The 576,716-nt window shown below is 42.5% G+C and overlaps 5 protein-coding genes across 13 annotated transcripts; 1 reads left to right on the forward strand and 4 right to left on the reverse strand.

Moving 5' to 3' along the window:
• Nucleotides 1-50,119: 50,119 nt before the first annotated feature.
• Nucleotides 50,120-290,750, forward strand: SHANK2 (SH3 and multiple ankyrin repeat domains 2; the record flags this gene model as incomplete). Of its 2 annotated transcripts, XM_082282737.1 has the most annotated exons (21): nucleotides 50,120-50,323; nucleotides 56,356-56,559; nucleotides 58,147-58,218; nucleotides 58,338-58,446; nucleotides 58,698-58,849; nucleotides 59,647-59,814; nucleotides 61,913-62,029; nucleotides 65,394-65,471; nucleotides 81,315-81,381; nucleotides 119,375-119,684; nucleotides 124,119-124,288; nucleotides 135,336-135,449; nucleotides 164,363-164,438; nucleotides 180,890-180,972; nucleotides 182,625-182,749; nucleotides 255,204-255,339; nucleotides 257,086-257,196; nucleotides 277,366-277,496; nucleotides 277,976-278,108; nucleotides 279,134-281,531; nucleotides 290,177-290,750. In XM_082282737.1, 21 exons carry the CDS (start codon nucleotides 50,120-50,122, stop codon nucleotides 290,748-290,750), a joined length of 5,532 nt encoding a protein of 1,843 aa, XP_082138863.1. The 2 variants fall into 2 exon arrangements, with proteins under 2 accessions (XP_082138863.1, XP_082138864.1); XM_082282738.1 differs by lacking the exons at nucleotides 50,120-50,323; nucleotides 56,356-56,559; nucleotides 58,147-58,218; ... (4 more) ...; nucleotides 65,394-65,471; nucleotides 81,315-81,381 and adding an exon at nucleotides 115,995-116,031.
• Nucleotides 290,751-302,541: 11,791 nt separating this feature from the next.
• On the reverse strand, nucleotides 302,542-323,267 carry CTTN (cortactin). 5 transcript variants are annotated; one of them, XM_082283540.1, is made up of 17 exons: nucleotides 323,159-323,267; nucleotides 320,345-320,428; nucleotides 320,014-320,087; nucleotides 318,598-318,727; nucleotides 315,936-316,046; nucleotides 315,219-315,273; nucleotides 314,598-314,708; nucleotides 313,681-313,791; nucleotides 313,292-313,402; nucleotides 311,893-312,003; nucleotides 310,164-310,219; nucleotides 309,564-309,633; nucleotides 308,940-309,088; nucleotides 305,871-305,960; nucleotides 305,589-305,778; nucleotides 304,632-304,703; nucleotides 302,542-304,355 (listed from the first exon to the last, which is right to left on the reverse strand). In XM_082283540.1, the coding sequence occupies exons 2-17, from the start codon at nucleotides 320,426-320,428 to the stop codon at nucleotides 304,219-304,221; spliced, it is 1,662 nt and encodes a 553-aa protein (XP_082139666.1). In that variant the 5' UTR covers nucleotides 323,159-323,267; the 3' UTR covers nucleotides 302,542-304,218. The 5 variants fall into 5 exon arrangements, with proteins under 5 accessions (XP_082139666.1, XP_082139662.1, XP_082139664.1 ...); XM_082283536.1 differs by lacking the exon at nucleotides 314,598-314,708; XM_082283538.1 differs by lacking the exons at nucleotides 313,681-313,791; nucleotides 314,598-314,708.
• A 1,575-nt stretch (nucleotides 323,268-324,842) lies between these two features.
• On the reverse strand, nucleotides 324,843-378,879 carry PPFIA1 (PTPRF interacting protein alpha 1). 4 transcript variants are annotated; one of them, XM_082282901.1, is made up of 28 exons: nucleotides 378,662-378,879; nucleotides 376,290-376,553; nucleotides 357,290-357,391; nucleotides 356,617-356,781; nucleotides 355,737-355,811; nucleotides 355,190-355,291; nucleotides 354,717-354,938; nucleotides 353,867-354,013; nucleotides 353,197-353,331; nucleotides 352,023-352,106; nucleotides 351,366-351,497; nucleotides 349,925-349,987; nucleotides 348,829-348,908; nucleotides 348,437-348,569; nucleotides 347,534-347,757; nucleotides 347,142-347,376; nucleotides 343,767-343,918; nucleotides 343,000-343,172; nucleotides 342,779-342,872; nucleotides 336,728-336,809; nucleotides 336,405-336,605; nucleotides 333,449-333,624; nucleotides 333,258-333,355; nucleotides 332,148-332,323; nucleotides 331,534-331,602; nucleotides 329,928-330,093; nucleotides 328,602-328,672; nucleotides 324,843-327,245 (listed from the first exon to the last, which is right to left on the reverse strand). In XM_082282901.1, exons 2-27 carry the CDS (start codon nucleotides 376,551-376,553, stop codon nucleotides 328,614-328,616), a joined length of 3,609 nt encoding a protein of 1,202 aa, XP_082139027.1. In that variant the 5' UTR covers nucleotides 378,662-378,879; the 3' UTR covers nucleotides 324,843-327,245; nucleotides 328,602-328,613. The 4 variants fall into 4 exon arrangements, with proteins under 4 accessions (XP_082139027.1, XP_082139028.1, XP_082139026.1 ...); XM_082282902.1 differs by having other exon boundaries at nucleotides 348,437-348,566; nucleotides 377,664-378,879; XM_082282900.1 differs by having other exon boundaries at nucleotides 377,664-378,879.
• Nucleotides 378,880-396,260: 17,381 nt separating this feature from the next.
• Nucleotides 396,261-397,702, reverse strand: FADD (Fas associated via death domain). Its single transcript, XM_082283353.1, has 2 exons — nucleotides 397,225-397,702; nucleotides 396,261-396,910 (listed from the first exon to the last, which is right to left on the reverse strand). Exons 1-2 carry the CDS (start codon nucleotides 397,601-397,603, stop codon nucleotides 396,624-396,626), a joined length of 666 nt encoding a protein of 221 aa, XP_082139479.1. The 5' UTR covers nucleotides 397,604-397,702; the 3' UTR covers nucleotides 396,261-396,623.
• Nucleotides 397,703-407,550: 9,848 nt separating this feature from the next.
• ANO1 (anoctamin 1) lies at nucleotides 407,551-480,383 on the reverse strand. The gene is made up of 25 exons (XM_082283576.1): nucleotides 480,279-480,383; nucleotides 448,368-448,546; nucleotides 445,465-445,791; nucleotides 442,996-443,094; nucleotides 441,861-442,012; nucleotides 440,554-440,608; nucleotides 438,070-438,121; nucleotides 434,956-435,011; nucleotides 433,418-433,459; nucleotides 430,317-430,381; nucleotides 429,616-429,750; nucleotides 428,167-428,327; nucleotides 425,402-425,484; nucleotides 422,908-422,979; nucleotides 419,719-419,793; nucleotides 418,113-418,314; nucleotides 417,540-417,651; nucleotides 417,332-417,389; nucleotides 417,118-417,218; nucleotides 416,845-416,990; nucleotides 415,542-415,694; nucleotides 414,304-414,356; nucleotides 412,516-412,700; nucleotides 410,780-410,885; nucleotides 407,551-409,868 (listed from the first exon to the last, which is right to left on the reverse strand). The coding sequence occupies exons 1-25, from the start codon at nucleotides 480,334-480,336 to the stop codon at nucleotides 409,608-409,610; spliced, it is 2,988 nt and encodes a 995-aa protein (XP_082139702.1). The 5' UTR covers nucleotides 480,337-480,383; the 3' UTR covers nucleotides 407,551-409,607.
• Between the last annotated feature and the right edge of the window lie 96,333 nt (nucleotides 480,384-576,716).

A 576,716-nucleotide genomic window follows, 5' to 3' on the forward strand; every position in this document is an offset into this window, starting at 1 on the left:
GCCTCAAGCACAAAAGAATTCGTGGCTAAATGACTTCTATTGACTTTGCTGTCCAAGACACTCACTTGGAAACTGATTCTCAGAAGCTAAAATTAGACTGGCATCATATCTAAAGCCCTGGGATATGTCTTGGTCAGTAGAATTGGAATAAAAACGATTGGCAGCAACCTTTCTTTCCTGCTGAGGTATCCTGCTAAAGTCTACTCAATTATGTATCATTTATCAATCATAATGGTGTCATGGTTATATTAATTAATTGCTAGGTTTAGTCAGATTAAACTTTATCTCTCCTGCTTTTATTATATCAAAAATCAATCTCCCTTGTTAAACCTCTGCATTAAAACATAGAAAGTTCTCTGCTGTTTTTGTTTTCCCTCCTCCTACAGCTCAGCATGAACACAGAGCTTTTGGTCGTCATTAACTAATACAGATGTTAATTAATTAATCATGCTTGCATAGTTCTCTATTAAATTGCCAGTCTACTAAAATTCATCCTTTCTGTTCCCTAAGGGTATTTGATATTTCAGTGAGGTCTTCTGTTAATTTTCTCTTTCCCACAGCATGTTTAACCTTCTTTTGCTGTCATTTAGGGGCATTATCATCTCTGTTATCCTCTCCTGAACCTCCTGTGTTGTTTTTTGCCTTGCTCTAACTAGAACTGTGTAGTTGCCCCAGATTCTCTTCTGATTAAGTGTCAAAAATCAGGAAAAAAACCCTGAATCAGGGTTAACTCTACTAGAAGTCAGATTGTAGAATCCAGACCTGACTTCTGGTCCATATTAAGATGCAATTACTTTGATTTGTATTTATTTTAAATAAGATTTATCACCGTGTGTGATTAGGTATTTGCTAGTAAATTAGACCTAGTTTATGTGGAGAGAAAAGAAATATTAGAAACTTGGAAAGATTAAAAAAAAAAGATTCCAGGAATGATTTGGAATCTCAAAATCATGGTCAGTAATGAGAAACTAAAGAAGTTCAACCTACTCCAAGACAAGAGAGCTTGGAGAAAAGCTGCAGAACCTTCAGGGAGAGGATTGCAGAGAGCTCTGAAATCAAGCAAAATGCAACAAACCCCAGAGTTTGGGAAGTGGAGACAGAGCAGTTCAAGGTACATTTAAGACTGGCTGAGAGTAATTAACCATCAGAACAATTAACCTATGGACATAGTGAATTTGTTGGAGTATTTAAATTGAGACCAAGTATTTTTCCTAGATATGTGGTTGCTCAGCCAGGAATTACTGGGTGAGACTCCTTGGCACTGCCTCCTGTCTGAAGTCAGGATAATTCATCACAGACTCTTTCAGCCTTGACATTTAAAGCTCCAAATGTCATCTGCTCAAAACCTCGTTTTATTTTATTTTTTTTTCCTTCTAAGTGTTTGGAGGGAAACACAAAACATCTCCTCTCTTGGGATTCTTGCCCACACACATTCCCAGCTGTTTTCCTGGGAATAGTGCAGAGTATGCCTTGTCATTCAAGACTCTTTACTCCTGTCCTGTAATGTAAAAATCTCTTTTAATTTGTTCCTGTTCTTTGCTATTGTACTGGCTGGAGTTTGTTTGTGGTGGTTGCTCCCCTATTCACGTTTCATTTCCAGCTGGTTTTATACACATATAGATATAAATATGTACAGAAATGAAAATGTTTCCTGCATGCCATGTAATTATACCTGCAGATTTTCTCTCTGCCAAACCTTTCCTGTTATTGCTGCTTCCTCAGTGAGGCAGTGGGAGATTTGTTAGGCCAGCTCTCTGTGGGTAAATCCATGCTGCAATTTAGGTATCATTTGCTAAGTGTTCCATGCCAACTATTTCCTGCTATTTATATTATTCAAATCGTGCTTGTAGAGCTGTCTGGTTTCTCTCTCTTCCCCCCCCCCCCCCCCCCTTCTTCTTGATCTCTGTAATAAATGTAACACAGGCTGCATCCTACTGTTCTGTCAATCCCAAGGAATCTGTTCCTGCTATTCCAGCTGCACAGCTTTGGCTGATTTCTGCCAACTCAGAAACTTGAGTTGTCATTTCTTTGCCTCTCCTCCCCCTTGGTTTTGTGTGCAGCCACTCCTCACTCTCCTCATGTCAACCAAGTGAAGGATAATGAAGTTTTATGCCTCTTATGACAACTTTCTTCCACTTCTACCTCTTTTTTTATGATTTATTTATCCACAAACCTGCTTTTGTCATCTACCTGTTGCTCCCAGCCTGGAAGCACATGCTGTGTCACGTTTGGCCTTCACCTTTGATTGCCCAAATCCCCTTTTCTCCATTGTCCTGGTGTTTTGGTGCTGCCTGTGCAGACAAGCAATGCCCACCCACAGATGAAGTGCTCTGGCACTGAGCAGCTGGTTGCTTTTCCCTGCGCCTCACGTCTGTGCTCAAAGTGTAACATCTCTTCAAGGGAAGGATGTTGTAGCCTCTTGCTAAGGCACTGATGACCCATTTTTATTTTCCCTCGTGCTGCTCAAAGACAAAAGAAGGTGAGACCATCCGAGGGAGTTCTCACGATTAATTGGTCTCTGCTACCTGTCCCAGAAGCAGATTGGAACTGGAACGCGCCGGCTCCCCAGGCTGAATTCACAGAAAGCAGCTGGGGGCTTTTCTAATAAGCAGCAGCAACACACACCTGCCACTTGATGTGTGAATGAGCTTTAAAATACTGGCTTGTTTCAACCACATGAAAGCAACTCTGGCTTTAGATGCAGCTATTTAAGCCCATTTGCATCCCCTTCCTTGTTGTCTGTGCCAGCCACAGAGAGGCACTTTAAGACTGATGCTTTCCTGTGTGTTAGCTCGTGTTTCAGTTTAAAGCCGCAGGAGGTGCCTGATTTCCCTTCTTCTGCCTGCATCATCCCTGATGAACTGATCCTTTGGCACGCTAATAACGGGGAGTCAAGCGAGCTGCAGCACTTGTGCCATCACTGTGGTGCTTCAGCAAGCCAGTGCCACGTGGGCATTTGTCTTCTGATGCTTAGGAAGTGAGAAGAGTGGTACCCCCTTCACATCAGTGGGGAAGAGCAGCACAGAGGTGGGGACATGCATCTGTGTCCCTGGAATAAGGAAGGTTGGAATCAGCAGGCCTCCTCACAGTAGGCAAGTTTAGCATTCCGATGAGTGGTGCAAGAAATCAGAGTAGAACAAGCTACACTTCCAGCCCAGGAACACGGAAAAGATTTGGACAGATGGGAAAGGGATCCCCAGAGGCCCTGTGGCCAAATGGAAGGGTGTCTCACTTAAAAGGTTACTTGATTGGTGAAGGGACACTAGGAGATAGGGAATAATTAACTGGGCCCTTTGAAGTCTTTAAAAACATGGTTGGTAATTTGGTTGAAAAATACTTCGTAGTGACTTAATCTGCTCTAAAATGAGCCTGTTTATTGATCCTTGTTTATGGCTTTGCTTCTGGGAGGAGTGGGCAGTGTAGGGGTCCTGATGGCACTTTTAAGGCACTTCTACTTCAATTTTTGCTCCCTTTGGAAGCCTCCAAGCACATAACGTGTGGTCATGCTCCACAAGTGTCACCAGCTCAGCAGATGTTGGCATTTGCAGCACATTGACTCGGGGCATTGCAGGAAATAACTGTGTCATGCTTTCCCTCAAAGTCTGCGGCCTTATCCTGCCTCTGTTGCTTTTATGCCTTGGGGGAAACTCAACTCTAAGTCAGAAGTGCTGGGTCACCAGGCTTCAACTTCTTAATTTGCACGGAGGAGTTGCGCCTACAGGAGAGGCTTTTATTTGGGGGCAGACTGCCCAAATTGCTCAATTCTTACCCCAGGATGGGTGGCTGAGTCTGAACTCCCCCTTTTCCACTGCTCACGTTTCACAGCACAATGAAGCAACTGATACCCACATCCCAACCCTCTCTCCGAGGATGTGAAAGTGGAGACCCTGAATTATTTAAGGGTGTGAGACGTTCCAGGGATCCAGCCTGGCAGTAAAAAGCCTTTCCTTGTTTGTTTTCAAATAGGTGCAATGCATAGGAAAGCATAATACAACATAATACGTATTACAGATATATTCACAGAATCATTTAGGTTGGAAAAACCCTCTAAAATCAACAAGTCCAGGCATTCCCACAGCACTGCCAAGCCCACCACTAATCCACGTACCCAAGTGCCACATCCCCGTGGGTTTGAAATCCCACCAGGCATGGGGACTCCACCACTCCTTTGGGCAGCCTGCTTCAATGCCTGGCTATCCAGATATTTAAATATATATGTAAAATATAGAATATACCTATGGCATTTCAGTACCTGCAGGTGGCTGGACAGTGTGCTGTCATGCAGAGGACACTTGAAACAATCAAAACCTGGTTTAAAATCCCAGCATTAGGACAGAAGGGGTGACTCCACTGCAGGCTGGGGTGAGCACAGATAACACACAATGATGTTCTTGTACATGGCCAGGGCTGTGTCAGACCCTGAGGAAACCCAGTCTGGTACAGCCCTTCCAGAGACTTCTGTGCCATTGCTCATGAATTCACTTTATCCTTAATGCTGATGGGTGATACTCAGCACTCTTGGGGCACTGTGAGTATCAAAGGTACAGCAAATGTTTCCCATATTTCCTCCAAAGCTCATCCAGCCCAGGCCCTGTCACGGTAGTACAACCCAGCTGCTCTCAGGAGCGTGGGGATCACAGCAAGGGGAGGGTTTAGCTCCTCATTTCTGGGTTATCAGAAAATGAGCTGTTCTGCCCTGCAATCTGCAGACAGACAATCTGGGACAACAAGGCATGTAACATCATTTTGATATTTTGAGAAATGGGGACAAAAGAATTAGAACAGTCTTGTTGGCTGCCTTCAAAACTTCTTTGTGACAGGCAGTAAGAATTTTACAGTAGGGAGAAAGCTCTAATCTTTTTAACTGTGATTTTTTCTTTAAGCAAAAAGACAATTTATTGACATTTTTAGCAGTAAATGCAGCTATTAAAAAAGCAACAAATTGAAAAAAGGTACTCTGAGCCTTCTAGCAATCAAACCATATGATTGCATTTCTCTCATCAGTATAATTTACTGCAAGGACAATGTTGATGAGATTTAGACAAGATTTTAAATTTTCTGTTGGGCTGACAGGAATTTAGTGTCAGTTTTAATGGTGTCACACATCCTGGCTTTATAACCAAATTTAATTATAGAACTTGAAACCACAGTTGGATCTAACGTGTAAAATTAATGAACAGATACAATTCAGTTTGACTTCATGAGTTGATGTGCTGTACAACAAATTGTGAATTACAGAAACAAACAGCACTCTTTGGGAATTATTTTCTCTGCTGCTTTTGCTTTTAATCCACTTTGCTGTTACTAACTTTTACCAAATGTAAAACTTCATGAGCAGCATGCAAGCAAAGCCTCCCATGCAGGCCTAAGTTGTCTTTACAGCACCATTTCAAACAAGAAATGATTGCTTTAAAACAGCCAGAAAACTGGACTCTGCTGTGCTGGTGATGAAGGAAAACTCTGACATGAGATCATAACTAAGATGAGGCTTTCAATCTGAAGCTTGAGTAACTTTGGTGATGGAGGAGGACGGATATGTCCTGTTCTCATTGGAGTTCTGACCCTAAAAGCCCCAGCTGGTATGAGCCAGACTCTCCGAGACCCTTCAAGGACCTGCCACCTGCACAGAATGAACACCACAGTAAATTAAAGTGCATTTACTTTCTTCCTTGGGACAACTGTACAAGTTTTATCCTGGGGTTTTGTGTGAAGACCTCCAAGAAAAAACTTGGGCTTAAGACAAAAATGCCCTGCTTTGCTGCTTCCTGATTATCTGAGACCCAGCATTGACCATCCCATAAATATTCTCAATTAAATGCTGTGTCTGCCAGTTGGGATGAAATAGTTGTTCAAGATGATACCAACATGATTTATAAAGGAATATGTGTAACTAGGGAAAATGTGCAAGACAGCTGGATTAAATTGACTAATGGAATATTTTTACATGCCTGAACATTGCCATATTTTACTTGGGCAAGTACTTGGGCAGATGAACATCTGATGAGACACACAAATACTCAGAGCTGGGTTTTCAGGACGTTTCTCAGTTTGTTACCTACTGGGCAGTTTGAATGTGAACTGCAAGTTGTCTTTAAAAATCTGGTTTTGGACCCTCAAAGAGTGCAAGGAAGATGCTTCATTAGCTTTAACAGAGTTAATTTCTGGTTGATTTAGCTGCCTGTTGATGCTGAGATATTTGCTTGGTCACCGGATTTCCCTTCTTCACTGCCTCCCTTACAGATTCCAGCTGGAGATTTCAAGGGTCAGTCAGTCAGTTAAAATCTTTACGATCAAAAGCAACATTGAATTGTTATAATTGTTTTTTCAATGGCTGAATTAGTTTTATCTTCTATATCCCTGCAATAAGTCAAAGCACATTTTCAAGCTGTTCACAACAAACTGCAGTGGGCAATGACACAAAAACCCCCTGATTAGGAGTGAAAAACAGAACTAAATTTAAAATAAAGGATGTTGCTAAAACTCAGTTTGTTCTGAAGGAAGCTGAGTGGAAATTTTGAATTATATTATTTATTATTATATTATTTATGAAAACAGAAACCCTGGTATTTTTAAATTATTTTTTATAATTTTGTAATGGAAATGGAATCCTTGTGAATCTGTACTCAGTTTTAGGCATCCCCTAAAGAGGGGAAAGCTGTAAAAGCTGTGTATGTTCTTATATATAACTCTATACTTTTATTTACTGACCTATTACTGTCCTTTGTTGAGAAGATACTGCAAGTTACTTTTAATTAAGGTAGTGATCCCTGGGGACAGGACAGGGAAAGAGGGAAATTTCACTACTTGGGAACCTGAAGTGAGGGAAAGGGCAGTTAGTTGTTAAATTGGATTGCAAATAGCAAATCAGAGAAATGCTGCAGTGTAGAAAACTCTAACTCTGGAAGTTACATATCATTTCTCCCTGCTGAATTTTCTTGCTCTTACTTTACAGAACTGCTCTGAAATGGATTCTATCCTTTTTTTCCCAACATGCTGATTATTCATTAGCCATGAATATTCAAGACTTGAGCTATTATTTGAATGCACTTGGCCAGATACATTGCATGTAGTGCCTGCTTCTTGATTGGAGAAAAACAGAGCGATTCTGTGTTCAAATATTTGCATCCACACATTTTCCATTTGTTTTTAAACAATCTTCATACATTTGAATTTCAAGTGGTAATGACATAGCCTGATACCCAGTCAGGAGTAAAATTCCCTGGAGGGCTAACAGAGTGTTGAACTTGCAGAGCAGATTTATGAGTGGCACAAATATGGCTGATGAGTTGCAGTGTCTGGTTTGTCTTTAAGCTCAGAATTCATGGAATCATTGAGGTTGGAAAAGACCTCTAAGATTATCAAATCCAACCACCAACCCAGCACTGCCAAGGCCACCTTTAAGCCACGTCCCCAAGGGCCACATCCACAGGGATTTTAGTTCCCTCCAGGAATGGTGACTCTACCGTCGCCCTGGGCAGCTGTGCCAGGGCTGGACTAGCCTCTTGATCAAGAAATTCCTGGAAGCATGAAAGGGGAAAGCAGGAACAAGATCAGTGCCTATGGAGAACATGGCAGAGAAGTTCTGCCCACGCCAAGAATCCCAAAGCAAAATAAGAAATCCCCTAAAAAATGCCCTATGTCTACATATGTGTGCAGTGCTGGCCTTGCAGAGGTGGGGCCTGCTCTTCCTTTATTTCTTCCTTCCCTAATATTGAAGATTCAGGGCAACTTTTTGGTTCAGGAGCTGTTTTGGGGCTTCATTTTGTTCTTGCCTGGATATTTTGGCCTTGCTGCCAGCCCGTGGGGTTTTGTGCGGAGGGAAGGAGCACCCACTGAGGCTGTTTGTGGCTCCTCAGTTAGGGACAAGGCTGCAGTTTCAGCTTGGATGAGCTGAGAAGGGGAAATTCACGGGCCCAGGAGGTGAAATGGCACTGGAAATCACCTGCCACTTCATTAGTCACACTTGGATTAATTCCTGCCAGTGCCACCAGAATTTCCCATCCTCTCTCCAGGAGAGATCGTGTTCCTGCCCTTAACGATCCTTGCCTCCAGCAGTGCGGGGGACGCTTGTGGGCTTTCTGCTGTCCTCCAGAATCTCTGTGGAGCTGTCCCAGCCATCTCTTGGTCCCTGGAGGGCAGAGTAGGGGTGGGGCACAGGCTGTGTTTGGCCGTGCCTGTGCCCCCCACACACCGGGGCAGATCCAGGTGGGGATCTCTGCGCTTCAGGGAAGCTGTCTCTGCAGCAATCCCTTGGCTGTCCTGCTCCAATGAGCCTAGCAGGGGGCTGAGGCTCCCCAAAAAACCTGATGAATGCTCAGCATCACAGAATATTCGTGGCTTATGCAGTTTGTTACAAGCCAGGTTGCTCTCAGTGTGATGTAAAATGATCCTGTGCTCAAGTTCAAGTTTTCTTCCTTAGTTTTCCTTCTTTTCCTAGCGACCAAGTGCATTCCTAAAGGGAAAGGGAAATCAGCCTGCTCCATGCACTGTCAGTTCTAGTACAGCCAATATGTGTAACAGGTTGATTTTTTTTTCTGGGGGCAATAAAAACTGTATGAGATTGCAAAAGGCTTATGTTTGTTTTATAGCAGGAGCAACCATTAGAGCAAAGCTACATTGTTTTCCTCTTTCATGCTCCCTTTCTGCTTTCAGACCACATCACTGTGAAGTCAGGCCAGGAGGAGGTTCTTCAGCTTCAGAACATGACTCAGGGAAAAAAATGAGCAGTAATGTTATGTATTTATGCAGTGGCATTAAGCAGGTTGTAAATGTTTTAAATCAAACAAATAGGAGGTTAGGAATGTTAATGCAGAAGGTCTCCCATTCAGATCCCCTAATCAAGCAGGAAACTCAAGATGTAAAATACCTGGTGGAATTCACTGAAGTCAAAGGCTGCTCATTCCCAGGTTTCCCTGGGTGTGTTCCACCACTCACTCACTCCATCTTATTTCCAGGACAGTGGGATTTTCAGCAATCATAGAACAGTTCAGGTTGGAAAAGACCTCTAAGGTCACCAAGTCCAGCTGCTAACCCAGCACTGCCATGAAATGTAAAATGACACTCTGAAGATGCTCAGTGACAAGCCCAGAGATGACATGCAGTGATTCAGATGGAGTTCTGCAAGTTGCATGTCACTGCCATTGTGGATGAGTGGTGGAAAAGCAAAAAGTTGAATCCCTCTGAATGTGCTGGTCGTGTGTTTTGTGTTTTGTTTGGCTTCTTGCTGGAAACATTGCTAGGGAGAGCTGACATACATTTTTTTTAAGGAATAGTGAAAGGATTTGCAAGATGCTGGGGCTGCCCATGCTTTGTGCATGTTTTTTTTCTGTAAGAAGATGTTGTGCATCTCAGATTAGAAAATTCAAGGTGTTGCTGATAAGTGTAGACATGTTTTGATAGCAGGCAGCTTTCCAGTTCCCAATTCTTCTGGAAGACTGGTAGGCTTTTGGTGCTGAGAAATCTTCTGTCAACTGCTCCTTCCCTGTTTCCTGAAGCCTGGATTGACTCCTGTCCTCCCTGAAGGTAGGGTCAATTTTATTGCCTTTGAAAAAAAACCATTTTAAATCAGGGAAGAGCCAGGAATGGAATGTGTGATCATGCAAAACATAGAAAAGTTAAGAGCCTATCAACTTCTACCTCCCTCCCCGCCCCCCCAAAAAAAAAAAATTAAATAACGGGATTTGTGGTAAAAACAAAACCCCACAAAGAATTCGCTGCACCACTGGCTCCAAGGATTGATGTCAGGTAAAGAAATCCCCATGGGAAGCTGTAAATATTATTCTGCTCTGCATCAGTTGAGGAGGATGGTGTTCTCTAAATGAGGGGAGGATCAGTTTGTCCTCAGACAGCCTCTGACTGAAGGAGTGTTTTTCCTAGCGCTGAAGTCACCTCCTATGGAAAATTAAAAGCCAAACTAAACTTGAGGCCTTTCCCTATCCCTGAAACAAACACTGTAATAATCCACCTTGCCTTTAGTATCCTAATACTTGCAGTTTAGTTTAAATGCTAATTAGTATCAAAGTACTAATTAATATTGGCATTTTCCACCAAAGAGGCTAAAATGTAACAGGTTCCTGCGAGTCAGTGTTGAATTCTATGAAAAATGGAGACTCTGCAGTGGCTCATCAACTTCTGTGACAAAACTAGGTAAAAAATAAATCCATGAAACACTAGCATGCCCCTTTTTCTTGTACTAATTCCAAGGAGTTCAGTGACACCCAAACCATTCTCTGATTCTGTTCTGTTGAATATGTGCAGTATTGAATTGGTGTTCTCATGCTTTGGTAGTTTCGGGTTCATCCTGTGCTGGCTCTGCTCTTATGTGGTTTTTTAAACAGTAGTAAATCACTCTTTAGGACTGTAAAATAAACATTAAGAGGTCAGTTCATTTACAGTTTGCCCTTTTGGAAAAATTCTTACACAGGTCCATTACTTCGCTGTATTATGGAATAACATCCTTAGCAGTCCCATCATAACCTTGGTTTTAGCATTGTTTGTCCTTCCAGCCTCCTCTGGGAGTTTCTTTTCCTGAAAAGGAGAAATATTCTCTATAAACAACTAAACAAAACCTTTGGGTCCGTGGAGGGGTCGCTGAACTGGATACAAATCCACTCTACAGCCAGTTGTGGCATCAAACTTTTGCCTGCTATGGCAAATGCCTTCAGCTTCTGTTAGATGTGGAGAATTGTCCCATTCCCAGAGCAGGGCTGGAGCCTGTGACATCTGGGTTTCTGTTTCATAGCTCTGAAACTCAGCTGACAATACCAGGAGCAGAATGCTGTGTAGGGACCTAAAAACTTCTACTCCTACTCTGCTTGTTCCAGGGGAAACTCGTTTGTAAATAAAATACTTCATTTCATGTCAGTGTTTCTACTGTTGAACCTACAGAAATCATTGACTGAGTTGGCCTTGCCTGTATTTCAGATTTCACAATTTCATCTGTTTAGGATAGTCCCTGGAGCCTGAGTGTCACGGAAAAGGAAGTTTTTAGCAGTTTCTTGTTCTGACGTCTTCAATTCCTAAATATTTTAGTTTCTCACTGCCTACAGTTGGGGTTTTGTTTTGTCACTGCACTGTTTTGGGTGTTTTCCTGGAAATTGAGCCAAGCTGAAATTGTGGAGCTGTTGCTCCTGGAATTTTTCAGTGCAGACCTCTGACTCTCTTTTGACACCTCCGTATTTTCTGCCAGTATAGGACTGTTCATGTTATGTACAAACACTTGGAATTGCAGGAAATGCATGGAATGCAGAGAAATCACCTTCCTTTTTTTTTTGCAGTCATTTCACGCCCAGAGATTTATCTTCACAGCAAGTGATTTTGCTCTTTCTTTACGTTACCTTGGGAAAATAAGTTACTAAATGATCATTTGGCTTAACCTGCTGCTGGAGCCAGGAGCTGGCAGAGGTTGTCAAGGTGTCTCCAGGAGATGGTTGGTGATGTTTTGAAGCTGGCACGTGTGGGAGCTGAGTTTCAGAGGGCAGAGAGCCTTGTGAGCAGCTGCAACTTTGCTCCTTTAAGCTGCCTTTTACTTGCTTGAATAACTGTGGTTTTGATGGAACCAAAGAAAGCAGTGGTGAAGGGAATTAGATGTAATGACTGTAAAAAGAAGTGAAGGAGAAAGGGGACATCCACGGCCTCAGTGTAACTTATCTTTGACAAGCTGATCTGTTATTTTTCACTGATGGAAAGGTTAAATCCATTAACTGGTGGTCTTCCACTGAGGACAGGGAGCTGACAAGGCATGAAGGACTCGGGCCAGCAAGACCACAAGGTACTTGATCTTTGAATGCATGGCTTTTATTGTCAGCAGCAGACACGACTTGACTTTCATCTGTTCCCCCTACGTGTGAGGAAGTGAACATAAATTAATAGCTACAGTAATTTCCTCTGGGTAAATCTATCTAAATGATCCAAAATACCAGGATGCTGAAAGGCTGATGGCTTGCCTCTCTGACATGATGAACATCTACAGCTGTTTGTGGAGCCAAAGGCAGCTCTGGATGCTCGCTGTCTTTCAAAATCAGGTCACAGCACCAATCACGTCTTTCTACACAAAATCCTCTAGATTTCAGTAAAATTTGCATGAACTGGATGACAGCCTGATGTACTGATGCTATATCTGAGTTTCTAAAAATGACAAGGCTTGGAAATGACTGCTCTGTTTGCCTTCTGAGAGATGTGAGACTACAGGTGGAGTGTTTTTATCCCCAGCTGTTGAATGTATCACTGTTTTGCACTTTTATCTATGCAACAGTCTGTAGTCAGATAGTCAAAGTGACAAATCAGCAAATTCGGGGGACTTGCTGCCCAGTTATGGTTACACACACCCAGTCTTGCCCAGCAACGAATGAAACAGACGAGCCATAAAGTTCTAATTATATATTTAATACATGGCTATTTAAATTAATGAGTTTTCCTGCCCCTCAATTGAGGTGTGTAAGCATGTGTGAATTCCTCCACCACTGCAACGAGAAGGAAAACAGGTTCCTGTGATCTCCTAACTCTTGTAATCCACAGGCAGAACTCTTGCTCAGTGACTTGCTACCAGCTACTGTGGCCTGTGTTGTCAATTCAAATGAAGGACAAAAGAAAAATCAAGAGAGAAAAAAAATGTCTGTTTCATGTCCTTTCTTTTTGCCCTGAGTCCCTGTGACATGGCAGCCATCAGATAGTAGTCACATATATTTCACTTTTCGAAATTGATTTGCAGTTTTCAAGAGGCTGAGAAGCAATAAAGTCTAAGCTTACCTAACACCTGGTAGCATTAACTACAGTTCAGAAACTTCCAACTAATAAGAGGGAACATAATTTGGATTTAGCAAGAAGCAGGATTTATGAATTCTTCATTCACTGTGACTAACTCATGCCCTTGGGAAAGTTTCTCCTTCTCTATTTTACCAGACCTGTGTGGAAAATGAACTTGGCACTGAAGGTATTTATGAACTTTGGAAATTCTAGGTAAATAAACCCAAGTAATCAATGATTGGTAAATACATTTAACCTTAAAGAAAGTAATTTACCTGCTCCTGTTTACCAAAGGTTGCTGAGATGTCCCTGAGGTGCTGGTTGGTGACTGCTGAGTAGAAGAGGGCAGTGCTTTGCTTTGTTTACAAACTGGAGATGATACTCCTGCATAATAAAAGCTGGTTTTAGCAGCGAGCATCTCTTCCCCTTGTTGAGCAGCCTCCTCTTTTGGCAGAGACAAGCTCCATAAAGATCAAGTGCATGTTCAGCTTGACAGCAGAGCCCTCATGGGTTTGATGAACTCCATCTTTTAACAACAAACTTCAATAAACTCTAATTTTTAAAGACGTGGGGTCTATGTAATCCCCGCTTTGTATAACTCAGCTCTGTCAAAATCTCGTTGTGTAACTTTGAAGCAAACACCAGCCTTAGCAAATGGGGATTTATGGCTGTGAGTGGTTAAATGTGGCACATTCCTGATCCTGAGGAGTAAGTTTTGAGACAGAAAACCTTAACACACACACAAAAAAGTTAGTAAATATTCCTATTGGCAGGAAAAGGAGAACATCTGCTCAAGTCACGAGTGGTTTGTCGCCTGAGTTAGCAGCAGGGCAGCCTACAGCTAATTAGCTATGGCTTGATAGGAGAACAGGAGTGCAGTGGATAGAAATGTTTGTCATCTGAAGTTGCTTGAAATTCCTCTAAAAGCATCAAAAACATGACACTTGACTTTCCTTTTTGATTCTTTCCGTGGTATCTTTGGAAATTGCTGCCGTGAGACTGCTTAGCTATGAGTACAGACCCCCACTGAAACCTCTGTGCATGAAATGTCCTGCTTTGATCTGGTTTTCATTAAAGCATTTCAGTGAGCACTTGTCCATTCCTACCCAGAAATTTGCACAGAAGCCCATGCAGAGCACTGAGCACATCTCCCAAACTCAAATTTAAACACAGATTTTCCCAGGTATGCTGAGGCAACGCCGAGATCAGCCAGAACACAGAATTTGCATTATTTTAAGCTTTTGTTGTAGGTCTGGTCTTGAGAGCTGCAGAGCCAGTCTAAATTTGGGACCATAGCCTCCAAACACCTCTCCTGCTTATTTCCTGAATTCACCTTGTGCAGGGATGTCTCAGATTCAAAAGGGATCTGTCCTTTCCAGCACCTTTGAATCTCAGATATCTGCAGTTGGCTTTGGTGTAAGGGTGAGGTAATTGTGGGTGCCAACATAATTAACCTTGCATGTCTGTCATGTTAATTCCTAAGACAGGCCTGCTAATGTGTGGAAACAGGAAGAACCTCCAGTATGTTTCACGCTTTTCTTCAGTTCCCTGCAGTCCAAGTCTGTAATTTATACTTTGTGTAAGATGCTTCATTTTGGCATAGCTCCTGTGAGAGTTAAATGCTAAATTCTCTTGAGAGGAATGTATTTTTAAAAAATATTTTTATAGGGAGGGAAACTCTATGCGTTTGAACAAGGTGAGCAACACTTGTTTTCCACTGTATTTGTGACTGACACACACCTCTGATGAATCTTCTTTCACTGCACTCACTCAGCTTTGTCCCCGGCAAAAAATGTGGTAAATGAGCTGCTTTGATTATTTCTGAGTGCGTGGATGACTGCTGGCTTCCAGTTTTATTAGTACCCAGATACTGTAAAGAAGAGAGGTAAGTTGGGGAACATTCAGCAAAAGCCAGAGGTACCATATTTAAATTCCAGTTTTCCGTTGCTGTGTTCTGTTTTATTGTTCTCATTGATTTCAATTAGTTCAGACAGTAAATCCCGTTGATTAGAGGCATTCAGGGAACGTGGGCTCCGAGCGAAGCAGAGGCACAGAAGCACAACATCTGCTGCACACAACAATAAAAGTGAGGAGATTATTTTACAGCTGCATTTAGAGCTGGAGGAAGCTGTGCTCATGTGGAGGGATGGTTGGGATGGTTGGGGTGCAGCTGCTCTGGCCCATGCTCAGGAGGGAGCTCCAGGGAAGAGGAGGAGGCGAAGGAGGGAGACCCAGCTCTGGATTCAACCACACTCCTCCTCCAGGGCTTCACACTAAGCAAGATGCCTTTGATATGGATGTGTAAAACCCATTTTTTCCCGGTTTACACACATTGCAAAGCCAATCCAATTCCTGTTGCTTGTTGTCCCTGGAAAAGGAGTGGCAGTGGAGCAATCAAAGCCCTGTGGGCACTGGAGAGCCATCAGTGGTTTGGGGGGTCGTGGTGATGTCCAACACAGCAGGCCAAGTAGAGACAAGCTCTTAAACCATTGTGTCACTGTGTCATTGTGTTTGTAACCTGAGGAGGAAATGAATTAACCAAGGAAATCAGCAAAGCCAAATCACAAAACCATCAGAAGAAAAAAGAAAGGCACCCAAACTTTTGGTACAGGAAATTTAGATGGCTTATTGCTTAATTTTTGCTGCATAATAACAGTTTTTGCTTTTATACTAATTTGTAGAAGAATTGTTTTCTTCAACATGAATGAAGTAAGGAGGAGAAGTTAGGGAAGCCTTTTATTCTCTCTTTTAAACAGCAAGAAACTTGCACCAAATGACTCCATGGTATTTTATCTGTAATGGAAGGGGAACAGATTTCTTTCCTTGTCAGTCATTAATTTAAAAAAGCATTTTATCTTGGAGCGCAAGGAACCTAGTAAAAATTGACACAAAGTTTTTTATATTTAAATGCCTTATTATCTTAAAGGGCACAATAATCTTACATCAGCAGACAGTCGTGTATTTTACACCTCTTCCAGCTCTGTGTCTAACTGGTGCTTTTAATGACTCCTATTATTCTTGAAGAACATAAAGAACTGCTGGAGGAATCTATTCACAGATCCAGGAAAAAAAAAATTCTGCATTAATTTAACTTTATATTGGTTTAAGCTTAACAAGCTGGCTTATTAAGGCCAACTGATAAACCATGTCTGAATAGAAGGGGGAAAATAGTTACTGAAGAAGTATGGAAGCAAAGTACAATAATGGGATAAAGATGTCAAAACATCCCACCTAAAAAGAGTTTAGGAGGTCACAGAGTACTGAACAGAGCATAGAAAAGGATTGGGAATTCGGGGGTCAAGGTCATATGGGCCCTACGAGTGAGAGGGTTGAGACCTTGTCTTGTAAGCAAAAGCATTCTTCATAATGATTTGAAAGATTTAATTTGGCCATGAGAGTACTTCTTACAGGGTTTAGAGAAGGTGCAAAAAATGCTAAATAAAATTCCCAGCTAATTTATACAACTAGAGCATTTTGGAAACTTACGAAATGCCAAGGAATATGTCGGGGGTATTTCTTTTTTAACAAAATATTTCACTTTTTACCTCCTGTACAAGAAATCTGGATTTGGAGTCAGGCACATTATTGCTTTAGTCCTACCTCAACTTCTTGTCATTCAGCTGATGCAGGCTCTGTTTGACAGAGTTTTAAAAATCTTATAATAAGCCAAATGCTGGGCTTGCCTTCAGAATTACCAGAATGCACTGAAACCAGGTCTTTATCTGAAACAACAAGAGGTTAAAAAGACCTTGAAACTTCCTTTGCTATGAATAAGAACCATGGATTTCATCTCACCTGCCCCTCTCAGCCTACAAAGTGTTCATTCTCTGGTATAATTAATAATCAACTGTACCCATGGAAGGAAGTTCCCTGGAGCTGCACAGTTGTGTAATTTCTGTGAAATATGGAGATTTGCTCTTGCTCCACCTCCTATTTTTGAAGGATGAAATGTCACAGACAAAATTTCCTAATACCATGTCTCAGCTTTCCAAGTTTTTCAGGCAACTGGTCGTAGTTGGGAGTAGCTGCTTTGCCCTGGTTTTCTTGGCTCAAGAAGCTCCTGAGGGTCACCCTAATGTTTTTTTAAAGGACTAAACCTAAACATCTGGAAACTGAAAATTTATTTAATTATGGATAAAGCTTTGGCAGGACTTAACGAGGAAAAGTTTTAGACATCACAGTCCAAATTTAGGGGATGTAAATTTGTGCTTCCAACAGTATTTAGAACATACTTGAAGGATGCTGAGTTTCTCTTCCATCTCAGGCATGGCAAAAATATGTGCTGTTTAATTTGGTCATACTTTGAGGCTTTTCATGTGGAATTTGATGAATTAGATGTCAATAAAAATATTTTTTGTTTCCCCTTTTTGTACACTGGTCATTGACTACAATATTGAGTTTTGAAATAAAGCATAAAAATGAATGAAAAACTCTTGGGTTTTATGGTTTTTTTTTCTCTTTTGTTGCTGTTCACTGTTTGCAAGTTTTTAATTGTAAAAGATGCTGTAGATGAAGTTTTTCTCCTAAGCACTGCTGTCCTATTTTCCCCGTGATATCCCCGGGGGATCTAACATGAGTTTAAGTAAGTCCATTTTTTCTCGACTGACAGAGCAAATGTTCAGATGCTTTAAAATTTAAAGAGCAAAATGTAGGGATGGGTAAATTAGCTCAGAAGAGGTAAGAAATTCCCATTGAAGCCAAATAGTCTTCTTTTGCTTTGTTTGCTTGCTTAATTCTCCTCGGTTTTGTTTGCTTTTAATTTCCCATCAGGATGTTGCATTTTGAGAGCTTGGCATTCCCAATATCCTTCACTATATCTAAAACGTCCATGTTTCACCAGGGAGCTGCAACCAGAAGGGAGAACGATGTGTGAACTTTGCCAGTGAACGCACCTATGTGTACAGGTCCTCCTGCATGAAAATTATTTTCATGGCACGCCGTTGAGTGTTCATTAGTATTCATGAGGTAACAGAGTTGCTCTGGATATATTAAACAATACTCTCCTTTTCAAGGACATTTCTTATTTGAAAAACAGCTACCGTGGTAAAAAGTTTGGTAGCTGTACAAAGCAGTTCAAGAAGTCCAAAAGTGAGTTACTGAAAATATTTATGTGCATTTTCTGTTCTGTGCAGTTCGAAATGGCTTATATAGAAAAAAATGTCGTGAGGGTCATTGTGCCTACAGGTTGGCACCTTCAAGTAGTCTAAAATCCATATTCTTGTGTGGAGTAACTTGAGATTTGCTCTAAATGGCATTATTGATTCAAAGCTGGTGTCATATGGAGATAAAAAGAGTCCAAGATGTTTTGAGGATGACATTTTACCGTGGTCCCAACTTTGTTGCATCCACCAAGGACTCGGACCGTGGTTCTCACGTCTCCCAGTCCTTCCAGTGCCTGGGATCGTAGCTCGGAATGAGTGTGTGAGATCCAGCGTGTGCCGTGACAGCGTGCGGTGCTTCTGGGATGCCCTGCCGAGCCCTGGCTGCCCCCAGAAGCAGGTGCGGGATGGCTGGGAAGGTGTGAGGAGACGGCAGCAGCGGCAGCAGCGGCGCAGTCGGAGCGCGTGGGACCAGCACATCCCTGCCCACATCTGCAGCCGGGATTGCCCCCAGCTCCACACCTGTGCTCCCCGCGCCCTCCGCACGCTTGCGTTGAGCCTGGCGCCTTCCACTCCGTAGGAAACCGGCGTGTTGGGAGAAGTTTCTGCCGGAGCCGTTCACCCCCAGCAGCCGCAGCAGCAGCAGCGGAGTGCGGGGCTGCCAGCGGAGCCTCTGGACAGCCGCCCCGTGCCGGGATGCGCGGGACGCTCCCGCCCACCTGAGGGTGCTCAGGCCGGTCCCGGGGCAGCAGGATTAGAGAAAAGCCAGAAAATGGAGCACGCGGGGAGCAGCGCTGGCTGAGGGGCCGAGCTGGGGACAGCCCTCGGCGCCCCGCGCACGCCCAGGTACCCCCGGCCCCGCGGCGCTGAGGGGGCACAGCCGGGGCGGGGACGCGGCCCTGGGCGGGAGCGGCCGCTGAGGGCGGCGGGCGCAGGGGGCGGCCCGGGCGGCGAGGCGGGCGCTGCCAGGCGAGCCGGGGGGCGGCTCCCCGGACCGGCCCCCCGGGAAACGCGGCCCCGGCGAGCCCCGGCGAGCCGGAGGAGGCGGCGGCGGCGGCGGCAGCTGGTGCCGGGGGCATCGCGGCGCTGCCCCGTCCGAGGGACCGGCGCTGTGCCCCTCTTGCAGGTGACCCGGGGCGTGAGGGGAGGGGCGGCGGCCGCGGGACCCCCTGAAGGGCTCCGCTGAGCTCGGTGGCGGAGTTTCGGAGGCGCATCCCCAGCCCACGGCTGAGGCGGGAGGTCCGGCTACTCCTTCCAGGCGAGCGGCACCTCCTGCTCCGGCTGCCGGGTGGGGATGTGGCGGTGAGGAGATGGGGATGGAGCGGTGAGGGGATGGGGAGGGGGCGGTGAGGAGATGGGGATGGAGCGGTGAGGGGATGGGGAGGGGGCGGTGAGGGGATGGGGAGGGGGCGGTGAGGGGATGGGCAGGTGGCGGTGAGGGGACGAGGATGAGGCAGTGAGGGGACGAGGACGGGGCGGTGAGGGGACGGGCAGGGGGCGCTGAGGGAAGGAGGGCGCGGTGAGGGGATGAGGATGGGGCAGTGAGGGGATGAGCAGGGGATACTGAGGGAAGGAGGATGGGGCAGTGAGGGGATGAGGATGGGGCGGTGAGGGGATGGGCAGGGGGCGCTGAGGGAAGGAGGATGGGGCAGTGAGGGGATGAGGATGGGGCGGTGAGGGGATGGGCAGGGGGCGCTGAGGGAAGGAGGATGGGGCAGTGAGGGGATGAGGATGGGGCGGTGAGGGGATGGGCAGGGGGCGCTGAGGGAAGGAGGGCGCGGTGAGGGCCGGACGGGCCGGTGCCGGGGGAGCCGGTGCTCACGGGGGGGGGGGGGGGGGAGGGCAGGAAGGCTGAGGGGGGCACAAGGGCATCGTGGCTTCTTCACAAGGAGGGAAGAGTGCAGGAAGTAAGCGAGGATGTGAGGAAGGCTAAATCCTCGCTCAAACGCAGAGCGAGCTGCCCTCACGCTGTTCGTAGGGCCGCGAGCGGCAGGATGATGTAGGAGAAGGAAATATAAATGGGGATAGTGGCAAAGTGCTTTCTAAGAGCTTCCCGCAGTAGTAAAAGCAGTGGGAAATAGAATCAGGCCTTGCTTTTTAACACAGAAGAAGTCACACAGCCTCCCTGCACGTGACTGAATGCACCGGTGAACGGATTCTTCTCCTGAAAGTTTTTACATCCTTGCCTTTTTTACATCTTCCCTTCTTCCTGTGGCCTTGGCTCTGTCTAAGTCCTCTCAGAATAACCTGCCTTGTTGAAGGGACTCTCTGTCAGGGGAGGAAAAAAAAGAGTCTTCAAAAACAAATGCTACCTTTGTTTAAAGCTATTTGTGGATCAAGGTTGTGACTTAGCTGTGAAAGAGAATGGCTCTCCTTTGCTTACATTAAAAGCACAATAACACATTAAAACAATCCGAGTCTGGGGAGGTAACTGGGCTGAAATGCAATTCAGCAGAGTGAGACCTTAATGTAGATTTTACAGTACCTCATCTCTCTGGCAAACAAATAGGGAATTAGTGGTGGGGCTTTTCTTTTTGTGTGTTACTTGAAGAAATTCTTCAGGGTAGAGGTGGTAACTGATAATGTTTTCAATCTCTCCCACTTTCTTCCTGAGGCATGTAGCTATGATCTTTAAAGTCCTTTTCAAGCCAGACCATTCTATAATTCTATGATGCACAGGTTTAGATGACAAGACAGCAAGAAAAGGGTGAAATATGGATCCACCCTTTCTATCCAAGTTCCTGTGCTGTTTAAAAGTTGCAGCTACGCTCAGTGAGCTGGAGTACCTGCTGGTAAAGGTTTAGGATTTGTTGCTGGATGCCACCACTTGTTCCCAGTCCCAAATTTGATGGCCCATATGCTCTTACATCTGTCAGGTAGAAGCACTTACATATATCAGGTATTTGCAGTAATTTCCTGCAGCCCCTCTGACCTACAGCAGAGCTTTGGTGTTTCTTCTCTAGCCGCAGTGGGTTGGCCCAGAAGAAGAATTTAAGCTGCAAAAAGTAGCAGCTGAATTCAGGTAGGGAGGCTCGAAGACTGGCCCAATGCAGCGTTACTCCTGCACACCTTTTCTAGGTGTCCTGCAGTAAACTAGAATTAAGAGCCCATGAAAATACATCTGAGGGTCTGCTGCTTGCACTGTGCTCCTGGAGGGAGAGGTCCTGCAGCTTTAGGAAGTGTCTGTTGGGGGAAGGCTGGGAACTGTGGTGCTCCTTCCCAGCCCAGCCTGGAGCGCTCCAGAGAAAGTGAATTATGCAAGAGACTCCATTGGCTCGATCAGGTTTCTGACTCCGGTTTCAGTGGCAGACTTGAGTTTCACGGCTCCTGAGGTCAGCCTGTTCTGCTGGGGGCTGGAGGAGTGTTCTCAGTGTAAGAGAACTCTGAGTTTCCAAAGAAGCCCCTCAGAGCCCCAGCGTGACGTAGGTCTTCCCGTCAAACTAGTTTTCCATTAATTAAAAAAGTAGGCATCCTAGATAGCCTGAACTCCTTGGTGAGGATAGTGGAGACAAGTTATTTATCTTCAGCCTTCTAATCCTTTTCTTTTTGTGACCTTTGCTTATTTTTTCTGTGTTAGTTATTCATGTCCCTGGCAGACCTGAAACAGCTTTGCTGAGACCTGCAGGAGGATCACTGCTCTATTTTCTAACTTCTCAATCTTGTCCTAATCAAAAATGTAAATCTATGCATAATGATTTGCATGTCATTAACTTCCAAAAAACACCCTCATGCTAAAATCAATGATTTTTGAAACCCAATTTTCCTGCCTGCCTGAGAAGTTACACCTGGAATTAGCAAACCACGAATTCTGAGAACATAAACTGCTTTCAGCACTGCTCTTTGCTTTTTGCTTTATTTTTTCCCCCCCAGTTCATCCAGGGAAGAACAATAAATGAAAAATATGATGACAGTGATTTTTCTAACCATTTTTCTCTCTTCAGTCTTCATACTTCAACAGAAAGTTTCAAAATTAAACATGAACAAAGTTGGCGTGGTATGTTCTCACTACACAGTCGTTTTGCCAGCACTGAACTCATCGTGATCATTTGTGAACAGAGCGTCTAACACATTCCAGAAATTCCAGGGAAATGTGGACGGGAGCCTGCAGATTTCGAGGAATACAGGGAAACGGGGAGAAAATAATGTCCTTTTGAGCTCAGCTGGCAGTGTAGCTGCCCCGGGATTTCGGTTTCCCTGGCACGGAGCTTTGTGTGTTAGCTGAAGGATCCGGCTGGGAGTGTCTGTGTGGAGCAGTCAGCAGCCCGGGATACGGCGCGGGCGCTTTGCCAGCAGTTTACAGGAGTGCTGGGAATGAGAATTCCCGGGCTCTGGCGCGGCTGTGGAGGGGCTGTCACTGCCGTCTCAGAGAGGCTGAGTGTGCGTGTTTGACGGAGGAGCCGCTGCACGTTTAAGGATAAGCAGATGAGGTTGAACTCACGTTAAAAAGCCAGGGCCTCGAATGTGCCTTTGCTATGCATGGCTTGCCCGGAACTCGGGGCTTGTTTTAATAGGCTGCCTTCAAGTCAGTGAGTCTGGGAGCCAGCACAGGGTTACCCTGCATCAGATGCCAGAGCGTGTAAGAGCTCTCCCTCTCTGGAAAAGCTTTGGAAACAGGATTAGCAGCAGTGCTGCAAGGCCCGTGTGCTGCTGGATGTGCTACACCGTGGTTATGAACACAAAGTCGGGACCCCTTGGGAGGGAACCGAAGGTGCCGCTGCTACTCAGTGTAGCAGCTTTAACGTGTCCCTTCTTCAGGAAGGAGGGCAAACCAGTGTGCAGCAGTTCTGGTGATACAAATAGAAGATCTACTGCTAAATAGCAAGATGAAACGGAAGACAAACTGTGGATTGGACTGAAGTTCCAGGGATATCTGGAAAAGCATTTTGGTTTCTGTGCTAGGACACAAACAGCCGTCTGATGCCTGAGATGAAGTTCACACTCAACACTGCTTCTAAGGAATTTCTGCATTAAAAGTCAAAGGTGTATGTTGAAAACAACCCCAAACAATGCTTTTTAAAGACACCACTTAGGACACTGTGATGAGAAGAAGCAGGAGAGGGCGGTGTGCCCGTGTTCGCTCCGGAGCATGGATTCTCCTGCTGTAGCGCGTGAGGAATGTGCATTGTGCTCAGGACACTGGGAGCACCGGGGAGGATCTTGGTAGCTGTGCATGGTTGAGCAATGGGATGCCTAATGAGGGGGTGCTGAGCTGTGCAGTCAGCGCTGTGCCAGCACCACCTCACAGGCACCAGAGACTGTGACTGCCTCCACAATTCAGTAAAATAGGCCAGTGGCTCTGCTCCATCCCCAGGGCCAAAAGGCACAGCTCCCTCCCACGTGCTGAGCTCGCTCCTCTCCAAAACAGAGTGGGACTGACCAGGCTGGCTCCAAAAAAAAGAGTGGGAGTGACCAGACTCACTGTCAGAAATTGAGCCTTTAAATTCCTATATTTGGATTCTAAATATCACTGATATGGGTTTTGGTAGCACCATTGCACTTCACCAGCTCATCACTGCCATTTCAGACTCACAGTGCACGAGTGCTTTTGTTTAATTAAACTTTGCTGACAAAATATCATCAGTGACAACATGTGAGAATTGTAATGAGGAGGCAGTTGGAAGTACACTTCTGGGACTAACATCCTTTCAATTACAAACAGGGGATGTTTGCTCTGTCTGAGTAAATTTTGAAAGTGAACTCAGAAAACCAGTTAGTTAAACTCTGAAGCTGTGAAACCAGCAGCTTCAAATTTAGAGTTCAATCACCAGAGTGTAACAGAGAATATATTCATTAGTCCTTAATCAGATTATCAAGATATTCCTGCTTTAATTTCTGTTATTTCTTCAATATAAATATTTCAAATCATCCAACCATTCCACTCTAATGAATTTTACCTGGGGATGTGAGAAGAGACTGTGCATCTTGAGTAGTTTGAATTCTGCAGTTGATACTTTCACATCGCTGTGTCTGGGTGGGGAGGGTCTGTTCCTGGGTCATTTCTCATAGCTGGTGGTCTGATGGGTTGTAGCAGCTGGAAAGAAGCCCAACTGGAGTACTGACAGAAAAAAGTAGGGGAGGAAAAGGAAGAAAGAGGGCAGATGTTATAGAAAAAGAGAAGTAGAGATGGAGAGAAATGACCAAGAGTTAGTCATAACCAGGGAGAAAGTGTTTGCAGTGGAAAAGGCAACAAGTGTTAGAAGAAGTCCTTAAAATGCCACTTATTTAATCCTGCTGGTAAAAGAATCTCTGTTTCTAGTGAAAACTGATGTCTCAGTTTCCCAACCGTGTAGCAAATATAAAATGCTTTCCCAAATTTAGCTTTACTCCCAATACACCCTTTGGCTTCCTGCATTTCTGATTGAACTGGTGCTCTGTTTCTTCATTAAGCTGTAAAAGTCACAGTTAGTCAATTTTACCCCTGAAAATCTATGATGTTGACTTAGGTGTAAAGGATTCTCCCCTTCTTGGGGAGCATTTAAATGTCTTGTCTCAGGATTTTTTAGTAAGAAAGCTGGACCTAAGTCTTAGTAGCTTGAGGTGTCACTGATGGTGTGTTTATACGCCAGCTCCAACTGAATGTTTTAACCAAAATCTTCAATTAAGCAAAGCATGCAGTGAAAGAATTTGAAATAAGACTTTTCTGGGTACATGGAGAAGCTTTAGTAATGAGGAAAGCCTATGCACAGATCCCACGAAACCAATATTAAATGAGGGCTGGTGGCAGAAACTGTGATGTGCAGTGGCCTGGTAGTGAATTATGTTGATGTACCTCATATATTTTGAAAGCAACTTTTCCAGGGAAGGAGAGTGATGTGAATAGAGTGTGTCACTGAGAACCATGCTGAGTTTTGGTTAAGTCACATTTTGATCAAAATTGATGTGTATCAACACTTTCTCGTCTCCCTGCTATTTTCAGATGTTTTACTGTCACACAGGGAGATGTTTCTCAGTTGATCAAAACCCAGTGTACTGAGTTCCTCCACCACAGAACATTCCCACCTGAGTCTTTCCCACTGCTACGCTGCAGATGGGGAAGAATGGGACACCTGCTCCTACTGGTCACCTCCTCTCCAGAGAGGGACTTGCAAAAGATCTGATCTGATCAAAAAGGATGTGTAATAAAACCTGTGCCACTTGCCAGCCTCTGGATTACTCCCAGGGCATGTCCTTACAGCTTAGATATTTCCAGAGAGAGTAATTTTTAACCAGGCAGGTAAGTGGCCTGGCCTGTGGAAATCTTCAGTAGGTCCTTCAGAGCAGCTGCTTTCCTCTAGGATGCCCCTCAGAGCATGGCATTGCTGGAGCAAGCTCAGCAGTTTGGCCCCTTAATTTAGCCTGGCATGTGTTCGTGTCTATGGCCATTGCTTCTGACAGCAGGTTTGGAAGCCCAATCTGAATGATTCTGGCTGTACAAAAACATCCTGACTTCTGAGATGATCTCTATCCAAGTAGACAACATTCTCCTAGGACCTGACTGGGTGTAGTACATTGCTATTAGTTTTGTTTCTGTGCATTACTTTAATGATGCTGCCATCAGTGCGGTGGAGTGGACAATTTCTGTCTTCTCCAGGAAATACTGGGATATGGTTTTCTGAAGCTTGTTACAGCCTGAAAAACATAAGCCAGATGATACCCATTCCTACTGTGCTGCTCACCTACCCTTGTTACCCTCTTCAGGTTAGACCTGGCAGAGATGAAAAGTTTCAAGTGGAGTGGCAATGCTTTTTGGTAGACAGGCTTGTCTGCCTCTCTGCTGCAGGTTATAAGGATGTAATTCCTATTGGGACAAGCAGGATGTGCCAGCTGTGGGTTCCTGAGGGAAGAAATGGAACTGTTCCACTTGCCATCATCATATCTCTGAAATGGGCCTGAAAGCTGCTTGGGAAGACACCACTTCACAGAAATGTAATGCTTTTCCTGCTTTTTGCTTCCAGCTCTGTTCCATCTCCTTGGATCCATTCTCTCACTGTTGGAAGGCACCGTCCCACCAGGACAGAGGAGCAGGCTCGTGCTCGTGGGTGCCTTTGGAACCGCTCCGCTTGTGGACACAAGGTGAGGTCACAGGGGGCACAGAGGCTTCTCATGGGGAAAAAGCCATCTCAGGGTCAGCACTGCATATTGCTCCTGGCCTTTCACCCCACAGGAGCTGTCTCACACCTGTGGATGCTGGTTTTTCCCTGTTTTCTGCAAAACTGAACTGAGCTCACCATTTTTCGTGGTGTTAGGGAAGGCAAACATGCACCACTTTGCCATCAGGGTCACGTTTACCTGGTAGTAAGGATCACCCTAAATGAATATTTGAAAATGTTATCACGGAGCAGCTTAACTTTTGGCAAACTTTGCTTTTCTCCTCTGGCCTTTGCACTTGTACAGTCAGGTCTGAAAATTGTGTCACTGTGAAAGCTGCTTCCCCTGTCAGTCAAGGAAACTGAATGTTCAGGATAAAGCCAAGTGAAATTTCTACACTTCAAAATCCAGGGAAAACACTTGAGGAATGAAAGTGTTTGTTTTCCCTACTTGGAGGTCCTCAGCTGGTGTCAGCAGTTCTGCTGAAGTTGGTTATTTATGCCAATATTCAGACTTCAAAACTGCAAGTGTTAATGCAGAGAGCAGCCCTTAAAGGCCACATGGAAGAAAATATGTCAAGGTCCCCGAAAGATTCAAACCAAAAAAAAGTAGTCCAAGGTAGTATTTTGCTTTTTTATTCTCCTTTTTTCTGTTCCCTCCCTATGATATCCCAATTACACTGTATTCCCCGTTTTTCTCCTGAGGAGAGTGATATTTCCCACACAACTGTATGATGTCAGTGCAGTGCCTGATATCCCATGGAGCTGGGTCATGGGGCTCTTTGTTTTCCAGGGGATGATATTTTTAATCCCAAATGTGTGTATGTCACACTGCTGGTGACTGGTGGCTTTTGCACTTCCCCGTCTGTAGAGGACGTGATCTTCATTTTTAATGAGTTCCCGAAATAAACACCTTCTTCTGTCTCAAAGCAGAAAAGAGAAAAAGGAGCCTTTTCAAAGTTCAGCTGAAAACTTGAACATCTCCTTGAAATTTTCTCTCCTGTGGTAACCCACCTGTTTGATGTGGCTTTCTCTTTTGTTAACAAAGCTGGGCTAAAACTTTGAGGATTACTCTGAAACTTTCCTCCCATGAGACTTCAGATTGACAAAGAAGATATAAAACTTCATTAAATTAAACTCATCAAACTATTTATTGCTTCCCTTTTTTTTGCAAAGCTCCCTTACTTGCCAAACCAGATGGGACAAAAATACAGTGCAAATTATCCTGAATGCAGCGGCTTGGCTCTCACTAATACCCTTTTAGGAGAAAATACATGTTGAATTTTTTGGTACAGTTTGCTCATGCTTATGTTTTTTATTCAGAGTGGCAGAATATTGTGTAGTACAAAATGACATGTGCAGTAGTATATTCATTTAATTGCTATTTGTTGGTATTAAAAGTCTATCATTTTTAACCTAAACTGAAAAGAATATCCTGCTGACATCTTCAGATGTCAACATTCCCTTACTGGTCATCTGGAAGTGTGAAATGGTCCTGTGAAGTGTAATCTAAATAAAAACTTTTCATAATTTATGCTCCATATCAGTGTAATCATTAACCCAAGCCTTGCTCCACAATGTTGTTGCAATTTCTGTTTTCATTTGTTTTCTTCTTAGCCCTCTCAACATTTGGCTGCAGCTGAATTGTTTATGAAATTGCTGTTTAGTGGTTCAGCTTGTCTCCAGTCTGCCAGCTTCTGCTTTGAAAATTACTTAGTCTCTTTTTAAGATTAAAAACCTGTTTGAACTACATGGTAGTTTTAGCTTTTCAGTTTGAAATTTGGATTTTTTTTTATTTGTTTGTAAACAGTTTATTCTACTGTACTCTCTCAGTAAGTAACTATAAATGATAAATTTTATTATGGCAAAAAAATATATGTTTAAGTTAGGCTTTAGTTTGTGTTACCCACAGGACTGACATGCAATTTATCCCAAGTGAAAAAACCCCAACCCACTTTAAGTGGTCTTTATAAAGCAGTTTATAAAGTGCAGTCAATATGAATGAAAATTGGTCTGATTTTATTTTTTAAAGTCTATACTGGATGAGTATCTGATGCTTAAGGAAGGACTTTCCCAACAGGGCAAATATGCTGCAATATCATGGAGATGGTGGATTAAGTTGGGAACCGTTGTTCATTGAGCTCTGCACCATGAGAGCTGAAAGCTGGAATTTGTAGTTGGAATTTGGGTTTAAGGTTTGGTTTAGAATGGATAAAGTACATTTTTGCACAGTGGATGTTGTACTGTGCGGGCTTTGCAGAATGTGACTACAAAGACAAAGCTTTTGATAAGGGTAAGAGTCTTCTGGGAGCAGTGCAAGGAGATTTCCACTGCTGCTCTCTGAGCAGGACCAGGGTAAGCTCAGACTGCTGCACCTGAAAGCTGCTGAACTGAGGAGTGTGTCCACCTCAGCCTTGCTGTCCTCTGCTCAGTGTGGGAGGAAAACCTCAGCAAAGCTGGCAACAAAGCACTGCCAGCACAATGGCTGTTGGAAGGCTCTTAGGAATTGTGCTTTATTTGGGAGAAAGAGAAATTGATTTTTTTTTGTATTTTCTCTCTATGAAATGATGCCTTGATGGATGCCAGGTTTTCAGAGCTTCTAGGAAGTCCAAAAATAAACCTCAGTGCATTGTGGGGAAACTTGGTAAACTCTTAATAGAAAATATTACATCTCGGGTGGGACTTCCACTGATAAGGTTGTGTTCTAATCTGTTCACAACATTGTTTACAAATTGAACGATGGATAATGAACATGAATAACCAATTTGCTAATTGTGCTGCTAACAGGTTATTAACAGCTGATCCTGTTTGCACTAAGTGATGATACTTGTTTCAGGTTGCTTCCTATTGTGTTTAGCAGTATTAATGAGGCACAGGAGATGCTCATGTGATTTGTCCTCTGAAGGATCTCCCAGTTTGTCTGGGGTTGGTAATGTTATCATGTTCATGATGCCAATAGGAAAATTATAAAGATAGGGCTGGTTGGAGCTGAGGTGCTGTGGAGATGCAGCCACTCACACCACGCTGCTGTCCAGGCAGGAAAAGAAAAGGGCTGGGCCTGAGTTTCACAAATTTATAGCATGATTTAATATATTTGACTTTGGTTTTTATTTCTTTCCCGACATCCCAGTAATTCTTGTGAATGCAGCATGGAAAACTGTCATTTGCACAACACTGTCTTTCTGGATTGGGAATAATTAGCTCCATTTCCAATGCTGTGTGTTTGGAATTGGTTTTGCCCATGTCACTTCATGTTAATCAACCTCCTATTCAAAATGCCTTTTCCTTTCCCAGTCATCTCTCTCCTGCTGCTGCATGTGACCAGCTTCTCTCCTCCCTTCAGCTTTCTCCCAAACCTTGTCAAAAGTTAAGCTGGAAACACTTGGAGAGTGACCCAGGTTTTGCTATTTGCTGCAGCTCCCCAGACAACCCCTGGTTCCTTCCCCGTAGGAAATGGGACCCAGAGCTGTTCTTTGGAGGAAGAGCGCTTGTGGGAATCCCCTGGGATAGCTCAAGATGGTTGGGCTGCTCAGATCTTACTCTGGATTATTGCCAGTAGTGGCTTTTGCAACTGTTCTGTGCTCCCTGCTGTTCTTTCTTTCTTTCACATGACCAGGAAAGCATTCTCTGTCACCTGGAGATTAAAGAATTGCTTAATGGAAGCCTTATACATCTTCCAGCAAATGAGTGTCTTTGTATTTCACAAACACAAATGTGCTCTTTGAAGTTCCAGGGACTTTCTCTCTCTTTTATTTTTTTTCTGTGGTGCACCTTAGAATTGTGTCTCAGGTCAGGGTGACATGGTGCACATTACTTTTGCTTTGTTCCTCACAGTCACACACCTTGTCTTTTCAGGGCGAGGCAAGGAAGGGCTGTTTCTCTCTGAGGCTGCATTTGAATAAAAATACTCTGTTTCTCAAGGTAGTGATCACTCAGAGGCTGCGGCTACCCTTCGTATACTGAATTTTTGAGTTCACTTGCCAGGCTGCATGGCCATATACTGCTTAGGGGCATATTAACATACATTTTTGCAGCATGGAAGGTCAGTTCTGCAGACAGCAATCTCCACGTTTGTAGAGCTGCTCTAGTGATCTTTAATAGCTGAGTGTCTTTTTATAGGTGTGTATGACTTCTTCAATACCTTACTTTTGGGGCATATATTTTCTTAGTATTACATTATTTCACAGTTTTTATGGGGTTAAGCAAACAGCTCTGTGGATAACAAAACTAAGTCACGTGGGCAAGACTGACTAACCTGTGCCAGGGAAGGGAACAAACTGAATAGAAGAAACACATGACAAAAGACAGAGTGGCCCATATTTGAAAGTGAGAGAAAAATCTATGTGCTTTCTTTAATTGTACTTTGTGTACTCTAGGCAGTGCCAACTTTGTACAAATGGAAGACCTTAAATTGCATTGATCAAATGAGAAGGGATGCAGTGCTAAATAAACCCCCTGTGGAAAGAATAGGTGGTGCTCTGTGCAGTAGATACTTATTGGAAAATCCAAACAAATAAATTGATGCCTGGCATAACTCTGCTGCAATATGTTATGTGAGCAAGGAATTTATATCTGTGGCTCAGATGCTCTGTTGATATTAGTAAATGAAATCTCGCTCGGTGGTGATTCAGAGAAGGGACAGCGTTTTTCACTTCTCCCCAGACCTTAAATTCAGCACTTTGATTCAGCACCCAGAGCCAGTACAGCAAAGAGCCTCAGTGCAGAGCGAAGCCAGGGCAGGGCTGGCACACCAGAGCCAAGCTCATCTCGCAGCACTGGGGGTGTCACAGCAGCGCAGGTGACACTCTCGGGGGATGATGTGCTCAGCGAGGGGCAGTGTGCGTGACACGGCCCTGTCTCACGGCTGCTCCACTGGAGACGGCTGGACTCAAGTGTCCTTTACATGAAATGTCAGGAGCTGCCTTCTTGGGGGTTTCTTTTCCAGCTGTAATTCTCCTGTAATGAGCATTTCAGCAAAGGTAAATAAGTAGTGCATAGTTTGCTTGATTGGCATGGGTTTTATTGGTCCAGCTTGAGCTCTCCCTTGAGATTTGGGTACATCTGTCAGTTTTATTCTCTTTTCTGCCACCCCTTTACCAGGGATGTATTTGCCTGGGAGCAGTGGCTTCCCTGGGGATGCTGGGTTGTTAAGGAGACTCAAAATTTGTACCTGCTTGTTTTGAACCAAGATTGTTATCTTAATGCATTGCTTGCACGTGGCTGTCCAAAAATGCACATACGCTTATTAATTTCTAAGTTGTGAAAGCTTCTATGTTCTTCCATTTGTTGTGCTTCCAGCTTTCTTGAATCTTGGTTGTTGCTATCTGTGCTCCTGAGGGAAAGAACAGAATCCTATCTCATCTAGGATTGGGTTAGGAGTCCAGGTCCCAGATCCTTTTGATCTGGGAGAAGCTGAACAACCCGTATTTTGACAAGCAACCTACAATTTTTAAGGTGTGTGTGCTTTTCCCTTTGTGTTACTCATTTTGCTTATAATTTTCTCCATGGAAAACCTGTGTGTCATGACCTTAATTAGGCCTGATGATTTTCTTGAGATCACATGGCTGCAGCTCTTAACCTTTGTGGCTTGTTATGTGTGTGGTGTTCTCCTTGCTAGACCTTCACCAAATTTTAGATTAGCAGAGATGTTTTCTTTATTATTGAGATGACTGTCATAGTTTTAGTAAGAATGGTTCAATCTTCCAGGAGAGACTGATACACTTATTTGAAAATTATTTGAAATATTGCACTTTAAAGTACCTTGCATTTCTCTTTCACTTAAACACTGCTAGTGATATAAACCCTTTTTTAACCCAATGCCCCCAAATACTAACAATCCTGTCCACTTTCACCAACCTGAATGGGCTGCCAAGGAGCTGAACAGGATGGGGTTGGGTTGACCTGTGTGTTCACTCCAGTGGAGCTGCAGGCAAGACGTGGCAGCTGAATAATTCATTTGTGAGCAGGTCACCAGGGCTGTCCTTGCACAGGTCAGTCACGATGCTGGGCTCTCTCCCCCTTTCATTACTTCATCTTTCATCTCTCTCCACTTAGCATAGCTCAGCCAGCAAAGTTAATAGATTCCCATCTTTCACTAAAATTCCTGTCTTGAAGGGGATGATAAAGAAGCAGAGGCTGCAGCTGCCCTCAGTGATTTGTGATTTATAACTGAGGGGAGAGATCTCCCTCCTGTTGTCACAACAGTGACAAGTGTTGCCACAACGCAGCAGTGATTGTTTAGATGGGACATGTAAATAAAACAGAGCCATCTGGACTGCTAAAAACACAGCAAACACAGAATTCTGCTACTGGGAGTGGATTCAGGCTGTTTCTCCCTTTTAGGTAATTGGAATCTGTGGATTTCTTTCACTTCTTGGAAGTATTTTTTTCTTTTGGTTAACAGCTGGTAACATTTACAACCCTTGGAAAGTGCTGAAGTCAAAAAAACTACCAGCCCGCCTTTTTTGGGTACACATAGTCAACAGGTTTTCCTTTGAGCTAAGGCTCAACATCCAGTTTCAGGATAGGTAGGAAATGGGTACAAGTTTTCCTGTGAATCTGAGTTTCAAAGTTCTCCACCTTCTCATAGAACAAGAGACCAGAAAATGTTCAGTGCAAGAATTAGGATTGAATTCATTGAGTTGGACAGAACTGAGGAGTTACATGAAAAATTACATCCAAGGCGAGCACCTGCAGGCTCCTTGGAGAGCTTTTATTATTTAGCAGTTATCAGGGATTTTTGCAGTATTTGGGAAATGAAATAATTATGAGCCATGAATTGAGGCCACATTTTTCTTTCATCACTGATTGCTGATAATTTGCAGTAGTCCTTACTACTTTAAATATATTGCCATTTTATGTTTAGATAAGCATAGGAAGGAGGGGTTTTTCATTCCATAGCTGAATATTTTTTTAACCTACTATGATCAGGCAGCCAAAATGCAAGATCTGATGTTAAACCTATCTGGAATTATATTATTAGTTATATGTTGTGTCTTTAAGTGCCTTCAAAGAGGCAATGTGGGGGACTGTGGAGATTCTCTGTCTTTAATGTATATAAAATTAGCAGTGCATATTTATATTGTTGGGATTTGGACTGGAATTACATTCTGGGATTTAGTTTTTTGCTGCTAGCCTGAACTTGCTGCCATAAGCAGTGAATAATCTGAAGGCACAAAGCATCTGGCGCTTCTGAAGATCATTCTTTGCTACCACACAATATACAAGCATTTAGGCCATTATGTTTAGGCTGCTGAGGAAAAAAGATGAGAGTAGTGGAGCATAGCAAAAACATCAAGAGAGACACAAATATGTGAGCTCATTCCAGCAAGTGTTTGAGCAGCTGTAGACTTCATATTTAGTTCTGAAAAGGTCCGTGTGGAATTCTATTCGGAATTTTAAATATGTGGCCAAATATGGTGTCTCCTGATGAATAAAATAACTATTTTTCCACTTCCTTGAACAGTTTTCCTGTTTCTGTTCGCATTTCCACCTTGTGACCAGTCTTTGTTTGCTCTGGCTTTACATAATGGCCAGATTAGCTGATGGTAGCCTCCCAAAATCTGAGGTAGCTCTTCCCTTGCTATGCTCATTTTTCAGCTCATTGCCTTGTTCTTTGCTGAGCTGGAATCAAATCAGGTTTGGTTATTACAGCTCTCCCAGGCAGGATTTGTGCTGGAGACACAAGACTTGGTCTAGTGCTTCCCTCAGTATTTGAGCTCTCAATTTAACTTGGGGGAAAGGGCAGAATTCAGTGTGTGTGTGTGTGTGGGGTCTATTAGTGCTAAAGACATCTGGGAGTCTCTGAGAATTGCTAAGCTAATGGACTGCCTGCAGCCTGACAGTGCAAAGTGCCTTCAGCTCCCTATAAATTACATGAGTTTTCTGTTAGAGCAGCAGTCAGGACTTCCATGCAGCATAACTGGCCTGGCTTTAGCAGGTTTTTAGCTAAAATGGGTCATGTTAAGGGTTCTGTAGTCAAATGAGCTCTGCTGGTATTCATGTTCTGCAGACATCAGGTATAAATTACCTTTGATTTCAGAGGCTGCTCGGAAAAATATGAGCCAATGTACTACTAAGAGGGTCCTCAAGGTGGATGGCATTTTTATGTACCTGACAACAGAGAAAACAGGATGCTCTTATAGTGTTTGTGTTCAGAAAGGTTAGGGTTAAATGAATGAAATGTGCCATTTGAAGTTGTATTAATTTAGGCGTGCTCATCCTGTCACTGAATGCTCCCAAGAGCTTCATTTTTGAGTGTTACAGTGTATCCCTTTTCTATGCTGTCGTCATAAATTAGCAGGGATGGATGTTTCTCTGTGGCTGTGCAGGCATCTGTGTTGATAAGCTGGCTGGTCAGCTGGGAGCCAGCTCAGAAACAGAAACTGGGAATTCTCTGGCATTGGAAGGGAATTAAGAAGTTAGGCAGAAATATCCACTCGAGATTGCTGATAGGTGATTTTTCTTTGATGATGATTTTTCTTGGCTTGTTCGTGTGAGTCAGAATAAATGCATGATGTAGTTGAATTTATTTTTGATCAGTAACTTTTACTTTCCTAGGTGTGCACCTGGGCCTAGAGAAACACCCCCAAACAGGGCTACCTTCCAGCACGGGAAATTCCTTAAACTGTGAAAAAAGGAACGGGAAAATCTTGGCATTTTCATTCCGCTTGCTAAAATTCATCCAATTCTTGGAACGTTTTGTCGTTTTGCCAGATCTGGGGGAAGGTTTGCCCTGTGTCAGATCTTTTGGGAATGTTCCCTCTGCACCGCAGTGGTACAGCACGGGCTTTCCTCCAGCAGTGGCAGCAGCTGGGCTTGGGAGGCAGCGTCCCGGCTGATTCGCCGGGGGGAAGAGAGCAGGGACAAGGAGCTGAGGAGGGAGGCGTATAAATACGGCACGACTGCAGCTCTGCTGCTCCCTGAACCAAGCTACCACTGCTACAGTGCACTCTGCAAAAATGCCACATCCCTTCACTGCTCAGCACTGAACCGTGTGGAAATCACCAACTGCACTTTTTTGGGGTTGGCTTGGAGTTACCCTGGCTTTTTATCGATTGATTTGATCAGGAAAACGGCTTGTGGGACTGTGCTGTCAGCCTTTCCTCCCTTCCTTATCCATCTCCTTCCACTTTCCAATGGCTCTGGAATTTACTACTGAACTTCAGCCAAAGTCTTTAAAGGATCAAAAATCCCTGAAGGTGTTCTGTTCCTACAAACATGTTAGAAATGAGTGATTAGGCGTAGGAGAGAACCCCACTGGAGCTCCCATGGAGGGAAAAGCACGTTGCCTTTTGTGGTTGGTGTTTTTCCTGAGGGATGAGCCTGTGCATGGGCCCTGCTCTCTTGCCCAGCCACACATGGAAGCCATGTCTGGAAGGGAAACGTCCTGCAGTAGGAAGTGCTGGGGATGTGCAGTGACTGAGGATTTCACAGCACAGAGATTTATTTAGGGATGCATCAGAGGCTCTGAGACAAAGAGGAGCTTCTGCTCAGCTGATCCTTTGCTTGATGAGAGGGAAAGCAGGATCTGGGAGGGGACTTGGTTTTTGTCTGCCAGTGGATGTTAAGAGAATCCTTTTGCAGAAACAGAGAGGGCAGTTGCTCACTCTTCCAGTGGCAGTGTCTTTCTCCACTGTGTAACATACCCAGTCTCATTAAGAAGCCAGGATTGGCATAATTTATTTTTTTCCTATGAATTTGCAGTATGTAAATACTCTCATTTAAAGAGCTTTTCCCAGCTCTTGGCAAGACATGGGTTTACAAGTTGATTTGCTTATCCTTAGGGTTAGCTCTGGACAGCACAGTGAAAAGCAAGTCAACATCCAAAATGCAAAGTGGAATCATACAGCTGGGTAATTTTTTGTAAATAGAAAAGTTTGGCCTCCACTCAGAATAAACAGCTGGCATTTCCCTCTCTTCCACAATCAAGTGCAAGGATTCCCTGCAAGGAATTTATTTGTGTAGGGTATTTAGTAGCTGAATGCTTAACATTTATGTTCCCTCCATTATTTTTGTTGTTTACCAACAATGTCCAAAATATTTGCCTAAGGTGCAAGCTGTTGCTGTGGCCTTACCTTTATTCAGTCTTAGCAATATCTGTCCCAATTGACCAAGCTGTAAATCTTCCCTAAATGTAGCAAAGCCTGGTCTTGGAATATGTTGAGCTGATGTGTCAGCATTTGAGAGCAAATCTGGAAAGTTTTATCTCTGATATATCCACTCCCAGGTTATTCTTCCTCTCTCTGGATCCATTTAGAAACTGAAAGCTGGTGTGTGTAAGAGAGTTCAAAAGTAGAAGCAGTTTAACCCATCTCAGAGATTAAGAAACCTGTTAGGTCAGTTTATTTTGCTTTACTTTCAATCTGCTGACTTCTTTTCTTGCACAGATTCTGGTTTTTGCCTTGTGAGAAACAGCTGTTGAATTTTTTACCTACCTTTCCTGCAGCTCCAGTGGTCATGGAGATCACATTTTAATCTCCCACCCTAAAAATGCCAAACCTACCAGGTTTAATCTCAAATGCAGCTGGCACTGGTACAAAATACAGTAATTCAGTGTGGGAAATGTCCTTCAATAGTTCTTTTGTTGCTGCTGAAGGAGCAGAATCACACAGGTGCTGGAGACAAATTTGCAAGTATTTTCTTCCTACTTGGAACATTTTGGATAGGAACGTTTATTTTTAGCGAAGTATGTTGAAGTCTATCTTTAAAATAAAGAATGGGCTTAAATACACTGAAAGTATAACAACCCAGCAGTATTTTCTGATGGAGAACCATACAGCAGAGCACAAGAAGAAGAAGAGTTTGTCAAACTTGCTGTTGCAGTGGAAATACCTGGATTTTCCCTTCCATTTATATCTCCATAAAGAGGAAAATACAGAACAGGAAAGAATTTTGTTCAGCATGAGCTTCTAGCCATCAAAGAAGGCAATGAGATTCGAATCCAGTCATGCACGCTTGAGAGCACAGCTGGGTATGGATGCCTGGATCCACGCTATGCCCTGAGATGGACTGTGGTGCTCAGCACGTTTGCTGGTTTGGGAATCCCTTTGGGGGCCTGCAGACAGCAGACCCTAATATCAGGATCTCAGCTGGACTTGTGGGGAGCAAAACCAAGCATCTTGCTGCTTGTACTTGGGCTGTTCAGCAGACGCACATTCCTGGGATGCTCAGAGCTTTGGCAAGACTTAAATCAAGGAGATGTTTGTGGGAAACAGCGAGCAGCACCTTTCACCTTCTGTCAGATCTGGCCTGAAATGATGTCTTTCTTGATAACCAGAAGAGCCTATTTTTGTCTCAGTACTGACTTCATGCTGCCAGAAGCACTCTGGAGAGAGTGAAGCCATGGCAGGCTCTGCCCTTGCAAATATATGCATAATATTTAGGTTACAGTATGAGGAATACTTTGGAATCCAATTTGCAACGTAGTAAACTTCCTCTCTTCTTCTCCTAGGAAAATCTCCTTTGTGGGGAAAAAAAAAAAAATCTCCTTGAGTGTTTCTGCTTTATAGAATTTAAATAGGCTGGGCATTGGGTCACTTAATTTCTTTCTTCCTCTCTAAATCTTTACATCTTTCTGTGTTTTTTTCAGGAATCTGAGATGAAAGAGAACTAGATTCTGATGATCATCTTGACATTGTTACTGTCACCTGTGTTGACAGGTAAGTGTGCCAAGCTGGTTTTGGAGAGAAAATGTTTAAATTATTTGTGTCAGGTGGGCAAACCTACAGTTACAACCCAGGACCTCAGTGCTGGGTTGTGCTGGATTCTGCAAGGTGAGTGTTTCAACAAACAGATGGTCAAAAATACTTCAAAAATCTGCTTGATCTCCAGCAAGGAAAATGTTCCTCCTTCTGCTTTATGGTGTTGGGTGGGTTACAAAAATGATCTCCGAGCAGAGGAATTTGCAGCTGAACTGCAGCCTGGAGTGAAGGTGGCTGGAAGCTCTTGTTGACTTTTATCATCCTCCTCCTCCTCCCCAAAGTAGCTGAAATATGAACTAGCAGGTAGACTGAAGTTATGTTGTGTTAGACATGACAACGCCCCTGTTTTTATCTAGGAGCAATTTATTAATGAGGTCCCTGCAAATTTGCAGCTGATGTTAGAACTGGATGAAGAATTTCTTGGCTTTTGTACTGTCACACAGTTAGGTGAGAACTGATGGACTCGAGCCTCTTGTGATACAGAACAATCATACTTCTTTTATCTCTTTTACCGTACCTAAATGCTGCATTTTCAGTGTTTCCTGTTAATAAAGACTTCTAGTCTCTACATTTATTATAAATGTCTTTATCTTTGCTTTTCTCTGATTGTTTCAAAACACAGTTCAAAAAGTTTTGGCAGCACCCTGGAGATGACTTAGAACTTCTTATACAAAACAATTTCTTGAAGTAAGGTTTTTTTCTTGGCTTCCAGTTCAATCATTACAAAATAATTAATTGAAACATGAAACTCAGAAATCAGAAAACTAGAACAAAAAGGACACTGGTTGAAAATTAGGTTTCCTTTGGTAAAGCCTGATGCTTCTGTATGATCTGAAAACTAAAAACCTCATTTTCTCTGTGATAAGAGGAACTGAAGGTGCCTTTTCTTGCACTGGCTGCTGCAAGTGCCTGTGTCAATGTGCATTTATGAACACAGGTCAAGGATTAGATAGTGAACCCTAGCAGTGCCTTTGGATGAGCACTGGAAGGAGAGTGAAAATACAAAAATTTTGTAAAATGCGTAAGATGGACTGCTGTAAAGTGTGTGGTGACATGAAGCAGTATAATTTGGAGCAGTAGTCTGTAAAAATGGAAAAAGGAGAAAGAGATTTAAAAAATGTGTGTCCCTCAACGCTCAGTCCAACAAATTTCTATCTTATCAGGGCATTTAATAATTGACTGTTTGCCTCTGTGGTAGGGCCACTATCAAAGATAAACACACCAATCTGAAGAGAGAGGTGCAGAAACAGGTGTGCAAATTTGAGTTTTAAGTGTTGTGTTTGACAATGTGTTGAGTTTATGGGAATAACTGTGTTCTATTGGCTGAAAGGTTTAAGTTTGCAGAGACACTTTCCACTATCCCAGGGTGCTCCAAGCCCTGTCCAACCTGGCCTGGAACACTTCCAGGGATCCAGGGTCAGCCACAGCTTCTCTGGGCACCCTGTGCCAGGGCCTCAGCACCTCCTGAGTAAAGAATTTCTTCTTGATCTAAATCTCTCCTCTTTCAGTTTAAAGCTGTCCCCCCTCGTCCTGTCAGTAGCTGCCTGTGGAAAAAGTCACTCTCCTTCTTTTATATAAGCCCCCTTTAAGAAGCATGTAAGAAAATTCAGCTGATATGCAGAAATGGTCACTCTCCATGTGACTGAAAAACCGAGGGGAGAAGAGAAGTTTGGGTTTATTAAGAACTGCAGAAAACTTTTGAGGTGAGGCAGCTAATGATGGCAAGCGTGAAAAAAAAACCCAAAACCAACTGTGAGGGAGACTAAATAAAAGGTGTGGGAGAACATTAAGTAGACATAAAGCCTAACAGCAAATATCTTTTCAAAAAGTATTTCTAGTTTTATGTTAATGCTGAAAACGGCTTTTCTCATGGCAGCTCTGCCTCCTTCGTTCCTGCAAACACCAAAGCAGAGAGAGGGTTTTGTAAATCTCATTGATGGGTATGTCCTGAATGATTTGGTTCATACGATGGGCTTAATTATTGCCTTCCCTGCTCAGCTGCATTACAGGGAAAGCAAAGCTGCCTGGATGCTGTTCCTCCCCTCTGACGAGGCACAGGCACAGGTAGCTCTGGCAGCATCAGCAGCAGCGTCGGGAAATGAGCTTTGCATCACAATTGTTCACAGCAGCAATGCACCTGGAGGCGCTGGAGCAGCAACGTGAGGGTGCCTCTTACAGGGTCACCCCAGCCCCCAGTTTTATAGAAACCCAGGAGGCCTTCCAGGCACAGTGTTCCGGGGGATCACTGCTTGTCATTCCTAGGAAGTCACGGTCACACCTGGGTGTCCTTCACAAAGGTTCTGTCAAATCCTGTACCCGCAGCTGCTCTCTTGGAACATTTAATAAGATCTTTTCCTGAATACTTTCTCTGTGGCACAAACTGATAGTAGTATGCCTGGAGTGCAAGTGATGCTGGTTTTCTTATTAGGATTATTTTCTATCCTGATTCAATCAAGATATATGTATTTTTAAGTGCTTTTATATTCAGTTTGCATATCTTGATTAGACTGTGATAATTTCCATGGCTGGAATCTCTGAAGTGTGCTGTCAAGAAATTATAAATGGTAATGAATTCACTTAATCAGGACTTCTAGGAGTACAATCAACATGAAATCTAGTCAATTAGAAATAAATCTGTTTAAAGTATTTCTGGTTCTCCAACAGCCTCATTTGAGGCCTTATGTTACCTGGGACTGAGTTAGAGACCTATGCAGACAGGTAGAAAATACACTTTGTAAGGAAATCACTGTAAGGGGTATAAATGAATCCAGAAATTCTGGTGATGCTGAGGTTTGGCTTAATCTCCCTTATAAACTAAGTCACCAGATGGAGAAAAGGTATGGTACCAGCTGTAACTTGGCAGGCTGCAGACCACATCTTGCATGTCGTGTCCAGTTTTGGACCTATCGCAGTACTGGAAAGATATGGACAAACTGGAGCAGGTTCTGTGGAGGGCCACCAGGAAAAAGGGGACTGGAGTACTTGTGATGCTGCAAGGAGGGGGTGAGGTAAGCCTGGAAAAGAGCTGGCTTCATGGAGATTTTCCAGGCAGGCCTGGATGAAAGCATGGGAAACCCAAGCAGATCTCGTGCAGATTGCTGGACCTGCTCTGAGCAAGAGGTTGAAATAAAGGCTGCTGGAGCCCCCTGGTACCAACATGACTTGGTGATTCTCTGAGTCTAAGGCACAGCAAAGATTCCAGGTCACTGTGTTCAGGGAGGCTGATTTTATCTCGATTCTGCATTGAGAGAGGGATACTTCGGAAAAACAGCCTTGTGGGTATCCTAAACTCTCTCTAAATCAAAAATACAGTGAGCAGATAACCCAGGGTGATTTAGAATGCTATTTATTTTTACTATTAAATTCCGAACTAAACCTGGCATTTAAATAGCAAAAGCTGGAAGAGTTTATGAATCTGTATTTTCAGGCAACAACATACTTTCTATTTTTTGTTTCCCTTCTTTTTCCTAATGGTCACAAAGATGGATCTCATTCTGTTTTCTTCTTGCCTAAGAAGTGATATTTTATTTCTCGAGCTGTTTACTGAAGGTAATAATTAAACCTTGGTACTCAGTGAGGAAACTGGCTCTTTAAATCAGTTTAATTGGGTTGATTGCCTAATTTTTGGTTGGCTATAATTTGATAAAAATAAGTTTCTTATCTGTGTGATGAATTCAATCAAAAATCTCAGAGGTCAAGAAGATAATGTATTTCTCAGTTATTCTGCAGAGTTACTGTGCTGCCTGGGTCAGTTTCGCAGATCACTTTTTGGCACAGTTTGGCAGATAACCTTTTTAAGCCTGTAGATATTTTCTCCAGTCTGCCATCACCATCCTTCACCTAAAAAACCCTAAAGAATGTCCTTGGTTGTGCCATGAGCACAGGTTGGAGTATAAATTAAAGCCCAAGATATGCTTACCTTGGGTTGGAAAATAGCTGGGGAAGATGCAGGTAAGGTCAGCAGAGTGCCTTTTTCAAAATTACCTCTGAAAAAAAAAAAAGTCGGGGAAGTTTTCCTGCAGTTCAGAGAAGCCTGGAGACCATCTGTCCCTGGGAAGCAGGAATATTTGCTGCAGTCAGACACAGATGGGCAGAGGGATGGTGAGGACAAGGCACGTGGCTGTGCTTGCACTGGAGTTTGGCTAAACCAAGGGCTGCTCACCTGCCCCGCTTCTCCTCCAGCCTTTCTGGGTCACCGTTTGTTTGTTGCTTCCCCCCGGACTAAGGAAAGAAATGAAGCTGGTGTGAAGGCCAGGGAAGATCTCCCCCTACGGGGCACTTTGGCAGGGGACTGGCCCAGAGCTGCAGACCTGGAGAGTCTGAGCTCTGTGCCCACAAATCCCACCTGCAGGCGCCTGCAGGTGTCCTCTGCAAACCTCAAGGGGTGTTTCCTGCTGGGTTGCAATAGAAGTGAATTCGTTGAAACTAAACAAGAAAATAAACCCCAGCATACACAAGGAGAAAGGGTAATTGATTTGATTTGTTCTGCCAGCTCTCAACCAAAGATAACTCATCATTTTATTAGAAAATTTATTAGAGCATCTATTTGAAGCTTTTTTTTTTTTTTTTAACTGGCATGTTATTCTATTGATTAAACTGAAGCAAACAATGAGACTATTTCTGTCAACACAGCAAATAAAGTGACATAGTAGCCCCCACCAGGATCACATCTGAGGAAAATTCAGGTTAAACTTCATAGAAAACTCTAAATGCTAACCTATGTGTAAGGAGAAGAGGGAATCTGCTTTATCTACTCTCAGGGCTTGATCTAATCTACATAACAAGACACCAGCAGTGGTTCTTTGTTAACATTTGGTTCTGTTTGTATTTGAATTATCAGAAAAAAATGTTTTATGGGTAAAGAGGATAGAGGTTGATAAGCATCAGATGCAAATTAACAAGCAACAAAGCTGCTTTGTCCATCAGGGACATGAAACTGAGGTAAATATGTTCCACAAGCTTTGATTTTTTTCAGACTCCTGTTGTAAATCTTTTTAAATTCTCTTATGTCCTTCCCCCTCTAACATATCATAATCTTTTTGATATTTACGTAGCTAAGTGCAAGTAGAGGCTGGAAACAGAAAGGCTGGAAGGTAAAATGGCTTACCCTACCTGCTTCTGTTTGGTAAGGAAATTTGGTGGCACCCCAAAATGACAATTTTATCCATCTTTTTTAGAAACAGACGGTGGCTACCAAAAATTGAAATGGTGTAACTGCAGTATTACTTCAAGAACATGTCGTAACTACTCACATTGTAGCATTCTTGGTTTGGATAATTGAAGGGAGATTTTTTCTTTCAGTCAGTGCATCTGCAGCCTACTTTGTCATAGAAAACTTCCAGGGTGGGGCACCCACAGCTGCTCTGGGCAACCAGTGCCTTACCACCTTCATAGTAAAGAATTTTTTCATAATATTTTATATAAAATCTGTCATGTTATGAAGAAATGTCTTTCTGGCTCCAGATCTGGATTAAACTGGGTAAACCTGTCAATGTTTCATGTTGGCTTTTCATACCATGGCTGTTGTTTTGCTCATGAATACAATATTGAGTCTGAGAAGACACATCTCAGATTTGGGGTGCGAGTCAACTTGGGTATCTGGGACAATGTGCTTGGTGCATTTCTTAAAAAGTTTTGTTGTTTTTCACCCTATTTGAATTAGTTATTTAGCTGCTGCTTATTTAGCTTTTAGTTTATCATCTGTTTAAAGTGGTTCAGAATTCTGGATCAATACACCCTAAACAGATGGATTTTCAAACTGAATGTTGTTTTTACAACTAAGTGCATGCAATTCCTGTGAGGATCTTATTTAATACATCAAAGTGCTTATTATTTTACCATGTGTAAGCTATAGTTTCCATTGCAAGGAGTATGTAAAGAATGCCTTAGGAGTACTGTTGTCTATCTGTTGGAAAGCAGAAGTCCTAATAAATGTGAAAACTAGAGGCCATGCTAAAAGCAACTGTAGAAACGAACAGAGCTGGGAGGTACCTCTGTGGGGCTCACAGGACTGGACGTAATTCCTTGTCTGGAGGAAGGACCTTTAAATAAAGGTCAGCCAGAATTGCACTGGAAACCTTGCAGGGGCTTAAAAGAAGCCACTTAAGAACTTATATTGCCACTGGGAGTTGGCCTTTACTGTAAACTTCCCTGTGCTGGTTAACATTTATAAATACTTGCTATGTTTCCCCCATTAATATGTTTGAATAATTTCTTTTTAAACATTTTTAACCATTCTAACCAATTTTACTGCTGCACCCTGTGCTGAATCTTTACACCTTGTTCCCCTTCCTGCCAGCAGGTTCTGTTTTCTCATGTTGAAATCTCACTTCAAATGTTTTTCGCATTGAAATTCTACTTCAGACATTCAAAAGCTTTTTCTACAACTGCTTCTCTGCCTGTCTTCCAGCCTTCCTCATTCGGCACAATAAGTTGCTTGTCTCCTGTGTTCTTTGTACCTATCCTTCCCCAAAACGTCTCTTTACATCTGCCTGGCTGAACTTCAGCCTTTCCATGGAGATACCATGACCAGCTGAATAGTTTACAGGGTAAATAAATGCTAAGTAGAAGAGACAGAGAACAAAGGAGAAATTTAGCATCCAAAGCTGCTTGGTAACAAAAGAAACTTAAAAAACTACCCTGTGTTTGCAGAAATTTGCTTGTGTTGATTTTGTGTGTGTGCAGCAGTGATAAGGGTGAAGTACCTATGTTCAAAAATACTAAAATAAAAAAAAATTACCTTCTTACAGACCCACTTAAATCATATGATCTTGGCATTTAAGAGTCTAAATATCAAAAGTTAATGGGGTTTAGCCTCTGCTTGGCAAGTCTGTGCAAATATACATGAACAAGAGAACTCGGAAATAAATGGCAGGTTCAACAATTTCTTCACACAATTTTCTTCTTTTTTCCTTAGGAAAAAAGGTGGGGTGAAGCCTCCCTCTTGAGCCCTTTTGCAAAACAATTTGACACCTGTGTGATTACCCCACAAAGAAATCAAGGACTGCATAAATCTGCTCTTTAACAGGGCGGTAAAAACAATCTCCTGGTGGTGCTGGTGAGAACAAATGGAAATGATCATTGACTTTGAATATTGATTTCCAATCAATAATTCAGTTTGGAAGCACGAGATGCCACACTGAGAAACAAGAGCTTCAGAGAAAAAGTACAGGAGGAATTTTTACTTGTCATTCTCATACTGTAGTACTTGTGTCAGCACTCATCTGCTAAAATATTTATCTGTGTTTCAGTTATTTAACAGAAAGATCAAAAATACATCACCAGAAAGTGACTTTAAGTGAGGGGCCACTGAATGGGGAATAAAGCTGTAATCAGGGGGGTTGTTGTTCCTGTCTGGTGGAGCTGGGAGAACATGGGGAGCTCCGAGTGCCTCGTCTCCCCTGAGGTTTTGCTGTGGATTGTTTAGCACTCCTTGTGCATGTTCTGGCTTTCTTCTTGAAGATATTTTCTTTTAGGTTTTGCATTTGCCTGGCTGAGTTTTGTGTCCGTGGGTTTCATCCCTGCCCTGGTTGGAGTTGTGGAATTTGGGTGCCGATAACATTTCCATCGGGGTCAATCAGATGGCCCTGTTTATGGAGATTTCTTTCCTGTCACTCAGGCAGTGGTGTCTCAGATCCACTTCGTGCTGGCAAACAGTAATGCTGCCTTTGGATGAAGTGGTTCTGCCCTTTTCAAGCCCTGGCAGTTCACTTCTGGCCCTCTGCCATCTTTCTCCTGCTGCTTCTGCAAACATTTGCATAGTGATCCAGTTCAGAGACATGATGGATGTTGAAACTAACCTCCCAAAAAAAAAAAGCTGGAGTTTGACCTGGATCAGTGCTTTGTTCTGCTTCACTGTTCCTGTAAAAGCAGTCTGGGGGCAAGAGTGGAGTGCTCTAGGGGGAGAGGGAGGGTGGGCTTGCTTTTTGAGAGGCAATGCTGGTTATTCGCAGCTTTAAAGTTGGAGTGCAGAGGGAGCTTGAACCCATCAAATTGTAAATTGCCCTCTGGAGTTAGTCTTCAATTCAAATTTTCCTCTGCATGACCTTTTCTGCCCAACTGTGGGGAGGTGTGAAATGCATGGTGTGCTGGGACTGAACCCCCCACCTTCAGCTCTGTCTGAAGAGCACTTTTGTTCCAATAGTAGTATAATTAGAAAAGAAAATGCTTGATCTTCTCCAGCATTTTAACTCAGTAACTCGTCAAGCTGGTTCTTGAGCTGATATGTATAATCCCGAATAAAGCCATGGAATCCACGTGTTGGGAGCTCTGGCAGGTTTTACACAGAAATCCCTTTCCTGAATAGTTTTCCTTCAGAGTTAATTACTAAATACCTCTTTCTAGCAGTGACTGTTCCTCTCCCAGCAAACTTTTCTCACAGTCTGTTTCATGGCATTACTCAGCCCGTGACAATGCCCACTCTGTATCCCAGATATTCCTACAGGTAGATTTTTAACTGGCCTGGCAACAGCAGTCTGGAGGGCTTCTCCCTGCAGGCAACAGGGCTGCTATTGTGCAAATGAGTGTTTATATAAAAACAGATTGTTCTTATCTTGACTAGGAGCCAGTGACCCCCGAATTTGAAACCTTGCTCTGAGACCTGGCCTTGGTGGCCTTGGACAAGGCATTTGGTGCTTGTGCCTCAGCTGTGTTTTAGGGACAAACAAGACCAAGAGGGTTTGGTACTTTGCAGGGTCAACAAAAATCACACAGAGCCATAATTAATCTGAAGATTTTTAAAACATGATTTTTACAGTGGGTTTATCTGATAATACATGTATGTTCAATGAAGATCCCCTGTCCAGTGTGTGTCCCTATTGATGATATTTTAAACCCTTTCACATCAAGTTTGTAATATCTAAGATACAAATACATGTAAACATATGTATTTAATAAATTCATTTTGTAAAATGTTTAACAGCCTTAAAGCTCAAAAAAAATGGATTAATCTGTTGCTGCTCTTGGTTTTTTCCCCTGCTGTGTCTGTTTGCACTCACTGGAGCACACCTTTCACTCTGAGAGAGAGCTCTGGGAGTTGAATTTTCTCCCTATTGAAAATCTGTGTATTGTTTAATTCCAGCCTTTTCCAATGTTCTTTTAGTATTTTTTTACTATTTTTTGGAGAAAAAGGCTGTTTGATGGTCATGGTTTGGACTGTTTCAAACTGTCCTTAATGATACAGTGGCAGCAAATGGCAGAATGAGAAATTCCAGCAGATTTTGTGAAAGCTGCGGGCTGGACGGAGAGAAAACAAATCTAAAAATAGCATCTGTAAAGGCAAGGCAGCAGTCTGAGCTCAGCTTCTTTCATGTGGCCTGTTGGTCTGAGAAACAGCACCTGGCAATAGCTCCAGAGGCTGGGTACACATCCCACTGCTCCCGCCGAGATAAAGGGCAAGGTGCTGAGGCAGAAGTCCTGTAATAAGGGGAGCATGCAGCCATCCTTCCACTCTCTCATCTTCCTCTCATCAAGGCTTTTTTGTGGCCTTCCTGTGTCAAAAGGAGTGTTTAACCAGCTGCTGCTCACGCTTGCTTTGCTTAGGGGATGTGCAGAGGCCAGGGCAGGGCAGTGCCTGGAGCTGGGACACACTCAGTGTCCAGCAGTTGAGAAATGTGGACAGAGGACATGAGGTGGAGCAAACCCTGTTGGGGTGACAGTTTTCATTGTGTGTTTATTGCCAAGATGATTTGACATCTGTTTTTATTCATTTACAGAGAATCTTGTCAGCAGCCAGCACTTCCCTACACCAAAAGCAGCCACAAACAAGACACAATCAATTTAACTGTAGGAATCCTATGGTCTGTTGGTTTTTTTGTTTTTTTTTTTAAGAAAAGGAAAAAAGGCATCCCAGACAACCATGTCAGATAAACCTACTTTATATTTCAGCTGTATTGAACCAAAGAATTTCCAGCTAGGAATTAGGAACCTGGAGTGCAATATCTTCATGGGTTATACAAGTGTTAATTAGTAAGCCAGGCAACCTGCCTTATGTTCCTGAAGTAATAGGTTTGGTTGTGAAAAAATCTTTGAAATATCCTTGGGACAAAAGTGAAACAGTTCCTAAAAGATAACACCTTCCCTGTGGGAGCGGTGATAGCCAGTGTCTCTGGTTAACAAATGGAGGGATCTTCCATCTCCACACAACTTGAGCCAAACAAATTGCCTGTTTCTCCAGTATTAGAATAGTCCTGTTTAAAAAATGGTGTTTAAATGACCTGCTTCTCCCCAGTGCTGCTGGGGCCCATATCCTGTTCTTCTTGCCACTGTGGATACAGACTTTCATTATCCTTTCCATGCTTACTTGTGCATTGTTTTATTTTAATATGTATTGCAGAAGATTAGCTGCCTTGTGCTTTGTTGATGAGTCTCCAAGGAGTTCTTTGTCCCACTATTTATTAAACTTAAAGGCTTGATTCCTGGGAGCTGGTTCTTCAGCTAGAGATTTCCGTTTCTTATTCTAGAATGAAATATTCCTGGGTAGTTTTTGCAGGAAAATCTGCTTGCCAAAACCTGGTGAAATTTTTTCCTCCTATCTCAACTCTTGATTTTGCTGCTGTATAACTGCAGTTTACTGCTCTCTGTTGAATCTACTGCCCTGGAATGTGTTGCACTCTCAGATGGCTTTAGGGTCAGACAAACCATGTGATGGTGTTTATGTCTTTCTGCTCACTCTCACTGGCCTGTACCTCTTATGCCCTTAAATTCTGTGTATTGCCCTGCTGTATTTTGAGTTCACGTGTTTTAGCAGTGGCAGATAAATAGAGAAGCCATAGAAATGTTTATGCTTTTTATTGACTTAAGGTGCTTTGGAGAGCAGCATTAATCTACAGTTCAGTGAAGCAGCAAAAAAATGAAATACTCCCTGCAGAGTTTTCCTTTGTAAATACAGCCTTGCATTAAGCTGCTGTGAACTGGCTTGCTTTCAGATTTCTGAATGCACTGGTTTTGTCTTCATTAGTGATTTTAGCTGAGGGTAATAACGCTGGAATTATCCTTCATCAGAAACAACAATAAGGCTTGATGATGTGGGGATGTGATTCACTGTGGGAGTGCTTGTCCTTGACCTCCAGCCTCAGGCCTGACTCACCCCTGCCCAGCCAACTTATGGGCACCTTAAAATGGGAAATGACAGTGGCAGCCTTTGGGCCCTGCTCTGGAGTCACTGCTGGGACAATGACTGGGCAGTGAAGAGGGAATGACTTCAACTAAATTGGCTTAAAGTGTTAGACACAGTGGTAAAAAATGTTCTTTTACTCCTTGCTGTTGTTTGAATTTATTTACTTGGGCTGATCTGGCTGAGAGACCAGTATAGAAAATGTGTATTTGGATTTATGAGTGACCTTGGTCAAGTCACTTCACCCTTCCGTGCTTCACTATTGCTGTAATGTCTCTTTTTAAATGTGAGCTACCAGTGGAATTGCTTGTTTTGTTGGATTTTATTTTATTTTATTTTATTTTTTAAATTTTATTTTTCTTTTAACTGATTATTTTTCATTAAAAAGCAGAGAAGTTGTCTTGGAAGATTATTCACCAAAAAAAAAAAAAGAAAAATAATAATACATTTTTCTGGCCTCCTAAATCTGAAAAACTGTAGGATGTCCAAGCACTTCAGAGTTTATTGTTGGTCTTTTCAGTTTTTTCCACTATAAATTTTTTTCTCAGTTTTCCCACAGAATAATAATTTTCATATCCTGGAGCAGTTTTGAGTTGGTGGGACAAAAAAAATTCTTTAACTCTTGTAGGTGGAAAAGCCCAGAAAGAAAATATTCTGTTGCTCTTAATGTGAGAGCCCTGATTACAAATGTCTTTCGTTTGTAATAAACATGACTTTTATTTTAGCCCAGTCTATGTCACAGATGAAAACTGCTTCTAAACTCTGAGTATGTGTAATGGACAGATTTGGGTGGTGTTGGTTTAGAGGGATGCTGTGGGAGCCACAAACCACAGAGCAGCATCTGTGTCTGTCTGGCTCCCTGTAGGATTTCATTTTCTGGTTGGTTCCACTATTTGGGAATACTGACTTTTATGAAAGACTCACCTGTGCAGATTCTTGATGTACAGGATGATGTTAGTTTAGCACTCTTATTAATTCCCTGAAATGTCTTTTCACTGGGAGGAGGAGGCTTCAAAGCCAGACCTAGCTCTAAGTACAGTTTACAACAGTGCTGATTAGCACAGGACTGGGTGATTATGCTGCTTTTTCTGGATCCTTTGGGAGGTTGGGTGTACCTGGGAAGGAAGGTTCATCTTCTTTTTTATTACTCTTTTTTCCTTGTCCTGCCCTTCCTCTTCTGTATTTAATTGGAAGCCAGAGTTATTTCCTTTACACTCTGCCCATCCACACTATTGACAGAAAGAAATAAAAGGAGGATAAACCATAAAACTTCCTTGTTAAATGCACGTTATTTCCAAGAGGAAAAAAACTTATAGCTGATTCATTTTGAAGACTTGAACTGTAACTTATTTTCTTCTTTTTCTCCTTTGTATTGGCAGGATAAAAAACTTGAACATGCCTCGTAGCCCTACATCAAGTGAAGATGAAATGGCACAAAGCTTCTCTGACTATTCTGTTGAGTCTGAATCAGACAGCTCCAAAGAAGAAACTATTTATGACACAATTAGAGCAACTGCAGAAAAGCCAAGCAGCAGAATGGAAGACAGTCAGAGCAACACTTTAGTGATTCGAATTATCATACCTGATCTGCAGCAAACGGTAAGGCAGAGTGCACCGCAATTAAAAAAAGTGAAAGTAATGATTAGCTTTGCTGGCTTCAATGTGCAGTAGATCTGTTCCTTTTTCTTACTTTCTTTTCTGACATATTACAGACAAAATGCATGTTTTCTTTTAATGTCTGTGCTATGTACTACCCCAGTAGTTTATCTGACTGGTTGCCTGAACTGAAGGTACCATCCCTTCCAAGAGAGTGGATTTAGTGTGTTAACTTGATAAAAGCCATGATCATAAAGCAAAATATCTGTCTGATCTGCATTCAGAGATTTTGGGTAGAAGAGAGAGAATTAGGAACCTATAACCTCATCAGAAGATGCAGATTGAATTAAAGAATCACATGTTAACTCTATGAAAGCCTCATATCTCATATATATATATATATGGATTCTCTAGTTCCTCTTCTCATGAGATAGTTTGTGATTGACACTAGACGGGTGTCCTGCAAGAGGTCATCAAATTCTCCCTCTTTACCATATTTGTTGTCACCCTGCCACACAAAAGACACCCCTTTTAGAGACCCTGTGGCTTTTAGAGTGTAAAGATGAGGACAGAGAAGCACAAATAAACCTTTCCTTCCTCCTTTGCTGCCTTGCCTTTACTACAGGGTGTTATTTCTCAAACTTCCAGTGAGGGAAACCAACACAGCTGCTGTGATAGGAATAACAGTGTCATCCTGGAAAAGGTCTTCGGAGATACTGATTCTATCTAGAACCACAACTTGTCCAAGTTTGTTATTAATTATCTAAATTACCCTGGGTTTCCTTGAATGCTGCTGTTGGGATTTTCAGTAGTGGCACCAGCCTTTTTAAATTTCAAGGATGATTATAAAAACACATCCATTTTATGGATGTGTGCAGCATACATCACTCTGTGCTGACACGTAAGATCTATATCATCCCCTGCTGCCATCGAAGATCTATCTCAGATGAAACTCTTCCTTTCTTCTTAATTAAGTTCATTTTTAGAATGATAGAGATGGGCTGGCTGCAGCCTGACAGGGAGGAGCTGTTTTGACAGTGTGCCCTCAGGTGTGGTTCTGGAGCTTTTTTTGATGGTCTTACCAGCTTGCTCTATCTGTGACCCTGTCAATGAACAGATCCATGGAAATGGAATGGAAATACCAGCTTTTCTTGCTATGTTTACTCTGCTGTTAAAACCACAGCTTCTTCAAGCCCTCTTATTTCATTACTCTGGTTTTTTAGACCTATAATAACTTATTTATTGACACTACTGAGACAATTTTAAAAATTAATTTTATCATTTGTTCATTTTTATTGCTTTACTTTTTGTATTTCTTTCCCCTTTTCAATCCGCTCTTCATGAGAAGTAACTGAATTGTTTTAAGCAGTTCTATAGCAGCTGATGTATTTCTTATTTAATTTATCAGCCCCTGAGCTCTTTGTGCGGGAAAGTGAGACCTGGATTCAGGTTAGCAAACAGGAATATTGGTGATTAAAAGGAGTGGAGCAAACTGTGGAGAAGACCAGACTTTGAGCTGTTGTACAGCTACAAGCCAGAGCAAACACAGGCCCCATTTCCTGAATAATTATAATTAATTTAATGTACGAGGTGTTTAAAATTAGTCTGTTTAATCAAAGAAGGGTGAAATAACATAATTTAGTTTTCTGCTTTTTTTGGTTTTTAGGAAGTATGATCGACGCTATATTTGTTCTAAGGAAGACAAGTCTAGGGCTTTAGACGAAATTCTAAAACCCTAGACCTGGCAAGCTTTAAAAGCTTAGCCAAACTCCTGAAGAATAAAGTTTGCTCCTGTGCAGTGGCTGTGGTACAAATTGCCTTTGTTTCACTGCAGGTATGAGATAAGCACCCAGCACCACGAGTAGGATGTGCTGCCATGGACAACTTTATAAATTACCACCCATTGCAGGATGTCTGTCTTGTTGTCCTTTTATTTTCATTTCAAACTTAGAAGACAACGTGAACCTTGACAAGTTCATACAGAGCCCTTAAGAACTACTGCTCTTCAATTCTTATATCAATTCTTTTTTTGTCTCCTTCTCAGTTCAGGTGATAACCCAATTTATTGAAACACTACTCGGTAGAAATGGTAATTTCTTATTGCCTCTGTGCATGACCTGTGAGTGTCATCCTTCTCACAGGAGGGTGGGGAATATTTAAATGAGCGACTGAAAGGTTTCCTGAGCTCAGTAAAATTCCTGAGGGAATGGAGAGTGTAGAAAGCCCTCTACAGTCACAAGGAGAGTGGGTAAAAAAGCTGCATTATCTGGCATATGTTATTTGGTCTGAATCCAGGCCATCTTGTGTCTGTTTCCTTTTCCAGCCCATGAAGGAACAAATCCCAAGTGATGCTGCCTATAAGTGAAATTAGTCTGGTTCTTCAGGAGCTGTTGTCAAGAAAATCTCTTTTTGCTTAATATTCTGACAGCAATGGTGTTTTGTGCTTAAAATTGCTCTTTTCCACAGACACTGAGAACAGTTCTGTCAGCCAGTTGTTTTAAGGAATGCTTTCATCATTTTGTTATCAACACATGGTGGTTGTTCCACTCTTTTGTTTTACCCTGTACTTACGTGCTCCCTCTGGGTTATGTTTAAAGTCAAAATGCTCAGATTCATACATTTTATTAAATTCTGAGGCTGAGATGGGTTTGGGTCTGCTGAAGACTTCTCTGAGATGCTTTCTGCCCAGCTATTTTGCTTCTCCACTGCAATAAATAGCATTTACTGATTTGTCCCTCCCCTGTTTTTTGGGGTTTTAAAAATTATATTGGACTTTCCATGCAAAATGTTTTTTGGTAAGTGGCAGTTTGGTATAGCAACAGCTGAAGCTGTAGCTACTTTTTGGTGTTCTTTTCCCGCATTGCTTTTTGTACTTTTGTATGCTTTCCTTACTTTTTAAATTATTTGTTGGTTTTTAGGATAAAGAATCTTTTCCTTTAATGCTTTTCCTTCTCAGATAAAACACTTCGTTTACTTTGTGCAGTTTTTCCCTTTCGAAAGTAGGAACCCAGTTGTCACAACTGCAGCTTCAGTCCCATTTTTGCTTGGGATGCCTCCATTTTCACTTGTTTCCAGTCTCTGCTGCCTCATAGATACTCCAGGTTTTCTTTTGCAACTTTTCCCAAATATTCTTCTGTATCCCACTTTGTGCCTGATTGTTCCTTGCTGCTTTTTGTTTATAGTTTCTCTTCCTTGTTTTATGTTCAGTTTGATAAGAGAAGCATTGTGCTGCTGGTATCTGTTCACATGCCCTTGATCTGGGCAGGTGGTCTGATGACAGCCTGGCCAGACTGGTTTTTCTGACCTGTCCCCTCATGAATTCTGTGTTTCCTGAGTGCATTCTGATGAAGGAGAGCAGTGTTTCAGCAGAGAATCAAGCTGAACACTGAGCACAAACCAAAATGAGTGACTTGCTCCCTTTTCTTTCCTTATGCCAAACTCTTATTTGTGTTTCCCCCCTTTTGGCTGCCACATCTTTAATATCAACATCTCCTATTGAAAGGAATAACTCATATTTTGATATCCTGGCAATCACATTTTGGAGGCAGCTGTACAAACAATGTTTTGTCGTGTCCTTCAGTCACAGCACATTTCTGTGTGATTGACAGCTGAGCAGAAAGATGTGTTGGCTGATAGATTTTAAGCAGATAAATGTTATCCCTCAGAAATTCTGTATCCTGAGCATTATTGCCACTGAATGAATATCTTCCCTTCAGCTGGGGAAGTTGTATTTTTCCCTGGCTTCCCATCCTTCCCTTCACTCAGTGACTTGCTCTCACCAGTGTGCAGGAATGCAAGATAATAATTGACCATGCCTCCTGTGATCCGAGGAGATTTCACATCCCAAACACAGGCCTTGCATCTCAGCAGCCAGTGCTGACGTGCTGTCTTACTGCTACACTTGCATTTTGAGGGGCTTGGTGTGGTTTTGACAGTGACTTTGAGCCACTCAGGGCTGGTTTTTTGGCTGTTCTTTGAAAGAACTGTTGTGGTTTTTTACAGTGAATTTATCTGTCAGTGCAAAACATCTTTGTTTCATGTGTTTCTGTAGTTCTTTGTCACTAAACTATCCCTGTTTTTTAAATTTTTTTTTCTTGTCGTTGAAGATTCAAAAAAGTTGTCCATTTTTTTTGACTCTGCTGCTGCCTCCTTTCCTTGTGGTCACCACGCCATGTGTGCCTAATGAATTGTTCCTTATTTCATAACTGGAGCAGCCTGTGTGTAGGTCCTGCTGTGATTCAGCTGATGTTTCCTCAGGGTACGGAGTGTGGCAGTAAGTAATGATTTGTCTGCAGGATAGAGGGGGTGGCTGTGGTGCTCCCTGCCTGGAGGGCTGCCAGGAGGACACAGAAGCAGCACAGTGGAGTTCTTCCAGGGACAGGCTGATGGAAAATGCACCTTATGCAGCATCTGAGTGCTCCTTTTTATCCTCTTGGTCAGCACCTGCCTCTGAGAGAGTGGTAACAGCTCCACTTCTATCCTGCCTGGCTTCATGGAAAGCATAAATAATCACTTTTCTCACTAGTTTCACTTTGCTCAGTCTGAAACATTTTGGTAGCAAAAAATTACCCAGTTATTGATTTACTTTTTATGTGACTGATCATTCTAAATTGCTAATGGGATCAGCATTTTTTACAATAAGGCCATTTTTGTTTCTTACGAATCGGTAGAAGAGCTGGAGCTCTCACTAAATTAGTTTGTGAAATATTTGCATGCCATCAAGAACAGAGAGAACACAGGAACAGACTGAACAAAATTGAACATGTTGGATTCTCCAGGTGCATTAAAAGCCAGCAGATTTAATTAAACTGGGATCAGAAGTAACTGCTTTGTATTTTTAAAATCAAAACAGTGTCATGCAAGTCCAAAATTAGTTTGTTTCAGGTAAGAAAGACTTTCCTTGGAGATAAAAAATACATGTAATTTCAAAATTATCTTCCCATTTGAATAACACTTCTTGTAATCTTTCAGGATGTGTGGATAATGTGTGGAAAATGTTAGAAGTTAAGCTCATTACACATCTCGTAGCTGACAGTTTTGCTGAAAAGTGTTGATGTTTGAGTCTGAATCTTGTATTGAAGTTGGAATCCATGTAGGAGTCACAGGGCAAGCGAGGTTCAGAAGGAACACAGGGATTTCAAGCAGGTTGCCCTTGCTGCTGCTTGTACTGTAACTACTGGGATGTTTGGGGAGGAAAATACTTGTTATAGTCTACTTTGTGTCCCTTCAACATATAAACCCCCCAAAAACTTTTCACAAAACATCTTGAAATATAAAATAAGTAAGGGAAATGAAAGCTGCTTCCTAGCCAGCCTTTCTTGTGACAAAGTCTGACAGCTTATTTTATACTGAAGACTCTAAACGATTAAAGCAGAAGCAGCGTGGTGTGTTCAGGATGCACATCAGAGCCACCAAATTGCTTTCTAGGTATTGCCATCTGCTGGTGCCTTGCAACCAGTGGCTGCAGTGTAGGCAAAATCCCTAAATTCCTCAAATCCCTGAATTCCAGCTTGGTAAGAAGCGGAGAACTGGGAAGGTTTGTCAAAGTTTTCAGGTCATTTGCTTCCCGTTGTATCATTCCTCCCATAAACTTACCCTGAGATAAATGTGTCTAAAAGAGAAGCAGAATTCTTGCCTGAATACCATTTTTTTGGGTGAAATTCTTGTGGATCTAACAAGTATTAGAACAGCCAAGAATGAAGTGGATAGTTAAACATCTTGTAACATCCCTTTTACCTGGCTTTTGGAACAGGTTTTCCATGAAGGTGCTCTCTCTCTCTGAAGAAGGATGTGTGTGTTCCCTGATGTTTGTGGAAGGAGTTGAAATGTCCTGTGTTTCCACAGTGCTTGTGCATTAGATATTATCACTACACATCTGTAACAGAATTCTTGTTGAGCGATGTTTTGTCATGGAATTTGTAGATTTGCTGTGTATATTCCTAATTATTAGTGGCATTTGTAAGTTTTAGAATGTAAGATGCTCTTTAAATGTTTCGTTTGCTAATCAGGTTTCTTAAAATAATTTCTCTTGGCAGAAATGCATTAGATTTAACCCAGAAGCTTCAGTGTGGGTTGCAAAACAGCGGATTTTGTGCACTTTGAACCAGAGTTTGAAAGATGTGCTGAATTATGGACTGTTCCAGCCTGCAAGCAATGGGAGAGATGGGAAGTTTTTGGATGAGGAGCGACTTCTGAGGGAATACCCACAGCCAGTGAATAAAGGAGTTCCTTCACTTGAGGTATTTTTAGATCTAACATCTGAAGCATTTCTGTTCTGATACAAACTGTACAGAAAGCTGTATTTGAGGTGTCTGTATGCACCTGCATTGCATTTGGGATATGGTTATCAGCAAGCCTGAGCTTGAACCCTTGCTCACAGAAGTGCTGTCATTCCCTGCTTGTGGAGATGGTCCATCCCCAAAAGGTTGCAAAGAGTCAGCCCTTCTGAGACAGTGGATTTTGGAGTTTTCCTCTGCTGAGGACACAGGACATGTATCTAATTCTGTGATTTAATAAAGAAATGTGAGGTTCTAGGTGAAGCTGTTGGACCCATGATTAAGTTTGCAACAGTGGTGTAGCAGTTGCTGGATAACCAGCCTGTGCTTTCTCCCAAAGAGATCTTTCTGTCTCAGTGAAGCCTTTTTTAACCCCCATCCTTCAGAGTGCACAGATTGCCTCTGTCTGTCTCCTGGGAAAGCAGTAAGGGAGGAGAGGTTGTGTACTGGGATTTCCTCCCTCTCTGTTGCTTCTGCAGAGGCTCCACAGCTGGGGATAAGCTGGGCAGGACTTTTATGGCACTGGACAAACTTGGAGCAGAGCCAAATTACACAATATAGCAGCAAACTGGGGCATGAAACTGGCATTTAATTAATTTTGGTATTGCCTGTATGGTGGCACATCATCCATTAATAATGTGCACTTGGTAGACTTCACGGTAACACAAATCCAAGAGAAAAGAACCAGGGTCCTGACAAAGCTTCAGGTTTTCCCTTTTCCAGGAGATTATTTCAGAGTTTCAGTCACTGATGTCCATATTACAGCTGTAAGGAAATTAAACAGCCACTGTATTTTGTTTCTGTCATTTTTTGTGAGTGTTGACTGCAGCAATTGAGGTGTTAAAAGTGATCTTGTGAAAAGCTGGTGTTAAAGCCTCATTCAGCGCAGTCCCTCATCCAACAGACAGGCTGCATTCCTGGAATTCTGCATGGGACTGTGAGATAATGGTAAACTGTAGTTGTGGAAACCCCCATGATTTTTGCTACAGGTCTTCCTACTGCACCCAAGCTGCTCAGGATAAAATGTGAGTGAGTTTCAGCCAAAAAAGAGGCAGTCCTCAGAACCTCATTCACAAAACCAATATCAGGAGAACTTTCCCATGTGGAAGTTCCTCCTACTTTGACTAAGGGATTTTCAGGTATCCTTTTTATTGTTTTCATGTTTCAGAAGTGCTAAGCTGCAATTTTGAAATATGTATTTTTTTATTTAACGTACCTTCCCAGCTCTTTCTGCCTGAGACTATAAATGAAAGTGCACAGAAATCCTTGGGGAAAAGCTCTTTTCAGTGTAATTCTTGCTTATTTCTCCAATTTCTAGAGGCTGATCTCATTTCCCACACACCTCCACTGATTTCAGTGTATTCGCACAAGATAAGAATTTTGCTTAAATGATGTAAAAGTATATGAAATACTGAGCCAATTTCTAAAATTTTAAAAAATTTTGCCTAAATCCAGATCACCATGGATGATACTTCCTGGTAAGGTCAGAAAATTGTATTATGAGGTTTAAGTTTTCAAGTTTTAAAATTTCTTCTTCTTCTTCTCTCTCAGTTTCGCTACAAGAAAAGAGTGTACAAACAGTTCAACCTCGATGAAAAGCAGCTGGCCAAGCTTCACACCAAGGTATCGAGTTAGCAATTACCTCCAGTGGGTGTTGACATCAGTTGACAGAAAGCTTCATTTTTAGTCAAAATGTTATTTTGGGAATCAGAGGATGATTCATTTGTCGCTCTTTGTTTCAGGCCAATTTGAGAAAATTTATGGATCATGTCCACCATCTCTCTGTGGAAAAAATGACCAAGATGTTGGACCGAGGACTGGACCCAAACTATCATGACTTAGAAAGTGGAGGTCAGAACAATAAAACAAAGCAGCATAAAGGTGTACCTTGAGTTAGTTAAACTTAAATTCATTAACAGGGTGAATCTCACACATTCCTTCACAACCCTGGGCTAATGGAATCTGTAGGGTTTTGCTGTCCAAAGGAGATAACTGATCATTCACGATTTTCACTGAATAGTATTTTTAATATTGTTTTCTAAATTAACTTTATTTTATAATTTTTCTCACCTTTTTCAAGTACATCCTATTCTCTTCCTTAGAAACACCCCTAACTCTGGCAGCTCAGCTTGACAATACAGTAGAAGTGATAAAAGCTCTGAAAAATGGAGGAGCACATTTAGATTTCAGAGCCAAAGACGGAATGACAGCTCTGCACAAAGCAGCCAGAGCCAAGAACCAAGTAGCCCTCAAGGTAAGTGCCTTCAGGAGCAAATTATATATTATCCTATTAAAAAAATGCAGAAAGGACACGGTTTCCAGTTAATTAATGTATTGTTCTCCATGGATCCTTTAAGATGTTCTAGTACTTTCTTGTGGTTTTCGAATCTTAGCATTTGCTTTCAATAAAGGGCCTTTTAATTACTGATTTATCTTTTTCTGCTAGGAAGAAAAGTGGTGAAATTTAAGCTTATTCAGTGATACACTGAGATCTGTCCGAGGAAATAGGAATAGCATTATTGTCACTTACCTCTTTGAAAGCAGCTTCCAGTGGCATGGATTGCACATTTCACCTTAACACAGTCTCTTCTGTTTTCTTTTGTATTTTAACAGCTGTTCTTAAATCACACTGATGGTCTAGATTAAGTCTTAGGTTTATGGCTTTGCTTATTCCCTTTTGACAGATACTCAAATTGCATGACATTTTTGATAAAGCACCTTGGAACTGAAGAGGTGAATGCATTGCAAAGGCGATGCAGCATTTTCAGAGCTGACATTTCTGAACCTAGTGAGAGGATGGAAACTGGACATTGCCACTGCTTCTTTCTGTGCTATCCCCATAGATTCCTTTAGATCCTAGCTCTTCCAAGGTTATTTCTTTCTTAGTCTGTGCCATGGCCCACTCTTATCAGCTGATAAATAAGTGAGCAAAAAATGTTATGTCAAGTATCAACCTTGCAAATACTTTTTCAGGTATTTTTTCATGTAAAGACCGTTTCTAGGTGGAAGTCCCTCCCAAATCTATTTTTCACAGTCTGTGATTGCTTTCAGACCCTTTTAGAGCTGGGAGCATCTCCCAACTACAAGGACAGCTGTGGCCTGACCCCGCTGTACCACACGGCCGTGGTGGGAGGGGACCCTTTCTGCTGTGAGCTCTTACTCCATGAACATGCTACAGTCAGCTGCAAGGATGAAAATGGATGGCAAGAAATCCATCAGGTAGGAAAGATTTGCTTTTATGAGGAAATGTGCCATGGTTGTTCTAGGGTTAAATGCTGTTTTGAAGACCCTGCACATTCAAGTATGAAATTTCTTCCTTTTCCTATTTGCTTTTCCTAATTCCTTTTATTTATTCACTTTGTTTCCATCTGTGGTGACTTAGAAGTAGAAAACTGTTCCAGTGGTGTTCTGTAACTTTGAAATCCTCTGGTTACTGTGGATTTTGCTGGAGAAATTGCACTGCTTGTATTTATGTTGTGGACTGTTGGAAGTTTAGCATCCTGTTTGGGGCACTTCAGTAGGAAAATGTTGCTCATTCTTTTTGTTAGATGCCAGTGTCAGTGTCCTTGGTAATGCTTCTTGTGTGTTTGTCAGGGTGCTTTCCCCTTTGTCTCTGCTGAACTTTACAGGAAGATTTGGGCTCAGGATCCTGCTGCTGGGATCCATCAGCCTCTCATTGTCCTCTCCAGAAACGCCTGAATATTATCCAGCAGTTGTGTAAAAATGCTTTATTAATTTCCCTTTGCATAGTTATAAACTCAGTAATACACAAAGTTTAGCAATTCTAACAGTCCCAATATCATGGCAGCTACTTTGTCATTTCTCTGGACGGATGAGTTTGGATAGTTACAAAAATTGGAACTGCTCTGTTCATTTATGAGATAATTAAAGATACAAGTAATCAACCTTACAGGCCTGCCTAGGTCATCTTGGCTCACTTTATTTTCTGTGCACGAAATTCTTTAGTACACAGATTTTTTCTTCTTTTCTTTGAAAGAAATGGAGGTTGCTTTGGCACCCAGGTTTGGGCAGGAATCTGAGCTTTTTCCTCAAGTGTGGCTAGGTCAAGGTTGTTTGGATCCATCTCTAGAGTAGGGGAAAAGAAAGGAATTATTTGTTACCATATTTTCTGAAGATGTGGAGGAAATGGATTGTCTGGATCAAAGTATTACCCCATCTGGACTCCCTGAAAATACAGAGAAAATGTCCCTCTTTTTAAATCCCAGCCTCATACACATAAGGTTATTATTTCTCATAATGAAATAGAGCTTTCCAACCCCCCTGTGTTGGTTGTAATCCTAAATAAATCAATGTTTACATCGGGATTAGGAGCAATCTGTTTTGACTAATCAATAATTCAAGCATTCCTCAATGAATTAAGAAGGGTGGGGATTTAATTTGGGCACTGAGCACCCACTTAATTTTTCTCTTCCGAATTGTAGATCCAAGCCAGGTGTGTCAGTCTGTACCTCCCACTGAATTCAGGAGTAATGAGGTACCTCAGACAGACTGAATGGATTTTTATACCTGTATCTCTTACCTTAAATTCTGATTGTTACAGGAATGATGCTGATCTGAGATAGCACAAATTTAAAAACATTAGAAATTGGGAGATGCTTGGTCAGTGAGCCACAGAGAAGGAGGAAGTCAAGTAAAAGAGGCTGAGGACTAGAATTGCTGTGCTTTTTCTCAAGCTTATTTGCTAATCAGGAAAGTCTCTAATTTCTATGAATGTTATTCATAGAGGCTTATTTCCAAAAATCCAGGGTCTAACCTTTTATTTGTGTGACAGATAAAGTAACTCTTGAAGATTTCTCCCTCTTTTGGAGCAGTGCCCTGTGTATGCTGTGTGTCTGCTTGACATCACAGAACCAAGAAGATTTACTTGGATTTTGGCCAGATTTCCCTTCTAAGACATGTAACCAGTTTGGGAAAAAGCTCTGGCAATCTGATCATCTTCAGTGCCATCTGGTGGGCAGTGTTCCGGAGAGTAGCAGGACAAAAAACTTGTCACATTTGAGACATGAACATCAGTGGATAAAAAGCTCCAAAGGCAGTATTTTCTTGATCCCTTAAGCTGCCCTTCCCAAAACAAGCAGATAGTTAAACTCAAGCACAGGATTGCTGTATCTGCAGTGCCCACATGGGAGCTGGTGAAGGAATGCATATCTGGGTGTTTGTGCTCCCATCAGAGAACCAGGTGTGGTTCTAAAAATTAGACCCTCGGTAGAAACAGCACCTCCTCTGCTAAAAATCTTTCCCTGGAGCTCTTGCCTAGGTTGTGTAATAACCAAAATATTGATGCATCCCTGCCCAGGCTTGCAGGTACGGACACGTCCAACACCTGGAGCACCTCCTGTTCTACGGCGCCGACATGTGTGCGCAGAACGCCTCGGGGAACACGGCCCTGCACATCTGTGCCCTCTACAACCAGGTGAGAGCCCCTGCCAGCGAGCCCTGCTGGCCCCCTGCAGGGACAGAAATGTCCCCAGCAGGAGCTGAGAGCTCACAGAACCACGGGATGCAAGGGAACTTGAAGATCTTCCAGTTCCAGTCCCCTTCCACTACACCACACTGCTCCAATCCCCGTCCAGCCTAGCCTTGAACATTCCAGGGATGGGCCATCCACAACTTCCCCAGGGCCTCACCACCCTCTCAGGGAGGAATTTTTCCCCACTATCTGCTCTAAATCTGCTCTCTTTCAATTTGAAGCCTTTCCCCTTCATCCTGTCCCTACATTATTTTATATGCAATGAAGTGCTTCGGGTTTTAAAAAGTGCTCTTATAACTGGAAAGAAGATAATAAGAACTATTTTACTGGTGGTTCATTCACTGATTACAAATAAGGCTGCTCATTGTAGGTAGCAAGGGTATGGGTATTAATTAGAAAATAAAACATTATGCTCTACCAGCTTTTTTTGGGTTTGATTCATATCTAAATATGTTTCCTGTACAGCATTTATTGCTGTTATTCTATAATTTAATTTATAATTAAATAAGAAAGAGTTGTATAATACTGTGGAAATATCTCTATACAGAAGATACTGGATTCTTTGCTGTTTACAACTTGTGTAGTCGTTTACAAGTAATAGAACCTTTTGATTTGATAGCATTTTATACTCTCTTTGCAGGGATGGGATGGGGAGGGAATGAGTTTTACAACTATATTAAAATTCAGTACATAAAATATTACAGTGAATTTGGAAAGCATGAGATGTGACTGTAAACAGTGAAACATCTGTTAAAGCATCTGCTTCTTAATTAACTACCATCTTAATTTCTTTCTAAAGTCTCGTCATGATTCCTCAATTAATTGTAAAATACCCTCAGCTTTTTAAAAAAGAAAAAAAAAAAAAGCATTTTGGGGATAATCTGGCATTTTTCAAGACCATACACTTTTAGCAAAGGTTATGCAGCATGAGGTGGGAATTAGAATAATCCTGTAGAATGACAGTGCTTTTCATGTAGAGCTGGGTTTTCCTGACTTCAGTGGACGAAGTTATTCTGTAGGAGACTTAGAGACTCTAATTGAAACTGCAGCTACAAATTTGCAAATATTTACACAGCCTCTAAGCTTGGCTTTGTGATGGAACTTTACCATCCTCTGCCTGCACTGTCGTCCTTCTTTTTTCCTTCATCCGGTGCACGTGGAAATACAAGGCTTTCCTCGGGGTGCTGTGAACTTTAACCTGTGCTGATTTTTGCCAGTGGTTTTTTAATGGGAAGTTGTGCTTGGTTCCTGTGGGAGGAACGGTGCTGCCTTTTCCAGCTGGAGAGGATGGGAAGGAAGGCAGCATCCTTGTTACCTCCAGGTTCCTGTAGATGGAGTCGTTATCCATTTGATCTTCCCTTCCAGTCTTCCCTGGGGAATTTTCTTGGGTTACTTTCTGAAGTTGGCAGGTTTGTTCTCCTGGCTGTCAGCAAAGTCCTGATCTGAACAAGCTCTTGATTTTGGAAGTTATTCCATGGCCATGCAGTAACTCTGCCTTTTGCTGGGATGAAATGTGCCGTCTTTCACTGGGAGGAGTGGATCTGAGATGAAAGCTGTTGTAGTATTAAAATTGAATATAATCTGACAGATGGGGAGGAAACAAAAAGGAGTGAGGGTGAAGTTAAGAGTGCTTCTGTTTGTTTTGAAAAAAGAAAATCAATAAACAAACAAATGCAGTACTTAATCCAAATAAATTCCCTTGGATTTCTTTTTTATGTTGAACAACTCTTTGACAGCTTTTGGCAAAACTTTTCTAATCCAAACCATTTAGTTAATAAATCCCTTTGTTACACTGCAGACAGCTCAGTTAAATTTGTAGAGAGTTTTTAAATGTATAGTTCTTTTGGTGTTGTAACGTTGGATGATTTATTCTGATAACCCAGTGAATGATCACCAATAAATACAGTACATTTTTCAATATAATTGTTTATATCCTCAAGTTCTTGATTAAAATTGGACACTGATCAGTTGTTTAGGGATAGAGAGAACACACCTAAGGTGCAGATTGCAGTGCAAGCAAATGAGACTATTTTAGTTAACTCTAGATAATTAAAAATTATAATCCAAGACATAATTGTCTTGATCCATTCTGTTTTTTTCAGTTGAGGAAAAGGTAGGATAACCTCCTTTCCAGATACACTTAGGGCGGCCCTGTGATGGGGAGACTTCATGGGACCAAGAATCCACTGTGGTAAATTAGAAAACACAATGATAGAAATGATTTTCAATCGTAATTTCTGCAAATTAACCTGTGACTCAGAGTCTAGTAAATAAGGTTTGTTTCTGGCACTGAAATACCTAAATTATGCCATTTGTCTTCTCTGACTGTAAATTTACTGTTCAAAGTGAAAGGTAGCACATCCAAATACCTCATTAGGTACAACTCTGTAGCACAACATGTCAAGACAACCCAGAAAGCACAACAAAATTAATATTTCTGTTGAGGAAATACAAAACCCTTTTAAAATATGAATTGGTTTGCACGAGACCCTAAGATGAATATTAAAAGATGGGAGGTAGGAAACAGAGTTCGTACAGAAATCATCAAAAATTCTGGGAATCTACTCAGAACCTCTGAGAATTTGTACCAGACTGTGGTCATTCGTATTTAACAACCATGGAGAGCAGTGATTCAAGCAATGCACTGTATTGGCCAAAGTAAATTGTTTTTAAGGGATTTCCTTTGCAGATTTTCTCAGTTTGGAGGGTCTGAAGCCCAATTTTCCTCCTTGTGCTGTAACCATTAGCATTTTCTAGGGGAAAAGAGAGACAATAAGTCTGGTCAGTGCAATGTGTACAGACAGATCAAAAATCTTGTGTGTATTAAAACAAAAATCATACATTTAATATTGAGGATAGGCTGGAAAAAAAAACCAACCCAACAAAGTAAGTGGTAAAACTGCCTTGTTTAATTTTTAGCAGGAGGAAAGGATGTAATTCATCCCAGTACTGTGAACAGTACTGCTTTTCCTGCAAAATAGGGAGAACTCCTATAGGGGAGTTAAATTTCTGCAAAATCTGATTTGTCAAGTATGGAACTTTGTCAGTTTAAAAATTTAATAAGGTATTTACTTCTTGCATTCCTGCATGGTTTTTCTTACACTTGCCTATAGTTTCTCATACACTGCAAAGCACCTGAAGCCCTGTCATTTTTAAAATGCTACTTTAACAATTTAAATTCTCAGATCATTTATTTTTTATTTTTTAGTCGTGAAAATATAGACCAAACACCTCATAACTCTTGGCAGTCACAGTCTCTAGTGGCTGAGGATCCTTATGAACAAGTTTCCTTTTCCATCATTTTCAGGAGAGCTGTGCAAGGGTGCTGCTGTTCCGGGGAGCCAACAAGGAGATAAAGAATTACAACAGCCAGTCTCCATTTCAGGTAAAAAGGAAATACCTCTTCCCCCTGAAATATTGGGAAGAAAATCTCACATGAACTTGGTTTTGGGAAGAAGTCACACTGTACATGGCTGAGCACAGGTGTGGAGTGAGTGAAAACTTTGTCTTTTAGCTAATTCATTAAGTGAGGACATCCTGGAATAATTAGGAATGAGAGGAAAACACCCTCTTAGCTGGCCTGGTTACACTGTCAATGAATTTGAGAATTCTGTGAGCTGTTGGTGGCAAAAGATGAAATCCTTGGTGTTCTGCAGTCAGATGTACCTTGCTCTGTGCTGATCTCCAGTCCCATGTAAAACAGATCCAAGATCCATGTAAGAGTGATCCGAGGATTGTCTGGGCACTTCGGTTTGCTTGGCCTCTCTTGATTTAGCCAAAAGAAGCTCTTCCTTCCTTGGATGTGAGGCCAAAGAGCTGGGCTAAGTTTTAGGGATGACTTAATGCACTGCCAGACTTTGAGGTTGAAGCTGTCATCTGTTATCTCCAAAAGAAAATGGAAATCTTTCTTTGGAGTAGTCAAAGGTTTGTCCCCATTTTCTGATATGGAAGCACTTTCAGTAAGCTTAATTAAAAATCCAAATGGAAGAGAACTTTTTGTCCGAAGGGTTGTCGGGTATGGCTGACAACCTCAAGCCCTTATTTCTGAAGCAGGCTTAATTAGCCTGGATGTCAGAGAAACATTCCTGATGCAAAGTGACATGTGAGAAATAGGGATGGAAACTGTAATATTTAAAAAACAAACCAAACCAAACCAGAAGAATTTTTTCAAGTTACAAAAATCAGTGCTTCTGGAAGAATGATGAGACAGTGCCATTAAAAGGACCTGCCCTGTGGTGAAACAGAAGGGGGCTGTTCTCCCAAACCAAGGAGTTTTTCAACTAAAAGAAATCCTGATTTATCTTTCCTTGGTATGTCTTCCCCATTACCGCCTTGACCCACTTTGGATAATGCTGGCAGAGGATTCAAGGAAGAATGCTTTGACAAGTAAAACAGTTGGAACTTTAGCTGTGTCCCTGTGGGTCTCTGAGTTAACTCCTCCAAGTTTACGTGTAGTTACAGGGCTTTCAAAAAAACCTCAGCCAAATATTTCAGTATCAGTTTAATTCTCTCCATATTTTGAAGGTTTTCTGGGCCTGAGGTTGTGCATCTGAAGAGCTTAAGAGTTCTGCTTGCAAATCCCAGCCAGATCATTGTTTACTTTTGGGACCATTTTCCCCAAATTGGGGAAACGGTGCATTAATAATTTAATTTTAGGCACCATTTTCCGACTGCTAATAATTTGCCATGTAAATACATGCTAAGCACCAGTTCACTAAGGTCTGGCTAATACGTCTGCACCTCAGAATTATGAAGTGATCAAAAAATGGAGCTAGAGAAAACCCTAATTATGGGAGGGATGTGTTCCAGGGTAATCTCTTGGATTAGATTATTTTGTTACTTGATGCCTTTGAGGTTAACTTTCCTTTTTGGTTTAGGATTCTAGGGAGAGAGGGTAAATGTCCCACAGAAGAGTTTTGCATTTGTCTTCTTCTTTGTGCTGACTGCTCCAACATTCTTGTTCTTGCTCTTAGAACAGAAAAAGGTGTAGGGAATGTCGGAAAAGTTCCATTTTATACGAGTGGAGTGAGTAGAGGAAACCCCAGCGCCAGCACTGCAATAAAGCAGCCTTAGAATTAGTTCTTTGCCATCTGTCTGTTGCTGACCCAGTCACTCAAACACCACAAGTGGAGCTGTTATAAAATTACGCAGAATCCCCTTGAGTTAATAGGATTTTGCATACTAAAAATGTTTGCTCATGTAATCAGCAGGCGGGAACATCGAGGCATCTCATATGTACATAACGAGAGTGGTTGTAGCTGCAGCATCTATTCCTTTGAGTCACCTCCATTATGTCCCTTTCGCAGCAACCTAAAAGGATGATTCTTTGGAGTTGCTGCTCACAAAATTGATGATATGAAAGCTGTGCTATTCTGTAAAAACAACAGGATCCAGACGTGGAGAAATTTGTGTGCTGCTTTCAAGGCCTGCCAAGGCTTTGTTTTCCTTCGATGAAAGCGAGCGGCAGAGTTTGTATCAGGCATCGGTGTCCAATGAATGTGGTGCAGTTTTGCCATCAGAAGAATAAATGTGCACTTGCTCACTCCTTACCAAATCACAGTGCTTCTTAAAGCAAGCATAGACATACCAGATTCCAGGAAGGAAAACTAATCTGGGCTGAGTTCTGTGCCACTTAATTCAGGGATCCCACGTCGTGGACACCTGGGGTCGGGGTGTCCTTTTTGCCTTTTCAGTGTCCAGCAGGGGTAGTGTTGGAATGGCATTGCCAGGTGTTGAGGACGCTGAGGACATAAAAAAGCTTGGCTGTATTTCCCAGTTAAGCACCTAACCCTGTATTAGCTGCCTTTGCAGGGAGATGTGTTTCATCCTGACCCATTCCTGGGGTGCATCGAGTCAGCAATCAGTGTTGGGTACAGCTGATGTCACCCACTGCTCAAAGTCTGCAGAATGTGGGGTCAGCAGAAATTTTCCTGTATTTTATTTTTAACAGTCTGAGGTGAGATGAAACCTGTGCCACATCATTATATTATATTATATTGCCACTTCTGCTTATTGATCTCTTACCCGGCCCCTCTTGGCTGGGCCATCGAAGTACCTTATGTGCTATTTTATTAGTTTTTATTTCAGAAGTAAAACCTCCAGAAATATCCTTTCAGAAGAGCCATGGTATCCCATCACCGTCCGCAGCAACTTGGTTTTCCACACATTTCTTCTGCTTCTAGGTTAACATAAAATAATTCATTGCCTATCTAGCAAATATTAATCCAATAGTTTAGAAATCTGAGTTTTGCAGTGTTTACAAGCTGTTGAAATGAAGTGTAAGTTAAAATGAACATACACCTTGTTTATCTTGTCTCTCCTTTCTCTTTTAATGATCAGCAGCTCCATATGAATAATTCAAATGAGCAATAAAGCACTATAGTGCTAATAATTAGTGTTTTTAGAACAAATATGTTTGAATGCACAGAACAACTATTCTGAGGGGCACTTAGTGCCACCTTTTAACGGCAGAGTTGTACCTGAGAGTGGTTTGTGTCTCAGGCATCCCTTATGATTGGCCTTTGCTGTCCCAAAGCAGCCTGGATAATCAACATGCCTGCATCCTATGGAGTGCAGGAGGAGCAGCAATCTTCCAGGTCCACTGCAGGTGGAATTGCTCCTTTCAGTGTGTTTGCCCTGCCTCTATTTCCAATTGCTCACATTCCTTTTTGCCAGATTTGAATCATTTGAACTGAAATTTTCCATGCCCGGCGTCCCTGTTGTTCAGAAAAACAAAATGATTCAGCTCTTTTGGAGTCTGGCTGAGGGAAAACATGTGTTGTTTTGCTCACACTGAAAAACTCTGCTGACCCACCCCTCCTTGTCCCCTCTCCCCTGTTGTGTTATGTTGTGGTGTTTAGTTTTATTTTCTTTTATTGCCCTGTGTGCTGATCTCCACATTAATAATCTGGCAGTGGGAACTGGTTTCCAGACTGACTCAAATACAGGGGCTCCAAAACCAGGAATAGGAACTAAACCCATGGATTTGGAAGCTGAGCTGGCTGTGGGGGGACACAGACAGATACAACTGGGCATATCCAGCACCTCACTAGAAAGGCTTCCCAAAGCCCCAGTTTAGATTTAGGTTATTGGAATTTTTAATTTCCTTCTTTTGGATGAAATTTACAGGCAAAGGACAAGAAGTTCTTCTCAGGTATTTTTTTTTTTTTTGTCTCTGACTTTTTTTTTGTTTGAAAGGATGTGAAAGCTAATTTTAAACCCAAAATCTCTATCGGGTGCCTCAAAAAGGCATCTTCACAAATATAAAATAATGCCTTCTGTCATGATGTTAAAATATGGAACCATTGTGTTAATGGAGCATATGAATTACAGAAGACTTTGCTTTATCCATGTATTTATTTCCATCCTAATTCCTTTCCTGTAGCACCTGTGTGAAGAATGAATCACTGAATATTGGGTATTGTTGGCAAAAAATACAGCTATGAGCTCATGATGCATTCTGCCTTTAGTCAGACTTTAAGCTTTTTCCAGCTTTTCTACTGATTTCAGTCAAATAATGGAACTTACTCATACTTTTTTAAAGAAAAAATCTCTACAAGTGACCATTCCAGAACAAACTACGGATTTTTCCTTTAAAAATCAAAAATGTACATGGGTCTGTATATATGTAGGCACACTCAACACAATTTCTTAAAAAGACATGATTAAAATAATAATTAAAAGGAAGGGGAATAACTAAAAGAGGGGAAATTGATATTGGGGGAAGTGGTGGCAAATGAAATATTCCTGAGAATATTAAGAGATACAGGAGCAAAAAAATACATATGGATACAGAATGGAGTTAAATCAATTCCTCCTGACTCAGGGATGGTTTTCTTACTGCTGGCTGGTCCGTCCTGACCTTCATTTTAACCCTGTCATTTTTCAGAAAAGCAGCCAAATGGAGGTAATGCAGTAAAGCATAAAAGAATTAAATTATATGATTACCTTTTATTGAGAAAGGCAAAATGTTGCCACGCTTGGAGAGGCTAAAAATACTTAACTGCAGGATGTGTCTTCTTTTTTTTTTTTTCCAAAAGCAAACTTATGGAGGAGTCTCCATGTGACCATCTGTTGTGTTGTGTTCCATGTAAATGATCCAAGACCCCTTTTTCCCCCTATTCCCCATTCTCTCCCTGCTCAGACAGGGGTGTCCAGCTGACATGCCTCAGGTATTCCCACAGGCAGTCCAATTTCTCTGGGAAAAGTGGACTCTCTGAGGTAGTTAGGAGCTAACCTGTTTCGTTTTCCACCAGAAAAAAAGCTCAGAAGTTATAAAAGGGAACAAATTAGGCAAAGTAAATTGTAAGGGTCACCAACAGCTCTTGCCTCAAAGTAAGAAAGGTTTATGTGTGATTCAGACACAATCAGTTGTCGTGGGTGAAGTTACAAGAGGCAGCGGGGATCTGTGTAATCCTAATTTAAGCCATGTTGTTTTGAGATGTTAACAGCATTCAGTTTGTCTGTGAGATAAATAACCTGTGAGTGGGACCGGCGGGCACTTCAAGCCTGCAGGAATGGATTAATGATTGGAGTTACGATGGTTGGCTGCTGTGGTGGCAGCATCTCTTGCTTTTGCATTTCTAAACAGGCTACTCAGCATTATCTTCTGTCAATATCCAAGTTCTTGCTCCTTATAAAAATGTAGGATCTGTGCCTGTAGGACAGACTTAGCATCATCTTCCACTGCCATTTGGAGGGAGCATTCCTGGCATGCAGTTGGCAATCCCATCTCCATCAGAGTATGTTATTGGCATTGACTATTGCTAGACTGCTGTTTCCAAAGGTTTTATTGTAGTTAACCCACAGAGTCTGGAATGGAGCCACCAAATGTATTAGGTAAAATAATCACGGTGTCTTATTCACCCGATGCATTTTATCCTAAGGGCTTTCCAAAAGATTTCCAGCCATTTGGTTTAGCAGTTGAAGCAACACTATATTATTAAGTGTTCGCAAAATTGAATCCCCGAAAGTTTCTGCTGTGAAATAGTGGGAAGTGTCTGTCTGCTGTGAGTAGGAAGACACTTTTTCTCAAAGTGTTTTGGGAAGAAGCTGCTAATGTGGTGGGTTTTGGCTTTTCCATGAGGTAAGGCTGCCTGGAGAGGTGAAAGCTTTCACCCTACGGCAGCACAGACCCATAAACCCTTGAGCTGAATTCTCTGCACAGCCCAGCATTTCCTGTGGTGCCAAGGAAAACAAAACCTAGCAAATAGCACACGTTCTCAGCCTTTTTCTAGGAGAGTTCAGCTGGAGAAGATCGCATTTCATGGCTTTTTGATTTAGCATATTATTGGAGGGGACGAAGAAAATTAAGTCAACTTTGTTGCTGGCTGTGTCTTATCTGATTCATCTGATGCTGCAACCTGGCTTTATCTGCTTTTAGTAAATACTCCTTTGGAACCGCTGCTTGCCCATGTAGCAGTAATAAGGATTATGTAATAACTGGCTTTTGATGGCTCTTTCCAGCTTGAGCTAGATTTTCCTGAGGAATGAGCCTGTAATTGTAACTCTGTGTGTATCACACTTGGCTTTTTCTGCTTCGTTTTAATTATTAAAACACGAGTGTGTAGAAAAACGCATCTTGCTTGAGCATAACTCGCTGGGTGGCATTTCAGCAGAGAAGCAAGAAGAAGATGGAAGGTTTTTTCCTCTACTTTTAAAATAGATAGAAACATAAAATTTCCCAGTAGATGCAGTGACCATGGAGGAGGCTCAATACAGCCTGTACACAGTAGGGTAACTTCAAATCTGAGTTACGTCTCCTCGCAAGAAACAGTAGGAAATAAAAGAAAGTCGTGAAGCAGCGAAGTTGTGCCTGGGATGGATTTGTCTGCATGTTCCTTTTTAGGCTTCCTGACATGTTTCCTTGTAACTCTGCTCCACTTGCTGGTGTATTCAGTTCAACACTTCCTGTCAAGCTGGTTCTTGCATAACGACGACTCCTTTTGTCCTAGGAGTTAAGTTTGCATTTCAAAGCCGAGGGATTGAGATGATTTAGAAGTGATTTGCTCCCATGTTGTGAGGAAAGGACTTACATTTTTTATCTTGGCGTCCACGAAGGCTTAGGTTAATCTGGAGGTATTCAGTCATGGCTAATTCATGAATAGGAGTGGTTAAATTTTAAGAACGCAGTTGTGTGTGTTCGTGAAAGGACAGTGGAGAATAAAACACAGGTTCTGCCTTTTAAATCTTAGTAAGGAAGACTGGAAAATGAACAGAGGTGTCTGCAGGCATTTTAGGTTTTGTCCAGTCCTGCTAAGACAGCGCTGCAGGACCTAAAAGAGACGGAAAAGAGGTTATTCAGAATGATTGCCTTCCCCTAATTCTGACTGGAATTCGCGCAGCCCTGGCAGAGCTTCATGGCTACTGAGTGTATTCCAGAAGACCCATGGGGGCTGTAAAATCTCTTGCAAGCAAACCCAGCATTTTAGCAAGGAAAATGTGCCAGCACTGTTATGCTTGCAGTGTACTTTTTTTGATAAAGTCCAGCTGTATTTGGCTGCACGTTGTTGTGTGTTTGCTTGTTTTTAAAATATTAATTGCTGAAAAGTATTTAGGGTAAAATCCCAGTTCCTTTGAAGTGGATGAAATCTTGTGGATTTCACTGGGGTGGAAGTGTGTTCCTCACACTTGAGACAGTTCCAAAGCCATACGATCAGCTCTTCCTATATAATGTATTCTGCTGAATATGATTACTTTTAATTAACATTTCCTGTTCCTGTTTAATTAATATTTTTAGTACAGCACTATTCTTTCAAGCTGTACAGAATTGCACGCTGCATTGCCACGAACAACCTGGGTTATGCAGAGTCTTTGCTGCTAAGCGTTAATTTGCTGCAGCTGAAAAGAAGATGCTGTATTTTCTGAGGGCAGCTTGGTAAGAGTTTTGGGAGGCAACAGCAGTGCTTGGGAGGCTGTGGTTGTAAATTCTCTTCCAGAGTGTGGGATATTGTCGCATTTCCTACAGCAGAAGTCCCTTTGTCTTCGCCCAGCTGGCACATTGACCTTGTCCCACCTGTCTGTGGGACGCTTCCCATGAGCCTGAGGCTTCCAAGGGTGTGAAAAACCCTTGGATCTCGGAGCTTGAAACCCTAGTCTTTGATTACTATTAAAAATAGCCTGAGTAGCAGTGTGAGGTGGTCCTCACCAGGGAAGCCTGGGATTGCTTGGAGGGTTACGTAAGCGGAGCTGCCGATTGGAAAAGCGGGAATACTTTGCCCTCAATACTGAGGCGAAGCGCTCGTGGCGAGCCTTTGTTTAAACAGTGCTGAAACGATCCAGGGAATGCTGAGGAGCCTCAAAGAAATATTGGCCCTCTCCCCATAATTTATATTTTCAGATGCTAAAACTAGTTGTTGAGCAAATGTAAGGTGCCTATTTTAGGATGCTGCATGTCAATATCTGACTACAGATGGCTCCGTGAATCATAGTTGGAAGAAGGGAAATGTTAGACACTAAGATATTGTTGCTAAGAGATTTTAGTACACAGTATGCTAACATGTGCTGGCAAATTTGGGAACAGTAGCAGCAGCATGCTCTTGGAAAAAAAAAATCAGTGGTGAAGAAACTGTCTTCAAAGGACTATTTAAAGGATAGTAGCATTATTGTGCTTTGTTGTATCGAGACCTGACGAAGATGAAATTGGCTTTCAAGCAGATAATAGACAGAAAACATCCAAAAGGTAAAGCTAATCCTGCTCTCCAATGAAATAGAAAGTGGATATTGGAAACAAAAAGAAAAAATTTACTCTGGGGTTTAAATGAATCAAGTGCCAAGATGAAAGGTGGTGGTTGCTGATATTTTGCCATCTACTGGACATCAGATATATTAATATACACAGTTAGTTCCTTTCAAAATGCATAATATTGAGCTTGTATTACATTATATAATTAAAAATGTTAAGAGTTCTCTCTGGGAAAGAAGCATGCAGGAAAATGCTGAGTATGATTTTTTTACTTGTATGTCTTCATAACATTCCTATAAAGTAATTTAGGAAAATTGTCAGCATTTTATTGTCCTGGTAGAGAACGTGGGTTATTTCTGCAATGAATATAAACCTTTGCTGGCTATTATTTAAAGACAATAAATTCAATTTTACTGCTTTTCTTTATTCTATCTTACCTTATTTCAGTGACTTTTGCCAAAACTTGAAAATGATATACCTGAAAGAAAACTCCAAATGGATAAAATTAGTTTTATTTTATAAAATAAAACCTGTCAGTTCTGATATATTTTCAACAAAAACATGATTGCTTTTTTAAATGTACAAAATATTGCACAACTATAAACTTCTTAAAGTAGTGATTTGCTTCTGACATATTTCTAATTAGATGTATTACGTCTCAACTTCAGCACTGATTATTTTTTAACGAACTTTTGGAGTGTAAATGTGTGTCTCCACAATGCCAGCATATGTATCACCTTGAGGTCATGTTTTATGTCATCCATATTCTATGTATTCAGCTGCGCTGGTAGATAAAGACAGGGAATTAGTGATATTAATAGAATATTAATCAAGCATTTGGTTTTATTTTTTAATGAGGTGAACTAAGAAGCTTCCGCTACATTTATTTTGCAGTGTCGTAGCCTCAAAGTCAAAAATCAACTGCAATCCGTGCAACTACAAAACCTGGGGTGAAACTTTGCCCTTTGATTTTTGCAAAGTGAAACAGGGAATTCATGATTGTCCAGCAGTTCTGTGCTAGATTATATGGCTGTGGTAATTGTGCAGGATTTTCCAGCTGGTTCAGAGAAAGACCCATTTGGAATTCTGTTGGAAAACACCTGAGGTCTGTGTTGTGCTTTGAGCTCAGAGCAATGTTTGCCACATCGTCTCGTTTTGCTCAGGCATTACAAGAGAATGCATTTCCTAAGGAAGCCAAGTTCCAGGTATGTTCTGGTGCTCTTTGCATCAACAAAAGTCCCTGCAAGTGCGAGCTCACTGGAATTGCGTAAGGAACCAACAGCGGGTGATCGATACATTTCCATCCCACACCTATGGAAAAGAAATTTGGAACACAGACTGCTTCCTGCTTTTCCAAACTGAACTCCATCTGTCCCACCGAGGAGAGTTATAAAATCCACACGCTACATGAGAGCAGCTAATGCAGATCCATTTAGGATGGGATTTGTTTGAGTCTGCTGAGCGTGCTGGGTGATTTTGTGTCACCATTTATCAGGGATGGAGCCTCCTGCTGCCATGTCCTACACGGGCACACATGGGAACAGGGTCTTGGCACTTAACAGCCTAAATTTAACTTCCTGATGTCCTTGTGGATGACTGCTGTGGGCTTGATGGTGTGCTGGGACTAAATCTGAAGTGGCTTTAGACGCCAAGTACCTCTTTGTTTTATAGGGAGAGCCGTTCTTTCCAGAGGACACAGTAGAAAATAAATACGTCTAAGTTTAGCTGTGTTACATTTTCATTGCCCCACAGTAAACACCATTAGATTTTTGTATCAAATTAAAGAGGTGTCAATCTCCAAAAGCTGTGGTTATTGGAATGTGGTTGCATATTTTTAATACTAAACAAACACATTCTAATTATGATACGTGGAAGAGCGTTCCTGGAAATCTTTTAATTAAGGAAGTGATCCCAACCCTTCCTTCTTAATTCCCTTGTGTTAATTTCTCATGTGCCTCAGCTGATAGTGAATCCTGTTGTGTGATGGCTGTGACTGCTTGAGTGGGGTTTTTTCATTGTTAAAATAATATAGTCCTCGATGGAATGAGAAATAATTGATGATTTTGTGAGTCAGTGGTTTAAGTGGAAGGCAGTTTCTGGAGTCCGATGGTTACAGTCTCATTCACAGGGTTGTGTGACCTCTTTCTTGTAGTTCCCACTGAAGATGGGAACCTCTAGGGAAGATTTACCTCGGAGTGTCCTGTCTGTCCACCTGCATTTGCACTGACGTAATTCACACTTTGTGCTGGGCTGGCGTTACCTCCTTTAATGTAGAGCACCACACCTGAATTTACTGCCAGTCCAAGCTTTCTGGAAAAGCCATCGTTCAGCGAGCACTGCTGGCTGGCAGAGACAAGGGAAAGGTGAAATGTCAGCCCTGAAGGAAAGAATAATGAAATGCACTTTCCTCAGGAAAGGGAAATTGTCTGGAAGAGAAGAGCAGGGGGAGAAAAAGCGGGTGGGGAGTGGTGACGTTTTATGTGCTCACTATGAATGGCAGCTACAGCCCTGCAGCTCCTCTGCATCTCAAAGCTTTGGGTCTCTCAAATGTAAGCATGTGCAGCAGAAATGCAGAAGCCTGGACTGAGTGGAACATAAATGGACTGAGGGGCTCTCTTCGGTCCCACACAGAAAGTTTGTCAAAGTTCATTGCCTTGATTTAAGAGGGGACAGCTTCAGTTTCTGTCTTTTTTCTGTCATTTCTCCTTGGGTGGAGCAGTTTGTTTCCAAGAGTGGTAATGTAATTTAGTCTGGGTGTTTGCCTTTCAGGGACTAGCCCATAAAGCTCTAAAATTGTATTTGTTAACAGGCGACAAAATCCTTCTCTAATTTAATAGAGTCTCTACCTGTGATACATTTCAAAAGCAGGGAAAAATCAATTGTGAAAGGTTAGTGCCAGGTAAAGTGTATATACAAATTCCAGTTTCCCGAAAGGAAAAAAACCACTGCATTAATCTCCATCAAAAAAAAAAAATGTAAATACTTGAAGGTAAGTAAACTGATACCTTTAGAACTGCATTTATGGGGCTAAACAGAGAGGTAGGGGTGAGTCAGTGCTACTTCTGTTCGATGCAGAGTCTGAAAACATTGTGAAAGTCTGTCACACCAAAACCTGTAACAGGACATCTGGCCAGTTTCACTATTTACACAAAGTACTTTTATGCCATTATTTAAACTAAGTATCTTAGGGGAACAAGATTCAGGAAAAGCAGAACTAACCTGATGCCTCAAATATTTAATTTCTGAATTGACTCCTGAAAGGCAACTTAACCAGTGCCTTTATCCAGAGGGATTGTTTCTGACTGCGAATATCAGAAAGCCAGGGGTGAGAATGATCTGTCAGGAGAAAGAGACCCACTTGTGAAGGTGCCAGTGTTGAGTAGGAGTGCTGGGATGCTCTCACCTCCTGCCTGCTCCCTCCCAGTCCCTGCCTGCAGCTGCTTCATTCATTCAGGTTTCCACTCGGCTGAGCTGTCCCTTGGTTACCACCCGTAGCAACTCACCAAGTGTCGACTAAACTCCTTCCTTTCTTCCCTTGGCTTGGCAGCAGAGCATCTGGCATTGCCTGCCATGGCAAACAGAGAGGCCCTGGAACCAGTGGCATCGTTTGAAAGAAACATCTGCCTGTGAGACAGCGAGTGAGACACTGGGGTGACTGTGACAGCTCTGCTTCTCCCGAGGCAGAGGAAATATCTGTGTAAACACAAACTTGCTGGTCACGCTCCCTGTTGCACGCCCTGAGTGACAGCCAGCTTCTGGCTCTGCTCCAGTGAGTTGTTCACCCCGTGGCTTTGTGCTTCGGGGTGTCCTGGCTGTGACCTGTTTCGGGCACTCCATTAAGTTTTGTCACGCTGGAGACAGCTCGTCGTGGGAATAGGAGGTGGTACCGCTGTCCAGCTGCATGGTGTTATCCTCTCATTTTATATGAGTTGCCTCCTACCAAGATCCATCTTCCTGCTTAGCTTTACTCTCTGCTCACTTCTCTGTGGCAGACTTACCCAGGCCAGACATGTGTGTTGTCAAAGGTAATTTGGTAATAATTAGGTGCCCACGTTAACAGCCTTTGTGGGGTCAATTAAGCTTGGGAGGGAGCTGATAAGTGATTCACTTTGGTTACTGTCATTCATATAAAATTGCCTCTAGTGCTGATTAAAAAAACCCCAACAAGATAATTTCTACTCTCTGTACAGTAGAATGTGGCAGGGCTCCCAACCAAATGTCTGCAGCAGACAAAGATCCTGGTTTGGGTTTAAAAGCACTGAATTACTGAGTCAGGCTTTTCTGCTGGGCTTTGATTGACACTGTGCTGGGACCCTGCAGGTGAACTCTTTCTGATTCAAAGCAAAGACACCCTGTAAAAACGGGGCAAAACACAAAGCAGGTTTCAGTGGAAATTGTGTGTGAGCGATGTTTTTATTTCATACAAGATGCAGAACCAGGTTTTATCAGGTTTGCAGAAGAATGTGGCTGAGGACACGCAGACTTTTGATGTAAGATAAATGTCAAAAGGACGACATGAAAGGACGTTTGCTGCAGGAATGAAAGAACTTGAATTATGGCAAGACTGCTGCATATGCAGCTTTAGAAAAGCTGCAATTTTTGAAGCTTCAGCATAACAGAGGCAGTAGATAGCCTCTAGTTGTAAAGTGCTACCTCCAGCCTTTCATGGCAATATTTCATGTCTGTAAACACGCACGTGATGCGGTTTGATGACTGGAATCCAGTTCCTACTGGAATTGGAAGCAAACTTTCACTGTAGTTTTGCTGGCTGTGCTACTTTTTCACTGCCAAGAGGAGATGTCTTGTGATCAAAAGAAACCTCAAACAAAGCCTTCTTTCCTGCCATAACCTCTTAATTTTAAATCTAGCACTTGTCTATGGAACATCCTGAAAAGCAAACTATGGCTATTTAAAACCATGTAAATTATGAAGCACTGAGAGAATCAAACTCTAGTATTTTCTGCCAAGGCACTACATTACTATTTTTTTCTAAAGTACAAAGAAATTTAGTACAAATATAGAATTTCAGTTAGTCTCTGATTTAGGTACTTGATCAAGGAGAGACTTTACATCACCTCCATTTGGTTCAAGCTCTGGATCTCGTGAAGACCATTCACTTGTCCTAATGCATTCACATTTATATTTTCATGTAAACTTGCTATAACTTTTGTTTAAGATACATTTGGATGGAAAAGGGGCTGAGGTTGCCGTGCTTTGTGGTTTGCAACTGTACAAATTGAATGAGTATAATTTTGTGTCTTTCCCATTTTGCTCTGACTTCACTTTCTCCCACACATTTTACCCATCAAATTCAAGTGAAGTGCATTGATGTTATGCCAAGAAATATTTGTACTTTTTAACTTTTCCTTGCTTTCTTTAGATCTTAGCATATACTTCATTTTGCTGTAAGGATTTTACATGCTGTTTTTAGCACATTGAAGTGAATTAAATGGAGAAAAATGGTTCCTTGAGCTTGCAGAATCTACTGCTTGCTTCAGAAGCAAGTACAGGAACAATTCCCTGTCAAGCTGCCTCTTAGTTATCTGGAAATATCTTTTTTTTTTTTTTCCCCCAAGTAATAAAGTGTGTTTATCACTCGAAGAGCATGTTTATAGTTGAGGCTTAAAATCTGCTCGGTATCAAAAATTCTTTCATTTGAGTACCATGGCTGCTGTCTAGCAAGCTGCCTGTCACTGCTGAATCCCTGCCCCACCCCTCCCCCCTTGGAATTTTACTGCTGATTAGGGGTAACATCAGAGAGAAGTATTATCACTTGCTTACAATGTAGAGAAAACCTCAGAGCTGCACACAAATGTTGCTGTTATGAACCTGGAGCCAGCCAGGCTGCAGAATTGGAAGTTAAGGAGAGAGGATTTGTGCAGCTCTGCTGTTACTTTCCTAGTGCTGTTTGCCAGGGAGAGCCATAAGTTGTGCTTCAGGGCTGCACAGAGGAGGCTGGGGGCCAGACTCTAGATGTTATCCATGCCGAGAAGCTGTTTCTCTCTGGAGGGCTTCCTGGAATAAATGTTGGCTTACTAGTGGTTAGAAGAGTAATTTCCTGGTGGGTGGTCTCAGATGGTGATGAGGTGTCAGTGCCCCACCCTGCCTGTGTCCAACCTCCCTGATCACAGAATCTCAGAATGGTGTGGGTTGGGAGGGACCTTCAAATCACCCAGTGCCAGCCCCTGCCATGGGCAGGGGCACCTTCCACTATCCCAGGTACTCCAAGCCCTGTCCAACCTGGCCTTGGACCCTGCCGGGGGGCAGCCACAAACTTGTGTGTAAAGTCTTCAGTGTCAGGGATTTCTGTATTAGTTTGCTTTGGTTATTGATAAATGAAATTGTCCATTCAATTTCTTGTGCTGAGTGCAGAAATAACATCTTATGCTTGTTACATTCAAAGATACTACTGACATTAACTGTACTTCATACATTCCCCAAGACCATTTCAGCATTTAAGTCTTCCTTTACATCATTCTTCGTATGTGAAGAGGCACAAACCAGCAAATAATTTTTCTTGGTCATCAGCTCAGAAACTTCCTTGACTTTTCACTTATTTCTCATGTCTGGCAGTAGTCCCATATCCAAGAGAGTCCTAAAGGAAGATTTTAAAATTTTCGTTTTTTGTAACCTGCACCCTGTAGATGCAGAAGTTTCTATGAGAAAGGTGAGCCCAGCTTATGCCTCGTACATACATCAGGAAACCACAGAGCCGTTAGAGAACAGGATCTGTCAGAGGTGCAAAATGGGGCCAGAAAGGACAATTCCTTGATATTCAGGGCAAAAAGAGGAGAAGAAGAAAAAGGGAGGCATCAGAAATATTATCATAACTGAATTGCTTCCCTCACAGCCGGCAGAGATGTTTTTCTTTTTAAGTCCATTTAGGTGAGAATGCAGATGTGTTGAACACATTTGTGTTCAACAACCAAGAAACACATGAAAAAGAAAATTTGTATTTTAGAACTCAATTTATCTAGACATTTTAAACTCTCTATATGTGCATAATCTTTACCAGTCTCTCTCTTTCCATCTGTTTTTTGGTGCCTTAGTGGTACCTGAATGCTGGTAGTTCTTGGTCCTGGTTCTCTCATGTACTTTGCATTTCAGCTCCTGTTTTTATTGCTCAGGTAAGCAGTGAGGCAGGAGCAATTAAAGGGAGATAATATCTTCAGTGTGTCTCTCCTGCAGCTTTCCCCACACACCCGTAGAGCTCCCAGAGCTTTGGGGATGCTGTGCTTAATGTTCACTGCTGCCTTGGACTGCCGCTACATGAAAAGCTGCAGCCCTTCCAGCAGCCTCCTGAGATTCCCACCATCACAGCATTCCTGGGAAATGGGCAGCTGGGGGACTGGCAGAGCTCTTAAAACAGATTGAGAGATCATTTCGTGCTGGTGTTTCAGATATGTACTGCAGAACGAAAGTAACAGTGTTACTCCACTTTGTGAAATGAAAATATGTTGGCCTGATGTTTGTCAGTAATGTAACGTCTTCCTCCTTGGCAAGTGATGACAACATATTAATTGTACCTATTTTACAATCCTTTAGGTGGCTATAATAGCGGGAAATTTTGAGCTTGCTGAATATATCAAGAATCACAGGGACGCTGATATTGGTAAGCAAAATATTTACAGACTCTGAAAATAAGTTTTGCTTGTTTGTGCCAAGATGTTGCAAAGATGTTAAAACTGATTCTGTGTGAGATACAGCTACAGGGCTGGTGACATTTCAGGGAGGTTTGAAAAGTAACTCCTCTAAAAAAATGAAGATGGGGAAAAAGCTGAACTGTTTTCAAAAACACACTCTGAAAAGGAAAGTGTGATAAGTGGTAGGTGCTTTCTAAGTATAAATCAGTCAGTTTGTAATAGACTAAATAGACATCCACTGACCTGGAATAGCCACTTTGGATCTTGCAGGTTGTTTTGGCCTCGCCTAAAGCATCTCTCAAAGAAATAATTGATCAGAAGATGAAAACGGAGAAAGATGATTCTCTATAATTCAGTGGATATATGGCAGAAGCCAACTCCCCATACTCATGAAAGCATTCCCTCTCACTGAGTTTGGTGGGATTAAGGGTAGTGACAGGCCTTAGGGGTCCCTGGAAAAAAAAACCTGAAGGCATTTTCAAGATCTTTTTACGTAGAGAGATTCGCTATTAAAATAAAAGCCAGTTTGATACAAGTGATGCCTAATACAGTTTAATAAAAATGAGTTAAAATGCTTTAATTCAGGTTAATTAAAGTCCTGCTGAAACATCCTGAAGCTGAAGAGAAAGAGGCATTCCTTTTGCAGCAGGAGGCTTTGTGTAGTCGATTTAACTCAGTGAGGCAACTCTCTGACTTGATAGCATTTCATTTCTATGGGAAATTAGGCCAGCTCACATGAAATATAAAACTAAGGATGTGGATTAAGGACTGCTTTCCCTTTCCCTTCCTGGTTGCATATGATCTGCAGGGATACGGTTGAAAGCTCTGTGGTAATGTGAGTTCTTGTAGCACTTTCAGTTCTTGAAGTGTGCACTGAGAAAACTGAGGACAAAATGCACCAGAGTCATAACTTCTGCATAAAAGTTCGGAGGGAGTTTGGAAGGGGCTTTTCCTGGGATAATGGGATAGTTCCTTTCCATGTAAGAATTCTTCACCCTTCTCTATTTATTAATAATCTGTAAAACATGAACTAAAAATGAACCCATTATTCTTATTAGGTTGGGCATCCTATTGTTGTTTATATTTATTTATAGGTAATGCTTTTTTTTTGCTGACTTGTAGGATTTGGTGATTTCTAGAAAAATGCTTAGAAAATACTTTCTATGGGAAGATTCTCCAAATTTTTCTGACGCCTTTACTTTTGCCACTGAAAAATAGAAATATTGGTACTCCCATGATTCACTTGCAATTTTTGCAAGATGGTGGTGGATTGAGTATGACTGTTTAAATTAGTAGATTTGTCTTAAAGAGTAAACATTACATTATGTTACTTCCTCCCACCTAATTTAATTTAGCTGGACATTTGTCCTTTAGGTTTTATTACTTATGAAAAATGAAGTTGTTGAAATGTCCATTTTTGGAGCATCTCCTGGTGGGACAAAAAAAAAAAAAAAAAAAAAAAAGATAAATCAAAGAACCAAATCCTGAGCAGAGAACCTGAGAGCTGCTGTGATGATGAATGTGCAGAGTGATGTCAGCATTTCAGCTTCAGCAAGCTGGCTTTTGCTTATCGTGCTTGTCTGGTTATCCACTGTGTTCCTATAGTTTTGGATGTATTCCAACATCTATCATTTGAGTAATGTACCTCCTTAGAGGCAGCAGAGGGGGAAGGAATAGTGAAGAGTTTGGGAAGCATCTTCAGGAAGATGAGGACAAATCATACTATCAAGTCTCTTGAGAAACATTTCATCACTCATCTCTCAGTGTATTTTTGGTTAGATTCTGAATTTTGGTACTGAACGAGTTCATTAAACCTTGGTATTATTTTAAGTTCAGTTGATAATCCCAATCTCTTTGCACTTTGTAATTATTTTAGACTCTCCTTTAGCAGTAGAAAATTCTGATTTACAGCAGAGCCTAAATCTTTGTCCTACAGACCAAGTCCCACTGAGACTTTTCTTCCTTCTTGTTTTAATTTAATTGTAAAGTGCTCACATCAGACAGATGTTAAAATTAGGCATATACGAAATAAGCTTCTTTGCAATAATCATAAGACTTCCAGCTGTTCTGGAAAAAGGAGAAAATATATAACAATATTTATTTTAGAGCCAAAAAAGGTGAGAAAAATGGCCCATGGAGTAGTGTGATCAAACCTATAAAGAAAAAGCCTTGCAAGGGATTCCTGTGGTTTTAGTCCAGTAAAACCCACCTGGCTGTTACTAGCAGGAAAGTTCTTACTCCAGACTGGGATGATGCAGTTCTGTAAGACTGAATCAAACAGAAAAGATAGGATTCCAAGCACAGGTAAAAAGGGTACCCATAAAGGATTAAAAGCAAGATCCAGATTTCATTGTATTTATCTCTTTTATGAGGGAATCCCTTTTGTCTTCTTGGCAGATGGTTGAAAGGTGAATGAAAATTGCCATATCATTTAAAAAGTAATCCTATTTGAAACAAATTGCAGGAGTATTTTTCATAAAGCAATAAACCCTATTACCATAAGGTACTTAGAAACTTGTTTTACAAGCAGTATGAAATGCTTAGTGTGGCTTCCCAGATTATTTCAATTCATCATGCCCCCAAATTAGGTTTTTTGAGGAATAATAGCAGCACCAGAGTAGCTTATTTTAATTATTGCTTATTTTGGAACTCTCTGGGACCCAGAGGTGTATCCCAGCTCAGTGACTATTATTGCATCTTCTTTTCTGCTTTGAGGAAGACCTTGCAGATACCCCTGATGTACAGCAGTCGCACACCATTAAAAATAATTAATAATAATAATAATAATAATGATGTCCCTTGAAAACTTATTTTAACTAGCCATAGCACATTTATAATTTGTTTAACTTTATGTCTTTATTTATTGCAAACTAAGAGAAAGTAATGGATTAAAAGATGTGATGAATAGAAAAGTTAATCCCTGATTGTTTTCATCCAGCCTGCAGCTGTCTGTGAGTAAATGAGCACAGCAGATTTAGGAAGCATTTGCTGTACAGAATTTACTATGGCTCCTATAGGATGGAGGTACAAAACCCAATCATATATGTAAGAATTTTGAAGCTTTCATTAGATACAGATATGCAGATATTAAGTATGTTGCAAGCTGATAATCCTTTGGCTTGGATAACCTATTTTTAAATCTCTCTTTTGCCTTGGTTCTTTGTGATGGGATGAATTTTCAGATGGACTAAATGACATGGGTTGTTCCTCTTCAAGTGAACAAGGTTTGTTTTCTATCGTTGCATCTTGTCCTTCAGCAGCTCTGGAGCTAGGAGGGATAGGATTCCTTTGTCTGGCTTTTTGTTTGCTTTAGGAAAATGAAGCACGTTGAGCTGGTGTGCGAGTTTTTGGTAGTTGATTAGCAGACTAACTAATACTTGGATACTGTTGCTAGGCTTCAAGTCAGAGTTCCTGTATTCCTCTATAATTATGCAGAGAGATGTGTGTGTGTGTGTGATGGTTTGTCTGTGCTTTCACATGGGTGTTTTTATTTTGATAGTTTTGAAAATCTGCTAATACAGTCTGTAGACGTATTCCACACAGAGAAATTGCTTTGAAATTAAACATTTTTTCAGGTATGAGTAAAAATGTGGGGTTTTCGAACTGGCATTGTGACTGTAAACATAAGGAACGTGTATTTTATTGTAGAATGAGCAGAACAGGTATTTCAGAACATGAGGATATTAGCTGGTTTGTGGTAGAATTGCTTTTCTAACTCATTTTCTGTAATTAGATGAGAGTGATTGAGGTCAGCAATCTTGGTTTTTCAGCTGCAAGTGTTGCTATGAAATGCTGGCCAGCCCAAGGAATATTCTGTTTGTTTACTTATTTATTTGGGTTTGGGGAACGGTTCAGTAATTTTGATTTTCATCAATCAAATGCCTGCAGAATACTCCTCAAGCTGGGGGAGATCAGATTGAGACAGATAACAGCAGAAAGAGGAAAAGGCAGCAAAGCAAGAGGAAAATCTACAAAACTGTCAGTGGCGTGCAGTGACTTGTTCTATTTTTATCACTTGTTATTTAATAGAAGTAAAAGGGACAGAAACATCTATTGTAGCCCTGTGGAGTTGTCATTTGGGAGAAACATTAACCTGTTTCAAATGTGAGTGAGCATTTAATGTGGGAAAAGGATGATATCAGTGTAGTCCGGATGGCAAAACCACCAAGATCCGAATTTCCCACGTTTTAAATGCATATTGTGTGGTAGGATATCATAATCCTGTGTTCCTTCTGCAGTTTCTTTCAAATACCTCTGCTAAATTAAAAAATGTTTCCCGTGTCCATAGAAAAAGACCCCTTTGCATTAATGGTGTTTAGACTGGGTTACAAGCAAACAAATACTGGTTGGTATGAAATAAATCTGTTGCTCTTATTTCTCTGTTTTCCTCTGAAGGGTTGCAAGAAATAGAATTTTCTGTGCTCAGTCTTGCTACGTGGCAGCAAACAAATTGGAAAACTGGGAATTGTGTGTTAATGTAATTACACACTGAAATGTAGGGCAGAGCTTGAAAAACTTACAGTGGTTTTCCTTCTCCCTTTGATCACAAGTTAGTTATTTCTGTGTGTGTGTTGGTACAAAATCGTGCAGTAACTCGCTTTATTTCAAAGTTTAAACTTTATTTCCAGCAGCTGGTTGCTCTTGGCCTTTGAACTTGGGTGTATTCTCTGCACATAACAGGGACTGCAGGCTAAGGCATGCAAATTCTGTGGAGCGTGGCCATTTCTGGGGCTCACTTGAAATTCTGAGCAGGAAGGCGAGGAGAGAGCTGGTGCCATGTGTAACTGCTGATGTAAGTACAGCTGATTGCAGAATGCTCTGGCCTGGTTTTGTAAACCAGCCTGCAGCGTGTCCTTGCCACCTGCCAGGTAGGCAATGACTGCCACAGCTACTCCTCCTAGAGTTTATTTTACAGGCTGAACCAGAAGAGCCTGGCACTTGAGCCAAAAATAATGCACTGGAGGGATCCCAGGCTGCTTCCAGTGCCCTTGAGCTAGTTTTGGTCTCAGGCAGAGCTCTGGGCTGAGCAGTGGCTGCAGGTCACGCTGGCACATCCCCTGGAGATGCCTAGGAGGGTGGCAGAGGAAAGGAAAGGGAAATTGCTCCGGGTTCGAGCCTTGCCCCACTCTTTACTCCCAGATCCAAATGGCTGGAAGCCTTTGCAGGGCCTGCAGCTCCCGCCTCCCCCAGATCAGCCTTCCAGCCAGCTGCCAGTCCACTGGCTCCTCATCAGCAGAAATGGCTCTCACCTTCTCTGCACCTTCAGGGAAGGGACCATTGTATCCAGCAGCTGGAACTGTGCTGTTTTTGGCAACATTCCTATCATCAGAGCTGTTTCATCAGAGTCGGGTCAGAAACCTTTCCCAAGCCCTTCAAGGGTTTGGCTGCTCTAAGACATGATCCTTTCAGCAGTAGTGGCTTTTTTGCCTTTGGTGGTGTTTTTTAATAGCTTTCGCTGTCTTAACCCCACTGAGGGACTATACTGGGGAGTAAAATCAGAGGCCATGTACAGAACTAGTGCAAGTCATGGAATTAAAAAGAGAAATAAAGCCATAAAACAGAAGTAGAAAAAGTGATTCGAGGATGCCAGGGACAGTGGCTCTGACAGGGACAAAAATGGAATGTACTTTTGTATATCAAATGTCAAATGAATAAGGTTCATTTCTTGCTTTGCAAAAAATAATTTAGTGGGTTGTAGTGTCCTCAGAATTCTGGCGGAATCCATAAAAGGGTAATGCCATTGAGCTCAATCTGCAGGCCAAGGGTCAAGTGGGGAGCAGACGGCAGTGCAAGTACCCCAAACACCTCAAATGCTGCAATTCTGAACTAATATGTCAGCCTGGAACTTCCAATCATGATTTTCAGTTACTCCCTGTGTGTGAAAAGTGCCAGTGTTGTTCAGCCTGGTAGCTGGATCCATGTCACCCCTGTAGCTCCCCTTGGAGGCATTAGAAATGGTCAGCACATGACCCATCCCTCAGGAGTCTGCTTTCAGCTTCAGCGTGGTGCCTGGTCCTACACCGGGATGTCTTTGGGAGACAAGGGCAGTTACTAGAATTAGTTAAAGAGTTGAATTAGGCTGAGGGGATGTAAAAAGAAAATAGTACTTTTGAGTCTATCCGTGACCTGAAATTTGTTCAGTCACCTCTGATTTGGTTTTATAGGTCATAGATCACAAAACTGGAAGGGGTTTATGTGATCATGCTGTCTGACCTTCTCATGGTGCAGATTACGGCTTTTATATTAACTCACTCCTGTTTGAACTGGATTATAACCAGGAAAAACATTTTGTCTTGTTAAAGACCTGCAAGACTGTAAATGGGATTTGGAAAGCTCTGTCCTGGTCCTGTGATCTAATGGGGCTGGATCCTCTTTTATTGGTTGTTCTGGTGCTGATCACCCCTTCTTTAAACAGACATATTTTGCTTCTAAAATCACTTTGGCATCTGGAAGTGGACCCTGAGTGTGGCTGAGGCTCCTCAGCTGTGCTGTGTCTGTGCCCCATTTTCCTTCCTGAGCTACTCAGAGCTGAAATGTCAGAAAGGAAAAACTCTGCGTTTTAAATCAAATATAAGAAAACACCACATTTATGGTGAGGTTTATTTCTACTGCAGTTTGATCAGCATTATCTGAGGCTAACTTTCCTCAGGCTCCACTAAAATCCGTATCCCTAACGTTGCTGTAATTGTGCCTTTTTTGAGAGGCTGTGCCCATTGGAAGTATGTGATCTGTGCATTTCAATCATGATTATATCTATATCTACATCTAGGTCTCAGTGTAACAAAACAGGAGGGTTTCGATGGCCACATCAATATTAGGATATTAGGAGACCAATGGTTGCTGGGATAAGGGATGTGTCAATGCAGCCCTGAGATATCAGGCTGCCCACTAAAGGATGCTACAGAAGGAAAACTGTTTGAAGAGTCTCCCGGAGAGCTCTGGTATTCCTCAAAAGTTAATGTGTTTTCTTTAAATCATTTTTCCACACGAGCCTCAAGAGCTCTCTAAGATTGTGTCAAATGCCATGCGGGATTTCAAACGGCAGAACAGCGGAGCCAGGGCAAAAATAGAGGTAGGACAAGTGGGGAAAGAGATGTGTGCAGGCTCCCAGGGCTCTCTATTCCTTCCATTCACAATGGTGAGAACACAGGAGAAAGAGATGAAAGCACATGAAATAAATGCTAGATTAAAAAGAAAAAACAGAATAGGAAGGTAAAATAGAGATTGTTAAGAATAGTCATGAATTATTCCTGAAGAAAATTAAATGTAAAAGTAAATGCAGAAATGAATTAAAAAACCTAGCAGAGAAACCCCTCACCAAAAACCCCCCAAAATCCCTCCCCAAAACTCCCTCCAAGAAACCCAACCCCCCCCAAAAAAAAGAAAAGGGAAGAGAAGGAAAAATAAAACCCCCATGAAACCCTGAGTGTAATGTAGGTCCTTACGCTGAGCACTTCATCACAAACCTCTTTATGCACCCAATAATTTCCTTTCTGTGATTAGGCTAAAAGCAGACCACAAAGTTAAGACTGATGGCACAATATTGGGTTTGTAACTTGTGAGTACGTGGATTTTTATGTGCCAGTGTGTATCTTCATCATTGCTTTATGGAAAAGAATTAGGTTCAATATAACTCCCATTTGGGAAAGGGAAAAACATCCATGGAACAATTGGATCTGGATGAGGAAAGCCTTCCAAATACAGCTGTAATTTTGTTACTTTTCCAATCACATGAAACAAATATTTGTATTTAGAAAAAACTTCCTATGAATATAAAACTCAGTATTTGCCTGAGCTTACTGATTTCAAGGCTAATATCTCACTTTTAGATTGGCTCAAATAAATGTGAAAAGGGTTAAGTAGGACTATTCAGTAACTGCTGATATTCTCTGTTTTGAACAGATTTATTACACTGCATTGACTCCATTACTTGCAACTCCTCTTTCTGCTGTGCTGAATTTGTATTGACATAATTTTTAACAGCTCAACATACCAGTTTTCAGTCAAACTTCATTATTTATAGGAATTAAGTTGATGTTATGTTTTCCTTTCAATATACAATGGTTTGACAATTTAAGAACTGAAGCTTCACTGAAGAAATTTGTTTTAATGCCTTATGAATACTCTGATTTTAATAACAAGGTACTACTGTCAGAACTTTGTGAAAATTGATCTGGTAATATTCAGCCTCTTTAAAAGGAAATAGTATCATCCCAGAGGCCTGTTTGTTGTCAAATTATAGATGAGGCTTGATAAAGGGACAGGCTCTGAAGCGCAGAGCTTTGTAATGAGTGTAATATTTCACACTGTATTTCACACTGCTCACGATGTTTCATGCTGGTGCTGTCACTCCATTTATATCTCAATCTCCTGGGCTGGCTCTGAGTCTTTCCTGTGGAGTTCAGGGTAAGATGCAGCTTTTGCAGTCAAGGTCTTGTCACACTGTGGAAGACATTTTCAGAGTAAACACTTTGAGTATTTAAATCAGGTCTCCTTGGGATCTTGGACAGAGATTCCAGGGAATCCAAAGCTAATGATACTACTTGAACCTTCTCTGTCACTCCCTCTCTATTTAAATAAGCTGGAGATTTTTATTTCTGCAGTTCTATTTCACTGCTGGATGTCCTGCATGGCCTGGGACACCTCGTGGTGTCCAACAAGGCTGTTTCCTTAGCAAATCTCCATTCTGCTTTGGGTTTTTTTTCACTTACCCATTCTATGCATCTTGATAATTTCATCTGCGGCTTTTGAAGCCAAAAGCCTGTTTTCTCTTCCATTTTCTAGGCAGTGTTGCTGAAATAGTTGTTCAGAATCATTTGTAAAAGGCAGAATTATGATATCACCTTGATTCAGAAAAAGTTGCAGGGTAAATGTTATCCAGCCAAGTGGCTCTAATTGGGTGAAATCCATGCTGAATGAAAACAATGAAAGATTTATTGAATTGAAGATTTACAGCATTAAGATTGTTTTATCTGTGTATGTGTAGAGGTAACGCTGGTTTCTCTTAATGATATATTTCTGCTGACTCCAGAAGTTCAGATTCTGTCCCTCCTCCCATGTTATTCTCTTACCAAAAACCCCATTACTTGATAAACTTCCATTCTCTCTGCATAATCTTTTGCGTTATAGCATTTGCAGCTTGGGAAACAGACTCTTACATCTCTTTGGAACATCCAAGGTAGCAAAATTTAGCATAAATTCTGTGATGCGTTTTCAGTTTTAAATGTGCCTTATCAAATCTGTAATTCAACACAAATCAGTTATTTATCCTGAAGAATTTATTTGTTGCTCCTGAAAAAAGCCTCCCAAATAACAGGCTTGGTCGTTTGTCCTTTGAGTCCCTTTCCTTTCTTTTGGCTTCCCCCTCAGCCAGGAGCACTCCTGGGATTTCAGGCAGCAGGGTGTCTTTGTAATTTGCCCTCAGGGATTATAACAGGCTAAAATTAATGTTTTCATGTGCATTGCTTGTCCTCTTCCTGCATTTCCCACCTATGGGAAGCCCAATCCCTCTGCTTGTCCATGTAGCACTTGTCCAGACGTCTGGGGTCACACCTTGCAAGAAACCAAAAGACAGAATTTTTATGTTAGTTGAGATTTATCCTTCTTTTGAGGGCTAAGCTTTTTATTTTGGGTCAAAGCCTGGCTTATCTTGCCAGCTTCATTAACACTCTTGAGAATGCCAGGTGCTAAAGAGCTCTATTTTTGCTGTGCAGATCAAGTGTGTCTGGTTTCTTGTGGCCTATTTTTACATAATTCTTCATTCCATGGCTTGGAAAAGCTGTGAAGGGAATGAAGAGATTGCAAATAGCTAGAGAAAACTGCTATGTTATTATTACAGGAAAATAAAGGGGAGGATCTGTCTATGAGATTGCATTTCTTAGAGGGCATGGAGTTAAAATTAAAGGCAGGAAATGATGCATATAAAACCAAATAAAATAACAAGTGGAATGGTACATTTTGTTAGCTATATTTCAGCAGTCAATTGACTATTTCCAGGTAATTCCATAAAAAATGCCTTTGAATAAAGGATTCTCAAGTACTGGTGGCTCAGAAATTTCCCCCCTTACCCACAGGTATTCCAGGGCAATTTCATTTAGCATTCAGTATTAAGCAGTTACTTGAAGAATGTGAGATGCTGAGAAGCCTGGTGCCTCTTTCTCCCTGATCTGCTCTGGGGGGTTGTGCTTAAACCCTGTGGTCCCCTTGTCTTAAAAATGAATAGGAGTTAGGGATCTTGGAGGGAGGAAAGGAGATGCTCTGGTCCTTTGTGAGCAGCCCCCAGCCCACACAGGGACTCTGGCACTGACCTGGCTGCGGGGGCAAGCAAGCGCCGGGATCCTGCTCTGTGGCACAGTTGATATTCCTGGGCTGGAAACCCAAAAAACCAGCAGAGAACCACTTGCAATGACCTGCAGTGTAGCAGACAGGCTAGAAAAAGTTCCTTGAACTGGAACCAAGAAAAAATTTGAAGGCAATCCCAGAAGTTTTTGACATGTGCTCAGAGGCAGCCCCTGGGAAGCCACAGACTGGAAGCCATAGCCCCGAGCTTAGTTTTGGACTGTGTGTAACTCCAAAAGCCTCCAAGCAGGGAGGTTGTTGGTGTAGCCTGACAGCATCAGTGTGGCTTGAGGAATTCTTGGAATGAGGTCATTTGTCTGCCCCAGCCATGCACGATCAGTGCAGTGTTAGTACATCTGTGATCAGCTGTAGCACCCAGAGCCTGCTATTCAGCCCCTCGCACTCAAATCCTGGATTGGATTTGGCTAACTACTAATTTCACCCCAAATAAAGATATTATCATTTTTTCAGCTGATTGCATCTTGGCTGTTCTGGATCACTTTCCCATTTAATTGTGTTTTCTTTCCTGTTTCTTTCTTCTGTTGTCACCTTTCCTCATTTTCCTTTCACTTCTATCAGTGCCAGCTCTCTGTTCTGTGTTGCACCTCTGGGCTCTCCCAGTTCTTTGCCTGGGTTATTCAGCTTCTGTTCCCCTGTAAGATACAACAATTTCTTGTGTCTGAGGAAGTTGCAATGATTTCTGCATATGTTGGTTTTTGCTTCCCTCAAGCAATTCTGTACAAAATGGTAAGATTATTGGGAAAGGACAATTATTCCCTCATCCTAAAAGAGAGCAAGGCTGAATTCCAGCCCTGTGCAGGGTAATCTTTGCCACCTCTTCAGAGCTTGACTGATCCAAAGCTAAAACTCTTTTTCTTTTGCAAACACTTCTTTGACTGGATCCAGGAACTTGCACATTTTGTAAGTTCTGTGACTTTAGATTGGAGTTTAGGAATTAAAAGTAGTTAAAAGTGATCCCAAGAGTCTGGTGACTTTATTCCTTTCCACTCTGTACTTAGGACAGAATATATTTGATCTTTTGATCCATTAGCATAACAATGTTTCTTCAGACATCTTCATAAGCAACAGAGGAACATTCTTATGTGTGAAGTTAGCCAAGAGAGACAAAATAATATAGGAACTAATCTGATACTGTTTATTTCAACTAAATGAAAGCAAATTTCATTAGCTAGATTGCTAATATAGGACATGCTTTAGGTTTTTAACGCAGGACTGTGTTTTCCTTTTTGTCACCTTTTTGCGTGGGGGTTTTTCATTGCTGCTTTGGCTGTGCGTGGTGGGAGGACATACATTTTCTCATGATGGTGGGATGGAGAAGGTTTTCCCTTTCATCGTCTTTCCTGATGAAAACTGAAGCTTGAAGCCACTCTACCTCCAAAGCTGGTGGAGCTTTCTCTCCTTTCTTTAAAGTGAGGGATATCTAGATGAGTCAAAATCCCTGTGGGCTAACACTGCATCTCATCCTTCTGTGGAGTCCAAGCTCTTATCTTACAAAGTACATTTCAAAGTTACGTACTGGCAGAAATTCTATGCAGTTAAACGTAATTTTTGATGTGTCCAGAGATTTGGAGGGAACAGTGCTTGGGAAGAACTTTTTGATCAGATGGTAGACTTATCAGAATTTGGGATTTGTTTGTTGTTTTACTTTTATTTTCTTGTTGCTGAAACCCCCCCCCACTGTGGAATTATCCAAGTGCAGTTTGTGTTTTTGTCCACCCATGGCTGTGTCCGAATCACCAGCTGAAGTTTGTACTGTGCCAGCTGAGGAGGGAGAAAGTTCAAATGACAGAGGGAGTTTTTCTGGTGTCTAAACTCTGTTATGCAAGTGACAAATCGTGTTCTGCATTAAAGAAGTGTAAATCTGGATAAAAGCTACTGAAATTATTGCGGATTTAGGTTAGGGCCTTATCTTAGGGTGTGTTTGGGTTTCCTAAGTTGGAGGAGAAAAAAGACAAAGTCTTTTTTTTCCTGGCAGCTGCTGGGCTGTGTCCTATGTCATCTGAAAGATAACTGTGCAGATTTTAAAAATCTGCTTCTCTTCTGCTTTGTGAAAAAAAAAAGTGAAAAAAATGGAGTAAGCTGGGAGTAAGGAGTTGCTTAAAAGCCATTTATTTATATTTATTATTTGGAAACAACATGTTTTAGACACAGGAAGATGAACTCTAATGGACTTCTGATATCCAAATGTTGGTACTGATCTGGAGCTGCATGCAAATCGAAATGTAAAATTTGGGGAATCTTTCTGCCATAGCTCTTTCTGAAGGAGCAAGCTGCAATGACATAAGCTTTGTATCCAGTTTGCCTGTGTTACACCAGCATATGGCTCCGACACTTTGCTCCCATCCCTAACAAAACGGGCTCCAATTTTAGAACGTCCTTTACTGCATCTCCACTTTTTGTTTTTGCTAGATACTTCGAGGGTTTTTTTGTTTTTTTTTTTTTTCATTTGCAGCATTTTAATAATCATGCTCAAGTCCATTAAGCTTTGCAGGAACTAGAAAGAAATAGGAAAACAATGAGTCATTAAAATACATATTATGGAGGATTAAATTCCCCATTCTGGTTGAATTGCTCCCAGCAATAAGGGAAGGTCAGGCAAGTATCATACCGTGGTAAAGAAGTCTCAGAATTCTAGCAAGTTTTTTCTATGTTTTTTTTTCTTCCTTTTTTTTTTTTAGCACTCCTAACATTTGGCTTTGAGAATACCAAGCCACCTCTGCTGGATGTCCTTTTCCAATGGCTTTGGTTTGGTGTTAAATAACATTTTCGAGTTGCTTACTCCTGATGTGGCAAGGTGGGAATGGGTGGCTTAAACGGATCAAATCCAGATCAGTCTTTTCTCATTAGATAAAGAATATTTTCTGCAGAGCTGGATATCTTTCAGTAACATCAAACTGAACATGCAGAGTCAAGATTTACATGTGTGTAAAACAAAGCCATTAGGGCTACCTTTTTGTGTTGTTTTGTTTTCCCTGCAGCCACGTAAAATATCAGTGGAATTTGCACCGACCCAAATGAAGCTCGAAATCGAAGTCAGATCTCTGTCTACTGATAGTCAAGACTTTCTCTTTTACTGCAGAAAATTTGGAATAAGGTCATTTTAGTTTAAATGTGAAGAGAGTTCTGAAGTATTTGCAAAATACTTGGGTACATATTTCATCTCCTTTATTTCTAGGATGCCACTGCTTTGTATCCTGGGTCAGCAGCTGAAACAGCAGATTTTTAATTATTCAACCTAAATGAACAATCAGTTTAATTTTAAGGATGTGTTTACAATGTGCCAGTGACATAAATAGCTTATTGCAAAGGATTTTTTAAGCTTTCAGTTGATCTGAAATTTAGGGGTAATTTTTGGCAAGGAAATACCTCCAGTCTGTGGAATATTTATTATAACTGTAGTGAAAGCATCACCACTGAAGGACCAAATTAGAGATAGCATTCTTTGGGGGTGTGCTTGGGCTTGGGCTTCCTGAGGAGGAGTAGAGATCTCTGTGGAAATCTTCCAGAAGGCCCCATGGCAGTAGAGTTTTGGTCTGGATTAGATGGACATTAAAAATGTCTTGGTTACTTTCCATAAAGGAAGGGCCCAACCCTGTTCTCTCTGTCCTGGGCTCCTGTTTCCCTTGGCTGAGTGGTATCTGTTGCTACAGAATCACTACAACACAGGGAATTTCACCCAAAATCCATGAAGGGAAATACAATTAAGTCACCAAATTCTTACTGGAGCAATTTTTCGTCACGAATTCTGGGTGTAGGAACATTTTTTTTCCTCATTTTAGCTGGAATATCTGACACTTAGAATTTTTGTTCCTTAGGCTTTCTGATAGTCAAATATATTTCTGAAAGGACTGCAAATATATACGACTCTAATGGATTTCTTTGCTACCTAGAGTGAGGCCTATCTGATTTTTTATTCATTACTTTACACTTTATAGTTTTATGGTTATGACAGGAATGTTTTCTGCTTTCTGTCATTTTGTAATTTCCTGAAATCAGGTCTAGAGTAGCCAATTCCAACCAGTTCCACTGAATTGAAAGTTATTTTACTGTGGAAAACCTGTGGGGAAAAACTAAACACAAACAAAACTGTAATGGTTTTCCTTAAAACAGAGGGGTTAAAGCTATTAAATTCTGATAAAGAACATTAATGCATGGAGCTTACAACCACCTGAGTGTTTATAACCACTGTGATGATAAATTCAGGCACACGGAAACACTTCATAACATAAGATTGATGTAGATTTCATGGAGAATTTATCCAGGGTAATTTGTATAAACTTGCAAGAATTATGCATCCCTCTCCTGTTCACATTAGCCTGGAAGTAATGGTGGATAACTTCAAAACAACTGACTGGGATGGAGGCAAAAAATGAATTTATTCTTTCTGAACTTAATGTATATTCCTAAAGATAAAAAAAATAAAATTGCTGTGAATCATGGCCTAAGATATTTCCTGTGAAATCTCAATATTGGAAATGAAGGCGGTGACAGCAATAACTTCTTCCCTCTTAAAAAACTGGAGGCTTTGTTCTGTATAACTTTATTTTGCCTGCCCAAAGTTTCACAAGTCAGATAAAGAATGAAGATGATTGTAGCCAGTGCTAGAATGATCACAGGCTAACAACAACAACAACAATAATAATAATAATAGTAATAAAGAACCAGACTTTCTCAGGTGTGTGCCCAAGGACCCGCCTTCATTGACAAGGAGTGAGAATCTACTTGAATAAAAACTGAGCATGTTCCTTCTCCAAGCATGGCCACAGGTCAGTGCTTGTGCCACCAGGACAGAAAGAGGCCAATTCCCAGGGCCAGCCGCCGGGATTGGGGTTGTAATGATTTGGCTGCTCCCACGGGAGGCTCCAGTCATGTGGAGGAGTGTCAGGAGTTGTGAATGATCCTCGTTCTCAACTGCTTTCCCTTGATTTGCATTTGCTTCCGAGCTGCTTAACCACGGGCAGATTATTTCAATTTTCCTGGTGAATAATGCATGAGGGTGTATAAGTGGATGTTCCTTGGCTGAGTGGGCTGCAGATTAAAAGTGTCAGCTCCTTTGCAGCATTAATGTGCATTTCTTTCTCAGGTTAAAGCTGGAGAGAACCTAGATATGCTTTTTTTGGAGAACTCCTACAAATGCCAAAATATTGGCAACATTTGCTTTTTCTCTTCTTTTCCCCTTGACTACCTGTTATTTGAATGAAAAAGCCAGTTGCCAATTTTCCAGCACAAGCTTACTTTCCTTGGGACTCCCCCTCAGGATTTCAATGCCATGTTGTTGTACCTGCTGCTTGAGCTTCCTGGAAATGATCAGGAGCAGGGTTTTTTTTATTTATTTCTTTGTCGCTCCTGTCAGCTCAGAACACTGATTCCTTCTCACTCCTCCTTCTTGCTCTTTAGTATGTCCCAGAGGGGTAATCTGGAGTATCCTATCCTGCTCTAGCAGCCTTGGGGCACAGAGAGAGGCAATTCTTGTGTGTAACATGTGGAATGTTTCATGGAGGTAGAGCCAGACACATTAAATGCTGTAATAATTGAAATAACACTTCAACCCACCATGATCCACTTATTAGAAAAACCTCTTCAATTTTTTCCTTTATTAATTTATTAAGGGGCATTTAAGTATCTTATTGTACACTTGTTTCAGTCCCTGGATTATGCAGATATTTCCTTCTTTTTCAGCTTATTGGAGAAATACCCTTTGATGCTGCAGATTTCTAGAAAATTAAAGCACAACTGTTGCCCTTGTTTGCTTGTGGTTAGGCTCGTATTTATAGCACATTTGTTCAAGATCATAACTGGATCCCTAAAACATCAAAACTCTGAAACTCGTGGGCCATTCTAAACAAAATATTTAAGGGCTGTTTTAAGCACAATAAATACTTTAGATAATGGTGTTCGATATGAGAGTCCTGTGGGAGCGTGGTTAAAAAGAGCTTCCTGAAATACGGAATCATGCCTCTGAACAAAGCAGTCTTCTAAAGCAGAACTCTTCCAACCTCCCCAGCTGTAACAATATTCCTTGGAGTTACAGATGTCCAGACATGGACTGCAGCAGAGTATGTTGTAAAATAATACTTTCAAACTCAGCTTAGCCTGACATTTTAGGAGATAGAAGATTGAAAGCGTGTGAAATTGTAAGGGCTGTGTAGTAAACAAGGCACTGATTTGTGCAGCTGCTTAAAAAGCAGAGAGAGATTAATAGCTACAATAACAGAATGCCCTAAATATTTAAAACCAGTCCAATGAGTATTTTGTGAACTTCTTGCAGTATTTGATGCTGAAAATTGCAGAGAAAATACTCGGGCTGGTTTCAGGTTGTAAAATACAAATTCTCAAAACCCAACCAAGGAATAACAGAGAGGAAACAGGGGGAAATAATTTTGAGGTTGTGATTTCAGTTTGAACTAATTCCAGCACGTGCTTTGTGAGCTGTTTTTGTGCTGGTGCTGCTGCGCTTCCAGGGAAGGGGGTGGTGCTGGTGTCTTGTCCCCCACTGTGGATGTTGGTCCCTGACTTGCACATTTGTCGCTCAAAGCAGCGTTTCTTTGTTCCAGGTATATCACTAAGATATTCCAGGCTTCCAAGTCCTGTGCCAGCCTTAATCCCATTTAATGCTTTTCCCAGCCTTCCAGTTCCTCACTCTCATTTCCTCATTTCATGCTCAGACAGGGACAGCAAAGTAGGAGGAAGTAAGAGGAAGTGGAGTTTGCTTCCTCATCTCCTCCAAATGCTTGTTCTGTCCACTTTTCCATCATCAAACCATGCCATCAGAAGAGCTTTGCTTTCATGGGTTTCTGCTTTCAAATTCTCCCCTTAAAATGGAATTCTGACACCTAACTTCTTTTTGATGTTGCCTTCGTTCCTTTGCCCTTCTTGAAGGATCCAGCTTTCCATATCCAAGTAGAAGTCCCTGGAATCCGTTGCTGTCAGGTAAGGGTTAAGCCACAGTAATTTCTCTGTTTGGGGGCAGTAGGAGAATGGTCTGATTTTGGTGCTCTTCTTCCTGGTAAAGGAAAATCAGTGAAATGTGGAACACTTTGGGAGCACAGCTTTCCCACAAGGAAAGGTTTCACAGACCCATAATCAGTTGACTTGAGCTAAACTTGGTGGTAAATAAAGAGGATTTCTGGGAAGAAATTCTTCCCTGTGAGGTGCTGAGGCCCTGGCACAGGTTGCCCAGAGAAGCTGTGGCTGCCTCATCCCTGGAAGTGTCCAAGGCCAGGTTGGAGCAAATTGGGATAGTGGAAGGTTGTCCCTGCCCATGGCAGGAAGATGGAACAAGATGATCTTTAAGATTCCTTCCAACCCAAGACATTCTATGATGCTATTAAAAATTTTGGGCTCAGAATGACTCCAAACTCCACATTTGGCCTTCAGAACATTGACATGATGGATGGAATAAAGTGTGTTTAGTGTATTCATCGTGACTAACAGAATAATCTTCCTAAAATGTTTTATATTACACCAGTACATATGAAATCATTTATCTAAAGCAGTGATTAAATTCTGCATGACCCCAGTCCCTGTGCCAAAGGAGCCATGACTTGGGATGTTTGAGAGCAAACCCTCACTTATTTTAAAAGTGGTGTTCTGCAAGGAGTACTGAATATTTAGATTGTCAGGAAACAATAATGCAGTTCAGCACCTCATCTCCCAGTTTTCTTGCAGATGACACTTCAGCAAGGATTCTGTGTGCAGGTAGGCTGCTCCATGTGGGCCTGCCTTCCTTTTACTTGGGAAAACTGGTAAATGTGCAGCAGAAAAAGGACAGGCATGGTTAGAAAACTTCTGCAAATGTTTTATTTCCATGAGTACAGATAGGATTCTTTTTTTCCAGGCTCTTTTAATGGAAATGGTTATTGCTTAATATGCAGATTTATTTTACTTTGTTTTAGTGTATTGATGCTTTAATGTGATTTGCAATGACTCGAAATTTCACTGAACACTGTAAGCTGGAATTTTTCCTAATTATCAAAAAAAAAGAACTCCTTATTTTTTCCTCAAAGTCAACAGAATTTGGGCATTGAAATCCTTTAGATCATCCCAGCTTTGGAATTTAATTGATCAATGGTCTTAATGCTGCCCTGGCTTTTGCAAGGTGTCTGCATAAGCCATGCAGAATTCCAGGGAAGATGGCTGTAGAACATACAGGCTCAAATTTATTCCTGTGAAATGTTTATCAAGAACAGTTTAGATGAGGAAAGCTTACATAAAGAGTTCCCGTGGTATGCCTACAGCAAGCCCACTTTTCCATGGACATGTGTCCAGACATCTGGGAATGTGCATATCCATTTTTCATGGTGCAGTGAGTGACAGAAGCCATTTTAGAGTAATTAAGTTCTCAAAACTTTAAAGAAAATCCTTCTAATTCTTTAGAAAAGAACAGGAGATCTGAGATTTTTCAGGGTGCTGAGTATTATCAGAAGAATAAAGGGAATGTTAAACATACTTTGTGTCATTTTAGAGGTTATTTACTCTTCTGACACTTTAAATCTACTTTATCACCTTGTGGATCTGAGTTCCAGAAGTGAGTGGGACTAAGTGTTTGATTCTGGATCAGAGGAATTATTTCCAGAACTTAAATGCATGTTGGAGCATCAAAAGCCCCACTCAGAGTTCTCTTAAAACCCAAAGAAACTTTTAAAATCAGCAGGGATGGATTAGCCAGGACATTTTCCATGATGAGTGTAAGACATGCTTGAGATTCCTTGTTTTCCTTGATGCTCGTGCAGTACATTTTGGAGGAATAAATCATATGGGTTAAGTGTTGTGTATTACGGTTTAATTTCCTTCTCTATTTGGAGATAAGTCACTTAAATAGGGGAGAGACATTCAGTTAGAAAAAATGAGTTATTATCACGTGTGTCTGAAAGAAAGAAATAATTTCTCCGTGTGTAGTTGCATGTTGCTGCAGGAAATTGTCAGGATGAAGATTCCCTTGGACTGGTGTTCATGAAGAGTGACAGTGCCTGGAAACTCCAGTACTGTAAGGGCTGACAGCTTTTAATTTGCCTCTGCAGCCTTGACCCACTCAGAGCTGTTCAGATATTTCAAATAGCACCTTTCTCAATTTTGGGGAAGACGAGGAGAGTCTGGAGAAGAGTTCGGTGAAGTCAGCCCAACATTTAATGAAAATGTTTCAGTTTGTCGACCCTCTCAATCCTGTGCAGTGTCCTCTGCTCTTTGCCCAAGGTGGGAAGCTGTTCTCCATCCTGGAGACCTGGCAGTCAATCCCCAACCTCTTGCCATTGTTTGCTCACAGCTCCCCTTAGAACTTCCTTCTCTGGTCTTCCCCTATGTGTTTTCAATGCATTTTATGTTATTTCAGCCAAAGTGGTGCTGTGCTGTAACACGAATGTTTGAAGCCTTGCCTCCGAGCCCCAGCGAAGATGAAGGAAGTTTTCAATGCTGTTTGATTAGGTTTTGTGTTTCTTGGTTTAGAGTTACCATGCAGTGACCTTGGAGATTTTTAAAACTCTTTTTTCAAACTGTGGCATAACGAGGATTACAGGCTGTCAGAATCAAATTGTGCTGCGTTTCCTACCATGGTTACAGGCTTTGTAAAGGAATGTATAGATGTACCCGCTCTGGTTTTATTAGAAACTGGAAATTATCTTGAGGACTGCTTAGCTCTGCTTAGTTTTATGACATTTTTCTGTTCTTGTCAGAAGCTGCTGTGACAATTACTTAACAAGGAATTAAAATCTCAGGGGTTCCTAATTCCACTCCATCTTTAACTGATAAATTGTTCATAAACACACAGTATGTGGCATCACCTTTCATCTATAAAAAAGGCATTGAGAGCTGATCTACTTCCTAAAAGGATGAATGTGCAGAGGAATTTATACAAAATATTGAAAATGAAAAACACAAACCAGGTACCAATCTGCAAAACTGCTAGTCCTGTTTCCACTAATTCATATCTCTTTAGCAGCTTTCATCTGATCTAGGCTTGACTTAACTGGTGGTTTAGTAGTTCCCTGAGCCCAGCAAGCTCTTAGATCAGCCCTCCCTGTCTCAGGACACAGTGACTGAACTGTTCCCATCTCCCAGGCATCCCTGATTGATGGAATGTGAGACCCTCCTGGGGGGCTCTGGTTTAATTAGCACAGCTTTGAGTCAGCCCCTAAAGGAAGGAGCACAGCACTTGCCCAAAGTGGATTATGTCTCCTTCTTTTCCGTGCCCATGTGCCAGAATCGTGACAAATGGGAGGAGAAGGATGAGCCTTGCAGAAGCTAATGAAGGCACAGTTTGGACCACTGAGGCTGGGTAGTCACAGATCCTGCTCAGTTATTGAAAACAAGTGACAACTTTCCAGTAATGGCTTCCAAGCTGTGAAGAGCCTCCTGCATTTTCAGGAGCTTCTCGCTGGGAGTGAGGCAGGTTACACCAGGACACATCTTTTGATATCCTATGACATTATGCAATGCACCCATCAGGTTGCATCATCATTGAAACGCTGTTCAGTTCATGTCTTTGCCTTGCATTAAAGCTTAATCACAAAAAAAAAAAATTGTACCGTGAGAACAAACCGATTCCTACCGGTCTTCCTCCTGTACTGGTTTGAAAAGCTTGGCTAAACAGAGGTGGAAACCTTTCAGCTTGGCTTTTACCTTTTTAACCTTCTCAGTATTTTGTTTTTCAGAATTTAGGTGGAGAAATAAGATTTCCTAAAGAGCTGGAGTAGTACAACAGCCAGTTGAATCTTATTTTTCTTTCTTACTCTCTTCTGACAGAGTTTTGAGTGGGTGTTTGCATCCTGTTTAGCCTTCCATCTCCCAAGCATTTCAGTTTTCCCCTGGGAGACTTTTTGCACGTTCCAGTGCCCCTCATTGTTCAAACTTTAAATCAGTAACATTTGGATGCCACGTAAAGACATAATAGGATTACCAAATTTAAAAAAGAGTAAAAATTAGAAGTCTTTTTTCATGGTAGTCCTTTTATGTTTGAATGGAGACAATGTTCAGGACAGCACCCAATCTCCCAGGTGATCACAGCAAATCACAGGGTAGTACCAATTCTGCTTCTGTGGGGTTTTTTGCCACTGCTTTGGTGGCTTTTTACTCCACTCTGTGATTCTCTCTCTCCACGTTTGCTTCTGTGTAATGCCTGTGGGGAATTTCAGCAGTGACTTGCACAGTGAAACAGCATCAGTGAATTATTTAAGATAAGTATAGTCACTTTAGCGTGATTTAATAATTAAAAAACCCTTTTAAAGACAAAGTCAGCTCCACAGAGAGCTGGAGTAAAGAACTGAGGACCTTTGTTAGGGAACTGGTGGCTGTGGCCAGGAGCCCTGAAGTTTATGGATCACTGTGAAATTGTCACCTCTGACAGCTACAGGGAGTGGCTCTCAAGTGGCTTGAAAGTCTCTGGTGTCTTATTTATTTTCATATCCCTCAGTAAATTCAGACATAAATTATCATTGCACCTTCAGACTGTTAAAACAATACCTCTTTCTTCTTTCCATTGCTGTCTTGCAAATAATTGTTTAATGATGTAAATTAATAGCTTCAATCTGCAATTTTAAATAAGGAAATGTTATTAAAAACCCAGGCTTTTTATATAAAATGTGGAATTTTCACTCTCACTGTGTACATGCACACATATATCGAGTTAGAAAAGCCTCTGGCTAGCATTTTATTTTCCACATCCATGGGTATAAATCCCTGAGAAGCCCAGTGTAAATTGGGATGTTGGCTTTGGATTACAAACAGCTTCATTTATGGAACCACACAGAGAAAGGTATTGCCTGAGGAGCTGAAAATATTTTATTTCCCTGAGAAAACAAAGTGGTTGCTATGGGACAGAAAATGATCTAATGATGGCTTTCACAGAGACATGCAACTGGACAGAATTAGAATATTCAAATCACAGTGGGCAAAAATGTTGGTTTTTCCAGGATGTATTTGTGGAAGATTTTTCTTAGTGTAGGTCTGGATACTTTCAAGAAAAATGAAGAACTAGGTATTTTTCCATAGGGTATGATTTAATTGTTGTTTTTTTTTTTTCTTTCCAGTCCTCCTAGAATACTCTGCAAATGAAACATATTTGTTCAGTCAAACTGCTTTTAAATACCTGTGGAGAAAATGCCAGTCCTTTTGAGTGCTGAATGGTGATGTTTTCAGGGGTCACCAAGCACAAATAATGTGGGGGGTTTTGTGTGTGTAGCAATATAATGAAAAACCTAAGCAATGAGTAAAACTAATGAATTTAACTACAATTAAGCACCACGTGGTAAGGGGCTTAGAAACCCCAGATCTCTACAGGTGGTTGGTGCCTAATGGTGTAAAAAGGTGTATTTTGGAATATTTGGGGTTTTTTTAACTGGTTGTAGGTCTGTGCCCCAGTGAAGTTTATCTTTCAGAATTCAATTAAATGGACTTAGAAAACTCCTTCAGTGGTGAATCCAGAAATCACACGAGCCATGTTACCTTTTGCTCCTTGGTCTGGGAATACACACAACACTGCTTTCTGGATTTTGCTCTAGCACTGGAGTGCTTTTGTTACTTACATGAATTACTTAGCACTTGTACTCTTCTAAAAAATGAATTTAGTGTCCTTGCCAGCTTATTAAGGACACTAATTTTTAATGCCTGTAGATTAGTAAGGAGTAAGTGCCTTCCTAAAAAAAAAATTACTCTATTCTTGAAGGAAACAAAACCTAAAGTTGTTTTATAATACTTGTCCTCATCACGTTTTTCCCCATACTAGCTTGAGGACCTTAGAGGTCTTTATTACCCAAAGAAATTTCTGCTGTGGTCATGCTTGAAAGTCCCCCTGGCTGTGTGTGCCTGGCATGACTGCATGCAATAATTGCCGCTTTGGATCATCCTGCTTTTGGCATGAACAGCTGAGGATGTGATCTTGCAGTGTGACCAGCTTTCTGGGATCCTCCCAAATTCCCTGAGAGTTCCTAGTGTGTAGTGTCAAGCTAGGTAAGTCTTCCTAGTGCTAGTTAAGAGCTTTTTCTCAGTGTGCTGTGTTTTGAAAAGTTCCTGAAGCCCACGGGCCTGGGGGAGGGACCATTTGCTGTTGGGCATGAGGGTGATTTCTGTCCCTGGCATGTGCATGTGCCTGTCTGCTCAGAACTATCCATCTGTGATTATCACCATCAGGATTAAAGTGCTGCCTTGTTTTGACTTCCTATCTCCTTTTCCATTATTTTCATGTTGTTTAAACTGTCCCCTAAATTTTGTCTCATGGTAAACCTTAGATTCCTATTTAACTACTTCAGCCCTCCTTCTCAATCTCCTTCCTCAGTTCCTTCATTTCTGAAGCCGTGGTGGTGTTTTCTACCAGCAAGTTTCCTGAACTTTCTGCCTTTTGTGTGCAGTTAAATGCTTACGGGGTCTATTCGTCACTGCTAACACAGTCCCTAGGTCTTGGGGTTTCTTTTCTCCTCTCCTTTCTCCTGTCTGTGTTTGCAGGTCTTTTCTTTGCAGTGCTCCCTGTTAGAGAAGACGTGTTTCTCACCTGGCATTAACAGTGCTGTGTTGGGAGGTTTGTTCTGTCCCTGACTTTAGGCATCACCTGCACCGGGTAGGTCCTGAAAATGCAGAATACTGAGAGATGTCAAGGTGTACAAACCAACAAAATGATTGTAGTTAGGAGACAGCTGCTTCCCCCTCTCCTTTTTGCTGTCATGGAGAGTGGCAGAAGAGATAAGAAAGATCAGTTGGAATTACAAAGGTTTTCCCAACCGTAATAGTGCATAGCAAAAGAATCCCTGACAGTTCACCCTTTGAGGAACACACATGAAGGTTAAAATTGGTTAGTGAGGCTCAGGTAGTGAGATTCGAAACCAAAATCCACACTGAGGCCGAGTAAGGTGTTGGTAAAGGGAGAGAATCTGTGTTTTGTTTCTGATGTTATTTAGCACCCAGCAATACCTGTTTTCAGATGAGGCAGTCCACTCCTGGCAGTTAAGGACAAGAAAATCTCCTGTAGTCTCTTCTTATTATCCTACAAAGGTCCATTTCTCTGGTTCTGGAGCAGTCCTGGCTTGCATCATTCATATGGTTCTGTATTTCCTGACTGAAATCCTGGTCCCTTTAGAGTCCAGAGCAAAACAATAAATCACCTGTACTGGGGCTAGGATGTAAACAGCTGTGTCTTTCCCTTCATTCATTAACCCACAGAATAAGAGGTGCCTCTGTCCCAGTGTCAGAACTCTGTGACTCTCACTGGATTCCCAGAGCCTTTACTTTTCACAGTCTTTCCTACATAAATGCAAATCACTGCTTACTCCTGCATCTTCACTATTTCCTGTATTGCTTTTGGCTGCTGAAAGGCTTGATTAATCCTGAAACTGGTGCCTGGTGTTCAGACCCTGAGTCAGATTTCGGGGATTGCACTTCCCTCCCTCGTGCAGCACCGTGGTGTACGCTGCCTCCTGCTTTGTGTACTACATGCCGTGCACTTCCCTGAGTCGTGGAGCCCTGGCACTCCTGAGCATCTGGCAGCAGTAATGCATCTTCATTTGCTCCATTGGAAACTCCTCCAGATTATACCTCCCAGCTTTGCTGGGAGCCACTGGAGTTTCGCTTGTATTTTCTTCCTGTCTTCCAGTCCTTCCACCTCCACTTGTACTTTATTTCTCAGATGTGTCTGAGTCCTGTGAGCCCCATTTCTTTCTTCTCCTTGTCCGCATATAATTCCTTTGATGTTCTTTCCCAACATAAAGAGAATCATGGTCTTAGCTAGGCGGACTTAGGGTGAGTCATCTCTAAATTTCTTGCAAAATTCTTGACCAGGAAAGATAAGTTAAAACTCCATGGAAAATTTACTTGAGGGGATTCTATAGAAGTTTTCCTCAGCTTTTAAATTTCCATATATTCTTCTGTTTTACCACCCTCCACCAGCCATCACCCAGCTGAGGGAATGATTTTAGGCTTTTCCTGACCCCCCAGTGGGAAATTAACACAGGGAATGAGAATAGTCTGTGGCTGTGTTTCTGTCCCCTGTTGTAACAGAGGTGTCCTGGGGACTGTGGTCACCTCTCTTTTGTTTAAAGCAGTGGCTCCTCAGAAGCCAGAGCTGCTGGGCATGCTTGTAGGATTGTTCCCAGTGAAACTCCCTGGTGTCCACTGCTGGAGCTGAGGGCTGGATATTCCCTTTGGATTGGGTCTCTAGCAAACAAAAAATATTGCAAGTGATTTGAATTCACTTCTCAGCTGAAGTTTCCTAATGTAATACCTGAAATGCATATCTGCTGTCACCCTGTTTTATGTTTTCTGTCTTACCTGGTTTTTTCTCTGGATACACAGTGTATTCTTCAGGCACTTCATTCTGTTTATAAAGATGTGCCATTTATTCCTGAAACATCTCATGCCTGAATTGTGCCCTTGAATTTGTGAGTGCAGTCATCATCTTAATTTAGATGTGCTTCTGTAGATGGCCACAGACTGGATCCCAGGTGGCTGATGCCAAATGATCTTTCCTCCAGTGAAAGGGCTGCTGGACACATGGAATAGTCACACACGTGTCACCAGTGTACAGGTGACACCAAGGTGAGAATGATTCCTCTCCTAAACACACATTGTGCAGTTACTCAGAGACATCTAGAACCTGCATCGGAGATGCCATGACCTAACAGAGCAACACGATGCAGTTCCCATATCCATACAGCTCCTCTCCTTTCTCTGATCCCATTCTTTTTTAGGGATGTGCATTAGCACTATTTGCATCACTTCTTGTCCGGAAGAAAACAGAGTTATTTTGAAACTTGAACACGGAAGTCAAATTTCATTGTAGTAGTCATGATGTCCGGGGGTGTGACTGCCAAATAATATCCAGAACTCCTCTCTTTTCATAGTAATGTCTTGGATGTCAGCCATGCATTTTCCACTGAATTAATGAACATCAGATCTATGCCAGGAACGTAAGAATAGATGGCACTGCTTCTGAAATAGTTTGTACATAAAATTACTTCTCCATGATGGGTTTAAAGCCTGCACCTTCTTTATTCTTTCAATTGATCTTATTTACCTGCTCTGACTTACTAACCTATTTAACAACAGTCCCTTCTTTTGTATTCTTGTTACATAAAATCTAAACCTGGCTGTCAGTGCAAAACTTAATCTGCTGGAAGCATCAAGAGGCAGGTTAGGAGAAAAAGCCTTTCCTCAACATTTTCAAACGCCGTAACAAGCACGTGATGATGTCTTGAAGCAGAAGTAGGGATAGTATTGTGCCATCACTTTAATCATGAATCCACCTCAAAACCCGTTCAGTGAACAAGCCTGCCTTTCTCAATGGGATTCAGCACCGAGAACATTAGAAATGCTGCAAACACCTACATATTTGTACAGAGATAACCCCCGTTTCAGCGGATACAGGCTTTTTTTATCCTTTCTTAGTTGTACCAGCATGATTCATTAGCAGTTATTTTTGAGATGAAGAAATGTAGGCTACTAACATAATTTAAAATGCTGTTATTTTAATGAATAAGTCAGCAATGTTTTAGTTTCTATTTAACACCAAATGTCTAAATGGAGCTAAGGATAGCGAGACAATTATCAGCTTAAATTATTGGGTTTTATCTTCTAAAGATCCTGCTTAATAACATGACTTTGGATAGAGCTTACAATCCTCTATTTAGGAGAGAAGATATTTTGGGGGGTGAATGGTTGTGTGTCTCCCATCTTTAGCAGAGAAGACAACTGGAAGTTTGCAGTGGGAGACTCTCTGCTCAGGTAACCCAAATGTGTCTTTTCTCAAAGTGTCAGTGTGAATTATTTGGTTCTTAGGTCCATTTTGGAATTGAGATGATGAGAATAAGAGCAGAGGAGGAATTCTTGAAAGTCACTTAGGTAAGAGGGGAATACCTGTGCTGAGGGTAACATGGAGTCCCATAATGATGGGTCTCACTAACTCCACGTTTGAGAAGCAAAATCTACAATCACAGAATTGCTTTTTGCTTTCTACACTCACAAACCCCCACCAGGATTCTCTCCTCAAATTCTCTTCTCACTCTGTGCAGATTTCTGGGCTTCAGGAAGGCTGCAGAGTCAACAATTCAGTTCTCTTGGTGCTTAGTTTCTGGTTTACCAGTGTTTCTGCCAGGATAAAAATGGGCTCTGCTGTAAAATAAGAATGAAAGTGGCAATGCAGGTTTTTGTCATTAACTACATCATAAAGTGGCAGTACCTGTGGGAAGCCAGCCAGCAGAGGGAAAAGCTCCCAGAGTTCCAGTTCCTTTGCTGACAGCTCAAGCCCAGCTCTGTCTCCTCAGTAAAATGCCGGATTCTTTACTCCATGGAAGGATTCCCCTCAAAGTGCAATAAGGTGGCAAAAATTTACAGTAATGTTGTACTAACTCCTTGATTGCTCCTCCTTCTCTTCACAATTAAACTTTGGGTGATTTCCACTATTGTTAAGCATTTAAATATTTTAACCTCCCATGAATCTTCCTCTTCTAGATGCTGTTTTCTTGTGTCCAGCTCCTCTTCTATCCCCATCCATTTGTCTTGGTTGCTAATTTTATGTAAATTTGCCATGATGTGGTAACTTCTGGAAATTCTCTCTCCAGGCATTCTCTTATGTGTCATTTATTTCCTCTTGGGTCTGGGTGGCAGGAAGATTATCCTTAGGGAATTGGTGAGGGAAGCAGCGAAAGGCAACTGTAGCAATGAGAAGAAGGGAAAATGAGATTGAAAAATGGCAGTGAAGAATGCCAAGATTTAAGAGTTGGAGAAGAGGGAGGGGCTGGAGCTCAACCAAAATATTATGAATTTGTTTCTCTGCTGTTTTCTTACCATTCCTGCCTTGGCTACCTCACACTCATGCATGAACTTTAACATCAGACCAGTTATATATTTTGAAACTTCTACAAGAGTCCAATCTTTATTTTTTTTCCCCCCCATTGAGAGCGATATACACTTTCCAGTTATGAAAATGGTGTTATTCTAAATAAAACTGACATGATCCACCAACACTTTCGGAAGCACAGATGCTTTTTCCCACTATTTACTAAAGAGGTTCACACTTAGATTAAAGCAGTGAAATCAAATCACTGAATAAAGCCTGGAACAACATAATGATTTAAGGAATTCGTGGAGAGCTTCTGGTAGGAAGAAAGTTACACCGAGGCAAAATTAGATTGTTTTCTGTACAACACCAGGACATGGAAGCACTGTGCAATCCAATATTGGTGCAGTTGTTTTGCTGAGCATCTTGTGTGGTTTCATTTGTCCTTGTTCTCCTCTGCAACATCAGGCTGCAACCACAAATTCAAGTGCTGCATCCGAGACCCATCAGTGTCAGACTTAGCAGAAGAGTCTTTGTTACAGGAGCCACCAGCCATGAAATTCTCGCTCTGAATGACACTACTTTGTTATTATTTTTTTGTCCAGCATAAATGATGTGGGTTGGGATATGCACAGCCCCCTTATATTAAGTGATATTTTTTCCCAACTCAGTGTATACATAATGCCAGGAATGAAATTAATTTGTTGTGTACTTCAGTCCTCCTGAGTGGTCCTGCATCAGGACAAGATTTCCCAGTGTGTTATTAGTGGGGAAAATTGTGCTTTCCTTTCACCAGCTTGTTTAAAGAGCAGAAGAATTTGTAGTGGGATATAATTATATTTGATTCCTATTTTCTCTCTTGTTGGAAGTAAAAGAATGCAGCTTCAGGGGTTCACACTTGCATGCTTTCAGTTCATGTTGATAGTCTGAGCTAAATGGAGCTTTCTGTCCAGATACTGTACAAGTTGTTAATCTCTTGCTTCAATGACACTTGTAAGGAGCTGGTTACTCAGAGTTTGCTGCTGTGTAAAGATGAACCACTCTGGAGGAGTTCTGCTTACTGATGAAAACACACTTTGAAATAAGCCCAGTTCGTATTTAAAGAAACCAATTACAACAAGTAGTTTTGTGTTTTATTGACTGCAAATCACCCATTGCCTTTTTTGAAAGAGTTCACAGGGACTATTTACTTTTTAAAAGATTCTATTTTCCCCTGTCTTCACGGCCAGCAGAGAAAGCTCTTTGTTATTTGGGTGCACAAATGGATGGAGGATAGGCACAAATATTTTTTGGAGTTAATTGTATCATTCAGAGTAAGAGTGGATGTTACTTTCAACCCAAACATGAGTAATAGAAATGAGGGGCTGTGAGTGTTCTGGGAGTATAAAACCTTGAGAAAGACTTGTCAGAGCTGGCCTTGCCATTCCAGGGAGAATGTTCTCCAGAACCAGAACTATAGAAAATACATGGCTTTATTTGGATAAGTTGCTTCTTTCATAGCAATGTACCTGTTAGAACAGAAACCAGCCAGCTGTATTTTATTCAGATTAGCTGCTTGCTTCCATCTTGCTGATAGATTTCAATCATGTTCTTAAATTCCCCGTCAGCTATTGTAGCTTTCTCTCGTTGCTTTTGCTTCTCTCTCTCTCTTCAAGCTGCTACTTGCAAGATCTCCCTCATTACCAGCCATTGTTTCCTCCCCGATTCCAGCCTTTCACAGAGAATTGGAGGGTTTCATTCCCCCACCTTTTAACCTTCTATTGTTCACTTCTCTCTCCACCCCTGACCCAGATTCCTCATACAAAACCACCTCTCATCCTTGGGGACAGAGGTTTTATTTCTGTTCTCAGGTGAATCTGTATTGCTGCAGGCAGAGCTTCCGATATTTGCAGGTATTGCCACATTGAGCCTGGTAATTTTTCTTTTAAGATATTATTCAAGCTCTTCTGGATCATAATTTCTCTACTTATGACCTTCCAACCTCTCAGAGAGATGTCAGACATTTGCTCTGACATGTAGCAAGTTTTGAAGCAATACTTAGCAATTTTTTAATGCAATCTAAACAGAAGATTCTCTGTCTCTCCTTGATGTGTGAGCATCTGAAAGTAAAGCCCTAAGGTGAGCTTATCTCCCTTCTCAGGCACATGCAGCTCTTGCAATGCTTTCCTTGCACTGCTGCTGTCATCTTAGTGAGGGCTAATTTATAATCAGGTGAATATGGCAAAAAAAAAAAAAAAAAAAAAAAAAAGATTGATTTTCACTTCCCGTGATTTTAATTTAATGTGTGGCAACTGGGTATTCATCATCTTTTAAATTCCTTTGGGACATGCCATCAAACACATACACTTCCTATGCTTTGTTATTAAAATGAGTGAAGCGTTTCCTGCAGAACTCTGTGGCCAGATCCAATGAGAAATTGCCTCTGATTAAGCCATCCCCACAGCTGTGCCTGAGCCCAGAGCCTTTCCAAGTCCTTGTCGTTGGTTTTCCAGGAAGTTCTGGGAAGGTTCTGGGTTCCTTGGGCCTTGTCACAGCGAGCACAGTCTGGGAGCGGTGGTGCCGGGTGACGGAAGGGGTGTCTGGCGCATGGCTGCGCAACTCCCACTGCTATTTCTTGCTTTCCTTTCTAATTGATGACTCCTTCCATCTGTTCCCGAGCCATCCCTCTGCTGTCCTTTCCCACACACAGTCTCCTGCCCCTGTTCCACCCTTGAGCTCAGGCTGAGTGCCCCAAGGCTCCTGCCAGGAGCTGGTTGATACCAGGAGTAGCTGGGTGCTAAGATGCTGCTGACAGAGATGTAACATCAGGTCAGCCCAGGCTGGGCTCCCCCGGCAGCATTTCAGTGGGCTCAGATGCTTCTCTCTCCGTGCTGCTTTAACTGCAATTCCCTGAGCAAGCTCCACGGATTCTTTAATTCAGAAAAAGAATAAAAAAAACCAAACCCAAACTCTTCACGTTATAAAATCGGTTTAATTGTTGCTCTGAGGTGGATTCCTTCTGAATCTGTCATCACCTCCTGGGTTCATGACCACCTTCTGGCTTTCTGGAATAAGTCAGTAATGTAGAAGCACTGTAGCAGCCTAGGTTGCTTTTTTTTCCCCCCAAGAGCCTTTATGTTCTTTCCAGTCTATATTTGAATCTCTCTTTTCTTGTCTAACTCTCCATTTGGTGGCTTAGCATACGGGAAGCCTGTTTTATAGTGCAGAGAAATGCATTTCTACGTGCTAAGGACTGAATTTTTAACAAGAACCTAGATGTATGTAGCAGCCAGAGGGATTTTTCTGGCAGAAGCTCCAAAATGGACAAAATCAAGAAAGAAGAAACCATGGCAATCATAGCTGTGGTCGACCATTATCTAAGAAGCCTTGGACCTTCAAGGTGTGTTGGAGGGACGATTAAATAAGAGCATTGGGCATCTCAGTGCCTAAAAATAGATCCTCAAGAGCATGTAAGTCACTGAATTTCCACAGATTCCTCATGGGGGTTATGGACTCAAACACCCACAAAAATTGGTGTTACAAATGCATGAGAAATGCTCATCAAATTTAACCTGAGAGCCCATGTTTTGGTGTCTGTTTATGGTGGCCTTTTCCTCTCAGAGACATCCCCATGCAGAGCTCCCACACATTTTTCTGAGCACCTACCAAAGAAGCAGGGGAATGAGGGTTTACCTAACCTCTATTTGGAGGGTTCCTCATGATTTTTAGATTAAGGATGTTAATGGCTTATGGGTTATATTATGCTTGGGTATAGACACAGTCAAATTATTAAGTTTTTGTCCTGAGGTGATAACACCGAGGCTACAGTCGTGAGGCAGAAAATCTTCAGGAGGGAGTGGAAGCTGCTGGAATATTTCCTTTTTTAATTTCCCAGCACCGCAGAATTTGGGACTTCTGTTAAAATAAACAAATTCTAATAAGCTATTAGTGAAAATGAGAGAAGCTCAAAAACTGCAGCTGCGAGTATTCGCTGACTTCCTTGATTGTCACATTTTCCCATTGTACAAGAGTGGTTATTGCAGTGGGCTCTGCCATGTAGGAAGGAATGATATTTCCTGCTTTGGGGGAAAGACAGGCAGTTAAATGGAATAAAATAATCACTCGTCAGGTGATCTCTCTCATGGTGTAGGTCGGAAAGAGTTCCCACCATTTTCCACAAAACTTAATAATTTCAAGTGACTTTCATATTTTGGATGTTTTTATAACACTGATTAGAAACCTCCAGATGATGAAATGTTACAGCTCTGGCAAGAATCTAATAAAAATCCCCCCTGGGATTGATTTTGATTGACTACAGTTGCCTGTCTGCTTTTATTTCACTGTATATGAACAGACAGGAATGAGCAGGATTGTGTTAACCCTTCCCTGGCCTAATTCCTGTCCTTGGGGGCCTGGGCCATCACTGCTTTCCACCACTGACACCCAGAGAAAGGAAAAAGCAGTTTAAGGGTTCCATTAACACTCATAGTTCCTTTGTGCTTTGTAGCTCCAAATATAATCAGGGGCATTGGAGGAAGATATTGGAAAATGGAACCCGCACAGGGTTATAATTCAAATTAGTGGCACAGCCCTGGTGAAGCAGTTCTGGTTCTGGAAATTATATTGACACTTCTGTGGAGCTAACTATGCACACATTTAAAAGTTAATGAATAAAGTTCAAAGTTGTTCTTTAGGAAGCCTTGCATCTGTTAGAAGTCAAGAAGAAGGTTTTTTCCTATCAAATAAAGGTGTTCAATGATGCACACGTGCTGTGTCCATTTCTGCTGGTAAGAGTTCCACCTGCTAAGGGTAGTTGCTTTCCAAGAGAAATGGAACCAAAACGTAAAATTATGTTAGAGAAATATTCTTTTCTTTATAAATTAAGCACTGGGATGTTAAATTAAGTTTAAACTGTTCAATTTATTTATGCTTACTGATTCTTTTCAGTGCTATGTAACTGTGAGATCACTATGCACACAGACATTAAATCCATTTAAGTAATTTATTTTCTGTCTTTCTTGAAGCAGTTTCCTCAGTAAGAAACCCCTTGATTTTCCAAATAGATGCATTAGAGATCAGTGGAGAAGCCTGAAATAGAATAAATATTTATTACCTGTTGTATAGTTTATGTTATTAGAAGTCAATTTTTTAATGTAGGTTACTCTTTTTTTAAAAAAAGTGAATTTCCTATCCTTTGGAATCTTTGTATCTTAGATTTAAGTAGATATGCTTAAAATTTTTGTGGTTTTTAGCACCTCCCCCTCCTTCCTATGTTCCTGTTTCAGTTATTTGCTCTTCATCTGGAAGCATGTTTGCACTGTCAGCCATAGCTATCCCTGGGTTTATTTTTTTTCAGAATTAGGACTTTCCAAACTTCTCTGGTTACATCTTGTATTTCCTGGCATCTGCATAAAATTTAGCAAACGAGCTTGGTCAATTATTTTTGGTAATTTTTACTCTGTCCAAAAAGAAATTCTCTTTTATTCCAGCGCGATGGAAGGGGAGGGGAGAAGAATCGTGTTTGTATCCCTTCTGTTTCCAGCTGGAATATGGGAATGTAGGGAAGAGATTCTGTGTAGGGGCAGGCTTGGCTCTACCCTTAACGTGGTCATTGTGTGAAGCTTGGGGTGATCTGCACTTCTTCTCAGGTCCTTTGGAAGAAATAAATAAATAAATAGGGAAAGGGGAATAGATAGCAAAAAATGAAGAGAAGAAAGAGAAATCAATGGGGAAAAAAGAAATAGATAGCAAAAAGGAAATAGGGGAAAGGAAATAGATAGGGGAAAGGAAATAAATAGCAAAAAGTGAGTAAACAGCAACAAGCAAATGAATAGCAACAAGCGAATAAGCAGCGGGATGCTCTGTGCACCGAGAGGCAGCTGTGCAAATTGAAAGCGAAAGGCAGGTCCCCGGCAGCTCCCAGCCCTGGCTGGGCTTTCCCGTGCCCAGCCGCGGCTGCTCCAGTGCCCCTTGCCGCCTGGCAAATGGGAATTTTTGGCCCCCGGGGCCCCGCAGCTCGCTGGTCCCGCGGCGCTCCCGCAGCGCCGGGCTGGGAGCGGGAGCAGCGTGTGCTCTGCGGGGCTGTGGCGGCGGCAGGTTCACATGACTAATGCTGGGAGAGAGAGCAGGAGCGCTTTTCTTTTTTTTCTTCTTCTACTTCTTCCTTTTTTTTTTTTTTTTTTTTTTTTTTTGAGCAGCTCCAGTCTGTGCACAGTTGGCTCCCAGCTGACAGACAGAATGTGGGGTGGGCTTTGTCACCAGAACGCTGGGTACTGCATGCCCAGCTATGCTCGCAATTCCACAGTGCCCAGAAACCTGCTGCTTATGTCAGGGTGCAGCCAGCCTGAACACATAGAAATTGGGTAGCTTGATTGGTTTTTGGTCTTTTTTTTTTTTAAATATATTATTATTATTTTTTATATTTTTTTTTGCCTCTTTCTTCCCTGCAAAGGTTATATAATGAGGGGATTGCTGCTAAAGTAAAAAGGGAAAATGAAGTCTTTGTTAAATGCCTTCACAAAGAAAGAAGGTAAGCGATGAAAGCAGAACACTTTGATGTTTCAGACTGGTGTTGTCTTGTGTACATTTAATATGATGGGCTTAGTGACTCTATAATTAATCAATTCCTGCGATTTCTTTTTCAAAATTATTTGATGTTAGACAGTCCATTTAGGCAAGTGGTTATTAAAGCTGGATGTGACTTTATTCCTTTCAGGATTTTCTCTGAAGAATCAAGTAGTTATAAAAATGTTTTTGTTCCCTAAGAAATGCATTTGGAATTTCCTACAGAAGGATTTTCCTAGGTGAATTTTGTCAGTGAATGGTGCCGAATTGCCCCTTCAGATGTATGAATTGCCAGGAATAGAATTCAGAGAGCTGGAGGAAGGATTATGTGGTACTTTCAAGTATGCTTTTAGGGATGATAAATTTAAACTTTTGGGGCATGGAATTAGTTCAGGCATTTTCATGTCATTTTATATCGAATGGTTTTTTCCCAAACAAGTTTTGCCACAGTTATTCTTGCAGTTCTGAAACGTGGTGAAATATTGGGGAAAAGCAGAGTCCAACAGGGACTAAAGCATGGACATTTGGATTTCATTATTTTGTGTTGTAGTTCTGGTTTTTAATTGTGAAAATAATATAAATAATGCTGATAAGAAGCAGCTAAAAAAATATCCACCCACTTACAGTTTGCAGATTTCTGGGGAAAAGAAACAGTTGGGTGGAATATTAATCACTTCAGGCACAGAAATGCTTATTTTTAACTCTTTCTATAAAAGATTTGTGTTAGACACACATCAATTGGTGTCATTAGTTGTCCCCTTCCCTGTTTATTTCCTGTAGTAAAGACTAATTTTGCTCGTAGTTTTCTCCTCAAGAATAGAACATTAACAGCAAAGCAAAAGCTAAACTCTTAAATGGGCTTGTGAAATGCTCCTGAGGTGTGTAAGGAAAAAAGAATTCCTTTCCTCTGGTGCCTGGAGGGTGGTTGCTCCAATCTGTCAGTACAGATGTGCTCTGCGGCTCACTGTCCGCGCTGTCACCGTGCCCCAGCACCCTGTTCTTGTCCTCCCTCCCCCTCCCACCTGCGGAGATCCCACCAGCCCCTCCAGAGTCCCAGAAAACACCCCCAAAACGTGGGCAATATTTCGTTTTCTCAGCCTGTGGCTGGAAGGGCTGGGCAGGCTGCTTTCAGCTTCAGGAGAAATCAAGATCTGAGGGTCAGATCCAAGTTTTACTGAATCCAAGGCAAACTTTGGTGACCTGGGGGGACAGCATTAGAACTTCAGGTAGCACACCTGAGTGTGCCAAACATCCCCTGTATTCAGTTTGTGGGTTTTCTCCTTGACTGAATTCTCCCTTGTTGTACCTGGGAAAGATCCCCATCTTTGATGAAGTAATTTCTGGAGCCGTATTCCAAATGCCAAAAATAAAGGAATGCAGAAATGTCGCATCTCTGCCCCACACACCAGCCTAAGGGTCTGTAGATGCCAGTTTTGGAGATAAATGCTGTGAGTTTGCTGTAAGTTAGCACTAACTGGGGCTTCCACTGTGACATCTGAAGCACCAAGGTGCTCTCATGACACCCTCGGCTGCTTTGAAACCTTAAAGAAATATGGAATGGGGAAAAACTTGAAATGTCAGGAGAATTACACAGAGTTTCTGCCAGTTTCTAGCATAAGCATTGGACTTCTGTGCTTTGTCCCCTTTAACAGCTTTTAAAGGCTTCTTCCCTTATTTCAAAGGAAACATGGAAATGGATTGAAGCCCTTTCTGTGCACGCTGCTCCCATGCTTGGTTGTTCTGATGTTCTCGAGTTGTTTACTAGATAAAGTTTCAGCTCACTGGAAATCCAGTGGATGTTATTGTAAAATATTCAGAATTGTATTTAATCATAAACTGATTCTGGTGAAAATGATACAAACCACTCCTTTACTTGCAGTTTCATCTCTATTTTATGCTATAAATATGCTCTCAGTTTTGCTCTGAAACCTTAAATTTTGCTTTGTTCTCTCAATTAAAGGCTCTATTTCAAGGCAGGACAGATTGATTCCTATGTATATTCATATTTATGTGAATTTATTTACTTGCACAGTATGACAGACATTCTGGTTTTTGTGTGGTTTTGAAGGGTATTGAATGAGTAAACATTTTGGCTCTTTATAAATGGCACTTACTGGCACTATAGACATGAGGGATGATACTTTGTGGGGCTTCTTTCCTAATTTAAATATGTTTTTTTTCTTTGGGAGTTACAAGAGCTCAGTGAAGCCCTCAGGATATTGCCTGGCTGCCTTTTGTTAGTTATGCCACTGTGACTTTTCAGATGTAAATCTCTGCACTTTGGCTCAGGTCCTGTGACCCTGTGAGCTCCACCGAGAGAAATTAATGAGGGCAGGTGCAATAATGGGGATCAAGGCCAGCATGAAGTTTTGGGGTCGAATCCTTTATGATAGGGCAGGACATTCCATCGCATCTGGTGATAACTGGGTGCATTTTTATTAGGGACTTTGCCTTCTAAGTCACACTTGGAACAAACTGACCCGCTGGAGCGGGGAAAGGAGATGTGGAAAATTGTGTGAGTGCTCGTGTGTAGCAGGAACACGCAGGGAGGGCTGGACCCTCTGCTCTGAGTCAGATTTGTACTGCCCTTGCTTGGTTTGGTGCTGTGGCTCTTTCATTAAGGAGTTCATTGGAGCCTTTGGATACAGTGGTGTTCCCTCTGGGATGTGGCACGTGACGGAGCCGGGGTATTACCCTGGGGTAATATGCTCTATATACAATAGTAATGGATGTGGTAGGAATGCCAGGATTAGAAAGAGGGGAATGCCTAGGGATTGCAGCAGTGTAATAGAGTTCTGCCAGGAGAGGAAGCCGTGTCCTCGATTCTTAACCTGGAAGATGGGGATAAGGTGACTGTTCACAGATTTCAGGTTAGGCCTGAACTTGAGATGGACCAGTTTGGGTGCCAGCTGGGGGATGGAAGCTGCAAGTCCATGCCTCAGGAATTCTGCTGGGCAGCCCTATTCTATGCCTTTCTGTCTGAACGTGACAACACAGCAGGAAAATGAACTTTCTGAGCCTCAAACTTGGCAATAATGAGGTATTTCCCATTTCCTAGAGCACAGTTCAGACTCTTCAGCAGGCTCATGGCACTGGTGTTGCCTCACCGTGTATTCAAGCCAGCAAACAGGTTAATGTTGCCCGTTGTTTTTGATTTAATGATGTTCTGAAGATAATTTGATCAGCTCTGCTGGCAAGGTGGAGTTTCTGTCTCTGCAGAAGAAACAATGCCATATGTTGCATGTGGTGGTAAACAAACACGAATGTGCAATCATCTGAGCTCACCCTCGGTGTCTCTCTTTGCACAGTGCCCTTTAGGGAGGCTCCCACCTACTCCAACAGGAGGAGGAGGCCTCCCAGCACCTTGGCAGCCCCCCGGATCCTGCTCCGCTCCAACAGCGACAACAACCTGAACATCAACAACCTCCCTGAGTGGTCAGCCTCCTCCTCTGCCTCTTCACACCGCAGCCTTTCCCCTCACCTGCTCCAACAGATGCAGAGTAATCCCAATGGAACTGTAAAAACCGTGGCGAGTTACACTCCGTCCTCCCGGAGCCGCTCGCCATCCCTCAACAGGCTGGGAGAGGATGCCAAGAGGCAGCAGCACAGGCACATCAGGTGAGTTGCCACCATGCTGGCCTGCCACGTTCCTTTATGTTGTTTGCACTCTCTGGAATGTATAGTTATTCATTCTCAGCACGGTGGGCCATGCCCAAGTGTGAATATTTTAACTGGAAGCACCAAAGCCAGCTGTTTCCTCACAGAGCTCCAGCAGCCAGGCAGACTTGCAAGTTCAGCAGTGACATAACACAGAGTTGCACCTCCAGATCAAGGTGCTGGCTCTGCACATCTTCCCATAGTTGAAATAAGGATTGCATTTAAAAGCAAAGCAAACTGTTTCTGGGATATCTGGTCCCTTCATGGAACTATTGGTCATGCCTGGAAGCTGTGTTGGAGATGCTCATGGGTGATGGAGCAGAGGCTCTTTAAGTTCTCTCTTCTGTACGTGTGTGCTGAACCAAAGAGTGAATAGAGGGAGTAATGCGACCTAGCAGGCATTCTGGGCAAATATCCTGCAGCTCTGTCCCACTGGAGAGCAAATCCTGACTAATTAGAGTCATGTAGGTATTGTAAGCCATGGAACAAAGCAGAGGGCTGGGGCTAAGGTTTCATCGCAGCTGGGGCTGCAGGTTGGAGAAGCCGCTGCCCTGGACTCAGAGCTCCTGTCAAATGTGGAAGAGAGGGAGCTGCACCAGGACAAGTGGTTGAAATGCTGCAAAAAATCAGGGAGACATCAGAGCTGAGCACTGCTGGAGAGAACCAGAGCTCACGTGTTTTGGCCAAACACTTTTAACTCACTACTCATCTAAAAATCAGGCTTTGTCTCTCCTGTTTCCTAATATATATATATATATATATCTAAAAATCTGCTGTTCAGAGTAGAAAAGGACTTGGACATTGTCAAGAGATGCAGTTGTTGGTTTCTCTTTGCTGTTTGTAGTTGTAAATGGATCTTCAGTGGCGTTTTCAAGTCAGTAAAACAAAATGTCATGTAGCTGACACTGCCTCTTACCTTGCCTGTTCCTCTGCTCTCCCTGACCCTAGGCACCCAAACTGACAGGCACTGTGTGGGGTGGAAACAATGCTGCTGGACAGGGGAGATCTGCTGTGTTGTGCAACGAAGTTGTCTGGAATGTGAGAAGGAGTGAAATCAAAGGGAAGGAAGGGGATACGGATTTCTTATGCCAGTGGTTTCATGCTCGTCTTGCTTTGTTGTATGTTACAATAATGGCAAAAGTTCATTTAGGTATAATTTGGGTGGCCTTTCCTCACAGAGCCCAGTATCAGCTTAAAAACAGTCTTCAACGAGGCTTCACCTGAGTGAGGAGTGGCTGTGAGGTGCCTTTCAGAGAATGAGGGTTCTTGTGTTCCACTGGATCCTTCTGATGCTACCAGAGAGGGAGGTTCTACCTTAGAGTCAGTGATTATTTTAGCTGAAAGGGACAAAAAGTGCCTTTTCATCAATACTTCTGGGATAACACATTTCAAATTCCAGAAATAGAAACAATCCTTTGAGCTGGGGGTAACAATTAGTTTTTGTTTTTGTTTTTTTTTTTGACTAAGCAAACATTTACTTGCTTTGACTTTATTCAGCCTCTTTTCCTCTTCCCTTTCTGAAAAGTAACTCAAATGTTAGTGGAAACCAATTTAATGCCTGAGAGTTTGTGGATATGAAATTTTGGTCTTTCTCTTAGTGCATCAGCCTCACAGCTACTGCAAGTGCTACCCAGCTGCAGACTTGCCTCTGTGCCACCAAGACTGGTTACAGAGAAGTCCAGAGTACATGCAAGTACTGAGAACAGAGCTGGAGGCTCTTTCGATTCAAAGACAACTAAAAGGATTTTATATATAATTTTTCCTGCAAATAACACCTTTTCTTGCCACAGGCCCATTTTGCAGTCAGGCATGGCACCTTATATGAGACTTTCCTCACATATTTTATTTAACTGTGTGACCATCTACTTACTGTCAGCTGAATGTGGGAATTGTTGCTGTCTCTGCTTATTATTTGCAAATAATAACAAATAATAACAGTCACCACGAAGCTGCTGCTCCCCTGAGATGGAAAAGCCCTTTTTGACAGAGCAGGAGGATGGGTTGTGGAGCAGAAGCAGCCAGAAGGGGCAAGGGTGATGGAGGAGGTCAGACTGTGACAAAGGATTAATGAGGTTTGTGGGATTTGTGCTGTGGAGAGGTGCTGGAAGGCGATGCTGCAAGGGATTCTGTGACCTTTGCAGCCCGTGTGGCTCAGGTGTTTTATCTCCTCAGGCTGAAAGAGGAGGGATTTAGATTGGATGTATTAGGAAGAAATTCTTTCCTGAGAGAGTGGCAAAGCACTAGAACAGATTTCCCAGAGAAGCTGTGGCTGCCCCATCCCTGGAAGTGTCCAAGGCCAGGCTGGAGCAACCTGGTCCAGAGGAAGGTGTCCCTGCCCACGGCAGGGGGTGGCACTGGGTGGTCTTAAAGGTCCCTTCCGAGCCAAACTGTTCTGTGATTCTCATGAGGCTGTTGCTTTCCACAGCGAAGTGCTCAGGGGGGAAAGCTGGGAATGCAAGGCAAGGGACAGCCTTCCTGTGGAACTTACCCCACAGAAATTAGTGAATGAGGTGCCAACACAGCCTCAGTCAGGGCTGAGCTGCCAAGGATGGCCACCTTCTTCTGGCTGAGAGGGAAACATGTCCACACATCTCCTGAAATCTCCGCATCCTCCTCCTGCTCCTTCCTGGCATGGTGCTTGCTGGGCTGGGAGCCCACGCTGGGGACAAGCAAGGGAGAGGAAAGATCTCTTTTTAAAAAGTCCTGCACCCCACGTTGCAGCCCTGATTTCCATTAGTGAGCCTGTTGCCTGAGAAGTTCTGCATTCCTTGTGTGGGTTTAATGTGCCATTTCCCTTTTCTCTTTCTGCAACAGAGAAAATGAATGTATCTTCTGTGCTCGCAGTTAAAGTGGATGCTGGGAGATAACACTGGGAATAGCTGCCACCAGACTAGGCAGAAACACAGCTTGATACAAGTGGAAATCAGATGTGTAGCTATAGTTTATAGATCTGGGTTTTTTTTTTTTTATGGTGATGACTGTTCCTTCACTTACAAGGAAAAAGGAATGGAGCAAAAGAACTGAAATCTGAGCGTCGTCTTTTCCAGGCTTTCTTTAAACAACTGTGAGAGTTGGCTGAGGTTTCTGGTGCAAACTCCATCACAGACATGCAACCAGAGCTCACTTTTAAACTGCTGAGTGTGGCTTACCATGATCAGCACCTCCTCACAGTAACAGAACAGAGCAAGGTGAAAGGGGAATGCAATTCCAAACGGTGAAGAAGTTACTGCAGGAAAATGGGAGTGTTCCTGATAGGAAGGATCCACTAGGTTTGGGTTTTTACCAGAATTCTTCTGTACCTACTGACTTACTGGCTCCCATTTTGGTAGGATACTGGTTAAAAATAATAAAAAAAAGGAGGTTAAAACCCAGCAGACCACAGCCCTTGTATTTCATTTTGCTTAAAGCAGTTTCAGATACTTTCTCACAAGAAGGCAAGCAGAGTGTTGTGGTGCTCAACCACCACTAAACCACCCTTCTTCCTTTGGTAGCCTAACTTTTCCCTAGCAACCTCTATTAATATTATTCCTTCTCATGAATATTTTCCTTTTCTAGACTTTGTTTAAGACTGCAAGTTTTTATGCTTTGGGGTTTAAGTTAACTGATAGTGTCCTGCAAGTTTATTATGATATATCCTGTAGGTTTCCCACCCTCTTAAATATTTGCCTCTGTCTTTTCATATATCTTTGACGGTTCACTCATTTTCCCACAGGTTTAATACTGATCTTATGCATGTTCACCACCTTTCAACAATTCCTTTTTTATACACCAGGAGTAGACTGTGAGTTGGTGGTGACCTGTGGCTTTCCTGGGCACGTGCTGAAGTCACTGAGTGAGCTGGCAATTGCCATCCAGAAGAAACTATCATTTGGAAAATGTTAACCACAAGCACCGGGCTTTGTGCAGATCTAAATTTAGCCCCGGGCCTGGGAGTGATGAAGTAACTTGATTATTCAGTCCATTTAGTTAATAATTCAGTGGTCTCACTTGTTCACTCTGTGCTACAAAGATACCCATTCCCAAGAATTGTAAATACAGACGTTTTCAAATCCCTCTGACAAATTGGCATGCTGGGAATGTATGATGGGCATATAAATTTTGAATTTAATTAGGGCCTGGGAATGTGCAAGTTTAATTTGTGGAAAAACTAAAAGCTTTAATGTTGTGTGTTTTCTGTTCTAGGCCATTATGGTCAGGTGAATATTGACCATGTTTCACACTGAAAGATTTCAACCCTTAAAAGCTCCTGTTTGGTATTTTTTCTGCAGGGTTAGATGTCTTGCTGGAAGACAGTTTTGTTATTCACTGCTTAGTTTAATCCTGCTAGTGTGATGGTAAATGATTAACTTTCCCCTTTTGAATAAGCTGTTAATGATTTTTAATTTCAATTTCCAGTGCCATTTACAGTCCCAGTGCCAACAAGGATACTCTGTCTGCCTTGGATTATCAGGGTCCCAAAAGGAAGCTCTACAGTGCTGTCCCTGGGAGACTTTTTATTGTAGTAAAGCCATATCAACCTCAAGGGGAAGGGGAAATTCACCTGCACAAAGGAGACAGAGTCAAAGGTAAGCACCTGATTCATTTGGGACAAACCTTTTCTCCTGCTAGGTGGGAATTTTGTGTTAAAATTCTCTTTTGCAGGGGTGGAAATAATCTGTACGGTGAAAGTGCTTTTATGCATTTGTTTCTTTGTAGGGCATTTTGCTCCCAGCTCTGTTTTGTAACCAATGCATATTTAGCTGCCACTTTAACTGACTTCAAAATGCTGCTACAACTCACAGCTATGTGCAGTAATAGCACCATTGTCTCTTACCCAGACCACAGAACTTGCTTCTGGAGCCATTCCAGAGGCACCACTCCAGGGCTTTAAAGGGTTGTAAACATGTCAGCTATCTAAAGAGCTCAGGAAGGGAACGGGGGTAAGGTCAGCTCTGCTTCAGGCCCTTTCCTCAAGGAACATTTAATTGGTTAAGTAGAAAATGTCCCCTCACAGGTCTTTGGATAAGTGAGTAGGGAGAACTTCCTGCAAATGTAATTGTGGAGGAAGCATGGTGGTGCATGTGAAATTTCTGGTCACTGCTGCACTTGTCTGTTAAGGCCAGGTTTAAATCAAGGCCAAGCTTTGTTATTGTTTTGAAGGCAGTAAATCCATCCAGAAAAAATGGGAAATGGGGTTTACAGGGCTCACCTTCCCAAGAGTGAGGTGTGACACTGTGGCTTTGCACATCCAGGTAAAACAGAATAAAAGAGACTTTGTGTGGGATCCATACAAATCAAACAACAGTTAGGGAAATCAAACAAAAGGGAATAAATTCAGTGTCCTAAATAAAAGTGTTAAGCAGCTGCAAATTTTCTTGCAAAAGGAACTACATATCTCACAAAGGAAAACTTCAAATACCTCCTCCCTTGAGCCTCCAAGCAGTAGTTGGAAAAAAAAAAGGGAGCCATTAGAAGGTATTTTTGCATTTTTATTTTTGGATGTACTGATTCTGAAGCGTTTGTGGGTTTAGTAATTTTTGTTAACTCCAGCCCTCAGTAGGACAGAAATCTGAAGGATGCTGCACTTAAAGGTAAAATGTGCAAGGTTAATTTTAAATGCAAGGACGAAGGAAGAAGTTTAAACTTAGAGTCTGTGGGGCTGAAAAGATAATTGTGCAGTTCCCTGATCAGGCAGGAAGCAGTGATTATGATCTCATGGTGCACAAGGACCAGGATGAAATTTTGGTGGTCCTAAATAACTTTCTCCACTCAGAGTGTTCAGAGATCTGGGAGGTGTCAAGGGATGAGGAATGAGGTCTTGGACACACACACGTTCCATGGTCCTGTTGGATTGAAGGATGTGGGAATATTCTCTTTATGTAGAGGATGTAAGATCAACAACACAGGTTCTTCTCACCAGAGTAAGACAACTCAGGGCAGTTCTGGGAAAAGGCAAGACAGAAACTGTGTTTCCTGGCAAAAGAGGAAGCACTGCAACAGGTTGCCTGGAATGCTGAATATTTAGAGGCATTCACTATCTAGCAGCTGGTTTACATTAGGTTTTGAGACTATTATATGCAAAAAATAAGCCCAGAATAAAGGATTTAAATTTCGATGAAGTGTTTAATGTTTTTGAAAAATTAATTCACAGCCCTTGGTTCTAAGTTATTATGACAGTCACTGGAAAACATTGCAGGAAGGAATTAGTCCACCTTTCATATTTTCTTATAATGGTGTAGTCTAAATGTGAGACCAATGATTTTTGGGAGGGGCCCTCAAAATGCTGAAATAAAAAATGGAATTATGGCTGGATTTTCTTCTCTGTGGGGAAAGTGTAAGTTTATTGGAAATAACACATTAATTATTGCTGTCAGCAAAAGGGGGATGTGTCCATCCCACATCAAATCATTCCTGCAGGGATTATTTTTTCCAGTTTCAAGAATCTGATTTGCACATTGAATTGAAATCTGGCAGAGTTTTTCCAGGTCCATTTGTTTTAAAGCATTTTAGAGAAGTTTGCTGCAGCAAAGTCTGGCGAGGTTTCTATATGTGTCAGCCTGCTTTTGGAGAGAGTTTGGGAAAAGAACAAGAGTACATAGGGATTGTCAGTGTTACTCCTTAGGATGAAACCTTGTGAGATGTAATTTAAGGCCGTTTGCATGGCAGGGCTGGAACAGTGTGTGACAGGCTCCCAGAGCTAATCAAAGGGAAAACTTCCAGAACAAGATCAAATCCTATTTCGTGTTACCATGTCAGTGGTTCCTCAGCTGCAGCAAAAAATATGTCAGAATGAACACGGCAAGGTCATGGAGAGAACAAAGAGTGCAGGGGAAAAGACACTGGTGCTTTAAAGAGGTCTCCGTTGTGTAACAATATTGAGGGAGCCGCTCAAACTTTTTGTGCCAAAAATCCAGGTCCAATTAAATCTGGATTCCCGTCCCTGTTTCAGTCAAAATGTAATTACTGCTAAAGAATCAGTGTAGTGACAGGACAAGGACTAGATCTGAGGAAGAAATTCCTCCCTGGGAGGGTGGTGAGGCCCTGGCACAGGCTGCCCAGAGAAGCTGTGGCTGCCCCATCCCTGGAAGTGTTCCAGGCCAGGCTGGAGGGGACTTGGAGCAACCTGGGCTAGTGGACGGTGTCCCTTCCACTAGGAGAAGGTTGGAACAGGATGATCTTGAAGGCCCCTTCCAACCTAAACTATTCCAGGATTCTGTGGTGTTTAAAAAAAATTACTCCATGTGAGCAGGATGGGCTCCCTCTCTGCCCTTCAAAAGCACAGGCAGTAGAACTCAGAGTCCTTAGTGCTGTGGGAGTGCCAAAACTGCTGACTGTAAGGAGATCCTGCTTGCTTTCTTCTTTCTGAGCAGGACTTCTTGGTACTGGATGTATTTTCTGTCTTTTAAAGACTTACTTAACAAGACCATGGCTCAGTGAGCACATGCCTGTTTGGGGTTTAGCACCTTGCTCTGTGCAGTGCTTGGAGGAAATGGGAGAATTATAAATCCCATGGAATTCAGTTTTTCCTTCACTCTGGAAATACCGTAGCCTCACTGAGAAATGGAAAAGCTTTGTCTTGGCCCTCTCCTGTTGGTGACTGCACTGTTCTGTGTAAGACACTGATGCCCAAGTCCTGGCTCTTGGATTGCTTTGGGGAATTCAAATGTGGCTTGGCACCAGCTGCGGGATTGTGCCCTGTGTTCAGCCTGACCCCGGGGACATGTCATCACGAGTACATCCCATGAGACTAATCACAGCAAAGATGTAGCAAGGCATTTATTGCAGGGATAAAAACCCAGAACAACATATTAGAGAAAGGGATTACTTGGGAAATGTTTTTATGGATTTTCCTTTTTAACTTGGCAGAATTAGAAGGGTCACGGAGAGGGATGAATTCCTAAACTCTTGATGAAGTGTTTTCATCAGATGGAGATGAAGCAGGGTTTTTTATTCTTTCTAAAACTGCTAGAAGTGCATGAGTGACAATAGTTCACAGTGTGTGATACAAGGAAAACTGCTCAGAGAAATCTGTGAATGGGCAAGGTTCAAAGAAAATGTAAACTAAACAAAATGGTCTTGTATTAATAGGATATTACATAGCCTGTACAGAAATACCTGCTGTATTTTTAGTTGTTAGTCATACACACTGACATCATTTGTGTGTCTGCCACTCATGAGAGAAGAGCCATGGCTGCTGTAAAAATAAATCTGATATCTTACTTGTACCATAACTGCCCTAATCTTCTGTTTTCACATAAATGAAGGAGAGCTAGTTTGATTCCTCACTGAAACACTTCTAATATATTTTGTTTCTTTCTTCCTTCTGTATCTAAAAGTTCATAGCAATAAATCTGCCACAATCCAAATGCACACAAACATGTATAAAATATCTGTAAAATGAATTTCAGTCTGTTTTTGTGTCCCTAAATGGAATTCTAGTGCTGGAAATTAAGCGGTCTCTTTGACAGCAAAACTCAGAGAATGCAATGCTCCAAAGTTCTTTGTGGGCAAAGAATCAACAGTTTTCCTGGCCATGAAGATAAAGACATAGATGAGGTTTTTGGGAAGGTAACAGGTCTGAATTCCAGGTGCAGACTCTGGTCACTTGGAAACTAAACAATCAGAATTGTTTTCAGAATCTGGGTTATATTAAAACATACCTAAAATGCACATGAGCTATCCTTCACTGACCTAGAAAGAAAAAAAACCAACCTGATTCAAACGCTTTGAGAGCTTTTGAAGTCTCACCCTGCTCACAGCTTTGTTTTTCATGGTCTCCCCAGATCCTTTTTTATTCCAGGCTGGCCCCGCCATCTCTCTCAGCCTTTTCTAGTGCCCAGTGTCTGGAAAAATGGGGAGTTATTTCAGTATCTCAAATATGCTCCAACAGACTTTTCCATGAGCCTTCCAAGATGCCTCCGGTGCAGGCACAGTGTGCACATCAGAGAAAGGTTGTGGTAAACCCAAATGTAGCTCTCAGCTCCATTCCTCAGGGTCAGAGGAACAGGACTAACTCAGTAGCAGCAACTCAAGCATCTGTTCTGGGCAGGAAGTCAGTAGTTCTGTGCATCAGAAATACTGACCCTTGTGACTCTGCTTTTATTTCAGCGTGGTCTCAGCCAGCAGGGCAATCCAAATATATCACTAACATTTTCATTTCTTGTGAAATCCACTTGTAAGTCACTTTGAAAAAGAAAGATTATTAAACCCCTGCTGTGTTCGAAGATACTGCCAACAGACAGTGCTTGTGGGCAGGAGGAAAGTTGGTCTCCTGGGCTTTTGCACTTGTTAGATTAGTAAACAAAATACTGGGAAGGGAAGAGCCTCAGGAAGGCTGTTTTGTTTCTTCAAGAGCATTTTGTACCTTGTGTGGGTAAGTGGGGCAGCAGAATTTAACCTAAGAGGTTTGCAAGGCTCTGTTGAGCTGCTCTCTCACATGAAGGATGAAATGAATGCGAAATGGAATAATAATCTTACCCAGGTTCACTGGTCTGTTTTCCTCCTTTCTGTCTCCTGACTTGATGGGTTTGATTTCAATTCTTAACATGATAAATTATGGCTCATCAGAGGTCCTGTCCCAATTAATTCCTTCAAGCTCCTTGTGCCTGAAGAGCAGGACAGAGTGGTGCTATCAAAATGTCCTAACAAAGGCCCAGCCTTGCACCTGCTCCAGCAGGAGAGTTCCCTTTGCTGTCAGAGGCTGTGGGAAGGGATCAGGATGTAAAAGCATCCATAAATCCCCACTGCCATCGTGCTTGGCTACTTTAACACAGCCTTTCTTGAGTAGTCAGCAACTGGCCTGGAATATTCAGGGCACAGGGAGCACCAGGAGTTGGAGAGGAGCTGTGAGTGCACCAGTGTGGTGCAACACAGCACTACAGGTTGGCTTGGGGCCTCTTCTCCATTAATTCTCCCCGAATTCCCCCAATTTCAAATTTGGGCATCACTGTGGAGAAGAGCAAACTTGACTCTGTCTGCACCTTCCTCAACTGAGCTGGGGATCAGTGGGTGGATTTTTACAATGTTTGATTTCTGATGAAGACTCAAATCAGTGCAGATTTATTTCTCACGCTGTTTGCCTGTCTCCCTCACTTTCTCAAAGCTATTTCATGGACACCTAAACAACAGGGAAAAGGTGATCTTCATAGAAACTTTATGGCAAAGATGAAAAAGGGGAAAAAGCTCCCACAGAGGGCCAAATGTTGAACAGCACAACTCACTCAGTTCTATTTCAACAGAGCCGTATTTCCTCAGATTTAGAGGATTACGTGCAGCTTATTGTATTTGTAGGCTTGACGTAGAGAGTGGTTGCTCTGTTAGTAGCCCCAGTCATGTTCTCACCCCAAGGTTCTTTTCCTGAAGTGCTTGTTTGCACTGTCTCTTTCCTGAGAAAGCAGAGGTGAGGAAAGGTGAGGAGCTGTTTTAAGTCAGGATCTCTGCGTTATCTCCCTAATTTGGTGAGCTCCCATAGCCCAAGCTGGGAAAGAACTGCTGGATTTCCTTCTCCACCACAAGACATGTCTGCAGGGCCCCAGTCCAGTGTGACTGCTCGGGTCAATCAGCCAGAGCCATTAACTGTGGATACTCGAGGCTTCCCTTCCAGGCTGTTGGTGGAGTGCACAGGAACATTTCCTGGGTGGCAGCTGGGGCGCGGTCACTGGTGTGCGTGCTGGAATCCTCCCTGCGCCTGGCAGCAGGATGAGGGGCACTGGTTTCCTCCCCACTCCTGCTGCAGTGACCTCAGGTTCTGTCAGGCTCTCTTGATGACGTCTTTGGGAGCCAGAAGCAGCCTGCCCATAAGGCAGAACAGCCAGATCCTGCTCAGCATTCTTCACAGGGAGGGAGGGATTGCTGTCAGGAGCCAGGAGGGGCCGAGAAAGAAGCAGTCAGAAAAATCTCTCTCTCCAGCAGAGAGCAAGATTAAGTTGTAACTCACACTGACCTTCATTTATGTTGTGTGTAAAGTTTGTTTTCATCAAAGAATCATGGAATCATAGGATGTTTTTAGGGTTGGGATGGACCTTAAGGATCAGCCAGTCCCAGTCCCTGGCTTTGAACACATCCAGAGATGAGACACCACAGCCCCCAATAAGTGTTCCTGCATAGATTGTCTGTCATTTGGAAGCTCTCCTGCCAAAGACCAATAATTCTGAAAATTTCCATCAGACAACAAACATTTCAGCAATGGAAAAGCCTTGATTATAATGTTAATTATTTCTGAGAGAAAGAAGTTAGGTTTCTACCAATTAGACATTAAAAATCTATTGTATTTCAAAGAAGAAAATCTAGAAGATTTTTACCTTGGGACACAAACCCAGAGGTCTTACATCAGCACAGGCTGGTTCAGCTGTTAGATTGTTTTTTTCCATGGATTTCCAACTTTTTACTTTACTGTCCAACCAACATTCTGTTGGTTTTTCTTCTTTTCTGCTGGTTGCAGAAATGTTCTTTTTTTTCCCCAGAACATGGTCTCTGGTTCCCAAGCCATATGATTATTTATTTTCCCAATAAAGAAGAATGCAGTTTATCCAAGCATTAAGAATTGATTTAGATATTACAAAGGCATTTTAGGTACATCCTGTAACAGATGTAAAGACATTGGCCTGAATTTGGCTTTAAATTTCCTTGACTTTTTTGCAAATATGGCTGCCTGGAATAATTCACTCCTGGGCATTTCAATATCACAAGGAATTTAGAAATAGCAGTCACCATAATTTGTTGGGAAAAAATACTTTCATTTCTTGTTGAGGCATGGAGGGAGCTGTAATGCGGAACGATGCAAATTCTATGTTCTTTTGATTTAAATGATTTTCGTGGTATATTGAGTAATTAGTCTGTTTGAGATTACTATGCTTTATTTATATCAGTGACAATATACACACTGCCAATAGACCTACATTTGCGGGAGACAAAGCATTCTATGCTCTAGTCTATAATTTTAGGTATAATACTTTAAAGGCATTAAAATGCGAGCTCCTGATTGGCACCAGCCTGTCCATGTTTTCCTGTTATCCTGTTGCTTGGTGCTCGTCCAATTTTGCTTTGCAGTTTTGTTCATATAATTGGACACAACTCTTCTTTCAAACCACACTTCTGTTGTGAAAAGATGTCCCAGGATTCCTGATGTTGCAAGGACCTTTATTTCACTCTTACAACATCAGCTTCTTTTTTGTAATTCAGGCTGCGTGTGAAGAGCCTCTGACCTGCTCTTGCCATAGCAACCACACCTTTTGTTTTTACCAAAAGGAAAGGGAAAACCACTGGAAATTAGAAAGCCTTATTATTAACTTGGGGAAAGTTATCCTTTGATTTCCCATTGTTTTATCTTCCAGCAGGGAAAAGGTTGATTAGAAAATCTCTTGCTGGTAACAAATTACCTGTTACAATGAGTCTCTTAAACACTTTTGGGAGAGGACAGATAGAAACTAAGGCCTCATTCTAAAAAAAGCATTAATGGGTACAATAGATAAATGACATTTTTCTATTTATCCTTTGAGATCCCCACATTGGGGTGAGTGAAGTGTTGCCAGTTTTGTAGATCTGTGGATTATTATGGCCTTGGCTCTTGCTGCAGGATTTCCTGTTAATGACACCATTAATGGAGGTGGATGGAGATCATGTCAAGGTTTTAGGGGATGCAGAACCATCTGGATCTCAACTTCTACGTTGGAATATGAGCTTGTCCCCCATCTCCCCAACAATTTGTCTGTCTCTGCACATCAGCTGAACCCAGGGCTGTCCCTCACTTGCCTCTTGTGCCACCTTTGTGCCTCTTGCAGCTCCAGCAGGCTTTTCCTTCTTTTCCTGGCCCCCAGCACGATGCTTTTCTGGGAATGCTGAAGGCTGCCTGCATTCTAGCAGACTCATTTCACCCTTCCGCCTCTTTTCCATGGATGTTATGTCTTCAGGCAGGACTACATGTGTTTTTCCTTTGCTCTGGCTATTAGAGATGGCTGATACTCAATAATTCATGTAATAATGGGCTACAGTGGGTCTGGTTCTGCTCTGCAGGACTCCCTTTTCGCCCTGCGCTCACAGACAGACTTCCAAGGCAAATTTCTTTTCCCAAAAGTGTTGATTCGCATCAGCTGCGACTGCCACAAACACAAGAAATCACTCCATGAGTTTGAAATACCCAACTTCCTCCTTGCAGTGCCTCTCTCTTCCTTGAGCTGGAAATATCCGTGCAATTTGGAGCATCAAAACAGCGGATCTGACAGATTAATAAAACACCAAATTAGGGAAGTCTGTCTCAATCTCTAAGTAGTTTTTCTTCTGAGCATCTTGCCAGTTTGTGGAGTGAAATCAGGACTGAGATTCAGTGCTGAAAACTCCCCTCAAATAAAAAAAAAGCAGCTAAGTACTGGCAATAGGAATCTTTCACTGTCTCACATTGGGAAATTTCTTTTGGCTGGAGTACTATACTCTCTTTTATGACTGAAGTTAAACTAGTGTACAGCAGGATTCTACAATAATCCTAATACATATATATATAGGTTATTAAGTTTTCCCTGTTTCTTATATCTAAGAAATGCATTCTTGTGTGAGCAGAGGTTACATTGTTAAAAATGTGTTGGAAGCTGCTGAATTCCCTGTTTATATTGGATGGATGATCAGGGAATGTTTTATGTAACACTGAATTATCAGATGGACAGTGTGTGTTAGTTAATGTACACAGGCTTTAAACATTTTCAACAACACCTGGAATATAGCAACACATTTTTCCATTAATTATGCCCCATGTTTATATTTTTTAAAAAAGACATGCTAACATTATTTTATTCAGCTCAATTTTCACTCTAGAGCTGTTGGTGTCATCCAAGGTCAGTGTCCTCCCCCAGTCTCCCATAACTCCCTGAGTTTATAGGAGTTACAGGTTATAGGTTTCCTCATACATGTCAGAAAGGTGCTTGATAAATTGTGCATTTGGGGCCCATCCAGGTGTAGGATTTTTCCTTAATGGATGTTTCCTGGGACTTAATATGTGCTTCTTACTGGCAGGGATGTGTAAATGTGCAGTTCATGGAATCTGTCTCTTGGAATATACTGCACTAAAAGGCTTAAAACGGACATATTTATAAACACTTGGCTGTCAAATGTCTCTGTTAATAGATGGCCACACTCTGTAAGTGATACCACAAATAGCTTAGGGTTGCATTAATTAAAAACCTGGTAAACATTTACTTTCAGATGCAGTTTTGCAGATCCTGGTGTCTCAAACCAGACTTTATTCATATTACCAACATTTAAAATTTTTTTTTACTTTTTTTTTGGGCTGCAATTGATTTGATTTTCATCCTGCTCTGTGATAGTGCAAATCAAGTTCAGCTTCAGTGCCCCTGAGTCACAGCAGCTCCACTGATCCCGAGTTCAATTGCAGCCAGGCAGGGACCAGGGTTTTAAAGCCTGGCAAGGTTTTAACAGCACCAAAATTGCTGGTGTTGGAGACCATCAAAGCAGCTCTGAGCAGCTCTGAGCATGTTAATGTCCCTCCTGCTCTGAAATACCCTGCAGAGACAGTATCCCGGGCCTTGGAATCCCTCAGCAGAGAGATGGATTTGGACTAATCAGCCTCGATTTTCAGCAGGGGCAGATGGGGCTGAGCTGGCGCTCAGCGGATGGAGCTGGGCTGATTTGGGAAGCTCAGCCCCCCCCCCTGCAGTGTGTTTGGTACAGGTGTGCTCTGAGCACCTGCGCTGTGTATCTGAGCCACATTCCCAATCAGCCTGGTTTTGTTGATAACATCACCTTTGTATCATTATTAATGCACAGTATCTTTCTAATGGTAGATTTGTAGTCTTCTAATATACAGTAAACATACAGTGCTTTGTAGGGACTTCTATAATACTAATTTAAACACCAGAGCAAGTGTTTAGGATCCTTCCATCACCATAATTCACCTCCAGTTGCTTACTAATGAAGTTGTTGCTCTGCCGGCTTTTGTCACAATCGTTGCTGAGTCCTAGAATTAATATCAAGATAATTAGAACTGCCAGATAAAAGCCTTTTCTCTTATTGGCAAATCACTCTCCTCCATATTGTCATTTTCTTCTATAGAGAAAAAAAATCATTGAAATGTTTCAAAAGGCGTCTCCATTGTGTATCTCACCTATGGGAGGTTCAAGTGTTTGCTGTGTATTCAAACCCTTAAATCATATTACTCAACCTGCATTGCAAATCCCTGGAGCTACCCACTAAGTCAAATAACATGTTTCCCTAGGAGGCAGGAAAAGCAGGAGATATCAAAATATGTGTTATTAAAATCCATTTCAGTGTGGGTGCAGTTTTACAATGGGTTCAGCTCTTCGTTTGAGCAGACAAGACAGTGGGTTTTGGGTTGTGGTATTACCATGTATTTATCCTTGATTACACCAGCAGTGAGAACACTAAAAATGGAAACAAATGTGTGAGGGCCAAGGAAACTTGTGGTAAAAAAAATCTGGGGAGAGGTTACAAAGACTGAGCAGGGAGGGTCTTGTTTAAAGCTTACTCTGTGCCCATTTTGGGGGTACCAGCATTTGAGTTACTGCACAATGTTTGCTTTTTTTTCAGTTATTACTGAATGTGTAATGCAATAGTTTTGTATGTCTGTGAGAAGGCAAAGGGTAACGCTGCCTGTGTCCCCCTGTTTAGTTCTGAGCATCGGAGAAGGCGGATTCTGGGAAGGCAGCACCCGGGGACACATTGGCTGGTTTCCTGCAGAGTGCGTGGAAGAAGTTCAGTGCAAACCAAATGAAAGCAAACCAGGTAATCACATTGAGCTCCTGTTGAACCCTAACGTGACAAATGCCACGTGTCTGTCCCAACAGAGACATCAGGGCTTTTGTGCACTGCTAGAAATGGCAGAATTGGATAAAACTGAGCTGCTGAATAAAAAATACAGGTGGGTTTATTGGTTGGATTTTACTGTCCAAGCAAACAGACTTTCTCATGAGTAGCTGTGCTGGGAGGTACCAAAGCTTTTACACAGAGCTGCATGCAGACATTTTGTATAGGATTATGTTGTGATTTATTTTCTTAAAGTGTGGGAGAATGTCTAATGAGACAATTAAATAAGGGAAGAAAAACTGGCCAGTCACCTCCCAAGGTGAGGGAGTCATACAATGCATTTAGCTCTTGTTCACAGCCCTGTTGACATTTTCCTGAGCGTTAGAGGAGGCATCCTTTAGTGGGATGTCCCATATCCACCCTTACTGATGACAAAGGAAGTGGAATCCTCCTTTATCAGACGTGTATTGCCACAAGTGACTTTAGGCAAGGAGCCTTTACAGTCCTGATATAACAAAAGAAAAAGAAATCTACATTAAAGCAGGCTATTTTAAGAATTACCTACCTTCTCATCATTTCTCTGCTTTTAAGAATTAAGATGTGAGGACATCCTCTCTAATTAAAAGCTCATTATAAATGAACTCTGAGAATATAATTAATGTTCTCCATGAGTGTATCCAGTTTTAAATCAGCTATTGATGTGGTTTTAGATCTCTGTTGTATTGATTAAGAACTTCTGGCATTGCACAGATGATACACTAAAATTTATGCATTGTATCATTCATTTACAGATGTTTTTCTTTTATGCATGTCATTATAAAGTGCAAGGTGTACTTATCTTCTTTTTCCTGTGTGGAGAGGTTGTGTTTCCTTTTCTATTTCCCTTTTGAGAGGGGAAAAGAGGAGGAGGCAAAACCAGATCTAATGTTTGGAGAGAATGGATCCAGGCTCTGAGAATAGAGGGAGAAGTTATATAGCTCTTCAGAGGGCTCAAGAACAAGTCAGAGTTTAGAGATGGAGGTGTATCAAACAAGAGGCAGATTGAGGCTGGAATTGCCCAGTGTGGGAACAGCAGCTCTGCATTAAATCTGAGCTGCCTCCAAATCTGAAGAAAATTCTGAGGAGGGCATTGCATAAAAGTTCTAAGATAAGAAAGAAGTTTTGCACCTTTGTAGTGATTTTGAAGAGAAAGTAACCAAACTTGTTTGTCACAAATCCTTGAAGACTTCCTTGAGAATTACTTCAGGAGGTAAATTCAGTATGTCACAGGATTGCCTTAATAGATGATGATTGTTTTTTGAGCAAGGATTTCTTTGATAGTTCAAAGGAACACAAAAATTCCAAAAAGAATTGCCACAAGAGTAACAAAAGGATTACCAAGGCTGGAAGCAATAAAAGAATATAAACAGAAGCATGTTACAAATTTGCTGACATGAAATTATGAAAACTTCTGCCATGTGTCTGGCAAAGCACCAGACCATTTACTGTAATTTATAGCTATTGCTGCTTTCCCATTGTTTTCCTGTTTGCTTATGGTACAGTGGGAATAATAATGTTAACATAGCTTAAGGCTTTAAATATGCCATTCTTCTACTCTAAAAAGGATGAAAATGTAATTAAATAGGAACAAAAGGGACACATTTTCTCTGGCAGTGAACTTGTGCACTCCCATATTTTGCTGGGCTGTCTCAAAAAATGTCCCGCGCCCAGAATGCGGTTCAGTGCTTCTGTGTGTAATGTGATAGAGGTTGGAGCTGGGAGGGAAATGAAATATGTGGAATGCACAGTATGTGCCATATTATTATTGAAATATGGCATGGAGTGAAAGCAGCTGATCACGGAATTGCTCTGTGCATTCCCTCTGCATAGGAAACAATGGGAATGAAAGGGGAAAGCTTTATAAGCAAAAATCAGCCAGTATTCCCTCTGAGTACAAATGCAGAAGTAATTTAGAAAAATGTGTTAGGCATGGTGAAATGATTAGAAATTAAATTAGGTCTGCTGGGATTGCTGAAAGAACATCAGCTGAGAAACATCACAAACTTGTGCCACTTGCAAGAATTTGCATCGTGGTCTTTGCAAAGCAGCAGAACTTCTTATGATAATGATTTAGAAAGTAGATCATTTCAATGTGGAGGAAATGAAGCTCAGACTCAGCCTTTTCCACACCAGCATCACAGCAACAGTTCTTTCCCCTCAATGAGATTTAGGAACATTTCTTCCAGCAGCTTGCCTTTGCTATTAAGTTTGAACAATTGTGTTTAATAGAGGCTTGTCATTTGCACGCCGTGAGTGAAGGATAGAGGAATAGTTCTTGGAAAAAACAAACCCCAATTAAACACTCCAGGCCCAGTAAAACTGCTGGGCAGGTGTTTCATGGCATGCTGATGTATAATCTCCCTTCCAAGGAAAGTTCAATTTTTAGGGAACTTTATTGCCATCCCAGCTGTTCTCTGGAAGTGGGCAGGACGGAACAGCACCTGGTTCCTGTGCTCTCTTCAAAGATGCCATGCCAACTTGGCAGGTTCTGTTTTCCAAAAAAAAATCATATTGACTGGCATTAATTCTACCTCCCTTCTTTAATCCTTCATTAATTGAGACTTGTAGGAATTGCTCCATTATTTTGCTAGGGTTGATGCCAGGCCTATGGGCTCTTAATTATCCAGGTTGTCTCATTTGTCCTTTAGTAGCACCGGCACAGGACCTGCTGCTCTCCAGTCTAAAGAAGTTCCCTTGACATTTTGAGATCCAATGGAAAAAGAACAACAACAAAGAAAATCATTATTGTGTCTTGCTAAAGCCTTTTTCCTGCTTCTAAAAAAAAATTCTTGCAAACAAAGCCTTTGTGCTACCTCGTTTTAAAAAGTGTAGCCTTTGTAGCGAGTTTTTAACATTCTCCAGAATTACTCTGAGAGTGGAAGTATTCCCTCAGATGAGGCTGGCACATCATCTTGCCTTTTCCCTGCTCAAACACAGAATACAAATGTCACATATTTACTCTTTCCACACTGACAGTTTTCTTGTGTTATTCAGTAATTCCATTCTGAAATGTCTTTGTATTCCAAATTATGTTAAAATAGAATTTTTTTTTTTTTCTAAAATATTCTGGGTAAGTTGAAAAAAAAGTTTCTCCTCTTTAAATTGAGATGTTTCTGTTTGCTTTTCTTCCATCATAAGATATTACTTGAACTTGAGGGACTTAGTACAAAAATGCTTTCTATTACACTTGTGATTTTATGCTCCACATCCTTCCAAATTCAGAGCTATCTGGTTGCCCAAAACTGAGGTGAAGTGTTCATTTTCAGGCTGGAAGTTCTCTTTAACTACACTCCAACTTTATCATTTATTATTCCTCCCTCCCTAATGTGCCTGGAGAACGCCTAGATTTTACAAATGATACTGAAATGAAGGCAGACTCAGCGTGTCTGAGAGATTCTTGCTGTCTTTCAACTCTTGGCTTCCGCAGTGCACCTCTCCTTGAGTTCCAGCCTCATTTTTAATATTGTCATGGGATGAGTTTTCATTCCACAGCCTCCTTCCTTCGTGTCTTTTTCTATCCTGTGGCCTTGGGATCTACCTTATTAGTAGCTGTAGGAGTGCTGGGAGTTTTTTCAGACCAGATCTGGTGCTGCCTTGTGGCTGCAGTGACCATTAGCAGTTGTCAAGAGCTCTCTTTTCCCGGGCAGAATCCGATTTGTGCAGCCTGGGCTGTCGCGGCCCCGGGGGCTGTGGCACGCCCGGGAGGCAGCGCTCGCCGGGCACATTCCTGGCCCCACGCTGCCGATGGAGCTGTGCCCGTGCTGACCTCTAGTGTCACTGGTGCTGCCAGCAGCCTCTGCCAGGCCTCCGAGCTGGCATTTCCCGTCCCAAATGTCACAGAGGCACGGAGTATTTGGGTCGGGAAAGACCTCAGGGACCACCGAGTCCAGCCTTTGATTGATCACCACCCTGTCAGCCAGACCGAGTGCCGTGTCCAGTCCTTTCCTGAGCACAGTGGCTGTGCTTTTGTTTGCTGTCCCTTATTCCTGAGTTTCCAGCAGCTTGGAAATGTAGTGACAGATTATCCAGGAATAGCAGAGTTCCCTTGCAATTTCTTTTTTACCTGTGTAGGCATACACAGGTGTTACAAGCAGAAACTGCAGCAATTCTTATCCAACGTTCCCTCCCGATCCCAGAAGTTACCAAACAAGTCCAAGCTGTGTTAATAAAACACATCCTTTTGCTGTTTCTGAAGCACAGAATTCTCTGTTTTCCGCATTTCTAGTGTTCACCGCCCTGTGCATTCAGTAAAACCAGATTTGTTCCTCATTTCCACCACCCCTTTTTATAATCAGCACAACACCTTCCCAGGCAATCGAGCCAGCCAGGCTGCTAGAAAATGGATTTGCCTTCCTGCAAGAAGGAAAGGTGCTTTACTGTGGATTGAGGAGCTGACATCTGTACTGGCCTTCCAGAAGGACAGGAGTCTCGGTTTCCTGAACTTTCTGTCTGGACATAGTAGATATCCATATGTAAAACTGGTGCCTAATCCCATATAATTGATTCTGTGATTCCGTGTTAAACACAGCAGTGGAGGGGGAAACAACCAGAAAACAAAAAACCTTTTCATCCAGCCTTAATAACCCACCTTTTGTGAATGATGACCCAGATTAGCAAAATCCTTTTTAACACGTTATTCCTGATTTTTTATGACCAGTTCTGGCTGATTTTTAACTAGAAAGGCAACTGAAGAATAGGTAGAACTATTGTGGTGATTATTAGAACTCTGAAAAATTCTATGTGCAAATAACTTTGGAAACCACTAGAAGGAGGAGGGTTTCAATGAGAGAGAAGAGAGTCTGTCTCACCAAATGAGCACCTCAAGGGTTTTGATAATAAATTTTGATAAGTTCTCCTTCCACACGATTTCACCTTGAGTAGAAGGTACCTGTGTATCTGGGACAGAATTATTGTGCAACTTAAACTGTTTGGCGTGGGCAGCAGCAGTTAAGGACAAAACATTGCTGCAGCTGGAAGGACTAAATGGAGAAAGTATAAAAGAAATTTATGTATGTGAGGGAAAGATATTTTTGTAGGGAAAGTTAATCACAAACATTGTCATGGCAATAGTGTAAGGAGCTAAGAAGTTCCTTACTTGGAAACTTTTCTGACCCAACAGTGCAGGCTGGACTCAATATGGCCAAGAGAATATAAACCCAAATTAAAATCAAATTAAAAGGGCAAGGTTGCCTCACACGTAGCTGGAAAAGTGTGCCATGATGCAGATACGAAGTCAGCCTTTTCAAATGGGTTGAGAGCTCAAGAGATGACTATTCTACCTTCATAATATCACATCTTTGTAATCCCAGTCAGGGTCCTGAAGGTGGGATCCCATCGAAACCCTGGTACCCAGAGCCCACACTGACAGGTCGGACACTGTTCAGTCAGTTCCCCTCCCTTGAAGGATGTTGTCCAAAGCTCTGACCTCTGAAATACTCTTTCCTGCCTTGCTTCTGTGTTTTGCACAGCCTGGCTCATGGGATTGTGAACAGTTTCTTCTTCTGAGGAGTGATTTTCTGCCACATAATGCTTCCTATGGACAAGTCTGTCATTAAAAAAAATGGGAATGGATGACAAAACTCAACACAGTGATCATCCACAAAGATATTCTGTGTCGGATTTATGCTTTAGAAAGATCAGGAATGTGCCATATACCATATTCTTGCTTAAAGTGCATTCTCTTCCATCAATCAGTGGGAAAACTCTACTGGAACAAAAAAAAAAAAAAAAAAAAAAAAAAAAAAAAAAAAAAAAAAAAAAAATCAATGCAAAGAACTAGATGTGAGGTGCTCTCAAGCCAGCCCACAAAGCCCAGCTGACACAGGAGCTCGGTGCAGTAATAGTCAACCAATTCTGACAACTCTCTGTAGCTGAGGATGTAAATCAACCCCACTTTTTTGTCTCAAGTGATGGAAATTCAAAGAACGAACCTCAGCAAGTTTCTGCACTTTAGCTTTGCTGAGCGAGGCGTTTGTGTTCCCAGTAATGATAAACAGCAGTTTGGGAAAAGGCTCTGAAATGAATCATCACTCAATAATAATGGGAATTGGGAGGCAGAGGTAACTGGAGAGCTGTTCTTATCTGCAGGCTGGCTGTGGGAGGGAGTCATCTGCTTCCCACACAACCTGCAGAGTGTCCTCTCTGGCCAAAGGTGCCTTGAAAGGCCTTTCCTTCTTTCAGTCTTGATCTTCTGAGCAAGATAAGATAGAGATTTCTTGCTCTAGTGGGAGTATTTGTTAGGAATCTTTGGGAAGACTGAGTCTACCAACCCTTTTCTCAAATAATGGTATGGGTCTGGTTTGAAGGAAGAGTAAAATGAAGGACTCCATGAGAATAATTTCATAATTTGTCCAGGTTCTGAGGACAGCATAAAGCCAAAACATCAAAAACTTATTCAAATTAACGACAAAAAAAAGGCAAGCCTGTGTCTAGAGCTTGTAGGGAACGTAAGCCTGTCTGCATGCTTATCTCTGAATAAGTAATTTTTAATTCATAATATTTTACTGTCTGGGCTGCTCAGCTGACATGTTCTTCATCCCTCTCACTGCCATTTCCATGCTTGCTAAGAGCCACTTAGGAATAACTCTAATCAGCTGGAAAGGAGCAGCACAACTCTCCTAAGCATTGAAACAGGCTAAAAATAAATTGCACAGCAATATAAAATGAGAGTTACGTGGTAGGAAACTCAACGTTTCCAGTGCATCTGGGATTGCTGCTGTGTGAAATCGGACATGCAGGTGTGGAGTTTTTCCTCTTCTGATTCTTTCTGCATATTTTTTTCCCTCAAAAAAATCATCTGTCACACCACAGAGGATCAAAGAAGTGCAAACTCTGAGGGGTGTCTCAAGAAAGGAGCTACCATGATGGTTTATTCCTTTTACTTCCAGTGATGCGTTCCCATTTTCTGTTCCAAATCACAGCCCATGGAATATTTTCAAGTCTGAGAGCAGATAGAGACATCAGAGATGTCTACTGTTACAAATTGCTGCAGAAGCACTGAAAAGTTAAAGTTATGAAGTGAATGATTTATGAAGTGATAGAGCCTCCTGAGGAATTTAAGCCCAATTATTGGTTTAGGAGAGAATGCTTCAGCTTGTGGCAGAATTTGAGCAGCCCTGTTCTGCAATGTGCTAAAAACCTAGGAGTAATACCTAATTTTTTGATTCCCAGTTGTCCTTGTGGAAACTACACATAGAACATGGTTTTTTCAACCCATAAAAATCTGTCTCAAGCTACTAGAATTTTAACAAATCTGGCAGATCTTAACAACTGTTAGTAGACAAAAATCTGTAGCTTTCACCTCCTGGAACTCTGGAGCATTTCAAATTTCATAAAGAATATATCTTTTAATGCTAACATCTCTATACTAATCATTTTGGTTTGGTTTGTTTTAATTAGAGATACTTCTTAATACCTTATGAACCTATGATCAGCTATAGTTGACTTTTTGCTTTCTCTACATATCTTAAATGACAGTAGCAATAGATTTACTTTAACATCCATTTTTTTCCCTGAAATTCTGTTTGGTCAGGATTCTCTGATGCACCTGTGTAAATATTACTTATGTCAGAGCATGACTTCTGTTGAAATCATTCTGGGTATCTAGCAGGATTGAATAAAATGCCATAATTCATCTAACCCATTTCATTTAGCATGACCTAACGCTTTGAAAAGCACCTTTGGAAAAAAAAAAGCAAGGCAAGCCTTAGCTTAGATCTGTGCATATTCCAAAAGTATTGATAAGTCATCTTTTCCTCCTGTACTATATGAAACATTGGGGCTTTTTTTCCCCTTCTGATTTTTAATGGCTCAGATAAAAGGCTTGACAACAGAGGCTGAAAACTCTTTGAAACACTCCCCAGTTAGCTGAGATCAAATTCTTCTTAATTTAAGCAAGATGATGGAGCAGCTGCTTAAAAGTAATGGCAGTGCTGGAGGTGAGCAGGAAAATGGTGCCTGAATAGAGCAGCTGTCAGATAATCCATATTCTGTTCTGAAATCATGGCACTGCTTTTTGCTTCCCTCCCTTGCTGGAGAGCTCAGCTCATTTTGTTACTGATCGGTACTAAAGGGACCCTCTGGGGTCAGAAATAGATTATTGGTGTTCAGGTAAAACAGACAGACCTGAGTGAATGTTCCCAATAGTGAACTCACAAAAGGAATTGAGTTTTAGATGGTAATGGAGCTTGGCTGAGTTGTTTGCACACAGAAGTGTGTGTTTGTTGCTGAGTTTGAAACTTTACCTTTGCTTCCTGAGCTGACATGGAAGATGTCCATCGACTTCCTCAACCCTCCAATCAGTCCACAATTCACAAATAGACAACATGGCTGTGAAAGCCAAGCTGATTTTGTGGATGATTTACAAGTAAAAAGCACTCCAATGTATTGTTTTGGGTCCTTTTTCTGTAGCCAAGGGTTCAACTCTAATTATACAACGACCACCAAGTCTTTGCTTCGTGCTTGCAGTTGTGTTTTGCACACATCAAGAATTAGTTTAGTGCTGTCTAGAGAGACATGGAAAACACTTCTGTATTTTGGCTGCCCTCCTGGAAATAATAAAAGCAATTATGTTGGATACCTTGTACAACATATTAGTGATTTAAAGAAATAAAATATAACATATCTTTATCTCATAATTCGTCTGTCAGGTAAGTTATAAAGCTATTTTTTTAATGTTATATTAACATTTATTAGTCAAGACTTTAAAAAGAAGGAAAATAGTTACATTCCTGACTGTAAATCCCTATAGATTATACCTTTTCTTTCATTTTTCCAGGATCAAACCTATCCTTTGAGTTGATCTCATAGAACACTTTGAAGCCCTAGGCCACTGTTTGAGAGAAAATGCAAATACAGATAGGAAAATCCAAGGCACCTCCCCAAAATCCCCCAGTGTTCATGCTAAGATTTCATCATCCAAAGACAAGACACAGTTACACGCAGCAAACAAGACTGTCAGAAGAAATGATGCCAGAATTGGTTTATTTTAAGACCCATAGGATGTTTCTAATGTTATAGATTTTTGCTAAGTGCTTGCCCCAGAGAAAGGCAAATTAAAGGTTCTCGTTCCATTTTTAGAAAACAAGTCTTAAGGGTGTAGTTTGTTTTCAAATGGACACTTGAAATCCTTCTATTACTCTTCCTCATTTGTCTTAATGCTTTGATTATGAATGAATTACCATTTTCAGGGTGACCTGGTGAGGTACTACCTGTGTTCTGGGCAGCAGGTGGACAGATGAAAATGGAAAATTATTATTTTCCTCTGAAATGTCTTGTTCACTGGGGGCAAGGGCAGAGTCTGGAGGAAAGCAGGGAGGTGGAAGTGATTGTCAGAGGGGTGATGCATCAGTGCCCCGCTGGGTAAGCCCCGCTTGCTGTGTTTCCTGGGCAGCCCAGCAGTGGGATGGTGCCATTCCTGCCGGGCAGCCTGCTGCCTGTTTCCTCCCTGCCGCAGCAGGGGGATGCTATTCTTAGGAATGGGTGTCCTCAGGTGCCCACTCCCCCAAAACAGATTGCAGGAGTGCTGAGAGGGACAGACACTTCTCAGCACACACAGACACAGGCCCAGACCTTGCCACGAGGACTCGGTGCTCCTGAGTAGCTCGGGGGGGACGTGTTTGTGAGAGTGATAGGCAGGGAAGAACACACACCTGGGAAGCAGAATGGCTGCAGGGGCTGGTAGAGCCGTGAGTTGTGGTGTGCCACTGCCTCCAGCTTCTCTTTGTGTGTGTTTTTAACTGCGCTTTCAATGCTGCCACTAACCTGGCAAAGACACATATCTGTTTTTTAGGGTAGTTTGTGTGTAAAACTCTCTTGTTCCTAAAATAGTGGCTGCTGTGCCTAAAGTCTAAGTAACCTTGACCCCAAACTTCTGTTTCATCATGCTGTGTCTGGGAGGAGAACTGCTAAGTATTACTGAACTTTTCCTCATTAAACAGGTGCTGAGTTTATTAGCATATGTCTTATTAGCTGTCTAATAAATGCAGGTGAGACTGATTATTTAATTAGAAGCTTCACCTCTACCAAGATGTTTTTAAGTATTCATTTTGGTAGATGTTTTAGCATTCAGTTCTGAAAATATGAAATACTAAAGTTGAACTCTAATGAGCTACACCATAGTTCCTGGATTTGAAGATTCAGTGAGGTTTCACCCTGTCGATAGAGCTGGAAGACTGAAATTGATTATAAATATTCTCCTCCAAAAGTAAATCTTTAGAATTTCTTGAAGTCCTGACCTTACTTTGGAGGATGCTGCTACTCATCACATTTAAAAGTTAAGTGGAAATACTTAAGTTAATCAGCCAAACACTTCAGGAAGTTCTTGCAAGGCTGCTCTGATCCAATTTAAGATGTATTACTGCACCTTTTAAAAGTAAAGGATCAGTAAATAGTTGATGATCATGAGTAACAAATAAGGCAGCATGTAAAATCTACCATCAGATCTGCTCAGAATCAAAGGATATTAAGAATTTTCCTTTAAAAACACTATCCACTTTCTTAGGGTGTGCTATATGGAAACAATACTGATGAAGTGTTTCATGTGTCATTAAACACATATAATTTTGGGATCCTGCCCATGTTTTCCAGTACAACCATAAACAGGAATAAATTTCAAGTTGTCGTGTTATTTATGAGGGACAAGCTTGAAAAAACATCCAATATTCCAAGATGTTGGTAGAACAGAAGGGAAATGGTTGCCAGCGGGATCACAGGTACTGTCACGCACACAGGGAACAGGATCTGGGCTTTCTAACAAGATTCACCCCTGACAAGGATTTTCCCTTGATAATCCTCCTGTTTCAGATAGCTCAGACTGATTACTCGGGCACTGAAATGGGAAGCTTAAAACACCACTTATCCCTGATTGCTGGAATCTTGTTCTGGGAAGCTTTTGGGAGAACAGCGGTTGGTTTGGGTTTTGAACCAGAACTCGCAGCTTAAGTCTGAAAAAATCTTTTGTGGTGCAGCCTCTGGAGGATGCAGCCTGTCACTAAGTGGCAGATTTATGGTTTGACTTTCAGCTGCCATGGCAAAGCCCAGAGAAACCATACTGACCACTACAACAGAGAGTTTTGAATGGAAATCAATGAGCTTGAAGTGATTATTGCCTGAATATTACTTAATTCCCTGTCTGGCATGGCCACACCCAGCCCTATCATCAGCTCAGGTTTGGGAGACTGGGACAACCGAGAGTATTGGGTCACTAAAAGTTTGTGAGTGGCTTGAAAAGCAGTTTGAACTGCAGGTGTGAATTTAAATTGCCACAATCCCTGTCATTCTGACTGAATTTTTTTTTAATCCATTCTAACTTCATACCTTTAAGATTAAATTAAATTTGCCCAAGTTGTCTCTTATAGTCAAGCTTTAAGGTAAAGGTTGCAAAAAGGTCACTTGAAGGAGCATGAAAATAAGAAACCCATTTCACCCACCCCCTAAAACATGTTAAGAGTGTCTTTAATGCTTTCCCAAACACATATGAAGAGTTTGATTTAACATTATTGCTGTTCATAAACGTAAGAGACCAATGAGTTCCTGGAAACTGATTGTTTTTCTGGAGTTAAACTACATTTTTCTTGAGATGTGGCTGATACAAAGCATCAGGATGCTTAAAAATTGCACCACTGCTGATAAAAGATACCTTTAAAGCTTTAATTTTAAGTGTATACTGTTTTTAAAGTAGTTTGGGTTTTGGTTGGTTTTTTTTTTTTGGAGGAAATTCTTTATCTTGCCAAGATACATTTTAAAGGTTTTTTACTGAAACCTGCACTATATAACATTGTGCTTTTCCCTCCTGTGAAATGTGTACATGCCGTATATATTTCAAGCATTCATTTTTGATGCCCTAAATCAGGTTTTACCTGATTTTGCAACACTCATTTTGCTTCTATGATCAGACTTTCATGTGAATATGAAGACACTGAGGATTTGTATTGGTTTTTCTCTTCCTTATTGGTTTTCCCCTGATTTTCTTGCTGAGCTATTCCAAAGTGAAAAAGTAAGAGATACCCTATAGGCCATCTTCCACATGTACATGATACATGACCTCAATGTTTTTCAACATCTCAGAAGCAAGAACATGTTCTGAATTGTTATTACATGCATTTGATGAGCTATTTAATGGTTTAATGATAATATTTAAGTCAGGGCTTCTTGACGTTAATATATTGTATTACTCAAATCAATTCATTCCATTAGTATCCTAAAATCTGAAGCATCTGTTTAGGAGCTCAATAAATCTGACTGTTCTGGTGTCTTTATCTGGGATATCAATATTCAGAAGCCTTTCTACATTCTGAACGTGCTGATTGCACCTTTTCCTTACAGAAAATCAATTACCCTGCCTTGCAGCAGGCAGAATTTTAAACAGATACAATCCAAACTTGAATTTCACTCCCTGATTTGATTTCTGGATGCTCTGTGTGTGTGTACAGCTCTTCTGTGCCCCTTGTTTAAATTCAGGATAAGGTCACCAGTGTGCACCTGATACTGTGCAAAAGGTTTTCCTTGCATTTCCTGACAGACAATATCACCAAGGGTGGGAGGGCTTTGGAGGAGTTTCTCTTGGTTTTCAAACTGGTCTCAAGTTTTCCAAAGAGCCATCCCTAGTGAGGTTTTGTCTTTGACTTGGTTCCACATTCCTAGCTCACCAAAGTTTGGGATTAGCACCCTTCTCTCCCAGCCCTTGTTCTGAGCCCTGCCAGAGCCAGTGTTCATCTCTTCTGTTGGCTGCCATCCCAAAATCACTTTTTTTCCAAGTTAAGTCAAAATGAAAACGTGTGGCTAGCAAGAGCAGACAGGACCTTTCGTGGCTAGGAAGTGGTGAGGAGCAGCCTCAGCGTTCTGCTGTCTGTGGGTGCACCCGGACACGAGTCTGCCAGAAATGTTCCCTCAGACAGAAGCCCCGTTCCGGATGGAGCGGCTGGAGCACGGAAGGAGTGACGGATGTGCCAAGGGATGTCCTTGAATAAAAACACTCTGGCTAAGGATTAACCCTTGTGCTTCTCACACACAGAGTGGTGAAGCGGAGATGCCCCTCACAGTGGATGCGTGACGTGTGCTCTGAGCTGCATCTTCGGGAGCAGTCCCTGCTTTCAGTAGCTGGTCACTAGATGGCATCTTTGGGTTCCGAATTTAGGGGAAAATCACTCTAACGGTTCATTTGTGCTCAGCCTCGTTTCACTTCACTCTTAATTCTGTCCGGATATAAAAACTTGAGAAAAGGCATGCCAAGACAGAAGGAGACGGGGGGAAGGAAGCATTTTTCTGTATTTTTTGGTGCTTTTTGAGCAGTCGGGTTTATCTTGAATTCTAATAATTATGTCTAAACATTTTGGAATACTTCTCTAGGTAATATCTGTGGAAATTTTTAGATGATATATTAATGCAGATCTAGGAATCTGTCATTTATTGTTTGGTTTTTTCCCCCACACTCCTTAGAGATGATAGTCAATCACTAGGAAATGTTCCAGGTAAAATCACATCTTCAAAGCACTTGAAACTGAAAGCAGCCAAACAGCAGTTACCAGCAAGGAATTCCAAGTTAATACCAAAACAACTTCTGCAGCAAAGAAGTATATGTCCAGCACTATAATCCTTAAAAACTGAGACATCTTCATTGTTTTTATCTAGAAATAAGTAAAAACTTCTGTCCAGATTCTCTTGATTTGAAGGTACTGTAAATCTTTCCTAACACCAGCTGAAGGTGAGAATAACTCAGTAGGTGGCAGTCCACTTAAGCCAAAGAAACAGTGTGAGTATCAGGGAGTGGGATTTGAATGCAATAAGGTGTTTATTAAATATTTCCATGTCATCCAAAGTCAGCATGGCTTGCATCTTTTATTTAGAATCCTCCAGGCTATTGACACTTTCTTTTTCCTATCTGGAGCTGCTCTGTAAAATCATGATAATAACCCTCTAAATGTATTTGGGAAAAGTTCTTCTTGCAGGCTTCTTCTCGCAAATGCTTGTCTGTGTGTCTAGAGCTTGTTTTGGGCTTTTTTTTTTCTTTTTTCCCCCTTGCTTCTCACAAAACAAGAAGGATCTGTCACTCACATATTAGCCAGTGTTTTCATTTGATTTTTTTATAGGTTGATCCTCAGAAGAGGAATCAGTGTTCTCCCTCAATAAATGGCCTGGATGTTAAAAATCTCCTCTCGCACTCTTCCCAAAGATGTTGAGCCCTTTGGGAATGGTGTCAGCTGCCTGTTTCCCTTTCAGCCCGTGGCAAAGGTGGTCTGCCATGGATTTGTATCCGTGTTGCTGTAGGATCCATCACACAAATGGTTTCCTCATCGTCAGCAGCATGAGGGACCTCTCTTTGATTCAGTCCTCTTGGTTGCCATGGCAGGGAACAGATGCTGGTTTTTTATCTTACCTACATGATGGATTTGTTACCCCAGCAGTATGCAAACTGCTCGAAAAGTAATAGCACAAAAATACATTCATTTAAAATAAAAGAAGCCAGAGCTTTACTGGTGTAGAACAGTGTGAGTTCTAAACCTGTTAAATATAACTCAACTCCTATTGCCTTCATCCCCCTGTGTGTTTGCTTCACTCCCAGCCCCTTTCAAGGAGCCTACAATCACTCCCCCTCTGTGTGAAAGGAGTGCACTCAGAGATACTTTAAAATACAGCCAAGGGAGTTGCTTATTTTCCTGAAACACAGAAGGTGTGGGTGTCAGAGGCAAAAAGCTCTGATAACCTGCTTAAGCTGCTCTGACAGTGTTGGTGGACACATGGGGCTCAGGTATGAAAAAAGTTGAAGGGAGATTTTGATAACATTCAGGAATTTCTGACAGCGGCTGTGGCTTGTCCTTCTGTGCTTTCCCCTGTGCTCAGCACTGGTGAGGCCACACCTCGAGTGCTGTGTCCAGTTCTGGGCCCCTCAGTTCAGGAAGGACTTGGAGGGGCTTGAATTCCTCCAAAGGAGGGCGACAAGGCTGGTGAAGGGCCTGGAACACAAGCCCTGTGAGGAACGACTGAGGGAACTGGGGTTGTTTAGCCTGGAGAAAAGGAGACTCAGAGGTGACCTTATCACTCTACAACTCCCTGAAAGGAGGTTGTAGCCAGGTGGGGCTTGGGCTCTTTTTCCAGGCAACAACTGACAGAGCAAGAGGACACAGTCTCAAGCTGCACCAGGGGAAATTTATGTTGGATGTCAGGAAAAAGTTTTTTACTGAAAGAGTGATAAAGTTCTGGAATCATCTGCCTGGGGAGGTGGTGGAGTCACCATCCTTGGATGTATTTAAAAAAAGATTGGATGTGGCACTCAGTGCCATGGTTTAGTTGAGCTGGTGTTAGGGCATGGGTTGGACTTGGTGATCCTGAAGGTCTCTTCCAACCTGGTGATTCTGTGATTCTGCCACGTGTTTGGCCACATGTAGACTGTGGAGAGAGAATGTGGCAAAAATACAAATATTGCCGAGGAGGTCACTGAAGATGAGACCAAAGGGTGTCTGAGAAAAAATGTTGAATCAATGCCTTATAGCGTGGGGATGGTATAAAAGAAAATTCACATGAACTTTGCTGCTGCAGTTGTTCCCAACAGCTTCTGGTGTGAAGGTGCCAGTGGATTACTTCTGTGGGTTTTACCCCAGGTACAGATTGTGCACGTGTGATAAATCATGGCAGAGATAATCAGAGAAAACTGTTGTGTCCTGGGAAACACTCGGAGCAAATCTGTGCTGTAGTGGTCTAAAATAAACAGTTGTATGTTATTGTTCATAGCCTTGTCCACTAGGAATAAAGATGTTTTTAAATGTAGCAGGATTCCATCACTTTGCATAAGTACTGGAAGTAGAGTCAGTGGAGGAGAAATAATTAAATGAAAAGAGAGTGCTTGATGGACCTTTAATCTTTTTATGTGCAGCATAAATGCCAAAGTAAAGTACACAACCCTAATAGCTACTTAATGGCCATGCAGGATGTTGTGCAGCGGGCAGATAACTCTGCAAATGAAGAACTGCTGCAGAAATCCTTAAAAAAAGCATGGAAAAAAGCGATGCAAGCTTCTACTGGGTGAAGCTATGAAACAGATTGGAATGGGATATCACCTTGTTACGGCTGTGCTTGACTGGGCAGAAATAACACCAAATTAATAGCCTTCTATTTTCTTGGGAATTTTTGAAATATTTTGTGATCAAAGGCATCGTTTGGGGCTTCCCAGTGTCTGGAACCTTGCTTGTGGTAAGGGGAGGAATCACACTCTGAGGTTGTGTCCGCGGCTGCAGCTACAAACTGCAGAGCTGAATAAATCTTGAGCTAAATTCTCTTTCCAGACTGATGTGTGGATATGACAGGAGATCTCATCTTCTGTAATTGCTGTTGCTTATTCCAAGTGGTTCTTGCTGCTTCTGGATGTTGAAAATGCCAAAAGTTAGGTCTGCTTGGTAGTTTTCTAAAATGTCTTTAGTAAGTGCCTCTTACAGAGGAGGGCAGCTTGAAATATTGATTTGTGCAGTGGAGCAAAAATTCCAGTGAGCAAAATCTCAATCAAAGTTTGGTTTGGAAATGTATTTATTAGCTCTGATAACCGAGGGAAAGAAAATAGATCCATAAGTACAGTTTTTAAAATGGAACCAAAGTAAAACAGGTGATACTTTGGCCTGAGAAGTGTCCTCTGGGATTTTTCATCAATCATAAATACACATTTAAATTACACTCAATTTATAGCATTTAGAGGATGATTTTCTCCTCTCTATATTTTGTACTTTCCCCAAAGCTGATGATGCCTTTTCTTTTCTTCCTCTAACTTCTAATCTCCTGATTTTTGGGTAAAGAATTCCATTTTGTTAGATCTCTAATTATGTATTCAGGAGGCTTCTCACTTCTCCAGGTTTTTTTTGGCTAATGACCACTCTGCTTCACCTTATCTCAAAGCAAAATGCATGATGGCTTTTATTCCTTCAGGAATAAAGCAGATGGCATTCAGCACAACATCTGGGGGGGAAAAAAACCCCTCAGATCTTTGAAGTGTTTTTAGTAAAGTAAACACTGCTAAAATGAAATGATGGATTGCTGGCTTTACCTAGAATATCCCTGGATGGAAGGAAGGTTCTTTTAGTTCCTACCTATTTTGAGTGTTTTGTATCTGGAGACAGGATTTAGAAATTGATACGTGCCAGCAGCATTTAAGTTTATGACATTTTGTGGAGAAAAAGCTTCAAAAAAATCAGTATTATTCCTGCTTTGGTTCTGGGAGGAGCACCCTGATTCCCAGTCCTGAAAACACCTCAGTGGATCTGGGCTGCTGCTGTCAACACACAACACTGCAATTGATTTTTGTGATTACAGGCCAACAAAACAAATCAAAATGCATCTAAAGCTGGCAGAACTGCAGTTAACTCTAAATCCTGCACTGTGAATAGCAAACCTACCTTTATCTGCCTTATTCCTGTTACCCGTTTCTAGATGAGGCTTCTTCTTTTAACCAGTATTACCTTAAAATTTTAACATCATAATGTTCTTGAGGTGACAAGTTGTCAGCTTCAGGTTATGTGATGGGGAAGGAGATTATCTAAAAGCAGTTATTTGTGCATTTTCTCCTGAAATGCTGGTGATGTATGGCAGTAAATTGAGGTTCCATAGCAGTCCTGTGAAGAGTAATTAGACAGTGATGCATGAAGAGTGATTGTTAAACCAGTTGGATCTTTCTGAGGGTCAAAAGAACTCTTCAAGCTGTGCAACTTGTTATCACTGTGAGGTGATTCTGTCTTGTGCTGTCTGTGTGCTGGATTAGGGTAAATAATGAAATGGGATTTTTAAATTATATATTTGGAGGATTAGATTTGCATGGCCTCTTTGTGGATTAAGTTTGGATATGCTGAGATGCAATTTATGTGTGAGAAAGAGATAAAGGACAGGGAGCAGGGGGAGAAGGTGGGAGTGGGATTATCAAGCACAGAGAGATGGCTAATCCAGGTGGGCTTAATACACTCAGTTACATTTTTAGAAAAGAATAAACTGACTAAGTAGAGATCTCAATTAAGTGCATCCCATGCTTGAGACACCACTGCAAAACAAAAATTCACAAATTCAAAATCTCTCTCCCACTGCTCTTTATTTGCCTTTTTCCACTCAAATTTGAGAGGTCCCAAAGTCCACCCTATAAAAGCTTCTAACAGGCTGTATCTTCACATTTTCACGTTGCAGGTTTGAGAGAGCAGTTTTGGGAGGTTTTGTACATCAGTTGGGAGGTTTGAGCTTTTTACATCATTTGACTATTTGATTTCTTCAATTATAACACTTCACAAATCTCATAACTAAAAATCTCGTAGGTACCAAGATGCAGCATAATTCCTTTTTACTTATTAGTTTATAGGCATTAAGCAGGACACATAATGGAGTTTCAGGAATAATCAGTCTTAGGAGAATTCATTTCTATATCACTGCTTGCTTCCAAGAATTAGTAATTGCAGAAAACATCTGGAAATTATGGCAAGTTTATTTTGCCATTCCTGCTATTGTAACCTTTGGGCACCTTGGAAATAGGTTTTGCCATCAGCAAACGTACAATTTTATCATTAAATTTACAAGCTTAAAGCTCAGGTCCTTTTTCAGCTGCACAACTTTAAACCAGGTGTATTGCCTTCCTTTGGTGCTTGCTGTGGTCTCTGGGATGCTGTTTGCACTCCCTGTGCCTCAGGTACCTCGTTCTCTAAATTGCAAAGCTTTTCTGAGGAGAAACTTCATGAATGTTGATCCACAGCAGTAAGCTGGTCTTTTGCTGTGATCACTTCAGGGATGGTTTTCACTTCTGTTTAGGCAATTCCATCCTAATTGCATTATTTGAATGGTGATACGTTTAATTTTTGTAATACTTGTATATTCCTACAATTGCATGGTCAGATATTATTCCAAATTTGGGTAAAATCATACACTTTCCTTTCACCTTCACTGGATTTTGGGGAAAACTGGACAAGCCACTCTTCAATTTACCCAGTGCACAATTAAAAGGCATCTCATTTTCTAGTGGTCCATTCATGAGGGTTTCAAAGTGTGTTATAAATAAAACTTCTCCAGTCTCTGTCACAGGAGAAGTCAAAAATCTTAACTTCGGAAACAATTTTACTGTCACGTTTAAAATAAATTCTTAATCTAGATTCAACTAAGTGGTGGAAAATAAAACTTGAAAGGGTCTGGCTTCAGGTGTAGATAAAAGATTGTCAGATTTGAGAAGGAAGACCTACTTTCTGCTCCTTTTTTGAAGACTTCAGCAGATGAAGAAAAGGCATTAAGTGAAATTGTCAGAACTAACAAACCAAAAGCTAACAGAAAGGATAAGATATATATTTCAACCTGATTTTTAGTGTGATCTTTTATTGTTCTTCATGCATACTTATGGCCCTCCCTCTTTTTTTCCCCTCTTTCTGGTTTTTACATCCTATGATTTTGAATCTAATTAATCAGACTTCATTCCCAGTGGTGGCTTGGTGTCAACAAGGAGAACCCCGAGCAGGTAAAAACCCCAGTTCTTTGTCTCCTGAGTGCTTCCTTCAGTAGGTGTTCCCAGTATAGATGGAGAGTGCTCGGCTGTGGTCTGGAAATACATTAATCACTTGAGAGGCCTTTTCCTGCACAAGTGTGTTTCCTCTTCCTCAGCTCCTCCTGGTTGGGGTCTAATTGCAATGTGTATTGGCAGAAATTGCATTCATTTCGAGTAGGTTTGGCACAGGGACCTCACATTCCTGGTGCACACACAGGTAGCACAGAGAGCCAATCTCCACTGTGGGCTCCAGACTTTGGAGCAGCACTGTTTAGTCAGTCACCTCCCTTCTTGTATACAATGACAACCACTCAGGAGACCTTTTCTGCAAAACGTGACACAGACAAGCAGAACTTGAAAAAAATTGTCAGAAGGGTTTGAAAGCTGTGCTTTTGTCAGGGTTTTATCAGCTCATGCTCCAAGAGTGAGGGGAAGGGGAAGAATAACGGGGTAGTAACACTTAGTTCAGATAGTCTGAGACAACTCCCGAAACACTTGGTCAGAATCACCAGCACAGTCCCTGTTCCACAGCATTTGATATTTTCCTGTGTGACACGAGGTAGGAACAGGTTGAGTCCAAAGCAGTGGGAATGGGGCTCGCGAAGGGTCTGGAGCACCAGGAGCAGCTGAGAGAATAGGGGGGTTCAAGCTGGGGAAAAGGAGGCCCAGGGGGGACCTTGTGGCTCTGCACAAGTCCCTGACAGGAGGGGTAGCCAGGTGGGATCGGGCTCTGCTCCCGGGTAGCAGGGACAGGAGGAGAAGGAACAGCCTCAGGTTGTGCCAGGGGAGGTTCAGATTGGTTATTAAGGAGACATTCTTCATGGAAAGGGTTCCAGGCATTGAAACACTGGTATGAGAACCCAGGATATTTAAAAGCCACTTGGATGTGGCACCTGGGGACATGGGGTAGTGGTGGCCTTGGCAGTGCTGGGAGAACATTTGGACTCAATGATCTCAGAGGGCTTTTCCAACCTTAATGATTCCATGATCCTGTAGCTCTGTGATCAGTAGACACCCAGCTATGCCTGAGCTGTGTGCTGTGGTTGCACATGGATGTTTAGTACTGTATTGATCAGAAATTATATTTACATCAATTTTTTTAAGGCTCATTAGCCCTTTCATGCAGATCAAAGCATTCACTCTCTTATTACTCATCGAAATGACTCAAGTGAAGTCTCTGACCAGTAATGAAGAGAGAAGTTTTCAGGTCCCATGGATTTTCATGGCCAAACATTAACTCCATTAGTGTTTTGCAACAGATACAGTCTGACTTCATTGTGTGCTTGTTACGTGAGAAGTATCTTTATTGCATTTTCTTTTTTTTTTTTTCCCTCTCATAAGCAGCAAAAGAGTGGGTTTAAAAAAAAATAAAGCAATATTGTTTTTAGAACACTGCAACAAAATATAGAAGTGATAGCTGTGGCACATTTCTAATAGCTGGGCTGAATCATATTCTGTTCCTCTAATGGCATGCGTAATTGCTCCAGGTTTTCAGGCGTCCTTCAGCCGCACTTATTTAGATTAGTGACTGATGCATTTCCATGGAAACCTGCAGCAGGGAAAAAAAACCCTCTTGGTACAGCGTGGAACTGAAGGGACGTGGGCTTTGAGCCTCGTGTAAAGTAAGGCTGCTCGGTTGTGGTCAGCTTGGTTTGGGGTTTCTGTTGTAGCTGCTCTCTTCAAAGGAAGAGGAGCTGCCAGCAGCATTTTGTGTAACAATTTAGAACGCTTGTCAAATCCTACATTCCTTGAAAAGCTTCAACTTTCTGAGTGTAGTCGAAGGAGTACATTTTGAAATGAAATGTCTGGGGTGTTCTTCTCAGTGAGGATGCAGAAGCACCCAAACCCCAGGTAAGCTGGTGAGAAACTGGCTAGAAAGTCAAGGTCCAAGGAGGGAGTTCGTTTTGGGGGTGTTGTGTAGAGCTTTAATGAAGGATCACTGAGTTTTGAAGTGCTAGTGGCAGGAATGGAAAGGTTTTATACAACGTCCGTCACTAAAATACCTGGAAAATATAACTACTTTAAAAAACTTTGCACAGTACTGTTGCCTTTCTCAATATCTGGTACAATGTTAATATGCATTGCCTAACATATAATAAATAGCTGATTTTTAGTGCTTTCTTAGAAAACTCGATTCTCAGCATTCTGAGCAATTTGTTCTAATTTCCAGGAGTGTTTAAGGTTGCAACACGGATTTTCAAATGTGTTTTTTAAAGTAATTGCCCTTATGTGTTTACACAGTGCTGTAAGGGCAAGTACCTTCCATACTTTTTTAAAAGTAGAAATATTTTTGGATTTGGCTTCTTTCCTGCTGCAATCATCCTGATTATTTGGAATACCAGTGTAGGTTCTCTAGGAGTAAGCTCTCAAACCAATGGTGATAGTTACTCCTATTTGAAAACTAGTTATCCTGTGGCCTGGCTCTGAACCCTGTGTTACTTAGCAGCCATCAATGCAAAGTATCTCCAACCATATCTAGAAATGATTTCGGTATTTTATACAAGTTATTTTTTTTATTATGACATCTATACATAGCCATTTCTATATATTCTGATACAGCACCATGAATTCAGTTGATAAAGTCTGGTACTCCTGTTAAAAGTGATGAGGTGTTTCTAAGTAACTTTTCTTTTGTATTTTGGAATTTATAGTTGAACATTTTATTTTAGACACATGCAACAGCGTGGCCAGGCAGGAGTTCTTCCTGGTGAGCAGGGAACTGTCCACATCCACATCCACGTCCACAGATCCTTGTTCCACTTTCATCTTCCCCTCTCTGGTCCTGTGTAAACCTGGGTGCCACATTGCTTAGCAACATCCTGCTCTGAGCTGTTTGTTCCCTCTGACTGGAGTTATAACATTAAATTAGAAGTTATTCTGAGGCCCTTACAGTGGAAGTTGCAAAGTATTCCTCTCTATGTTGGGTTTCGGTCGTGTTTTATCCACGGTGAAAATCAGACTGGGAAGTCCACGTGCACAATCAAGGCAGAGGAAAAGAAAAGAGGGAGTGCTGTGGTGAAAAAGATCATGAGGTTCTAGGAACTTCCCATGTTAACTCCCATGCTCAGCAGCTCCTTATATATTCAAAATTTTATCTATTATTGAAGGCAGAGAATTTGACAGATCATTGATCCTGAGTACAGCTGGTGAAGATTTAGACTTGAATGGAGCTTCTTGTAAGGGAGGAAATTGAGGGGAAACATTCGTATCACCATTGATGATAAAAGTCCATAATAACTCTTGTTGAAACTTGCTGTACATGAAAATTAATGATTTTTGAAATTGAACAGAAGAATGGCTTTCCAGGGCCTGTTTTTCCTTACTCAGCCCAAAATAATTCCCCATCTGTTCTTTCCAACTCGGAGTGCACAATGACCTTCTCCAAAGCAGTTGGCTGTCTTTGTGGGGCTGTAAACATGTCTCAGGTGGGAATAATCCCTGTCGTGCCAAGAACACCACAGCTCCTGCCACACAAGCAAACGCAGAGTTCCTTCACAAACCTCTAATGGGATTTCCCTAGATTTAAGGCAAAGTCACTGAGTCAAGGCAAAGTCATTAAGCCAGGTTTCACCTGGTGCCTGCCCTTTTATTTTGGGTTATCAGTGAGAACGCAGGTATTTGCAGGACATATTTGAAATATTTGCTGGGAGGATGAAAACTGTGAAATAAGGTGTTATGATTAAAAACACTCGTACCCTGAGTCACTTCCAAAGACCTGGAACATGACAGCACCTGAGCTTTGTAAGTGAACAAACCATCCTGACCTTCAGGATAAATGACATATGCAACAGATGATAGCGCAAGCAGGCAGCTCATCAAGACTTCTTTGTTCTCCCTGAGTTTCAAAAACAAGATGCCTTTATTTATGTGTGCAGGAGCACTTTGGGATCGACAGGGAGAGCTGGTTTTTATGAGGCAGATGTACATATTGTCAGGCCACAATTAAAGGTTAAGCAAAGTGCACTGAAGTTGCTCTGTTTTGGCCTGTCTTTGTAAAAACTGGGTATTTCAGCAAGGATCAAACTAGGTGCAAATGGACCAAAGCCATGTGCAGTTGCTGGAAACTCTGAGGTCAACATCCAGCTTTTTACAAGTTCTTCACTCTTTTGCTTTAAGATACATTTTACTCTGTAAAGCAAAGAGGGAAAAATTCTTTCCTCTCCCACTTAATTTCCTGCGATGACATTGCCCAGAGCTGTGTCTGTGCCTGTCCCAGACCCTGAGTGGTTTAATCCTCTGCATCCTCTGCAGCTGAGACCATGGACACAAAGCTGCCACAGACGGGTTGGAAATGAAGGGCAGAGGAAATGGAGACCCTCAGAAACCCAACGGGAGAACTTAGGGAGAGATCAAGCGACCATTACCACGTTTTGAAAATATGAGGGAAGAGCTGCAGAGCTCCCGAATTGTACAAAGGGCTGGTAAAGTTGTTACGATACAAAGAAGCAAGTGTTTCCACAACTACTTGCAGGTTTGTTTTTTGTTTTTTTTTTGAGGTGTAAGTGAGCTTTTTGTTAAATTAAAGAGGAAACTGATGACGTGGGAAACGCTGTTCTTCCATAACTGCCTCTCCAGCAGGTCCAGGTTGCATATTTCAATTATTAAGGTTTCTCTTGCAAACAAACTTGCTGATTCATTCCATTGATCAGCCGTTTCAGCATCCTTTGTGGGTAAACTAATTCACTGTATTCCAGCTAATCTTCCTCTAAGGATGCAGGAGGGAATCAACACTCAGTCTTCCTTTCTTTTTTTGAAAATAAGATTTAGTAGGGGGGGGAAAAAAGAAAGGAAAAGCAGGACGACATCCAAGGCTTTGCAATTCCAGTCAAGCTGTCCTTGAGACATTTTTATGCTTATTCTCAAATCTGAAAAACTTCAAAAACCACATAAGATTTGCTGTTTCTCAGCTTTAACTGAAGGAAAAATTGGTTGAGAGCATCACATCAACAGAACACTGGGACTTAAAGAAACCCCAAAACATCCACAAACTGAAACAGAAGAAAGTGAACCATGAATTAAAGGTTTTCGTTAATTTCACATTTATAATGCCTTCATCATATGTTTCTTTTCTCTTGATCCTCACAGTTTATCCCTTCAAATGAAGCATCGATGTTTTCACCTCAGATTTGCAAAGATGTGAAAAAGATAATTGTAGTTTCTTCTGAATTCTTGTGTGGTACATACCTGCAGATTTCACTTTCATGAGTTTTAAGAACCCTTTATCAGAATCAACAATCAAACAGTTAATAGGGAAAAATTCAATTTCTATTTCTTCATCCCATTTTTTGTCCACTTTTTAGAATCCATAATCTTACTCTGTGTGATTTGGAGGAGGATCCCTGACCTTCATCTTTCCTGTGGCTCAAATGAAATGCTCAAAGAAAGCAGTAAGAAATATAATGATAAGCAATTGTATAATAGGCTGGAAAAAAACTTACTTATCACCATTTCAATGTACCATATTTAATAGAAACTCCAGTTTTGAAGAGTCCCCATTTTCTAAGGGGGAAGGGGAATAAGTAAAATAACTTACTGAGACTTCACAGTTTGTGGTATGAAGAATATTTTTATCTCTTGATGTGATTATTTTCTGGAGCAGCATTTGGTATGGCAAATATTTTGGATATACTTGGGATAGAAAAATGCACGCTCTTCTTAGTGATGTTTTCACTCCCATGAACTTTTTCTTCACTTCTTCTTATCGCCAAATTTGGATCAATTTAAGAAAAAAACTCCCAGGATAACAACTCCCTGTCTTGTTGCAAACCAGCACAAGTGTCCTTGAATTGTGAACTGCTGATTTTATTATTACTCTGCTTTCCTCAGCTTTGAATAACTTCTGGTCTAACCCTCAGCATAAATAGTTGGGAAAGTGTTTTTCCCTCAGGAAGGGGAAGGTGTAGAGGGAAGGCCTTAACCTCAGCCACTGTTTTGGGTGTTGCACATGCAGAGAGCTGTACCTGAGCTGCTCTGGCAAAGAACACCTATAAATGTCTGTTGCATGAGTGAAACATCTCCCAGGGCTGTCACTGGGGAAGAGGGAAGGAAGAAGGAAAAGCTGCATGTTTTGATGTGGGGATGAAACCCACCTCTACCCACCAGTGGTACGTGGAGCGAGCCTGCTGCTCTCTGTTGCCTTCCCAGTATCACACCACAAATTCCACTCCTATTTCCTTTGTTTCCATCCTGCGGACAGGTTGGTGACTCTGAACCTTTCCTAGAGTGCTGGCAGGCCTCTGACAACATCCCCGCTGGTGGAGCGTTCCCGCGCAGTTTCCTTGGAAACACGGCGCCGAAATGCCCTCCGAGGAGCAGCAGGGAGGAGAGAAGGAATGGAGACAGTTGCTTTGGGATTTTTTCCCCCCTTAGTTCTTTACTCTTCCAAAGGAGTATTGAATATGCAAGCAGCCTACTCCAAGCAGGAGTGTCAGGCTGGGAACTGGGCTGGCTGCTGGAACAGGCCCACAATTGTTACGTGGGCCAAAACAGGGCAAGAGTAGCCTCATCTATGCGGATTAGAGTCCAAAATTTATTTCCTGCTTTTCATGGCAGTGATTTTTCAGCTTTTGATGGTGTCTGCAAGCTCTGTTGGAGTCCTGTGGTCACTTACGAGACTGAGACAGAGAAGCTACAGGAAGTCCTACATTTATTTGGAGGAAAGCCCTCACCACTCCTGGGGTAGAGAAAGGAGGAGATGTTTTCCACCTACACTTTCTCACCCTCTTTGAACCCTATAAATTAGATTCTGGAAGGGCAGGGTTTGAGCCTGTTGCTCACTGAGATGTCTGCAACAATAAATGATTCTAATAAAGAAACAGCTGGGGCTTTATTATTTGGATTGCCACTATTGCCCAGGGCACACAGCTTATTTCTGCTGCAGCTCCACTGGCTTCAGTAGAAAATGGATCAGGAAAAAAACTGTTGTGTCCTTATGGTATTTATTCTGGTAAAATATGGGCTTCTCAAGAGATCTAGAAATTTCAAGTGATATCTCAATGTTCCTCTCTTCTGTCAATGTAAAGGAAACGGGACCATTTTTGCAAACCCTGGTGCTTTGTACTGCCTCTTAGAAAAACATTTTGAACTGATCCAACTTAATGCAATGACTTTTCGTCTGTGGTGACATGTTCCTCTCAGTAAGAATGCAGTATTAATGAAATAATTCTCTTTATTAAAATATAGAAATTGCTAAATAATGTTTTTCTAGACCTTCTTGTCCATATCTTCTTTCTGGTCTTTCTAATCTGTCTGCAACCAGGTTTAAGAAGAAATCCTCAAAAGACTCTGTGGGTAAAAGCTTCTTAGATGATGATAGGGTTGTTAGTCTTAGCTGGCCCTAGCTTGCTGCAAAGCATTTTGATAAAGTGCTGCTGTTAAGAAAACCTGGGACATGAGAATGGGTACAAATGCAGGGAAGCCTGGAGCTAACCCCTTGGTGCTAATATACCTATAATAGTGATACTGTGCTATATTTGGCTTGAATTCAGAACAGCATTTGCCTATGGGTTCTTTGTGTTCTTTTGTCAAGTCAGAGAATGGAATCCTGCTCTTTTTTCAGTCCCCAGTCCATTCTGATGGCAGATTCCTGGTCCTCCCCCCTGCTCTTGAGTGTGTGTACTTATGCTGTGTAATAGGGCAGCCTGGAATCTGAGTCAGAGGTGAGGGAGAGAGGGTAATTAGAGAACTTAACACAGCAGCCTGGGCCTCTGAGTTCAGCGTCTTGCGAGGCTCCTGTTTTCCCAAATAATCCCTGACTGCACGCAGAGGAGTGGGGGAAAGCAGAGGGGTGGCAGAGCTGGGGAGCAGATCCAAGCTGCAACTGAGGAGTGCTGGCTCTGCAGTCCTGAGGAGCTGAACAAAGCTCTCTGTCTTGCTGTGCCTTCATGTCCCTCCTACCCACTTTGTATTCCTTACAGCACTGAAATACCATGCTATAGAAAACAGATTCTGCAGGGGAAACATCTGGCTCCTGATGGCTCAAGCAGTTGTTCTAAGATTTCAAAATATTCTTCTTCATCATAATTTATTTCTTTTAATCATTTCTGAGGGACTTCTGAAAACAGGCTGGGGGAAACTCTGAGTAGACTCCAGGTTTATGATTTTCTGTGTTTTTTCTGTTTATATCTCTTGGTATTAACCTGATTTTTAGAATGGCATGAAAGAAGAATGTTGCTCGTTGGGGAACAGACTGCAATTTGTGCAGCAGGAGCAGGAATTTTGGGTAAAGGAAAGGCCTCTTAGGCAGAAAGTACAGTTTGTAGGTGAGTGACAAAGGGACAAAATAAACTAAACTATCAAGTAGAGATCATATTATAATAGGGATTTTCTCCCTCTCTGGCCGTCCTGTAGGATGGAGGCTGGCTGGTCTCCAGAACATGTATATAAATGTAAATATTTCTGGTTTTCCTTGCTACTACTTTTCTTGGACCTTGTGAATCGGTGCACAGATCTAAAGAAACAACTTTCTTACTCCCTTAGCTGGCTGGAACCTGCACATACATTTTCAGCTGGAATCTCTCTGCATTATGGATATATTTGTATTTATGCCTCCAGCTGGGGGCACGATCCAGTTATGTGTCGGGTACACTGGTTAAAGCAAGGAAAGATGCATCTTGCCCACCCTTCTTCCCAAAGTCTGCCTCCCAGGACTTTCTCCTGCTCCTTGGCCCTGTTCAAAACCCTTCCATCCTGCTCTGATGTTCTTTTTCTCTCTGCAGGCTTGCCCTTGGTCATTTGACAGCACCAATTTCTCAGCCATCTGTACCATCCTTAAAAGCTGTGCCACAGAGGTACTGTGCCTTCAAGGCTGTGTCTGCCTTGGAGAATTAATAAAATCTGTTGGGATGGTGTCAGGCTGCCCCTCAATGGAGAGTCCCTCAGCTGTGCAGATGAGACTTCTGCGGTCATAATCTAAACCAGAAACTTTTCCATCTGATTTTTGATGCCTTTTAGCCAAACTTCAGGAGGTTGCATTGGAGGACCAACCTGTAGCTAGGCAAAAAAAAAAAAAAAAAAAAATTGATTTGCATATTCCAGCTATTTTCCCAACCTTTATGAAATGCGTTGCAGGTTTTTCTTCTTTTTTTCTTCTCATATTTTGCCTCTCAGCTCTAAAAGAACCAAATATTGGACGCAATTTTTTTGCCACTGAGAATGTGAGTGGAGCTTTAAAACTTGTGAATGATGTGATTCATGATCTCTGAGAAGTTCCTCTTATTCACTTGATGTGTCTGATGTGATAAAAGAAGCCAACATTATTTTCCAAAATGCCTTGAAACGACGTTAATTCACTGTGAGGGAATATAAACAAATACTTCAGCACTCGATTAAGAAATACAGGAGTATTGAAAGTTCTCTTTTCTCTGTGCAGAAACACGAACAGATAGAACAAAGAAGCTGTTTAGACACTACACAGTTGGATCCTATGACAGCTTTGATGCTTCAAGGTAAGAATTTTCCCTTTTGATTGCAATCTCTTTACAAAACCTTCCCAGGTTTTATTTAATTGTTACTTTTGGTTTAGGCTTTGGAGGGGAAGAGGGAAGCAGATCACTAAACAGAGCTTCTCAGGGCACCATTTAACTTCTGAATTGGTTTTTATTGCAGTTTACTTTGTTCAGATGGGATGGGTCTAGAAAATTTGGGAGCAGTGAAGTCATGAGTATCAGTGAGTTTTTTTGTGAGTGGGGAAAGAGATTTGTTGTTCTGAACAGTAACTTTGGAACCTGAGTAGAACTGAAGCTGCTGGAAATGAGAAATTAGATTATTTATTTGGGGAGAATTCACAATTTTTAAGCAGGTTCTTCTCCCCCATGGATATACCTTGAACATAGAGCTGACTGCTGGTAGAAAGGATGACCTTTAAAACACAGAGCCACAGTTGGCTTTTGGTGTCTTCTTGAGGAAGTTTTGCTGGCATACTGGAATTATTTTGCTTTTCTCCTGACTGTCTGATTACAGCTTGGGTTTGGTTTTTTTTGTTTTCAAGGAATTTATTGCAGGAGAAAAATTCTGAAATGTGTAAAGCGATGGCAGAATTTCACATAGCACAATATTAAAACAAAATAAAAAAAGAAAGAGAAATGTGGTAGCTGTTGGTTTTATTCTGTGGTCTTAGGCTTTGTTCCGAGGTTCAGGCAAAGTTTCTGTGTCAGTTGAACAAGTTGGGAAGGGAGTTCACAGTTGGACAGGATGTGATTGACTGGGGCAGTCTGATGATGGTAAAGTTGTCAAGAGAAGCTGTGAGCCCATACTCTGAGACAAGGAGCAGCTCTGCAGAGCAGACTCCCTGGTTACTGGGGCCATTTGCAGCGAGAAGAGGCGGCTTTTTGCAAGGTTCTTTGAGTGACCATTAGCCTACAAATCCATAGCCTTGTCTCTGTATTTCAGTGTGAATGGAGAGGGCTGCTCCTGCAGAAGAGAGAAGCTGCAGCTGCTGTGTGTTGCCTCAGAGATACCAAATCATTCCACTTGGAAACCCCTTGCTACTTTCTAACAACAGATTTTTCATTAGCAAATGTCAGTTCCATCAAAACCTTCCTTTATTTCTCTTCTCCCTCCCCGCCCCCCTTTGGTTTTTTAGGTTGTTGGTTCATTTATGTATTGTTTTGAGGTTTTTTCCTAAAGGTATTGGGTTTGTGCAGTGCAACAGTAAAGCTCTCAAAAAATGTACCTTACCTGATTCAGGACGCAGCAGGAGAGGTAGTCAGGAAAAAATGATCTTTTGTATAGCCTCATATAAATTAGTTATGGAGCATGTCTGCAGTTGGTATCTATTAATTGTCTGAGCAGAGAGAGGGAAAGCAGCAGAGGCAAGGATTGGAAGAAAACTCTCCTTGAGTTTCCACAGAGAATCCAAGGCCCAGTGGATCCATTTTGAAGGGTAATAGTGGAAAGTGAGAGAGAAAAGTAGGAGAAGGCAGAATTAATGGGAAATTCCAAGAACTACAGTGAAAAGGTAGACTTGCTTAACACATTTTTTTCAGCAAAGTCTGGTAAAATTTGGAATTTTTATAAGGTAACAGCAGGAAAACTAAAAACCAATAACACATCAAGTTGTGTTTCAGGTACCTGACTGAGGCTGCAAATCAGCTTTTTGTACCTCTGAATGGTGATTTCACTGGTGCTTACGTATTGCTGCTAAGCAAAAAGAATTTGCATTTCAGAACCTGTCTGGAGATTAATGTCTCCTGGTGGTACATCCAGATTTAATTCCTCACAAGGGCTTCTTCAGGGTGGGGAATTATTCAAAGAGGCAAATAAGGTGTGAAAGTGAGAGCAATTTTTGATATTGCCAGATTTGTATTGCTTTGATTACTTTCTGTGTTATCATTTCCTATCAAAGTCAGGGAAGAATGCATTACAACAGATTTAACGCTGGCAGCAAAGGCTTCATAAACATTTGTCATAGGGCAATTGTGCCTCTGTGCTAAGAACAGCTCTGAATCCAAAGTATTAACAAAGCTGATCCAGTTCCTTTCTGGAGATGATGTGGGGGAGTGAGGGGAAGTGTCTGCTCCCTTCTCTCTTCCCTTCTCTCTCCCAAAGGGCAAAAATTGCTGAGTAGAAACACTCTGTTCAGAAATCTATATTAATGGGCTTATTCACATGCAGGAAAATGCATTGTACATGGCATTTTTCATCTTGAGGAAAATGTGCAGCTTGAGTAATGGAGCTTCATTAAATCCTATTTCAGCTTTGCATAAGAGATCAGTTATCCATACATTGACTTTGGGAAAATGGAGAGGATGCTTACTAATGTGGAGAAGGACACTGAGACTTGGAAGCAGTCACTAAATATCATACAAATGTAATATAATATATGAAACTACCAGGTCTGATGTATTATCTGCTTTAAATGTTCATGACATGCCCTCACAGGGAAGAATCTCTTCTTCATGTCTATCCTCTTTCAGTTTAAATCCTCACTCCTTGTCTTAAAGAGAAGATACACCACTAAAACTGCAAGGACATAATGCAAGACTGCCACATCTCTGGAGTTTTCTGTCTTCCCTGGATTTGTGGTCAGCAGTTAATTCAAATGAACTTATTTGTAGGGTGTAAATGAGTTATTTCATCAAGGTTGAATTCCAGTTTAATAACAGAAAGCATTGCTGAGGCGTAGAATGGATGTTCGAATTTTAAAAAATTCTTTATTTTTAAAAACTTAAAGCTAAGGTAAACCTTTAGAAACGATCATTTTTTATCTGCTTTTAAACTGAAGTGAGGGAATTGATTAATTCTCTCAAGATGGGACAGTGGATTGTTCAGCCAGGAAAATATGTGGAATTAATTAGTTGCTTAATTTCAAATGTAAAATGTTATCACCCTTTTAAATGTAATGTGGCTGATAATGCAGTGACAATTTAGTTTCATACTCTGGAGACATAAATCATGTGAGACAGTTTGGTGCTATGTAAAAATGACAAGCTTGGTGTGATGGAAAACACCATCCATCGCCTCCATGGATTTGGGAACTTTAGAACACAACGGTGGCAACTTTTCCTACTGCATTCATTGCATCATCTCCCATCCCCAGCAGAACAGGGCAACAGCAAAAGTCAGCAGCACAATTGAATGCCAACCTCAGTGCAATCAAATATGCAGATAGATGTGAGGTTTCCTGCCTATTGTGTGTCTTTCTTCACAGAATTATTGACTTCCACATGGGGGTTTTCCTCCAGCCACTTTAACTGGTCCCAATCCCTGCATGGGAGAAGTTTTTCTGGTGCCTTTCCTTGACATCCCATGGCTCCAGCAGTATTGAGGAGCTCACAGGAGAGGAGGTGATGACAAATAACCTTTTTCAAAGGCTTTTTGCCACCAAATTAATGACAGGACCAAATTGATTTGCCTTACGGTTTTTGTTCTGTTTTTCTGGAGGAAGAAAAAGAGGAAAATTGGATGGTGTAGTCTGTAAGAAAACTTAATTAAAAGCTTAATTCATTAACCCTACTGTCCCTACTTGGAGTCAGGTGGCAGCATCCGTGTCCCACGAGTGTAGAAGCTGACAGGAGCAACTCTTCAAGAGCCAATTTACACACAAACACCTTACAAAAACCTGAGAGATTCTTCTCAGATGTTCCTTCCCGGCCATTCTCCGTTGCTGTTGTCATCCGCGCTGTCGGGTAGAGCAGCCGAAGCTTTAATCCTGAGCAGCTCAGAGAGACTCCTTGGCACAGCTGAAGCTGTCTAACCCCCTGTACCTCAGCATGCTGTGCAGAGCTTTGTTATTTTTAAAATTTTTTTTAGCCCACAGGATGTGCCTGTTGGATACCTTTGTTCCGAAACTGTGATGTTAAGTGGTGCTGTCTTGGTAGTTTAAGCATTGGGTGTGCTACACACCTTTTTTTGGTGGAATTTCCCAGTCTGATGCAGAAATATACTTCCCTCTGGTTCGAGATCCGGTTTCATGTGGATATTTTGCATAAATAATCTTCCCTCTGGAGAAATGCAGTCGCTTATCTCCTTCAATAGAGATTTGAAAATAATAAAATACAGATTTAAAACAGATGGAAATTTTTGGGTGGCATTCTGGCCATTGCAAGTGGTGAGGAATGTAAAACTGACAGGGAGAAAGGGATTTTCTCCTGGTTATGGTGGCCCCGTGTCCCTGGGTTGGGGAATTTGGCATATGTGCTTGCTGAGTGCTGCTTGCCTGGCAGCAATCCACTAAATCCTGGCAAATGGATCCTTGCAAAAATTGAGGGAAGGTATAAGAGCTGCTGTTATATTTTGTATCCTGCTTCCCACATTTTCACGTTGGTTCTCCCCAGGCAGAACAGTGAGAGAAGTGTTGTTACACGGAGAAGAAATTGGATTTTCTGAATTGGGGTTAGAACTAGATGATGTGGGATGGGAACTGGATGATCTTTAAGGTCCCTTTCAACCCAAACCATTCAAGGATTCTGTGAACTGCTCTTTTGTTTGTTTTCTGCTGGATGGCACCAGTTCCACTGTATTAATGTTTCCTGGGAAGCCTGAACTGTTCAGGTGATCTCTTGAAGGAAATGGGAGTAAGGAGATTAAAATGGTGCTGTTCACTCTTAACAATAAATCCACAATTTCTCTTGTTTATTCTGGGATTGACACATTGCTAATAAGTGGAAAGTGATTTTACAGCTGTTCTTACCTGCAGGCATATATTTTAAACATAATCATTGGTTTCCTCTGGTGGAAACAAGTAAAACCAGCAGCATTTTGCCTTTTTTACCTATACACATAGCTCAGGTTTGCCTAGAAGATGGTAGCAAAAATATCTGAGTATGCTCATCATTTTAATTAAATATAACTGTGTGAGGCAGTGATGTGGTTACATCTAAAAGCTCTCTGAGACTGTAATGATTTAAGATCTCTGCAGATGTGATATCATGGTTCTTTTGGGCACAGAGAACAGCCAGCACCAGCCAAACTGTAGAAAAAAAAAGCATGGAAAGTGTTTTGTGTGCATGTAACCTCACCTGATGTCTAAAGTCATTTTGTTGGACTTGCCCCTTGTCTGTTCTGAATTAATTAATTAACAGTGAGTGTAACAGTGGACTGCTCTTAATGTGAGGCAGAAAGGCAAGGGTAGCTCAATTTTAATACCTTGTGCCTCATTAACTTGAAGAGCATGATTTGATGCAATTTGAAGAATTGCATATGTATTTAGGCAATAATTAAGGCAATAATTGTAGTCTCTGTGGAGCAGGTGGAGATGTAAAATGTGAAGTTTTTCATTTCCACTTATTCAATTTCTAATGGAAATTCCTTTGGTTGCTGATAAACAGCTTTGCACTTTGCCTCCCCTGCTGCTGTGTGATGCCACGATGGAGCTTTTTGTGCTGGTGACTACAGCAAATATTGAAAGGAATTGCTGAGATAGGAGGTAAAAAGGGCATGTGTATGTGTGTGTGCATCTGAATTGTGGTTCCTCTCCATCTAAACCTCTACTAGAATTGCACTGTTAAGGTCTAATCCAATTACAGTAAGATGCAAAACTCTACAGTGAGTGATAAAAGTTTCCATTAGCTTGTAGGTGCGTTTTTAAGTAGTGTGCTGTCTTGACAGTGAAGTTTGCTTAACCTACTTCAGTGAGATTTCATCTTTTAGCAGCTAATGGTTTGGTAACTAATGATTCAAATGTGTCAGGCATTTTCTGGGCTAAATGTTTGCCTAAATTTTTAGTGGCAAGTGTTAGCAAAGAGAGATCAGCAGCTGACAAAAAATATACAGCCTTTCCCAAATTCAAAATCACAGTGCTCCTTCTGAAAAACTTTTGGGCTCTGCCTCTAGTGCTGGTCCAGACTTAACTTTGTGACTGTGGTAGAGAAGCTGGTGCCTGCAAGGGCTGGGATCTGGGGGCTGTGCCATTTCCTGCACAGCAATTGGTACTCCCGGGCTCAGCAGGATTTCCTCTGCAACTCCTCTGGCCGGATGCTGGAGAACAGTGTGGATTTAAATGTCACCACTGAAAGCAGCAGCCTGTGTCCTGTGCACAGGGGGAATAAAGTGGGTTTTTTCTTTAAATTAGACTAGAGGAAATCAAAAAACAAAAGGAAAGAAAAAGGAGTGGAGATGCAGAAATCGAAGTCTGTGAGGGTGTGACACCAGGCTGGTTACAAGCAAGAGCCACATAATTAGAGCAGAGGAAAACAGGACAATTAGTGTTTTCCATTCCTGTGTCCCAGCCTGTACCATGATTTAATTCCCTGCCCCAGGGCACCTTTGGCTGCTGTGCTCTCACCTCATCACCAGCTGAGCAAAGCCTCCGTATGGTGCCTCTGCTTGGGAGTGATGCCATTGGAAATTTTGGCAGCCCCAAATGGAACAGATAACTGGTGAGCTCGCACTGTGGGCTTGCCTCCAGTGGGAGCAATGATTTAAACCACTCTTTTTTTCCCCACCCACCTCTTTCCAGCCAGATTTTCACAAGTATTTGATGCATTTGGTGAATTTGATCTATGAGGCAAAATTCTCAGTGTGGCCGGCAGGCAATGTATGTGTTTTGCTCCTCTTAGAAGCTGAAATGATCCAAAATTGGAAAGGGGTGGATTTTCATGCTCGGTCTCTTCCGTGGTGCAAAAGGCAGAGGGTGGGAGGAGGCTGCCTTGTTTGTCCTGGGACAAACCACATGTGCTGGAGTTGTGTTTCTTTAGAAGCCAACAAAGAGGAATCAGCTAAAGAGCAAACAATAGCTGGTGTTGGAGCGTTCACCTGGGCTAAAGAAGGTCTGGGCTTCAGTCCCATGTGTGTCAGACTTAAATCCACAGCCTGAGCTGCTGCTGAATGCCAGGAACCTGCTGGACAGAGCAGTGCTTTATCCAAGTCCTTTGAAAGTGTTATTCCTTCCTGAGCCAAGGGGCAGATGCTCTCCCCGTCCTTGTGGATGTGTGCAGGGCTCCATGGCAGTGATTGGCAGATGCACCGACTGAGTAGCTGGTGATGCTGCTGGGGCTTCCTGCTCTCTCTGACACAAAATGTCAGCCTGTCGTGGGAGAAACGATGTCTGACAAGGACTAAAATGTATCAACAAAAGATTTGCTTTAAGGGATAAGTGTTACACTAGAACTGAGTTCACGGCAAGGTTCTGAGCGGAGGAATAGCGAGTGTTAAATGTGTGCACTAAGAAAAAGCGGCACCTGCAATTTTAGGGGGAAAAAAAAGACTGTTACCCATATGTCTTCTAATTTCTCTGATTTTTTATTTGGCCCAGATAACAGAATTAAGAGTTTGGTGAAAACCAGGGCTGATACCGAGTAGGTTGTGGGATCCTTTAGACCAGCGTGTCCAAACCTGGAGCGGCTGCACCTGTGGCAGAGGTGGTTTCTACCTCTCCTGCAAACACTTCCAACACCGTAAATTCTGAAATACATTAAACTCTGTGCATCTGAACTGGCTTGAAATGATAAACCAACATTTTTACCCTGTCCCCAGTACACAGAAAACGAAAGCTTCATATTCCCAGAAATTCCACACCAAGTGCAACCAACGAGCTGAATGTGAAAGGCAAGGGGGCACCAGGGAGAGGTTCCAGTTCAACATTCACATAATTAAGAGAAGTCATGGCCAATTTAAATAAATTGCAAAGTCAGTGATTTTTTTCCCTGCTACCAACATTTTGGGCTAAACTGGCCATGCTTTGACAAAATTGCTGGAACTGATGATGCTGGAAGGCAGGAGAGCTGTTAAGGTGGACATTTCTCAAGCTGTCCTGCAGGAAAGCAAAATTTGGAGAGACACTTAAAATAACCCAAGGGCTTAGTGCAATTAGAGAAATGCAGAGGGAGAATATATTTCAGAAAAAAAGGTAGAGTTGCCACCTCCTTTTTGCTGTTAATGAGACTGTGAAATAATGTGGTGATTAGTCAGGATTTTTAAAGGGATATGTGAAAACTAAACCGTAATTCACATCACCTTTACCGGTCTTTTGTGTAAAATCCTAGAAATTCAAAGTTTCTCACTGTCCACTGTATTTTTAAAGCTCTTGGAGAAGATTCAAGATGTTTTCAAAAGAACTTTATGCCTTTGGTGAGGCCTCATTTGTTTTGAGAGAGAACTTCAAACTAACTTGTAAGCTATGTACTAAAGGCATAACATTTTTTGTCATAAAATTTTGCAGTGTGTTTAACACTGATTTAAGCACTGTACTCTTCTGTACAATGCAGACTTGTAAGTGAAATACTTACATCTGTAAAGCTGAAATGAACAGTCAGGGCTACTCAGACTCCTTGTGGGTAGGGCTGTATTTATTTTCCGAGGACTGCAGGACAGGAGGATGCTAATTCCTCCTGCTCATCACAGCAAGCAGGGTGTGATGGAAAACCTGAGGGATCTCTTAAAACTAATTTGAAACTCATGTTTCTCACCAGTCCTGAAATGACCTATTTCTTTCCCCTATTTCATAGTTTATTTTTGTTGAGACTCTCTTGGAACAAGTGGAGTTATGATACCAAAACATACAGTGAGTTTAATCATTGTTGTAAAGACTTGCAAGGTCAAACTGCTGCCTTCAAGGGCTTGTGACACATTTTAAAAGTGTTAATAAAACACTTTCTGTTTGTTTTCTTTTAAACTCAAGGTGTGACTGAAGTTACTTCCCTTGTTCTATCTTTGTTACTTGTCCTGTTTGATAACCCTGAACATGTTCCTCTCATTGGTGCTGAGGTTGTCTGTGATAGTAATGACCAATTTTTAGCAAAAACAGCTGGAAAACGATTAATCAAAAAAAACCCCCTCTATAAAAAAGCAGAGGTTTTAATATCTATAATTGCTATTCCTTTTATCTAAACACTTTTTATGTTAAGATGATTAGGGAGAAAATTCCTATTTCTCTTTGGTTTAGTGGCAATATCAGGGGCTGGAACTGCAGCTGGTTTGGGGTAGGAAAATACAAACCTAACCAGTAAAGTGTTTATTAGATAAATATTCTGGTTACCTAAACATATGTGAGTGTTTGGACAGCCTGTGTGCTCAAGGCTCATCGTATCAGCAATGAATATTAATATTTTCACAGTCCAGGCTCACACTGCTCAAACGCTTGATATTTAAAACTGAAAATTGCTGATAAGTGTCAGCTGCAAGTGGAGCCTGCTGGAGCCCCAAATATTCCTGTGCTAGGTGGAACAATATGTGTGAAGGGGTTTGAAGGACTCTGGGCTATAAAACTCTGCTGTTCCATACCACAAGGACTTCTGCCTGCATGCTCCATGTCTGGTTTTCACTTTGTCGTGTGTGGTGTTTGAAATGACTGTTCATTTTTAAAATAGAAATGAAATTCATTAATACAGGGAAATGAAGCTTTTATTTTTTAAGCTCATTTTGCCACTCTCCTCATCCCCAATGATTTTTTTGTTTTCTCCCTACCAACACAGATGTGAAAGAATAATAACATTTCTCTTTAAAAAGGCTAAAATACTTGTTCTGTTATGTGTGTGTGTATAAATATACCCATATATGGATATCAATATATCCATACATATGGTGCACATATACCCTATACATGTATTTGCTTAAGATTATGAACTTAATACCAACTTTTTTATTCCCTTCATATCCTATCCTGAGGTTCCTCCATAATGTAGAATCAGAGTTTACTGTATGATTTCCCTTTCCAGAAAATTGTCTGGCTTCCTGGTTTGCTGTATCAATATTTTGCTTTAGTTGCAGTTTCAGCAACATAAGGTGGAAACAGAGAAAAAACCTGCAAGTACCATTAGCCAGATCAATAGATTTGAAATGTATTACTTTAGATTGGCTACTCCCTTCTCCTACACACCCCAAAATATAACATTAAATGTAATTAAAAGCTGAATAAAGGAATGTGGACTGAGGGGGAGAGAGAGAGGAAGTTTCTCCTCGGTTCTACATAAAGAAATTGTGCAACTACTTTGTACTTCTGTTGTGAAATTTAATATTTCTCTTTTAAACCTGTATTTTTTGGTAAAGGTTTATAGCATAAACCCAACGAAGTGTACAGCACTGTAACTCTCTTTAAGATAGGTTGCTTCTTTGTAATGATGGTTAATTTTTTGGGTGCCTCTGCTGATCACAGGCTGGAAGAAGCAGCACCATCTTTCTGACTTCCTGATTCTTCCTGAATCACTTCGTGGCTGGTATTAGTGTGGGTTTGGGGACTTAGTGAAGAACTGTTCTTTTTTCACCCAGGGTATCAAGTATTCAAAACCCAACACAGATGGCTTGATTCCTTGTTTAGAAGTGTGAATGAAACACCTTTTTTGGGTGGAAGATGTGATGTGCCCTGTCAGGCTTTACTGGAGTCTGTGATTCCCTCACTGTGGAGTACAGGTCCGGAACTGGAGAGTATCTGAATGTCTTTTAAAACAGCCACGGTTTGACATATCCCTCTTTCATCAGCAGATTTCAAAGCAAAATCTGCAGCCTTGCTGTTCCCATGATCAAAGAGCTCCACGAGATGTTTACTAACTCTGGAGAAGCAGCACTGGTACCAGAGATTGGAAAGACAAATATATGAATATGGGGAGCTTAGAGGAGGATTGCTGGAGCATCCTTTCTTCTTTTCCTATTCCTTTACCTGGCCTGAACATGGCCAGCTGAGGAAGACACAGCTATGCCAAGTTTACCAAGAAGAAGTGAGACTATGTCCTTTCTGTTGCAATTTGAAACTGTTTGCCACAATTTATAAAGCCAGAGAGGAAAACAGTGCAAGCAGGGCTAATGGTGATCTTGTCTGTCTTCTCTGGGTTGTTTTGTTTGAGTGCCAGCTGTGCCAGTCAGGCACTGGCACACAACCAGCAATTGTCCGTGCCAGTAAAGATTCTCTTCTTGGATTCCTTTGAGAGTACCTGTGAGGCTGAGATCCATGGGTAGTACGAAGCATTTGATTCCATGCTGCACTCCCATATGCAGCCCTGATTCTCCAATTTGTTTTTTTATAATGGGATAGCACAATGACTTGGAGATGTTTTAGTTCAATGTGGTTCCATTCATCCCTTCTCTGTCATATTTTAATTGGACTTGTATCTTCAGCTCCCTAGTAAGGAATTTATCAATTTAAAATTTACTGTTCTCCAGTATTCCTATTCCCATGATGGGTTTTGTCTGCCCTGAGTAGAGTGCTGAGGTACTTACCCATCTATTCGGGAATATTTTCTTCCTCCCAAACACATCTTGCTATAAACTTCCCGATAAACACATGTTCTAAAGGAAAACCATTTCAACTTGCCATATATGACATTAGGATTGCTCAGCTGTACAGAGTAAGCCAACCTCAACCACTGTGGGATTCCAGGATTCCGTGAAGGGAGAGGTCACTGTGGGTTTGAATTTATGGCTGGCTACATCCCACTGTTTCTGTTTGGGTTGCCAGTGGGTTTTTTAGGGGCAATCTGTGTATTTTCCTCTCTGCTGTGTACAGAACCCACTCGCTGCTGTAGCTGCTGCCTCTGGAGCAAGTGACTGCTGCTGTGCCTGATACAGGAGAGCTGTGAGAGCTCTTCTGTGAGACCTAAAAGTGGATGATCAATGCCTGGGAAACTTGAGCAGTCACAGAGAGAGTCTTCATTAATCTTGAAGGCCTTAATTATTAGGATTAGCCAATTTTCCTGAAGTCATTAGAGTAGCTGACTATAAATTGTAAGGTTGACCCCTTCCAGCAGTAACAGGAAATGTTTTCGCACTGAAAGTTTGCTACATCCTACAATAAGGTTTGCTGTAGACATAATTTCCGTTTTTTTGTGGTATCAGGACATGTTACTTCCCGAAAAGAGGGAGAGAATATTTTTGATATGTCTTTAACAGGGACTGACTGTTGGATAATGCACAAGGGGCTCCTCCTCTTGAACAGATTTCCCAAATGCCCTTCTCTGGCTTGAACATAACCACTATAAATTGGCCATCTTATCCGGAAAGGAATTAGTGTGACTGCTTCCAGACGTTGGATATAAATTTATGGAATGATTTAGATATCGTTTTATTGCACCTGGCAGAGCACTTGATTCTTCTAGGATGTATCTAGCTGTGAACTCAGTAGATCTTTCCAAAAGATTGCAATTGCAAGAGTGCTGAGGAGAGGAAAAAGGGCTAATGAAGAGATGGAGATTTACTTGGCCAACTGAAAGGAGTGAACCCGGAGAGAGCCACTTCTCACTCAAGGGGAGAGCAAGTCCTGACTGGAGGGCTCGTGGGCTCAGGGGCTACTGGAGCTGAGAAGGTTGGGTTACATTTCTAGGGGATGCATGACTGCAGAGAATCAGGAAAATAATTCCTTTTAAATTCATTTTTTTCCTCTGCCTTGGGGAGACACTGACAAAATACCAAACAGCCACTTTTCTTTCCAGATAATGGTGATAATTTTCAGTGGAGTGTCCTCTAAGTGCTGTTTTTCAGATCGAAATCAGCAATGAAACACTTGATACAAACTTGCCCAAACACATCCTGTAGTCCTGATAGTCTCCACCTCTGTAATTTAGTATTTTAACTTGTGGGCCAAGTCCTGCCTTAAGATAGGGTGTAGTTATCCCCAGTGAGAACAGGAAGCCATGTTTCATGGACCTGCCTCCAGCATGAACCCGCACTCCAACCTTTATTTTCTTCATACAAGTCTTTATGACGGACTTGACGTTTCTCCTTCCTTCCTCAAATGTTATCCTAATGGGCTGTTAGCAAAGCAGAAATTCCTGCTGTTTTGAAAAGCCCACACAAATGATGATTGTTATGTGGAATGGTGCTGAGTTCAAAACTCACATGTCTGTCTGACCATGGGCAAACCCTTGCATTTCCCTTTCTCCATTGGTAAGTGTAAAATTATGGAAGTTGTAACAGCTCTGCACAATTCCTGAGCCTTAAGTTGTTAAGGAAGCTACATGAGCTGATGAACAAGTATGTTTGCTAATATTTACTGCTTGAGTAAAGCAGAGCTTTAGACTGACTGTTATTTTGGCCTGAAGTTTTTACGATCATGCTCCACACAGATCTATCCTGCACTTGATAGGATGCCTTTTGCATTTCACTTTGCCTGCAATGAATCTTGGCCTTCCACAGCCCAAAGTCAAAGCAGTGTGTGCCCTATTTAAGTAATGAGCTATTGATTTTAGAATTACTCCTTTTATTACCATCATATGGAACCGGTCATATTCTGAGGACTCCTCTCTGAACTGGAAGCTGTTTAATTTTGGTTTGGGATGGGAAGTGGACAGAAATGGACTTCAGGGATTTTACCTATTGAAATTTAGCATATCACAGATAACAGGGACTGTCTGGCCTCACACAGAGCTCTGCATTGTGCTGAAAGAGCCTGGAAAGAAATTCCTCTTCTTGCTTGAGCTCAGGCCTCTGAGCAGGCTCCTCACGTAATGTCACCTTCATTTGTCACTGGTTGCTGCACCCTGTGTTCTGCTGCTGAATATTTACAACACCTCCAGGATCAAAGAGACACTGCCAAAAAAGCTCATGGGGAGAAATTTTGACCTACTTTTACATTTGGCACCACTTTGCCTGCTAGGAGCAGGTGGACTGTGAACAGACCTTCGGTGGAGGGTCCACCCTGACTGGCACAGAGAACCCTGGCGTGGCAAAGCAAGCAAAAAGCGGCATTGCAAACAGTCAGAGGTTAAACTCTCCCCCTCTTCTGCCCCCTTGTCTTGGGAATGCAAACTCTTCTGGGAGAAAGGCTGTGGAGGTTGCAAGTTCAGTTCATTTTTGTGTGTGCCTGTTGGTCTTCCACCTTTTCCTGCTGCTGGTTCTTCTCTCTGCAGCACTGGGGGGTGCATGGAGAATCAATTTGCTTGCTGTGGTTGCTTGAACAAGTTTAAGCTACTCAAGCCATAGGATTATTGCTGGTTCCCTACTCCTAGGGAACATAAATGAGAAGAAATGCTACACATCTGATTTTTTCGAGCCTACGTTTTTACTTTCCAGGCTGTGATGCTGTTTTCTTTATGGCTGCAACTATATATTAGAAAGCTGTATTGTCAAATACTAGAGATCAGTTTGTGTGTTTTCTCACAAAAAAATCATGTTGTGCTTCCCCTTGCCTTCCCTCTCACCTCTCCCCTGCGTGTAAAACTCAAAACTTTGTAAAATGTCGTAAAATGTGAAATTGTAAAATGTTGGCAACTTGGTATCCCCACTTTCAGTACATGAACTGAAGTATAAACCTGGGTAGTTTATGGAATAGGTGTGCTGGACACGAGAAGAAAATCACAGGTGGTTTTTAGACCTTTAACCTGTACATTAGGATGAAGTGAGCATGACTTAACAATGCCCATCCATTTCATAAGCTGGCTCTGGAAGGACCCTGGATGCCTGGTTTTTTTGGAGAGTGTAGACCAGGTGAATTGATCCTGAGTTTGCTGAGCTGATAAACTTCTGAATTCTGTATGGAAATGAACTGACACTGGAGTGAGATTTGGGGAGGGGACATGAGGGGGTTCTTTGAAGCAAACTCTTGCTATGATTAGGATCTCAGGAGTTGCCTTCTAACCTCTATTAAGCTATTGAGTGCTTACAAGGAAACTTGACAGGAATGGGTTTTATTAATTTGACCAAGTATTAAGAAAAAAAACTCACTGTTGATTCTTCAGTGGATAAGTACAGGGACCCACCTTGAGAACATGGTAGTGAAATGAGGGAAATCAGCCAAGGCACTGGCAGCTTCTAGAACATCAGAATGTTGATGGAGAGCTTCAGTGGGCTCTGAGAGTTGCATATTACATCCCACCCCGATATCCCTGAGCAGGGGGTGTTGGGCTTTCTCAAGCAGCAGAAGTTTTTCAGTTGTAAGAACAGGAAATGTCTGAATGACACAGTGAATAACCATAAGCTGAGAGACACCAAAGCTGTTGGTGCTGATGGAGACCATCTCTGGCCCACAAAGTCACCGCTGTGGCAGTTTGAATTCGTGTGTGGTGTTAAACACTCTGCAATTTGGAAGATAACCTCACATCATCGCTTCAGCAGCCATGGGGAGTTTCATCCCGCAGAGTTGGAAAGGCACCAAAAGGATGGTCTGTGATGCACGAGAAATCGGGAGTTTGGAGGCTGTCCATCGGTGTCCCGAGATCATCATCCCTCGCTTTGTTCAGGGCTTTAAATAAAAAGGTCACAGCAGTGTCCCTTTCTTTAGTTTCCTCCTCCCCTGGGGATTATTAACAGCCCTGAGGCAGATCCAGTCTCTCCTTGCCCTCACTGCTTTGGGGACTGGATTCTGCACGAGACCAGTGGGAACCGAAGCTGGCTAGTAAAAAATTAAGGAAAGCAAACTTGCCCACACTCCTTTCTATCTGAACTAATTCTGTAGGTATTTTAGAGCAGCTTAGTTTGCAGTGCTGACAATTCATGAACTTAACCCCTGCAACTCGTGCTGTGCAATGCTTTGGTACCTAAAGGAGCATCCCAATTTTTTTTTCTTTTTCTTTTCTTTTCTTTTCTTTTTTTTTTTTTTGAGCTTATTTTTAGTAACTTCATGTTTAATGAAAGGTATTAAACAACTTAAGGCTTTTACAGATCGTTCCCTGTGCCTGAAAGGTTCCATTTTAATGTGTATTTTGTGCGTTTTCTTCATCTACCTTCTACTTTTATCTCAGCCAATGACAGTGAGATTCCTAAGGCTACTTTCTCTTTAAGGGAATACTGCTTACATAAATAGTCCTTTACACCATCTCCTTGTTTTATAATATTAATTGTTTATCAGGAGACAGGAAATATTCCTTAGAAAATGTGTTTTCCTGCTTGTGCATGCCTTGTTACTATTTCAATTATGCAGATTCTTGATGCTGTGGAAATTTGTGCTTGATGACGCCAAGGCAGCTGCACGTTGTTAGCATTGTAGGCTGTCAGATGATCATGTGGGATTCTTGCAGCATGCAACATTCAATAGGATTGAAAAAGGGCTTTTGATGCAAGGCATAGCTTTCAGAATATATTTGTGCCTTTTAGTTAGCTAATAGAAAATCATAATTTATTATCTTTAAATTTAAAATGCTGCCTCATTTTTCTTCTGGTTGGTTTCATTTTGGCTTCACTAGAAGATGCATCTGGTACATCCACGATTGAGGAGTTTATTAATGATACTGTCGTTCAGTTCACTTACTTTTTTTCCTTTTAGAGTCCTAGCTAGCCCACAGATTACATGATCACATGTTCATCCAGTCATTCATATAGAACACAAACCACCATGCATGATTTCTTCTTCTTTCTTTTTCCTCTCTGCCTTTTTTACTCCTTTTAAGTTGCTTTGTCATGTTCTCTTTTACCATCCAGCTTAGTCTTTGTCTTCCCCTCGCTGCTATTTGTTCTATATTTTCCCATGCTTGGTTACTGCAATATTATTTGATTAACGGGCTGTGATGATGATGAACCTGCACACTGGAGGAGCAGCTACTACAGTGGTGATGAAGGGATGTAATAATGGTCGCTATCCTCGGAATTCTCTCTACAGTGACTGCATAATAGAAGAAAAGGCAGTGGTCCTGCAGAAAAAAGACAATGAAGGATTTGGATTTGTGCTCAGAGGGGCAAAAGGTATGTGCTTCTGTGTGTGTGTGTGTGTGTGTGAGTGTGTGTGTGTGTGTGATGTGCAGTGGCATGAAGAAATTTATACATCTCGGAATATAAGCAGGAATTATTCTTGGTGCACTTGGTTGCTAGACAACAGGATTCTCTGTGTGCTATACTACTCCGATGGATTTCGGTGGCTTCTCTCCGAAGCAGTTTGCATTTTTACATAGGAGAAGCACTGCATAATCGTTTGGGGGGAGAAAGTTTTGCCTGTATTTTTCTCGTGCCGGTGGATGTAGTATTTTGCCGTTAATCTGTTCTGTTGTGCAGTTTACTTAACTGTGGGAAACCTGCTTTCCTCATAAAAACTGCTGCTTTATTTCAAATGCCAGCCTGATTAAATAGGGCTGCGAATAGGAGTAGGCAAGAGAGGGATGTTTTGTTTAAAATAGGGTGGATCTTTCTGCAAGGTGACATTGGTGCAGTTTTAGTATGAAAATACGACCTTTTTTTATATCTTCAGAAGCTGCACGTATGTTGCATGGCCTGTAGTGTGCTCATTTTTAAAGCTGTTCATGTGTTAAGCTGCATGGTCCTTCTCTGTAGGCTAAAATCTATCACGGTGGCATTCCTAAGAGTTAAAAAAGGCATTCTATTTAATGATTTGCTTTTTAACTTTCAGTGCAGTTTGCTCCTTTAGTATTTAAAAAAAGAATATATATCTATGATGGTATGCCCCATCTCTTGCTCCCCCTCATTTCACATGGGTTCTCCCTTGCCTTGCTTGAGCATGAAAATTATTCCATGTCTTCATTCTTGGGACATGGCTTTTGCTCTCGCCGCTCCCCACCCCTAAACCTAAACCGGTGCCACCGCGGATCTGCAGGGCTGGAAAAGCTTTGCCAGTTTTAGCCAAATGAAATGTTTGGAGTCGAAGCAGGAAAGCCAAAGGCACTGCCTGATCTCTGAGCACTGGTGTGGGTTATCAGTGCTTCGAGCAGGGCTCACTCCCTCTGTGGGAGCCCGACAGTTTCCCCGAGCTTTTCTCCGTAGCAGCGGGGGCACCTCAGGTGAAAGACCCAAGGACTTTCCTGCCCATGTGTGTACGTGACACAGAGGGACAGGCAGGGCTGTCACAGGGCCAGCTGTGCCTCCTGTCCTTAAAAGTGATTTCTTCTGGTCTCTTCTTTGTTATGCACATCTAAATTTAGGAGGGAAAAAAAAAAAATTCTGGTTGATCTTCTTCATCCTTTGCCACCGACCCTACCCCCCTAGTTAGCCAGATGCTCTCTCCTGGCTACAGCACATAAATCATTTTTAGGTGGATGTTGCCAGAGTTACAGCATTCTTCCAGGCACACAAAAGGGTTACTTGAGCCAATACCAAATATCCTGGAATATCAGAACCCAACTCTTGCCTGGTGCAGCTTGATTTGGTTTGTGTCAGGAAAGGAGTAGGTATTTTCCCCTCTGGAAGGAAGACCTGTGGATTGCTATTGCAGAGGGATTGCACTCTGTCCCCAGCATCCTGATCTCCCGTGAGGCACATCCCTCTCACTTCCAGCACCCACCATTTTTTAACCCTAAATTGGAATGGCCAATGATAGGCCTGTAGTCAAGTGGTAATTGCAAGCACTCCATAACTTTCTTTTTTTAATGTGGTATTTATTTTTAAAGCTGACACACCAATTGAAGAATTCACCCCAACTCCAGCCTTTCCTGCTTTGCAGTACTTGGAATCTGTGGATGAAGGGGGAGTAGCATGGCAAGCTGGCCTGAGAACTGGAGACTTTTTGATCGAGGTAGGAGATCCTGAAATTTGATTCTCAGTGCTCTGTTGGGGAAAGAGTGGTGTTCCCGTTGGAGGATTGACTCTGGAAAAAAGTGTGGGATGCCTCTGAGCAGCAAGTTCAGTGGGCTAACACCAGTAATGTGCTTCACTTGATCAGTTTAAAACTTCCTGCAGCATTCAGGAAAGCAGTGACAGAGAACAGTGGTCAGGCTGGCTGGGAATTTTCTGGTTGTTCTTTTTGTCCTTTGGGAATACACTGTCAGAGATATTTGAGGTCGTAGTTGAGTTATTGAAATTTAGATGAATTTCAATATTTATTGTAGGCTATCAGTTCTGGTTTCTTCTGTAAGTTTTCGGGGAGTAACCGAAATTAATGACTTTTTATGCAACTGTTTCTGCACTCAGAAATATCCGTGTCTAGTGGTGTTTAGTAACCATGGAGAATAAAGCAAATTACTTTGGCTTGAAATTGAATTTTTCCAACACTACACTGTAAATACAAAAAAAAAAAAAAAAAAAAAAAAAAGCAATGGATGTTATTGCAGTATAAATTACTTTATAAAAAGGGTATATTTAAATACTCTGTTTGTTCATGCCAAAAATATCTTTGTGTTTGATATTTTGGAGGATTTTTTGTTGGTATTTTAGGTTTTGTTTGAATGGTTGGTTCTCCTTTTGAGTGTTGCTGGGCAGTTTGCAGCAAAATCATGATTTGAGATTTTTCTTCCTCTTTCCTCCACAACCTTCTCACAACCAAGAAAGGGATGCTGTGGTTCTGTGAAACTGGGTGTTGAAAATAGGTCTTTTGGGATGGACTGACCAAGCCTTGTCCTTAAGATCTATTGATTTTAAATTATTTGATGTGTTCTTCTTCAGGCTCATGTATGATTTGGTAAAATACTTCCCGGTGTTACAACGTTTATTTCTGCAGAGCTGGCTTTTGCATGCGGGAGAGGGTACAACACGCAGCTTTTTTTGGAGTGTGCCTTGAACTCCCATGGTGATTGAATTTAAATAGTTGCACCACTTCCTCACAGTGTAGCCGTGAAAGAACAGGCTTTGCAGGCTTCTAAAGTAAATAGATGTGCATTTTTATCTCTGTCTTCAAGCACATTTCCCTCGCTGTTTGTTTACTTAAGAAGAAGCGTTTAGCAGAGCGTTAAAGACCAGCTTACAAATGGAACTGCCTCGTTCCCTGGGCAGGGATCCTTCCAAAGCTCTCCTTATTCCTCTTAGGTGGGGTTTTGAAACAAGGATATATTTTTAGAGGTTGGTTTCTTGTTCAGCTTTTAATCCATGGCAAGTATGAGGAGTCTGTACTGGCAGGTTGCACAGATAGAATTGATGATGAACAATGTGCAATTTAATTCATTATGGAATGAAAAATATGCCCATGGATTTTTTTAAGATCTCTGAAGGGATGGAAGAAGTCTGGGTAACTGATTCCACACAAAGCTTTACTGGTTTTTTGGCAAATGAGAGAAGAATTATAATTAATTGTCTAGACAATTTACTCCTAGCCCTAGCTTAGAAGAGCAGCTAAACATGCACATACATTGCTGAATCAGGAGGACGTTAATCCACACTCCAGCATATTTGTAATTAATTCTGAAAGAAGCCATTATTACATGCAAATCAAATCCATTTTTGTGTAATTTATGTTCATCGGGGTTACTCTGCTCTGAATTTTGCAACTTAATTAACAGGATATGATAATCCTGAGAAATGACAACTTGGCTGTTGCAGGAGACTTTTCTGTTGGAGAAAGGCAGGGCTTTTTTCTGTTTTATGGCCAACATGCAGTGCACAGCCCTGGCTGGCTGGAGAAAGCCATCTTTAGAGATATTTACAGTGAGGCAAAAGATTGTTGAAATAGGAGTCCACCTGCACTTCTAGGAATGCCACACTACTTTAGCTTTTATGCTGAACGAGAAGATTTAAATTTCCATGGCGGCAAGTGGTTGTCAGCCCTGGAGTAGTCAGCCTGCCTTGCTGCTAAATGATTTCTCCCGTGACTCTGAAGTTTATGCCTCTGTGTGTAAGCACCACCTCAACCATTTGTAAGTCATATAAGGCATTTATCATAAATGTCACATGAATAATAAAAGAGTTAATGGGCAACCAAGATCCTAATTAGTGCCATTTATAACACTCGAGGAAGGCGCCGGGTGTCAGGGAAGGGAGAGTCCGGTTCAGCAGGGGGCAAAATGAGAGGCAGAGCAGATGTTTCGCTCTTGCTTGAGGAGGTTTGGTGGCTTGGGGTCATGGAGATGAGGGGAACCTCACTCTGGAAAGACAGGTTTGACAGGGAGATAGGTCCTGTCTTTGGAGAGCACGAGGGCAGGAGAAGAGAGGGCATCATTTCTTCATGTACAGTTATGGTCTGGAATCTTCTGAAGGAGGTAAAACTTCGAAATCAGCTATGAAACATTATTATAATTCATGATTGGAGCTGATATATGTGGAGCAGAACAAATAAAAGATATGAACGAAAAAGGAAGAAAAGGTGCTGTCTTACTCCAGCAGATAAATGGAGTAGGGATTACCTGGAGCAGCTGGCATTGTATCATATGACTGAGTTTTTATCAAGTGTGCAGTTCCCGATTTGTCCAACCTGTACGACTAATTTTAACGTGAGACTTCAGAGATGAACATTACACTTGCCCTTGGAAACAGTGCTCACAGAGTCTCCATGGAAATTTCTGACAGCATGTGGTTTGTCTCCTCCTTGCTTCAAGCCCAGCCGTGGTTTTTGTCATAAAAATTGTAAAGTGTGTAGTGGCTTTCCGGGATGGAGCACAGGGCGAGTGTACTGGAAAAGCGCAGGAGTAGTTTTAGAGCTGAAGGAGTGAGGCTGTCAATAGACGTGGATTTCCATAAACAATTCAACAGATGCCAGTTCAAAGTGATTTTTTTTCTTAGCTTTGATGAACAATCAGAAAACAAGGATTTGGTTGTTATAACTGAGATCTTCCAGCATGCCCTATGTGTTATTTTTAACTATTTTAGTTGATGTTTTCCTGAATCTTGATATCAGCCTGATTAAAAAGATAGATAGAAGTAAAGCAACATATTAGGCCAAGTGCTAGAAATTGCAGTCTCCATTAGAAAGGGGTTAAAAAATTCCAACCATCTTCTTTTTGTAGGTCATTGATAACTCATCAGTGACTGGATTTCTATACTATAAGTGCTCAGCTTTGTAAAAATTCAGAGAGTTCTGCCTTGAAACATGACTTCAAGAATTCTGGAAGGCGGGGTTGTGTTGGAGATTTGCCTTGATGACATAAACAAATCTAACCATCTTTGAGTAAAGAAATCCATTAAACTGGAAGGCCTATTTTACCTCAGAATATGTTTTTTTGGAGGGTTTAGTGGGTGAGATATAGATTGTCTTTTAAAATGAACCTCCAGTGGATTATTAACTATTTGTTCTTGTTGTCCCCATGAGTGTGCAGCTGTTCTGCAGGTGTTGCCTGATGGGGCCCATGGGGATTTTTCCTGTCACACAAACAATAATGTTACAATATCAATACTCAGAAAGACGAGTTAATTCTGCAATATTTTACCAGAACAATGCATTTGTTCTCTAAATGAGGCATTGCAGTTTGCATTATTGTGCCATAAAATCTCTTATTTTTCCAGATAAATTGAAATGTTATTGTCTTCAGAATAGCATGGCTGCTTATTTACATTCCAGTTAAAATGTAAACTAGATAGACCTGGTGAATTATTCATTTATAAAATAAAACCAAAAGGGAAAAATTCAAGGTTTAATTTGAGGATCAAAACCAGAGACGGTAATAGAGGAAATTTCATCATTTTGCTGCAGAACTCTTCAGTTGGTGCTTGTACTAAAACGTGCAAAATATCTGTAATATAACTGCCTGTATTTCTTCATCCTCAAAAGCTTTTACAATTTACTAGTACAAACTTTTCTTTAACTGGTTTTGAGTGGAAAATAAACATTTTATTACAGACAGCATTATTTTGTCATTATATTAAAGATATTTGTTCTCTACTGCATGTGAGAAGTAGCAATAAGCATTTAGGGAGACATCTATAAAATATCTGAAATATTAAAAAAAAACCCCAAAGACCCCACCTTCATACACAAATATCTTTAGATTGATATTTAGCAATAGGTTACTGGTTTTATTCCAGTAAGCACTTTGTACAAACTTGAAAACTGCTGTGGGAAGCAAACTTTGAACTTTATTGTTGTAGCTTAGACTCTGATAATTATGAATATTTTTAGCAATGTGATGCCTTACATTGGTATTCAAAGGCTGGGTGAATGAGTGGTTTTACAAAGCCAGCTATTACTGATTCCAATCCTTTTAGCAAAAGAGAAACCTTCCCATCCTTTGATAATCTTTGTTAATTACCCTGTGGCTGCATTTTATTCCTAGTGTGAACTTTGCTCGCTTCCACCACCAGATGCAAATCTAAATTTATTTTTTTCTCGGGCAGGCTCATGGGGACCATGACATTTTTTTTTGCTCTTGGAGATAAGTGGAGGCTTTGTTAATGGCTTTGTATGAACAGGGATTCTCACGTTGCAGATGAAAGTTTGCTCATCTCCTCCCAGCAGTGTGGACACCAGCTCCATGCAGTGCTTCATAAGAGTGCTGTGTGTAGGAGGAAGAAAGCAAACCAACATTCTCACTACATTTCTGAGGGCTGGATTTAGCTCTCACACTTAGGCCTTTTTGGGGCACCAGCAGGGTCAGGTCCACGTTAGTTCAGTGTCTTGCAGGAGGGTGTTTGTTGCCAGCTTGCCTGCTGCTCCTGCCCTGCCAGGGAGCCTCCCCTTTGGCAGCAGAACAGCCAGGCTGGGAGCTGCTCTGTTCCTAGACAGCACCGACTTTGGGTTTGGATCAACTCTACAAACCTCTTTTTAATGATGAGGGGCTTGCCAAAGCTGCAGCAGCACTGCAGTGTTTGAGCTTCGAGAGAGCGCGTTCCAGGCTTGGAACTGGATGGTCTTTGGTTCCTTCCAACACAAACCACTCAGGGATTTCTTACATATCTATACACAGCACCAGTCTGGGCACCACTGTTTTTAAATCTGTATATTTAATTGACACATAGTTTGGTCTAACCAACCATTAGAGGAGAAGGCTTATTTCTGTCAACCAGTTACTCGTCATCCTGTTGGTGACACCGGTAAATTATGTCTGCTAAGCACCAGCAAGCCCCTGACACTGCTTAAAATGCAGGCTCTCAGAGTGCAAAGAAAACTTTCTTCCTGTTTTGCTTTTGGAATTCTCCTGCTGAAGTGTAGCTACAGATGTACTGGAGGGTTGGGACAATGGGCTCTTGGAAAAAGAGCAGCTGTGGTACAAGTGTTGAAGAGCCTGGTGTATCTGTGCAGCATCTGACCGAGGGAATTGATTTTTCACTTGATGGAGAAGTGTTTTACTTTTTTTCCACTTAAACTCAGTGACTGAGGGTTTGGATTTGTTTATTAATTTTTTTCTTAATTTATGTTTTTAGTGGATGGTGCAGCAGAATGAAATTACCAAGCCCTCAGAGTGCTTTGGATGTGCACAAACCCACTGTACATAACTGTTTCTGATTGTTCTTTTCATCTGTTTCTCACGTGTATCCTCTAACCCGTAGGAAGTGATGGTGTTCCAAATGCGCCAGTGTGAGCATAAAAAGGAGGAACAAATCTTGGTTGATTTTTAAAATACATTATTAAGACTGTTACCTTTTTGACATAGATGGAAATGGGCAGACAAAAGAGAATTTGGTTCTTAGAAGAGCTCAGTTATTCCCACATAAGCAAATTATATGCTTTAAAATAAGACTGAGGAGCAGAGAAGAATGAAAGCCCTTTGCTTTCCAGGCTGTGAGCAGAACTGGGAATCATTTTTCTTTAGCCTTGACTCTCCATGAGGTGTATATTAGGCTTCTGATTCCCCAGAATTTAACAAGTAGCTCTTTGAAACTCTGAGCTGATTTTTCTGCTTCTCTGAGAGGAGGATTTGCAAGGAATTGTGATGATAATGGCAGCACCAGCCAGAATTAGCTCTGTGTCCATTCAGTTCTCCATTTTCAGTTTTAAGGCATTTTGGCCTCGATGCCACAGTATTTTAGGAGAATTTCCTGACGTTCCTATCCTGAGGGATTCTGCCAAAGCCCGTGGGACTGCATGTGGAGTGTGGAGATATCCACAGGGAGCCTTCTGGCTCCTAGTGAGTATGAAAACCACTATTTCCCCGAATTCCTACTACAAAATCCTCTAAAAATAGCAAGTTTGTATAATGTTAAGCTACTTAGTATCAGTAGTCAGTTCTTGGCCACCTAGAAGCCATGCAGTGGCATCCAGCCACCTTGGCCATCCTGGGATTCACATAAAGCCCAGCTATGGACAACCATCACTCGTGCAAAATCTGTTCATCCTCTCTTCAAATACCACAGCAATAGTGCATCTCTTCCATTTCCCACTCTCAGGTGCTGGGGTTAAGTATTAAAACTAACACCAAATAAATAAATGCTTTTTTTGTGGCGTGGTTGGGCAATTACCACAAGACATTCTATTAAAATTAATTTCCCCAAAGCCTGTTGGCTTTTTTTAGTCTCTGGATACTATGGAAACCTGGTTGCTGGAATGGAGCTATATGAAAAACACTACTTGTGCCTGGTATTTTAGGGGAGAAAGTACCATGTCTTTTGATTGCAGGATGTTGCTACAAACCTGCAAAACTGCAGGTTGAGGGAAAGCAGATGAGTTGTTTCAAATGGTGGAGAATGAACTGGCAAACTCCTATTGCTGAGGGCAGAACTAATCTAAAAACCTGGAATCCTTCCTTCTTTCTTTTTTCCCTTTTTTTCTTTTTCTGGGGGAGGTGCAAGCATCTTACAAGCAGGAGAAATACTATCACAGGGAGTTACATGTGTGTGTACATGGTTTCTTCATTTATTTATGGGCAGTTTTCTTTTTCCTCTTCTGAGACTGGCAATCAATTTGTGTGACACTGAAATGCTCAGTTCATCTGCTGGTTGTGTTTCATGAACCACAAGTCTGTGCAGAGGTTAAAAGGAAGGTTATGAACATCTGATCATCGTATGCTTCATGAGCAGTAACATTTCCCTCTCTCCCTATCCCAAAAATTCAAATTTTCCTAAAAAATACCTTCACTCATAGACCTCTACGAGGCAAATAGATCTATGCTATTATCTCCAAATCTGAAAAAGCAAATGAGAACTCTGTAGGTGGACATGTACTGTATTTATTTAGGGTTTTTTGGTAGGATTTCCTCAGTGTTGTTCTCTTTTAACCTTCACTCTGGAATGAGGTTCCTAAACTGTTCTCGAGGTTTCAGAGGGGTTAAATAAATCCCTCCATGTTGGTACACACAGCAGGCTCCCCAGTGCTCGTGTGTGGGTGCTAAGAACTACAGAAACACTTGACTTAAGGAAATTCTGAACTTTTGGGTCTGATCTAGCAGAAGCTCTGCATTCCTTTGGTTATTATTCCTTTAATATTCAATCTCTAACATGTGTCTTCTACAGAAGAGTGGGTTCAGATTTAATCCATTAATTGCTTAAGAAAAGCAGGAGGAGGCTTTCTTCCCCATTGCTGTTCTCCTCAGAAGCTGGCTGATGGTAAATACATGGGAATATTCAGTGTTTGAGTTATGCTAAACTTGATCCCAGTAAATGGTGACTATCCCACTCAGAGCTGCTGTGCTCCTCTGAAATGACCGTGCAACTCTGCAGGACACCAGTGAGGGAGAGGGTGGCTTTCCAAGGAATCCCTGCCTCGTTTAGTTCCTCTGCCTTCAAAGCATTTCCCGTGGCTTGTGACTGGGTGGCTCAGCAAATTCATCTAATAAGCAAATTGAAGTGTACTTTAAATCAATCAGATTAGAAGTAACATTTTACATCCTGTTGTGCCACTGATAGGAATCTTCAGAGACTCTTGTATACAACAATGAAGGAAAATAATAATCCTTCATCTCTACCTCATTTTTGCCTCATATATTCTGGCAGCTGTTTGGGGAGCTGGATTTGTTGTTCTCATCTTGTGGCACAAAGTTTTCACTTGTTAGGAAAACATCATTTCTCTGTAGTCAAAACAGGATCTCCTGTGTTGTCTTCATGGCCAAGTGGTGGCTCCTCTGTTTTTGGGTTCTGGATGTGGCTGGACTTGAAGGTCTCTGAGTGCTTTGCTGATCAGAGCACTGGGAATTGTCCTAGCAAAATACATGGAAGTTTCTCAAGAATGGGTATATAGGATGCTAGGATAAGAGTAGGTAGCTAAGTGTTCCTTTTTTAGCTGATGAAGAGAAAATCTGAAAGCAAAGAAATACGTAAAAAGAAATCATGGAAGAGTTTATTTGCAGCCTGGTACAAAAAGGGTTGGTTCTGGACAAAAGCCATACAAAAATCTAGAAGGCAGATACCAAAGTCTTGTGTTGATTATGTTGTATTTTATTAAAAAAAAAATACAAGCAGCAAAATCAAAGAATCCTTTTTTATCTCACCCCGTCAATCTCCCCAGTATTTTTTATTGCAATTTCTTCTTCCAGAGCTGTTCTCCAAACAGCTGCTATTGTTTTTAATGGACCCAACCTGTGGCTTTTCAGCACCAGATAGATTTGTGAGAGGCTGTGCTCATTGCTGACAGGCTTGGGATTTGTTAACTGCATCTGGTGTATTTATTTACAGTGGGGGTGATTATGGCTCACTTCAACTACTAAATTAAAGAGAGAATTGTTTTTAAATGACCAGCAAAACATCCACTGTAATAATTCTGTAAAAGTTTCTTGGGTTTTTATATCTAAATATGCCCTATTGACTGTGCCTGGTTTTGGAGCTGGCTTGTGCAAAACCAGATAGATTGGGAATGGAATTGAAGATGGGTTTTGCCTGGGAGTAGTTCTTTGGTTCCCATAATTCCCTGTGCATTTTTAGAATAGTTTGGAGATATTTAATAGAAATCAAGTGCACACCTAAAAAAGTGGTGAGACCTGATGCTTGTCTCTGGCAGCTCCAAAAGTAAAGAAACTTGCCCATGCCCTGACTGGTAGCAAATAATGCAAAATTGGGCAACTGCTGCCATTTTAAGGCCGTGATGGCCTCTGTCATCTTCTCCCAAGGAACAGGACAAGAGGAAATGGCCTCAAGGTGGACAAAGGGAGGTTTAGATTGGATATTAGGCAAAACATCTCCCCAGAAAGAAGGGCCTGGAACAGACAGACTGCCCAGGGCAGTGGTGAAGCCACCATTGCTGGAGGGATTTAAAAGCCTTGTGGATGTGGCATTTGGGGACATGGGTCAGTGGTGGCCTTGGCAGTGCTGGGTTAGTGGTTGGACTCAGTCATTTTTGAGGGTTTTTCCAACCAAAACCGTTGTCTGTTTCTATCCTGGCAAAGAAGTTGGGATAACTTGCAGGGTTTTAGGGCTCTGTGAGGCAGTTCCATCTTCCTGTAGTTGCCTTATCCAAGTGCTCACATTTCAGCTGCTTCACTGGAACTGGAAACTTGGGATTCAGACCATTCCCATGGTGGATAAATCCTCTGATGGCTGCAGGTGGTGGCTGGATGCTCTCTGAACTATTCAAATGCACCTAAAGCAGCTACATTAAATCTTGTCGTTCAGGCATTGACTTTTTTCTTGTCCTTTTCCAGGGCATATTGAAATGAAAGTTAGATTCATTTTGGGTAGATTAGCATCTGTGAATGTTAATATCAACTGTCACTGGAATAGAAAGATTGTCTGGATAGATTTTTCTGTCTCTGAAGGGATTATGTAGTTAGTAAATTCTTGTCTTTAACCTCAGAAAACAGGGAAGGGTTTGGAATATAAAAATGGGAACTGGTACAATATTTGACACTGTTGTAAGACTCACCAAGAATAAGTTTTCCAGACAGGAATACTGTCACCTTCCTAACATTACAGAGGAATTTTTAATGGGTGAAATTCCTCCTTCATTTGCATACTAACCCAGATCTACTTGCTAGATTACTCTTGAAGCTTCAGCTTGACTCTCTGAATATTAAAAAAAAATTTGATATTTTAAGTAGTCTGTTTTGCTGCTTTTAATGTACAAATGAATGTCATTAATCCAATTTACATATTTCTAAAGACCTTTTGATGTAGTAAGATGCAAAAGTTGTTTATTTTTAATGTTTTTTTTTTTTAGTCATGATCTTATATGCAAAAATGCTGCTGCCAGGCAATTTTCCACCCAGAGAGTTTTAACACAGTTATTCATAATCAGCATCAGATCAGTGACATGACAGCAGTTTTTGGGAGATCTATGACCCATTCTACACATTAACTTTCAAATTGCCAAGATTGTGCAAATCCACATTTTAGAAAATTCTAATTCTTATTTATTTGTCTCCATGGGAAAATATCAGGGGTTTGTTGTTTTTTCCTGTTGGTCTTTGTTCTATTGTTTTGGTTTTGGGTTTTTTTCCCTTCTAATATCTCAATTGCATCATATTCTATAGACAAGAAACATTATTTTCCCTACTTTGGATTTTGGTTTCCAGTCCATAGGGATCTGGATAAAGAAATGCTGCCTTCAATAAAATATGCCATGTTTGCACAGCAACTTCTTTATTGTTCTGCAGTAATGTCTTTGGGAGAAGTGTCTCTTTTGAATTATTATTTTAATTAGTTTTGATTCACATTGGTTCCTGTTCTCTCCCATGCACACAGAGAACTCTCTCACCACAAAGTTTACTCTGAAAACTGCCCCATTACAATGACAGGCATTAAAAAATCACTTTGTCCGTAGTTGTGGGAAGGTTCCTGCCTGCCTGGTCCTTCATATCCTGAATATCAAATGAGATCTTTAGTCTGCAGACTTGAGAATTTGCTTAATGTGGAATTTGGAGTGATGTGTGCAAGCTCAGGCTCAGTAGCCCATTCCCAAAGGATGCTCCTGCTCTCTGCAAGCCCCATCTGCTTCTAGCACCAGAAGGGGTTGATTTTATTTGATGCTTTCAGTATAGATAATCTGTATTTACAAGGTTCTGTAAGATCCAGTCTCACTGCCCCCTGCTCATCTTTGACAAGTTAAACCTTGAGTGTTTCACTCTGATTTGGAGCAAGACCCCCCAAGTAGTGGATGAGCTGCTATCAGACAGGCAGAGAGACCAAAACCAGATAAAATGTAAACCCAGCATACTTCTCTTCTTTTGTCAGTCTTCTTGCTAATGAGAAAAAAAAAAAAAAAAAAAGAAAAAGGAAAACCCTTACAAATGTAATCCCAAAAGTTGAAAGAGATGGGGAGAAAACAAGAAAATGGGAAAAAAAAAGATTACATATGGGGTTTTTTTCTGTCAGCCTACTGAGACATTTTGATCCAATGGTTTAACAGACTGTGAGGTGTTTGTGATGCAGAATAAAGCTTCAAGATATCAATCTGAGGATCAACTTTGTATTTGCAAGTTAACAGCTTTGCTGAATGGCTCTGTTGGGATTTTAGGATATATTAGGAGTGGTTGAAGAAAGAAGGTTATACTTAGACTTGGAATTACAGAGCCTCATTTAAAATGTAATGTTTACTAAACTTACTGTGCAATGTAGAAAATGCACAGCAACTTATTTGCAGAAGGAATAAAGACTAAGGGCTGTCCAAACCCAAATAAAATAGTAATTTTTTTCTTCAAAAAATCTGTAGATATGATTTCTTTCTTAAGGATTCCAGACCACAGCTGGGCACTAAACAAGCTCCTGGTTAGCCCAAGTCAGGGGCACAAGTGCTCAGAAGACACTCTGGGCAGGAATGTAAGTCGAGCTGGATAAATCCAGTCCATGTGTTTCCACATAAATACCAGTAGGAAGGCAATGGCAGTACATGTTTTGGAAAACTAAACATTTGGAAATTGTCAGATTTATGGCTTTGTATCAAGGCACTGAATCACCCAGAGATTATCAGCAGTAAAATATGTGAATAAGGCTGGTAACATATTGTTTGCATGTGGAAAAAAAGCGTAAATCCAGCACTTTCTAACATCTGGGAAGCCTGGCCAATTGTTAAAAAATTATTTTGGTTCCCTAAATTCCTCACTTTTGGAAGAATTCTTAAAAAGGTGAAACCATTGATTGTATCTGGGGAACTCTCATTGTTCCATGTCTTGTCATCTTGATGTTAGTGCCAGCTGTCCCCTCGGAGTCCTCTGTCAGGGACTGGAGATAGCCCCGTGATTCAAGCAGAGATGTCCAAATTTCAATCCCCAAATAAGCTTCAGAACCCAGTAACACTGAGAGAGCTGGTACAGCAAGAGTCCAGCTCCCTGAAGTGCTGTCACGTTTTCCAGGCATTCCCAGGGCTGTGTGGTCCGGAGAGATCCCTTTTCTCTGAGCATTCCTAATAGCAGTGGTAGCCTGAGCTGGATGTAGCTGCCTCAGCCACCATATGTATCCATCTCTTCAGGCTGTTCATGTTTTGTGGCAGCTTTGGCAGCCTGCCGGGATTTTTCTGAGTAATGCAAGTGGTGGGGAATAATAATAATAATCCTGTTAACCCTTTGGTTTCTCAGCCAGCCAGGAGCGGGATTTGGGGAAGCAGAGCCTCCCCTGCCCCCCTTTCCCTGTGCCCCTCCAAAAATGCACCAATGAGTACGTGTTAGGAAGCCAAATAGAGACAGGGATATGAATAATCTTCCTAAGGAGGTGAGAGTATAAAAAAGGAAGATGATATGATTCTCCCTCTGACAATTTTTTCTGGCAGTTCGAAAAATATAAAGAGTGATTCGTTGTTTGCCCCTGTTCCCCTTCACTCCCAAGGTCAGATAAGAATGGCAACCATGGTGGTTAATGCTGACAACCTTTCTCCATCCCTGTCTGGCTTCTACAAAGCAGAGATTTGCAGTGGCAGTATAATGCAGCACTGTGAGCTTTTTTCCTTGGCTGAGGCAAAAGCTTCCCAAATTCTGCATTTGGAGGGATTTCCAGAGCACCAGAGGACACTAACCCTGCACCGAGAGCTGAGGACAGCTGAGCTATGGTAACATTATTAAAATATTGGCAGCACATCACTGCCTTAGGGATAGGATGACTGCATTTTGATAAAGGCAGGGCAGAGCAAGGATGAATAACTGTTCTAATGCAGGGAAATGCACAAGAAAGGGGCAGCATGTGGGACTGAACTTCCAGGGAGATAAACAGAAGACCACAGATTTTACTGACACTGCTGGTATGCAAATCAGCTCTACCACATTATGAGAATCTTCATCAGATTCCTGGTCTCCTGGAAGGTGTCCCTGCTCCAGTGGAAGTGTCTCCCTCATGGCAGGGGAGCTGGAACTAAATGACCTTTCAGATCCCTTCCGTTCCATGATTCCATGATTCTTTGAGATCTCTGCACAGGCCCAGACAACCTTGCCCGATATGCTTTGGCTGAAAGTGCAGATTTTTTGCCAGGAAATGCAGACTTTAGGCTGAACTGCTGCTAACTGTGCTCAGTGTGGGAAAGGAAGGTCCCTGCCGCTGCTGTGCTGCCACCTGCCATGGCCTGTTGTGGATCAGTCCCTCGGTCCTTCACGTCCTTGGGCTGGTTAATGAGCTTCTCTGGGCTTCCTGCCTGGCAGCAAACAATGCCACTTCCCCAGCTCTGGAGTCACCAGTGACTGAAGCAGTGCAATTATCAAATACTTGGCCTCGTTCCACAGCTGAAATAAAACAGCTGTGTTAAAATGTTGTGATCAAGTTCTTTCTCTGTTATATGACCTAATAAATTAACGGTTGGGAATTGGGCATTGGTGGCTCAGTTTGTCACTAAAATACCCTAATTCCATCAATGGTCTTTTGGATAAATTTCACTGAGTTTGCTTGGTCTGAAAAGAAACTTGGCTGCTCCATGGCATCTGTTCTAGGAGGACTGAGGTGGTGGTCTCTGGGATACAGAAAAGTAGCGAAAAAAATAGAAAATAATGAAATATTTCTGCGAAGAATTGGCTTCACAGAGAAGTGCTGCCTCATCAGTTTAGTGAGAGACACAGGTCAGCTCCTGAGAGCTCTCAAAATTCTCCTGGGTTGGTGTCCAAGGAGCTGTCTGGGTACACTTTATGTGGATCGATGGCTCTGCAGAAAGCCTAACCCAGCATGTGGCAGGACAACCCTTGCTACAACAAACTCAAGGGTGAAAAATTAAACAATTCCAGAGCAATACCTGGTTTGCAAAATTAAAACATTCTTCTGAATTAAGCTAAACAGCATTTCTCTTTGGCTCCTCAAGTATTTTTACTTGCTCTAAGACTGGAAATTTAGCATCCTTCTACAAAGATTGGCCTGCCTTAGACACCTTTTAAAACAAAAGATATCTGAATGTTTTTCTGCTTTTCTTCCTAATTTTTTTGTCTATTAGGAGTGCAGCCTCCAAAAAAAGGCAGTGTTTTTAAATGGCTTCCAAAGAACATCAGTTAGAATTAGGAAGTCTTAGTTTAAAACTGGAAATGAGAACAAAGGAGAAAAGACTTTTAAACCCTGCAGAGCTAAAACTCTGTTGTATGGCTCACCAAAATAGATCTCAAGGAAGAAGTAGCCAAAGGCATAAAAATCTGATGATAGATGTTTTTTTTTCAAATGTGCCTGAAATAGGGAGGTCTGCCAGAGGTCAGCAGACCTGGAGGATGATGGACCTTTAAAAGGCAGCACTGTTGAAAGAGAATGTTATAGATGGAAACCTCAGAGGGTTCTTAGTCATAGTCCAGCTATGGAGGAGCTTTGGATACAGCTGCATCCTCAGGCCACTGAGAGTAATGACCTGAGAACTGAATTAGGAATGTTCCCACAGCTGGAGAGCTGGTGCTGGTGTCAGAAAGAAGAGAATTGCTAGAAAAGGGATTAAAAAACCCACCAGCCTCCAGGAGCTAAAATTTAGCACTTCATGATATGGTTCAGGGGCACGGTGGTGCTCAGTCAAAGGCTGGACTTGATGATCTTGGAGGTCTTTTCCAACCTTAGTGATTCCAAAATGGGAAGTCGTGTTTTTGGAAGAAATTGGTGGTTGTATGAAGAACTGCCCTGGCAGTCTCAGCTTTCATTTGGACAATGGGAAAGATGTGCTTGAAAGCCAGGTTACTGTGTAGTAGGAGAAAATTACCTCCTCGGATAAGAAATAAAGGGTAGAGATAAATGGACTGATTTCAGAATACAGGGAAAATGAGTGCAGTTTTTGAGGGCTGTGCTCTGTGAGCTGTCCTGTTAAATTTGTACAAAAATAATCAGGTATAGGAACTTAGGCATAATTCAGAACAGTAAAGCATTTGGAGCTTAACTAAAAGAGCAGTAGATGCCAATGTTGAGTATGTCAAAGGAAGTGTACCTGGGGAGGAATCACCCCAGGCACCAGGACGTGCTGGGGGCTGCCCAGCTGAGAAGCAGCTTTGCCAAGGACTCAGGGATCCTGGTGTTTCTGCTTTCTGTTCATTAAATGTATTTGTGCCTCTGTTTCATGGTTGGCTTAAAAAACATGCATGCAAAGTGCAAAAGATGCCAGAAATATGAGCAAGGATAAGGTGCTAAGGGACAGAAAGAGTGGCAGTGAATTAAAGTATTCGTGTTTCACGTCAGGTAGCTCTGACACATGGTCTAGATTCATATTCATAAGAGAGAGAAATGTATTTCATACGTCCTAATACTGAGCAAGAACAAAATGCAGCTACTAATTTGTAAACTTTTATGTCTTTTATTTATTGAACCGGTGTGTGAAGTATTTAGCTTGTCCTGTTTAATGACAATCTCCACATTTTTTCGTGCAACTCCAAAATTGCTGTGAACAAAATGCAACACGGGGAAATGATCAGTGCTGTTTCAGAAGGTTTAACTTTGGTATTAAACATGGATCACAAATGTATCAGTGAGGACAGAAACCTTCCTAAGTCATTCCTCCTAAATACCTAAACCTCTGAATCTTCAGGAGCGAGGAGAGAGAGCCCTGAGCAGCCAGCAAGTACAAGACCCCCCTTGCCAGAGCATCACCAATCTGTGCCCGTGGTGCTATTTTACAGCTCCAGTTGACTTGTAACATGGCAACTGTCTCCAAGCAACTGTGAGAAATACCGGGATGTACAACCGGGATACAAAACCGGGATGTGCCACCGGGATACAGAGCCCGCCGGGGACAGGGATGGTCAGGCAGCCCTGCACCCCTTCCCACCCAGCCTCAGCTCCTGCCTCCTGCTGGAAAAGGCTCCAGCTGCCTTGAAGGTGGCCCTTTCCAGCAGGAAGCAGTTATCCCTGCAGGTGGGAGATGGGATTGGGCCATCAGCTGCCCACGTCAGTCATTTTGCCAAAATAACTCTTCGTGTATTAATCGATTCAGCTCCGTCGTCTGTGCCAGTGGCACTTGGCAGAATGGTATTTTTGTGGCCAACTGACTCCAAACAAGCTCTCAAAACCAAAACAGAATAGCTGTAGATTTAATCTAATTCACTACAATCAATATGCAGCAAAGAAAGAAAATTTATGTGTTTAATATCATTTCTCCCCAGCTGCTTTATCAAATTGCAAAACTAGCAATATATGTAGGAAACATCTTCTTTTAAAGGTAATAATGTGCATTTGCAGTCTTGGTCCTTCTGAGGAAGCTCATCATTTTGTTATTTGCTGTATTATGTTTCATTTAGGACCCATTCCAACCGTTGTAAAAGCTGCAGGAATGTAGCAATCCACTGCCACCAGTTTAATTCCAGCAGAATATTTGGAATCCTTTGTGGAAGGGAATTGTAATCTATGAAATACTTCTAACAAAAATCTAGTAACGAAAGAGGGTTTTTTCCTTTTATGGTGTAACTTTTGTAATATTCATGTGACTGTTGATTTGGGGTATTCCAATTTTGAAGAAGTGTTTTGAGATTAAAAGCTTGAGCCTTTTCTTAGGGGGAATGGAGAGCTGGAAAGAGGGAAAAGGAAAGGAAAGCAGCAAACACGAGGTTGCTTTTTGGCTGTTAGTTTGCCGTTGTTTCTTTTCCACAGAAAGATTGTCAGGCTTGTGGGTGATGCTGGGACATGCACTGTAAGGTTTGCCTTGCTTTTCCTCATTTATTCCCTTTTTTTCTCTTCCTAAATTCTAAGCAGTCCGCAGCGAATGTGCTCTGTTAGTGACCACACATTAACAGCAGATGACTCTACTCCCGTTTTACAGATGCTTTACAGTACTGACACTCGTCAGTGCTATTCAAACCAGAGGGACTGCTTTACTGATCTGAATAACTCAACCCAAAAAACTCGCTGAAACACGTTTAAATCACAGATTTAAGTGCCTTCTCCAGCTGTAATTATTTAAAAGGAAGTAAAAGCTTCTGGGTAGGAGAATGTGGCAGATCATGCTGCAGAAACATCAATGTGCTGACAGCTCTTCATGAGTACTAGCTCCTATGATTAGCCTCTTTCAGACCATAATTAAAATCATTCATTTAAAAAAAAAAAGTTGTTGTTGTTATGATGATGATGATGATGATGATTATGTTCGTTTTTATTGGTAACATAAATGGCACACAGTTAGCATTTGGTGCACACCCACTACCTTGGAACTATCCATGTTTTCAAATTGGCCCCATCACATTTGAGAGGAAATGGCCTCGACTTGTGCCAGGGGAAGTTTAGGTTGGATATTCGGAAAATTTTCTTCACTAAAAGGATGGTCCAGCCCTGGCACAGCTGCCCAGGGCAGTGGTGCAGTCCCCATCCCTGGAGGGATTTAAAATCTGTGTGGATGTGGCACTTGGGGGCATGGGTTAGTGGTGGCCTGGGCAGTGTTGGAGGGATGTCGGACTCGGTGATCTTTTTCCAACCTGAATGGTTCTATAATTCTATGAAAACATATACATATATATATATGTATGTTACTTTCTGCTTGACAAAGAGATTTGAACTGCATCCCACCCATTCCACGATTAGATCTCCATCCTGAGAATATGAGATAGATTTTTTTTTTCCTCTTTCTGTGAATACAGATTAAGCTGCTGGGTTTCTCCTTTTCTTCCTCTGGAATATTTTCTGTGTCCTGAGGGAAAAAAGGCAGTTCATTCCCCCTAGCTCTGGGTAGCAGCAGGAGGGGGAAAGCTGCTGGCTCCTCGGGCAGTCGGTGGCCTGGGGTGCTCCAAGGGAGGGATCAGGAGAGCTTTTTGGGGCCCTCCAGGGCTGGCACTGCTGGGAGCAGCGAGCAAGCCCAAACGTGCTCCTCTCCTGCCCTGGTGCTGCCCGCAGGGAGAGATGGAGAATGTGCTGCCAGGCTGGAGCTCTGTGGCCCACTCCTTCCCTTCTCCTCCTCCTGCTCCAGCCCCATGCTGGCACTTGGAATAAAGCTGTCACCAAACAGATGAGTGTCCCTCGAGTGACAGGCTCAGAGGGAGCTGGGGCTGTTCGGCTGGAGAGGAGGCAGCTCCATGGAGAGCCTGCTGCTGTGGCCTTGCAATACTTAAGGGGGGCTCATGGGAAAGATGGGGACAGCTTTTAGTGGGGGAACAAGGGGGGATGGTTTCAAACTAAAAAAGGGTTGATTCAGAGTAGACAGGAGAGAGAACGTTTTTGCCAAGAGGGTGCTCAGGCCCTGGAATGGATTTCCCAGAGAAGCTGTGGCTGCCCCATCCTTGGAAGTGTCCAAGGCCAGGCTGGACAGGGCTTGGAGTAACCTGGGATAGTGGAAGGATAGTGGAACCTGGCAGGGGGGGGCACTGGATGAGCTTTAAAGGTCTCTCCCAACCCGAATCATCCTGTGATTCTATGGTTTCATTTTGGACTCTCAGCTTTCACTACCAATTTCATAGTAAACACTAATTTTTTTCCACACAGCCCCCTTATTTTAGTAGGTACTTGATGTAGTCAGATTCTGATTATTTTACTGTTCTGTTGACTGAGTTTCTATTTATTCACATAAATTTCTCAGCTTTTCACAGACACAGTTTTGATTTCAAGGTGCTTCTTGAATGTCTCCTCCTTTAATCAATCATCTATGAAATTAAATTTCACTATCCAAAAACCCCCTCAAAGACTAATATCTTAAAATGTAGGCTTATCTGTATAGCATCTGTAATTATTTTCATGTATTTTTTCCCAAAGCAGATCTAGGTTAATGTCAAGTTCAGCTTCCTGCTATAATTTAAATTTTCCTGGTGTGTTTTTTAAAGACTGCAATAGATAGACATCTTTTATTGAAAGAGCACCAATTTTGCAATTGGGTAAAAATGTGAAATGCAGCGTGTACTGTAATTATGGAGGTCCTGTTAGCTGTGAAGATGTTATTTCTCATTGAAGGCATTTAAAAGTAATATTTTTTAGAAAGTACTACTATGGATAAAAAAAGGTGTGTATAAAAATGAGTAAACTTAATTAACAAGCAATATCCTGCCTGATAATGTAAATGATGACATCACTTGAGTTCTGTGGATGGCAAGGATACTTTATCAGAAGTTTAACTACCTGCTAAAATCAGGACTTTTAATGTTAAATAGCATTTGTTTTGCAGTTTTTGTGCAATTCACTGGTGGCACAGTGTGCACAGTGTTTGCCTCAGTTTTTTTCTCCCTCTTAGATATTAGTGACTAGAAATAATCTAGAAATATCTGTACTGTGGCATTTGGTTTGACTACTCCAATTACCATCATTTTTCCCACTTTTCTACACTCAGCTTTTTCTGTTTCAACATCAGAGATCCAAAAGGCAAAGTTGTCCCATTAATTCAGTTAAGCTCCTCAGCATACAAACTTTAATGGCTTTAAGTAACTCATTTTGGAGTTCATGTGCATGTGTGTGCTTTGTCTGCTTAGATCTTTTAAAAAAATTAAAATTAGATATATCTTGAACTTATAAGGCTTTTCTTTCATGGTTTTCCATGTAAAAGGAATTGAAGAAGACAAAAAATGATTTCTTTAACTTCATAATTAGCTGGGTTACGGGACCAATATTACTATTTCAGAGCTCTGAGGTTTGTTTGTTGGTTGCTTTTGGGCAGTGACAATAATAGGACAGATATGTCATTTGTAGATGATGTCATCAGCACAACTTTGGAGTAGAAGAACCATTTTTAGATGAGCCATACAATGACAGGCAGTGTAGTAACAACTTTTATTTACCCCGTTTTACCTTGTACAGCTTCTTGTGGGATGAAATAGAAGTTTCTCACCAGAACCTACATTTTCGTGTCTACACGTTGGAGGAGGCAAAGATCACAGAAGTTCACTGTATTCTGAAAGTTTTGCATTATCAAAGTACATTTTGGATGTTTTGAATCCCTCAGTGAACAGCAGTTGAAGTGGGAACTGCTGACAGCGAGGTGACAGGAGGCCCACAGCCATCGAAGAATTGAGAGGAGGATTTTGGGGTAGCAAGTGTGGGATCTTAGACCAAAATGTGGTTGTAGCCTGAAGTGAAAGACAAACATCTCTAAGGCATATAGGAAGTGTTGATAGCCAAGCCCAGCTGAAGAAATCAATCTGAAGTCCTTTAAAAACTCTTCCATACATGACCTATCCACAAGTCACTTACAAGATCTGAAATCAGTCTGTGCTTAATGAACAAGTGGGGTTTATTGCTGCCTTTCTGCGTGCAGTGTGTTATTTGGTATCTAGTGCCTTAATTTTTACTAAGTTTGCCTCCCACACTTGTAACACCTCTGGGCAGGCTGCACCTTTTGCTTTGTGTTTCAGCTTGGTGCTGGGGGAATGTGACAGAATAAGGCAGTTTGTCCTCTTCTCCCTTCCACCTCCCCAGAGCACTGCTGGCTGCCGTGGGGAGCGTGCCCAGGACCTTGCCATGGATCTTTTCCATCATTCCCTCACAAACACAGTGCGTGGTCCTGTTGGCTGCTAAGAGGCTGAATAGGCCGTATTTTCAACATGCTTATTCCATAATTTGAATGTCTCCTAGTGCAAAGATTTGTAAGGGATTATTGTGCTGTGTAAAGCTTGTGTTTATATTGGCCATGCTTGCGATTATGTGGGATTTGCTTCTTCCATGCTGCTAAGCATTTTTATTTTTGTTTTCTTCCTTAAAACTGAATGCAGTCCAGGAGCTGATGGATAGAGTCTTTATTCAGCATCCATCATATCATATCATAGTAGTAAGAAATAAACTCAGATAAATATTATTTGGATGAGCTTTGACTGTCTTTTGGTTTGCTAATCGGATCAAATACCCATTGCATTCTCCCAATCAGTAATGGTGATAATTATTTTCGTTTTATCATATTATTGGCCTTTATGAAAAGAAGTCCATACGATTATTGCATTATATATAGTTATTAGTGAGCTGAAGAAAGTAGTTGTGATCATCAGAAGCCTGATTTGACAGTATTTTTTCCTCATAAATATCAAATAATATTTTCATTAGATTGGACATGCACAAGGGAAAAAAAGCCCCAACTTTAAAAAGAGGTAGATTTTGGGAAGATCAGATGAAGCAGCCAGAAGCCTCAAACAATGAACTTCTGCTTCTCATATAAAAGGATGATTGTTGGGAATAGTGTAAGGTATTATTTTTAATCTGTGATCTATACACACAGCTGACAAAGACTGCAGTTGTTTCAAGTTCTATATGACTTCTTGTTGGGTTTTTTCCCCAAATAGATATATTGGTGAGATTTACACACTGTAACTTTTATCTTCTACTTGTGCTCTGCTAAATGCACAATGCAAGTTCCATCCTCCTGGTTACTCTGAACAAGTTTTTTAAATAATGAAAAAATATTTTGCACAGGTAATCTCGGTTTTATTTACCCTGTAACTCCTGTATTAAGCTTCTTTTGTAGACCAGATGTGCCCTCTTAAAAGGCAGATTTCCCAGTGTTCTGCTTGGGTTGCCTGAGGAATTAGATTTTCCATGAGAACCTGGAGTGCAGGAGCATCCCATATTTTCTTTCCAAAACAGAGCAGTGTCCTACCCAGCAGGGTTTTATTTGGTTGCCTGTGGTCCAATGCCTGCTTTGTTTCAATGCATTTCATGTTGAGGTCCACTGAGGGGGAGGCAGGCAGCAGAAGGGGCTCTCTTAGAATGTGTCTCAAGCCGTATTTTAAATTGGATTAAGGTGAGCACTGTGCTTCCCTTGGAGAATGCTCCCTTGGTCGTGTCCATGCCAGGAGCTGATGCTCGCCCAGTGCTCAAGCCTAACCCCCCACGAGGGGAACAAAGCCCTTGAGCTTGGCAGAGCGAGGGGGGTTTGACACACTCTCCTCCTGAGCCTTCCCTCTTCCCCAGGGTAACTCCTCCTGAGCGGGCCATGGAGCATTCGAGGCGTGTGTGCTTAAAATACTCCTGTGGTGGCTTTCCCTGGGAGAACCTGAGAACGTTCCGTGAGGTTTAACACGGCAGCGATTGGGGCTGGGGGCTGGGCTGTGTGACAGGCTCTGGGTCACCCGTGGAGCTGCTACTCCGAGCTGCTACAGCAGGCAGGGAGAGAAGGGGGAGCAGAGCAGGGAGGTGTCTCTCAGGTGCATCTCACACGAGAGGTCCGAGGTCAGGAGAGATCTGGGATCCCTGTTCTTGTCCTTGGAGGTTGGGTTGGAGCGTGTCCCCCGTGCTGTTCCCCAGCCCCAGCCCTCCCCTGCCCCTCTGCCTGAGCTCTTTTTGCTGTGCTCAGTGGTGTTTGCCACTAGGTTACCCAGTGTTTGCTGTCCTTCACAGCTGTAATTACTTTTTAGTGATCCTCGTGCTTTTTTCTATTTTTTTTTTTTTTAATTTTTGCCTAACTGTAGTGACAACCCAGATGCACCAGCTATTTTCCAGGTTAACTTACTGATAATACTTGGAACTGCAATAATGCAAAATCCTCCCTGTCATCTTTCAACAGGAGAGTTCTTTTTAGTCATTAAATTGCTAAATGGATGGTTATCTATTTAAATCTGTTGCCAAAGTAATTAACCCTGAAAAGTAATTCCCCTGCCAAATCAAATCAGGGTTGTTTTTTTCTGAAATTCTTTTTGAAAGACAGTAATTCCTGCCAGTATAGACCAGGGTCCTTGAGAGAATTCTGAAAGCAATTTTAGAGTTGTGCCTTCTTTCAGGCTCGGTGAAAGAAGCAATCGAGTCTCTTTTCTCAGGAAAGATATCCCCCAGGCGACCACAGCAAGAGTAACAATAAAGGTGTAAAGGGGGAAAACAGCTCTTGTTGCATAGAGAGCTTGTCCCACCCCCAGCTCAGCAAGGCACTGATACAATATTTCTTAAAAGAAAATATTAAGCATGGAGTTATCAATACAGATGAGTACGGGATTGGATTTTTTTCTTTTTTTGCCCCCTCCCCCCCCCCCCCCCCCAAATATTCATAGCTCAGCTCTGAAGCAAAAATAGCAGAGGAGTGGCACATTGCAGCAGAAAATGAAAGGGGCACGATGGCAAGGCAGGAGGTCAGCGGGGCTGGAATATCTGGAGACAGCTGTTGTTGGGCCCTGTTTAGGTTTTTCTCTGGTTATGCAGATTAACATATCATTTTTCAGAGTTGTGGCACAGTCAGGGATTTTTGAGTATGGAAACTTCCTGCTGTTTGTTTCTGCTGCGTTCCCAGGAAATACAGCTTAACTCATTGCTTTTGTAAATAGGCAGAGTGATAGCAAATGATTATTCCAAACAGAATAGCTGATGAATTGCTGATACCTGAGCACAAATATCCTTTTGAAGCCCTCAGGACTAACTGCTCACCTGAAGGACAGTACTCAGGTACTAATGGAAAGATGTCCTGGGCCTTCAGAACAGTGCTGATGGCCTCAGTAGGCACAAGTTTTTCTTTAGGCCTCAAGTGAGCCCTGGGCTCAGGAATGTAATAAAAGTTTTAACACAAGAGCTATGTTTCTTCGTATTTAAAAAAAATCCCAAACCACAAACCCTTCTGTTTCCCTAGAACACAAATGTGGAGTCGTGCTGGCTAATTGGAGGAATTCTCTCTAAACTTTTGCCTTTAATTAATATTTTTTTTAAATTATAGCAGCTGAAGTCTAAAACAATGATTGTTTTCAGATCACATTCAGACTTGGAGGGGAAAAAAAAGTCTTCTCTGGTTGTTTTTTTTTTTCCTTTTAATTTGCAAGTGGGCAGGATGACATTCCCAAGGGAATTTTGTGCTTATACTGCAACATGCAGCACAGCTACTGAAAGTGTCACAGCTTTAATCATGTGTGCCTTTGGAAGGACACCAGCACCGGATCACTGCCCTCCAAAAGAGACAAAAAAGGAGGAATAGCACGGGATTGCTCCCTTACCTCTGGCTGCTTTCTTTGCTCTGGCTTGGCTGGAGAATTTTCCCTCTCCCTGCATGTGCATGGCTGGAGACCACTTAAAGAACGGGCAGCTGCAGTGTCAGCTCCCGCTGACATTTGCACTCACGAGAGGCCTCGTGCATTGATCTGGCGTTGATCTCACTCACAGTGACTAAGGCTAAGTAAAGTCCTCATGTTCAGTTCAGCTTCTCAAACCAGACCTGAATTCTCTTCCCTGTTTTAATATTGCAAAAGCTTTGAGGCTTATTGGACTTCAACCCTGTACGTCCTCAAAGGGTTGGGACTTGATGGTCTTGAGGGTCCCTTCCAACCCCATCCATTCCGTGATTCCAAGCGCTTTAACTAAAAGATTTGGAATTAAGGGAGTTGGTTTGTTTGTTGGTTTTTTCTGGAATGCAGAGCATCAGAGTCACTGGGTTCGTCATGGTGCAGATAACGCGGGCTGGGGCCTTGTTGGAAGCAGCACAGGCGGCAGCGAGCAGGTGGCAGGACAGCTCTGGGATGTGTGGGCTCTGTAAGCGGGGAACAATGTGCTCAGCAGGGCAGATACTCTGCAGGCTCCAGTTTTGTTGTTGTGCTTGCTTAAATCCACTTATCCACGTCCTACGAGGCCTCGGGTCACTCCAGAGGCCGGAATCACAAGCTTGGAAGACATAAAAGGGGACAGGTGCATGGGTGAGTCTCAAGACCTGTTTAAATGCAACTTGTGGGACAATCAGCGGCTCCAGACTGAGAGTGCACCGGGGAAGACCACTGAAAATGAAGTTCAGGGAAGATGGGATGGAGCTCTGGCTCCCTATGGTGATTTCTATAAATCTTGCTAACTCATTTTTAGCTCAAGCAGGTAGACCACAGTCTCCTGAGAGACACTGACTTATCTACAGGTTTCTGAACTCTTATCCTTTTCTTCCCCCAAACTGGAATGCTGTGCCATTTGTGCAGATGTTTTTCCTTATTCTATTAAGTAACGCAACAGAACAACTGGTTACATCTGTTACTGCTCAATTAAGCTTTTTAGGTCACTTTTCAGAGGACAGCAGTGGCTTTCCAGAGTACTGAATCCATTGGTATGGCATTGACTCAAACCTAAGCAGGGGATTTCACCATTTTGTGTGGCTGTTATTACTGTTCCATGCCAAAGTGTACAAAACTGACACATTTTTCTTTGCTCTGCTGCCTGTTCTCCTAATCTTTATAACTATAAATTTACAGTGCATAAGCACACAAAAATAAAGTTAAAGGCTGCCTTTTGCTGCATTCAGATATGAAGAACCTAATTAAGTAGGTGGTTAAGGAAATACAAATTGTAACTTGTTTCTATAGATACTACTGTGAGCTGCCATCTATGCCTGGAAGGAGATTTATTCGTAAAGATCTTGACTTCTACCAAATGTCTTGCACTGGCCTAAAACCACATTATTTAACTTTGGGATTTGATGTGATTTCCTTTATCCGCATCCAACACATAACACAAGGAATAACTTCCCACCTTTGGTGTGAACACAGTTCTTTCCCTGGGTATTGACTTTGACCTTATCCCGACCTAATGAGAACACCAAAGAGGTAAAAATGGAAGGTAAAACCTTTAGAAAACTACACATGTACAAGCAGTTTTAAGTTGTGATTTCCATAGTTGTTAGCCCCTGGTTTTGACATTATTTTAGGCTGTCTTTATTTAAGGTATAACAGCCCTTCAAAATATGTCACATTTAAAACACGGCTGACAAAAGAGTTTCTATTTCCAGAAAAAGAAATGTTAGGTTTTTTAGGTTTCTCTGCACCAAAAAAATAATCATATAATGTTAAATCTTGCATGTCCCAAGCTGTGATTTGGGGGTAGCTCATTTGTTTTCACTGGCTTCGTTGGCAGGAGAAGGGAAAATCTTCTGGATTCTATTTTTAACATTAGAATGCTATTGTGATTCTTGCATTTAATTCACTACCTGGTGGGAAGAACATTGAATTTTTTCCCCATCACTGTAGTATATCAAGCTTTTAAATGTATTTCTTCTGTGTTTTCCTGCCTAGAGATGTTTGATAAAATGTGGATGGGTTGATAGACAGACAGACCAAGGGATTGATTTATTTGGGTGTAAACATAATTTATATAGGTCTGTAGGTACACTCCTACCTACATATGTGCATACATATGTATCAGAGAAAGCAACACATTTTTTAGACAATAGAAATTGCGAGGTTTATGTTCTTCTGGAATTGTAGGAAGGCATTTTTGCTTTTTGATTGTGGTCTGACGGCATCCCAGTCTCCAGGATGTCAAGTTTCCAGGAGAGAACATACATGTTCCTTGAGACAGCTGGTAGGATCTAGTAATGTTTGAGGGCTAAAAATCTGAGTCTACTTAACAGCCTTCCCGGTTTGCTTCCATTCCCATTTCCAGGGTGTAAATAGCATTTTAGCGTTCTGATACTGACGATAATCTGTGCTCACGTTACTATTTTACAGCTAAAAAGGTGGTGATTGTGTTCTTCTGCTCTCTAGTTCTACCTGTGCCTAAGCAAAAATGTCATTGAACGCTTCATTTTTGTCAGGGCTTTCTAGAGATGATGATGTATCAAAGCACAGCCTCAGCTGCATTTCTAAACTAACCATATGTCCATTGAGGACCTGCATATGTTTAGCAGGCTTGGTTGACTTGATCCTTAAGCAAGTCTCAGCAGCAGTTTATAGTAGAGTTTTAAACGTATTAAATGTGGGGAGATGCAGATAGTGGCTAAAATTGTTGGTAGTAACTAGCTGGGATGGAAGGAGCTGACCCTGTGGACCTGCCTTGCAAGTCTTGCCAGGGATTGGGATGTGCAGCTTGACAGAGTGAGAAGACACTTTGAATATTCCCAGTTTGGAGGAGTAGGATGGTACCTAGTGGAGGTGGTTCTAGACTGCACATATTTTAGCTATAGCAACGGAGATTTTTGTCTCTTTACTCCTACTTCTAGTGTTTTCTGAATACTCTCTAAATGCCCGTGCAGCAGCAGTGAATCTTGATTAAATGATGGAACATGATGGAATGAACTTAACAGCAAATAAATTATTACTGTTTCCAGAGTGTGTTTTCATTGTAGGTGTGGTACATGGTGGAGATCCTGGATGTGAATATTGACAGGGGAGACCTTTGATCTGCCACATCTTTATCAAACAAGCTGAAAAGGAAAGCTGTCTTCAAAGCTGGTAGGCTTTACAGCTGCCACAGTTAACCTGAAGCTTGCTAGAGTTAGATAGGAGCTGCTCCACTTTAACACTAATTTTATAAGTATTGTGTTTCCTACTCATTGCTAAGGGAGCAAAAGCGCTTTTCTAAAAGGCTAGACCTTTCCATGGTTATCTGTAACCGACTAAGAGAATTTTGAAAAAGAGGTTGCACTGTAATTTTATTGCTCATGCGCTGCTGTCGGGGAAGGTTTTACATTCTGCTCATGCACAAAGTGTTTTGTGTGTGGAGGTTTTAGAATGTTTATGTTGCCATTCCTTATAAAAAACCCCTTGTTTTCCAACTGGAACGTGCAAAGACCTTAATTTAGACAACTAAATACGAACGATTGAATACATCTTGAACACGAGAAAATAACCCCAGCAGCATTTATTCTTCCATCACGTGCACTGCTGGTGATCATCTTGGTACCTGGTTTCTGTTATCTAGACAATCTAGAGTGCTATTTCTTGTTCTAGATCCTGTGCAGGTCAGGGCTGTGCTGTAGAGGCTGCAGAGTTATTTATTTCGTTTTGGGGAAGATTTATTTTACTCGTGACTTGGAAACGTCTCTTTCGATGGGTAGGAAGACCATCTCTGCTTTGTAAGGACACAAAACATTTCAGCAAGAGCAGAATTTTTGGGATTGACATCTTCAGGTCCCATGCATCACCTTACACAGCAGCAACAGGGAATGGCAGGATGTTGGTCTGGAGCTGGGCTCTGGGGAACTGTTCATTTCTTTGCTGTATTGAAGCTGTGGGGATTTGTTTCATTGCAGCTTTTGAGCCTCGTATTTTTCTGTAGGGAGAGGAGCTGTATTGGAACCTTAAACTGGCAGCTTTTACTTTCAGCAGTCAGAGGCAGGTTTCAATTTCACTGCTGGATTTTTTGGGTTGGTTTAACTGTTCCCTGAGGCAGGTGTGGTCTCTGTTCAGGAGTCTTGTCTTTTCTAACACTTTGCCAAATGTTTAGAGAAAACAACTTGTCTCTGCATCCTGGAGTGAGATATTTGCTGCAAAAAGGGAAGGATGGAGGAAACAGAGGCGTGTGGGACAAATTTCTTCACTGCTGTATGAAATAAATCAGGCTTTTTCTTTCTTTGGGGATGACTATTAAGCTGAAGGTGGGTTTTTTAATGATTTTATTGATAAAAACCGGGTAGGCATGGAGCCACAGAGGAACATACAGACCATCCCTGAAGCAGGTTTCTAATCTAGGGAAAAGAAGCAAATGTTTCCTCATGTGTCAAGTACTTCAGATTTCCCAGAGCTGAAGCTGACAATGAATTGCTTACTTCTAATATCCGTTTCTTGGAGCCTGACTGCTACTGTGGCAGTAGTTCCACTCAGCTGCCTAATTTCATGTGACTTCTCTGGAATATTATAACTTTGATTTTGAAGTTAAGAGCTCTATTCCTCCTATTAGTAAGCCTGACTTAAATCATTTCATAGGAACAGAAAGCTTTTTCTCTAGAACTGAATCTACAAGTCCATTAGTATCCTGATAGAAAAGTGGGAAAAAAATTTGAACAGGTGTTTCCACAATGACTTTTTTTCTAGGAAAAGACCTTACGGACATTTCCTTGAGTCCTGGAGATGCCATTTAATATCAGTCTACATTTTAGTAGTCTAATAGTCTCCATTTTAATGTATTTTCTTGATCTTTTCATGAGGAATTTAATATTATTTTTGTTTCTCACAATTTTTTGCCATTTTATGGGAGATGGAGAGGTAGAGGACATTAACAGAATGCACTTCTGCTAATGGATGATGCCATTTCTGCATGTCAGTGGAAAAGCCTGGATGGCTTTTTGCTTTAGTCCAGGGGCTACTGTGGCAGTTTAAAAGAAAGAAGTTAAGAATTTGTTTTTGGAATAAACAGCATTCCCAAGTGGCTGAGGTTTGGATTGTTCATGGGGTCTTGTTAGAACCCCAGGTTCTTCTTCCACACATCAGAGACATTTGTAAAATCATCATTGTGTCATTAGATTGAGCTCCCAGCCGTGTTTGTTGTGGAAACACCAGCACTAATACTTGGGTGAGCCTCAAATTTGTCTGGAAAACTCCTGCTGCTGGCTTGATGCTCCTGCTCCCGTGCCTGTTGTGATGCTAAAGGTGTTCCACAGAATAAATTCAGTATTCTCCTCCTCTGTCCTGCAGCATCCTCGTGCTGTGGTCACAGCAGCCGGACAGGGACAGTTCTGCCACTCGCTTGACATTGCTACCGTGGCCACATTTTCGGTGCTGTTGCCACTTTGCTGACATGAAGGAGCTTTTGTTTGCTCAGTGAGTTTGAGCTGTTTGCTCAGAGATGATGCTCTGGAGCCAGCAGAAAAGCTCCTCGTACCAGCATTTCCTATCCTGCTGCTGAAGGGGCTCTGCTGACGTGGCGCTGGTGCTGTGAACCCTGTAATGGAACACACGCAAAATTTAACTGTAAATTAGGGGATAATGGAAGAATTTTTAGGGAAAGTGCAGCTCAGTGGTAAATAAGTGGTAGATTTGAGTCTGCTCCATGCTGCTGTTCTGGTAGGTTTAACAGAGGTTCGTGTTCCTATCTCTGTGCGGGAAGTAATGGAGCGTGAACTGGAGAGTACAAGAAAGCAGGAAAGCCTTCCCTGAACTCAAAATGCTTTTTGTGTGGAAAGGATGAGGGCAGGCAAAGCTTAAAAGTGCAAGAACCAAGTGGTAAATTTGAAGGTCTCATATGAAGCAGTCTGTATTTTCATACCATCGAGTTTATAAATAAATGATGACAATAATTGTCTGAAGCTCTGCTCGTATCTGGACAATGATCATACCCTGTTGGCTTGTATCTGCATTACCAAGAGTGTGTAAACTTCTTAGATGATTTATTGGCCATCTTGTACTTTTTGGTATTTTTTCAGAAGGCAAACAGGCGGGAGAGATTAAAAATCTGAGATGCAAGCAGGGATTTCACTACGAAAGCTCAATTTCCAGCCCCGATGGATGACAAAAATCCTGATTTATGGTGAATTGAACTCAAGAGTGTGTGACCTGGTTCTTCTCTGCTTGTGTGACATAATCAGGGGTATTTTGAATACACTTGGGATGAGATTTGTGTGTGTTTCAGATCATGCTACTTTCCACAAAGCCTATTTGCTCGGTATGAAATATTTACACATCATTCTACACAAAGATTTGTTAGTCATACATAATGCAGAGTGTTGAGTCTTTGGCTGTGTTAGCATCTGCCATCTTAGCTAGCAGTAGGCTTGCTAATTTAAATATTTTAATGAATGAGTCATAACCTTTGTGTGAGAGTACCAAAATCATGATTGTCATTTTATTGCATCCACCAATGTATTTTTAGCAAAAACCCCTTGATTTCAGAGATCAGTGTGAGGTGTTCAGCACAGTTTTATGTAGGAGCCAATTTGTAAACTGGTGGAATTCACTTTAATAAATGTGTAGGACAGATATATTAGATAATAAATACCCTACTACTGTATTTTTGTCAGATATATTAAATGTTCTGCTTTATCATTTGACCTTTGGATGGAGTTGCAAATTGCTGATGGGTGAGATTTAAAATCCTTCAGATCCAGATCTCAGGTGGAGAGTGGCTTTTTAATCAGAGGGTGTTTTTCCCTCTGTCACACGCAGGAGTCAAGGAAAATGTTACTTCTAAAAGCAGCAATCATCCTTTTAAGCCTCCTGAGCCTTAGAGGTGCCACCAGGAAATTCGCTGTGCTTGTAAATAGGTACAGCAAAGCCTTCACTGTGATTAGCATGGATTCAACTGAAAGGGATTTGTACAATTCTCTGTTATTTAGGACTAGTGATATAAGAAAAACACTTGTCACAGTCATTATCTTACAGCTGAACAGCAGAAGAACCAACAAGTAGCACCTAGAGGTTAGCAAATACTTTAGGAAGTGCCTTTTATGTTGAACAGTCAGGTTTTACTGGCTTGAGCTGCATTATAGGCCATGGCATCCCAAGGATTTTGCCAAAGGATTGTTTGTCTCATTTGTGTTGCACAAATAAGGAAGAAGCCTGTTTGTCTGGAAGCATCAGGGGTTGATTCTGAAGGATGCTTGCTGCTTAATTGGTTTCCTTATATTCTGATGCATAATTATTCCCTCATACCCCAATAGGTTTTGATGCCCCACTTACTTTAATTGTGAAGTACCAGAGGCACTGCATAAATAAAAATAAATATCCAAAGGCAGTTCATAAATACATCCCTACCCTTAGATGCCTGCACAAGATTTAGGTGTCTTGGAATTCTCGGGCAAAATGTATTTAGAAATCCTGCTCTCAGCTGAACAGTTGGGCTGTTTTATGATGAAATGATTCTGTGAATCAAAAAATACTATGTAGTTGCAACACAAACCTGTGCAATACTGAGAAATGCAACTAAGGTTTGGTTTTGTCTTTTTTTTTTTTTTTTTAATGGACAGGCAAAGTCTAAGCAATGGCTCTGCTTAGAGCCATAAACATAATTCCTCCTTTGCAAACACGTGTCTAACAGGGACATCAGACTTCAAGAACAATGTGGATCGTGTAAAGAAAATTTACATTTTGTTTATTTATTTCCTTTTCAAATTGCTTCTTTTACCATGTGGCAGCAGGTTTGATGATAACAAGGCGTGTGTGTTCTGGAGAGCAAGCTTAATTAGCTGCTGAAATTATGTCCCCTTTGTAGCTGCTTTCTTTATTTCTTTTTTTGATGCTGGGAGAAGAAAGATTCTGCCCCTGTTGCCCACCAGAGAATGCCAGCAAGAAAAGCTAAAGTTTTTATTTGCAAGTGTTTTTTGTGGAAGATAACTCGCTCAGACTCCAGACATCTGCTACGGAGTAAAAGTGAAGAGAGGTTCCTGCACTGTGACCGAGCTCCCCCATTTTTGGAAGGAAAGTTTGCAACCCCCCATAGGTTTTATATTTGAGTAGGTTACTGTGTTAGAACAAAAATGTGTTCAAGGAGTAGGAAAGAAAAGTGTTTAAGGAGTAGGAAAGGACCCTGCTGAGGAGGATGAGTGGATGGTGGCCTTCACTTCTTCACCGGCTCCTCCTCTGTTTCCCTGCCTGACTGCTTTGCTTCAGGGGATGGGGGGTTTGTTGTTTGCTTTTGTGATGTGGAGCTCATTTCTTCAAGTGCCTGAAAAGGTTCAGTGCTGAAGAAGTGCCCAAAGTAGGCTCAGAATGTGTGCACTGGATCTTGCTGGCAATTAAGTAAATCCAGGAGTGGGATTGAGACACTCTGCCTGTCTCTATAGCTTTGTCTTTTACTTTATGTGCAAATTTGGTTCAGGTGCCATTTGTCTCTATCATTCCTTTAAAGAACTGCTTTGCCACACCTGAGGCCTTTAACCATTTCTGATGAGCAAACTCACTACATTTTTATGTTGGTGAAGTGATTTTTTTGTTACAGGACTTACTACTATAGGAAATGCACTGCACTTGGGTCTCATCAGAGATAGTCATAAATTGAACCTTGGGTTGAAGATTTGGTGAGACTGATGGTTAATAAATGAGAGGATTATTATTAACCTAGCAGGTGAACTTGGCTGTGTGTAGTATCTCACCTGAGGAGTCACAGTTTCCTCTTATGCAGGCTTAGTGTTGTACATCTCATTTTAAGGATGATTTTTCCACCTTCTATATTTACACCCCTTCATCAGTATGAATTTCTCTGGACAGAAACAGTTTGTGGCACAGTACCAAACACGTGTGAGGTGTGCGAGAGTGTGGCAATCCTCCTCCTGTTCCAAGTACACGCTTCCTGCAGGCCGGAATCTGTAATTTAGCAGAGGAAATTTCTGGCCAGTGGGATTATTGCTTCAGATGCTTCCAGGAGTAAAATGAAAGGGTGAGAAAGAAGGGGCTGAAAATTTAAACTACCTCCCATTTGCTTGGAGATGAGAGGGAGGAAAAAGGGAGAAGTAAGCCCTTAAGTTCATATTTTAAGTGATGCCTCCTTGCCACTCCTACATGGGTTTCTATGGAAACAGAAGCAGAAACTGGGCCATCGGCAGCCAAGAATCCATTTACACTTTAAATTTACTGCTTGAGCAGCCATGCAGTTTTCTTGTCCAAATTAAACCATAATGGAGTAACACATGCTAAGTAAATTGGGGGGAAGTCGAAAACACCAAATATTGAATATCTTCCATGGATATGGCAAAAGCCCCTCCACCTTTTTTTCTGAAAGGCCATCAAGTGACAGGTCAGATTATATTTTATAAAGAAGCTGCTTTCTTGTGGCTTTACAAATATGCATTGGAAGTATATTAAGCAGGTAATTATGTTCTCTCCTTTAATTAGGGATATGGTTAACACTCTCAGGCAATGTGGCTGTTTCAGTGCTTGGGATGCAGAAAAAACCAAGTTGCACTTTGTGGTGACATTCTCAGGCACTAACATGGCTTGTGGATGTTGGACAATCACATCTGATATTTATTTAGGCCTGATTACAAGATAAGGCCAGCTTAGATAGGGTCCTGAGCAACCTGGTCTGGTGGGTGACATCCCTACCTGGGTTGGGGGTTTGGGACTTGGTGATCTTGATGGTCCCTTCCAACTTAAATCATTCTGGGACTCTATTACAGAAATGCTTCTACTGCTTGGGATAAAACTGTTGTCAGATACTTGCCACTCTTAGAAACTTTGCTCAAGTTATTAAGCACTTGCTGAAGCTGTTTGAGTTGATGTTTTCTGTCTTAGTTGGTTTTCCTCTTTTTGTTGATTTTTTTTTTTTTTTTTTTTAATTCTGGTGAGCTTTGAGTGGAAAAATGATAGTGCTCCTATGCTTTTGAAGAGGTTTTCTTTTGAAAACATGCCCAAATTATGTGTTTGGTTTTGTTTGTCAGTTCTCTAACTGCGCTTGTTCCCTCAGTTGACTTTCTGAAATCTGGTGGAAATCCCAGACATTTTTCTCCAGTTCCCCTGAAGCTGGAGTGGTGGGCACACCTGGAGTGAGGGAGCAGGCCTGGCTGAACCACGGCCTTACAAACAGCCGTGGAAGAGGGACAGGAACTGGAGAGAAACAGGGATAACCCAGGAACTGCATCTGTATGGGAGGAAGGGTTAGGGAAGGAGAGAGGCTGAACTAGGGGAAGGAATAGGAAGAATGGATAGAGATAAATGGGATGCATCATGAGGGGCAGAGCAGGTGAAATTCCCAAACAACAAAGAAAAAGGAATGGGGGATGAGTAGAAGGGAAGTGGGACTGAGGATAAACTGGGAAGACTGGGACTGGCAGAAGGTGGAGGCTAAGCCTGTGCTAAAAAGTCTGAGGAATGGAGAATTGGCAAGGAATATGATTCTAGAGTGAGAAAGCGCCTGGGAGAAAGTTTGGTATGAAGTATCTTCAGAGGCTGAAGTGGCAGCTAAGAGAAATGCCAGAGAGCCAGAGTTTGGTCTGTGTTTGGGAACCCTCCCAGCCTATTGCCACGTTCTCCCTGGGGGCTGGACCAAGTGAGAGCTCCAGTCCCTGCAGGGCTCTTCCCTCAGCCCTCTGGCAGGGCTTCTAAAAGGGTACCAGTGCCGTGGATTTCCTGTGTGGGCCCCAACACTATGGCAAAGTACAAGAATTTGTTTTGCCTTTGTGGACCTCGTTTCCATTCATACTTATTTTTTTTTATTTTTTTCCCCGAGCAGTTGGTGGCTTTTGGGTCTCGCTGACACCAGCGGAATATGCCAGTCATGAAGGTAGCGAGTGCTGGCAGGCAGAGCAACTGTTTTGACAGGCCAGGAGATGTGCAAAGAAAGTGTTCCTCCATTTTCTCCTGTTCCTGGTCAGGGATAAACACTTGTATGGCACAGGGAGATTCCGCTGTGTGGGGATTCCAGAGCTGCTGCTGCTGCTGTGTTTGCTTGTGGAGCACATGGAAAAAAATGAGAGGGAAAAGCCAGAAGCACCCAGTGTGTGTGGAAGGAAAGAAAGAACAATCCGCAGACACGAGAAGAGAGAACTCATTAAAGATGTCCAGCATCAGAGCCACAGTGAGTTAGAAATGTTTTGAGGGATCACTTCACAGGCTCAGAGCCACCTGAGAGATCTGAGTCAGTGGGGGCTGATGGCAAGGGTAGATAGATTTGTTAGGAGAAAATCTATATAACAGTGTTGACAGCTAAAGGAGGCAATACAAGCCTGTGTTTGAGGAACAGAAAAGAGGCAATTTATTGTTATTACTGCTGGAACAAGTGGTACAGCCAGAGTCTGGCTGAAACAGATATGACACAAAGTGAAAAATGCTGCAAGCCATTGCAGCTTAGGTGAACTTTAGTGGGATTCCTCTAGAGAAATAACTCAGAGTCATGAAATGGTTTTGAACGTAGTTTTAGAAGAGTGATGGCACTAGGAGAGGCTTGGGATGTTTTATTTTCATGAGGAGGAGATGGCAGGTTTCTGTGGGGACTGCATATTGCCCAGATACCTGCAGGATTATCAGCCATCAAAATTAAATGTGCAAAGCACAGTTAAAATTAGAAAGTCAGCAAAGGAGGCTGTGGAAATCTGTAGGATTTGGGGGGAAATTAAAAAATGTTCATTCCTGTTGATATTCGGGGTACGTACAACACATTCATAGCTCTCCCAACATGTAGCATCACTTCTTCTTTGGGTCTGGAGAGAGAAAGGAGTGCTTTGTGCCAGCTTAACGTAGGGTTCATGCTGTGCATGTGGGTGACCAGGTGCCTGCTGAAAATGAGCCTGACAGTCAAGCACACAGATGGTAAACAGCATTTATGGTGCTTAGATTTCTCAGGAGTCAGAGTATAGGCCAGCAGGAAAGATGAGTGGTGAACGTGACATCTGTACTCAGAAAATGTGAGGCAGCTGCTGGTTTTCTGATTTGGTCAAATCTGTGGGAAATTTTAACCCAGAATTTAAAAAATGATAGGTGGGAACCTGAAAGTGAATGGGAAGCAAATGGGAACTGGTATAAATGGATTTTTTTTTCTTTTTTTTTGGTGCTGGTTTGGGAAGACTAAAGGCAGAGATCAGTGCAGGAGAGTCAATCTTTACGTTACTTTAGCATTCCATGAGAAATTGTTGTTGAAGGTGGAAAAAAAAATGGATAGGAAGATGGCTAAGGGGTCAACTACAAGCAGCTGTGAACAAAATACAATTTTCAGGATGGATAGAGATTAATGATTTTGTGCCATGATTAGAAGATATTATTCTTCTGAGGTGTTTGCTCATTAAATTTTGGCTAATGTGAAATTGAGAGGGTTTTGCTCAGATGGGGAAAAACTCATCATGCAGGGCAAATACAAAGGAATTGCCAGCTGGATAGGTGGATATGGAAAAGTTACAGGGCAATGGTCAAAGCTGTGCCCCAGTGATGAGAATTATAAACTGGGGCTGCTGGGGAGATAATTGGAGCTGGAGATCCTGGGCTGTGAGGGAGGGCTGCACCTGCAGAACCTGGGAAGCAGCAATTCCACATATTAACAGCTCAGCTTGTGCCCTGCCTCGTGCCCTCTTTTTCCCAGTCTGGATTCTGAGAAAAGGCCTCCGAGTTGCTTGGTCTGTGCTATAAAAGAATTTTCTTTCTTTCTTTCTTTCTGTCTTTCTTTCTTTCTTTCTTTCTTTCTTAAATATGCTTTTCAATTTAAGCAACACTAAACCCTACTGCTGTGCCCCTGAAAGGGCTTTTAGGTCCATCCTGCTGCCAGCGGGGGCCTCCCCGCAGTCTAGAACTCACTAACAGACATATTTCACTTCTGTGATCATCTGTTTACCTATCAGCAATAAAACCAGAGATTTTCAAGTATGTTTCCTTTGCATTTAGAAGCTCAGCTGCCATGAAATGCAAAATGTGAGCAGAAGGACCTGCACAGTGAAGCCCAGGTCTCCTTTTGTCCTTTTGTGCTGAACGTCCTCTGTTCCCACAGTTAAAAATTTCCCTGCTATCAGACTGAGAATTGAGTTTCCCTGCTTTTAGGCTCCTTTTGGAATTTCAGCAAGCTCAAGCTCTGGCTAAGAGTGATTGTCTGCTCCAGTGGTTTGCCCCTCTGCTACTCAGCCTGTCTGATTTCCATCAGGGAAGTGTGGGACATTACACTTTCTTTCAAGGCACTAAAAGGGTTGACTCATTCCTCCTCTTTTTCTGCTCCTTAACCAGGTTCTGCAGCACGGCTTCACCTCGTGCTTTAATAGTCTTTTGCACAGAGCTTGTCAAAAGGGTTTTAAAGTCTGAGTAAATTGTCAGGGAGGTTCAGCCATCTGCATTTCACCCTCCTCACGTGCTCCAGGATTGGAGCAGATGCACGCTGGGGTTTTTCTTCTCCGAGGATGCGGCCTCGCATCTAAGGATGGATTTATCCTTAATTATTTTAATCAGTTTTCTGGTCCCAGGTGAACCAGAGAGGGCTGAATGCTGAGGGTGGAGACAAATACTTGAAGCTGGAAACAACCCTGGAGTGGGGCAGGATTTTAATCCACATGTATCTTTACTGTCTTTATTGTCTTTATTATCTTTATTATCTTTGTTATCTTTGTCATTATCCTTATTCCTGCACATTTCAAAATACTTTGACTTGTTGCTCCCCTGGCTAGAAATGCTCTACGCTGTATGCATTGGAACTGAGAAAATACAGACCATACAAATGTATTCGTTGTGTTCAAAACAGCTTCTGATCCTCATCTTTGCATCTCAACAGAAAAAAATAAAATATATCTCTTTTTATGTTTATAGCTTGTTCTGGTTTTTTGGGTTTTGGGGTTTTTTTAAGCAAAAAAATAAAATGAACACAATTCTATGAACATAAGACACAGGACCACATTAATTTGATTCCATCTGCTGAATAATTTTTGTGAATTTAATTGCACCCTGGATCTTCCCAACACATGAAGACATATGTTCCTAAACTAATTGAATATAGCTTCTGGTCTTGGCAGTGGTCCAGTACACTGTTGAATCAACAACAATATTAAGAATTACTTCAGTTGTAGTATGTCAAATGATCTCTTCACCATTTTCAATTTGGAAAATCCTGTGACAAAATGAAATATAGGCTCATAAAAAGCTGGCTAAATACCCCAAATGAGATTCTAGTTGCCAAGAAGCTTTCTGATTGAAATGGTACTTTTTTTGCCATTCGTGTGTTTTGGCTGTAAATTTTACAAAAGCTCCTTTCAGGTGCTTTTGTTAGGTTGCTAAATGTGGCTGCGGTGGCCTTAAATTCCTTCCTTGCATTTCTAAATGAAAAATATTTATGTGTCGTAAGATTTCTTATCTGTGAGATTATCGAGCTGGTTATCAAAACATGCTGAAAATCTGCTTCCAGACACAGAACCTGATAAAATCTACCAGCTCAGGGATATCCCATACATATAGAAGACTTCCTTTTCCTTTTTTTCCCCCCAGTGTTCACCTCCTCACTGCTTCAGGTGATCAGCTGAGTTTTGTGGCTGTTGCCGCTCCCAGGATCTGTGCAGTCGGGTAAGATTGACAGCAGCCTGACTTGCCTGTAGTAAACCAGGAAGATGCAGAGTGGGAACTGGAAAGATCCCTGATCTCTCCCAGCAGGTTAATTACGGTCCCTGTGCAATTACAAGCGCGTGGGATCAGCGGGAGAGGCTGAGCCCAAACTAGCCTGGGTGCTTGCTGCTGCTGTGGCGAGGAATTTCAATCCTCTGTCACAGAACCGCATTATGCAGACGCAAGTGTGTCATTGAAAAGGAAGAAATAGAAGTAATTGCTTCCTGCCTCTGAGAGGGGATGCATATTTGAAAGTCGAGGCACATGTTCTGGCTTGTGTGGTGAAGTTGCAGGAATTTTATTCAGTCAGTGCCACCGCCTTCTCCAAGCTCAAAGTTGGAGAAGAGCAACCCAGTGCTTTGCGTCTCATGAAACTGAAAAATCACATAAATGCAGCTGAGGTTTTTTACTGTGTACTGGGTCTCAGCCCAGTTAAGTTAGCTTGAATAGACATATAAAAACTGCTATTAAATGTTGGTATTTAAAGGCTGGGAGGTGCTTTTAGTGCTTGGTCACTTGACAGGGTTGGTGAAGCTACAGGAATGTCCTGTATTGTATTTATCTGCCCAAATGCATATAGACTGGGTTGTTTTCAGATTCAGTTTTAAATAATTCATCAGGTCTGACTTTTGCTTATGAGTTAATAATCCTTCCTTGCACCGAATCACAATGCATGTTAAAAAATTTCCTTCTGGAAGAAGGAAAAGTGCCTTAAAACTGCAACAGCCCTGACAGGACCCTCTGAAACTCATCTGTGCCCTTTTACTTGGAGTTAATAGGCACAGAATTGTGGTTCAGTGCTGGGTTAATGGTTGGATTCCATGACCTTAGAGGTCTTTTCCCACCTAAATGATTCTGGGATTCTGGTGAAACTTCTGGGAAACCCCCTTCTGCTTCTCACTGATTTAATCACCTTGGTTGAGGAGGATCACTAATTCCTGATATTACTAATTCCACAGTGAGAGTTTCCAACCCAAAAGGTAAGAAAGGATTGAAGACTAATTCCAAGCTTTGTTGTGGATGTCAGGGAGGTATCCAGTTGTGCTCTCTTGCCCCAAGGAAGGATGAAACTGTACCTAATGAAACAACTTGGCATGAAAATGAACAGAAAGCCTTGGAGAAGGGCTTGAAGCTCAGGCTCTGAGGTGAGTGGATGGGTTCACATACCTGAAATAATATGTAGAATATAACTTCAGAGTAGCATCTCTGAGGAAAGAAGGAGGAAGGAACAGTAATATACTAATAATTCTCTTTATTTGAAGGTTAAAGGATGCTGAAGCAGAAATTGCAGTGTTCACTGCATGCTGTTAAATGACAAATAACCTCTCCCGTGTCCCAATTCTTCCTTCTTAACCAGCTTTTCCTGTCTCCTCCTATTAGAAGGGTGGATGTAATTCACATGTTGTGTGAGTAGAAGGAAAAGTATGTGACAGGCAAAATACTGAGTGCAGGGTCCCCTTTTTAACAGAGCTCCAGCTTTATGGGAGTTTGCACCGATTTTTCCTTTTCCTTAAGTCCGAGCAAGAGGAAGATACAACAGGAGGGGACATGAGCACATTTATTCCCAGCTCTTTTAGATGAGATCTTAAAGGAATCCTCTCTTTGGTATCTATTATACGGTGGTCATCAAATCTCCCAAAAAATCAGCCTTGAAGGCGTCTCACTGCCCTGTCTGGGATAAACTTGCAGAGGGAGGCCTGAGAAAGGAGCCTTTTCCTTCTCAGTGCTGCGTGTTTAAGCCCAGCAGTTGTAGTAAAACTCAGTGCCACAGGTTTGGATGCTCTGCCTCAAAACAGAGAGTTTTAAAAGCAGATCTTTGTAATTTGCAAGGTCCATTTTGCAGCACCAGCAGAGCCAAGTGGTTGAGTTCACGGGAGGCAATTGGCACGAGTGTTGTCTGTGTACAAATGCTGTCCCTGAGTGCTTTCAGCCAAGATCATTTCCAAATTAAAAGGGAATTTTAGAATTTTAGCTAAAAAGCACCTGCATGCAGCTTCTTGAATCAGCAGCAGCTGCAAGCTCTTTGTGTTATGTTTCCCTGCATCTGGCTTGGCCTGGTACTGCTCTACATGTTGATTCATTTAACCACTCATAATAACAATAAATAATGTACATTTGAAGTGCTATGTGAATGTTTTTCCTTTCTATCTGAAGAAATGTGACCTTTCTCTGCCACACTGATACCACCACTTATTTCTCTTGTCACGTTCTGTGATAGCTCTCCAGTGTTATGACTTAGAAATGCTTTATCTTGGTTTTCCAGCAGCATAAAAAACTGTCCTAGTTGTGCAAGAGGACTGTTAAACCCAGAGCTGGTTGTATCCTTTCTATTAAATATGGGATAAAACTGATCTAGCTCCAGAAGGTAGAATTTGTAGAGATCACTTTGATATTTTTCCTCTCTCTGGTGAATTTTAAAACTCCAGTGCCTTATCAATGCAACCAGATTACTCTGAGCAGAAGAGCACTGAGAACACAGCATCTCTCCTCTAAAAGTCGTGCTGCTGCTAAGCCAGAATGGAAGTCCCAGGCTCGGATTCTGCGTGGCTGCTTCCCAAGCAGTGTCTGTTACCTGGCACTCCAAGGGGCAAAGTTCACTGCCAATGTTTATTTGGTCTCACCCTCTGCCTTGGGCTTGTTGATTTTAAATCACAGTGCTTTAAATGGATTCATAGATTAATTATGTATCTCTAATACACAAAAGAAATAGTCATGTGATTATTTTTTCCCTAGGTTGACTAGATAGATGAGAATCAGCTAAACACAAAAAGAGGCCATTGTTACTATGCCACAGCTCCTATACAACCTGGAAACTGTTTGGTTTTGCTTTGCATTTAAAGAAAAGCAGTATTGAAAATCTTTTCCAGCTGCAGAATGTTTATGAAGCATCTAAAGCTTTCTGCACTGAATATAGATTAATAAATCACAGGAATTGATAATTTACAATGGAATACAGATAAAATTATTTGGCTTCTACTTGGCTGCATGCAAATTTAACTTAATTCATCCACACAAGCAAAATGAAAAGGAAAGAGACTGCAAGACAAATCTAAGAACTACACAGGGATTGGCTCCATCCATCTTTACTCTTTGTAGTGCTGGAGCAAAGAGATAAATGGGAAAAGCCACCAGGAAAAAATAAGAAACTTTCTTGATTTGGGGGAAAGAAAGACAGGACTGTTTTAGAAAACACTTTTAAATAAATATTGCTGTTAGTTACAAGTGTACAGAGCATCTCATTGTCTGGGTACATTTTCCATGCCAGGAAGTTAATGGAATTAAATGCATAACTAGATTTTGAACTGAACTGAGATTTAATTTATGGCCATTAATATTAGAAAATTTAACTGTGCTAAAATGGCAACCTGAAAATCTAATCCTTTGAAGTATAAATTCAATTCTGGAGAAACCAGTTAATGGAAGGTCTACATAGATAGGGCCAAGTGCTTAATATCATCTACAAATGTGCTATCTTTGGCCACTCTTCTGTAGTTACCTTTTGAATTTCTGGCCTCGAGACACTACTTAAATCCCTTTTCCATGTCCAGAACAGACCATCTTACAGTTTTCTTTCTCAGTCACAGGTAATCAGCAGGAGAAAAATTCAGTAGCAATGCCCCCCGCTTCCGTCCTTCATCCAACCAATCTGAACTAATGTGGGTTTTATCACCTACTTTTGGAGAGAAGTTTCTTTAGTTTGGTGACTCCTCTTTTAAATTTGGGGTCAAATAGCTGACTAAGGATTTTTTGATGCTCAGAATTCCAAGTATATAATAATAATAATAATAAATTAACACTTCAGCTGCGTAACACAAACTCAATTTCCAACTTGATTTCAAATATGTAACGATAGGTCTCAGTTGCTTGTTTTACCAGCCCCTTCACAGGGAGAGATTCAGATAAAAGGTTGTGCTTCTTGGTGGTGAAAAAATCTGGCAGATTACAGAACACTGAGTATTTATATCATGGCATTTTGCTAAAAAATTCCATTGACACACACTGTGTCTCAGAGATTCAGAGGAGTCTCCCCAAATCTTCATGTAGTTCCTACTTGCAGCAAGTAGCATTTTTACTGCCTGGTCTCCTGTGGGGTAAACGCTCATTAAAACTCCATTTAATTTGGTGTTAACGATGCCATTAGCTCCTCCACATGTTTCGTGTGAGTCCTCCCCCACATGCGAATTCTTTCTCCCAGTTTTCCACCATTCACTTTGTCTGTCCCCACAGTCTCTCCTGGTGTGTTAATGAATGCCAGGCAGTACCCTGGAGTGTGGTTCGTAGGTTCAGAGGAAACGGTAAAATGTGGGCACTGAAAAGTGGGGGTTTTGTGGCATTTGTCACACGGAGGCCTGGGAAAAGAGCCTTCCATCTCAGGAGTGCTCTGCTGAGCAAACCAGCTTGGAGAAAGAGACTCCAACTCTCAGGTCTCTGCACAGAAAGTCTCTTGCTCTGCTTCCCATCTAAATTTTTAATGCCTGAGATTCCTCATGCAAAAAGAGAATCTGCTTTTTATTCAGGCTCACTAAAGATACCTATAGAGTATTTTTTTAAATCTACACACTTCCACTTCTTTGTTTTGTTTTTGTTTAAGCATCATTGTTGGGATTTACTTCATTTAGATCAAATTTTAGTTGAGTTTTACATTAGAATTACAATTTTGCAGGTAAAGACTCAGACATTCCGAATGACCAGTTTTGACTTGCTCTTCAAGCTCTTTTCCAGCTTTCATGATTCTGTGATTGTATGAACAAATGAAATGCAGTGTATGAGAGGTAAATGCATAGCCAGGGTTTGCTGGTAAGTGGAAAGCATCTTTTCTTCCCCACAAGTCCTGTGCCCTGCATCCCAAACGTGTTTTTCCACCTCCAGCAATCTCCACCCGCTCTCCGAAGTGCAATTCAACTGCAGCATTTTCTTCAGCGGGATACAGATTTCCCCTTTCCATCTGTGTCCTACTTCGGCAGAGAAAGGATTTAGGATGCACCGTGGAAGACACTCTGTACAACGAGGAAGGGTGGAAAGCTCATAAATAGCAGGTTGGCTTAATTCCTGCTGATATGGAGCTGCTGTAAATTGAACTTAGTTTGCTCACACACTTCAACTGGGGAGTTGTTGCCTGCTCTGGAGGGAAATGGTTGCCAGAGAAATTTAAAATAAATTGATTGTTCACCTAGTTGGTGGACTTTTTTTTATTTTTAGCCTGGCTTCCTGGGGGACAAATTTTGCAGTCTCCATGTCTGCCTGCTCAGCCATTTATCACTACCCAACCTCCTCCTCGGCTTTCAACACATTGGTTAAGTTAATGCAAATGTGACAGAGCCAGAAGTCATTAGATCTAATCGTTAGTCATAAGATCTAGTCATTATATTTAAGTCATTAGTCATAAGATCATCATTCCTACAAATTTAATAAAAACTGCTGGTTGATTTGATGATAGAGACCCAAAGCAGTCCTTTCTCTTGGGGGGACAAGATGGGCAGCAGCCGCTCGGCCTCTCTGTGTGCGTCATTTCTGGGGCCGACACGTGGTAATATTTTACTGAACATTGTTTCCTGCAACAGCCAAGATCCTTATTTTTGTTCGACATCTTATTGGTAAGAGTGGCAGGTTTTCCAATTCCCTTTTGAAACTCATCCTCGCTATTCCTAATCACTGTTCCTAACAGGTTCCTCAGGGAATAAATTAAACCCAGACTAACCAAGAAGTCCTTGCAGAATTTCAATAGCAGCAACTGGCCTTTGAGTAAGATTTTCTTCCCCAGTGCATCTGATTTTGGTTATTTGGTTGGGTTTTATTTCTTCCCCTGGCAAACAAACAAACAAACAAACAAACAAAAATCAAGTGGTTATAGCTCTGAAAAGAAAGCAAATTTTGGTTTTCTCACTATAATACAATCACGTATTTCTAGGCAGACATGACAGTGAGGTTCATCACTGCCCTAATTATCTTTTCACCTGTCAGCTTCTGCGGGCTCCAACTATCAATGCTGTGAGGTAATCAATGCAGTTTATGTTTGTCCTTCTGTGCCATAACAGTCTGTGATAAACCACAATGAGTGTATAAATTTAAATAGCTGGAGTACTAACCCAGCACAAGAAGGAAAAGTCATTTCTGATGGGTTTGGCTTTTTTTATTGTGTGCTGGCACGCATTCACAAAGTATCTGGGATCATAAAATATTATATTCCCTATTTAGCTTCACTTCAGGTATTCTTACAGATTATTTAGAAGCTCTTAGAAGAGAGTTCAGAAAAAGAAATAGTATTTTTTCAGGCCAAATCCTTAAGTCTGTATAGCTCCTTTAGGATATATGGAGTTTTCTATCAAGAAATGGCAGGTGGGTTATTCAGGTGTGGCTTCTTGGTAGACTGCTTTCTGTCCAAGTGACTTTTTCCTGGCTTTCTTTGTCTCTCTCCCAATTGTTGCAGCAAAGTGAGTAAATCTGTGGGCTGGCTGTCACTGCTTCACAAGCACCCTGTGCTTATAAATGTAAATACCAGCCCTTTTCTGTTGTGTACCTTGCTTTAAAGCCACTGGTTTTGTCCTAGGACAAATAACAAAACCAGTGATGCCTTTTAATAAGTTGTTATCCAAACTCCTTTTTGCTTCCTCCTTCCATCTTCTAGTGAATGTATCCTAATTGTGCCAAGTTGATTACATGCACAGAGGAAAATTTTGCTAGAAATCAAATTCATCTTTAAAATTCTGCGTTCCTGATGGTGACTATAGGGTGATTAGTGCCAAGGCAAAGTGGCTTTCTCCTCAGTTCATCCCTTCTAATGGCTCTTTACCCAGCTAAATCCATGGATCCTGGGTTAATACCTGTCACTGAAAATGCAGGGATGGGATCCTGGCTCCACAGAAGTCAGGGTGTGACAGACAAAGTGGATGTGCATGTTCATTAATTTTTCCACTTAATGCATTAGATTTTTTGCTTGTTCTTAGGTATTTATGTGTTCATACTCAGACAATCAAACAAAGTCAATTCACAGCTTGTTTATAACACAGTGACCTCTTTATGCTCTTAGTCTGTCACAAATCCACGGTGTTATTAGCAGAAAATCAAAGCCAGAATTGACACTGAAGGAGCTGAGATTGCTCCATGCACAGACTGGCCATGTCTTTCAGAGGCCTCAGGCAGCCTGATTTATTTATTTATTCTTTTAGTTCTTTTAGATTTTCTGTCACATCATCCTGTACATGAAAGATGGGAACTTCTTAGTGCCCTCAAAATGGACTGACTCTTGCAATGGAGCTCTGAGGGGGAAGAGGGAGCTGCATATGGAGAAATTAAGATCCCGTTTCTGTTCCAAGCCGCTGGAATATGAGCTGGAAATTATTTGTTCAGACCACCTGCAGTGTTAAACAATGAAATATATGTGGCCGGTTTAATTAGCTATTGGTGTGTTTCATATAACAACAACATCACACATATGTCCTGCTTTTTAGTGCAAAAATAAGTGCAAAATAAGGGGTTTTTAAAATGTGCCTTCTGGAAGGCAATGATTTGTTATAAACATGAACAAAGCTTATATATCATATAAAACACATGCTTTTGGAATCAGATTTATGCCGTTTTCAGTGTTGATCTGGCACAGCTCTTAAAGAAAGCTGTATCCACTTCACCTGGGCTTCAGCTTTGGCAGTAAGATGCGAGAAAGCATAATATTTGTAGCTTCTGTGAGCCTGGGAGACATAATGAACAGAAAACTGTAATCCTCCTATTTGGAATCTTTGATAGTCCTTTCAGGATGCATCATGGTTTGTATCAGTTAAAGCCCATAAATGATCTAATAGAATGCTTTGGCTTTTCTGTAAAAAAAACAAGAAAAGACAGCTCATACCTTGATTCTTTCTTCCTGAGACAAAGTAGCCCTTTTGGATCTGTTGTGAATTTCCACGGATTGCAGGGAATTTTCAGGTTAAATATTAACTTCATGAGAGGAGTTTGAATTACTCACGCTGTGCTATTCCTGGCACATGTTTCCCGTGTTGCATGGTCAAATAATGAGATAATCAAAGGTGTTTTGCTTGTAGTGAAATTCAGCTTTAGGCTCACATCATTCCTTCACTGAGCTGTGACAATTCGAATCCTGGGTTTCATTTGTGCCCCTCTTTGGGGATCCTGACTAAGCCAACCACAGGGTATTTCCTCTTTTTGTGAAGGTGAGCCCTTTGAGACATCATGTGGCCCCGAGCTTAAAAGAAATCCCAGTGTCAGCCTGAAAGCCAGGCAGGGTGTTCAGTGAGAGATGACAGGTTGGTGTTTGAGAGGAGTCTGAGGAACAGCTTCAATCTTTCCACTGAAAGGGAAAATGGGGGGCAAAAAAGCTGAATTCAATACAAACTGGATTCATTTTTCTGGGGGTTGAACTGTCCATGTTGTGCGTGGGATATTTCTGCTGCGGCAGGAGAGGTTTCCCTCCTGTAAGGGCATTGCAGACCTAACAGGAAGAGCAGCAGAGGTTTTAATAGGGCTGAACCTGCAGGTGATCATCAGGTGTGCATTCAACAGGTGCTGGGGAAGCAGCTGACACAGAGCTGGAATTTCGTGTGTGCTGTGGAGGACTGTGGCATGATTCACTGCTAACTTACATTTTATGGACAATACTCAAGACTGTTTTTTCGACCCCAGTAAGAGATTTGTGGCGTAAAAGGCATGGAAAAGAAGATCCCAACCTGTTTGTCCAAGTAATTAAAGGGACAGTGGAAACTGGTGTTGGTACTCAAGGGATGAAATTAATTATTCATATTAGCAGAGCCTCAAAGCAGGAATGATTGCTGCTCTCCTAAGTGGATGTGATGGAGACAACAGGGATAAATTGTTAGCTGCCTGTGTGGGCTGCAGAGTGATGTGGTTTGTGTAGTGATTGTCATAGAGATGCAGGGCTGAGCTGGAGAATCAGAGAGCAGCAGAAGAGATGAAACAGAACATAAAATATTTTCTTGCTATTGAGCAACATTCAATTGTTCGTTGTTGCTGGAGATGGAAATAAACAAGTTTATTGTTGTACTCTGCTTTTGCGTCAGGTGTTAGAGAACAGAATTGTGAGAAGGTCTTAACAGTGCTACACAAAGTTGTTAGGAGCACAAAATTGTCACAGAGGTGGGGTTTCTTCTGTCTCCTTGGAGTGTAAGATATTAGGCCTTAACTGCACTTCTGAAAACATTAACAGCAGCACACAAAAACAGAAACCTCTTTGGTTTTCCTTGGGGTCTTGATATATTTATAAAAATTAAATCCCATTGTTTTACTCTGGGTGCTCAAATTTAACTCGAATGGGCCTAAAACATATTTTGAGCCTCTAAGCATGAGGTGCTGTCTAATGAGTTTAATCCCAATCATTAACTGCCTCTCCCAACTCATTTCTAATTGAGCCACTGATGATGGTACATCCTTGATGGGGTCCTCTGGCTTGGTCCAGGCAAAACTCCTGCAGCAGAGGAGTAACCCCTGGATAAGCCAGTCAGGGCAGTAGCTGGAGTATGGGGTGGCAAAACTGGTGCTGGAAAAAAGTAGACTGCAACAGGAATTTTAATCAATAAATGGTGGAGGTGAAGGAATATTTTTATTGAATACTTCTAGAAAAGAAATTTTATTTCCTGGTATTGGTAGGAATTGGAAAGCTGAGTGTTCTCTCTTCTTAAGAAAAACTCTGGCTGGCATGGATAGTGGGGCTTTTCCTCTTTTCCATACCTGACTGGTTCATTTTTACAGGGCTTTTCTAATGGCTTGTATCTCTATGATTTTACTGAAGCAAAATAAAAATAATTTTACCACAAATCCCAAAATCACAGAATGTACTAAGTTGGAAGGGACCCATCAGGATCATGGAGTGCAGCTGAAATGTATGTTGTGCTGAAGAATTCACCTTTTCTGAGGTGAAAAACCAACTCTAGAAAAGACCACATGTTTGCCATGAGAGAGTGATTGCTGTCGCTCCCTTTCTTAAATTATATTCTAAATGCTCTTCAGACACTTTGGTGATTTCAGGAATAATAAAGACAGTGAAATTTATGTCAACTGTTCCGTGGTTACAGCAGAGGAGTTGAAGTGCTCGCTGATGTTCTGTGGCATTTTTAGCTCTGATTTTAAGGAAGTCCCCACGATTCCCTCCTAACAACCCAACACTCCTGGATGAGAGCGAGCTCGGCAGATCAGGAGCTCTGGGGCCCGGGGGAAATGTTTAACCTGTCGCTGCTGTTGCCAGAGAGCTGGAGTTCATTGCTTGGCAGGAAATGAGACCAGGATATCTTTCATTTGTTCCAGACATCAGATGGTTTTTCAAGCATTTGACATATTCTGGGGGATTAAAGAACCTTCAGTTATCAGACACAGTCATGTCAACATGAAATGAAATACTCTGAGTTCTGTTTTACAGATAACCATGGTACCAGCAACAGGAATATCAATTGCTTTTAGTGAAGAGGGAATTTGGGAAGGCAAATAGGACCCCAAGTATTTTATCATATTACCAGTGGGCAAGAGAACTCCATAAAAAATGTACTTATCTTATATTTTCTTCCAACTAAAATAAGTGTAGGTAATAATAGGAATGATGAAAACTCCATCTATCTAAAGTAAATATATCCGTATTTGCTGCTGGAAACTGGTTTTGTGCATCAGGCCTTTTGTAATTAGGCTGATCTCTGTTTAAGTGAATCCACCAGGCTCTAGGGATCAGATAAAATAATGTTATATGCAGCAGCTGTGGGAAAGGAAAAATGCAGTGATCTGTAGCACTTTGCATGGAATATTAAATTAGACAGTTGGGAGAGCTGACCTGAAAGGAGAAACTCCCCTTTAGATCCTGTGATTTACAGATAAGCAAATTTTAAGTATAGACTCTCCTAGAACTATCCCACTAAGATGATGAATAGAGGAATCATTAAATTTAGGAGATAAAGTCACAGTCCTTAAAATAGATTGCCCAGCTCAAAAACTAAAAGGGCTTTGGTCATTCGGTCTGGATTTGCCTTTTTAGAGAGCAGGCAATGTTTAAATCAGCTAAGGGAAAAGATGTCCAGGGTGATGGAGGGAGTGGCAGTATAGGCTGTTATAACCCTTTTCCCAAATTCACCTGTAGTGATGCCAACAGAAATTTATGGCACACTATTCTAGGTCCCAGATGTTTTCCTATGGCAGTGGATTTCATAAGTTAGTGCTGAGTTCCTGCCAAAATATGACTAAATCACTGCTTTGCAGCTCACTACTATTTTACCTTGACCTTAATCTTGGCAAAAATCGAATTTATTCCATTTAATAAATGAATGCAGTTTGAAATGTGCTCATTACACCAGGGTTCAAGAAACCAATGCTGGGTGTCCCTCTGCTTCACATGGACTTCAAGCTGTTTTTGCTTTGGTTCTAAAGATCAGTATCATGTGACCTACAGAATTAATTTAATAATATTCAGGGGAAAAAATCAATGTCAATAATGAAAGATGTCACTGCTGCTTGAATCCCCTTCATTTCAGTGCCTCTTTTTTACACCTGTGTTCTCTGCTGGTGTTTACTCTTTGCTTTGTTGCCATCTCTGAAACAATTCACATTCTGCAGTTACAGAATAATACTCAGTTTTGGCTTTGTCATTTGGATTGAATCCTCAGTTGGGAAGATGCAATCAGCTTCCCGCTGCAAATTGAATGTGTCTTGTGTCTTTTTCTTCAAGTCATTCTGTGTGCCATCAATATTTTTGTCCTGATAACTCTGTTCTTTCTTTCACATCTGACCAACACCTTTGTTTTTTACCTCCAAATATTCAGAAATCTTTTCTCCTTTATTTTGACTTTCATATTTTCTAGCCCTTGACTCGTATCCAGAATGAACAGTTCTTGCTTTCCATTATTTTCAGAGGTTATCTGTCTCTTTGTCTTCCATCTCTGTGATGAATCCCTGTGGCCAAATCCCTGCTGGCCCTTGGGCAGCAGCACAGCACAGCTCTGCTGTTCAGGACCTGCTGAAAACAGCTGAATTCCTTTGGTCACTGTAGAGGTTTCCTGCCTCTGTCTCTGCATTTCTGCTTTGATCTCTAAGCAACCTTCAGCTTTTATCAGATCTCTGAGAATTTTTCACTCGTGACCATCTGTATTTTTGCATTGTGTCTCTTCTGCTGCCCTTTCCCTTGTGCTCAGTGACCTCTGTTTTCTCTCTCAGACCTGCTGCTTTCAGCATTTGTGTGTTGACTCTGTCAGGTGGGGCTCCTTCCTCGGACTTTCCTTAGTTCAGAAGTAGTTTTTGGGTGGAAAATGGATTTTTTTTTCCTCGCCAGTGCATTGAGAAATGGCCTGGGGAGGTTCTTCTGGATAAGCCAACAACCTAAATGGCTGAACTCCACATTCTGAGGAAAACAGAGAGAATATTTGTGCTAGGCCAACGTTTGGACTCAATGATCTTGAGCTCTTTTCCAACCCAAATGATTCCATGATTCTCCGAGTCTTTTTGTAACACCTCTTGGATAATGGCAGGTTTTTAAAGTCTGTGCTATCAAAGAAACATTCTGGCTTATGTGAGGGGTAATTTCGAGCCCACGCACAGGGTGACAGAGGTTTATGCCATTAACTATTGATGCCTTTGAAAGGAAGCTTGGACGTGTTTATCCTTGTGCTCACGGGTCGTGGTTTCCCAGGAGATAATGGGGAGTCATTGTGGTTTGGGGAATCAGCTGCTGGATTTTCCAGCTCTCCCTGGAACATGCTAAATTGCAGGTGAGGAGTTTCAGTGTCTGACCCAGATTCTGACCATTACTGAAGGAAGCTGCAGCGTGTGGAACAAAGATGAGCATTTCCATTTTTCTGTGGTTTTGCTGCTTGGTCTGTTTGCTCTAATTAACAGGATTCTGCAGGGGATTATTTTGCTGATAGCAGTAGCTAATAACTGGTTGCTTAAGGCTTCAGCCATGCAGTTAGCATTTGTTTTCAGTACTAGTTTTAACTTCTTCCTGGCTGCTAACAGAGAAAGGAATAATTAATGAATATTGCCTCCATCCTCTTGGAATGCTAATATATATTATAAATATAGGTGGGAACTAGTTGAGCTTTAAGGTCCCTTCCAACCCAAGCCATTCCATGATTCTGTGATGCAGACATATGGATTCCATAGATTCATAAAAATTAGATAGATCATATAAAAATTAGTGAAGTTTGGGGTTTTTCAGGTACACAGGTATCAACGAAGTGTTGAGCACACCAAGCTTGTTCTCTGTCTCAGAGTTAAGATGCTTAATCAAAATGCACCAGCTGGATTCTTTGCTCTGCTGAAGCACAATCACTCTGCAAAATTCCATGCTGAGAGTGACCCCAGGGCTATTTGAGTGGCCACAAAGTGGCCATACTGGTTTGGCCACTGACCCACCAAAGTGCAGCTTTTTTCAATGTTTTTCCACACACCTGCATCAGCATGAAGATAAATAAGTCATTGCCTGATGAAGGTTTTGCTGTTTGATTATTTTTAGCTCTTATTGACTCCTAACGTCATTCATTAATTTTAGATTAGTTAAAGAAAGAGGACTAACAAACTTCAGCTCACAAGAGAATGATCAGCTCCTAATGACCACCTAACATACCAATAACTATGTGAGTTTTCATACTTAAAAAATAATTGTAATTCGGGTCTGCTTGCTGAAATTATTGTGTATTCAGTAAGCTTAAAATTCCCATTTTGGTGCTTGCACAGGAGGGCTCCCTTCATGCAAATCCTGCTGTTATTTGCATTTCTGTCAATTTATTCAGCAGAATATCTCTGACTTTATTTATCAGCATGGGATAGTTCCAATTTTTTATTCCTTCCCTAGCAGAGTTTAGTAAATGCAGCATTACTGTGTCACTTCAGGCTGAGTAAATCTGGCTAGACTAGATTATGTTGTTGCTTTTATTTTTAAGAATTCATTATCTGAAAAAAACCCAACAAAACCCTTTTGATTATCATTTCATTATCATTTTTATTTTCAAGGTGTTAATAATTTCAAATAAGCTAATAAATTATTTACTTAGTATACTGCAAGAAACTGTGGAATAAATTCATTCTCTGACTTGATTCTCTGCATGAATTTGTCTCTAAAAATATTCTCCTGATGTTTTTTCTGACCTTGCTCCTTTCATGATGTACATAAAACCAGTAATCAACTGCCTGGTTTGAACACTGAACTGAATTTGGTGTCAGATATTTGAAAACAGTTACAGGCAAATGCACATGCCTATAATTGGCCATTTAGACAGGTCAGGGTTCTTCCCATCAAAAAAGTCCTCAGCTGGACATTTTCTGGATTTCCATGAAAGTCTGGACTCGCTCTTTTGGAAAACCAAAGTTGTTGTGGGCTGAGTCACATTTTGCATAATCCTGGTCTCAAAAGTTTCCTGCTTGGTATATGGAGAATTATCTGCAAAGAGGATTAAGTCATATTCTGGAAGAAGATGAAATAAAGCTGGAAATTATTTCAGTTATTTCCTAAGTCAGTACCACAGGGACTTCAGTCTTCTTTTAATCTGTTGTAAGTGACACCTTCACTTTCCTGCGGTGGAAGTGGCTGTAGCCAAGTGCATGTGACGTGCTTTGCTGCAGCTGTTGTTATTAATTTCTTATTAAAGTGTGCTTTAGCAGAGCAAACTTGCTGTGGTGGGAAACAACGACTGGTCTGTACTGATATCCAAGAAATGGGGTACAAATAACTACATGTGATTTTATGACCTGCAGACTTGCTTCGACACACTTGGACAGTGTTTTCTTATTCATAGTTCCTCCTAATGTGATAGCAGTCAAAATCAGATCTCTGACACTTCTAGAAAATCTGCATTTCTATCCAGTTTTTTGTATTCCTGCACAGGCACTAACTGGATTAACAAACTTCAATTTTTTTAATGTACTTTGTCCCTCAAAAGTTTTCATTGCAATACGTAGAGATTGCTGTACTTTCCCCCTCCTGATCCCTTCTGTGTACTGCGAAATAACTTGGGCTTCATGCTCACAATTTACAGATGAAGTATACCTGTATATATATCTTACCTCTTGTCTGTGTATCTTAAGGCCTGGATTTTCAAAAAGTACACAGATTCTTGAAATTCAACATCAATAATAATTTTGATATCCCCTCTAGCCTCTTCCACTTCAAAGCCTGGGGAACTGAAAAAGAAATAACTTTAAAGAATTTTCAACATTTTGCAGAAAATTCCTAGGGTTTCATTTTTCAGAAGAGGGGGCCAGATTTGGAAGAAAAGTTAGATCACAAGGGTTTAAAAATGACCTAGGCAGAGGGAATATAGGGCTGACGTTATGGCCAAGTTATTCATGAAGTTATCTCGCTGCTTCAGATGAAAGGAGCACCATCATTCACATTATTAGGGCAGACAGGATCACCAATTAAAATCAGGTCAGAAATAGCTGAAGGTTTTGATCAGATGTGATGCAGGATAAGCAGGACAAGCAGGAAAAGGCTGATAAATCCTTCTGCATCCACAGCGTGCTCACATTGGGGAGGTCCAGCCTGGTCTTGGACACTGCCAGGGATCCAGGGGCAGCCACAGCTTCTCTGGGCACCCTGTGCCAGGGCCTGCCCACCCTCCCAGGGAGCAATTCCTCCCCGATATCCCATCTAAACCCACCCAATGTCAGCTTGAAACCATTCCCCCTTGTCCTGGCATCTTGAGATGCTCTTCTGGAATGGATGATCTCTCACGTGTTTTTCATCTTTCAGAGCCACAGACTTTACAAAATTCCAAATAAATACTGCAGAGGATAGGTATTTTTATTAATTTTTCATGAATTATTGATTCTGTTAGCTCTTTGGCTCCACAGGCTTCTAATATGGATAATAATTGTCCAGCTGCTGCAGAGTTAGATGTTAAAAATGGATTATAGATCATCTGTGCCTTCCTCAAAGGCCAATGTAAAATGTCAGAGCCTTTTATCACTGGGTCAGTGATAAGGCAAAAAAATATTAAGGAAATTGAGGAAATGTTTTAATGGAAGCTGTCTTCTTTGGTTTATCAGTTGCTGGGACTGTGGAGAAAAGGGTGTGTCAGGAAAGATCTACTAAAAAATCATCGCTAAGGGAAGAAAATATTTCAGTTTCTACCACTTGTTTGTTGTTCTCAGAGGGATATAAGACTTTGCTGCTCCTTTGCATGTTTTTCACTTGACTTCCATCTGTTCTTCCAGAGAAGAGCTGGAAAAGAGGTCAAATAGCACCAGTGAAATTTTAGATGACAATAGAAGGAGGCAGAAATCTGCATTACAAATTTTGCTCTCCTTTTCTGCCATCTACCAATGAAATTTTTACTTATATTCCAACAAATCTGTGGTTTTTTTCCTGAAGTGCAGCTTTCAATTCGTTTGCATGAGGAAGACTAGAGGTCCTTCTGTGCTCCGTGTGGGGCTGCATGTCAGGGGAAGCTCTTGGCCTGATGGCTTATTCCTCCTGGACTTTTCAGCTCTTGCTTGTCTCCTCTGGTGGACAGCTTGCCTTGTGATCTTCTCAAGCTCCACCTTCAAATGCAGTAGGATTTGAGCACACTTCCTGGAGGAAGTGTTTCCAGGATCCCATTCATCTCTCCTTAGATGTTCTGTGCAGCATTAATCTGACCCCACACGCAAGGGAGAGAGTGAATGAATATTCACACCTGTGAATATTCACAACCTTGTGTCGTGGCCGCAGAAAAGTGCCCAGGATGGCAAAGCAGATAGTGCTACCCCAAAAGAATAAAGCAAAGAAAGTAAGCTGGAGAGGCCCTGATGGATTGTTGTGGCTCTTGGAGTGTTATGAGATTTTTCCCTCCAAAAATGTTAGTGAGCCATGTGTTTGCTCCTTTAAAGGTTAAGGACCACTGGAGCTCATGTTATGACTAAGGCAGTCTGCAGCTCTGAGCAAAACCAAGCCTCCAAAGTTGGGCCTGGTGTCACGAAAGCGAAGCTGTGTTTGAAATGTGTTTTGTGTGCAGATAATTGTTTCAATGGAATGAGACAGTCCTGGAGCACTGGATCCCAAGGAAGGAATTCAGAGCTGCTGCTGACTCCAAACGCTCACCACCATCCCTGCACACGCCTTAAATTAACTCCCTTTCCCCCAGTTTTGGTTTTGCCTCGTACTTCTCCCTCTCTATTTTACAAAGGTCTGAGCTGTCCAGGCCCTCAGAAATCTAGGTTTGAGGAATTAATGAACCCTTTAAGCATCCATCTGGAATATTGTGTGTGAAACATATGGTGTGCTGGGAGAGACATTTGGGAAGGCAGGGCCGGGAAGACAATCCCCACTCCTTTCTGCCATGCAGGTGCCTTCCTGCCAGCAGACCTGCAGCCCTCCCTGACAGCAGACCTGGTAGTCATCTACTGGAACATTGCCATTTGATCCAGGATTGTATTGTGGAAAAGTTTCTAGTAAGCTATTAATTTACTGCACTGACTTAGTTCATTAACTCAGGAGAATAAACTTTTACATAAGTATATGAAAACTCGGAATAGTTTCTGTATATGGGGGGAGGGTGAGCATGGTTTAAAGGCTACAAAGAAACTGCTCCTGCTGCCAGGACTACTCACTTTGTAAACTCAATGCCTCTCTTTGCCAGAAATAATTCAGAAGTGCCCAAGAAACAAGATTAAGTTTCTTTGGTGTCTGATAAAACATGAATGACATATGTTCCTAATGCGAGAGGACTGTCAGAGCCACGGAAGAATCTGTTGTTGTTCGGCCTTTCCAAGTCTGGCTACATAATTAAAAGAACTTCACAGAGGAAATGAGAAGCTGACTGGGGCTTTTAAGTCTTGGAGAAGCCACTGACAGTGTTTTTCTAATAGGAGCCAGTCTTGGTTGTCAGTGTTGAAGGACAATATTCAGTGACCTGACAGTTTGAGGTTTGTCAATGAAAGATCCGTTGTGTTGAACCTGCAGGGCATCCTCTTGTTTTTCTAAAAATTTCTCTCCCCTCTTGAACAATTATAAAATGTGTTTAAAAAATTATTGCTCTGACCATCTTGAAATAAAACAGCTCTGCTGTAGAGGTGGGTTCTAACTTGGATACATCTTCCCTGTACAGAGAGCTGATCCAACCCAGAAAAAGTGATTGATTCTTGTCCATTGTGTCTTGAAGGATAACCACCAATATGTCAGGCTCATTGTTTAGCTGCTGTTTTAACTGCTCAGATGAAGGAACAAGAGGTGATTGTTGTTATGGAGAGGTTGGAGGGCTTGACAGCACCTGAAAACTCTTTAATTCCAGGGAAACATAAATCCAGGACAGTTGTCTGAGGCACATTCAAGCAGGAAGAGCCTGTCTGTTGGGGTAAGTGGGAAGAGTTCCTCATGGTCCAGTTGTAACCCAGGGAAGTTTTCCTTCCCTTGGCTTTACTGAGCTTTGCTGTGCTGTGGAAGGGTTTTTTCCTTGGCTGGTGCTCCCTGGGTGGCGTTCTGCACCTGACAAATACCTAATATTTGAATTTTCTGTGTAAAAATACTGTAGGTGGTTACACTCCTTCCTACCCAATGACACCTGGAGGACATGTCACGGTTTAATAGTTTCCTCAAAGTGTCAAAATATAATTCATGTGTTTATTATGGGATGCATATGTTGAAAATATTTTCTCTTTGTACAGAATAGTTCTCAGACATGATTTATGTTTTAGGAACAGGAAGTATTCCTGTTTTCTAGTCAGAAGTCGAGCTTCCCTTTGGTATCACTGCCATGCAGGGTTCATGGATGCACCAGTGTTTCAGGGACAGAAAATATCCCAAAAGGCTCCTGGACTGAGATAAAGACAGGGAGAGATCACTCACCAGCTACTGTCACTGGCAAAACAGCCGTGATTTGGAGAAAAATCAAATTAATTCAGAACAGCTCAAGCCAGGGTAATGAGAAATATAAAACAGATCTTAAAACACCTTCCCCTCCCTTCTTGCCAGGCTCAGCTTCCCTCCTGATTTCCCGCCACAGTGGCACACTATGATGGGGACTCAGTCCCTTGTATGTGGTCATTGGTGCTCCTTCCTCTTCGGTGGCTGGACTCCTCACACACTTCCCCTGCTCCAGAGAGGGGGAAAGAGTCCTCCATGAACTTCTCCAGCCTCAGTCCTTCCCATGGGCTGCAGTTCTTCCCAAACTGCCCCACTGTGGGTCCCTTCCACAGGGTCAGTCCTTCAGGAACAGGCTGCTCCAGCGTGGGTCTCCTGCGGGATCACAGGACCCTGCTCCAGCACAGGCTCCCTGTGGGGTCACAGCCTCCCTTGGGCATCCCCCTGCTCCAGCGTGGGCTCCTCCATGGGCTGCAGGAGGATCTCTGCTTCCCTGTGGACCTCCATGGGCTGCAGGGGCACAGGTGCCTCTGGTGTCTGGAGCACCTCCTTCCCTGACCTGGAGGCCTGCAGAGCTGTTTCTCTCTCATTTTCTCACTCGAGATGCTCCCACTGTTGCTGATGGGCTTGGCCATGGCCAGCATTGAGTCCCTCCTGGCACTGGCTCCATCAGACACGGCAGAACCTTCCAGCAGCTTCCCACAGCAGCCACCCCCAGAGCCCTCCCTGCTGCCAAACCGTGCCACGCAAACCGCGAGCAAGCGTCTGCTGGGAATTATCTCTTTTGATACCATCAAATCAGGAAGGTGCAAGCAGCAGAGGGAGAATCCATCCCTGAGCGTGCTCTGGCCCATACTACTGCTTCAGTAATAGAGTAGTTTCAAGTGGGGAAGACTAAAGATGTAGCAGCTATTATTAGCAAGGCTGCCTCTAAGAAGGTGCTTATTTTAGTCTTGCATGACTCATCCTTATTCTTACATAAAAGACAAGACAAAGTGCAGTTCACTGACTTTGGTCACTAATCAAAATACTGGCAAACCCTCAAAGTGCCTGACTTCCCTGTGTCTGTCTGTCTTTTGAATCTGTGTCTTGCTGCATGACAAAGGGAAGGAAACAAGGAACCAGAGTTTATTCTTTCTATCACCTAGGAAGCTTTTAACTAATCCAGCTTTTGCCGTGGAAATTCTGTACCCATGGAATTCACAGTGAGGGGTTTTTTGTTGTTTGCTGCTTCTTGCTGGCTGTCACGGTGCGGGATGAAGTCATCGCTTTCGGCCACATTACATCTCCTGCAACCTTCCAGATGGGCTGCAGCTCTGTCAAACAAGATTCTTCATCTCTTCTTGATAAATTATGTGATAACCCCGGGGTGAGGCCAAAAAAAAAAAAAAAAAAAGAAAGGGAGATATAAATCCAGCTATGCATAGTTAAGTGAGGGCATCTTCATTAACCCAAGGTGGGGATGCTGCAGCAGCAGGGAGTGAGAGGCTGCCCATGAGCTTTGTAAAGAGGTGCTCCTCATTTTCAAAGGCATGGAGAGGAAAACATAAAAGCAGCACATGCTCTGAGCCAAAATGAATGTCACTTTTCCAGGGAAAGCAAAAACAGGAGCAAAGAAGGTCACTGATAAGCCCTCAAGTCCCCGTGGTAATTAGGATCTCCCAATGGAAGTATTTAACTGGACTTTTCCAGTGTTTTGGTTGGAGCTGTAATGAGTTCAGTACTCCGTGCTTTAAAAAGAATTAAAGTTGTACTGCATTTCCTGCTTAGAAGGCAGAGCAAGAAGTAAAAACATAGAATATATGACTTGGACCACACTGGTTTGAAAAGTGAAAGATCACTTCATCTTTTCCAGGTGGAGGAATCTAACCTTGATTTCTTATCACAACCTGCAACCCATCCTTCCTTTCCATTCTTGGCTTTTAAAAATTACCCATTTCACTCTCTTGTTCGGGAATGTGCCTCCCTGGCTGAACAAAACAGGCTCTGTCCTGCTTCTGAGTTATGCTTTCTTAGTGGCTTAACTCCTCAGTGCTATGAGAAACTTTTTCCATGGTTAAAGGATGAATTTGATCCTAATTCTTGCTCCATCCCCGTTTCCCTGATTATTTAGTTGATCTTACTGAAGTTGGTGGGAAAGATTTTGCATTTGTAATATTCCTGCCTGCTAAGGGTGATCTAGAATTGGTGAAGTGTCTCAGTGCAGAAAAGCTGAGCCACCCTTAGTGGGAATAGACTTCAATGGCACCAAATTAAGGCTCCGATGAAATACTCTTAGAGCTCAGAATTCAGGCAGACAGGAAGATATTTCCCATGCATAGCAGGAGTCATGTTACCAAAATAAAGTAAAGGTTTGGGTGATTGATTTGTAGCTAAGAACATCACAACTGTTCTGTCCTGAAGGAAAACTTCAGGCTATAATCACAAAAGGTACTGTTAGGCCTCCTTTGGGTTCTGAAAGAGAAGTTTCAATTGCTAAGCAACTAACCCCAAGATTCTGCCTCTTTTGGAGCTATTAGCAGTTGAATCTTGGTGCAGATAGGTAATGATACAGTTCTAAGATGCAATCTTGGCTTGGTTTCTAAAGTTCCGATAAATTAGCTTTATTTTATGTGCAGCAGGGGCATTTATTTGCCTCTGTCCTAAGATTTGGCTTCATGGGAAGGAGCCCAACATACTGAAGGATGTCCATGCCCATGGCAGGGGGACTTAGACTCTAAAGGTCCATTGCAACCCAAACCATTGTATGATGCTGGGATTTTATGATGAAATCACTTATTTTTGAGCAATGATGGAAATATATTAGAAGGCAACTTGAGAATCTGATGCTTTGAGGAGGCTGCATCCTGTTTTCTAGGTCTTTGATCTCTAACCAAAGTGACAAAATGTCTGTTTTTAGAGTTTGTGCATCCACACAACTTCCTACACATGGAAGTTCTGCCTATGCCGTACATGCAGGAAAACTTTCCAGAGAGTTGCTGCTACTTTCCTGCATATCCTCAGTTTCTGAGTACTACTCTGTGAGACACTCCCTTCTTTTCTCTTTGAAAATAAAGCTGGACAGGAATGTCCACATTAACCACAGAGATCAGGAATTCCCAAACAAACAGCCACCAGGCCCACAGGAATAGCACAGAAAATCAGGAAACCCGAATTATTTGCCCTGACTTTGACATACAAACCCCAGTGAATTTTACAAATTCATTTTTTCCAGTTTTGGATGCAGCCGATTCCTGAATTAAACAATGAGATTCAGTCTCTCCTGGAGCACAAAACTTCCAGCTCTTTCCTTCTGAGCAAGAACGCCAAGAAAGAACTGCCATGTAAACATAAGCAAAATGGCTTTGAAGCTTTCTGCTGAGGAAACACTTGAATTTGAGTCGATTTGTGCTTAACAGGATGGTTTTCCCAGTCATTTGTCCTTTTGTGTTATTTTTAAGTAGCCCTTGCCTGTTCTACCAACACTGGCCATTTGATGGAGTCAGTAAAGGCTCTATCAGATTAGAGCTGCTCTTCCCCCCTTAGAAATTAGAAGGACTAATTAATGGCATCTTTTTGTCTGCCTGATTGATTTATTTCTTTGCTTTCAAAGTTCTGCCTCTGAAGCCCCCAGCTTTGTGCTGTTCCCATGCCTTTTAGCAGAGTTATTTCTAGTGCCTCTAGCCGCTGTCAAATGCACACACCTACATCTTCCTCAATTCCTCTGGACAAAACGGTGCTCCCTCAGTAAGGAATGTGCTCAGGCTGATAAGCATGTATTAAATATGTGTGTGAAAGGAACCATATATTAGCAACAATGGCTCACTTAACTATTTCAGACAGCATATATTTAGGGTGGCTAAATATAGTTTTAATTTCAGAGACTCCCGGGAGCTTTGGTCGTGGATCAGGCATTCCCTGCATTCTGCAGGAAGATGCTCTGAAGGCTGACAGTCGTGCACTAATCAAACCCCATGGCAGAAGATATTCTGCCTTGGATTTGTGCAATTCCAGCAGTGCTGCCTGTGCAGGATTTGGGGGACACAGTAGTAGGAGCGAGTAGCATACGCTAAGGTTGCTTTTTTACAACATTTCCTGGAGCTGAAGCTTTTATGTCACCTTAGTCAGACTTCAGAATCTAAATCATGTCTTTCATGGCTGTCTTCCTTGTAGTCTAAAAAAGCCCCACCTGGAAATCAATCAAAAGCATATTAGGATGCACTGAAATTGTCCCTCTACCATTGCCAGACTCGTCAATGCCAGTAACTAGGGCAAAGCTGATTTAGGTCAAGGTATTTGGAGAGAAATCAGATGTGATGCTACTGCAATTTGGGCAATTAGGCAAGGAGCTCAGAGGCTGGAATAAAAAAGAGGATGGCACTCGAGGAGAATCAATTACTACCTTAAAGTCATCTACAATTTATACATTAGGGCTGTGAGTGTGCCTCCTTCTCACAGTTCTGTCTCCATGTGAGATGGGAAAGCTGTGTGAGCAACGTGGCACTAAAGAAATTGCTCCTGCTAGCTATGAAATGAAGCTGGTAACTTCCAGCAGGGTTACCTGGTGTATGTTTGGCAAAATGCAAAGTTCTTTTTCCCAGGTTTATCTGCAGCATGTGCAATTCACACAGGCTGGGAAATTCAAGTGTTCCACGTTCTCTGGGATGCGTGGCCGCTGGCAGGGAGCATTGTGCTATCACACAGATGGAGTCAGGCTCCAAAGCAAGGCAGCTGCGTCCATCCAGTCCCTGGAAACGGTCCCCAGCCCATGCTGGTTCCCAAATCCTGTGGTGGGAGTGCCCTTGGAGGTGCTGGTGGGTGATTTCCATCTGCATTGCTGTCCCTGGCCCTTCCTGGGATGGGGATTTAGGGTGAAGCTTTGGCACATCAGGTGCTCACAGGAGTCATTCCAACACCTTGGGTGGTTTTATGTCCTGTGCAGGGGGAGAGTACCTCAGGAATCTGAGCTCCTGACTCTCCCTGAATCCATCCATCAAGGGCAGTATCTGAGTCACCCTGACACAGCTTTTGGCAATTCCAACTTTATGGGAAGTATCAGCTCTTTCCGCAGTGCCTCCGAGTTTTGAACCTTTGCCTAAGAGCTTGGTTGACATTTAAACTCCATTCTACAACACCCCGTTACAAATTTAATTTGAATTATAAGGGATTTGCATAATATTCGGTTTTTAAATCTAAGTTTCCCTTCCTTAATTTTGGAAGCACACAGCCTTTCTGCCCTTCAGTGTAGGGCAGCACCATCTCTTTCTGTTCTTCTTAACATACTGAGTAAGTTCCTTTTCTGATCTTTCCTTGTGCTCTTAAGACTTAATTCACATTTCAAAATATTTAGCATAGAATCCAACTCAGTGGGGCTTTGCTGTTTGTTAATTCTGGGAGTCGGGTTGCAGAGAAAATTTAGGTGGCAGGAGAACAAGCTTGCAAAATTGTGACCTTGGAAGTCTTTTCTACTGATTCTAAAATTACTGTTGGTGCAGATGAGGCTGCTGCTTTCCGACTGAAAATCCCGTTATGTCCTCGTTGCTTGGGCTTTGTTTGTCACTCGTGCTTCGTTTGTCTCCCTCTCCTCGGTGCCTGTGCTCAGGTTTGGGGCATGTTTCCCTCCACAAGGCTCTTCAGAGTGTTCCTAAAATGTCAGTGTGTAGCAGCACTGATTCACCCCAGCTTCGCGCAGCTGACTGCTGCCCGCCGGGCGGGCGATTGTGCTGCCGGTTCTGGGTGCTGAAAGGAAGAAGGTGGCAGGTTTGCTCCCTTCTGGCCACTAGAAGGCGGGAAGTGCCTCCAAAAGTGTTTCCAAAGCTTTGTTTGGACGAATCCCGACATTTGTGGAGCAAATGTCTCCGAAGGAGAGGCTGCAGCATCGCTGGCTGCTGCGGGCAGCCTCGGCCTGGGAGCGGTGCAGAAGGCAAAGCCTTGCTCCGCTGGTTCTGCTCCCTCGGGACCGGCGCTCTCCACAGCCAAGGTGGAACCTCTTCAAAGACCAGGAAATTGCCTCGTGCTCTGTGAGTCACCAGATCATCCCAAAATAGCTTTTTATTTCCAACTATTTACAAATAAAATCAAACTTAATGAAAGGTTTGTTGGTGATTCTTATTCGCTGTGACAAAATGCTCTGAGGGATCTGCTGTTACCCTCCTCTGATGCTTGTTCACTCACCAAAATAAATTATTCCTTCTTAAGAGAGGAGCTTTTTGCACTCATGCTCTTGCTTGAGATGATAGAAAGTGGTTATCCTGTGTGGAGAGTAAGTAAATTAGAACGTCGCTTCTTTGAAGTGGTAACAAAAAGCCTCATTATGAATTAATGAAATTGCTCTTATAAACAAGTTTGTTTTCTTTAAGAGAGCTGCAAGAGTTGTCTTTGGATGCTTTTTTGAGTTAGTGTTGTGCAACATGGTATTTGTGGCTCGTGTCTGTTTTACATTACGATTAGGGATATACATTTGGATGTTCTTTTGAGGTTGGTTTAAACTAAACATTCCCATGTTTATAACTATGCTGTCCAATGACTCCATCACTGACACCTCTTTTTGGGGTTTACCTTCAATTTGGGAAGTCTGGCATAAAGCATGCACAAAAGCTGCAGGATGGGTAGTGCAATCAGTAATTTTCTAAATTAAAATAGGGCACTCACACATCACCAGCTGACTGATGGGAATTTCTTCATTCTGATCTAACACAGAACACATTTTTTATGTGAGTTTGATTATTCTGTCTGTGCTTAGACACTGCTTAGGCCCAGACTTCAGTCCTTATTGCCATGGCCTCCAAATTGAACTTCTAAGGGATTCCAAGTTTAAGGCAGCCTCGTTAAAATGATCATGGCTTTGAGAAAGAATTCTCTCCATCTGCTCTAAGATTAGGCTTTCCTGCATAAAGAGGGATGCATGAGCAATACATTTTTTTTTTAATATTGTTCTTAGAGCAGATGCATTTTCTGGAAAGTGACTGTATGTGGGAGGAGGAAATATAGATTATCAACACATGATGACAACACTTTCTGTCAATATATCTGTGTAATCTCTGGGAAGGTTTTAACAGAAAATCATTGAAATGTACAGAACCAGCCAGTTTATATCCCATGTACAGGGTTTAATTTTAAATTGTGTTGCCTGAATAACGGGTGCTTACCTAATGTAAATTAATATTGGGCTGTATTATTAATGCTCATTAAGAGATCTATATTTTGATGCATATTTTAGAATTCTCTGCCTAATGCCCTTTAGTGTAGGTATGCAGAGCTTTAAAAATAGAAGGACTCAGCCTGCGAGCTTCTACCTCCTGTAAATACTTATCAAGTGGTTCATTCAGAATTCAAATAAAGATCCATTGTCCTCCCAGTGCTTGCATAACAGCACTGCAACTCCCCATTTGAAAAAATATGATATTTTTAGGGTGGAACAGAGCCTCCTGTTTTCCTCCAGCGCTGGGCTGAGAATTGTTTAGTTGGGGTCTGAAGCCCTTCATCACTTTGGGGGGCAGCATGTGCAGGTGGGTGCTGTTCCCAGGGCACAGCGGGAATGGGAATGCTGCCTCAGCTCCCTCTGCTCCCCACTCCTGTCCCCATACAGCAGCACAGGAGGAAGCTGGAGCTGGCTCCAGGGACTGGCTTGGAAATGCACTCTGCCCAAAGGGGATCCTGCTCTTCTTGCTGCCCTGCAGGGAGCTGTCCCCAAGGAGCCGATGGTGGCACAGGGCTGCCGAAAGGAGGCTCGTCCAAAACTTGTCAGCAGAACAGACCAGCTCCATCCACTGTGCTGCCCAGAGCTGGCCCAGCACTCAGATCACAGCGACAATCCGTGATCCAGAGCAAAATTATCCTTTCCATTTTTGATTCTTTCTTCCCTCTGGAGTCAGTTTATCAGAAGGGCCTCACGGAGCATCAGCGACTGCGCTGAGGGAGCGCCAAGCTGGGGCGTGGGTGACTGACCAGCAGAGGAGCGTGGAGGCATGAGAGTTTGTTCTCCACTGCTCAAATGTGCAGCTTGGGTCGCATTTCTTTTCTTTCCTCAGTTTGCTTCCACCTCAGAGCAGCCCCCAGCAGAGGAGGATGACTGTGGATGTGCCGGGGGAGTGAGGTGGAAGCAGCTCTGGTTGCAGTGGTTAAGCAGTTTCAGATTTTCATGCACGCTCTCGTCTGTGAAGGGCAGACGTGCTGGAGAGGTTTCTTTACTATATGGGTGACCTCTAGTTTGCTATTTTTGGTATCCTGTTTTTGGTGCTGTCTCTGTACCATAATTTATGGGCTATGAGAACAAATTCAATATAAGAGGCATGTTCACAAGATGAATAATGTTAAGATACTCTCTGTTGCACTTCAAACTTCATTTTAATTTCACTGAATTTTAAGCTAGTACATATTTTTTTGAGCATTGGAACGTGGAAAAAAAAATTAGTTACCGGCTTATCTTCAGTGAGTTTATTTTAAGGAAAAAGAAGCAAAACAGATGTGCACAGTTCATTGGATTTTTTTTCCCTGAGAGAAGTCAGAACATGAGAAGCTGCCACCTCTTGCACCTGGCAGACGTCGGACAAATTCATCCTAAGTGCCACTTAATTGACTGCTGAACACTGCAGCTCAATCAACTGCAATAAAGTTAATTGAACCCCTCCAATGAAACGTGACTTAAACCGAAGGATTCAAAATAGGAACAGGTACTGATTAATGGAGGCCATTATTTTTAATAGGATGGGGTCCAAGTAATTGAGGGATATTTGAATGTTCTGTGTAGTCTCATGAGGACCGGAGTCACTTACTTGCAGCAGCTTTCAGGTGAGATATAAGTAAGCAAAATGCAAAATTTTAGATGAGAGTGCTGATTTAACATAGTTCTGCCTTTTAAAGAATGTAATGGGTAAGAGATGAACAGCAACCTTTAACCCTGCTGCTGCTTTTTTGGGGCATCAGCTTTGATCCCAAACTCATCCAGTCAGTTTGTAGTTATTAGAAGAAAACAAGTTGTGCATTTCCGTTGAGGGAGGTCAGACAGTGCCCTGGGACCAGTGTAAGCTGGGTGAAACACAGATGAATGCATGACCATCTTTATAAGCTGGTTTGGCTGAAGTTAGGCACATAAAAAAAAAATAAAAAGGTCTTTGAAGGACTGACAGCTGTAATGCTCCATTCAGGTTTTCGACTTTGTCATAATATATTATTAAAATGTGTTTTTAACCAAGGCAGGGCATTACTCCCACCTGATATGTTTGTAGCATGCTGGGAAAGTAAGGGGAAAATAAAGGCTATTTAGGCTTTTGGTAGTTTGACACAGGAGAAAAAAGGATTAGTACAAACTGGTTACACCTAGGACAGAAATTAGAGAAAATACCAGTTCTTCTCAGAGGTTCTGGGCCTAGCGGGAATAACAGGGACAAGAAATCTGAGAAGTTCCAAGATGGAGCTTGGCTAAATGTTAAGAAACAAATTTTGTGATGCAGTTGCCATGACAACCAAGGAGTCTGGAGTTTATGATCTGAGATGCCTCTGCCTTCCAGTGCCTCTCTCAGAAATAGATGTTCCTGAGTGCAGCTGAAGGTTTGGCGCGACTCGGGGGGATGAAGCTGAGCCCTTCCTCGACAGCTCTGCTGTCTCCAGGCAGAGGCCATGCTGCACTCCACTTTTCAGCAGTTTGGCCACTGCTGAATCAGCTGAGGGAAAAGTCTTTGCCTGGCTGGATCCCAGGTTTCACCAGGCTCCAGCCTGTCCTGCTGCCCTTGCCCGGAGCAAGCGCCAGGCAGTAACATCTCCCTTTGCCACGGGAGCTGCAGCAGAAAAGGCACAACATTCCCTGTGTGCAAGCAGGGGGAAATGTGGTGGCAGGGTGGAATCCAAAACCTCAGGACACTGTCTCTCCACAGGGTGTTTTCCTTTAGGCCTCTTATATCTTGTTTGTGCACCCCAATATTTGAGTTTATGCAAAGAAATTTCTACTGTAGCAAGGCTACGAATGATTTTGATGCTTTTCCCTTAATTCTTATATACTTAGTTTGCTGTCAAGTACTTCCTTATACTATTTCTTCTTCTGGAGAAATGCCAGAAATGACAGAATTCAGGTAGGAAGTTGCCTCTGTTGATCACCTAGTCCAATCCCATGCTCACTGGTTTCAACTTTACATCATCCGATGCAGTAAGACCACCAGGGCAGGCAAATCTATGAGCAAGTGGACTGCTGCAAAATCATTATTAATGCAAGATGTCAGCTGGAATTTCCACATCCTTATATCCCTGTTTCTGTGAAGCTCTTTTTTTTTTGTTTCTTTTTGTTTTTAGTAGCACCTTTTAGATCAACAGTACACGAAGTCTCTGGAGCATCTTTTACACCAAAGTAGATTAAATGGGATATGGGCAAACACCAATGGCATTCAGTGATGTTTGTGTGGGAGATCAGAACGTAAAAAAACTTCCCATTGGTGTTGGAAAGTCTTCAGGAATCTTCCAGAGACTGTTCAAGGCCTGTTTGAGAAACTGTAGCAATAAATGAAGAGTTGGAGCCCAGTGGACTGAAGCCATTTGCTTCTGTCTGTTTAACCTTCTGTGGTGTGATGGGAATAATTGGGTTTGCAGAGACAAATTCATAAATTAATTTCCATTATGGGACTCATTTATATATTATATTATATTATTACTTTCTATTTTAATCTAAGACACAGGTTAAAATTGTGTGCCAGCTTTTTGAGACAATGAATCTTGATATCATTTGTGGTGAAATGCATTTTGTAAGCACATAAAATGTCATTACACCAAAGCATCTTCTGGCTTTGGACCTTTTTAACTTGCCTCCTCCTTTGGGTCTGTGGTCATTTTTTGCTTTCAAGCCTTTCCTGGGGTGCTCAGGGCAAAGTAAGCTGCCAGCAGGATTTGGTCAAATTTGCTGTCACCGAAGCCTTTCTGGATTCACTGTCTATGTACCCTTGTGCTGTCCGTGAGCCCACTAAATTCAGCTTTTAGAATGAATTTAGAGGATAAAAGAATGGGATTCTTGACACTCAATATGCTTGTCAGGAGCAAATCTGGGACATTTGTGCTAGTTTGTGCTAAATGCTGCTCCAGCCCATCCCAGTATGGCCGCAGACACCACAACCCGTTGCTGGTTTTCAGTGGGTGACCCCTGGACTGGCCCTGTGGGTTTACTGGGAGCACAGATAACTTCCCCAAAACTGTCTGGGTCACTGTGTCTTTCTTCCTCTCACATTTTAGACTCCAGATGGGAAACCCTTCCTGGCTGGCGACAGGCAGTGCCACGTGCACAGCTCCGTGGTGACTTGAAACACAGAGCCTGCTAAATCACTTGTGGGCTATTTATTTTCACTGGTACAAGTTGTGATGGAGTCTGTGTGTGTGAAATATTTATCAAAAAGGGTGAATTTCAAAAAATGTGTAGGCAGGGGGTTGTAAGTGTGTGTAACGGGTTTGGGGGTTTGTTGGGGTTTTTTTCAAGTAGTTCAGCAGATAAGGAAGAGCTTCTGAGAAGCTTCTTCTGGCAGCATGTGCATTCCCAACGTCAACCATTCTACCAGCGGGCATTCCAAGCATAATGATGGAGTTCTGCCTACTTAATTACTGTTCAAAATGATTGACTGCCTTTTCCACTGAGGGAATGTTTAGGTAATGGAAGGATTAGGATGATGCATTGAAAAAATTGAGGGTTTTTTTTGTTTGTTTTAATCTATTTTTTTAATTAATAGAACAAAGTCTGCAAAGGTCTCTTTCTCTGGTAGTGTTTTTTTTTTTTCCTTTTGCACCTTCCTACAGGAAGGCTGCTCTGGTGAATGTGTTGCAGCTCGTGCATCTGCCAGCTTACAATGTGCTAGTTATTTTACTATTGTATTATATTATATTATATTATATTATATTATATTATAATATTATTATTTTTTCGACCCATTGCACAACTGTGCCTTTCAGAAAAAACCCCCCACTTTTATTCATCCTGTTTAGAGTATTTTTAAAGACATTCAGTCTATGAGATCGCATTATTTCATAAATTAATTCTCTCAAAGTGATTTCCATCCCACTGGCCAGTAACCAGATGATAATAAAGGATGGTTTTCAAAAACACAGAATTCTGAGGCTTTTCCTGAGAGTCCAGAGCAGATAGAGGGGAGTTGTTGAAATTGTGGGCTGTCCCAAGGGACAGTTTTCCTTGCATTTGGTTTGTTGGATGATTTCATTGATGTAGCATAGACCCAGCCTCCTCACATGTCTGTTTCTTTCAGCTATTTTCACTTATTTTTGAAGGACATGGCAGAAAAAGTTCAGTGCAGAAATATTTTGTGGAATAGTAGAAGGAAAAGAAGAACTTCAGGTTTTGCAGTGAAAGCTTGCACAAAATATGCTGAAAGATTGGGTTGAGGAAGAGGGAAAGACACAAATTTGTGCCTGCAAAACAACTTTACTCTTTGTTTCTAGCGCTTCCTTCCAAACACTTAGCCACTAAAAGAAAAAGCAGTTTTTGAGTGTTTTGAAAAGTGGGATTACATTTAATATCAAGAACACTGTGGTGATTATGAAATGAATTGGCACAGTTGGAATAGATATCTGCTTTCCTGCTTTACAAAGTCCCCCCTGCCAAAGCTTGAAGTGGAAGTCGAGAGAGATTCACCTCAATTTATTCACACCTGGAAAAGTTTTGCTGCATAATATCAAACTAAAGCTGTCAGACAAACCTGCTTGAACTCTGCTGTCTCACTGCCTGACAACCCTTTCCGCAGTCATTTGCCTTCTGGATGAAATATTGAAGGAGGGTAAAAGAAATAATGTCATTGCAATCTTTATAAGGTATTGACAGCTCCCGAGTTACTGCTTTGTAATCATGCTCCAGTTTTACCCCCTGAGGTGTTAAAGACTGTGAAGATGAGATTCTGCTCTGCTGGTCTCATGATTCTTTTGTTCTCCACTATTTCTGTAAGACTCTGAGTTAAACAACCTTCAGCTCTCCTATCAATATTTTTATTTTCTTTATTTTCGGGTAAATCTTTCTGGTCCCAGCTTTTGTAACTGGGCCTTTTCAACAAAGCTGCTATAAACAGTCATTTACAGGTTCTGTTTCTGAGGCAGCTTTAAAAAAATGTGTTGTATATATTTGCTAAATGTTAAATATCATTGCACAGAACGAAGGGAACAGATGGGACGCTGCATAAGCTGTTTATCATATTACACATTTATCACTTTACACTAGTGAAAGTATGCATGTGTTTGATTAATATTGACTTTTGATTTATTTGGAGGGCTCTATTTTTTGACAGCATTAGGGATTACATTGTAATCCTTACTGGCTTCCAAGCTTGAAATTTAATTCCAGTAAAAATAGAGTAGATGCATTCCATAATTCTTAATTACAGGATTTTTTTTTTCCTGTGGAAAAGAATTACCTGGTTGAGGCTTTAATACTGGAAGGAATTCAGAAGTAAATGGATAACGCTGTTTGCTTCAGTGTTTTAGACAGATTAAATTTAGATGCCATTGGTCCAGCTAAATAAATATCTCTTGAAATTAAATACCAGATGCTAAGAAGGTGTAAAATAAAGCAAACCAGCAAGAGCCCTATTTAAATCGATATTCTTTTATACCCTCCACCTACAGAATGAGAAAACTTCATCTTTGCCTGCTCAACAGGTCTGGATGTTCAGCATGTGTTCCACCTACGTCACAGTACATGAAACCAAAAAAGCATCTCCAAAAGCACCTCGAGCTCAGACACAGAGCACACAGCTCTCCCCTCGGGCTCCTGACTGCAGCACTGTGTCGAAAAGATGCTTTACCAATGCACTGGTTCATTAAAATGCATTTTGGCTCAGCTAAAGCTTGGAAAAAGGGAAGGTTTCCCTTCCAGACAATGGATGGAAAAATGATTTGAAGTTGGAGTGGGGCGGCTTGTGCTGTTTGTTCTGCTAAATGGCAATAATATTTAATGAGAGATTCTGCTCTCAACTGTAAATCCTTGAGAGTGTGAGATGCCCAGCCTGTCAGAATAAATAGAGGAGGCTAAAAACACTTACTTTGAAAATGAATGTTCATTTTGGAAGGCATTGAGTGATCTCAGTGAAATATTACTGAGTCAGTGGAATTTTGGAGAGAGATCAACTTCCCAGCATGTATTCTGGCAGCAGCTCTTCCTCCATTCCTCAATATCTTTTATGTTCAAATAGCACAGGCAGCACTTCAGTCTTACATGTTGTCATCATTCAGATTTCAGATAACTTTCAGTGACTCCTTATAGATTGAATGAATAAATAAATTGCTTTTAGCCGTGCTTACTTGCAGTTGTTATGCCTCTGCTTTCTTCTGTGTCAATTTATTATTTTATGTGTCCATTAATTTTTTAATTTATGGAAAGACATATCCAGCAAAAAGGATGATGCAGCACTAGGAATTACTGAAAGAGTACATATATATATATATTTTTTTTTTCTTAAATTTTTTTTTTTTAGCTGAATGTTGCAGTGCAGTTTGGAGTTTAATTGCCATGACCACAGTAGCTGCTTGGGTTTCATGTATTTAACTCTTCTTTTTCCATGGAGACTCTTTGGGCCTGCTATGGCCCTGTTGCCTTTGCTCCCAGGACAGGAGATCCTTCCAGAAACTTGGAGAAGGAAAACTCTAGTTGTTGTAAATAAAATACGTAAGGGGCAGGATTTGGTTGGATTTCTTTAGACGTGTATTTCCCAAAGGAGTAGCTTTGTTTTCTGGTCATCCTGTCAGCTGTGCACTGTTCCTTAAATACGTATTTTCATTAAAAGGCAGTAACTGTAGAAATTCTGTTTCTTCCCATTCTTTCCACCTTCTGTTTATAAAAATGATAGAGCAAACATTTTCTGCATTTTGGTCTAAAAGACTCCTTCCTTTCTGTGCAGGTTAATAATGAGAATGTAGTGAAAGTTGGCCACAGGCAGGTGGTGAACATGATTCGACAGGGGGGCAATCACCTCGTGCTGAAGGTTGTCACAGTAACCAGGAATCTTGATCCAGATGACACAGCAAGGAAGAAAGGTACCTTTTTCTCTCTTCCTAATGGACTCTCCTGCTCTTGCTTCACAGAAAACCAAGTATGGGCATGAAACTGCTGCTTTCTAAATTCTGATTTATTAGACTTGCCTTCCAAAGTTTGAAATGCCCAGTTCTTGTTTAACTTAGAGCGATGTAATTCTGTTGGGTTAGACATTAACACAATTAACACAAGCAATATTGTCTTGTCATGCTTGGTGAGAAAGTTCATCTTTTGGGAGTTTTCACGTGTGTGTGTTTGAGGATCTTGTAGTAAAACTTCCTGCAGCAGTGAGAGAGGAAAAGCACTAAGAACAGATGATCTTTCATTAATTGCAAACCTACTTGAGATGGGAGTAGTTCAGCAGTGTGTTTCTCACCCACCCATCCAAAAAGCCACCACAAAACCTTCACCCAAAATAAAAAGAGGAAACAAAAAAAGGAATTTACACTGTCTCCTTCACCTTAGATGCCCCTGAGTTTGCTTTCCCAGCTATGCAGGGAAGTCATTAAGCCCTCATAATTATCATTAAGCAGGAAAGATTGCTGCTGCTCACTGGTGTTCCATACAGCAGCGGCACGTTGCTGAAAGCTCCTGTTCCTCCCACCAGTCCCAGTTATCCCTCACACACACCTGGCTCTTCAACACAGGAGCAGGGGAGGAGCTGGCACTCCAGGGCTCCCTCCTGCTCCAGGAAACTAAAACTTTGTGCTGGAAGTGTTTTTCACCTCTGTTGCTTATTAAAAATAATAATAATTTGAAAAATTGAAAGTGAGACCAGCTTGTGGGGTGGAGGGGAAAGGCTGTGTTAAACTAAATCATGTCCCAGCATGGTCCTGCATTACTTTTAGCTTCATGGAATTACTGTTCACACTTTTTAAACAAACCTCTTTGCCCCTGCCTTTTGGGATGTGTCATATTGGCCTTAAATGTAGTGACAGGACAAGGGGCAATGCTTTTAACTGAAAGGCAGCAGGTTTAGACTAAATATTGCGGGGAAATTCTTTACTGTGTGGGTGCTGAGGCCCTGGCCCAGGTGTCCCAGAGAAGCTGGGCCTTCCCCTGGATCCCTGGAAGTGTCCAAGGCCAGGCTGGATGGGGCTTGGAACAACATGGGATAGTGGAAGGTGTCCCTACCCGTGGCAGAGGGGTTGGAGTGAGATGGTCTTTATAATAACAGAAGTATTTGTTATCAGGATACGAAAGCACAGGTCTCAGTTTTTGTGTTAGATGTGCCTTGATATTGTAAGGTCTTATTTATTCTGAGAAGGGAAACACCTGTTTCCCTTAGACTCCCCTTAACAATTCAGATAAATTCGAATGTCCTTTCCTGGATTTCTCAGACTGAACAGTTTCTCCAAAGTTTAAATTAATCTGCCAGAGATTGGCTGGGTTTTTAGCCCCACATATTTCTCAGAAGGGGCAGCACTGCTGTGAGGACCTTTCTCTAGAAAGCCCTTTTCCTGCTGGGAAACAGAAGTGCACAGTTATTTAGCTTTAAGTGTTTCTATGTTTCCTGTTACATAAAAGCTTGCGGATGTGTCAAGCAACCTACGCTAGAACCAGAAACAGTGGAGAAATTCAGTCCATGAAAAGCATCTCAGGGCTTTTCCTCCGCATGTAGGTATTTATTTCCGCCTTGTCTCATGGAGCTTATCCTTTCCAGCTGATACGGAATTGTGGCTGTGAGCACAGGGCTTCCAGGGTGTGTGTTGGCTGACACCTGTGTGTTCTCTCTGTTCCATGCACAGCCCCACCACCTCCTAAGCGAGCTCCAACCACTGCACTGACCCTGCGGTCTAAGTCCATGACCTCAGAGCTGGAAGAGCTTGGTAAGAAAGTGTTTTTTGGCAAGCATGCTGGCTTAGTGGAGATGTAAATATCTATATGTCTATATGTGAAACTGATGAAGGGTGCTGCACTGTGTACAGTGTCTAGAGCACAGGAGGTTTTAAGAATGCTGCATCTTTGGAGAGTTCAAAATGTGCATGACTCGCATGACTGATTTTTGTGGAGACTTGTGCCTTTACTGCTACGCAAGGGAATGTTGATACATTTTATGCATCATCAAAGTTTGGCACATCTACCAAAAAAAAAAAAAAAAAAAAAAAAGAAAGAAAAAAGAAAGAAAGAAAGAAAGAAATGCTGTATCGTGTTTTGTTAGCTTTGCTTTCTAAATTTTCAGTTCATCTAATATTGTTTTATTTTAAATTTCTGTGGCCTCTCATTAGTGGATAAAGGTAAGCTGCCAGAAGCTGTTGTTAAAAGCTGACAGTGTTGAAGCAGCTTCAACTTCAACTTGTTTCATTTGATCTGAAAAAGTGCATATTATGATATCCCTTTGACTTCTGTGCATGATATAAACTTAATTCCTCTCACTACTGGTAATAAAAAACTATTGAGCATTCAGTCTTTCATTTGCTAATTTTGAGAAATGTGGTTGTAGATTCCTTTGCTTGATCATCCACATTCTAGATATGCATAGTTCTTCAGGAATTTGTATTCATCTTCTAGAAATGAGGAGGGTAGATGTTCTTTTCTTCCTGGTTTTAATCTGTTAGGTCATTAAAAGGTAGAATTTCTGCAGCTAGACTAAGACATGGAAATAGGAATAAATCACACATAAAAAGAGAAAAGCCCAGTGCACATTTCTATGTGGCTGTAACAGTAAAACAGCGTGTTTAGCAAGTGAGAAATGGGTATAAAACCAAACCACATCCCTCACTGCAGAGCAGTAGATGATAATAATTCACACAATAAAACCATTTTTCCATGTAATTCTACAGCGATTTAAATACTTAATTTTATGAGCCTGGGGTTTTCCTGACATGGACTCATCTGAAGGCCAACTGGAAGGAATCATAGCCTTGTGGCCCCTTTTTTTTCCCCCTGCAAGTCAGTGTTTTCTGGGGCAGATGGACCCCATCCATCCTTTAGTGAGTTGAGTCACGTAACTCCAGTGGGAAGTCTTCCCAGCAAAGTGGTGCTGAAGTGGGTGCTGTCTTCTCTATGGTCTAACAACCAAATGAAGACCAAAATAACCACCCCAGTCTGATTATTTAGCTCTAGCAGGTCTCAGAAAATTTGATTTTTATGTGCAAGGAAGTTTAGGAGCTTAGGTATCAACAGCTTGTGAATGCTCCATCATTTTACTTCCAGGATTAAAATGTAAAATATTATTTCTGGAGCACACTTTGTGGGTCTGGGTGTTTTTCATTTGCTTTTCTTTCATGGAGTGCTGAGAGCTTGTAAAGGTGGTTTATTAACCACCTTTCCCAAGGGGACAGCAATACTTAGGCACCATTTTTGCCCCTTCATTATCCTCTTCTGCCAATTGCTTTCAAGCTGAGGATATTCTTCTATTTCTCTGACTTTTCGATCTTCCACAGGAAGATCGAAGCTGTTCTTACAGCAAAAGCAGCATTTCCCTAGGGGAGAACAGCTTGTTAATAGTCCCCAGTGGAGACCATCATATTTTAGCTTTCCCAACCCCCTGCTCAGGCTGTAGTCCTTGATCTGCTGTTTGTCCTCACCAAGTAGCAGAAACCACTGCAGCTCCTTTAACAAGCAGCCATGGGACATATTTCCATTTTTGAGCACATTTCCCACTCATATTTATCCAGATGGGGAAGATATTGCAGTGGCAAGAGTTTTCTGTTCTGAGGAAGAGTCCTGCACCATGTTCCAGAGGTGCTTGTCCCCTAGGAAAGCTGTAGTAGTGAGAGAAATTTGCTCTCTTCCTAAACAAGGCTGTAAAATGCCACTTGTGTGACACTCTGAACATCTGCCACCCTAGCAAACAATGTGACTGCTGTTCCAAATAACATCTGTGGTCTACCTATTTTCATATTTGCTCTGGGAAAGGGCTGTTATCAGAAGGGACAAGAATCCTTCAATTGCATGGCAGCTGAACAAGCTTCCACAGGGAAAATGTTCTCCCTGTCATCAGTTAGAAGTTGTCTCCTGACATAAAACACAGCTTGTATGTGTGTATTTATACATAATTTATCTCTCTCTATGTATATGTGTATATATTGGACATCTGTGAGAGCTATGAGAACACCCACATTTTTACAGCCATTGAACTCCCTAGTGAATAAGCATTTCTTCACGACATACATGTGCAAACCAAATAGGAAGTGCCTATAAGTGAGCACTGTGGATGTTCTCATCAATACCTCTGTGTAACCCTTTTTCCTGAGCTGGAGAAGCTCATGGTCTCAGCAATGTCTCGTGACAAAGAATCCCACGGGCTAATTATGTGCTGTGTAGAGATGTATTTCCTTTTTATTGGTTTTGAATGTGATGCCTTTAATTTTATTGAATGTCCCTTGTTATGTAATAGAAGAAAAATATAAATAGAAACTCCCCATTTGTTTTCCCTTAGAGTGCCTAGTTTTGTAATGTCTTCTAGCTAAGTTAAACATAATTTTTTTTAAAAAAATTATCCATCTTGCTTCCTTTGCCTGGCTCTGAACCCTACTTACAGTTTTATTGACATGTTTTGAGCTATTCTGTTCTTCATAATACAGAGCAGACCATCTGAGCTGTCCTCTTTCAAATTAATTAATCCAAAAGATGCAGTGTGCAAATAATTCCTTTCCACTTAAATCTGCAAAGATTTGGAAATGCCCAATGTTGACATAGTTTGACATCAATGAGTTGCCCCAATTACTGGTTTTAAAAAAGAACTCAGGAAGAAAAAAAAACCTGCGGATGTATCCCTAATAGCTGAGGGGAGAAATTCCTCACGGTTATCATAAACCCTGATAAACAGCTTGGCAAAATCAGATTTTATCTACTGTGGTTTGAGAGATGCCTGTTTAGTAGAGGTGAGCAGGGAGAGACTGACGTCTTAGGGGGAAGGATAATGTTTGTGCTCAAAATGACAGACAAGGATTTAGCATATAAAAAATTACCTTCAGAATTGATTCACAGTTCATTCCCTTTCTATTTCCAAGCTTCAGTACGGAAGAAGAAGGGTAAGGGGAAGCATTTTGTCTCTTGTTTAACCTGTTTCTCACCTTTCCATAGTGGAGGATAATAACATAATGTAAATGTTGGCATATGGTCCAGTTTATTTTATGGTGTCAAATGTACATTAATTATTGTATATGTTTTTTTAGTTATTTAGTTAATAAATTGCAAACACACTAAGAAACTCAAACAGAAGACCACATTCGAAAATATCCCCCGCATTTCTTCCTTTTGTCTCCTTTCCTTCACCTTGCCTTTTTTTTCCTTCTCTGTACCCAACTCTTTTCCAACCCCTTCCATCTCATGTCCTCACAGTTCCTGTGCTGACTGGCAGCCACAGAGAGTTAGTGGCCAGTGACCCCCTCCCCCCAGTGCGGTCCCCCGTTAGTGCCCCGCTTGTCTCCCGAACGGCCGCGCGCTCCTCCGCGCCCACACTGTGTCTGTCTCAGGAGTCAGGGATCTCGCACACCACACCTGGGCTTCCCACCCGGACAAATGCTGCTCTGCACAATTTGGTAGTGTCCGATAGAACGTCTTCCACGCTGTCCTGTATGCATGGAGTGCCCTCCCTGGACTGATTCATGAGGCCACCCACCACCTTCTCCTTCAAGTCTCTCCCAAAGACCCACCTTCCCTAGATCCCCACTGCGCAATCATCCCAGCACTGATGGCGAGGCAGGGGGGCAAGTAGAAATAGCAGTGCTATTTTAATAGTTTCCATAAATGTATTTTTGTGTACAGAGAGTTTGTTTGTGTTGAGCTGCACTTTCTCCATGCTCCTGTATGTCATTTTGCTTCCCTAGATTGTGAGCTCTCCCGAGCAGGGGCTGTGTCATTTCCACCTTCTCATGGAGTCTGGCCCAAGGAAGAGTCTCCCACTTCCCTGAGCCCCTGGGTGGTAGCTGGTGAAAAACAGGCTGTGTCCTGCTCTTGGAAGAGGCTCAGTGTCATGGAAAGGAAATCTAGGCTGTAGGCAGTGTCTTCTCTCAGCAGGGAAGCTTTTCCTTTTTAACATTTAATAGGACAAGATTGGGTTATTTTTCACTCTTTATTTTCCTGCTCTTTCCTGACCTCCTTTCAGGTGGTTACCACAGGCTCCAGCTAGGGATATTTGCTATTCTCCATTCAGAGAATATGACAGGATAAACCACATTGCTGCTGAAAAATATGTTTCGGCGGCATATTAAAAAAAAAAAAAATCTTTGTGTTATTGTGTAAAGTCTTCTGTCAACCAAAACTTCAGTTTTCTGGGTCAGAGATGGAGGAGGCATTAAGATAAAAAGAGTGACTTTTGTGGTTCTGTCTGACTGGTCTTGTTTGTTATCACTGGAGATGGGTTCTGGTTCATTGCGAGAGCAGGGGAAAGGAAGGCAGGGCAGGACACAGGCTGTATTTTTTGATATTCAGGATAGAAGATAGGCTGTGTCTAAAGAGATAGGTGATAAATTCCTTAGGTTTGGAGCAGTATGGCAAAGGCAGTTCTGTCATTTTACTGCAGTTACAAAGCATGAATCACTAAAACTTACCTTCATCTATGCCACTGACTTTCTGCTTGCAGTAGTTGCCTGACTCAGAGGTAGCTTCCAACCTTGAAATGCGTGTGTGGAGGGGTCGTGTTTCCAAACTACTTTCTGGATTTTGTGGGATATGTGGGATGGGGGAGAGGTGTTCTTCTCTCTTGTGCCTTGTAGTTTTCCAAGAACTGTTGTGTGAGTAAGTTATGTCAACGTGTAAACCAAGAGTTGTAGCAGCAACTTGTTGGAGGCAGCACTTAAAATGTGATTCCATTAATACTGAAGAATAACCAGGATATTCGTGCAGCAAATTGAAATGAAGGTTTGAAAATACTCTGGAAATGAAAGATGAAGAGAAAAATTTGAGGTCGCAGTTTTCATCATCACCATGGGAAAATAGGTATCACTGGAGCCTCAAAATTAATATTTTAAAACTTTAAATTTAACTCTGTTCATAAGAAGTTTATGCAGCTGGTGGAGAGCTTGGTTTTAAATGGCTTTTCCTTGAGTTTTTGTTTTGATTTTCCAATAACTCCATGTGGAGGGAGAATTTTAAAATTATATGATCCTTAAGGAACACATCCATACACTAAGATCTGTAAACGTCTAGATCCATGATTTAAAAGTTTCCTGCTCCTCAGCTTGCTTTGCTGCCAGGAAATGGGTTTGATTTAGTGATTAATTTGGGATTTTCAGTGAAAGCTGAAGTGGACAGTGTTGAATTTTAAAACACCTAATACAAAAATCCTCTAAGAGAAGGGGCAAAATGAAGAATAGAGCAAGTTAAACTTCCACAGTGAAATGGGAATGACAGGATAAATAATTCTTCTGCATTAATAAATATTCTGCTGGCAGTGTCACATGGGTGTCAGTTGTGAGCTAGGGGTGGTGCTTTGTTTGTTCTTAGATTCAATATGGTAATCAATATAAAATATTGATATATACCATATACTGATAAAGTATGTGTGTTGGTCCTGGTCTTTGGGGTTTGGTGTGGGCTGCAGTACCAACTATAAATAAAGGATTTCCTCCTTTGAAGGGTTTAGATTCTGTCACCACCTCACAAATACAGAATTACTGTGATATCATCAACACAGAATATTGTTACCCGGCATCAAGTCTTACTGGCATTTGAATAGAAAAATATCAGTTGATGGCATTCGAAAGAAATATTATTAGCTCTGTCTGCAATAAGCATTCCCACTTCATCCCATTCCTGTTGTCCATTGTTTCAAAGGTGGCGCCTTCCAATGGCATCTGAAACAATGAAATTGCAGAGCAAATACATATAAATGAATGCCAAGCAGTGGATTAGCTCTCAGTGTTCTGTTCTGTTTGAAGAGACCACTCCCAAAGCCGTCTGGGTTCAAAACTCACTTTTTTATTTCACTGTGGTGGAGTTGATGATGGAGATTTGTCTGCAGGGAACAGTGGAAATACCCCCAAAGCAACTTTTACAGCACTCACCACGTCAGCTCCAGTGATAGCTCCCAGCATCTGCAGTGCTTCTCTGTAGGAAGAAGGTTTTCAGATCTTCACCAGACACTGCATTTGAGAAGATGAGAGCAGAAGGCATCAGGCTTCATGAAGAATTCTTGAAGGTTATCCCTTGTAAGTAATTGATTCGCATTATGAATTTGAAATTCTAATGAGGTGGCAGTGTAGTAATGAGGAAAAGGTTGTCATCGGGCTGTCATTTATCTCAAGCAGAAAGCAGTGACTCTGGGTGGAATTTGTCAGGTCTGTGTGAAGAAATGCCAGCCCCATTTGTGGTTGGCGCAGCGAGGTTACTGATTTTATGGCTTGTAGTGTAACTTGGGGGGCCCACAGCAGTGTAAGTGTAGGATTAGGACCGTGGCTACCATATAAGTACTTGTAAAACTCTTTATGAGAGAAAAGTATTGAAAATCGGCCTGTTTCAAAAAGGGAACAGTGCTAAACCTGTGTTTTCCACAAAAAAGAACTTGGCACCTAACTGGCAACATGCTGATTAGCAACTTGTGGCACAGAGTCTAAACTTAACAGGTACCTCCTGGTACTAAAGACTTCTTCAGACCAGGATTTACCTTTCATAAGGTGCTTTAAGTAACATTTTGGAAACACTGGGAATCCTGAGCAGAGGCTGCTTGAGTCTCTGTGTGGGTGCTCTCATCTACACTGTTATTATTTTGAATTTATCAGGTTATTCTTGAGGATGTAGCGCCCTGTCATGATACTTTTTTTTTCTTTACTACAGGACCATATTGAAAAGGTTTTCAAAACCTTTCTGCATCAGCCAAACAAGACAATGGTATAAAAGAAGTTGGAAGAGGAATTGTAAGTGTTACTGAAAATGTGGGGTTTGCAGCATTTGCAAAGAGACACATTAAATACGTTGGTTTATGTGAGTGTGGCTATGCTCAGATATTACCAATTTAATATCTAAGCGCATATTCAAAATCATGAGGGCTTGAGGAGCAGTTAAAATTGCATGTGTTTCCCAACATGGCACAGTTAGGGCAGTGGAAAACTCTTTCACCACTTTTAATGTGTTCTCTCTCTTTTTCAGGAGCCAGGGAGATGAAGGACTTATCTCCCTCATCTCAAAACTCCCTTTGCTGCTATTTTTTTTTCTTTTTCCTTCAAATGTTCACATACCCATGTTAATTAACTTCTAATCTAATTAAAAATAAATGTTTTTAGATAATTCCTCATAGTTTGTTTGGTTTGTCCCCTTGGTGTGGAAGCGTGAGAGTTAAGTGTAAGACCAGAGAAGGCTGCAAGTATCTTAGATCCTCCACTTCCTTTTTGGTTTCTTTGAGTTGATTGCCTTTCTTTTGTGACTAGGCCAAATTTTCAAATGCTGTCTCTTAAACAGAACATCAAATTGCCACTTAAATTCCACCTGGCTTGCAGGGTAGGAGTGGGTATTGACTATATTTTCTGCTTTGTTTTTGTTCTTGAACAGAAACCAGTGTTAGACAATGACCATTCCTCTTTCAAGGTAGGCTGAATTGCAAGGCTTCAGCATTGCAGGTGTATTTTAAATGCCTGTATCATTATTTCCTTAATAATGAACATGCTGTTAAAGAGCTGGTACTTGAAAATTGTATCTCTAGAAAGGAATTTGAACATATCAGTTTTCTGCCTTCCTTAAAATTACTCTTGATGGTGTGGTTATAATGCATAAATGTGACTTGTGTGTACTAATGTGAAGCTATTTTCAGCCCTAGAAACACAAATAAGGCTTTCTTTCAAGAAAGTTTTGAGAGCTCTTTATTGTGAATACCTACAAAGCATTTTCATAAATCATGTAATGGTATTTATAGATACTCAATGTTAAATGATTAATTTTAGTTGCTAAAGTTTTTATGTTTTATTGCTTTATTTTATTTTTTTTCTTCTTTTAATTTATTTTAGAGTACTTTGTAGAATTTACAGTATCCCAGAGAACAGACAAGTATTTTTACTTAATTTTTATAGAAGGAAAGTGTTTAAAGTGCCTTTTGTGTTTGACTGTATTGCAAAGCGCTTCTATTATTTCCTCATTATGCTGACTGCTAAAATAATATTCTCTGCCTGTTGTTTGCAGAATGGTAAATGTGTGGTTTGGGCATTGTGACTCAAGCACAATACTGCAAATTGTTCATCTGGGGTGGGGCTGGAAGAAGTTAATTCCAGATTAAAATGTAGTGGTGGCAGATTGGTGAGGATTAGCCTAATTGTCCACATGAAAACTCAGGTCATTCCATTTCTGGATATTTTTAACTATACAGGACATAACTGTGGGCTGAACTTGTTGCTTCTTCCCTTTAATTTTTGATCTTACACAACAAATTTGGATTTAGATCTTAACCTTTAGTGTTCTTACCCTGAATCCATGCTCTAGGTGAGGTTGGTCTTCAAATGCTCAGTGGTGTGTTGAAGGCCTTGTTATACTTCACCTACTTTTAGTCTTTGATGAATTTTTACACATCCGATCCTGTTTGAAGAGCTGAGAAGAAAGCCCTTAGTTCTCAGTGGGCACAGATCTGTTTTTAACCATCTCCAAACAGGAGTCACCTGTTTTTCCCCCAGGGACACTGGAGCTCTGCTCCTCAGGTGAAATTGCTCCTGTGCCAAGCAAGGTTATCAGATGAACTCCTGTGGTCTGACCAAGCTCTCTTTAGAAATCAGTAGGTTCTCACCTGCCCATTAGCACTGGGAAGATGCCCTAGAATTTTTGTTCATCTGCTTCTTTGAAAGCCTTGTCCAGATCCCCAGACCCACTGTTGCCCAAATTGTCCTTTAGTAGCTCTCCCACCCACAGACATTCCCCCTGAAGCTTTTATCCAGTTACTTCCCAGCTATTCTTCTACAAATTCAGCAGGGCAAGGCCTTTGGCATATATATGGGAAGTGCCAAAAACCTAAAAGGAATGCAGTGCAAACAATTGCACCTACTAGATTCAGATGCTGCTTTTTTCTTTTTTCTTTTTTCCCAGATATGGAAAATTAATTATATGCATAATCACTTCATGCTAAAAACAGGCTACTTGTAGTTAAAAATAAAAGAAACTGGAAAAAAAATCGAATCCATAAGATAAAAGCAACACCACAGCTATATTTTTATGTCGTTTAAAAGGATCTCTACACATTTTTAATAGGCACATGTGAAGACCACCCCTTTAGTTTTGGTGCTGCTTCTGTGACCCATTTTTGCAGATTATTGACAAGGAAGCAGATTTTATCAGCTAACGAAGGAAATTAAACGAAACCTGCAAACTCGTATTTAGGGAAGGAGATGGAACAAAACCCTTGTGTGGGCAGTGCCTGACCCTAAGGGCTGTGTGCCCAAACCTGTTGCCACCAAGGAAGAATGAATGCCCTGTGTTCCCATCACTTTTCCAAAGGAAAAATGCATGTGCCCAATATTTGCCTGCAGATGCTGGACCAGGTGGGTGATCCTACAGCACTGAGGTGCCTTTGGCATTGTCTGAAGTGTTGCATAATGCGCCTGGTACAGTTTCTGTCTGTATCTATCTTAGGTATTTACAAGGCACCTATCACCTTGGTACCTAAGCAGTTTGAGAAATGCACCCACCCCAGGAGGGAGGATGAGATACAGACAGAGGCCCAGGCCCAGAGCAGCAGAGGCAGGGCCCGGGAAGCTCCCCAGCTGTGTTCCCGCTGTTGTTGAGCTCCTGGCCCACTTGTTGTGGCCAAGGAACATCTCCACCCACCTGTCTGTCAGCAGGAGGAGACGGTGCCCCAGCCCTCACGTGCAGCTCCGCTGGTGGGCGGTCTGAAAAGGAAAGATAATGGAAAAGGCAACGATCCGGTAGCAGAGGTGAAACAGGAATGGTGGGATTTCAAAAGGAGGGCTTCTTAAAGAGCAGCACATCTCAGGGGAGGGATCAGCTGCCAGTCCAAGTGGCAGGTAAGGCACAACACAGGCATAAATCTCAAATGTTCTTTGGTGAACAAAAGTTAAAGAAATACTTCTGATGTCTCCGAAGTTTGTGTATATCCAAAGCCCTGCTCTGTTCTTGGCCTCTGTCTAAGTCCTCTACCCCTGCAGCTGAGTCAACCATTCAGTAGTTCTCTGTGTATCTCAACCCAGTAATTGCTACAATCCTAAACATGCCTAATGACCAACACAAAGGACTCCCAGTGGTAATGAACGTTGTGGTGCGAGGAGACCGCATGGAATAGCAGTGCTCCAAAATAATGGACATATTCATGAACCTAAAGGCTGGAATAAACTTGGCTTTGATCGGCATGCTCAGGGCAGGATGGGGCAAACCACAGCTCTCCCCTGCAGGTACACCTGGAGCAGCTCTCCTGTGGCCTCCAGGAGCACCTGCTGATCCACCATGTCAGACCAGGCTCTGTGTCAGCCCAGGGAAACACCCGGACAGGCAGCAGGAACAGAGAACCTGTCTGGCAGATTCTGCTCCGCTGCAGAAACAGAGAACCTGTCCATCAGGGGAGAAAGGGAGATAGCCAGGACTTGGGTGGAGGCTCACCAGTTCCTGTTGTATGGACCCCTTTAATACCAGATCTGTTTTTTTCCTTAAACACAGCAGAGTCAGTGAGGTCAAACAAAAGACAGCCTTTAGAAACCTGTGGGTCCCAGGGGGCTTTTTGGAAATAGCTGTGTAGTACCCACAGTGATCAAACACTAAAGCTGAAGTGCAGTGGGTCACTGACTTCCAGATGTTTCTGCTCCCTTTAGCCCACGTGCACGCTCCCTCCTGAGTCCCTTCCTTGGTCATTTAAGGATGGAAATGGAAGTCCTGTCCTGGCAGAGCAAGGGACATGAGGTTAGCAACGTGAACCTTGGAGGCTGCAGGTTTGATGGCTGCTATCACTTGCTATAAAGATACCTGTAAAAGACAGAAGTGACCTGTTTTTCCTGTAAGTTGCATCTAGCACTGTGAGCAAAATGCTGCGTGTAGGAATGGTGTGTCAGGTGGAAATTGCTGGAAAGATCAGGGAATCTGACCTCCTCCCTTTGCTTCACACCCAAGGAAGCCAGCTGTGCTTCTTTGTACCCACTCTACTTAAAGCTTGAAAAGAAAGAGACTTGGTTTTTCTTAAAGCAAATTAACAACCAAGTGAGGTCAGCCATGTTGGTGCATGGTTTGATCCATGGCTGATTTTGACTTCACAGTTGTAGTGGCCTCTCTCTCTCTTTTTTTTGGAAGTGACCCCTTTTCCAAGGAATTAAAGGCATTTAGTTGAGGTCACTCGATCAGCTGTTCAAGCATAAGGACAGTTTCTGGCTGAACCCAGTTTTGCAGTGCCCCTGCTGTGCCTGGCACACCTTTCCCACAGCCCCAGCCTAGGCACTGGTGCGACCAATCTGACCAAGATCCACCTGGAGTTTAGGGTGACTTTTGGTCACCAAGGAATGGATTTCTTGGGCAGATACTCACACGTTCATCCAGGTGCTGTCAGTCAGTGGCCTCCAGGCAATTTTCCCATGATTGCTCCTTAGCGAAGGAAGGTCTGTGGAACGCCATGCCTGTAACACACTCTTGGTTCCCCATGCCCCATGGCAATGCTTCCCAAAGCATCCAGAAACCGGAGCTGCTGAGAGATGCTGAACACTTTGTTACAGATAATAACAGCTATGGTTATTCCTCCTTCTCATTGCCAGCCAAGTTTACCAACCTAACCTAAAGCCTGTGCATGTATTCATTATTCAGAAGTATTCGCCAAGAGTTTCTGCAATTCACCTTCTGCCCAGGGGTTTTCACAGAGTCTTTGCTTGCGCCCTTTGTCATTTGTGTCATTGGTCACCTATTGCCAGATGCTGTTCTTTCAGCTCTGAAAGGCTGAGAAGGCCGATTGGGAGGATGGCAAACATTTCATAGGACATAAGGAATTTTGCAAAAACTGATTATTGTGCTTTTTCAGAGAAATTTTTCTTTACGAGCCTCTGGCAAATGTGTAGACATGCACAAATAACAAAGGTGTTCTGGTCCCCCTGAATCTGAACAAAGTAGACACAGTGATACCATTTACAGAAGTATACATTAATCAGTGTGGAGTCTGGAGGTTTTTGATTTCGTTTTGCTTCTGTTTTTGACTTCCAGTATAGTTTGGTTCTACTACTTACCAGTTGTTAGGCGGGCTCTGTTTAGAACACTTGCCAGGTAAATGGGGTTTTCAAATATGGGGTATTTTCTGCTGACATGTTAAAAGAAATGCCAAGACACTCTGTATGACCAGTGGCTCTACCAGAATGAGTATTTATGATCCCTTACCTCACTCTGATTCCATAGACTTTAACTGAAGTGTGTGTTTGCTTTGTGTGGTACAAGTAGGTCCCCTGTTTTTTTGTTTTTTTTTTTTTTTTCATGTGTACTCAAGCAGGAAATTGCTGAGAAATAATTTCATGGTCCTACACCGTAGTTGTTAAGAGAGCTTTGCTAATGAAGGAATGCAGCTATGGCTGTTTTAGACAAAGCAGGAGAAGAATTGCCAAGGAAGAAGCAGTTCTTAGTTAGGTTGATATACAGTTCCTTTCAAATCTCCATGGAGTGGAAGAGCCAATGATTGCATGACAGTTTGTCCCTAAAATTCATTTTCATAAGGAGCTCATGCCTTTTTACAAATACGATCTCATCCTCACTTTCCATAAAACATGCAACTGGACAGTCCAGCCAGACGCAGAGACAATATGAATACTTTGAATGTGAATACTTTGAAGTAGTGAATATGCTAAATGCACGAATAATATCCATTATTTTAGCACTTAAAAGTCATCATTCTATGAAGTCACACAGAATCCCTTTCAGAGCACCATAATATTGCAGGCACTTGGGTATAGAAAGAATGAGTACCACATTGTGGTAGACAGGGATTGAGATACAGGAGGGGGGATCCTTGGGTCTGTCAGAAAGATTTTTTCATTTCATTATATTTCACATAAAATAATTTTTTTTTTTTTAAATCGAACAAAGCCCTGCCCTGATTCATAAACAGAACCAAAAGTATGGTTTAACATGACCTCAGCAACACCTCGCAGATATAAGCTTACAGCTTTCACTGAGGTCTGAAGAGCAGTATTTCAAAAAGCAGAAATTAATCCTTAACAAAAAAAAAACCCCAAGAAACTTTTTCAAGGCTGGGATGCCAGAGAGTAGGCACAGCACTGATCTGGCACTGAGGCCACTGCGATGTGAGCAGCAGCAGCCTGGTGGGGTCACGATCCCACGGACAGCAGTGCTTCTCTGAGCCATCCCTTGCCTGAGCGTGGGGAATGCAGGGCTTTGGGCTGCCTCCTGCAGCACTTCAGCCACACTGCCCCAGGGCCATTTCTGATGACCAAATTGGGCCCCTCAAAAAAAAAGTTTAAAAAAAGAAGTGGACTCATTTTTTTTATCTGAAGTAAGTGTACAGAGTCCCGGCCACAGCCTCACGTAATCCAGAGGGGTGCAGCACACGCGCCACTGTGAGCTGGTGATTCCTGCGGCTGCAAAAGCCTGAGCCCTTCCTGCTCTTTGGGAGGGCATTTGTCTCTAGAGTTGCCACGGGGGAGAGCTTGCACCCAGATTTCCACCACACACCCTCAGGCAAGGGAAGACGTGGCCAGGGGAGGGCAAAACTCAGTTCATTTCCAGGAGACAAAGAGATCCCGGTGAGCAATGCCCTCAGATAGCATTTCCTACTGTTTGGAGAAGAGAGCAAGGAAAATCCGGCAAATGTTGGGGAGGGCATTGCTCGCGGGATAAATCCCATGGATGGCCACCGCCGTGCTGCAGCAGTGACTTGGGAGAGATTTTGGGTGGGGGTGACGTGAGACGTCGGACAAAAGTGAAGATAGCCAGCAGTGCTTCAGAGCAACAAAGGGCTGCCCTCAGCCAGTGGTGGAGCACATCTGGCACCCCAGGAAGCTCAAATGGACCCTTGGCCCTGAGCTCGTCCCAGGGATTTCTGACTGACACCACTGCAGTGCATAGGTGAGCTTCTCGCTAGGTTCACTGACATTTCCTGTCACAGTCACGCTGAGGGGAATTTGGTAGCTCCTGCCTTGGGATGCAGCATGGCTGTGTGTGTTCTGGGTACAGGACAGTGTGCATTGAGACCAAAAGTGCTTAATGACGCCAATTGCCACGTGCCCAATGCAGTCACTAAACTTTAGTCCGCCCTTCCGTTTGCCCAAACACATACACTCTGGCTTCCCAACTGGCTTCTTTCTATGTGTTGTCCAATGCATGTAGATACCTCCATCTGCCTGGCCTCAGATACAGTGGTTGTTGCTCCTCTATTTGATTGCCAGATGTCACTGGGGAGCAAGATGGGGAGGTTCCTGGATCCTCGGGGCAAGCCGGCCATCACCGAGGGAGCTCGCTGTCCACGCCGGCCGAAGAACAGGAATCCTCGGTGCCTGCCTCTGACGAAGACTCGCCGGCCAGGACCACAGAGAGCTGGCAGTGGCCGCTGTCCTCGTCTGAAACGCACAGCAACGTTGGGGAGGATTTTGAGGGATTTCAAACGCCGGCGCGGACTCCGGAGTGCACCATGGACATACAGTCTCCCGGGGATCAGTCACTCAGTAGGACTCCTCAGTTTGAAAGTGACTCTCCTGAGGAGGAGGGAAATGATGAGATGAATGAAGAGCGCTGCGGTGTTGAGCCTGTCCCTAGGGATCGGGGTTGGAGAGGGCAGCCCCAGCTAACAGAGGGAGAGAAGCTGTTGATGGAAACCAACAGTAGGATTGTGCAGCTGCTGGAAAATATCAAGAGGGAGCATGCACAGTCCATGGGTCTCATGTCCCAGTCCATGGGCCGTATGGAGCTGCAGCTGGGCATTGTGGCTACCTCCACAAGAGCCATCCATAACTACCTGTCAGAGATTTTAGCTTTCCTCAAGCAGCCGAGGACGCAGGTCCTCGAAACGCGCATCTCCCAAAGAGCCACCCCCCATGTCGAGTTGACGTGTGCCTCGACATGGACTGGTGAGGACGCAGTGGCATCCTCCACTGTGTGCTTACCAGGGGCCGAAGGGACGAGCGACTCTCGCGACCCGCCGCAGGCCACCCTGCCTTGTCGCAGTGGCCGGCTGCAGAGAGCCATAACCGAGAGGGCCTCGCTGCCCATGCCTCCACGCCAGGCAAAAGGGGGAGGGAAGAAAAAATAACCACTCCATAGGATTTTTAGAGTTTTTTTTAATGTGCCTGTCCTTTTAATTCTTAGCCATAAGGCCATCGGTGGCAGAGTTCAACCATTTCCTACATTGGCTAACATTGTATTCTGGCTGACTAGATTAGTCTAACATTTTGTAGTTTATATTTGCACTGTTAACGATGTGTGCTGCTGGTATTTGAAGAACATTTGCCTCTGTTCTTTCACTTTAACTTCATACGAGCATTTTTTTACTCTGTGCCAGGCATTCATTGCTTTTCTTACAAATACAAGTCATTTCTTGAGGCAGCTGTTTTTTGAGTTTTCTTTCTCCACTATCCCACCCCCTCTGAGCAAGCACTCGGGACTTGGTGGTAAGTATAGAGGTCTTGGCAATACTCGCCTCCCAAACTGTGTTCGATCAGTCTTTGCCTGGTGTTTCTGGCATGCCAGCCTGAGGTGTTGGGGTATAGCCTGTACTGGATCATGACCATTCTTATCCTCTGTGGGTCTCACCAGCTCACTTCCTAAGACCCTCGGTGGAGCTAATCCACATGTCTTGGCTATGTTGTACAATAAGTAATGTTGCCAGGATCATACCTCATATTTCTCTTTTTGGGGGCTGTGTAGTGATGTGCCACCAGATCTATCTGGGCACCTGACTCTCGTTTTCAAAGTTCATTTGATGATGGATCTGGTGGCTTGATGGGCAGCATTATACTTTTTCCTCTGAGAGAGTCTGGGGATTCGGAACAGGAGTCACTAAGCAATGTGTTCTATGGGGATAAGAGCCATCTCCTGCAACAAATCTATTAGGAGGAGACTGTCCCCTGTAATTATCACAGATACTAATTACTTAAGAAAAAGAAAAAGAAAAAAAAAAAGCAACTTGCCTAGCAGCCAGAACTCTTGAGAACGTAAAAGTCATGACACGCTGTTGGGTACTGTGCTACTCTGTCTGTGATTAAGAGCTTTTCATCAGAGACGAGACCTACATCTTGATAAAACACAACTACTTTCTGTGCCTTTAGGCCATCCAATTTCCTGAGGGTTGGCACCCTGAGCAGGGCACGGGTCCCATTGGTAACCCAACAGGGCAGATGGAAACGCACTTTGGCAATAAATTACTTTATATCTGTTGGTGCTGCCTCTCTCGGGGGAATTTAATATAGTGGCACTCCAATTGCTATATGCATGCAGAGGCATCAGACTGGCTTTTACATGTGGTATCCCTAACAGTTGTCTGGAAGGATGCTGCTTCCAGGAGCCCCTGGAGCGGTGGGGACAGGTTCTCACAGGTGTAGCATGGCTCCTGTGTTTGACTCTCTACACGCCGTTGTGACTTCTCGGGAAGGTGCAGAGCAGTTTCTATGGAAGATACCAGGGAATAATCATAGGCCTAAAAATCCTCTTCTGTGACTGCAGCCGAGCTGTGCTCTCTGGCCAGTGAGACATAGACTCTTCTCCCCTGTCTTCCTGCGAGGCTGAGGTTATTCAGAGCAAAGTAGATCAGAGCTTGTTACTCTACCAGCCGGCCACAAACTGCTCCTGTAGAAGTGTGTGTGCGTGTGTGCTTGTGGCTGTACTCTGCTGAACGACCGGTTCAAGGAGGAAATGCAGCTGGCATGGCCAGCCTCCAGTGCAGGCTCTTCCCGCATTCCTTCCTTTCGACCTTCATCCAGCTGCATTCCTTTGAAAAATCCCATTGGAGGCAGGCTTCTTTGGGCCACTCTGTCGACACACCTCACAGCAGATGCCCATTTTTGCATCTGTTTTGTGGCTTTTTTCTCTCTCTTTTGTCAGGGTTATTTGTAAAGTTATCCTCAGACAATTTCCAACACGAGCTTGTGAGCTTCCCCTCTCGTTGGTACGAGGAGTGCGTGCTGCAGAGTATTTGAGGTCACGAGGAGGTTGGGAGGAGAGCTAATTAGTGAGCCTGACAAATTATTCCAATCTGAGTATATTTGGAACATGTGGTTCTGGTGCAGGAGGAGTTTGCACTCTGGTGCTGTGGAGACGATCAGCTCGAGGCACAGGCGGGTGAAAGTCTGGCCCAACACGTCTTCTTTCTCTGGGGTGAGTCTGAGTGCAGCTAACTGCAGTTCAGCCAGTCCATTTCCTTGGCCTGAGCAGCATGTTTGATAGGGCAGTGAGGATGTTTTTGTTTCACATCGTGCTTTCACTCCAGCAGGGTGGGGCAGTTGTGGCCAGGCGTTCAGATTTTGACGTTGCCCGCAGGACCCGCCATGTAGCTGCCGCTATTTAGGATCAGTCTCCACGTGCTGGCTGCTTCTGTGGCCTCACATTTTTTGGTGTAGCTCCAAAATGACAACCTCCACTCTACCTTTGCTTTCTGATCCAAGGGCAGTAGAACAAGAGAAGGAGCTGTGCAGTGCTGCCGTTGGAAGTGCCACGCAAGGAAGCCCTAAAGAGTTCCTTGCAAGCAGCTCAAGCTTTAACCCGCCCTCCTGTCCCATTTCTGAGTGCTTTGGCTAAATGTGGCAAATGGGGGCAGCTGTAGGGTGAGAAGGGCTGAAAACCTCTCTACAGACAAGAAACCTGCAATAAACTCACGCAAAACCAAGGGGTTTTTCCCCACATGGAAATAGTAGATGGTATTAAGAATTGGTACCAACTGATATTTTGGTCAGATCCAAAACTAGGATCTGACTTCTAGGATTGTCTAGGAAAATCAGTGCAGTTGGAGGGTATGTATGTTTCATCCCCAACAAATATTTTCATGCTTTTCCAAGTGTCTGTCATGGCCTCATCACTCTTTCCCTGTAGCTTTTTGTTGTCTGAATGGGTATCTGGTTACATGTGTCTGTTCAAAATAAAGGGGATCACTTCTTACATGGTATAGTTCTATTTCTCATGTGCAGATTTTGAGTGCTTCAGTTTCCAAGGCTTCCTTCTTTCTGTATCCCAAAGACCAGTTGTTTGGCTTCTGGGATGAGAACAAGGGTGGGAGAGTCTTAAGAGAAATCTCTGCCCGGTCGAAGCTCTTGGTGATAGATCCCCTGAGTACCATTCTGCAGTCCAGCTGTATTTTTGCTGTACAGGGTAAATGTTCATGGTTACACCGTCGCTTTCTGATGCCTTTTGCTGAGCAGAAGTGCAGATATTTTTCTTTCAGACGTTTGTATTACAAAGCCTTATGAAATGTGACGTGAAGTTGGTTTTTATTTTTGAATACATGTGACGATATTAAGATTTTTTTTTTCCTTTTCTCCTTCCACTGGATGATTTAAACCCCACAAAAAAAGATAAAGCAGACCAATGAAAAGACTCGAATGCTAACTTCAATTGAAAAGAAACAGCAACACTACTCTTGTGAGACAGTTTTCAGCAGTGTTCAGCTTACTGGTCCTGCTCAGCCTTTCCTTTCCTGCCTGCTCCCTGACCCTCTGTGACACTGAAATATCCACTTCTAGGACAACCTTCTTCCTAACCTGAAGGCTTAAAGTTCTTCCCTCTCTTCTTCTCCCATTTAAAATATCATCCTTGCATCAGCCAGATCTACTGTTTAGAGGGATCAAAAGCTCTTTTCCTCCTGCCTTATTCCCATCCATATCAATATCCAGGGCCCTGAGTGCGCTGCTCTCCAGCGAGAGGTAAAATTTAAATCCCTGAATACAATACTTGGGATAGTAACACCAGCTCTAGATCACCAAAAACCTGGGGGTTTTTTTAAGTCTGTAGTATCCTAATAAAGTAACTATCCTTGTTTGACAAATAATCAATTATTTGGGAGATGGATCCAATTGCTGAAAAGTAGCATTGCTCTGACTTGTGTTGCGGAAGCCTAGGAGCCAGGCTGAGGTGTTCCACTCACAGAAACACCACAGGCTATGCAAGTAATCCTAATTTTGGTGAAACTTCAAAGGAAAAGACGCTAAATTAGCGTGATACAGGCAAGCAAATGCAATGGAAGGCGTAGTAAGGACAGCTGTTGGTGTGATTCCAGTTTGGATTCTAGTAGAGATTCCAAACTCAAACTCTCCTGGTGGCTTGGGCTAGTGATTTAATTTCTCTATGCCTTGGTTTCGTAGCAGTAGAAGGGGCAAAAAAAGGAGCTGTCAGGCAATAATTAGTTGATTATACTGTACTTTGAGGTCTTCAGTGTGAGGGAGTAACATTTTGTATTAAATGCTGATGGACCTTGTTTGTGACCAAAGTTGGAGATGGGGCTAATACCAGCACTCAGCTTTGGAATATCCTGATTAAACTTTTCCCTGTATTTTACCATCACATCATGCAGTAGATCAGAGTCCCAAATCCAAATGTTGAAGTTCTCATTCAGATTTGGACTTTGCCTGTTTTTTGGCTTGCTTCTGACAACAACTAAATACATTCCCAAACTGTACAGTTACTAAAAGAAATTTAAAAAAAACCAAACCAACACATACAAAAGTATCATTTAAACAAAGGATGCAATTAGCAGTGCTAGCCTACAAGTCCAAGAGCGTGAACAAATCAGGATGTGATTACTTAAGGAGAATAGGCATAAAAGAGCACTTCTGGAGTACTTGTTAATGTCCAAAATATCACTGAAATTCTGATGACTAAGTACAGTCTGCTTATCTCTATTTGAAACAGTGCTGTACGGATTCACTATTTCTAAAGGTCTTCTTTCCATTTCTATATAGATATTCTCCCTTCACATTTTGAAGGTTTGAAGAAGAGGATTGTTTTTCGAGTCACACTAAGTAAACATTAAATGCATGCAGGCTTAAAACTAAAGCATGCATGTTATGTAGCAGCAATTAAAAGTGCTCGGCTTGCACGACTTATGATGCTCAAGCGTTGCCTTGTTAAAATGCCAAAAAAACTTTTTCTTTGCATTTTTTTGAAAAGTAAATCTCTTCCTTTGACCTTGCAATACTTAACTGTTCCAATTCTTTGGACAACTGGTATTTATTTTACTGAATGCTTTTATATTACAGATAAGGTGGATGAAATAGTGCCAGTTTCCAAGCCATCAAGAATTGCAGACAATGCAACTGTGGACTCAAGAGTGGCAACTATAAAACAGCGGCCTTCTAGTAGATGTTTTCCCTCAGCTACAGATATGAATGTGAGTGGGAGCCATGAAGCACTGCTTTATTCCTACTAATGCATCTAATTCTGTGATTAAATAATGCACACTTCTTTGTTAAGGGAAGAATTGATGTTAATACTATAGCACCTATTAAAAATTAAACCCCAGAACTCTGAAATTGCATTATTCAAGTGCAGAATTTGATCTTACAAAACTTTGCATTTAAAAAAAATTATTGGTTTTGTTGCATTTTGGACATCTTTTTCCATAACCCACCTTAACCTGTTGCCTTGTAAATAATATCAACAGTCTTCACTTACAGCTGCTGTCCTTTTATGACCATCTAAACAAAGCCCAGGCTTCCCTTCCTCCCCCCTCCTCCCCAAAACCAACCCCAGATTTATTATTTCCCATAAGAATTCTCGGTGGAAGGGGTAATGGATGAGGCATTATTTCCATGTGGGGGAGACTTTCGTGCTTTAATGCTGTTGGGGTTTCTGTTTGCTCTCTTGTAGTCCATGTATGAGAGACAGGGTATTGCTGTGATGACGCCCACTGTCCCAGGGAGCCCTCAAGGTCCTTTTCTGGGTATACCTCGGGGTACAATGAGAAGACAAAAATCCATAGGTAAAATGCCTCTCTTGTATGGTTTTGTTCAGTAATCACATCCTTCTAGTAACTTTGCTTCTTTCCTAAAGTGTGTTTCTCCGACATCTTTAACCCCAGTGAGTGACTGTTTATACACAGCTCATGAGAAAAGAAGTTTGTGTGTAAGGTGATGTAATTTCCACAATCTGCTTGGCAAGTATGGAATTACAATTTGAATGTTTTCTTTAGAAAGTTCCCTCTAACAAGGAAAAAAAAAAAAAAGATCAGTTAAAGCTTTTGCAAAAGGGCAAAACGTTATCCTTTTTTCCTTTGTTATTGAAGTGAAAGCACCGTAATGCTGTGTAGTTTAGAAAGAAATCCTGTTGATCAAATGGATTTAAATTCGCCTCTTCTTTTCACTTCAAATGATGGAACTAGGTGATTTTACAACAAAGAAACAAAGCGCAGACCAAATTTGGGCTTTCTTTGTTATTGTTAGTGATCTTAGCAGTGACTTTTATCAATTTAGAAATGCATTATGCTGATGTAAAATTAGCATCCAAACTATCCCAGTATTACCCAGTTTATGTTAAAAGCCATATTTGTAATGATATAATGTCATCTTTTGAACTGCAACATTATGGGGTTTTTTCCCCAATGGGATCTTCACAGTCCCTTCGGTAAATTTCAATTGCATCTTAAAAATCCACGCGATTTCCAAGTTGCATTTGTAGAGTGTTAGAGCAAGGCAGAAGTGACTTTTCTGCATAGAATCTCCTCCCTGTTCAATAGTTTTCAAAGAAAATGTGCTTTTCTACAGCCACCTTGATGACACATAAACCCCAAACATTTGCCTAGACATCAGTTTAATTAAAATTCCGTAGCATCCTTTCCAAACCTGGGATGTCCAACAGGAAAGAATGATTATGGTGGGAATCAACCTAAAGGCCTCTTTTGGAATTTTGCTTACTTCTCGTGCCACAGGAAATGCACCCTGGAATTTTTGGGGTGGATGGAGAAATAGTGCAGTGTGAGGGATCCCGATGGATGTGGCAGGGTTTTAAATGCCCTCTCTGATTTTTCAGGAATAACGGAGGAAGAGCGGCAGTTTCTGGCCCCTCCTATGCTCAAGTTTACCAGGAGTCTTTCAATGCCTGACACCTCTGAAGATATCCCACCACCACCACAGTCCTTACCTCCCTCACCACCGCCACCTTCCCCTTCTCTGTACAACTCCCCCAAATCCCTGACGTCCCGGAGCTACGGAACGATCAAACCTCCATTTAACCAGAATTCAGGTGCAAAAATCTCTTTGGTTAGGCCCGAGAGCGTGGGGACGATGATCAGGGACAAAGGGATCTATTACAGGCGGGAGCTGGACCGATACTCCCTGGACTCGGAAGACCTGTACAACCGGAGTGCCGCAGCTCAGGCGAATTTCAGGAGCAAGAGGGGCCAGATGCCGGAAAACCCCTATTCTGAGGTCGGCAAGATCGCCAGCAAAGCAGTTTACGTGCCGGCCAAGCCAGCCAGGCGGAAGGGGATGCTGGTGAAACAATCCAACGTGGAGGACAGTCCAGAAAAGACCTGCTCTATTCCAATCCCAACCATCATCGTCAAAGAGCCATCCACCAGCAGCAGCGGGAAAAGCAGCCAAGGGAGCAGCATGGAGATCGATCCTCAGTCTTCGGAGCAGCCCGGCCAGCTCCGGCCCGACGACAGCTTGGGAGTCAGCAGTCCGTTCGCAGCAGCCATCGCAGGGGCCGTGAGGGACAGGGAAAAGAGGCTGGAAGCGAGGCGCAATTCCCCGGCCTTCCTCTCCACAGACCTGGGAGATGAGGACGTTGGATTAACGCCACCAACACCACGGATGAGGCAGTCCAAGTTCACCGAGGAGGCAATGTTTAGCAGTGAGGATGGTTTCAGACAGCTCATGTCGCCATCTCCGATCCCCGCCCCCAGAGAGCCCGAAAACCTTTTTAACAGCAACGAGCCCGGCAGCCAGAGCGACTCAAGGACATTGAATGCTCCGTCCAAAACAAAAGGTACTGACAACAGTATGGCGCCAGCCAAGCCCACGAGTGCTCCCAGCTCGGATAGCTACGTCCACCCGGTCACAGGGAAGCTGTTGGATCCAAACTCGCCACTTGCCCTCGCGCTCTCTGCCAGGGACAGAGCCATGAAAGAGCAGACACAGCAGATTCCAGGCAAAGGGGACGCTGTCAAAACCGACCTTAACAAACCACTTTACATCGACACCAAGCTGAGACCCAACATGGAAACGACTTTTCCTGTTACTGCCACTGTCACCAGGCAAAATACCCGCGGCCTCTTGAGACGGCAGGAGACTGAGAACAAGTACGAGATGGATGCAGGGAAAGAAAAGAAAGCCGAGGAGAAGAAGAACATGTTGATAAACATCGTGGATACCTCGCAGCAAAAGTCGGCTGGCCTGTTGATGGTACACACTGTGGACACGGCAAAGTCGGACGATACGCCTGAGGATGAGGAGGAAAAGGGAACCGAGATGGAGCCAAGCCCTGAAAACTCCCCACCGGAGAGGCCGGAGGGCAGCGAGGAAGCGGAGAGCGAGCTGAGCGTCCCTACAGCACCCGAGCCCCCGGCTTCTCCCTGCAAAACCATCATGGCCGCCAGCTCCGTGGACGACCCCGTCATCCTGCCCTTCCGCATCCCCCCGCCGCCCCTGGCCTCGGTGGACATCGACGAGGAGTTCCTGTTCACCGAGCCGCTGCCCCCTCCCTTGGAGTTCGCCAACAGCTTCGACATCCCCGACGACCGCGCGGCGCCCGGCTCGGCGCTGACGGACCTGATGGCGCAGAGGAAGAATGGCACCCCTTCGCCCAGCCAGCCAGCAAACTCCTTGGACGGCAAAAAGCAAGCGGGTCTCTCAAACTGTTTGCCTGCCTCCTTCCTGCCACCCCCCGACAGCTTCGACAACGTCACCGACTCCGGGATCGAGGAGGTCGACAGTCGGAGCAGCAGTGACCATCACCTAGAGACAACCAGCACTATCTCAACAGTGTCCAGCATCTCTACCTTATCCTCGGAAGGAGGGGAGAACGTGGATACTTGTACAGTCTATGCAGATGGGCAAACATTTCTGGTGGACAAACCCCCAGTACCTCCTAAGCCAAAAATGAAGCCCATAATCAACAAAAGCAATGCACTTTACAAGGACGCGCTGATCGAGGAAACTGTAGACAGCTTTGTGATCCCTCCTCCCGCTCCGCCCCCGCCTCCCATCAGTGCCCAGCCCAACCTGGCGAAAGTCGTCCCCCAAAGGACATCCAAGCTATGGGGGGACGTGCCAGAGGTGAAAAGCCCGATTCTCTCAGGCCCCAAGGCTAATGTCATTAGTGAATTGAACTCAATACTCCAGCAAATGAACAGAGAGAAATCCTCAAAGCCAGGGGAGGGATTGGAGTCGCCGACTGGAACGAAAACTGCGAGTCTCAGTACAAGGTAAAAGTAATTAACCAAATCATTTTCTAAAAAGGCTTGACCTCTTTTTTTTTTTTCTCGCCATCCCTTTGCTGACTTCTCCTGTAAATCACGTAGATTAAAGAAGGGTGTACTTTTTATTTGCTTAACGAATGGTCTGTGTCAAACAAGAATTTCTTACACTGCCAGCATTTGTGTTGCCTACATGATAGGACAGGAGCTTTCTCAGTCTTCAACTTCAAGGCAGTTTACACAAACCTTTCAGTTGTTTTGATGTGAATTTCTTAGATTTCTCTTTTATTTTTTTTCCTCTTTAAGTTTTTTTTTTTCCTCTTTAGTTTGTTTTCCTTTTAAAATGTGGTGATAATTTAATTTTGCTTCAGTCCCATGAGGTATTTTGGCTTCAAACGGGTAAAAAGTGTTTTTGCCAAGGGTTGCTTCGCATTCGCTGTGTGGTGTCATTTGATTCATGCTGAGACCTCTCCTAACCTACTTCATCATGAAGTATTTCAGAGAATTGCTCGTTAAAATCACTTTGCACTGTCCATGTTATTACTAAATCACATCTGTATGGTATGTAGACATAATGTCATGAAATCCACAGTTACTCAAAAAAGAAAGGTAATTTTGTTAGTTTTATTAGGAGACTGAGGTATTTCTTTCTGCAAAAATGCCGTGCTGGCATTTTGTTTTTAAAAAAACCCAAAGTGGCACTTAAGTAAATTTTATTAGAATTATTCTGGTGGTTAATAAATATCTCAACCTTTGGAAAGCTGCTGCACTTTGCAAGCGTAAAGATAATTTGTTTTTAAGGGAAGGGTGTCTCTGCTGATTGCAAAGATTGCTCATTCAGAAAACAGTGTGATCCACAGGCTCAGCATCACACAGTTAGATATTATTTCCTGCAAGATGGAAGCCATCAAACTGGTGACAGGGAGGGAATTCAATTTTTAGAACTGAGAAATGGGAATAAAACATGAAAATTCTGTAATTCCTCTCAGTGACACTTGAGTAAACAGAGCAGAAGTTGAGTTGGCTCTACAGGAAAAGCTTTTGTACATTAAAGAAAAAACTAAACAACATTTTTGCTAGATGTTGGTCGTGTTCCTTGTTAAGCCCCATGAACATGTTGTCTGTAGCTTCATGTGTATAATATTATTTATCAGCTTTTATTTTTAAACTGAAAGGTATTTCCAGGTTACAGTGGAGATCTTTAGCATCCCTATTTTATTAGAAAATAACCAAGGCCACCAACTACAATGTACTGTAAATATGTCGAGGTGCTCTCATTACTGAGAGGAAAATGAAAAGTAGAAGTGAATAGAAACACTTATTTTGTCAAAATACATTTTAAAAGGTATAAAGGGTGGGGAGAAATTGGAAAACTATAGCACTTCACTAGAGAAAAGCAAACTATTATGTAAGCAAAAGTAGCCCCATATGTTACCTTCCAAAGGAAGATCTGACTTAGTGTTACAAATTTATGCTGCTTTTCTATCCTTGAGGTCTTTTAATTTTTCTAACTCAGCTTTGGCAAATTACCAAGTCTTCATTATGGAATACAGAGGCTCAATTAGGGGGAAAAAAATCCCACCCAAAGCATTATTGTGGTGGGGCTGAAACCCTGCTTCTCCCCTGAAAAGTAAACCCAAACACTCATCTTTGCAAACTGGAGAGAGGATTCTGGGATGTACCAGGGCCAGAAGAGCCACGAGGGAATAAATGGGATAAGTTGGCAGTGGCAAAGAGCAGCAAAACTCTTGGCTGTCATTTGACTGTGGGAGAAAACGACACCCCCGCAGAATTCCCGGTGGGAACAGGAGGCAAGAGGGCTGGGTTTTGTTTCCTGCCGTTTTCCAAACTGATGTGATTACTTCTCAATTATGAGCTGAGTTGAAGCTGCTCAAACCACCAGGAAGGGTTGCTAAGGATTTCTTTTTTAAGCAAATAATAATCTGGGGATAGCAGAAGAGAGCCAGCAATCCACAGATGCTGGAAGTGTGTTTGAGAAGGTGCTGCAGGCAGTGTCTTTTCATCTCAACAAGGGTAGGGCAGAGAGAGGGAAATGGAGACGTTCACTTGTGGATTCAGAAGCCCTGTGGTTTCTTTCACTGCTTTTACTCCTGCTTTAGCTCTCTAAAAGTTAAATAAATTACAGCCTTTCTAGCCCAACCGCACAACTGACACAATTTTTTACAAAGCTGTCAAATATTATGACCAAGGAATACCATCTTGTGAAAATTTCAAGTGTAAAAGCTAATGTTCAAATTTCAAAGGCAAAATTCCTGGAGTTTCTTGGTTTTTTTTTGGTCCCCCTAATACTCTAAAACCTGTGACAACCAATTGTAGAGCTTGCAGCCCTTCCCCCACGAGCTAGCGTTAGAAAGGGACCAAGGAATTTTGGCTCACAAAAAGCAGGGATTCTGCTGAATTAAAGAACAACTTTTTAGCTCTGCCAACAGAGCAGTGATGATAAATGAGCCTGTTCCTATCCTTCAGCCAAGGAGAGGGATTGGGAAGTGTTATAAATAGGAACAACGTTCGCAGGCTCTCTTGGGAGGTGTTCGCAGCGCAGGCAGCCTGATGAAATTAAAAATATGTATCAGCTTATGGGGCCGTGCATGAAATTACAGACTAGATTGGAATCCAAAATCCCACTAGGAACTCTCTTTGCACAGCCAGTAGATGTAAAACTGGGGTTCATTCGAGGCAATTGCCCTGTTGGGGTGGCACAGGGGTGAATTAAACTACAGATAGCTGGGTAATGGCTGGCTGCAAGAAACCCGTAAAAATACCTTCGATGTGTGTTTTTGATAAAAGAGGATTAGGAAGAGACCGTTTCTCAATTATTCCACTAAAACCACCCTAAACTTGCTTTTATTCTCTGCACCTTGGTTTAGTGATCGTTTTCCATGGTGTATTTATAGTTTTCCTGTGGTTCTTATGGAGACACCAAGCTTCAAGATTTTTAAATAGAGCTTGAAAACACTTGGCTGGAAACCATCTGCTCCTCAGTGGCAGTGACCAGCCCGTGGGATAGGGAAAAGGAGCCCACTAGGAGAAGGAAAAGGAGGAAGAAGGCAGAGGATGCGCTTGCTTACCTTGTACTAATTAAAATGTAATTAAGGGGTTTGATCAGAAGGTTCAGGAAGAGAGCTCCAGATCCCACTCCCAATTCTGGCCACCATTTACTTTGAGAAATTATGGCCATCAGTCAGGGTGACAGACGTTTTAATCTGGTTTATCCGTGTCCTCCTGTGGGCGAGGAGGACAGGACGTGTCCACCACAGTGCCATAAATACAGCAGGGCTATAAATCCACTTGAGAGGCCCCTGGCTTTTCTAGGGAGCTGATGAAAGAACTGGGAGAAGAGCAGAGCAGGGCTCTCACTGGGAGAGGGGAGGAGTGTTTGCTCTGCCTGTGACCCGGCAGTCGCGTAGCAACGTGACCATCAGGTGCCAGCCCCTGAGATCCAGGGGACAAAGTCAGCGTGGCTGAGGCAGGATAAACCCAGTGGCTGCCAGGGACACACAGCTCAGCCCCCAGGGAACACAGCATCTTCCCTCCCTCCCTCTGTGCCTCTGGAGCACTGAGAAGGGATGATGAACAGCAGCTGCTGCTGCCCTCCACCAGCACCGCACCAAAATGATCCATGGCTTTGCCGGAGGGAGAAACACTTCCTGTTTCTGTGTTTGTCCAGCTGTGTTTGCACAATCCCGTGGCTTCTGGGGCACATTGGCATCACTGCTGGTGGTGGGAAATGCTCATGATAAATGTGGGAGTTGTGGGGAGTGCATAAGCAGGTGGAGTCGAGTCCTCTAGGAAGAATAATCTGCACTGTGCTGGAATAACAAGTTTTAAAAGTGAAACAGGCCAGTGGCTTTGGCCACCTCTGAATCAGTTTTTTCATGCATATCTCAAAAAGTTCCTTTTATTTTCCCACCAACAGGTAAGGCAGAACTCAACTTAGTGGTGAGTCCTGTATAGGGACTGGTCCTGCATTTGGTTTATCGTGAAGGATGTCTGGGTTTGGCAGAGGATGAAATAAGTGCCTTGATTTTTCACTTGCTGCTCTCCCATTAGACTCATTTCACGTCGTTAACTGTTTGCCAGCCGATTTCACAGGACTGCTTGCTTCGTCAGTGATTTCTGCAGTGTTTCAGTCATTCCATTTTGTCATTTTTATTTGCTGTCATGACTGCTGTTGTCAGAGGAGGGTCATGCTGAAGTGCCATGAAGTAAGTGCCAACCATAAAGTATGGATTATTCTATGTTGTACATTCTGCTGCTTTTTAATGCTCACTCGTTGTTATTGCATTTCAGTGACTTTGGTGGTGACTGTGTTTCTCACAGTGCAGTGTGGATTAGATCATCCTAATCCAGAAATGGTAGCCATCCTAAAATGGGACCTAGGATGTCATCTCAAGGTGAAATAAAAGCCACATTCATCAGAGGAGTACTCAGAAAATATGTTGGTAACATGAGCCCATAAGACCAGATTCCTGAATGTGTCTGAGCACCTAAACAAGGGGCAGGACTTTTCACATGTAGCCAGATTCTGCCAGATTTTGGGAGGTGAAGGGGTGGGGAGGGATGATTAATACAATTTTACACACCTGTGTGGGGCTAAAAGTAAAGACAAGCTAGCCCTTGTGGTCATCTTTTGTCCTTGAGAGCTGTGGGATTCCCCCCGTTCTCCTTCCAGCTTCCCTTTTCCCTGCAGTTACCCAAGTACAGAGGGCTGAGGCTGCCTCCTGGCCCAGCACCATCCCCTTCCCTGCTGGTTTCCAGACATTTCACATGGAAACTCCTGCTCCTGAAGAGACAGACTCCCACAGACCTTCACGATTGTTCCTCACTGGCAGCAGACACAGAGCATGTCTCAATTCTTCTCCCAAAATAACACCGTTGTGAGGAGCTCTGGATGCTGCCAGCCACCGCGTCAGCCCGTTCTTCATCTGCCCCCAAAACAGACAATTCTTGTCTTACTTTCCTGCCGTGCAATGTTCCTCTGACAACAAGAAGAAAGTAAAAATATTAAGAGGGGAAGGCAAAATTTGGGCATTGTAAGGATTTTGTTTCTTGCAGTACCCCCATACAGGGACTCCACTTGTTGCTCCTCCTGTTTTTTAAGATGTCTTCCTTTGGAAAAGCTGTGTCAGAACCAGCAAGTCTTCTGGAAAGTTCCGGAATAAACCAGCTCCCAGGAGCTGAGAATAATGTGGTTTTTTCATTTTTCCGTGGGAGCTGCTGCACTGATTTTCTTCTGATATTAACAGTAAATTTGAATCTTGCAAATATAATTTAAACTTTAAAAGAATTTCTTGCCTACAAGCTGTGCTGATGGCTTTTATACTTGGAGGCCACATGGTTGTGACATATAGGTCATATATTTTGATTTTAATATGAGGCAACATAATGGGCATTGCAATCAGTGCAGGCTCACAGCAGCAAATGTTTATAAATTACCACCATATGCTGATTCTAATGGAGCAAATTTTATTTAAAATAATTATCGGACTTTTCACCTTTTTTGAAATGAAATTTGGGGTTTGGCAGGTTTAATATGGATTTAACATGTTTAGGATAACGAATGATCAAATAAGGCATAAGAAATTGCACTGATTAAAAATCTGGAAACCCCATAACACAACAAAGTGTGCCTGTTCTCCAGATGGAATGTGCTTGCTCCTTATTGACCAGGGTACCAATCAACCATAAAATGCACGACAGATGATGGTTTCAAGGCTGTGTCTGCACCCCAGATCTTATGGGAGATGTCATAAATTATAATTTAGGATGCATAGGAGTTACATAAATATCCTTGGGTTTTTTTCCCTTGGATCACAATTACAGTGCAGTGTGGAAGAATGGAGGTGATATGGCAGGTGGAAAAAGGGGAAAAGAATATGGGAAAATAATCTTGGAGTGAAAGGCTTGGAACTGAAAGCCTGGAAGTGCTTCAGCAGACTTCCCTGAGCTTTACCAGGGCTGTGCCCGTGCCATGAGGCCTGAGCACTCACATGACTGAGAACTGAGCTGGTGTTGCAACCTCTGCAATCAGCCAAAGTTAAAAAAAAAAAAAAAAAAAAAAGTCTTATCACTGTCCCAAAGTTTTGGTTTTTGTCAGCAGTCCTGAACCTCTGGCTTGGAAAAAGCAAGATGCCCTCGGACGTCCTGCTGCTGCTTGCAGCCATGTGAAGCCAATACTTTGATCCAGGCTGGCAGGAAGCAGAGGACCGGGATGCCTGGGATGCTTTGCTCGCCCTGGGTATTCCTGCCCGTGGGGCTGGCAAGGTTAGGGAACACTAGCCAAGGAATACTTCAAATGAGAGCACAGAGTTTACTTTTGTTTCACTTGTTTAACATCCCTTATTTAAAGGAAGAGTGACAGTAGTTTCCTGAACAAAGCTGGGCTGGGAGTCTTCAAGAGGAGCAGTCTAGAGGAGAAGCAGTAAAAGTGAGATGCAAAGCACTGAGCCTGGAGCTGTCAGTCAATCAGCAGAAATTATCTTTCATCGCCTGGAATAAAAGAAGGTGGATTTTCATCATCCATTTGATCTTGCCACAATGGGTGTGAATACAAAACCCTCATTTCTAGCATTTGCAAGACAGGAATGTTAAGTAGAAGGGTGATTGCAGGTAAAGATGGGGGATTCATTTCCCTATTTATACAAAGCTCATTCTTGTCATCACTAGGACAGCACTACCCCAACCTTTTTCAAAGCAGGCTTTTTGTTGGTTTTAAATTACAGCATGCCTTAGTAATGAGTGTGAGACTCCTAATGCTGAGGTAAAGGAGGTGGAAATAACTTGCTCCCCTTGGTTAGTAGAATTTAATAGTCTCTTGCCATAGACTTTTTTTTTAGAATGCTTAGCTCCAGCCCCGGAAGACAATGAGAGCCATTAGACTCCAGAAACATCACAGGAGACACTCAGGACCTTGCCAAATGTTTCCTTTCTTTGTTAAATTACAAAGCCATAAGTGCTGGAAGCATTGTTCCTACTGAGTTTTAAGTGAAGTACCAATCTTCCAAAGAGATCCCCCTGTTCCCATTGAAATACGTGGAGCAGCCTGTGGGAAATCGGTGGGAATGCTGGTGTGAATAAGAGGTGTGTTCTCCGAAAAGTGCTTTTTTCGGTGCTCTTCTAGCGACAGGGAGCTTTATTTGAGCGGGACCTGCCGAGAGACGGGAGCAGGAGCTCGGTGTGGCAGAGCTGCACTTCCCTGGGCTCTGGGCTGGTGGTGAAGTGCCAAAGCCCCAGGGGTGGTGCATGGAGCACTCGCAGGGCTCTCCACAGCCGGCAGCCAGCCAGGGAATCACTGTCTCCAGCTCGGGGCTGCAGTGGGGGAGAAAGGCACGACTAACCTGCTTGTTAGCACTGCCCCACGGTACCATTACCCTGCTTCTCCTTCAGCTCCTTAAGATCTTTAGTGCACAGCACGGAACCTGCTGGATTAATGGCAGCATTTCCATCTGACATCGTGCACCCGAGCCATCCTCAGTTCTGCCCAGGCAGGACAGGCCAGGCCTGGGGACAGTGTGGCACTCAGAGGGCTTCTGCCAGGCTCTGCGCTGGAAATACCAGTACAGCATCAGCCACATCATCCTCTGGAGTCCATGGCATTGCTTCCAGGATAAATAAACCCTTCCTTTCCTCTGGAAGTGCTTTAAATTAGTGTCTGAAGGTTTTCCCAGTTGGCAGGATATTTCTGAAGTGAAGAACGCTGGAGCTCCAGGCACCCGAGGGCTCTGTGGAGCGTCCTGAAGTGCATGCGCTGACCAGCAGGCTCTTCCCATGGGAATAAGGGCTGTGGGCTCAAGCCTTTGATGACATGAACAGACCCAAACCTTCTAAATTTGCTTCTGTAGCCAGTAGGCAGAAGCAGAGGGTCGTGCTCCTTCACCTGCCCTGTCAGGCTGGGCACCAGAGCGAGCCTCTCAGCGAGGTTCATGCCTGCTTCGTTCGTAATCTGAAACTCATTTGCTTTAGGCAAAACTTGATCCCAGCTACATCACTTCCAGTCATGCCCAGGAAAAAGGATTTTGTCTCCTTAACTTTGCAGTGAAACTGCCAGAGTATAATTTCTCTGTGGAAGGAAATGGACACTAAGATGTTTTAGGCACCTTAGAAGAACTGATTTATGTTTAAAGCGTGGATAGAAAGGGAAATAAGGGCAGCTTGTTCTATAAACAAACAGAACTACAAAAGCTCTGCAAAATTCACAGAGTGAAGCCCAAAGATCCAAAATCCACTGCTCCTGAAACTTTCCACAAATACTATTACTAACCATGCTTTGTGTAAAGCCAGAACTGAAGGACTCCAACCCTCCACGCGGCAAAGGGAAGATAACTCCCGGTCGTGCTCCACACACTCAGTGTTTCTCATTCAGCCAGGAGTTAATTTGGGAACAGGAGTTAAAAAGGGAAAGAGTGTGCTCTGGAAGGTGTTTTTTTCCTGGACTGCTCATAAACAAAGGTTTTGTCTCTAACTATGGCTTACCATTGGTGGTGGTTTTCTGGGAAAGAGTTAACGATACCGTTTTTGTACTTCGAGTTAAAATGTGAACTACCCAAGCGTTCCCATGCCGTACTTGCCACGTGCTGCTGGGGTCATGCTGGTGGCCAGCAGCTCTAACTGTGCCTGTCTGTTTGCAATTGCAGGAGCACGGAAGTCATGAGTACTGTCTCAGGTACACGAAGTACAACAATCACTTTCACTGTCCGACCCGGAGCCAGCCAGCCGATCACACTGCAGAGCAGGTCCCCAGACTATGACAGCAGGACCTCAGGAGCAAGGCACGCTCCCAGCCCTGTGGTTTCACCAACAGAGATCAATAAAGACATCATGCCTGCTCCTCTGACTGCTTCTGCTTCAGCCTCATCTCCTTCTCCAACTCTGTCCGATGTATTTAGCCTACCCAGCCAGCCCCCTTCTGGGGACTTATTTGGCTTGACCACAGGGCGCAGCAGGTCTCCTTCTCCCTCAATACTACAACAGCCAATCTCAAATAAGCCTTTTACAACTAAGCCTGTCCACCTGTGGACTAAACCAGATGTGGCAGATTGGTTGGAAAGTCTAAACTTAGGTGAACATAAAGAAACATTTATGGACAATGAAATAGATGGCACACATTTACCAAATCTACAGAAGGAAGATCTGATAGACCTTGGAGTGACTAGAGTTGGGCACAGAATGAACATAGAAAGAGCTTTGAAGCAGCTGCTGGACAGATAAGAATAGCTATTTTGCCTCACAAACTTCTGTTGATAACTAGAGATGGGCTGGTACTGACATACCCCAAATGCCTTGTCTGTCTGCGAGTGCCAGCAAAATTTGGGGGGGGGGAGGGGGAAAACAGATGAATTCCTGGTACTCAGGTGATGCAGACTGTCTGCTACATGCCCAAACACAAACCTAAAGATGCTAAAGAAGTGGGGCCACTTTATTTCAAAGCTGTGGGGAGGTGTGAGAGAGAGACAGTTGTTAACTTCAAAAATGGTATCTCTTGATACTGCCCTTGGCCGGGACCATCGCGTGATGATTTTCTTTTAAAATTGCAAACGTTTCAGGGCTTCTTTTATTGAAAGAAAAAAAAATTGCATTTTATTTTATTCTCTTCTTGACATTCAGTCTCCAAGTGGGCTTCCTTCCCCAGCTCTTGGTTCATTTTAAGAGGACAGGTTGCTCTGTTACCACTCAAACCCAGTTTTATCAGTAGCAGAGATACTGAGGTGGGCACAGGAGTTCATATTCCTCTCTTTTTACTGGCATAGCTCCCTGATCTGTTGGCAGTGAAGCTGGCTGTCCTGCTGGAGTCAGTCCAAAGGTAACCTTGCTCTGTTTTACCTGGTATTTCTTTCTTTCTGCAGTTGTATTTAGCACTCTTCCAAGGTGGCAGAACAAGTTCAGTGCACGCTCCCTTGACGTGGCCTGAAGGACGGTGCAGACGCTGAGCAAAGGCCGAGGAGGGACGCACACTTAGCAGCAAACTGAAGCTGGTTGGAGCCTGAGAGCCCCCAGTTCTCAACCAGCTCAGCTGCTGCCGAGTCAGAATAGGAGCTCCAAAAGGCAGGACAAGCTTTGGGACTTGACAGTCAGACTCTGAGGGAGGTTGATCCCTGAGAGGTGCTGTTTAATTCAGTGAGTGCTTGGGTGTTTTGAACAGCAGGCCAAGAAGGAAGGAGAGGAGAGGAGAGATGAATGTTCCCATTGAAGTCAGTGGGAAGGGTGCCAGGATTTGAAGTGAGAGAGGGATTTCAGCCTGTTAGCAATGGAAATGCCTCGGCTCATTAAGAGGAGGCAGAGAGGTGATGCCAAGATGGAAAGAGCTGTCGAGTGTCTCGGGATGCGCACGTTCCGAGAGCCAGGAGGGCTGGGGAGGGATCCAGGCTCTCATTTTATCACTGCTAGCAGGAACTGGCTCTGGACAAGGACAGAGGGCTGGGCACTGGCCCCCAGCCCATTCCTTGGCACAAGAGGTGGGAGCACCCTGCCAGAATCCAGGGCTGGGAGCGGGGGCAGAGAGAGCTTTCCAGGAGACTTCCGTCAGCAGGGGAGAAACACCCATGGCTGGTTCACACGGCTCCTTTTAAAAAGAAAGAAAAAAAAAATTATTATTATTATTATTATTATTATTATTATTATTATTTCAACTTTCAAGTTAACAAGTCTCTCTCTGCACGTTTGAACTCCCTCTTGTAATTAACACCTCTGAATATCTGTGAGTTTTGTAGGACTTTTTGGACAGAATATTCAAGATGTTCAAGGTGGGTAAATTGGGTGTGGATGGCTAAACTGCCTCCCTACCAAACTTTCAGGTTACCTTACACTTTGCAAGGTACCTGAACTTTCTTTCCTTGATATGGTCCTTGATATGGTCCAGCCTATCTCTAATTTTTTTATTATTGTGATTATTTTTTGCTCACAAACAAGTGTCTAATTAGGTCTGCAACAGCCCTAGTATGAGTACATAAAGTTTAGCATTTTAAATATCTTTCTTTACTGCAAGTTTAAATAGTTGTACAGATAGTTTATAAGCACAATATTTTAAGAAAATAAGTGGCTGGTCTACTGGGCAGCCTTTGTGCCACTTCAGTGCTAGGAAGTTAAAAACAAACACAAAAAAACAAACAAAAAAAAAAGAAAAAAAAAGAAAAAACTTTTTGTGGTTTACTACTATTTCTGTGGAATAATTATAAAGTCTTGACCTTTTTAAAATCAACCTCATTTGGATGCATCTGAACCAGCAGAGCTGTGTTATATTTTCTATCTTTGCTAGAACTTCTACAGAGGAGGATGAATATTTCTTCAAAAGTGGTTACAGTTACCAACACATTGGAAACTCATAAAAAGCAACTTATTTAAGCCTCCTGCCCCCTTTATGGAACAGCAAATCTTTTGACTTAACATCTGTTACTGCGCTCTGTTTGTATTTGGGGAGTTCCAAGGAACCTGGTAATAAAAACGAAGCACTGAGAGGCGTTTTGCTGTCGAGGAGTGCTGAGTTTTTTTCCACGGGAGGTGTAGAACATGGCAGTTCCACTCAGATAGGTCAATGCAGGCAACTTGAGGCCATCACACACTTTAAGAAGTGGAAAAAAAAGAAAAAAAAAAAAAAAAAAGGTAATTTAGCCATCGTTTGTCTTCCATTTGGTGATAGGACAGAATTCAGTAAATAAACCACTGATGCCATGCTCTCTCTCTCTTTTATTTTTTTCGTTTTTCCTTTGTTTCTTTGGGTACAGTTGCTATTACCTCTATAACACGTGCCAGAAATGCGTTAGGAAACACATGCAGTAGTAAAAGAAACACGTAGAAGTTGACTTTTAAAGCTGCTTTTTTGGATCACAACCTCCCTGCGGGTTGAACTCGCGCAGAGCGAGCCCCGGTAAGCCCCAGGTGAGAGCCGTCCCTTCCTCACAGCGGCGTGGCTCCTGCTCCTGCCTCTCTGCAGGTGCTCCAAGAGCAGGTACCAAACGAGTGGGAGAGAGCAGATTAAGGAGCTGTAAGGGAACAGTTTCATTTTTCACGTTGTGTCCTGCGAAGCAAAAAGGTAAGGAGGCCTGAGGGGACCTACTTTGACCACCAGAATGCACCTCTGCCAAGCCGAGTTCGGTCTCCAGCTCTGAGGGGTGGTTGGAAACAAAAAAAGAAAGCAATAGTAACAGATAACGCCGTGGCCTCTGAGTATTTTCACCAGGGGGGAGGAGAGAAGACCCATTTCTTTCATGCTACTCTGATAGTGAAAAACAAAGTCGTTAGAGATCTATGATATTCTGGGTTTTAGGATCAACTTTTGTTTATATACTGTAATTTAAATAAATTGCATTTACATGCCTAGTTTCTGTAATATTTGTGTATACAATACCAAAATCTTACAAGATGTAAATTGTGTATAACTGCACAGACTCCTTGCCCTAGGTGTCTGAGAACATTTTAAGTTTAATTCATATATTATAAAATGACTAGATGTGACTGTTGATTTACAGAATTTACATATCACAAAGAAGTTAATTATTTGTGGTACTTAAGTTAATAAAAAAGTAGTGATTTTTTTTTTTCTTTTCTTTTCTTTTCCTCTCAGTTCTTAAAAGGCATTACCCAGTTGATCTGGCGATGATTATGTGTATGAGCCACAAATATTGATAATTTTTCCATTACATTTTTTCTTTTCTTTTCTAGATATTACTATGTTTCTCGCTATAGTTTGTGTAACAACTTGTGTTCACGTTATCTATGTTGCTGTAATTTTTGTGCTTTAATTCCTCTTATTTCAACTGGTTAAAAAAAAAAAAAATCAAGCTCCTGTAACTTGCACTTTTCCCCAATCCTTAATACTCTTGTATGGCAACCAAAATTACTGTAAGAAATAAATATAATATTGCACTAAGGGTGTGGTTCTGATTGCAAACAGAGAACACTGTCTGGATTTTTATTAAAAAGGAAAAAAAAAAGTTGCCAAAAAAAGTTGCAATTTGTTATTGAAAACGCATAAAATGCTTTAACAAAATGTAGATAGAACTAAGGGAAAATTATTGATTTATTGTTGGGAAAAGCATTTCCTGTTCATTCCTTCTTTTTTTTTTTTTTTTTTTTTTTTTTGGTTAAAGCATTCCTTATGCCGAATGTTCCGTTCATTCACTGAATTTCAGGGGTCACGCTTGAAATCTGGAAAAGCAGGAAACTTCGAAGGGGAGAGGTAGAAAACTGCGTTACCTGATTTTTTTTGCCTTAAGGTGGAATTCCAAAATCCGTGGAATGTTCTTTGTGCTGGCTGAGCGTGTGCTGGGAATGCCCCCCCGAGCTTTAGTGCTGCTGCTGCTGCTGCTCACACCACTCCGGGGCTGCTCTGCCACTTCACAGGGCACTCAAAAGTGGGGGCTTGGGGTTTTTATTTCGCTGGGGGGCTGGAGTTTCTCTAGGGCAGAGCAGCTTTGCAGGGGGGAGAAGGGAACAGTGCTCCTTGTCCGACTTTGTGCATCTTGTGACTTTAAAATCTGTACCAGCTCTGTTTGTACTGTGAATAAACAAGGCTGCGAATGGAAAAACAAAACGAAACGAAACGAAACGAAACAAAAAACAAGGAAACAATTCACATCTTCTTGTGGCTTAAGTTAAAGATTTGTTTTTCTATCTTTAAATGGTGATGCAATGAAGAGTATTTTTTATTTTTATTTTCTGAGATACTGGAATAAATGCCTAGAACTGTTGCCATTTGGTTTCATATGTTCCTTAACCACGATTCTCTTCTCAGCTGTCGTTCTAGCTCATCATTTTTGTAGCCCCCTGTTATTATTTCTCTCATGATTTCCCAACAACAATTACGTGGCAGCTTTGTTTTGTTAAAAAACACAGACGAGAACCGGCCTGTTTGGGGGTTTTTTATTTACTTATTTCAGGTATTGTGGCAATCCAGTGCTAAACATCTGTGTATCCAAATAAAGTCAGGTATTTCCAGTGCAAAACAAAGGATGCTTTGCAATTGTCACTGCTTGTTGGCCAAAGAAATGAGAAGAGTTGATCATTGCTGTCGCTGTGTACATTGTATCAATGTGTTCTGCTTTATTCTTTGGTTTCTGTATTTTTTTCCTGTATTTTTGTTTTCCTGTATTTTCCTGCATTTCGTGGACTTTCATCCCCTCTGTCCTTGGCTGGGCCACCCAGAGTAGCACGATTGCAACAGCGCTTCAGAATGTGTGTTTTTAAAAAAAAAAAAAAAAAGAAAAAGAAAAAGAAAAAAACGACAAAAAAATTTGTACGTGCCTTATAATTTTCCACCTGGATCAGCTACACTGTATTTCACATAAAAAGCTTTATCTTCAAGGTGTTCAGTACCTGACAAACAGAGAGTGCTGGGGGTTGGAATGAGCTCCATGTCACTGCTTTAGGAAAAACTGAGGAACCGCAGTGATTCAGACCTTATCTCGCCACATTTTTGGCATTGTGAGCCTGATTTCAAGTCTTCTATTCAAACCTAGCAAGCAAGAGGGGGAAAAGAAATGAGATGAGACTGTTATTTTGGGTTCAGTTCACTGCCATAAATCCTGGGTGGTTGGTACAGCTGACGTGGGCTGTGTTTCACAGACGAGGTGACGAGGATAAATCGATAAACCCAGTGGACTTAATGCCATTAAGTCTGCCACAAACTGGTTCTGTGCCACTGACATCTAGTGGAACCTGATGGACACTGTCTCAGAGCAATATCAGACCTTTAAAAAGATTGATTTATTTATTTACTTTCAACAACTGTCATTCTTTCTACAAGAAGCCGTTTTAGACAATTTTGTATTGTTATTATTTAGGTTGGCCTGAGCATTCGAGTCACAGAAAGGCTGACTGTATAATTACACAAATTATACACAAATGAGAAGTCTTTAATGTGGTTTCTGGTCTCTCTGTGCTTGCGTTTTCTCAGTTTTCTGTTTTGAACGTCAGCATCTCCATGTGATACTTCATCTGCATCCGGCATGGTTTGTAATGGGAATATAGGTTTTGTCTCCAGTACTGTAAACCTTGGACTGTTTTGAACCATTTCAGACGCTACAACCTGATGAACAACAGCCTGTTCAGCTCCAAATTGTGAAAAAAAAGTGAGTTTTGAGATTAGGAAGCAGTTCAGAACAGCCGGGGGGGATTTCCCAGATGCGCTTGCAGTGCTGAAGTTTGGTTTCTCCAGTAAAATTCCAGTTGTTTTTTTTCCTCAGGACTGATGCCAGGAGGAATCCGTGCACGTGTGTGTGAGTTCTTGTATGCTTTCAATGTAAAGGTCCTTGGGCAGCCTTAGAAATCAATGTACAGATAGGACACCAGTGTTGCATGTGCTTAAACCTGTACTGGAATCAATGTCGCCGTGTACCTGTTTGCTTTGGAAATCTGAAGAGAATACAATATACAGAAACCTCAAAATCTACCTCATGTTTTAATGGGTTCTTTTCCACTGGGGTTCTCCCATTACCTGATGGTCTCTGAGCATTCCCTGCTGGGTTCTGGGAATGGCCAGGCCTGGCTCTCCCCACCCAACCTACCCCTAGAAAATCCCGAGTGAGGAACTGCTGGGGCTCGGTCATTCTTCTGTCCTTTTGTTGTGACCCCATGATGCAGCTTGGGGTCTCCTTTGGGGTCAGACCTGCAGGGGCAAGGATGAGGTGAGAGCTCCAAGGGACCAGACAGAAAGGAGGCTGAGACACAACTCACTTGCCCTTTTTTAAATTTTTTTTTTAAACTGTTGCATTTATCACTTACCATTTACTTGTCACAGTGCTGACAAGTGAACGACAATCAATTCATTTTTATCTGGGCATAGTCAAATTGTGCAAAACTGTGCAAAGAAGTAGTGTTGTGTTCAGAATTTTGTTTCCACTCAAGCTGTGCTGCATCCCCTGCTCTCCATTTGCTCTGTCTCAGCAATTTTCTTTCTCTCCAAAGCAGTGGGTGTCAGCTTTAGTGTGTGCAACGTTCCACAGGTTCAGCTGGCTCGCCTGTAGGACTTTTAGTGCCCCAGTAAGAGACATTTACAGGTGCACACCTCACCTGAGGCCATTTGAGATCTCCACAAACGCTCATTTTCTGCATCACAGAGAAGGCACAGAGCAAGGGCAGGTGACTTCCTGGAGCTACTTTGCAATTTTTAGGAAAAGAGTTTTGTTCCAGGGGCCAATCCCTCCCCTCTCTGTGCATTCCCAGTAGCCCACGGACACACTTGGCTCTGTCCCATGGGCACATCCCGGCTCCAGCAGCTGCCCTTGGGCTGTTCTGGGACCCTTTGGGGCTGAGCCATCCTGTGTGTGCTGCCTGCTGCTGCTGGGGACCGGGCTGGTTCGTCCCAGGGAAGATCAGCTGGAAAGCCCAGAGCCACGGGGACAGGGGAAAGGTGCTCGTTCCGCACGCACGGAGCGGAGAATCCCGGTAGGAATTCCACGGGACCGCTCTGTCGGAGGGGACAGGGAAGAAGAGAAATTTGGCTTGGTAAAGACGTGCACAAAACCCAGCCACGAAAAAAAGGCAAGGAAGTTTGAACAAGGAATAAATCCCTCTCGATGTGAGTGGCTGGAGGGCGTTCCCAGGAGCAGCGGGAGCAGCGGGATGAGGGTGGGAATCAGCTGCTGTGCTGGGAATGAGGGCTTGGAGCTGGGCTGGGAAGGACTCGCTCTGTTGAGCCGGGAAATGGGAGGCTGGAAGGAGGTGTCTGATTTTCCCCCTGACGTGAGGGCTGAGCTGCCAGAGGAGGGGTGACTGAAGGGGGAATGTTGGCGCTGGAAGGACCCGTCACCAGCTGGGCGTGGATCCAGGCTGGAAGCCGGGAGGGAGCCCAAACGGGGAGGAGAATGGGGCTGTGCTGGGGTGTCCTGCAAGGAACAGCCTGGGGTTTATTTCTCACGGCACACAGTTCGTCCTGGGGCACCTTCTCGTGAACTCTGCTGCCAAAGCTGTGGGCTGGGAACAATGGGATGGAGGGATCCCAGCCCCTTTCCTGGAGCAACCTGGGCTGGTGGAAGGTGTTCTTGCCCGCGGCGGGAGAGGGGAATGAGAGGAGTTTTAAAGTCCCTCCCAACCCAAACCATTCCAGGGTTCTATGATTCTCTTGAAAACTATTAATTGGATTAACACTGAAGCACCAGATGAAGCTCTGGAGCGGAGAAAGAAAACCTGGGATATTGCAGCTAAAAGATGCCAAACCTAAAGCCTGGCTGCAGCATTAATGAACTCCTGGGAAAAAGGGCAACACTTTGTTCAGGAAAGACAAAATTTCCACCTCTGCACAGCTCTGCATCCTCTTGTCAGCCCAAAATAGGTGCAATAAAGCAAACAAAGTACAACAGTGATCTGCAACCCCTTAGGGATTAAATTCAAGATTACACAAGGCCCAGTGTTCCTGCTAACAAGTGCCATTTAGTCCTTGCCTTCAGGTTCTGTTTGTTTTCATGGCTTGTTTTGTTCCTTTTTTTTTTTTTAAAGAAAGAAAGAAAGAAAACAGCTGAAGATCATTGGGGGTTTTATTCAGCTTGTCTGCAAGGACAGCAGAAAATTTATGGCAGTTTCTATAAAGCCTAAAATCTTTAGCAAAACATATTAATTTCCTCCCTCCCCCCCCCCCCCCCCCCCCCCCCCCCGTTATTAGACAACAGATAAAGGAAATGTTCTAATGTAAGGATGCTCCACCAGATTGGGGAAAACCTGTTTAATTTACCACGATAAAAAACCCTGTGAGGAATTTCAGAGATTCAAAAAGCAAAACCAATATTCACCAAAAAAACCCCCAGAAATAAATGTGTGGTTATGGATGATTCACTGTCCCCTAAAGGGCAACAGGGGCACCTGTGAGGACATCAGTGGACTGTGCCATTATTTCATTATATGGCTCGCTCGCAGTACTGAAAACACAAGTTTTATCTCATCATTTGAGGTTCTGGGGTTTATTACAAGACTCAGTTTTATCCCTGCAGTGTAAATGGAGGCTCAAATAAAACTTCCCACAGAAGTTAAGTCCAGCTCATCCTGGCTTGTCTGGGGTTTAAGTCTAAGAACTGTTGGATATTTTTTGCTGTATCACTGCCTTATTTTTCTTTATACGCAGGACACCTTCTTTTTCCTGACTGGTCTCCTTCCTGGATAGATGAAATTCCATATTTTCCCTTGTGTTAAGTAATCTAAACCCAAGAACATTTGGATTTGTTTGCAGTTATCAGCTACAAAAGCCAAAGTCCAAGACTGGTATCTGGGCTTTGCAGAAGGAAAAGGTGGTTCCAGTGCGAATCAGCAGCAATGCAATTTTAAAAGCAGGAGACTCATGGAGAATGAACTGACTGGAGGATCTGTTTCCAGATTCCACTGGAAATAACACCCAATATTTAGTAGAGAAATCTTGTTATCAACTTGCAATACTCCCAGGCTGTGTTTGAGTCTGAGATTTTGATGGCCTTCATTTTTATCAGTACTTTGTTGACCACGTGAAAGTTTTCTGCACTGTTGTGCAAACACAAGGGAGGCAGAGCTGTAAGAGGCTTGGTTAATTAGGAATTTTAATTTATTTTGTAGCTGTCATGCAGATGAACTCAGGGTAAGATGGTAGCTTATATTTTTCCAAGAATTGTAGTAGCACTCTGTGTGCCTGGGAATAAGCAGAAAATTGTTCAGGTTGGAGAAGTCCTCTAAGATCATCCGTTCCCCCAAGCACTGCCACCAAACCACGTCCCCAAGTGCCACATCTCTGTGGCTTTTAAATAATTCAGTAATTCTAAAGAATATCAATAATAGTTGATCTTCAACTTGAGCAACTTCCCAGGCTGGGATGTGCCAGTGTCCAGGGCTGCCTGGCACAGACGAGCAGGGATGCTGGAGCAGTACAACATGTGGCAGGAGCAGGACAAGTGTAAATGAGCACCCGGTTAAATGATCACACATTGCTGAGGGGAGTGAGCGAGGAAAGGACGGCCAGCACCTGGGAAAGGACACCTGGCCGCAGAACTGACCCCTCCTGCAACTCTCACTTGGCTGACCCTGCCCACAGAGAGAGGCACCTGGCCCTGTTTGATTTGGGGTGACTTGGCCGCCCCGGCTGTGGTGTGAAACACGAGAGCTCAGTGAGCGGTGCTCAGGAGGATGGACCCAGCCATGGACAAAGAGCTGCTCCCGGCGCTGCATCTGGCAGGGAACAGCTCCCTCCCTTCCAAAGTTCCAGCAAATGCTGATCCCCGTCCAAGATCCAACAAAAGGCTGTTTTGGGAATGCCTTTGTACTCCTGCTGACCTACCCGTGGCCAGCCCGTCTGTGCTTTGCTTTCAAAGAAAGGCCGCTAATTACGGGTGGCAACACTGACCGCGCTGGGGAGGCGGGAAGGCGGAGGGCAGAGTTCCTCCAGAGCTTCTCTAGGCCTTGCAGACCTCCTGCCAGAAAATGGAATTAACTGAGATTCCCAGCGATGCCCCAGCTCCCGACCCGCGTTAGCCTGGTGTTTATTCCTCACTTAGGACTGCTCCTCGTGCAGTGGAGTTTGCAGAGAATTAACAAAGCTTGTTTAGCTCTGGATTTCAGTGTGTCTGACTCGGGGCATTTTTGCTGCACTGCCTGAAACTTCTGGAAGCCAAAACCTGGCACTGGGAATTGCAAACACTGGCCTGGGAAGTCACGGGAGCCCAGCTCTCTGAGGATCACCATCTTTTCTCATAGTGGGAATTTTGCTAGAAATAGCTGCAGCAGATGATTTAAATTTGTGGCTACTTAAAAGTAATTGTTTAATCCATTTTGCCTGACTCCACCCGGCCATTAGACCTGTTGTGGGGGAAGCTGTACCAGAGCACCACACTCCTCCTTTTAGGGTTGCCTTGCTGCATGGGAGGCACTTCCCAGGCAGTGGAAGATGTAGTGCCTCTTTTTGTGTCCCAGCTTCCCAGATCCTGGGACAAATCTATCAAGTGAAGCTGCTTTGATCAATCCAAGTTCCCTTCCTGGAAGCCATCCAGGGCAGTACTCTACACTCAGCCTCGAGATCGATCGATTCCTGCTCTCTTCCTCGTCCCATGGATTAATGTATCCATTTCTCTTTCACCAAGGAACTTTGCAGCAGCTCCTGTACAAATGTGCTCAACGTGAGAGGAATTTGAAGAAGCTTCTTCAAATTTAGCACAAATGCAGCACCACACCACGAGCATCCTGTGGACAGAAATGGACATTACTGCAGCCGGAGTTTTGGAGGCTCCACACCCTTTTCTAACAAGGAAAAGCCTGCAGTAAGAGTTGGAGTATTCAACATCCACAGGATGCACTAGGAAAGCTCCTGGTGCAGACTGGAGTGTCTCAGAAAACCACAGGCGGCTTCAAGCCTGCATTTGCAAAGCCAAACCACCACTTGGGGATGCTCCCTGTGCTTCATTTGGTGACTTCCCCAGACTCCTGCTCCTCTTTGTTGGTTAAAGTAAAAAAAAAAAAAAAAAAACAACCCAGTTTGGTTGATTCTTGCTATTGAAAATCTCTTTAAATTAAAATTCAACAGCAGCCTGGGACAGCCAAGGGTATCTCATGACTGAGAATTTCTCCACTCCATGAAGCCCTCTCCATAGGGTGAGGCAAACCATGAGTAAAAAGCAGCATTAAGAATCAGCAGCATTAAAGAACTATAAAAAGGCTGTTGGGATTTTCTTCCTCAGTGTTTCCGGCGGCGCATCAAGCACCAGATTCCCAGAGAAGTTCAGGATTGGAACTGTAAAACCTGGGCAGCAAGGCAGAACCTTCCTGCAGGCAGGACTGAGAAAAGCAAGGCCTTGGGAAGGACCCACTCTGCCATGAACAAGAGCAGAACAGCTTCAAAGGGAGAGAAAAGTTTATTTGATGTAATCCACATCTGTGTCTGGGAGAGCACTCAGTGCCCTGCTGCTACCCCCAGCATTCCCAAAATCCAGCAGCAGCCACAAACCCCGCAGCTCACTGGTGGTTATAGCAGAAGTAACAGGCACATAAAACAAAAGCCAAAGCTGAGCCTGGTGCTGAGATTTTTCAAAAGAATATTATTGAAAAAAAAATATTCCATGCAAATGGTTCAAAAAATTTATTGAATATTTAATTTACAAAAAACATATCCCTATGAGGTGTTCTATGCAAAATTGGATGAAATAAACTGCATATAAAACCCAACCCTAGTAATGCAAGTACAACATAGATATGAGACCACAGAAAGGAGAAAAATATAGTAATAATAATCATGAAACACACGTGACATTCATGAAGGATTGTCCCAACCATCCAAGAACTGGTTCAACATGATGCCTTCCTCCTTGATACACCGTACATTTCACCATTTTGTACAGGCCTTCTATATTTCATTGGTCCAAATTTAGAGTGGAAGGAATTCTTTGCCTTCTTTCTTAGCTGCTACACCAGATTTGCCATTTTTCTTTAGACCAGAAGGTGGAAACAGACAGTACAGACATTGAACACGTGCACTACTGGATACAACTTGCTATCTTTGGTAGGGACCCTAAATCTGCAGTGCTCAGCTTTCTAGAGCGACAGGAATTTCAGTTTTGGCAAAAAAAAACAAAACAAAACCAAGCCCAAACAGGTTTAATTGTGCTGTTTAGTAGAACAGTACTGGCAGTTTCTGTTGAACATACAAAAAAAAAAAAAACCTCTTGTCTGGTTTAAAAATGGAGATCATTCACATGGGCTTCAAATCCAATGATTAACATTCCTTGACTCGAGAATGGTTCCATAAAATGTCACCACTGCACAGCAGGCCCTTCCCTGTGTGGCAATGGATGTGCTGCACGCAGGACACAACTGCAACCCTGCCCCTCCCACCTTTTCCTGCCATTTAAAGCAATGGGAATATTCCTGCAGGTCTGGATGCCAGTTTCCTTCTGAACAAGCAGGAATCTCCTTGGGTGACTTAACATTTGCACAGTAACTTTTCCAAGTTTTCCTGGGAAAAGAGGAGGGTGAAGCAAAACCAAAAATGTAAAGGAATTTGGGACAATCAGTGCCAGAGAGTTTGCAGCCCTCCTCTGGGATAACATGAGCAGGAGGAGCAGGACCAAGAAAAAATAATTTAAAAAGAGGAAAAATAAAATTAATTCAAGAGCCAAGGAACTTAACTTTAAAAGAGAGAGAAAAAGTATCAGACTGTTTCCTTCATAACATTAATATTCCATAAATATTGGACAGTATTTGATTAACTGCCATTAGCTGCAATTTTCAAACATTTTCTCTGTTTTTTTCAAGCACTATCTGGAAAAGAAAAGAAAGAAAGAAAAGAAGAAAAAAGAAAAGAAAATAAAAAGCCCCCAACTCTGCACCTCCCCAGTCCTCCCCACTTGGTGGAAATGCAAACAACCTGCATAGCCATGACCTTCTCAGCTGCTTAGTGGAAGACTAACTAGACTTGAACACTTGAGTAAATCTGCTCACTTAGGAGTAAAACATGCAATATTACAGCAGACAGCTACCTGTCCTCCAAAAGGCTTGGCTAATTTGGCAGAGAAGAAACGTTTCCAGAAGAAAATAAATCCCAAGAGCCTCGGTGACAGACGGAGTAGTTACAATATATTAGCGATTTCTGTGGCATAAACGTTCTAAAAAGCATCAGCGAAGTATTAAATATAAAAGCCGTATGTCTACACCCCCTCCATCCTCAGGAAAGCCTCGTGGTCTGTAGTGTGAGCAGTCGTGTGTGTGGCCTGGGGAATTAAGGCATCAGCAGCAGTGGGAGCCCCTACTGCCTGAGCTCCACGTAGTTGGCAGGGAAGAGGCCGTAGCGGCCCTTGCACACGCCCCGCCACCAGCCGTCGTCGATCATCTCGATGTTGGTGATGATGTCGTCGGGGTCGAAGGAGATCTCGTCGTCACCCGCTGCAGGGAGAGCCCAACAGGGTCAGCACTCACACAGGCAAGGGCTCACAGCTGCCCCAGCACCTGGGTGAAAGGGCTTTTTGGAAACTCCCACCGCTCCCACAAACAGCACCCAGTAACTCGTGCAAGCGTCTCCGCGCTGCTGTTAAACCCCCAAATCCCTGACTTTTCATCTGCCACTACAAGGGACATAAACAGGCAAAGGAAAAATCCAGATTTATCTTGTGCAGAACAGAGCTTTCAAAGGCAAAGGGTGAAAACAAGAGCTTTGCTCACCAGCTTGGTAATCGTAAAGGGCTATGGCTGTGATCCCAAGTTCATTTTCATACTCATCATAGGCATTTTCTTCTGAAAAGAGGAGAGAACAATTAAAACATGAAGCACATTATCCCCTCAGTTGTTTTCTGTGGTGCTTCTCCTTCAATTGCACTGCTAACCCACACAGGAAGCAGGGAACAACCCATGCTAGGTTTCAGCAGTGCTGCTGTTCCTTCTGCATGGAGTTTTTCCCTAAATCACACACACCTGAAGCATGAAAGGAAGCACTTACAAGAGACATTTAGCACAGGACTACATAAAAACAATCAGCCCTGTACTGCTTCTGTAAAACGTGACAGGACAGCTGAGCTCAAGATCACCGTGTAAGAGAATAATTAATACAAGTGGTGCATGCTGGGGAGGCAGAAAGGGGCCTGCTTCAAATTCCCGGTTTTTGTACCAGAGCAGGTTCATCTTTCACACCTCTTTCAGTAATCAGAAGAGGTGAGAAAAACCCAGGAATTCAAAAGAACCTTACTCTTGCAGTTTCACAGACCCCTACTCCACTCCCTCACAGGCACAGAACACAACACATCCATTTCAAACTCCAAGAATTGTTGATTGGATTTTTTTGCTGGCTTGGCACACGTTTAATCTCCAGCTCAGTGCTTTCTTCTCACGTTGAGCTACATTCCATGGGGTGGGAATGGTTACCCCTGAACTTCTTTTTGAACTGAGGCCCTGGAGAGCACTGTAATTACTCCAACATCATCTCACAGAAGTTAAGTAACTTCAACACCTTGCTGCAGCCATATATTAATTTCCTAATTAAAGTTTGTTGGTGGGGAATGTAGAAAGTCTCATCGGACTGAGAGTTTAGAAAACTAGGACAGCGTGCTATCAGCACCACTGCTCAGTAAGCTCTTGCACAAGGAAATAATCCTTATCTTAAGGGGTTTGCTGTGAGAAACAAACCTGCTTGGTAGTGGTCTGCTGCTCCTGCCACCTCATAGACAGTCTCTGGCTCGTACTCCGCCTCCCGCTGGCTCACTGCTTCCTGGTAGTCCGGCTCCGCTGCTTTGTAGCCAGCCTCTGGCTCCCGGGCAGTGGGGTAGGATGGGCTGGAGCTCTTGTAGGCTGACCCTGCCTCGTAGGAAACTGCATCCTGCAGGAAGACAGGGGAGCTCTGTCAGGGTTTTGGAAGAGGTTCCCATGCTCAGGATCAAACCCCCCGTCCCGAAGGTGATCCCAACAAACCTCGTAGAGCGGGCTGGAGGGCGCCTTCTGCTCCGCCACCTGTGGGACAGGAGAGGCTGGTGGCGTCTGCTTCTTGGCTTTAGCTTGCTCCTAAATCCAGGAGAAAGGAAAACTTCAGTGCAGTTCAGTCGCTACAGAGATGACCAAGAGACAACCCTCCAGAAGAAGGGACAGGCAGCATATCCTGCAACAAACTGCTGTGGTCACAGGAGGACTGGGCTGGCTGGGCCGAGCAGAGCATCACAAATGCAGCAAAGCACAAGGGAAAAAAGGGAAGAAACAAAACCCCATGGCACATATGCATGCCTGTGTTTAAAAATAGAGTACCAGTGCTGTTGGGCCCATCCCCAGAGGAGCTGCAGGGTTTTGGTGCTCAGTGTATTCATTCTGCTCATCAGCTGGCTGGGCCTCATGTCCCATTTCAGCCTGAGTTTAATGAACCTGAAGCCCACACACGTTCTGGGTGCATGACTGATGAACTGCCTTTGATGAGAAATGGCCCTGCAAGCTCTGGCAGGTCTGCAAAACTTCCTGCCAAGGCAAAGGACTGAATAGCTCAGACAAAAGAGGGTCCTACACAGTGACAGTGCAGGATTCAAATGTTCAGAGGAGCTAAGAGATGTGGCAGAAATAAAAGTAGTATTGCTATTGTGTTCTGTGACACAAAGAATGTGGATCTGTTCTGGCACTCAAGTGCTTCATGCTGTGCCATCCCACCTGTGAATCACAGGGCAATTCCACAATCAGTGGGAAGCCACTCATTAGGGAGCCAGGACACCGAAGTGCAAGAAATGCTGTGTTGCTCACATGACACAAAAAGAGATAACTATTTCAACAGGTAACTTTCATTTTGCCTCTCTTTACCACAGGGGAAAAGAAAACCATGAATCCAGGGCCAAACTGTCTTCTTCATTGAAAAAAAAGAAGAGAGGATGTGTGCAATGGGAATCTGTGCACTCCAGTAGTTTAGGCCCATCAAACTGTAATACCCCAGAGGATTCTCAGGAGAAATGGCAGTACAGAGATGAAGCGGGAGGACTTTGTTCCAAAAAACTCTTCCTTTCCTTTGCTTGTCACAGCTCAGAAAAAAATACATCTAACAAAGAAAGCAAACTGTGTTTTGAGAGCAGAACCAGCTTTGAAGACAATTCAAAGCTTAGTGCTGTGCTTTTTGGAAAAAGTCTCTCCTGATGCAAACCCTCCCCCACTTTTAACTCCTGTGCTACAGATAAAAAAGATAAAAAGGCACCAGCAAAGTGATTATTAGAAGTCAAACCTAAGTTTGGGGACAAATTAAGCAGTATCAATCCATTATTGATGTCAAACGTGGCAAGAGTTTGACTAATTTGTCCTAGGAAATGGGTCTGCAATCCAGATTATAGTTTAGGATAGACACAGCATAATTGCCATAAAACATTTAAATTGCATGGTCCCCCTCAGGCTGGGTTTTGTTCCACAGTGAAATGCTCCATGTGAAAGAGCATCCTGCCTTTTTTTCCAAGGCAGCAGAGCAGAGTGAAATCATGAGGCAGCACTGACTCAACCCAGCCATCGAAGAAGAGCTCCCTGAGCACTCTTTGACTGTGTGACATTTGTGAGAAGCAAACCAGAATGAGGATTACCAGTAAACAGGGCTCTGGAAGGAATGCAGTCCATATGCACATTCCCCTGGTGGGAGTGTGTGTGCCCACATACCCTCTGAAAGTGGGACTTCATCCTTTGGTGTGAAGAAGTTCCCTGACAGGAATAAAGTTCACTCCAGTCAGAGTCCGTGCCCGCCCTTTGCACTGTCTGTGGATGCTGTGGATCACATGCCTGCCCTTCCCATGCTCAGCTTGGGAGCAAGGGGCAGTGCCAGCAGTGCCATTTCAGCTCTCCTCAGCCTCATTCCCCCTGTCCGTGCCTGCAGAATCCCACAATTAACCATGGAGACGTTCAGGCTGTAAGAACATTAATCATCTGGTTACGGGGAAATTTAAATACCAGCTTTGGGGGAAAAACTTCCAATGTGTCCAGGCAACAGAATCCTTGATGAAACACAAGAAAAATCCATCAAAACGGCTTGGATTTAACCCACACTTACAGCAAAAATACCAGCAAATAAATAATGTAATTCCTGAGATAACAAAGGAATAAAATCAAAAAGACAGTAGTTAAGGTCCCTTCCAACCCAAACCATTCCATGACCTCTTCCTCTCCCAGCTTTTCTCCAGCACAGTAAAGAAACCCCAGGAGTGTTTGGGGGAAGGTATTAAAAGTCCACGTGGAGGAAAGGCAGCACTAGACTGATGCAGAAAAGATGAGCTCCCATTCAGCCTGTGATACATCTCTGCAGTGAACATACGCTCGCACGGCACATCGTGGTGCCATAAGGCAAAACAGGTGATAATAGCTGAGAGAAAAAAGGAAAATAAGAAAAAATAAAACAGAAAACAGAAAAAAAAGCAATCACTTTAGAGAAAGAGAGCCTACCAGGCACCTTTTTGTACTCTTAAAACAAATTAGTTACATCAAGCCTTAGCCTCCTCTAATATAAACTAAACTAAACAAATATGCAAATTCCATACAGCAGGCAAGATGCAGTTTCTGACTAAACATCTTGCTTATGAATAACACAAAAATCACTAAGCTTTTACCCATGCCAATGCCAAGTCAATTGTTTTAGTTCCCTAAGATTCAATAAACATTGGGAGGATTATCTTGCCCTAATCTCCTGGCTGTGTGCTACACCACCTCCATCTCCCAAAACACTGATCCCAAAGGAACAGCATCACCAGCTATCACCATGGGGTTAAATTTCTTGAATGTGCAGGGCTTTTGGGGGACAACAGAGCTCTCCCCTCATGGGCTCCTTTGTGCCCAAAGGGAATCTGGGACTGCCAAAAGGCAGAAGTGCAGGAGGAAAAGGCCAGGCTGGAGTCACGCACAGCCAAAGCACAGACACAAACACACACTTTGAGCTTTAAAGCCCAGCTGGAAAGGAGGAAAATACCTTTTCTCAGAGATTCCCTTTTCTCCCAGCACTGCATTGAAACCAGGCTGCTCCTATAGGATTTGAATCTTACTGACCTCCAGTTTCCTCCGAGCCTCCTCCTGTTCTTGCTTCTCCCTGGCCATTCTCTGGGCTCTCTCAGCTTCTGCCTTCCTTCGGTCTTCCTGCTCTTTCTCCTTGGCCAGGTTCTCAAAGTTAGCTCGGATGCTGCTTGTTTTATTAGCAACTGTGACATGGAAAAGAATTCAGGTCAAGTCATGTCTCAGCTTCTATATAAAGGTAGCCCAGAATGAGTTTTTGCTACGAATTTCTGCTTTTCTGCCCTCTGAGCTCATAGTCCTGTCAGGGAAGTCCTTTCTTCCTCCCCCTTCCCAGCTCAAACCTCTTGTGCACCAAGAGTCTTCCAAAAAAACCTCTGCTTCTCCCTCCTCTCCTTCATGATACAACCTCCACCACTCCCCTACACAGCTCACTCTCCCTTATTTTTCCCTTCCTTAATTCTGACAAGCCTCAAGAGAAAAAACAAACTGTAACAAAGCAAAACAACCTCTAAAGGAAGGAGGCAGAGTATCTGAGGCTGCTAAAGAGCTGCAAATGCAGCAGTTCCCTCTGGATGATCCTTACTCAGCACTACTACATCAATATCCCAGGATTCTGGACATTATCACCTCCAAAGAAAGGATTTGGGGCCAATGCCTTACCAGCTTCTACTGGCTTGGTCTTCTGATAAGTTGATGCTGGTTTCTCAATATCTTCAAAAGTTGCTGCATTCTATCAGTAAGGCCAAAAAGGATACATGTATAAACACCCACAAATTCATGAAGACATTCACACAGCCTCAGTCTGAGATATTTTACTGTAACACTATTCCCCCTAAGGCTTTTTGCAGAACATCAAAACCAAATCAGGAAGAACCAAAACTTGACATAATAATAATAATAATAATAATAATAATCCTTTCTGCAAGTCAAACTAGAAGGAATTAATGTTCAGGGACAGTTCTAAACACATCAAAATCCTATTAATTAAAAAAAATGTTTAAGAGTGACTCATCAGAACTAAAAGCAAGGCAGTACCCTAAACATACACTGTGTAGCTGTTGCTGTTCTAATCCACATAAGATGGCATCAGCTCTGTGTGTATAAATTTGCTTTTTAAAGGAAAGCTTTTTAGGAAAGCACAAAGCTTTACTCTTAGACTGGAGAAGTGTCCAGAAATAGAGAGCTGAGCCGTGCAGATCCAACCAGGCTGCTCTGCAGCCCCATAGACTATTGAAGTCTTGGCTCTTTGAAGGAACCTACCTTGTCCATCCGATCTTTCTGGACACCGTACTTCCCTCCAAATCCTTTGGAATAATCTAAAGGCAGGACAAGAAAGGTCAGAGCAGGGAGTTTGGTGCCCCTCCCGCCTTGCTGCCAAATGCAAACAGCCACCTCAGGTGCAAAGAGCCATTTCAGCTGCATGCAGAGCCACAGTGACAGCCACCAGAGAAAATGCAACTTGGCTTTGATGCAGAGAGGACACAGAAGCCCAGGAGCCCTCAGGAAGACCAGCAGACGACAGACTGTGGGCCACATGCATTCCCTGAGTAAACATGAAGCTGAGGATTGATCAGGGATCAAGCAGAGAGTAAGGGAGGAGCCCTTCTGATGCATCACTTCTGCAACACAGCCTTTGACTGCACCAATTCTGAGCCCTCTGCAGAAATCATGGAGCCTGAGACATTTTCTGTGCTCAAAGGAGTCTTCGGTGACTACAGAGGTGTTTTAGTTTTGGGGTTTTTTTTCCTCTTTAGCTTGGTAAATTCCATGAATGGCAGGAAAATGTAACAAACTTCTCATTCCAGTGGGTTTGGCTGTGATACTCCGCTGGTGAATATTAAAGCCACTGGAGATCACTCCTGCTCTACAGGTGGAAAGGGGCAATTCCACAGGCCACAGCTTCAGTTGCCTAAAGCAGCTCGCCAGCACAGATATGGGGTGGCTGTGCTATCCCACACCAGCCCTGAGCTGCACACTCTGCCTCCCAGCTGGTGCTGACCCCAGCCCTTGTGACACTCCCAAGTCAGATTCACTCACTAGTGATGCTGATAAAAACAACAAACAAACCTGGACAGGAGTGGGTTTCTGCTCTCACAGGAATGTCTGAGGAGCACCAGAGCAGCACAACGGCAGCAGCCAGAGTGTGTAGCTGGAAAAAACACCTCTTTGTGGTGGCAGTGAGCTGTAGGAATGTGCCCTCACACTCTCTACATGGACAGGCTTTCCTATCCATCCCTGGAATACGAGCCCTGCTCCTCTCAGCCCCCAAACCACTGGCTCTCCCTGCCAGCCATTGCAGTGTTTGCACTCGGGCTCTGAAAGTCTGTATGTGTCACTACAGCACAGGAAAATATCAACTATCAATGAGCACCCTCGTTTTCTTCAGCTTGGTATGTATTTTCAGCCAGAATAAATATACTACACTTACATTTTCCTGCTCCAGACTCCTCACTTTAAGATAACGGAAAACCAGGAATTCATGGGTTGTACCCCAACTATTTCACAATGAATAAACAGAGCATTATAACAGCATTTGCTCACCCAAGAACCACAAACATTCCCTACTTCTTTCAAAGACTACAATAATTGCTAAATGATCTTGCCACAGCTCATTGATTGTTAATGGTTACGTGCATGGCCATTATCTGAATATTTTCCCACCAATTTATCCAGGCAAAACCTTATATTTAGTCTCTAAAACTGACTTCATTAACATCATACTAACAGTAATGTTATTATCACACTGCATGTACAGCTATTAATTAATTCAGGATTTTGAAGAGCTGTTGACTAAACCTTGGGTTTCCTGAACATAGGCTTGCTTTAGGTAATACTTGAAGGATAAAATGAAGAAAACTGCTGGATCATGGAAGGACAGAAGCGCAAGAAAGTGTCTGCACATTCCTGGCGTTGATCTACTCAGAGAACTATTTCAGACTGTGAGAGAAGTGGCTGCACTGGTAAGAAAGTAACAAGTGAAAAACGGTGCCTTGTTGAGATTCATGCTTGGCTAGTTTCTCCTTGTAATCAAACCCCACAGCAGATGGGTCCTGCCTTTCTGTCTGTACACCAAATTTCCCTCCGAAACCACTCTTATAGTCTGAAAAAGCCACACGGGATACATTAAAACCAAGGCAGGAAAATAAAGAAGTTTAGTCAGAGACACTCAAAATAATTTTTGCAATATTTTCAATTATCAGCAATTTTGGATGGTGAAAAAAAAGAACTATCTCAAGACACTTCTGTAAAAGTAAATTGAAAAAAGTCTCAACTTGAGATGATTTATCAGATATAAGAACACCATTCTGAAGTCACAGAAAAAAACCATTTCTCAACATTTTTCATCCATACTGCATAATGCACTTGCATTTCATCAAAGGTATGAACACAGGCACACAGCTAATTTGTTCACCCAAACAAAACAACAAAATACACAAGAGAATAAACAAAATAAACACCAAAACATACAAGAGAATCAAATGAGCTTCCTTCATCAGCGTGGTTAACATTTGTACAGACAGCTGACTTTTAAAGAGGTGTGAAGATGGGCTCCACAGAGACCACCCTCCAGACATTCCTTAAAGGAAGGAGGAATATTCCTGCTGCCACACAGCTTGAGGGAGAAAAGGTTTCAGCTAAGAACTGATCATTCCCTACTGCTGCCTAGGGGACAGCCATTTACATAGATATATATATATATATATTTATTTATATATATAAATACATATGTGTGTTATAAAACGAGGGATGGCACAGGAAAAAAGGGCTTCAGGTAATCCTCTCACAACAAATCTGCTGGAACACCCAACAGAACAATATTCTGAGGAACAGTTTTAATTTCATCACTTTAAAACATTAATTTAAAAGCAGTGACAGGCAGAGGGCTAGAGAGCACCAGCTGCATTTTACAGGAAGTTATGTATTTCCATATATATATATGGAATACCAAGTATTTCACAGTAATAGGTACCCCACAGGCCAGGAAGAAGGACTGCATTTGATTTTAGTCTGTCCCTGCATGAAAACAGGGATATACACAACAGAATCCAGAAGGGAAAAATTATTTGAGGGAAGTACAAAGGAATTCCTAACCTGTGGTTTGCACAACTTGACTGAAAAAGGAAAATAATCCAGGCTACTTGCAGGCTCATAAAGGGAGAATTTAGTCCTGAGCCTGGACTTTGAGGGGCTGGGTGTCAGCTGTGCCAAAGCTGCTCTGCAGCCACCAGTTCAACCAGTGACAGCAAAACCCAGACACAGGAAAGGAGCCTCACGCCAGCTCCTGTGAGGCTGTGCCCGAAGACTCCAGGGCAGGGGGCTCACAGAGGCAACAGGAGGTCACAACGAGGGGAGGCAGAAAGAACAGCAAGGAATGGAGGGCTCTGTACCTTTCTGCGACTCGTGCAGCTGCACTTTCTCCTGGTGGTCCCAGCCAAGGGCACACTTGTCCTGTCTGTCTGTCTGCACGCCAAACTTGCCTCCAAAGCCCTTTACATAATCTGTGGAGTTTTCAGAAAACATTATTGCAGTTCGTAGCTGTAAACTGCATTCGACAGAAAAACCAGGAACACGTTAGGGGATAAGCCACCCTGTTCATAATACACTCACTCATTTGAGGGGATGCACAGTCTGCACACACACAGGGCAAACACACATTTACCACAAAAAAAAATAAATAATCCAAAAACTCCCACCCAAAAAAAAACCCCACAGACAAAATATTTTTCCCAGGTTTAAAAGGGTCTGAGCTGCTATTTTTAAAGAAGATAATAAAAACCTTTCTGTGATTCATGTTTTTCCGTTTTGCCTTGATATTCAAAACCAACAGCACTTTTATCCACTTTGTCCTTGTCGACACCATATTTACCACCAAAGCCCTTGGAATAATCTAGAGATAAGAGGGAAGAGTTTTGTTTGTAAGTGCTCAGCATCAAAATCATCACCTTGAGAAATTGTGATAATCAGGGCTGCTAGCATTACATCATGTTTTGAAAGAAGCACTGACACCCTCAGATAAACTTGATTTCAGACACTGAAGTCAGAAATCCTTCAGAATACCTTCTCCAGGATGGAAAATAAAATTGCATTTTGCTGGGCAATACCAGCAGTTCAGCTGCTTGACTCCTTGGAAAAATTCTGAAGACACTTTAGCAAAGTGAACTTCAAAACCTGTGTCAGCAACAGCCTGGATGCTTTTAAACACCCCCTGCTCCTTGCTAGCATTTCTAGAGCACAAACATTTCTTTGGGATAAACAGGAAACAGATGGCAAATTGTCACAATTTTTCAATAAAATGGTCAATTTTTGATCAGACATGCCTGGAAACCTGACCAGCAACACAAAATCTATTAACTCTAAATGCTGCTAACTGGCAAACATTTTAATCCACAAACAGCTGATTCTTTTCGAAGCACTTCTCTGTGGTGGCTAAACTGCTCACAGTCTGAATACTTTGATCTACAGCTTTTCAAAAGGAGCTGCAAAAAACCTCCTTAAAACCAGGCAGAACTGACGGGTTTTTAGGCTTCTTTTTTCAGAAGTCGAGGTTTTCAGCAACGTAAATTTTACCCAGCATTACCTTTCAGCAGGTTGGGAGTGCAAGAGGTGTAAAACATGAGTATTTTACAACATGGCCTATGGGCAGTGCCTACAGCATCAGGGAAGGAGCCTGCTAACACATGTGTGTCTATTCACCCTTCTGGGAGTCGTGTTTCTCAGTTTTCCCCTGGTAATCAAACCCCACTGCACTCTTGTCCACTCTGTCAGCCTGTACTCCGTATTTTCCACCAAAACCACTTGAGTAGTCTGCATTGAGAGTAAAGCACAATAAAAACAGCATGAAGGCACTTGTCACAGATACAGCATAGCCTAGCAATTGAAGGGAAAAAAAAGTTATTTCAGAACTGAAGTATTATTAATGCTTTAGCACACAAAATTCGGTTTCATTTAAAATACAAGATAAGCAACCATCCTACAGCTTATGATGGTTCCCATTAAATTTATTCCCTATTTCCAACAGGGTGCAATACAGCAAAGAGCAACTCCCAGTCTCCCTGACATGTCCTTGAACCTCACTTCAGAGAGAAAAATAAGACTCCTGACGACCCACTATTTCCTTGCCTTAAAACCTCATCAACTCATGAAACTGCTCTGAAATTCATTTATTCCTCTTCTGTTCCACCAAACCCACCATTTGATTCATTGAGAATGTCATGCAGAGGTCTCACTAAACGAGGTACTTTCCATACAGTGAAAGAATCCACTCTGGTTTTTACAGAAAATGTGCTCACAGAGGTGACCACCTCCCCACTTTACCTTTTTGGGAGGGATGCTTCTCAGTTTTGCCTTGATATTCAAACCCAACAGCTGACTGGAAGAGAAATAAAATGACATGTGTGACAGAGTTAGGCATTAGGAGAAAAACTGCACGAAGAGCATGGCAAGTGGACGAAGAGCATGGCAAGCTCCTGTGTCTTTCCATACTGCTCTGACCTTCTGGATTGGGGGCATAAATACCTATTTAACTTATGAGCCATATGCATTTACATGGGAATTTAGTGCATGGCAAATCATACCAGCAGCACACTCCAGTCTGGCCTTGCCAGGTCCAGCAATTCAGTATGACAAAAATCCAGCATTTCCATGCAGGGATTGTTACGGAGTCTTGGAACAGGACATTAATCATCCTGCCTGGTAGTTCATGTTAAGATACAGAACAAACCATCCCCCAAACCCCTCCTGCTATAGCATTCACAGTGACCTTGTCCAAGAACACAAGAAAAGTAATATTTTAACATCTCTTTTCAGCTTTCTTTTCAACTCATCTCAATCTCCCACGAGGGATTTTTTCTGCTCCGCTTTAAACAGCAATTCATCTCCATAACAGTCAGTGTTAGCTTCTGCTAAACTTCAAAAAGAGCAGGAAGAGCAGCCCACAACAGCATCCTAAGGCACTGGAATTTTGCAGTTTTATGTACAAAAGGAGGAAATAAACCACTGTGAGTGGCTGCAGGAGGAGATGACATCACTCACCTGGTCAACTCTATCGGTTTGTACTCCAAACTTGCCACCAAACCCTTTCACCGAATCCACTTGGGAGCAATGCTTAGAAAGTTTGGATTGGTATTCATGTCCAACAGCTGACTGCAAGAAATTGGTTAAGTTCAGAGACAGCAGTTCTACACAGGTCTGTGTGTCAGACAAAACACTGCACCAAGCAACCTGAGGGTGAGTTTTGTTACCAACATGCATCACTGCCACTCCTCCTGCTGAAACCAACTTCCCTGGAAATCCCTACTCATTTGGGAGGTCTCCACAAGGATGTTGGCAGGCTACCAATCCAGCCTAGGCAAGGGAAGTGACTGTATTTTAAGAGGGCTATTTTATGCCCTGCATTTGCCCTTCAAAAAGCACAGGAATGTAAGCAAGACAGGTACAGAGGGAGTCTTGATGGTGTTCATGCAGAATTTGAAGTGAGCTCCAGGTGAAACACACAGCCTTGTGTTTTGGTACTTGTATTTAGGGATCTGTTTTAGCTGACAGGGGACTGCAACAAATAACAACCAAAGCCAGCTGCCATTGGTTTAGGGAAGCATAAATCAGAATTAGGCATCTTCCTGGCTTGCAAAATGGTATTGAACATGAGGAGATGCACTCACACCTGTGCCAGAGGTATCCCAGCCCTGCATCCTGGCCCTGGAAGTTGAGCTGAACAGAGGCAGAGCTCCATCCATCCCACCACAACTGGCAGGACACAGGGATATGTAATTACACACCTGGAAGTGCCTCCACACAGCCTTTGCTAGTGTTACACTGACCTAGTGCTAGGGAGCCCTTCCAGCTCCTGGAATTGTTGCTGGAGTCTCACACCTCTAGCAAAAGTGCTTTTTCCTTGCCCAGTGCCAACACTGGGAACCGGCCAGAGCAATTCATCAGTTTAATCCAACACTGGATAATCCTGTGCCAGGCAGCTGCACCAAGGTGAATTATTTTGAGGACACAAGGTGCCTGCACACCTAAGTAACTTGGATTTCACAGTGTTTGCTCTTTTTCTTCCACACAGGTGCTGGAGGGAACATTCCCAGCAGGTAGGGAAGCAAAGCATTACTGGCTGAAGTTACTGCCAGGTAACAGATCAAGGATGGCAACAATAGGACACTGCTTTAACTCAGAAGCATTACAAAAGCTGCCTTCTTTTCCTGACTGAAACAATCACACTCCTGTTCATTTTGCAGGTGTTCCGTACCACAGTATCTGTTAAATGTGACAGAAAAGGCTCCCACCTCCCTTTATTCTTCCCATTACATTTATGGAAAACACGAAGCTCTGAAAATTTTAGAGTTTATGTGGTTTTACATGATCTCCCTTTTGTTATATCAACTGAGGTATGAGCGTGGTGTTTTCTTCGTGGTATCAGGACTTTCTGCGTTTCACCAAATACCAAGCATTACAACAAATCCCCCTTTAGAAAAGACTTAGAAGAATATTTTTCTTGGAAATCTGTATTTCAGAGTAAAACACCCCCATAATTTTTCTGTACATTTTAAACCAGCTCGGGAGGTATGGCACACAGAGCGATGGAACTGTTCATTTTAACTCAGCACCAAGGTTTTGCCCTAAATGCAGCAAAACCCTGCACCAGGACAACGCTGCAGTGACTCTGATTTAATGGCCAAGCTTTAAGAGCAGCACACCTGCACAGACACCTGCAAAGGAGACATCTCAGCCACAAGGCTTCAGAACTACAGTTACAAGGGGGAAAGATTTATTACAAACATAAATCATGAACACCTCCTGCCACCAGCATCGCTCAGATGGACATGATCGGCACGTTTTTCCCCCATGATTAATTCTGGCCTATGGAAAACACTACTGACTTTGGGTCCTTTCTTTTTCCCTATGGACACAGGTGAGGGATAAACTGCTGACACTAGAGAGCAGCAGCAGAACAGGTCTGGTGATTGAATCTGCTCAGCAATTCCTTTTCTCAGATTCAAAGGTTAGCTGATTTCAAAGGCCCACTGAGAATTGGACAGCAATTAACTCTGGAATACGGGAATCCAGCAAAAATTTAAGGCTGCCAAGTTACCAAGAACACAGAAAGTAAGAAAACTTCCTTATTCAGCAATGTTTTGATTCGTATTCTAACAGAGCTCGTGAGAGAAAGTAGCCAGAAGTTGATATGCCTATTTATCACATGACTAAAGGAATTATATTAAGAATTATAACTTTTTTCAACAGTGTAACATAAGCAGCCATCAACTCCTTATATAAAAACCTACCATCTGATTGAAGTACAAGGATATTTTAAATACTTGCATTACTTGTCACTGTTCAGAGTTTGTTCACAAGAGCTGCTCTCTGATTTTAATGCAGCAGCACATCCTTTTTTCTGGCAGTCTCTATCTACATGCATAGAAGAGCTGGCACAGCATCCAAATAGAAAGATCATGCTGGACTTATTAATGCACGAAGCGCTCTGTTAATTTAGAAACATTAATTTGAAAACTTGAATCCTGACTCCAGGGGAATCCTCTCACGACTTGGCATCAATCAAAGTCATGTGGGGCCGTTGCACATCCCAGAGCAAAGCAGGAACACGCTCAGCTTACACAGAGTGGTGCTGGCCACGGGCAAGGCAAGGCTTATCACTTCATTTATCACTTCATCCCAGGGAAGCCCCGTTCATACTTACTTTATCCATTCGATCTTGTTCCACGCCAAACTTCCCTCCATAGCCATGGGAAGCTTTTGGTCCTGTTTGCAGCTCCCTCTCTTTGAGGTTCTGGTGTTCTTGGAATACATTTTCCCTCAGCTGATGAATACTTTAAAAGACAAATAACCAAGCAACAAGTTTTACTAAGGAAGTTTCAGCAAGCAACTTCATAAAGATGCAAAATATAAAGCTGACAAAAATATCATCTTAACTAGAAGTTGGATGACTTGCATTTTTCAAGCCCTTCCCATTTTTTCAGTGCACAAAACATCTCCTCATATTTTGAGACACTGGATTTGTCCCACTGCAAAATGTTGTTTAAAAAAGAAAAGAAACTTGCTGGTTTTAAGACTAATGTGGAAGGGAACTTTGCTCTTTTAACAATCCATTACCTAGAGTTGACTTGTGCCTGAAACATATTTTTTTTCCCTCATGTCCTAATTTAAATTCTTCCCAATGCTTTCTATTTAGACGGCAACTTTTCAGAACAGGGATCATCCCTTATCACACACAGTCCCTACGGCAACAGGGCTCATTCTAACAGAGCATTCTGGACACCACTCTACTGCAAAATAAAGATGGCAGGAAACTTGCACCTCCTCTTCCCAAAGTGATCCCTTAAAATATGCAGGAATTGAACTGAGGGCAGAGCAGGCTAGGCACAAGAAGGATAATCCAGGATGTAATCTGCACCTTAAGGACTTTCCACCCAAGTTTTAAGCTTCCTCAGGTGTAATTCAGCCAGCAGGAATCCCCACTGCTCTCAGAACAGGGCAGAGTAACACTGATCCCTGAGGTAACCAGAGTTCAGTCTCCCTCTGTCTGCAACAATCCTGCATTTCCTAAAACTGCTTTATAGTTTGGTCTTAAGCACCTTCTGTAAGAAATACAAGACTCAGGAGATGCATCATCTCTGTTTCACATATCCCTCTGTGATGCACTCATCTGCTTTTCTAACAGAGAGCTCAGTTTGTTACTTTGCCAGGGTTTTTATGAGTTTGGTGGCAGCAGTTTTCTAAACAAAGTGTAAGAATTAAGGGACCAAACGTTTCCTTAAAGTACCAAACTGGAGCTGCTCAGATCCCTCAGCTTCTCCCCTGGCACTACTGGCTCTTGCACCAAAACAGCACAAAGAACCTTTCCAGACACAGAGGCAGGAAAAATCACATTTCCAGTGACAAAGAAAGATTTAAGAGGCCCTACACCGTATTTCTGCTCTGAATTTCAGCTCTGAAGACACTGACAGATTTGAAAGACCAGCAATCTGACAAATAATCAATCTTCTACAGGGACTCTTGTTTTAATTATGAGGACACAAGTAACTGAGAACATGAGGTGATTAAAAGTTGCCTAGGACTGTGCCTATTAATACATTTCACAAGAGAGCTGCTTTACTTGATGTGCTCTTGGTGGCCAGATCCATTCACGGTTTTAGCTCCCCAGCGCTGTTCTTTCTCACTCACATCGTTCTGTGAAGGACACACAGAAAAAGAGAGTTAAACACCCAAAGAAATCACTAGTTACACACATTTCAGAGCTCACAGCAAAACCTTCCAGCAGTCACTGAGACCACAAGGGTTAGAAAAGCAGCTTCACTTCCCCTCCACTTCCAGGGACCTGCTCCTGACAGTTTATTTTGCCAAGACACAGCCCCCACCCTGCAGAGCTCCTCTGGAACTGTCCCAGAACCCACTCCTGGCAGATCAGCAAACCCCAAAAGCCATACCACAAAGTCTGGATCCGTCTCCCAGTCATCAGCTCCATCATCCTGGCTGACAGACACGGTGTGGCCTGCAGTAGCCTTCCACATCTGCAACACCAGCAGGAGAAGCAGGGTCATGCTCCACTCCAGTGCCAGCTCATTTGGTTCATGCAGGAGCCGACTCAATGAGGAGATGGAATTCAAAATTCCCAATAAAGTATGCTATTTAACCACATCACCAAAAGCTGTGCTTGCAGTGAAAACAGGTTTGACCATTGGTGCTCAGGCTGTCTTCTCAAGCTGGCTTAAAAACCTGTTTAATTCTCTCATTTGCGCTGTATTAGGAGCAATTGCTGTTTCAAAGAGAACAGTGTCACCTTTCCTTGCCCAAATTAACGTGTGTCTTTTGTGCAGTCACTGCAGCCAAACACTTCCCCTCACACAAGTTTCCAAGCCAACATGCACCTCCAAAAACTGCTAATTCTGGATCATGTGCATACAGTTAAGGGGTAGGAATAGGTGGAGTTTTTTTTCCTCAGGCATTGAAACATTGTTCTTCACCTGCATTACACCTGCACAACCTGCCCTGCTGTGCAGTGAGTTTCAGCAAGGTGACAGAAATCCCAACAGCTCCAAGAATTTGCACACAATCCAGACATTGCTCCAACAACAGAGTACAGGAGTGTCTGTGTTCCTTGGGTAATCCCTTGTGAGACACGGTGTACACAAACGAAACAGAGGGCGACTGCTGGAGCACTGACAGCAGGAAGCGAGACTCGTGAAAAAGGCAAACTGACTTCTAGACACAGCACCCAGCACTTTCAAGAGATTAATGATTTGGGGCTTCTCACTTTCTGGAAACCTTATCCCCTGTGGAGTATCAAGTTGGAAGCCTTTAATCAACACTTCTGAATGCAACTAGTTAGCAGAATTCCTGATCTTCCTGGTGCTAGCGGCTGGATTTTACGCCCTTTATTCAATGTAAATCAAAACAAATAAATTCTAGAAAGCAAAACTAGAACATCAAACTACAAGCTGCCTGTTCTCCCAGCTTTTTCAGAACACACTTCAGAGAAAGGATTTTTCTTTGCAATTCAACTAGAGTTCAGCTTTTTAACATACCATCGTTCTGTCCTCTTACCTTCATCCTACTAATTAAGAATAGATTACAAAGGTAATTATCACAGGCTATTTAATTCACACAAGCATAATTCAGTGGGTGGGATGAAAACTCCCTCTGAAATGCATAACTAATAGTCCCTGGGTAAAGTCCGCCGCTCGTTCTGTTAGGCGTGTTCTGCAGCCTGGCAGAACGAGCTGATGAGCCAGTTCTATGGAGCATTTCAGAAGTTTCAGGACTGGTAACGTGAGTGAGAACAACTGAAAAACTGATAGTCAAACACCAGGGTAGCAAATGCTGGAGTAGCCTGGAAGGAGGGTGTAGAAGCAGAGCAGGTGACATCCTAACACAGTACGAATACCTTTCCTCTCATGTTTTTTCAGGTCTCCCATCTCTAAATTCCTCTGGCAGTTAAGGAACTAACCTTTATAATAGTACTTCATATCCAAAAAACCTGTGAGACTACGAGTTTATAACCCAAACTTTTAGAACGTGGGTATTTTAACAGCATCCTTAAAATACTCTGTTCTAAAGCCTTCTTTCACATAATTGTGTCTGATTGCCCTACTCTTTCCTACTAAAATCCAATCTCTCACCAAAAAAAGCCCCAAAAGCCTTGGAAAACAGAACCCAACCAGTTCAATAATGAGATTCAACATGGGTCCAAGTTCTCTCTAACTCCTCCTAAGAGGGATGTTTTGTATCCATCCTTCTGTGCTCCACCACACTGTGCAAGATGCTTAGGAATGGAATTCAAGTGACAAGAGCTGAAGCAGAGGTACATCTGTGTATGGCGAATTTCTACATACTTTGTGCAAAACACAACTTTTTTCCCCCCAAGTACTTGTTTCTTATGCTCACTTGATGGATGTACTTTGTTCATTCAGCTGTGCTTGGACATTTCAGAGAACAAAAGCTGGATCCTTCAGTCTAGGTTTCATTGCTTCCTCCTCAAGCTCTCACAAACAATAGCTCAGGGAAGAAGGATTTCACACGCACCCCCGTGCAAAATCCAGAATCCACCAGGATTCTTTGCAAATCATGCGCATAAACGCCAACATTTTTCCGCAGCTCAACCCTGCATTCTATGAAGTGAATTCCACAAGGAGCAAAGCAGCCCCAGTGACCAAGGCTCCCAGTCCACAGCCAGCAGGAATAAGCCTGGTTTCCGCCTGCTATTCCAGCACCGATTCCAGGGCAGAACGAGGAGAAACACGATCTATTCATGACTCACTGACTCACGTGGTCATGATTCCTGAAGGAAGAAGCAAACGCTACGGTTCGAACACAAACCCAGGCTAAATATACGCCTCGAATGTATGCGCTCCTCAGCGCTGCTATGACTAATCAGCACACACATCATCCTACCCAGCACCTTTAGCGGCACCCTCGGCAGCTCCCCGCTGCCCGGGCCTAGGGACGCGCTCCGGGCAGCAGCAGCCGAGCCCCGGGGCGCAGGTGAGGGGAGCCGGGCAGCAGCTCCCGGGCCGGCCGGGGCCGCACGGCCTGAGCCCGGCACCGAGGCCAGGGGGCTCTGCCCTGAGGGGCACCCACGGCAGCGGCACCACCGCTGTGGGGACCCCCCGCCGCAGACGCTTCCCCGCAAGTTCCCAGCTTCGGAGGTGAAACAGAATTTTTTAAGAAAAGGGCACCGAGTCGCGTCCGCCCCCGTGCGCGGAGCCCGCGGCCCGGCTCCCCCTCAGCCCCGCCGCGCTTACTCTGCCTCTGCCGCCGCCTTCTCCTCGGCGCTGGCTCCCCGCCGGTGCTTCCCAGGCTGGCGGCGGCTGCTGCTGCTGCAATTTCCGCTTCTCCCGAGCTCCCACTTCCTCTTCCCGGCTCCAGGTGGGAGCGGGACGCGCTCCGCTCCGCTCCGCCCCGCCGGGAGGGGCCGCGCCGGCCCGGCCCGGGAACGCCGCCTGCCCCCGGGAGCCTGCGGGGCTCCGAGCCGCTCCAACAATGATAAACATTTATTTCTGGAGCCGCAGCTGGGCTGCTCTTTGCCCCGTTGCTTTCAGCCGCTCCAAAAATGCACCGTCAGGAGTTTTAAAATGGCCACAGGGGAGTTGTTGGTGCAGTTTTGGACATCCTTTTTTAATGTTAATACTCACTTTTGCACCGTCATGTTTTGGAAGTCGCATCTACTCCGTCCCTAGGGGTTCCCATCACTTTTAAAAGGTTCCCCCGGGGCTGGGGTCCCCCAAGGGATCCAAATGAAACGGATGCTAAAATGGAATCAACGAGGGTTTAAAACACTCTGGTAGGAGTTACTGTTTTGCCCACTGTTTTCTAGAAGGAAAGGTCCCCAGGAACGCCATTTCTAGCGAAAAACATTGCAAACAAACACACGAATTCAAGCTGTAATAAAGGGCAAGATAAACAAAATCCAGGTGAACACAAATGCAATTCCAAATGTAGCCAGGTCACGTTATAAATCGGCTCAGCTACTTTTTCCAGGCTTAAATACAGTGCAATTTACCCTATAAACCGAATACAGCATATATAAAAACCTGGGCTAAACTTACTCTCAGAAAGTTGTCTGCTCGAGGAGAACAGAGGTGCAGAGAACCTCGATCCTTGGGGCAGTACTTCTACCTGTCCCTCCCATGTACAGGTAGGAATATAAACCACATTTATGTATCACTTTTCACCCATCTGTTCCAACATCCCATATAAAACCACACGGTACTGCTACCTAACTACAATTGCCCTTCCCCCCCCCCCAAGTCCCCTACTATTAACAAAAAATGAAATTAATAAAATGTAGAATAACTTGTGCACCAAAGCTACAACCCTGACAATGGGAAGTGAAAAACTTTGATTTTAAAGGCAAAGTGATTCTTTTGTTTCTTTAAAAAGTACCACCCCCAACCACAGAATGTCAGTTTTCATTCACCTGAAAATTAATTTTCCTGCCCCTCCCTCTCAATCTTTAGCCTACACCAAGTTCCAAAAATACATTCTGCTTTGAACTACTGCTTTACCTGTTCTCCAAATCTTGGCATGATAAATCACCACTTCCCACATGACACTGCTATAGCAGTTCAAAAGACAGAGTTCAAACATCTGTTTTGAGATTCCCCGTCCTTTAAACATGCAAAAATTGCAAGTTTAAAGTTCACTCAGATAATTCTGAAGCATGCAGACAGAATGCATAGTTTAATTTTTTCAGCCCTCTTTCCAACTAAAGCCATTAGAGACATTTGGCAATTTATAAGACATTGTATTTAATCAAGTGTTATCTAAAGATCACTGTAACAAACCCAGGTGCCTTTTCCATGTGCAGCTTTCTTTCAGCGGGGTGTGTGGGAGTTATTAAAATTGAGCAAGACACGTTTTTCTGGATTTCTCCAGCACAGCTCTGCTGTGTAACTGAGAAGGAAGTCACCACACAGTTTGGCCAGTTCGTGAAAGCTTTTGCCATTTCACTCATTTATTCTACCTCTCATGTCAGTTCCATTGTTCCATAACAGTTAAGGTTTTACAGCCTCAAAATAATAAACGCAGTTTCTGTTCACATTTTACAAGTCTATCCCGCATTGGTTTCACTTTTGAGAAGCAACAATACATGACTTTGAACACCTACTATCACATCAGTGACCAGCAACGCCTAGGCAAGGTTTCTCTAAACAGCAAAGTTTAGCTGAGCAGTGAGTCAGGATTTCCTTCTGCAGTTTCATTTTAGTTTTTTCTAGAAAGATAGATTCTCTGAGAATATAAAAGAAGACTGCAAATGAACAGACAGCAACTCGTACAGACAAGCCAGACAAACAGAGATGCATTACTGAACAAGGTTTGGAGCATCCATGGCAGTGATTCTCCAGGCATTCCAGATCCTGCTGTTGAGGACCTGATGAAATATGCTTCACTACTGCTTCCAGTATCCTGCAACTTTATCCTTCTGTCTTCTACTCAACGAAATGGTTTACAGATATATCAAAATTGACATGAACAGCCCTACTGTGACCCCATTTTGCACTGGTTCCCTTGATGCGTATGTTTCTCCCCAAATATCACTATGGTCACGATCCCATTTTATTACCAAAGCAACTGTTGGTGCAGTCTAGAACAGCACTTCCATCTTCATCATGTGGACCAGAATACACTGAAGTTGTATGACAGGTCTGGTTTACTATTTTAAAAAGCAAATCATAGCTCTAACTATGAGTAGAAGTAGGCAATAAAGCAGTTTTTTTCCAGAAAACTGGTGTTAGTGCATGTGAACTCGAACACTTCCAAAGAAAATGTCCCATTGAACGGAATATTTTTGCTACTAGCGAAAGGTCATCATTTGAAACCAGATCTATAGGGCAGCAAACAATCATTAAGATGCTTTATTGACAATATCCACTCACTGCAAAAGTTTCTGCCTGCATACAATTAGATCTTAGCTTTTCCATAGTGTTTTATTGGCAGTGGAAAATGCATCAGTACTTTATTGAAAGAAAGCAATAAATAATACTGTGATAAAAATAGTTCAAAAGTAGACTGTACATATTGTTACATAATCTGAAAATACACAAAAGATTAATAGAAAAACAGAACAGTAACAATGGATTTCAGTTTTACAAGCAAGTTAAAAGTGGAAAACAAAATAAGAAAAAAGACATGCTATATATATAGTTGCATAATAAATAATGCACCATCTGAACAGATTCTTGCTGGCTTTTTAATATGCCATTTACAAGTGTCAGATACATTTTCTACTCATACAGTCCAAAATGGCTACAACCATCAAAATCAAAGTCCAGACAAGTCTTTAGAACAAGTTTACAAAACACATAGGATGACTTACATAAGAAAAGTAAGGCCTTTATTAGAAGATGCACTGCTTTTTTCAGCCCATCATTGTACCTTCATCTTTCACTACTCATTTGACAGGAGGCTGCAGTGCTTTAGGATTGGTCCATTAAAACTGGTTCCACCAGCATCTTTCCACCAAGTGTTTTCAAGCAAAAAGGTCTAGGACAAAAAAAACCTCTCTGTGGCCTGTGGCTCACGACCAGGAATCATTATGAAGTCTATCTTCCTCAGGTGAGGAAAAGCAAAACTAAAAGCAGTCCTTGGTTTATGGCTTGTTTTCAGTCACTGCGAAGAGCCGCGATACAAATACAGCACGGGCTGTTACCACTGAGGCAATCGCTCCTCCAACGTGTCCCGCAGGGTTAGGAGCTCCTCCCAGCTTTGCAAACAAGTTCTACTTTAAATAAAGACAAATTGCCACTACTTGACACATCCTCTGTGTGGAAAGGTACAGCTCTGAGAAGAACAACGCTCGTGTACCGTCCCTCCTACGTCAACAAAGGCTCACCTGAAAAAAAGCTGGACTTGTTTTCAGATCTAAGCTAAGAGCTCCAAAAGACAAAATATATACTGCTCGGTGTCATGATACTTTTACAAAGGTATTAAAATCCTTTTCACCTTCAGTTTCATTATTAAAAAACAATGATAATTACAGTAACTGCATAATTTACAAAAACCCTATATTGCTCATAGGGACATATACATACAAGCATTACAGTACATTCAGTTGGAAAGACTAAAATTAGAATAAAAAAATCAGCAATGATTTGATTTGTAGACTGAATAGAAACAGAAAAAGTAAGTAACTATATAAATGAGAAGTCACATAAATATAAGAAACATTTAGATTCTAAAATATTTTCTCTATAGTACTCATGAATTTATTTGCTAATTAAAAACTCTGTAATAAAATATCTCAAAGTGTCCATTTAACAAGTATTAACAGGTTAAGGGTTCCAAATGTTCAAAATGCTGCATATCACCGGTAGAAATAGTGTGGGTAAACTGTAAAAACAACAAACAAAAACAACACACAAAAAACAAAAAACAAAACACAAAAGATTCCATTAGCAGTTTTTAACCAACATTTCCTTCCAAGATTCTCACAAACAGCTCAGCAGTGCAGCAGACATGCACTGAATTACTGCCATGCCACGCTGGATATAATTTTGTTGCCTCCTGCAATCTCCAGCTTCAGTGCAAAGTAAAGCAATGAGGGCAAATATTTCTGCCTCGAGGATTTCCATCCCACGTCATCTGACTACAGAAAATCCTGAACCAGGGAGAAGAATCTGGGGGAGAGGAGACTTAAAACTTCGGTTTCTTGCAACTAATAATACTTTAAGAGAGCCCCTGAGATTATGAACTGACACACTCACATGGCCTGAGTTGCTACACGCAAGTTTCCTCTCTCAGCATTTCATATGTAAGAACTCCTTAGAACTCAACTCATACATGCAAAAAGGTTCTGAATTTGAAGAAGCAAATACATGAGTTGGAAGGGATGCTACCAGTAAGAAGAAAGAAGTTGCAAGCAGAAAAGATAATTTACAGTCTATGAAAGATACCAGTGAGGGGGAAACATCCACTGAATTGATTTTTAAAAATTCATTATAGTTTAAAAAAAAAAAAAAAAAAAAAAAAAAGGATCAGTTTCCTGACTTGCTTGCAAAATCAGAGAATCAGAATCAGTACTGTGCCATAAGAAAATACAGCAGAGGCTGCTGCAGAAACATTCCAGACTGATCTTTCACAAGCCAGAGTACGTGGATTTCATGTTACAACACATCAAGCTGCCTTTTATTGGCAGCACTGCCCCCAGCTCCCCAAATTTAGGCTGCAGGTAGCTAAATCCAGCCAGCCAGCCTAAGCAATCACAGTGGCATGGACTGTCCAGGAACTGGGAAACTGCAGTTTTCCCTGTGACAATTCAATACTGAAGCATGTTTTAGTGGGACCACTCAGACCAAGCAAAGACTCAGAGATCAACAATCTGAGCTGCAATGTCACACACTGGATTGTTTTCTTTCCTTTCCATTCCTAATTTATTCTCTTCCCCCCCTCCCCACTTCCACTAGCTGTGTTTCATCCAACCTCTGATTCCAGCATTTTCTACAGAGCTATTTAGCACAGGTTCTTTTTGAGGCTGTTTAAAAACCCTCACAAGAATACAGTACTGACAAAACCCACTATTTACACACTCAGTCTTTGTTGTAGGAAATAAACTCTGGATTTTCAATATGACAACCTACCCTCAAAACCTGGACTGTTTTCTAAGTGTGTAAAACCACTGTAGTAAAATCCCTGCTGTTTTATTTCACAAATAGCTGCTTTAGTGTTATTCCTATCAGCTTTACTCACCAGGAGAAGGCTTTAACAGGAGTAGGTCCTTACTGTAGCAGAATCCAATCTTTGTGTTCCTGATACACTGCCTATTCCAAGAAGCATGGGAAGACATGCAGAACACAGCATGCATGTTAGTTTTCAAAAAAAAAAAAAAACAACCCCTCCACAGCAATGGTGATTACAGCTTTGGTACTCACCCAACTCTAAGGTTACAAGTTAGAAAAGCAGAATTTATTTTACAGTTTGTATATTAACCACTTCTTGTTCCAGGGGCTAACAAAAAAGAATTCTAAAGAAAGACCTGCGTGCCAACTAGCACCCAGAAATTGGCAAAGGTGATTTTGTAAGTTATTTACTACTTTATGTAGTTTGCAAATATTTAATATTTAACAAAGAAAGTGGTTTTACATGGTAAAGACTCAATTTACTTTCACTTAGAGAATTTTCCACATGAATTCTGGACAATATTTTGTGCTAGTGACAGTATCTAAAATTGAGAAGAGCTTACTGAGAGTAGCATCAGATGCAAAAATTGGGTTTTTGAGCTTTATGAATAAAAAAGCGTTTTCAGAACCTGAGGCAACTCTGACAGATTGTGTTCTCACCCTGTCTGTTCCAATAAAAAACATTTTATATTTGTTTCTACTTGTCTCTTGTAAACTAAATTCAAGTCAAAGTTTATTCTTATGTTGCTACAGAGACGGTTTTTAAACAGACAGGATCCCTCATGTGACAGGTGATCAACTTCCACTTCCAGGTGGGATTTCTGGGGTCTGCTTTTGTTGGTTTGGGTTTTTTTAAATTCATATCTGTGTGTGCACACATATACACAAAGATCATTAAGTACACAGCAATGAATGAAACTGATTTCAAGTATGCTCAATACTGAAGTGGCCACTGCAGGAGGGGTAATGGACCTGGTTACTCAAGTTTTACTAATCTCTAAATTATCTGAGGGGGTTTACTCACATCATTTTTGAATGCATTTTATTGCATTTCAGAAATGGGGCTCATATTGGTCTAATTGCTGCCAATTAGAAATTATGCATCATGTGATTCAAAAACTCCTTACTAAGCTGTCATTTTATTTCTCTACTTTAAATTACATTTATTTCTAGCTATGATTCTCATTTTGTTACTCTAGTGACGTAAAAAAAGAAACTCCACCTCTAGTACAGCTTCCTGAAATGACAAAGCACCCTATGGTTAAACACAGTGTTATAAATACAACCATGCACAAGGCAGATGCTTTTATGCAGCAAAAAAGTCATTTGAACTTAATTCCCCTGGAATCTCAGGCAAAAAAAGCACATCATGCTTAAAATTATACAAAATCAATACCATCAATCTGCATCTTCTTTGGCTGCATAGAGGGTGAAGACATTGAGGTTGTAACTCTGAAATTTGCAGGAAGAGTCTCTGCTGATCCAGCAGCTAAACCTCTTATGTCCTTTGGTCTAAACTTCTTTCTCCACGAAGGTGCTCTCCTAAAGCTCTTATCATCATCCTGTCATATTGACAAACAACATTAGCAGTGCAAAAAGTGTGGGATTGTTACTGACATTAAAAGGATTACTGACAAACTTAACTAAATGTATCACCACTGAAGGAGGTGATTGTGAGGAAATAAAAAGTAAGTGTATTAAATACACTGCCAAGCAGGGTTTTCCTTAAGCACTTAGGTAAATGTAACTTAATTACCCAAGTGCATTCTCCTTTCCCCATTAATACATCTGCATCTTTCAAGCAATATTCCCACCTCAGAAATATAAACTGTATTTAGTAAGTGCAGCATTAAGTCCCACTTCCAAAAACATCTTTGTCAGAGAAAGTATTGTGTCAGTGCAAATATTCCCACTGGGCAGCTCCATTTGCCAGCTTCCCATTTAGAAACAGTTCAATCCTTCGAATGCTGTTTTAGCTCACATTTATTCCCTTGTACAATTAGGAGATAAGTGCCTACATTATTTGAAGAGATCTTGATGATCAAACTGCCCTGTGCCACTAGAACAGAGCAAACATCCGTTCCCTCAAAGCTCCTTTTGCAGTTTGAAATCTCCATGAAAAATACTTCAGAAAACCATCAAGCTGCTTTCTGATGAGTTATTAAAATCTTGGTAGAGATGCACATGGGAACAGAGCAGTCAGGAGCTTCCCCTTCCCCTGTCCTCTTCCTCATCCCAGCAGCAATGTTTTTGAGACTGGTTTCCTGAGCTGAGGTTTACCACAGAAGGGTTTTTCCACTTCAGCCTTAATCTGGACCACTTTTGCCTACATGTGCTACCACATCAACTCCCATCAGCACCAAAGATGAGGCAACATGGAGTTAATTAAGATTCTCCTGGGGAAGTAACATCAACTTGAATCTGTTCACTGAGCAACTTAAAAGGTTAAAGATGGAACACTCTCTCATCTGTGCTGTGGGTGCACAAAACAGCCTCACACTTAGAAAGCTTTATACTCATTTTGATGCAGTTTATACAGTAAGATCACAGGCTGCCCAACAGAAATTACTGGTCTTCTGCAGCAGTATGAATCAAAATTAACATGAGATTTCTTAAAAGCCCCTCGAAGCTCTTTGAAATACTGCTCTTTAGGATAAAGTGCCTTTCTCTATCACAGCTTGTTCATCTGCAATGCTGATCGCTCATTTTCCCATATTTTAGATAAAGAGGATTCAGCCCAAAGTGCTGCTATTAGACATTAACCACACGAGCTACAAAACCAAATTTGCAAATCTTTCCAATACTTTCATATTCAAAGGCATCTTACCAAAATATACAAACCCTGCTGTATTTAGAAAACATCAGGGACAGGGAATTTCACGTTAAGGTTTCTGTCACTATTCTGTCAAAAGCTTAAAGAGGTTCAAGCTAAATTCTTTCACTGAGCAGGTCTGATAAAGTTTCCAGGACTGTAAAATGGGTCAACAACTTGAGTAACTTACTTCATCAAGTCTTCTGTCAGTGCCCATAGCAAGAAGGTTATTGAATTCCCTCTCCAGAACAGCACGAGCCTGAAGTTTGTGGTATGAAAGAAATGGAAGTTAATTACAAAAGATTAGCAATTAGTAACCTATAAATGATTTTAAAAATTTAATAGGACCCAAATTGTTTAATGCTTTCTTATCAGATTAACAAACATACTTCGTACTTGAAAAGTTACAGTTTAATTTGTAACTTATTAAAAATTTAAGGAAGACTTAACAGCTCTCCTTTAGTTGCAACACGAAAGTTCATGATTCTGGCTCAAACTTAGTTATTTCAGAGTAAAAACTAGCAAACAACAAAAATGATGAGTTTCACACTACTGTTGTGAAGATGGGCTATGAGGAAAATACTAACATAAATATTAATGATTTTTTCTCAAGCAAATTTACCAATGAGAATTGTTATTAACAACTAGAGAACTATTACAAAGGCACGATTTAAAGTTTTTCTCTTGCATGACAATGGACAACTTTCCATTGCTGAAGTTTCTAGATGCTCTTAACTGTGAAAAAAAGCAATCAGCTCCATTTTTAACCTTCCCAGAGGCCTAAAGCACCTCCTCCTTGCTTACTTGTGTGTTTTGAGTGGGGATTTGCAGCAGGAGAGCTAATGCATTGTAATCAAAGGATTCATCTAAGGCCACAAGTGCACCGTGAACTCCGCTCTCGATCAGGTTGTTCGCGTATTCCTTAAGGCCGATGGACATGACCCAGTGGATCATCCTCTCATTGCTCCACACAAGGACATCTAGGGAGGCAAAAACACAGTGCCAGATTCATTATAACACCATTTCTCTGAACCAAATCAGCCACAGTCATGAACTGGATGACTGGATTGGCTTGGAGTGGAAAGTAATACGTATTAGAAGTCTGCTGGGAGGTGTTTCACACCCTAACAGTTTAGACTTAAATATTCCAAGGAGAAATTTCCCAGGGGCAAGAGATGCATCCATTCCATTTGGGAGGCTAAAAACAACCTACCAGCCACAGCCCTGGCTTGTTTGCTGCCAGTTAGTTGTGATTCCTGGGAATGTTCTCAGGCACAATTAGCAAATTAACCACCAAAAGGTATCAATGCTTTAAAAGGAAAGAGCAGGCACAGAACATTCTAAGCAAATTTTAGACTCAGATATCAGAAAATGCTTCTGATATTAGGCAGGGAAAAAATTTCTATGGGAAGTCTTGGAAAACCATGAATTCCCACCCTGCTTTCTCTTATTCCTTCTCTCTTGTTCAATAATCACCATGAATCTGGAAGACATAAATACCTAAGTCACTTGGATATTTTTTCATCAACTGCTGGGTAATAAAAATTACCAGCCACAAGCAACAGCAAAATGATGCAGATGTAAAGTTATGTCAAAACAGGGGGAAAAGAAGAAAATAAAGAAAAAAAAGCCACCCAAAAGCATGTTCTTAACTCTCATTCTCCTAAAACATTTCGTTTCAAACTTCAGAGCAGTATGAGTTTCAAAAATGTTCACAAGTAGCACAAGTAAATGATTTAATGATGTGTTTTATCATTCAGTGTTCAGTGCCTACATCCAGACGCCTTGTGCATTTAACACTTGATATTTTATAAGTGATTCCTTCCTCTAAAGCCTTTCCTTTGTTAATGAAATTTTGAGGCTGATCAGTGAAAACATGGCAGAATCAGACTGAGGTGAAGACAATACACTAACCTTTAATTTCATTCTGGCTTTCTTCTCTTTTTCTTTCCAGCTCTTTTCGGTCATAATTCAGTCTTCGGAGGCACATAATTCCACACTGAAAACTGTTTCTGTTTGGACCAGAGGAAAAAAAATTGGAACAAATATTTAGAGATAATGGAAACACTTCCTGTGGGTGAGGTCTCCAGCTTAAGCCTCTTTACCTGTGGAAGCTGTCCACCATTTTCAGCTGCCCACGCAGGTCTTTTTTAGTTAAGTGATCCAGCATCCGAGCATCCACCAGACATTCCATGAAGTAGCTGCGGTACTGAGGGAGCCCCAGGCTCGGGAGCCACTCGTTGCCAATCCACTCGTGGTTCATGTCACCATAGGCTAATGTCTGGTTTGAAAAAAAATTAAGGAACAAGCTTATTGAAATGAGAAATGAAAAAAGAAAAGCTACTTTAGACAGCCTATTTTAAAGAAATTGCTTATTTAATTCTTAGCCTGCAAAGATAAGCACATCAGAATACTGAATACTACGTGTATGTTTTCCAAACAAGTCACCCTCGTGGAGAAAAGCAGGTTCAGATATTCAGATCAGCAAGTAAAACTGCCTCAATTTATATCAAGAAATAGCATGACAAAATATGCAAGAGGTAATAAAATTTTTAAAAATACTGATCTGCATGGTTGGATAGCAAAAGCCATAGAATTTCATTGTGTTGAGATGTTGCAAATACTCTCTCTCTTGAAAACTGGGGGGGGGGGGGGGGGATCTTATTTTTCATGTGACTTTATAAAGAAAAGATATCCGAAAAATAACTGCAGGCCTTTTTAAAGACAGTTAGCTATTTTCAGAAACTGATAAAACTGAAGAACAAGCCATTCTAAATGCTAGTCCTTATCCTAAAGACTTTTCCCATTACAGTTTTGATCTGCAAATCACCAGGCATTTTTGTAGAGAAAACATCTATAAAGATGAGAGTTTCTAACTGTATATCTAATCACTCCTTGAGCAACAAAACCCAGAAGCTCCTTTTTTCAAAAGTGTAATAATTGAGATTTTTCTGTTAAAAGTCAAAAGCTTTATTTCTCCTCTAGAGGAAGCACCTTCCAGAAAGGAGCAAGGCCACAGGGAAATGCACCTAAGCCATCAGAAGGTAGAAGAGTCAAAGAGCTCCTTACTCTGGGCTTGTTACCACTGACAATCAACAAATGAATAGCTGAGATGTAGTTAATGGGACTTAAACCAGGTTTAAGATGGAGGGCAGCCTAGCAAGAAGAGCCTGTACTGTCCAAAGGTATGGATCACGGGTAAACCCCAAGTTTTGTTTATATCCCTGTATAAATACTCAGCTACATCAATGCCTGAAAATACAATTAGGATTTGCCACCACTTTAAGGCAAAACAATTAATCAAGGGGGATTACAGAATTAGTGCATAGAAATCTACTTAACCATCCAAGCCCAGGGTATCTTGTGGCACACCTGGGATGGTGGCTGGGTTGGACAGGGACTTTCTGCACAGAGCAGATATTCCTCTAGGAATTCTGGCTTCCCCAGAGAGCCACCCCCCACCAAAACATTAAAATATTTAAATCACATGTATTTCCCAAGTGTGCATTGTACAGAGATAAGCCTGCAGCTTCCCCCTCTCCCACTCCCCAGGTCACACCCAGAATCACTAAAAGCTGCTGGTCTAAAGGAAAAACAGGTTCTTTCATGCTCTAATGATTGTGACAGTTTACATACAGTCCATAATATTAGATAAAGTTTCCAACCTGAGCCCAGCTTCCCTCCTCATCTTCCTGTTAGGTGGTTAGGAAAGCAAAAGAACACACACATATTAGTGGTTAAGTTTAGTAAGGAGGTCAAAGTTAACGGTGCACTGCAAGACTCTAAATCTACTGCATACCAAAGGATCTAGATAAAGCAAGCATCATGCAATGTAAAAAATTATACACAAGGCATTTATTTTTGTATGAGAAGTTGCAAACCCCATCTACTGATTAAGTTTCTGGAGAGAAGAAATTTCTGCACCAATAATTCAATTTGTCTATTTGTCAATCAAGTCAGAGCTCCATTTTACAGATCAGAATTTTGTTTACAATCTTATCAACGTTGATTTTTTTTTTTTCCTCCCTTCTGGAAAAAAAGCTATCAAGATGCAGATTGCAAGGTTAATAATTAGAAGAAGCAATGATCCAGAATTTTAGTGCGTTATTTTGAAGAAAAAAAAAAAAAAGACCAAAAAAAAAAAAAGACCAAAAGGTACTTGATTCAAATGTTCAAGAAGTGGGAAAAGCACTCTAAGGAAGAGAAGTGGCAACACTGTAAACTAACCGTTTGTTGTGTGGCTGTAAGATTTTCCATCTCTTCATGTGTTACCCAGACATTTCCCGTGGTCTAATATGAGCCCACAGGGAATCAATCCCATCCAGTGAAAGGAAAGCAGTAACAAAGAGGAGAGGTTGCAGAACAGATAAGCAATCGGTACATGTAAGGAGCAGGCATGGGCAAAGCAATGGTCTCTAAGTCAGGTACAGCTACTGAAAGTCATGGCATGCAATAAAAGCCTACCCACAGGAATCAACTTCTTCACAGATATTAACAAAACTGAGCATCAGAAACAGCTTACAGGACTTCATTAATGGCTAAACACTCAGCTCTGCTCTAATCTGAAAAATACATTTGTGGTCTAGCACATAACCCCAGGAAGAACTTTAGACTGCAGGGCAGACAGACTCACAAGAGAAAATTCCCATTAAGTGCCTAAATTTACTATAGAGAGACAGGTGACTCCTAGTTCATGTCACCTGTATTATTTGGAGTTAATGGCCTTATAGCTGCATTAAAAGAGCCTCCAGCTATCTCACAAATTTCTGTACAGACATGTATGCTTCATCTGGATTTTAAATTCTCTGGAGGCCAAAAGATGAGGTGAATAACATGTACTCTAACTACTTTGGATTACATACTTAGACTGAAATAAATTTCTCTTTTCCTCGAGAAAGAAAACTGCAGTTATCCCTTTGGTTAATTTCCATGAAAGGAAGGAACAGCCTATATTTAAATAATGTATTCCTTTCCAAGAAATTCTTAATAGAAGCTCAGTTTTAAGTTTACAGTAAAATGTTGGGAATTTCTAGGTGTTTAATGCTGGATGAGTTTCCTTACCGTCCTTGAGGTGGGAGGGGCAGAGGGGCTGGTTAATGACATGATTTCCTGGATGGCCAGCCTAAGCTTGAGCCTGTGCAGGGGATTGCTGATCCCGATTTCCCGCTGGATTTCCGTGTCAGACAGGGCTGACATGATAGCACCGCTTTTCACATTGGCTCGGCAGGCTGCCACGTACCAGGCTGGCATCCCCACCCACAGCTGCAACACAGAGAAAAGGAAGTAAGCAGGAGATGGAAAACATTCCTGCCTCCAAACCCTCGCAGTCTTTACACGTCTGTACATTGAGGGGGCTTTTTATTAATTTTGGAAGGACCACTCACCTCCAGCCACACCACCACAGTGGGCCCATCCCACTGTGCAAAAGGCAAACCTTGTCTTCTGGCTTCCTCCAGCAACTCGTGCCTACAGTTACAGAAACAGTCATTAGTTATAATGGATGTTACAATGTCAGCACTGCACTTGCCTCCCTGTCTCCTTTCCAATAATTAGCTTATTCCTTTCCCAGCCAGCCTTGTATGATACCCCCCTCAGGCAGGTACAGCACGTGTACAGGGACTACACAGGGATGAAAGCTGAACCGGCCAGGAAATCTGAGAGCAGCAGAGATGTGGATCTTGCCTTTCAGAACCTGGTGTCTGAAGCCACTACTGACACTCTACCCAACACTCCCAACTCAAAGCAGAGATGTCAGGCTTATTTGGCAATCAGATTGTCAGCTGCTGCAGTTTTCTGCTCAGCAAAGCTGAACCAAAGCAGTCATTTTTCCTCAGCGTGTGCAGATCTGAAACCTGTGGCAACACATGAACACATCAGAAACCCCTGTCCATCAGGCTGTCAGGGCTGGAACCTGGGACAGGGACCATTTCACTGGTGAACTTCAGCCTGTCAGAACGTCAGGGACAGCTTCACACAACCAGAGCTGTGTTTGGCAATTATATCCCGAAGGGCTGTGTACTGAAACTCGGCTTTCATCTCCCATGATGACACCATTTCCTTTGTTCTTCTGAAACAGAAGCGCCTGAAGTTTCATATTAACAATTCAGCTTCCAGAGACAATGGAAGCTCACAAGGTCCCTATAAAAAGCTGCCAACAATGTTTGATAAACCAAAGGACAAAACGTAGCACTGTGGGTATAAGCATGCAATGCTGCTTGGATATGCCTGGCTGAAAACACAGAGAAAGCCTAAAAAAAGCATTTTTACACTGCCTTTGAAAGCCAGTTGTATATGGTTAAATCTCTGCTCATTCTCCTTTGAAAATCAGAAAAAACAACTTCACCTAATTAGACTGGTTTTACTATTCTTTATTCATGCCTGCAAGTGTAGAATTAAGATATGCAGCAATACTACAGATTCAAGATCCTACATGAGGTATTTACCATTTTCTCACTATTTAAATCAAATAAAATCTCCTTGCCTTCTGAACTGTCTCACTGGATACTCTAAGATGACAGCATTTTTAGAAGTTATAGGTATTAAAATACACAAGGCACCTTGAAGAGTGATTACTGACAGAAAAGGAGCTTTTTTGCTACTCCTACAAAATGGAAATGCAGCATTCAGCTCTTTCAGACATACCTGGGATCCTCATGTTATATTGGTAGGTAACTAAATATTAAAAAGCAATCAATGAAGTAATAAATATACTAGCAACTGCTTTATCAATAGATAGCACTTCTCCACCTGCACACCAATAAATTACTATTGCTCTGGAAGAACCTCCCAGTAATTTATCCTAATTAAATGTGCTTCCCAGCAATGGGAAAAGGGGAGGAAGGAAGGGACTGCCAGACAACTGGTTACAAATAACCACACTAGGTACCATTTTAGGATCCATCCATTAAGGTGGAACAGTGTTCAGCAGTCAGCAGCTCAACTGCTGAATTTCACTAACAAAGAAGACTGTAAAAGCTTAGACATATTTGTACACTTCAAAAAGATACATATATTTCTAAATTGGGAATAAAGGATCAGTTATTTCCCTGCTACTGTGGAACACGTTACATTAATTCCACAAATAATTAGCCCTGAACACATTCAGTTCTGCTTCTCTTTGTTGTGTAAAGATTTAAAAATTAGAAAAATAAATTAATAAGATACTCTGAAACATTGCTCGGTAAGAACAGAATAAAATGCTTAATACTGTATTTGACAGAAAGGAACACAACGTTTTTTCCAAGTAGTTTAACTTCCAAATTGGTGTCTTTGCCTTCCTTTTTGGTGGTTGTGTTGTGTGGAGTTCCGAGAAAATCAGTGTCATTTCTGGTTGTTTTTAAGTCTCATTGTGTACTTCATGGTAACCATGAAACAGTGAATCCTTTGGAGTAGGATACCAGGAACACATCAAAAATGTAAGGAGAGGTTACGATGCAAACTTGAAACTCATGCTGGTATTGTAGGGAGAAAATAATTGTGTGATGGAGAAAAACACATAAAAATAGAAACAAATAAAAAAATGTTTATGACATGACTTTATGCAGAAATTATTCAATGGATCCAAAGAGGAAAGCAACCATGAAGTGGAAAATTAATTGCAGAATTTGTTCATATGCAGTAAGAGATAAAAAACTTGCTTGCACAGAAAATCATTAACCCCCAAGCTCAAGATGTAGCCCAGGCACAAAATGTCTCATAGGAAGAATTCAGAAGCAGCTGCTGTTTCATCTGCAAATGATGCATCAATGGTTTTTTTCCTAGAGCAGAGAACTTCCCTTTTCCCACTATTCCCTTCAAACTCCACCAAGACACTCGCTGCATTCCAGTAATATGGGATCACATCCCTGAAAGATCACAACTGCCAGGCCAACTGAGTCTCAGAGCCCAACCATTACACCAGATGTGGATCTGGTGGAAATGGGTGCAAAACCCAGCCCCGTATCTTTGTGAGGAAAAAGATATTGCAATGGTGCCAGTCAACAGGCGGTATAAACCTGGCCCTGTGAAGGATAAAAGAATGCCAAAGGAGCAGCTGGCTACTGGAATAACTCATAGGTGACAAAACCAAGGGACAGATGTCTGGAGACTTAATAAAAAACTTGGCTGAGCTTCCCTTGGAACAGGAGCCCAAACACGCTGCTGCAAGGGGGGAAGGCTTGTTGTTAGACACATACCAGAGGCATCTCACAGCAGCTGGGGAGGACAAAAGCTGTGGTCATAGGGAGTGAGAAATGATGTCAAAGCTGCAGGTGGTGCCTGATGCAGCAGTGAGTGCACAAGACCCTCTAGGGACCGTGTGAAGGATCTGTGTTCAGCAGGGCTCTTGGCAGGAGAGCACACGCTCACCCCACAAGGAAAACAAAGCAGCGCAGAGCAACCTCACTCCGTCACTGGATTAAGACAGCATGGGAATGGATACATCCAGAGCTCGTAGCCAGAGGGGAGTGCTGCATCCCAGATTTCTTGGATGGAACTGAAGAGGACTGATTTGGAAGAAGTTCAGAACACAGTAAACACTGCAGTGTGGGGAAGAGAGTGATACTGATGGAAGTGACAGAGCTTCAGGGTATAAAAACTGAGAAGAAACAGTTGTAAAACATGAGATGGAAATAGGCAGAACATCAGGGGAAAGTCAATATCCTTATTCTAGATTGAGTTCAGGGATGTAGCAAGTCTTTTGTGTGTGAAAGTTATCTTAAATTTAGGGTTGCCTTCCTTTTTGCTGAATACAGTACTAAGTTTGTTGTGCTGTACACAGAAAAGCACGAACACAGTTGTGGCAAACACCGTCACTACTACAGCTCACACAGAAGATGAACACAGCACTAAAAAGGACTTAGCTTTAGTCAACACCAAACAACAGTTTCACAGAAGTACATCTACCTTGGAAACACAAATACCTACTATTGCTAAGCAACTTTCAAACCCCAGATTACAAAATTTATTTAATCTAAGAGGGTTTAATATTTCCACTATAAAAGCTCACGCCATGCAAATTAAGACAAGACACCAAACTAGCTTTCACACTGAACTAGGTGACACTGGATTTATTTCAGCAACACATTTTCATAACATATTCTTTTGAATTTACTATTTCCTCTCATGATCTGACTTTAAGAAAGGACAGAGGTTTTAATATATTGCTAAAAAATCCAAACGAGATTTATCATACTTGCACAACAATCCTTAAAAAATAAATACAAACTTACCCTGATTTTGCACTACCACATCAAATGGTAAACAAAAGGAAAATAAAATCATAAAGGACAAATATAAAACTAGGATTAAACTGAACTCAAAGGCATACAAAAACAGACAAATAATGTGTACTGTAATTTAATTCTGTAACTATAAATAGGTTTTTGTTAGCAGACACTGAACACTGCCCTCAGCCTGTTTGTGCACATGCAAGCAGAAATCAGAAAGATAAATGAGCAAATAGGGATTAGAGACAGCTATAAATAGAAGGAGCTGTCGTTGTTCCAAGCATTCAGGTAGCTGGAATTCTTTTTGCTGAATACAAGGTTTTGCAAGCAAACAGTCAGTTGGAATTTGTTTTAACCCAGCCTCCTCCAAAATCAAAGTGAAAAGTAATTCAGAGCAGCTTTACTACTACTTCTTTTTGATAATGAGCATCTCAAGAAGGCAGCAAGGGATCTTTGACCCCTTGTGATAATATTGCTTCCCATGTTCAGAATACCCCTCAGGATCCTGAGACAGCTGCATGAAAGCATCTTACTGGGATTTTTCAAATGATAGATTTAGATTGTATTAATTTCATTGAGTGGTAGAGAATACAAGGCTCCAGGGAAACCTTAGAGCCCCTTCCAGTACCTAAAGGGGCTCTAGAAGAGATGGAGAGGGGGGTTTGAAGAGCTAGGGAAGGCAATTCCAAACTAGAAGTTTTCATCTGTTTAATATAGACAGCTGCCTTTTAAGCAACCTACAACATGCAGCCATAAATTATACTTTAAGTAATACCAGTACATTTTTGAAAAGCAGAATGTTTACAAGAAAAGTCATGATTTATCTGCAACTGCACTTTTTTGCATTTCTTAAAGCAAGACAGTATGGATTGTTTTACTTGAGAATGAAACTTGTGGCTGGTATTGAGAAATACCTATATTGCTCAAAGAACAGACCTTAACACTATTTAGATATGACCAGACTAAAACTATTTATTCAACCAAGACGTGGTATGACTTTAAAGCACTGTAGAAAAGGGAAAATACCAGATCATAATAATGTATGATTGCCTTCAGTGTAGCAGTCTGAAGAAAAACAGCTGAGCCTTCTGTTATCCAAACAAACCCACATTCCATTCCAACTTTTCAAACCAACACACTGCTGGTTTTCATTAGCAGCCACCAGGCATTATTCTTATTAGTTAATAGAACTTAGGTACTGCAAGAAATCTCTCTCAAAGGGAAAATTAGCACCCTTTCTTTCCAATATTTACTGTCTGTCTTCAGAAGGCAAGGAAAGTCTGATCTTCATCAGTTTTTTGACAGCTGAACAGAACAGAAGCAGCAGAAGTTTAAGGCTCAGCATTGGGGGAAAAAATGCAAGGAATGCCTGATCCTACTTATATAAATATGAGTGTTTCCTGTACTGCCATATAAGCATCAAGTCAGGATTTCTACGAGTAGCAGTATCTGTTTTTCCCCTATGATTAGTCTTTGCTTCATCTGTTCTAAGTCTGGGAACAACAAAGCATGCAAACAGACACTCAAAAGGTGAGCAGTAAACTCAAGATTTTCTGGCACAGAGTGATAAAATTCTCTGGACTAGGAAAAGGTAATTGCATACAAGGTGCCATAAAAAAGGAACAGTCACAATTGATTTAAAAATGGAAGAAATCAGGGCTATATGGTGCAAGGAGAAAGATTTCAGCAGACAAACAGAAGTGAAAAAATTAGTGAAGAGAGAAGCTGTCAGCAGCTGCAACACAAAGGGACAGAGAAAGGAGCCAGCAAGTTCATGTACAGGGATGTCTGCACACAGCATCTCATGCTTCCCTTCTGTCAATTCCTTCACGCTCTGGGCAAAGAACAGCCAAGAGCAACTTTGGGAAATCTCCCATTTGAATCAAAGGTATTTATAATTTATTATATTTAATCCCTCCCAAAGCAGGTATTAAGTATAATAAATTTGGGGGAGATTTGGTAAGAGTCCACTTCTATCTCTGAATTTCTTTATTACAGCAGTCCAATAGTAAGTTTTCAGCTGAAATTCCTTTCAAACTTACCATGACCCATGCTGCTATTAATGTTCTGGAAAAATAGTAACAAAAAATAAATCTACAGACACTTATTAACCACAGCACCGTATTAGGCAAAAAAATACCCCAAAACCAAACTAAAAAATAAAACCACAGCATTTTTAAACAAAGCAATACATGATTAACACAGGATTCCAAATATCTGGTAACTTACTTTTTCTGCATTTTCCTGTTTTTCTCTGCCTGACCTCCAAGTTTGCTGAGACCTAATGCATCCTGAGAGGAACCATCTGCTTCTCCCATGCCACCTACAAAAAAAACCCCCCAAACTCAAGTCAGTCTTAACTTAATCCTTTGTAATATTACTGATCAGGAATGTGTAAAACCAAACCTCCAAGCTCATATCTCTCACTGTGTAAGAAAAAGCAAACCAACCTTGTCCCAGAGCTTCCTTGCTTGTTTGTCCAGGTCGTCCCTTTTCCTTCTTGCCAAACAGGCGGCCAATAGAGGATTTGATCCCCTTCTTTTTGGGGGCTTTGTGAAGGGAATCTTGGCTGCTGTTACTGCTACTAGGATTACTTGTTTGCCCATCTTGTGAACCTGTTGAACTGTACCAAAAAAAACATCATAAAGGAGCCCATGTACAACAAATTCACCAGAGATAAATTCAGGGTTCTGTGTGAGTTACTCAAAGTTCAGTGACTCACTAATGACATTTAATTTCAGCTTTTATGAGTTATGAAAAGAAATGTTGATGGTACAAGTTCTTGACTGAAAGGGACAGACAAAGATTGAAATACTTGAGTGGAATCCATCTCAGATACTTAGGAACTCTGAAAAGAGTATCTGTCAATCCAAGTGATGACGATTTTGCAAGTTATATCTCAATTTACAGCTAAGTTACAAGTTAAAGAGTTGAAAGTTACACTTTTTATTTCCCAGACATGAAGCACACTTAACACAGACTCGGAGTACCAAGAGACTTCCCATGATGCCATTTCTAAGCATTAGCAGAACCTACATTCTTAATGTTTATGTAACACAGTCACCCATTTAGGTGTCCACACTCCTGGCTTTTGAGAAACACTTCAAGACCCAGACTAAAGCCCTACAGGCTGAACAGCTCTGCAGTTTGGGGGTTTTACCCTGATGCTGTGGGACACTGAGCTCCTGGTAGGTCTGAGTGATTCCCAGCTACTCACTTCCTAATGTCCCTGATATCTTCATGGCTCACTGTATGCAGAGCTCCTTTCTGGACTCTGTCCAGACGCAAAGACCGAGGTGAGGAAGGTGGCGACGTCTCACATTTGATGGTGGTTTTGTCGTCTCGTACCTCTTCTCTGGAAGATGGAGACTAATGGAAAAGGAAGGAAAATTTCAGGGGCAATGCTGAAACATGAAGGCAATACCAACTCTACAAAAAACAATGAAAAAAAGAATCTTATTTCAGCATTAAAGGATTACTCTTGCCCTTACCATTCTGCTGTTGCCTATTTTTTGCTTGATTTCTTTCTGAATTTCTTGTTACCTTCAGTGACAAACTATTAAATTCAATCTTAGCTACTGACACAAGAAAGTAGCACTTATCTTTTATTCATTTATAGGGCTAAGAACTAAAGTAATGCCTTCAGCACCATAAAATGAATATACCTGTCACCAGTTTAAGCAAGTGCAAAGACAGAAATAAGAGACCTGTGAAAAGAGTTATTAGCAAGATCACTGACTCCGTGAAGTCAGTTTCTACACACCTTTGGCTACAAAAGTTTGAGAAACAGAAAGAATAACTTATTTGTGTGTGCACTGACAGCTTTTAAAATGAAGCACTGATGCATGAAGACTGCAAAGCAGTGGTTGAAACAGAAAGCAGCACCACACTCCTCCACACCAGCAAAAACAGGCAAACAAACATGAAAACCCACAAAACAAAACCCATACTTAGGCTAAAATGATAAACCATAATCTTGTTTTATTACAGAGCTACCCTGTAAATGCTTTATGTTCCTGTTATCCACTAATGAGTTTGGAGACAGGGAGGGAGATGAAGGGGCACACCATGAAATAAACTAAAGATTTTTACCTTTCTACGGTGTTTCCTTAAATCACTAGGCTGACAGACGCATGCAAAGAAAAGAAATTTGGAAAAGCTGTATTTATTGTAAACTGTACCACAGACCAAGACAACTAGTACAGACAAAACATCTCAGGGAGAATATAAACAACAATTACAACAATGGCACGGAGAGATACTGGGTATGAAGTACTCCTTAAATCACAGATTACTTAAACGTATCCCTGAAGTGAGGAAAAGGAAGCAAAAAATAAACACTTACAATTGGTTATCTACCAAAGTACCAGAGATGTTTGAGTGTATTGGGACCGTAGGCAAATTAGCACAAAATACGTGCAGCAAAAAAACCCCAAAGAAGTGCTGTGGGGTGCAAGGTGTTGCTTTGAAAAGGCAAGGACCTGCCTTGGACCTCCAGGTCAGCCACAGCAGCCTTAATAAATCAGCTGCACTTGTCCCTCCTCACAACCTTGGCATTCCTGCAGCTGTTTCCTACCCTGCACAAAAAGCAGCCCATACTTTAATAATGTGAAACAGTGCCAACAATAGCTCATTTCTATACAGTCACAGGATTCTGTTCTTTTTACAACTTTCAAGTGCTGGAATGTTTGAGCAGGAATTCACCACCACTTTTATTTTACCCTCCATCTACTGTACCTCACTCCCCAGGGAGTGCTCACCTCTGCCAGTGCACAGAGCAAGGCAGCAACCCTGAGTTACACAAACAGCTTATTCACACTGGTGCTGACGAAAGCCAAATTTAGATAATTTGTTTAATAGCTCTCATCATTTAAAAAGGCTGCAACCAAAAATAAAGTCGGTCCCCTCTGAAGTGGGACAAGGGGGAGGGATGTTGTTTCCCTCCCGCAAAGGACAACTTTTAATTGTTTTTGATTCAGAAAACGTGTAAATTTCGCAGCATTAATATGGAAAGTTTTGTTCAATCTGACTGTAGAGTACCACATTAACAAATCATAAGTTCACTGAATGATAGAAGGGACCTTTAAAGATGATCTAGTTCCTCATCAAGTTCTTGACAAAGCACTGCAGACTTGTTTTACCCTCACTGATCTTTCATCCATTAAATCTGATGAGCATAAAAATGAAAATGTTCACCACATGGAATGAACTGCCCACAAGGACTGCTCAAGAGAGGCTTCACCATTTATCATGCTGATGCTTTTTAATCATGAGGGGCTTTCAACTGACTGAGCTGCATAACCACTGGCATTAAGCTAATTTGCCTACATGATCAAAAACTGATGCAACTCTCTATTAAAATACTGGAAGACACAGCAGAACTCAGTCCAGTAATTCATGATAGCTCTTCCAAAAGTTTAAAGAAAGCCCTTGATCTGTAATTCTTGATTTCAAGCTTTCACAAGTCAGTTGCCAGGTACAAAACCCATCAAATACAACTGCAAACACTAGACCAAGTGACTTTGATGCACAATTATGATCTAAAGTGAACTTCATTACAGTTCACTTTTCTTCGGTTGCAATGGATTTCAGACAAGACACGTTCTCCTGATCTAGTTTTGGGGAAAAGAGCTACTTAAATTTGTATATGGTTTTCTGCATGAGAAGTGTTTAGCTTAACTAATTATTGTGAAATGTTAGAAGATAAAGCACTCCACATTCTGAATTTTGATAGCTTTTCTTAGGAGACGACTGCTTGACCCTGGATATATGGCTAGAGCTAGTACAGTGATTTTTATTCTAATTCAAAGAAGGCAAAATTACTCCCTTTTATGAAAAAAAGAGACTTTTTGGTATATGTACACATCAATTTTAGAAAGCCAGCAAAATTACTTAGCTGAAATACTTGGTTTTAACTGTTCATTTTGTTTAACATGTCTTTAAAAAGAAGAAAGGGGAAAATTTGTATCTTGTTTTTACAGATATGTTTACATGCATAAAGCAGCTCCTAGAAGGATTTATCTTCCTAAGAATTCATAAGAATATCAAAAGAAGGAAAACATCTTTTTCTACTTATTGAACTCCTAAGACTAAACTTCTTTATCACCTACAAGGTCTAACAGATATTTCTTTCACCTATCAGGCTTTAACAGCCTAAACCAAGACACTGGCACTCATTAATATTCAAACAGCAGTGATACCATCTCAATCTTCAAGATTAACATGCAAATCATTTTTTAGCTGAATGTTTAGTGGAAAATAATAAAAATAAAGTTTAAAGCAGAGGAAGAAAGTGGTTGAAAAGAAAACATTATTTCTTCTAGAAAGAGGAGTCTGAAGGAAGACTGTAACAACAGAAGGAATAAATACTTAGGCACGAGATGCTGACCAAATAATAGACTTGAGCTCTGAACATTTTTCCTAATCATTATGTATCTTACACTTTTTATAGAAGTTGAAAGGAAGCAGTAGAAAAACCTAGAGGAAGGAAAAATACAGCTGAGTAAGCAGGAGAGGAAGGGGCAATGAACCAACCGGTTTCCTAGAGCAAAGGAAGGCTCTCCCGAGGAACCTGCAGGCCGTGGATACCCACCAGTGTCATGATGCCCAGCCTGTCCACCTCCCGCGCCGGGCTGTGCGGGACGCGCCGCGGCGTGGAGCGGCCGCTGCCGGGCGGGGAGGAGCCGGCCAGGGCCCCGCCGGCGTACGAGGGAGGGATGGAGCTCATGGAGCGGAACCGGCCGTGCGCGTCCAGGCTGCCGCTGCCCACCCTGCTCTCGATCTCCTCGGCGCGCTGCTCCGTGTTCTCCTTCTCCTCCTGGATCAGTCTGGGGGAAAGAGAGTCTCAGAGGAACGTGACATTCCAACAAGGGCCATACAAACAGAATGGGGCTTTGAAAGAAGCAGCATTTAGCAGAAAAACATGGAGAAATTACCATCTTCCGAGTCATTTTTATCGAAAGCTCCACAGCAGACAGGCCGTACCTGATCTCTTTGTTGATTGCATCCAACTGTTCCTGCAGCATTATGGCCAAAGTCTGAGCATCAGCCTGACCACTTGGTGACAGCAGATCAACTGAGCTGAAAATGGTCTCCCTGTCGTCCTCCACATCAGACACATCCACATCACTCTCAAATGCTTGTGCCACGTTTGCCAACACACTGGCTTGCTGGGCCCGCTCCCAATCCTGCTCGTTCAGGGTCTGAACCTACAAGAATCCATAAAAAAATAAATCCAAGCTCAAATGGGAAAAACACGACATCTCTACTGCTTATCAAGATATTTAAAATAATTTATGTAAGTCTACTTACATGCTGAATGCATCCATCAAGACAGCAATGTTTAGAGAAATGTAAAAAAAAAAAAAGCTGTAATGTTGGAAACTTTTAAATTTCATTTAACTGGAAGATGCAAAACAGGCTCATTGAGCCAATTATACCATCACATATTTTGGCTATACACACTTTTAATTACAGAAGAATTTTGCTATCAATTCCATGGGAACTATGGAATCAGTTTTATGTAATGAGTGCTTATGTGTCCTGAAAGGAAATTGGAAATGCTTGCAGAACAGTAATATGTTAAGAGTACAGACACAAAAGTAGAACTGTTTCAAATTGTATTTTACAGGCTTATCAAAATTTAAAAGCAAAACCAAAAACTAAAAAAAACCCCAAAATTGGAGTTCAGAACCGCAGTCTTGCAACTATTTGCAAACAATTAAAAACACCAGCAGCTGGTCATGAGTTGGTAACACTGGACCTATAAAATCCAGGAGTTTAGTGGCAAGTACTCCCAATTCTCAAACCTCCTTTCACCTGATTAGCCTCATGCATTGAGCTAATCTGTTCTGTTGTCACAGTGCTGTCTGTATTTTCCTTCCTTACCTTTGAGGGCTCGTCTCTGAGAGCAGCCAAACGGCCCTTCTGGGGCCGCCTCAGCACGGAGGAGGTGCCGTAGGAGTCTGTGTGACTGTCCCCCACAGAGGAGGATGCCACAGGGAACCTGAAATCTGGTCTGCTGGAACACAAAACCAACATTTCATCCTTACAAAGGGAGAAGGAAACCAAAAACAAGTCCCCCAAAGGATTCCTCTTGTCCCACCACTGCCAATTGTTTTTAAGTATGTTTTTTAAGCAGTATAAAAATTGCTTTATATGCTCTATAAAAATGAATTTTATAAATATTTGCAAAAATATTTGCACTTATAATAGACAAAATTGTCTTTAGCATAGTGACTTTAAAGAAAATAGGAAAAAACCCAAACTACTACTGGTACCTATGATGAAGTGATGTGGCTCTGAGTCTCACTTGGTCATTTTCAGCCCTTAATGCATCAACATTTAAAACAAGCTGATCCTGGAAAAATAAATAGAAAAAATGTAAAATAGGCTTTTTAAAAAAATTAGTGTCAAATACAAATTTATAAACTAACCTTTAGGTTTTTTATCTCATTTCTCTTGCAACTTGGAAATAAAAGATTTTAAGATATACCCTTCAACTATTTAAACATTAGTTTTGCTACACACCATACAGCACTGTCACAAAAGGGCATCCCAGAATCATTTTGCTGCCTCTCTACCCTGACTCTAGTAATGACAATATGTATTTTAAAAACAGCTATGAAATAAAGTTCACTTGCTACTAAGGTTACTATAATTAAGTGGTGATAATAAGAAACAAGAAGATTTGTTCAAGCTCTCTGCACAAAAGGATCTAGCAGCACTTACTTTTAACTTGAACGTTTTTACAGGCTCTAGAAACCCTGAATTGCGCAGAGAGATCCAATGAATGAGAAAACAATGAAAGTCTAAATAAAATAAAAAGTGGCTGATGATGAACATCTGTAAGGAGGGACCTTGTCATTTCCAGGACAAGCAGAACACCAGGCAGCTGCTATTGCTAAGGAGCAGCCAAGTCTAATAAATATTTCTCCCTCTGCTCCCCAGTTCTTAAAACTTAAAAAAAAAAATGTTAGCAGTTGCACAAGCATTTCAAGATATTCAATGCTTTGAGAAAACCTCATGGAAAAATGCCCAACATTAAAAGTACTTCTCGTTTGGTTTTACTGTTCAAGGTCATGTGTACAACAGTATAAAAATTCTACACAATCTCCACACTTGGGCTAACTGCCAACATATCCAGGCACTTCACAGATTCAAAAGTGTGTTAAGCCTTGGACTAAAAGGTTATGTATTAGCTATAAAATCTTCCTAAAACTGTGGCACACAATACCATAAAATAACCAATAACAGCTCCTTTCTCTTAAACAGAGCAGGAAATGTTAAGTTTTATGGGGAATTAAAATCTGATTCTGCTATGTAGCAAAGCAGCAATTAAGTTCCAAGATAATATTTCAGAAATGCAGAGTGTACCTTTTCATGCTGAAGTTCTTCTATTTGTTTTTTTGCATTGTCAATTTCTCGAAGAAGTGAATTCTGAAACAAAAGGCATCACAAATTAAGTCACTCATAAGCTGCTTTACACTTTTCAACCATAACCATGATGAGTATCAAAAAAAATTCAGTCAACACTACACAAATGCATCTTAAAATTACAGATCCTTGACTGCTTCCATCATTTCACTTTGGTTATAGTTGAAGGCTTATCCTTCCAGGTGTACAGCACTCTAAATAATGGATTTGGTAATAGTACTGGTTCCATAAATCTTTAATAGCAATAGCAGCCTTTTAAGGCTCCATTTGACAAAGTCTAACTAGTAAAAAAAAGGAAGAATTACGGAATAATTCAAAGTCATTCAAAAAAGACCGTATGATCAGAACAAAGTCTTAAAATTTTACCTGCATGTTTCTTCCCAACTTAGCATAAAAGAATGAGCTGGAAGCCTCAACAAGAACACTTTTCTAGAAGCTGTGAACTACAGCAAATGACAAGTAGAGTTTCCTCATTATTCACAAATGTAGTTATGGTTTGGAAGATAAGAGGGAGACAGGGTCAACCCTAAGGCATCACCAGTTATTCAAGCATTAGGCACGAATGCAAGAGGAAGCAAACGTTCAGCAAGAGTCTGGGAACATCACTGAGGTTCCAAAGCATTTTATTGCCATGACTTTAAAATCAAAGACACTCAGCTTTTCCTGAAACATTTCCCCAGATGGCCATTTCACCCTCTAGTAAAAGAAACCAAGTATTTTTTTAATCCAAGACCAAGCAATTCAAAGTCAGCATCAAGCAAAGTGCCACTTTAGAAGACACTTTGAAGTTAGGGATCTAACTTCAAGGTGTGCATGGAAGAAGAATCCGTAAGGACCTAGATCCAAAAGTAGAAGGGAAGAAAAGGAGTAAAAAGTGTGTCAAAAGAGATGACCTGAGTGCAGGGGAAAGCTCCAAGATGTGCACTGACAATGCAGGAACAGCCCATTCACACTCATATAACGAGTCTCAAAACGATCTACCTGGGAAGAACTGCAGGAATCCCACAATGACTCAGGGGAACTGGAACAGCCAAAAGCAGTGGGAAACGAAACTGAACTGGAAAGGTCAAAGTTCCAGCACTTTAGGCTTCCTGTATTACACTGGATATGCAATCTGCACCAGTCAAGTGCAAATTTTTAACCAAAAAAGGATACAGCTTCTTAAAAGCTGCCTTCTCAACACTGCAGTGCAGTGCCCAGGGACAACCTCAAAAAATGACTTTTAAGAGCATATTTTCCAAATCCACACTAAAAAAAGTCTTAACAGAACCTACTTATAAATAAGGTGTTTGTGTTTATTTGCTGAAGTTACAGACACACTGCAAAATATGCACAAATCATTACAGAATTACACATTCAGTACTGGAATGTGACTTGTTACCTTATCTTCCAGGGCAGCCATCCTCTCCTTGAGATGAAGCTGGAGCCTTTCATTGGATTCAGACAGGAGCTTATCAACAGTTTCTGACAAACGTTTATTATGCTCTTCATTCATCTTCTCTCTCTGTCTAGCCTGAGATACAAAAAAGCTGCTGAAAACCCCCCAAATTTGCAGTATCTCCAGCAACTTCCAGGTTATGAAGGCAGCAAGCTCTCTTTAATCCAAATGCATTTTCTTTAACAGCAATATTTTTCCAAAGAGGAACACTGCATGTGCCTCCAGAGCTCTGTAAAGGGAGTCTAAGGGACACTTCAGTCTTTAATAAGTGATACAAGATCAGAAGTTTAAAAATCTAAGCCTACATTAAAAAAATCTTAGAAAGGCACAATTCAGAATGGATTCCATTATTTATAACCCAGGAAACAATTTGTCCATAGTCATTTAATTCAGCAAGGTTTTTCAAACTTTCATTGGAGACTTTCAGCACATTTTCCTTGAGGTTTAAGGTTAGCCACAGTACAGTGACTCAAATCTCACAGCTATCAGCCAGCCTAAACTCTGGCTTTATTTTAAAGCTGAGAAATCAAACCAGCTTTGCTGACGAGGATTAGGTTCTTTCTTTCAGCTTTTTATCTTTGTCAAAATTATGTGCAGTACCCTTTGCAGTTCTTGATTCTTCTCTTCAAGCTGTGCCTCCATCTGTCTCAGTCGCTCCTCGATATTGCCATGTCTCTCCTCAGCCTGTCAAGTTGAGAGCAAAATTAGAATTTGGGTGGGTTTTTTTAGGTTTCAAAAGCACAGAAACACTGAGGCACAGGAATATTTCAAACATGCTTTTGCACAACTGCCATTTATGGTAAAGGACAAAGCAGAACAGATGTTTTTCTGTCACCAAAAGGACCTTGCAAGAGTTCAGATGGGAAGTAGCAAAATGATGACACCTCTCACCTCTAAGTACCATGAATCAACTCCTGCTTGCAAACGAGCTTGCAACAGCAAAGTTCATTCATACCCCCAAGAAATAAAACTAAAAAACAAATAAAAGTAAAAACTAAGTGCATTTGCAGCTTCTCCTCACTAGCCTGGACGATGGGACCCTTTGTTAGTAATCATGGCAAAGCAGAAAGCAGCAAGCAGAGACAAGGACTAATATACAAATTCTACCTTCCTAAGCTTGGTGGCAAGTTCCAAAACTTTAGCATCTTTAGCAGCAGAGCTCCCAGGAGACAAAAGGTCAGACTACAGAGCCAGTTAGGGACAGGAAAGATAACAGGGAAAGAAATGAAACTAAGGCTTTGAAAGAAAACATGCACACACACTTGAAAAGGCTCATTTGTAGTTAACTAAATCTAGTTCCTTAGACTTCATTACTCCATTTTTAGCCCTCTAAAAATCCTGATGTTTGGTAGTACCACAACTTCTCTCGCTCCCCACTTGCTTCACTTAGCTAGCAGTGGAAGAAATTTAGGTTTCCCTTTCCGAAACGGTTCGTGTTTAGAAGACTTTATACCTATTACTGAATAATTTTAATAAAAAGCACCAAAATAATAATTCAGAGATGTATTTTTATGATGTAAAAGAGTTAACAGAAAACCCATTTGAGTTCCAAAGAGCAGAAACTAAAAAAAAGAGATTAAAAATTTAAGAAATAAATCAGAGAGTTTTCAGAGAGATCAATGGAAAGAAAGCAGGAAATAAACATTAAAATTTTCTGAATTATTTGTGGGAAAACTGGAAACCAACTGTAACCAAGCCAACACTAGGAATGGATTTCCTGCAGTGGGACACCAATGGAGAAGGGAGCCTGGAGGACACTGTGCCACCACCTCACCTTTGTAAGTGCTGCAACTCTCTGTGCCAGCTCAGCCTCCACCTCTGGCAAAGTCTCAGCTTTCCTCAGGGTCTGCTGCAGCTTTTGCTCAGCCAGTTCCAGTCGTTCTTGCAGTTGCCTGTTCTTATCTTCACTCTGTACAACATTATGGCCAGCAAGTGTTGAGAGTGAAAGAAGTGATCAGTTACAAAGTGGTTGGCTAAACAACCATTTCTGGTTTATAAAGTTGGACTATTTCATGTCAAGCACTTGTCAAACTTCCTCCCTCACTAAGGCCTGTAAAAGTCAGTACACACTATGCAGATCTTAAAAGCTTAGCTCAGAATGAGTAATTCTCAGCCACAAAACTTAAGATGCTTGGATACACATACAGCAACTTAAAAATCCAGAATTAATAGGGACAACAGCCCTGTTGCCCCAAGATGAAGTGCACTAAATTTCTCAAAACCATTTCCCCTTCCCAGTAAAACTGCCTCCCATCTTTATTCCCAGGGTAAAACTCTCTACAATGTACGACTCCAGCTCCTGAAAAAACAATCACTAATAACAGCACATTACAGCTGATATTTATCTTCCTAAAAGCAAAGTGCTTCAGCACAGCATGAACATTAATTATCTCCATTAGCGTTATGCTGAGCAAAATGTACTTCATCTCGTTTGAAACCACAACCTGTCGGTGCATGGAGTCTTTAGTGGCAATTTCATTTTCAAGTTTATCATTGAGGTCGTGCACGGATGTAGCTTCACGTTGTGCAGCGAGGTAGCGTTTCTCCAGAGTGGTGATTCTCTCCTCCATGTCCTCCTTCTGGGCCAGAGTCTGGGACACAAGTCAGAATTTGAGAAAGAATTATTTAGTGATCAAATAAAAATTGAAAAAAAACCAACCAGGTATTTCTGTTATTTTTCTCAGCAGAAAATGAAGTAGAAAGAAATGACTTTTTAAAAACAGTGAATGATTAAAAACCGCTGGTCTTTATTATCTTACACCACAGATCTGCTACTTACCTTTCCAATGGTACACACACAGCAAATCCTGACTTTCTGGGGATGGTCAGAGAGTGTTCTTGGATTTAACTAATTCTATCTAATAAGGATGTGTGGGACCTTGGAGATTAGAGAATCAGCAGTGACAGGAACTGTCAACCACACCACTGAAATTCAAGGGATTCCTCAACCAAGTGCATCTTTTACAAATGGAAGCATCAGGAGTAAGCTGAGCATGTATGACAAGATCAAGCATCTCTTCCAGAACATGCTGAAGCTGGCAATGCTAAATCACTAATACATTAATGAAATATCTAGTTAGTCATAGAGTTATCCTGAAGACAAAATCTTTTAAATGACTGGTCTTTTAAACAAAAACCAGACAAACATCATGTCCCAAAAAACCATTTTCTTCCCATCTATCAAACCAAAGACATTCAAACAGCAGAAAGGTTCAACTGGAACATGAAAGAGACTACAGTTTTATAAAGCAATGGCATTTGTGACTGCCCAGATTCTGACAGCTCCTTCCTCACCTCTCGTACATCCCTCTGTAACTTTGTGTTCATTTCTTCAGATTTTATTAGGTCTTTCCTTGCTGTGTCAAGATCTTCTTCCAGCTCGGTTACTCTGCTGGACAAAGCAGTGAGGCGTTCTTTCATTTGTGTCTGCTCTTTGTTTTGCTTATCTATGATGTCTTGGAGTTCAATCACTTTAGCAAGGTTCTCATCGTGGCATAATGAACCATCAGAGGATCTCTGTTAAACAGGGGAAAAAAAAGTGTATTAGCATGATGCAAGTAAGACTGGAAAACGAATTGTTACTCACCTGTAAACATCCCTCCCCAAAGATAATTTTATTATTGGATAGACTGCAAAAACTGAAGTTTTGATAACTAAGACTTTTAATTAGATGATCACTCAAAAATATTTTATTATGGTTTAAATTTAAAATGTTATAGTTAATGATTAAAAATCAGACGTCAGCTAAGCAAAGTAAATAGTTGTACCTTCCCATTTGTAGTAGGTGTATTTTCTTGTTCATGATTTATATCCAGCATCCCATCTGGAAGTGTTTTCTTCTGATTATTTTGCTCTTTCAGAATCATTAACTAAAAGAAAAGTTTACAGACACATGTTTCAAGTCAATTCCTTTCTCACTAATAATATAAGGAACAGCTGCAAAAGCAAAGGAGCAAAACAACAATTACTGATTCTACTGCCAGGTATGTATTAATAAAATCTGGCACAGGCACTCAAATACCTTATGCCACTGCAAACCCTTATTTTAAAGGCACAGGAACTTTTTTTGTTGGTTTGGTTGGGGTTTTTTTGGTTGGGTTTTTTTGGGGGCAGAGAGGGTGCCAGGAGGCTGAGGTTCGGTTTTTTCCTCTCCTGCTCTTTCAAAGCAGCTAAGTTAAAAATTAACAATTATTCCATTTGGCAAGAAATCAAAAGCAAGAAGTGAAAGTGAAACTTAATAAATTACTCTGTACAAATATTGACTGAAACACCCACAGTGGACACATGAAGCCTCCTTTTAAGACACAAACCTACCTCTTTATGTGTAGTACCTAGTTCTTCTTCCAATAAGCTACATCTTTCAAGTGCTACTCGTAGCCTCTCCCTTACCTGAAAGGGTAATTTCAAATTATTTGAAATCATTCAAATCAAAACGAAATCAATTTCACTTGCTGCCATGCCTTTACAGATAATAACGCTATTTCCATTACGCTTAGAAACCTTCTTCATCTGGAGTCAGTACTAACACATGCTACCAAAAAAAGATAGCCAAATAATGTGTATCTTATAATCTAGCTTTTTCTTTTTTGTCATAAGCAACACGACCTGTATATTTAAGCATTAAAGAATTAAACACACCCAGAATTTGCTTGTCCTTTTGCAAGGCACAGACTGTGTCTGCTTTTGCTCATTTACAACATGGAAGAACAGGCAAAATTCCACTTAAAATCATTTGCCAGATTTTATATACAAGGGTCACAAAGTTAGGTAAACTGGAAGTTGGCAACAAAATTCACAGTGAACTTCAGCAGCTGCATATCCTGCTGCTAATATCAGGCACCACTGAAGGGAGGAGTTCCTTTCTATCCCAGTGTAACCAGATTCCCTTCCTCCTCCTCTCTCTAGTCCATTTCTTTACTAGATAATCAAAAGGATAAATCCTGATGTTGTACAGGTAAGCAGCTGTGTGCATTCCTACAGCAAATATATTGCTCCTGAGCCATGCTGAGTTTACATTAACACAACTAAAGAAGCACTTGAATAAACCACAGCACCTTGCTTTAGTTAAGTGCAGCATCTTAATTTAGGAGAGCAGTTACTGATGTAGTTACACTTCAGAGATTTCTACAACTTCAGTGCCTGGCCCACACAAAAGAAACAGGATAAAAAGATGCTAGGGACAACATTTCATTACCTTCTCATCAAGGGCTTTATGATGCTCAAATAAAGATTTTAGTGCTTTGAGAACTTCTACTTCACTAGAAACTCCTGCTGGAGACTGAGCTTGTCTCTTCACAACAGTCATCCTGAGGGACCGCTCGTGCCTGGAGACAAGACACTCCAAATGTTCCAGTAACAGCTAAAGCAAAAGGAAAAAAAAGAAAGGAACAATGCTTATTCCTGTTCAGTACAACTGCAGAAAACTTTGCCTCCTAAAACATCAAGTTTAGAGTTCTAAACTTCAAATTTCAGACACAAAAGATACTGTACTGAGCGTAAAGACTCGTTTTTAACATTTGAGCTGTATTAGCAGTGTAAGCTGCTCAAACTGATCACCACAACCTGCCCACTCTGCTCCTCTGATCCCAGAGGTGCAGGATTACAAAACTTTTAACAACAAGAATCTGGATGGCAGATAGTGGTGCAGTCTTACAAGCTTTTCCTGATTCTGCACAGCAGCATTTGGAGTTGTGCACAAGCTGCCAAACCTTCTCGATCAACACACACACATTTGCACTTCCATGGGGATTTGTGTACAAATATCAGGGGAAAAGTACTCCTGGTTTTTCAAATTGAACATTCAGTGTTTCCCTCCTTGTAGCTGGATGCTTTAACAATGGTGAGCTTGGGGAAGACAAGGAACTGACCCTCGTATTATTTCTTTCTGCTTTCAGTTCAGCAATTTCTTCTTCCCTTTCAAGCAGCTGCTCCCTGCATACATTCAGCTCTTTTGTAAGCGCTGCAAATTCCTGGAACAAACCAGACAGAAACATAAGCACGTCAAATATCAGGACACAGTGAGAGCAGATTCATATGAACACTTGACAGTTCCTTGAAGCATTCATTTCAGATGTGTAAAGCCAATACAACTATAGAGTCATGCTAAGCCAGCTTCAGTTCAAGCACTTAAAACCTTTATGCTGACAACTGTAAAGAGAAAAGGTGTTTGACCAGGACTTTTGAAAACTTGTTTGTGTCTCAAGGCAATCATATGAGTTGGGGTTTCCCTGGTAAGCAAAGGGAAAAACATATTTGTCACACACTTTGTTACGGTTTCAAAGAGTTGTTGGCTTTGTGTGTTTTGGTTTGTTTTTTTAAACTACTGCTGAGGGAGACATGAAAAAACAGAGCACTAAGCAGAGCAAAATAAAGAAACCAAAAAACATGACAAATTTCAAGTCAGTATTTAATTGTGTGCAACAATGCATAATCCTGGCATGTACCAGAATACAGCTAAACACAGGAATTTCATTCATGCCTTCCTTCAGATCTCACAAAAGGGAATGAAGCAGCCCTTTCCCTGCAGTCCTGCTAGGAATCTCCGAGGATTAGAATCAGAATTTTCTGAAAGCTGAGCCTGGGGGCTCAAAGCCCTCACAAGGCTCGCCCTTCAAATTCAATAAAGATTTCACCAAACAAAACCCCAACCAAAGTGAAATAGTACAGAGTGAAGTGTCATCAGGGAACAGGAATGGAGCTAACTCACATCACTCACTTATTACTACACAGTCAATATGAGAGAGTATCTTCCCACAGTTTTGGCTTTCTGTCAGGAAATGACTGCACTAATATCTGCAAGAGCCACTGCATCCTAGACCATTTCCCCTCCCTACCAACAGCCTCACTAAAAATACTTAACATAAAAGCCATTTAAATGCTCTATCAACGCAGGGAGCATACTCTGAATAGAGCAAAAGGTACAACTATACACCACATTTAGAAGCAAACACAAAGCGTAACTTTATCTACCCTGGCAAAATTTAAGTTCTAATCTGAATCACACTGGAAATGAGAATTGGAAGTGTGAACGTGAACAAGTCCATCCTTTAGAAAAGAGCCTTGCAAGAAAGCAGCCCTCGTGTTGTCAATGCAACTTATAATGGGAAAATAAATATGCCTCAGTCACTCCAGCGGCTGGTGAACACGTCAGGAGCACTTGGATAAGAAAACAGTGAAATGCTAGTAAATAATACTCCTTTCTGTTGTCTAAAATAAGGGAAATACTCATAACAAGAGACTTGCCTAACAAACAATAGATTTGTACAGCTGACCTGGTGATTAGCAGGACGTGGTGAACACAAATAGCCAGCTAAGTGGAGACACAATTGCTGCTTCTCTGCATTTTCCAAACTTTGCAGACACACTGCTTATAAGCCAGGAGCTGCTTATCAAGTGAAAACTTAAGATGGAGCTATTTTGCAGCAAAATTCAAAGTGACAGAAAGCACATGCTTAAAAACAAAAGGCCACATCAACCAATTTATTATACTAAGCACATCTGCAAATTCTAACATGCAGCTAAAAATAAGCAGACACGGTCAAAAGACACTGCAATTTCCAATATTCATTTGGTAAACTTTGTTCTAAAATATTCACATGACTGAAAAGACAAAAAGTATGTTGCACAATATACATTTAGAGTGAACTCCTTTGGAATTACTAACGTACCAGGCTTTTAAAAGTTGCTGTGAAAAAGACAGCAATGCCACCACCACAGATGCAGAATCCATCCCTATAATCCCTGTTCCTAAATAAAAACCTGCTCATTGGAAAAAAATTTCAGTCCCTCTGCCTAATCAGCAAAAAACCTGCAAAGTCTTAATTTATTTTCCTTTCTCAACCACTAAATTATTTGATTTCTCTAACACACTTAATAATTACATTCACATAAATATTTTACTGCAGTATTTCATTTACATTCCTAAAAAAACCAGCCTGTTATTTTCAACATGGCCTGAAAATACTTCCAAAACAACCTGCTCTGTAAATACAGCTACCAGAACTTTTACACACACAAAGCAAATTACAAAAGGGTCCTGACTGCAAGGTAAACCAAGAGAGGAAAAACCTACCTCAAGCTTTGCTGGAGCTGACACAAAAATTGACTACTACAAGCTTTCCCTTCAGAATGCTCCTTCACATCCAAGCTTTCCCTGTACCTTCAACATCCCACCTGTGGGAGCTTCCAAGACTCCCGGGGAACTGGCAGCACACTCCCCTTTTGCTCTCACACAAGCTCAGGTAAACCAGAACCCAAAATTTCCATGTTTCACTGGCAGTCTCCACTTACCGTTACAGATTAGGTAATCATGGACTACTGAGAAGAGCTTGGTATGAACTTACTTCCTTGGTGTGCTTCCCCTTTCAAATCAATAGTAATGTAAGAAGAGTTCTTTGAAAAACCTCAAAAATGCCAACATTAACATTTAGAAACATCAATATTTCCCAGTTCCCCAAATGACACTGGACTGACATGGGAAGCTTTCTATTTTTCCAACCTCTATCTCCAGTTTTGAGAACAGGATGAAGAGCACAGCAAGGCCTACCAAACACTGTCTCATCATCCTTTCTCAACTTAAAACTTCTGCATAGCATCAATATATATTTTTTTATCTGTTTGAGCTTCCCCACATGAAAACCAGCTGTACATTTGAAAGGAAATCTATTCACTCTTCAGATGGTTATAGGACAGAGAGTTCTATTCCACTGCATACTTCTGTGCAAACACAAACTGTAGCACAACTAGATCCCAAGTGTGACACGAGCCATCACACTGTCAGATGACCCAAAGCAAGCATGCCCACAGGAATTTATACTGCTGCTGCATAAACACACTTAGAGGGATTTCTGGCATTGCATAACACCTCCAGTGCTGTTTGTTTTGACAAAATAAAGTTGCTTCGAGTCCCGTGAGCTGCCTAAGAAAGAACATTTGAATGTCCTTAGTTTCAGTTGACACTGCCAAAAGACGTGTCCTTTCTAGTTTTAATACTTACCTTCAATGGCAGACAATCTGATTTCCTTAAGCAGTTCAAAAGCAGAGAAACCATCTGCAGCTTTATAATCTCAAAAAATTTCTAGATATCTCATAATTTCTTCCTTGGCATTAGATGAATGTACAGAAAGAATTAAAAGAAAAATGAAAGAATCCTGAGAAACTTTCGTACTTGTCCACAAAGCTGTGTTACTTTTCTGTAATTAAGAAGACTGAGAACAACAGAATGAAGTTCTGCTCTGTTACTGGCAGCCATCAAAATAATAAATACACAGTGCTGGGGATTGACAAGAATGGAACTCACAATAAGCACTTCAGAGCACTCACACGAATCACTGGGAGAGTGCTGAATTTACCAGGGAAGTATTCCCTGCTGATTAGAACATTCTGGCAAACACCCATACTCTACACTAAACTGAAATGTTTACTGAAGAAAGTAACTTTCTGACCCAACTGAATCATTCCAAACACATCACTCTTGCTGCCAGAAATAAATATTCTCAACAAAAAGCCACATGGAGCAAGTAAGTTGGTTCTTGTTCAGTAATACATTTTCTGTTGTTTTTTTTTTTTTTGTTCTCAAGCTCCACGATTTTTTAAAACAATAGCATTTCTTCTACCTCAACCTTCAGAACCGACCTTCAGCCTTCAGTATTTTAGATGCCACAATATAAACATCCTTCCAAAAGCTGGATCTGTTAGTGCTGAGCTGTCAAGCCTGGCTGAGCTGACACACTTGGGAACTTCCAAGATCCCAGTCCAGGAACATTACGGCTTTCAGGGAACAGGTTTATTACAAACCTAACTCATAGGTCTCACAGACAGCACATCACAGACCAATAAATGCTACATGACAGGAATAGAGTATTTAACCTAGGGAAACACTTGAAGGAAACAGAGGTAATTCCTGAAAGTCTTATATCATAAGTTGGGTATTAGGGATGCTCTACAAAGAACTAAATTTGGTTGGAATTTGATCAAGCAAAAAAAACAAACAAAAAACCTTATTCCACAAGAAAATGGAACACCACTTGAGTGCACAAGGAATCGTGGATTACAAGCAACCACGTACCCAGAAACTTTATATAAATGATGAAAATATATGTAATAAAAAAAAGAGAAATATTTTAAATTCATCAAATATTATTAAATACTGTTAAAGTAGTAACTTCAGGCAATAGAGAGATGAAGTTGTGACTGTTGCATCTTTAGGAACATCTCTGACCAAAATATATGATTGGAATTTATCTGTTTAATCTCCAAGTGATATTTTTGTTTACTGTTATCATTCTGGTCTGTAGACTGAATACCAAGCAACCCACTCACAAATCTGAGCAGCTAAAGAGAGCAGGAAAAGGACAACTGGGGGAAGTGCAGGACATCAGGGGTGAAAACCAATGGGATCTGAGATAAGTTTCCATCATGATGTTTGTATTCCATATAAACCACAATTATTGCAAATGATGACTGCATGGAAATGGCAAATATACAGTCTTCAACAAAACAAGCAAAGAAAATGTAAAATATCTAGGCTTATTCCTAGGGTATTTCACAGTCACTTCATTTTAAACTGAAGGGTTTAGGTAGCACACAGTGACCAAGACCCCCAATATATTTGAAAGTTCCTAGCAAGCAAATTTTCGTATCTATTAAATCACAGCTTTGTTTTGTTTTTTTTTTTTTTGTGCTAAGAATCCAAACAATGAAATGATGAAACAGTTCAAGGGTATCGAGAGTTAAAACTAAAGAAAACTGACTTGTTTTCACCATTAAATCCAGCCTTGGAAAAAGAACAGAGTTACACACAACAGCAAATCCAGAAACAACCAACCACCAACAGAGATTATGCTTTGCCTGTTCCATGTAATAATACACATTGCTTTCAACCTTTCCATATCTCTGGCCTGTGCTAATGGGAAAGAGAAAAATCAGCCTAGACTGTGCAAAGAAAAATATTTTCCTTTTCACCTCATGAAATTAATTTCCAGTAAGCATCACGCAACCTGAATTGACTAAACTACAAACATAAAACTTATTTCAAGCATTAATAGAAATCAATTCTATGAATCAAGTTTAGCTTTTGTTCTCAAAGCCCCCAACAACTTAAGAGGGAGTGTAAGAGAATACTTCAAGTAATATTAAAATATGGATATGTCAAATCCTTGTGTTTCGGAACATTGAAAGGCTTTTCATGCTCAAAGTAGCTGTTTTTCCAAGTGGAGCTAACTACCCACCAGAGTGGGAACACACTGGAGCTCATTACATAATTCGTGTATTGACCTCCTTTCCTATTTCTGTGTGTGCATAAAATGTTTTATAACTCAAAAGACAACCACCAAAGCAGAGGTGCAGATTTCTTTACTGTCAAAAAAAAATTCTCCCCTTGCAACTAGTGGCATTGAGATATAGAAAAGGTTTAATATCACCTTTGGTTAACTCTCAAAAATCTGTATTTTCTTCGAAAAAAACCCTTTTTTATTTTCTTCTTTTCTCAGAAACTGCAAGACTGCATGAAAACACTCTAGTGAATATTGCTGCCAGCTGCCAGTCAGTGATCAATACTAAACCTGAGTCACTTCTTATCATTCCAGTCCTTTGTTTTAGCAGGTCTTCTTCAAATGCCCCTCTTGGGTTGACCTATCTAGGCTTTGTCATTAACGCTGCTCAATCCTAAACGGGCAATTAAGTTTTAACGTGTTTACAGTTGCATAATGTTATTGCTCTGGAATGAAACTCTCGCTGTTCCCAGTCCCCTTTGGAGCTGGAAGCAGAATCAACTGCCTGGCATTTGACAAGCAAAGAGCCAAAGGACTCCTCGCTCACAGCCAGCAGGTACCAAACATATGCCCAAGAGCAAAATGGAAAAGCTTATAGCAAGCCCAAGTCTCCATGGCAATAAGTAGGTTCCCAGTTACCATCCTGAGTGAGTTGCCTAAATTTATGCACAGCATGCCCTGAGCCTGAACTACAAAGCACAAAATCCAGACTTCAGCACTGGGAGCTCCCGGAAGTGCAAGGAAACATCAATGGGGAAAGGTGGGATTTGGCAGCTTGGCAAAAGGAATGCAGGAGCAGCAGGAAAAGGGAGGTAGAAACACACCAGCTCCATGTTCTTCCCCCTGTAACGCCCCTTCCCCAATCTAACAAACACATTTCTGACAGACACGTCCTATTTGGGGTGCAGGGCGTAAAAGTACCGGAACCCAAACCTGGATCCAGCCTCTTGCTCCTCAGAGGACGAGGGGTTTTCCTTTCACCACATGAATCCCTGCTCAGACCTCATACACACAGCAGCAAAGTCTGGAGAGGGAGCCTGCAAACCCTTGTGCACGGAGCAGAGCAGAGGTCGAAGACATGCTGGAATCACTAACTGCAGCCTGTCCAAACCAGGACCAGCAGAACCCTTACTGCCTGTCCTCCCCCATTTCACTTCCCCTAAACCCAGCAGAACAGTGCTGTTATGTACACAAGGACAAGGGCAAAGCCTCGTGCAAAACCAGATCTTTGTGCATCACTGGAGAGCCAACATTCCCTGATCACACACCGTGCTTTGGACTGCAAGGGACACAGGGCAACCTTCCAGGCTCCTCCATTATACCCAGACCTCCATCCGTCCATCCATCCAGCACGGGGAACACAAGTCACACATGCAACACGCAGTCCCTACAAGCCTGTTTGCAGCTAATGTGCTGCAAGGCAAAACCAAGCCACAGCTGCATCCTTCAACTGCTTTGTAGTCCAGGAAACGAAGGAAAGAGAACGTGAGGTTGTTCAAACAAGTCAGAAAACCTCATCCAGTCACTCCTACTACAACTTGCAGTTTGCTCTGCATTTTCTGTAACCAGCCTTGGGATCATCAAAACGTTCAGAATCCCCAATTTCTCCAGATAGTCTGTTAATCTTTTCATGAGCCTTAACAAATCAACACAGCTTGTTCAAAAGTAGGATAGATCACACAGGGTGGTCAGTTAAGCCAGAGCAGATACAACCTGTTTTGATCCCAGCCTTTTACACCCCTTTTAAAGCTACAGATGTGTATCAAATCAACCAGTGAAAAACTCTACTGAAGTACCTGGTTTTCCCCCCAGGGCTTTCTCCAAATATTCAATTGAGGGGGCAAACCCTGCAAGTTAGCAGAATGCACAGAGGATTAACAAGAAATGAAGATACTGAGCACTAACTTGAAATACCAGTTTTAAGTTATTTTGTTCACTTGCCTTTGTAAAAAATACTTATGAAATGTTGCCTCTATTCAGGCAACACTGTGGATCTTCTGAGTAAGGAAGTCCAAAAGCTGAAGCATTACAGGAGCTGGAAGGTGACAGCTGCCTAGCAGCAAGCACAGGAAATGCAGAAGCAGCCTTCAGACTTGCATGAAACTTGGCATCTATTCATATGCAATGGTAGCAGAAAACCTTCTTCCAATCACTTCATTGTGGTGCGGCTATGCAAGGAGTTCCACCTTAGCTGCTCTTCAATGTACAGGAATACGCCCCCTGAAAGGGCAGATAAGGCACAAAAGTATTCAGAACCATACCCAGCTTGTTTTCCTTGGAAAAATGTCCAAGATCAGCTAAAATATGCATCAGGAAGACTTTAGTCATCATCGAAGAACAGGCTTTTCAACTTGGGATGTGTATGGCTACTTTGTGCAGTAACTGTTGAGAATGGTTGATAACAAAGTAATCCTTTCCAATACTGTACCACTCCAACTACCAATATTCCAGAGTAACACCTTAATTTAACACAGAGTACGCCTACAATACTTGGGGGGTGTTAGAAAAACAACTGCCCCTCAGTGACACTCTGAATCAGTCAATTCTAAAGGTTTCACAATCTGAGTTACCACATTCCTGCACCCCCAGCCTAGTCTATTTTGATTAGGAACTAATACAGTAAAGCAGCAGCACAACTTCTTAGGTGTAGCTTTAGGCATCTCCATTTTTGGAGTTCATGTCAGTGAAGAAACCTACCCACACCCATACCCACTATGGCAAAAGGAGAATACACTCGTACTTAATTAAAGAGCAAGAATCTTGCATTACTAGTTTGACAAGGTATGGGACAAAACCAGTCTCCATCTTTAATATGACAGTAGAGAGATTTCAGTCAAGTTTTTCCTCTCCTCACACAGAGCTGCTCAAGATTTCCTGGGATTCCACACTGGATGGCACAGCATGCCATGCTCCTTGGGGATGCCAAACTGTAGAACAGCAAGATGTGCTGGGAAGATTTAAGAAGCTCTGTAATTTTCCTGGGACCCCCCCATTCTGGAGACTGAGCAGCTATAGCAAAATCTTTTAAGTTGTAAACACATTGAACTGGAAGTTTACTTGGGCAAGAAATAAATCTTTTTCTGCACATCAACTCTAAACATACTGCACTCACAAGAAACAGCACAATTCTGGCTCGGCTGGAATTAAATATTAAATTCCTACAACTTCTATAAATTAAGAACTATTTCAACCCTACATACTACATTCTAGTCATCTCACATGACTAATACTGCTCAGTTTTTTACAAACAGACCCAGGACAAGACCCATCATGCACAATTATTTCAGTGACAAGATACTCCTGCTTGCAAAAACTGTGAGCAGCAGCTGAGGCCCTGCCCTATTCTAATCGTTCATCTTGGCCTCTGGTTGCCAGCTTTAGTTCTGTGGCTAGCAGCTGAAAAGTACATTTTTCACACTCTGTTAAGAGGGAACGCTTGGGAATATCTGAGTAAGGCTGGCCAAGCCACCCTCATTAAACAAGCACCAGCATGCACTTCCCCCTCAGTGCTCTCCTATTTTATATATATATATATGTATTTATTATTTTTGCCAAGCAATGCACACTTCAGTCTTATAATTTCAAACTTGTTTAAGCAAGTAATACTCACTGAGGACAGATACGTGCCTTCAGCAGGAAATTAGACTTACCAGCTCGTCACATTTTGTTTTTCCTATTTCTCTGTACTCTATCACCCCAGTTTACAGGCTGAGTGGATTTATTGGGCTAACTGAAGCTAAGTATGTCCAAATCTGTGATATTCTGAATAAATGCTACTGGACCATTCCATGGAAAAGTTGTTCCATTTTAACAAATACTCCAAAACAAAGCAATTCCAAAATCCACACGAAAAAACCACAGTCTAGGTCCTATGACAGACATGCCTGCTATCTAAACACAGAAAAAACTAGGAAAAAGATCAGCATCATAGATTAAGCATTGAAGAGCTGTTTTAGGGGGAAGGTTAAAGCTTTTTTTAAGGTTCAAAGTAATTTTTTTTTGGCTGCCACCAAAAAAAAAACCAAAAAACCCCATAATGAACAGTTCTTAACTTGATAACTACCTGAACCCAGACAGCAGAAGGAAACCAGGGGGATGAGCAATGCCATAATGCAGAGAAGAAATTTAAAAAAAAAAATCAATCAATCAATGAAAAATAAATAAATGAATAAAAGACAGGTGCAGACTGTCAATATGGTGTTACCACTAACAAATGCTGAACTGAAGGATGGGTTGGTGAGGAACCTGTGAAGCTCCTGTTCCACACTGGACTAAAAGCAAGGGAAAGATGACGCAACAGGGAAGCCCTGCAGCCTCCAACTCCATTGAGACAAAAGAAATGCTTAGCCCATTTCTCCTCCTCTACTTCCCAGGACTTAATCTTTTATAACCATTGCACAAAATTCAGGAGAGGGTTATGAAGACTCCACAAACTGCAGCTCCAATGGGATCGGAGTTACACCAACATCAGTATCAGCATAAACGAGACCCTGGGAGAGGAAAAGGACAGCTAAAATCCTAAAAAGCTGTTCCATTTCCACTTTACATGAAGCAAAGTAATTCCAGATTTCTTGAGACAAAGACTCAGCTTTTGGAAGATAATGGTGTGGAACCACACCCTCCAAAGACATTCTGAAAACTCAAGCAGCATGTTTTAAAAGAAATGAATTACTGGATGCACCTGCCTCGTGCTCTTTAACATAAGGCTAAAAGAATGTTATGACCTTCCAAGCCTTTTCCCATGAACTACAAAAAGGTGGTCATGCTGTATGAAAAATACATTACTCAAGAATAACAAAAAGATTCACAGTGGTATCCCCAAGGCATCCCTGAAGTTATCTAAACCAGACTTTTAGTCATTCCCCCAAATGTACTACACCAGAGAGAGCTTTGAGGGGATAATCTGAAATTAGGAGTTTACCTTACACAGGCATAAAGATGTGGAAAGCCCAACCACATTCACCCAGACATCCAATATCACACGGGCTCTGCTCTTCCAGCCTTGGGTCTCCTGGGTGCAGCATCACTCTTTACATCCAAATTAGATTATCTGAAGAACTCTTAACAAGAGAATCCCATTCATTAATTTTTAATTTGGATCAGAAGTTTCTTTTACTTCCAGGTTTCCAAAGCAGCCCATGCCTCAAATCCCAGTAGAAGCAAGAGATTCAAGCGTGAGATGCATCCAGGACTTTAAATACCCTACACAACAGAACCTTAAAGTATGTAAAATTACACAGTCCAGTTTCCCACTGGGAACAGCAAATCCACAAGCACAAGCTACAGTGAAAAGCATAGCAAATAATTGAATTTAGGTCTGGTACTATTAGTTCAGCAAGGTTAACAGAGCCCCATGGCTCCCAGCATGTTCAGCTCACAGGTTTCCCAATTACAGATAGGAATGCAAAGAAAATGAGTGTTTTGACTCTAACATTCTATTGGCAAAAGTATATATTGCTAAATAATTGTCACAGGCTCACACAGGACAATTGAGAATGCACAACTCAAACCCACAAATCCACAGTTTAAACCCTGCCACTGATCAAGACAGCAGTCCCTTCAGACGTGTACCGAACTTCCTTTTCACCCAGTTTCCTTTTTTAAGGCAATTTGGGGTTGCACCGTGAAAAAACTTTCATATCAGGCATTCTGTAAAGCAAATGAGCAATTCCACTTTCAGATCTCTCTCTCTCTCCCTTTTCATGACTATGCTTGAAAACTCAAAAATAGTTTAATGAAACTGGTCACTATTTGTTGAGATAACCATGGATCCAGCACCACTAAAACAACAAGAATTTATGATCCTCTTTATTGAGTGAGCCCTCTCCACATGGAAGAGCATTTAGCTTTTACACCAAGGATTTTGGTGGCCAAAATTCCTTTTCAAGTAATTAAAAATAAACCCCATTTCCCAGCACTGGACACTGTCAGTGTTGAAGACAATCATTAACAGACTTCATCAACTGCAAGGTAGTTTCTTTACATGAAGAGTCACAGATCTTTCAACCCTACATCAAACCAGTCTCAACTTCGTACAGGCCAACATAGAAATTCTTTGTTGAAACTGCACATCTTAAGGTGGTTTTGTTTTGTTTGGCTTTTTTAACTACATAAATTATTCAGCTCCATAGGCTTATATAATTAAATCCTGATACTGTGCACTGTTCTGTAAATCTGAGGTAGGGAAATCCAAATCTCACTTCTCTCAACAGTAGAGTGTTTAACAATCTCCAAGCTTTACTCATTTTTACCAGATTATCTACCCTGCCATTCTATATAAAAGGTAAATATGCCTCTAAAAACAATGTTTTAAGTGTATAGAACCAAATTTTATATGCATTTATATGAGAGGTAGGATTAAAAAATATTCTGAAGCACTGTGCTTCAGAATATTTCTCTACAATTGAATACCAAACTCTGCCATGTACTAGCAATAGGAGTAAGGCAAAACACAGCATGGCTCAGACCATACCCAAAGAGAGACTACTGTTCTACAGAGGAAAAGAACAAAAAAGGAGAAAAAAATTAATTCAATTGAAAAATAAAATCAAGCGCTGCCCACTTTCCTATCACAACAAATAAAAAAATGCATTTTTTCCAAAGAGAAGTTCTTTTTTTCTCCTTAACAAAACTCAAAAGGTCACAAATGAAATTTCTCAAGCTTTTTTCCACATTGCCCTTTAAACAAGTCCCTGTTTAAAATCTGTCCTGAAGATACCCTGATTATGCTCAATACTGCTCGTGTAAGGATCTTTTCATTAAGGAATCATAGAATCCTAGAATGGTTTGGGTTGGAAGGGACATTAAAGTTCACCTCTGCCATGGGCTGGGACACCTTCCCCTAGACCACGTTGCTCAGAGCTCCACCCAGCATGGACTTGAACCTTGGTGCACTTCAAAAAATTCGTAAAACAAAAGACTAATTCTAGATATTTATCTTTCTGAAAACATAACCAGAAGACAGATGAATTACAGGAATATGCTGACTGCTCTTATTATATATATCCATCAATAGCCATGGCATATTTCAGATCCAACCAAAATTATACTCCTCTTTAAGATCTTCACAACCATCCTCAAAAACCATATCCTCAGTAGACATGAGTGTAAACACACGAGCAAAGTTCAAGGCCACTGTGGAACAGTCTCAAAAGGGAAGATTAAGCAACAAAGCTTCTCTTTTGAAAAATGCTGCAGCTCTGGCCTCTGTAGGAACAGGCTGCAGAACCTTGTCAGGCTGATGAGGAGAAAGGAGCTGATTTTCAGCAGAGCTCACTGAAACCAAAGGTCAAGTCTGAAACAGATAAAGGTCATGGGCAAAAAAAACAAGTGAACCAACTACTCACATCATCTTAGAGAAAAACAACACATCAAAATAAAGTGAGCATTACCTTGGACTTGTAATCACACTCCTCCAAGTCTAAATATCCAAACTCCCAGAGCAATCTCCTCAAATGACCTACAGATATGGATTCAGCTCCCTACACAATCATCTGGAGTTTCCAAAATGTGGAAATATTTCTTCCCTGTGCCTCTGTGAAAAAGTCAAATTGAATAAAAAACTCACTCCATTCAGTAGCAAAATAATAATTCTTCCAGCCCAGAGAATGTGAAAACATTTTTCCTGGCAAGAATTACATTACATTTACACTTGGGGAACCCACAGGCAGGATTACAAAAAAAAAAAAAAAAAAAAAAAGACATTTGGAAAGTTATGAGCACCCAGAGTACCTGACACACACAACACAAATTTATCCCTCCTCAGTATTTGCAGTTTGAGATCCATATACACAAGAGATTATGGTAATTTCTAATATGCGTCAACAGATACCAGTCAGCCTTACAGACTTTAAGTGACTTAAGCTGCCTAAATTGCCACAAGCAGCTTACACAAAGACCTTTGTCATATTCCTTTAAAAATGGAAAACTAAAACTAAATCCCCAAATTCAATTGTGGAGCATATTAATGCAGTTCTGAAACGCAATGCTAACTCAGGGAGAGGAAGAAAAAGTTACTAATAGGCACTTAAAATGTTCTTTCCTAAGATTCAAGGTCTCTGACAACACTCCTAACTATAAGGGGCCTACATCTATTAAAACACGATGTGTCCTCTTAATTCTCTGATCAGAACCCATAGTGAATAAAACCAACATTCAACTCTCCTAAACAAATTACAGAAAGGATGAAACAAAGTCTCAGCCCAGTGGACATTAAAACACTAAGAATTTGTAAAGGGGCAGGGAATTGTGCTCTTAATTCATATTTATCTTTAAAAAAAGCCAGGAGTTTTTTTTTTTTTTTAATGGAATTGCAATTATGTAGCCACATCGAATCTTTAAGTCTTGCTACCAAACATCTTCAAAGCCCTTTTTAGTTACACTCTTAGAAAGAATGGAGGAAAAAAATTAAAGGCAGCAGAGGAAGAATTCTCTGAATACCTAAAGACACTGCCTGTAGTACCAGAGGCTACAGGCAAGCAAACACTGATGAGAGTATATATGTGATGTTCCCCTGGCTCTAAATACGTATTTTTAAATACTTTGTTTTGATTATAGCTCTTTTCACCTTATATACAGCCTGCTTGTTAGGCTGCAGGTTAGACTAGAGCACCCCAAGCATTAATAAACCCACTGTCAGACATCTGTCCACAGCAGCACAAGAGTAGGGAAAAACAATCACTAGCTCCTGTTTCAGGGCATCAGCCACTGTTAAAAACAAATAGAAGACATTTCTGTGCAGTCACCAAACATTCTTCCTACAAATAAACTAAGGAAAATAAAAAACAAGAGTTTCGGACTTCATCAAATCTGCTTATTAAGGGGATGGATGGAATATCATTAAGTGGTAAAACAGCAGCAAATTTCACCCTAAATTTAACAGCAGCAAAATTCACCCTCGAATACATGGAAACTTAAAATAAATTCCAAATTTAATCTAGCTAAAAGGTCTATTTATAAATAAGCAAACCTAAATTAAAAGCACAGTATAAACAGCACGTTGCTAACAATAGGCAAACAGATGTCTGCTGGGCAGGGGTGGGATGTTTCAATAAACAAACCCCAGCATATCCACATGAGAAACCAAGAACCAATGCTGGAGACTCAGTCCTCAGTGTACTCCACTGCATTATTTAAGTGTAACTACTCCTTTTTGCCCAAACAGAGAGCATTCTTTCAGATAAACTCATACTCTGAAGGTTTGGGTCAAAAAGTGTCTGTTTCTATGTCTTGAAAGAAATAGGGAAGCTGAGGTTTACCAATAGTCAGTGAAGAATTCTGAATGTTAATTCCTATCACCATCTGACTTAAACTAGTGTGAAGCCAAATCTGTTCAGTAATTTACTAACAGTAAGAGCCAAGTAGGATTTAGCAACTGAAACTCAACACAGATGTCTGAAAATGCAACAGGAAGAGTCCTGTTCATCTTTGCTGTCAGAACGGGGCAGGAAAAGCAGAGGATGTGCCTGCTCTGACAGCCGTGTGAAACCCTTTGGCACCTCCAGGATTCCTGGACACTCTGCTGAGATTAATGGCTGTTACTCAGAAGTCAGCACCAGCTGCTGCCAGAGTAAGAAGTGCAAGCTATGGCACCTCGGGGCTGAACATCTGGGAATGCTGGAAACGGAGCTGTGCTTGAAGTGCTGAGGAAATTTCAGCTGCTGCAGAGTTTGGCAAGGCCTTTGCTTAATGTGCTTTCTGCCACTGTGTTCTTCATATTAGGTACAATTCAAAACCTCATTTATGACATCCTGTATTACTCAAAACTTGTCTGGAAGAAATCCAAATACCACTATTCATAAAGTGGCAACTAAATCCTTAAGTCCATCATTTCAAAACAATACCAGGGCAGCCTTTGGGCTAGGTGTTCTGGTATTTCTTACATGTGAGGCATTGAGTATTTCTGAGATTGTCTAAGGAACATCATTCTATAGGGACATACCTGAATTTCACTGAATACAACTATGAACTGACATGCACCATTTTTAACTGCAGTGTGAAGTAGTGATAAAATATTTACTATGGATAGAAAGCAACTTTTACTTTAACCTTCTATTTTGCTTACCTTGTACAGAAAAAGATATGGCATGGTAAGTTTAAGACCAAAAGATCAGAGGTGCAAGATTAAGATGGATCTTAATAAGTGTTACAGAAGCATATTTGTATTGCATTTATCAGCTTATAAAATTAACATACACATTAACATTTTCATCCTGATAACAACTGCTGTGAATTCACCAAGCATGCTTTTATTTGTGATAGGCACCAGAGTCACTGGAAATTAAACTCCTGTCTTCTCCATCCAAAACAAGCATCATGTTTTCATTTACAGAAAACATCTACATGAAATTCTATCAGCAAAATGAACCCTGGCCTACAACACTTAGCAAGAAGTGTAGTAACTTCGGTCTCATCTACCTTAGGTTCAAAATTTAACCTTTAAATACAGTTTTACAGATTAATTTATAAATTTGAAGCACACAAATCTTGAATTTTGTAGAATGCACTCTAAAGGCACATAAAAGGCATAATTAAATCCACTAAGGCCATAATTAGAATCATAACTGAATGTGTTTATGTCACACAGCTCTTCAAGTAAAAAGTTAATGTTCATTTTTTTCTGTGAAAAATTCCAGAAAGAATAAAAGTAAGTTCTAGCACAGCACTTCGATTCCCTCAAGCTCACTTTCCAAGGTCAGAGTACAGTTTGACTGGGGTAATCTGTAATAGAAGGGAACTCCCAGAAAACAAAGAGCATTGCCAAGAATGCAGTTATTTTATCAAGGCAGTGGTGATGTATTTCACTTCCAGCTGTCTACACCAAAAACCCAGAAAAAGTCAGCTTCACTTTGAGTAAATGTAACAGATAAAGCACTTCTATATAAGATTAAAATGCTGTCTTCTCAGTGAATTAGACATCCACAAAAGCTGCCTTACTCTAAATAGCTGTCCCAGGTTTGTGGAGCTAGAACTGATGCCTTGAATTCCCAGCTGCTCACCACACTAAGTGTGTGCTCCTCTGTAACCATAAAATGTGCATCACTGCTGCAGGACAAACTGCATTTACTCTTAGAAATCAAGAGGTGAAAATACTAATTTGCTATTTTGAAACTAATTATATACACACCAGTATGAGCTTTCTTCTTACACACAGAAACTCTGAATGTAAGGAATTAAGCACAGGGATGCCATCAGAAACTGAGTGCCTTCATAGCAAAACCAGGAGAGTAGTTTTGGTATAGAAGAAATCAATCTGGCATCCCTGCTTTTATACCAGGACTTTCCATCAGTCAACAGAATGGTATAAAACTGGCTGATTCAGATAAATATACATATACCACAGGAAAAGCACACATAGAAACAATTCCATTCAATACTTGTTAAGATAAAGTAGTCTAAAATCAACTACAAAGACTTCTTACAAGCCAAGTCTGAGAAAGAAATAATACTTTGGTTACAGAACGATTTAGTAACTCAGGAAATTACACTGGTCTTTGTACAATTAGTTAAATTGACCTTGCAGATCTCCTAAATTGAAAACAACTACTACGATTCAAAAACTTAAAATCTATACTACTATCCCTCCTTTGCTGAAAAAATATAACACAGTTGTTATTTTATTAAATTTAAAGGTATCCTGACTTTACCCTCCTTGAAATCCACAGCTAAATAACGGGTCACTTGAGGCAGTAGTTCAAAAGAATGCTCAGCTTGAAATAATTAACAAAAAAGTTTGAATAGTTTCAAATATTAGTCACCATAAAGTTTTGACAGTGAACACATATTAGAATTAAAAAAAAACCCCAACTGTTTCGCCTCATCAAAATTTACATCCATGAAGTAACTGACTCTACCATAACAACAACAAAAACTGCCCAATACAGAAGCTACTTCTGATGTAGCAATGATAATGAAAATATTTCTCGTTTTTGGAAGCACCACAGTCACTTGAGCTAAGCACCACTGAGGACAAAAGCAGCAGTTCCACTGCATGAAAACAGTATTTTCTGCCAGCAATCTACAAAAATCCACACACTGCTGTATGCTTATATAAAATTGCAGTAGAATTTCTCCCTCGACTGACTTGCTTTTCCAACAGATTTCACATGAAACCATGCAATTACGGCATTCTTGAAAAAGGGAAGTGTTTATTAATCTTCCAGATATGTTTAGAAAGTGATGTTTATATGCAAGTAGCCTACTAGATTCAGGAAGGAAAACTGAGAACTGAAAAGGCAAAAGGGGAACAGCTGGGTTGAGAGCTGGGACAATTCTGCTCAGCCACAAACTCAGGTCTAACAGTTTGCAGGTCATGCAAGTGGTAATGGCCTCCATTAATGTAGCAGACCTGACACAGAGGCTCAGGAGAAGCCACAATTATTACAGCAAAAAAACAAAGAATGATTTTTGCCTGCAGCACACGATTTAGCACAGACAGCAGCAAAGGTTGGAAACTTCTCCTTTCTGATTTTCATCATTGTAACAGAACTAGATTAACACGTGTAACATTTTAGTTTCTATCCCTCAGTAATTAGCAGCACCAATTACCATACCAAGAGTCATGCAGTGATGACATTATAATGAGAGCAGTGAAACAGAAGGATTTAACACTACCATGTGAAAGGGTATAAACAGTAACTACAGTATTTAAGGATATGTGAACGTTTGTAAAAGTAACAGCATCTTTGTGACACGCCTGGGACAACAACCACCAGGCTAGAAAGCACAAGGCTGTCAACAGTTAACCAGCACCTGAAAGCAGCCCCTGCTCTGCCTAGAGCCAAATGCTTCTCAACATGTTCAAAGTCCAGCTGAATTATTTTTAACTCAAATGGATAAAACCCAGCGAGTTCTGTAGACACCAATCACCTTTCCTAACTACGTTCCTTACGTAACAAACCCAGCACTGCAGGCCACGTGCATCCTCCACAAGTCACTAATTAGGAACTCCTAGCACGACCAAAAAAAATTCCCCAAAAACCAAATCCAGACTTTTCAAAAGTAGCCGAAGAGGTTTAAACAACACCCTCAGACTTCTCTATTGACACTGACAACTCAGCATGCATTCACATGGTAGCAGTCTTCAAGTTTTTAAATCAAAGTCCGTAATGGTGTCAGAATGGTCTGTATGGAATTCACAGAATCCCAGAATGGTTTGGGTTGGGAGGGACCTTAAGGACCATCCAGCTCCAACCTCCTGCCATGGACAGGGACACCTCCCACTAGACCAGGTATTAATTCTTAAGCACATGAATGAATCAGGCAATTAGAAACAGCATTTTAAACGTACTAGTGATAGAAGAAAGTCCATCAAGTTCTATTACACAAAAGGATGTAGACACCATTCCATGTTTATGCTAAGCCAAGGAAATTCCAGAAACTGGGAAAGCAGACTGGAGGAAAAGGACTGCTCTTCCCTGCTTTCCTTGCTTCTGCATCTTTCTCAAAGAGAGCAAGCACCAACAGATCCTTCAGGATAGATTCATCTTCCCCTAAGACGACCTGACTCTTCAGTAAATCAAACATACAAAAAGCCAACAAAATACCACAAAGAACACAAAAACCATTGAAAAATCCCCTCCTTCCCAAATGCCCATACCTGTGGAAGTGCAGTATTGAGCTGCCTCTGCAAGGAATCCCTCTCATGGCCAACTTCGTGCAGCTTGCCCTGGGTGAGCGCGAGCGTCTCCTGAGTTTCTCGGAGTGTTTCCAGCAGGCGATCCCTTTCTTCCAGCATGGACACCATTAACTGCTCAAAGTGGGAATCAGCATCTGACTGCAATGGGGAACCTGAACCGTGGCCTCCGTTTCCCCCGGCGGGAATCTCGGCCTCACTGATGGTTGGCATCACCTCACACATCATCTTGAAACAAAACGAGACAAAACACAGGCCAGAAATTTTGGTCAAACAAATCTAAACAGGAACTTTGAGTACTGTCCATAATACCCACTTGGCTCTCCCCACAATAGCATCAGCAAAGGCTGCCAGCACCTCGGTGTTTGCCACTATTTCATTAAGAGTGGAGAAAAGGTACACAATCAACTTAATCAAGGCTTCACTTCATAATGAGAATCTTGTGACTTCTTGCAAAACCAGATTTTTGCAGCTACGTCTCAAACTGTGACCTCATTTTAATGGATTTATGTTTTTGTGAGGAGTAAACTGCTGCTGAGATCTTTAAAAAAAAAAACAACAAAGATAGGGCATGCAGCCTGCCACCAAAAATTATACACTTCACCCAGTAACTCATTACACTGCACATTTTGGGAATCATTATCTGCTTCTTCCACTGCTTCAGACGTACAAAGATTGTATCTAAAACAGTACTTTGAGCTTGTGTTGGCTGTAGAAGGTTTATGGTAGTGAAAGTGATGTATATAAATGAGTGGTAAATCCAAACAGTGCAATTCGGGAGATAAAAACACGTGAAGGAAGACAAGAAGCCAAAAATTCATTATGAAGTAGTAGTAGCTCTCAGTATGGACAGCAAAAGTAAAGGTAGGCACAAATAATTAAAGGCAGGGGATGAATACAGTTACCGGTGCAAATGGGAGCACTGCACTAGTAGTGAGCACACTGTAAACTGGGAGCACCCTTCAGAGACCCTAACAGATCCCTCCCAGAGCTAAGGCATCAAGTTTTTAAAAAGCATGGAAAAACCCCACTCGTGTAATTACTGCACATTGAACTGCCAAGAAAGTTCTTCAGGCAACCCCTCTCAAAATCACAAACCTGCAAGAACTTAAGGCAAAATCAGGAAAAGTAGTGCCCCCAACCTCTCAGGCACCACTAACTTTTGTTCTCAGCCTTAAATTTCACACTCATAGCCGAAAATTTTAAAAGAACAATTCATTCTGAGGCTTACTGTGGGTCCCTCAATCCACTGAAAGTCTTGGAACGGTCTGAAGCGCTTTGTAAGATTTTCATGCATGATTACGATAAGCCCTGAATTTTCATCACTACATTATTTACCTTGCTCAATAAAACAAAAAGGCTTGGAAAACAGGCCCCACGTTTCCTGCAGCACCAGTTCTTCTCTGTTTTAGCAGTTTTCTGTTATCCCCCAAAACCTTTTGGGCTGCAAAGCATCCATCCAGCTCCAGTCCAATGGCTGTTTAATCGAAACACATGAAAAAAAAAAAAAAAAAAGAAAAACCTGCCGAGGAAAGAGCAGATCCAGTAAAAAGCAGCAGCTTCAGCTAACTCGCCAAGTCCCCGGCACAGAAGAATGTGAAAATAAACTGTCTCAGCTTCCCATTCCTCTATTACTGGCCCATAGGTCCTGCAACAGCTGGGATGGAGGAATCATGGGCTGAGGAAAAAAAAAACCAAAAATGTAGTCCGATGCAGAGGTGCAACAAGCTTCAATAGTTCATCGCTCATAAATTCCACTCAGGTCACAATCGCATTATTAAAGAGAGTACGGACAGCAGGGGAAAACAGCACGAGCTTTCTTGTAGAGGCTTTGGAAAAGCCTCCCTCCTTTTCTCTTCTATTAATTCCAACGGGAGGCTCTCCTTCCAGTTCCCTGGGTCTTAGTTCAAACATTTATAATCCCAAGAGCAAGGCGCTGGCGTCGCTTTGGAAGGCGAGCAGGGAACGAGACCTGTTGTTTCCTCTGCTCGTGTCCCGCACCCGCTCGGCCCCGCAGACGATGCTCCGCAACCGAGAGATGCAGCCGACAGCGGGGAAAGAAAGGACCCAGCAGCTCCAGGGGGCACCGGCCCGGTCCCGCCGCTCCCGGAGGGAGGGCCGGGCTAGCAAAGCTGCGGGCGGAGGACGCGGGGCTCTCCTGCTCCCCCCGCCCGTCTCGGGGAGCACCGGGCCGGGCCTCCCTTCTCGCCTCGCTCGCTCCCCGCCAGAGGCCCCAGCGGCGCCGGGAGCGCGGCCGGCCCGGGCCCCGCGCAGCCCCTGCGGAGCGAGCCCGGCCGCGGAGGCCCCGGCGAGCCCGCCCTCCCTCCGGCCCCTACCGAGCGCCGGGGGCTCCGCCGCGCCGGGACGGTTCCCTCGGGCCGGGCCCGGCTCCGCCCGCCGCCGCCGCCTCCACGTCCGTGGTGGCCGGCGTGGGGTCGGCTGAGGCCGGGTGGGTGGTGCCGGCCGCCCGGCGGTGCCGCCGCAGCCTCAGGGGGCGGCAGAAGCGCTGCGCTCCCGGAGAGCCGCGATCGCCGCCGCGGCCCCGCCGCTCCCGGCCCCGCTCGCCGCCGCCTCCTCCCGCCGCTCCCGGCGCGCTCCGCGGCCCCGCATAAATCAGTGCGGCGCCCACAATGCACCGCGCGGGGCGGCGCGGCCGCTCCTGGCCCGTTCCCCGCTGCCGGGGACCCGGGTTCGAGACCCGCTCCGCGCTGCCTGCCCCTGTGAGCGATACCGCCGCCGCCCACGCTGCCCGCCCCGAAGGAAAGGACGGGAAAGCTGCAGCGGAGTCCCGGGGCGGGAGGCGTGCTCGCTGAGGGCTGAGAACAGGGCAGGGCTGGAGTGGCCCCGCAGTCGCAGCCCGTGCCGGGGCCTGCGTGTCGCGTCAGGGCCCGGGCGGGCGCGGAGCGGGATCGCAGCGCCTCGCCCGGCCCCGGCTGCCCCCGCCCGCTCCCAGCGCCTCGGGTGCCCCGAGCCCTTCTCCTGTTCCGGTCACTTCGGTTCAGGAAGGACACCGAGGGGCTGGAGCGAGTCCAGAGGAGGGAATGGAGCTGGGGAAGGGTCTGGAGCACCGGGAGAGGCTGAGGGAGCTGGGGGGCTCAGCCTCGACAAAAGCGGGGGACGTTATCACTCTCTACAGCTCCCTAACAGGAGGCTGTGGCCGAGTTGGTCTCTTTTCCCAGACAACAAGTGACAGGACAAGAGGACATAGTCTTGAGCTGCCAGGGGGTGTTTAGGATGGATATTAGGAAGAATTCCTTTGCAGAAGGGTGATTAGACATCGGAATGAGCTGCCTGGGCAGGTGCTGGAGTCACCGTCCCCGGAGGTGTTTAAGGAAGGCCTGGACACGGCGCTCGCTGCCATGGCCTGGTTGACACGGTGGTGTTTGGTCATAGACTGGACTCAATGATCCCAGAGGTCTTCTCCAACCTAATAAATTCTGCGATTCTGTGGAGCGGAGCCACCAGGTCCGAGCACAGCTCCAGCGAGGGGCGACTTCACTGATATAGCCTGTTCTCCACAGGAAACTGGGTTTGCCTACACTGAGTATTATTTGTCCAAAACACCACATAAATGTTTTTCCGCTTGCATGTCTATAGCTTTTACTCTCTTCCTGGAGCCTTCACCGTGCCCATGAGTTGAAGGTTGAAGTTTGCAGGCAAAGCTTAGAAAACTCACTTCCCTCTCTTCACGTTTGTGTTACCACCCTGAATGAAGCATTTGCATTTTGGACCCTATTGTTGCTTTTGCAGTGGAAGGCTTTAAAAGTCATCAAGGGCCAGTTACGCAGACAGAGGTAAGTCATGCCAAAAAGTGGCAGTCCCTGCACAGAAGGTTCTGCAGATTTGTGGCTGGATTATGTGGATTAATTTGTAAACACAACATCCCGACACCTAGCACTGGATAGAAAGGATTGCTAATGAGTCAGTCTTCCTTTCCTCACATACGAAATCCTTTACAAGTTTTCTACGTTGTGCTCTTTCCGTTTGGTATCTGAGTGAATCCAGGTCACATTTTTTTAAGCTTTCTCTCTACAGCCGTGAGGTCTAGATTACTTTTCTTTCCTCCTGAAGTTTCTAATGTAATCCCATGACTCTGGGAGCTGGAACTTTGAGGGAAAAGCCAAATATGATGATGCACATTCAAATCACGAGTTCTGCCAAATATTGGCTAGCAGAGATTTAACGCTGAATATCTGAAGAACTGAAGTCTGACTTTTCAGTGTAGGAAGAGTAGCAAAAAGATCCCAAAATGAATTGTTATGAATTAACTTGTACATAGGTAAATGCTTTTATTTATAAGCTTTGATCCAGATTACTTTCAGTGGATGAAGAAGACTTCAAGCTAAGCAGCTGCCAGGGTGGCATCTTTAAAATAACCTGCTCCAGCAAAACCAAGACAAGGCTGGAAAATGAAGTGGAATTTATGGCTGTGTGAAAAAAAACACCATTTCACTTCAACTCATCACACATAAAAAATGAAAATTAATAATGTTGGTAGAAAGATTGATCTGGCCTGATTTGGTTTGTGTTCAACATGTGAGTCAAATGGAGACTTTGTGGATGAAAGGGCAAAAGGTTAAAGACTGCAATGGGCACGGAGTTGATAATCTCTCTCAAACTGGACACTGCAATATATCCAGTCAGATTAACTGATCTCAGAGCCAGGTCATGTGGAATAAATTAATAAGTGAACCTCGGTATTCACGTAGATCCTAAAACATGGAATTACATTTTCTCTCAGCCTGGGATGCCTTGGAATGTGTGTTTTTCTTCTGAAACGAAGTTTTGGGTTGTCCTTAGATGGTTAAAACCAAAAAATGAAGATTTGTACCGTGCTATAATCCTCTTTCATTATGAAAGCAAAGAACCTACCACACAATTCTGAATGGAGAATAAATATGGATCAGCTCCCTATATTAATTTTCACTTCACCCAGTTTGTTAACGAGGCACAGACACTCACATTTGGCTTGCTCAGCTCCTCACATCCGTGGCTGGATTTCCCATCTAAGAGGCAAGAGGTTTTAGCTGCAGACCCTCCTCAGCCTCAAGGAGTTGTCACCTTTATCTCTGTCACCCTCAAATCACTGTGTACACAGGTTTCAGGGGAGGGTGGAAATGCCAGTGGTTAGGCACTTTCTTGAGAAATGGGTTTCAGCCTCGGGTGGGAACAGAGTTCCCATAGCATATAAATGTCTGCTATATGAGAAGGAGGCACTGTAAAGAGCCAGGTATTTATTCATGCCCAAAAGGATGGCTTAGTCCAGGAGGGAACCTACATCCAGAATATCCCAGTTAAGGAATATGCCTCCCACATGGCATACTGCAAATACCTTCCTTAGGCGCCATGCTCTGGGAATGCCACACAGAGCCCAGACCGTGGATACAGCAGAATTGCTGAGATGCCCCAAAAACGCCCAAAAGGCCTGACTTCAAAGCCAATTGCTACTCCCATGTGCAGTCCACCGAAGCTGGGACCAGATCAGTGTAGAGCCAGAACTTGAAATTCCAGAGAAAAAGTGAATAACCAGGTCTTTGCATAATGCTCCGTGCTGCACAAAACACACATGGAATGATAAAGTCAGAACTCCCAGGCCCTGCAAATACCAGAATATTTGTCAGTCCTATTTACTTTGTAGTACAAGGAAAACAGTTTCCTTATTTTCCTTCCTCCTGGGCATGTAACCCAGGATATACCATCCGACATGAAGAGGCACCAGCAGCTCAGATCTTTTTAATTAAGTGAGTGTGATGTGTCTTTTGTAAGTTCAGCAAGAGGCCTGGCTCCCTGTCCATGTCATTTAGTGAGATGTAGCACTTGTGGATGTGTCTGGAAAGAGCCCCGCATACATCAGCTGACAGCAAAGTAATCAGTTCAGAAACCCAGGTTAAATCTCCCTCCACTCTTTGCACCTCAGAAACCACACGCTGAAATTCAAACAAAGGCTGTTAAAACCGGGGGGGGGGGGAAGGTTTCCTTTCCTGTCACATGATAAATTAGATCCTAATGTTTATCCAAACTCAGCAAAGCAGCCAGCTCTTCCTGCCAGCCAGTGCTGCGGGGTGAGGAGTGGGGTCGGGCCGGAGCTGCCCTGCCGTGGGCTCTGAGGACAAACACCTGCTGCCACCCGGGCCGGGCTGCCCGCGCACCCTGCTCGCCTCGCCCGCCGCCTTCTCTGCCCACTGAGGGCTTCACGTTTCATCTGTGCTGAAATTTCCTTTGTGAGCCTCAGAGCCACCCCACGCTAGCACAAAACCTCTGCTGAAAATAGTCCAAGATCGCCTACGCAGTTTTCTTCCCCTCCGAGCCGAGCTGACGGTACCTTATTTACTCCTTGTCCTTTACAGATGACTTAATGACTTAGCAGCAAGATGCATTTTGAACACATTTCAGGCATTTCGTACTGAAATGAATAGACGCAAGGACAGGATTTTTGCCAGCAGCACTGATTATCCTTTTGTCAGTAGATAGACGTGACCCGGACCATTCTGTTACCATAAGAAACGTCTCCAGAGGTTTCTAGACAGAGGAGACACTTTGCCTGAGGGAGAAGGAATGAGAGGGAAGAGGATGGAAGGTGGCCTGTGGAGAAGAGGACGGAGGTAATTAATGGTTATGCCCACGTATAAAGATAAGTGCCCCAGTAAATGTGTCAGCCCCTGGGCAATGGAAGCCACGACTTCTACAAACCCCAACGCAGTTCTTGACACCGACATTTTATTTATATAATGTGGGTCTACGTGGATCTGTGCCGGATTCAGGCAGGTGTAAAGCAAATGGGAATTGGCTGCTCTGAAGCTGAAGAGGGTTTTTGAGCTGGACTTAGGAAGAAAAATCTCCACAAAGCCGCTGGAGACATGGAGAGGACTCTTCAAACACCAGATGAACTTACACAATTTATTTTAGTGGGAATCATACCTATGTCAAGACCATAAATATTTTCAAATGTAGCTGTTACTCCTGCAACCAAAACCACATATTCTCACTCAAGTACAAACCTGCTGAACTCGAAAAGACTTTCAGCTTAGTTTCAGCTTCAGTTGTGCAATTTGCAGTTCAGAATTATTGCAGCTGTTGTCTTTTTTGTGTGGATTTACAGTGGCAGAAATCCCCTTGAGCTAGAAGGAATTTCTAAAGCCAAGTATCATTTATTTCAATGTGAAATGAAATACACCCCTAATATCTAATGCAAACGTAGTACATTCCCTCGGTGTAGACTGATTTCAGCACGTCTTCAGACAGTTTATAGCTATAATGAAAGGTATCGACCTAAAAGTGCATTCAGTTGCAAGTTCAGGGCAATGGAGTTGCACATTATTTAGTTAAGCATTTTTAAAAAGATAATACTTTTCATAAAGGCCATATTTGTGTGACGTAGCTGTGAATAACATTGGAAGAAGAAACTGAAGGGTTCAGAACCAGCTGTGATAATGCAGCTCCTGCCTAACTAGAACAGGTCTGGATACATTCCACCTGGCTGACCACCTACAGCATGAACCCATTTACCCTGGGTTGCCTCTGTAATCAGTGGAGCGAGAGAACCACTCCATGGGAGGAGTGATTCAGACCTTTGGTGTGGTCCATGAATCACCTGCTCGAGGTGCCTGTCTGTTCCCATTGACTGCAGAGGGAGCCCAGGGCAGCTGGACTCTTGCCGTGGGAGCTGTGCTTGGGTCTGAAGCAGCGTGAGATGAATCTGGATGCTGGATACGTGTGAGACCAGCACAGCTTGTTGCTGTAGGAAAGCAAGGGAAAAGAACGTGACTGTCCTCAGAAATGAACAGGGCTGTTACTGGCTTCATTGCCACGGATTTAGCAGCCCAGGGTTTTCTGTCTCAGTAATTTTAGCTGGTCTGCAATTCAATTACTGTCTTTGCAAGACTGGAGCCTAGAGCTTCAGAGCCATGGCAGCCTCTCAGGGCAGAGAATCATAGAAACACAGAATGGTTTGGGCTGGCAGGGACCTTAAAGATGATCCAGTTCCAACCCCCTGCCATGGGCAGGGAGACCTTCCCCTAGACCAGATTGCTCCAAGCCCTGTCCAGCCTGGTCTTGAACACCTCCAGGGATGGGGAGTCCATAACCTCTCTGGGCAGCCCGTGCCAGTGCCTTATCACCCTCTCAGCAAAGAATTTATTTCTTATATCTAATGTAAACCCACCCTCCTTCAGCTTGAGGCCGTTTCCGCTTGTCACTCTGCCCTTGCCCAAAGTCCCTCTCCATCTCTCTTGTAGCCCTTTTAGGTACTGCAAAGGGCTGTAAGGTCTCCCCAGAGCCTTTTCTTCTCTGGGATGAACAGTCCCAACTCCCTCAGCCTGTCTTCATTCCAAGAGAAAAGAATGATGTTGTTTTTATTCTGAACCCCCTGAATACGCACACAGTGATCCCAGAATGAACTCTGCAGACATTGAACCTTTCACCTCTTCTCAGGACCACAAGAGAGGACAGCTGGGGTCTACCTGGATCGCTTCAATGTGGAGGCTTCAGCTTTTAGAATGTTTTGAGACCTGCTACGAGAAAAATAAAAAGATTGCATTATTTTAATAATATATTTAATAAACTTTATAAATAATCCAACTACAGAAAACAAAAAGGATTTGCATGTGAAGTAACACTTCTGTTCTTGTACATCAGTGTTTGAAGGAAAAAAATAGGGGCTTTTTTCTGCTTTGTCTGCTATGCAAAGACTCCTACTGTTTCAAGTGGCTTTGGAGTAGGCACTAAGTAAAGTGGACCATGATTTCTATGTACTCAGTGTCCTCTACTATTAGTCCTTCATACTGTAGTAAAGTAGATAAAAGCATTTGAAAAATAAAGAGATCTCAAATAGCACTTAAGCCTATTTTTAATCCTTACCTGACTAGATTTCAAGTGATAACATACCTTTCATTACATGCACATTGCCTGCATGAAATTGTTTGCAGCAATCACCACCTTCATTATTCAGATGCACACTGAATTGAAGCATTAACCCGTGTGTGCGAGGATAATAATGTTGGGAAGGCATTAGTCCCAAATCATATATGTGGGACAAGGCTGAAGGATCTTTCTGTACAACCAGCTTCAGCTTACAGGCAAATGAAAATGTAAACAACACTTGCAGTGAATCACCAGTTTATGTATGAGTTAAAACGTTTATTTTCACCGTTTTAGAGCTCCCCACTGTCTTCACAGTATTTACTAGAAATATTAATTTGCTGAAATGAATTGGCTGAGATGGTGACTAAAAACCAACATGGCCTCAAAATGAGTCATAAAGCAAACTGCAACAGATAAAAATTATTAAAACTACGGACACTTGCAATGGCAACAGTGTGTTTGGCAAAAAACCATCTCCAGTTTCAAGGTGAACCTAAGGCTCAGATGAAATTGTCTGCCAATAGATATGGTGTATTAAAGTGCTGTTAAAGTTCAGTTCCCAATATTATTTCCTGTTCTGACTAGTAGCAATTCTGCCTAGGCAACCAGGTCATTTCAGACTAAATCTCACCTTTGGCATTTGGAGAAGAAGGTTATTAGGTCAGGATCCAACACGGAAAATGAGTATAGGTATAAGCCATCTAATGGGAACCATTCAGCTCAGACCACCTACCAGCAGCCTGAAGCAGCAGAGTGACATTTAAAAGCAATCAGAGTCAGAAGAAAACCTTCAGGGAAAACAGACAATACTTCAGAAGAAGCAGCTCTACATTCGCCAGAGGGAAAAAACACAAGACCTTTGGGAGCAGTGCTCAAGTCGACTTGAAATAAATATCAAGAAAAAGAATGGAAATATAGTAAGTGGGGCTTCTTTTTAAGTAAATTCCTTCCCCACTTGCTTCTCTATTGGCCTGTCCTTACCTGTCAGTGTTATCCCTGTGCTGGGAGTGGTCTCACCCTTAGCTTTTGAGCAAAATTCCCTGCAAATCCATAAACCCAGAGAGCACACAGCACACAGCCTGGTTGAGACATGCTGTGGGGAGGAGATCCTCATGGAGAAGGCAGGATCCTCTCTAATGCCAACAGGAGCAGGAGCTGCCTTTGCACTGCCTTGCCCATATGGGCTATCCCTACTGCTGGACTCACAGTGCCCTAAAGTAAGGCAGTTTTAGGATTCCTGTCTGAAATTATAATTTCATTGTTACTACGATATCCTAATTTTGAGATAAATGTGTTAAGGATGCTTAAGTCCTTATGGAGCCATCTCTTTTTTTAATAATGAATAAAAAGAGTGAAGCCTTGCATCCCTTCTTGGCTGGCAGAGTGTCTGTTGCTAATCTGGCCCAATTTGTCTTCCCTCTACACAGAAATCTCTGTAAAACTTATGGTCAGCTCATACTGCCTTCTCTGGCTGGAGTGTGGCTTTGTGTGTGCAGCTCGTGCTGCTCAACCCATCCCTGTGGGTCACTCCGAGTTCAGGCCCCTTACAGGAATGTCTTTATCTGCACCTGAGGTTTGATCCGGTGTGTCCTCAGCTGCAATTGAGGTCTCCACGTGTAGTCTTTTGGCTCATCTACCAACAAAAGGTTTGTCCCTGCCTTGTGCCAGATAACGCTCTTAGTCACTCAAGTGTTCCTTTTCCCTTTTTCTGTTTGCCTGAATGCCTTGTTCCTTTGCACAGAGGTATTTACACAGCTCCTGTCAAATTGAAATTAATTAAGGCTAGCTGTTACTAAATAAAAAGTAATTTGCTATCTAACTGCTGCAGGTAAGGTGACATGGCATGTAACTTGGAAAAAACCAAAAAAAACGAGAGAAAAAGGTATGAGAAGTTGTCCTCTCCCTGCTCTTGGTTAGGAATCATCATTTCTAGGAGGGTGGACAAACAGCTGAACAAACCTTGTCATTGTCTTATACTAATCCTTAAAGGAAGTGAGAATAACACGTGTAAGATATAAAAGGGAATAACTCATAATAGAAGAAAGCAGCAGCCCCGTTATTGTTCATCTGTGCCGTAACAAGCAGGGGAAGCGATTTATTTCGAAACTAAATTCCCTGTTCTCCTGAACACGGTTCATATTAAAGACCCTTTGACCACACCATCTGTTTGCATTGTAATCCACATCTAAAAGAGTCAACAGCAGTATTGACTCACGAGCTGGTTCTAGCTTAGGCCTGCGAGTTAAGCTCCCACAGCACACTTAAGCTTTTGCACAAAGAGCCGCAGGAACACTTCTCACCTTTTCCTTTCGTGTTACAATCAATCATCCTGTACTCCAAACACAGCTCAGGTCCTCCCCCCAGTGCAAACAAACTTCTATCTTCCCTTTGTCTCTCAAACAACTTTCAATAACAATGCCGAAAACTTCCAGGAATCATTAGCATTTCTTCGTACCCAAATGGGAAATACTAAGTCTAGCCAAGGTGAGATTAACTTGGCAGTTCCAGTCTGGTGACGTGCTGCCCTCGCCACAACAGCCATCGAGGAACTTGGCACTAACTTGCTCTTTGTACTTTTTACCTGTGAAGCCAAAGGCTGAAGTGGCAGGGACTCACCTGCCCTGGGCTGGAATCCTTTATGGCACTGGAAAAGCACAAGGAGAGTGAGAGAAGGACTCTTCCATTCACTCTGGCCACGTATAATTTCTAAATTTTTACTGTTAGATGATTTCCTCGGTGTCTCCAGCTGCTGCCTGCGAAAGCAGAAGCAACGGGGAACAGAACAGAAGGTTCATTTCAGCATCCCAGGTTTTGAATTGACCCAAAACACTGGACTGAAGGAAAATGCTGAAAATCACAGTAACTGCTCTAGTGTACACCAGGAATTAAGCCAATTCTCGCATTTAAAGCTGTGAGAGTAAAACAGTGGCCCAAAATCACTCCTGCTCTGGCTGATCCTGGAGATGCAGCAGCTGCCTCTGGATTTGTACTTATTTTTAATGAGTTGGCCCAGAAATACCACCTTTGTTTCTAACAAAATTAGGCTGCTCTTGGAGATTGCCATAGGGATGTATTTCCTTACAGACGCAGCATATACGGGACAGCCAGAAGCTGGAGAAGCAGTGTTGAGACATAGCCCTGTCAGGAAAATCTTGTTTTCCAGATTATATCAAATAACTTTACTGAAGGGTGTGTGTGTGTGTGCATTTGGATACACACACTATATACACACAGATATGTGGATATACACACACACACAAGCATATCAGGATTTGGGAGGCACGTAATTTTCATGTCCAAAACTTTCTTTCTCTCCTATAATTAAATGTGCAGTTTCCTTTCACCAAAACAACCTGGCACCAGTTTGATTTTAATATATCTTTAAGCCATGTACAGACAGTGAGGTTCCTTGCATGAATATTCGGCATTTACCTGCCACATGCCCATGGATATTCAGAAAAACAGGGAATATTCAGGTGTAAGTGATACAACAAAAAGTCCTGCAGTACCAGATTTTTGCTGTAAACAGAATCATCAAATTTTATGCCAGCCAAAACAGTGATAATTTAAATTTTTATCTCTCAAATCCAGCAGTGCTTTGCTGGATTGGGTTGTTTTATGCTGTCAAGGTCAGGATGTATAGTAACAGCAATGGGGATGGTTCCTGACTCCCAGTTTTCAGTGCTCATGGAGATAACATGTCTCAGTTACAGGCAAAATGCTGCAGAAAAGCCTCTGTATACAGACACCAGCTAGGTCATAGCAAGGTTTCTGAGTGCACAAAGGAAGGGTTTTTCAGCTCCTAGGGTTCACTTTGGTTCCATGATTTAGAGGCTTTTTTTGTCTGCCTTCAATAATGCCACCTTTGTAGTACCAAAACACACGGCCGGGAGAAGCTGGCAGCTCTCTGTGGCCAGCAGCTCCCCCATTCCCTCCCTTTGCATGGAAAAAAATAAACAAACCCAAAGCAGGAAGCTGCCACTGCTGCTGTGACATCTGACATGGTTCAAAAACAGGATACTCCCTGACCTGCCTACAGGTGCCATGGCAATTCCACCCGTGCCCGTTTTTCCCTAGCTGAGGTTGTTGTATCCTATTTGAATGCATTAAGAACCGCTGGAACAGGCTGCCTGAATAACCAGGGGTGATTCAAGAACTGTCAGAGTCCTCTTCAAAGCACCAAGAAAACGAGTGTTTGTCCTCCCTCGGGCCTGTGTGTTGGAATTATCTAGCATTTAATGATGAGTTGGGGGATGAGTTTGCAGGAAGGAGATAAGGGATGAAAGTAACCTTTTAAAGGAGAAAATGGGACAAGCCTATGGGGCACTTCAGGTACCCTTTAAATAAAAGAAACTGGGATCTGATTTCTCTGTAATTCCTTCTCTAATTCCTCTGAATTAGCCAGTGGGAACTTCTCACCCCTCATGAAACAAATTGAGCTCCCCACAAGTCAGACCCGAGGAACAGACATCAGACTTGCTGGTGAGGCCCCTTCTGGCAGAAGACCTGGCTCAAGCCTATTTGAATCACACATTATTAAAGAAATCACCTTCAAAAAACGTCAGTTCAACCTAAATTCAGGCAAACCTAATAGTAATACCCCATAAACCAGTGAAAATACTAACCTAGGAAATGGACAAACACTATGTGTGAAAGCAAACTCAGGATTTTCAAAGGTGTTGGTTGACATTAAATTTGGTTAAGTAGCTGTGTGATGGCATCTTCTCTGAGACTGTTGGCCTAGACACCTCTGAAAACCTTAATTCACAGGAGTCAAATCTGCCTCTGGCTTTCAAGCTGCAAAATGATCTGGTCCTTTCACACTGCTCAGCATCTTACCCAGTGGAAGTGATTACTGGAGTCAGGAATTTCTAGAGCTGAGGATTTCTCTCTCTGGTGAGGATTCCCACCTCCACTCCCACTTTAAGGCAAATTAGGCGAAAGAAGGAGATATTCCTAGGGAGACAATCATGATCAGGTACCTTATGCCATGCTCAAGCTGCTTTTCTTTACCCCCAGTGGCTGGAGGGAGCACAGGCATCAGTCTCATATGCCGAGGAGCTCAAGGATTATTTGGACCCTCGGCTGAGCACTTTCATTCCCCAGCATGTTATTTCTGTACTGGATGCAGGGTGGGGAAAAAAAAGGGTCCCGTCCACAGAATTATTCTTAAAATCAAAAGCCAGGGCTTGGGGGTGCCTCTTGCTCAGGTCCAACATGAAAATAAGGGGTTTAAATTCTTACTCAGCCATTGAGTCACATGAGTAAAAGTTTGAAGTGAGGCAGGGCTGGAGAGCTTTGACTATGAAATTTCAGGAATTAAGGGGAAAAAATACTGCATGAAGTGAAGTGCCTTCTAAACACAGTCCTCCAAGATACAGTGCAACATTTAATAGCCCTGAAAAGTCACAGGCTGGATGCAGAATTTGACGTTCTGATTTAAAGATTCAGACATTAGTTCTTCAGCATGAAGCCAGTATTTTTATTTTTTTTTTTTTTGTAAAAAATAGAATATGGTTTACAGAAAATCGTATGAGCAGGTCCACAGTGAATAACTTATTTAGGTGGCGTGTAACAGAGCTGCACACAGCCATTAGCTAGAAATGTGCACTTTGCTGGCTTTAGCTCTAATTAATTTTAATTCATCTGCATATAAAATAGCTGCTTCATGCACCAACATGCAGCTACAAGGACAAAGCTGGAGCTTTACCATTCCAGCTGGAAACAAATGGGAGCACCGTGTGCTAATCTTAATATTTAGCCTTAATATTTAGTCCTGCTCTCTCACATGTCATGTTCCAGGGAGAAGTGGAACCGAGGGAATTCGTCAAGAAATTTTCATTTTCCATTCCTGCCCTCGGATTTTGGGTTCCTGACATGGTCACTGAGTGGAGCCTGCAGCAAATGCCGCAATCAGTAAGGGCTTCCCAGCACTGTGCGGCTGGCTGGGATGGCCGGGAGGCAGCGTGCTGCAGCCACATGGCCCGTGGACTGCCGTGCACTCGGATTGCCATGGCAACCCCGGCTTTGGGGGGAATTTAGGCTATCCCGGCTTTCCCACGTTAGGGACTTCACAGCCAAGAAGCTGTGAATAAATTCTGCTTACGCTGAGCAGAACATAAATTAAACAATGTGGGATGTGAGGCACAGACCTGCCAGTGCTGCACCCTTTTAATTCACATATTCTCCGCAATTTTTGTTCACAATTTGGCAATATGCCTGGGAGTGACAGAAAGCACCTCTCAGGAGATGACTGGGAGGGAAACAAAGATAAGATTTAGCTCAATTGTTCACATACAGACATTAGTGGCAAGAACAGTTTTATAGTTTCATTTTTATGTCAAACCTTTCTCACACTTTGTATGCTGTCTACAAAATCTCGTACCAGGTTTGCATACAAAAATCACCAACTTCTGTACAGAAATTTAATCTTTATTCATCCCTTTAGGCAAACTTTTGCAAACAGGCAAACAGGTGGTGTGTACCCTTGCAGAATGGCTGCTACAACCCTATTAAAAGTTAGACCCCAGTAAGAACTGCTCCCAGATTAAATTCTTATTTAATTCTTTATTAAATTTCTTATTTATATTCTTTATTAAATTCTTATTTAATTGAATTAAATTCAAATTTTTTTAAAGTTAATACTCCTGCTGGGATCCATAGCAATAGCAGAATTAAGAAATGGAAAAGGAAACATTATAAAGATGGTGAGCATTTTTAATGGCAAGATGATTGCTTTCTGTAGAAGTTCTCGAAAGCCAGGCTCGCCTGTGAATAAAACACCTCCCACACAAAGTCCCAGTTGGGTGTTTTTTACATCTGCCATGACAAAGGTCCAGTTCTGTGTCTGTGTAACTTCACACAGCACCAGAGCCTGCTCTGAAGGCTTCGACATTATGTAGTAAATAAAAAACACCCGTCTGGCAACTTTCTGAAGCATTCGGCAGAGATACAAAGTTGACATTAGGCTGCTTTCCTTAGCAAAGGCACTTTTTTATTCCATTGCACTGGAGACATCCCAAGGCCTCCCTTAGAGCTGCCATTTTTTTATAGAGTAGAGAGCACACACAAAGCCCTTCACTTTGCTACAAGAGCTGGTTACTGAGAGCTGCTGTGCCCTGCCCCAAACACAGCACAGCAAACCGAAAGAAAGGAGAGCCAAGCTGCCATCCACGCAGGAGCTCTACACACACAGAGCACTTGGAAACCCATGAAAAGGCTTTCAGCTTCCAAACCCGATCAAATCAGAGAAATGACCACATTCCAACTCAACCAGGATGGCCAACTTCAGGGGCTTTAGCGGTGTCTATTACATCACGCTTCACAAGAACAAGCCTGCTGTTTTCTCTTCAGCCTGCTTTAAGAAAGGCATGTGTAATGCTGTCAGGAATGAGGCAGGAGCAGGAACGCTTCTGTGGACGGGACTCTTTAATGATTAAGAGTCGGTTCCCCGCAGATTCCCACGCAGAGACCTGCATGACTCTGCCTTTCCCAGCAGCCGAGTAAAGCTCAGCTTCCCTCTCCCCGAACCTGCAGTTCCCAGCACACGTTGGCAACACGCCCTGTTGCTGTGAAGCAATCCTCCGCTGCGACAGGTTTTGTTGAAACAGATTCTCCAAAAGTTCCTGAACCTCTACTCACAACTCCTTCCCCTAGCCCTCAGCTCACCCCCACAATTCCTATTTTCGTGGTTGAAGCAGTGAACTAATTTCTCTCAATTCCACCAGAGCACCAAAACACTGGCAGAGAAAAGCAATAAATCAAAGAGGGAAGACAGCCTACAAAAATATTTGTGCTGGAACACATTTTAAGGACATAGGTGATTCATGCAGAAGAAGAAGGCCACAAGGCAGTGATTAGAAATAAATTTGAATTGAAAAATACTCAGCCAAAAAGCCTGAATTAAGAACATGCTGAGCACCAGAGAGCTTGGAGACACAGTCTGTGTTATTAAGCTTTCTGCATTAAACAATTAAATGAAGCAATTAGATTTCAGAAAGGAGGCAATTATTTTAGGAATGAAACAAAGGCTGGAGGAAATGCAGCTGCCTGTGTGTGGAGAATGGAGAAAAGGAAAGCAAAGCACTGCATTTGAAATGTTCACAACAACCAATTTGCGTAAGAGGATTTTTAATTAATGGTCTAGGAAACTTCTTTTTAACTCAGTAATGAAAATAATGCGATTTAAGAAAAACACCTCAATATGTGATTATAATTGGTATCTTCAAAAATCATAGGCAATGGGAAGCAAGTGCTGAAAGGGACCCAGAAGTGACATGGAAAAACAATCCTCCAAGAGGAGAATTCTCCCGAGATGGCACTTTTAACTCTCCACATGTTTTGATGTGCTGTTTTCTCAAGGCTGTGAGGAAAGATGACTCTCACGAGACCAAAAGGAAAAGGTTTGAGTAATTCCTCACAGGCAGATCTTCTTGCAGAGCATCCTAAAGGACTTGATAAAATGGATAATTAAGTTATTTGTCTTACTCATTCACAGCTTTAAGTGCAGGCTGACACTCCACAGAGCACCCAGACCTCTGACAATTTGCTCTGAGCACGTCCTCTAAAAGCCTGACCAAGCTTAGACTAAACTGGAAGCCGTGCTTTTAATTAATCATAAAACAAATATAACATCCTCAGCACAGCATGGCTACCAGAGGAAAAGGTAAGGAAACCTACCCACAGGCAGCCTGTCTCCCAAGCACACTGGGACTCGATTTTAGGCTCCTGAGGGCTGGCAGAGAATCTTTTTTTCCTTACATCTCCCTGAGTGACAGCATTCAAACGCTGCTGCTGCTGCTGCTGGAAAAGTGCAGCCTGTTTAGCACTTCTGAGAAACTCAATGACAAAACACTTTGCTTTTTTTCTTTCATGTCCCAGGGAGGGCACTTGGTAACACAATGCCTGTTTAGCACCACTCCTTGCCTTCAAAGTGTCCTTAACATCCACCTTCTCCCAATCAGAGATCTCACTGCAGACAGCAATCCCATCAAACAAGAAGAAAGCCCAGTTCCATTTATCTTGGTTTTTAAGGAATTCTTTTTAATGAATTGTACCAAAAATTACACAATATAAAGCTTTAATTCAAGTTATAAAAATATGTATATGAGTTCAAAGTGTTTAATTTGAAAATATAAGATTGCCAGCTGGATCAGAAAACATTCCCTTACAAACTGCACTCTTTCCCCTTATCCTTCCTCCCAATAAAAATATTTTGTTTCCTTCGTTTCAGTTGATTTTGCTCTCACATAAACAACATTTTAATCTCGCATAAAAACAGTCTTAATTGGCCCTGAGGTACTGCACAGATTGATGCAGTCCAGGTCATTGCTTTCATACACAGTAAAAGGATGTACAAAACCTCTGAAGAAACGAGGTTTTTATCTTCTGAAGCAGAATATTTCTTGTAGCTGATGAGTCCTTGGCTACAACTAAGAGGTTATTCCAACTGATTCCCAAAATATCCTCGTTGTATGCAGTAGGCAGTATGCTCTTCCCATTCCACATAAATCTCCTCTGTGAAGCAGAAGACTCATTAAAAGTGGGTAAGAAAGGCACTTTAGCAGAGAGATTGGACTTGGAGCTGTTGCAGCACTCACATAACTCACTCCACTTCTCTGCTCTGCTCCCAAGGATTGCTCAGAGGCAGGAAGGAAAAATTCCTGGAGCAATCCTTTTCTTTACATACTGCAGAATGGATACTGCTGGTGTCTGTGGAACAAAAACCTCCAAAACACTCGAGCTGGTCATTCAGCTGAAGCTCAGCATCTCCTCCTGGGAGCCTGGAACTGGCAACTGATACAAGTAGAGGGAATAAGAATGTGGAGAACTCTGCCTGCCCAAAAGGCAGACAGGTGGCATCTCCGGTATTACCCTTTGCTTGGATACACTCACTGGTATTTAACATACCACAGGTGGAAAGATACTGAGAATCAACATGCAATCCCAATGGTTTGGGCTGGAAGGGACCTTAAAGATCATCCAGTTCCAACCAGGGACACCTTACACTCAGCCAGGTTGCTCCAGGTCCCATCCAGCCTGGCCTTGAGCACTTCTAGGAATGTGGAGATAAATCACTGAAGAGGAAAAAAAAAGCCCTGACTGAAATGATTTTTCTATCATGTGAACTTACAGCAGTTTCCATTCACTACAATTAAGTATTCAAGCCTCAGTGTTTGAGCAAGAGGCACCAAGTGCAATGAAAACCTGACAACTGTCAGTGTCATGATGTTTCTGCAGAGCACTGACAGGTTACCTGCTGACACCCGGCTTTCACAGCAATGGCACCACACAAAAACAACTTGGAAGGAGCTGGAAGTCCCACAGGTGCAGCAGCAATAAAACCTCTTCCAGTCTCTAGCCAGGCACTTGGCAGGATGTTTGCAGAAACACATGATCCTACAACTGTTCAAGCAAGAATGATTTCAGAGGATTCTCCTCCCTGGCACAGGGGATGGTCCCCAGAGGCCTCTACAGCCCTGCACGTCCTGGACTGAGCAATTGTGCAGTTTCTCCAGCCTTAGGTCAGGCGGGAAGGCCACGAACTGAAGCTTGTTCCAGATTAAAGCTGAGAACTGCACCTGGTCTGGCTCACACATCCTGTTCCCTCACACCTTCCAGCACCTACGAGCAGCCTCTGTGACAGAGGTCATGAGAGGATTCCCAGCAAGGAACCCCAAAGCATTCACAGCTTTGAAAAGAGGCTGCTGCAAACATCTGTGACACACAATCACTTGGATAGGTTCAGGAGAACACTTCCTTCAGGATGCTGAAGGCACTTGGTGCAGACATTGGATTTTGTTTTCAAACCCAAGGCACATTTTTTTTTGTTCCAAGAAAGAGCCACCACAATATTTAATGGCCCTCTTGCACTGCAGTCTGAGGTTACAGTTGTCTTAATATCCCTTGATGGAGAGCAAATATATTTGACGTATTACCTAAGATATTATCTTATGCTACTCCAAAAGAAAAGCCAGCACCCAGCTGAGAAGTTTACTCCTTCTCCCTTTCACACTAAATGTATAATAGACTACCAAAAAAAAAAAAAAAAAAAAAAAAAAAAAAAAAATCCAACCTCTCCATGAAATTTTAAATTCCAGTTGCCTCAGAAGTGTCCCATGGATGTATTTTCATGGAGATGTATCTGAAAAGGGCCTTGCAGCAAAGCAAATCTTTCCAGGTAGGTCGCAGAACAAAAGTGTAAGAATTTTCTACAAAATGGAGTTCAGGTCTTGTGAAAATTAAAATATCTTGAAGGAAGCATCAAACTACGAAGTGTTCCCTGAAAGGAATCTGTTTCAATGTCAATTTTCATCTGAGCACAAATTAACTTATTAAGGCACATAAATTAACGGCATGGCAAGCAAACAGTGGTAATTATTTTGGTTCACAAGAGAAGAAGGCACTTTGACTTTTTTCATTCATATTTTTACACTGATTTCATCTGGCTCCAGTGTTCACTTGTGAGATCTTCTCTTCAACCATGTCTGCCACCAAATTCAGGCTGCAGCCCCGCAGGGCTTTTATTAAGTCAGCCACCTTTGCATCCTTCCCCTTCCACCTCTGCCACTCCCGAAGTCCCTGAACAAGCTGTTCATACAAATTAAATCGATGGGCTGCCTCTATCCTGTCCAGCTTCACCTCCGGCATTCCAAGTTCTCGCATCAGCTTCTTCCACTCTTTCCCAACGTTGTCACATATGACAGCACTAGCTGCCTTCAGGAGACCTGAAACAGCAGACGCAGACCAAGTTAGCCATGGATTTATTAAGAAATATAAGACAATGTTTAGAAGTTGTCGGTTTTTTGGTTCTGTTTCAGCAAAATGCCACTACTCTTGTTGCACTGCACATACTGAGAGTTCTAAAGAATAGAATACATAGACTTGGAATCCCAAAAGACAACAGAAAAGGAAGATAAAAAGAGGGGAAAAAATTCCACGCCGGAAAGCCGTTTGTGTACACATTTCCTGGGGCTGCTGGGCAGCGATATACACGGGGATGTAACTGTTTATAACCACATACATATAATAATCCACCTACCTTTTTCATGCACATCTGGCTGACCATCAGGAGCATGAGGTTCTTCCTCTTCGAACTGCACCAGCTGTGCCACCAAGTCGTCCCTGTCGATGTGCTGCAGCAGCTTTCTCAGGAATTCCAGGTTGCCGCTCGAGATCTCCTGCTGCTCCATCAGGATGCTGAAGAGTTCCCGGCCGCTTTCCACCGTCTCAAGCTTTCGCTTCCTAATTTTGTCGCGGCAGAGGAACTTCATGGCGGAGAGCTCCGTGTCCGACAGGCCCAAGGAGATGGAGTGCAGCAGGCTCAGGAAAGGATTCACGGCGCCCGGGCTGGCGCCGGGCACAGGCCGCGCGGGGGGCACTTCGGCGTCCCGTCCCCACCCTCCCGAGGGGAAATCCATTGCTGCCTGCGCAGAGCGACTTCCTGGGAACACGGAGAGACGGCGGGGAGACGACACCGGGAAGACGGAGACGGAGACCGAAACCGAGACCGACCCGGCCCGGCCCGGCCCCGCCGCGATGGCCGCGACCCGCGCCCGGAACTCACGTGACGCCGCGGGTTTCCCGCGCCCCGCCCGCCCCAAGATGGCGGCCGCGCTGCCGCTCGTGAGGGTGAGGGGTTCGTGCCCTCGCCGCCGCCTACCCCGGGGTTGGGGACCCGCTGCCCCGACCTCCCCGCCAGGCGAAGGGGCTTGTTTGGTGCTGCTGAATGCAGAGCGTGTGTTGGAGCCGAGCTCGGCCCGGTCCGTGTCCGGCTGCAGCAGAGTCCCCCGTGCCTCAGCGCCTCAGTCCTGGCCAGGTCCCAGAATCACAGAATCGCAGAACCAATTCGGTTGGAAAAGACCTCGGAGACCATGGAGTCCAGTCGATGAGCGAAAATCACCGTGTCAACCAGACCGTGGCTCTGAGAGCCACACCCATCGTTAAGCACCACCAGGGACGGTGACTCCGCCGCCTCCCTGGGCAGCCCATTCCAAAGTCTGATCACCCTTTCTGCGAAGGAATTCTTCCTAATGTCCAACCTAAGCCTCTCCTGGTGCAGCTTAGACCATGTCCTCTCCTCCTGTCCCTGTTCCCTGGGAGCAGAGCCCGATTTCCCCCCCCCGGCTGCCCCCTCCTGTCAGGGACTTGTGCAGAGCCACAAGGTCCCCCCGGAGCCTCCTTTGCTCCAGCCTGAGCCCCTTTCCCAGCTCCCTCAGCCGCTCCTGGGGCTCCAGACCCTTCCCAGCTCCGTTCCCTCCTCTGGACATGCCCCTCGATGACCCTCCTGAATCACGGAGCCCAGAACTGGACACGAGACTCATGGAGTGACTTTGCCAGTCTAAGCCTGAAGCTGGGGGAACTGTAGCTTCCTTGTTTAGTACGCAATCATTGGACTTCTTGCAAACATCTACCCTTATGAGGGTTAATCTCTGTGGGGTTTTTTTCAAAAGATGGAAAGAAAAACAGTACCGGGATGAAAGGTCCAAACTGGGGAGGAGGAGGTTCTGGGGGTACCTTCTTGCTCTCCTCAATTCCCTGAGAGGAGCATGTAGAGTGTGGGTTTGATCTCTTTTCCTGAGGAAAAGGGGCTGGACAAGAAGAAAATCACCAGGGGAGGTTTAGGTGGGATATTAGGAGAAATTTCTTCACTGAAAGGGTGGACAGCCATTGGAACAGGCTGCCCAGGGGATTGGTGGAGTCACCATCCTTGGAGGGATTTAAAAGACGTACAGATGCAGTGCTTTGAGACATGGTGGTGGACTTGGCAGTGCTGCGTTAATGGTCAGACTCAATGATCTTAGAGGTCTTTTCCAAGCTTAATTGTTCAATGGCTCTATGATTCTATAGAGGGCTTTCTACACCAAGAGCAAGAAAGGCCACAACAGAGCCCTGCTCCCAAAGAGATGCCATTCCCATGGTTTCCCTGCCTGACAGCTGCCCAGGGAAGCAGCCTCTGCCCTCCCTGTGCGGCCTCGGCTGCCCCCAGAGACCCCCAGCCTTTCCCTGGAAACGCAGGGCATGCAGCCTGGCCTTTGTTCCTCACAAAGATTAATTGTGACACAAAGTACCTCCTGACCTTTAAAAGGGAAGAAACAGGGCAAATGTTAAGTCCCTGTATTTTAGGGGCGACTCTTACACAAGGTGGAAGGTTGTGAACTTTTCTTAAATGGGAAAGATCATGTTCATCCCATTGTTTGTAGGTGCCTTTTGGCTTTCCTTCTCAGCACATGTAGATAGTTCAGAGATTTCCTTGCTCCCTCTGTGAGCACTGGCACGTTGATTCCCCAAGCTGCCCCATTCCTAAGTTGTTTCCAGCACACTTTAATTTATTATTGTTACACTCACAGGCCTGTGTTCCCTCATCATAAAAAGATTTCCATCTGATAAATGGACTTAAACACTATCGTCTTCCTCATCTCCGTCTCCACTCTCACATTCCAACGGGAACTCCTACCCCCAAAACATTTCTAAAACTCCCACAGGCACAAGCCCTCCTTAGATAAACCCACTAGATATTTTTGTTTATTCCCTAAATGCTGCAAACTGGAGGGAATTATTTTGTTGCAGGGTCTTGTGATGGAGCAAAGAGTGAGAGGAATCGTCGCAGAGAACCTGAGCTGGGATGAGATGTGCCCGATTTAAGAGATTTGGTTTCTTTCTGCAGCGCTGAATATACCTTAAACTCAAGGAAAGACATTAACGAAAAGGGTAGCGTAGGAGAAATATGTTTGCTGTGTGTGTATTAATTTATGAAGAAGGAGCAACTGTGTGTGTATTAATTTATGAAGAAGGAGCAATGCTTTTACTGATGTAAGAAGTATAAAATCCAGTTAAATAAAATCTCTTATTAATTTTATGACAGAAGGTGACTCTACAAAACAGCAGGGACCAAATCTCAATGTGCCTGGTGATGGCAGCCAGCTGAATTCAGAGACAAACCCATGTGAGATAAGTCTAAATCAGTAAAATTAATGGCTTTACTCTCTATACCTTGGCGTGCAATTGAGAACATCAGCAACCGAGATTTTAATCAGCTCATGCAAACCTAGTGGCCGGGTTCAGCACTGAGGTAGGAGGAGCGTGGAAGTGATGCCGCACGTTTATGTGATTCCAAAGGTGTTTAAATTTGTAACAGACACGAAACTAAAAGACACAAATCAGTATTTAATTAAGACTCTTAAGTGCTTTTAAACTCACTCCTAACCGGAGGCAGAGTGATTGAGGAGGGTCTTTGATTCTGTCTGAACCTGACTTGGACACATTCACTGATGAAAGTACCCCAGCACCTTGCTGTATTCCAGGGATTTCCTTTGGAAGCAGTCCGTGGGGCTTTGGCAAAGGAAGGATTAGGCGAGCCTAACACATCGTAAGCGCTTCCGCATCGGAATAAAACTTAATAGAAATGATTTATTGGAGCAGCTCAGATTTCAGTGGAAGCTTCCCAGAAATTTAAGTGCTGTGAATGATCCCGTTCCTAACCAAGTAATCCTCGGGATTCTCGAGGCAAGATGAGTCCTTGCACAATACTGCAGAGGGAGCTCGAAGCCTGGGAGTGTTTCAGGCTTAGCTTTGACCTCACGGTCCTCGCTGGAGGAGCAGGGCAAAGAGAGCATGAAAAGATTAATTTCAGCAGAGCCCTCAGGGGGGTGTCGGACACCGGGACATTCCGGCAGAACCCGCCCATTTGGGGACTGCAAAAATGGCAAAGTGTGGGGCTGTCCTGAGCTTTGGGTGACTGAGGTGTGTTTGTGTGGGAAGACGCATCGTGATTTCCAGCCAAGGCCACTGACATTCTGCTGCTCCAGAGAAACTGGAGTATTTAGGAGCTGCCGGGTTTTTAAGTGAAGCAGCGTTGATAATTTCTTTAATTTACCAGGCAATTCGATAGCAGATAACCCAGGGGGGATTTCAAATCCTCCACACGGGTTGGCCGAGCACCTTGGCAGAGGCAGTGCTGAGGAACTGTTTCTCTTTTGAGGCCCAGTTGATTGCATATGTATCTTTTACTATACCTGCTCTTGTCTCCCAAGGGAATTAATAGCACCTCCTCTTTTTCTTTGCTGTCTCCAAGATAAGAGGGGATTTTACATTAAAAGAGCAACCCCCTCCCTACTAGTAGAACTGGGCTGCAAGAGGTTTGTAGTTTGCTTGCTTGCTTTTTCACTCCCATGGTGAATAAACTGATCTCCATAACATTTCTTAATGTATTTATTCGATGCCTCTCACCCATTTTTTCTTATTTTTTTTGCAAAACCCCAAAATGCACATTTTCAGCAAAGAGAAGACAGTTTCTGTGTTTTCTTTTGTGAATGAATTGATCTGCACATGTTTCTTTTGTCAGCTATCACCTCTCTGTTGCTATAACAGCCAGTGTAGAAAGAAGTGCTCTGGTAAAGAAACTCATTTGTGAAGAGACTAAGGGTCTTAGGAGAAAACTGTCCCTGACAAAAGGGCCTGTAAGAAATGTCAAATTGTTGTGGGTTGAGAGAGTAAATTAGAAGCAGAGTGTGGGAAAAGTAAATAAGCACTGAAAAGAAAGTGAACTCTGGCATGACTAGGTTGTATACAGATAAAAGATCTGGCCAAGTAACAACAACAACAAGCAAGAAGTTGTTAACAGATGCTTGAACTTAATATTGAAACAGCAGAAGTGTTGATATAATTCTGTTGATACAGTTCTGTTGTGTTATTGTTGGCAGAAGAAGTTAGTTTAACTTTAGGGGAAGGGTAAATTGTAGACTTTTGTTTATTTGCTCCGGCTAAAAACCTCTGACTTGACTTTTTACCTATTTTTGTAGTGAATTTTCATCATACCATGGAAGTATGAAATCATTCAGACAAACATTTCACATGTCAATAAAGCTGTGTGTATATGTTAGCCCAGCACATCTCATTCCTATAAACCATATTTATTACTTAAGCCCTGTGACATCAATTTGGCACTTGGAAAAACAGGAGAAGAGAGAAAACAGAAAGCGAGGGCTGTTTGCAGAGGAACATTGTTGTGAAGTGACAAAACACCCCCGAGTAACAGTGAATGATCATTAGATCTCTTTTGAGGCCCTTTCTGTCTCTATTCAGTTCAGTTCCTGCTCTGTAACTGGCTGAGGGTGAAGCAAAGCAAGTTAAGATCCAAACTGGAAGTTGCTGTTCATCCAGGGAAATAATCCGGCAGCTTTGACTGCCAGGCTTGGACGCTAATACTAATTAATTTCTGCAGACTATGTATAATTTGTTCTTTATTTTCCTGAGCTGCTGTATTGCCAGTTCCTAAACCAGATAAAACCATGAAAAGGTAAATACTTACCACAATAACATTTATTTTCTGTAAATTGAGGTGTTTTTCTTCACTCTCCATCATTGTAATAGAAAATACAATATTGTGAGCAGCTATAAAATAAAGGTTAGGATAACAAAAATAATTATTTTGCAGAAAACTGATCCATTTTGCACCACTTGGAAGTATTTCTTACAAGCATGTAATTAGTCCTGTGCCATCGGACTTCCTCCTCCCACCCAAGGAAAGGTTTTTTTCCCCTTTCCTTACTGAGGAGCAGCACTCCATTGCCTGCTGCAGAGCACTGCAGTTGAAATAATGGCAGCAGCAATTTTTACTTGTGGGTGTACCTGTGAATATTCAGCTCTTATCTCTTCTGCACTAACAGACTCTGCTTTGGACCTGGTGAAAAATGTAAACTTTCTCCCAGCCTGCAGAGCAGCCTCTTCAGAGACCAGGGAATATCAAAGTGTCTCTCAGAGGTACTGAGATTTTGCTTTAATAAAGAAAAATCAGTGAGCCTGGTCACACTTGCTTGGTTTTTGGGTTAAACTCAGTTATTGTGAACTCACTGCTGTGACTGGAGAGGATGACAAGCTGAGAGAGGTGGGGGTTATTTCCTAGAAACAGTATTGCCTTAGATACCTGACTTCATTCTTCTCAGGATGTGCCAATGCAGTATTTTCCATCTGAGTCACTGTCCTGGAGGTTGGAAGGTGCAAGTTTTCGACTCAATTCCGATTAGAGAGGGAGTGCCTCGTCTGCTCAAACACAGTGCAGTTATTACCCAGTTATTTCCTTTCAGAACATGAATAGTTTTGTGTAGCCACTAAGTGATACAGGATGTGACTGGGCGAGTTGCTCACAGGGATTTAGATATAATAAATAAGAAAGCAAATCTGATTTCATCATCCCTCTCCCTCGGTTCTTTGGGGAGGAAGTATTATTTTCTGCTCTCTGAAGAAACGCTGTAATTTGAGCTAGCCCACAGTGCTGTGGTCAGAACCAGATATCAGCTGGTCCTAAACCACAGTTTGGAATCCATTTTCATACACAGACATGTGGGAAACTTGTTGCATTTGTTCCCAGAGATGAAAAGTCTAGGAAGGGAGTGTGGCTTCCTGAGAGAAGGCTGGGTTAATCTAATACAATATATAGCATTTATGCATTTTCCTCACAGTCTGTACCCTTTACAAGAAGTGAGGAAGTTACATGTGCCACAGCTTGGAGCCAAAAAAGCCACAGAGGGAGTTTTCATTTTTTCCTTTTGTAGATATAACCCAAATTAAAAGACCTGTAGCATAAGATCAGCCCCAAGCTCACCCTCTCTGGTCAGTCAAATACACATTTAACCATCCTTGGCTGTTCTTCACCAGTTTTGGAGTGAGGCTTTCGAAAGGAGCCTGTACCACATCTTTGCCAAGCACCTAAACCTGCCTGTGATTAATTCATTGTCACTTCTTATACCCAAGAAGCCCCAGAGGTGATTACCAGCTTAGCTCACCAGCTCTAAGAGGCAAGTCTTGTAAAGAGGTGGAGAAACTTGGGTTCAGAAGTCAAACTCAGAGAGGCAGAAGGGAAGAGGTTCAGTAGAAGTTCAGAGCTACCTCCCAGTTTTACCCATTTCACTCTTTGAAAGCAGGATAAAGATGGAGCTGAAGTTCACATTGATTTGGAGGAATTTCACTGTTCCTCCCCTGCTCACAGCTCCTCTTTTCCAGCAGGGCCTGGGGAGAGTAAAATGCCCAAACACCTCCAGGAGTCAGAGCCCACCAGCCTGCAGACACACAGCGCACACACACCGTCTCCTGCAGCACACCCGGAGCAGTCTGGCCTGCTGAGATTTGTTGCCCTCCCACTTGATGGCTAGTTACTTGCAGCTACCTTCCTTCCTTACCTGGAGATGTATTTCAGAGATTAATACCATGAGAAGTGTGAGCTGCTCCTGTAATTACACGCTGCTGCCAGGACAGATGGGAATTCCAGGCTCGTGAGCGACGTCCCTCCCACAGGAGCAAAGCCTTCCAGCTTCCGTCTCCACACCAGACCCACAGCATTGCCTGGCTTGGCACACTTGGGATGGCACATGGCTGTGGGAACCTGGCAAAGGCTGCCCCATAACGACCTACAAGGTGTCCTTGCCTTAGGAATCCATCCTCTTTCCAGAAAAAACCATTCCTGTGGCTGATCTGTCAGCTACCTGGGCTCTGAGAACAGCAGGCAAAAGCCTTTTCTTCCTCCCTTCCCTATTTCGCACCTTTCCTGTAGCTCCATCTCATATTTCAGCTGGAGAAGATAACCACGGTTTTTTCATTTAGCAGTAAAAGTAGGGAATAACCTTTTCTTCTCTTCTAAGATTGCTTAACCACCTGCCTCTCGCTCTGAAAAATGGACTTTATTACACTTCTAAGCTTGCTCAGCACAAACACTCTGCTAAATATTTTGTATTTTGATTCTTTTTTCTCATGGTCATCAGAACAGATCCGTTTCCTGTTTTGGCATGAATTTTTTTCCCAAGATGGAGGCAAGATGAAAGCTTTGACCTCAAAATCTTCAATCCTCTTGGATTTTCCAAGGCCTTTGCCTCACGGAAACCAGCACAGTGGTGCACCCAACTCTTCACTGCTCTCACAATGCATCTGCATCGATTTATTTTGGCTTTAGCTGACACTGAGGGTTAGAAAAGTAACCTGCAATAACTGTCAGGAGTTTTTGTTTTATCCAAAGTGAAACCAATCACTCAATAAGTAATGCTTAACCTCATGCAAAGCACACTGAAGTCCAAGGGAATCAATGGAAATATTTTCTTTGGCTTCAGGTGGCCTGCATGGCCTTAAAAACTAAGGATAGAGTTAAAATTCAAAACAAACCATAGTTAGTTTTTTCTTCAGAAAGGCCTGTTGGGCTAAAAAAAGAAGGTTAAAAAAAGAACTTTGGTTTTTCTCTGCTATACTAAAAATGGCATGTTGTGTTTGGTCATGGAATAAATAGTGCTCGAATGTGCAAAGAATTGAACCAGAGTTTGAATGGAATTCATATAAATTTTAAGATGGGGTTTTTTTTCCCGTGGCAAGAGGAAGAGAAGTTGTTTACTCTGAAAGCTTCATAGGAAAATATAAATGCACTCAAGTGATGTATGGAACTCTGAGAGAGGTCAGACTCCTGAGGTATCAAGATGAAAAGTAAATTATTATTGCTTATTGGAAATCACAGCAGCCAAAAAGATCATTAACAGCTCAGGACCAGGGAGCGTGGGGGGGTTAAAAATAGAAATGTGTCTGTGCCTTGACATGAGACTTATTCACCCTTAAGCTATTTAAGACTGCAAAATATTTGTAGGACAGTATCTTGGAAACACAATGACATGGAAATCCAGGAGCTCCAGACTCACTCTGGCAGCACTGTGGGGTGGGAACAAGTTCTTCCTCGGACGCAGCGACTGACGTTGTGTCTTTGCCGCGAGCTTCGGATGGCAAAAAGCAAACAGTGATTCAGCAGTGGTTCAGAAATGGTCCTTGGAGCCTTTTCCAGCAGGAATCTTCCCCCTGGTCTGCATTTTCTCTTGGACCAAGCAAACTGGTGTCGTGACTTTCCTCTTCAACACATTAAGACATTGCTTTTGGGACTCTTTTTCTTTGCTCAAATCAGGGCTGGGAAGTGGTTTTGTACTCATGGTTTTGGGGCAGAAGCATGCCAGGAACAGGGCGAATGCATGTCATGGGCATGCTGTCATACCAACATAGAATTCGGCTTTGTATTTGCTCAAATGAAATATTTGGCTTGCTATCTTTCATCAAACCTGGTCCACACGGTGACTGGGAGTCACATCAAGGCATGGCCAGGTATTCTTTGATCACTTCCAGATCCCTGCTTCCCTGCTTTATTTTTTTTCCCCCTCTATTCCAGTAAATCCTTATTAGCATTATCCTGCCCCAAATTTGCTATTGGTAAAAGCAAACCTTTTTTTTGTGTGTGTGTCCCAAATATGAAAAAACTTTCAGAAGTACCACAACCACAGTGCAGGTCTTTTTCTGGAAGGCATTACCTTGTATCTAATAAGCTCATATGTACTATTTTGTCTTTGACAATCCCACACAGTTACCAGCTAGACCATGATTTACCTCCTTCTAGTGTCCATGTCCATTCTCTCAGGACACAATTCCCACCTTCTAACTAAATTTCCTGGCTTGGACCATTATTTTCCATCAGGGAAAGGAGGATTGGCATGAAGCCTCCTGCTTCACCTTCTCATAGAACAGTTAAATGGGAGAAGGAGAAAAAAAAAATGCAATCAGCAGGTGAGGTTCTGAGCCCAGCTTTGCTTGGACAGGTCCCTCAGGGCAGTGAAAGTGTGACAGCCACCGTGGGGCCGTTCTGCTTCCCTTCAGAGCTGAATCCAGCAAGGCGTGGTCAAAAGGCTCCCCGAGTTTCACTCCTGTAGTTTCACCACTTCATTCTTAATAATAAGTACAGTTTCCAACGAAAAAAGAAACAAAGCCAATAGCATTCTTCCTCATTGCAAATATCTTAGCAAAAGCTCCTCCACATTGTTTTCTCCTAAATGCCTAGGATTAAATCAGAAGAAAAGGAAAGCTCCCAGGCTAAGGCCCATCATTTCATATTCCGTGTCTGTAGGTCCAAAGCAGCCAAAAACTCCCTTTGTGCTCTTGGAGATGGATTTCAGGTGGGATTCACTCATCTCCAAGGGGGTCTCTAAAGTGGCTCAAACACCAGATCTACCTGGGACATTTTTAGGAAGATGTCTGTATGCTCAGAGCACAAGGAGGGTTGGGAACAGAACCTGTCCCACAGGAGAAACTCTTGGATATTTAAGTTTATTTCAAATAAGTGTTCAAAGAAAAAGGAAAAAAAAAAAAAAACCGAAATAAAACAGATTTAGTATATATTTGCTTTTCTTTAAAAAATGATTCCATGAAAGAATTTTATAGATATCTAAGTAGTAATACAGATTTTTATATACAAAATTCCATTTCAAACAATTTACTGTACAAAAGAAAGTATAAGCATTACTGTTACTATTCCATGATTTCAGCAAATAATGAAAAATTCGGCTAAGTATGTGTTCAGGATATAGTTCCACCATTTACAGGAATGTCAGTATTAAGTTGGGAATACCTTCAGGTCAGTATTTACAGATTAAATCCCCTTCAAGGACGATCCCTAAGATTTCTCTTCTGAATAGGTAGTTTGGCTTTCTCCTGGATCTTTCGGGCTACCGAGGAATGAGAGGAAGAACAGGTTTCCAACAAAATGTGTGGACAGAATTCTGCTTGATTTATCCCCACTCCCAGTCCTATTGCAGTCACTGGGACTGACCTGGACCTGACATTTACTGCCAGGCATTGTGTTTATGTGGGAATAAATCAGGCAGGATTTGGCCCTGCAGCAACACTCTACCCTAAGTTACAAATTTTAAAAATAGTGACATTCCTGCAAGTCAAAATACAACAGAAACAAGATTTAACAAAATATAAGCCCTTTATTAATAAAAATCTTTGGTTGGATCAGTATTTTAAATAAGCTTCAAGAATATTTGGTTAATACCATTTATCTTTCTTCCACATAATTTCTCTTCTGATACCTTCTTTGGACAGACTACAGAAAAATATCAAGTTTATCACATACTTTAAAACAAATAAATATATCAAAAGCTATATATGGCATTCTTTTTAGAGTTCTAGCATTAATCTTTAAATTAGTTTGGCGAAGAAAAAAGAAAAGAACAAAAGAAATAACTAACTCCTCTTGAAAACAGCTTGGTTTTGTAACAAACCATACAGTAGTTAGACTTTAAAGAAATCTTTCCTTTTTATTCTCTTTTTCAGTTTTGTAATGCAAGTGCCATGGACAAGACAAAGCAATAAAAAGAAATTAGGTTAATTGCACCAATGTTATTTGGAAGTGCAGTTCATCGGTCGACAAAGCAAAACTAAAACATATGCTTAAAAAGAGCTGTACTGGTGGGATTTAACTAGTTGTGGTAGGTAAGGATTTCAGAGTTATACTTTAAGGAAAAGCTCCTTGTACAAAAGATAGAGGATTTTAAGACAAAAGAAAAGTCCTGTAACTAACTGAAGGTCTGGTCCTGCAGCCCCAGTGCAGGCAAAGCTTCCACTGAAGACAGTGAGTGGGATGCATTTGGGATTTACTCCTCTGGCACAGCCTCTGGGAAATGCCAGCCAACAGCAGAAAGTCTGTGGGAAGCACTGGCTGTGAAACACGGGTGCAAGTACTCCCTTCTCCTGCTCCAGAGGGCTACAGGGAAAAGCCTGGCTGGGACAGGGATGTGCTGAAACAAGGGGGAAAAAAGGGAATTTCCTCAGCAAGAGCAGTGTCCGAGTGCTTGGCAGGGCAGTGAGAGTCACTGGAGCTCTCCGTGTGCTCATTTAACAAAATGCTCCGTGACCACGGACCTGCTGGGGGATCTCTGGAATTGTGCTGCTGCTGCTGCCAAGAAAGCACTTCCCAAATTCCCTGCGCTGATGTTTCCGGAGGCAGCGGTGCCCCGGGGAGGGCCTGGGGGACACAGCAGGCTGCCACAAAGTGCCCCCTGTCACACCTGTGGGACTCCAAAGCTCAGATTCACTGAGCTAAAGCCAGCCTTGGGAAGCAAGTCAGCCTGGTAGGCTTTATGGAATACTAGGGAATACTGATTTTGCATATAATTTATCGAGTTACCCCATGGACCTTCAAACCTGGGTTTCCAAAAAATAGTTCAAGTTAGCATTATTATTATTATTATTATGACTTCAAATTTACCTTTATTTTGTTAGATAATTGACAGGCTAAGATCAGATTCCCAGAGAATATCTCTAGCAAGATGTCCTAAGTACCTGCATTTCTCAATGCACGCCAACATCGATAGTGTTACCTACGGATGAAATATAAAAACTCCCTGCATTACTGCTTGTGCAAAAGGAAAAAAACAAACCAACAGAAACCCAGCATTGTCAGAAATAGAACGTGGTCCTCCGTGTTTGCAAGAAGGGCATTTCTCACAAAGGTGGGAGCGAAATGGCAGCACATCCTTCAGCATGCACCGGGGTGTCCATGACCGGAGTCCTGCCCTTGGCGCCATGGCTTTTGTCTCTGGAATGCCCCGACAGACTCAGCTCCCTCCTCTTCTAAACGTCCAGAGGATAGGAATGGCAGGAGGACAAGCTCCCACTGCGGCTCCTGGAGAGCCTGGGGCTGTGGTTGTTACAGTTTTCCCCTTTTTTCTTGTCCTTGTCTTTCCAGGTTTCCAGCATCTGCAGCTTCCCTTGCTCTTCCCTCATGAAGACCTCCACCATGAGAACTTTCTCCTTGTGAATCTGCTGACTAATGTCCTTGGGAATGTCTGGGATAATCCAATCAACAAATTCACTCATGAACATGACCAAGTTCTGAAAATGAAGTTGTGAGAAAGTGTCAGTGAGCATAAATGAAAGGGAGGCTGGAGGGAAAGGAAAGGGGCTGATTTTGGTGGGCTTAGGAAGGAAAAATGAAGAGAGGACAATATTTGATCTGGAATACTTGACCAAATTCCCCTCAACTGCTTTGTGTGTGCCAGAAGTAGAGAAATACATCATAGACCTCCATGATTTATGAACCAATCCTGACACAGCCTTGTAGAAATCCAAAGGAATTTGTCATTGGTGAGTGGCTCATGAGGTTCACATCAGGAAGGCAGAAACAAGTACAAGAGGTAAAATGGCAAAAATTGGTAAAATACGTTCCAATTAAACTCTTCTGTTTGGAAAACCTTGATTCAAGGAAAGGGAGGTCTTTCCCGAAAAGATAATTTTTAATCAAAAAACCCAATAAAAGTTTTGAAACAAGTTATTCAGATAAGGCAGACTTAAAACACTTGTGTCACAATAAGCAGCATCACTGTTGTGATTAAATAATGTCTTTTAAGGACAAATTACAAGATTTTGGCTTCTTATTCAGATGCAAGTTTAACTGGGAAAATTTTGAAAATCTCATTTCTTGGCTAGTTCTGAAAACGATTTTGGATTAAATTTATGCTGCTTCAGTGAAACTGTTGATGTCCTATGGGAGAAATTGGTGGGACCTAATTAGTATCAGCCTGGTGCTTTGCTGTTCTCTAAGGTCATTAAGTTCTGCATCAAACCAGTTCAGGGAATCCCTGGGGATGAATTGTTCCCCTGAGGATATAGCAATGCCTGGCAGGGTGGGTGGGACAAAGAGGGTGATGAAGACGGGCAAATTTCTTTGCCTTTTCCATGAAACAACTGAGAAGATAATTCTTTGGCCCAGTAACTTATTTCCAAGTGCCTGCAGTGTAACCTACCTGGAAAACTATCACAAATGCCAATCTTGCTGCCAGGACAGCCCAGAAATCCTTAGAAATGTCGTATTTGTTTTCAGACCAGGGGGGTTCTCTATAATCTTTGTACCTGTGAAACAAGACTCAGTAAATCAGGGGTGCAATTCAGAAATGTTAGCACCAGAAGGAATTATCAACAAACAGTCAAACAATAAATGGAACTGTCTAAAAGAAAGTTCACTGTATTAACCTTTCAGAAACGAGACACAGCTGAAAGTCTCCCTTAGCCTTCCAGTTTTACTCAAAAATTAAAGCTTAATACATCTTAATACCCTCTGATTACTACAAATAACATCAATTTTGCATAAGACAGAGTAAACTACACAGCCCAGGTGATGTATTTTAAGATAGGTAAAAAGACAACATATATTTTTCAAACTAATTTTAAAGACAAAAATACTGACCTCAGATTCATAGAAAATGTTTAACACATGATTAGCAAAAGATTGAAGCTAAATTTTGCCATGTGGAGAGAAGAGAGTTTTTCCTTATTTATGGCTAACAGAAAATCTATGTGTTGATTAACAGGACCAAACAAAAATACATTAAATTCAAAACCACAGCATCCTGTCAATATTTTGAAAGAAATAGGGCTCTGCATTTTCAAATGATTTTAAAATCCTTGGGATACGGATGGGCTTGGAAGAAGGCAGAGGCTGGGACTGGAAAGCAAATAAATTTGGCCTTTTGGTATTGGACCACAATGCCAACACTTCCATTCTGTGCTGAAACGTGTTTGCCAACCTTGCTTAACCTCTGCCCAGAGAGCAGCAGGAGGAAACCAGGAGAAAGTAAAAACAAGCAAAGCTACTACAAATGCAGTTTGGGTTGGTTTTGCTTTCATCTCGGAGCGAATTTTCTGTTTAGAGGTCATTTCAGCATATTAACTTGCACTATTCAAATGCATAAAGAATATAATATAAAATAATACCATTCAAAGGCAAGGTTTTTTACTTGGTCAGTTCGTGTGATTTTCTTAGTATGTGTGGATCAAAGTCATCTTTGGTTTTTTCTTCCCTGGAATATCTCGTCCTTCCTTGCTCTCCTCTCCCTTTTCCTCCCTCCATTGTCCCCCTTTCAGCTCTGCTGGTCTAAGCACTTTCACTGTAAGATTTGGCTTTGGCCCCCAGTTTTAAGAATTCAGAAGCTGAAATAGGTAACCATAATTTTCCTTTAAACATGAAAAGAACACACAGAAATCGTCACAGCCATGCAAATTTCTCCTGTGTGATGACACTTTAAATAAATCCTAAGTTCCAGTGCAGATAAGGATGCTACTGCTCTCATCAGGAATTGGAAACTGGACAAAAAAAATGAGGTCATGGCCATTTTATCATGACATGACATCAGAGTGACATCATTTTCTTCCCTTAAAGCATCATTGTGCTGTTTATCATTATTTGTCTCCGTTCCTGGAAAAGGGAATCCATAATAATAAAAATCTTTGCATGGACAAGCACTGAATTTAACTAATGCTAATCTCCATTTCCCCAAATAAGCAGTAAATCATATTCAGGCTTGTGATTACTTGATATGTAGGCAAGATGTTCAAGGCAGTGGATCCATCTGATACAAAAGGCTAGCAAGGTGCTAAAAAAGGCATTGAAAATACAAGGACCCTGCCCCAGGAATGTCAGAATTTGCCCCACTCTTAGCCAGCCGTGAAAACCCTTCACGTTAGTGATCGTTCAAGAGAGTACCTGCATATCTGAACCTCGTAGCCAAGATCCAGGGGGTCGTTGGGAGCTGTTCCTGCTTGGAAATCGCTGACATTAAAAGAGGATAGTGTATGGTTGACGAAGCCATGCATGGTGCCATTCTCACTGTACATGTACAGGTACACGAGGCGTGGAATGAAGTCGGATGTGAATGAGATCACAAATGCCTGAGCCACAAGAGTAGAGAGTGAGCGCAGTACCCAGGCAGAGCTTAAGTTCATCACATCCTCAACCATGACTCGCCCAAACAACTCACACAACTCAGGGGAGCCTGGGGGCCCTGAAAGTGGAGCATCCACTGCACCAGCAAGGGATTATTCACTGCCCACTCTCCTGAGGAGCGACGTATTCCCCAGAGCAGTGCCACACCAGCTGAGGTGTCTGCGTGGGTGACAACCTGAGCCCCCCAAAAATGGAGCATCTGTACCCCCCAGCACCAGGGGAGAGCTACCACAGCTCTGCTTCCCTGTGTCCCCATCACAGCCTCTCCCTGGTGCCTTGCACAAGGTCCAATTGATTGATTTCCAGCTGCTTTTCCGTCCTGCAAACAACTGACGGTGATTTGACTCTTCCAAGTCTCATTGCATTGCAAAAGGACGTTAATTGCATGTGGTTCTTAACTTCATCAGGATAAAAGCATGAGGAGACTGAGCCCAGTTTTATTTTTATGGTCACAAAAGCTGCATTTCATCCAGTTATTTAAAATTTTCTAAAAAGATCGTGGAGAAAAGGCACGACAACCAATTGGGCTGAGTTCCTCATGAATTTAGCCTTCCTCGTTTATCATCATTATGAAACATTGCCCCTGGCATAAATCTCATGTACATGTGGAACAAACAGAGTACAAAATGTTTTACTTATTTTATGGTAAAGAGGATCAGTACACTGATCAAAGAGGGAAAAATAACACAGGGTATTGATGAAGAGAGACTACACAGACCAGAAGAGAAAAACAGAGAGAAATTATTTCCAAAGGAAAAGAAGAGAAATGGGGAAGACAAGCTAAGGCAGCATATGAAACAACCAAAAGAATGAGTTTGCCATAGCACAGCAGAACCCTGGGGACAAAATGAAGGGATTGCAAGTCTGGATAACATAAAAAACCCCACGGGAGCCCATGGCCATGTGGCCGTAAGCGCTACAGAGCCCCTGCTTTGCTGCACTGCAAACGTGTTGAACTTCAGCTGGCCTTTGTTTTCATCTTTCCCCAGCTGGGGTGTGAAGAGGATGATCATTGTGGGTGTCTATTCATATAGAATAGCACAGAAGTACATGCATTAATACATTAAGGCCTGCTAAATTTGTGTAAGATGTTGAATTCAATTTTTTTCAGGATTTTCCAAGCTCTCTGAGTGGGGGCAAAGCAGCTCGAGGGCAGATTTTCGATGGAGGGATTCTGCACTCTGAGGAGCTGAACTGACTCTCACCTTACCCAAAACAGTGCTGAAATGAAAAAATACATCTCATCCTACTGATAGTACTTCACAAGAGTAAAAGTAAGCAGCTGTGGTCGTGTTTGTTTGAAGGGCAAAACTGTTTCATGAAAACATTCTGGAAAAAAGCAGCAGTGACTAGTTACTATTTTACATTATTGCTACTGCTATCACAGCTTGAAAATAAACACAGCAACTCATCCTCTAGTACTTCCAAAAGTTTCTAAATCTTATCCTTTCACTTGATTTAAGGGATTTGTGCTGAAGTAAAACTAATGGAGCAGAATGGAAAAGCCAGCCTATTGAATTCAAATTTAATTCATGCTGATTTACTTACGTTTATGATGACAGCAAGCTTTCCAATACCTCTGAGGATATTATACCAGATTCCTAAGGAAGGAGACAAGCATGTCAATGCTGTTCTAGTCTTTGAAATTAGATTAATTACATCTTCAGCTCACACAGTTAGGAGCGTGTGTGATTGTGCTGAGCTAGAATGATATTTTAAATAGAAAAAGAATAAATTATAAAAAATTAATTTAATGGCTTGTAAGCAAAGGGAGCCCAACTGTGTTTTGGCACCTATATTTTTCAGGTTTGAAGAATGGGATTGAACTGCAATGAATTGCAATGAATACGTTCTCAGAAACAAATTAAAAAAAACAATCAAACCTCCATCACAATCAAAAAAATCAACATCACCCTCCCTATCATCTCCACCAGCAACCTGAACCTGCTGCATCAAATCAGGGAGCCACAAAACACCTCCAAAACAAAGTCATGGCAAAACAGGACATGTTCTTCAAGTCTAGGATGATCCTAGGGCACAAGGATGAGCCCAAGGGAAAAAAGAAAGACTCTGCCTGTACAGCAGTAGGATGAACATAGAGTTTAATAACAGACAAATCTCTGTGCTCTTGCTGCCTGGCTCTGTAACAAGGACAATTATTTTATTTCTACTTTTATTTTTATTTTAATGAGCTTTTTAGTTATAAATAGCCACCATTTGGGAGAAGCAGCTCCCTCATGACAAGCACCCATAGGTGTTGGCCCCCCTGTAAGGGCAGGACTGGGCTCTTGTCCCCACACAGCCACAGAGCCCAGTTCCAGCTCCATCCACTGCAGTTTTCACCCTTCTGACATTCCTGCTGAGTAGGGACAAAGGGATACATTTACCCACAGACTTCTGAGTCTCCTCTCATTCCCAAGGGTATTTCTGAGGCCAGTTCAGAGTTTTTAAATGCGGAAATATTTGCTTCTGCACGAAAACTGCATTGCCAGGAAGGGCTGGTGTTGTCAGAACCATGTGAGATATTTTTCTATAGCATTGATCATTTTAATTTCAAAAGTGATAATGCTTACTTAATGAAATATTCATCTGAATTTAAAGCTTTGGTCTTCCTATTTTAAAGGTAAAGCCCCGATAAATTATGACAATTCACGGGTAAGCCACAGTCGAATGTTTTGACTTTTCCTATAAATATCTCCCTGTTGTTGAAACCAGCTCAGCATAACAACATCCTGCCATCAATCCAGGAATAAACAAACAGGGGTACAATAGCTATATCCACTTACCAATATCCTTTGCTCTCACAGCTACCGGTCTCCTCAGCTCAGTAACAAATTTCTTGGCATCCAGACGGATTTCAATGATGTTGTTCAATAAAGCAAACAGAGGTGCCAGTGGGAAGGAGGCAACGAACAAAGTTACAAACCCAAACTGGATAACTGGAAAGAAAAAACAAAACATTTCAGTGCCTGTTGCCAGTATTTACCAAATGCAGCCATCGCCACGTCAGTGCCAGCCCCCAAATTCTGACAAGGTGGCAAGTTCTGGGAGACTCAATCCCATTTTCTGTGTCAGGCACAGTTTGCTTGATGGCTGCTCCATTTGGGCATGGAAGGGCCAGTTGCCACCTTGCCAAAAGCAAGGCAAGAGTAACCAGAAGGATGGGGAAGCTCCTAAAACATTTTTTCCATGGTCAAGGCTGGCACAGGAGTCACCTGAAGGAGTGAGATTATGGCAGTAACCTCTGTGTTGGCTCTACCTCAACTTGCCATGTTCCCCCAGCAGGTTTTTGGCCTTCACCAGTCCCACTGGAAGCTTTGGAAAGGACATGGCTGATTCTGTGCCTCTTCCAGGAATAACTTGCTTCCTATAACCTGGGATCATATTTGCTTTTTGCGTGAATGCCATGCTCATCCTGGTACTGCTGGTGCCCATCTTTCTCCTGTTACTTCCACATGCTGATCTCAGTAACTGCACTTTTTCTTATTTTTAGGAACTGGCAGCATGGCCTTGTAGTTTGTACCACTGAATTCCCATCTGCTTCAAATACTCTGAACATCAAGGTCACCAGATATTCTAATTTGTCTCACTCAACATAAGATATTACTTGAAAAAAAAAGTTCTGTGTGATCTGTCAAGTAGAACCTGGTCTACAGACTTGCATGGCTCTCAGATTTAGTTCAGATATCAGGGAAAAAAAAGAAAGACTCTGGTGTGGAAATGATCAAATCTGAACTAACTTATTTCCAGTGCAGGGTTCAACTGATGGTGAAATATGCCTCACAATCCTGAGTAGATGCCACTTAATCATTTGCATTTGAAACTTGACAGTGACGTGTCACATGGCTCCAAAGAAAATATCTGAAATCTTGTGCTAAAGTAAAGGCTTGTGAACAGCAGAGAGCACAGTTCAGCCCTCCAGCAGCCAGGGTTGGCTGAAACACGCTCCAGTCCAAGACTGCACACGTTAATAATTCAGTTATCTCATATCCACTGTCTGCTGAATGTACAGCTCAAAAAGCTCAGCTCTCCACCCCAATTAGTCACGATAATTACGGTTTAAAACGCCCTCTTTCCACCTCCACTCACTCATTTCCATGTACTCAGGGGTGAGTCCAGCAAAGGGCTCCAGGTTATAGTCCACTTCGTAACGCTGCTTTTTCTTCATGTGCTCTTCATGGTCAAGAGAACGCCGGCGCTTCAATTTCAAGTATCTTATAAACTTCTTCATTTTTCTGAGGGAAATGGAGATCATTTGCTGAGCACTCCGTTCTGCTCACTCAGTGCTCATTTCCCAGTTATTTTACATTAACAGGCACAATAATTTGGAAAAAAAAAAATCAAACAGAAGCTGCTACTTACGGGATGCCGATCTCAAACAAATTGTTCTGGATCAGCTGCTTGCCCAGCATGATAATACTGAGCTGGATACACAACTCCATGAGGCAACCTCCTGGGGCACACTGGGGTGGACAGAGGAGAGGTCATTCAGAGCACCTCCTCCACCCCTGTGGCAGGGGCAGAGGGTGCTCCCACCCATCCAACATGATCCCAGACAGGATAGAAATTCAATTACCTCTTCCATTCGGAAGGAATGGAAAATGTAGACGTAGTCTCCTGGACGTCCAACAAATCTAGGGCACAATGGTTAGAGTTATAAACATCAGATGGATTTTATACTTTCCATATTTGATTCCTGATGCCTTGGAGTGGGACCACCTAAAGCTGAGGCCTGAAAAGGCCTCCAACAAGCTGAAACCCCGAGCAGCCCTTTCATGACTCACCGGCCCTTGAAGAAAGCCACGTAGAAAATGGGGGTGTAGGCATTGACAAATTTCAGCAGGAAAGCCTTGAAAATCAGCCGCTCCTCGAAGTTCTTGTCGGTCTTTGGTACCTCTGGAACCAATGGGACATGGAAGAGAAATGTTAAGGAATTATCCCACCTGGAAACATTTTAAGATCTTATAAATGTGGGTTTTGGAGAACATCAGCCACCTTTTAAACAAAGGTATATATTTATAAAGGTATATATATATAAAAGCTGTGGCTATACTGAGGTCAGTGGTCAATTTGCTGAGGATCCCACCAGTCAGACACATTACAGCAGCAATTCCAGTTGCATTCCACACCTGCCTGACCTTCATGACAATCATTTGTAGATGGGCAAAAACTTAACCTGAAAAGATTTCCGGACCTTTTTGTTACGGATAATTTTTTGGAAATAATTAAAAAAAAAAAAAAGTTCTACAGTGGCATTCTGGCCACAAATTTGAACGTCCCTGCCTCTGCTCATGAGCCCCAGTCATCTGGGTGCTCTGATTTAAACCCCTTCCAGCGAGCTGAGGGCTCCAACGCACCGATCTGCGTGAGCCACCGGGCGATGCAGCCGTACACCTCGTCCAGGATGATGATGACCACCAGGTTGATGATGACGGCGGTGGCGGTGACGGTGACGCGAACACTGGAGCGCCCTGAGGGCGTGGAGCTGATGGCCAGGGCAGCGGCCGTGGAGATCCTGTAGATGATCACTCCGAACACGATGGCGAACGTCAGCCCGACCTGCGAGGAAGGACCGCCCAAAACCTTACCAAAGATGTACCTTTCAACGCTTGCTTTGGGATTTAGAAATAACCTTACAAAGGGGACCTCTGGGCCACACCCCAAGCCCCCCCAGTTCTGCTTTAAGGCTTTGAGGAACTGTGGGAAAGGATCCTCTTTTGTTACTTGAAGATCACATGAAAAAAAAAGACACCATGATGCCACAATCGCAGGCAAAAGGCTTTTTTTTTTTTTTTTAAGGCACCTAAATGTAAACTCCTTGCTTAGCAGTATTAAAAAATACTGCATATTGCTAATAAATAAATTCTAAAATACTGTATATTGCTAATGAATATAAATAATAATTGTAATTAATATAAATACTAATATTAAAAGTATTAGTGTGCTTGTTTTCGGCTCCAACACCAATGGCACATACACACGGAATTTCCTCTTTGATATACCAAAAAAGCCAAATTTGAAACAAAGAGGAGTAGTTCAGCTGCACTCTACACACCAGCCTTCAAATCCCTTACTCAGGCTCGCTGTGCTTTCATAATCACAAACTGAAATTAAATCTGATTAAATCAACACACTTCCTGGCACAGTAAAATCCCTCTCAACTTTTCAGTGCTTAAATAGAGGAATGATTTTAAAGCATGGTTCTCAAAAGGTATTGATTCTTCAGCTGAAAATATGAGATTTGTTGCATTTCCAATGTCTGAAAACACAAAAATTTAAAAATCCCAACCCTAAACCAAAATCCCTATCCCAAGGAACCAAATTAATTGACTTACTCTGGTGAATTTTACCTTTGGAAAGGGTTTAAGCTTCTTTTTATCTCTCTGCCAATCTGTTCCATGACTTGAATTATTATTATTTCTGTCAACATTTGTTTTAAATGCTGATGCTTTATCAGCAAATGGAAGAAGGCTGTTCTCATCATTATTTTACCTTTTCCTTGAATTAAGTGCTCTGTTTGCAATTCTCCTGTTAGATGGTATAGCTCCAAATTTGAATGATTAATTAAAAATCCTTGCAATTATGATTGCAACTGGCAATGTCATTTCTTTCCAAAAGTTTGATTATAAAAATTATGTTGGTCTCTACTTCCTGACCACTCTCTGAGAGGCCTCTCTGTGCTTTTTGAGTTTCATCCCATCAGTGGTGGTGGGAATTTCCATTTCTGTCACCTTGTTTTCCCCCACCCTATTTTAGTATGCTTTTTTCTTTATTGCAAAGAGACAGCAGAGTAGAAATTCAAGCTCTAGAAAATATTTTAGATCACAAACCAATAAAATGGTTGAATTTTTTCACTGGGAGAAAGCCATTGGGAACCACGTCCACCTGATAAATTTTCTATCACTTCCCTTCCTTACAACGACTCAGTAACAAAAATTTCAGGTTTTGCCAGGTGATGCTTACCATGAAGATGATGCCAACAAAATTGGTTAAATAGGCTGGAAAACGGTCCTTCCATGTCAGCTTCTCTTTATCCGTCTAAAATTTTTTTTTGAGGGGGAAAAAAGCGTACATTTAATAAAGAAGGAGAGTGTGCTTTTGCACATGTGATGAAAACAGAAAGGGGGAAGAAAAGGCTGGCAAAACCACAACCAGTTAGAGGATGCAGACACAGTGTTTACAGCCACAATTCCACAGAGGCAAATTGTTTACTCCGTATCCAGGTTCAGACTGGTCAAGTGCCTGTGCTGGGAGTATAAATAAATCAGATTTTTCTGTGTACTTTTTGAAGGAAACATGCAAATAGGCTGTCATAAACCATGAAGTAAGGTCTCTCTTGCTGTTAAATATTTTCTTTTGCTTTCCCTAGAAAAATCCCCCTCCTTCCTCTCTTCCTCCACAGTTAATATTTGCAGCCCTGTTGTTGCACAGCTGGCTCCACTGAAATACAGATTTAGGTATTAAATTAATTCATGCTATGGAGTAGCTCCAAGGTGAACACTCAGCTGACAGGGAAGATCTAGTTTTGGTGGGTGGTAAGACTTGAAATTCCTTTGATATGAGTGATTTTTAATTTTACCTGGCTATTCCCACAGTATTCAATGGACTACACTAAGAGGAATTATGGAAGGGGGGCTGGAATGAAGTGATCTTTAAGGTCCCTTCCAACCCAAACCATTTTGTGATCTTCTATATAACAAGTCTTTATATTCTCTGAATTCCCTTGATCCAGCCAATCAGCCCCTGCCTGAATTTGGTTTCCAGAAATTCATTTAGAAGAGCATTGCTCCTCTGGAGTCCTTCACAAACTTGGATGCCCGGAATTGTTTCGAAACACCAGAAAATCAACAACAAAAGAAACATGGCAGAAGATGATGCACACGTTGTAATGCACATGAAAATACTGCTCAAATTCTATTTTTAGGACATGCACGTTGTCTCAAGGAAGTGCAAGAGACTCTTTCAACACATGGCCCATGCTCCACTGCAAAACAGAACATCCAGGATGGGAAATCTAAGATTAGCCATGCAGTGCCATTCCCAACTCATAGAACAGCGTCCCAAAAAGTGCTGAAGGAACAAGGGGAGGAAGGGGAAGAAACCCAGAACTGAATGTGAATATTAAACAAAGGTTCAACAGCCAAAAACAAATTGATTTGTGTCTTCCATAATTACTCATAATTTGAGTTTCTTCATAAGTTTGAATAAAAAGAACCAATTTCACCCCAGCCATGACTGTCTTAACTCTTTGTCTCCATTTGTTTGCTGTCTCTTCTGGAAAATATCGGTGCTTCTGATGGCAGTCAAAGGAAACAGAAAAGGGTTGGGCAATATGGCATTACAAAGCACTGCTCAGTTAATTCCATCAATTAATTCCATATTCTCTACTGGCACAGCACTTTAGCACAAGTGAATGCTCTGTTAGTTTGCTTAGGGCTTGGTGTTTCAGCTTTAAGTTAATAAAGCCTAACAGCAACAAAAGACAAACGCTTGCCCCAAATCCTAGGGAACATCAGGCAATCCTAAAAGGATATTCCCTTTTAAATACAGGATTGTGCTCTGCTTGCTCTTTTATGATGTATAAAGAGTGTCCAAATTTTCTTTTTCCTTTAATTTTGTTTTAAATTGGGCTTCTCTTGGAAAAGCTATAAGCAATTTTGGTTTAGCTTTAGATATTTTTTCTTTAAGAAGGTTTCCAAGTCATCTTACAACTGTTGAATTTGAACTTTAATACACTAGATCCCAATGAAAGATAACCATCAAGTCTTTCAGAAAAAAACCTCCTTTTCTCACGTTTCTCAAATTAGTAACATCCAAATTGAACACAGCCCAAAAACTTATAAATAGTCTGGTAAAAAAAAAAAAATCCTTTCTTAATTGCTCAACTTTCATTCTACAATATTAGAGGGCCACCATTCATTAATTGTCTGATTAGCCTTCCACATTTAAGACCCAAATTCTGATTATACTCAAAAGTACAGCAAGTTACAGGTTTTTAGCAGAATACAGTAAAGTCTGTATTCAAAATCATTTACCCAGCCTATCACAGGGCAGCAACCCAAATTGTTTCTCTTCTGCAAGAGACTTAAAAAGGGATTTGATTTGCATATGGCCCCGAACCACTGACACACAGCATCCTATAGATTAATGGGAACACACCACCAGCAGCTCTGTAGCATCTTTTAAGAGGAGCCCAGTGGTATTCAAGTATAAATTTACTTTAACACCCATCTCTACGTGCTGCCCCTAAAGAGTGTATCATGTAAGCTTTGTTATTGCAGTTGTATTTTCACAGGCTTGTCATAAAATCCCAATTTAGGGAATGGTTCCACATTGTGGTGCCGCTGGCAACAGACATGAGAGGAAATTCTGCCAACAGGTTTGGTTTTATGCTGGAGCTTCTACTTCTGTCATTAAAGCCACGGCACACAAATGGCTCAATCCTTGCAGTGAAGGGGAAATAACCTCAGGTAGGACCGGCCAGGAGAAAAGGAGCTTTTCCAAATCTTTCTGCTGCTGACAGGAAAGGAATTCCAGCCCCAGTGAAAGGGCAGGGAAGCTGCTTGTAGGGATTGCACCATCCCTTGGCAAGAGGCAGGTGCTCCTGGGATGAGTGGCAGCCCCTTTGTCACACTGGTGTAAAGAGCAAGTTCCAAGCGTAAGTGAGCACTGCCTCGCTCAGTGGGATAAAAGGGAAGCTGTGTTTTCAAAAGGCAGAAGGCTGCTGCCAAAGCTGGAATTTGGCATGGAAATTGGGGTTAGTACTCTTCATTAATATTTTTATTTGCAGGGAAAGTCCAGCAAGAGAGAGAACTTCTCCTGAGAGGCTTTAGGTACTTTTACTGCACGGAACAAGATGCTTTGTCATAGTTTTCTCAAACTTGATTTATCAGCATTAGAGGAGCACCTCTTTGATGAGGCTCAATCAGTTTCCCTGAGCCACACTCCTGAATCTAATTAGTAAAGGCATTTCTAGATTTAATCAGGTCTTGTGCCTGGCACACCCCGAACATCTCATGCATAGATGAAGACACCTGGAATTTAAACACAGTGAGCATTGACTATTTTTTACCTATTTCTTAGTCTTGGGTCACTGCCTGCTGTAACAACCTTCTTTTTCATAAGTGAAATAAATGAATATTTTTACCATACCTCTTTATGTTTGTGTTCTTTTCTCAGGGATTTTTCCAAAACTTTCGCTTCGTATTCTGCTCTTGGATGATCCTGTGAAAGAAGTCATATTTAATTAAAAAGCAACATTACTTATTTTCTCTATCAGCTACAGATGAACTCTCTGCAGGTCGATTTCCTGGTAATTTCTGGGTTTTCTAACTGAATTCCAATTCACTTAGTATGTCATTCATGTCAATTGATAGTTGACTATAACGAAAAAAATGTTGAATCCTGTGTCTACAGCAGCAACTGCAGAACGATTTGGACAGCAATGTGCAGATTAAATTTAATATATGAGATATGCAGCACAACCTGCAGACAGAATGGCTCATGATGCTTGGATTTTATTACCTCTATTTTTGATAAAAGTTAAATGCCAGTTACTAATTTCAGTGATCCTCAGCTCATGAGGGGATTATTTTTCTGCTGTAAGTATGCAAAATACTTGGCTTTGGGATCCCATAAAATTGTCAGGTGGGGTGTTCCCCTAATTCTGTCCTGGACAGCATCCACAGATTCTCCATCTGCATTGCAGGAGAAGGTGCAGGAGACACTTGGAAGTAAGAGACAGCCAAAAGATTGAGGAAGATTCATGGATTCAGAATTCCCGATAATTACGCATTCATAAAAGAGTCAGAATTCAAAATTATGCATTGGATGGGAAACAGAACGGAGCTGAAAAAAGTCTGAACAAGTGGAGAGGGGAAAGTGTAAAGGCAAAGCAATCAGTGGGAGTTCTAAAGAAAATCTGATGCTTGAAAAAGGAGAAATGGAGATCAAAAGATGGCATTCATCAGTAGACATGGAATAAAAAAGGTAGGAGTGATTTAAAAAAAAAAATGTTTTCCAAACCTTGACTGCCTCCTTCAGGAAACCAGAAAAAACCCACGAAAACCAAGAAAAAACAAATAAAACAAATAAACAAAAATTTGATTACTGAACCGTTGCAGGTCATATTGTATTTATATATTAAAAATTACATAAAGCAAACATAGTTACAGTGGATGGTTAGACACTACCAGAGAAAAACCAGTCTATTCATGTTCCATATTATTTAACATTACTGAAAGTACTGTATGAACCAGGCATCCCTAAAACCACCAGAAAATGAGATACTTTGGGCTTTAGCATTTCACTCAAAACCCCGACTGTTCAACATGATTCTAGCTTAAGTTTCCCCCCAAATCAGAAACAGGAGAATCTTAAATTCTGTGCTAAACCCGTGACTGTATTCTTTATCACTGCCCAAAACACAGAATAAAATATACTGTATTGACAGCTGCTGGTTTGGCTGTGCAGAGCTCTGAACTCAGACACTGGAAAGATACACTTAATCCTCTCCCCTTTCATGAATGCTAACAAGTTACCAAAAATAAAGGAGTATATAGTGTCCAGGAAATAAATCCCTATATTCTCTCCCAGTAAATAGGTATGGACCAGCACAGAGGCTGCTGGCACAGGGCACCTAAATATGTTGTGGAGCAGATAAACATATTGAGGGGAGATAATTCCAGCAGAAAGGCTTTGGGGGCGAGGGGAGCGATGGCTGTGCCAGGCTCAGCGAGCTGCAGGGTGTCAGACCCAGGGCTGGTGAGGTTTGTGTTGCATGTGAGCAGTGCTTGTTGTGTATCTGTTTAGGACATCTAGGGACGTGACAAGGGAGCTCATACTTCTTTTAATAACAGCAGCAGGGCAAGGCTGGGGGCTGGGACTGTGCTCTGCTCCAGGAAGGTGTCTCCTTTATTTTTTGCGAAGCGGCAAAATCGAAACCAAAAAGGTGGGAAACAGTTTCTCAGCTGACTGAGGGTTTTCTCTCCTTTCCTTCTAAAACTTCATTGATTTTTAAGATCTTCTTTTTCATACAGATTTGGCCCTTTTCTCCTTTATGCTCTTTAGCAGATTTAGCATAAACCTGGCCAGGGATATTACATTTTTTTAGCCACTGCAAAAAACTCCACCACCTCCACACCGTGTCCCTCCCCATGCCTCAAGCCCACATGTCTGGCAATGCTTCTTGAGGTATTTTCCGAGTCAGGGCTTGATCCTGCATCGTTAAAGTTAATAGGAATTTTTCAGCGCTTTTCTTACAGCGCTGTAACTTTATCAGCTTCAATGCACTCATTTCTGATTTACAGCAGTGTGTGGTGAATGAGGTCCTTGGCTCTTGGCACCCTGACTTCAGCCCAGCAGAAGGTCTGAGCTGTATATTCCATGCCTACACTGCTAGGTGTGACCCCACTACACACTTCAAAAAAAAAAAAAAACAACCCACATTTTGTGGCTATACAATTATGTTCCCATGGCAACAGGGCTGGACTAGTCATGCTCTTGCTACAAAAACCTTAAATAGTTCATGTATAGGGATTTTCCTTCCTTCTAAAGGATGGTACCCTCCCAGGAACACGAGGCAAAGTCTGCAAGGTCAGGGCAACAGCACAGTGGAAAGCAAAGAGTCAGAACTGAAGGGACAAACCTCCTCCTCTTCAAACCCAGTCAGGTCCCACCTGTAGTTGAGGCGCATCTGTTTTCTCTTCCAGTGCTCCATAAAGGTGGCAGCTGAAACAACAGTTTAACATACAGCACATATTACCACATAACTTCATTTCTGCTCTCTTTTATTCAGCAGTCACGTCTGGCTGGGAAACACTGATGTTCCAAGAGCCAAATGTTTTATCCAGGTAAGCTGAAAAAAGGGTGTTTGTTACATCCACAGCTTCAGGTAGGAAGATGCCTGTAATTTTTAAGGGGTCTAAGAAAGTCAGGCAGCCAAACTTACTTAAATATTTGTACTTGTGACTAATGATATTGTTGGTCTTCAACTGCATATCGTTTCATCTGTGAGTCCAGAAAACCTGAGTCTTACCTGTACAAAATAGGAATGATTTCACTTGTACTGATGGTAGAGTTATTCCCTCAAAGATATCAAGATAGAGCAATTTAATGTCATTATAATTACATCCATCTAGTGGTCACAATAGTGTGGTTGCCTCTAAACATCACACCCAAACCCAAACACTCCTGTGAAAGCTGCATGTGGGCAGGCTGTGAAAGAGGAAGCCTTTAAGAGTTTCAATCATTAAAAACCTGGCTATTTTCTATTTGATGGAGAAGGCTCAGAGAAAAAAAAAAACCTCACTAAAGCTGTTCTTGAGTCCCAATGAATGATCCCAGTCTATATCAGTCTATCTGCCCCTGAGACCGAGCGAGTTCTCAGAGGACATATTTAGATGCTGGGAATACACCAGCGTTGTATAATAAATAAGTGATTATGAAAGAGGCAAGTCTACCAAGAAATGGTGCTCCCAGGGGAGCTTCCCACAGTGAGTATTAACAGATGTGCTCAGAAACATTCATATCCAGAAAAAACAGAGGCAGGGAGAGGGTAACAAAGTTGAACAGAGAGGAAAGGACACCCTCTTGACTGGAGCCAGGCTGGGGCCATGACATTCATTCGCCTTCCAAGCGAAACTCTCACGTGGAAAAGCTACAGCTGAGGCCCTTCACAAGCCACAGGCTTCCTGTGAATCAGGATGGCCAGAGCTGTGTCTTGAGAGGGTCCCTGTCAGGGATCTGGAATTGCCTCCCCTCTCCTCGCCGCCGGCAGTTCTCACACTGGCTGGGGGCTGCGGCTCCCATTTACAGCCAGAAAGATGGAAAACGAATGAGAGGCTGCTGGAAAGCCTCCCGTGGCACTGGTTTACAACAGGGCAAAAGGAGAGAGAGGACAGTGTCTGGAATGCTGGGTTGTTTCAGGAGTCCTGGGGGAAGATGCCAGGGAGCTGCACCCCCGCTCTGCCACAAGCACCTGCACTCTCCTACTTCAACTCCACATGAATTTAAAAATACAAATTCAAAACTAGGTGGAGAAAGTTCTTCGTTTTCCAGCTGAAAAAGACCTCTTTGAAACAACATTTGTTTTATATGGTATTGTACCACAACAAAGCTTTATGTTGACTCCAAAGAGCTTGAGGAGTTTCACATCCCACTTCAAAACCCTCTCAAATTTTGTGCAGGGCCCAGAACCCGGCTTCTGCCAATCTGCCTTACTTTGCACAAGAGTGCAAAGAAATGGATGAAGAGACCCATAGTTGCTTGCTGTGGAAAGTGAGGCAAACTGTTACTTTTTGGACAACAGGACAACATGCCAAGATCCATGTGGGGCTCACGATAATGGAAAATGAAGGAGACTAAAGCTGACATTTGACTTTCCTTGTGGTACCTGATAATAAGCTCTCAGTGCTGCAGCTAAAACAGTGTTATCCCAACCACAGACCTTGGCCAAGAATTTAAATTAAATTATGTTGAATTGTACTTAAATCAGTTCAGATGAATGGTAATGTACAAACAGTTCCCAGTGTACTGGAAGAGATAAAAGCTCAGGGTGTATTACTGGGATGAAATATAATCCAGAACAGGTTATGTTAATTCACAACGAGGTGTACAGGGTTGTGCTGCTCTCAGTGCTGCTGGGAATATGTGGCCATCAAAGCTCCTCTCCCCCAGAGCCCATTCCTGGGGAAGGGAGGTTCCCCACCCCTCCTCCAGCAGGGAGGGGAGAAGACCTCCAAACCATTCCTGAAGACATCCTCACAAAGTTTTCATGAGAGGGTTCATATTTTGACCTGAGTGCCAGAGACATGCCCAGAACGGGCTCAAAGCACGAGGGCAGCATCAGGATCAGGAAAAATCCCTCTCCACCACTGTTCCCTCTTCCCAGTCTCCTTGCATGATGTCTGCCTGCTGATAAACCTAATTGCATCTCGGAGCACACTCGGGAATCAATGTTGGTCTGTCCTGAAGACGCTAAAGGCCATTACACTTCCCCTCGGAGCCCTCCCCTCAACCCCCGAGTACATTAATACATTTCTTCTCTAATGTTCTAAAGTGGAAGCTGGCTCTGCAAAGAGATTTTTTTTTTTTTTTTTTGGCAAGCTGTGCAATCCCTTTAATGAAATTTTGACATACCACGCAGCAGTTTTATGACAGATGCTTAACAATTTCATTTGCTATTCAGCTTGAGCAACTTTTTGAATTTTAGCCTCCAGTCCAGAATATAAATTTGGGTGTGACAGTTTCATGGGAAAGGAAAAAAAAAAAAGGAAGAAGAAGAAAAAGAAAATGAGAGGTTCTTTGTATCATTAACTGCCTGTGTATAAATATACTGCTTTATCTCCTCTGTTTCTTCCTGTTGTATTTTAAATAATTAAAAGCTTAACATCAAGGCATAGATCTTCTTACCCCAGAGAGCCATGAAGACTGAGAAGAAGACAGTTGCAGGGTTATCAAACAGATGACTCGCACGGGCAGTGGCACAAGCAGAGCTCATCTTCCAGTAACTGCACGTTTTGTCACACAAGGGACACATGGTGATGTTGTTGCTCTGGTCACACATCTCCATACTGCAACAAAGGCACAAGAGAAGGGAACAGCACGGTCAGGATGGCTTCAGCTTTGTGCTCTGGTCATCTGTTCTCCTCTGGACAGCAGCTGTTTCTGTAGGATCATTGGATCCAATTCTACACTGCTGCAGGGGCTGAAATCCTCATGTAAGGCTGTCTCCCTCCCTCCCTCCCTCCTTCCCCAGCTCTATTTCCATTCCAGGGAATAAGAGGGAACATTAAGAAAGGCATAAGGTTCTATGCTTTCTACTCTAAGATCTTAGAGAATAAAATAAAATAAAATAAAATAAAATAAAATAAAATAAAATAAAATAAAATAAAATAAAACACTCTTGTTTTGAAATACAAACTACAGTGATAGATAAGGTACAAGGGAAGTGCTGAACATCAAGAGACTGGAGTTCAACCAATTTATCTCCTCTGTGCTCCGTCTGTGAAATAGCAACAGTGACCCTCCCTTTGACTTCAACTTCAACTGTTGGAAGCACTACAAAGCAATCTTAACGAACAAAAAAAAAATTTAATCTATTTTTTGGTATTCATTATCTGCTTTGTTATTCAGGGCTGGTGCTCGTTGTACAACCCTGTAATTTGCATCTCCAGCTGATGATGCATGCAGGGCAAATAATGCAAAATCAGAGGGCTTTAAAAATGTTCTAATACGAAACTTGCTAAAGGATTAAAAGTAGGAGGACATCCAGATTTTGTTGATGTGATCACAGTAGCTTATTTGAGGGATGTGTATTCTTGATGCATCTCTCCGTCACACAATGCCCTCCTCAGCACTCTGTGCTGGGAAGCACCAAACCCCCTCATTAGCAGAATTTTGCTGGTTTGTTTTAACATAATGATCTGAGTTAGGGAAAAAGAAACAACCACCTGAGCAACCGGCCAAGAATTATTTTTAGGACATCAATGCAAACTCCCCAAGTAATATTAGCAATAAATGCTAATGAGATAGAAATGGGCTGTTCTGTGCCCTTGGGAAAGCTCCATGGCTTACTGGAAGCTGAGATCAGTGGGGCCTGTGGAGGTGGATTAATTTTAAGCACAGCTTCCAAAAGATAAAGCGTGAGGATGGAGGGTTTTAGGAGCACACATAGACAGACCTCAGGAACAGGGATTGGGGTGTCAGGATGTGGGCGGCACAGGGCAAGATGCAGGAACAAGAAACCACAATTTCAGCTGTGCTCGGCCTGGATATTACTGACAAAACATTTCTAAAGCAAAGCAACTTTGAGCTTCCAGTGCCCTCCAACAACAGAATCTATTTATTCATCCATTTTACCTGGGTATATTCTCATCCACAGTTGCACAGCCATACAGGAAAACGATAATCCCTACAATTGAAGCTGGAATGAGCATTTGTGTATAAACTCCCAGCCAGGCAAAATATAGCCCGATCTTCTCTCCAAAGTATTTTCTGAAATACATTTAGAAAAAAAAGAAAAAGAAATGAGAGAGAGAGAAATGTTTCCTACTTCTTAAAATATAACGTGGCTAAAATTATTAATCGCATCTGTATTAGGCATGGAGAAAAGAAGATCTGATGACCTGTGGGAATTTTTTTCTTCTCAGAGGACTCTCTTTCTCATGATGCTTGGAGTCCATCCAGAGATTCAGGCACCCTGAAAACTAGTTTGTCCCACTGGTCATTTTTTCCCCCCACTGTGCTTCTGCTGTGCAAATTGGTGTCTTTGGACCTTCTGTGAGTGAATCCTCTTAAAAAGGCACCTCATTTTCATCAGAGAGCCTCAGGTCTTATCATGAGCAAACAAAATTAATTAAAAATATGTCCCCCGCAAGCTTTCACACGGTGTGGGCTATATCAGCACATTTTAACTCACAGAGAACTCCTTTTCTCCCGGTGAATTTCCCACTCTCTGGAATCCCCCGGGGGTGGCACTGAGGGCGGCATCCCCCACGAGCATCCCTGCAGAGCTTCAGCTCTGCCTCGGGGCAACTCGACCCCAAGGGCTGAACTCTCACCTCACCAGGTCGATGGGCTGGTATTTATAAAACACTCCGTAGCTCGCCCACTCCTCACACAGCAGCTGGAAAACAGAAGGGCAAGAGAAAGGTGAGAGCTAAAGCACCAGTGGGTTCTCCTCGGGCGGCTGCAGGGCCCACAGCTCCGGCCTCACCGCCTCGGGGTTTCAGCCCAAATCGTGCCAACACATGCAGCCTGCATTAAGTATTAAAAGCCAATGTGATGGTTTGGCGTGCTCCAACAGAGTGATGAATTCCAGCACATTAAAAGGCTCTTCAGCAGCCAGACAGATGGACACCTACAGCAGAGACAGCCAGTGCTGGCTCTGTGATCTGTAGGCCCAACCACCCTCTGGGGGAAGAACCTTCTCACATCCAACCTCAGCCTCCCCTGACACAACTTCAGGCTGTTTTGCTACACCAAATATATAATTCAGCATCCAGCAAGAGGTGCGGGGCTGAGGTGCCTCAAAGGCTGCATTTAAGATTTTTTTCAGCTTTAAACCACAAGAAGACAATGATTTCCAGTCTTCCTTTTTGTCAGGATATGGGGCCAAGGGAAACAATGATCCCCGTTACTGATTTGCAAAACTGAATCCCTCACAAAAACAGGTTCCTCTGAGACCTTCAACTTATCCTTTATTCTGTAAAATATATAAATAGTGCTTCTCAAACCTGATTTTTTTCCCTTATTCAACTCAGCCAACAGAGTGAACAAAAAATCAAACTCAATGGGGAACCAAGACCAAAACCAGTAGCAGTACAGGGAGGACAACAGGATTAATCTTGTTCCTAGACCAAACAGGATGTTATTCCCTGAACTCCAGGCTATTTTATCATGGGAAACTTGACAGATGTCAAACTCCTACATGTCTCCAGTGAAATGCAGCGGAGAAAAGAAGGGTGGACCAGAGACACGGCCCATGCCCGTTCCTCCTGGTCACATTTGATCACAGAGAAGTCCCACCGCAAACAATGTTCCTAGAGCAATTTTGGAATTCTCCTGCCAAACCACTAACAGAGAATTTCCAAGCTGTACTTATACAAATGGCTTGGCTTATTAAAAAAAACCCCAAACAAACCAAAAAACACCAAGAAACTTCTCAGCTTTTACGGAAATATGACATCAAAAATATAAGTTGGCTGTGGGTTTTCCCCTCTGCAACCCAAAGTCATTAGCCATTAATAATTTCCTTACAACAGTAAGAGCAGGAACTGAAACTTAACAGTAGGCCTTTATTAAACAGCAACATTCTTGCAAACTTTATTTTTATTCTGCTTTAGGTTTCTTTCAACCACATTTTCCAAAAGTTTAAGGCCAACTGCCTGTGTCTCGGAGGCAATGATCTGGGACACCTCAACATGCACATGCAGCACTAGCTATATTTGTTTTATATATATTTTTGTAAGGTTTCATTTTTAAAACTAAGTTTATGGTGGAAATTAGATTCCTTCTCTGTGATCTAAGCTGGCCAGACGTATCAGGAAAACACTAAGCTGAGGAGGTTTTGCATCAGTGCCATGTTTTAGTTTAGTGCAACTCGAAACCAGATTTGTGTCTAAAGTACAAATGAATTATCTCATTTATCCTGACATTTATCAGCCTGATTTTCAAAGCACAGCTTCAAAGACATGATTAGAGGAGATCAGCATACTAGACCTAAATATTTACTTCATTTCTAGGCCTCAAATCTTTAATTTTCTTGTTAAAAAAAGGCACAGGATGAGCCTAGCACTGGATAAGATTAAAGAAAGCTTCAAGAAACCAGAGAGACATGCCAAAACGCACCAAAAGATTACTTGATGGAACTGAAAGTCAAAAGCCAAGGTAAACACTTCCAAACACCCAATGAACTCGAGAAATTAATGAATTTGTGAGGTTTGAAGGAATAGCAATGAAGAAGATGACCTGGACTCTTTCAGAAAACATGGACTTACATGCTATTTTTAGTTGAGCGAAGTGTTGCTTAATAATGAAAAGACAGATGTGTGGTATTTTTAACACGAATCAATAGAGGGAGGGAAATAACATCCACTGCCTTTTGATGAGCCATTTGCACCTGAAGGACTAGCAGACTGTCCATTTTGGGAACCTATTTTTATATATAAAGCCTGAAGCTCTTTAAATCTGCTCTTCCTACGACCTGAATGACCAGAGCGTTTCTTTGGAGAAGGAAAATATCATGAAACAAACAGGGAAGGCAAAGTTTCAGGTCTGAAAGCCCAGCATATACAACACCCAAATTTAGTAGCTCCTCCTGAGAGAACTGGTTGTCACCTCTCCACTTCAGTTTTTGTCTGATGCACAAAAGCCACCCTTCTTTGGGGAAGTGTGATGGGGAGGATGCAGTAACTGAGCTTTGAATTTAAGAAATCAGCATTGCCACAAAGGCTGAAAAATTTGGATTTTTTCCTCATACTTCCTTAGTATAAAGTAGTACTTCCTACCTCCTTAGGAAGAGTTCTTCCTTGGGAGAATTCCTTGTTTTATAACTTGCATTATTCCTTGTTTTAATAACTTGTTTCACCACAATGAACGTTATGTCTTTCACTATACAGAAAATAAGACCACATTTTAAAGCATAACTTCAGCAGAAAGTGATGCAATGCCTCAGTGTGTACATCCACAGGGCAGCTTCTAGCTGCAGAGAACACATCAAACGTTGCTGAGGACCTCTTATTCCTGATAAATATTCAATATTTATCTTTCCCCATCACTTTTATGCTTATGTTTTCAATTGCCACTCCCTCCCACTCCTCCAGTTCTGATCCTGAAGCAGGATTTATGCCCAGTACAGACACCAGAAGATGGCTGAGCATATTCTCATCAGAGCGGGCCCAAAATGACATCATCTGAACTTTGGGAGGAGTTATATGTCAGTGTTCTTGCCAATGTGGCATGAAATGTGTCATTACTGAGCTGGGTGCTTTATATATATCCACACTACTGGAAAACACTTTTTCTCTTAAACTGCTTGGAATTTAGCGTCTTTTTGCAGCATTTTCTGTGAGATTTTGGCAAAAACATCCAGATTGCAACAGGTGACTCTTCAGGCTGGGACTCTTGTGAATATGTTAAACCCCTCCATGCATCAACTTACTTTTCTGTCATTGGGCTCCACGTTTTCACCTTCATAGTCACCCTTTAAAAAGAGAGAAAATCTGTGTCATCCAGCAGGTTGTGCCAAGAACTGCTCTGCATCCTGCATACCCACGTCTCCCACTCACTTAATGCATCAAAACCAGAAAAAGCAATCTGTAAAATAACGCTGTATTTTAGGAGCCCATTTGTCACGGCGCACTTTGTCTTCTGTCGTCGGACACATTAGGAAAGAGCAATAGTGTCTGTCATGGGGGGAAAAGGAATGAATAAGTGATAAAGGTGGCCTAAAAATGTCAAGGGAAAGGATGCGGTGTTGCCGTGGTATTTGGGGTTCAGCTCAGTCCACTGGAAAGAGAAGAAACCAGCTGAGAGACCTGCTCCCTCTCCAGACTCTCCAAACACTCGGGGCTGATTAGAGCTGAGGTTTTAATTTGCAGCTATTTTTTGATATGATAAAGGAGTAAACGAAGGCAATAAATAACTTCTATACAAGACTATCAGTAGCTGTCTAAAGATGTGAGGCAAGAACACGACGAGAAGTTTATTCAACCTTTCTTTCTCGATTTCTACACGGCACTGCTGTAGTTTTTGAGCCCTGATATGTATGACAAACATTAGGCAGAAAAAGAGGCAGCTCTGCTCTTTGGTGTGCTCCAAGATAAAGCTCTCACAGTCCCACCTAAAACCAGTGTGAGTGTGGGGAGCAGAAAGCCAGGAAGACACACTTCACCCTCACATCCCAGGCCAGAAAACGGGCACTGGGCTCAACAGCCCTTGGACACTCACACAGGCTGTACATGAGGAGGGAGCAGCATGACTGCCACGTCCCCCTGACATCTGCCAAGCTTTTCTGTAGGCTAAGAGCATGTGTTTGTCAGTTCTAGTTGTACCCTGAACCTCTAAATCAGAAGGACACCAGCACCCAGCTGTGTGCACCTCTGACAGGATGAGGGTCCCCGCTGGGCTGTGAGTGCCACCAGAATTCCTGAGCTCTCACTGACCCTCTTGATGAGCACCACAGCTGAACACACTCTTGACATCTCACTGAGCTGCTCAGAAGCAGATTTCATCAGTAGGAAGGTCTGCAATCACATCCAGCCCCATGGAATATGGGACTTCAGATCCTTGCTTATGGTTTTTCCTAGTTGCACAGACACACAGCTACTGACACCTCTGCAGGGGGATGTGGCCAAGGGAACCAGCTCCTTGGTGCCCTGGGAATGAATGTGGTTCCTGGAATTGGTGCCAGAGATCTTGGAGGCAGAAGGTCAGGAAACAACAGAGGAATTTCATTTGCTAAAACACTGAAACAACTCTTCTGACGTTCAAATCTATGATCATCAGACAGAGAATAGAGGTGTGGAATTCCTTAAAAGAGAGCAGAGGGATGGAAACAACCTGCAGAAGTTACTGCAGTCCTGACATAAGGGAGAAGGAAGTCAGTCATGTTTGGGATGATGCCACCAACACGTCACACACAAGGGATTTCTTGGTGACAGACAGCAGACGTGTAAAATACAGTGCGAGATCACTTACGTCATGCAGAGGATATGCAGCACTGTAAACTCCATTGGCAAGCAGGCTGGTGATCCCTTGAAAAATAAAGACATAATAGTTATTTATAATTTCAAGGTTAGACAGCCTCACTTCATCATCCTTCCTGGAGATTTCCCTCAAAATAACAGCCATTTGATCAGATAATGATTTTGCTGCCATCTCATTCCTTTCCAGGTAGTTTCATTTTTAATCATATAGGTTATTATACATGACTCATTTTATGAAATGGAGAACTGCAGAGAGCAAGAGGAAGTCATATATATTTGAGAATCAAGAATTAGAAGCCAATGACTTGAAATTAGTCATTAAAATAAATTACATTTTCTGAAAAGTCAGTTTGATTTAAAGGCAAGCCTGAAGATTTGAAAGTGCAGCAGAAGGCTGGATCACAAGGAGAATGTGGCTGGAATTGATGGCATAGGGGAACACACATCCACACGCATCACCCACGCAAAGTTTTGAATTCAGGTTTCAGATTGATCAGAGAAATTGTAGGGAAAGCCTTTGCGAAGACCTTGGCGTAATACTTACCATATTTACCACATTTTCGTCTTTTATTTAAAAGGGCAGTTTCCTTCTTTCTTCCCTCTCCTTTCCCTGTTTACACAGCCGTTTATTAGTGACATGCATGAGGCTGAAAGCAATTAGTGCTTCATCTATTAAATGTCTGTGGCACGAGGGACTGGGAGGAGTCCTGCCTTTCCCAGGGGTGGTGTCGCTCCTTAACCAGGGGTCAGAGGGAGGAGTTGGTGTGGAAGTTTGGAGGAGCACTGCACCATTCCCAAAGGTGGCTGGACCTGGACCTTTGGAGGGCTGTAGCTCATTAATTCCCTAATGTTCTCTCCTCCAGCAGCTGCTGGCTTTAATAGAGCTACTTCCAATTCTGTTCACCACGTCTGGAGGTGCCATGTCGCCCATGAACACACATTTGGGGATGGAATGAACCAGTTTTGGGTGCTGAGTCAGAGCTAAGTCAAGCACTTGTCTCTGTGCAGGGCGACAGTGATTAATGCCAACTGAAAAATATATATATATATCTATAAATCTGGCCACTGGCATTGGGGAGGATTTGAAAGGGCTTAAAAAAAGAAAAGAAAAATGAGGTGTACAGTGTGCTCCATGCTGCCCATCAGTTCATGGCTAAGAAAAGAGTGTGGGACTGGATTTGAAGGAACAACGACTATGAACCTGGAACCAGCTCACTGTAGAGTCATTTTTGATTGCTCTTCAAATGAGGATTGTTCAAGTTCATTAACATTTTCGAGATACTAATCACCTGCTGCAGGAGCAGCTCCAGGAGTGCTCAGTATCTTGCGGTATCATTAATTTTCAAAGCCCTATTTAAGATTATACAGGTCTATGAATTGTCTGCAAATGTTTCCACACTCCTGGCAGAAACAACTGGTGAGCAGATAAATTATTTTCCCAGGGCTGTGAGAAGAGCTACATAGTCCCCTTCTTCAGATCTGGATTTAACAGTGAAGACAGATTCACATTTTCACAAATTTTCCTAATAAATAACAAAGGCTGCAGTGTTCCCCTGGGCAGCTGCCTTTTTCCTGCTGGGCAACAGTGCTGCAGCATTATCTGTGTTTGTTTAAATCTGTTTGCCACCTCTGCTGGGTTGTAACCCAGCATTCCAGCCCTGGAACACAAAGGAGCTGATTGAGTTATGCTGGGCTGGCCTGATGGCATTTTCATTAGCAATATTGTGTGGCCTTGCCAGTCTCAGGTAGAAGAACCATCCAGGAATCCCAACACACTACCATCCATTAGTGTCTTCCCTATTCAACTAATCCCTACTGTATTTCCCATTTTCTGGGGAAAAAAAATACTCAACTGAAAAACCAGTTCCAAGGGAAGAATTCAAACTGAGCTGTGACCTTCCCCTTTCAAGAGTCCAAAGACGTAATTTCCAGTGAAAATGATCCAGCACCAGACTCGGAAAGGGTCTTGAAAGTCACACAATAATTTGGATTTCCCATGCTACAGAGAACAGCACTTCTGTTAATACTGGCTGGACACCAAATTTTAGTGTATATAAGGAGTCAACAATTGTGCATTGTGTGTTGCAACTTCGACACAAAAGGCAAAGCATGGAAATAATTTGTGGCGTAATTGTTCATCTATTATTTGATGTCTTTCTAAGCAGCTGATGGGTCAATATTGAACAGAACTACCTGTAATTCAAGTTCCCATTGTTTTATTGAACTGCTTGTAGGCAAATAAACGCTGTAACAGATTTCAACAGTCACCAAACATTTTCTTCCATGTTCATGCACTTTTCTCGCTTTGTTTGGGAATTCACTCTTCCACCTTATTTGTTTGGATTTACAATTAACTTATTTGTTAGCTTTGGTCCCACAGCCAAGTGTATACCTGTGCATCATGAGATGTAGAAAATAAAGTATATAACAGCTGAGCACGATCAGCTGCCAACAAATCTTTAAGGTGGCCTGATTTGCAGTTCATCTTTCTTATGAGTTTAATTCTTACAGCACAAACTCTAAGGCTGAAATCCTAAAGCTCTTGGTCGTGGCAGTACAAACTTCACATCCCCTGACTTGCAGCACCTGTTTTGAGGGCTGAGGTGCCCAGTTCCAGCCCAAGCTTTGGCCCCTGGCTGTTCCATGGGGCTCATCTCAGTTCCACTCAGGCTGGTCATCGGTCAAGACCATTTCACTCAAGTCACTGGAAAACCATGGCACCATAAAACGTGGGGTTCCTGCTTGAAAGGAATGGGCCAAGCCACAGACTTCCACTGCAGTTGGAGTTCATGGAAATACCCTCATGCATTTTAGGGAGTGTAGGACACAGAGCACATCTCATCTGCTGGTTTATGTCACCTTCCAGCCCTGCAGGGGCTATGTGCTCACTTACCATTTAATTTAGAGTCAAATCTATAAATTCACATTTGAAAAAATGTCAAACAGCTACATAAATTACATTAAATTTCCAAATAAAACAATTACATCCACATACATCAAATTAGAGAGCAGGGGAAAAACCTAAACTCCACAGCCATTTACGACATGCAATTATTTTCAATACCTGAAAAAGATATTGATCTTAAAGCTAAATAAAGTTCCTTACCCATGCTATATTTTGCTTTGGTACACGTCGTTCTTTTCAATATTTCATAAACCTACAGAAGCAGAAGCAAAGAGAGGAAAGGGTTACTTCAGACACTGCCAGTGAAAAGCACGATCTTTTTGTGTACAGCTCAAATATTGGCCAAACCAAGATGTCGATGAAGTCATCATTCTTTAATAAAAGTCATGGTATTCAGGAGAGCAGGGCTCGGAGCTCTCCGTGCTGTGCTTTCTGTACAGGAGAGAAAAGCTTAGCTAAATAGTCAGCCACCGAGAGAATTGATGGGGGCAAACAGGGTTACATCTACCCCCTGGCATAACAGAAATGCTATTTTTGCTCATGTTAGCCACTGATCAAAGCTCAGGGGTGTTCTTCCACCTGGAGCAGCTCTTCCCTCGCCTCCGAGGGTGCAGGCTGGCTCCATCCCAAGGACCCGAGCAGAGCTCCAGGCTCACAGCGTGTACACAGCACGCAGCCGTTTATCAAACTGGGCTAACACAGGCTGACCTTAACATCTCTGAGCCTGCCTGACCCCGGTGGCAAAACAGATGTATTTATTTTGGGATTTATTGCATTTATTGTCGAGTAACCTTTGCACAGCTCAGCAGGCTGCCTGCGAGGTTCAGCTTTCGGCTGCTGCCGTGCAGCGATGCTCTGGGGCGAGGCAAGCAGGCAGCACAGGGAAACCTGGAGCAAAGGCACCTCCTGCCCAGTGCCTGGCCTGTCCGGGGAGCTGGGGGCTGTTTCCCAGCTCCCTAATCCGTGTGCTAACTCGACTCTTGCTCAATTCACTGGAGGAAGCAAGTGAGGGCATCCGGGGCAAGTCCCACAGCTCGTCCGTCTGTCGTCTTGTAACCCCAGTGAGTTAAAGGGCTGTCACAGAGAGATTTCCAGTTATATAATTTTTTTTTTTATTTTCTTTTTTAATAACTAAAAGGTCTTTGGCTTAGTTTCTATTCATCAAAGACTCACGGGTAGTGACTAGATTCCTGTTCATTTTGCAGTAGGCGGGAGGGTCAATATTTGCACTGCGGTTCAAAAATACATATGAGAAAGGCAGGGGAGAACTTTAAGAAAGAAGAATACAAACAGCAGTGCACACAGAATAAAATGGTGTTGGGAAACATTCAATATGTTCTTCATTACTGGGTGATTTACAGGGATTTCACACAAAGCAGCACAGCAGCAGCACTATTGTTATATGCCCAGTGTTCCTCCAGTCGTTTAAAAAACCCCTGTCCCTCCCTTTCCTCTCAGCCTCTGCTCTGAGCTCCCGTTTCAGTCCATTTTTCAGTCAGTCTTGCTCACCCTCTTGTCCCATGGAGCCATTTTGTCTTGCTGCCTTGCTCAGCCTGCCATGAAATTTAACTCTTCATTTGTTAAGTTCCTTGCACTTACAAGGATTTTTTACCATACATCCGGACATATAAAAGAAAGCCTACAAACAAAACTCAGGCTTTTTTTTTTGGTTTCCCAATCTCAAGTTGAATGTTTTATTTGCAAATAAACTGAATCAATGTTTGCCTTTTCCTTCCCCATTTCTGTGCTCCTGCATCTGCCTCCCCTGGTCCAGCTCACCTCGCCACCATAACCTGTGCTCACATCAAACCCCTGCACTTCAACCTGGAGGGGAACTGCCGTGTGGAATACACTGGAATTTCAGAGCAGGAAAGGGAAGTGGGATATCTCACACCCCTTATCACCACAGCAATGAAAGGCAGCTATGACTGGGATATAAGCTCTTTTGGAAACCACTTGGCATCCCAAAAGGCTGATGTTAAGTATAAGATAAAAGCACGCTGGCAGTCACATTCCAAGGCACCAGTTAGGAGCAGGGGAATGGGGCAAAGAGTCCCCGTTATCCTTTGAAATGTGTTGCAGCCAGGGCTGCTTGGCACGGCCCCTTCCAGCTGCCCTGCATGTCACACGAGCTGGCCTTTCCATTCCTCCTTTGGTGGCTACAAATGAGGCTACACCTTCTTCCCCAGCTCTATTTTATGTTCTGGAAGTCAGATAAAAGCCATCCACCTCAACACTTTCAATACCATTAAAGAGAATTTCCCCCCAAAACTATAAATAATACTCCCTGTGAATACCTGGCTGTTTCGTTGGAATTTGTCTCGGGATATTTCCCAGCATTTTGCAAAAAGAACAATGTACAGCTACAAAAAGTTAAACCAGTCATGGGTGCAGGCAGCTGGTGGGCAGAACCAGTGGTAACATCTAAATATTCCCAGCTGGTGATATCTCTACTAAGAAAATTACCAGTGAACTAGAAAGAAGATCCAAATTATTTTCCAAAAGGCAGTGACCTGTTAGCATCAAACACTACTCAGCACTAAATCTGGAAGTGCTTTCTTTATCATTTCAGTACCTGACGGCACAGGAGATCCTTGGCATTTGGTTAAGAAAGATAAACTTGAACAGGCATTGTTCTAAAGCTGTTAACATATCCACCATAAATTATTTATAGGCAGAACTTACTATAGTGCTTCTCGTTTTACTGTCGAAGAAGGAATCTTTGTCAGACAAATCAAATCTGTTAAAAGATTAGAAGGAAGCCCATTAGGTCAGGAAAAAAAAAAAGTAGTCAGTAATTTCCTGTTCTTGTTGACCCCTTCAATATTTTCATTTCTCCTGGGGATGTCTCAGAGCTCACATTAAAGAACAGCTTGTAGAAACCCTGTTAAAAAGCAAGTCCAACCCAGCTCATACAGTTTAAAGAGGCTGCTTATACATTTCACTGTTTTTCTGTCTTTATAGGTTTCTCAGCACAAAAGAGAATGTTGATGCTCATTTAAGTTGAATCCCTGACCACTGCTGGCCTTGAATTTCCCCTCATAATCTTTAATTTTCCCTGTGAGGCTGCTGTTTTCTCCCTTACTCAGCAGAGACACAGGTGGTCTCACTGGAAAAGCCACCTGCAAACAGTGTGAGGCCCATCCATGTCTACACTCAGGAGCATCTTTTGGACCTTCTCTGAGCCTCCAGGAACACCCCACACTCAGCAAACACACCAACACATTTCCTGCAAGCCCAAGGCCAGGCCAAGATGTCACATGCATTGACTGGCCCAACCTCACCAGTGCTCTGCATCTCTGGATGAAGCACGAAAATCCCGGCGTGTGCAGGGAAGGGATCCTGCCCTGGGATTGTTGTTTGTTCCAGCTGGCACATCCATTAACACGGCCTTCAAAGTGACTCCTCTGGGATGCTGGCCAGGGAAGAGCAGCAGCAGAGCAATCCAGGGCAGGAGAAGCTTTGGCTGGGCTCTGCCTCATGATTTTTTCCCCTACACCCACATTTACAGCTGTTCTTGCTGATCTGGGATCGATGGCAAAGCCACCTCTGACTTCACAGCACTTCAAAGGCAAGGCTTGGTTGGCACTACCTGTGTCAGCTGCCCACACCAGATAAATTAAATTATTCTGAAATTCATCAACCCACATCTCTGGCTGCAAGTTTTACCAAGCATTATAAACCACACTATTATAAACCACATTATAAATCCCCTTTTGGCAGCCTGACAGATAATGTGTACAGTTATACAGATGTGCATTATGTGCCACAACAGCAGCTACAACACACAGAGATTTCTCTACAAAGACTCATTCCTCAACAGCGAGCCCCAAAATCCCCCAAGAAGTACATTTACTGCAAAATGGAGATATTCTTTGCAGCAATGCCCACCAAAGTGTTGGTGTTCATGTTCCCCTTCACCCCCTGGTGCCTGAGCTGCTCTCAGGGAGGCTGGAACCTGTGGACATGGATATTTAGGGAAATTCACTTACAAGTGCTGCTTCTCTCTGGAGAAGGGGTAGGAGAGGCGCTTCACCGTCTGAGGTTTGTGTTCTGCTACTTTTGGCTGGATGGGCTCTGTTATTTTTTGAATTACAGAATTAATCTTTTTCAGGAGACCATGGGTCTGGTTGATCTGATACATCTGAGGGGGCAAAGAGAGAAAAAACCCCAAGAAACCAGTAAAACTTCACTGCTTTTTGGTTATCCATAGGTCAGAGTGGACTGCAAGGAATAAACCAGCAATTAGATAAATGTATCACAATAAACTGTTGAGGAGTGGGGTTTACATTCTTGAAATCATCCAGAAACACAGGGATGGGAAAGTCAAACCAAGGGCTAGGGAACCACAGGATTGCAACAGACTGTTTTATCTAATTGTGCTTCTGATTAAAATCCCTGGTAAGTGAAGCAATAATGGGGATTAATATGAAATCCAAACTGAAAGTGTGGTTTTAGTGTTGTAATAAATGATGCTGGGCTTGGAGACTGTCTCTTGCTCCATTATGGACTTCCCTGTGCAGTCTGGGACCTGCACTTAGTCTGTGTTTAAATATTAATCCATCTCTGAGCTGTGCTCACTGAGCAGGTAGTTATCGATCTATCTGTCTATCAATCATGGGTGATTTAGAATTGATGAAAATACACTGTCATTCCTTTAATGATATTTCAAATATTCTGAAAGGTAATTTATTTTGTGGTAGAGTGGCCCCAGCTCCTGCAAACATGACTGACTGTGTATAGGAATAGTCACTAAACCCGGAGAGACAAATTCTTATCCTTGTGTTCATTTTTAGCAGTCTTCAGGTGAGAAAAAAGTGTCCAAAATGCACACACAAATGTCACCATCAATTGCAACCTCTTCTTTTAAAACACACTGAGGATGAAATCACTCTCATCATGTACAGACAGTGGTAGCAGCCAGAAATTCTTCATTTCCATTCCTCCTTTCACTTTTTCTCTCTGCTGCCCCAAGCAAGTATGTTTGTGACTTTCATTTTTGGTGCACATTAGTTAATTGTTTTTAAAGTGCTTGTGGAAAGAGAAGTCTGCATTTGCAAGGTGCTCTGAGAGGAACAAATGTTTAAACTACGCCTTCTTGAGGAAAACAAGAAGACCAGGACTGACCTTTTTTGTGGGCATCTTGAGCTTAAGGAATTCCGCCTCTCGACACAATACATTCCACGGTGCATGTATTTTTACAAATCCAATTCCATGGATTTTAGTCTTAACAGAAAAAAAAAAAAAAAGCAGGGGAAAATGTTACTGATGAGAGGAAATTAAATATATTACCCCTTGTGATTCATACATAGTTAAGGAACAAACCGTCCATCAGGGCCACGATGATAAATCTCATTTGTTTGAGAGAGTTGGTTTCTAACAACAGGACAACCATTGAACACCTCACTGTGCTGAACTGCTATGGAATGTGACTCAAAAAACTCTATTGTCTCCCAGAGCAATTACCACAAGGTTAAACAGATAAAAACTGTTTGGGAAATAAAAGCTGATGACTGTGGACACAAATACAGGCTGAGCTAGTTAAATTTGAAGCAGAGGCATCCAGCCAAAATGGTGTGATTTGGTGAGTGTGTTGTAATTGCTGAGAGAGCCCCTGCTGCCTCCTGAGAGCTGCCCATACCTCAGACCAGCAGCCTCAGAATCAAATGTGAGTATCTCCATTAAAGCATTGTAATTAGGAAAACTGGCAGGAATAACTCCACAGAACAAAGAAAAAGGAGGCTAGAAGTTAATGGCAACATTGGTGGTTTGCCTGCAGCCCAGTAATTCTCTGAGCTGCGTTCTAGAGGGCCGGACATGGATGTTTGCTCCTGGCACTCCCACATACACCCATGTTTGCTCCCCCTGGAGCAACCGTTCCAAAGGCACTGGACAAACAATTTCCAACCAGGAGGCATTCAGCAAACAGAAGAGAAATGAACTTTAATGAATCTTTCTAATCTTGCTGCTGCACCAATTCAGTTATTACAATAACTAGCTTTCACACAGCTATATCCTCACTGGCTTTCTAGAAACTGGTTATTCAGAGGACCATGGAATGGTTTGGGTTGGAAGGGAGCTTAGGGATCATCCAGTTCCAACACTCCTGCCATGGACAGGCCAGGCTGCCCCAAGCCCTGTCCAACCTGGCCTTGTTTTAATCAATTATTTGTGGACATTGAGCCGCTGACCACAATTCTTTGTGTGTGACCATCCAGCCATTTCACTGAAGAGAGCTTAAGTGATTTATTAAACACCATCTGTTTAAGAAGCCTTTGCTCTTTTGGAATCAGTGAAGACTCCAAAGCAGCTTTGTGGCTTTTCAGGCCCAACTGACTGCAGATCTTTCCCCCTGCATGGATGTGCTGGATGTGGAAGCTGATGTAAATCCCCAAGTCTTGCTTTCATCGCTAGACTTTCCTCATGTGGTTTGGTGTCTTGCACTGAAAGGACAGGGTTCCCTCTCTTTTACGGTGTCCTGGCTTGACCCCTGTGCCCTTCTGCATCATTTGAAATCATATTACATGTCATAGGTGGAATCTCCCATCTGGCAAAGGGTTTAAATATCCATGACTTGGCACCTGCCAGCTCCCAGTTTCCTACAGGAACCTGCAAGCTGGACAGAAAGCAAGTCTGATTTTCACTGGAAGACAGAGCAGGGAAAGGTTTTGGGGTTTTGTTGCATTGTACCATGTTAAATATATATATGACATACACACAATATATAAAAGATATAAATGTCTGTAATTTGTGAGGAATAGGTGACAGATTTATTTTTTAGCAGGCTGTTCCCAGGTTGAAATGTTTACCTCAGCTTTTGGATCCTGTAAATAAATCCAGCATAAATGTTTACCCTCTCTCTCAGGAGTCTGAGGCACATTGGTTGGGTCAGATAATTGTAGCAGCTTTCTTTGAAATTAATACTGCTGTGTCTATTTCTGCTAATCACACACTGGCAGCACTTCACATACATCATTTTTTACACCGTCTAATGGGCTTTTAATAGAATATCCTGTTTTCAGGGTGCAGGTGGAAGACGTTACAAGCTGTACTGTTCACGTCTAGGAATGGAAAGAGCAAACTGTAAGGCAGACCCACGTGCCCCAGCAGGAGCGTGGACCAGAGCCTCCTGAACAAATTTAATTCTCCTCGAGCCTATATTGAGGAATAAAGATGATGCTGCCTGTATCAGATTTTTTTTTTTTTTTTTCTCAGAACTGGAATTACCAGGGGATCCAAATCACTGCATACTGTAAACCCACCAAACTGGGATCAGTGTTCAAAGCAATTTAAGCCTCACTTCCAGATAGCACGACACAGCTGTGTTGCAATGGTGGATGTGCCACAAATCCTGGCCAAGAAAAGCCAGGAACTTCACCTCAGTGGGGCATTTACAATACCATGTCACACTCCTGTGCAGCCAACTAAATCACTGGGTGAGGATGGCATTGACTGCCAGAACTGCAATCAAATCCTGCAAGAGCTGAGCTTGTGCAACCTTGATCAGAGCCAGGTTCGCAGGGATGGCTCAGCACCCCCCAGGGCTTGGCCACCAATTACCCTCTCTATCTTTAACCCTTTTCAATGGATCCTTACATCTTCATCACGTTCCAGCTCCAGCCCAGCCTCCACGAGGTTCCCTTCGTACTCCTCCCTGCGGAACCTCTTGTCATCCTCGTGGTAATCCATGTGAGTCTCACTCTCCCCCATCTCCAGCTGCACGCCCTTCCCTGGAAGGGGCTGGTCCTGCTTGGTGCTTCGGACACTGGCATCATTCTGCTGAGCCCTCCTGGCCAGAGTCTTCCCGGCTGAGGACTTCTTGTAGTGGTAAACCAGGATGTAGTCCACTTTCCTCTTGCCATCTCTGAAGTAGAGCCCGTATTTGCAGTCAGCATCCGGATTTTTGGATAGGGAATTTAATAACTGGAAGTGGGGAATGGGGGTGTGGAGAGAAGGAGAGAGAAAAATAATGATTGCACACCCCAGCACAAGCACCAGACAGACCATCCTCTCCTCTCAAAGCTCCTTTTGCCTGGAGCATACGATGCCCTCTCTCCAGACAGGCAGCAGGTGGGAGGAGTCCCCTCATGCTACTTACTCCAAAAATTTTTGCAAGTTAACACCTTTAATTTTACTGATAGCCAGCTGGGGTTTTATTGGCCAGGAATAAATAGATTAAATGACTGGGATTTAATCTAATCAGCAGCACACTGGTTCATAAGTCAGCTACTTGGTGGGTTTGAACTTCTCCTTTGGGGGTTAATCGCCACTAAGATCGTCTGTCCTTTTCCACCCATGACATGTGCAATGTTGCAATTCTGACAAATAGATTAATATCGTGTGGAAATATTTCTCACTTCTCTTATCTATCATTGCAAGTCTGTATCATCTGAGAAAGAGATCATCTTAGATACAGACTGAAGGGAGCCAGCTGGTCCTGCGGCACGGCCAAAAACGCGCATGGAAAGTAGCCAGGGAAGTGGGGTCACTGCTTATTGAGTTCACCACTTCTTTTTCCCACTTATAAAACCCATGTCACTATGCAATCTCTTGGTGGCAATGGCTTTATTCCCAGCCTGAGTTAATGCTGGGTAAGCATTGCAAGATACATGAAAGGTAAGACTCAAAACACAATTTCATTTCCAAGCATTTATCTGAAAACTGCACAGGCCAAGTGTAGAAACAAACAAGCAAGCAAACAAAAAGGTACTAACAATTAATTTATTTCTACTTTTATAACACTTCTCATGCATAATCCACAATTCTACCCTTGAAGATCCACGTACTATTAAAAAAAAAGAAAAAAAAGAAAGAAAATTCACTAGTTACTGGCCTTTGTTTTTACAAAAAAGGCTCATCCCAGGAGTGGCTTTTCAGCAACCAAGGAATTTTCTGGCTTTTAAGTCTATAGGAGAATGTCCATCCTCCATGAAAGGAAAAGGACTTGTGCTCTAAAAGAGAGCAAGAGGCCATCAGTTGCAAAATGCTAACATCTATTTGGGATGTCCACACCTGCTTACTTCATACATACAACAGGGAATGTAAGTTATTTTAGATAGCCTTTGCTCTCTGCTTCTCTCTCCTTTAGGATCTCGCCCCCTTTCCCATTTAACCTAAACCCTTTGCACCAAGTTAATAAATATATAATAAAATAGTACAGCATTTGGTGCCACCTTGGAGTTCACTCTTTGTCCTCTTGCCTCTATTTCCTGTTCCATGAAAACAGGGAAGGTTATTTAGCCATGCCAAACTCTTCAGGGCACAGGCTGTTCATGTTTGTGCCCTATCTAGATATTGTCATTTAGTTCTTAAGCACAACTTTGATGTAAAAGACCATTGATAACTCTTGCTTTCCAATTGCTTTGTGATTAATGGCACGTACCTGTGAATTCAGAACACTTTTTTCAAAGCAAGCTGACAGTCTGCTTGTGGCAGGCAACTCACTTATGCAAATTTCTACAGAAACAAAACATTAACAAATGGCAACCAACGGGATTGTGTTTAATTTTTCTTTAAGATGTGTCAATCTTACTAATTAATTAGACAGCAGCTTCTGAAAAACCTGGCTGAACCACCACTGTGGCTACTAAAGCCTCAACAGATTCATTAATACGTGAGAATAGCTATATCCCACTGCAAACAGGAAGCAGCTGAAAAACTTGGTTCTGTTTTAAAGAAATTAATGGTCAGATTATTTTAAGGATGGGGTATAAATGCTGAAAGGTACTCATGGGCCCCCTGTTCTCTTGCAGCACTGCTGTGCTTAAATGGAGTTGCATTGACTTAGGCCATGTCCCTTCAGCTGTGAATGAGACAGAGAAAACACATTTCAGTTTCACCACAGCAGGAGGATTTTAACACCCTGACAGAATCATTCCTCCATGCTCCATCCTAATTTTAAGCACAAGCACAATAAATCACATGCTGCTTTTTCAGGTTCCTCCTTCCCCAGTGAATCTGTTGTATAGCCCACTCCACCTTAATAAACTCGTTTTTATGTTGGTTATTACATAACCAACTCGCAATCACAATGGGTGTTCATATTACTGACTTCCTCTAAAATCTGCGTTAAGGAATTTAACCGAGGAGCAGTAAATGACACTGGAAATCTGATCTCTGTTGTGTGCTGGAGAGGATAAGTTTAATGTTACCTATGTCAACAATGGCTTTTGCATAAAATTTTAGGCATTCTCTTCTGTTCTCCTCTGCACTGGCAAGAAGATGTGAAGGTTGGCACAGCCTTGTTGCCGGATTTCTTACTCTGAGAAGAGTCAGCCCCTTTTTATGCTACAGGTGAAACCAGGTTCCCTTTCTCACACAGCCAAGAACAACCCCCAGCACACCAGCATGGACAGTGCCTGGTGGCAATCCTTCCCAGCACCTTGGGAAAACGGAGGGAGGGGATTTCAGAGCATCCTGGGAGTGGAGAGGATGAGAAATGAGCTGAGGGGTGAAGTGCAGCGTGCCTGTTCTGGCCCAGCAGGCCCGTGACTACTCACTGTGCTCTCGTGCTGGTCATAGCCGATGTCCTCGATCGCTCGGATGTTGATGATGTGGATGCCCTTCTCCTCAGCAGGTAGGCAGGAGTATTTCTTGTTCACCCTCATTCCTGTCTCCACTGGAGCCTCACTGAAATCTTCTGGCAGAAAATCCACCCCATGAAACTCGCTGTCTGCGTCTGAGAAGAAAGGGAACAATTTTATCAAGACACTTTAATCCCAACACTTGCTCCTCCCAGTGCCACCCAAAAGCTGAAATGTATCCTGTGCCTGCCTTCTCCTGCCAATGAGCCCTTGGGCAGGGCTCCCACCCCTTCTCCCTGCCTCCCTTCTCAGCTTTCTTCAGCCCTCTTCAGCCCTACCTGGGTCTCCTCCTCCTCCACAGGAAGAGTGTTCAGTTAACTTTTATCCTGCACTGGTGTCTCAGGATGTTTTCACTCTGTGGGCTCATGGAATGATTGTATTTCTTGGCAAGAGAAGGAAAAAAGCAGGGGGAAAGAGGAAAACTGCTGATGAGGATAGGTGCCACAGTTCTTTCCCCTTTTCAGAAGGCGTTTTCTCCTTTAACTTGTTCATGCTGAAGAACTAAGTCAAGGGTTTCCCCTCAAGTACCTACATCCTGCATCTGATTTACTGAACCATTCTTATTTAAGCAGTTTTGAAAATCTGGGGGGTTCTCCCTCTCAAACTGCTTCTGATGAAGACAGAACTGTTTCCACTTACTGTTTAAGTACATAGATAGGCTAAAGGATTTAATATAAGAGTTTCATTACAAACTGAGCGACCAGATAAGTGACAGAATGCAAACTATTGTTTGCATATGGGCACTTATACAAGCAACAGGAGGCAAAGTGTTCCAAGATTTTATTAATTTTGACATTGAAATAAAATCCTGCAGCATTGTACCCTTTTTTTTTAAACCACACAGGAGCGGGGCTTGCTCGTCTGAAGAGTGAAGATAAAGCAAGTATTGTAGAGGTTATGGACACTAAATTAGCTTTCCCAAACAACAAAGACATGCAACCAAGTTCCCTGTCTGGGTCTGGTTGAAGTTCAGGGATAATGTTGAGGAAAGAAACAAGGAAAATCTCACTCCCCAGCAAGTTTGCAGATGATGTGAAACTGAGGAGCAGGACTGGTAAGCTGGAGGACAAGGCTGCCACTTCAAGGGGTCTTGACAGGCTGGAAAAAATGCAAACCCAAAAAAAGTCCCCCACTTCTGCAGGCCAAAGAGAGGAAGGCAAATGAGGGGTTCCCATTCCTGCCTTCACCTACCAGCTGAGTAGGTAGAGACACAGCAGGACCAGATTTGATGCCTTAGGTTTCAACTTTCATATTTTTTATTTCTTTAGCACCCCAGAAAGAACTGATGCCTTGAGAGGCCACCTAAAAACAGAGACTGGACAAGAACAAGGGAATAAAGGTGGGTATTTATTTGAAAGGCTTTCAGAGGTACCCCTAGGGAGCCAGAGGCCACTGCCGAGATGGACCCCAAGATGGACAGCAGTTCACGAGTTCTTCACACCTTTATAAGTTTGGTTCATTTGCATAGCAGGGTTAATTCTCCAATTAAAGCTTCAGTTCTATGATGTAATTCCCCTCAGCTTGCCCCTCTCCCAAAGGCTTTTGGTTTATACTTTTTGGGCCTAGGACAGTCTGGGTGTCCTTGGAAAGCAGGCCTGGAGAGGCTTTGTCATGTTTAACCAAGCACGAGAGAGCAGAAGTGAACAGCTACAAGGAACTTCAGAGTTACACATTAGGCAGTGCAGGATTTGAAAAATATGAAAGTTAAAACCTAAGGCATCAGATTCTTCTCACAGGTGCATGAGGAAAGGGTGGGGGGGCTACAGACATAAGTTGCAACGAGGGAGATTATGACCAATCATTAAAAAAATCTCAGTTCTCTAACAACAAGAGTGATCACACGATGGGGAAGGAAACCAGTGAAGCTACAAATCTCCGTCCATCCCTGGAGAAGGTCAGAGCTTGACCACACCTGGCCTCAAGCAACCTCACCCAATGTGAGTGTTGGGAGGGCACTGCACTAATCCCTGCACTGGTGATCAGGCTCTTCGCGGGGACGAGGCAGGAGCCAGCACGGACACCCGCAGCAGGCAGAGGAGGAAGATGCAAGCGAAGCCCTGGCACATCTCCTGAGCTTATCAGCCAGAGAAAGGTAAACATTACTGTTATGAAAGCCATGCTTCTGTGGAATCTGCAGTTGTGCTTCTCTGGAACTTGCCGACGCCACGAGCTTGTTGCTCATTTCAGTTCTGGGCAATCTGCCGCCCCAAGCTGCTTTCATAGGAACTCCAGTGCTCATTAACATCGTCACCTTACCGTAAAACCTGGGCAGCAAGCGCCCTTTACACATTCATGTGCACAGCATCTAACACCCACACCTTTGCAGATCTGGGCTGCTCTCCTTGGCTTTCCTTCAAAACTCTCCAATAATTCTCACCAGAACAGATACCACTCGTGAGATCTCGGGGCAGCACCACCAAACGCAGCGAGCTGCTTGAACAGCAATTTCTAACAGTTAAAGAGGATATTTTGGGGGTAATACAGAGATGCAGCCAAAAATCCGCTGGCTCATGGCAGCAGCTGGAGTGTTTGTAGTAATTCCCTACCTATGTATGGTCTCTTTTTCCCAACACACAGACACACACGGGCAGGCTCCCTGAACAAGGGCAACTGAAACAAGTGTGGTCAGCTGCTGTATCCTCTGTACTCAAGCCTTTATTCTGTGGCTGCAAAATACTCATAAAATAATACAACTTCTGGAACTTCATAAGCATAACAACCTGCATTTTTATTCGGAAGGAGGCCAGAAACAACTTTGTAGAAACAGTGGATTAAGTGCTGTAAAAGTCCTCTCCTTTTTTCCCCTCTTTTTTCACACGTGTACTAAGTAAAGCCCAGTTACGTCAGCATTTTGCAGAGGGTATTAGAAGAGAAGCACCTTTTAGTGACTGTGAAGCTGAATAATGGACCTGTGAACTGAAAAGTGCTGGTTTAGGGACAGAATAGGCTCCGAGGAGAAAATCACAAGCTTCATTGAGCCCAAAGGGCCTCCCTGTGCTCTGGGGCTGCACTTCCAAGCAGTGTTTGTGAAGTCCCAGCACAGAGCAAGGAGACCTGCTCAGATGATTCAGCACCATTGTGCAAGCCCAAACAATCGCCCCTCCCTCCCCCGACACAAGCAGATATTTACATTTGTGTTTACACATCAGTAGCCTGGCAATATTGGAAAGAACAAGTGCTTCAGGTAGGCAGTGAATCATACCATTTTGGTTTATTATGACCATACTGGAAAATATGTGAATTGGGAGAGCTTTCTTGATATAATCTTAATTACACCAGATTTGATTTCTGCACTAAAGGATGATGTCAGGATTTAATACCAAGTAAAGCCATCCAAACCACTTTGGTAATTACAAACACCCAGGGATTACAACCAATTCACTTGTGCTGATTTGGCAGAGGTCAAAGCCTTCTGTTGCAGAACACAAAACCTCTTTTTTACATGGAGCAGAGCATTTCGAAGACTTAAAACCATGAATATTTTATGTTAATCGTATTAAACAAGGACAATAATTTAATCAGAAAATAAATTCATGTTCAGAATTATTTATGGCAAGATAGCAGAGGTAAGGTGAGGCGTGCAAAGAGCAATAATGTCCTAATTCAGCTAGTCTGACATCCTAATCTCTTTGCTGGGAGCTGAAAGAGGAGAGCATTGTGAAAACTCTGGCTTTGCTGCCTTCTAATGCTGACTAGCCCACTCTCTTCTATTTATTAAGCAGAAGACACTACAACAAAGACTTGAAGAAGCACTCAATGTGTTTCAACACAGCCATAAAACCAATCCACCCTTTCTCCTCTGCATCCACAGCTGATGTTGTTCAAAACCCCACTGACTTAGAGTCAGCAGAAGTCCCTAATATTCCTGGGACACGGAGTCAAACCCATGCTTGAGGCTCTCACTCTGAACAATATGGGAGACAAGACTGAACTAATAAAAAGAAATCCCTCAAACTCAAAACCACTTCCTCCCCTGTTCAAATTTCAGTCGCAGCTGTTAAAATTCCCAACCTCATCTTGCAAAAATTAGCACTAATTAATTAATGACAGCTTTTCCACCACTGAAATTTGGCATGCTGTGCTGTAACCTTCCCTCACTCAGACAATGCTTCTTCATTGGATGTTGAAGACCAGGTGAACCAGAACCAAAAACCTGCTGTGGAAGCCGATGTATTTTCTCCATGACTCAATCAGTCATTACCATTATAATCATAATTATGCATAGCCACTGAATATTCCCCAGCAAAAATTATTTTTATCATTAAAATGAATTTAAAAATTGCACTCACACAACCCAACTCTTAGAGAAACACCCTGCACTAGTTCTAAAATGAGCATCATAAAGTCAGCATGAGTATATCTAAACAAATGAAGAGCTATTTCCCTGCTCAACCTGAAACCAGTAATGTCACTGAAACTGCCTTCCCTTGTTTTGTTTTTCTTTTTTCTTGTTTCCTCTTCTTTTCCTTTTTAGGGAGTATGTTTAAGAAAGTGGGAGAACAAAAAAAAGTCACAAAGACCTCTGAGTTAGCTGTCCCAGCTGTTCCCAAAAGGGAAGCAGCAGGAGAGTTACAAGACCATGTGATTCAAGGCTTTTAAATGTCCACGCCCTTATCTTTTTTCTTTATAAAAACTAGGATAGAATCCAGAATGAAAAGTTAAGAATCATGCAGGTAATGAGGATGTGTATAAAGAAAACCATGCACACACACACATATTTACACATATTCTAAAAGAAACACACACAATCTGTAGGTAAAGGTTGATTATTTGTTTATAATATGATCTTTCTGCAGAAAAGAACATTGGCGTGTGCAATGTGTTGGATAGCTTTTGGATTTAAGCTCTTGAATAAAAAGTTTGATAAGATACTGAGAGAAAACCCCTCCAGTGGGGTTTTGCTTGCTGCATATTGCCCCCTAGCAGCAGGATCCTCCTTCAGCACGTTCTCACCCAGTTCTCCACCTCCCGTATCCCCCAAATTCCGAGTTAGAGGTTAATCCTCAGAAGCAAAAAAGTCATCCTCACAAGTGACTCGCCTATCGCTTCCCCTTTTTCTTGCCCCACCTTCTGATATACTCCAAGGCCGTCAGATTTGGAGGCCAAAACCCCTGGACAAACAAGGCAAGTGCCGGGCAGGCTCAGAGGGCCACCCCAGCAGCAGCAGGTCTCGTTCCCGACCAGCAGGTCATTCCTGCTGGCCCGAGGAGCCGTGCCCGGGAATGCCAGCGAGGATGCTGGAATGCCAGCGAGGATACCCGCTGCTGGCAAGGAGGACAGTTCTTTTTTTGGGATGCTGACACCTGTTTACGAGGCACTGGCCCCAGACCAGCAGGCGGGACAGGCGCTGTGGTGCTCTCCAAGGAACACCCACGCACGTCCTGAACTTTTGTTCTGCCCAAAGTCCTGACACCAGGTGCTGATCAGAGCCACATCTGGGACCATTTGATGTAAATTTCCCTTGCCTCTCCAGCTGCGAGCAGCCAGATGTTGCCTGGAGCTGTGCTGCTCCTGGAGAGGCAGCAGGTTTCACTCTACCACCCACCGGCTGCTGGAAAAGGCAGCCCACCTCCCCTGGGGCAAATCTAACACCTCTAGGGATGTTGATACCTCCTGTCCATCCATCTGCAGAAAGGTCACTCCCTACCTCTTTCATCTTCTCCAACACCATGCTAAGTAAGACACGTTGGAACCCACCCATCTCCTCTGCTTTTCCATTTATTTAAAAACTTGTAGCCGAGGTCTGTGGTGGTTATTACCTTAATGAATCAAACATGATGTTATGACCCAATCCACTAAAAAAAAAAAAGCTCAAACAGTGAAATAAATCTTGGATTCCATGGACAGTTTCCTTTGCAGAAGAGAAATACTTTCAAAGCAGGATGGCCTTGATGTACCTGGTGCTGACAACTCACACTGAAGGGCAGAGCCCATTCAGACACTCTTGTGTCTGGTGCTTGGGAGTCACATGGGTGGAAAAACTTCAGCTCCTGGTAGGATTATGTGGATGATCAGCTGGCTTAGTTCTGTTCCTCACTACTGAGAATGGTGGGGCTCTGCAGTGGGGCTGCAGCTTTCCTGGAAGGCTGTCTACAGCTTTAAAGTTATTGATCTATTATTATCATCAACATACTCAAAGCAGGTTAGAAGGACACACACAGCTATGACATCATTTTTTATTCCTGCCCATCTATTTTTGTTTTTAAAGATTAATTTACCCTGTTTGCAGGATGCAGCCCTGGGCTTGAACACGTCTGATCTGACAGACGCCTTGTGAAAGGTAAAAACAAAGAGCAAAACCACCTAAAACCTGTAAAGATAATGAACATTTTGATTGAAATGGCATTTTCAACAGCATGCAAAGAACCGGAAAATACAAATTCTACCATAACACTACTGCCTGTTTATTAGACCCCGTCAAAGCTCACATTTTATAAAAAAAACATAAAGCCTCTCCCCATCCCAAGGCAAATTTCACTTTTTCCCCCACAACTACCAACAGCTATTTAATGCTCTATTAAGTAAATCTGCTTTCATACATATTTCTAACACACCTAAATTAAGCACTCCTCTTCTGCCAGACATCAGAAAAATATTATTTGCTTCTGTTGCTATTGCACAAAAATCAGCACTAAAACTCTGCTCAAGGCTATGGTGGAAACAAAACTAGATTTGGGAGAGCCACTGAATCCATGCTTCGTGAATCATGTTAATTATCCTTTGAAGGTTTATGATGCTCATTATTTTTGTTTATGTGGTCCAAGGGAAGGCAGCTTTTATCAATGGGAGCAGTAAGATGAAAGGAAAAAAAATACTAAAAAAGAGATTATGGTGGGAGAATTGATGTTTATTGGGACAGTGGATACCTAAATTCTCACCAGAGTCTAGATACAAGAGATACCTAGATACACTTAAAATATGATGTTTTCCTTTACCAGGCTGCAACAAAAGGCTCTTTATACCAAACATGTGGAAACGAGGATCCAAAAATTACCAGTTTTACTCTAAAATCTCAGTCACAGACTGCACCCTAGGGCTGAGGCCATGGCACACGTGCTGACTGGCAGAGCTGCTCTCTATCTCTGAGGTTTCCCATTTAAAGTCCTAATCTTGAGACATTTGCACTCGTGTTTACATTTCCATGCAAAGCCACGAGGGCATTTGGGCTGTGTAAACCCAGGCATGGATGCCTTGGAAGGCTTTGCTCACCTGATAAAGAGGGTTTGGGCGACAGCAGCACATTCAGGAGCTGCTTTTCTACATTTGAGCTGAGAGAGGCGGTCACTGGGGCTGGGTTTTGCAGGGCAGAGCTCCACCCTATTTATATATGTTTTCACCCTATTTATATATGTTTTTTGGGTGTGCCCAGGCAGGTGGAGCTGATGTGGTGGGGAGATGGGGGTGGGTGATATCCAGCTCTTGCTCCTTGAGGAAATCCAACCAAATCCTGCCCTAAGTTTGGCTCTCCCAAGTTTTCCTCATAGCCCTGCACTTTTAACTTGGAACAACACTGATATTGACAGTGAAGGGGAAAGTTCCACCAGCAGTTGGAAGAATCTCTCTCCCTGAGCAAGGGAATGCAAATCAGTGAGTGGAAAAGCTCCATTAACTTCTGTCTCTCCATGGGAATGCCATTGCCTGTGTTCCCCAGGCCTAAGGAACCAGGCTGAGGCACACCAGTGGCAGAAGCCCTCAGAAGTGTCGATGCAGCCAGGCACTCTGCCCCCTGATTTTGATGGCTGAAGCAGCCACCTAGAAACAGAGATTAGACAGGAGTAAGGGAATAAAGGTGGGTATTTATTTGAAAGGCCTTCAGAGGTACCCCTGGGGAGCCAGAGGCCACTGCTGAGGTGGACCCCAAGATGGACAACAGGTCATGAGTTCTTCACACCTTTATAGGTTTGGTTCATTTGCATAGCAGGGTTAATTCTCCAATTAAAGCTTCAGTTTAATTATGTAATTTCCCTCAGCTTGCCCCTCTCCCAAAGGCTTTTGGTTTATACTTTTTGGGCCTAGGACAGTCTGGGTGTCCTTGGAGAGCAGGCCTGGAGAGGCTTTGTCATGTTTAACCAAGCACGAGAGAGCAGAAGTGAACAGCTACAAGGAACTTCAGAGTCACGCATTAGGCAGTGCAGGATTTGAAAAATATGGAAGTTAAAACCTAAGGCATCAATTTTAGAAAGAGCTGAGATCTGGGAGGGTGCCAGGTCCCAGGCAGCCAGCTCTCCCCGTGCCAGGGGATGCAGAAACGCGTGCTGCAGGAACACAAGATACTCCTGCTGAGGATTCCCAGAGGTCCCATCCTGAGTGGCAGAATTCTTGGAGCAGAAAGCTGATCCATCAGCAGAGACAGCTTCCCTCGGGGGCCAGCAAGAGGAAGGATTGGGCCAGAGCCTTGGTAAGGCTTCTTGAGACCCCCCCAGATGAAAAGCACTCTTGGAATGGTTGAGGATAGACATCCTCTCCAGTTTGGCCCTCGGCAGGGCAGCTGAGAACGACAGCAGGGCTGAGCCCTGGCTCACCAAATCTCCTCCTTAAGGAGCTTTTGACAATATTTATTATCTCATACATCTTCATATCAAAGGAGCAGTCAAGACCCAGTCTAAGTGTAAACAGCTGCCTTGTAGTTTTGTAACAGGGAACAGGCTTACTTATAAACCTGGATTATCCAAAGGTACACTGGTCAATCCACATTTCCTGCCCAAAAACAAAGGAGAGGAAATTGCCATGAAATTGCTGTCACCTGTACAATGGAAAGAAGCAGAGCGTGGAGGGCTCTGTGGTTGCTGCAGGTGCTCAAAGGCAGCTGGGCCAAAATCTCTATCCAAATAAGATTCATTCCTAACTTGTTCCTGTTTGTTCTGCAGCAGCGCTTTTCCAAAAGGAGCTCAGGGCCCGTCCCAAAGGAGTGGACCTTAAAGAGGCAGATTTCTGCATCAACACTGCTCCCCCCAAGAAACAAACAGCAAACCCAAGGAGCTCGTATCACAAGAACCTAAGACAGACCTATTTTGAAAGATCCTTGTGCTCAAGCTGTGTATAAACAGGGACATGTTGGCAAACTCAGAGATGTCCCACAGAAAAAATATAAAAGAAAGAAAAAAAAGACTTTTTAAAAATTACGATGATCATGTAAAACACTAATGAAAACAGAAATAATAAAGGGCAACTCTAGTCCAGTATTTTATTTCAAAGAGTGTGAGATAGGATTCTCCCTTTTGCCATCTTTCTGTTCATTATTCTTTGAGAAGTCATCCCCAGAAAGAGCATCACCAGACAATCACAAGCATCACCGGAGGGACATCGTTCCTCCCACGACAAACTCTCAACACTCTCTCTTTAGTACTAGAAATGGATCCTCCTCCACTGAGGAAACACCTCTGAGCACCACAAATGTATGGCCCAAAGAAGCAAAACTAGAAATTATGGATTTTCAAATAGCATGTCTTTTCTGTAGCCAAATCTTCTTTAAACTCCCAAACTGCAGCTGTTCCACCATGAAAGAGCCCAAAATTCATCACAGGCACGTGGTCAGTGATGGGCTGCCCAGAGATATTCTGGGTAAGAAAGGAAACAGCAGCTCCTGCCAAGAGCAAGCATTTGATATCAACGCAGAGAGAAAGAGAGAAAACATTATTTGTTTTCATATTTCCTGAGAAAGACATTGAGGATGTAACCTTGTTATTTATACAGGGTCAAGGTTTCATCCTAGAATTTAGGAAAGGAATTTATTTTCCCCTAAAGTGTGATTAAGTTTATAAGCCCAAGACAAGTTTTGATTGTGGGTTTTTTCTGTTTTGGTTAACAGAATAATATTTCACTTTCTGTCTTCTCTTTTTTTGAAAAAGGAAAATATGCTGTTCATTTATCTGGTAAATGTTTATCCATTCTGTGTTAAAAACCCCTAAACAATAGAATAAAATGGAATTAAACTTTAATATATTGCTTATCTTCAAGCACTGAAACACTGAGAAAAACAATACTCTACATGACAAAAAAGCCCTTTCTCTTACCAGAATGTTTAGAGAAGTAATTTTTTTCAGATACACTAAAGGATAGTATCTGTTATTCCATAAACCTTTTCAAAATATGTTGTAAATGGCTATTTGCAAACTTGATTGGTTTTTAATAGCACATACTCTATGCTGGTGGGTTTGTTAAACCAGTTTACAAAACACAGTTTCATCAGCTAGGTTTCTAGTCTCATGAACAGTCTCTACCAATTTTAATTTTGGGGTTTTTTTTAATATTCAAGCTCTTTGGAAATTATCTTGATGTGGTTGCTTTTAAACCTGCAACAAAAGTATTGCTGATGGAGAGAAAGTTCCAACTGCAGTAATGATGTCAATATTTGTATTTTTAAGAAAGAGAGGGCAACTAGCTAAATAAAAACAGAGGTATTGCAATTCTGAGTGATTTCAGTTCTGAAATAACTTGCCAGCAACATCCTTGGACCCTTTGCTTTATTAGCCTTTTGGATATCTGGGGCCTGTAGCAGTTGCTGGTTTCTATTATGACATTGCACACTGCATTTTTTGTGCTTGAGGGACAGACAGTATTTAAAATATTTGAACTGGTTGCAGATGGTGAAAAAAAAGGTCTAAGGGTGTAAATTTTTGTTTTCACGCTGTCAGACTCCAGCCCAGTTCAGGATTGAGGCACTCTTCCATGAGGGTAAGGATGGACAGAGAGGTGGGCACCTCACCACAGCATCCCCCCGAGCCAACACACACTTGTGACGTTTCTGTATCTACTTGTTTTCTTTACCTGATTTTAACACAATTTTTTGTTTGGGTGAAACTAACCCTTCTTTCCTGAAAAATCTCATCTCTTAACTATATTCCTTCAGGAAGTATTTGTAACTCAGATCAACAGTTTGAGTTCTTTATGCCTTTTCTCCCTGCTGGCTGGTTTTTGCCTGTCCTTGGGACCAAAGACAGGCAGGACAGCGAATGCCACCACGGCACAGCTCCAGGCAGTCCAACAAGAGCCTTCAGGGAAACTTCAGAACACAAAGCCAAGTCTTCTTGATTAACATCCCACCGTGGTACAGCACAAAATCGTGTTGTGTGAAAGGCTGGATGCTCCAATGGTACTGAAAACTCGAGCAAGTGTAAATGTAGGTATGACCTGACTCCACCCAAAGCTTTTGGAGTGCCAGTTCTTACAGGAGAAAATACCTACAGACCCACGTTGTCACTCCTGAACATGATGTTCCAGTGGGGAAAAAAACCCATCATCACACCTACTCCAGCCCGTGTACCAATTCCCACAGCGCCCATTGGGATCTTCCCAGGCTAGAAAGCACCAAGTGCTTGCTCTGCTAATCTTTACACTTGCTAATCAGCCATCAGGCTCTCAGAAAGGACTCAGCCTACGACCTTTTAAACAAGGTTTAAGAAGCCAGGCAGCAAAAATGAGCCATTTGCAGAAAAATCTGTGTCTGAAATGCTGCTTTGCATGGTAAAACGATGACTTGCTGGTTTGACAGAAAGGCACACTTCTTGCTGATCGTGAGTCTTTTGAGCACTTATATCCTGTTTGGCTTCTCTCCTTTATGCCTATTTATTTGGGAAATTTATGGTGCGATTCCCAGGGCTTCGGATGCTGTATCCCTTACCCACGTCAATAAACAATCTGGAGTGCTGTTTAAATTTGGAAACACTTTGTAGCTGCACAACCAAAGGCACTGGTTGTGCTGCTGTGCCTGAGGGGAAAAAAGAGGGGGGCAAAAAAGGAATCTTTTGGTGAAGACAGACACTTCTCTTTCATTAATCCACCAGCACCACTGGGGCACGGCACACAGCTGGAAGATTTACAAATTGCAAAATGCTGATGCACTTAGGCAGGTAAGAATTCCCACCTGCAATGACCTGTAAGAACTCTGCCCTTCTGAGTGAAGCCTCGTTGCCTCAGCCCCAGGGGCCAAAGCAGCCACCCTGGTGGCAACCCCAAGGGGCACAGTCCTCATGGGGCAATGGCTGGCAGCTCCAGCTGGGATGCCAAGATCCTGTGCTCCTGAAATACATCAATATCCCTGCCACTGACACGGGGCCCATTCCACCCTTGAGCTGGACACTCTTCTGGTTTGGGTAAGGATAAATTGCACCATTTCTGGACAGTTCTGCCCTCTCCTTGATTTGTAGATGCCAAAACCGAGTCTGTTTCTGCTCACATCCCAGTGTCTTGGTTTCTGGAGATGCTTTCTGTTGAGAACTTCCAGTCAGTCCGGGAAGTAGCAGAGGAGCTCTCAGAGCAGAGCTGCAGAAAACTGTCAGACCAACTGGAAGCCAACACCTTAAGGTCAAACTGCACACCCACTGCCTGTCCACCCTGTGCCCAAACACAGCAGACTCCTCCATTCCAAGAAACACCCACAGAAATATCTTTCTCCTGACTGTAGATCCTCAACAAGCCCATCAGAGCTCCCAGCACGGTGTAACATGTTCTGCTCCAACACAGGCTGCTCCTAAGCTTCTCCAGAGCTGTCACCTGCCAGCTCTGTCTGGCACTGCAGGTGCCTCAGGATTCCTTCTTTCTGTGTCTGTGCAACTGTTCCTCTGTGGGAAGCAGCTCAGAAAAAGGAAAATTACAATTTAGGGTATGTCCGGTGAAGATGAACAAGCAACAGCAGCTTTTTCTCTGGGATATTGCCTGCAGCACTCATCACCCACTTTGTCAGACACAGGAACTCAAATTTAAGCAGATGCAAAATGACAGAGGGGGTTGTGGCAGTGATGGAGGGAGGAGCTTGCCTTCCTAGAATACAATAAAAGAACTAAAAGTCTACCCCCTCATTACCAGCTTTCCTCATCCTAGAGTGGGTGGTCAAGAAGCCAAAGGGCAATGAAGAACAACTAAAGTGCACAAGTGATTAATTAACATTTAGAACGCTCAAAGGCAGTCATTAGAGATGAGGCTCCAAAGCAGAGGTTCATGCCAGGGCAATGGAGGCCCAAAAAAGAAAAAAAAATTTAAGTAAATAAATATATAAATAAAGTAAAACAAAACTATTTTTGTAATGGTACTTGAGCAATTTATGAATGGGATTCTGTGATGTGGTTGCCCGAAATAGCAAAGATTTGGACATGGTGACCCCAGGAGTTCCTGAGAGCAGCTGGCACAGAGGCCACGCGTGCACAGAGGGTTTCCCACTGTTCCCTCTCCTCTCCTGTCAGGATGGGCTTTTCCCTCTGAGTTACAAACAAAACTCAGCATCAGCACAAGGCACCTCACACTAGGACAAGGATGATAAATATTGCCCCACAAACAACAACTCTACCCAGAAACCCAAAGGGAACTTTGCAAACCCCACTGGCCAAATGCCTCTCTTCCACTGCTTTCTTCCAAGACCTATTTCCCTGGATTTCTTTTCATTTTTGTTGCTTTAGGCTGCATGCTACACATTTTTCTTGTGAAAAGATGCTTGAAACGGGATAAAGTACTCCAGGTCAGGCTTTTCCAGCCCCAAGCAGCATTACTGCATGTTCCCTACACAGAGATATTGTGGATTTATGTTTAGTTTATGAGTCCTAGACCCTTCTCTGAGGAACTGCCATTTAACTGGCTAATTATCCCTGCCCAGATGGAGGATTCTGCCCTTGTCTGGTTCTCATCTCCAGTCCTGGGAGCACATCCTTTTCCAGGAAGATAAGCCACAACGAGTCTGCTTTAACAATGCAAGATTTAAGGCTGCTGGTGCCAGATCCAAACCTCCACGGGCACAGACACAAAAAGCTGAAGGGGGAGTGCACCAACTTCACTGGTTCGAGTTTCAGGAAATTTTTGGTGGGGCAATCTGTCATCAGCAGGCTTTATTTTAGATCTATTATCAACTGTCCTGCCATGTCCAGCCTGAAGCTGGCATAGAGGAACAGAGCTGCCATTAACCCATGTGGGTGCTTTTCTGGAGGAATCTGATAGAAATACAAGCCATGTGTGACCATACTCAAAGAAAATGAAGCCAGTATTTTTGAGTGGCCTGATAATGCACAGATCCAACACCTAAAATTGTGAAATTGGGACAAAAGTTTGGTTTTTACACAGTAAAACTTAAGAGGAGGGAAACTGGAGGAGATTCTTCTCTGTAAACATAGGAGCACATCTGATGTGGAGATCAAAAGGAGAACTTAGAGTAATTATACCGAGAAACAATCAGTGCTCCAGAACAGATAATAATGAGAAATGAACACTGCAGGAAACTTTGATGTACTTCTTAGATAACTGTGGTACTTTCAAACTGGATGCAGTTCAAACATTTAAAACATGTCAGTCTGAGATCTACATTTCAGATTGAGAACGTGTTGATGCACAAGTAGATTTTAAAATAAACACATGGTGGAGCAGAACACAAACATGGATTAAAATTGAAAAAAAAAACCCAACCCCCTGCTCTTCAGTTGAATCTCCCCTGTTGAAAAGGCTTTAAAACCACTTCTCCTTCACACAAGCTAAGCCCAAATGCCCAATTTTACTGAAATCATTGTTAATAATTTGGTTTGCAGCCTGGACTGGCCGAGGTGCCTGTTGACTCAGTGCAATTTGAGTCACAGGCACAGCCCAGATCACACTGCCAGCTCCTGCTCCCACCAGCAAGCACAGCACCAAGGGCAAAACATGTCAGCCCTGCTGGAGGAGAACACAAACCTGTGGATATTTCAGCAGGCCATTTGTCTTGCTGATGCTGATGAAGATTTCTCAGGATGGGTAGGTCTGGTTCATTACTGACTAAACTGTGGGACCAAGCTGAAAAGGTGTTCCCAAAAGCATCAGTGTTCCAGCAGTGACAGGATGAGGAATAACACAAAGCAAAAGGACAGAAATTTGGAGACTTTCAAGCTTCTTTAAACATACTTTCTTATACTCCTGCTTGGCAGTAAAATATTTTCCTGTAACATCCTTCACCAGAAAGTCGCCCAACACAGAAGAAAGAACTAAAAAGACAACTAAAGACACAACTAAAAAGACAGCTAAAGTTTTTCTAGGACTGCAGCTGAATGAAATACGTGAAGACCAAAGCCACCACAGGGAGGGAAAGAACCATTCCAACAGCACCATCAATCCCTCCATTTACCCAAGAAATAATGTCCATGTGAAACACTTCATTTTCACCCTCTGCAGCCAAGCCATGGAAAGTGGATTTTCTCAGTATCATGATGTGACTTTTGATGGGCATCACAAAAACGTAAGATAATCTTCAAAACACCATGAAAATTCAGAAATGCTATTAACAACAAAAAGGGGTTTCTCCCCCCCACATTTTCTATTTACATCTCCTGTGTTCTTAAGTTCAAAATTCCCATGAGAGCCCCATCTGGGGGCATGGAGAGCACAACTGGAACAGGTCCATGAGCTCCACAGAAAAATTAACATAAAGATAAATTTTTAGAACACCCTCTGTATGTAAACTACAATACAGCACGTGCTGCGAGGATTACCCTTCAGGAGCAATATGTGCCAGCACCTGTTGGACTGTTTATGAAATTGGCCATTAAATTTAAACACTTTGGAGGATGGAGAGGAGCCTGTGGCTCACCCGTCGCTGAGTGGTTTTAATTACTTTGCTGAAGGGAGGATCAGAGAGTGTGTGACAGCTCCAGGGATGAGCAGAGCACATGGGAACAGCTTTGGACGAGGCTGCTCGTTTGCCCTGAGTTATAATCACACTCCAGGAACTGCAGCTTTTCAAATTTAAGCAAATTAACCTGGCCAACCTTAAGGACATCTGACCCGAGGGCACGGAGTGGGGCATCAAAGGGGAGACAGGGTGCTCTCAGTTGCAAGCATGCACGGGCTTGCTGCCACCAGAATGTCCTGACAAGTGTCCATCGTGTTATTTTCAAAACAGCTGCTGCCCACTGGAGCTGTTGGAGTGTTTAATTACATGGATTAAGCACTGGGAGCCCAGTGCTGCTCCGGCTCCCGCGCTGGGCCACCAGCAGGGCCACCACACCGGGCACCTCTTGCCCCAGGTGATAGGACACTGAACATGGCTGTCACCTGCAGGGTGGCTCCTTCCTGGTGCCCACACTATTTATTTCCTGCTGGAGTCCATCCCCTGGCCTTGGAGATGTTTTAGTGCTTCTGGAGCCAACCAAACACGTGGCACATGAAATCCGAACACGCACCACCACAAACACTGGTTTAACGTGTCCTTTCCTTAAGAGGCAAAGGAAACAGCTCTCATTTTATTTTCAGGGTGCAACAGCATCTGGCACCGAGGAAAACAGAGGTGGAAATATTTTTCTAAAGCCCTTTCCAAAAACATTTGCCATCTGCATGCTGGATGATGGACCGTGTCCACACGCTGTGTGATTCTGGGAGCAGATTTCAGGGATTTCACATTTCTGCAGCAGTCAGGAGTCAAATATTTTCCACCCTGTATTTCTTTCAATCAGTTACCTGCCTACTGGTTACAGAAGGATTAGAAATCCTACTGTTCATAACTCTTAAGGTCCAAATTCATTATTTGAACACAAAAAATCTGCTGAGGCAACATGCACCTTCTCCTCTATTCTAAAAAAGGGCTCCTGGAGCCCATGCAGCGAACTCCCAGGCAGCAAGCCCTGTTCACATGGAAATGTTAAAGAAAAGAAACAATATCAGAGTGCCCCCTATGTTTATAATTATAGCTTTAATAACATTCCACCTCCTTTCTAATTTTTCTTCCAGGTCCCATTTTTGGTCTGTTCTCAGTGACAGCCTCTCACAGGCATTTCCAAACTACAACACATACTTTGGTGAACTATCAGTTTCACTTACTCCACACTGATTTTTACTTGATGGCAGCATTTATTTTTCCTGGCGGGACTACAAGTTATTCCCTCATGAAGAATAAAGCACTTAGAAGGATAAGTGCTCTCAGAAAGGTTTAGCAGGTTTTAGACATCCAGGTACACACCCATCTGTTCACTTGTATCTGGACTTCTTGATGGGTTAAAGTTTTACCCAGGTAGAGGAAGGAATGACAGGATTGAAGTTTTAAGCTTGTAAATTAGGGTGGAATGAAATAGCACTACCAAGTCCAGGGAAAGATGAAAGCTGCCTGCAGCAGACTCAATCAATAAATGATTGATCAAGTGTTTAAGCAAGAAAACACTGAGGATGGGGCAAGATCTCCTAATGAGCTAAAGGTGGTATTGCTGTAAGGTCCCTGCTTCTAAAACCACACACAAAGCACTTTGTTGATAATCAGAAATGCTGTGGTTATGACCCTCATGGGCCAAGTTCATCATTTTACTGGATAAATTCAGTGAGGTAAGATGGGTCTTTTCCCCTTTTCTAAACAGAGTTCCTTGAGCCTATCTCACACCGCTGTACACCACCATTAAAATAGAGAAAATGCAAAGTGAAACCCTTGTTCACACAAATTTTGGCAAACCCTCACTACAAGACAGCAGCTGGAGCAGAGCGTGCTGGATTCAGAACAGACTCGGACTCACGTTTTACAGAAACAGCCTCTCAAACCACACCTTACCAACCAGTGTGGAACCCAGAAGTTATGAAAGTGAAAGAAAACTCTTCAGGGGTAGGTTATCCTCCCTCTGTTTGGGCTCAAACTCCTTGCCCCCTCCTCAGAGAGGCAGCCTGGAGATCCAGCCTGTAGGAATGGGCCAGCTTCCCACGGCGAATTTCTGTGCCCTCCAAACTGGGTGAGTAAATATTCCCTAAACAAAAATTATCTCTCGATCGTGCCACAGATGTAAAACAAATCAGGCTGTGGAAGACGAGAAGATGGAAAAGGCGATCACCCAGATTTACCTGCTTTCAACAGCTTTAAAAAAAGATCCTTTTCCCCTCCAGGTGCAGCCTCTCTGGACCGCCCTGGTGCTCCCACATGGGTCCCAAGAGGACTCTTACACGTGGCAGAGAGATGGGAGTGGGGGGCACATCTCCTATATCCGAGGAACTGGCACTCCAGCAGCATCCAGCTGCTCTCTGCATCTGTTGCTCCCTTCCCAAATACAACCAGCTACTTACCCTATATCCCCTGACTTAAAAAATAGCTGGGGCACTATTGGGTTTTTTATGAAAAAGGGGAAATATCAAAAAAAAAAGAGAAAAAGAGAGGGAGAGAGGGAGAGAGGGAGAGAGGGAGAGAGGGAAGGAGGGAAGGAGGGAAGGAGGGAAGGAGGGAAGGAGGGAAGGAGGGAAGGAGGGAAGGAGGGAAGGAGGGAAGGAGGGAAGGAGAGAAGGAGAGAAGGAGAGAAGGAGAGAAAGAAAGAGAGAAAGAGAGAAAGAGAGAAAGAGAGAAAGAGAGAAAGAGAGAAAGAGAGAAAGAGAGAAAGAGAGAAAGAGAGAAAGAGAGAAAGAGAGAAAGAGAGAAAGAGAGAAAGAGAGAAAGAGAGAGAAAACCGACACAAAATTAAACAATCTACCTTAAAATAAACTCTGCGGTATTATCTGTCTCTTGTCAAAAAGTTATTAGGTAATAAAAGTGACAGACTGTCTACTAAGATACATCCCATGACCAAGTGACACACCTAAAACTTGTCAAAGACTTCCCTCTGTCGATGTGTCTGCTTATCCTTAGTGCCCACACGTGTTACATTACTGTATATTCTTGGAGGGTGGAAGCTCTTGATTTATTTGTTGCAGGCAAAGAACGCTTCTTTCCCGCACCTGATTTCACCCTTCTGATGTGACAGGTCTTTGTCTGTTCCTCACATAAACCAGAAAAGTCCTCGACTGAAACCAGACTCCATGTAATTATTTTCCCTTAAAAATAAAGTCAATAAAACTGGCAAATGTGAACAAAACTGGAACTGATCTATCAAAGAACTGTAAACAGATTTTCCTCCAGTGCACATTCTTCTCATTGAGGAATTACTACTGCTCAGTATTAAAACCAGACAAATGATGTGGTGCTTTGGTGAAAGAGGGGCTGAAACAACTCATGTGGACAAGTTACAGGGATGGATAAAGGAGCTGGTGCCTCAGCCCAGACAGCAATTAGCTCTTGGGAACTCGGTGTCTGGTGTCCAGCCTTCGCCGAACGTTGCACGTAGGGCCCTACAGAACATGTCACATCAGGACTGCAACACCAGGCTCGGCCAGCTCCGCTTCAAAACTGGGCTTCGACCACAGCTTTGATGTGGTTGCACACTGGGCATGTTCCCATGAAGTTTTAATTCTTGTTAAAACTGTGGGAGGGCAGAGCAAGGACAGCAGGAGGGCTCAGGAGAAAAGTGCTGCCGTGGGGGCAATGTGGAAAGGGTTTCCTCTGCAGTGTAACCAAAAACATTCAGAGAGATTTAAAAACTGTTTGTAGATGAATAGCTGTACTTTTTTTCTGAGAAGAAATTTTAAATGAAAACTAAACTGAGCAAATAAAGCAAGCTACAGCTATTGAAATGGAAAGTGTACAGATCATGGGAAGGAGAAAAGAGCAAGTGGAATGCTTCACACTGGAAGGGGCACCCAGGAGGGCAAATACACAAGAGTTTGAGCCTGAGCAAGAGCAAACTGTGTGTCAGAAACCAGTCTACACCTCATCAGCTGGACAGATGGAGAGAGAGATCTTACCTGTAAACATTGATAAGACCAGTTTCAGCACAAAAATTCATTTTGTTTCTTCATCATCTCTTGTTGGGGAGCAATTGAAACTCTTTCCCACACTCTTGAGTATCTACTTTTATCTCCATTTGTCTCAATGCAGCCTGAGTGATGTGAAGGTAGCCCAACAACAGCAAAATGTTTATTTCCCAATGCTGTGAGGAATCCATAGCCCAGGGCACCGGAATTCTCTGCCTTCCTCAGAGCTGGGTCCTCAGAGCATCCCAACACAACACAGCGTTGCTTCACGGGATTCTATCACCCAGTGGTATTGAGTCAACCAGAAAAGAAAAGTGCCTTCAGACATGAAGTGAAGAGAAATCTCTGGCCTTCCCAAAAGGAAGCGCAGGGAGTAGTTCAAAGCTGAGCCCTAAGAAAACCCCTGGTCACAGAGGGTTTTGCCTTTCAATATGATTTAGATTAAAATCCTATCTGCCTCCACAACTTTGATGAAAGTCTTGTTTTCCGTGTCAACCGAAAGCAATGAACTGAAACAAAGAACTTGACACATGTACACGTCTCCAGTGTACAAACAACTGGCTGTTTCCATAGAAAAATCAGAGAACAAACTGAAATAACTCTAAAAAAAGGAATCCCAGATTTTGTAATAAAGGCCACACAGTCCACTCAAGTGAGCACAGAACTGGAGAGGCAAAACTGATTGGTTTTACCCAAACACTGCTACTGATTTCATCCCTTACTTCATCTCTTCTTTGCCCCAGGACACATTCCTGTGGAAACTGCAGGACTCACCTCTTACTCAGCACAGCATTTGCAGAATTAATTATTGAGCATTTAATCAAATCAAACAGTGAATGAACATACTCCGAAGTACGAGTTCACAGCAAACACAAAGCAAACCCAACACCATCGACCGAATTTTTGTGGTTGAATGCAAATCTCTTATCTGTGCTCACTGGAACCATTCTGGTCTGGGCTGCACACAAACTTATTTTGTATGCCAGAGTCAAGCACAGTTCAACAAAGCAGAAAATCACCAGAAATGCCATTTGGAAGTCGGAGATTACAAACACCTCTTGCAAGATTTTAACACCATCAGACTCCAGATTCTGCCCTGATTTGGGAATAAACTGGTATTCTGAGCCCCATCTTGCAAAACCCACAAATCCAAACCGAACCTTGTGTCCACTGGGCACCACTATCAGCAAAAAGTCACCGATCAATAATGCTGGCACTAAGTTCATGCAAGGAATAGTACTGGCAAAGGCTTTGGATGTGAGCTGAAAACCCATTTAGTTAAGAATATTTTATTGTGGAAAGGACTTGGAAACAGAAAATAAGTTAAAAATGATAAAGAGACCTGAATAGAAAACGCGTGGTTATAAATGGAACAGTCGCTGTGAGCAGACAGTTCTGTACATCCACATCTGTTCCAGTTCAAAGCAGTTCATGTGAACCAGGGGAAGGAACTATTTTTTCCTTCAGTGCTGCAAACCTATCTGCAGTCTGGCCAGGGCACAGAGTAGGAAGAGGGAGAAACCACCATCACTGGCTCAATCCAAGTTTCAACGAGATGGAGCAGCCACCAACATCTCTGCTTGACTTTCCCCATTTTCCCTCCCATATTAAAACACATTTAGAAGAGGAACAGCAACATTTGCAAACACTTGTGGCAATTAATGCTGTTTGGTTTTGCTAAAACCAAGCTTAACGAAAGCTCTGGTTTTGTTCCTCTGCTCACAGATAGTTTCTGTTTCACAACTGTCCCTTCTGGGGCCACTTTGATGATAACGTGGGAAAAGCAGGCAGAACAGTCAAACAGGGAAATAAATATATAAAAATAATAGGGCTGCTCCAGGACTCATTCAGGTTCCAGAGGAGCTCAGATTTTCTGCAGATAGCTGAAACATTTTGTCTACCCAGTTCGGGCCTTGTTTTTGTAATATCCCTTTATCTCCTTCTTTTGAATCTTAAAAATGAATTTTAAAAAAAAGTAACAAAGAAAGCAGTGGCAAGAAAAATGTGGGGCAAAGAAACAGAAAGAGCACTCAAAAAAGGGTGAAAGATGGAATTAGCTTCCTGTTTTGGTCTGACAGCAATACCATACTCCAGAGGAAAGACACTCCCCCGTAATAGTCTGGTCATGAAAAATATTTATTTTCCTACTTACATTACTAGATGACTACACACATACAGTGTGTGGGATTTAAAAGCTTTTTTTTTTTTTTTTAACATCACGTTGCTCACATTGAGGTTGAAATATGTTTATGGGGTCCCTGAGTTTATTTGCCACAGGAAAAACACGAAACTTCCCGCAAACAACTCCGCTCCTGACGGAAAACGCGCTCAAGTCAGTCAATACCGAGTAATTGCTGGACTGCAATCAATCACAAGCTCCCAGGAACTGCTTCAACTGGGTTTTGCTTTAAAGATTTAGTGCTGTGACTGGTGAGGCGCTGAAATCCTCAACTACCATTCGACACTGCTTCCAAACTGGATGGCAAAGCGTCCAGTGGAGCAGAGCTCATAAGAAGCTCCCCGAAAGGCAGAGATCTTCCACTTCAACTCAATAATCCTTAAAACCCCTTACACAGATGCATAAATGAAGGGGCAGGGCTGTGCTGAGAAATGCTGCTCGTGTCAGGTGGAGAAGGTGCCGTGGAGGGTGGGAAGCTGCTGCAGATTTCCCCTGGACACAGAGGCAGCAGGGAAGATGTCGGGACACACGGGATGGTCTCCTGCTCAGCTGCCCACTTGCCACCAAAACCAGGGCTATTTGTACACTTAAGTGCTTCTCTGGATGAGAGCCAGAGGGCACAGGGAATTGGAGGACACAGCCCCCAGGAGCTATTCTGAGAAAATGTACTGAAGAGAGAGAAAAAGGAAAGCTTTCATTAATTTGTGTTATCAAGACAACAAAGATCTTGTTTTGGAAACAATAATCTGGTTCTTTTGACTGAGAGCTTCTTAGCAAGATGCCACAAAGAGAAGCTTTAAAAATTAAATTAATTCACCTGCCATTTAGAAACTATTAGCTTTAAAAGGCTTAGATTTGATTTCTATGCCTCTGGTATGTAACGATGTTTAAAATCTAAACCAAAACCTGTTTCTGCTCTTCCTCTGATAATTAGTAGATGATCTCTGGTTTTCATTATCCGACTATTCATTTATATTTTTAGATGGGCTTAAATGGTTAAGATTAATCAAAAATCCTTGATCACAACACACAAAAGACAAATCGTTGTGGCACTGTAAGAACGGTACCGGTGAGCACAATTTCTCTTGCAGCCAATGACTTGTCATTATCCTCAGTGTGTTTGAGAGAGAAGGTTCATTCTCGAATGAAAATGATCAGCTACAAATTTAAAAAAAACAGCTATTCAATTTTTACAGTGAGATGGCACTCATCAGTCCCCTGCAAAGTAAGCAGCAGAGTGAACCAGCACAGCCCGATGCTGTGAACTCCGATTCTGAACTAAGGAGCGCCTAGAACAATTTTACCCTGGGTAATCTGGGGCAGACACACAGCACTCTGCTTCTTCCTCACCTTCACAATGCACAGGGTCTTACCCTGGACAAGCGTTCTCTCAGCTGAATCCATTACAAGTGAACTAAAACGACAGTTCTTGTTTTCTGTTGCCTGTCAAACCCATAAATTCAAGATACTCATTCTTGCCATATGCCAGAAGTTCTGCAACTTGAATGCAATTGCAAATGGAGTGATGGGCTCTCACGATGTCTCCCTAAAATTTGTGAAGCCCTCTAAGATCTGTGGATACAGAAATACCTTCTAAAGCGTGTACAAAAGGGCTGGGACATGATTTTGGTCTTCAGCCTCTTAACCTGGGAATTAAAGGAGGATCTCCTGTGTATCCTTGAGTACAATTGTTCAGAAACAGGATCTGTTCCTATTCCAAGAGCCCAACCATCATCTAACACCCCAGGGAACACAAAGTCAAATATTTCTCCGAAATGACTGAATTTGAAATGCGTGGCACAGGAAGAGCTGTCTCTCTGAGCTGAAGTGTGTCCTGGCAGCATATCTCAAGCTGCTCTCTCATGCCTTTAGCTGGTCTCAGCTTTCTGGCAAATGGATTATTGACAGCAATAAAGACATAAAGATGAAATTACATTTCAAATCTATGTCCCTGTCGATCTCAATGCTATACCCTGGAAGACAAATTGAGGGAGCCTGCAAACACAACCCTACTAGTTCAGTGCTGATACCCACATCCCCTGAAACCTTGAAATGAAAGTTAAGGATTACTCAATTCACACCCTCTGTACAATCAGTCATGCTGGGAAAAAAAATGGAGTATGTGGACACTCTGTTTGCCACAAGAGAGGTACTCCCAAGATATATCCTGGCAAAGAAAATGGTGCTCAGCGTGTTTTAGCTTAGATTATTTGCCACTTTTAAGGAGGGAACAGAATTACAGCATCTTCTGCTACCATTGTACAGAGGGAGCCTTAAATTTCAGTAGGGACTCACCCCAAAGGAGACCTCTACCTAAAATTCCTGATTACAGTCATTAATTTTCAGATCTGTTTGATTCAAGTTGGTGGTTGGTTTGGGGCAGCAGCACGATGTACTTACTGACTGTATGCTGTAGGAGACTAAATTTGTGAACATACATTGCTTGAGCTGATCAAAAGAAGGTAAGTGTTGCTTTGGATGTTGGTGTGATGAACCTTAGGGATAGTGTGAGAGGAGTAATTAACTGGAATGTCACTTTTATTACTTTAGTGGTAAACCAACCTTAAGAATTCCACTTCTCACGATTATTTCTCTTTTAACTCTTTGCACAGAGCTGCAAGGCCTTACCACTTTGGAGGCAGATGCAGCAAACAGCTTTCCCCTCCATGCTGCCTACGTCATGTGTGAGACCCCTGCAGCACAACCCCAAAGCCAGCCCTTTCCCTCAGTGACCCCAGAGCTGCAACTCCTACACCTGGCGAAAATCCTGGAAAAAGCCTGGCTCCACATCCTTACTTTGTGACTCAGGCTCGTTTCTGTTTATACTCCTGTGAGCTGAAGAATGATGATGACTAGTAGCTATATAGATAAATAAAGTATGTTAAGTCACAGGAAGTGAAAAGGGAAAACCATTAATTTATTTTTAGAAACCTGTTCTTGCCATTCATCGGGAGAAGAACATTCAAAAGTTTGCAGCGAGATACAAGCATCTGGAAGGGGTTTGCTGACTACATACCAACACTCAGACTACACACAGAGAAGCATTTGCCTTCTTTAGACCAGTCCCAGACTCTGTGCCAGGGACACAGGGTACAGGCAGTAATGGAGCAGTTCTCACTAGCAGGAAAGGGTGCTTTCCCCACACAACCTACAGCTGCATGGTCTCCCCCTTCCAGTGGTCCTGTAGGTGCACCGTGGCACCAGCTGGTACGTCCCAAACTGCTGCCCACACACCTTCCATCAGCAGTGCCCACACCAGGTTAAACGAAAATGTCCCAAGGGCCAGATTGCCTTCTCCAGACGGACAGAGCAAGGTGCTGCACCTCAGCTGGGGCAGTCCCAAGATACAGGCTGGGCAGAGAATGGATTGAGAGCAGCCCTGAGGAGGAGGGCTTGGGGTTGCTGGCTGATGAGCAGCTCAACATGAGCTGCCAAGGTGTGCTGGCAGCCCAAAAAGCCAAATGTGCCCTGGGGTGCCACGAAAACAGCGTGGCCAGGAGGGTGAGGGAGGGGATTCTGCCCCTCTACTCTGGAGCACTGCATCCAGCTCTGGGGCTCCAACATGGAAAGGATGTGGATGTGCTGGAGTGGGTCCAGAGGAGGCCATGGAGACCCTCCAAGGGCTGAAGCCATCTATGGAGACAGGCTGGGAGAGCTGGGGGTGTTCACCCTGGAGAAGAGAAGGCTTTGGGGAGGCCTTAGAGCCCCTTCCACTGCCTAAAGAGGCTCCAGGAGAGCTGAAGAGGCATTTTGGGCAAGGGCCTGGAGTGCCAGGATGAGGGAGAATGGCTTCAAACAGGGAGGGCAGGTTCAGATGGGATATTGGGAAGGAATCGTTCCCTGAGAGGGTGCTGAGGCCCTGGCACGGGGTACCCAGAGAAGCTGTGGCTGCCCCTGGATCCCTGGCAGTGTCCAAGGCCAGGCTGGATGGGGCTTGGAGCAGCCTGGGACAGTGGAAGGTGTCCCTGCCCATGGCAGGGGGTGGAACTGGGTGATTTTTAAGGCCCTTTCAAACCCAAACCACCCTGGGATTCTGTGACCGTGCCAATGCTAATCAAAACCAAAGAGGTGATTAAATCTGGAACTGGATGCTCTACTCCCAAACACACAGCAGTGAACTCAGTACACCCACACACCCCTTGCTCCCCCTCCTCTTGCTGGTTTGCCAAAACAGCACCAATCCAACAGTGGAAAAGCTTTCCAGGCCGACAGCGCCGAGCCGCACTCGCGATGAATTTAACGGGATTTGCATAAAAAGCTTCCATCTCTTGCAGCCCACAGAAGATATTTCTTTTCTGGGCAGTCATACCACAAGCATAAAGTCATGCCATATTTTGAATCTTTGCCTTCCAAAATCCGGGAAGAATCGCAAGGCAGACTCATTGACATGTCTTGTGGTGCGTGGGCAGCCAAGATGCCATAGTACAAATGGCCAGACATAAATATACAAGAGGTTCTTCTCTGACTGCTAATGCTGCTCTGGACAAGTGTCTGTCACCATCTTTACTTCAAAGTAGTAAAAACCCTAAAACTTTGAATGGTGATTAGCCTTGAAACTTCCACCTTGGCTCTTGTTCCACTTCTTAAGAAAAATTATAAAACTCCTACAGTTTTGTGTTGAAAATCAGAGTTTTAAAATTCATTCAGAGTTCATTACTTTTACCTCCATGATGTCACTGAAGTCACTCTCTGCTCACTCCTCCTATTCAATTTTTAACAATGTGTCCTGAATCTGCTCTGAAAATGTAATTTAGTTGCTAGACTTTTCCCTTCTTCTGCTAATTGAATGCTGTGAAATGTATTTCTCTCTCCCTGGACACATCTTCTCTCAGTAAACCTTACTTATCAACACGCGGATCCCTATTGCACATTGCAAGCTTGCTCTGCAGGCAGGGTATCAGCTGACGTCAATGAAGATGTACAAGGGGCACCAAATATTTTGCAATGTGTTTAGAAAACAGAGATTTTTCTCGTTTTAGTATGTACTCCTCGGGCTACAAATAGAGGGAGAGGTAAACCAGCAGGACTGGGAGCCAGGAATACATAACTCGGATTGTTGTGTATCACTGATGTCATGATAGAAGTTCAATAATTTACAGCATTTGGAAAGAGCAGTAAATGCCTGCAAACCACTTAGGCTTTTTAATAGCAGATTTCAGGTTTCAAAACTCCCTTGGAGCACTTAGAATTGTGTGGAAAAAGTGTGGATAGGTGTTTGTGTCAGTTTAAAAAAAGAAAAGGTTCTGCCTTTCAGAGCTGCAGCCTGAAAGGCCATCTCAGTAATTGTATACATTTTTAATATACCACTGATAGGAATAAGAATGTACATCCAGGTCCTTGCACAGATAGAGGGCTGCCAAGAATAAATCAGATATGTAGATAAGGTAAGCAGGCAAAGATATTAAAGAGGAACGGCACTGGGTCTGGTGCTACTGCTATCTTTCCATCAGTTCAAATCTGGAAATAGTTTCCGTAATGGCTGGAAGGACAGACTGCCAGCAGAAGGTTCAAAGAAAGTGAGCTGTGGGAGTCTGAAGAAGACAGCAAACACTGGCATGTGGGCCAGCCACAGAGGAGAGGCAGGGACAAGCCACTGGAAAGAGCAAAGGAAGCTGGAACACAGAACACACGGAGCAGCACAAAGGCACGGAACAAAGGCGAGGCAAGGACGGAGCAGGGACACGGGTCAGCTGCTGCAGAGAAAGGCTGAAGGATGCAGGGAGGTTAGGCGGCAGGGAGAAGGGCTGGCCCTCCCACCAGGATGTAGTACTAGTCTCAGAAACAGAGGGATGAGGGGTACAAATCACAGGCTAAACTAAATAAATAAGAGTCTATTTCCCTGGAGGGCATGTGGGCTAGCCTAGGACGCAGCTGTGGTGACTAATGCAGGCCAGCACGAGGAGCTCTGCTTCCTGTGCATTCCAAGCCTCCCGAGCCAGGCAGACATTGTGGTTGCTGCTAAAAGGCCCACATGTACCATAAATTACCTCGAAGGAGCAATGGAGACACCACTATCTCTGTGCTCTTCAAAGCGCCAGGACAAAGTCGCACAGTGTCAGTGGCATTGCTCAGATCTAACAGCTGGCACAAGATGACTTAGCAGCACTGAAAATAACCCCATGACAGGGCCCCAGCAAAGCTGCCAACCCCTGAAAATCTGCCATTTGTAAAACCCCCTCCCCTTGGGATTTGTACCTGTGACACAACTGCAAGTCTTGTCCTAATCTCCAGTTTGGCTGCCATCATGGGGGAGGTCAGGAAGGTGAATAACCCCACGCCAGCTGAACACCTTCTGCAGCCTCTGAAATCATACAGAACTCTTTGATCCCACTGCTGCTAACACGGCTTGTGTAATAAAACATGAGGCTGCGAGCAGGAGGGCTTTCTCAGAATCCCTGAAAACACTCACAAGAAATCAGGGGAGTGGTGACTTCCGCTCCTGGAGCTCACCGGACCAGTGGTGCACCTACACAGTGACCCAACAATTCCATACGAAATGCATGTTTTGATAGTGTAGGTACTCTTCAAATTCCCCATCATCTTGCCGGAGGACACTGCCAAGGGCTTGGGACAGGCTTTCCTCCGGTGCCTGCTCGGTGCCTTTGGCTTTCCCAGGTCTCATCCCTGTGCTGACTGCCCTCTGTGGCAAATGAGGATAAAGTAGAGGGATCAGCCTTCCGAGGGCACAGGGCAAAGATTGGCGAGTACCTGGAAGACAGGGAGCAGGATGCTGAGCTCTGTGTGGAGGCTGACGGGATCACTTTCCCCAGGAGTCACAGACCTTGCTGCACAGTGTGATACCTCTTTAGCACTATGACCTCAATGGGAACAGCTCCTCCCTGCTGGAGAGGTTTCTGGTCAGGAGTGTATCCCAGGGGATCTCACTCAGGACCCAGCTGTGTGAGATGCCAAACGTGCCCCGGTTAGTGCCAAGCATCCTCAGCAGAACAGGAGGTGGGGCCAAACTTGGCATTCATCAGCCTTTCACACAGTGAAGTCCTCAAGCTTTTCATGCCTGTCACAGCCCCTTTCTTCCTCTCCCCAAAGTGATCCTAATTAAAAGTGAGCCTTATTTTCCAACCACAGCATGTCCCCAAGCACTTCCTTTTCTCAAAACTGCCAGAACCCAAAGGGTGCAATTTGAGTCAAAAGGGACATTTTTCCCTTCCTGATGCCAACAAACAGTGCTACTTCCCGGGGCTACTCTGCTGCCTGCCTCCTGTTTTGGCACGTTGCTTTCCCCCCATATTTCATGTCACACACCCGTGCAACCTCAGCATGTGGCCCCAGAGCTCCACAGCACCTTCCTGGCACATCCACCACACCTGACTGCACAGTGCCCCGTTTCCCACCACCTCGACGCCCTGTCAGAGCTCCCAGTGACTGCCAAGCTGCCCTGCCTGCTGTCAGCCTGGGGCAGGACGAGGAATGCTTCCCATGGCACATCCAGCACAAAGTCAGAGCCACTGCCCCAGCTGTGTGCACGCTCACCCCCAGAAATTAATAAGTTATTACGGAAAATTAAAATATTAAGTCAATGATGTGCATGACTGCAAGTTACAGAGCTGGAAAAGAAGTCCTAATTAAATCAATACAGTTATTAGTCCCTTGTCATCTCTGATTAATTATTAGCTTAATATGCTCCATCATTTTCACTGCTAATGGAAAGAGCTGCAGTGCTACCAGGGGAAGCTGGGCAGTACACACCAGAAACCCATGGAGACGTGCTGGAACTCCCAGCTCTGGATTGAACAAGGTCTTCCAGAGAAGAGGGGAAGGAACATTTCATTTTTTGGGGCGCTGCTCTGACAACATTGAAGTTTGTTTTCAAAGGGGGCAGATGTTCACACGGGGGATTTTTGACTGCTGAAAGGTTAGGGGGTAAAGACTTGACCCCTAAAGCTGGGCTTAGTCCCAGGCACTTGTCCCAGTGCCTCCAAGCTTTTCTCTGCAGTAACAGGGTAACACCACGATCCTTTCAGAAGCCAGCATGCCCCTCCCTTGCCACCCACAGAGTTCTGACCCTCACCCCATCCTCACCAGGCGTGCTCATTACCCCATGGCACAGAGGAGGAGTGGGCACATAATAAGCTGGCAGGCATCAGCTGTGGTGCCTGGCTCCTCAGGGCACAGATGTAGCTCAGGACACCTGTCCTTTCATGCCACCGACAGGGCCAAAAATAATGTGCTGAGGTCACTTTTTTCCTTGGTAGTGATAAGTGAAACAGTACTTTGGATGTAGGCAACAGATAGTATTTACCCAGGGCTTAGGGGAGCGCAGTTTCCCTTTTGCTTCCCTGTCTTCCATCATCCTCTCACTGCCCCCAACTTTTTCCTAACTCCCAGTAACGAGCAGGTTTCCTTTGCTGTCTGCAGGAGGATGTTTTTGAGTGTAAAAACGTCAAGGATGGGTCTCCACATGTCTCTCCAGCAAGTTAGGAAGTGAATTTGTACCACAAATGCTGCTAAGTCATTAGACGGGAGTTTTGGCTTACAAACAGCTTTTACAAACAAACTCTTTTGGATAGGTTATCAACAGAAATACAAACACACGCAGCCGAGAACCAAACTGCTCCTTGAACTCATCAATGGAGCTGTTCATGCTGCTGAGGGGTGATTCAGTAAATTAAATAATGTCACTGTAAAAGACTGTGCTTCTCAAAGATAAAAAGCCACTCAAACGATTTCTCAGGACTCTCACCGCCCTATCGCTGCGATTACCTTATGATAAATTGCCACCTGCCCCATGAGTAATGGTAGTTCCCAGTGCCATTTTATCATTTAGTCCTCTTATTGATATCTCTGTTAGTGTGCTACCACAACACTTCAGCTTCCCATGCTCTCTCTACTTGCCTTCCACTGCAGTTGTGCAAAGTTTGAGCTCCTTATCTCCAGAAAGAAGTTAACGTGGGACAACCAGTGTCATGCAGAAACCCTTTCTCCCTCTCCTTAGATATAAAGCTCACCTGTTTTGTGCCAGACATTAAAGAAAAAGCTTGAATTCTGAGCGCTCTGACCAGCCTAGTTTTGATGAGTAAACAGCATTTCTTCTAGAAATGGGCTGAGCTCCAATGAAATATTTGGCCATTTAATGAGTAGGCTCTAGGATAACGGTTTTTGTGGGAATCCAGAAAAAGGGAGTAAAGAAAAGGGCTCCCCGCGCTATTCTTAGCTGCAAACAGCTAGATTTGGAATTTTGATTGTAAAGCATGGAATTTATAAATGGTGCCATGCTAAATTTACTTCATTTGTATACAATTCAGCCGGATAATCAGAAGTGTTCCAGTATGTTCCTGGTTAGCATCTCGTTTCTGGTTTTATTGTCTCCAAACTGGTAGAAAAAATGCGTTCAGTAAACAGTACTTGCAAAATTTGTGTCCCAAGGCGTGCGCACAAAGGTTTTCTATACACAGATTTTATATAAACGCACATGTGGGTGCACACGCATGCACACAGACACTGAGCCGTGATTTATTTCCAGAGGGAAGCCAAGGAAATTCCCACCCCCTACCATTTAAACGATCTGCTCTTTGGCTCCAAACATTCTGCAACTTCTCAGCCAAGGAATGTATTTTCCCCTTCCAATACATATAATTTATTTTGCTGCACACATTAGTTAATGATACCGAGATACATGATTTAGTCAGTTCTGTAACAACATTACTGACAATCTCAGACAGATCCATTTCATTTAGTAAGTTGGGTTTTTTTTAGCTTGTCTTCCGCAGCACAGTGTGAATTAACAGCAATCATCAACTCAAGGATTTGTCACACACACTTCTTACTCCGGCAATTTTTCATAATTAGATTGGCTTCCCGCGGTTAGACGAGCTTTTAATTATGCTACTAATATAGGTTAAAAGGACTTTACCCTGTTTTACGCTTCGGGAGGGGGAGGCGGAAAGCGGGAGATGGGAGACGAGCTATTTCATTTCACCGGTACTCTGCGGCGATTATTTCTGGATTTTTAAAAATAGTCGATGAAACGCTAATAATAAATCCCTTATCGGGGCACCCGGGGCGGCCGCCCGCCGAGCCCGTCCCCGGCCGGGCAGGAGCGCGCCCCATCCCGCACCTTCCCCAGCGCGGCGGCGGCGGCGGCAGCCGAGACTTACGCGGTCCCCAGGGCGCGGCGGCCGGCAGCCTGCGCAGGTGGATCTCATCCTTCTCCATCGCCCGTCCGAGCCCCGCAGCCCTCCTGCCACTTGGTACCAAAGTGAACTTGCCAGGATCCCTCCTCCCGCCGCTCCTCCTCCCTCGTCCCCCCCTGCTGCCGGGGCGGGCGCGCTGCTCCGGGAGCGGCTCCGCGCAGCGCCCCGCCGCCCCCGGGCACACTTTAAATACGGGCGCCGGGCGGCGGCCGGCCCGGCCCGCCGGAGCGCGGCCCTCCGCGGGGAGCCGGCCCTCCCCCCGCCTTGCCTTGCTTTGCCTTGCCTTGCTCTGCCCTCCCTCCCTCCCTCGGTGACGCCGCGGCTCTCCCCGCCCGGCCGCCCCCGCGCAATCCCCGCGCGTACCTGCGGAGCGGCGGCGGGGCTGACCTTGGGCGCGGGGCGGCGGCGCCGGAGCGACGGCGGCAGCTGCGGGCGGGGACAGCGCGGCCGCGAAAGGTCAGCGCGCCCTGCGCTGCGGGAGCGCCCGCCGCCCGCGTCCGAACCGCTGCCCCCCGCGCCGCTCCCTACTCCTTTTTGGTTTTTCTTTTCTTCCAGAAGCCTTCCCGTTTTTCCCGAGGTGAACGGGAAAAGCGAGGCTGGGTTTGCTGTTGAAGCCCCGGGATCGGTCCCCCTCGCACAAAGTGTAGGCTGGCCGCTCCCCGTGTTTCTCGCAGCCCCGGTGGGAAAGGTGACGAGATTCCCAGCTGGGAACGCAGGGACAAAGTTCTCCGCCACCCTGCTGCCAGGGCAGCCCGTCTCCCAGGAAAGCTTCTTCTCCCAGGTCTGGTCCAGGAAGGATGCTCCAAATGTCACCGTAGACACCAACCAACCTGGGCCCTCAAAAATAATTTTTTAGACATTTTTTTAGACATGTGAGGTGTGAAACAGCTGGCACTCGCTTTTTACACCTCCCACTGCGTGGCTACAGTATCTGTACAGGGGTTTGAATAGGATTCCAGGCTATTCCCCTTTTCAGCGCCCCACAGGGATTCCCTGGTCTTCTCCGAAGTTACAGCCTGAGCCTGTGCCGTGCTGCAGAAACCCACTCAGGCAAACCTGACACAGATTTATCTGCACCACTCTCTGACTGTTTTCCCTCCTTTTTTTTTTAATTGGAATCTCAGATGAGCACTTAACCCTCAAAAGTGCAAAGCCAGGAATGTGCGAGGGCTCCGCCAGAAGGAAAGAGGCTCAGCAGGCTTCCCAACTTCTGGCTGGCAGCCCCCAAGTGTCCCACACTTGCAAGCTCTTCTCACTGCCGTGCTCCTGCTGGACCCAGGCCCTTCCTGGTCCCCTTGCATCCAGGGAAATTTCAGGGATGTTGCTGAGTGGCATCTTGCTGGTGACACTCACCTCCAGGCTACAGATCACAGTCCTAGTTCCACTCCGAATTCACCTTTGCTACTGAAAATGTAGCGGGTTATGGCTCAGGTATCTCTGTGGGGCTGGTTTTTGGAAAACTGTGAAAGTGTCTTTCCTGGGTTGGTTGGGGGTTTGACAGGAGGGGCAGAAAACGCAGTGTGGTAGGTGTATGAACAAGGGAATTCATGCATGTGGACTTTTGCTTCATGGAGTATAACCCCCAGAAGCCCTGAGCCACGGTAATTTCAGGCTACATTTCCTATCTTTAACTTTTGGGCTGGTTTTGGGACCATATGGATCAGACTGCTTTTAAAGTGCACATCACTGGGTTTATTATTAGCAGGGGAAGGGGCGAGGAGATTGTGTTGCACCGAAGCCTCAGTCACCAGCTCCCTTAACCCCCAGATCAAAGGCACTTGGGAACGTGCTCTTTTCCCTTTGCCTGTAATTAATTTATTTTGGACAGAGATCTGCGACAGACCCAAATGTGGGCACAGGACCAACATATATATTTGTTTTACGGATGTGAGACACAAAGAGAGAGATCTGGAAATAGTGCTGGGTTCCAGTATCCCATCTCATCACGACCACAAGCTCTGTGAGCATCTGCTGGATGGAGCTGGGGTGGGAATTCAGCCTGGATGTATGCACAGGGCCTTCATCATTGAAGTGCCACCTTTCCTGGGGGTAACTCCCTGCTGAAAGCCCAGCCAGAGGTAGATCAGCTGATTGATGACATCGTTTTGTAGCAGGTTTTAGGAAGTTTTAGTCTGACAAGCTGGATTTTGGGATCTAGGCTTGTATTCCAGCTTCACACCCAAAAAACCAAAAAAAGCTGACATTACTGCCTCATTCCAGGTGTTCAAGTCTTAATGAGCAATAATTTATGTTAGTGTCCTGAAAATTAATATACATTAATTGCCTGGTATTTATTTTAGAAGGTCCTGGGCTGCCATGGCCCAGATTTGAGTGGAAATGGAGAAGTCTCAGTGCACTGTGGAACCTGTGCTCCACTCAGTAGTACTGGGAGGCAGGACAGCAAATTCCCATCCCGTGCCCCTAGATGAGCTCTGGCAGATCCTTTAACTTCTTTGGAGAAGCCCATTGTTGGAAACAGCTGTAAAGATAACAGGAAAACCACAAGTCTGGACAGAACCTGCCTGACCTCCATCCCCCTGCGCTGCTTCCCCACGCTGTTCCTTTTACCTGTCAATATTCCCCCCTCTGTGTGGGCATGAGGACTTCATAATGAGGCTAACAAGGGCTGGATCACTCACCTGAGGTGACAGAGCTGCGCTGTGGGACTGCTCAGGCTCCAACAGGCACAGAGGAAATGCGATTTGTCTTTTCAAGAGCCCCGCGAGCTAAAATAGGCTGCTGGGATGACAGGAAGCAGAGGCTCCAGCTCCAGTTTTCTTCCTCAGCCATCTCAACACATACTTGAGAGAAGGATGGCAAGGGGATGGAGAGCCCACTGTCTGTGCAATAAAACAAAAACACTCTCCCAAGAGTTAGGAAGGCGACAGCGGGGCTTGGCATCCACACCTACAGGGAGTGCTCTTGCTGGAAATATTTACAGTCTGTAGAATGAATTGTGTGCCTTTGTAACAATAATAATGCAGTTCAGGGCTCCTGTGTTTTGGAGTTGAGTGAAGGCTCTGTGTGCTCAGGGTGCTCCTGCTCTGAGGAAGGGCCTGTGTGCAGCACCAGCCCCACCACCCCAAATGGCAAACCAGCCAACCACCCACCCCTCTGCCTTGGAGTCGCCTCTGGACTATTTTTCTGAAGCCTTTTATGCTTCTGAGGGGCACTCAGTGAAGGCAGGGATCCACTGCAGCTCTGCTCTCAGCTGGGGCACCCAGAGATAAGAGCCCATATCCCTGGCAGGCGCCCGGAACAGCGTGAACACAATCACATGATGGTGAAACAAGCCCTGGCCCTGGCTGTGACAGCAGCACAGCCCCTGCTCCTCACCTTCACTGCCACACACAGCACACTCCCTGCCTGTCACAGACTCACAGTCAAAAAAAAAAAGGATATATTGTATAGAATCAGGTTCCAGAGAGCCATAAAACCACAGGCAATGTGAGAAAGATAAACATGGAGTGATAAGTCACAATATAAAAACTAAGGCATGCCCAGAGGAATTAGCAGGTGGCAAGATTAAATAAACAGGATGAGTGGTTTTTCCAGGTAATGCACCGAAGCCATAAGATTATTAAGTAAATCACTATGTAATAGTAGATAGAACAAAACTACATACAGAGTACAGAACATTATTACATTGTCAGGAGATACAAGTCAAGCCAGAAGCTGGTTGGTTTTTTTGAAAATGGATGAGAAATATCTACGAAAAATAGCTCCAATGGTGTCTACTGTACAAAGCAGTCTGGCTGTAATTTTTGGCTTAGCAAGCTCTCAAAGCTCTGCTGGTTGGAAAAGCATTTGTGGGGAAGGATGTTCTGTTTCTAATCCCCTTTCCTTGCTGCTTACCCTTGACAGACAGTGGGTCCTGGCTGAGGTGGACCTCAGAGCATGGCAAGTTCTTTTGGCTCTATAGCACTTAGCACTTAGGTAGAGCTCATGTACCTAAAGCACAGACGGTTTTATTTGTTTTGAACTCATTTAGGTCAAGCATAGTCACTTTTATTAAATATTACTCCTGTGAGCAGCATCTGCTTTTTTTTTTTTTTAGTTTTTTTTTAGATATTTTTTGTGATTTAACATTTTGCAAAGCTCAGCGAGAAGAATGTTACTGCTTGTAAATAGCAATGTCCAGGAGGAGCAGGACTATTCCCCTTCTCAGTTCCCACGGAATACTTTCACCAGTTGCTGCTGGCCGCGAATCTGGGGAACACCCCGGGTTTTCCCATCAATGCTGCCGAAGTTTCCGAGTGTCGTTTTGCAGAAGGAGTTAGAGGCACCTCCCACCTCTTCCCTGTGCGGTTTGCAGCTGAAAGGAACCACCCAAGAGCCCCGCCAGGCCTTTGAAATGAATTCAGGAGATGCTGTAAGCTGCGCTCGCAGGAGCGGCGGGGAGAAGGTTTCACTCAGACCGTGTGAGCCACAGCTGGTCCCCGCTTCTCCCCGTGCTGCTGACGGAAGGAAACTTTGACAGCTGTGGCACAGCTGGGCTGGGGAGGGAAACGGAGCCCACTCCCAATTTTCAAAACAAAATTTAAGAGAAAATAAAAATCCTCTGCTCTTGGATCCAGTCGCCCGCTCTGTCCCAAAGCCGATGGAACCGGAGCCAAACTACTGAGTTTCCTTTTGGTGAGATTGCCATCATCCATCTCCAGCTCCTGTGGGATTCTGGTGCTATGCTTAAAGTTATCCGTGCATTTAGAAAAATTTTCCCTAATCCCAAGCACTTCTTGCTATAGGGCAAGGCAACTGGGCCATGGCCATTTCCACCAGACACAGCAGTGTGTGTTCCCTGCTCCTCGATCTGTGTGACTAACAGCAGCACCTGTTCATTACCTTCTTAAACTGAATCTTTGGGTAACCAGGAGAGGAAAGATCAGAACTGTTCTCAGTGGTTTTCTTCATTTTTCAGTTGGTTTTTTTTTTTTTGGAGGCGGGGGGGGGGGGGTGTAGTCCAAAGCAAGAATCAGCCCACAGCGTTTCCATCTTCCAGCATGCTGCAACCTGCATCTATGCCTTTGGTCTTAAGCAATGAAGGTAAAACAAAACTATACAAAATTACCTGTAGAGCTTTAGTCACTTGAGTCACAAAGAGGAAGAAAGGTGAAGCATTTGCTTGTGACTGCACTGGCCACTCTTTGCATTTACAGGAGGCAGCATCTCTCTCAACACACATTTAGTCCAGGTGTATACTGCATCTTCATTTTGAACCTGCAGTGGTTTCACCATTTATAATTGAGGCAGCAAAGCCTTTTGTTACAAAATACAAAGAGGCACTAACAGTGAGTCAGGTTAATACCCTTTAAGTGGCTTGGATACTGGAAGGCTGCAGCCTGGGTGCTGCAGTCATTCTATAGTGGATTCAGCATCCTGCAAGCACTGGCAGCCAAGGTTTTAACACTTCATTAACTGTGATGGGGGTTTTGCCATCAGCAGCCATGGTTTTCACATGCCAGGACCTAAATATTTCATATCCTGCTTCGTTATCAGCAGGTATCCAATAAAACAGCTCAAGATTTGTTATCTGCTGGAGATTAGACTCTGTAAAGCTCAGGGTTTGACAGCGTTTGCCAAAGGAGATGCTGGTTCTTCCAGCCCATCCATGGGGCCATCTGCTCACCAGGATAACAGGGATCATACCCAGAGACCCAACCCATGGGTTTTGCTCCTTGTCCATCGCACCTCCTGAGCAGGCAGGAGCCCAGACTGGCCTCCCTTCCCTGAAAACACTTCACAAAAAGTAGCAAAGTTGTACTTCTGTAAATGAGCACAGACCCGAAGCTAAACAGGACCAGATGGTGGCACAACAGCAAAGAACCGGTTGCACTAATGTTTGGATAATATTGCACCCATATAGCTGCTTTTTCTGATTTGAATTACTGCAGTGCAGCTCTCAGTGGTCTACATACAGAAATTACCTACAGATAATATAAGGCCTTTCCATGAGACATTACTGATGAGATTACACATAAGACTGTCACTGAAACATAGGTTTAAATTCTGTACTTTCATATAGTCAGTTGCAACTGGTGGTTACAGCTTTTTGTGTGTTTGGTTGTTTGGGGTTTTTAAAAATATCCACGGTTTATCTCCAAGGTGTTTGTGGTTTAAACACACGAATCATTAATTGAGTTGGGATGTCTGTGAAGACTCCCTGGAAACAAAAGGACAATGAGCTAAGAATCCAGTCTGGGGCTGAGTCAGAGGCAGGTTCAGAGAGACTCACCAATATTTTCCAAAGCACAGATACCTATGGCTTGCATGAGAAGCTGTGAGAGTGGTGAGCTGGTTAAAGGAACAGCTGTATTCACTCTTTCAGCCTCAGACCTCTGTGTTTCTGCAGGACAGGTATTGAGAGAAAGAAACACAGACAAAACTGAAGGAGGATGTTTCATCATGCAATCACCACTCTGAGACAGATCTTAGCACGACAGAGCATCACCTGCAGTAGCTGAGTCCTGGTGAGGTAATCCAGGTGTGGCTGTGTCCTCACGTGCACGTGTTTGAAGATCACATGGATCCAAGAAAGAATATAAACCTCTTTATATTGTGCTTTGAATCCATATAAATAAAATAATGCAGCAGTGATTGTTTCCTGGTGAGGCTGAGCACCACATACCTTCCTGCATGGTATCTGTAAATATAAGTAGCCTGTCTATATCCAGATGGGTAATTAGGATTAACAAAGCCAGGCCATTTGTTACTGTACACAAATGTGCCATAAAAATGCACCACTTGCAGCACACACTGGTGTTTGAAAAGCAAGCAGCCAACACTGGGTCCTGTGTGATCCCACAGCCCAGGTCTCTGCTTCCCTCTGGGAAAAATCAGGGTGGGAAGGCAGGCAAAGCCAGAGGGGATGACAAAACCAAGGTGCCACAAAAGCCTGGAGCTGTGGGCTAGGTTTAGTGATAACAGGGGAGGGCTGGACTAGACAGGATAAAAAACTGTGCTAAAAAAAGTCTGTGAAGTCCTTGTGTCTTATTCAGCATGACAAACCCTAAGTGAAACTCCTCTGATGAGCTGTTGCCTCCTGTCAGGGTAGCCGTGACATCCAGGCCATTCCTTCAGCTCTAATGCCACCTTCTCCAGAGAATCTTAATGAATCTTTTTAATTGCACCACTTAGGAGTTAATCTGTCCTGGGAGAATTTTTTTGTAGCTCCCCTCCAGACTGTCAAATCCATCTGCAAGAGAAGAAGAAAGGCTGTTCTGCTGCTATTCTTGTCAGGGCTGCCATCCAAGAGGTACCGCGTGAAGGAGTTTTCTTTTTCAGAGGTGAACTCGAATCACAGCAGCCTCTTGCTGGCCACAGAAGAAAACTGAATTTGAGGGGTTCAGAAAGCTCTGTGTGTATCATTTATGTAGGTCAAGGTGGGAAATAGACACATTCACACGAATTTCTGGTGATTCTGCCCATTTCTTGTCAAAAGCAGCTCTTGAATGCTCCCTTTAAAAACATAGGGCTTTCAATGTATGTAATGTTTCTTTGGCCTACTTTATCAGCTATTCCAATGATAGGAACCAAGTTCTTTTATATATATAATTTATATATATACATATATATATATATATATACACACAGAATTCTTTTATCTTCACAGCAGGTTGAATTCCCATGGGAAGGTGCCAGCACACACCCTGAGGATGAGGATATCAGCAGCTATGAGGTGAGGTACCTGGCACAAGGCCTGAAAGGGACCAGTGACACAGTAGGAGAAATTCCAGTGGTTCATTCTCTCCTTCTTCCCATGTACAACCTGCACACCCAACAACTCGCACACCTTAAAATATTGGTACCTGGAAACAAGTCCTCAGATAGCTTTCACCATCAGATCATAAAGAGTATTATTTAATTATGGATTGTAGGCATGGGGACAATAAACCTGAACAGAATAGAGAGAAGAAATCCCAGTGTTCTTTCTGAATATTTTTAAAATACTTTTTAAAATGCACTTATTACACATTTATAAGTAAATTTAATTTATCAGTGGGTTTGGGAACATCTGGACATATGTAAAAATAATCCTGAAAAATTACAAGCTAAAACTCTGTTTTCAATTCTGAAAAAAAGGCTTTTAAAGTATCTTTTTTTCCTATGCCCTAATTTTCACACCTTTCTCAGGTAGAGTTATTTAAGTGCTTCTCCGTGAATCTCGCGTCTTAAAAGACACACAGATACGATTGATCTTTATCACGTTCTTTTAAACACGAGGGGGCACCAAAAAGCCAGAGGAGCATGATAAAAGCGGTTCCCATACAATAAATCAGAAAAAAACCTGTTACAACTCTTGATAGCCTTGTCAAGTGAGGCGGATTTTGTAGGAATAAAAAAAGAAAAGCAGTGCAATGTTTTGTAATTCCTTCATCTGAAAGGACTGGGAAAGTAATTCCTGCCACGTGCATCTTTTGCTGCCTCATTTCTCTTACTGGCTAGAATTTGGATTGTTTCCCACCACAGATGGTTCTCAAGGAAGGTGGAATCCTGTGCCCATGGCTTTATAAAGGAGGAATCCAGCTTTGAAGCTAAAAGGTGCCAAATACCGCCCAAAATGCAAAGTTGAGACAAAGGACCGTTAGATTTTTTGATTCTTTTTTTCTCTAGAAATGTCAGTTATGCTTATGTTACTCAAATTTCCAGCCCTTTGTCAATCAATTTCTGTTTCCATAATAAAGCTGACTAGAAAGGAAGTTTTGATACATAAATTAAGGCATGAAAGTTCTTAATGTAGCATGACATGATGCCTTAGGTTTTAACTTTCATATTTTTCAAATCCTGCACTGCCTAATGTGTAACTCTGAAGTTCCTTGTAGCTGTTCACTTCTGCTCTCTCGTGCTTGGTTAAACATGACAAAGCCTCTCCAGGCCTGCTCTCCAAGGACACCCAGACTGTCCTAGGCCCAAAAAGTATAAACCAAAAGCCTTTGGGAGAGGGGCAAGCTGAGGGGAATTACATCATAGAACTGAAGCTTTAATTGGAGAATTAACCCTGATACACAAATGAACCAAACCTATAAAGGTGTGAAGAACTCGTGACCTGCTGTCCATCTTGGGGTCCATCTCAGCAGTGGCCTCTGGCTCCCCAGGGGTACCTTTGAAGGCCTTTCAAATAAATACCCACCTTTATTCCCTTACTCCTGTCTAGCCTCTGTTTTCAGGTGGCTGCTTCAGGCATCAACCCCATCTACTGAACTATGGGTGTGTGCACACACAAAACAAAGGAATTTTCCCAGTGCAGGGGGTGAGCAGGAGACCCAGCTGGGTGTAAATCCCAAGAGCAGAGCAGTGGTGTGAGGGAAGGGCCATCTGAGCACTGCTGGATCGCCTCTGTAACTGCTGAGTCTCTGCTGAGCTTTCCCAGCCCCGCGGGTCGGGGTCAGGCTGTGAGGTTGGTGCGTGACAGATCCCCGCTATTCATCCTCCCTCTGCTGCTCATAAAAGGGAGCAGAATTCAAAGGAATGCCAGGTTTTAGTGCAATGAATGAAAGCAAGGCTCCTCTGGGACTTCAGTGAATGGCTTTGGAAGAGTGTTTTTCTTTTTAACTTTTCCTAACTTTTCCTTTTTTCTCCTCTTTGACTTCAGACATTGAAGGTTTCCTCCCGAGGAGTTTCCTGCTTTCTTAGGTGCACTCTCGTTCTTCCTGGATTTTTTTATGTCCTCCTAACTCTCAAGGCAATTATCCATCTAGCCCTTCCCTCTTCCCAGCCTAAACAAACATTGGTAGACCAAGTTTTCAAAGGAATTAACACTTTCCAGGTCAGCGTGAGGTCTCAAGGGAGACGTCCCTGACTGAGAGCTCGTTTTTAGGTGGATTCCTTAAGTCAGCAGGTAACAACCACAAGGAGAAAATACTATTTTTTTTGCAAGTGTCAAACTGTTTTAACTCTCTTGAAGTCCCAGGAGAGGCCTGCATGGCGTTAAAATGTCTTTGCTATGTAGTCAGACCATACACAGGTGGATTATTCCGTCCATGAGATGATGGTCCAGGTATGAAGGTTTCAAACTTCTGTTGTTCCACTTGGGAAAATGGTTCTACAGCAACACAGATCTCATGGTTGAGATTTTCCTGATAACTGACTGTGTTTGGACCTGCACAGAGCTGCTTCTCCCATTCTCTGTGCTCACCTAGGTTATGATCTCCCTCTTCACTGCTGTGTTCGTTACCTGTTTAAGGTAGGTAAAACTTCATAAATGGTTTCCAAAATGAGAAAACTCTTTGGGGTTTGAAAAAGAAAATTTAAAAAAATATGTAAGATGTGATATGTTATTTAAATTCACCACAGACTCAGAGGGATCCAATGACTCAAAAATGGGTTTGTGGGTAGAACAAAGAAGAAGGGAGTCAAGAGATGTGAATCCTTTTCACACCATTCCCTTTCTTGTGAATACGAGTCAGCGAACTTGCCTGTGCTTTATTCTCACATGCAAATGTTTACCTTGTGCATTACTGACAACAGACCCAGGTATGAGGAGAAAAACCCCATCATTTCTGCAAACTTGAGACCAAAGCCTGGTTTTTCCAGCCTTGATGTCAGCGCTTCCACTGCAGCCACCAACCCTTGGAATCAGGGGAGCCTCTGACTTAATGAAGTTTGTAGGTGTGTGAGGGGCTTTTTATTCAATCACTTAACTTTAATAGGTGTTGGGATGGAGTAGAGGTGAGGAGCAGGTTAGTTTAGGACTGTCCAACTGTTGCCTAATCCAAACTTTTTGTCACTTTTTACTTAATTCCAAAAATAATAAAGGTTCTGCTTGCACTGTGCCCAGGTCTCCAAGCATGTTTATGACACAGGCCTTTCTGTGTGGGTGTGTTGGTTGCAGCATTAATTCCTGCCCGTGCTGCGCTGCACATCCCTTCAAGCAGAGCTGCTCCTGTCTGATGCTGCTGGGGCATTCAACACTCAGCTCCCTCACTAAAACTGAGCATCATCCCCTGATGCTTTTGTTCAGGTCTTCAGTGTGCTTTGCTGACTTTTTGGGAGTCATTATTCCTGCAACTCTGTTTGGGTTTGGCTCCTCTTTTTCCCTCACATAAATACATTTTATTCTTTTTGCCTTCCTTTCATTTCTCACCTTTCCCTCTTTTAGCTACAGCTATTTGTCTAGGAGTGCTGGGATGCCTCTGATAGGTGCCTTACATTAACCATGACTGCAGCATCCCTCCCTGCAGTGGATCCAAACAAGGCACAGCACCAGGGAATCTCTTCAAGGAGCATCCTCAGTCATTGCAAAAGCCATCCTGGGATTTTTAACCTTCACACCAAATGTCTGTTTCTTATGCACCCACCATACTTCATTACATCTCCCCCAGACATATGAGTCCGCTCTCTGGGGATTTGGAATCATGGATTTAAGGAAATGAGGTAGTCCCTACTTGATAATGAAATTAGACAGTGACTACAGCTCCACATGAGCAACTTGTGGTGCCAACACTGGCTCAATCCACCCCTCTTCCTGTACATGCTGGGCCTTTTATCGTTGCACTCACTCCTTCCTCTGAACTATGGTTCTGGATGCCTGTGAGAAACAACCCAGGCTACTTATCTGACTGAGGAAAAAAAGAAAAAGATTCTGGTTTTTTTTTTTTTTCAGTTGAACCTGTTCCTCAGTCTCTCAATGACAACACACATGTTGGTGATGGCTCAGAGCAGGAGGCAGCTCGGAAAAGGGGAAAGGGTTTCTTATAAAATCCAAAGTGCTGCTGGGTGTGGCAGTGCAGCCTGAACTGGAATCAGTCACAGAAAAGTTAAAACATGGCCCTTTGTGAATACTGAGACTTCTAACATCATGAATTTCAGGTCTGATAAAATTTCCTTTCAGGCAGCAATGAAAACTTCCTAAACTTTATTTTATTCACTCTGTCAAATACAGAGTTTCAATCAACCTGAAATAAAGAGTTCTTTCCAAAGGACAGAACTTTCCTGCAGACAGGAAATTCTCTTGCTAACCAACCAAGTAGAAATAAAGTCAAATGATGAATACAACCTGGCTTTCTTGCTGTTACATTTAAATTTCCACTCAAGACAATAAAAAAAATAGGAAGAAATTGTACCTTAACCTTTCCAAACTGCAAGACTCAAGCTCAAAAGTAGAGCTTTTGAGCTATAGTGATGTTTCTTCTCTGTGCTGTGCAGATTTCTCCTTCATTTTGCAATACTCAATTTGTATTGAGGAGGAAAAGGGACTTTGATCTGCGAAGCTGAGTTTTATCCGTCGGGTCTGGAGCTGTCCTTTAAAAGGAATTAGTGTTTCCTGAACGCATCTGATACATGCAAAACCCAGAAGCAGCTCGAAACCTCGGACACAGTAGATAATAAAATACACCAGGCAATCAGAAAAGTGTAACTAACCTGAGTGGAGGAGTGCACAGAGCTCATGAGACTTGTACCCATTCTTACATTCATCCCTTCTCCCCACTTCCAACCACTTGGCACCAGCACACCGAGGACCATTTCCAGTGACAGAGGAAAGAGCTGCCTCCTCCTCAAGTGGCTCTGCTTCAGTGGCACACCGTGCTAGGAGCAAAACAAAGCACAGATAAACATGCACTCCCTGCCTTAAAAGAACCTGGCTGTGAAGAAAGGGAGGTGTCAGCAGTGGTTTCAGCACTCTGGGAGTGCGTGGCTGTGCTGCTATTGAACATCAAACACTCAGCTGATGAGAAAAGCTTCATCTGGCAGAGTTGCACCAGCATCACCCTGAGCCTTGCAAAGCTGGAAAAGTTGTAATAGCTCTTACATTTTTGTCAGGGTGGAGGAAGCCATCCTTTCCTCCTGACTGCACTCCATTGCCCTTGTTTCTGGGGAGCGAGCACCCACTGACTCAAAGTTTTGGTTCAGAACACAGCACCGACTAGAAGCAGGGAGTGAAATCCTGGGGATGTGTTTCAGCTGCTTTGGCCTGGCTCTGGTGCCAAGAAAGCCTCCAGCAGGATGAAGGGGTAATCAGCACCGGGTGGGAATGGCATCACCACCAGGAGAGTCTGAGGGAGCTCTGTTCAACAGCTGCTGGGCTTGCAGGGTGATAAAAATGTAGGAAAGAGAGATGGGTAATGAGGACTTTGTGGTTTGAATCTGTCTCCTTTCACTGGGGTGATCAAAAGCAGCTCTGGCTAAGTCAAAAGTTTTAATGGTAAGTGGGGATAGTAACAAATCATTAAAAAGCTTTAGGGTGCTGTCAGATAACCTGATGTTTAAGCTTTGATAAGAGGCTAGAGCAGCAGTTTAAGTGTAGGGCTTAACTATTTATACATATTTTATTAGCACTCATTTTATAATTACCAACATGTTATTGTGCCAGATGTATGTTTATAAATACTACCAGACTCACTGCAGCACCAACTTCACTTGTGTGATAAATATTGGCATGTTTGTCTTAGAAAATGATCCCTTTTGCTTTGGAGTCTTTAATTAGTTCCGCTTTCTGTCATTCCCTGGAATTGATTTTTACATGTTTACTCTTTGGGAACTGTGTGTACAATCCTTGCATGGCAGCCAGAACTTGGGTGATATGTTGTTCATCTCTGGAGCTTTGTTAAAGTGTTTTGAAAAGTGAAAAACGGAGGTTTCTATAAATCTGCCAGAGAGTTGTAGCCAGTTTTAGTTGTTATTTGGTTTTTGGTTTTTGTTTTTTTTAATTCTTTTTAGAAGTTGAAGAAACTTGGAAATGGGCAGGAAAAGTTTAAAAGTGTTTTCTTTAACAGCTTGAAACATCGTATTTCATGTTGCTATTATAAACAGTGAAATGCCCTGTTCCCTTATTTGGTGAAAAAAGCAGACAAGCTATATGCACTGGGTATTCTGCCTTTAGGACCTTTTTTTACCACAATTATTAATTACAGTGCACGCTAGTTGGCATCCCAGATTGGTGCTACTGAGCCGAGAAGCCAAATATTAAAAGTTTCTGTTTGAAGGTTCAGTTCATAACCCCTCTGTTTGGATTAAGAGCAGAATGTTTGTGTGAATTTTTCTGTAAAAAACTGGAGCTTCCAATGTTTAATGGAAGTGGTATTATAACACAGGCCATGTCTCCAAAGTCCTCTCAGAGTGAGCAGCAAAACAGTTTTAAATGCAAACATATGTTTCATAAACTTTGGTTTATTTAACTTTTCTTTCTTTTTTTCTTTTTTTAATGAGGAGACGAATTTTACAGCTGACAGAGTCGAAATTAGGCAGCATTATGTTCAACAAGCATTCCATCCTGAGGGTTTTTTTTTTAAGCTTCACGACAGAGATTTCTGTTCTTCTCAGATTATGCAATATCCAGTGGCCGGAAGTATAGTCTGTGTCAGAATTCTCACATTGCTCTGCATCCCATCTTCCAGGTTGGTTATCTGTTGCAATCTTAGCCTAAACTCAGCATTTAAAAGCTTTGTGCTGGCCCACAGAGCTCACACATCCATCACCACCTCACTTTATTCGGGAGGAAGGAGCTGATCTCGCACACCACTGCTTGCCCATGAGCTTGGGAGGAAGTCTGCTTCCAAGAGGTGCTAAATTGCCAAAAAGTAGGAATGTCTTTAGATGAGAGCATCCTAAATGTTTTAGATGTAGAAGTGGAACACAGGAAAAACAAATTGTGGAACGTTGAGGAGAGATGATTTGCCCGATTAGAGTCTGCTCCTCCGAGTTCCATTCCAAGCAGAGTGTGCTGTGCTGAGAGCAGAGGTGCACAAAATAAGTTGGGGGGGGGGGGGTCTGTCTGTGTAAATTCACTGTAAAAGGAGAAAGCTCACAGCGTTCAGACCCCTGCTCAAAGGCACTGGAAATTACTCACTTTTTTTCCCCCTCATGTATGATGCGGGATCACCCCAAACAGAGACATTCTGGCATGTTCTGACCAAGTGAAAGACTGCCTCTTCCCTTAAATCTCACAGTTTTGGGTGTTCTTTGGGGGATATGGGATCAAATCTGCCAAGAGATTTTTAATACTAGACATTACATGGCTCAGTAAATGCCTGACACTGCCAGGCAAGTAATTCAGGATTGTTACCAAAAAAACCCAACAACTTTAAAAATGAAACAGAAATCCTCTTTGAATTTTTGAAAATTCAAAATTGAGCATTGTTTTTCCAAATTCAACTACAGTAGAAAGGAGAGTTCAACGATTTTAACTTGTTTTAATCGTTCTTTACTACTCACAGACATGAGAAAACATGCCTGTAACATAAACATTCAGGTTATCTGTCTATTGGAATACATTTGAAATCTAAACTCTGAGCACCTCACCCACCCTTTATCACTCTGGAGAGAATTAAACTTCATATTTTGAAAAAGGCCCCTGTTTTTTCTGTCTGTCAGCTTTTCCAGTAGCTGGTACTGAATGCAACTTAAGAGTCTGGTGGGGAGTTTAACACCTGGAATCACCAAATTCTCACCCAAGGGTGAAAAGTGGAAGACTTATGGGTCAAGGGGAGAACAAAACACAGCACAATATTAGGCTGAGCTTCTGTTTGGAATGTCTGGAAAAGTGTCAGTGTGTGGAATCACTCCATCCAGGAGAGGCAGATTTTACCCTTTGTTGTTCCTGCCAAATGGGAACAACCAATAAAATGAAAATATTGATCTAAAATCTCTCTGGACACTGCACATAATCAGCAGAATGGTCTATTACACGAGTACACTTCACATTAATAGAGTTCCAGGGATTCATGAGATTAAGAAATATCGCTAGAGACACTGGGCAAACTGGCAAGTCTGTTCCTTCTTGTGAAGCTGGGCCATTAGAAATGAATCCAGGCTCATTCTTAGGTCTCAGACTGAGATTGCAATGTCTGCAGAGGAAGGGGAAAAAAAAACCCTATAACAAGCAGCTCAATGCCACATGAGACATTACAGCCATGGCTGAGATAAATTATGACTGAAATTTGGTGGAGTGAATAAAATCTTCTAGACACAAATCCAGGGTGTCCCAAAACTCACAAAATACATTCAGAATTATATCCCCAAATTTGGGCTGGTTTTACAAGGTTTATTCAGCACCTGTCTCTAAGTCTTACCATGCCAAATCCAAGCCTTATGGGCTAGGAGGATAGGCAGGTCAAGCAGACAGGTCTTTTCTGTGCTTCTCTTAAATTGGGTAATGTATGTCCCGCAAGATGGTCTTAATTATTTTTATGTGCACCAAAACTGTTCCAGAATTAGCAGAGAAGGGAATAACTGAATGGAAAGAAAATGTTATCAAGCGAGTGGAGCTGATGAGGACAGTTCTAAATTAGTTTTGTCAGCAGCATTTCTGGCTTCTGAGAATCTGAAGGGTCTCGTTTCTGAGATGTCGAGCCAGCAGTGGGGGAGTTGCCAAAAATAAAAGACAATTTAAGAATAAATATAAATCCCATCTAGTTTAGAAGAACTCGTCATAGGGTAAGAGTTTCCCACAGGATGGAGCCCAGTCAGGGAAATGGTCCTTCTAAGGACGTTTCCGTTCCGGAGGAATCCCCCTGCAAAACTCCAACGTGTTGTCACAGAGCCACTGTCTCCAGCTGCCAGAAAGAGTCCTATGAGAAAATGACTGCCCTGACATTTCCTCCTGAGGTCTCTTCTTTCCCATTTTCCAACTGGAGAGTCTCTGCCTGGGAGTGTGAGTCAGTGGCAAGAGCGGGATTCATCGTGGGGTAGACTCTGAGGTAGAAATACAGCTTTTCCATGGATTTCTACACCCCATTTGCTACTGCTTTACCAACTTTAGCAGTGCTTAATGACAGGACTGACACCTGCCATATGCCTGCTCCCTCGTCTCCTCGCCAGTGGGAGAAGTGGGAACAGTGGAGTGTGTTTTATAACACCCCCCCACCACCACCACGTGCTTAAAGGCACCCAGAGCTCTGCATGCAAATTAGAGAGAGATCAACATCCCAGACATGCTCCCTGCACTTTGTCTGGAGGGTTGGGACATTTGGGGTGGTCCCCAGCTGCTTGGGAAATCACCAGGAGATGGGGAGAAGCACAAGGAGGGGAATTTTACCCCCATTGTAGAGCTCCACTGCACCAGGGGAGGACCCTGCACCACCCTGGCCAAAGATGTTTCTTGTGTTATTTACAGCAGCTGATAATTAGGAGTTGTTCTTGAAAGCCCAGGAGCATTTCTAAAGTCGAGGCAAGCTATAGGCTTGACTGACCAATTGCAAGACCTTTAACCAAGGACATTTAAATGTAAGTTTTTATGACTTGTGTCACGGAAGATGAGCTGTGCTTCGAAAACACCCAGGTTCCAGAAAACAGTGCATATGGAGGCGTTCATGGTATAAATAGGCTGAATTAAAGTAATCAGATTTGTAGGACAGTATTCAGAATGAAACTCAGCCCTTTTTGTATGCAGACTAACCAAGATTCTTATGCTCGCCTCAAAGTGCTGGTCCATGGGAGTTTCCATGTCTTGATTCTCCAAGGAATCCCAGAAGTACAGCAAAAGCTGCAGGAACAAAAAAGACAGAAGGGTAATAGTACTCAGAGGACCTAATTGCTGTTACTCACGTAGTGTATGACTCACTTTACTATCTCTCTGTGCCTGTATCTTTCTCTATTCTTGGTCTGCTTAGGTTGAACCTTCTCAGCAACACCAATCATGTTTGGGCATGGTCACTGCCACCTCTCAATAAAACTATTCTGGTTTTGAACAATGAGTGGGGCACTTGGTGGGTGCTTTGGACCAGGACTCAGGAAAATGGAGTTCACTTCTCAGGTGCAGCACAGAGCTCCTGCATGAACTTAAGCAGGTATTTAGCTGTGCTTCCACTTCCCATGTGCAAAACAAGTAGTTTTGCTTACTTTCTGTGTCTTGCCTAGTTGGATTTGAAATTCTGAGGTGCATGGGCTTTTTACAAATTGTATTTATCTTCGTGCAGCACCTGGCACAGGGGGACCCCAGGCACAGAGTCTCTGGCACAAGGCTGTGTTACAACTACTGGTTAGGACTGGGTTTTGCCCAGTGTTGAAGATTTGCACATTGATTTGCACCTTTTTTCCCAAGCCTGGAGGACAAGCCAGCTTTGGAATTCAAAACTTAATTCAGGTAGTTTGTGAGGTTCACCAATGCTTCTAAACGCTTTTTTTTTTTTTTTTTTGGAAAGTCTGCCTCTTTAAACAGTGAGAAATTGGGAAATGGCATAAATGGAATCTTTTTTAGTATTTTGCTATCAGAACTTTACGCAGCTCAGATTTTCACTTTAGATCCATTACAGATAAAATTACCAGTCTGGATTCTGTACTGAAGTTAGAATGTTGGCAGAACTGTTGCCCAGGTGTGGATTCCTGGATTCGGTCCCTGTTCTCTCCTAAAGCTGACACCAACATTGTTATACACATACCAGTGGGGGCAGAAGGAGGTTCTGGTATTGAGTCTGTTTTCAAATCACCCCATAAATACAGAAGTTTTTGCCCCACAGTCAATCCTGTTGCTCGAAAGCAGAAACTTGGGATTCAACAAATCTGACGGCAAACTGCTACACAGGAAAATTCAGTTTGAAGCTTAGGTGGTGGCTGTTATTCCCTCTTCTCCTTCTTCTGTGCCTTAAAACTTGCCCTTGTCTTCCCACTGCAAAGAGACCTCCTTTTAAGTGCATTTCCCCAAGGAAATGAGAATGTGTATCTACTTAATTTAAAAAGACTGCACATAACTGTGTTTTGGAAATTTTCTAATCTGGTGATGAGCTGCAGTCCTTCTCACTGTGCTGCAGACACTGTACCAAAACAAACCAGGTTTTTGCTGACACTCTTTGCTCTCCAAGTGGATTCTCATTTTCAGAAAGGATCAACACATCTTCCACTACAAAAAGGTCAGTCAGGTCCTTCTACCCCTCAGCAGATGTCTGAGCTTCGCTTTTTATTTTAACGGGAATTGGTATCACCAGAAACTGGGACACTTGCTTCAGCTCCTTAGAGAAATGGGAGGATTAAGATGAAGATTTCACACATCTTAAACCAAAATAAAGGTGCTGAGCCATCTTGGTAGAAGGAGAATATCAGGTAAACAGGGCTGGAGGCTGGTATTTAGTAGTTGCTGAGAGCAGCTAGATGGTAAACAGCTGCAATGCACCTCTACTTGTCAGGAGAGCTGAAGAAAACCCCAAGTGATTCCTCTCTTCTTCATTCCTTACATAATGAAAAGTAGGCCATTAATTTAAAACTAATGGGTGATTCTGTGTGGGAATTAGCAGTGATGAAATGCTTAGACTCCCTCAAAATCATAATCAGCATGATGTTATCATTGCTTCACTTCAGTCCTTCAAAATACATTCTCTTCCCAAACTCTTCAAGTTAAATGATTTCATTAAAAACCTTTAGGCTCAGAAAATCATAGTTGTCATTTGTAATATTCTCAGCTAAAATTAGATACATGCTGTGCGAACTATGCTACAATTATGGTGGTGTCATTTGTACTGTTCTAACTGCTTTACAAATGTGAACTGTTTTTCCATCTGAATTATAGTATATATCTATTTTTATGCTTCATTTCTCTGCCTGTGATTTAACATTTTGTTTAAAGACAGCTGTATGTACATTTTATCCAATCCTGCTACCACCCCACTAAAATTTTAGACAGTTGAATAGAAGAAAAATAGATTTGTAGACCTGTGAGTGCTTCAGGGTCCCATCCTTATTCCTATGCATATTTTAAAATAAATACTTAATACTTAACTTTTTTGTAAACATATCAGTGATATAAATGCCAAATACATCTAGAGTGGTTTTCCTTTGATGGAATAATTAACTTGTCTTTTTTTCATCCTTAACTTTATTTCATTGCTGAAGCAGGTCCTGTGCAGTGGCTTTAAAACCCAAATAACTCTGATTTACCAATCAGTATTAGTCACACATTACCAACATACAGGTAAAATTTTCCACACCTGACATTAAACTGAAAACCATTTAGGACATATATTTGGATACGGGAATTTTTTTCCCGGTTTGCTGTTGTGTAATTAAGAAAAAAATCTTATGAAGATGCATTTTTTGTAGTTTCCTTTGTCAAACAATTGTAATGAGTCCACTGTGCTATTGCTCAACCTTAAACCCAGTGCTGGATAAAACCAGGTTTAGCACAGGTTCCATTTTGATTTTCTCAGGAAAACACTTCCTTTCACCTTTCAGTTTTTCAATGGTCATCAAAAACCCAAATCAGTAACGAGTCAAACTGAAACAGATTGTGCAAAATCCACTTCATGCTTGTTTGAATAACTTTTCCCTGGAATTCACACTGCAGATCTCCCGGGACCTTCTTGTCATATTGACATTTCCTCGCCCTGCTGGGTCAGAAACAGGGCACTGGATGTTCTTGTGCAGCCCAGAGCCTTTGCTTCTGACCACCACCAGGCAGTGCAAACAATTAACAGAAGCTTAAAGGCTCGCTGAGCTCCAAAGAATTGAAGTACATTTGGCTGGATTTTGGGCCTACAGTTTATGTGCTGTACCTTCAATCAAAGACCAGCAGAACTGTTTTCTCTAACAAGAAACTGTAGCCATAACTTGGAGGCCTTAACCTCCATTCAGTCCTTGTTCAAACAAAGACCAAAACAAGGGACAGGAATGAGGGAGGAATTAAAGAACCCCTTAAAAGAACACCTAAATAAACAGCAAAGTCCAAACTCAGCACGGCAAAGCTGTGGCTTACCTAGAGTTAAGCTGGACTTGAGCGACTTCCTGCAGATATTAAAAAAAAACCCAACAAAACCCAAACCATCTTGGCAACTTCAAAGGCAAGTCAAGCATAAATTATGTGTCTTAAAGAGAAAATAACTTCCTCTTTTTATTATAATAATGTTAAATTCTACCACAGGTTCTTCTAAGGTCTCAGAAAGAATGGGGCCAGAAAAGTTTTGCAACCAAATTTCTCCTTTACAGAGATGGACTTCATCAATTTACACCTCTGTTAAATACATCATACTTGATAGCCATCAGTGGAACAGAGGTGTCAGTTTAGCAGTCATTTCTAAATATAATTTTGGTGACAAAAATGATTTATTTTAAACATTTTAAACTTTTTTTCTCTTTCATAAAGGCTTTCTGAGATGGGTCTGCAGTATGATCTCGAGCACTAAATTTAATTAGACACAGGTTTATTCACTGCTGTAATCACTGTAGGAAAAATGGAATTGTTCCTTGCAGGGAAGCTGAGAGCAGAGTAAAGAAATCTGCTCAGAGGCTGAGAGCTTTTTATTTTGATTGCTGCAAAGGAATCTGTTGAGAAAACAGGATATTATTTGCATAATGCATCAAAATGACTGTTAGTTTTCCTTTATGAAGGCACAACAAACTTCCTGACACAGATAATATCCTAGCAACTCCTTGTGGTAACAGAGACACCATTCCAGCAACAGAAATATTTACAGTATGTTTTTATGGCATATTAAGTCTCAGCTATTTAAAAAGCTGGAGGAATTGTTGTGTATTTCTAAAAATGGATGCTTGAGAGTAAGCCTTTAGAGCTATGCATAGTTCAGAACCCAATTGTTTCTTTTTTTGTGAGATGCAGGGTGATTTTGGATGAATATTTTTGAAAGACATGGTGTTCCTGTCATTTTATATTGGACAGTGTTTTCAACAAATTTTCAGCCAAGTGGTAATTTTTTGTTAGACAATGATTGGAGAATTTGGAGAAGGACTAGCAAAATTCAACTTTTACTAAGCAAATTATGTCATGAATATATATATAAAAAATCAACAGAAAGCTGGGGTAAGGCATCCTTGAAAATCCCTACTTTAAGATCCAAATATTTAACTATCATTTTATCTAAAACACGATTTATTTAAGAATAGCATAGCATATTAATCCTAGTCTATATACACAATTTATGGCATAGTCTGAATTTACACACAGTTTTAATCTTGAATATTTTTATCCTGTAGGAGATCTGCAAGAATATGAAACTCTTAAATGAAAAATGAAAGAATATTGATAGTAAAGGGCTAGTTTCTGAACTGGCTTTACACTCTGGGGTTGGTTACTCATATCTGCCCATTCCATTGCAGTCAACAGGACTTCATGGGTGAGGAACTTCCTGAGGCCCCTTCCTGAAGGAAGTTTTGGCCACAGAAGGATGATTAGGTAAACGTGGAAGTGTCTCCTGAGCAACATTCTTCCATCTGTATGCCGAAATGTCTTCGTGGTGCCTTGCCTCAAGAAGTGAATATGTAACCAGTCTAAAGCTGCATTAAGTAGGTGTGAAAACCCAGTCAGAAAGTCAATATCCACTTGTACTTCATAAAAACCTTCTTCTTTGGGTGCAGATCTGGATACTTCATTGTTTTTATGTTTTAAAACTGATCAGAAATATAAAATAGGTGAAGAAGTGCAACCCTGTTTCCTGTGAATGAGCTCTGCTGTACACATTTCCCTGGCATCCCCGAGACCTGACGGTACCTCTTTGGAAGGCACCACATTAATAACCCAGCATGGCAAACACTTGTATATTTATGCTTTTGCAGCTTCCCCATTGAATGAATTTAGTGATTCATTTGCCTGATGACCCAAGTCAGGAAAATGTGTGTTCAAAGTACCCTGTCATCAATCACTTTCTTAACTTTAAACACATGTCAGGTCCCCATGAAGCTGACCAATCCTTTCGGTCACTCTGAAAACTGACTTTGGAGCAGCTGAAAGAAGTGGGATGTAGTTTTAAAGAGTATTTTAACCTAATCCTCCATTCCTCATGGTAAAAAAGAATCGAGACTAGGCCGGTCAGCTTATGATTTTTCAGCAAATGGAAAATAAGGCTCAGCACGCTCAGCTATCACCACAACCAGGGGCTGTAAGAATTCTGAAAAGCCTTCAGCGAACACAGGAATCTATGTGGAGTTTTGCTTCATTTGTTTCATTAACTCTGTCGGGAAATATGATATAGTACTCAGGAACGTAAACACTCTGACTTATGAGTTTGTTGCCATACAAGTAAAGGGCTTTTTCTCAAAGTCATGGCAGACATGAGTGTACACAAAGATACTCTGCATAGCAGGGAAGGCCACCCACAAAGTTATGTGAATTTAATTTTTCTGATTCACATTCTTCCTCTCCCATAAAAGCCAAGGTGGGCCGTGGCTGTTTTCCCATAAAGCGCTGAGAAAGCCCAACCCAAGTCATTTGGGCCTTGAACAGAGAACAAACCCACATACACCCCCCAGCCCCCCCCCAAAGGATCCTCTTTTTGTTCATCCAACAGGGTAGCAAATTCCCCAGAGGAAACACTCAGGCTGAGGGAAGAACTGCAAGGATGTTTTCCTTCTGCATTTTAAAAGTAGTTCCCTGGCTGACATCGGACCTGGTCCTCGATGCCAACCCAAAGCCCAGCCACGGGAGATGGCACTGCTGGAGAAAAGGCATTTTGGCTCTTGGCACCTTTGTTTTACAGCTGCTGAGGAGGCCCCGTGGGTGGTCGGGGCCTTTGGTTTCCCTTCTGCGGCCGACGGGAGACAGAAGGGAGATAAGAGAAAGGGAAAAGGGAGAGAGAGTGTCACAGAATGGACAATCTGAGACATGTGGAGCCAGCTTCTCTGAGAGCTAAATTAACTTGTCCCTGTTGTGCCAACCTACCATTTTCATGTCTTGTAAAAAGTGCATTTTATGTTGCGAAGAGCGAGGGAGCAAAATTAACCCCCAAACCCAAATTTCTACTGAGTACATGCTTCATCTTCCACTTTAGGACAAACATGAACCGAATCAAGAGCAGCACTGGTGAATTTTCTTAACATGGGTTAAAAACCTGTCCCTGCTCCTTTATTGGTATTTGTTGCTGTGTTTACCTGGAATTTGAACAGACACTTCTGCGTTGTATGGCCAGCAAGTGGCAGTTCTGGGGTGTATGGAGCCAGTCACCTTGTCTGAGTGTTTTCAAATCCATGCAAAGCTGTTTCTGGCATTCCAAATATGTGTATACATAGGCATTGTCAGGCGATTTCTTTTTCAAGTTGCTACTGGCTTCTAGCAAAAATCCTGGGAAAAGGCTTGCTGTGATTCTCTGCAAGAATCACTGGTTTAGGAAGATGAAATTGGAAGCTGGGGTATTCCTCTCTCGGAAGAAGTTGAAAACTACTTGAGCGCAGCAGATGTGCTTTAATTCTGTCTACATCTTGCCCTGAAAGCAAAACTTTCTGGGATAGTTTTCTCTGAAAGTTTCAGAGAAAATATCCGTTCCCTTATAACCTTGACAGCATTGGTCCTTGATCTGCATCAGACAGCAAATACACAGAGAAATTTTGTAATCTAGTGGAGGCAAAATGAATTCTTCTGTTCCCCACTTTCTTTATTGGAAAAAAAAGAGAGAGCTTTGAGGACAAGCCTGTGCTTCTAAAGGAAGGTGTGAGTTCAACAAGGATATATCCCTGCTCACTGTCTGATGACATTAAGGGTTACCTCTCCAGCGTCCTCTTAGGCTTTTCCCAGGGGCAGCTATGAAGATGAAAGCCCTGGTGCTGTTCTGTCCCTGCCTGTGGGACACCCTGAGAGTCCCCAGAGGAGTCAGCCAAGGTCAGTCCTGTCCGTGTGGGGCTCTGCAGCCTTTCTGAGGGCACCCCACCCTCAGCTTGGGTGACCTGAACTCTGTCATGCGCCGATGAGTCCCAAAGCACTCTGGAAGGCAATGCCAGGTAGACGTGCTGCTTTTCCTACTGTGTCTCCTCAGAAACTCCTGTCCTCCAAGCCCTGTGGTCCTCTTATTCTGCACATGATGTTCAAGCAACATGTGGAGATGGCAGAGGGGCAGCAACGTGGAGCAAGCAGAAATCCTTTACACTGTGTTTGCAATAAATCATTTCTGGTCATGCTTAACAGCCACATCTCTGTGGAGTTCACTGACCAGAGGGGCCACGTAACAGAGGGGATCCAAAGGCAGCAGCTGTCCCCTTTCCCTGAGGGACAGGGATGACCCCAACTTCGCAGGGCTTCTGCTGCTGAGGGAGCAGATCCACCCGGGACGATGCAGAGGGTGGCCCTGGGAGTCAATCTTGTGGTGTGTAAGTTCAAAGAACCTTATCCAGCAGCAGCCCCGTGGGCCTGCAAGTGCTGGAGGGCTCTGGGCCATGCTGAAGAGCCCGGGAGCTGCCTGAGGCAGGTGCAAAGGGCAGAGTTGGATCTCTCCTGGGTCAGGAGGGAACAGGCAGGGAGCCCAGGAATAGATGTGCTACTGTCCACGGGCCACAAAGCCCTTTCCTATCCAAAAGTTTGCACTGACAGTGTGGGACAGATCCTGGTTGCTCCAGTGATCACAAGTGATGGATATCCAGAGAAGCTCTCTGAACAGTGTGAAGCCAGTGGATCCCATACTGTCCTGAGCATCAAACCCTGCCAAAGTCTCAGAAGGAAAAAGAAGGTACTAAAAATCACTCATCCTGTCAAAGGCTGCATCAGATTGTCCCTCAGAGGAGGGATACAGAAGCAAACTGCTAAAGCAAAAATCACCATCTCTGTGCTACCTGATTTTGACAGAAAGTCTCCAGACTGACTGAAAATGCAGCCCTTGGGCTGGTGTTCATCGTTCTGACTTACTGAGGGTGAGGAGCTGCTTCAGCTGCTCACACACCTCTGCCTCATGCCCTGTGAGCCACCCCAGCCTAGCTAAGATACCCACGTGCTGGAAGACTTACAGCACACACCTGAGGCTCCAGGCAGAAGCCAGGCAGGATACTTTGGAGCATCTCAGATGGGCTGTGGGGGCACCAAGATCTACCTCTTTGCATTGGCTTTCCCTCAGAACTAAAAATACCAGACAAAACACAGTGATGGGCACCGTGAGGGAAGCACAGACAGAGAGGGAGATCCCTCTTTTTTCCCAGGCACGCTCATGATCAAGCCCAGATTTCTCCTTCTCATCACTGTGTTCGAGCAACTCTTCATTTACTGCAGCAGGATCTGAATTTTCCCCGTGGAACTTGAAGCTGGCTTCCCATGGGGACCCGTGTGATCTCCAGGAGTTAACATCCTGAGGCCGAGTTAGCTTTAACACCTCCTCATTGAGTGGGTAAATATTTACATCCAATTGTCCAGACTTTAGCATAACAACTTCAATTCCTCCTGGCAAGAAAGCCAGCACAGGTCACTTTGTCAGTGACAAGGCTTCCAGATAGTTCAACAACACTCACTGGCCACTAATTTATATGCATTATAACTCAGGCTTAAGAACCTAAATAGACCAATAGAATAAACTTCACAGACACTAAACACTTATTTGCTGTGACACTATTTACATTTGGGTCTACAGAAAGCAGTAAATCAAAGAGGGACTTTGGAAGAGGAAGAAGAGAGAACAGTCTTCCTTTTCCCAATATTAATATTTAATGTCCTTTCAGACATATGCACTATTTGATGCAATTCCTAGAAAAGGGAATTTTTCATAATGACTTGAATGAGCCAAATAATTAATGGCTAAAAATGTTACAACTGCTTTTTCTGGCATAGTCGCAGGGCCTACTGTGAGATTTTCGGGCCTGGTGTGAAAAAAAAACAAAGGAAGATGCATAAAAACGGATTAGAAGTGATTGTTCATGTGGCAGAATTTGCAAATTGAATATTGCAAAATTATTTCCAGGAGTGCTATGAATTCTTCTGTGTGGGAAATAAGTTAAAGAGAATAAAGAATGCAAATAATAGTCATCGAAAAGGGCACTCTTCCCAAAACTAGGCTGGAAAAACCATCTGCATAATCAAAAAGTTTGGGGGTTTGAAATAGGTTTTTTTTGGTAAAACTAAAAGTGAGCCTTGAAAACAGTGAAGCTGAACAGGCAAGAAGTACAGCTACAATTCCAGGGGTCATTCGTCTCTGCCATGGGGAAAGAAATAAATCAACTTCTGTTAATGTTCTTGGGTTTTAGTGTCTGGTGCTCAAATTTTGTCACCATCTTTAATTTTCATCATATGATTTTCATCAAACGATTTTAAATGATGTCGTTTATAACCATGTATGGAAAAATCACTTCCCATTCCTTTTTTTGCATGCAGCAATGTTCATACCAATGTACGAGCTCCTTTTTTTGCTTTGAACCTGGTACTTCTATATTTCCCAAGGTGTTTTATTTCAGGAAAATGATCACGAAGATAGGTTGCATTCTTGATTGCTTTTGTATTTCCTTAGTTGTTGTATCTTTTATTATTTTTGGCAACAAATCAAAGCCAGGAGAGGCGTCTTTTCATTTGCAAGCAGGGAGTGTTATACACATCTTATCACTTCATTAAATCACTTGTTGTAGTGATTTCTCAGCTTTTCTTGGCTGTTCTTCCAGTCGTTTTTGAGTTTTCCCAAACATCACAGGGTACAATTAGTGCTAATAGTCAGCCATTATCTACATCGTTTTTCAAAAGGGAAGTATTTGATACAATTTACAGTGCAGGAGATCTGTCAGCTAATAGAGCCAGCCGGAAATGTAGACTTTTTTTCTTAGCTCTAAGTGCTGTTATTTTACATCCTGTTTGGTACTGAATAAACGCACTGCTTAAAGCTGGAGTGCATTTTCTTTGTGGGCACACAAGGAGGGAAGGTACAAGCCCAGATGGATTTCTCATGGCAGCAGACTCAGCAAATGTTTGTATTAATCCCTCTGAGGGCATTGAGAGAGACCTCGATGCCTTTCAGGGCAGACGCCGTGGTGCTTCCTCTCCATGCCAGAGGAGTTTTCACTCTCATAAATAAGAGACCTTATCTCCGACACTGAAAATTAAGGATATTTTCAAACCAGCCCTATCAGATGGGATGCAGCAGGAGGCAGCCTCTCAGCTTGCCCCGCGGGTGTCAGCATCTGTGGTGCTCTATCACACAGCCCAAGGCTCCAGCCAGGCGTGGTGCCTCCTTCCAAGCGCTGCTCTTGCTCGCTGCTTCCCATTTTAGGCAGAGCAGCCAAGAGAAACTGTCCTGCTCTGGAGCTATTCTTGCAAAGACAATGTCCTGACATTTTTTCAGCTCTGTATTGCTACTGGATTTGTGTACTTGTGTTTATATACATTTTAGATTCAAAGGGCTCCCCTGTGCTGGAGTGCATCCAGGCTCACAGGCGAGGTCACATCAGGGAGAGTTCTCCTTGACAGCTTCTTGGGGAAAGGCATTTTCTGCACTTTCTGTACTGAGCCCGGGGCTACGATCCATCACCAGAGGAATCTTTGATGGGGATGGCCAGATCTTCAAAACATGCAAATCAAAGCAAATATTTTGGAATTATTATGGTGTAAGAACATGTCCTCATCTAATACTCTCTCATCCTGGGAGCTGCAGAGGTAAGAGGTCACTATTCTGCCCCAGCCCAGAAAAACTGCCTCTGACAGGGGGCTTGTAACCAAAATAGAAAAGGCAGTGCTAAAATATTGACAATTGAGTGTGAAAATGGAGAAATATAGGGCTAGTCTTAGTCACAGGGTCCTGATCCCACTCTCAGACACCTTGACATTTTTAGGCTCTCTAAGTGATGTGGAAATCAAGATCAAGTGAAAATTGGTGTTCAGGGTGTCTCCAGTATGAAGAACAAAGCCAGTGGCAGCCCCATTAAGCTGGAAGGAGGAAAGCAGGATCTTCTCAGGGACACGCTGAACGATTGATTGGAGGTACAGCAGGAGGGATGGAATAAAAAAGAATTTTTCACTGATAAAAGCTAAAGGAGGCCAGGATTTCTAAACCAATACTAATCACCTCTCTGAAGGCTGACAGACTAAGGAAAATAAATAAATGCTGGAAATAATTACTGGCTACAGTAACATCATTACAAACATTGCATATCACTGGAACTGTCTTCTGATCTTTCATCATCCAAGTAACGATTCCCCAGGAAAATAGATCTTACAGCTACCAATCTCTTCAGGTGATTGAAGCATTGAGGCTTTCCCTGGGGGCTCTGACAGATACTGTTATGCTCAGGTCAGATATCTGTATTCAAAAATGTTTATTCTGCCTGGGAATGTGTGTCCTGGCAGTGTCCTGCAGGCTAAGAGAGACTGCAGGGACAAAGGAACTGCAAACTCTCTGGGAAATGCTGTCCCCCTCAGTTGTACTATCTGATATTGAGCCACGGGTATTTTATTCTCTCCAACCAATAAAATATGGATATGAAGGCACAGCTTTGCTAAGTCAGGGTCATAAACAGTCCACACAAACTGAGCCTGAGAAGTTTTCCAGGGAATTGAATTCCCACTGAAGAAAGGTTGAAGCTGCCCGTTTTCCCTGTGAACTGGGTAATCATCTTCTTTCCTCTGCTAGGGAAACTGAAGTCACCAAAGCAACTAAAAATCCTACTCTGCTAACAGATAAACTGGCATTTATATAGATGCAATTGCAATTTACCTCCCAAAACACGCTCACTAGCCAATGAAAAGGTGATATTCTAAAGCAATAACACTCTTTAGATTATGAATCATACATTTGTGTTTTCCTCTCTGGTGAAGGCTTTAGTGAAAGAATATGTGCAGAAAAATTAATGCATCTCCTCGAGATGGGAGATGCATGAAAGTGCTGGAGCTACTTTCACCTGTGTTGGGCTAAATCAGGGGCTGCTGTGTGTATCCAAACTAGATACCTCATGTTAAAATATGATCCCTACAGTGCAAGAGCAAGTGCCTTGATTGCACCATTTTATTTCAGAGTGGTGGTTCTCAGCCCTCCTGTTTGATGGCTTCGTAATAGCCTGGAGTAGACCCCAGTACTGCTCAATTTTTTCTGTGCTAACTCACATTTTTCTTTGCTCAGTTTTTCCTGACCAAACCAGACTGGGATTTAGCATCTTTAGTGTTTCAAATGAACACCAGCCTGGAATAACTTGAACTGTTATTTTCTAAGACCTTCAGATTTGTCACTGAAAGGCAAAGCAGTGGCATGACCACGTTCCAAACAGCTCTAAGGCTAAAACAAAAGCAATAATACAAATACACATCAAGGACTCCTGTGCTTTTTCACCATTCCTTTCACCACCCCACACACATTTCTTGATGTTCCAGCCGTTCTGAAACCTCCTCCCAACATTTGTGTAAAGCAAGTAATTCCAGTTTCTGCCTCTGTGCCTCAGGTCACTACATGTTTAGGTCTTAGTGCTTTGAATTAATTGCATGTGAACTCATTAATCCAGAGAGCAGTTTTAAAAATGTGTGTTGTTTGATGAGGGGATTGCAGAATCAGACCAAGAGCAGGGGTCTGTGAAAACTGGAATAATTTGGGAGGTGGAAGAAAAGCTCACATGAATTGTGTTGGTCCTTCAGGACTTTTTTGGTGATGGAAATTTGAGGCACCTGGAGTCCACCTGAATCTTGGCCCAAGGAGCACCAAAGGACATTGTCGGGCACACAGATCTGGTGACAGCAAAAAAACTGGCTGGGGCTCAAAGGAAACAAGTGTCTCTCTTGTGTCTCAAGACTAGGAATTAATAAAAATATTCCATTAAAAAGGGGCATTTTCAGACACATGCCTCAAATCTCAATACAAAGAATATCTGGTGATGAACAACCACAGAGACAAACATCAGGTATTTGTACCTCTGCTTATACAGTTACTACATTCTCTCTACTTTTCTATGACCCTGCAACTTTCTTTTATGACAATGGAGAAATTAATTTGATCACAACACGTTTGACAATGAGCACTTGGTTTCAAATGTCAAGTGCCACAAAAAGAGAGGCTTATTTTAAAAATTTGCTGTCAGTGGAAACGGGTGAAGACCCAGAAGGCCTGGCAGGATATTTATTGGTCTATCAGGCAATCTGAAAGTACATGAATACGAGCAGAATCTCAGATTCTATTGTTGTTTCCAGTAGGACATATAAACCACCATCCACATTTTCCAAAACAAAGAGGGCAATAACCTTCTCCCTGAATTTCCTATCACTGAAATAAGCAGATTTCAGCTGCTCTCAGCTTCACCAGGCTGAACTGAAACAGAGCAGTCCTATCTGTAATTATAAATTCATAAATCACTCATCCAGATTGTGTATTTTTTGTAATTCAAGGTAGGCAGGATGTGTTATGCTAACTTCTAAATCCAATCCATGACCTCCTGTGTTTTGAGAGCAGGGCCAAAGATGGAGCTGGAAAATGAGTGTCTTGGTGTTACAAGACACAATGTGCATTTGTGAAATACAGTTTGGAAAGCGTTGCAGAGTGGCAGCCATGCACAGGAAATTTGATATGTAACAGATTTAGAACAGTTATAAGGAACAACTTCCTTTATGATGACGTCTAGGAAGTCATTTATCATCTCACAGAGGAGTCTGGCACCTTAAAGTGTTTATCTAAGGAAAGGAAATGAACCCCTGTCATCTAATAGAAACAGTATTTGATCCATCTCACAAAGATGTACACTGGTCAAAGGAATTTTAAATAATCCTCAGCTCCAGCATTTGGCTATACCTGCTTCTTGTCTCCAGGAAGCTCTCAATCCATTACTTTCCTGGTGTTTTCCTTTCTTTTCAATCCTTTCCTTATTTAGACAATCTCTGGGTTTGAACATTATCCAAGATTTATTCCTTTTCAGATTAAATTAACAAATACGTCCAGTTACCTTGAGTTAAATAGCGGGTGTACTTTAAACACACCAAAAATTTCGTTTTCAGGAAGAAAACTAACTTGGATTCACTAAATATTCCTGAAGTTTATTCCACAGACTGCAACACAAAGGCAGTTTCAGGGACCACTGCTTTTAGTTTGTGATCCAAAGTCCATTAAAACCTTTCCACAGTCTTCAACAGGGCTTTGATTAAGGCACGTGGGTGGGACCATCATTGAAAGCTTTGCTGCAAGAAGTGTGTTATAAGGAGAAATTTATTTTAAATGAGCAGAGAATAAAGAGGAAAACCTGGAAGAGAGGCAAAAAGGAGGACAGGATGGGAACAGGTTTGATGGGAAGTATAAAATGGAGTGAAAATAGCAAGAAAGCCCATGAGGAGAATGGAGAGCCAGAATGCACAAAATAGTAGATTTATTGGTCCTTTGAGACAGAGATTTAAAATTGATTTGTGGGCTGAGAAATCCAAGCAGGAATCTGAATAAGACACCAAGAACAGCAAGGAATTACGATGACTCTTCCTGTAGTACTAGGGATGGATGAGAAAATAGGTAGGAAGGAGATCTGGGAAAAAGCAGCTCTGCAGGGCAGGTTTCACCAAAATCCTGGAGCTTCAAGTCTTATTTGCTAAGTCTTGGTCGTGACAGCTTTAACTTGGGAAAGGAGCAGCCCAATGAGATCGCCAGCCTGCTGTCCTGAGTTTCCATGAGGGTAAAAACTAAAAGAAAAGTGTGAAATTTGGTATCTTGGAGAATGTTTGCACTTCTTAAGGGCTTCTTCTGCACCAAACAACAGATGGAAATGTCAATTTCACAGGACAAGTGTGAGAGAGGTCATAGGCTCAAAGTGATCAGTACTGAAAGTTGTAATTAATTCCCCAAAAGAATGAAATAGAAACTGAAAAATTGATACTGGTCTGTAGTCCAGGCAAGAAAAGCAGAAGAAATAAGATGGAGACTAAAGGATATGACTGTTTTCCCTGTGAGGGGAAAAAAATATATGTAGTGAAAATAAAAGTTGAGCAAAAGTTATTGTCAAAGAGCAGCTTCTGCTCACAGGGCTGTATGGAAGCAGCTCTTCAGGGCTTATTTAGAGATGATTGCTCTCTAGCGCTTCAGACACAAAATACTCCTGTGAAGTGACCAATAATAACTGAAACAGGTCGAATTTGTATTTTGGGGACAGTGTTGATTGCCTCAGGTAGTGCAGGTGAGTTCTAGACCCTTCAGTTTTCCCTTTCACTCTGGAGCCACTGCATACAAGAATTTTCCTTGAAAAACAAAAATAAGCAAACAAAAAGAGAAGACAGAAAGTTATTTTTCTGTTCCCTTTTACCTAAATCTCTCTTTTCATGGTGGTTCATCATGACCACCACTGCATAGTACCTTCGAGCTTCCCACCTTTAGGAGTCTGCAGAGTTCAAAGCTTGTGATGCCTTTACAATCCTGTCAAGTTCAGCAGCTCCCTTCAGCACTGCTCTTGGCTTCCCCACAGGATTTACACCTCCTGGACTCTATGCCTTCCCCCACAGCACAGAGAGCTGCTGGGACAGACACCCATGCTTTGTTATTGGTGCTAAATTCATCACGTTCTCACTCGACAGGATCACAGGGTTTATTCTGGCAAATTCCGCTTCGTGTTCCCTGCCTTCTTCCTCTCCTACCTGTCGTGGGGCGTGGCCTTTGCTGTTACCCACCTTCCACCTCCCCCCAGCTTTCAATTAATGAGTTTATGAAGAATGTAATTATCTGCCTGAGCAACTTTCACTCTGTCCATAACCCATTTGAATCCCTCATTAAAAACATTTTTAGGAACTGCCAAAGGAAAGAGGGGGGGGGAAAAAGCTCCTTCCCTGTCCCCAGTCTTGGAAAGAAACTCTTCAGGTGACAGGAGGTCTTAGCTATGGACATTTTTTTATATGCTCCATGTTTAATTTGGAGAGAGTGTCATCTAATTGCAGCACACTGGCAAATCAATTCAATTTCCCCTCTGACACAACTTGCTTTCTTCTCTTACTTTCAGTGGGTTTACACTGAGAGCTCATTTGGCTGTGCTCTCCTACCTGCCTGAACTGTCCTCCCCTGACCTGTGCTTGTCTTTGGAACAGCACATCAGAGGCAGGAGCTGAACAGGCGTTGCTGGACAGGAAAAGGAAAAGTTTCCCGAGTCCAACGAGCCTTTTACGTTTATCTCTTCTCCGTGTTCCTGAAGTGCCAGCAAAACCTTAAATCCACTCTCTCAAGTACAGAACATCTGTCTTCCCCACAACTTAGCCAAGCTTTTCTTCCTTAACAACCTTACTTGGAAATTGCTCCTGTGTTTACTACCTTGGTGAAATCTCAGAGTTTGAATTCCCAGTCTGGCCTTAATTTTCCATCTTCATTCTGCGTGTGCCACTCTCACTGTGGTTTCCTGTTCGGTTTCATGATGATTCATTACACATTTTCACTACTTCTAGAACTAAAACTCTTTCCTTCAATGAACTAATTTCTCTCCTTCAAATAAATTATCTGATTCTTTCCCCCTTCTCTCTTCACTTTTCTCTTTTTCCCTCAGTAGATCCTGGCTTTGGCTGATTTGTAGCAAGAATTCCTGAGAAAGGCTAATTCCTCTATAGCTGTGTGAAATAGATGCTATGGCCAGGCTGCAGACTGTTGTCCCTTAAGTCTGCATAAACCCTGAATAATACCCCTGAAACAAAAGGAAACAGATTTCAAGTTACCAATCCCACGTTATACCTTTCGAGCAGTGAGTTTCATGTCATTTCAGAAGAAGAGAGGCCAACTTCTCAACTAGTCTTGCTCCTTTTGTAGTATTTTTGTAGGAAAACATGTTCAGCCTGATAAATTGTCTGAGCTAACACGTAAAACCTCTCTCTTTAGCAAAATGCACCTGCTGTATGTCTCATGACCTCTCCTGATAAAGCATTTGATGGCAATTCACTACAAATCCCAGCCACTCTGAGGCCTAAATGTAATTTTTTTGTGCAAAATATTTTCTGTCCAATTCATCTCTGGTATAAATCCATCAGTTTTTGTATCATTTCTATTCTGCAAGTCTGTGACTACAGTAGAAGTGGGGCTCTTGTCTCCTCCAAGGATAGTGTTTATATGATTGTGTCATTCGAACGGAGTCAGTAAATACAATCACTTGCTTCTACTTCAGTGTGTCTGACTTTCGATACATTTATCCAAAAATTTCAAATCTTTTAAAATCTTGTACCATCCATCAACCTTTCAATGCTTCCAATTTTAGCATCTGCCAGCTCTGGATGTTGGCACTCTCCCATCACGATCATTTCTACTCTACTCATCATTCGGCCCTCAAGAGTAAGGGATTAGAGAAAGCCTAAAAATACCATGAAGGATGTCATTAATTTCAGTCACTTCCCTGGAAATGCAGACACTGCACATTCTGTTCAGACCTTTGTCCACCTCAGACTGTTCAGCCTTTCCACAGCTGCCTCCAAGCCATGGTGCTCCTCCTCAGGAGCACAGGGAGCACGGTGAGGCTGTCCCAGAGCCCTTCACACACTTTCCTGCTCTCCAATATCAAAAGCTAAATACTGCTGAGATAATTCTGTCATTGCCTGGTGGTGCCTGAGAAAATTATTTCCCTAATGTTTTGGTTCCTCATCTACTTTCTGCCTACTCCGTGTCTATAAATAGGGTTAGTGTCATTTGAGCAGGGAACTACAGCTTCGTGCTCAAGGTTTATTTCTGCTCCTCTAATCATCCGGTAATGGACTATGTTGTAACATTCCTCTGCATCAAAAGGAGTAGTCAGCATTTATTTTTGCTCCAGAGCCTGAAGGCATCCTAAGAGCTTCAGAAAAGAAGCAGGAAACCCATTGCCAAACACATAACCTGCCATCACCAGAGAGAAGGATAGCTAATGGCCCAGAGTGGGTGAGTGACAGAAAGTGAGGAGAATGATTAAACACAAACAGATAACCAAAACAACAATGGCATCATGGGTTCTCTGAGCGAGCTCATGAGCGGTGTCACTGAAACTGTCTGAATGAGCAGTTCATTTCCTACTGGTTTGTTCGAAGAGGATGCACTTCTGAGTATTTGCCTGTACCATTAAGATTGTTTCTTGAGTGCTAACCAAGAAAGGAAATAACCTCTGAAGAGTTTGGAAAGTGGTAAAGGACAAAGCCTAGTCCAATGTGATTTTTTCCAAGGGAGAAGGACAAGGCACAAGGGGAAAGTGGAGTTGCTCACAAATGAAGCAGAGAACTGTATCAAGGACACCCACTGGTGCCACTTGCTGAGTACCCTAAGCAAGATCACTGGGATGAGCTTTAACAGTGGTTGGGATTTCTTCATGTTTTTCATCCTTATTCACAGAAGTTTACTTGAAAGAATCTTGAACAAAATATTTTTGGTTCCCCACACAGTGTCCTGCTGCAGTGGGATCGTTTGAGGTCAGGACTGTCCCGGTGTAACACTGGGCTGTCTCTGGAGATGATTGGACACCAGGCAAGGCTGCAGAGCCTTGGCAGAAGGGCCAGGGCAGCACTGCTGCATTATCTGCAGGAACACGGCTCCCCCATTTCCTCATGCGGAGAAAAGGTTGGGAATAACGACGCAGGCCCTGCTCAGCAAGGCCTCGGCCCTCTCGCAGCCTCTCTAATCTGCAGCATATTTAAAGATCAGACCACCTTCAAAGCATCACTTGACTTTATCTCTCCTTGTGTCTGTTCACACTGTCCTGGCCAAGCTGTTTTACTGCATTTTATCTGCAGGCTCGCTGTGACTCATGCAGGACGTGGCCACCCTCCCACTGGCGTGGTCTGTCACCGTCCTGCTGCGGCCCCGTTCCTGCTGCCATGACTGGAATTGCTGTGGCATGTGCTGTAGCTCAAGATGAAGTACAGCTTCCCACAGCAACCTTCAGTTCTCATCATTTCTTAGGCATGTTTTATTGAGGACCCTTAGGCCTGGCATGAGTCCTCTCCCCACGTCACTCAAGGTGAATACCTGTGGTTTCATAAGGGAAAAGGGACAACCCAGGCTGCTGTGATGGCCACACCAGTTACAATCAGTCTCCTGCTGTCCAGAGGACCAAACACTGCTGAGTTAATACTTTGTTGAAGGGTTATGTACCCAGAAAATAGCATGAACTAGCCATACAGGAAAAGAAAACACCTGTAGTACTGAAAACTAGCAGTTTGCTATACTCATAACTCCGAGGTGGGAGAACCTATATATTATCTTACTGATTCTGGAGGGGAAGCAAGTGTGTTCTAAGTTTGCACTTCACAAATTTTGTGAAGTCTTCCTGAGGACAAAAAAATGAGACAGACAATCCTCAGACAGACAACCCTTCTGATGAGGATTAATTTAAAATACACGGACTAAGAGCTGAGTTTTCTGTGTTCACAAGAGAGAAACATTCCTGTGTTATTCAGAGTTTGTTAGTAAGAAATCAGGCAAACCAAGGCCAGGAGCAGTAAACCATGTAAAAGCCTTGCTTAACTCTATCCTTAAGCAGTTTAGCTTTTCAGAACATGCCTTCTTTAGCCCCACACTAAGTCCTGTTGCCCTCAGTTTCACATAAGCACAAGACTTTTGGTGACTCTCTGTGAAAAGTTATGCCAAAATACACAGCCCAGAAAAATTCAGAGGCATCAATAAGCTTCCCCTCTGTATTTCTGCACAGTCATAGATATCTGAATCTGCCTTTCAACAGGTGATGTTTGGACAGTATTTTTCATTACAAATCTCACCCACAACAGCAAATTAAGCTGAAAGGAAAAGAATAAAAATTACTTTTCTGTTTTCAGTAAGAATTCCCATGCTGTACTAACACGAGGGCATCTTGCCAAGAAGTGTCAAGCTCCACCTACTGGCATTAAAATGAATTGGTAACTCGGCACGCCGAGTTTTGGGTCTATCTACAAGAAACAAACACGCAATTTCACTGTCTTTGTAGAATCTTAGTCCAGTTCCATTATACTATACGTTAATACATCCTCTTTAAATATCAGCTGTATTTTCAAACTCTTGTGACATGTGCTGGGTTATGTGAGCACAGGAGAAAAGGCTTTCACTGCTTGAGGTGCTGGGCTGTGCATAAATAACAATTTCCATACAGCTGAAGCAGAGAAGATTGTAGGGCTCTGCTTCATGTGGTGCTCACATTCCAAAGACGGATTTCCACAAGGCTGTGACCTGCCTAGCTCATCCTTAATTCAGCAACTCCTTAGCGGTATCAAGGAGAACAATTTATACCTGTGAATAGTTCCCCAAATGATTACAAAGGGAGGGGAGACCTCCCTTCAGCTGCCAAGTGTGAGGGGGCAGGGAACAACAGCAGGTGAGGAAATGTGGGCTGCAAAAAGAGACACATCCTTTCACCAAGAAGACAAATTAAATTTTTTTCTCCCATCAGTTTTTAACTCAAACTCTTAATTTCTGTATACACTCAGCCTTTTCATATACACTCTGCCTGCTCTCAGGTATAAAATTTCAGAGACCGGAAATAAATTCAGTGGTTGTTTTGAAGAAGGATAAACTGCTACTTGTACCTGGTTTTATGTCAGGTGGGGCATTTGATAACCTAGAGATAAAAATACACCACGCTAAAGTCATGCTGAGTTAATGGGCACCATTGCAAGTGCGTGTACTCATGATAAAATGAAATCAGTCAGCTCAAACACAGAACAGCAAGGCTTCTGTAATAGGGCATCATGCAAATTCAAATTGCTTTCAAGATATTGAAGATGCAAAAGGCTTGAAGAAGTGCATTTCTTCCTGACTGGTGTACAATAAACATCATAGATTTTTAATCTCATTGAGCCAAAAAAAAGAAAAATAAGGAGAGAGCGGGAACAGCCTTGACAGGAATCTGGTGTTCAGAAAATTCAACAATCAGAAAAGTCTGTGATTGGTGTTAATAGAACATAACATCCTATCCGTTTCTTGTTTAGTTACTTTTGAGGGAACATTCTTGCCTGAAATTGCATCCTGTTTCCAAAAAAAGCCTCTATGCTGAAGCCTTACATGTACCAAGATTAGGAAAGTAGGTCGAGCGAGTCCTGTTGGTGCGCAGGGTAAGTCAGCTGAGGGGATGTGCAGGTTCCAGCTGCCACTGGGACTCCCCCCTGCTCATCTGGCCGAGATGCTGCCCTGCTCCCTCTCTCTTGGAGCACCTTGCAGAGCTCATCCTGTGCGAAGCTGGAAATCCGAATCCCTTCCCCATTTCCCCGTGGTTTGTGCTGTTGACCATGAGCTCCACGCTCCAACCTTCTTCTCCCTTAGCTTTTCTGACTCTGCCCTCTCCTGGCTAGTTTCCCTCCTTGTTGTTTCCTCCTTCCTGAGGCAAGGATTGAGGGGAACCTCACCAAGATCAGCCCTTGGCCCCTCTGAGCCCACTCTGTGTATTTAAATAGGTGCAGCTATTGGAAAAGCGTCTGTTTCATCACACCTGACAAGTGCTGCTGACTACATAAATAATGTATCTCCTATTTTTCAACCAGCTTTATTCTCTGGGAAGTCCCATCCCAAGGCATAGGGTCATTGAAAAGATCTTCCCTGGGTTCTTCTCTCAAGCTTAGGAACAGCAGCAATGTAATTTTATGACACTATCCATAGGAAGATTAATAAAAGCAACAGCTGAAAATACTGTGAAAACATTATCACTTTTTGGGTTTTGTGGTTTGGTTTTTGCTTGGGTTTTTTTGTGTTTTTGTTGTTGTTGTTGTATTTTTGGTTTTTTGGGTGGTTTTTATTTCTGCATCTCTCTTTCACTTTTGGTTTAGACCCTCATTTCAACTAAAACTCACCAATAATCAAATTTATTTTGCCCAGCTCTGCTCTTGGCAAATGCTCTCCTGTCACCCTGAATCTATTCCAAAATCCTTGGAAAAGTCTTGACCCTGGACTTGCTCATGTCACTCCCTTCATAGCCTCACTCTTCCTCCTCTTTCAACCTCCTTCAAAACCACTCTTTGAAGTTCCTCCAGTGCTTCTTACTGGGCCTGACAATTTCTCTCAGACAAGCCATGGAGCTGTGTCTTACAGAGATGCCCTTGACTGTCCCATTCATTTTTTTTTTTCATTTCTATTTTTATGCAACTGTTTGTTACTCTTTTGGGGGAGATTTCCACAGAAATCCCCTCCTCCAGAACTACCCTAGGCCATGAAGTGTGTAAGATAAAATGTGATTTAATAGGATGTAGCTTTATATGTCAATTTTATGCTCCAGCCTTTTACTTTTTCTCTTGCTCCACTGTTGAGCAACACCTTACCTGCCCTCATCATTGTCATTTATACATCAATACCTGATGTATAAAGGATTTGCCTGTAGCAGCCTCTGACTTCTTTAAGCATCCTGGAAGTTTTTATTCAGCTGTAGATGTGGAGGTAATCTCATTCAAGGAAATAGGACTAACCAACTGGGACTCTTGAGTTTAATACTGAGGTCCTTAAATAGTCAAAATGTGAAATAAACTAAATAAAAGAAGCATACTTTGGTACTTTCATAACATTGAGACAGTATTCCAGTCATTTTTCTCAGAGTGCTCAGTGGGAAATGCTGGTATCTCAAATCACATAATTTGTCTTCACTAAGAGCAAAACTCTCCTTCAGTATTTCCTGGAGCAGCCTAAGGCACTGATAACTCTGGAAAGAAGAGAGCTCATGAGTCAAATATGGGGAGCAACAGTGCTCCAGTATCCAAACAACTCTATGCTCCTTATTTTGCCTTGCCAACTTGTCATGAGTAGACATTTTTCTTCAGAGAAATCTGTGTGAGATAGAGGCAGAAATATTTGGGGAATCTGGGCCTGAAGTCATCTGATAAGAAAGCAGAGGGCTGGGGGGCAACTTCTTATTATTTCTGAAGTGGGAGATGACACAGAACTGGGGAAAAGCCCCTCTTCTCCTGCCCCTCTAAACACAGAATTGCAATGTTTTGTCTTCAGAGTCCCAAAGGGGATCTCTAACCTGGGCGTGGGCTTCAAGAATATTTTAATGTACCCTGACAGCTCATTAAAATAAATGCAGGGTGATGAGAGAAAAAGATAAAGAAATAGTCAAGGATCTTTATTCTTCTCACTCTGGTTATTCCTGTTGTCCTTCTGTCCCTTGGTCCCTTGAAAAAACCAGGCTTTTAACAGCACTACCTGATAGAGTAGGATATAGCAGAGTGTACCACAGACAGGAGTTCATTCTACCCTACATTTTGCTGTTCTAGTTGGTGCTGCATGTTTTAAATCTACAAACTGTTCTGCTGGGTATATTTAAATGCTGGATGTATTTAAAGGATATTTTATAGATAACCTTTCTTCTGCAATTATTCCAGCAGCTTTCTCTTTTGCCCTGGCATCCATCCCCTCCTGAGCATTGCCACAAAGCTCCCTCCTATTTTCCTACCGCTCTGACCATGGCCCTCCTCTCTTTGAACAATGCCACACCTCTGCCATATCCAGCAAAGAAGACTTGTTGTCTTCACCTTGAAATCCTCTCAGAAGTGCACCTTGCTTATCCCTGCTCTCTGCTGAAATACCAGTGGGCAAAGGCAACATCGTGGACGTTTGGAGACTGAAAAATTCGTTTTCCTGTGAACTGGGATGGAGAAGAATCTGTCCATGGATTTTCTCTCTTCATCTTCTTCACTCTTCCTGACCAAACTTTCCCTGGGAAGTTTCACTAGATTTTCTTTTTTTTTTTTTTTTAAATCTGATGTGAAATGTTTGACTCCAGTTAAGAAAACATACTTTGATGGAAATGCATTTGGCTGAAACTGCTCCAAAGCATCAGCTCTAATCACCTCTGACTTTCAACCAACCCCTGATAGCAGCCTCCCACTGCACACTTGGTACTTTTTCAAACTTTAGAGTGCCCTGCTTCCTCCCATACTGTCCTTTAAACCCTCACAAAGCTACGCCATCCTTCTTCTAATCTGTCCCTTGAGGGAAGCTTGGGGGGGGGGGGGCGTGAAAAGGGATTCTGCTGTACAAAGGAATTAAAAATCCTGAAGAAAATAAATTAATGCAGCAAAACAAGCAAACAAACAAGCACCTTGCAAGTTAACTTTTTAGAAGATACCTTTGAGTGAAGCAGGAGCTTTTGGTTCCGCAGAAACTTTCTCTGAGAGACATTTCTCAGGACAGAGATGAAAAAAAGACAGGATCAGAATAGTGCAGGTATGTTTATATTCAAAGCATTGAATTTCAGTTCCCCACTTGGCCTAATTAGGAGAAGCAAATGCACTGGATGCTGGGCATATTTTGATTTTGGGTTTCTTTCTTTGATTCTGGTTAAAAATAATCATCTGTGGTTTCATTTTAGGGCAAACCCAAACCTTACCACGAATCTGCAAAATATTTTGAACAATGAGAAAAAGGATTGTGTTTCTACACCTTCAATTTTAATTTTTTAAACATGGTTTTGTGAGGTACATTGCTCTGAATTGGTTCCAGGCCCCAAACACCAACATGCTGGAATAGAGAATATAATGAGCAGCAAGAATGTTTCAATATTGCTCACACATATAAAAACTCGTGTCACACCTGTAACCTGTCCTCTGTGTACTCCCAAAAGTTACACTTGTACTACTAAAAAAAAATTTTAGAAATTGGGATATGTGACCACCCAACAGGGAAATCAGTCTCCTCTGACTGTAAGAAGCTCCACTGTTTGTAATAAATATTTTTTCTTATTCAAAAGCTTTTCAATTAATCAATCCATTTTCACTTCCAAGTATATTATGACTAGCTGGGAAATGCTAACAAGAAGCAAACATTTCCTTTCCAAACCATTATTTCAAAGTGAAACACTTTTTTTGTGTCCTCTTCACTTTTTTTTTGTCAATTTAGGAAATGAAAGCTTATGCCAAAATGTTGGTTTGAAACAAGAGGTAACTGTTCAAAGAGATTGTTTCCACATCTCAGACAAGAAAACTCTCAGTTCTAGCTAAAGATTAGGTCTTTATGTAGGACTGAAAGAGGTTGACTTTAAAACGACATTATTCCAAATAGTATTTGAAATAACTTCATTGTTGGTACCCAGACTTTTCCTGCTGTCAGCAGATGGCAGCCTCGACATATTTCAGCGAAATGCAGGTTTCTCAGGTGAAGTTGGCTTTAGTCAGCATTTTCCTTTTGAGGTGATTCCTTTTTTCTCTGCACTCTGTCCCGGTTTTCTCTCCATCTCAGTGGTCTGCAGTCATTTCTAGCTGAAGCCAGTCAGCCCCGAGTCAATTCAATGCTTTAAAATCGACACCTCTGCTTCTTAAATTGCAATGGAGTGTGGGGCTAGAGAAAGCTTTCCTAGGCAAACATACAGGACTTAAGGCCAGCAGCAGTACCCCCAAATCCCCTTACCTGATTCAGGGACTTTGTTTTTTATTTACACTGCAAGGTGACCCAAGTATCATAAACGAATAATACTCAGCTGTACAAGGACTGCAAGACTGAATTCCTGGCTGTGCCCGCCTGCCCCAGTTTTACATGAAAATGCAAATACCTTCAAACCAAAATAAGCATTTCCATAATGGCTTTTTTTTCTCCAAAGAGCTATCCACTATCCTTCTCATAGTTGGTGAAAAAAATTGAAAAATTATTTGCTTAAAACTCCAGTAATTTAATCCATGGGTTAAACTTTTTGGAGATCTTAAGCCTGGTCTATAAACAAAGCAAAGGAAACATCAGGTGTAGCATTCTCTGCTGCTGTTGCACATCACTTCTGAAAAGAGGAGGAGGCTAAGTTTGAGATGAAATTAGGGACTCAGATGCCTGTGAGCTTTCTGGAAGTAGCAAGAATCTAAATCCAAATTTTGGAGCTAGTTTCATAACACTGGGTCAAGCCCCCTTGTCAGGAATATACTTAAATCTTTGGGGTTTTCGGCACTAGAACTTCAGTCTGAGTTTGGTGCTTCAGCCCTCCATCATTTACTGCTATCAGATATTAACAGGAGGAGATCTCCCTCACCCCAAGCTCCCTATGCCTTGGATGAGAAGGCAGAAGCTCACAGTAAATGGCACTTGCACAAGAGTCTGAGGTGAGAAATAACAGTAAACCCTCAGTCCGTGAAGACCCAGAGTATGTCTGCAGGATCTCCTGTTTAAAACTTCTCATCCCCTACATAGCCAAGGGCGTTACTTTTTTCAATTCCTACGATTTCTGCCCAAATCAATTTCAAATTGAGCTCATTTTTACTTTAGAGATACCAAATCAACACTTGCAGACCTTGCATCCTACTTCTGGAGAGTGCACCAGAAAGAAAATTATTCCTTGATACTTGGGGGTGATGCATTTGGGATAGCTAATTGTAAGATCTGAAATGTGTAATGAGCTCCAGATACTCATGCAGGTGGTTCTCCAGGAATATTGTCTCGATTTTCTTTTTCATTTCCTTCTCTTTTAATCAGATGTTCCTATAATCAAACCAGCCTAAGGCTTGATTCAGTGGGTAATGACCCACACTGAAGCTCAGGGAGACCCTGAGGCTAAATATGCTGGGATAGGAGTAACACACAGGTATTTTCCCCCTGCTCTTTTTACTGCCACATCCCTTGGCTCATTTGAAAAGTGAGCACAGGACTTGTGAAGCCAACACAGTCTTCTGCCAAGGAAGGAGCAGTCCTTGCCTCCACCCTGCAGATCCCTGCAAGCCTGAGATCAGATCCCACCCACGGCACAGCTCCTCACTGCAGGATGAAAAGGTCTAGCAACAAAAGTCTAGTTGATACACTAAAAATCTGTGACTGGAGGTGAAGATATTGGTGGTTTTCAGTGAGCTTTTATTGCTCAGGACTTTATGTTCTTAAATCATTATGCCGTTGTTGATACTGCACCGTGGTCGTTCCCTGTTGAGCTGTGCGTGGCTGAGGTCAACCCATAGCATTTATAAACACACTTTGTTTAGTCTCAGGATTTATCCCACCATAAAAGGGAGCAATAAATAAATAAATAAATAAATAGATGAACTGGCCACACAAAGGACAGGCTTCCAAAATCAGCATGTGGGAGGTTTTACTTTGAACCCCACAGCCTCAGAGGCTCACAAGGACTATTAAAGCTTGAACTAGAAGAAGCACATGCATGCTTGTATGCTGAGGACAGCAGAGCCTGCCTGCTTGAGCCTGGGATTAAGTGTGTGAACTGATGCTGACACTCTGTCATCAGTACCCAGAGCTCCTCCAACTGGGGCTGCCACACACGGCACTCGTGGGTTCATGCCACCCTCCTAAAGATAGCAAAGCGCGGCCAGGGAGCCTTTGCTCCGGTTTCAGGCTCATTAGATGAGTGATGACAGCTTATAGTAGTGGTCCCCTGTGGCCAGACAACAAGCAAGACCCCCCACTGCTGCTGCCCACCCCGGTGGCAGCTGAATTTTGCCAGCTGTCATGGCAACCAGTGGGACACCGGCACGGATCTCCCCTTGTCTGGCTAAATAGACTCTGTGCTTTTGGTGCAAGCTCCCCTGGAGCCTCTCACTCCTCAGAAATGTGCCCCCCAAACCCAGAATTCTGGTAAAAAGTGTTTTCCCTGTTTCTGTTTGCATCTCGTTTTACCAGAGATAACCTGGAGAAGACATAAACCCCCTCATTCTCTCTCTCTTGTTTTGAATCATTTCAGTGTTGAGCACTCACACCTGTGAGATGACTTCTCATCCAAGCAGGAGTGTTTCCTTATTAAAAGTTTAATGCTGGTGTCTTTTAAGTATCAAAACCATTATATGGTTACCTCAGCCTAATCTGAAATATGATCTTCATGTGTTCATTTAGTGCCATTGGCTGTAATCTTATCCAGGCTCAAAAACAAGTTAAACTCACAGCACTTCCAGTTTTATGGTCCTTCCCTGCACTCACTATTTTCTGAGTTGCTGGATCATACCTACTTTCATGGGTCTATGAAAGGACTATTTTTCCAATTTGTGTGAGCAATTAGAACTAGAAAAGCTTCTTGAATGATCTCCAGTGTGCAAAAACTTCTTAGAATACGTGGGAAAGGTTTTGTTTCTGTTCTGTAAATGTGTTGGTGTATTGCTCTATTTCCTAGTAAAACATCATACATGGTTTGATGCAGATGAAGGCAAGGCAGAGAGCCGGGCATGGGGCGTAGTTTGAGAACACGACGAGGCCTTTGTGGTTCTCTAAGTCGTGTCTCAAAATAAATTGGTAACAATGATGCCTTGAGATGTTGCAACTGCTTTGTTACTACCATCACTTACTCTCAGCTCTCAGAGAGACAAGGATCTTCTTCTTTCTAGAGATATTTTGATGCATGAAACATCAAGAGTCACTGAACAAAGAGCTGATCTAAATCCAAACAGAAAAGAGTCTTTTTATGGAAAACTCCATCACCACTCTGTGCAGTGGTCAGAGATCTGTCCTTTAAATGGCTCTGAGTTAATACAATCTTAGTGATTACTGATTTTGTCCTAATTACAGAAGTAATTCTATGTTTCAATGGAAAGGTATTCAGCGATGACGTTAAGCCTTGATTTCATTTTCATGACTTCCTCAGGCACGCTGCCTTCCTGTAAAGACCTGCTGTCCTGGTTGTCTTTGTTTAGTGTGAACACCAAAACATGCAACATTGCCACACAATGCATCCTCTGTATTTGTAACAGACACTGCAGAACTTATTCTAACTCTAGAGGAGTCAAAAGCAACTCCTCTACTTTAAATGCTGGGATTTGCTTGTAGTTGTTTGCTTCAGATCTGAAAGGTTTAGGCAAAAGTATTCTTCCTCCTTTTTTTATTTTGTTACACAACTCAATCTCCGCTACCTTTAATTCATTCGGTATGCAAAAATGTTCTCCTCTCTAAAACCAGCTCAGCAGCACTCACTGAGGCCTCCCTGAAATGCACCACTGTTCACAGACTGGTGCAAATTCCTCACACATTTTTATGGTGCTTCCCACTACAGTAGCCAAGCGCAACACAAACAGGAATATTCGTGTATTCACAACTTCTTTGCAAGGTGACGAGTGATGTTACCCTGTCATTTTACAGCATCATGTTCCAGAGAGCTGCACTTAGAGCAGTGTAAGTCCCAAAACTCACACTGAGCTGCAGGGCCTGCGACCTACAGGTCATGTAGCTGCCAGTATGAGAATTTCTGGCCCCACTTGTCAGACTGGGAAGGGAGGATCTAGAGCCAAAGTCCAGTACCCAAGTCACAAGATCATTCTTCTCTACGTGGATAAAAGCTGGTGTTAATATAGGTCACCTGTGGAGTAATGAGTAAAATGATGGTCTGCAGTCAGGAGCACGACAGAGTTATTCAGAAACACCAATGAAATGATCTGTGGTAATTCTGAGCTGTTTATTACCTTCATTCACTAAAAATATTGTTTTAGCAGAAAAAGAAGGACAGGAGCAAGTGCTGTGCCTGACATTGTTACTCATTTCCCTGGATTCCCCTGGTGCCCTGAATTAAACACCCAAAACTAACAAGAAACTATTTCCCAGAAAACAGTCTCAGCCTGGTGTGTTTTTTCAGAGCTATTTTCACTGGTGTTTATTTCATGTGAGCTGATGAAAGTCCCAAGGGTTTACCTCTGACAAAAAGAGTGGGACAAGCTCACGAGTGCCCAGCAGCTCAACCCAGCTGTGGTGAGGCTGCCAAAGGAGATAATTCTGCCAAGCCAAACGGCTTCCAGACTGTGCACTGGTGTGTCAAAGTGACATTCGTGTATTTTGACATAAGTGCTGTCTTTTATCAGGGATAAGCTTCAAAGCCACGGAGACGGAGAGATGGGAAACTGGAGGTTGACAGGAAAAATAGAAGCTGACAGAAAAACATAAAGAGAATTTGTTAAAATAAACCAAACACTCTGAAAGCCAGCGATACCCTCAAGCATCAAATTCAGAGCAAAGGGTGTTTTATTGCTGTGAGACCATGATAGTTCTGGCATGGTAAATAAATTTTCTCTGCAAAATGCAATGGAATTTGAAAAGCCTTGTGTTTGCTCTAAAGTCTGGAGCTGCTTGCTGATGAGAGAAGCTTTAGTCAACAGAGAATGGAGGTAGTTAAAATAGACTGACATGCCTGTTCATATCTATTTGGATTTAAATTCTAGATGACTCAGGTCCTTACCTAAATAAAATTTGGCAAGGAACTTTACAAAGCACTGGAAAGCACTTCAATCCCACATCTTGCTGAATGGATACCTTCAGAGGGGAAATTATCTGCCAAGGTTTACCTTCACAGCAGGCCACTAATAATACCAAGACCTGAATGAGGCATCCCTGGAGCTGAATCCCACAGCTCAGTTCAGAAGTGCTGTGGATTGCTGACAGTGTGGGTGAACTCACCCTGGGTCAGACACTTCCCCTGAACAATCTCTCCCTGATGGATTTCGGGGTGCTTGGGAAGCTGGCTTTGTCACGGGGTGGTGCAGAGAGAGGAAGGTACAGCTTGGTTTGCAGCACTTACCCCCGAGGTTTCTTGCCTCTTCGATTAGCAAGGCAGAATTTCCGTCCAATTCCGTGGGCCAAAGCCTTGCAGGATGGGGCTAAAGGTTTCTAACTTCACATCAACAAAATATCCTGCCTGAGTGATTGTTATGTCCAGCAAGGTAGGTCATTTCCCTCTTGAGCATTTTCCTCCTCTTATCTCTGGTGGCTCCCCAAAGCACATAGGTTTCACTGGAGCTCAAACTAAAACAACATCCAGCATCTGGTGAATCAGGTCATCTCTGATCTTTTGGTCAGTCCCCTCTGACAGCCACACAGTCAATAAAAGTGCTCAGAGGTGCCAGTAAGCTGAACCCCCCTCTCTGTTCCTTTCCCAGGCTTGAAGCCTCTAGAAGACAGAACGACAATTTTCAGATTCTTGCCCAAGTTTCAGCAATCAAAGAAGAATCTGCTAATTAAAGGAGCCACGGCTTCCCCTGACAGCTGTCTATTAGCATGACTGATGTCTGCTGGAGTCCAGAAGCTTCTGCAGGGGCACACATGAAGATCAAAGACTTCTATCTAAGTCCCTTACATCAAAATATTTACTTGCTGTCATCTGGAGAGATAAAGAGAAGTCATGGCCTCAACATCTGACAACTCTCCTGTGATGCTACGAATGTGCCCCGTTTGCCACTAATGTCACCGGTGATATAAATAGGATATTGCAATGCCTACAGAAGGGTGGTTTCCAGACAGAGATAGCCGGATCAAATTCGACCTGGATAAGGCAAAAGGAAAACAGGAGGGAAGGAGGGATCACCAGGAAAACGGCCCTTGTGGAAGCAGATGTACAGAGAGAACAAGCCCTTTGGCTCCAAAGACTTTTTTAAAATTCAATAAAGGGCCTCTGATCCTTTAGCCCAGATCTGTGTGCTTCAATTTGATTCTCAGCTTGTTCTTATTCCTAAATGCCATGCAGTTCACCACGATTTAGTCACTGCAGCTGCACAAGGCTGAAGAAAACATTCCATCACCTTGATTAGCAATATATTTATAAAACTGCAATATCATATCTGAACAAAGCCAGGAAACACTGAGGGAACAGAGAAGCTTCACAGCACAACATTTGGAGACAAATAACATCAGAAATAAAGAATAATAAGGTATATAATTTATTAAAATATTACAAATATTACTATATTAAAATATTGCAAATATCAGAACTCAAGTAAAATCTGTATTTTAGAGACCTGCTTGTTTTCTCCCTTCTCAAGATATTTTAAGGCTTCTCATAAAGAAGACTTTTACTGATAGGACAAGGACCAGCACATCAGTGACAGCAGGAGCTAAGGGACAATTCTGAAGCAGTATTTGTTTACAGTTCTATATGCTGCTGCAAATATTTCCTGGCAAGTTCTGGTATTTTAAAAAATTGCACCAGGTCCACGAAAGCACTGAGATGCTTCACTCCCATTAAAATCCCTGAAGATTTTAATGCAGCAGGAGTTCAGCACTTGCTCCTAATCAAAGCATCAGAGCAGCAGAGGCTGGTGATAAACAGTGAGCCCCGCTGCCATAACACCCAGATGCATCTGAGAAAGTGGGACAAATTTTAAGTCCAGTAGATTTGCAAATCCCTAGTTTTTATGCCTCCAACAGCAGTGCCAGCTTTGTCTAAATGCCATTTTGTTAATTACTTTTCTAGGCCAGTTAATTACTCTTCAGGTCCAGTACACGGCCTGGCAGTCATTGAACACGAACTGGAGACCACAAGTCAAGACTCTTAAAATGCACTGCTGCCTGCAGCGTTGTGATTTCATGTGTAAAACCAGGCCTTATGAACTGAATAAGACTTTCACACATGTCCTCAGCAAAGCAGCCCAGGGTTAACCCTGTGATCTGGACACTTGCAATGTTTACTGACTCCTAACAGAGATTTTGCTCTGGTCTTTCCCCATGCCAGGAAAAGCGGTGATTTTTCAGGACGTGCATTTGAAGGCGTGTTGAATTCATATTCCCACAGTTAATTCACAGGTTGCAGAGGTAACTTTTGCAGCTGCTTGTGGAAATGGAAGTCAGCCTGTCTGTTTCTCCCAGCACGTTTCGCAGTGCTTGGATTTCTGGACCTTTTCCAAAGTGTGGCATTGTTCACGTCCTTTGTCGTGCCATTAATGTCCCTACTGTTACGGTTTTGTCTGTTGGGTCAACGAGATTAGATTTCATTAGCACAGCAAACTGAAAAAAAAATACAAGTTATTAGATAATCATTAAAGCACATCTGCTGCCTTTTTCAGAGTGCCAAAGTCTGAATTCCATTGAACTACTGACATGGCACTTGACCAGCGCTTAGTTCAGCTATGGGCAATGAGCTGCGAAAGGATTAAAATATTAGCAGCCAGTGGATTCAGCCTAATCCCTGGCAGTTTTGTTTGGATTGCACAGAAAGGTGCCCAGAGCAAGAGAGAATGAAACAATTGCAGTAAGAAAATGCCAACATTTTTGAGGCCGTTCTACCAATTGTGCTGCGCTGGTGCTCCACTTTGGTGTCACGCCAAGGCATCAGTTCCTCAGTTCCACACTTTCATCTGCTGGGTCAAAACCCCCTGAGACCTTCCCAGCCTGAAAGTCTGGCTGCTGGAGAATGGAAACAGGTTTTCCCTCCATCATCCAGACACCCAGAATGACAGCAATCTGGACTGTGACCAAACACCATGTCTCAGCCACCAGCTCCTTTTCTCTTTCAGAAAAAGTCTTCTGAAATATTTCATGGCAAATATTTTGAGTCATAGGCGCTTTTTATGTATAAAGTTTATTTATTTTTTAAAGAAAACTTGTATATGTTACGTACTTGCAAAGTACTGGAAATCATGTTTTTACTGACAAAAACTAGGTTTTCCAAAGAAGTCCTCATGGAAGGGGGCACCCAGCTCCCAGAAGGTGTCACTTGTGATGTAAAATTGAAGTGTTATCATATAAGCACTGTAGATGTGTAATAATGTACCTGTCTAGGATTAATTCTACAGAATGATACAAGAATTTACAGAGGAAGAAAAGGAAAAAAAAAGCTTTAATCATAAAAGAATATCGCATGTTAGACCACACACATTTAGGAAGATTTACTTTCCTTAAGGAACGGCCTGGAGTATTGAAATCACTGTTGCTTTGGTGTGGCTGTCAGCAGGTAATTTAAGAGTTGAGGTCTTTTGGGATTTAGTATGAATGAAAATATTGCATGATTTAGCACAGGATTCCTAATTTTTTGGAGATCAAGCAAGTCTAGATACACACAGGGTGAAAAGAGAATTCTTGGACAGTTTTCTGCCATCTCTGACCACAGCAAAAATCCACAGTCCACCTCTGACCTATGTAGAAATTCACAGGTGCTAAAGACACAATCTGAAGATGCTCTGGGTTTTCCTGGTTTGGGTCTGGTTTTTTTTTTTTTTTTTTTTTTTTTTTGCCTAAGAAACACTTGCAAAAACAAACTACACTGGTGCTCTCTAGGAGCTTTGCTACCTGGATTGGTTAAAATGTTCCTCTGTGGAGTCTGGAATTTTTTACTAGCTATTATTGCTATATTTCAAGCAAATTTGGATGAATGGAAATTCTACTGATGCTGATTTTGCAAAGTGTAAGACACACACGCCAAAGGGAAAGAGGTGTTAAGAGGCACCTCAGGTTTAGCCAGAAATGTGGATGGACATTTGTAAATGATGAGGTTTTTATGTTTAATCAAATCATTGCCTCAGATGTCCTTCTTTCCACGACTATTGCCAGGCTACTGCTACCCTCCCATGCAGCTGTTACTCTCCTTGCACTCATTAATCCCAATAAATGGTTGCTCACACAGTTCCTCTGCATTGTACTCCCGGAATACGCCCTCCCACGTATTACTCACCTGGGATATCAGTAATAAACAAGAAAATGATGATAAGCCATCAAATCTGTAACAGGTGGTGAAAGGCAGAGAGGAGATAAACCCTACAATTAGAAGTTTATCATTGATGATTATTTCATCAATTGTCTTGTTTTTAACAATTCTATTTCTTTCTATGACTGACTTATCTGTTGGAATTCCCCTTTTAATGAGCAGGAAGTCAGCAGTATGACTTTGCTGCTTCTGAACAGGCTAAAAAGGGCATGCCTAGGAAAACACAGTGCCTGGGTAATGTTCCAGAAGAAAGCAATTAAGGAATAAAACCCATGCAACTCTGCATTCCTTGCCTACATAGAAGGTCATGTTTTTTGATTGCTTTTCCTGGGGTAGGTTCTACCTTGATTCCAGCCTTGCAACATTCAGGGGTAAGAAATGTGCCTGGGATATATCCTGCTGCTTGTCTGTGGTTACGCTTGTGCAGCAGCAGTACCTAAAAGCTCACAAAATAATCATTGTTTAAACTTGATTGATGAAATATTTCCACTAATTGGTGGATTAATTGATGGACTTGGCAGTCCATGAATGAGGCTCATCCACGAGGCCCATGCCCCTCCTGTGTCATGACTTGGAAGGCATTTTATGTACCTGAGGAGTCTGCATTGTTGATCTCAGCTTGCCAACAGCAGCTGCAAATTTATCCAGGGAGAACCTGGCTCCTCTGGCTTCCAGAACAGAATGAAAGTCAAGAAATTGTAGATAATTGGCTGTCAGGGTGGTTTGGGTTTTCTTTTTGTTTCTTAGTTTGGTATGTTTTACCTTTTTAAAACCCAGAGCATTTCTCAGCCCTTTGGAAGGAAGAAGGAGGACAAACATCCTGGACACAAGAAGCCTAGCTTCAGCTTATTTTTTGTGCCCCTAGGAGGGGTCAGCCTGCATGTGTGGCTTTCATGCAAGGTACTCCAGCTGCCAGGCCAAAGGGTAAACCTGTGCCACCATTCAGGAAAGAATTCAAAATTCTCAGGGTGAAAATTGCTGTCTTCTGCTGCCAAATGATGGTTCAGAAACTCATTGAGGGTGTGGAAAATTTGGATTCTGGTGTCCCCTCCACCAGTGGACAGGGTGTTTTCATAGAATCATAGAATGGTTTGGGTTGGAAGGGGTTGCATTTGACAAGGTTAATGCAAAACAGGCAAAGGAAGGGACAGTCTTCAGGGCTCTCCTTTTCTGTCTGCTTACTGGAGAAAGCAACCACACAAAAGCAGAGTCCTTGGCTTGGCAGTTCCTGAGGGATTTTTTTCTGAAGAACAGAACAATGTTAGTGGAAAACAGCATACAGAGCAAGTCACAGGGCTTGGAGCATCCCTCAAACAAGGAAAACTCTAATCCAGGTCTTCTGCCTGCTTAGGTGTTTGTGCTAACCCTTCATTTCTGCATGAAAATGTCCCAGCTGCCACAGTGAGAATGGTCCTTCCACAGGCTCTGTCACTGGCCCTCAGCCTCTTCGCACGTGTTTAACAGAGCAGTGAGAGGCAAATCTTCTGAGAGGGCACTGACCACCTCCCCTGTGCTTGTTACAGCTATAAAATGGGATTGGGGCCAAAGTGTGATGTGATCTGGCAACTGCAGCCAGCAGGACAGTGCCCTGTGGAGCACTGTGTTCCAAAAGCAGGTTAGAGAAGCCATAAATCTGTTTGCACTTGCAGTGGGAGCCCATCTGCTCTCTTCCTTTCAGGCATCTCTCACCTCTTCCTAGATCCTCGATTGCTCCTAGTGATTTTGTATTTTGTTTGCAGATCCTGGCATTTCCTACAGGACACTTCATGAGAACACATCCCCAGGTTTGTACAAGCCCGACTTTAAACATTTCACCACGGTTTGCTTTCCGTTTTTAGAAATAAAACCAAGACTAAGTAATTCAGAGGTGACAAAGGTCTGTTTCACACCTTGCATGTGGATCTGGGTAGACTCTCAGTCTGGAGAGCAAAGAAACAGGTCACTTTAGCTTTCCTAAGAAGGTTCCTGTGACTCAGATCACTGCCTTATGGACAATCATGACCTAAATGTGACTAAAATGCTCCTAATCTGTGCAGTGGCCTGTGCACACTGGCAAAGTGCCCATTTATCTGCTGTGGTCACAGGCTGACATCAGCTCCTCCAGTGATGTCACGATCAAATATTTCCTGGTGTTAAAGTGACTAAATACCCACCAGGGTCTGAAAGCCCCTGTCGTGGTTTAGGCCTGGGGAATATTTTCACAGCACAAAGGTTAGAAATAGTAAAATGGTGACTCATTTCTGATCTTTTAGCAGCCTGATGCTCTTCCAGCTGAGCTCTGTGTCTCGATGTGTGGTTTTATTCCCATCAGCAAAGAGCATCTTCTTGTTTCAGTTACTGGGGAAGTGCTTAGGAGAAAAATATGGCTCATTTTAGTTGTTTGGGAAACAGCACCGTGTTCCTAAAAGGAAAAAGAAGAGGCAGCTGGGCTACAGTGAGGTGATGGATCTGTTCTATCACCCCTTTAATGGTGTAAGGCCATTCAACATGGAGCAGAGAGCCAAGAGAGGGAGCAGCTTAAGGTGTGAACAATTTCTGGCCAAACTGCATTATACCGACCTTGCAGCACCTAAGAAACAGGGTCTGCTTTTAAACATACACAAGTACATTTCTTTTTATGCAGTGGATTACTGTATCAGTTATTGCATCCTTCAGAGGGGACAACACCACCTTTCCCAAAAATCGAGGTTAAACCAATTAGCTCTTTGCCTGAAACAGTCCCATGTACTTGGGGAACCCTCACTGGATAAAGACCAGCAGCTGGTGAGCACTACCACGCCTCAACATATTCCTGATTTCTCCAGCATTCTGCGTTTTATATACCCTGAGGTCACGTGCTGACTGTGGGGGTTGGTATGAAGCTGGCTGGAAGTGCAGGCCCGGCTCTGCCTCCAGCAAACAGCTGGATTTTGATCACTCAGATAAGAGAGTGGGTAGAAAGGGACATTAGGGAGATGTGGAGTCTTCTCTCCCTCACTGGAATGGTTGTTGTGACAATCTGAGCACCAGAAGTGATGGAGCGCCAGTGCAGCTTCCAATGAACTTCAAGACGCTTGGTGAAATGCAAAGCCTGATCCTTAATATTCAAAATATTAGTGCTTGTGGGGATCAACAGTGTCTTCACAGACTGTTCACTGTCTCACAGAGGTCTGGAGTTGCAACCTGGTGCTTTTCATTTGCCACATTAGAAAATAATTATGCTCTGCAAAAGTCTCCTGCAGGAAAACATAAACTCCTGAGTTACACTGAACTGCTATTTTCCCAGTCACCTACAAAGAAAAAGAAAATGGGGACAACATATTTGTTTTGCTATTTAGAATAACAGTGGAAGATAGCAAATATTTTGCCCTCAATTTTCAGAAAAAAATCGTCATTTTGTGTAACTTCAATTTTCAGGTTCAAGCATGGACATGACTTCCAGGTGTTGAATGTATGTACTGCCAAGATTTTCAGTGGCAAAGAAGCAGTCAAATAGAAATCATAGTCTGCTGGTTTTAAACGTGTGCTTTTATATATAAAAAAGGAAATGTGTTTGTTTCAACTGTATTATAAAGCAAATATTTGTCTGTTTAAGGCTTGAAGCTGAGTGGAAATCAGGTTAGTTATGGTCTGGCCAGAAGTTACCTGTAACTTTTTCCTGATGTAAAATGTTTTTCTCTTTCCTCTAGGCAGCATTCAGAATATTGTAGGCCTACCATTTATGGCAGAGTTGTGTTTATTGCTCAGAATGAAGAACCCACTGCAAATAAAGGCACACAATTATTTTAATTCTAATACCCTTGAATGAGGACCAGGAATTGTGTTAACCTTAAGGTTCATTTTGACAATTTCCAAGAATTCTTAGTTAGAGCTTTGGAATATCCCATAAAATACCTCCTTCTTCTCATCATTCTTCTATTGTCAAGAAATAAAGTTGGCAGATCTCAAGAAATCTGGAAGTCTTTCTTCACAGGTATTTAAAACGAATTTTTAATCACAAAACCCCCAAACCTGCAACATTCTTCTGTTATCTCAAAAGCAATCAAAAGGAATAAATTAATGGAGTAATTTCAGAGTACTTATTACTCACTGGGACATACTGTACCAGGCAGTCCATGGCACCTAAAATAATTACCAAGCTTTTATTATATTATTACTGCCACCTGCCCTGGCGAAGAAATCACATGATTCAAGAAGAAACTCTGGAGTAAGACAGACAATGTTGGATAATAATAGGTTGAAGTCGTGTTCCATTTAGGTCAAAGACAAAAGTCCCTGCTGATTTCAGTAGTCTTGGTGGGGCTTAAGAAATATTTTGCCAGAGTCACTCTGCCTGGTTTATTTTTAGTCAAACTGTGGTATCAGAAATTAGAGCAAGGACCCGATAAATTCTTGTTCTGATATTCCCAACTCCATTCCCAACAGCAGATGGTTGCCTGGGCAGAGTGGGTCACTTTAGGAATCTTTTCTGAGAAAATGCTCCTTTTTCCTTTGTTGTGGCCTTCCTCAGAAGCAACACTGTCCTGAGCTGCAGCTTCAGCCTCACAGCACTTCAGCAGGGAGATACTGGGGTCAAGGATTGCTCACCTTCTGCCTCAGTAACCCAGATGCAGAGACCAGTGATTTTTGTTAAATACAACACAGGGAGCAGCTAGACATCAATACATATTCATTTAAACTCAGGGTAGCTCCTGCTTGTTTCTTGGTGGAAACAGCTCTTTCTCTACAGCAGCCCTTAGGAGCTCACCAAAAACAGAAAAAAAAAAAACCCGAAAAACAACCCAGAGGAGAGGAAAAGTCACCACCTCAGGTTCTAAATAGCTGTAGCCTAACATCTAGATTTTTGAGGGTGTGTGGAAAATTGGGTTTCCCTTACCAAAGCGTTTTACTTACCACAAGATGTCACTGTTTTTTATTTCTTTCCTTTCAGCCGGCAGTGCCCACAGTCCTCTGGAGTTCCACAATGCTCTCTAAAGGGAAAACGATCAGATCTCAACAACATGAGTATTTTGTGTACCTGTTTATTTTGACTGTCTGCTCTCTTTATGTAAGATTTGAGAAAAAAAAAAAAAAGCTGTTTTGTGGCTTTTGGTGTTTATTTATTGCAGATACTCTTTTCCTTTCAAACTGTAAAATGTTTCACAGCCCACCACTTCACTTTTGAATTTTCATTCTCAAGACAACTCAGGTTTACTTTGGATCCACTAAATAAAAAAAAAAAGTTTTAAATGTGGGACTAATGCAGATATTCTGCTAAATTTGGGGGTCTCTGTCAAGATGTGAAGGGTCAGGGTTTGGGTTTTAAGTTCCTAATGAAATCAGGCACGCAAGTTTCTAGACAGCATTTAACACACTTCTACTTTAATGATGCCTTTTTTTTAAGTTGCAGGCTATGGTTTTATTGCATAAAATTATAAATATAATATTGTTGAGTAGGTAAATGTTCCCATAGCAGACTTGTGCTGCCTGCAAAGACAAGGGGATTTACTGATATCCATATTTATGTTAAAAAAAAGTCATTTCCATTAGCTGAAATAGGAGATGGTGACAACTGATTTTATCTTAAGATGTATTCAAAACGTTCCTTGCTTGTTCTGTTTCTCTGGATTCACCAAGATGTTGTCATGCACAGCGTGCTGTCAAGTAAGAGTGAGATTTCTGCAGAATTCAGATCTTAAGGAAGTTTCTCACAGTGGTGGCTGCTCGAGTGAAAAGGTTGGCTTTGTTCTTCTTGTTGAAAATCCATGAGCTGCTGCAGGCACAGCAAACCCTCCTTCTGCAGTAGCCCCAGCAAGCACCCAGAGCTGGCTCTCTCCCTTTCTTGTGAAAGAACATCTGCCGTGAGCAGTGAGAAGCATCTCCTGGGCCTGAGCCACCTCTAGTGACTCCTTTAATAACCCAGGTCCCTGTGCACAGTCAGTGGGACATGCAGGGGTCTCCTTTCCACATAATGGATAGGCTGCACTAACCTTGCATCTGCTCCTGTGTTAGCCTGTCACTCACAATCAGGGGTTACTTGATGCCTAAAATAATTCCTCCCCTGACGACTAATTCATCTGGGAAGAAAAAAGACTCCATCCAGATGGTGGGAATCTCACAGGCTCCTTTTTTTTTTTCTTCTTGAAATGGCAAAGTCTCTCTATTTTTTAATAGGCACTCTCTAAGTTATATAATATTCTTGGAGCTACCCCATGCTATTATCAGCCTTTAAATATGCATTTGGCATTCAGAAAATAAGGCCTTCCCTGACCTAGGAGACTCCATCTCTAAAAATGGGGGCTGCTAAAACCCTTTACAGAAGTGAGCCCTAATACCAGTACTATATTTTTCTCAAGAGGTGAAAGTTAAGAATGGAGAGGGTGATGGGGAAAGGAATGGGGCAAACATTTTTAACTCTGTCCAGCATTGATTTGCAGAGGTTGTTGGCAAGTGTCACCATCTGTGGACTTCCTCGTGGCCCAGACACCAGGGATAAGTGATTTTAGCCCAGTATTTAGCAGGTGTCCCAGGGATAAAATGCAGAATGATCTGTGAGTTGTAACTGAGGGAGTAAGGACTGTGAAATCTGTGACAGGAGCCTTTATCTCCTTACCTATAGAGCCAGGCTGCGGAAATGGGTTTTTAAGAAACATGTGCTCTGTCTGCTGAGAAAGCTCCCACAGCCCCACCCTGTGAGGCAGGGGGTGCCAGTGTAATTGATTTTCTATTATTTTGTGTTCAAAGTAGAGCAGCATGACAGCTGTAATACTAGTTTTCATAAACCCAGGTTTCTTTTCTGGCACTGGTCAGACCCTGATAAGAAAGGCAGCTCTCCTGGCTTTTGAGAAGTGAGTCTCCTCAAAAGGTGTTTGCAGAGAAGGGCTTGGAGGAGGGTTCAGGGAAGGTCAAAATGCAAACATGGAGGTTTTCTACCGAGCAGTTTTTCGAGACAAATTTTTATCAGAATAATATCTGCTGCCTCCCATGAGAACGAGCAGAGTACTACCAGTGGTGACAGAATATCCATCTGTGTTAGTGGGAGCATGGAACACCCTGCTTTTGCCAGCGAGATCAGGGGGAGATAACACTGTGTGGGGTTTTTATTTGTGGCCATCCTTTCAGCACAGTGCAACATTCTGCTGTAACAAAAGTTGAAATGGGGCTTCTAAAACAGCATCCCAGAGCTGTGGGAAGGCTCCCTGCCCAGGCCTCCCTCTTGTGCTGTGGGAACAACTCTCCCCAGGACCACGGCACATCCTGGCCCCTGGGGCTGATGGCCATCCCAACAAAAATTCCCTGGACTTGGAGCTTGTGTGGCTCTATACTTGCTGTGATCTCCAGTGTGGGCACTTCTGAGCAGTCGCTGTCCAGGAACAGCCCCAGACCTCACTCCATGTCTCTGTATTCCCTCCAGGTGATCCCTTAAAGCTGCCTTAGGAGCAACTGGGCACAGCAATAAACTACTGAAAATCAACTGTCTCACTGTAAAATTACTTCCTTCAGCCCAGGATGCCACCTCAACCCTTCACAGAGTCAGGCTCTGGGCTGCTCTTGGGATCAGGGCTCCCTGGTAGCTGCCCATCCCAGGCGGTAACAGCGACTGCAGGGTTCCCTTTCCCATTTAATGCAAAATCCCACTGTTTTGGGTGTCTCTGGCTGCAAGGGGGTTCTGAGAAGAGAGGCTGGGGCTGCCCTGAGCAGGACACAGGCAGGTCCAGCCACTGAGGCACACCAGTCCCACCACCAAACACAGCTGAGCCCCTCATTGGGGCTGGTGGCACCTCAGGGAAAGGTGTTCAAAAAGCAAAAATGCTGGGCAGGCAGAGGAGAAGGGGTAAAAGCTGAGGATCAGCCCTGGAGCACCCAGTTCAAGGAAGAAGGAGGAGGAGGAGGAGAGGTGCTCCAGGCACTGGCTGGAGCAGGGATTCCCCTCAGAGAGAGCACAGTGCAGTGGGACACGTGAGGATGGAGAGGCCGAGGAGCCAGAGTGGAGCTGAGTCCAGGGGAGGGTGAGTGATTTCCCTGTCCTTATCTCAGCCCACGAGCTATTCCATCCCTTCTTCTCCCCTCTCCCCGTGTCCCTGAGGAGGGGAGTGGGCTGGGTGAGCAGCTGGACAGTGGCCAGAGTCAGCCCACCACATATCTACAGAGCACAGCCTCTCGCTCTGAAGAACTTCCCTGGAAAAAAGGTAATAAAGTGGGCAAAAGGGAAAGATGTCCAATTTTAGAGGTAATTCAGAAGCTGAGGCACAGAAACTGCTTGTATTGTAGAGTCACACAGCTCAGTGACCTGGTGCTCCAGGCACTCAGGTCCTCAACCACCTTCCTTCCCACACCAGGACCAAGGAAAAGTGCTCTTCTCCTGTATTTTTGCCAGTTAACTGGCACTTTATATTCCAAAGTGGCTCAGGCTACATGCATTGAATTTGGCCTGAAAACAGGCTGTGGTATTTCCATCTGTCAGTAACAGATTAGAAAAAGATTTCATGGATTCTTTATAAACAGCCCTAAAGCTTCGCCTAAGCTATTTATATCTAAACTAAGAAAATCTTCATGACTGATGGCTGGGCTCCTCTGCCAAATTCTGTCTGTGACTGACAACCCAAATTCAGGGAGACCTGTGCCCCACTGAAAGGATCAAGAGCAACACTGAATTCCCACTCCTCAGTAGCCTGAAATGTTTTCTACTGACTTGTGACCTGTGGGAATGAATATTCATTTTGCAAGAAAGTTACTGAGTCTGTGTCAAATATTAATTTACTCATTTTTACCACTTGCTTTTCTGCTTAAAACATTTAGCAAGTAATATTTATTTATGATTTCCGGATATCTGTCTATTGCTAATCAAGGGGAATGTTTTTCAAAGCAAGCGAGGGAACAGTGAGGGGGTGATTTCTTTATAAGAGAGAATCGTGTGGTTGACCTACTACAATAATGAGCATTTCATTTTGGAAAATAAAGATTATTTGAATTAATTGTCCCTCTGTGTTGATACTGTTACCCACCAAGGTTCTCAGAAAATTAGTTTAAATGAAGCACTTGAACACAAGAACCTCTGGAATATTTATCCATGAGCAGAGCTGGGAGTGGAATCAGCACACACATTTGTAGCACAGCTGGTTTTATTTTATTAGTTGGAAAGCATCATTTACCAAGTTAAATACAAATATTTTGGGCTAAATGGGCTGGACAAATCCAGTTACAAAACTGGAACCTTCACTTTTGAAACACTGTTCAGTCCAAGTGGATTTGCTACAAAGCAAATGAGGAAACTGAAATCAGGAGCAGAGGAAAGTAAATTTCCTTCCATCCTTCCCAACTTCCTTTCACCATTTTGGGGTTTTGTTTAGAGGGCAGAGCTGAGGATGCTGTGAAGATGTGTTGAGTTTTTTCCCAAAATTTTGCTCTTTAATGTAAGCACTTTCCGCTTCTTTCTCACACTTCCTAATTTTCCAGCAAGGAAAAACTGAGGAAAATAAAAGGAGAAAAAAAATGAGAAATGTTTGGGAATTTTTTGTATTTGCAAGACCTAGTGGGTTTTGGCATATGGAAGTGTATAAGAAATAGGTGTTTATTCCTCAACAAAGCCCATTTCATGTGGATATTCCATCCTGGCCTAACCACTGTGGCAAAATGTGTCATTTTTTCCCCCACTACTGCACATGAATGATTACGATTGGTAATTTAATATATTTTTAGCATCCCTTTTCCTCTGAGTTCCAGGCATGAGTGACCACACTGATGTGAACGTGAACATTGATGGGAGAACTCAAACCTGACCTCTCTGTGTGCCCCAAAAAGCAAGGGGAGCCCTCAGAGACCTCAGTGGTCCCAGAGAAAAAGTGTCTGGTCGACATTTCGAAATCTCTAACAGTGAACCAATAACTTAATGCACAAAGGTTTTTTAAGAGCTGACAGTGGGTGAATTTCCTACACCTTGATCCTCAGGAAGTTCTAAACCACATCACAAAATAATCTTGAGCTGTTCCAGCTTGCCAGGGGGAAGGATATAAAATTCTTGGGTTTGTCCTGGGCTTTGATAAAAACAATAATATAAATGGGGCCTGATCTTTTTGAGTCTCCATAGTGAGGCCCTCTAATCAGTGACCAGCAGTGTGGTATTTTGTCAGCTTCTCTGGCAACAGTGAATTAATGCTGCTGACCTTTCAAACAAAAGCAAAACCTTGACCTGGTTGCTGGGTGAGCTTCTTCAAACAGAGTTTGTTGCACTACTAAACTTTTTCATCTACGTGTATCTGATTAGTCTGGTACAATGACTACTTGATTCTCACTTCAGAAGCTCCTCAGGGTCTGGGAAGGCAGGGAAGTTTGTCTTCCCCTCCCAGCCATGGGTAAAGAGAGAGTGCTAGAGATGGTATGTAATAAGTCTCAAATTCTGATCTGCAGTGATCAAAACCCCATCAATTAAGTTTAATAGATAGAGATAAAATGCTTCTTTATCTAAGAACTCTGTCAATGTCCTATCTTGGTAAAACTGTGTCTTTTTCTTACTTGTATTTAGAGTAGAAGTATTTTGGTAAAATATTGTGTGTTTTACTTCGTTTCAAATTCTCATCTAAACGCAGCTTGATAGATCTGAGTAATGCATGAGTGGTACACTCCAGGCAATGCAAACTCTGAAATAAATGTGATGAGACACAGGGAATCTTTCTGGTAAGCAAAAAGGAGAAGGAGGCTTCATTGAAGGAGCAGCCTTTTTGAATGGGAAAATGGTGAAGAACAAGCACCAAAAGAGATCAGAGCGTTTCATGCAAATCATGTACCTAATCAGGCATCTTGCTGATTGATTTTAAACCTGATTAAAATTGACTGTTATTATCAGTTTCTCTCTCCACCTTGTTGGAGTGTGAGCTACCAGTTGGGACACCCTGCCTGCTTCTGAAGGAGAATGAAGGGTGTGTGTAAACAAGCCGTGCTCTTGTTTCTGCAAGACACTTGAAGATTTCTAATATTTCTTTTAAATGACAAAGTGATGTTTGATTGCAATGTCTGTTTCCAAGAGTGCTTGACTTCTACACTGATGTAAACCAAGGAGGCTTTTCTGGAAACATCTTGTAAAGTGTAACCGGAGTGGAGACAAGGAAATGGTGAGGGAAAGGTAAGGTCAGTGCCTCAGATTCCTTCACATGAGCTTTCCAGGCTGGATTGAAATAGCTGTTATGGCTTGGTTTAGTTTTTATGTTGGCAGCAGCCCCGCGAGGGAGCCTTTGTGTTGGGATGCCTGTATGGAACTGCCCCTACGAGCCATTTGTCTCATCAAAGACCTTCTGTTTACGGCTAGCTCATGGCACCTCGTGCCTACAGGGTCTGCAGTTCTCACATTTGCTGGATGTCAATGAACTATAAAATAATTAGCTCGGAATGGGGCCGTTTAGCCTGGATCAGTTTACGGCACTGTGTTTTCCCAGTGCTGGCTCCAGCACCTATGGCAGCACCACGCAGCCAGTCCCATTCACACCACCTTAACATGGAGCTGCTCATACATTAGTTAGCAGTTATTCACACACTGCCCTATGGAATAATTTCACAAAGAGCTGTATAACCCAGGAGATGAAAAGGAGTTGGGTTTCACTGCTGGTTTAATATGTGCAGCTGTTTCACCCTGACACCCCCTTGCTAAATGTTCAGGAAACCCCATGCCCTAACACATCATTAAAAAAACAACAAAAGAAGAATTCCCTATTCTCCTGGGCATCTCAGATAAGATAAGGCTCATAGCCTAAAATATATCATTTTTAAGGTCCCATAGAGCTGCCACTTAAAAAGAAAGCTTCTGTAAAGAATTTCCAAAAGACGTGAACTCAGAGGAAATTAAAGGACATTTCATTTATGTGCACAGGTACATACTTGAGTGGGAAGTCAGGCTCTGTGTTTTAATCATGTCTGAAATGATGACTCACTCATGACCCAATTGCAAACATGAGCAGCCTGGGCTGGTGGAAGGTGTCCCTGTCCACGGCAGGGGATTGGAATTAAATCATCCTTAAAGTCCCTCCCAACCCAAATCATTCTCTGGTTCTGTGATGGAATGAGCTGGTGCTGCTACCCAGCCATTAATTCTGACCAAGCCATTTTAATAATAGTAATGAGTCTTAATTGCCCTTCTAGATTGGATAAGATTCCGCTGTAAGTACTAGGTTGTTCTAAAAGAAGTTATCTTCTCTCTTATCTTAGTTAACTAGCATTGAGACACTTCAGAGGATTAAAGACGATCAATCACAACTTAATGAAGGAGGATACTCTGACAGAAGATACTTGTAGTGGTCATAAAAGTTTCCCACATGGTGGAAATAAACAAAAACAGTTTGTGAAAGCTTTGCAATTTTTGAAGAGCATCTAAGGTGTAAAATCTCCACAGTTAGTGCAAGGACTGGCTCTGGAATTCGCCAGTGTTGTTCTATCTAATCAAATCTCACCGACAGTGGCTCTTTATTGAATTTATTCATAGCTGGAGTCAGTGCTGTTGAAGAGGCAATAACCCAATGCCTCAAAGTTTTAGTCCTCGAGCCAATCAAGATGCATTTTTGAGGCAGCAGAAAGCTCCAGCCCATTTTATTCTAGGATCTTCACACTTGTGGTTCACACTTGAATCCTTGCCCTATTCTGCTTAAAAGAGATGCTTCTCTAGGTCCGGTGTTGCATCTTTAACCCTTCTTAAAGAAGTGCCTGTTAAACATAACCCTGCCCAGAATGCTTAATTCAATACTTGATGGAGGGGTAGATGAGCGAGACAATCTGCACTCTCCAGCTTCTGAAGCCAGACCCTTGGCAAGTAGAAGACCTTGTGACTGGCAGAGATCTTAGATAGGATCCGAGAGAGGCAAGGAAAGTAATCAGAACTTTTCGGGACAAAGCTGAGTTGTAAAATGTCATAAAGCAACATTTGAACCAGCCAGTTAACCAAAGTCAAAAAGTAAAAATCAGTGCTTCAGAAAATAGTAACGCATAAATCAGGTGGCTTTGGCTTTTTCCTGGAAGCAAGCTGGTGTGGGACAGAGTCTAATTCTTCTGATGTGAGCCAGGAGGAATTCTGCTAGAAGCAGAACTAGTGGAAGCCAGGTCAGACTCATCCCTGCTTTCCCAGTGCTCTAGATCAGGTTGACGAGCTGTCACCTGTAAGTCCATCCTGCAAGCCAAAGTCAGGCAGTTTGGGAGCCAGGCTGAGGGCTGTAACATCCCTTTGAATAGCACAGTGCCATGGGTCAGTGGTAAAATGGAAGGCTTAGCAATGGATCAAATTGTATCTGCCAAGTATATTTATCTTTCTGCCTGCTACGTGTTAAAGAGTCCTGGTGACACTGATAAGGGAACTGTTACTTATATTTGCAAAGCCTAAATACATCAGGTCACGACCCCGCTTGGATAAGTGGTAGCTAAACCCTTATGGCTCCCTAACAATGGAAAAAAATTACAGCACTGGTAATTGGGCACCAGCTACGGGGGAAAATGGGAATGGTCAGAAGTACAAAGCTGGATTACGACTTTGTGACTCCTTGGCATGCTTTAGTGAGTATATGGACCATGCCACTTCAGTCTGATCTCCACAAAGGGTTTGTCTTTGAACAAGCCGAGACTGACAGCTTTTTTCTGGCTCTGTGTGGGGTTAAAGTCTGGGACCCGGCACTCATGCCACTGGTGCATGACAAAAAGTGGAGAAGTAACACTTCAGAGACACAGTGGGCCTTCTGCTGCTTCTTTTGTTGCCTGGACAGTGCAGTGTTCTTCCGTGTCCCCACATACAATAAAGGTGCTGGCCACTGCTTTGGTCAAGGATGGAGCTGGCATAACAGCTCTGCGATGGTGCAGAACTAATCTGTGCCGGGCCTTTCCTGTGTGATAAGCCCACACCCAAGTAACCTAATCTGCAATGGGAAATCACACACAACAACAACGACAACAACAAGAAACAAACCCGAAAAACCCCCAAAAGAACAAGTGCACAGCATTTGTGACGGCCTGAATTTTTTCACAGTCGTTTGAGGGTTTCCATCAGGGTCCCCTGGTCATTTGATGTGGCAATTAGCAAGAGGACTTTTGTACTCCACCAGGATGAAATAGCCCCCTTCAATAATTATTTTATGCCTTGAACAGAAACAAAAAAAAAAAACACACACAGAGAGTAGATAACGTTGTTACATCAAACAGCAAATGGGTTGTGCTTGTAACTATCTGTTTTCTTTTATTAAAGCAAAGTGTTACTTTTCCCATGAGAAAAAACCCTTGAAATTGTAAGACAAAATTTCCCCATACCGCCTTTAGTCTCCCACATTTCTACCTTCATAACCTAGTCAGTTTGCTTTAACCCTAGAGAATTTTTTAATTCTCCTCTTCTTTTAATCTCTGTATGAAATATTAGCAACCTGAAAGTTGGGGAGAAGTGTCAATACCACCTGCCTTTTGTCTTTTTGCCATCAGGGCCAACACACTGCAAGATAAAGGGTGCTGGAAAGCTCTCTTCCTCTCCACCTATAATTCTGTGCAAGGTACCTCTAAGTAGAATTGTTCATCATTCTTTACAGATGAGCAAAGACTTAAGGAGTAGTAGATACGAGCAAAGATGTTTGACCAAAAAAATTAATAAGAACAGATCTCCAAGCCTGTTCTTAGATATTTAAACAGATAACCTCCCATTTTTTCTTTAGATTATTGAGGGACCTATACATGAAGGTGAAGATTCCTTCACTGGAAATGTAGTTTCCTTTGCACAAAACCAGATTAGGTATATCTTGACTTGTCTGGGATAGAATTAGAGGTATTCTCCTCCCTTCTGGACACATATGCTCACTACACATTTTTAACTTGTCACCTACACTGTAAAAACCCCTAACTCACCCAGCATGCTGTTATCAGCATTTAGTCCTAGCAAAAGAAATTCATTTTTAAAAGGCAGAATGTGTGGGACTAATCATGCTCTCACTTGCATCATCTGAGTACAAGGGAGACCAGATTCAAGATGTATTTTTTTGCCCCAAAAGACAGTGAATAATCTTACCAATTTCATTGGCAGCTGCTCCTCCACTTTGCATTCTCATGGTAAAAAAATTATTTATTTGCCCACTCTCAAGGAGTCACCTAAACTTATGTGCTACAGATTGCATTTCATAGCTCTGCTCCTTAGAGTCATGCAGAGGTTTATTTCGTTGACTGTGAGGCTTTCTATGAATGTTTTACACAAGTATGAAATGCACCCAATTCAAAGGAAGGCAATGGAGTGTTTGTGTTGTCTGGAGCTGGGCGAATGATTTGCACATCATCGTACTCTTCACCAAGTTCTGCCTTGCATTTGTGGTTTTATGGCCTGTATGATTTGATGGGCAGCCAGTAAATGGTTTATAAGCTGTATCTTGCTAATAGTTGAGATCCATAATTTAAGATGGATTGCTAGAACCCCAGTAATACAGTTAAAAGCCTTAGAAGCATGTTTTTAATGCAAGAACTCACATTTAGCAATTGAAAAATCACAGTCTGACCCATCTTCAGTATTTATTTAAAATTCCTATCTATTTCTGCCAAGGAACACCCAGAGAGTGATCCAAAGGAACTGAGGCACGGCTGATTCAGATTTATATCAACATTCAAAAAAAATATGTCTGGAAATGTGCTGCATGATGTGCCCAGGTCTTGTGCAGGGGGAAAGTGGTACAGGTGACATTTACCTGAGTCCTGGCAAGCAGCAACAGACCCAGCAAGAGGTGAGAAGCCCACACTGTGGGCAAAAGGTCACAAAAGTGGACAAGAGGGTGAAGGAGAGCAGGGTTAAATCCCTGCAGGCTCTCCCTCACCAGTAAATCACCCACCTCGAGAGCAGCTACTGCACAAACCAAGAGCTGACCAAAAATGGTTCAGCAGCACCCTCACACCAGACCTTCCCACGCACACAGACACAACACACCCACCTGGCAGGCAGGCAGAGCAATCTGCCAGGAGTTTGCTCATGGCAGTGGGGTGAGCATCCAGTCAGTGAGGGAATCTGTTCCTCCTCTTCCTGCAGTGGCCTCGCTCCTCAGCGAGGTGTGAAGAGCAGGAAGTGTGAAGGCACAGCAAGCTCATTTGCATTTTGGCAGTCCCTGATGCTGCTTGGGGTGTTGTTCCCTATATGAAATAGGAAAAAAAAGCTACTTTTTCACCTCTGTACGGCCAAGGTTTAACTCCAACACCCAGAGCTGTGGGGTTGGTATGAAAGAAGCACCACTTCCAATGCATCCAACCCTTCCTGCTCCTTTTGTACTGAGTGCCTGAGTAGGAGGCCTGCAGTAGGTGAAAACATTTTGTCGGTGCTTTGTGGGAGAGCTGGGCTCCAAAATTCCCAAACACCCAGCGAGAGCTGACCTGCGGTCATGGGGAAGAGGTGCAAATCCCAAATGGGACTGCTGGGAGCAGCAGTGGTACCACACTGCTTTTAAATCCAGCTCTTGTGAGCTTGTGGAAAAATAAGGACCCAGCACAGGGACAGAACTGAGGATGGAAGAGAGCAGCTATTACCCAGATGAGCTTCGGAGCCGTGCAGAGCATTGACTTCAGCATTCACACTGCAGCTTAAGTGTTTAACTGAGATATCTATCTTTAAAAAACTCTTTTCAAGGCTTAGTTACATGGAGAAGTTGCACTGGTTTGACCTAGGATGTGAATTTAATTGATTTAGGGAAATCAGTGAGAACTCTCGTGGGAATATATTCATTTTTGCGTAAAAGAACAGCGATTAGTTTGTCTAAAACTAGCTTAGCTTTAAATTAAATTAGAAGTGGTATTAATCTACTTACCTAATTATTTAACCAAGCTATAATGATGTTGATTTAAAAACTGCCTGGAGTTAAACCAGCGTGCTTTTGCTGTAGACACAAGACTTTTGACCTTGTTGCCTGAATTATGCAGTCTTCATCCCTGAGTAAATCGATCCTGTAGCCACCTCCTAGAGCGGGTGTGAAGAGAAGCCAGCAGCTTGTGTCCCCTCGAGTCTCTTAACAATAAGAGCCAGTTACTTTTGGTTGGCCTACGAAACAGATGTTCCAAAACGCTGCTTGCAGTCTGCTCCAGGGATGTCCACGTACATGTGTTCTCATAACTGCCAGGGATGATGTGAAAAACATCAGAGTTTAGGAAATGACAGAGCGAGTGGGTGGCGAGGAAGGATCGCGTCATCCTCCGAGGCCTTCTGGGCAGAGGCTGATTCCAGGATGTGAACAGCAGCTGTGGGGTGCATCAAAGTCCTTACGAATTTTCAGACCAGGACAACACGACTGAGAATTTGAAGAGGCTTTAGTGCAGGCTCAGGATGGCAGCCCTCTGGAATTCTCCTTGCCCTCTTGCCCTCCTCCTCCCCACCCTGAGCCTTCCAGGAGAGGAATGGCAGAAGAAGTCTCATGGCAGGCCTGTCCCAGCAGATTTCTTTGAGTTTTTGTGCATACAGAGAGAGCTACCCCATATCCCAAGGCAGATGCCATTGACATTCTTTCTCAGTCCTTGAGGGTCCCTTGCCTTCAGAAAAATACACCTTCTCCCTCACCTGTTCATGGTTTAAATATCCAGGTAAGGATCTAAAGGAATACGAACAGAGCCCCAAATACAACAGAAATTCAAACCCAAACCCAAACCCAAAAAAAAAAAAAAAAAAAAATCTCCAATTAAGGTCAGTTGGGACTGGTCTAGTTCAAGTCTCTGATGCCAATTGTATTAATTGGGAGATTAAGATCCAAGATACTAAATACTGATATGACTCAATTACTCTTGGGATAATGGGATGCCATTCAGTACCTCGGATATTTTGTTCGCTCCCCATGGGGTTGTCTTGTCTGTTCAGATCCTAAACTCTTTGGGATCTGAGCTCTGCTGAGCACCTCGTACAACAGTGGTCCTTTCACAGCCGGCCCCCTGGCAATCCAGCAGGACTCCCCTCGCTATTCCCATTGTGCAGTGGGAATTCTTCCATTGAGTTGCGCTGGAATTAGATAAGGCTGGTGGACCCTTTGAAACCCATCACTCCTAATGCTGGAGTAGAGCCCTGCTCCAGGATATGGTTTCACAGAATGTCAGAGGTCGGAAGCAGGAACAATCCCAGACATTGTTCCCGTTTCCAACTCCTGACATCCCACAAAACAATCTTTGGGACAGATTTTCTCGGACTTCCACGGCCATCTTCAGACTGAGGGTGCGTGTGGAATTAGGCTGATGCCTCATCTGGTTTCAGGACCAGCACACCAGCAAGGGAGCGTGAGTTGTACACAGACAAATGCTGGGCCTTCCCTGCCCTTGCTCTGTTATTTATTGCAGTCACATTTCTAATTGTTGCACGTGCCCTGCACATGTTTAATGGGACAGAACAAAAGCTGACTGACAAACCAAACGTGGTTTTGAATGCCAAAATATCGTCCAAGGTGAGGCAGCCCCAGGCACATGCAACCCCAGGCAGCTGCAGGTGTGAAATCAGTGAGATTTTACCCCAAGGGTTTGCAAAGGAGATAACAGCATTTAATTACAACGAGTTATCAACCAGGCAGACAGCAGAGGAAAGTCTGTGTCCCCAACACTTCTGCTCTCAGCCACACAAGTCCAAATGGATACTGGAAAACTTACTCTAGGTGTGATTCTGTGCTACTAATCTCAAAACTAGCAAGAGATGCACCTGGCACCATCTAAACCCCAAATCTAAGTAAAATGTTTATGTTAAAATATTTATTGTTGAAGAATGGCCTTTTCTCAGCATAAACTCTTTATGTCTAATATTATTAATTGGATGGATATTTTTGTTTTTAAATGGAGATTTTAATCAGAGTGGTTTTCAATAATTCTTTTTTTTTTTTAATTTTCACCTGTTCACATTATCATTTCTTACCACAACTGAGGGTGTAAAACAAACTCTCTTCAAGTTATCTCAGAAGGAGGTCCTTCCACATAAATTTTGAGGGAAATATTGTGAAATTTGGCTCATGATTGAGCCAAGAGGGACCAAAGCTGTGCATAAAATTTTTGCTGTTATACTTTTTGCCTCAGAACTGAAAAGGACTGTCCTTAGTTTTGCACTCTGACAAAAATGGGAGAAAAGAAGTGTGATCATGACTGGTTGGAAATGGGACAAGCAAAGCATGCAGAATTTCAGGCCTGGTAAAGAGCAGCCTGCCTGCCATCCAAACTCTCTAGAACACAACCTGGAGTGATGGCAGTTAACCATTGCATGGTCTTGAGCTGCAGGAGCTTTCTGGGCTCTAATTCAGACGCTAAGAGACCTAGGAAATGGAGAACAAAAGGACCATTTTATCTTCAAAATGTCACCGTACTGATAACCCTGCTCTGCAGATCAGTCTATCAAGAGGACTACTAATCAAACTAAAAATAGTTCAGAATATAATCTAAACAAGTTAATTCTGAGTAATTCTAACTGGTTCAAAATGGTTATTGGTCATTAAACCTTTTCAGAACTTTAGCTTGGTTATAACTTGTAAGACTTTGCTTTTGTGGTTTTTCAGGAGATGAAGGGCTAAGCTAAAATTAAACCAAGGTTTTTCTAGTACAGCCAAAGGTGAAAGACAGCTCCCCAAAGTGTTTTCCAGGCAGGTACTCACCAAGGGTTAGGAAATTGGTGGTTCAAATGTCGTGGGGAAATAGCATGTCAGTGCAAGTTCTTTAGTGATCAATAAAGTATTCTGCATTCAAGCTTCACAAAGAGGTTTCTGAGAACCTTCTCAGACTCCCCATGGGACAATCCTTTGACATATTCATTGACACCTACTGGGGCAGTTGTCTTTTTAGTTTTGCCATAAGACAGCAATTTGCCACCTCATTATCAGTGTGATTGATGAGAACGGCATCTCAAAATCTGTCACACGATGATTGTGGGCTTGACTCCCTCTCTAGATTGATCTCCTTGAGGACATACACTGATGTGCATGACAAAATGTTTTCTGGGGAAAGATGTCAATGACAGGTTTTTTGAAAGAAAGTGCAGCTTCTGCAAAAGCAATTGACTCTTCCCTCCCTCCTCCCCAGCCCTCCAACTCTCTCTTTTTTCCCCCCTCTCTTTGATATTTGTGCTTAAAAAGTAGAACTTTAGGCGGCGTTTGCTTTTAACAGAATTCCAGAGCTGGCTCAATCCGCTGGCAGATGTGGTGGCTTTGGCACGAGCGTGTGAGAGCCTTGCAGGTCTCTGAAGGAAAAGTGCCTTGCAAATCAGAGCTACAAGCAGTGCACAAACAGGAACCCTTGCTAGGAGTCCCAAACACCCAAACACAGACCAGAGTCTGCACGATTTCACCCTCTCTGGTTCTTGCTGCGCTTCCATGCTCTCTCTGCCACGCTTTTACAGGTGTTTGCAAAACTGAACAGCTCCCATTTTTGCTTGTTCCGTTTGTGTTGGGAAAGATGAAACAGGAAAGCCTTATAAATATGATTGCCTGACAAAAGATTTTGGGAATATGAAAACTATAAGCGACATCGAAATGAAAGCCACCTTTGAGATACCAAGTCTTAGTTACTGAACAACTGGAAAACAATGGTATGGCCGACTGAATGTAATCCCCTCTTGATTGAACAATACCCTCTGCTTGCAGGCAGGTCCAAGGGTCAGAGCAGACCCTACTAGCTCAGCAGAAGGGGTCCAAAGAGTAGTTTTTAGGAGTTAAGATGTAACACTCTATGGTAATATAAGAACTCTTATAGGCTGTATGTAAATGCTATAGGATTTGTATCTTGTATTAGATTGGTTAGTGACAATTAGAATATTCAGTACAGAAGATGATTTATTGTATTGTAACCAGGACTTCACACACCTTTTTACTACACTTCTTTTACTACACTTCTTACTATACACTCTTACTGTAGACTCTTACTATTCTCTCTTTGCTTACCCGCTTACTCTCTTGCTCTCTTGGGCCTGCTCCGAGCTGCCAGCTGCAGCTCTAAGCAGTGCCCCTGTACCCACGCCCTTTGCAATAAACCGCATGTTCCAAGACCCCCGGACTACAGAGATCTCTCGTCACCCGTCTCCAACCATCCCACCGTCCGAACCCGCACCGAGCGACCCCAACCGAGCCCCCCTGTTCCTACACGTTTGTCCTTCTCACAGTCAGCCCCACTTTGCAGGGGGTGTCCCTTCCCTGAACCCCCTCGCTGCTGGTGTGAAGGCAAGGAGCAAGGAACAGGGACTCTGCTCCTCACCCAGCTTCTGCCAGGGTGAGGCAAATGTTCAGCTCTGGGTGGATGCAAGGCTGCTCTCCTGTGCTGGTGTTCATTTCAAGCTCCTCAGTCTCATCTAAGACTGGACTGAGACTTTACATTTAGTCAGAACCTGGATAATAATCTTTAAAAAACCCCAAATATTTTGGCCAGCCTAGATATGCAAGAGCTTTTCTTGAAGTTTTGCAGAGCATAAACTCCAGCAGCAATTGCTTTTGGTTTTCTGCATTTTTACTTCCTGACAACAGTCTCACTCTTCTCTCCATCCATGGGCAGATTTCCATCCTTTCCTCTTCCTCTCTTTCATCCTGCCACAACTTTTCCAGCAGAGAAGATCACCACCACGTCATTCACTGACATAAAATTGGCAGCTGACAATTAGGATGACGAAGATGGAGTGCAGATGTTAGACTTGAAACTCCTGTAACTCCCACACCCCAGAACATTACCTTAAGATGCAAAATCTGCTATTTTAATTTCTTCATAAACTCTACAGTATAACCCTAGAAAACTAAAATTTTTATATAATTTTTAAAAATACCCTGTTCCTACACTTGACCTAAAAACATAGGCTTTCACCCCAGTTTTCAGCAAATAGGCTTTTGATATTTGAGTAGTATACATATTTTTATTGGCTAATATTTGGGAAGAAGATGTTTATCTGTAAGATATTCAGAGCTGGTCCCTAATGAGCAGTGGATGTATTTAATGCACTGTCCTGAAATGGCTGTTATATAAATGTGTCCAACTGTTCAGATAAAAGTTTTAGAGCAAAGGTTGCCTTAAAGCTCTTTAAAGACGTTTTCATAAAAATTGTTATAGAAAAGCAGTCTTTTAAAATATATCAGCTGAGGTCTTTGAGAGCTTTGCTCCTCAATGTAATTTAAAAAGTAACAAATTTGCTGGTTAGTGTTCTTCGAACAGAGATAAAAAGTGCTGCTTCTCACATCTTCTGTCTTTTCTCAAGTATTAAATAAGATTCACTGGGGACAGTTGCAAGACCTTACCCCAATCCCTAAAAACCAGAAACTGCTCCCAGGTTGAATCAAACAACTCCATGCAACACATCCCAGTAGCCCTGCAGAGCACAGAGAGGGGACTGGTTTGGGTAACTGGCACTGTACTGGGAACTTTAGTGAGCAGACTGCAGTGGGAATTTGGAATTCAGTTAAATCCTTAAGGGAGAGACCTTGGAAAATGAATAGAGACCCAGGGAATGTCCCTCAGCTGACACAGGCTGCTGCAGTCTCTGATTCCCACCAAACTACGGACTCCCAAGGCAAGGATGTGGTCCTGGGGCACGCTCCAAGGTTGGCAGTGCTGGTGAGGTGAGGGATTGCTGCTCCATAGGGGGATTTTCCCCTGTGCTGCATCACAGCAAAGAGCATCCCAGTGGTGGGGAGTGCCCAGGTGCTGCTCTCCTTGGAGGCAGGACCCAGTATTCCCCCAGTGCCAGGGGCTGAGGGAGGCTGCAAGGGGGAGGGAGGGAAGGGAGAGAGGTCGGGGAGGGGGGACCCCAGCACGATGTGGAGTGACTACAGGCAATTAAAAGGAAAAGGAATGAAATATCTGGCTGAATGCCCAAGTGCGCCTTTTTCTTCTTCCTTCTTCTTTTTTTCTTTTCCTTCCTTCTTCACTGCCAATAGTCCATGAAAATGGGAAAGTATGTGAGGAATTCCCCCACTTTATATTCCAGCTCTCAGCCATTGTATTTTGGCTGTGGCAGAGCAGCACTGCTATTCTCCCATGCAGCCTGGGAAGAGGCAGGCACCTTGTCCCACAAGACTGATGACGGGGCTGGGGCTGAGTGAGCAGCACCCAGGGTTTGTCAACGCAGGCCCAAGGAATCTGCTGATCAGATAGGGAAACAAGAGCAATGCCTTCTGCAGTGAGCCACCTTTTGGGGGGATCTCTTTTGTTGCCTCTCTTTGATCTACAGGAAAACAAACAGCCTTTGCTTGGTCATTCTGCTGGCAGCAGTGGGAGGTCGGCGATAGCAGATTGATATTGTGACATCCTGGAAAGCTCTTGGAGGTGTCCTACTTTTGCTCTGCTCTTTGGGTCACATAAAAGAAGTGTTCTCTGGCTTTTGTTGTACAAAAAAAATACTCTCCCTGTTGAAGCCGGCGGCAAAAATCTTGCCCATGGTAACAGAGATTCTAATTCAGTTACGGAGCACTTTCTAATTATCTCCAAATTAATTAACTGAGTCTAACAAACATCCTTATGAGGGAGATTAATATTAGCAGCATGCACCTGCCAGAAAATAATGGCTCTGGAGCTGGAAAGGAAAATGAGAGCCCTCATCATAACAGAGAGCTCTGGAGAGGCACCAAACCTGCCCTCACTCCTGCACAGATGAGATCCTTAAGGTCCCTTCCAGGCCAAAACATTCTGTGACTCTATGATTTAAAAAAACACTGACTATTCATGATTTTTTCTGCATTAGGAAAAATCATGTGCCAGTCTCGATTCCAAAATCCCTTCCCCCTGTAGGTGAAATGTGTTTGAATAAGCTCTCAGACCTTGAAAACTGGAGTTCTGTACTCAGGAAGTGAGGCCTGGTGAAAATACCTTTAAATCTTAGCAAATGTTTTTGAATCTTACAGATGGTTGTTAAAACAGGTGCCAAACTCCCTGCAGATTTGCCTTTTCAATCAAAATGTTTTCAATATCTCAGGAAGACGTGCTGACTAAAGGCAAAACCACAACCATGGGAATGGTGTGCTCAAAATTACACTGTCTGAAATTGAAAACAAGGATATCTACAATTCCTTTTCCCCCACTTCTTCTAAAATACAACACAAAATCAATATTTAAGGAAAACAGCCTGCCTCATCTATGGAAACCTGAGCTATAAAAATAACAAAAATCTGCAAAATTTTCATTTTCATCCTCAGGTTTTTTTCAGAATTCTTATTTTTACTAAATTTTTCTGAGCAGCTCTACTGAAGTAATAGCAGCTCTCCCCTTCTGCCTCTGCACATTCAAATACACGTGCGTGGAGATCTTCTTCATAATTTTGTGATGGTTCTGTTGAAACCAAAAGACTTTTGTATCCAGAAGCGTGGAGAGGATGCACAAACACCACATTCCAGGGGATTTCTTGGTAAATACTTTCCTCCAGGTCCTCCTGCAGTTTGACACAAGGCTCCTTGAGCAGGTCTGTGATTTAATGATCAGCAGCTGCAGCGGAGGGGACTTCTGGCCTAGTTTTGGTTGCATGCACTCAGGGAGCCACTCCAAACTTGTTTTATATCACATTACATAGCAGAAGAACACAGAAAAGCTGAGCTCTTCTCTTTCTGAGCGTGGGCAGTTGAGAGGCAATAAGAATCAGAATTAATAACAAGGAAATAACAACTAACAAGGAATGACAACACTGCAGGCAGTGATGATACCCTTAAATCATGCAGCAAATTTGATTCGGGGCACATAAATGATTTATCTTGTTGATGTAATTGATCACAGACTTTCCACTCCTCCAGTTCCCTTTCACCAAGGGCTCCTTGCTCAGAGAATGTTGCCCCATCTCATTTGTCTGTGTCTACGGAGGAGAAAACTCACAGGTTGTGCTGTGACTTCAAATAGCCACCCCTTGGAGAGCCCACGGCCACTGTCCCCCCAGCTCACCTTGGGGCAACATCTGTGCCTGGAGAGACTCAGGCTGTGCTGAAAGGATCATCTGAAGGCAGTGGATTTATCTGGCTTTTGAGGTGCTCTGGGAAGGGGTCACCCAGATGGAGATCCTGGTGCCCAGAGGACTCTGCAGCGGCTTCATGAATGTCCTCCCTGGACTGAAGTTGCAATTAATGATGCTCCTGCAACATTTTATCCTTCTCCTTGTCCAGAGCAAAGCACAAATTCCATGTGCCTGGCTTCCTCTCTGTGAAAGCAGCAGGGGATTGGGAAAAATGTTCATGTCCACGTCTCACCCTGCCTGGGAGCAAAGACAGAGCTGTGATCTGCAGCCAGGCACAAGGACTCAGGTCCAGAAAGACAGACATGGCCACAGTGCCCCAGAGACATGAAGGACCCTCCTCTGTTTCCAGAACTGCTCCAAGGAAACGTGTGGATTCACAGGCAGAAGGTGAGGGTCAATTCAGCTTCTCTCAGGTGCATACAGTAAACATTCATGCAGCTGAATCCACGTTTTAGGAGGATTTAAGAAAAACAGGCACGTTCGTGTCAGCATTTCTCTTACTTCCAGCTTAAATCACTAATTCCAGAATTATATTTAATCACAAACTCTATTTCTTTCTCTCCAGCCCCTCTAAGAAGAGTAGAGGTGATAACTCTGGAGCTGAAGCATCTGAAGCTGGGAGGCAGGAGCCTGCATGCAGCACCAGAGTGGATCAGATGCCACACTCTGCGCTACGTTTGTCATGGATGCAAACTCTGCCTGAAGCCAGAACTGGATAAATCAGCTTTGGGGTTGTATCATCATAAGTGAAGGCATAAGTTAGGCCTTGATCTACGCATTTCTTCTTTTCTTGTTCTACATGGAAAAAGTAAATAAAGAAGTAAAGACAGAATAAAGAATATTCTTTCAAATGTTCTTGTTTGGGGCTTTTTTTTTTTTCTGCTGATGCCACTTTTTGCTGGCATTTATCAGTCTTCTAAACATGTGATCACACCGGAATATGCTTTTCTTGGCTAATCTATCTAAATAATAATCTATATACCTAAAGCTACAAAGAGATTAAAGCAAATGCAAACATAAATCACCCTCAATTCACTGTTTGATAAGACCAGAATTTTTACTAACTAGGCATTACAAGCAGTGCCTTTTTTCTTCTTTTTTCTTTTCTGCTCCCTTTTTCTCCGAGAGTAACTAAACATCTCGGTATCTTTAGGCCAAGCTTTTCACTCTCCCATTTGTGTTTGCAATTTTTTGAAGCATCTTTTCTCTGTGGATGAGCATAGAGGTGAGAGCAGAGCACGAGGAAGGGCAGAGTATGTCTTAAAGGAGAAGATCATTGCAAAGAGAGAGAAAGTGCCTCCTGTCTGTTGCCCCACAGTTAAGAAAAAGGTTGTGATCACGGATAGGGATGGGACAAATAGAGTCATTATACCAAATGATGACTTTGGGCCCAGACCCAACGGGCTCTTGACATTCTTTCTGACATTCCCAAAATAGGCTTTGCCTAATTGCAATGTTGTTTGTGTCCATCCTCTGTGTCAAAGATTTTTGGAATGTTGCTCATTCTGAAAAGGAAAAAAAAACCCCCAAGTCCTTTAATCATATTTTTAAGCTGTTGTATTAAAATTCAGCCCAAACTCAAATGCTGGGTGACTGCATAGAAGCTTTTGCCCATATTTCTTTAAAAAATCTGGCAACAACAACAGTGCTTTGTCAAGCTTGTGTTTCCAGCTGATACTTTCAGTTCCTTGTGTGCCCCAGGGTTTAATTGTTAAAAGCCCTGGTTCTTGTGGCCTTTTCAGACTCGAGTACTGCAGGCCAAGGTATGGCCTGCAATCCTCAATGTGCTGTCTGAGCACTGCTGATTATGGATGTGGGGCTGATAAAAGCAGGTTTGCCACTTGCTGTGGGTATACACACCCTGTCTCCTCATAGTGACAATTTACCATGGCAGTGCTGATGTAATTCAAATAAATACAGCCTGGAGGACTCTGGAGGTTCAGTTTCTGATTCAGGCCACTACCTCTGGTTTCACACCTCAAAGTTTGCCTGGGTGCCATATGCCATGTGAATCTGAGTTCAGTTTTGCAGAGTGAAATGCAGGATTGATCTGAAATGTGTCAGTTCCCGGAGCACAAGGAGCTGTACAACAGGTCCCCTTGAAATATTCCAGGGAGATGGGCAGCAACAACCCCCCTGAGGGCTGGTGGGGCATGCATACAGACACAGACCCTGATTTATATTCATTTATTTATGCCTATTTTAATGTGCAATCATGCATATTTACATATATTTTATAATCTCCCAGAACCCGCCGTTTCTAAAAGCTGAATCACACATGCACAGATGGAGAGCTGCAGGAAACAGCACTGTGCAAGCAAATGGAATTTATTGTGGAAGAAATTGGTTCTCCAGCACACACAGAGTCCTTCTCACCTGGATGTACAAAACCAGGTAAATGGGGATGCCTCCTGTGTGTTTCCTCCAGCCCAGTGAGCAGCAGTGGTGAGCAGCATTTCCCTCAACAGCAGGCATCAAAGTGTGAGTTACCCAGTGCTGTTCTGTTGGTGAGATTAATTTATCAAAGGTGTTCAGGAGCTGCAATAAATAAAGGACAAAACCACATCAAAGACAGGTCTAGGTTGCTTTCCTAAAGGCACTTTACAAAACAAGAAAAGATTATGGAGCAGTCGAGGATTAGGGGTTATCAAGTCCCCCTTAAAGTGTCAGGTAAAAAAATGTTTCGTTGTTAAAACACCAGAGTGGATGTCTGATTTGATAAGTATGTTGAAAGAATATTTATTTTAAACGATGTAGGCAGATTATTGGTGAAACATAGAGATTTGCCTTCAATTTCAAATTGAGACCAGTCAAATTACAGAGTGTATGAGTAAAGCAAAAGGCATTTGCAAAGGCTCCTACCCGTATCTTTAGAAGTAAACCCAGCAGGTGCTGACCTCTGCAGCAACGAGGCCTTTTAATTCACTTTAATTAGGGAGTTTCTAAAGTTAGACCTGGGATGCCTGGATTTGGATTACCAGATCTTCACTTCTGTATTTCCACCCAATGGGATTATATGTACTGAACTTTAGTTTTGAGGATTCACAGGATTGATTGTCTGAATGCAAACAGCAGTGCATTGCAGAAGCCTCAGACGTTCCCTGGCAAGATTTCCTGGTCAGAATGTATCAATGGCAAGAGAACACTTGCTAACTCTCTTCTAAAAAATATAATTTTAAGAAAATCCATTTCCACAGTTTCATCAAGGTGGAAATACATTTATTTTGTATTGGAATGTTCTGAAAAAGTCAGTAATTCATATTCATGCCTCCTAGGTAATTTCTGTATGTTTATGTGAATCTATTTTGACTCCCTGGAGCTTTTTGCATAAAATACTGTAATTATACTGCAATCATTATACTGCAATTTGGACGGGATTTCTGGGTTTTAAATCCTCAGCCCATCAGGTTTGGGTTGGATACTGAAGACCTCAGGACGAAGCCTGGTTCAGTGTATGACACCCACCAACTGAAGTCAGGATTTGCTCTGAATTCAGGACATGTTGTAAACCTTGACAAAGACTTTTTAAGACCAGGACTGCAAATCACTAATGGACTGGCTGGATCACAAAGCTATGCAGAGCATGGACTAGAGGCTGGATGGCATCACAGAACTGTGTTCTTCAAAAGTCTCTTCCTGGTTTTCAGCCACCTCTGCACTGGGAGGCTCTGAGAGCTTCATCGATTGCATCTCATGCCTCCTCACAGTGCTGATCAAACAGTTATAAAGGGAAAGTTCTGATTGCAAATTGGTTCTGAAAACCTAAAACTGCCTTCTGGTTCCATGACATGCAACAGACATGTTCCCCCCAGCTCATATTCTGCAGATTTATTTCTGTCCAGCAATAGTTAACAAATTATCTCGCTGGACTTGCAGAGCTGCATCTGCTCTTCCTTTTTTCCCAATTTCCTTCTTTAGCTTTATTAGACCAACAGTTGTGTATACTGAAGGCCCCCCCCCCCACCCAAATATTAACATTTAATCAGAAGATCAAGGACTGGCACACTTTTCCTTTCCTTGTTTCCAGGAATAACATGTTGATTTTCCCCACTGATTCGTACCCTTGCCATTTTTCCATGAACGTTGCTTCACTGCTCCCCCTTCCCCAGGTTAGAACATCCAGGAATTAATCTTGTGGTTGCTAAATAAGGCCAAGTTAGGACAGTTTACATCTAGGTTACAGGATTCAAAATACTTCTTTCTTTTTGTTTCTGTCCTGCCCTTTGTTTAGCCTCTTTGATTTATTAATGGAGGCTTCTTTTTGATCTGGCTTTACCTTGTCAGTCCTTCGTGTCCCACCCACAGACTTTTTATTTCTTTTTCATCCAGTGATGCTGGCAAAGAACTTTTTTTTAAAAAAAAAAAAAAAAGACAGAGGGAGGGATTTGGGATTGTCATATAAAACCTGTGTTACTCACTTTTCAATATCTCATTGAACTTCTCACAGCTTTGATATTTTAAGTAGGTATCACAACAAAGGGAAACAGAAGTGACTGGAAAGGTAATGCAGTGTATTAGGCTTGTTAATGGCCCTGAAAGTCCCAAGAAAAACCTGCTGAAAGAAGGATCCTTTCCCATGAGTACTATTTAATTTCTCTGAGAGGGTTTTCCTGGTGAATTAAAACTCTAAAGAGCACATTTAGGCAAGGCAACTGCTATCTTAGCCTATGCTGTGTGCACGGTGACAATCACTTTCATTTCACAAATCCTTTTGTGACAAAGAGAGATTCCTGGAGAATCTGGTCCTGCTTTTGCTCTGCAGCTAACATACTTCAGATATGTAGAAAATTGGAGTAGAAAATTTCCTTCCACAAGGGCAGAGCAACACCAAATAAGCAACATGAATATTTTACTAAATAATTCCTGTTATGAGTTGTAAGTAATGACCCTGCTCCAACACTTCAAATTGTTAAATGTGTGAGTATGAAGCAGATGAAACATCTATCTAGAATAATTTTAACAGCACAAGATACATGAGTCTAACAGGCAGAAGGGGTGAGCTGGGATTTACGTTGTTATTTGGGGTCATGAGAGACCCCAAGCCTGGACTTTATTGCAATGTAAACTTAAATCATAATCTACAATCTCAATTTCAATCTGTTCTTTCCTGTTTCCTGCCTGATCAGCCATCCCTATCAGCAAGAAATAGCCTTTCAAAATCAGTCTTTCACAGCAAGAGGGTGACACAGGGTGTTTTCCAGCTCTGTGGTGTGACCAGAGCTGTTCCCAAATCCGTAGAGACGTGGTGCTATAAAGGAAAGGGTGGCACATCCGACCAGAGCAGGGGACTTTGGGGGGTCCCTGGGAATGGCAGGGCAGAGGAATGGTGTGGGCTCCACGTGTGCTGGCAGACACAAAGGGCTGCAGGCAGAACCTCCAGAAGGATGGCCAGTCCTTCAGGTCACGTGTGGGAAATGGGATAGGACGTGGGCAAGAGGAGAGGCATTCCCGTGTTTTCTCAACACATCCAGGGAAGCGTCAGCTGCTGACTTAGTTCCAAAAGCAGCTCCCCCTGGCCATGGCACAGAGATGTCTTGTACAGAGCAAGGAAGAGTTCTTGACTCTCCTGTTAAGGCTTCGCCAGTCATTGGGCCTGCAGGCAATGGAGTCGGAGCTTTTCTTCTTCAATGAGCCCTCCAAAACCAGTATCAGACTTTCTAAACAAACACTCCAGAGCTTGTGATGTCAATTCAAAGCTCTGGCTGTTGGATTTCTTCAGGAAAAAAAAAAAGAAACTTCAGGTTGACTCACAAGCAGTTAATTAACCATGGGGATGCAGTAAAAATGTGAAATCCTGTGGTTTATTTTTCACTTGTGCCAGCTGTGGGCTCTGCCAGCACTGACCACAATGAACAGAGACACTGAGCACCTTCAAACATTTTGATCCCACTGGAATCAGTGGGAATGGAAGTTTTAGGAAAGAAACAGAACAATCCTTAAGCCTTACAATCCAAACTGTACTGGTGTTTGCACATGTAAAATAACGAAGACTTTATGTGACACCATCCCTTCTTTCTTGAAAAAGCAATGAAAAAAGTCAATTATTCCCAAGTTCTTATTAATTATTTTCAATTTCTGGCCCTCTTATTCGGCAACACAATAATGCTGATTGAATTGCACCACAGAGGACTTTTTGCATTTCCAGACTAAGTGATTATTGATTCAAGAATGCGAATTGAACATTCCTGCATATACTAGATTTGCAGAAAGTATTGATCATCCTCAAACTGAGCCTTGACTTTCCCCAGAGGCCAACTCCCATCTCCCTTTGTGTGGTTTGCTTTGGAAATTACACATTTCAACAATTGTTTGCATCTCCTTATTTTGTGATCTCTCATGCTAAAAACCCTTCAAACCTGACCTGCACATTGAGATGCTTCAATTAGAGAGTGACCCCTGCTCTAACTTTGCAGGCACTGCCTGTTTCTCGTGGCCAGGCTGCAGAAAGGGGCAGTAATAGAGGGTTTGCAGTGGTAACTGGAGAGCTGAGCCCCAGCTCCCTGCTCTGAGAGCTGCATCCCTGGAGCACCTGGCCCTGCTCAGGCTGACAAACAGCCCTGCCACCATTCACCTGTGAAAATGCTGTGCTAAAACACAATCCCCCCAAAAATAACCCCAGCCAAGCCCCCCAAGAAGGCCACCTCTTTTCCCCATGCTGTCAGCCAACGCTGATTTCCCAGGTGATGCCATGCGGAGGAACAGGGCACTTTTCTCCATTTGAAAAGAAGTTTTGTGGCAGTGGCAATGACTGGCATTACTTTTATATTTTTTTCTAAATGATTCCTTGATTTGAAAATACCGAGGCTGGGTAATATCATCAAGTCTGAGAAATCCAAAGTTGGTTATCAAAATTTATATTAACCTTAGAGTTCACCTTTCCATAGAATTCATTTTCTGTTGTAAATTGTCATTCTGACAGGACTTATTTACTACCTCTAGGATGGACAGGTAGCATCCTTGAAGCTATTTTTCTCAATAAAGCCAGTGCTGGTCACACCAGAAATTAGTGTTCTGCTGGCTGCAGTTTAAGTATTAAAATCTCAAACAAACTCCTGACAGACAAGATCAGTTAGGAAGTTTTTCATTTGTCTTTGAAGCACAACAATGAAGCTCCTCCACTAAAATCTGCTGTAAAGCACAAGAAGTGAAATTCTGGCAGAGTCAAGAAATGACTAAGAAGCCACAGCAGAACTTACAAGATTTTCTTTGGTGTTATGCAGATTTTTTCCAGGAATTCCTGTTGTTGCTGTTGATATGGAGAATTCAGGGTTTCCATCTTCAAAACAAATTTGTCTTCACAAAATCTATTTTTAATCAAAAAACAAAAAACTTCCCAATTCTTTTTAACTTGTAAATTCAAAAACTGTCTTCTGGTGAACAAAGAGGATTTCACTCTTCTTCATAACAGTCACAGTCCCACTCTATTTTCCTGATGATTGCTTTTTAACGATCACAGAAGTTCTGTATTAATGTTAAGAAGCTTCAACACAGTTTATGTGAGGGAGGTGTCCAAGGAAGGACTGGATGTGGCTCATGGTCTGGTTGACAAGGTGAGGATCAGTCAAAGCTTGGCCTCAACGATCTCAGAGGTCTTTTCCAACCTATTTGATCCTGTGATAACTGCCAGGAAAGAAAAATTAATTTGTACGGCACAGCAAACTCCAGACAAAGACCCAAGTCAAAACTTTGTCCTTCTGTTTTGGAGTCCCTACTGACTTTCTGCTAAGTATCCTCATCTTACTCTACAGTAATCAATTGTAAATGGTTGCTGGTTTTCAGAAAGCAAAATCATTATGAAGCACTACTTTCAGAAATGGTGCTCCAGTGCCAGCTTGCTGTGGTGGATCCCTGTCCTTGTGTACACCCATTATTCCCATATTTCACTGCATTCATTCTGCAAGTTATTTATGAAACCTCCATCAAGAATGCTTTGTATCTGTAAGTGAACTCTTAAAAAATTATTAGACATACGTGTCAAATCCTTCCCTGTCCATGTGAGAATCATTTCATGTGTGTGCCTGTAGAAAATATTTATGGCTGTTCGTGGGAACCTAGAATGCAGAGAATATTTCTCTGCCTGTTTTGAAAGGTTTTACCCCCCTGGACAGTACTGGTTTTTGAACTTTGTCCATGGGAAAATTTGCCTAGCCTCTGGGAAGAATTTGAATCTACAATGGTGTGAATTAGGTGATAGAATACTCTGTGAGATTATCACAGGGCGGAAAATTTAGACTTTTTAGGTCTATTTGCATAGCAAATAGTTAGAAGTAGAAAACCTCAAAATGGAGGATAAATTGTAGTTAAAAGCTTCTTTCTCCTTCTTCACTAACTCCATATTTTGCAGCAATAGTGGTTTGGGATGATTGGATACAGAATTCCACAGTTCCTGTCTACGTGATTTAGGAACTTGGTGGACATTGGTAAAAAAGTGGAAATATCTTGCGTTTTAAGTTTTCATTGGGTAATTTACCTTTAAAAAGGCTGTGAGATCTTGATAAGTTGTCTTCTTGCTGCATTCTCTGCTCTGTTCTATGTCTAAGCCATGCCAGTGGCTTGTACTCCTTAGATAAGAATTAATAAACACCTATCTGGAGACTGAGGAGCATGAAGGCCCATTTGCCTCCTTTTTTTCTCCTGGCAAAAATCTACACGTCTCCTCCATCAAGGAAGACAACAATTAATGACGCGGACAGCGTTAGCTGTTGATTTGAGACTCGAGGATCCGGAAGTGTTTGACAATCATTTTGTGCTCCATTAGATACTAATGCTCCACTTAAAGCCAGTTCTGGGTAGTAAACTCTAACTCTGCTGAGTTCAACCCAGCTAGGAAATAAAAACTTACTGATTGTTTTGCTGTTACTTTCAAGAACACCGGAAGGATTTTTCCAAGCTGTATCCGAAACGCTCAGCACTGACATTTTTTTTTCCACTGCCTGGATTCCTAAATACCTAAAGGGGCGCATTCGTGCTCCTGATGGAAGACAAGCAGAGCTGTATTAAACATGGAATGCACCAGGGAAGCACAGTTGCATGTCCAGGCAGGAGTCCTGTGGCCACCTTGCCCTGGGAACAATGGCAGAGGGCGACCGCGAATGGCTTAGCGGCTCCTCGAGGAGCTCTCTCTGGTTACAGGGTGTAACAGAAGACTGATTCTGCTGCCCCTGCCAGAGAGCTGATCTAGTCTGCCTGACACAATTGTTTATTCCCAAATAAGATATTTCAGCCCTGTGGTCTTCGGAGTGGCCATTGAAAGCACTAATTAGTGATCGTTTAAAGTACTTAGGTAATGTTAACTCCAGCGCACAAGGGATGCTCTTGAGTCTGACCCCTGCTCATTCCTTTGCTTTTTGGAGCTTTGAAGACAATTGATTTTTGAAGACTGCAGCCTTCCCTGGAAATCAGGGACTAACAAGAGTGGGGACCTAATCTTGATTCAACCATTCATGCCATCCTTTAAAGACATGTTTGCTTTTTTTCCTTCTGGATGTCAATTAATAGATTTTAAAGTCAGTGAATTAACCCAACATGAAAGAGTTTAGAGCACAATTGCATGTGGACAGAAAATGCTAATTATAAATAATCAGGCTCAGAAAAAAGAAGCAAAAGTGAGTGCACCTTAAATAGCTGATGGGAACAGGTTTAAAAAAAAAAAAGGCAGGGGAAGAGTTTTCAAACCATGTGTAGAGTTACGTGGGGAAGAACGCCAGTCAAAACAATTGATAGGAAAGGTAACTTGGAGCTGACTTTTGCACACCTTGGGCCAAACGCGAGCTGCATTTGCCTTTCACAAGAACAAAGAAATGCTCCAATAATAACTCCAATTTATACTGGCTGAAACAGAAAGGTCAGTGGTGGCCATTAAGATATCTGGAGAACATTATGGCAAAGGAGCTTCTCCCTGGCATCTTTTGGCAACTTCTCTTGGAATTTTTATTCCCAGTTGTTGCACAGATTGTTGTCTCTACAGAATTTTGGTTACCATGTTCCCTGTAAATGTACCTGGGGCAGTGCAGTTCAGCTTGGGTTAACAGCAGCAGCAGTGTCACCACATGCACCAGGTATTTAATAGGTCTAATCCTTCTCAGAGCTGGCTTAGACGATCTGGCCCAGCCATAATCAGGAACCCCATGAAATTCCATGAAAAATGACCTTACTCCAAACTTACTGATCTCCATTACAGCGAATCTCCTGTTAAAAACGATGCAATTTAGGATTAATTGCTGGACAGCTGGTGGGACAAAACTATACTTTGCACAAACAGAAGAAGATTCTCTAAGATTTTTTTTGAAGGTCGAGTGAGTGCAGGTTAGCAGACACAGGGCATCACCAAAAAAAGGGTGGCCATGAAACATCCTTGAAGAAGCCCTGCAAGGTGAGATGGGAATAGATCCTTTTGAAAAAGATCCTGACCCTGTTTGGGAATGAGGTGAAACTACAGAAGCCTGTCCATTTTCCAAATCAGAGAAACAACAAGGTATGATCACAGGAGGTGGTTCAACCCCTCCACCACCACTGGCCTTTTTTATGTACTGAAGGAAATTGAAGGACATTCTCCTGGGAATGTTCCGCCCCTGGAATTGTTCAAGGCAAGGATGGATGAAGCTCTGGTTTAGTGGAAGGTGTCCCTGCCCATGGGAAGGGGATTGGAACTGGATGAACTTTAATGTCCCTTCCAACCCAAACCACCCCATGATTCCATCATTCCATGATACATGAAAACAAGCCAACAACTTCTTCCCACCCAGCAAAATTTAGCTGGTACAGAGATTCTGCTCTCAAGCCTTGGGATTTCTGAACATGAAGCTGTACTTGGGTCAGTTTACAAAAAAAAAATCCAATGCTTCATGGTCAAGACGCAACAGTATTCTTATCTCATATATTCTAACAGCATTTTTATTTTAACAGCACTTGTACCTCATGCATTAGTGTAATTTAAACATTATCAGGACATCAGCACAACGAAGCAAAACTGAGATTTGGTAAGAGTTTCCTTTTAACATTTGTAACCAGTTCCTAAAAAGATTATTTCCTTTCAATTTCACAGGATATTTACTGCCAAATAAAGGACTCTCTCCTTGTGGAGGAACCAGCAGAGTAACACTTGAAAGAAAAACTTATACACTCTAAACCAAACAAATATGTGGGGCTATATTGATATCAATGAAACAATCACTACTGCTTGTATGAGGTAAGTGTGGCAGGAAAATAGAATCGTTGACCTTTCAGCTTTTAAATGTAATTTAAATCTTTTTTGTGCAGCATGCCACTGTTTCATTAATATCTGTGTTTGACAGCATAGATATTATTGAATGCTCTTTCTCCTGTTCGTCGCTGGTACAGCTTTGCCTCCTCCAAAAGCTTGTACTTCCTCCTTCAATCATTTTAAATAGAAGAGAGGGGTGTGTTAAATTTCCTTTCTCTGAATACTACATGTACCACCAGGCTAAAATAAAGGTGGGGAGGTATTTTGACCAAAAGCTACCTTTTGGGAAAAGAGGGCTGCTGCTGTGGAAGGAGGCTGGCACATGGGAAGATAGATGGTAAACAGCTGGAACACACCTAGGTTCCTGCTAATCCGAGCTCAAGGACCAGATACCTCTAATATCACAGAGTGAAACACACAGAGTCATTGCCAGCTGCTACACCATGTCTTTTCTAAACTTTATGTGATGAATAACTGAAAAAATTATATATAAAAATTTTTTTAAACATTAAAAGTTACTGAGATTAAACTGGGAAAGAAACTCGCCTATGGCTAAGTTTGGGTATTGGAAAGGATTCAGATATCCCTTTAAATACTCCAATGGTTACTTACAATGGGATTAATTTCATTCACGTTGGAGAATACCTATTATGTGTCTTTAGTTTATGCTTAAGCAGCTGTCCAATTAAAGGGAATCGATCTTCTGCAAAGCTTGTATCTGAGCATAGCACTGCCCACTGTGCAATAACTCCTTTGTACTTGAGAGAGAATATGCCATGCAATTCTCATCCATGGAGGTTCGTGGGCTTCTTTTTGCTGTATTCTTTTAAATTCTTCAGTTTCTTAATAAACGATCTTATCAATCCACCACAACCGAGTATTCCTTCCCAGTCCTGCAGGTCGAGGGAAGGGTTAAAAATTCCCTATCTCTATCCTGATCTCTGCTGAAAATGGTGCACGGGAATGAAATGGTTGCCAATTTGTTTGCAATGCATTCTGACTGTACGGGAGTTCTTTTTTGCCTGACAGGCAGGTGAGATCAAAGTGCTGTAGGACAAAAGGGGCTCAGCAGTGATTTGTCAGGGGACGAAAGGCAGTCCTGTCTGGGAAAGTGGCTGTAGCCCAGAACGAGCCTTCAGATCACTAACAGACTAAAGAAATCATGGCATGAGAAAAAGTACAGCAAAAAAGGTTCAAAGGTCAGTTTTATTTGGTTTGGATTATTGGTGCCTCCTTTCAAACCAAAGAGCAAGAAGGGGAAAAAAAGAACAGGCTAATAACCTTTGTTATTGTCCAGGAAAAAAACTCTTTTGTACACATTGCTTGGGGATTGTCTGTAATTAAAATGCTGTTGTTAGATCCAGGACCTGATTCTGCAAAAGTTTTACTCATGTGGGTAATTCTCCATTGCATGAATAGTCTTGTGGGGCTGCTCACGTGAATAAAGATTACTGCCATGACAAAGAGTTTGCAAGTTCAGGCATTACATACATAGGGGTAGGGGCTGCAGGTGTGCCTGTGTGTGTGTCTGTGTTTGTGTGTCTGCTCAGAGGTGGGTGTCCTTCTTTCTGAGCACAGAATAGATTTTAATGAGTGACCTGAAAAAAAAAATGTAATTATACATTTGCAACCTCAAAATTTAAGATAAAAGCAAATAATTCTCCATAGCTTTTTGCGTTCTGCTTCTGTAAAATTCAGGTGATTAGAAAACCCCGCTGTTCTCTTCCAGTCCAGATGTTTGTCTGACAACAACTTCACTGATTTATTTCAGAGCAGCCCTGTGAACCAAAATTATCCAAAGAAATATCTTGGAAAAAGAGCCCAAGATTCCCCTTTTGAGGTCTGATACAGGTACCAGCTTTTAAGGGACAACAGTGCACTGGGATGCATCTGGAGCATCCCAGGATCATCACTCATAAATGAATGAACAAGGTGTTTCTGAGACAAGCAGGTGATGGTGCCCTGGACCTCACGGGGGGGATCTGGCTTCTCCACATTCCAATTCACCCTTTTTCACACAATGAAGTATCAGAACGGGGCAGGAGGGAAAAATGTTCCTGGGACAGGAACTCCAACTGGTCTGTGCAGGCAGTCAGTGGGTTTAGTGGTTAAGTGCTAAAATCAGAGGACAAGGGATTTCAGAAAAGAAAATAAACCTGAATGTTTCCACAGACCCCTTTTTTTTTTTTTTTTTTTTTTTTTTTTTTTTTTTTTTTGAGGTGGTCTATGAAGGCAAATGACAGGATTACCAAGCAGAGATTCATGGCAACAAACACCCTTTGGAGAAAGCAGTGCTCAGACATAAAGACACAAATTAGTGCTTACTCTGCCTCCTGTAACCCATTGAAGAACCAATCCTTCAAGATGGATCAATGTTTTTTAAATGAGCCACAGGAAAAACTGTGCTCTGTACACACCCACCTTAAAAAGGGCCTCAGTAAAGCTGTCTGAGATGCCACATCTGTAGGATGCAACTCATCTGTCCTGGGAGTCTCTGATTTATTTTTTTTCCACAAAAAAAATCAACTTTGCTTACCAGTCAGCCATCCCAGCTAGAGGAGAGAAAGCAGATTTTATTTCCCAGTGAGAAACATACCTGAAAGAAAATGGTGAAGGGGGATCAGATGTGGCAATAAGATTTAGAGACATGAAAAATAACATTGGCCATCAGATCCCAGTTTTGCTGACCTTAGTTTATGAATTTATGCTACTCAAGGAAATTCCAAGGAAAGGGAGACAGCTGCCAAAGCAGTACTGGGCAAAATATCCATTGCAAATTCTCCTGTGGCTTCCAGCACACGTGGGATGCTGGCAGTATAAAGATTCCCCAGCCCTGACACTTCTGTGCACACTCGGGCAGCGCCTGGAACACGGGATGCAAGCACGGGTGTCTGAGCTACAGCACTCAGCAGAGCTGCAGCACTCAGCAGTGCAGCCTCCAGGAAAGAAAACGCCCTGACCTCGTTCACTGGCTGTGACACCACGTCCCTTCGCCACCAAAAAGCCCTGGTCAGTGGGGAAATACCCTGTTGGGGCTAAAAATCACTGATTTAAACCAGGGGCTGCAAGCAGAGAGGAGGTGGGGTAGAGCCCTTCCCCTGTGACTTTGCGATACCAGCTCTGTCACGGGCAGCCCTCAGTCCATTTCTGTGTTGTCCTCTCTCACAACTTGTGTCTGCGTCTTCCTCCTCAGACACTTCAGGCACATTTTATTCATTTTGGATAATTTTGCTAATTTGGGCCACCACTTCTATGGTGTTTTTCTGAGGATGGGAGAAATTGTAGAAGACTGTCTCAGATAAGAAAGAACACTGAGATAACACACTACTCAATTATTGAAACTCCCTCTTTATGTTACAGGTGAAAAATATACCTTCAGTTCTGGCAGCTCAGATGGCCAAATTGGGTCGAAATAGGAGAGAAAAATTGTCTTATCTACTCCATACCTTCTTAGATGCACTGTCTCAGACACAGGATGCCTAAAACATGGTATTAATCAGTTGATTAGTACCCTAATTAATGGAACTGCTATGAAAAAAACCCATTTGTTAAATGCTGCAGAAGAGTGCCAGAGGAGCTGAGGCCACATCTGCTGCATGGGGTGACCAGTGACAGGACAGGACAGGACAGATGAATTCCTCCTTGTTGGCTTGGCTTGTTCTCAGGATTTAAGTAGTAGGACTTCTGCTTTCACAAAATAGGGGGAAAAAAAGATGAAGAAAGGTGATCTGTGTTTTTTTTCTCAGCAGCTTATTTCCTCTAGGGACTTCCAGGTCTAGCAAGAGAGATTTTTAATCCCTCCATGGGATTAAATCCCCACTGCGGGAAGGTCTGTATCAAGTGGAGGCCACTTTTCTGCTGGCTTGGGTAAGCCCCAGAGCCTGGTGCCACATTCTCCTCAACTGCAGACCTTCTGGAGGTGAGCAAAATAACACTGATTTCATCCCAAGCCTCTTGGGACTCCTCAGGACCACTGCAGGTGATGAGTCCTGAGAGCCTCCCACCTGCCCAGCACAGGTGGAACAGAGAGGTCATGGCCACTGTGTGAAACTCTGCAACCAGAGAGGCTGTAGGGACATCGAGTCTAAAGATAAGCTCATATATTTGTACCAAGGACCCTCAGGAGTTATTCAGCACTCCTTTTTATTTTCCACCCAGGCTCTGATAGATAAATGCAGGGAGTACAGGAAGGAAAGATCCTTTTAGCTTGTCCCCTCTTTGCACTGCACCTTTTCCTTTCACCATTACTCTGCGGCATCTCAGTTTGTATCTGTGCACGCATGCGGACAAGGAACACACCTGGGATCATTCCCCTGTGACAAATGCCTCGCCTCTTCCCCTGAGGGAAAAGAGGAATTCTGCTGAAACTCATCCCAGCTACTAATACTGCGTTTCTGTTGTTCTCTACATCAGCCTTTTCAGCTTTGAAAATCCCATAACCTTTCCTTGCCTGTGTTTCTCCTGCTTCCTCGGCCCTCTTCCCTTATCCCTTGAGCTAGGAGGAGCTTCAAGACACTTTGCATCGTGGCTTTCTTAGGACAACATATAGCCATGGGTGGGATTTGTGGGAAAACCCCAGGCACAGGATGCAAACCTTGATCTGAAGTGGTCTTCCCAGTTTAAACACAACAGTTGCTGATCTTCAGCGAGGAGTGGATCATGCCTGGCCCTGGTGCTCTTTCCCCCAGGGACAAATATCCATGCGTGTGGCGTTTCCCTAAGGCAGCCACTTCCAAGTTTCATCCCTGGTGCTTGGGCACCCCATGCAGACCTAGGCCTGACCCCTCTGCCTGTCATCTGATTTTGCAAAGTGTTGATCCAGCCACAGCTTGGAGAAAGAGAGAGATCTTTTATCTTCGGGTAACCCAATTCCCAAAGATTTGCAGGGCTGAGCGAGGTCGTAACAAGCCTCTGATTGTGAAAGCAACCGGGGGATAAACTCTAAAAGTAGTAGGAGACTTATCTGAACAGCAGGTCCTCCAGGCACAAAGTGCACTTCCACCATGGGTATGGGCCAGATACTACTCCCAGGTACACCAGGCTCCTCTGTGAATCGGAAGAAACTCTTTAAAGGTGATTTCAAAAACACGTGCTGCGTTACCCCCCCCCCCCCCCCCCCCCCAAAAAAAAAAAGGGAGTAAAGTTTTCCCCAGAGCTCCGGCTGTTAAGTGATGACTGAGTTATCAAAGGTGTGAAGCAGGTATGCAAACACGGTCCCCAAGAGATCCCCAAATTACACTTCTACTGTTTTTGCACTCCCTTTCTCCTCAATGTCTCTTGTGTTTGGTTATTTTCGTGGCTGCAGTTTACAGTTCTGAATATCCCTATTGTAGCCTGCTTTGAGCCTGCCTCAGATCTGTCCAAGCCACGTGACAGTCATCTAAACCTCACCATCGCACATTTTTCTCTGTTACATTTCTTCTACGGTTTCCTTTGTGTCTTGTGTTGAAAAGGAGTAAGCAACAGAGGGTAAAAAATGTTGGGTTTTTTTTTCCTTTAACGTTGGTGCGTTCATTGTTTTGAATATTTTCGTTCAGTAAACCATTAAGAGATTATCAGAGCAGGACAGAAAATGATTTTTTTAGTAATAAGATTGGGCCTGATCCAAATTCACTGGCATTAAAGAAAAGGCTCTCAGCAAATTCCGTGGACTTTGATAGAAGGATTAATCCCTCGGTCCTCAGACAGAGAAACTCTCGCCAACTTCAGTAGGAATTTAGTAGGAGTAAGGAATTTAGGCACTTGTATCTTGAAATATTAGTAATGGCAACAACAACAACAACAACAACAATAGATCTCAATTATATCATGCTTTAATCAAAATACAGAAGATTAAGGCTTTTAAACTACTGTCTGAAGGGCAGTGCAGCAGCAGCTCACATAATATGGATAGAATCAGCTGTATCATCCTAAAGACCTCAGATTGTTTGTTCAAAAACCACAAGAAGTAGCTAAAAAAGTGACACACACGTCACGTGAGTGGATAAAGGGAAAAGTTATTTCACGCCTTTTATGTGTTTACCTTTCCTTTTAGGGCTTTCTTTCTATGTGCTTTCCTTGGAAATTATCTATATCTTATTTTCCCCACCTGAAAAAGCAACCTGGACCTCAGAAGCTATGAATTTCCTCCCCGGAGCTTTCCTCCTCCACTGCCTCCATCCTGCTCCCTGGGAGCTACCAGTGTACCATACAATAAACAGCATTGCCTGCCCCTATAGAACAGGGTAACGTGATGCTGTGTGGTCTGGAAAGTCATTTAAACAAGATTATATCGTTCGCGGGGTGCAGAATAACCCCGCCAGGACAGCACAAAGAAAACAAAATATAGCCGAGTAAAACCATTGGATTTTAGGGGCTCTTCCCGGTATCAGCAGGTGTGAGGGCACTGCAGCAGGGAGGAAAGCTCCGCTCGGGAGATGCCATTAGCACATCGCAAACAAACACCTCATCAGCACCGCGCCTGTTTGCTTTGGGACCTTCCCACGCTCCACAGCCGAGATGGAATGGATTTTTAATTGGAGAAGGAGAGCGATTTTTTTTCTTTTTTTCTTTTTTTTTTTTTTTCCTCCTGCTGGGGGCTCCACCCACCTCCTCGGTATTTATTGCTCTACAAATTGTAACTTCCTTCTCCTTCGAGTAACGGGCCGGTTGTAAATCAGCGCCGGGTGCGGAGTAACAGCCCATCCTGATTCACAGCCCCATCGCTGCAAGACGGGTGTTTTGTAAAGTTTATTACAGGTTAAAGCTGGCGGGTGTTTCTTAGAGAGGCGCTTTCAAAGTTTTGCCTTTTTTTTTTTTTTTTTAATTAATGTTTATGCTTAGGTAATATTTAAATAAAAATTGTATCTCCATAAAGGTCTTAGACGACCATATCTATATGTGTGTGTATGTGTGTGTGTATATATATATATATATCTTCTCGGAGGGTAATTAGCTCAGAGTACGAGTGCTTCACGTGCTTACAAGGATAAAAACCTCTGTCTCAAACACTCGCTTTTACCCAGTGACTTCGCAGGAGAAACGCTGGGTTTATGGCTGAACTGAGAGAAGCCTTACAAATATACTCCGTTAGCAAAAAAATAACAGATCCCTACCGCATTCCACTTAAAATCACACATTTCGAGCGAATTAGTAGATCATTATCAGCCGTAATTCTAATTTAGTTACGTACGGTCTAGAGCCTCTTCTCCCCCCCTTCCCTCCCCACGTGAAGTGACAGACTCGAACCGCTCTCTGATGATTACTTTGGGGCTACAAGGAGCTCTGGGGCATAATTAAAAATATTTCCAGAAAGCCTCGGTAGACCACATCTGACTTCCCAGCCCCTGTAAGAATCAGACCACATCAAAGGGACCCTTTTTGTTTTCAGAAATGGTCACCAGACAAACTTAAAATATACAAGAGTGGGCTTATGTTTTATTGTAGAGATGTCTGAGCAGAGCGAAACGACTTCAGGGCTGCTCGCTATTCAGCGCCGCACGGAGCGAGACGAGGTAGTTACGGCCCTTTGATATTTCCGTGGAGGTCGGATTCATTTCGTTTGAAAGGGGGACCATTAATGATAGACCTGCAAGTGTTCCCCTCCCTAATAAGTAGAATCCACATCGCTTGGGAAGCCTGGCTGCGGCAGATGCCCAGGGCGGAAAGATTTGTGGCTGATGGCGCTAATTATGAGAATGCGATCAAGATGGAAACAATTTGAGCAAAAGTCATTAGCGTGTTACTCTTCCACCCACTGGTCTTTGGGGTTTATTACTGGGGGGGGGGAGGCTCGGGAGGAGGATCTTTCGGGATTGGTGTGGGTTTTTTTTCAGAGCGCTAATGAAAATGCCCTGCGAATGCCGAACCGGAAAATGTCAGCTGCACATGCACAGGGCGATGCACCAGGCTCCGGACAGAGCCGGGTCTTGCTCTAAAGAGATCGCTGTAATTACTGTCGGTAATTGTGTTTTATCCTCCCTTCAAGCGGTGCCGGTGAAAGCATCTTTCAGGAGACTCGTGGCACGTTAAGAGTTATTTTTCTGCTGCCGCCGTTGTCTCGTAGCTCGTCAGAGGTTACGAGTCCCCAGGAGACGATTTACGGAGCATCCCCGAGAGTAAGGTTTTCCAAAGAGGTTCTTCTTTTAGAGGAACTGAAGGATTTGTCCCGCAAGCAACACCCCCCTCCCCTCACCCCACACACTCCAAAATTGGGGTCCGGCATGTTTAAGATGTTCATATTTTTACTTGCATAGAGTGCTTTAGCTGTTTTAATTTCCAATCAGTGCGCTGGAACCACTTGACTGCCTGACAGTGGCATTGTAGGAGAACAGCAATAAAGAATTAATTGTACAAACATTTATCATCCCCAGATCAAACTCTCCGTGTGAGGCTGGGGCTTAACTTGCGGAGAAGAAAAGGGGGAGGAAGGGTGGTAATGGCGGAGAGGGTGCTTGTGGGGTTTTTTATGTGTTTCCTTTTATTCCAGACGACTGTATAACGAAAAGCCTTTTAGCCTTGAAGAACTACTAAATATTAAGCACAGCTTAAAACGGGGAGTAGCTTTCGAGACAGTTTCGTCCTCCTGCCATTCCTTTTAGGAAAAGGTCGTACCCCTTCC

Source organism: Coloeus monedula (assembly GCF_965178545.1).
Source record: "Coloeus monedula genome assembly, chromosome: 6".
NCBI classification, from domain to species: Eukaryota; Metazoa; Chordata; class Aves; order Passeriformes; family Corvidae; genus Coloeus; species Coloeus monedula.

Bases quoted from the DNA above. Each gene is read 5' to 3' on its own strand.
- FADD (XM_082283353.1), bottom strand. From the start codon at position 397,603: ATGGATTTCCCCTCGGGAGGGTGGGGACGGGACGCCGAAGTGCCCCCC. The intron at 396,911-397,224 runs GTAGGTGGATTA...CTGCTGTTTCAG, and splicing joins GCCAGATGTGCATGAAAAAG to GTCTCCTGAAGGCAGCTAGT.
- PPFIA1 (XM_082282901.1), bottom strand. From the start codon at position 376,553: ATGATGTGTGAGGTGATGCCAACCATCAGTGAGGCCGAGATTCCCGCC. The intron at 352,107-353,196 runs GTGAGGTGGTGG...TCAACTTGACAG, and splicing joins GAGTTGCAGCACTTACAAAG to GCTGAGGAGAGACATGGCAA. The intron at 333,625-336,404 runs GTAAGGAAACTC...TTTTCAAACCAG, and splicing joins CCCCTCCCACCTCAAGGACG to ACATTAGCCTATGGTGACAT.
- ANO1 (XM_082283576.1), bottom strand. From the start codon at position 480,336: ATGGAGAAGGATGAGATCCACCTGCGCAGGCTGCCGGCCGCCGCGCCC. The intron at 440,609-441,860 runs GTAAGTGAATTT...ATCTTTTAACAG, and splicing joins TCCAGAGAGAAGCAGCACTT to ATTTGATTTGTCTGACAAAG. The intron at 417,219-417,331 runs GTAATTGAATTT...TGTCCACCCCAG, and splicing joins ATTCCTTCCGAATGGAAGAG to TGTGCCCCAGGAGGTTGCCT.
- CTTN (XM_082283540.1), bottom strand. From the start codon at position 320,428: ATGTGGAAGGCTACTGCAGGCCACACCGTGTCTGTCAGCCAGGATGAT. The intron at 318,728-320,013 runs GTAAAGCAGCTC...TGTCTTTTAAAG, and splicing joins GGCCACCAAGAGCACATCAA to TATTCATCAGCTGAGGGAAA. The intron at 309,634-310,163 runs GTAGGTTCCTTC...CCTTACTGATAG, and splicing joins AGAAAGATCGGATGGACAAG to AATGCAGCAACTTTTGAAGA.